This window comes from Typopeltis vanoorti, chromosome 2, assembly GCF_054136105.1.
Source record: "Typopeltis vanoorti isolate ZY-2024b chromosome 2, IOZ_Tvanoo_1.0, whole genome shotgun sequence".
NCBI lineage: Eukaryota > Metazoa > Arthropoda > Arachnida > Uropygi > Thelyphonidae > Typopeltis > Typopeltis vanoorti.
The window spans coordinates 68,147,755-68,633,617 of record NC_143550.1 but is presented as its reverse complement, the minus strand read 5'-3'; the positions used below and the strand labels follow the sequence as shown (position 1 = coordinate 68,633,617).

At 35.7% G+C, this 485,863-nt stretch overlaps 3 protein-coding genes and 1 non-coding gene across 5 annotated transcripts; 1 reads left to right on the top strand and 3 right to left on the bottom strand.

The window, feature by feature from the left end:
* Window positions 1-25,676: 25,676 nt before the first annotated feature.
* Window positions 25,677-65,297, bottom strand: LOC150109139 (ATP synthase F(0) complex subunit g, mitochondrial-like). The gene is made up of 3 exons (XM_090405823.1): window positions 65,184-65,297; window positions 41,205-41,365; window positions 25,677-25,885 (listed from the first exon to the last, which is right to left on the bottom strand). The coding sequence occupies exons 1-3, from the start codon at window positions 65,242-65,244 to the stop codon at window positions 25,787-25,789; spliced, it is 321 nt and encodes a 106-aa protein (XP_090261949.1). The 5' UTR covers window positions 65,245-65,297; the 3' UTR covers window positions 25,677-25,786.
* Window positions 65,298-75,815: 10,518 nt separating this feature from the next.
* Pyroxd1 (pyridine nucleotide-disulfide oxidoreductase domain 1) lies at window positions 75,816-294,099 on the top strand. Of its 2 annotated transcripts, none has more exons than XM_090411724.1 (14): window positions 75,816-76,009; window positions 102,458-102,538; window positions 118,020-118,139; window positions 141,212-141,283; window positions 167,230-167,286; window positions 171,373-171,446; window positions 179,688-179,848; window positions 184,395-184,486; window positions 195,235-195,346; window positions 232,894-233,006; window positions 238,440-238,562; window positions 248,054-248,191; window positions 266,687-267,262; window positions 293,349-294,099. In XM_090411724.1, exons 1-13 carry the CDS (start codon window positions 75,941-75,943, stop codon window positions 266,933-266,935), a joined length of 1,461 nt encoding a protein of 486 aa, XP_090267850.1. In that variant the 5' UTR covers window positions 75,816-75,940; the 3' UTR covers window positions 266,936-267,262; window positions 293,349-294,099. The 2 variants fall into 2 exon arrangements, with proteins under 2 accessions (XP_090267850.1, XP_090267849.1); XM_090411723.1 differs by lacking the exon at window positions 293,349-294,099 and adding an exon at window positions 291,912-292,100.
* On the bottom strand, window positions 293,784-446,797 carry insc (spindle orientation adaptor protein inscuteable). The gene is made up of 13 exons (XM_090411722.1): window positions 446,691-446,797; window positions 424,032-425,605; window positions 394,096-394,241; window positions 382,596-382,783; window positions 366,210-366,262; window positions 365,981-366,092; window positions 352,668-352,781; window positions 340,034-340,159; window positions 338,508-338,682; window positions 325,325-325,503; window positions 317,789-318,014; window positions 304,184-304,260; window positions 293,784-294,263 (listed from the first exon to the last, which is right to left on the bottom strand). The coding sequence occupies exons 1-13, from the start codon at window positions 446,730-446,732 to the stop codon at window positions 294,132-294,134; spliced, it is 3,144 nt and encodes a 1,047-aa protein (XP_090267848.1). The 5' UTR covers window positions 446,733-446,797; the 3' UTR covers window positions 293,784-294,131.
* Window positions 373,795-373,902, bottom strand: LOC150109137 (U6 spliceosomal RNA). Its single transcript, XR_016550543.1, has one exon. It is a non-coding gene; the product is annotated as a U6 spliceosomal RNA (small nuclear RNA).
* Window positions 446,798-485,863: the final 39,066 nt, after the last annotated feature.

Here is a 485,863-nt window from a genome sequence, read left to right as displayed (position 1 = left end):
GTTCCTGCTTATGATGCTGCTTTCAATTCCCACTTGGTTTATTCTTCTGACTTTGGGTATGCAATCTAATACTTCAAACGATACCCTTCAAACTTTTCCACGCCCATTCATTTTAAGTGGCCATACCACTTTAGATTAGCTCTGCCGACATATTCTCGAATACTAATAATGTCAAATTCCTTTTTAATATTATTTTTAATATGATTCTGCCACTGGTGGAATCTGTTCACTCCCATAATTTTTCTCAGAACCCTCATATCTATGATCTCCAGTCTCTGATCCAGTATTTTACTTCTAACCCAGCTTTCAATCCATAAGTTAAAATTGGTTTCAACACTGTCTAGTATACCGCTAGTTTAGTGCTTTGAATTGGAGGTGTCATGAATAATAATAATAATTTCTCTCTTATTCCATATAAATTGATTTATTGACTTCCTACCATATCAGCTTTGCTAATTCTGCTTGTATATTTCCATATTTAATTTGCCATTTCACTAAAAACTGTGCCTAATGCAGTTGATGTGTTAAATGTTTCTGTCTATTTTCAGTTTTCTTCTTTTTATTGCTGATTTTCATGCCAAATTTGTCACAGTTGTTATTCAGTTTAGTTTAGTTAGAGCATCCTAGAGACTTGCACTAGATATGTTTAGGAGTATAACATCCATAAAGCAAAGAGCTAAGTTTGACATCTCAAATTCTAATATCAGGTATAATGCCACTTACTTTCATAATGTGATCCATAAAGATGATGAATAAGTGCAGATAATGTGCATCCTTGTCTTATTCCTGATTTTACATCAAACCATATTCCTGTAATTTCTTCAGTTCTAATTGCTGACTTACAACTTAAATATAAACTATGCATTACTCTGTATACTGTTCCATTTACCCCATATAATTGTAGTGTTTTGAAAAGCTTTTCTCTTAATACCCTGTCATGTGTCTTTTCCAGATCCACAAAACTTATGCCAATCATCTGGAATTTGACCTTTTGGCTAGGCCCTCTGAATTATGCAGTGCAGTCACTGCAAAACTTTTATACCTAGATACTTAGCATTTCTAGTCGAATATCATCTACTCCAGCTTGCTTTCCACATGTCAAAAATTTGACATGTGGAAAGGAAGTGGCTTTTTATACCTCAAGTATTGATATCATTTCTCTTCACATTCCTCTTGAAAATGTTCTAGCGTAGTCTGTCACAACTTGTTTCATTTAATTATTTCAAAGTAATTATTCCAAACATCTAGAATATCCTTATCTTCAGTTTTCATGTCACCTTTAGTATTTTTGATTCCTTTTAGAGCATTTCCTCCATTTCTAAGCTTTTTTCAATAGACTCCAGGTTTGCCACCTTCCTGATATTTATTTTATATATTCTTACCAAAGTTTTCCCATGATTTTTTGTTTAGCTGTTTTTACACACAGCTTAACTCTCTTACATTTTCCCTGTATTATTTTAGGGTATCTTTCAATTTATTTGCTAGGAACTTTTGGTATGCTTTCTTCTTTTCCAGATCTGCATCTTTAACTTCTTGTGTGACACCATGGGGTTCTTATTTTTCTATATTTACAGTCAACTTCACCACATACCTTCACCACAAACTTCACCACATAATCAACAATGTCTTCTTCAAACTTACTTCAAGTTTTCTTCAATAATGTTTGTATAGTCAAGTCTACAGTTTACTTATAAAAGCTGCTCAACTTTAATTTTTAAAACTTTCTTACATACTCTTCTTTTCAATGTAATATCCATTTTTATCCTGCTTAGCACTAAGTAATGGTCACTTCCAATTTCAAATCCTCTATACCCTCTTATATCTTGAACTAGCATGAAGATATCAATATCACTAGCAGCTGATGTAGTCAATGAGTTTTTTCTTATTTCTTGTATTTTCTCTCCACGTGAATTTGTGCACATCTTTATGTTGGAATATGGTGTTAATAATGACTAGTCAGTGTCCCTGAGCAGAAATCCAGCAAATACTTACCATTATTATTAGATTTATCCTTTTCTCCAAATTTTTGCAAAATGTTCCTGTATGCCTGGTGGGAATCATTTTCTACTCTCCAACAAGGACCACTTTTTCCATTTTCTTTATGTCAGCTGTCTGTTCTAAGGACTCAAAAAATAAGGAGGAACCGTCTGTGGGCCCATGGCACAAATAAGTTTCATTGTCCAATTCCCCATTTTGAAGTGTGTACTCACATCAATCTACTTGAAACTGCCTTCCAATCAATAAGTTTAACTTCATGTTTGGTGTTGAATGCCTTTTGCTACTCCTTCCTTTCCTCGATTATGATTGCTTGTTTGTTTTTATGTGAATTCCACCCACTCATATATTACTACCATAGGCAAGCTAAGAGTTCTGTGGAAATCTTGCTTTTGAATTCAAACATAGAACTTTCCATGTCACTTCAGATCCCCCCCCCCACACACACACACAAACAAGTAAGGGAGGGGAGCTCGTCCTAACTGTCCAATGAAATTCATCTACCACTTGAAGGCATTCACACACACATCTAAGAGTACAGTTACTGTACTGTGATTACTTTGTGAATTAAACCGCATTTAATTAAGCACCTCAATAGTGCAATTGGAAGAACAATGGTACATTTTACTCTTTGATTAAGGCTTGAGTTCGATTCTCGTCATAACGAGAGGAATCTTTATATGGGAATTTTTTAATTGAAGGTGAGTTAACCGATCTCATACGGAGGTAGCAGGGTTTTTCCTTCCAGAAACTCTGGTTTTTCATCCCACACACACAGACAAATCGGCCATGTAATTCCTAGATAAAAAATACTAGTGGTGTTGGTGGTTTTGGTGGGCAGTAGATGGTGTTGATGTAGATGATGATGATGGCGGTTCGGTGTAGTTGGTAGATTAAGTAGTAGAGACGGAGAGTTGTTGAGTAGGTGCCCCCTCCCTCGATGGGTGTCACAAAATAATAATAATAATTACTTGCTTTCTAATTTCTATATACTAAATAGCAACTTTGTTATTCCCTAGAAAGGATGAAGTTAATCTTTAGTTTCAATTTCTACAGGTTCAATAAATATAGTAAATTATTCTCAAAGCCCTTTATCTCAGTTGTTTTGCTGTCTGCTTTCTGGATATATATCAAAAATACAGCATGTTTGAAAACTATTTTCGGAATTATTTCTCTTTTTTTTACATATTTCTCAAAGCAAAAATGCAACAACAATGGGGAAAAAAAACTGTAAATAGAGCAAAAAATAAATCAGTTTTATGGGTGCAACAGTTCAGTATCAGTGATACTCATTGTGGATCTGCAATCTGTCTATTAATGCTGCAGATATACAGATTGTTGCAAGTCTGCAGCATTAGTAATGTATTTTTTCAAAATAAATATTAATCAAATATTCGATGTAAATAAACTTTACTTGAGTATGATGTACTTTTTCTCTAAAATATTTTTTTTCATTATATTTTTTTTTTATCTACAAATAACTTGGCAATAGGTAGTTTTTAATGATTCATCTTTTAGTATCAAATCACTATGAGAGAGGTTGGCACCTATTGAGATGCCCTTGAGAAAAATGCATAGGGTAATTATTTCCTTCCTTCTTCCTTTATTCCATGAAATCCATTAATGAATCTTTCATACTCAAATTAATCTCTTAATATGACATAAATAAATAAAATAAAAAGCAGTTCTTTTTTTTTTTTTTTTTTTTTAGTAGACAGTTGTTTTAGTTTTTCTTCAATAGCTTTGGCTTGCCAATAACAGTTGTTTTTATTTTAAAAATGTTATTGTGTAATCTTCAAAAGTATCTATGGCGTAATAATCAACAACAGCAAAAAAAACAAAACTACAGTAATAAACTTTAATGAAATAGCACAAATATTTTATACTGAAATTAACAGTACATCGTCAGAGTGTGTATGTGTGTGTGAGAGAGAGAACAACAAGCACTGCGAGATAAATACAACTGGTTTAAAAATTGAAATGGCTGCTGAAAAGGAGGATGAGAATCTCTCAACCATTGTCTTTCTCCTCAACCAAAAAAAATAAAATCATTCTTTTCCAAAGAAACAGTTTTAAATAATATGCACATCTTTTCAAAGAAAGTTATCAAGCCCTTTAATGCCGGAAATCTGAATCAGAATGATTGTTTCTCTCTCACTTTCTCCTAAAAGTTTGAGAGATTCTCATCTTATGTAAATATCAGAAATATTTTTTTAATATATTATTTCTTTAGCATGCAGCAACTATTTCAACTGGTAAACTGATTGACATAATTTGTACAGAAAGGCTTAGGTGTTGTTCATTATCTATAATAAAGCTTAATGGTATAACTAACATCAAGAGGAAAAAAATACATTTATTAGACTCACTAATATTTCTCTGATTTTCTACCCAGCATCATCAGAGCACAATGAAACTGTAACAGGCAAACAGCACTAAACCAAGTAATTGTAGAAACAATTTAAATTGTAACTGACACCTAATGTCCTCACGTGGCACTCTCTATGGGTCATATAACTACAAAGTTAATTCAGAGAAGTGTGGCTATTAGGTCTTAAAATGATAATCTCCCAGATCTTTGGTAAATTAATGCAACCATACTTGTTTAGGTCAGGATAGTGCTTCATAGCTTTTGCTGATTCTAAGAATAGCCTCTCAGGCCTGTAACAAATTCTATGTAATAAAGATGTTTTTCTCTATCTTATCCTATGTGAAGAAGTGTATAAAATTCCTTTGCCTGCAATTTAGTCTACTCTAATCTACAGACTTGTAGATCAGTTAACATTATGCCTTGAAGAGCATAAAAATTACATCCAAGATCATCTGTATGGCAAGTCGGGATTGGCAAGATCAGATGGAGAAAAACATCTTTATTACATAGAAATCGTTACAGGTCTGAGAGGCTATTCTTAGAATCAGCATCTGCTATGAAGCACTCTCCTGACCCCCAACAAGTATGGTTTCATTAATTTACCAAAGATCTGGAATACTATCATTTTAAGACCTAATAGCCAGACTTCTCTGAATTAACTTTGTAGATATCTGACTCACAGAGAGCACCACATATGGACATTAGGTGTCATTTACAATTTAAACTGTCTACAGTTACTTCATTTAGTGCTGTGTGCCTGTCACATTTTCATTGTGCTCTGATGATGCTGGGTAGAAAAACAGCAAATATTAGTGAGTTTAATAAATGTATTTTTTCTTCTTGGTATTAGTTATACTACTAAGCTTTATTATGGATGATTGATGTAATATTTACTTTGTATTCCTCTCCTTTGAATATCTTGTTGTTCTACACACATACACTCTACAGTTAATTTTGGTACAAAACATTTGTGCTAGTTCACTAAAGTTTTATTACTATGGTCATCATGTGTGTGTGTTGTGTATGTGTGTTTGGTCATTTTATTTTGTATAAATTAAATTCTTTTTTACAAGCATATGAGTGATTAAAAATAAAAATGAGCAAACAAAGTTAACCTTGATAAAAATGAATCACCATCACCAATTTACTGATAAGTGCTCTCAAGGGGTGTACAGGATACTCTGAGTACTACACGATTAAATTTACATTATGACTAATCCCTATAAAATAATTTTCCTCCAAATCAGTCTGTTACTTGTCAGTACTCCAATACTGTCATATCTAACATTTCAAACTTCTAGGACATTTCTGACTGAATTAATCCACCTAGATCTTGGTCTTCCTCTGAATCTTTTTCCCTGCCAAATTGGCATCAAATGCCTTTTTTTTTTCCTAACCTCTCCTCTTGGATTCTGAATAAGGAACTATCATTTGTAGTCTTTAATCAAGTCAGATCCATTGCTTAAAACTATACTGCTCAAAACAATTAGAGAATATTTTGGTTTTCTTGTAAATTATAAAGTTATAAAAATAATTTACAAATGTAACACAATTTGTAATAAATATCGATTATTTAAACAATATCTCATCAATTACACCCTATCCATAAGTAAGAAATATTAATGTATAAAGTACCCAATAGTTATAATTATTTGCAAAAATTTATAATTATCCGACAGAAACTAAAATATCCCCTAATTGTTCTGAGCAGTGTAGTTTGAACAGTCTCATAATATAACTAATTTAGCATTTTGGCTAATTTCTCTCTTATTCATATAAATTTTATTCATCTGGCTCCCCACCATATTCTGACATTTATTTCCATATTTAATTTATGGTATAAAAATGGATGTTTAAAGGAAATTCTGGGGGGAAAAAAGGAATAAATGGAATCAGAAACGATATAATTCTAAATGACTAGGAGCAAATTATGAAACTTTAAAAGAGATCCACATTGTTCTCATACTGGTGTTATGTTATATTATCGTCATAGAACTGAAAAGGCTATTTGAGAATTTGGCTGAAAAACTGCAGTTTTGGATTCAAAGTACGTAGTAAATGTTTTTCTGAGAGATTTAAATTTGAATATTTGGGTCAATTTTTCAAGCCTTTCTTCTGTAATTTTTTCCATGATGTTTCTTAGCCTTTTCCTCCCACCAAAAAAAAAAAAAACTTCATATTGAGATTTCACTAAGAAACAGCCAATGTCATGTTAAAAAATAAAAACTCTAGGAATCAAATAAACTCTATGTATCATTGCTACATCTTATCCTTGTCAATCAATATATAAATGTACAATCCACAGCAGTCACTTTCAAAACCCACATATATATTTCTATGCAATTTCTGCTTGCATTTAAAATCATCTTATTGATATTTCAACTGCCTATATACTAATTTATTTCCGGATAAGGGGGGGGGGAATAATGAACGTGAAGAGAAAAATATCATATAAACGAATCATATCAGCTGGAACAAAAATAACAATTTGTTTTTTTTTGTTCCAGCTTTAACGATTGTATTCTTATTCGTTTTAACCCAATTATTAATGGGTGTGTTAATGTTTGTTGACAAAATTATAGAATTCCTCAAATTAAAAAAGAATAATGCATCCTTATCGTCCTCATTGTATGTTACGCTTTCACGAAGGTCTACACATTTTACCATGTAAGCTTCCGTAACCAATAATCCCGTGGAATAGGTTAGTTTCTCCTTATTCCCGGTAGTATCCCATATCTGTCGAAGCGTGTGTTCATGGGGCCGGTTTGCCTGCTTTGCAGGAGGAAACCCCAGGATAAACGGGGAAACACCCTGCTGTCCATGCCCAAGACCAGCTAACTTGGCTATGGCTGAGGAAGATCCTTAAGCTCCTCACGTCTCCGATGGGAATTGAACCTAGGACACTCCTTCCCAGGCATATGGTTGTGAAGCGCACAGCCGCTAAGCTAACCATGTGGATGAATAATGCATGAAGAGCTACGATTTTAAAACATATTTTGCATAAAGATATACTGTAAAGGAAATCTGAAGTATGCATGCACACAACAACCTAACATCCATATACGCTTAAAATTAACGTTTTTCCTCTATTCTGTTCCCAAGATGATTTATAAAAAAGCATTCATTTTGTGAAATTTCAGGCAATATGGATATGAAAAGGTATATCTTTTTATAATCATGTTTTGTTTTGTACTCATCACAGCATAGTAAAATCCTGGAATTTTATGAATTAAGAAATGAGAGCTGTAAAAGAAGTTTAAATTATAAACTTAAGCATTAAGCAAGATTAAATTGTGCAATAATTTTTTTGTAAATAAGAAATAACTATAAAAATATTACATAGCTATCTTAAAAAAAATTAAATTATGTTTTATTGTAGAATCTCAGCAAATAGAGAAGATGATCCTTAGGCTAGCAAAGAAATAAGTTGAAAGAATAAATTTATATTTTGTGTGCTATTTATTCATAAATATTATTAAAACAGTAAATGAAATATTTTTAAGGAAAAACTGAATTTCATTATATTCAGTAAAATGTCACTGGATCTATAAAATTGACAACACTTTCATGAAGGAAAATCAATACTTTTATCTGAGTTAAATGCAGCATATTTTCACAGTCACTTTACTCAGTAAATTCTAGAAACTTAACAATCCATAAGAATTTACTTAAAACTATAATTCTCCATACAAATACATTTTTGGGTTAAAAAAAAAAAAAGAGAGGGGGGAGGAAAAAAGCACATTGTAAATATTTTTAAAACCTTCCTACAAGATGACCAACTCACATTAATTTATTAAATATTAATTGTCTTTTACAATTGCATATTAAATCTTCCCTAATACTGCCTGTTCTGAAAGCTATACTACAGTTAAACTTATGCTTATATGTGAGTTCTTAAATTTTTCTAATCAGATGATTTTTGTCATTTATGAATACTCATTCAGAATACCTTAGTATTCACAGAACTGCATAATAGACATCTTATTCTAAAATATCCAAATAATCTACACTCAGTTCTTATATACATGTGAGTTTACAATCACATTTGAATAACTTTAAAATAAGATTTTTATTGCTACAGATTTAACCAACTTTTTCTCAGAGGGGTAATGTCAAAAGTGATGTTCTCCCAATTTGTATATATATTAAATGTACAGTGTACAAAATCAGTCTGTAAATTTGATATATGTTGGAACCAGTCATTGTACAGTGTTTATATATTTAAACAGAACTGGTTGTGCTGTAAACAACATATGTAGCTGTCTTTCAGCAGCAGTATTAGAAGTCTTTCAACTCTACCTCTGCTCTTTCCAGTTGATATGTAAAATATTCATTTTAATTCTGCTACATTGTGGTAAATGTTTATACTTCAAGTTTCTGTTGGATGTAAATGTATAATATTTACTGTAGAGTATACATGTTGAATTGTAAATCTACACAGTAGCATGTATTTGTTTCCACACATCTGCAACAACAGAAAACTGGTAAGAGTAGGGTACAGATCATAAAGTCTTCCGAGACCAAGTTTAAAAAATAAATAAATAAAATATAAAAAAAAGGAAAAAAAAAACATGCTACTTTAATGCAGAGAGGAACAGCTGAGCAGATCTGTTGGTGTGCTGAGATGGCATAAATAAACTGTTTGCAAAGTTTTGTCTCTTTTAGACTGTGTTTTGCTTTAATCATTCACTTCCAAGCTTATAACATTCACCTAATTTTCATCAAAGTACCAATACATGTATTATAAATATTCTAAAGAAACTAGTTGTTAACCTCTTGGAAAACAAGCTGTGATGGCTAGGAGAAATTCTCGTTTATTTATTAAATTACTAATTACTCTTATCTGCTTTCAAGAGTTTAAAATTCACAAATAACTGAGTTAGTAATTTAAGCTGCTTCACAATAACTGGTGTGATTTACTTATAAGAGTAAACTATGAATTGTTAGCATGTAGGATAATTGTTTATATTACATTAAAGCAGCTAAGACTGTGAGACAAATGTATTGACATAAATTGCATGTGTTCTTCTGATTGGATTTTCTTCAGAATGAAAAATTTCAGATTCCAAGAGGTGAAACTGTGCCATCTCTATTTCATCAAAACATTGATATTGCAAAGAATAATAATATGAAAAGAACAAACCACCAGTGTATTCGTTTTATTATGCTTTATTTCTACATTTCAAAATTTTATGTGCAGTTAATAAGATTTTTTAAGGGGGAAGGAGAGTGAACAGAGAAAACAGTCCAAACACAACAGCTGCGGGTGAACAAAAAGTTATGTAACATTGTTCCAAATATGTATCTGAAAACAAAATACAAAAATCCTATGTCAAGTAGCAACACATAGCTGTACTAATTCATCTATATATTATAATATTTCTATAATATGTAAATAAAAGTGGGGAGTGTGGAAAGTTTAAATCATTGTGAAGTTTTTGGAAATGGCCTTATAGTTGGGAGGACGAATGGCAAGCAAGAGTGTGTAGCTTGCAGAGAGAGAGGCACTGAAAGAGGAGATGGAATGTCTTGGGCATGAGTTGGGAAGCATGAAAAAAGAGATTAAGCGAATTGAAGCGATGAATCAGAGTAAGAGTGAGAGAGAGTTATGGGAAAAATAGAAGAGAGAATAGAAACAGAAGAGAGGAAATGAGAAAAATGCAAGGGAGTGCTGAAACCAGGGATAGAGAGATGCCAGGACAACAGGTAAGTAGGAGAACAAAGAAATAAAGTGTTAGAGGAGAAAAAATGAGAGATTAGATGAGCAAGGAAGGAACAGGGTGAAAAAGTGTGATGTATGGAGACTCAATGATCCGTGGTGTGTCTGAGGAGTGTTTGGCTGGAGGAACGATAGAAAGTGGAGCTATGGCAATTAAATGGGGTGAAAGGGTGAATGAGATGATTGTGGGCACAAATAACTTGAGAGGCAGCGTGAATCGGGTGGCAAGAGATCTGAGGTTCGTGCTTGAGGTTGTACAGAAGTCGTCTCAGAGAGGGAAGATAGTGTGTGTGGCCCAGATATGATAATGATGACAAGCTGAGGAGAAGAACATTAATAATGAATAGCATGATAACCAGAATGTGTCAAAAAAAAAAGAGGCTTGTAATATGTGGATGCTTGGAGGCCATTTGAGGGCAGAAGGGAATTATATGTGAGAGACTTACATTTGAATGAGGAAGGACATAGACATCTGAAGAGATTGGTGTTCTCTGAACGAGTCAGTGTGTCAATGCCAGGAAACTACAATTATCAGGGTGGATGGTAGCAGCGGTTGCCTCTTGTGGGAATAGGTGCTTGGGAGAAGGGGGGAATACATCGGGTAATGCTGAGTCTGGAGGGGATAATGATAGTTATAGAAACAGTGACATTTTTTTTCTTTATACTAATGCCAGGAGTATCCAGAATGAAGGAGATGAATTGGTAATGCTGATAGCATTAGCCTGTTCAAAGATTATTGGGATCTCTTGAGGTATGGTGGACAGAAGATGATATAATAACAGGAACAGAGGTAGCAGGGTACAGCGTTTTTCAACAAGATAGCAAGAGTAAATGCAGTGGGAGTACTGCTTATGATAAGTGATAACTTATGTCCTCTTAGAGTGGATGATTGGGAGGGCATTGACACTAATGGTTTTGGAAGCATTAGGTAGAGGTGGGAAAAACAGGATATTTAGTGGGGTGTTGCTACAAGCCAGGGAGCATAGAGGGTGAGGAGCAGGAGATGTTTAGGCAGTTGAGCTTGGCAAGCACAAGAAGAATGATTGTTATGGGAAATTTTAACTACAGCAGTATAAACTGGAAAGAGGAAACTGCATGTAGTAATAAGGGAATGAATTTCCTATAATTCTTGAGGGACAAATGTCTCTGGGCAACGTGTAGTAGAAGGAACACGATGTTCAAGAATTTTAGATTGTCATAACATCAGAAGAGCTGATTATTATAATTGTGATGGCATCTCTGCCTCCAATTGGAGAGTGGACATGTGCTTTTGACTTGGAAGATGAATAGACATGGAGTATCAAAGAGAAAGGAATGTATGTGGAATTATAAATCAGATTATAATAGTCACAGATATCAACTTGATGGAGGAATTAGAAGGGCATGATATCATTAGTGCTTGGGAAATTGTGAAGGAATATTTATTAGCAGCCAATAGTAAGCTGTATACCATGAGTGAAGAAGAGGACACAGTTTGGTGTAAAGTGGATGACAAACAATACCAAACAGGAACTGCAGGTTAAAAAGAAGTTATGGAAGAGATATAAAGAGAGGGGTGGAGAGCAGATGCATGAAGAATGTAAAACTCAGGTCAGGAGAATGACTAGCATGGTAAGGAAGGCAAAACTGGAATATGAGAAGAGATTGGCCCTGAGATCCAAAGAAAATCCTAAGGAATTTTTTTAGCTATGTGGCCAGTAGGAGAAATGACATTGTTGGATAAAAATGGGAATAGAGTGACTGATGCAGAGGATATAGTGGAATTGTTCACTTTATTGGGATGTTTCATCCTGGAGATGTGGGTTTTAATACTAGAGGGATAGGGCAGGTTTGAGGTTTAGAAGTGCAAGACAAGATGAGAGTGTGTTTCAAATATACTGAGTACTCTGGATGTCAAAGCAGTGGGACTGGATGGAATTTTGCCATGGGTTTTGTGAGAATGTGCTAAAGAACTGACAGCTCTGTTGACCTGGATTTTCAATGAAAGTCTAGCCAAGAAAAGGTACCCAAGGAGTGGAAGCGCAGTAGCAGACTGAAAGTGTGAAATTATAGACCAGTTTGTGTTTTTATCAGTAGTTAAGATCTTGTAGAAATTAGTGATGGACCATATACAGCATTGGGCAGATGAGGGTAATGTTATCTGTGAGAGTCAAGATGGATTTGTTAAGGGCGCTCTTGGTTTAGTAACATGATTGCCTTTTGTAATAAAGTGATAAGAGTGATTGATGAGGGAAACCATCCATATACTGCCATTTTTTTGGATTTTGCAAAGGCATTTGACAGGGTGCCACATGATAAGCTGATATTTAAGTTGCAGCACATGGATATATACTGCCATTTTTTTGGATTTTGCAAAGGCATTTGACAGGGTGCCACATGATAAGCTGATATTTAAGTTGCAGCACATGGATATAGATGTCAGGTTGGAATCCAGTTCACTATATCATGGATATAGTGAACTGGATTCGGGATTGGCTATCTGATAGGGTATTTAGATAGTTGTGTATGGGGGGATCAGTATCAAGAAGGCAGAAGGTTACAAGTAGGTTCCCACAGGACTTAGTACTGGGACCTGTATTGTTTAACCTTTATATCAATGACATTGTCAATGGATTGCAAGGGGATATTTAGTTGTTTGGTTTGCAGATGATGTGAAGCTGGGAAGGGTTATTAGTAACAGTACAGATATGGCGGCCTTGCATATGAATGGGGATGTCAGTTTAATGCAGCAAAATGTAAAGTCTTGAAGTTTGGGATACATCAATGGGAGGCTGCATACTCTGTTGGAGGAAGTAGGGGAGGCAAGGGATCTGGGGGTGATGATTGACAGAAACCTGAAATTCAGAGAACATATTACAAAGGTAGTGAAGGTAACCCAGAGGATTGCTGCAATACTGAGAAGGATGCCGACCAGCAGAGAGAAGAGTTCTCATTTCATTGTATAAAGCCCTGATCAGACCACAACAATAGGATTATTGTTCTTAAATTTGGTCTATTAATTAAATTAATTGTTGAAAGGAGGCAGATAAAGATGGTATCAGGACTGTACAATGTTAGTTATGAAGATAGGCTGAAGGAATGTGGACTGCAGTTTCATAGATAGATAGAAGTGATATGATTGAGACTTTTAAACTATTGAGAGGTAGCTACATGGTTGACACTGGGGAATTCTTTCACTTGGCAAAACATGGGAAAGGAGCAAGGATGGGGGGGGGGAATCCCTGGAAGTTACGAAAGCTGTGAGCAAGAGGGTGAGGAGTGGTTTCTTTGCATGGAGGGTGGTTGAACAGTTGAATGCATTGCCTGATAGAGTGGAGAGAGAGAGCACAAACAGTCAATGAGTTAAAGGAGTGGTATGATCGATTGTGTTTTCTAGGATAGGCCTTCTGCAATGAGTCTTTTGACTCCATGGAGGCCTGAATCATAATACTAATTTTTATCAGTATCAAATTAGTAGCTCCTGTTATCATACTCATTACACCATCAGTTTAGAGATTTCAATGTTTTTTTTTTAACATCCATCCCACTCACAAAAAATTTCCAACTTATAGTTCACTTAGTACCATTAGTAGGCTAACGGTTACTGAATTGATTTGGGAACCTGCTCTACAGATTAAACATGGAACTTGATCCCTCACACAAGGTGACAAAAATTGTCTACTACTTAAAGACTATCATAAACATCCATAACCAGTGATGTTCAAATTCACAGCCTGTTAGAAAACAACAAATGTTTTCCATTTTGCCACCACCTTAGATGGCCAAATGAATAACATCTCTTTCTTTGCACCAAAAATTCTACTATTCTTATATTCTTAGGTGTTTGTAGCTATTCTTATGGTAGATGTAAATGCTGAAGAAAAACATCTGAATCTCATGATTTGTTGTATTGATTACTGTTTCCAAAATATAAAAGTACCAGCAGTTTATTTCCTGTCTCACACAGAAAGTTGTTTTTGATTATGAAAAATAATTTTTGGAGTTGCCATGAAAATCAGAGTACAAACAGCATACTCTGCCACCATTTTTACTCTGATTTTCAAAGCTACTCATCAAATTCTTATTATTTATCCTCAAGAGTGTACAAGTTACTATCATAATACCACAGATGATTAAGTCTGCATTATGACTAGCTTCCCACTATCAACAGTTTTCCTCCAAATTAATCCATTACTTGTAAAGTCTCCAGTATCATTAAATCTAACAATTTAACCTTCTAAGGTACTACTAATAGCATCCATTCACCTTGGTCGTCCTCTGCCTTTCCCCCACCTGGCATCACACACACACATTGTGCTGACTTTTTCACTCCCATTCTAAATAACTATACCACCTTAGATTAGTAATGCTCAAATACTATTGATTGCAAACAACGTCCAGTTCCTATCTAAAATCTTCATTTATAATATGATTGTGATGTCATTTCTTTACTTCCCTAAAAACTGTTATATCTGTTTTTTTTCCTAATCTAACTCTCAGATCCACAAGTAAAATTAATTTGGCAACTGTGCTACTTTCTCTATTACATAGAAATTTATTCAATTTCCCACCATATCAGCTTTGTTTATTCTGTTATCAATTTCCATTTCTAATTGTCATCCTCACTAAAAATTGTATCCAAATAACTGAAATATTTTACTTGTTCAATAGATTCTCCAGTAAGGATGCAGTTGTTTTCCATGGTCCTGTCGATTTTCATGGCTACACGAAAACAATACTATTACTGCAAGTCTTTATTATTTGTAAGTGCAGTGGAAATGAAGTCATCTATAGCAGAGCTTCTTAAACTTTTTTCACTCATGATCCCTTTTTGCCCGAGAAATTTTTACGTGACCCCAGGTATATAGGTATACAAATCAAACATTTACTGATAATAAATCATGAAATTTATTTTAAAACAATTCTTTGGTATACATATAATTTTACCATTTACATAAAGAATTACAATATAATAGTCTCGAATCTGTGCCCGAGATGTTTCTGGCAGCATTCATTGGAAAATGCGGCCAGAAACACCTCGGATTCATTACTCATTTGATTTTGAATTAATTTTTGGTCGTTTTTTTCATGACCCCCCCCCACATTGTTATGTGACCCATTTGGGGGTCGCGACCCACAGTTTAAGAAGCTCTGGCCTATAGCACTTCATTTCATATGAGGTGCTATAGATGACTCCTAAATATACCATACACTGATCACATCACAAATTTTGAACTAAGACAAAGAATCAGCTCTTTCACCAGTCAAAGGATGACCAAGCCACATAAATCATATCATCAACAAATCAAATGGTCTACTAATGCAAGTTTTTGAAGGCCTTATTACAGGAACTTGAAAAAGAGGCAGACCTAGAATAAATTGGATAGACAATATAAAAAATTGGACAGGTGCTTCACTTACAGAACTGAAAGCAAAGTGTCAATCAAGGCCTAAGTGGATATTTACTCTAATATCTACTCTACGGCTTTGTGGACTATGGAATGAAGAAGAAATGCAGTGGATGGCAGCATTTTGCCAAGTTTTTGAGATAATCCATTTACTGACCTGGGTGGCTAAGCAGACAGCACTTCTGCTCCAGAACTGATAGGACATTGGTTCAAATCCAACTGCAGACCATGAATGTTTGTGAATGACTAGGTGGCAGATAATTTCATTGCCTAAGACCCATGCTTGCTTTATAACTGTCTTCCATTGTTTTCAATGCCATGAAACTTAACGGTATATACTGCCATCCATTGATATTATATTCTTCTCTTTTGCCTTGGGTCTTAGATTTGGTGTGACAATGTTCATTGCAATCTGTCTTTCTGTTTTCTTGGTCTTCCAACTGATCTTCTAGTACTTAGGATAATAAGAAAATGGAAACTCTCTGTTCCCCCCCCCTTTTTTTTTCCTGCATGCTGTTAACATGCTTTTGTCATTCCATTTTCCTGTTTGCTATCCATTTGTTGAATAATATAATCAAGTAAACACAAGGAAGATATTTAATTAACCAAATATTTCGGTCTAGAAATAGCAGACCATCTTCAGTGGTACTACAAGAACAGTTTTAAAAAATATATACAAGGTGGAATACTAACAAGATTATTTAAAAATAGAACAAGCCACGTGATGTTATATCACTAAGTATTAAAGGGAATATTTTTAAGCAGAGACATGATTGAAATAAAGATATTAATTAATAATATTAAACAACATAAAATTAATATGAATTAATGAGTTATTCTGATGAGACTTTCCCAGATTTTTGATATAGATATACAGTTAGGACGATGGAGTAAGGCCTCTACGCTTTCTTTGAATAAACGTTCAAATTTATAACGGGATCTATGTAAGAGGCGAGTTTTTGACCAAAGGATGTTGTGGTTAGTTTCAATCCCGTGCTGATCCAATCCAGATTTTTCAGGTTTGTTGTGAGTTCTTTTTTTTCAAGAGAACGTCCAGTTTGTCCAAAATAGGAGAGATCACAGTTGCAGGGAATTTGATAAACTCCAGGAAGAGACATAGTTGAGCGTTTGTATTTAGAAGGAAAATGGGAAGATAATTTGTTAATAGGCGAATACATAGCTGTTAACTCATATTTCTTCAGAATCCTTGCAATAGGTTCTGAAATCCCGGAGATGTAAGGAATTGGAACTCGACGTATTGAATCTTTATTTTGTGGTGGATTATAAGAATCGAGATGATGTTGAGTACTCTTTTCGGAAAAGCCATCGAGTTTCATGTGTTGTTGGATAGTAGAAAGTTCTTTCTGTAGAAAATTTCTGTAGAAGTAGAACAATTAGTTTTGGCTCTTCTGATTAGACATTTTATGATTCTTGTTTTTTGACAAGGATGATGGGCTGATTCTTTAAGAATATAACAACCTGTGAACGTTGGTTTCCTGTAAACCGTAGTTGTAAGAGTATTTGAAGGTGACTGGATGACAACTCATTCTGTATTTATTTTATTATATAGTCTATTGTTTATAAATTTCCTAGGATATTTCTCAATTTTATTTTTATGATTTGTTTTATGCCAGTAGAATGTGTTATTTATTCTTAATTCATTGCCTGTACAAAATGCCTGTATATAATTTAATTCTATTCTTATATTCATAAATCTTGAACATATTTCTGGTATTATCTGGCACTTATTTGTGCATTCATATCTCACATATGTATGATGCTGATATGTATTTACATTTTGAACAACTGATATAGTTTATGTAGTATTATTTCCACTTCCACTCTTGCAGTTTCTTCCTTCACAATGTTGTTATACAGTTTGTGTGTTATAGATTCCTTTTCTTTTTAGTTTCAGATAATGCTATTTTAATATTTCTTTCATTAGTTCATATTTTTTTGATTTAACAATCTTGTATTCCAATTTTTGATTTTCTTATCCCATCCATTGGTTTCATATTTCAGTCCAGTTGCAATCTTCAGTTTCCTTGAGCAAGACAATTTTACTTCTTGAGACAGTCTAATACCCTAGTCTCTCAATGTCCTCTGCATTAGCTGCACATGGTGATGTGGCCTTTCTGGTAGTATACACTGCTGACATGCTTCACCCTCTAAGTGCAGGAAGGATTAACAATACTAGCTATGATGTATTTAGCCAGGATGCAAAGTGTTCCACTGAAATAAGGATACAAAGTATAAGATGGTTGATATAGTTCATCCACCATTGCCAATTACATAGTAAAAGAAGAGATAATATATATAGAGAGAGAGTAGAGACTTGCTACCCTCGTAAGTCCAAAATATTTTTCATATTTTTCCATTTCAATAACTATAACTTATTGAATAACTGTTATAACTACAAAACTAGTTCGTATGAAAATTACAAAATTAGTATAACATAATACTGTATATAGAACTTTATACTTTTTCTGTTAAATGTGGGTGTACTGAAAATATTTTATATCCAAACAAGAATACAATAAAATGACTCACTCCTGCAAGTATTGGAGGGTTTAATTGCAAGTAAGCCAAACTAACCATTTTTTTTTTTTTTTCCTCTACAAATTAACTCTTTGGGTATTAAAAACATATCTCAGCTTCTATGACATGGGGGAAAAAATTGCAAATTTATTTAACCTATTAACATTTAACCGATTTAACATCAACTTACCTTCATGTACATCCTTAAATTCCTACTGTTGTTATACAACTTAAATTTAAGCTATGTAATTTCTCTATAAGGTTCCATTTATAAATTTTACCTTATATGCTTTTCACAATCAACAAAACTTAAAAATATCTTTGTAAAATTACCATGATCAAATCCATTATTTGCCTTGAATTTGATCTTGGAAATGCTTATCTGAGTTAAACCCAGTATATATTTCACCAATTTTCCATTAATTTTACTTAACCTTTTCTGAAGAATACTTGCATATTTTTTTCCTAAAACCATCATGAGCTAAGGCTTCAAATTGTTAATGATATTATTGGTGAAAGTTAAAATCCCCATAAAAGCTCATTTCTTAAATTCGCTATAAATAATTTTCTCATATTTTGATGTAATGGTAGTGAAACATATCTAAAATACATCTGGCTTCAATTGGTTAGTGTTCAGATTCGAGAAGTAATTTGAGTAGAAACTGTCACTAAAATGGCAGATGGTATTCATTACTCACTGCAAAACTGCACCCTGAAGACCAGAAATGGAAAGTACCATGTTTTGTTTCCAAAACTAGGTTTCTAGTTTTCTAATTCTCAGCCTATCCACATTACTAGTGTAGTATAGGTTTACAACCTTTTATGAGCAGGATTTCCATAAAAAAATTTCAGGTTTATTTTCTTTTTTATAAATTGATTTAAAAATGGAGCTATAAAAGTTGTATAATGTAACCATTGTAAAACTTTTATATCTCTATTTTTAAGCATTTCATGTCATACATATTTTGTTACAGCTGCCTTTACATGCCTATATTTTGAATAGCTTTTCTACCTCCAATTGCTCCAGGAATCCAGAATATTCTATTGTCAATTTTTATATCACCTTTGCAATTACTAAAATCACCTTTACAATCATCGATATTCTCATATTACCACTTTCATCATATTATTTTATTATATTATCTTTAATTATTTCCAAAAATCTCACTTTAAGATTCCTAAATAAGTTTTTCTGCATTTCTCTCTCGATTCTCTAAGAAGGCAAGCTCATTTGCTAGCCAAGAATGTTCCATGTGAGTTCTGTTTACAGACCCTCTTTTTAACTTCCTGTGTCCAGCCTGGATCTGACTTTTCTATACTTGCAGATAGTCAGCAAACTTGTTTGTTTTGGATTTTTTCCATTTTCAGTCTTGTTTTCAAATTCCCAATAGTATTTGTATATTTACAATTCATAAGCAATAAAGTAATAATAAGAAAGATCAATAAGATCTTTCTTGCTTCGTGTGAATATCCAGTGAATTTATGCATACATGCACTGGGAAAGGACATAGTAACAATTAGTCCATCATGTCTTAACAAAATTCTAACAGGTATACTTACCATTATCATTGATTTATTTCTAACTCTAGTTGCTGCAGGTTTCCAAGGACCAACTTTTTTTTTTTTAATATTAGTGATGTACAAAAAAATCATAAACTATATCACACAAGAGTACCATGTGTGTGTGTGTGTGTGTGTGGGCAAATGGTTAAAATGAAAGAGATGTTTCTTCAAACCTAGTGATGTTTCTTCAACAAATGAAGAATGTAGTTCTTGGGGAAAATGGTGCAAAGAAGATAAGTTTGATGCTGAACCATATAAAGTTTCTCATGTTTTTACATGCTTAGAGAAAAGTAGAGGAATGATGAATGGCTGCAGTGTTTGGTGGGGCAGTAACAATGAACACACTTATAGAAAAGACACGAGGAAAGAAACAGAATGCCTATCTATATCATTAGAAAAGGAGTTTTAACACATTCATGTAGGGGCAATCATAGTTCTCTTACCATCACCTTTACTATTTCATGGGGCAAAAGAAAATACTGTGCCCCGTGGAAATTTTGTGCTTGTGTTAGAGCAGATGCGCTATGTATCATGACAGTTCTTTAACTGTAACCAAATCTGCATGGGGGAGGGAGCAAGTGTATTTGTTTTAAGATATATTAGTAAACAATAATGAAGGAGAATGCTATAGTTGGTTGGTATATTTGAATTACTCAAATATAAATATCTGAACCATCACTAATAAGCCATGTGAGAATGGGAAATGTAAAGGAAAGAACAAGTATGAATAGAAATACTTTCATTACTAATAAATTAATTATAATTAACATTGGTGATATTATATGGGAAATAATGAAAATAATGGATTTTCCTCAACACATCAGATTGATAGCAAATTTGTACAGTAAGCAAGATGCCATGGTAAGAACAGATATTGGATTAACTGATTAGCTTCAGGTTAGAAATGGAGTTAGGCAAGGATGCCTACTTTCTCCTCACCCATTTAGTATCTATGCTGAGGACATCATGAATGAAGTACTGGATGAGCTTAAGACAGGAATTAGGATTAGTTGCAGATTGATCAGTAATCTGAGGTATGCTGATGATACAGTACTCCTTTGTAATGACAAGGAAGAACTAAGACAAATCCTTGATAAAATTAATGAGATAAGTAAGAACTGAGGACCTCAGTTCAACCCCCCAAAGAAAAAGAAAAAAAAAAAACACTAGAAAATTTTCCAAGAATCTTATCCTAATTAAAATTAATTTTTTTTTATTTATGTTGTGTCGTGTCTTCTATTTCTATACTACTAATGAATTAGCAATCATTGCAGATGCTCAGTCATAGGTCGTTTGCAATAAACGATTTGAAAATACAAACTATGCGATGCATAGTTTGTATTTTCAAATCGTCTACTCAACTCTCCTCCCCCCAAAGATTAAATCCTGAGTGTGCTACTGGAATAAGTAATACTGTTTATTTATCCTTGTGTGTTTTCATGTTAATTTAAAGAAACCTCATTGCACAAGTATCTCTTAAACAAGAATTGAGGAAGTCTGAGTACCTGTGATCAATTATTAATGTGAAGAATTGCTGTTCAGAAGACATAAGAAGATTGGGAATAACTAAAACAAGTCAGACAAGGATAAGTCAGACAGTCTTTTGAGATATGGTGTTACAGAAGGATGTTGAGGATATCATATACTGAAAAGTGGACAAATGGATGGGTATTAGAAAGGATCAGTAGAACTTTAAGGCTCCTTAAGGATAATTACATAAAGTTAAAATACTTTGGGCACATTGAAAGAATGGAAGGAGGACATCTCAAAACAATAATAGAAGATAAAGTTCCTAGAAAAAGAGGAAGGGATAGATCATCAATGAGATGGATGGATGGATGGTGTGTCTGGAGTGACTGATCTTCAGAGAGTTGAAGCCTCCAGAAAAGCATACAACAGGACCACCAGACAAGGACGGGTGTGGCACATCACCAAGCATATGAGTGACCATACAGCATCTGATGATGTCCAATGAATATATGGATGGATATTATATGTATGTCCTGTAAGTTTCTGGGAGCGAATAGCATGTGATCCTATAAATTCTAGACATGCATGAGTAAATTTATGATGACATAATTAAAAAAAAAAAAAAACTTACAAGGAGAGGGAAAGAGATTTGTTTGCAAAGTACATATAATGTTGATCAGGTGATTCATTTAGGCATGGCAGGAATACATGTGGGTTGATGAAGCAGCAAATCATCTTTTAAAATTTGTTGTGCTTGATATGTATGCTGATTTCTCTGTTTTATTTATATTTTGCTTTGTTTTTTAAGAATTTTTTTTTGTTCGCTGAGGATCAGTGTACATTTTACATAGTAATAGGATACATAATTTCCAATCATCATTGTAATTACCCACCCTTTCATGAATCCTACATTCATTACTTTTTTTTTGTCAGTTGCTCTTCTCTCTTATCAATAATAGATATCTCACATATGCTAGTATTTTGTTGTAAATCAACCACCTCTTACAACACATAGATGTATTCATTTTTATTCAGGAATAAATAAATTTTTGCTACATTTGTTGTTCATTTAAAATGTTCCTATACCATGAAAAATATTCCAACCTGAACAGACTCTACAGAATCAAGAAAAACAAGTAGCTTTATTTATGACTAAATATGGTACAGAGACATTTAGTCTATGTACTATATTTAGCAACATTTAGTGTAATTAGAGACAACTGGAATGACACTTATAATGGAAAAACTATGGATCCTATGCTGCATGCATGCAAACAAGATTTATTATAGCACTAAACATAACAGGTAACTAAACAGATTTGTCCTAACATCCTCTTTCAAATTTTCAGTTCCAGAAAATACATAAAACAGCTATTTATAATGCCAGAAAGCACACAACTTATGTAACGCAAAAAGATCATTACGAGAATATATATATATATATAACTTGAAATCAGTTTGAATTACATTTGAGATAATCGATACCACCCAGACACTTTACAAATAAAATTATCAAAAAAAGTTGAAAATAGCATTCCTATAAGCTTGGTAAAAATGCGACTGCCTGATGTGAGAGCGGCATACACATGCTAAAGCTTGTTCCCACCAATGGCGGCTCGTCCATAAAGGCTGCAGGGCTGCATTGAATGCAGCTCCAGCAATGAGTATACTAGCTAGTATACTCAACGCTGGAGCTATATTCAATGCAGCCTTTATGGACAAGCCACTACTGTTTTCCACCACACACACACTGCCCAGCATGAACATGCTACACTACTCTTTCTAATGGTAAAAGTCCTTTATTTATATCTCAGGTTTGGCATCTTCAGTCACAGATCATAAGATACAAATAAGTCACATAGTTTCATTTCCCATTTAAAAAATTTGTCTACGTTACTTGAAAATATCTATCCCATTCAGAAATTAAACTTCATGTTTCATGTCAAATACTACACCTATTTCCTCCTATAATTGCACCTTACTGTCCAAATAAATCTTATACATATTATTTAAAGATTGACCTCTTTCAGTAATGCCAAGTATCAACAGAGTATCACTAACTGTTCTGTCAGTCCTACCTCTTTTCCATTCGTGCTTCACATGATAATATGTGCCCGTCTTCAATTCTGTTGAAGCTTCCAGTAGCAGACTTTTTTCATGTTTGCAATGCTTCTGAGACAAAAACAGCAGAATTTTTGACTAGCTAGACAGTTCCTCAACCAACACAATATTCACTTATGATGTAACATTATATGTAGCTTCAGCCAATATAAATTATTTGGCTGGTTAAGTCCCAGGTAAAGGGAATTAACAAAATAAGATCTAAAATACAGTCGACTCTCGCTATAACAAACTCATATAGGGACCAGAGGAATAGTTTATTTTATTAGTTTATAATTTGCTATAGTTAAGCTTTGGCTAAGACTTTCCAGTAGTTTGTTATAGCAATGTTTGCTATAATAAAGTCAAATGTACAGTAAAATAATAAAATAAATCCAAGAAAAGGCTGGGACCATATATGAATACAGAAATGCCAGAACACACAGGTTTTTAGAAGAGGTACAGGAACTATGACCAGACAGTGAACATAAAATGGATTATGGAAAGAACAAAAGAATTTCAAAAGGAAGTATTCGTCTGTTTTATTGATAAGAAAATGTTTGACTGCACTGATCATAACAGGCTATGGAATTGGGAATATTAAGAGAATATGCTCAATCAGAGAACTGTATAACCAAGAAGCTCCAGTAAAAAACCATCTTTGGAAAAATAGTGTGTTCAAGTGGAAAAAGAGGTAAAGCAGGTGTGGATATTGTCACTCTATCTTTTTAATATTTATAGTGAATATTATGAGAATGGCTGATTTACATAATGACACAGAAAAATAAATAATTTGAGATATGCAGATGATACAACCTGATGGCAGAAACTAAGGAAGATCTGGAACAGTTGATTCCGTTAAGAGGAAAGCTTGCAGGGCTTAATATCAGCAAAACACATGCAATGGCTTCTGGCAGATTGGGTAAATTTGTGATTTAGTGGGGGGGATCAAGGATAAGAAACGATGGTCAATATGAAGATAAAATTAAAAGAAGGATAGCTATCCTTCATTAGGAATGTAAAAATAAAATGCATTGGTTAAAGTGAACAAAAATTAAGATAATGCACAAAAGTTATAATTGTTAAAGCAATCGTCTTTCCACACTAACAATGTATGGATGTGAAAGCAGGATCATTATGAAGACAGAGAATTGATTCATTTGAATTATGGATATAAAGAAGACTATTAAGAATGTAATGGAGAGCAAGAATGTATGTACTAAACAGAAATATGAATTTTGGACATATTTATGTGAGCACAAATCACTGATAAAAGTAATTATGTTAGGGAAAGTTAAAGGCATAAGAAGGAGAGGAAGGCAGCAAAAAAGTTGAATGGACATTACAAAGGAACTTACCAATATGAAATGAGAACTGCTGAAAGAGAAGAGACTGTGATGGAAAGCCATTTTCACGGCAGAAATTACTAGATGGTATATAACAAGTCCTAATATTTAACAAACCATATTTATTCATTCTGTATTTCTACATGGATATCTACATATGGGAATTCTACAACTTGCATGGATTCCTATTAATGGGAAACAGTGAAGGGGAAAGGGTTAGAAACAGGGGATGTGCTGTCAAATTTTTAACAACCAGTTTATTAAAAAAAATAAACATGGTGGGTGCTCCCTTTGTAAGAATTACTTTTTATTATTATTACATGACACCTCCAGGGAGTCCAAAGACTCATCAAGGGAGGGCACCCACTCTACAACTGTCTCCACCACTCAATCCCATCTACAACGAACCACAACTCTACCAATGCCATCTACCGCCAACCACCACCACTAGTATTTTCACAGACAATCACAAACATCCATGCCCATGGCAGGATTCGAACCCGCAGCCTTTTGGCTGGAGAGCAGATATGCTAGCCACTCGGCCAACCAGGCTGACAACCTGGCCTGGTTTGCCAAATTACAACCACCAAAAATATAAACAAATTCCATCATAAGAAAAGATCCACTTAATTTTGTCTGAAACAACACCTCTTAGGATAATGACTTTATTAGATTCACAACAATTCTAGAAATGTGAAATCTTTGAGATGTCGAGCACAAGAATGCCATTAGCTTATGAAGAAGCTGCCTGGGGAAAATTAAGATGTTTGTTAAACAAAAATATTGTTGTAAATTTGCTAGAGGAGATAATCCCTACACATGCTGCGATGTAGGGAAGAAGGGTGCCAAAATAAGCTAGACGGATTTTCTGTGTCATTATATACAAGCATATCTCCCAAATGCCTTTAGCCATTGTGGAATTGAAATGGGTGCTGCTCTACAGCTTACAGCCACTGTTGGTTAAACAACTGGCTCACAAAATTCTTGAAATCTTAACAATCGACGCATGTGAGTCAACTCCAGCCCACCATTGGTTAGAAGCCTCAATCATAGTTGCCCAAATTCTTTTCATACTAATGTAGATCTCTCTATCTAGCTTTGAGTTCAAATAATGTATTTTTAGATAGCAATAGAAAATTAAGTAAAAAGTGCTATTTACATATGGAAACAAATTAAAGAACACATTTAATTATTTAACTTTATTGAATGATGCAAATTTTTATTTTCCAGAATTCTAATCTTTTTATTTTCTAACAGATTATTACACATAACTACATAATTTACATTTTGTGCTTCAAACTTGATAGCCAATAAGGCTTCGTTTTCCTATACATTCTCCTATGAAAAAGCAAAATGCAATCTCCATTCCAACCAATGTATTCAACCATGCCTCCTGAAAAACAAAATTATTTAAAATTACTACTTAAATTTTTAATGGTATTTTTTTTAAAAAAGTCAATATACATATATCAATGTACAAGATACCCATCTATACCTAGTAATATTTTGGTAATCCTGCTGTTTGCAGGATTACCAAAAACTCTGCAAAGAGTACTGAACTGTGAAAGATTAAGAAACAATTTTACTTATTTAAAATCTTTCTCTTAATTATTCAGCCTAAACTAAAATGGACTGAAGGTGAGGGAGTTCTCATCACAATAGTTTTCCTAACACACAACATGCTATAGTGGTGTTTCACTAGTACATTTAAAAATAAATGTGGAGATGGCTCTTACTAACGGTTTTAACTTATATTTGCATTATAACCTGGAAGAAGTTACCCAAAATCATGAAAGCAGGTATAAATAAATAAATATATTAAATAACACCAATAGTTTAATAGTTATATATCAAATCACAATGTATTATAACATTAAATGGAGCATATGTGAAATAATGCACACAGATGTCACAAAGGTTGAGAGTAATCACAATGAGCATCTGATGAGAAAGAACAAAAGAAATGCTTAACATCCTTTCTTTTAGGGTTACACGGTGATCAGCATTCATTTTGAAAATTTTATGAAATTTACAACCGTGTTAAAAAAACTTTTTTATTATCCCAACTTTTCGATCTTCATATCAATATCATCTGGAGCGTACATAAATATTCAGGACAAGCTGAGTTACATCATTGACTGTAAGCTAGAGAAACAATGATTTGATCACGTCATTCTACTGGCATGACCTCTGGTGGAAAAAAATATATATATATAAATTACATCAAGCTAAATTCTATTTTACAATGACAGGAATAAACATTCTTTTAGACGGTTTACTTTCAGAAACAATTGGCATCCTAATTTTAGTATTACAATTCATATTTTTGATTTACAATACTGGATTTTCTATAGTCCTGTTTATAGTTGTTTTTAGTGAGGAAGGTCGAATATATATCTTCCATATGTTTGGGATTTTTAGACCATCATTATTGTTCAGGTTGGGGTGGTTGATAATAATCTCACAGGCTTCCTTGAATTTCCGTACCATGTTTTAGTGTGATGTAGACAGCTGGTGGTTTTCCAGTCAATTCTGTGTAAGGTATTCAAGGGCATGATCAGAAAGGCCAGCTTCACAATAATTATTATATTTAATGTGTCGTCTATGTTCCTTTTGTCTAATAGGAATTGTGCATCCTGTTTCTCCTATATATGGTATGTTGCAAGTACAATAAATCCGGTATTCCAGGGTGGGCTAGTGGAGGGAGTGGGTGTTTGGATGAGTTGAGTAAGCTTTTTAATTTTGCAGGAGGTTTAAAGGTGGCTTTGAGGTTGTACTTTTGTAGTACTCTGTTTATTTTGTTTGATATTCCTTTAATGTAGAGAATGGTTATAGTTTTACCGTAGTCTGGTTTGTCTTTGTATTTTATTGTGGTTTTGTAGAGAATTTTGTTAATAGTGTTTTGGCTGTATCCATTTTTTTTTTTTTTGTAAGTTATTACTGATAATTTTAAATTAGTCTTTCCACCCTTATATAAAGGCGGAAAGACGTTTGGTCCACCTTTAAACCTCCTGCAAAATTATAAAGCTTACTCAACTCATCCAAAGACCCACTCCCTCCATTAGCCCACCCTGGAGTATACCGGATTTATTGTACTTGCAACATACCATATATAGGAGAAACAGGACGCACAATTCCTATTAGACAAAAGGAACATAAACGACACATTAAATATAATAATTATGGTGAAGCTCGCCTTTCTGATCATACCCTGACCTTACACAGAATTGGAAAACCACCAGCTGTCTAAATCACACTAAAACATGGTATGAACAGAAATTCAAGGAAGCCTGTGAGATTATTATCAACCACCCCAACCTGAACAATAATGATGGTCTAAAAATCCCAAACATATGGAAGGTATATTCGACCTTTCTCACTAAGAACAACTATAAACAGGACTGTAGAAAATCCAGTATTGTAAATCAAAAATAAATTGTAATACTAAAAATAGGACACCAATTGTTTCTGAAAGAAAACCATCTAAAAGAATGTTTATTCCTGTCATTGTAAAATAGAATTTAGCTTGATGTAATTTATAATTTTTTTTTTTTTTCACCAGAGGTCACGCCAGTAGAATAACATGTGATCAAATCATTGTTTCTCTAGCTTACAGTCAATGATGTAACTCAGCTTGTCCTGTATATTTATGTACGCTCCAGATGATGATCTTGATGTGAAGATCGAAACGTCGGGATAATAAAAAAAAGTTTTTTTAACACAGTTGTAAATTCCATAAAATTTTTAAAATAAAAGTAAATGCTCAACATTACAATATACAGTAGTGGTTCTTAACTTGGAGGACATGTGAGGATTCAAAGTGTGAGAGGTTCAAAACATTTTAAGCAATGCTATTTTTATTAGTAATAAGAATAGCATTATTCCAACTCCAGGCCTAGCTTCTGTTTTAGGCAGGATGTAAAAATTTTACTTAACACAGGCATGACTGGTTCACCATCTGTCTGCTTCCAAAACGTTTACCTGTATCTCATTTTTAGATAGTAGTTATGAAAGCACACTGCATCTGCCATTCCATTTTTATGGAAAGGCAGTATTATGCTTTGCATATACACATATATATATATATATATATATACTGCAGATAAGGGAGCAAACAGAAGAAACCTATTGACATTCTAAGAGCTGTAAGTTGAAATTGTTGGGAAACACATCGTGGGGAAGGCTGTTCCAAAGAACAGAGGTAGATGGAATGCAGAAGAGGAGAAATAAGTTGGTTCAATTTGCAGTTGTACTGTAACGGCATGTCAGACAGCTGCTCGTTTTAACAGGCCTAAAATGGAGTAATATTTGCTAATTCACTGGAGCACCTGAGGAAAGGGTCATCTATGAGCCATATTGCTCCTCTTGACATCATCAAGAATTTTTAAGGAGGTTTTAGGTGTGCCACCCTAAATATGTGAACAGTATTCTAAGGGTGGGCAGATTTGGTATTTATATAGTTAGATTTTTATATAGATTTATATAACTTGGCATGTGTAAAATAGCTTCTTCAGCAGAAAAGAATGCCTAATTTATTAGGTGTTGAAGCTATTGATGTGATGCGTTTGTGCCAAGAGAGGTTGGAGGTAAATATCAGTCCAAAGAGAGATAGTTTATCCTGTTTGGTGATGTGTATATATTACTGAGGATGAAGGAGGGCAAGCTGAGATCCCTTTTGTGAAAGAAAATCAAGGCTACATTTTGGTGGCATTGAAGATGACTAGGTTATCCTAGAAATCTAGAAATATGAGCATATTTCTTCCTCCTCCATTTGGAGTATTACATTTTTTTTTTCTTTCATACTGGTCTAGGTTTTTAGAGTTATCATATAATTCGGTATAGAAAGTTTCTATTCTTTTCAAGATATCTTTTTTTTGTTTTTTAATCAGTACTCCATTTCATCTTTAAACGCTATTAATTTGCATAGAAATAATGGATACCAAAGATCCAACATTATTTCAAAGCCGAACGTTTGTAGAAACTATGAAAGTCATAAATTTGAACAGAGAGCTTACGAGAATACAATCCACAGCATCAGAGTTGCCTAAGCTTGCACTACTTAAAAGACATGACCAATGCCCAAGCATCCATATGTTTGCCTTTTATTAGTGCATCTGATACAGTTTCACTGGCCTGATAGCTACGTCGAACTGCTTGGTTCTCTTCAGAGACCAGGCAGAAACCTTAGGAGAGCAAAAACTCCCACTCAATACTAAAGAACTTGAACTTAATTGGTTGATGGACTGAGTCCTTGATTCTTTATCCCTTCATCTGGATTTTAGATTGTGGGTGATGAGATTATTGTGGGTAATTTACCCGCTCATTGTGAGCATTGAGGCTGTATCAGCTTTCTCTTGCGATGGAGGATTTCGGTTTTTTATGTTTGAAACGATCTGAGGGCTTGTAGTCCGCTGCCTGTCGAACTAACTGATTTGGGTGATTATCCGTGATTGTGAAGAATTTCTCTGCAATGCTTGTCATGTAGGTCTTAATATCTGGAAGATTGGCTTCTTGATGTACTGGATGTTTCTGATGAACCATGGGGCATTAAATGCCATTTTTAGGCATTTATTCTGTATTATCTGAAGTCTGTTGATGTTGCTTTTAGTCGTGTGACCCCAGGTTGGAGAGGCATAAGTTAGTTGCGGTCTGATTACCGATTTGAAAAGTAAGATTTTGTTGCTTATGCTTAGGAAGCTGTTTCCTGTTCAAAAGTGGATATAGCTGTGCTATAGTCTGACTTGCCTTAGTGGCAACACTATCCATATGTGACTTGAAGTTTAGACGTCTATCAAGATGAATTCCCAGATATTTGGTAGAATTGCGCCAAGGGATGATTTTACCAAACATTTGTATGCTTGTATTCGGTTCTGCTTTACGTCTGGTGAAAAGTACTGCAGAGCTTTTGTTTGGATTAATTGCGATACGCCACTTGGTGTACCAATCCTCCAATTCATTGACTGCTCTCTGCAGCTTGATTGTGGCCAGGTGTGGACGGAGGGATCTGGCTATAATGATTATATCGTCAGCATACAGAGCGGTGATAGCTGGAGACAGTTTGGGGAGATCTGCCATGTATATGGAGAAGAGTAGGGGAGAGAGTAGAGAGCCTTGAGGTACTCCGGCCGTGATTCTCCTCTCTGTGGATCTGATACCGTTGAGTTTTATTTTAAATTTTCTGTTGTGTAGATATGATTTGATAAGTAGCACTAGTGGCAATGGAATACTAACTTCATGTAGTTTAAAAATTAGTCCATGATGCCATACTCTATCAAATGCCTGAGTGATGTCTAGAAAAACTGCGCCAGTGTGTTGGTGCCATTCATACCCTTGGGTTATATGTTCGATAACTCTGTAAATTTGTAGCGTTGTGGAGTGATATTTCCTAAAGCCGAATTGTTCATCTTGAATTATATGGTTGATATCTGTTGCCTCTTGAAGCCGTGTGAGAATAGCACGTTCGGCTATCTTACCTATGCATGAAAGAAGGCTGATTGGTCTGTAATTTTCAGGAAACTGTGTATTTTTCCCAGGTTTGGAGATTAGGAAAACGTCGGCAATTTTCCATCGTTGTGGGAAATAATTTAGCCGGAGGATGGCATTAATGATGGCTACTAGATGCATAACCCCTTTGCGAGGAAGTAACTTGAGTACCTTATTTGTTATTCCATCTGGACCTGGAGCCTTTTTGTTATTTAGTTTTCTTAAAATCTCATATACTTCTGTTGGTGACACGGATTTGTTATTGGATTGGAATGAGGCATTTTGAGTTATTTTACGCACTTGGGTGTGAATTTTACTTATGAAATTTATATCTGTATTGATATAATTGGGGCTGCATTTGTTTTCTAAACTGTCAGCAAATGCTTCAGCTTTTTCCTCGTCGTTGTAGACAACATTAGATTCACCTTGGATTGGAGGAAATGTAAAACGCTTTGAACGGAGTGATTTCATCATTTTCCATATTGATTAATTCCTCTGTGTTTAATTGGAGAATTTTGTTATTCCAGAGTTGGTTACGGTGGTCCTTTAGGGCATATCGAACCTGGTTTGTTGCTCTATTGACTGCTTGTTTATCTGCTGGGTCCATTGTTCTCTGATATTGTCTTCTTAATCTGTTTTTCTCTTGGATAAGACGTTTTATATCCTGTGGAAGTTTATTTGATGGTGTACATTTGGTTATATGTTACCTGCGTTATAGCTGTCAGCAGTTGTTTTGCAAGAGTCTTCACTGCTTTTTCTACATCTTCAGCAGATGTTATATGCGGTATTGGACCAAGGTTTTCCTGGAAGGCTGAGGGAAGTTGTTTCCAATTTATAAATGTGGTGGTGTTTTCTGTTATATCTTGTATGGTGCCTAGTTGTAATATGATGGGGTTATGATCAGAACTTAAGTCGTTGATTGCTTGTATCTGATAGCTGTGCGCTATGTTTTTTAATATAGCTATATCTAGTACATCAGGATGACCGGTAGCTCCATAATGTGTGGGTTCAGTGGGTCCTATTACTGTTATATTTCTTGAAGTGGTGTAAGAGTTGAGTATTCTTCCATTAATATTTGAGTTTCTGCTGTTCCAGACTGAGTGTTTGGCATTAAGATCTCCGGCTATAATCACTGCTCTGCCTGTATTTAGTATCACCTCTAAGTCAGATTCAAGGAGTTTTTTATTTGGGGGGTTGTAGGCTGCATATATCGTAATGCTGCTTGTGTTTTCCATATGTATTTCTATTCCTGTAGTTTCCATGTGTTCTGTTTGGGGTTCTGCTATTGAATTATGTTTTATGTTACTTTTCACAAAGATGGCAGTGCCTCCACCTCTAGGCAAAGCATCTGTCTGTACGGTAAGTGCTATAACTATTGATTTTGATTTTGTCACTTGGACGAAGATGTGTTTCATTTATGAGGATGATGTCTGCTTGAGTTTCTGCTGCAAACTCCTGTAATTTGATAGATAAACCATTTGCATTCCATGAAACAATTTGTAATGATTTCGGTTTTCTTTTAGATTTATCCATTAAGAATTTCCATAAAGAGTGATTGTGTATGCCTTAAGATGATATCTTTGGCTTCTTGAGTTGGGTTGGTTTGTTGGAGTTCAGCAAGCATTTCACCTAAGTGGCTTGTTATGTTCAGTCAATACTAAAGAAATCCAATGTCAGAGAAATGTATTTTTCATAAGTGAACTCTTGGTTGGTGCGTAAAAGTAATTAATAAAGCAAGAGCCTTATAGCTTCATTTCGGAGATGTAAATTATATAGAAATAGTGGATATTAAAGATCCAACGTTATTTCAAAGTTGAATGTTTGTAGAAACTATGAAAGTTTGTCCTACAGTGAACTCCCCTCTCAGCTGAAAAAAAAAAAAGACCAAGACGAAATAAATGAATAGCCCTTTTAAGTGTTCGAAATTTCTGTTTTGCAAACCTGAAATAATTATATTTTATTTATCTAGATTTCTTTTCTCTTCTGTTTTTGAGATTTAGGGCTGATTCAGTTTTCTTTCATCAATTCCATCTATTTCTATTTATTGGGATTTCTGTTATTTGATCATTTTTATCTAATTCTTCATTACTTGCAATGTTAACTTTTCTCCTTTTCTTTGGAAAGTCTCCCCCCACCGAAAAAAAAATTAAGTTTTAAAAAAGGTTGTTTTGTTTCCCATCTTTTGTTGATAACAATTTTTGATCTTACTAATTTATGGTCCCAATTCATATTAAAATTATTTATATGTATGTCTTGGACAAAATATTTTCTGTTAGTAAAAAATAGTTTATTTCATTAAATAAACTTTTTATATGGACTTCACTCTGTCCATTTCTATTTCTTTTTTTTCTTCTTTTTTTTTTTAAGGTATTCATTACATAAAGCACTCTGCTTTCAGCAAATTCGACCAATCCATATTTTCCAATTCTCCCATTAAAATTATAAAGAATATGTCATTGCTATTTAGTAGTTGGTCTAGTGTTTCACAAAAGTGCATCTATTCCTTCCTTTGGATGGTATGAGGTTGGTGTATAAACTTATTTTTGTGCATGTGTATGCATATCATCCCCAAGACATTATATCATAACAGGGCCATGTGTAGACAAGTGGTTAGGAAGATAAAAGAAATTTGATGTTTTATGAAGACCTCAGATTAGTAATCAGTATGGGGGAAGTCTGTTCCAAAGAGCAGATGCATAGGGAATGAAGGCAGAGGATGAGTAGTTGGTTCAATGAATTTGAACTGTATATAGGTAATGACAAGTGCACGCTGCTGTTTATTCATGATTAGAGAAATGTGAAGAGATGGAAGTGGCCAATTCACTAGAGAAATACCTATAGAAGAGATATAATGAAGCAATAAAGTCTTGAACAAGGACAAAGAGTCTACGGGAAAGCCACTGAAGGGAGTGTTGAGAGAGAGAGGAGTCATTAATTAAGCAAAATGCCTGCTGCTGAATACAATCAAGCATTCTGAGAGAGGTCTTGGGTGTGCGAAGATGTTTTCTGTTTTCGCACATTCAAATGTGAAAACAGTATTCTAAGATCAGGCAAATTTCAACTTTATACAGTATGAAGAGCTAAGCAGATGAGAAGTACTGTTTGAAACGAAAAATACTCCAAAAAGGTTTTTGGAGGCTGAAGAGGCTATGGACCCAATGTGCTTATGCCAGGACAGGTTAGATGTGAGAATTAACCCAAGAAGAGAACTGATGCTAGCTGGCAAGCAGAATACTATCAAAAGTGAGGGAGAGTGAGGCATGATCTTACTACCTGGAAATGAGATGGGGGACTGCATTCTGTTGGCATTAAAAGTCACCAAGTTATCCTCACACACCACTTGAGAATGGCAAAGAGATCAGTGTTTAGGCATTCATTAAAGATCTTGACATGAATTACCTGAGCATTACAAGGTTTTGAAAATGAAGTGGAGCAGAGAGTACTGTCATCAGCAAAGCTATGAATAGAATTAGATGTCAGAAAGACGATATCATTGATGTATATGAGGAAGAGTGCAGGTGAAAGCACACAGAGCCCTGGAGTACACTGGCATCGATCGAAAAATCTGATGAAAGGAAACCATCCATTATGATCTGCATGGAATGATGGGAGAGGAAGCTGGCAATCCATTCACAAGGAGAAGGAGGAACACCATAAGATAGTAGCTAGCCTGGTAAGAAGGTCACAATGCCAGACTCAAATACTTCGGAAATATTAAGTGTGATCACTCAAATTTCTCCGAACTTTTCCATGGCTTACATCCAAAGATGGGTGAGGTTAGCTAGGTTATCTACAAATGACAATGGTAAAATCCAAGTTGGTGATCACTGACTGGTAAGTCTCCAAGAAGTAATGCAGCTAGCTATTGACAACCTTTGCAATTATGTTTGAAGGTATCAACATCAGGAGCAATAGGTTGATGATTCATTTTTATCTCCCTTTTTGAGAATAGACAATAAAAGCTTGCTTCCAAGCTACTGAAAAGATACCAAATGAGCATGGCAGCTTGAAGAGAGAATACAAGATGGGTGTGAGTTCTGGAGCACAAACGTTTAGAACTAGAAGAATACCATTAGGGCCAGGTGTGTTATTGGTAAGGGTGCTGAGTTTTCTGATGCCCTTTTGGCAAAACTTCAGAGAAAGCATACTGTGGATATGTTAAAGATACCAAGCTATTTTAAACCTGGTTTTACTCCATTTCCCAAGTAAGCAAACAGACAAACAAGTCGAGTTTGCACGTGCAAGTGTTGCAAGTCTAGGTGACCCTGCACGTAGTGCAAGACCAAGGCAACTCATGGTAAAAGTAGAATAAGCTCTGATCACTAATCTTAATACAAGTGTTGCAAGTCTAGCTGACCCTGCACGTAGTGCAAGACCAAGGCAACTCATGGTAAAAGTAGAATAAGCTCTGATCACTAATCTTAATACAAGTGTTGCAAGTCTAGCTGACCCTGCACGTAGTGCAAGACCAAGGCAACTCATGGTAAAAGTAGAATAAGCTCTGATCACTAATCTTAATATTTACCCATAATGCAAAGCACATCTCCTGGAGGAGATGTATGATGCTTTGTAATAAAGGCAAGGGGGCCACTACCCAGACCGGTTTCGACCTTTATTGAGGTAGAATGGGAGTTCATGTCTTTCATCATCGGCCTTTGGAGTATAAAGATTGCTGAGGGTCAGCAGGTAGTAATAGGGGAAGTTAAAGAAAGGTAGAGTAGGATAGGAGGTAAAAAGAGGCCTCAGTCAACCTGTTTAGCTGTATAACCTAGAGGTTGTGGCTAAAATGTCTGTAATATATACATATATATATATATATGTGTGTGTGTGTGTGTGTGTGTGTGTGTGTGTGTGTGTGTGTGTGTGTGTGTAAACATAATCTCCTTACACCTGTTCGAAAAAAAAACTTAAAATTTACAGTTCATTTCACCCGAAAAAACATAACTTTAGATTACATTAATCTAGGTGTCTGGAGACATCATCTCGTAACCCCTAAAAAATAAAGAAAAATGTTTGTTAAAATTTGGAACTTAGATTATTCTTAAACTATGCCTTACAACTGGAAAAAAAAAAAAACTGCAATAGCGGGATCCGTATTGAGGCAGACTTTATCAATCAGAGAACTGAGAATTGGGGGTAGAGCCCGGCCCGAGTGATGCAGCCCACAAGGAGCTGCACCTCCTGATCCAAGAAACACTCAAATGGGTTTCTTGGATCAGGAGGATATTAATTTTGTGCGTTAACATTAGCTTCCCGACAGCGTTTTGCGCAAAAAGGTTGCACAAACCGTTAGTGTTTAGAGTGGCAAGTTTAATTCCATGTTGGTGTTTAGAAGAAGGGGGTTTTCATCTGTTCGTGGGTCTACGTGAACCACATCTGGTTCTTCGTCAGAGCTGTTTGTGCTATTTGCATCCGTATCAATAACGAGGTTGCCTTCATATTCCATATCTGTGTCGCTGGGAGTCTCTATTGAGGACTCTTCAGTGGGAGCTCCCACTGAGGAGACCTCAATAAAGGTCGAAACTAGTCTGGGTTGTGGCCCTTCCCTTAATGCATAACATTAGACATATCCTCAAGGAGATGTGTTTTGCATTATGGGAGATACTGAGATAGGAGTGTTGGTATCTTGCTCCACCTTTGCAAGGAGTGCCCTGGTGTTGTACTACCTTACCCCAGTCCTGAAGATACTTTCAGGCGCAAACTTTGTTTGCTCACACTTGGATAAAGGATTAAACTAAATTTATTATACTCTAACCAAGTGAAAAATAAACTTTCAGCATCTTTCTCTAAATCCAGAGTAATTTATTAAAAAAGGGCGGCACACCATTTGGCAACTCCTATAGGTAGATATGACCTGCTAATGCTTCTGCCTGGTATCTCCACATGGGCCTGGCTCCCACTGAAGAGACCTCAATAAAAGTCGAAACTAGTCTGGGTTGTGGCCCTTCCCTTAATGCATAACATTAGACATATCTGCAAGGAGATGTGTTTTGCATTATGGGAGATACTGAGATAGGAGTGTTGGTAGCTTGTTCCACCTTTGCAAGGAGTGCCCTAGTATTGTACCACCTTATCCCAGTCCTGAAGATACTTTCAGGCGCAAACTTTGTTTGCTCACACTTGGATAAAGGATTAAACTAAATTCATTATATGTTTATCTAAGGCTCCAATCAAAGATCAGATCAAATATCCCTGCATTACAAGCAGGCTAGTCACCCCTAGGAATTATGCAAGGAAATACATCACACTTAAAAGGCAGTTAAACTTATGTTTAGTTTGAATATTTATGTACTGTTTCATCACTCTTCATCATTTGAACATCTCTCAATACAGTTTACGTACATTTGCTCCTGCAAATGACAATGAGATAAGTATGGTCAAAACTACTGAGCTGCTGTATTATTGCTTTTCTTAAAATATCACAAAACTTTCCTGTGAACTACAGACAAAAATATGTGAATGTTACTTGTAAAAATCTGTTAAGAAAAGCTATTCAAAACAGTATAATTATATGATGTAAACAGGACATAATGTCAAGCAATATGTAGTCTATATTTAAGATGTAAACCAGCAATCAGAATTGAAAGATACAAGAAAATTATTTGATGTAAAATGCTGAAAATCAGCAATAAAAAGAACAAAACTATGCAAAACCTAAGGAAAATCTTCAACTGCATTTTGAATGAACTTATAGAACATAACATATTTCAATCATTGAGACATTATTTTTAGCAAAGCTGGCAAATAAAATCTGGAAATAGACCATCAAATAAGCAAAGCTGATATGGTAGGGGAACTAACTGAAAAAATTTATATGGAATAAGAGAGAGAGACATTAGACAAAACACTAACTAGCAGTGCACAAGGCAGCATTCAACTCAGTTGTAACTTATGGATCTGAGAGTTAGGTTAGAAACAAAACATTTGATCAAGAACTAGAGGCCATAGATATGAGACTTCTAAGAGAGAATTAAAAGAGAACAGATGCCATCACTAGAATCATATGAAAATATCTGGAAAGAACTGGCATTGTTAGTATTGAAGAATGCATAATCAGAGCTAATCTAAGATGGGCCTCTTATTAAACAGAATGGGAGAGGGAAGGCAGTTGTGTGATACCAAGATGGATGACAAAAAAAAAAAAAAAAAAAAAAAAAAAAAAAAAAAAAAAAAAAAAAGACAACGATCCAGGTAGAATGATGCAGCAATAGTGCCCTGGAAGACAATATTGTAAGGTCTAACAATATTCAAGTACTGACAAGTGAGACTAACTGGATAAATCTGCTCTGTCACAGTATCTTGTATACCCTTTCAGTGTACATATCAGGAATTCAATGATGATCATGCTTCTAAGGCACTTCTGACTGAATCCTCTGGATCTCTTTCCTGCCATCTTGTCATCAAACACCAGTTTTCCTAACTTTTCCACACCCATTCTTTTTAAGTGGCCACACCATCTTAGATTAGCTCTGCTGACCCATTAAAGAATGCTAACAATGTCAAGATTCTTTTTAATATCTTAATTTTTAATATGATTCTGCCACTGATGCCATCTGTTCACTCCTCTAATTTTTCTAAGAACCCTCATATCTATGATCTCCAGTCTTTCACCCAGTGTTTTATTTCTAACCCAGATTTCAGATCCATAAGTTAAAATTGGTTACAACACTGTCTTGTATACAGCTAGTTTAGTCTTTTGGCTAATTTCTCTCTTATTCCATATACATTTATTCAGCCGGCTAACCACCATACCATCTTTGTTGATTCTGTTGTCTATTTCCAGATTTAACTTGCCATCTTCACTAAAAACTATGCCTAAATAGTTGAAATAATTTACTTGTTCTAATGCAGTTGATGTGTTCAGTGTTTATGCCTATTTTCATAGTTTTGTTATTTTTATGCCAAATTTGTTATAGCTATTATTCAATTTAGTTAGAGAATTCTGGAGACTTACACTAGATGTGTTTAGCAGTACATCATCTGCATGGCCTAATGCCACTTTAATATGATCCTATAGATCAGTGTTTCCCAATCTGTGGTCTGCAGAGCCGCCCCCCCCCCCCCGGGTGGGACGGGGGTCCCATGAGTAATTCAAAGGGGTCCGCAGGATAGTTTATTTTCATTAAACTTTATCTTATCATGTTGCTCACACCTGGCCTAATTGATATGTTCATATTCTTCCGAATATCTCCATTTATAACAGATTGCATTGTCATAAATGACACATTTAGTGTTGTAAAATTGTAATTTATTACTTCATCTTTATGATATGTAAAATATAAAAAATTTCCATTTTCGATTTTATGTGAGCCGCAGTGAATTAACATTCACTACAGGGGGTCTGCAACATCAAAAAGGTTGGAAAACACTGCTATAGATGATGAATAGGTGGAGATAATGTATATCCTTGCCTTGTCCCTGATTTTACATAAAACTATCATTCTGTATTTCCTTCAATTCTAACTGCTGACTTACAACTTAAATATCGACTATGTATTGTTGTGTCTGTATAATGTTCCATTTACCCCAAATAACTGTAGTGTTTCAAAAAACTTTTCTCTTAGTACCTTGTCATCTGCCTTTTCCAGATACACAAAACTTAAGTATAGATCCTTGTCATATTCCTATGATTTCTCAACTATTTGTCATAAAGTGAAAATATGATCTTGATAACCTCTATTTGGCCTGAACCCAGTCTCTTCTTCTCCAAGTTTCTCTTCCACAATCTTTTGCAATCTCTTTTCAAGTATGTTTATATAAATCTCACCTTTAGGACAGCATAATAAAACTGCCAAGCTGATTTCTGTGATCTCTGTAAGGTTCTTAATGCATCTTTATCTAGTCTTCAATGAGGAACTGCAAAGTTAATATTGAAGAGCAGCATAATGTATCAAACCTTCACATATTAGTGAGAATGTAATGTGCTTAAACAGAAAGCAAGTGGCATATGTTCCATGCAGATTCCATGAAGTGAGATGGAATCTGCAGTAAAGTTCTCTTTCTTGCAACTCTCTTTGGAACCATTTAATTAAATAATATTCTGTTGTCAGTTCATGTTATCTTCATGTCTACCCTCAACAAATGAAAGAAAGATGTTTTTCATGAAACTTCATTGCTAACAGAATTATATGCAAGTATTGTCAAGTGTGATCTATTTCTTTTATGATCATCTGAGAAAATTGAGATAAGATAGATTGAATCAATGAGTAGAAACAAATATACAAAATAAAGATAAAGAACACAATGATGATGGAATAAATGCTGAAAGGAAGTTCCCATATAATCAAGTAAAACTATAGAAACTTTTAGCCGAACACTATATTCATAACTACTTATTTCTCAGGAAATTACAACATATACTAAATATTAATTATAATAACTTTAATACTTCCAATATTTTGGCAACTTTACATTACCATCACCAGGTATCACAGACAATGATATGTGCACACACAGCCACTAACACTGGGCATATGACACTGAAGAAAGTCAACCAAAGTCAGGCCTAGAGTCCTAAATGGCACCTAATTAGTGACCTAAATTGCGTGGTCTTGGCCTTTGGGCTGAAGATCTGAGGATGAGTGCTTCCCAAATTTGGGGAAGTTTCATGCATCCAAATTTGTTGAGCAGTAAATACAAATATGAGAGGCTATTCCTCGAATCTGCCTCTGCCCTGAGAAACTTTGCAAACCCCAACAAATTTCAGTGCATGAAACTGCACCAAATTTGAGAAGCACTCATCCTCAGATCTTCAGCCCAATGGCCAAGATCACCATTTAGGACTCTAGGTCCAAATTTGGTTGCCTTTCTTCAGCCTCATTTGCCCAGTGTTAGTGCCTACATACATATATATCATAGTTCTGTGATCTCTCTCTCTCATGATGGCAATGTAATGTTGCCAAAATATAAATGTATTAATCAAAGTGATTATAATTAATATTTAGTATATGTTATAATTTCCTGAAAAATAAGTTATAAGCATCCATTGTATAAGTCTTTCTACCAGAATGCTATATTCATATTTTATATAGTATTTGGCGTCAGTCTTCTGAAATTAATTTAATTGCGAGCCAATGTAAAAAAAGTTTTTTTTCTTTGAGCTCACATTGTGTATTCTGTAGAATTGCTGGATAAATTTCTCTGAAAAACAGATAATGCAGAGGTACTGTGTGTGTGAGAGAGAGAGAAAGTTTAATTAAATACTTAATATCATTCATCTTGTCACACACCTTAACAGTCAAATTCTTCCAGGCTCCTGTTTTAGCTGAGTTTACAAGTTTATTGAATCCCTGAATAACTTGAGGAAATTCAGCTGGTGAAGGAGGAGCTAGTTCAACTCTAGCATATTTCATGAAGGCCTGCATACGAAGTTTTGATCCATCTAGCACACCTATCAAGTTAATAAAAGAAATTTCATAATACATAAGAAGTTATTAAAATATGAAAATTACAAAGTGAAAAACACAAGAACTTACTCAATTTTCTCTTGTATATTAGACTTGATAAAAACCTACTGATTACAAATACAAGTACCACTACAAGTTAGTCAAAAATCAATCACCTGCTCCTATTTAATAGTAGGAGCCCCATGATGGATTTTTGCATGATTAAAAACTATTCAAGTTGCTGCCATAAAGTAAATTAAAAGTAATAACAATAATACTTTAATAATGCTACTGATACTTGTTCAGTCATGTACTGGTATCAGCACAATATCAATAGTATTACTGATATTTTAATCAATGACATCATGATCAATAAGTAATGCATAAACTAATCCCAAACAAATGTAGTGTTCCAATTATCACTGCCTCCTCATCTCCTCTGCACCCAGGTGACTCTATATATATTTATTTTTTATTTTTTTTTAAATGTGGTTCCCATCCATGAAGGGTTATTAGTAAAACTATAGTACATTTGTACCATGGATGAACTAAGGATTTTTTTTTTCTATTTTTACCAATTTTATATATATATATATATTTGTAATTTTTTATTTATTTTTAGAAAGTCTGGAAACCTCGTTCTAGAGATCAAAAATGGAACTTTTTCAAGCTACTTCAGGCCTGCAATAAGTAGGGCAGTGGTCTCACACCAGGAATGAAATTCATCTCCCACCTAAAAGCAATCACAAACATCCGTGCCCATAGCAGGATTTGAACCCAAGACCTGTTGAATAGAGAGAAGGTACACTAACCACTCAGCCAACAAAGCCAAAGTAATCTAATTAAAGTCTTGTAAAGTGAGAAAATAACTTCACTAAGTTTTTTTTCCCCTCAAAATTATAAGTATGTGATAATTTAAACACTTGTACAAAGGGCCATTAAGTTTCAACTCTACTATCACTGCCAGGTCTACAGCTTCAATGATTATTATTATTATTCGTGACACCTCCAAGGAGTCCATAGACTCATCGTGGGAGGACACCTACTGTACAACTCTTCTACGTCTCCTTTATCATCTGCATCAACCCCATCTACTACCCACCACCACAACTAGAATTGAAAAAGTTCATATAAAGTTTCCTCCCTCATGACGAAAATTGAACTTAGGCCTTTTCCAATTGAAGGGGACAATGTACCATTGTTCTTCCAACTGCGCTACGATCACTTCTAACAAATTACCAAGGTGCCCCCAAGGGTAAAGGATAACTGGAAGGAGACCTCCACATGGCCTTCTGAGGAATGCAGAGAACCAACCAGGGCTTCTGACCTGATGTCCAATCCTCACCTTCTCGTGGGGCACCCTGTTGAGTATCTACATGGATACTGAACAAACAATTTTGTCGTATAATGAAACCTGTAGAGCATTCATGACTAAACATATACGTGTAACCACAGTAATAAGATTTTTAATAAGTAAATATTTCGTCCTAAGTATCATAGGACATCTTCAGTACAGTTAATTCAAACAATACTAGGAATTACATACAGTTAGGGTGCATGCTTACAATGGAATCCCTCTATGTGTGCAGTAGTGTGTTATAGAATTAAATTAAAATATATCTGAAAAAGAAAAAAAAAAGATTACATTAAAATGAAATAACATATAAAATTATTTTAAACAATTTAGGATAACAATTTCCCATACTTTAGGGACAGTAAGAACGTCATTATGGTTCAAATTAGGTCTGTGACGTAGGGCTTCAGCACTTACTTTATATAAATGTTCATGTTTATATGAAGATCTATGTAGAAGTTTGGTTTTCTTCCAATGGATCCTATGGTTTGGGTTTTCAATTCAGTGTTATGTGAGGCCAGATTTCTGTGGTTTGATTAGACGGATATGGTCTTGATGTTCCAAAATGCGTTTGTTAATGGATCTACCTGTCTGTCCATAGTAGGACAATTTACAGGAGCATGGGACCTCGTACACACACACACACCAGGTAGCATAAGAGGTGAGTTTGCCTTTAGGAGAAGGTAACCAATTGTAAATTTGGTTGATTGGTTTGTAGGTAGCAGCCAATTTATATTTCTTCATAATTTTTGAAAGACGTTCGGAGATGCCTTTGACATACGGTATGGGAATCCTACGGGTTTGTTCTCGTCTAGGTTGATGTGTGGGGAAGTGACTGATGATTTTTTTGCATTATTTTTGGATTGTATCCATTTTGTATAGCTGTATTTTTGATTATTTCCAGTTCTTGGTTTAAAGAACCTTCAGAGGAGCAGAATCTGTGTGCTCTGGTTACTAATGATTTAATGATGCCAAATTTTTGAGATGGATGGTGAGCAGAAGAATTGTGAATGTAGTGTCCTGAAAAAGTTGGCTTACGATAGAAGTGGAGATGGAACCATCTTCTTTTCTTTGCATTTGTACATCCGGGAAGGAGATACCCTGTGGAGATTCTTTTTCTAGCGTGAATTTGATGCACAGATGAAGAAAGTTGATTTTATCTAGGAACAAGTGTAGTTCTTGTTCAGAATGACCCCAGACAGCAAAGACGTCATCAACATATTGTAGCCAGATTTTTGGTTTAGGATTAAACGTGAAAATTTTTTCTTCCAGGTGTTCTAGAAAGAGGTTGGCTAAGTTTGGTGATAAGGGAGAACCCGCTGCTGTTCCTTCCTCTTGCTTGTAATTTTTTTCTTTCCAGGTGAAGTATCCAGATGTAATAACAAATTTGAATAATTCAACAACGTCAGAAGGGAATTTCTGGGTTAGCAAGTCTATCGTTTCCTTATGAGGCATGTCAGTGAAGAAGGAGACAATGTCAAAGCTAATTAGCATGTCAGTTTCCAACAGCTGAATGTCTTTTATTTTTACATGAAACTCTGTGGAATTTTTAATTGACGATGCTGAGCGGTCTATGAGAGGATGGAGGAGGTTAGATAAAAATCTTAATAATTTGTAAGTCAGGCTGCCAATAGAACCCACGACAGGTCTGAGTGGAATGTTATTTTTGTGGAGTTTAGGTAGACCGTATATTCTGGGAGGCCTAGCATGGTATGTCCTGAGATTTTTATTGTTTCTTGATCTAAGGAAATGATTTCATCTAGTAGCTTGTTCAGTTTCCTGAGCTGTCTTTTTGTAGGATCATAATCAGTTGGGCATACGTATTACGACCTCAGAGTAGTAAATTCATTTTTTGGTCATAAGTATTGGTATCTAGGACAACAGTGGTATTTTCCTTGTCGGCTCTGGTGATAATTATGTTTATATTACATTTTAAGGAGGTAAGAGCTTTCGATTCTGATGATGGGATATTCGAGTCCGAAGGTTTGGCATTATATATTATTTTTGCAATTTCGAAATGGCATATCAGACAGATGGCCGATGTTTCTTTCAATGTTGTGTATAAAATCTAAATAAGGAATGCAGTAGGACAATTTACAGAAGCATGGGACCTCGTATGCACCTCTCACTTCTTATGCCACCAGGTGTGTATGTATATTCGTCTCATCAAACCACAGAAATCTGGCCTCACGACACGGAACTGAAAACTCAAACTTCTACATAGATCTTGATATAAACATGAATGTTTATATAAAGAAAGTGCTGAAGCCCTACGTCGCAGACCTAATTTGAACTGTAATGATGTTCTTACTATCCCTAAAAGCTGGGAAATTGTCATCCTAAATTGTGTAAATTTTATATGTTATCTCATTTTAATGTAATCTTTTTTTTTTCCTTGATATATTTTAATTTAATTCTATAACACACTATTGCACGCATAGAGGGATTCCATTGTAAGCATGTGCCCTAACTGTATGTAATTCCTAGTATTGTTTGAATTAGCTGTACTGAAGATGTCCTATGATACTTAGACGAAATATTTACTTATTAAAAATCTTATTACTGTGGTTACGTGTGTATGTTTAGTCATGAACAAACAATGATGTGCTGCCAATTTGGAATTTAGCTGAGCAAATTGTTGACAGTTGGTACAGTGAATTGAGTGGTGGAGACAGAGAGCTGGGAAGTGGGTGCCCTCACTCGATGAGTCTTTGGACTCGGAGGTGTCACGAAATAATAAGAAGAAGAAAATTTTTTATGTAGTTCCCATCGACAAAAGATTTTTTCCTATTTTTTTTTAATTAATTTTTTTTTTAAAATTTTTTTTTGTATTTTTAAATTATTTTTACATAGTCTAGAAATCCTATTCTAGAAACCAAACATGGAAGAACTTTTTCAATTCACTTCAGGCCTCCAATAAGCTGGGCAGTGATCTTACATTGGGGAATGAAATTGACATCCAACCTAAGATACTCACACAAACATCCATGCCTGTTTCAGAATTCAAACCCACAGCCTATTGTTGGAGAACAGATATGCTAGCCACTTGGCTTGACTGGCCAAACATATCACTTTTCACAATGTTATTGTGAAAAGTGATATAATCACAGTGAAGAATATACAAGGGATTTGAAATAGGAACTGATTGCAATTCAAGTTTTGAGCAAGATAAAAATGAATATAGTAAAAAGTAAAAACGGAAGCAAATTTTAAAAATTTTAAAAAGTAGAGCAGCTTTCAGAGTAGTAAAAAATGGGAGTTTATAAAGCAATAATCAAACTAGAAGACTCAGTGACAGACTGAAGAAAAAAATAATTCAGCCAGAGAAGCATGTAGTGAAGTTGTCTGCAAGGAAAATAAGAATAATAAAATAAGAACTACACAGTGAAATCAGGAAGTTAAAAAAGAAGTCAAGAAAAAAAAGAAAGTGTATGAAAAGTTCCTGGCAAGTAAGTCAGCATGAGAAAATCCAAAATAATGTAAGAAAGTGAAGCAGCATGTAAAAGCAGCTAAACAAAAGAAAAACCTTGAAGTTTTCCTTTTGTTTAGCTTCCTTCCTTTTGTTTAGTTTAAAAGGAAGGACATACAAAATAAATATCAGAATGGTGACAAAATGCTATGGAAGCTACTTAAAAAAAAGGTTAGAAATAGAGGAAAAAATACTCTAAAATTAATTAGAAATAGTAATACACAGTAATAAAGATCTTCTACATGCATGTTTGGAGTAATTACTTTTAAGGACCATGAAATGAAACAAGAAGTGGTAAAAAATATTCAGGGAATGCATTAAGGAGTGCATATCGACACTGAAGATAAACAAAAGCCTATCAAAAACTTGAAATGCAGAAAAGCAGCTGGAATAAATGATATTTGACCAGAAATGCTCAAATATGGAGATATAAAATTTTACAGTGCTGCACTACATAATTCAAAAGCATAGTCAGATCAATTTCTGGATGATTGGAGTAGAGTCCTCACAGTACCCATCTATAAAAATGAAAAATGAGAATGTAAGAATTATAATGGAATTTCCCTGCTGAGCATTTCAGGTAAAATTTATCCAAGTATACTTGAGGAGAAGATAAGAAAAATTGCAGAAGAGAAACTTGGGGAAAAACATGCCTTGTTTCAGGACAAACAAAGATCATCTAGTTCAATATGGGAATATAACAAGATCTGTATTTAAGTTATGGAAATAGATTTGGAAATGGCACACGAAAAAGTGCCAAGAGAAAAGCTGTTCAAAGCAGAAGTATATGATGTAAATATTACATCATATCAAGCAATACATAGTCTACATTTAAGCTGCAATCAGAAGTTGGAAATGAAAGAGATGCAGATAGCTTGATGTAAAATCACACCTTTCTCCAATAGTCATCAACTATATAGATCACATTAAAAAGGCAAGTGGCATTCACAAAGTAAATCTCAGCTCTTTACTTTATGCAGATATTAAATTCTTAACCCTTTAACTGCTGATTTCATATTCTACTGACCTTGTCCCATGTGATGAATTAATTTTGCAAAAAATTTATAAATAAAATCAATTAAAATTCTTACAAGTAAAAAGTCCGGACAGCATCATATATTCTTGATATACACTTGCTCACTCACAAAAATGGCAATAATAGTGTTTTATAAAATTTGTATAAACTGCAAGGGGAGTCCACTTGAGGGTGCCATTTTTTTCCAAGCTCGAGTTAACTCGACCGTAGCAGTTAAAGGGTTAAATAAATTCAATACAAGACTACAGATTCCTTAACTAAACTTAATAACTGCTGTAGCAAAATCTGACATGAAAATCAGTTAAAAAGCTTATGAAAACAGGCAGGAACACTGAAAAACAGCAACTGCACCCTGAATGGAGAATAATTTTGGAAAGAAGCAAAACATTTCAACTATTTAGGCACAAATTTTAGTGAAGATGACAAATTAAATATGGAAATAGAAACAGAATAAGTAAAATCGATATGGTGGGGATCAACTGAATAAATTTATATGGAATAAGAGAAATTAATTAAAACATGAAATGGGGTATTACGATAAAGATAAATCCAAACAAAACAATTATTAATGAATGACAATTTAACACCAAAAAGAATTAAATGAGAATATTATGAGAACAGGAACCAAACCTTGGAGATTCAGTGGCAAGCCTTGAAGAAAACCCTGATTGATTGATTCAGCCAGAGAGGCATGTGGTGAGGTTGTCTGCAAGGATAGAAAAATCAGAACTCCATGGTGGTCACAGGAAGTTAATGAGGCAGTGAAGGAAAAGAAGAAAGCATATCAAAAGTTCCTGGCAAATAAGTCAGCTTGTGCTCTTAGAGAATACAGAGACAAATGTAAGAAAGCTCAACACTGTGTAAAACTGGCTAAACAAAAGTCATAGGAGGACTTTGGCAAGAACATAAAAAATAAATATCAAGAAGGCAGCAAAATATTCTGGAGGTTGTTGAAGAAGCTTAGAAATGGAGGAAAGAGTCTGTAAAAAGAGTTAGAGATGATAAAGGTGACATGAAAATGGGAGAAAAAGATATTCTTGAAGTATGGAGTAATTACTTCGAAAAATTGCTAAATGAAACAAGCAGTGATTGGTAAAAAACACTCAACAGGCATACAGTCAGGAATATATATCCATACTTGAAGTAGAAAAAGCCATCCAAGGTTTGAAATGTGGAAAGGCAGCAGGAGTAGACCAGAAATGCAGAAGTATGGTAGTATAAAAGTCTTACAGTAGCTGCACTGCATAGTTCAAAAGGACTAGACAGAAGGACGAATTCCCAATGATTGGAGTAGAGCTCTCATACTACCCATATATAAAAAGGATAATAAAACTGAATGTGTGAATTACAGAGGTATTTTCCTACTGAGTGTTCCTGGTAAGATTTATGCAAGTATACTTGAGAAAAGGTTCAGAAGAATTGTGGGAGAAAAGCTTGGTGAAGAACAAGCTGGATTTAGCCAAATAGAGACTGTCAGGATCAGATCTTCATTTTACGACAAATAGTTGAGAAATTATGGGAATATAACAAAGATCTGTATTTAAGTTTTGTCGATCTGGAAAAGGCATGACAAGGTGCCAACAGAGAAGCTATTCAATACGCTACAGTTATATGGTGTCAATGGGGCATTATATCAAGCAATACTTAGTCTTTATTTGAGTTGTAAATAAGCAGTTAGAATTAAAGTACAGGAAGGGTGGTTTAATGTTAAATCTGGTGTGAGACAAGGATGTACATTATCCACTCTGTTATTCATTATCTATATGGATCACATTATGAAGGAAAGTGGTATTAAACATGATATCAGAATTGGAGATGTTAATGTCAGCTCTTTGCTTTATGCAGACAATGTTATACTTCTAAATAAATCTGCTACAAGTTTGCAAGAGTCCCTGACTAAATTGAATAACTGTTGTAATAGATATGGTATGAAAGCCAGCAATAAAAAGACAATGAAAATAGGCAGAATCATTGAAAATGTCAACTGTGTTATGAATGGAGAACCTGTGGAACAAGTAAAACATTTCAGCTACTTAGGCATGATTTTTACTGAAGATGGTAAATTAAATATGGAAATAGACAACAGAATCAACAAAGCTGGTATGGTAGGAAGGCAACTGAATAAATTCATATGGAATAAGAGAGAAATTAGTCGGAACACTAAATTAGCTGTATACAAGACAGTGTTCAAACCAGTTTTAACTTGTGGATCTGAGAGCTGGGTCAGAAGTAAAACACTTGACCAAAGACTAGAGACCGCAGATATGAGAATCCTGAGAAAGATTAGAGGCATGAACAGATGGCATCAATGGCAATATCCTATTAAAAACAAGGATAACAGGAAAGAACCTGACACTGTTAGCATCCAGGAATGTGTTAGCAAAGTTAATCTCAGGTGGTTGGTCACTTAAACAGAATGGGAGAGGAAAGATTAGCAAAACAAACGTTCTCTGACAGGTTGGCAGGAAAAAGAACCAAATGAAGACCAAGATATAGGTGGAGTGATACAGTAAAAAGTGCCTTAGAAGACAGAAATATAAGATCTGATAATGTTGGAGTCTTGACAGGTAACAGATTGATTTGGAGGAAAATTGTTGATTTTGTAAGTTTATGTAATGTTGTAAGTTTTTCATGTAGCACCATCATATCCTGTACCCCCCCCCTTGAGGGTACATGGCAGGAATTTGATGATGATGAAGAATTATATGGGAAGATGGAGAAATGGAAAAAGAGAGACAGTAGATTCATATATTTATCTAGGACAAATCATAACAATCAAACATAACAAGTTAGACAAACAGAAGAAAGAAAAGAAAGTTGCAACTAGATTGGATGGCTTATTGGAAAAATAAAAAATATCTTCAAAGGTGATATTCTAATTAGTTTGAAGAGGAAGGCTTTCAATCAGTGTCCTATCTGTAATACATATGGAAGTGAAACCTGGAATTTAACTAAAGATATGGTTCACAACTGAAAGTTATCCAAAGAAGAATGGAAAGGAATATGTACAGGATGTACATATTCCTTTGTAATGTACAGAAAGAGGATATTCTACCATTTAATCAGATCAAGAGCACGTGTAGAGAGGAATTATACATTATGCCTGCAAAATGGAGATGGGCTGGCACATTGCATTATATAATGCAAGATGAACTAAATCGTTAATAGAATGGAGACCTGTGAATGGTAGTAGGCAGAGGAGGAAAATATGACAGGAATGCTAGAATACAATGGATGAGATAAGATGAAAAAATAATGAAATGAACTGGGAGAGACTATCCAGCAATGAAATGATCCAGGTTGGAAAAAAAAAGAATCGCAGTAAGTGAACAATCACGGCAGCAAGGTTTCTTGCAAAAAGACCTGGAGGGGGGTGCAAAGAAAGATACAGATCGAATATATCAGCAAATTAACCAATGACCACTGAGCATGCAATTATTAGCAGGCTAACTATAAGGCAGATTAGAAGGAAGGAACAAAAGTAAGAAGAAACAAGAATATAATTTTTGCAGATATTAGGATAGATGTTACCTAAAACAACTCATGATAGAAGGATCTAGGGTTTGATCCCCTCTATCTTTGCTGGAGCTGATGATAAATCCTCTGATTCATTCCATCATCAGATTCAGTGAGCTCAAGGAAGATAACCAATTCCCCCCCCCCTTCCCCTGAAGAGAGTGATCATGTGTCTTGACTTGAGTTGGTTAAGAATACAGTATTTTCAATAATGAATATTGGCAAGCAAGCAATGAGATTAAATTCAAATAAGCCAACATATGGATAAATAAAACATTTTCTTACTCATCTTCAAGGGACAAGATCAAGTTGTTACAGTATTCATACAAACTTTGGAAAGATTGGAAAACTCATCTGCTGTGATGGCATTTAGTTCTGTCTGTCATTATCAGATTAGCATCTCTTCAGTCTCAATTTCAACTTGGAGAGGAAAATAAACATTGTGAAAAGCAAGGATGGTGGTTAGCTACTTCAACCCACTTGAAAAAGAAAAATCTGTACATCGATTGCTGTGTGAGGATGCACACTGCCATGCAAAAGCTAATAACCAGACTGTACCAAACCCAGTTGTGGATCTTGAATAGCAGAATCCATATGCACGGTCGCTGATTAATTGGTGGGCCTCTTATTATAGCCAACTCCTCTACTACTTAGAGGAGTTGGCTATAATAACTTTCTCCATTAAGATGAAAAGCCAAACGGCTCTTTTTTTTTTTCCTGGCGAAGTTAATTAAATTAAGGGGATAAAAATCCCTTATTATTTTCCAGCCAGTATGCGAAACTCTAAGATCGAAAACTACGATCTAAGAGTTTCATGCCAAAGAACTATCAGCACATCCAAGCATAAGTGACCACTTGGTAGTACATTATGTGTTTTTATATTATGAGAAAATATCAAGGATAGTGAGGGAGCTTGCTCCACCTTTGCTTCGAGTTGCCTTGGTGTTGTACTACCAAGTGGTCACTTACGCTTGGATTCGCCAATAGTTCTTCGGCATGAAACTCTTAGATTGTAGTTTTCGATCTTAAGAGTTTCGCATACTGGCTGGAAAATAATAAGGGATTTTTATCCCCTTAATTTAACTTTCTCCATTATTTTGGAGAGGAGAGAGGTGATGACAATTGGTCAGTAGTTTGATAGCAGACTTCTCTCGCCATTTTTTTTGGAAAAGCATGGATATGAGATTGCTTCCATACATTGCAATAAGTACCAGATATGTATAATAAATTATAGAGATAATGCAGAATGGGTGTTATATCTGGAGCACAATGTTTGATAATTGAAGAAATGTCATCTGGACCAGAAGACTTTTTAGCATTCAAGTTATTTAGCAGTTTTTTTTTTTTTTTTGTATTTTTTAGGATAAACTACAGGAGGCATATGATGCTTGGATTCCAGTATGGTAAGAGGTGATTTCCCTTGGTCATTTACTCAGGAGTTTAAGAAAAAGAGTGATGCCAGGAAGTTTGCTTTATCTTTAGGTGAAGTAGTGCCATCAGGATGAGAAAGATAGAATTGGAAGTGCAAGAAGCAGAAGTTGTGCAGTGTCCTTAGAAAGGGACCAGAAAGCACATCTTCCATTTGGATAGATGCAAGTTTTCTGCTGTTGGTGTTTATGAAATCAGACTTAGATCTGCTGATAAGTGATTTGCATATGTTGCATGCTTTGGTATAGGCAGAGTATGAAGTTGGAGAATGATGTGAGCTGCATGTGGTAAGCTGAATTTTTTTCTTCAACTGCTTTGACACATTTTCAGTTGAACCAGGGCTTGGAAAGTGGATGAGGATTATGGGCTGAATGTGAAATGAAGGCCTTCATACTAGTGAGAATAATTTCTGTGACTCATTCACAGCAGATGTTAGAGTCAGGTAAGTGAAAGCAATAGTCAGAACAAGGAAAAGAGGAGTAGAAATTCCAGAGGTTATCCCACTAGTTCCTTTGTAGTGCCAAAGGATGCAAGGTCAGAAGTGGTTGGAGGAGGAGCATTCTGTAGAACAGAAGATGTGTACAAAATCTCAGTTGGGAAGAGGAGAGGTGATCTCTATGTTGTATACGAAAGGAGAACTGGTCAAAAAGAGATCCAGAGAATTCAGAGAATGAAGAAGGTTATCAGCAATTTGAGTGGGCAAATGTACAATTTCTGTTAGGTCATTATTTATAGAAAAGACATGCTCCTCATCCTGCTTGGTTGGTGATGTTGGAGCAGGAGATCCAGTTGAAATTGTGGAAGATTAGGTCACCCAGGAATTAGTGGCATATTTACATATAGGCCTGGGCCTAGAGCAGCAAATTTTGAGAGGCAGCAGACATTTCCAGGATCTCAGTTTTGTAATTACAGCATGTTCCTTATATGCCGCATCTACTCACAAGTAGAGAAATATTTTTCTTTTCCTCGTAAATTTAGTCTGTGAGCATATTGGCATGTAATCAGATTCTGCATAACTATACAGCCTGAGACATGTGCACAGAAAGCTACTGTATCGTTGTCGGTAACTTGACACAAAGGCAATAGGGTTTGCGGTCTGGAGAGATTGATGCTAATTAATTTTGTGTCAGTATATATAGTCTGCGAGCATATTAGCATGTAATCAGATTCTGCATAACTATACAGACCGAGACATGTGCACAGAAAGCTACTGTACTGTTGTTGGTAACGTGACACAAAGGCAATAGGGATTGCGGTCGGGAGAGATTGATGCTAATTAATTTTGTGTCAGTATTATTCTTACTAACTGTAACAACTTTTCCTTCTTTATTATTTCGAATTCAAATTAAGATTGTTAATTGTTGCCCTTCCTTCAACTCTTTAGTTCAGTATCCTGAAATCTTTGTGGCAGTTCATATCATCATCATCAAGTCTTTCCATGCTACTGGCATATAAGTTTGGACGACCTCTAGAGCGTCTTCCTTCTGGAGCCCAACTCAGTGCTACTTGGGGAATTCTGTTTATCCCCATGCGAAAAACATGTCTGGTCATTTCCATCTTCTTAGGCGAATCTCCTCATCTATTGACTTGGAGAAGGTTTTCTTTAAAAGTTCCTCGTTAGTAATTGTATTTGGCCAGAAGATTTTTAAAATTCTTCTTAAACACTTGTTTTGGAAAATGTTCAATTTATTACTTTGTGCTTTGGTAAGTTTTACAAACTGTAATATTTGATGCTTTCCATAATTTGTTTAGTGACCTGAAACAATTTTGTGCTTTAGCAATTCTTTGTAAAAGTCTTCGTCAGTGCTGCCTTGTTTATTTATTACTGATCCAAGGTATGCAAAAGTATCAACATCTTCAATTGTTTCATTTTTTAACTTAATTTCTTTATTTGATTTTTCATTTATTCGCATGACCTTGGTTTTCTTCTTGTTTATATGTAGACCCACAGTTTCTGCATAGCAAGCAAAGACATCAGTTTTTAGCTGTAAGTCATTTAACTTGGAGGACAGGAGTACTATGTCATCAGCAAAATCAAGGTCTTCCAGAGTGGAGTAAAGTCCCAATGTATTCCTCTCTTCTTATGATTAATTGAGTTTTTCATAATCCAATCAATTAAAATTATAAATAATAGACCAGATAACACACAATCCTGCCTAACTCCAGTTTCAATGATAAAGAAGTCTGTAAGTTTTCCATCTACTTCCATGCAAGACTTGCTGCCATCATACATATTCTTAATAATGTTGATAATTTTATAAGGTATTCCATATTCTTCTAATATTTTCCAAAGTTTCTCTCTATTTACTGAGTCAAATGCTTTACTGAAATCGATGAAGTTTAGGTAAAGTGGGGCTTGAAATTCTATACATTGTTCGATTATATTTCTAAGAGTGAATATTTGTTGCATGGTTCCGCAACCAGTTCGAAAACCTGCCTGTTGTTCTCTTAGTAAATTTTCGATTTCCTTTTTTAATCTATTAATTAAAATTTTGGTAAAAACTTTTGCGGGAATTGACAGCAAACTTATTCCTCTCCAATTTTCACATTTAGTCAATCTCCTTTTTTAGGGATTTTTATAATTACTGCTTCTTTCCATTGTTCAGGAATTTTTTCTGTCTTCCATATTTCATTGTATAATCTTTATAATTTGGCAGTAGTTGTGTTGAGGTCAGCTTTTAACATTTTGGCATTGAGATTATCATTTCCACATGCTTTGTTAGATTTTAGTGCCTTCAGGGCATCTTTGACTTCGCCCAACGAAATCTCTTCTTCGGAAATGTTCAAAGTGGGTGTTACACTAGTTGTAATATTTTGTGCCTGTTGAGATCCTATATCTATCTACCTTTATATTTAAAGTTTCTTCAAAATAGTCTCTCCATCTTGCTTCGATTTTGGAGTCAATCGTCAATAACTTTCCTTGTTTGTCTCTAATGGAGGAAGGGATTGCTTTTTTGTTACTGATTTGTTTTCTAATCTGATAAAGTTGTCTAATTTGTCCATTTTCTGCAGCATGTTGTGCTTCTTTTGCTAATTCATCTATATATTTTCTCTTGTCGGCTCTTGCAGCTCTCTTTATGCTTTTATTTAGTTCATTATAGTGATTGCTATGCACCTTATATAATAGTTCTGAATTTGTATCATTCATTAATGATTTAATCTTGCTTCTCTCTTCAATGATCTTCCAAGTTTCTGCAGTTAACCATTCTTTATTTTTTTTTCTTTGTTTATATCTTCAGAAACTTCATTATATGTATTCCTGAAGTTTTTCCAATATTCTTCTACTGTGTTGTTTTCTACTGTTTCATCTTGATTTTCCTCTATTTCTAATATATTGAATTTGTTCTTTATCTCCAAAGCAAACTTTTCTCTTGTTTCTTTAATTTTTAATTTTTCAATATCAAATGCAGTTCTTGAACTTCTTTTCTTTCTTAATACACTTTGAAGTTTTAATTTTAACTTTGTCACTAATAAGAAGTGGTCAGAACCAACATCTGCACCACGTTTGACTCTCACATCAAACATGGATCTTACGAATTTACTATTGATAGCAACATGATCAATTTGGTTTTTTGTGCTGCCATCAGGTGTGATCCAAGTCAATTTATGTATTTCTTTATGCTTGAATTTACTTCCTCCAATGACAAAGTTGTTCATTTCACAAAAGGATACAAACATCATGCCATTTTCATTGCGGTCTCCACAAGCCTCTAAACCTAAGGATTTTTCTTCTACACATGACCTTTTACCCACTTTTGCATTAAGATCGCCAATGAGTATTATCATATCGTATTTTGGAATAGAATTTATTACTTTTTGGAGTTGTTCATAAAAACATTCTTTTATTTCTTCATCTGCATCAATTAGTAGGTGCGTAAACCTGCACAACAGAAAGTTTGATAAATTTGGAAAAAAACCTGGCTTTTATAATTCTCTCGTTAAGTGGTTCCCATTCCATCAGGCTTTTGGTTACTTTTGGGTTCAATATTAGTGCAACTCCTTTTTCATGCTTCTCCTCTGATCCAGAGTACAATATTGTCTTGTTGTCTTTAGTTGTAAGTCTACCAAAACCAGTCCATCTGAGTTCACTGATGCCTAAAATGTCTAACTTGTAATTGTCCATTTCATTTGTTACCTGTCTAGTTTTTCCTACCTGGTACAGTGTTCTGGCATTCCATGATCCAATCTTTAAATTTAAAATTTTTTGTGGCTTCATAAGTGACTCTTTCAACAACAAGGATTCCAAAAGGCTTCCCCCTTGGTGTGTCATATATACCAGGCTAGACAACAGTCTTCTGGGGGTCTCGCAAGTCATGTCTGTTGCCAGGAGCATTTGTTCATCCAGATTTGCAGTTCCCGAAGGGGACCCAGCTATACCCCCAGGGACTGGATCTCCATTCATCGCCTCTTACGATACGGAGGAGTGCGGTTGGGGGTATTCTACTACCCGCCCCAACAGGGGATAGCTTTGTGGCAGTTAAGACGTGCTAAATCTGAAATTATTTTTAGAGTTTTCAGTGCCCTTGTCATATGTTGTCATCAGAGTGGAGGTAATACTGTTTTATTGTTTTGCTTTTAAAAAGTTATAAATTGTGTAAATCATTCTGATACTTCCAAAACACGAGTGATGGTAGAAAGTGACTTAGTGGTAGTGAATATAAGAAGAGGAGAAAAAAAAAAGGAAGAGAAAATTAACAAAGTAGTATCAAAGACAAGAAAACTGGAGTTTTTTTTTTTTTTGAGTCGGTATCTGCTAATAGTAATTATGATTTGGAAAAAGAACAAGTGGTTGAGGAGACAGAAATTGAATCTGTTTCAAATGACGTGCCTACAACAAACCCCAACAATTTGGCAGCAGCACAGGTGAAGTGAGTAATGACCCAGTTGAGTGAATTCTAAATGACATAACATGCGAGTATATCGCAGTTAACGGGTTTCCACAAAATTTAGACAGTGATCTTTCAAAATCACAAAGAGCTTATCCTGACAAAGTAAGACATGTTTCTAAGAAACTTATTGAGAAGAATCTGATTAATAGCAAAAAAATAATAAGAGATTTTCTTGTTTACACTCCTAGTACCAGAGAGATCTTCTGTGTACCTTGTTGCCTTTTTGGTGGAAGAAGGGGCTGACGATAGTCACTTTGTCAGTGGATTTAATGACTGGAAAAATGCAAAAGCACGAGTGAGTCATCACAAGAAAACAACTAGTCATATGAACTGTCTGATAGCTCTCAAACAAAGAGCAAATCTTGCAGGGAGAATTGACTTACAAATAACTCAGCAACTGGAAGAAGAAAACCAGAAGGCAGTGGTTAAAACGAGTAGTTGCAGTTGTAAAAACATTAGCCAGTAGAGGACTTGCTTTGAGGGGAAAGGATGACATTTTCAGTTTTGTGCATGATGGAAATGTAACGATGTGTCTAGAGTTAATTAGAGAATTTGATCCCTTTCTTGGTGAGCATATCGCCAAAAGGGGGAAAAATGGAAAAGGTTTTGTTTCCTATCTTTCCTTTGCCACGTATGAGGAATTTATTAAAATAATGGGAGAGAAAGTAATCAAATTTATTGTGGAAGAACTTAAAATAGCTAAGTAATATTTCATAAGTGTTGACTCAACACCAGACTTGTCTCATGTTGATCAGCTGTCCTTCATTGTATGATGTGAAAGAACATGGAACTCCTGTGGAGCGTTTCTTGCATTTCAATCCTAACCTAAGTCACAAATCTGAAGAGTTACAAAAGGCGGTTTTGACTTCACTAAATGAACTTGGAATTGATGTAGCAAATTGCAGAGGGCAGGCATATGATAATGCTAGTAACATGTCAGGCAAGTACACAGGACTCCAAGCAAGAATTCTTGAAATAAATTCATTGGCAGAATTTACACCGTGCACTGGACATTCTCTGTCTCTAATTGGTACTTGCACTGCCAAATCTTGTCGGTACTCTTCTGCATTTTTTGATGTCATTCAGAAACTACGTATTTTTCACATCTTCAACACATCGGTGGAGTGTTCTAAGAAAGCACCTGGAAACTTCTGCAGAAGTAATCAAATGTCCTTCACCTACTCATTGGTCAGCTCGTGATGATGCTTGTCGGAGTCTTCGTGAGGGACGGAAGGAAATAATTTCCACTTTGTCTGAAATTGAAAATGACACCACCCAGAAGAAAGTTACGCAATGCGAAGCAAGTGGCATTCTACGGCATCTTCAGTCACTGGATGTTGGGATCATGACCTGCCTATGGAGTGATATTCTCGCAAGAATGAATGCCACAAGCAAGAAATTACAAAGTGTAAGCATTGATATAGGAACTGTGTGTGAACTGTACGGGTCCCTCGAAGAATATTTCAAAGAACTAGAGTTACTCTATGAATGCTATGAAGAACAGGGCAAGAAATTTAGTGGAGTTGACTTGTATGAGAAAGAGAAAAAGAGGAAGAAAGAGCCCACCAGGTTTTTTGATGACAGCACAGATGAAATTAACAAAAATGAAGACGAGTACAATCCATCAGTCAGTTTCAAAACTGATACTTATGATACAATTTTGCAGTCTCTCATTCGGAATGAATCGAAGTGTTGTATGAAAAACCTCTCGAAGGAGTTCCGGTTTCTCACAATAATGCATGTGATATGTGAAAAGGAAGTCATAAAAGGAGCAAAAAACTTCAAGAACACTTTTCGACTGTTACTGAACCTGAATTTTTAAACGAATGTCTGCACTTCAGAGTGCACCTGAAATCAAGTGGCCTAGAAATAAATACATTCCTACAATTTTCACAGAAAATTTGACAGGAAGGCCCTATATATCCCAATCTGGACACTGCTGTTACGATTTTTCTGTGTAAGATGGCAACAAATTGTTCAGCTGAACGATCGTTTTCCACCCTCGAAAGGTTGAAGGACTACCATAGAACAACTATGACTGAAGAAAGGCTCAGCAACTTGGCAGTTCTACAAATTGAGAGCGATATTACAAGGGCACTGGACTACGAGGACATGATAAATACCTTCGTCGAGCGAGCAGCAAGATGTAGAATATTCTAGGACATTTTGGGTGAGTCATAATATATATATATATTTATATTAATAAATTTACAACATAAATAGGTTATGCATGTAAATCAATATGTTCATTAAATATGAGTGGCGGCACTTTTGGGGGGCTTAGGGGCAAGAAACACCTAAATATGTGCCACCACCAGAAATATGACTTCACTATTTGGATAGTTGGACTGCAGATAGTTATGTTTCATGAAAAGGAATGTGAAGAGATCTGAGTGGTTATCAGTGTTTGGAGACTGGTAAATGCAACAAATGAATATTGCTAATCAGGGAAAGGAAACCTTGAGCCAGATAACGTCAAAAGTAGGAGATTCTAAATTAGCCATTCTCTGGCAGGTAATGTCAGATTTCACAAAAGCACAAGTACCCTTGTGGTGAAAAGAATTGTGAAGTGTGTAGTTTGGCCATTGGAAGTTTTTTAAATATATATTTATCTGACACACAAACGCTCCAAGAACCTATAGCACATCACTACTGTATGTAAGGTACAGATAAGGGTTGAGAAAGAAGATACCTATTGAAAAAAAGAAACACATCATGGGGAAGAGTGTTCCAAAGAACAGAGGTAAATGGAATAAATGAGGAAGAGAAGAAGCAGGTTCAATGAGTTTGCAATTGTACTGTCAAGGGATGTTGGACAGTTGTGCTCTTGTTTTAACAGGTCTAACATCAAGTGGAAGAATGATGTTTGCCAATTCACTGAAACAATGACCATGAAAGTACCTGAAGAAGATAGCTGAAACACTGCATCTGTGAGACAGAGGTTGAAGTGAGGCTGAGGGAATTGAAGGAAGCATCATCTATGAGCTGAATTGCAGGAGGATGTAGGTGCACCACCCTCAAATGTGTGAATAGTATTCTATGGGGGAAGACTTGGAATTTGTATAGGGTTAGTAGCTAGGTGGGCATAAAATAGCTCCTTGAACAGAAAAGAATGCATAGATTTTTAAAAGCTGAGGTTCCACTAGATGTTTGATGTCAGCATGAAGATGTAGCTATGGTATGTGAAAGGCAACCTACAGTTCCTAAATGGAGGAGGGACTGTGCTTATATATATATATATATAATTAAATAAATTTAATGACTAGAAGCCAAGAGATACCAAAATAGAAAAAAGTAGTATTCATTATTTGAGTGCACAACTAGTGCTGTCTTCTTACAAAACTTCATCGGGTGCATAACATGAAAAGGGAAATACAAAAATGTACACTACAAGAAAAATGACAGCTATAAATTAATTTGCAAACATATTGCTGACATTTAAAAGTGTTCTGGATACCAAGTGTTCTCCATTTGGCATGATCTCATGAATGCCAAAACTGGATAGCTGAAGAGCGACAATCAGATAGGTTATAACTAAGGTTAGTACAGTATGGCATACACACACACACACACAAAAAAAAAAAAAAAAGTACTGAATAACTTTTGAAGTTCAGCAGTTTTTTTTTTTTTTTTTTTTTGCACCATACTGTATTAAGACGGACGAAGTGCAAAGCCACTAGGTTAGCCTAGTGGCTTTGCACTTCGCAACCATATGCCTGGGGAATTAGTGTCCCAGGTTCAATTCCCGTTGTAGACGTGAGGAATTTGAGGATCTTCCTCAGGCATAGCCAAGTTAGCCGATCTTGGGCACGGTCAGTAGGGTTTTTTCCGCCAGCTTATCTGGCGTTTTTCATCCCGCAAGCAGACAAACCGGCCCCCTGAACATACGCCTCTACAGTCAAAAATATATCCCCACCCCCCAGCGGCAGACCAGGCGACGGGTCGGTTGGGAGTAGTACTAACAAGAAGTCGCATCTAAATAACATGCGGACCCTGCATAGGAAGCGGGAATAACGCGTTGAAGAAGAAGAAGAAGACTGTATTAAGATGGACCAGATTCAGGACAATTTCTGTTGATTCCACAATTCTTCTCTCCAGTTCATCATAGCATCTAAAAATGTTTTCTGGTATCATTTCCTCATTAGGGTGAACAAAATTAAGAACATGGTTAAATAGTGCACTGACTCTAGTTCTGCCATATGCAATGTTTTCACATATTCTTCCATATGCAACTCAAAGGATTTCCCCATCTGACCAAAACAGGGCACAGTGCAGTTACACCAAAGACCAACTCCTGGATACTTGAGGCTGTCAAGCTTCAGTTTAAGTGTACTGCGAAAGGAACAGTTTGGAAAGAAGAGTAAACAAAGTGCAGATTTTAAATTTCTTGAGAATTTTAGCCAACTTTGGTCAAATGAAGTTGATATATGGTAGAGATATAAAGCCTTTTACATCAGTAGTATCTTCAGTATGGTGAGAAGCAGGTGGATTAAAAAGTGGCTTATGAGCAGTCTGTTAAGGACAGCCATTTTACTGAACGGTTGTAAGAAGAAACTGTAGTTCTGTTCTTTGGTGATTTCTTATTCACCGAGGAGGAAATGCGAACATTTACCCAATGTAAAAACGATGCCCTTTTGGGGATAATGATGAGATTGCACATGAAGGTATCTGTTGATATGTAGGTTTTCTATAAGTAAAGATCTTCAGTTTTTCTGCCACACAAGCAAGTTTGACATCCAGGAACAGGAGAGAACCATTACTTTTCAATTCTGAGGTAAACTGTATTCTTGGGTGTTGATTGTTGAGATAGTTTAGGAACTCCTTTAAAGAATCTGGTCCAAGACTCAAAATTAAGAAACACTACGAATATACTTTTTCATAACCTTGGCTTTAATGGGAAGGAATTGATTATTTTTCCCTTAAAGCTTTATAAATATAAATTTGCTACTACAGGAGATAATAGGTGATGCCATAACACATTCAAAGCTACCTGCCTGAATGTGTTATGGCATCATGATCTGGAGCTGTTTTTCATGATTCAGGCTTGGCCCCTTAGTTTCAGTGATGGTGAATCTTGATGCTGTGACCTATGACATCCTAGACTGTGCTTCCAACTTTATGGCAACATTTCAGTGAAGGCCCTTCCTTGTATTAACATGTAAATGTTCCATCCACAAAGCAAGGTCTTTGCATGAATGGTTTGATGAGATAGGTATTGAACTTGATTGACCAGCAAAGAGCCTTGATCTCAACCACAATCAAACAGCTGTTGGATGAATTGGGATGCCAACTGGAAGCTAGGCTGAATTGCCTACCATCAGCGACCGACCGACTTCACTAATGCTCTTCTGGAAGAATATTCACAGCAACATACCAAAATCTAATGGAAAGCCTTACGAGAAGACCAAGGCTGTTATATCAGCAAAGGGTGGACCAACTCCATATTAGTGTCTTTCATATTAGAGCGAGTGGGATGAGCAGGTATCCAGATATTTTTGATCAGTGGTGCAGCTTGTGTCTCAGTGTGTGTATATATATATATATGACTATTCCGGATTATCATCCTGATGTTAATGTTAAAACCCAAATGTTATTTTATCTCAGTTTCAAGTAAAGTAATATAAGTAAGTAACATTTAAGTAAAATAATCATGGAGACAATGAATACATTATTACCAATACCATGCTAAGGATTTTTTTATCATTTTTTCATTTGTGGTTATATTTCACATAATCCAATAATCTTGCTCTAGAAAACAGGAAACTTTTTCAAGTCACTTCAGGCCTTCAGTAAGCAGGGCAGTGGTCTTACACTGGGTAATTAAAATTCCTCTCCTATCTAAAGACAATTACAACCACTAATGTCCATGGAGGGAATTCGACCTAGTAATCAGTTGGTCAGATACCTTAACTACTCAGCAAACCAGGCTGGCAAATGATTTATTAAGTTGTCAATATTTTGCTGGATTTCAAACCAGCAACAGAAAATCATACTTATTAAACACAGAGCACTTAATCAGAGAAACAATGCAAATTGCAAATGGAAAAAAGGAACTCGCATCCTATTGTAGTGCCCTCTAAGAATAGATAAAATGAAATTATTCAAGGATGTTAGGTTTGAGGTTGTTTTAAAATATTTCACAAATCTTTGATAATTTAATGCACTCATACTTACTGAGGTTTGGAGTGTTTCATGGATATTGATTCCAAATCAGAGTTGTAGCAACTTTTATGCAACACAGACCATGCTTTGGATATCCTCCAGTCTGTACATAGGCTAAGTTGCAGACACAATGAAAAATTATATGCTCCAGAATGTTACGGATTATAAAATGGATAAAGGTTTCTAGTTTGATGTGTGGTTTGGGATCCTGTTGTCAGATGGGAGAAGAATGGATGGACTACTTAGTATATATCTGAATATTTTAAAGGCGTTGTACTAACTGGCTTAAAATAAAGGGGGGGAGAGGGGGGGTATGATTAAGATAATAAAGTTTCCAGCATAAGTTATATCATTAAAACAGATAACCATAGCCCTATGTGTATTTGGAGGATGCTACAAGGCAGAGATGTGGGATATGGGATTAACTTGTAGTCACAGGGTGAGATGCTGTTATTATTTTAAAAATTTTGAGTTTTTTTTTTTTTTTTTAACCAATCTGATGGTTTAGCCTGAATGAAATTACTGCTAAAGCAGTTAAGGTTATAATATGATACATTAAGTCTGCTTATTGCGAAGATTTTCGGGCTGTTTTCTCAATTTTTTTTGAGGTAATAACCCCTGCCACCTCCTATGAGAGTGACTAACTCGCATTGAATTGAAAAGTCTCCTCTTAAAATTTCATATCCTAGATGGGTTTGAGTCCTGATATTTTTCAGAAAATCAAATTGTTCTATTGTCCTTACTACTTAGATGCTATTTTTATAACCAATGTTATTATAATTATTTCTTATTTCATTATATGGATAACATTGACAAGGATTTAATCATAAAGAAGGGGTACCTCCATATAATACCACTCGCACTCCCTCCATGCACAGTTTTAGCAGATGATTACCTAACAAGTCTCTTCATGCATACTGCAATTGATGACTACCGAATTCAGTTCTATTTAGTGCTGCTCAGTGAAACTGTATTACTCTAATGCTAAATCCCAGGATGTTTTGTGCTTCTTCAGCCTCCAATAAGTGGCAATGTTCTTAGCGGCTTATGATGAAGAGAGTCAACTACTATTATTATTATATAACATCTCCAGGGTGTCCAAAGACTCATCGAGGGAGGGTACCTACTCTACAACCCTCCATCTCCACCAACCGCAACTACCTTCATCACCCCTCCAATGTCATCTACTGCCGACCACCACCGCTAGTATTTTCACAGGCAAACATCCATGCCCACGCAGGATTCGAACCTACAGCCTTTTGGCTGGAAAGCAGATATGCTAACCACTCGGTCAACCAGGAAGGCTAACTACTAGCCAGTAGATTGCTGTATCAGCTAGTGAAAAATTATCTAAAAAAAGGGTATCCTTTTGCGGCAGGAATGCCATCTGTTTTCACTTTTCATGGAATGCAGCATAACAACTGACAAAGAAAAAGAGAGAAACATACTGCACTTCAGCTGCCTGTTAGTGGTCCACTAACTGTTTATAATAATAAAATCTTAGTTATTTCTTTCATTCAGAGATCATTATTATTAAAGTTCGCTATTGCATGCAATTAAAAATATACATGCAGAATTTAATTCTCAGTGCTTAATACATTAGTTTTTTTTTTAAAGAATTCTGCATTAATACCTGCAATTTTGGCTCTAAATATTCCAGGTATTTTTATTTTGTTTTCGTAACTTCGGCGACTTTATATTCTAACGATCTCAATTTGAAATTTTACTGTATTAAGCATGGACAATTTGATCGCTTACTGAAAATTGTTCAAGTCGGTGGAGCTTTTTAGTTTTTCATTAATATGCAGCATAGCAAATTATATTATAATATACTGCACAGTACGGTACATTGAAAAGCCAAAGGTTCATGACGACACTTTTTGTATCACCAGTCATTGCATAAATAAAATAATATTGCAATGAATTCCGATAACATATCAATTATCTGCTTATTATTATTATAAATTACCTTTCGCAAAGGTAGGTGTTTTCCCAACCAAAGAAGTTAATTTTACCGCAACTTTACTCATTACTAACAATCTTAATCCTGACCTTCTGAATAACTCGATAATTGCTACGAAGAGCCATCTACTGGGAGAAAATAATTCAACAAAGTTGTAAAGCAATTTTATTTAATAAAAGGATAATAAATATATTATTATTATTATTATTATTATTATTATTATTATTATTATTATTATTATTATTATTATTATTATTATATTCAGTTAATAGAGTTCTCAATCTAAGAATAGCAAAAAAAAACATGAAACTGAATAATAATAATAATAATAATAATAATAAAATCAGCTAATGCCTTTTATTCTCGTATAGGTAGCATGTGAGACCGTAGAGACCCTATCTAACTTTTGGAGACTAAGGGGAGGTTCAATCTCCATCGGTTGCCATTCAGAGATAGCTGGCCCAAGATGATCTCTAAGTGAACATGTCCTCCGGTGAAGAGAGTTGGCTGAGAAGTGCACAAATATTTGGAAGTAGCAAAAACATGCGTTCGTTTCTGATTGCTCCTATGAAATCATGAAAAAACAACATTAATAGTAAATAATGAGCGATTCTCAGATATTAGTATTAAACGTGAAATTTTCCAAGGTGATTTCTCTTCAGCATTTTCTTGATCCCATTGTCTATTATTTTGAAGAAAACAAAATATGGATATGAAATTCCTAAATATAATATTAAAATTTCCCATCTATTGTATATGGATGATTTAAAATTATATGGAAAATTGGCACAGCAAATAGACTCTTTACTTAACGTTACATAGGATAAACGGCCCTGCATACTCGCTATACGGGAACAACATAGGCGTTAGCTGATTTTTTTAAAAAAACAAAATGCGCTTCCCTTTCTCTACTCAGGATTTAAATGGATAGAAACATTTTGACCAGATTCTAATATTTCCTTTCTGGTCACATTACACTAGGGAATTTCATAGCTCAAGTACCAGAAGACGAACTATTCGATAATGACTTACAGTTCTTCAAGCATAACTTAAAGAATAAAGAACCTCATCATGAATAAATATATGAAGGAAAGAGAAATACAATGTATTGTGACACTTTATAGAATAACGCTGAAATAAATGTTGCCTGCCCGTAACTCCGAGCCATGGAACATGATGAAACAGATACAATTTATTCAAAGATAAGTTGATAAATCTTCTCGCTACCTTTTTATAGGAAATATATGACCAATGCATTTATTCAACCTTGGTATTCGTTCTGGATCTGGCTCTCACTGGTGAGACCTCAACAGAGATCGAAACCTGTCTGGACATTGATGCTTCCCATAATGCATAGCGTTATACACTGTGAAATGGGATATACTTCACATAATGGAATACTAAGCCAATTTATGTGAACTCGTTATCCCTTAATATACAATTGGCTCGGCCATGACGATACTTCACATGCAAACATCGTTTGCTCACAGTTAAATAAAGGATTAAACAAGAATAAAATTTCCTGGCATGTTTAACTTTTCAGTGATGACATGCAGTAGTACAAGTATTACAAATATTGTGTCATATCTGTAATAAAGCAAAGAAAGAAACTCGTAAGCAAAAATAATGGGAAATATATATCGCAAATTAATTTATTTCATGGAATATTGCTTGCGAACCTTTTCTAAGCCTTTCTTCGATGGGTTCCCTATTTGGTCAGTCTATGGCAAAACCAGATGTTCTTTTCCTGGAATTCCGGTTTTACATCCCGTAATTTCAAGAAAATCGATAGTGGAACCTATACTGTTTCATACAATAACATATTTTTGTAGAGTTTAGTACCACGAGATATCGAAACTTGTCAGTCATCTCTTCATTGTGCAATATATTTTGTTTTGTTCATTATATAGTTTATTCGATGTTCTTTACCCTGTCTCTTTCGCTCTCGTAATCTCATGATTTTGTTATCCGTGACTATTTGATTTTATTCTTTTTTTTTCTGAATATCTGTTAGCTGGGATGGTTATAATAGTTATTTACAAAGTGCCATTCATTTTTTCAACATTAATTTCTTCCTTGTTTTGCCTTTCCTTTATACATCACTGATTTCATATTTATGTGCTTTTAACAACATATAATTGGAATTTAATTCAGATATGGTTTGAAGTATTTTACTTTTTTTTTTTTTTTGTAAACAGCGTTTAATCAAATCTGGCAGATAAAAGTTCATGTTCCGTATCCAATTCAGTACTGCGAACAGTTTGACATTCCAACAAAAGATTTCGCAGTCCTGAGAATTAGGAAATAATTTACGCTGTGTTTAATATGAGTCTGGGGAAGTCTGGGTGTATTTCTGTGCAGGTCTATGGTAAAACATGGAGTTGCATCTTTGAGAATGAGATTATACTCTCTACTGAAATCATCCAAATATTCACCTGTCTCTTTCTTGTGTCTATTCCAAATTTACCATAACCAAATGTTGTCTTCCCAGGAGTAATCCAGGATATTTCTTAGACAAGTAGTTCCAAAGCTATTTATAATATTGGTTGCTGCTTTTGTTGAGATGTTCCAGGTCTGGAAGCCTTACAGAAATATAAACTGGCTAGTGTACTTGTAAAGACAAATCTTCGTCTCCTTTGAGATGAGGCTCGACTTTCATACCTTATTAAGACTTCTGTGGAACTATAGTGCTTTCTGTTTTCTTGTTTCAATATCTGTTAAGGAATCTGAGATGTTTGATCCAAGGTATACAAAATCCTCTACTTCTTCAAGGTGATCATTTTTATTTATGTAGATGTGCCCATCTGTCTGATGTTTTAATATCTTTGTTTTTTGGGAGTTTATTTCTGTCGAAATATTTCTGCGGTTCTCCTAAGACTGTTGAAGTGGTTTGGGGCATCTTTAATGATGGAATTGATGAGGACTATATCATCTGGTAAGCTTGGGTCTTCAAGGTGAAGGAAACCAGATTTAACTTGCATTAATTTAAAAATATAGTCAATCACTATAATAAAGAGATATGGGGCCAAACTATCTCCCTGTATGACTCCTGTGGGGATGGGAAAACCTGTCTGTTTTGTCTCTGTTAACTGGTACTGTGACTTGATATTCCCGGTAGGGTGCCTTGATTGCCCTGATAAGTTTAGGTGGAATGCCATAAAGTTTGAGCGTTTTCCATAGTCGATCCCAGTCAACAGAATCAAATGCTTTACTAAAACAATAAACTTCAAAAGCAATGGTAGGTTTTTGTCCTTTAAACCTTTTATTAGTCTCCTGATGCAGTGATTGTGTTTTAGAGTACCATATTTTTTGAGAAATCCAGCCTGGTTTGTACGAATTAATGGAGTTATATGTGGTTCAATTCTATTTAATATCATTATACTGTAAATTTTTAGTGGAAATAACATTAAAGAAGATTATATGAAGAAAGGTCTGATATAGCATCAAAAAATTCGGGATCACTACTCCCCTGCTCACTAGAAATGGACCCTTGAGGACCTATAACCGTTAAGTATAAAAAAATTCAATAAGGCTGAGTTCCATCTTTAGTTTAAATCTTTTCGCAAAATTGAAAATGATCGATTCTTGATAGTCCAGATGATGCATAGATTTCGGGAAGGGAAAAAGCATGAAGATATAACGTACCATTCGAGTAGGCTTTCGAAACATATTTAATTGTACAGATGCGCTCATCAAAAGAAACTTAACAATAGTGTCACCCTGGCGGAGTGTCGAAATTCGGCTCAGACGGTATTTGTGAGTAGACCTTCAATGATACTTAAAAAAATGAAGAAATAGTTGTGGACTTTCTAGGTCTAGGTCGGAAATAAAAAAAAAACTATATTATCGATGTAACTTCATTATCCAGGTGTTTCACAGAGAAATTCCGTTTTTACTCCATGGACTTGAAGAGAAAAAGAAGAAAACATATGGATGATGTAAATAAAAGAAAATGAACACTGCACTGGCCAAACGTACATCATCCACTGACCATGCAGTAATTTGGGATATTATCAACATACCGTTTACGGAAAAAAACAGTTCAAACGAATCTTTGGACAGGAACAAGGTCTTGTATTAAATGACATCAGGAAATTTCTCACGAAATCACTAACGTCTCGGATTTCAATTTTGATAAAACAATCATCTCCAGTTTTGCGGATAACCACCAACACTTGGCACCGACTTAAAACTTCTGCTTCAGGGTGTATCAATTTACATTTTTCTGTAACGATTTTTTATTTGTTGTTTTCTTTTTATACATTTTTGTGCTTTATTTAATCCTGGATGAAGCCATCAATTTTACTGTTAGCGTTTATTTATCTAAATAAACGACTAATATAGTGTAGGAAATATTTTCTTTTAATGTTCGATGTAATAGTGTTCTATTTTGCTCTGATATTACTAAATAGTTGAGTAGTGCCTATCAGTGTGATTTTAATCAGTCTTTGTGCTAATTCCTGATATTTCAAAAAAACTGTTAGAATTTATGGCCACTAGATTCTTCTTCTTCTTCTGCAGCTTGTTCCGCTTAAGGGTCACTGTTTTTAGTGAGTCTCCTCCACATCCTCCTGTCTTGGGCTGTAACTACATCCAAGTTCTTCATCCTCAAGTCCTCCTCCACCAGCTCCCCTCTATCACTTGCTTGACCACTTTCGCTTCTTCCTCCCCTTGCACATCCATCTGCACGATCTTTCTTCCCACATACTCGTCCTCTCTCCTCATCACATGACCATCTCAATCTTGCCTTTTGTATCTTCGCACCTAAATTCGTAATTTTCATCGTCCTCCTTACATAGTCATTTTGCACACAATCATTCCTGATTACACCACATATCCACCTAACCATTCTTATCTCCGCTACCTACATCTTGCCGATGTTATTTTCCTCAGGGCCAAATTTTCCATAGTATACGCCATAGCTGGTCTCACTACTTTTAGAATAATCGACACACTCTTATCGCATAGCACTCCAGCCATCTCTCTCCAGTTACTCCATTCGGCTTGTATCCTACATCCCACTTCTTTCTCAACCTCTACATCCTCTTTCAGTCTTGAACCTAAGTATCTAAAGAGAAAAAATATAATATAATATAAAATAATATAATATAAGAAAAAATAATAATATAAATAACATACGTTATTATTATTATTATTATTATTATTATTATTATTATTATTATTATTATTATTATTATTATTATTATTATTATTATTATTATTATTAAGAGATATCTCCAGATGTAAGAGAATCATCGAGGGAGGCCACATAATTCAAGTACCAGCTATCATAACCTATTCTTAAATTCATTCACTCTGCTTGCACACACAACATCCAATGGTTATCCATTCCAATCGCATACCACTCTATGAGAAAAAATCTAGATCTCACCCCCTTCTTGGCGGCATTCATTCTTATCTGTCAAGGACTTCCTCCAGTTGTCTTCCCACCCTCCAAAAAATGAGAAATTCCGACAACTGAAATCCTGTATGACCTTTTCAGGAGTTAGAAAGTCTCAATCATATCACCCCCTCTTTCTCCTGTTTGCTACTGTCTGCAGTCTAGAAATTCTTAATCTGTCTTCATCTCAGTATTCCACAATCCTGATATCATTTTTAGCATTCTACTTTGTATTCTCTCTCTCTCTCTCTCTCTCTCTCTCTCTCTCCCCTCCACCGTATCGAAATCACAATAGAACCAAAGAGTCTAGACAAGAGCAAGCACAACAGTCCACATTAGGTTTATCATCGCATTGTAAAAAGGCAAAATTATCTACTTTTCTTTACATGTCAAAGTTCATTTCATCATAGCAATTATCTTTTGAGTTGTATTTGCAATCTTTGCCAAATGGCCACTAAACTTCACCTTCCTATCTACTTTCACTCCAAGATCTATAGCCTGGTTTCTTTCTTCTAGGATAATCTCACCAAAGTAATGCGACATTGAATATCTAATCATGCAGCAGGGCATGAATTTGCATTCTCTGACATTGAACTAATATCCATTTACCCATGCCCAATATTGCAGCCTATTCAAATCATTCTACAAACATTGCACATCAACAACATTCCTGGTGGCCTTCATCAGCAAATAGTTGTATGTCGCCTATCAAATTCTTCCCAATGTTTTTAATGTAGAGATTGAATAACAATGTACCAATGACTGATCTGTTTTTTTAAGTGGTATATTTCACTTATACTCCCCCCCACCATATACCACGCTTTGATTGCTCTCAGTGAGCCGTCCTTTTATGCAGATAAATATATTATAATCCAGACCCATATTCTCTAATTTATGCATCAGTTTTCCATGATGTATGTACTCTGCCAAAAGCTTTAGCAAAATCCAAAACTATCATGGTATATCCATTCCAATTGTGGAAGGAATGCACACGGCATTCCTTCCACATCATCCTTTTTTCAATCTCTTGCCTGATAAGATTATTTGACTCCTACCCTGTGTATTCGTCGAACTCTCGGGTAACATTCTGATATTGCATCGCTTAAGTATTTTTTTAAATCAATCCCATACACTGTCTGTATTCTTCCCATCTAACAACCGATACCATTGCGCTGAACTTAGTATACTCCTCGGCTCGTCATTAATTCCTGCTTTGTAGTTTAGATATTTTTAATTTAAGTGAAAAGATATTTAATTTAAGTGAAAAGATATTTTAATTTAATTTAAGTGAAAAGATATTTTTAATTTAAGTAAAATAGCTATAGATTATAGAATGATAATATCAGCAGGGAAATCAAAAACTATGGCATGTAACCTTTTCTGAATAGAACATTCATAAATTCAGCCACTTCCCAAAGTTGTACCGCATGATCACTGTCACCAATCGGAGGAAGAATAGTTATGTCTTAAACTGAAACACCCTCTGACACTGTAACCAAATCTTACACTCTTTGACCTGGAGTTCATTTTGTCATATGCTGCTTGATGAATTTGCCTTGCGACAGCTCAATAAATTTAGTTTCATTCTTCTCGTGTGATTTACTGCTATCCAATCAGTATTTGCATAATTAAAATCCCCGATTGTGAATACTCCAAATGCATCCCCATTATTGATATATTTCTTTATCATTACCAACGGACCCACTAGATGTGTAACAACACCCCACTATTTATTTGATCGTCTTAGACTCTACCTCACACCAGATGGCTTCAAACTCACTGCAACATGAAAGATTATTACTTATATTACAATCATAGGTCTCAACACTAACTGGCTTCAATTAATCCAATATCATTAGTATCATTCTAATGATCATGATCATCATCGCGCTTTTCAAGGATTCTGTAAACCCTAGAGTAGCCCTTCCGGTTTCAGAAGTCATAGTTGAATCTGTTTAGAGGATGTGCTGATTTTCCTTTTCCTAATGGTCTGTAATTTAAAACTTGTTTCGATAATCTTTCTGTTTTCATTCTTTCAACCTGTTCCATCAGTTTAATGTTTATATTGTTTTTATTTTTTTCTATCACTGATTGCTAATTTAATTCTTTCATAATTTCTTTATTTCTTTTGTGATCGAACAGAGTACTTTGTAGTTTTCCTCATAAACTTCATTTCAGCTGTTAGTAATCTTTGTTTGTCTTTTTGTTTTATTGTCCAGATTTCTCTTCCATACAATAAGACTAGTAGGGCTAATGTATTGTATACTTTTAGTCTAGTCTAATTTTTTTTGAAGTAGGTTTGGTTTAAATATAGAGTTAATTACATCTGTTGTTTTTAAATATTTCGCAATTTTCAGGTTTAGATCTTTTTCATTTTCATATGTAATCATACCTCCAAGGTAGGTTAAATAAATTCACCTCTTCTCAAATATTGTTATCTATACTATTTTAGTTCTTATTGAATCTTGTCCTTTATAGGCCATAGTTTTTGATTTCCCTGCTGATATTATCATTCTATAATCTATAGCTATTTCACTTAAATTAAAAATATCTTTCTGTAATTTATCTTCATAATTTGTGATTGTTATTTGATCATCAGCAAAAAGGAGAGTGTTTAAGTTCATAGTAGGAGAAAGTTTAATACCGTGATGTAAATTTTTAATCCATTTTATTATTATATTCCTTAAATAAATATTAAAAAGAGTTGCTTAGAGGACATCCCTGTCGGACTCCTTGGTTTATCTCACTCGGATATGATAGTTCATAATTTAATCTTATTTGATTATTTTCATATAGCACCCATGCTCATATTAGTAATGATAATCGCTAATGACATCGCCCTTTTCCCCTATTCTGTGTATCCTTCCTAAATATACTGTACTCTTTACACTCGATACCAGTTATTATATCTGCTTCTGATAGCGAGGTCTCACTAATGCTGGCAATCTGAGGTCCCAACATGTTGACCAAGTAACTTTCTCTACCCCCCCCCCCCTTTGTTTCTGTTACGCCTAGCATTCATGTACGAAAATGCCGCTGCCCGTGCCAGAGAGAGAGAGATCGACTAACTCGGAAACCGGTCTCAAAAAAGGCTTAGAAAATGTTCCTCTAGTCGGCGACTAGATTAGGACCCAAGTCTTCCATCGTACGATCAACCGCCGTGGAGTGCAAACGACACTTCCAGTGAGCTACATAGTCTATTTAAAAACGAACATAACGATGTTATATAAGTTTTTGAATTGAACTATCCAACCCTTTTTACCTATAAAAATCGTTGCATCCAAATTGTTTATCAAAATTTTGCTCTTGAGCTTTCAAGATTAGACTGCTTATTGAGAAATCAGCACTTTTTTATGCTGTGAAAAACACTGACGTTCGTAAGCTTGCACTTTCTAAATATTTTTGTTTCGGTTATGTAGTTTTCTAGTGAGATATGTAACAATCTTTATTCTTCTGCAATGTCGATACTGTTGAAGAGGACAAAGAAAACCTTTTACATATCTCAACATTTTTCGCATCACGTTCTAACTCGAGAATAATTTCAACTTTTATTTTGCGAACCGAGAGACTCGCTTTTAGTCGACACATTTTCGACTTCGTTTTGAACTGATTTTACAGTCGTGGCTGTGTGGATAATGTGAGAGAGTCTGGCCAGAGGCTAGACTGGTGATCACGGTGACGACTACTAGTACTTCCGTAGTAGATCTAATACTTTTTATAAATTTTTAGTGTTCAGGTACGTTCACCAAAAGATCTAGTGCTTTCTACTTCCGAATAATAACAATAACTACAACATGAGAGTTAGACATTTGAATTTAATATTTTTCTTTTCTCCCACCTCCCCATATGACACATTCAGTGACACAAGCATGAATTCTCTTTTTCTTCCCCTCCTCCCTCTCTCTGTTTGCTAACCTTCACTTCCCCCTGATCCCATACTCACGCAATCCGACTGGCATTAGCCAAGCATGAAAATATATTCTTCGCTATTCAAACACTTCTAGTGAGTTATAAGGTCATTACAACATGATTTCTTATTTTATTGTAATTACAAGAACAGAAATTACAATGAATAAAATAAGAAATCAACTACAAACTCCCTTGATGAATGGACTCCTTTTGACAAAGGAAAAATTGAAACATTCATCAGCTACAGATTTTATTAATTCTGAAGAGCTAATTAATTTAGAAAAATCTGCTATAATAATGAATAAATACTTCCAGTGTTTTTCTTGTGAGGTGGAACCCCTGTATATATGTAAATAGCATATTAAATAACTGAAAATTTAATGTTACATTATTTGAAACACGAAAAGGAGAGTTGTAGAATAGGTGCCCTCCTTCGATGAGGCTTTGGACTCCCTGGAGGTGTCATGTAATAATAATTATATGGTAAATTTATACACATGCTAAGTGCTACAGTTACAATTGGAACTTCTGTTATGATAATTGACCTGCAGCTCTTGGACTCATAGATGACTACAGTGAGGTGAGTTTTGACTTTTCTCTTTTCATATTTGTCATACACGTGCTAATTTAACGGTTTTACATTGAATTCATCTGTGATAATGTAGGAATATCGTAAAATGCCCTAAATAGAGTGAAACAAAAGCAAATAAAAATTTAGTTTTTTTTTTTTTTTTTTCAGATCTAGTATCTTTTTCTTGCATAAGTTGGTACAAAATATTTTTGCAGGCAACTATCACCCTGCTGGTGATAGTTCCCTGCACAAGCGTAAGTTATGAATCGGCCCGTAATCTGATGCAGGTGATCTGGGAAGCAAGTCACCACTTTTATTTTTGTCAATTCCAAGAACTGAACAGATACAAAATTTGTACAGTGTATCTATATTCTAAAAACTACCCGAGGAATTAGGAATGCTTGCGTAGTTAACAAAATTTGTAACATTTATCTGTACAAATAGTACACTCGTTTTTAAAGTAATTGTATCTGAATACGCGTAATTAAAATCAATGTGGCCTATTGCTCATTACAGCCGTGATCTCGTGATTTCCGTGCTCATTATAGCCAAATTCGACTGCATATTATAAAGATCAATTGTAGCTAATTAATTTATCGTCACTTTTGCATTTTAATCAGATTTTCTTCGGTTTGGTGACACTTCGTCTTAGAGAGAGCTTCCGGAATTATTATCAATGAATAAATTTGTCATTATTTTGGGGGGCGCTATGGTCGCTAGTTTTGAAGTGTTGCATCATGTGTATCCAGTAATAATATTCACGTGTTTTGTTCGCTCGTGTTCTTGTTATTTATTTATTTATTTTTGATATATGTTACATTATCGAGGTAAATAAGTGGTAGTAACAACTTCTGATTTATTGATATATAGAAACTGTTCGACATGAATAGTTACACTGCAACTTTTGTGATTGTTGGGGGTGGCATTAGTGGAGTTAGTTGTTGTGAACAGGTATTTGTCTTTGAGCTGTATTTTTGATTACTGAGTTTATTTAATTGATTTGTGATGTAGATAGTAGTGTATTGTAGATAGTAGCGCACTCAGGATTTAATCTTGGGGGGAGGGGGGGGTTGAGTAGACGATTTGAGAATACACTACGCATCGCATACGACCAATGACTGAGCATCTGCAATGATCGCTAAATCATAAGTAGTGTAGAAATAGAAGACGCGACACAACATAAATTAAAAAAAAATGAATTTTAATTAGGAAAAGATTTTTGGAAAATTTTCTAGTGTGTTTTTCCTTTTCTTTGGGGGGGAGGGGGAACAGAGCCTCTGAGTGCGCCACTGATTGTAGATGTTTACACCAGCCATCATATTTCCTACCTTTCTCATGCCATGTTTATCCCCAATTCAAGTTTCTTCCTCCGCAATTCACGAAGCTTGTCACCTTTATGTTTGCGAAAAGTCTTCTCTGACACAGTGTAGTTTTATTTAAAATTTACTCGAGGAAAAAAAAAATGACTGCTCGTTGTCTGCGTATTAGTTCGCTGTCAGCAAATTTGAATATTGTGATTACGCAACGTTTCCATGGGATCCGAAAAATTGGCCACCCACAAATATCATTTTTGTCGGTTGTGGCTGAATGTCTGCATTCACGATGGAAAAATCTGAATTTTCCTGAAAGAAAAAAAAAAAATTGTATATTAAAATAGCTAACACACCTACAGTTGAAAAAGTCCATGATAGCATCTCAATAGTTAAGCTGGAAGAACTATGGAACATTGTGCCTTTCATTTGGAAAAGATCATTAGATTCTTGTCATAAGGAAAGTAATCTGAGCTTTTCAATTGAATGTCAGTTAGCCATTCTCATGCAGAGGTAACAGAATTTTTTTTACCTGCTGACTCGTGTTTTTCATCCTGCAGTCAGATCAACGAAAGAACATATAGTTATTATTATTTATTTTGTAACACCTCCAAGGAGTCTAAAGACTCATTGAGGGTGGGCTCCCAACCAGTGGGACACGTACTCCCCAGGGGGGGGCAGTACGTGCTGGGCCTTTCAGGGGTACATGAAAAATCGGTAATGGTGGGAAAACCTCATTTCCACTATTTTACATTAAGATAGGCACTGAACAAAGGTGTGAGTATTTAAAAACAGCTATTTTAAAAACAAGGGGTACAATTTATAGAAATGGGTTTAAAAGGGGTACACAAGTGGAAAAAGGTGTTGGGAACCACTGATCTACACCAATGCCATCTACTGCACACCACCACTAGTATTTTTTGTCTGTAAATTGCGTGTGTCCTAAAGGTCGATTTATCCGTATGTCGGATGAAAAACATGAGTTTTTTGGATAAAAAAAATCCCCACTACCTCCATATGAGATCAGCTAACTCGCCTTCAATTGAAAAATCCCATATAAAGATTCCTTCCATCATGACAAGATGAGAATCGAATTTAAGCCTTTTCCAATCAATCATAATTTACTATCATTCTTCCAATTGTGCTATGGAGGTGCTAACAGACAAACACTATTAGTGGACAATGCGAATGGAGCATTATTATTATTAAGAGAGAGATAGACCTCCAGGGAGTCAGGAACTCATCTAGGGAGACCATACTATTCGCACCAGTCTTGAATTCATTCATGCACTTGCACATACGCAACATCCAACAGCAATTCATTCCAATCATGCACTACACTATGAGAGAAAAATCTAGCCCTGCTCTACCCTAGCCCTACCTTCTACTCAAATTCTGTATGACACTTTCAGAAGTTTGTAAGTCTCAATCATATCATCCATTGTTCTCCTGTCTGCCTGCAGCCTACAAATTCACAATCTGTATTCCACAATCCTGATGTCAATTTTGACACATTCCTTTGCGTGCACTCCACTGTATCAGAATCACCACAGAAACAGGAGACTAAACCTGTGTGCAATAGTCCAAGTGAGGTATTATCAAGACATTGTAAAGAGGCAAAATGACTACCTTATGTTTACATGTCAGTTAAGTAATGGCATTTAGTAGTGTACATAGTGGGTTATGTGCAGGACTCAATAAATCATGCAAAATCTTTCTTGCACAAGACCTTCCTCACCATTTTTTATAAAAAATGCCTCAATAAGTCACTAAAGTGATCATTGATGTTGAAACCATGTTCTTTAAAGTTAAAAAAGATTTTATTTACTTAAGTAAAATAAACATATTTTGTTTAGTCTGCAGCTCCTTGCTAGTTGGTAAAATCCACTTGCCGTATGTGAGTGTATTTATTGTGCCTGGGTTATGTGGCATGGAGTACCCTATTGTGATGATGTCTTGGAGTCCTTGAAGGTGTACTGTTAATGTTATCTAATATTATCTGGTATTATCTTTCATGGACAGCATGTATTTACTAAAGGGAGGTCATGGCTTAGTAATCCTTACTTATTACAACAAGGTGACTGCTTCCATGGACAGAGGAGAAGGATATGCACAGTAATATACTTAGATTTTTTTGCAAAGGCTTTTGATAGATTACTGCATGATAAGTTGATAGTCAAACTAAAGTGGATGGGGTTGGATATTAGATTGGTGTATTGGATTGGAGACTGGCTATCTGACAGGTATCAACAAGTTGTGTATGGGGGGAGCGATATCCAGGAAAAGGAAAGTTACTAGTGGTGTGCCTCAGGGGTCTGTTTTAGGGCCATTGCTGTTTAACTTGTATATTAATGATATTGGTGAAGATTTGAATGGAGATATAAAATGGGATGCAGAATTTATGCTTGGTGATGATATACTGTCGGAGGTCAAGGAAATAAGAGATCTGGGGGTGATAGTGGATAAGGATCTGAAATTTAGGACACACATATCCAAAATTGTGAAGACAACACAAAGACTTCTGGGAATAATGCAGAGGATGCTGACTTGTAGAAGTAGAGAGATTCTTGTTCCATTGTATAAGGTTTTGATTAGGCCACACGTGGATTATTGTACCCAGATTTGGTCACCTGGTTTTCAGAAGGATGAAGAGATGTTGGAAAGGGTCCAGAGGCGACTGACTAAGGTAGTTTCTAACTTCTGGAATGTCGCATATGAGGAAAGATTGAGAAGATTCAACTTGCAGAGTCTGGTAGACAGGAGGAAGAGGGGGAGATATGATAGAGACCTACAAGATATTAAGGGGTTGTTATAGGATCAATGCTGGAGAGGTTCTACAGAAAATAGTGGGAGATCAGGGGAGAACCAGAGGTCATCCCTGGAAACTGTATAAAGAAGGTGTGAGTAGGGGAGTGAGAAGCAGGTTTTTTTCATGCAGAGCTATGAAAAAAATGATTGGAAAAAAGCTATGATTGGAATGCCTTGCCTGAGAGTGTGGTGTCCACAGAGAATTTGAGTGTGTTTAAAGCATGGTATGATGAGCTGTGTGTATGATAAAAGGACTCCTAAATGAGTCTTTGACTCCATGAGGTCTTACATAATAATAATAATAATAATAAGATTCATCTTGTCATCATGAGAATTGAACCCAGCTCTTTTCCAGTTGGAAGGCACATTGTCATTATTGCAATAGTACAATATTACAGTGTTGAACTAAGTTTGGTATCTTTAACATAATTACTAATATTTTAACTTATGAAATGCAGATCATTAGTTTCAAAAGGGAACAAAATATTTTCACATGGCATATACCAATATAGTTTAATACCCACTAGTCCATGTTTATATAATCTAGCTATATGTATACATTTCTCTGTAGTGTGGTTCAAAGAATGATGGGACATGCACTCTTTATTGGAAAAGAGACCTGTATTTGATTCTTATTATCATAAGAGTAATCTTTGTATGAGTTTTCATTTGAAGGTGAGTTAGCAAATGTCATGATTTTTCTCCCTGAAATTTGGGTTTCTCAAACTGCATAATAGGCATATTGGCCAGAAAATAGAAACATAATTAACAGACAAAAATACTGCTTAGTGGTTAGTAAATGGCATAATGCCATCAGAAGATCATGTGGTGTGAAGCATAGTGTAGACTTGCTTCCTGCATTGAGATATGGGATTCTTTGAAGAGTTGTGTGATTGAGTACTACCCTTAGATCTGAAAAAGAGGGCATCTGCCCTAAGTCCTGCATATCACAGACAGACCAAAAAAAAAAAAAAACATATATTAAATAAGAAATAAAAAATGAAATATTCAGAATCAATCTTATAGAAAAATAAATTTTATGGAATAAATATATATAATATTTATGAATTATTTGTCTTCGTTTTTTTTAGCCATCCAAACATTGCTGGCCCATGAACAGAACACCCAAACATATACAGTAATAACGAAAGTTATCCATTTTGTTATTTTGCAACTTCTAGTCAATAAAAATCAAAAGCATTCACACATTTTAATAATAACAATATTTAATAAAATAGTATTTAATAATAATAATAATAATAATAATACTGGCATTTTACTGTCCACTCACATGAGCAGCATTGCAAGAACAGTGTTTAGTGCTAGACAAGAACCAACTATACTGGCTATGCAGTCACATTTTCTCAGTACCAAGGTTGTGATACTGTAGTCTTAAACTTCATATCAATACGTACAGTTTTGTACGTATTGATATGCAAGCACGTACAGTAGTACCAAACAGCATTTGGATGTAAAGCAGTCCCATATACTACATACGCATTTCACCAAAAAAAAAAAAAAAATCAAACTGTATGTAATAAGTAGTATTTGGATAGTATAGTGGTATATAGGACTGCTTTACTTCCAACTGCTTGGTACTACTTGATGGCATACAGTTTAAAAAACCAGCATCATAATCCCTGGTACTAGGAGCTGGCACATAGCAAACTTGACTGTGTTTTACAGTATGCGGTTATATTTTTTTCAGTGTTTCTAATGTACCAGTTATTTAGTATGGCTTCTGTTAATTTTAAGTAATTCTGTTTCATCTTAAAAGTGAAATGAGAATCTGGATTTAGCAGTTTTCTAATGCAGTATGGCTCTGCACCGATATCCGACATATGACAACACATCTACAGATATCAAGAACAGTGTTCATAATATTTCAGAAGATGTGCAGACTGTTCCTTCTTTTGTATTTATAACAGAAATGTTTTTATTTTTTGTGCCAAAAGTTATGTAATATATTTTACATATGTCAAGATTAATGATTCTTCTCATGAGTTAACTCTTTTGAAGTCATAAAGAGCAGAACATTTTCAGGTACTATGTAAATTGCAAAATCAGCACTGAAACTAGGAGTAAGACCACAAAATAGTATTTCAACCATTTTTATAATGGCTATATACTTATAAGTATATTAGTACAATGGATGAGCAAAAAACCTTTAACATTGGATTTGAAGACCTGCTGATTACACTACTTAGAAAACATATAAGTTGGGAGACTGTTTGAGAAGATAAGAGAAGATAAGCAAAATTTTTCTTCTACTTGATTTATATTGGAACAAGGAAGAAAAGGCCTGGTGTTAATAATAAAGACTCATTGCAGGAGGTACATGCTGTTACATACAAAGCCCAACAAACCATGCTTTAAACTTGTTTAATATCCTCATTTATCACACTGTCAGGCAATGTATTCCTCTTGCTAACCACTCTCTGTTCAAAGAACCCCTTCCTTGTACCCTTGCTCACATCCTCATACAGTTTCCAGGGATGTCCCCTTGTTATATCTATTTCTTTCATTCTGGGAAAAATTTCTTCCACATTAATAGTAATAATAATAATTATTATTATAGTAATAATTATGGTGGTAACAACTCTTTACCAATTTCAATGTCACAGTCCTATCCCCTTTCTTCTTCCTTTTCACAAGGCTTTGCAGTCCCTTCAGTCTGTTTTCATATTTCACATCCAAAGAGCAAATACCACCCTAGTCAGTCATCTCTGGACAGTTTTCCCTCTAATATGCACGCGCGCGCACACACACACACACACACACACATATATATGCACTGGTCAAATAGGGAATGTACATACCTGGTAACAGCACTCAAAAAATTTTTACTTTCCGAGTTTCTAATTTACAATCAATAATTTTTGAACATAATATAAAAATGAATTATATGATGAATTGTACTGGTCACTTATTTATTTAGTAATTTCTCCATTTTCTCTATTTCCTAAGCCATTAGGAAAAAGAAAACCAGGACGTCTTCTTAAACGATTCAACGATGACTTCTAAGGCCGGAACAGGCCATGCTAGGCCTAAATCCTTGATACGCATGATGATGATGATGACTTATTTTATTTAGTAATTTCTCCATTTTCTCTACTTCAGTATAACTCTAACCCATTCCAACTTAATACACGCTAATCTGTGGCTTTAGGCAAACTGACACTGACATCAGCAAGTTGCTGAGGCATATTTGTTTAGAATGTCTACTGTAGACAACAAAGTTATTTGAACTTGTTTGCTGATGATGCAAACAGTGATGGATTTTGTAGCTATGCAGATTTAAGCAAATTAATTTAGAGCTTACAATTTTACAGATCAAATCTGTGTACAATAATCCATGTAAGACCTGATCAAGGCCTTAAAAAAAGAGCAACATTATTACAAGAAGTGTTTTAGTGCACACATTGAGTCTGAGACTGGAAGCTTGCATGTAAAATGTTTTTCATGTGAATGTAAGCTAGCAAAAATTAGAGGGAACATTGCTGTGGACCTTTTCTAATGTATGTCATCACCACCATGAAAACCAGGAGACCAGCTTTGTGCACCATAATTCATATAAGGCCTGATCAAGGCCTTAATACAATGAAACCATAACCACCTTATTTCTGCATTCTGAGGTCCTCTGCATCATTGCCATAATCTGATGTGATGACTTCACAACTTGTGCATAGTGATAGTCTTGGGCCAGATCTCTGATTGGCTACCAGTGGAGATTGAACTGTACCCTCAGCCTCCAAAAGTAAGATGAGAATAAAAGCCATTAGCTGATTTTGATTGATATTATTATTAACACCCAATTTCCAGGGAGTCAAAAGACTCATCATGGGGGGCACACACCACTTTAAACTCATTCAATGTATTTCACCATGATGTCAAGTAGCCACTCTTCATACAAAGAATTACATATGCCTCTGCTCACACCCTCCTTATGCAGTGTCCAAGTATGACTCCTTTTCCTACTCCCTTCCCCCCATTCTATGAAAAATTTCTTCAACATTGACCTGATAACATTAGGCTGCTTAGAAGGATAAAAGAGAATAGTGTGACAGGAAGGGTGGTCAGCGTGTTGCCTAGGTATGACTGTGGTGAGATGAGGTGGAGAGCAAGCATATCACACCACAACCACTCAAATGCGATGGACTGCATTTGAGTGGTTGTGGTGTGAGTCGCTTGGAGAGACTGCTGCTGGAAAGTAGAAAAGTGAGTAGAGTGAGAGAGAATGAATCATATCAAGCAGAAAGTGATGTGGAAGAGCAGGAGAGATTGAAGAGGTGGTTATGAATGAGGAAGTGAGTGGTATGAGTATAGAAAATGGTGTGCAAGAGGAGCAGGGAAACAGGAAGGCTCAGGGTGGACGGGTAAACAGCAGGAGAAAGGTGGATGCTCCGAGAGGAGGTGAGAGCATGTGTAGAGAGGAAGGGAATGGGGTAACCTGGGATCAAGAAGAAACAGTTGGAATTGAAAAGAGTTTTAAAATGAATAAGCAGAAAGGGAAATGGTCCCAGTCGAGCATGGAGAGATCGCATCGAGTTGGTGGTATCTGTGGAACTAGCTGTAGATCCAGAAATGAACTGTTGTGTTTGTATACAAATGCTAGAAGTATAAGAAACAAGGCAGGTGAAATGGTTGCATTAATTGTGTCTGTTCACCCAAAGATTGTCGTAATAAGTAAGACATGGTTGGAAGAGGACAACATCCTGACAGGAATAGAGATGGAAGGGTATGATGTGTTTCATGAGGATACAAGGGGTAAAAAAAGGAGGGGGAGTGCTATTGATGATAGAGAAAGAGATGTCCATACAAAGTAGAGATGCAAGAACGGAAATAGTGCCAGTGGTTTTGAGGCAGTAGGGTGTGAGATAGAGGTGAATGGAATGAAACTTGGTTGGATGTTGTTATAGACCAGGTAATGTGGATGGTGGTGATAATGAAATATATAATCAAATTAGCCAAGCAAATGAGAAAAGGGTGATCTTTATGGGCAATTTTAATTATGGAAATATAGACTGGAATAATGAGATAGCAACTGGAAGTAAAGAAAAATGAGTTTCTTGAGTTTTTGAGGGATAACTACCTCAGACAGTATGTAACAGAAGGCACACGAGGATTGTGGGTCTTGGATTTTGTCATCTCATCAGGGGATGTAATTATAAATGAGGTGTCAAATCATCCACCAATTGGTGAGAGTGACCATGAGGTGATTACTTGGGTGGTTGCAAGCAGTGGGAGGACCTCTGTGAGAAACGGGTATATGTGGAACTACAGGGGGGGGATTATGAAGAGCTTAGGAGACAGCTTGCGGGTGTAACATGGAATGAGGAGTTAGCTGGAAAAGAGACCAATGCAGCTTGGGGGGATTTTCAAAAACTATCTAGTAGATGCAATGTCTAAATGTATTCCCAGGATGAGAAGGTTAAATAAGGTAGGTGTGAGATGAATGATTAAAGAGATTAAGCATGCGATACAGAGAAAGAGGGCATTGTGGAGGCAGCATAAGAAAAGTGGAAATAACCAATTCCATGAGGTCTACAAAGACCAGGCAAGGAGGGTGACTTGGTTGGTGAGGGTAGCTAAAGAGAGGTATGAACAGCAGTTAGCTAATGAAGCCAAAAAGAATCCTAAGGAGTTCTTTTGATATGTAGCCAGCAAAAAAAAAAAATGATTTTGAAAGGATGACATTGATAGGAGAAAATGGTATAAAGACAACTGTTGCAGAATGTGTGGTGGAGATACTTAATGAGCAGTTCATAAAGGTCTTTCAATCTTGTGAATGTGACTACATGGAGAGATTGAGAGCAGTAGATGATGGGGAGGAGAGACTGACTGTAAGTGAGCAAGAGGTGTATGGGGAGTTGAGTAAACTAGATGTTAATAAGGCTGTGGGACTTGATAATATATCACGACTTATTCTGAAGGAATGTGCCAGGGAGTCGACACCTGCCTTGACATATTTTTTTAATACGAGTCTTGTACTCGGTCAAGTTACGAAGGAGGACAAGATTGTGTCACTTCGTAAAGGAGGTGATCGAACTCAAGTATCAAATTATAGGCCTATCTGTGTGTCAGGGGTTGTGGTTATGTTGTTGACGAAGCTTGTGAGAACTAGGATCCAGAGTTGGGTTGACAACAATGGTATTATCTTTGATAGACAGCATGGATTTGCTAAAGGGAAGTCATGTTTTACTAATCTACTTATTACAATAAAGTGACTGCTTCCTTGGACAGAGGTGAAGGTTACACAGTAATATACTTAGATTTCGCAAAGGCTTTTGATAGAGTTCCTCATGATAAATTGATAGTCAAACTAGAGCAGATGGAGTTGGATATTAGATTAGTCCATTGAATTGGAGACTGGCTATCTGATAGGTATCAACAAGTTGTGTATGGGGGTGCGATATCCAAGAAAAGGAAAGTCACTAGTGAAGTGCCTCAGGGGGTCTGTTTTATGGCCATTACTGTTTAACTTGTATATTAGTGATATAGGTGAAGTAGGGAGATATTCAGTTGCTTGCAGATGATGCAAAGTTGGGACGAACATGAAGAGTAGTGAAGATGTTGTGGCCTTACAGGAAGACTTGAATCGATTGAGTGATTGGGCACAGAAATGGGGATGTGAGTTCAATGTTGCAAAATGTTTAAAATTTAGAAAACAAAGATGGAATGCAGAAGTTATGCTTAGTGAGGATATATTGTTGGAGGTAGAAGAAATAAGAGATCTGGGGGATGATAGTGAATAAGGATGGAAAATTTAGGGGATGCATCGCCAAAATTGTGAAGACAACACAAAGACTTCTGGGAATGATGCGGAAGACACTGACGTGCAGAAGTAGGGAGATTTTTGTTCCATTGTATAAGGCTTTGATTAGGTCACACATGGGCTATTGTGCCCAGATTTGGTCACCGGGTTTTCAGAAGGATGAAGAGATGTTGGAAAGGGTCCAAAGGCGACTGACTAAGGTAGTTTTTGACCTCTGGAATGTCGAGTATGAGGAAAGATTGAGAAGATGCAATTTGCAGAGTCTGGTGGGCAGGAGGAAGAGGGGAGATATGATAGAGACCTAGAAGTTGGTAAGGGGTTGTTATGGGATCAATGCTGGGGAAGTTCTACAGAAAATAGTGGTAGATCGGGGGAGAACCAGAGGTCATCCCTGGAAACTGTATAAAGAAGGTGTGAGTAGCGGAGTGAGAGGCAGGTTTTTCTCGTGCAGAGTTGTAAATGATTGAAATGCCTTGCCTGAGAGTGTGATGTCTGCAAGAAGTTTGAATGTGTTCAAAGCACGGTACGATGAGCTGTATGTGTGTGATAAAAGGACCTTCCAGATGAGTCTTTGACTCCAATGAGGTCTTGGGGAATAATAATAATAACAACACTTTACCAACTTAAATGGCTCAGTTATATCCTCTCTTCCTCCTATTCAAAAAACTTTGCAAATGGCATTCATTTTCAATCTGTCTTCATATCCCATATCCAAAAAAACCAGTTAACCATGTGGACATAACATAATTTCCCTGCTATCATCAGCAGCTTTTCTGCTTCTTTCTTGTCCTTTATATTCTCATGAAAAACATTGTGCCCTTATGTTTCTGTTCTCATCAGCATGTCATCCTCATTCAATCATGTGTCACTTATTCCAACAATTTTTGAGCAAAACTCAATTAGTGAAACAATTTCTTCTACTATAATTACAGCTGTTTTGCCTGCTTCAGTTTAGGAGTGCCCCTGTTTAAATGTGCTATTTACATTTAAACAGGGGCACTGTTTAAATTTTCATTGGCTATTTACTAATGGATTCTTAGGGCATTGTGAGTGTAAATGTACCAAAAAGTATATGTAGCATAAGGAATAGAAATTTACACATACCTTTTTCTGGGTGTTGCGGCTTTTCCTCTTTCTGCGATGTCGAAAAACTACTGAGAGTGTGTGTGTGGGGGGGTAGGCAATTTGGTAGAATTAAGTTAGAAAAACCCGGGTTTTTTCCCGTAATATATATAAACATATATATTATATTATATAGGGTGTGGAAAAGGTGAAAGGGTTGATTTTTTTTAAAATAGGGAAGGGGAAAGGTGGTTGACGGGGTGTGGTCCGTTTTGACTGTTCGTGGTCGTCATCTGAACACATTGGGAAAGTGGATGCTATGTCAGGTCGGGTAGGTGCTTCTGCTTTTGAAGTGTTTGTGTTGTCGCCTATTGGTTGGGGTTGTGACCTCAATTTTATGTTGTGAAGCTTCCAAACCTCAGAGATTATGTAGGGCCTGTGTACATTGATAGAGTTCACGTCACACTTTATAGCTATTGTTTCCGATATTCTGAGCATTGTTTCATTGTCTTGTCTGTCTACTATGATGGCCTTGTGTATCTGCGGGGTGTGTTTTGTTCAAGGGCGTGAACAGCTATTTCCGTTTTTCCTGTGCTTTGTATTCGATTTTTCTTTTTGATGTTACGTGTTTAAATATTCTGGAATAGGGATGTTACAGTCACGGAAGTGTTCTTGTAGTCTCTCCCATAGAGACCTGATGGTGGAACCTGTGTAGGTGATGTCACAGTCTTTTTGGCAGGGAAATTTATAGACTACATTATGCTGTTCAAATATTTCTTTCTGTATGTAAGGTTTGGTGGATTTTAGGAGGTTTTGCCAGTTTTTGGTTTGTGGTGAATACCAGTTTGTAGTCAGTATGTTTGAAGATGTATTTATAGGCTTTGTATGTGTTTTGGGTATATGGTAGTTTGATAATTTTTTGTGTAGGGAAGTTCGTTTTTGTACTTGGGTTGTTTTGGCGTTTTTTTTTGCAGTCTTGTTTGCGTAGTTAATCAGTTGTGTAGGATAGTTGCGATTTAAGAAGATCTGTGTTAGTTTTTTTATTTCTGCGTTTAGACTATTTTGATTGGTTGAAAATTTGTAGGCATTTATGAATTGTGATAAGATGACCGATTTTTTAACAGAATATGGGTGGTATGAGTGAAAATGGAGGTAGTTTCCGATGTGCGAGGGTTTGTGGTATATTTTCGTGGCTATTTTGTTGTGTGTTCTGGTTAATGTCAAGTTTAAGAAATTGATGGATTTGTTCTGTTCGGTTTCTGTGGTGAATTTTAATCTGTTGCTGTAACTGTTTAGGGATGTTTTTAAGGTGGTGATGTGTGTGGGATTACCAATGCACAGAATAGATAATTTTTTGTGTAGGGAAGTTCGTTTTTGTACTTGGGTTGTTTTGGCGTTTTTTTTGCCGTCTTGTTTGCGTAGTTAATCAGTTGTGTAGGATAGTTGCGATTTAAGAAGATCTGTGTTAGTTTTTTTATTTCTGCGTTTAGACTATTTTGATTGGTTGAAAATTTGTAGGCATTTATGAATTGTGATAAGATGACCGATTTTTTAACAGAATATGGGTGGTATGAGTGAAAATGGAGGTAGTTTCCGATGTGCGAGGGTTTGTGGTATATTTTCGTGGCTATTTTGTTGTGTGTTCTGGTTAATATCAAGTTTAAGAAATTGATGGATTTGTTCTGTTCGGTTTCTGTGGTGAATTTTAATCTGTTGCTGTAACTGTTTAGGGATGTTTTTAAGGTGGTGATGTGTGTGGGATTACCAATGCACAGAATATCGTCTACGTATCTGCCATAAAAGGTGATGCCGGTGGGAAGGGAAGGGTGGAGTAGGAGTGATTCTATATGTGCCAGGAATAATTCCGCTAGTTGTCCACTGATGTTTTGGCCCATGGGGAGTCCGAAGATTTGTATGTACATATTGTTGTTGAACTTGAAGAAGTTTGCCGAGATTATTAGTTTTATTAAGTTAATAATATCAATGGGCGTTAGTTTAGTACGAGAGTGTACAATGTGTACAAATGAAGTGTACAATGAAACAATGCTCAGAATATCGGAAACAATAGCTATAAAGTGTGACGCGAACTCTATCAATGTACACAGGCTCTACATAATCTCTGAGGTTTGGAAGCTTCACAACATAAAATTGAGGTCACAACCCCAACCAATAGGCGACAACACAAACACTTCAAAAGCAGAAGCACCTACCCGACCTGACATAGCATCCACTTTCCCGATGTGTTCAGATGACGACCACGAATAGTCGAAACGGACCCCACCCCGTCAACCACCTTTCCCCTTCCCCCTCCCTATTTTAAAAAATCAACCCTTTCACCTTTTCCACACCCTATATAATATAATATATATGTTTATATATATTACGGAAAAAAAACCGGGTTTTTCTAACTTAATTCTACCAAATTGCCTACCCCTCCCACACACACTCTCAGTAGTTTTTCGACATCGCAGAAAGAGGAAAAGCCGCAACACCCAGAAAAAGGCATGTGTAAATTTCTATTCCTTACGCTACATATACTTTTTGGTACATTTACACTCACAATGCCCTAAGAATCCATGAGTAAATAGCCAATGACATTTAAACAGGGGCACTCCTAAACTGAAGCAGGCAAAACAGCTGTAATTATAATAGTTTATTAAGAGGAGTAACATGGGAGTTTTCCCAGAAATAATATACATAATTTCTTCTACTTTATTTGTTCTGTGAGTTCGGAATTAAACTGTGATGGAGTGTTGATTAGCAGCTGCATAAATGAGACTGAGGAAGGAAATTACCTATGTCATTTCTGAATCATCAGCATGGAACTGTTTATAGAAAATACAAGGCAACAAAATAGAGTGAATTGGTGAGAAGTGGGTCTTTAATCAGCCTAATTACGCTCTTCAGTACATGGAACTTTTTCAAAGCTAAACAGGCCTCCATAAAATAATTTTATTAACCAGATTTTTTCCTATTTAATCACAAACATTATTCATGATGTTAATGCAAATGTTCACTGAATGAAAAATGCATATTATATTACTTCCATTTAATCCTTGTGCATTGCTTCAACACTATTCATATGTATAACATTAATGTGTGTTATTTTTGATTATTAATGTATAACACAAATATGTTGCCAGTAGGAGAGAAACGACTGTGGAAGAGTGATATTGTGGGATAAAAATGGGAATAGAGTGACTGATGCAAAGGACATAGTGGAATTGTTCAATGAACACTTTATTGGAGTATTTCATCCTGGAGGAGTCAGTTTTAATGCTAGAGAGATTAGGCAGGTTCGAGGTTTAGAGGTACAGGAGGAGAGTGTGTTTCAAATACTGAGTACTCTGGATGTCAGTAAAGCTATGGGACTGGATGGTATTTCACCACGAGTTTTGAGAGAATGTGTTAGGAAACTGACAGTGCCTTTGACCTGGCTTTTCAATGAAAGTCTGGCTGCGGGAAAGGTGCCCATGGAATGGAAGGAAGGTAAGAATGTGCCATTAAATAAGGGTGGTAGCAAACTGGAAGTGTCTAATTATAGGCCAGTTTGTGTGTCATCAATAGTTAGTAAGATCTTGGAGAAAGTAGTGAAGGACCGTATACAGCATTGGGCAGATGAGGGTAATGTTATCTGTCAGAGTCAACATGGATTTGTGAAGAGGCGCTCTTGTTTTAGCAATATGCTAGCCTTTTATGATAAAGTTACAAGAGCATTAGATGAGGGAAAGGCATATACTGCCATTTTCTTAGACTTAGCGAAGACATTTCACAAGGTGCCACATGATAAGCTGATATTCAAGTTGCAGCACATGGGGCTGGATGTCAGATTGGTCAACTGGATTCAGGATTGGCTGTCCGATAGGTATCAGAGAGTTGTGTATGGTGGGGCAATTTCAAGGAAGCAGAGGGTTACAAGTGGGATCCCACACTGCTCAGTACGGGGACCTATATTGTTTAACCTTTATATCAATGACATTGCAGTGGATTGCAAGGGGATATTCAGTTGTTTGTGGATAATGCAAAGCTGGGAAGGATTATTAGTAATAGTGCAGATGTGGCAGCCCTGCAAAAGGATTTGAATAAGCTAGATAGATGGGCAAATGAATGGGGTTATTGGTTTAATGCAGCAAAATTTAAGGTCTTGAGGTTTGAGAAACATCAATGGGACACTGCATACTCTATGGGAGGAGTTATACTGGAGGAAGTAGGGAAGACGAGTTCTGGGATTGATGATTGATAGAAACCTGAAATTTAGGGGACATATTGCAAAGGTGGTGAAGGTAACACAGAGGATTGCTGCAATAATAAGAAGGACGCTGACCTGCAGAGATAAAACAGTCATCATTCTGTTGTATAAGACCCTGATCAGACCACACCTAGACTATTGTTCTCAGATTTGGTCCCCAGGATTTGAAGGGGATAAATTAACTGCAGAAAGGGTACAAAAGGTGGATAACAAAGATGGTTTCAGGACTGTACAATGATAGTTATGAGGATCGGCTGAGAGAATGTGGACTGTAGAGTTTGGTGGATAGAAGGAGGAGAGGTGATATGATTGAGACTTTTAAACTGTTGAGAGGTGGTTACAGGGTTGACACTGGGGAGTTCTTTCGCTTGGTTGAACAGCAGGGAGGAGTGATGACAAGAGGCCATCCCTGGAAGTTACGAAAGGAAACTGTGAGCAAGAGGGTGATGAGTGGTTTCTTTGCATGGAGGGTGGTTGAGCCGTGGAATGCATTGCCTGATGGAGTGGTGAGAGTGAGAACGGTGAATGAGTTTAAAGAGTGGTATGATAGACTTTGTGTTTCTTGGGGGGGAGGACCTCCCCTCGATGTCTTGATAGACTTTGTGTTTCTTAGGAAGGATCTCCCACGATGAGTCTTTTGACTCCATGGAGGCCTGAATAATAATAATAATAATTAAAGTATGCTGTACCAGTTGTTAATTTTTAATAAAGATTACAAACTGCAATCTTTATTTTATCTCTTGCATTCATTAGATAATGTATATGTTTGTGTGTGCGTGTGTGTGCACATATGCAGCTTGCAAAAGATTTCAGTTTGCAACGAGCAGTTCATAATTTGTCTCTTCATCTTGAAAATGTTATGAATTTAAAATCTTTCCACATAAGTACCTTCCAAACCCTAGTTTTACCAGCAATGCTGAATATCTGGTACATACTTTTTTCATTGTACATGATTTGAATTTTACTGATGAAACATTACTTTGAACATGGTGATTGTTGTCATGTTCATATACAACATAAATGATCCACATTCCAGTGGACATCAATGTTATCAATATTAACTTGTCATTTAGGGATAATATAGTGCCTGCCTGGTTGGCCGATTGGTTAGTGTATCTGCTCTCCAGCCAAAAGGCTGCGGGTTCGAATCCTGCCTTGGGCATGGATGTCTGTGAAAATACAAATGGTGGTGGTGGTGGCCAGCAGATGGCATTGGTGTAGATGATGATGGTAGTTGTAGTTGGTGAAATGAGTGGTGGAGACAGAGAGCTGTTGAGTAGGTGCCCTCCCTCGATGAGTCTTTGGACTCCCTGGAGGTGTCACGTAATAATAATAATAGTTTCAAATTGCCACTGGTATTCCTCTACTGCATCTTTCTTGTTACTATAAAAACTGTAAATTAAATGGATGTCAGCATGCCTTTCCTTATCAACAAATTTAGGTTTTTCAATAAAAGCATTGAGTTAACCCGGTACAGTGCTATGTATGTAATCCAAGAACAATTGCAAGAACTAGACTGTAACTAGCCACAACGTGTGTATGGCTTGTATGGAATTGGCACTTGATGTCGATATAAAGTTTGTTTGCTAAAAATCAGTCAAGGCAACCCCTAAAGTTATTCCTCCCTTGATACTCTTTACCTAAATGTCAGATATTAAATACGCATCTTTGATGTAGAAATAACTGTAAATCCATAAAAGAAACAAAATATGCACAAACAGTGGAAAGATCTGTTATTAGTTATAAAAATATTTCCATTTAATTTTTTTAAACTGTCATCAGTGTAACAAAATAGAACTGGGAAATTAAGTATAATTTCTGGGGAATTCCCATGCTACTCCTCTAAAACACTATTAATATAATTAACGGCTATTTTAGCCTGTTTTTGTTTAGGAGTGTCCCTTATATTTAATACATTGGCTAACATAACTCAAAAGGGGTGTATATATATATAATTTAGGACATTACGGGCGAGTGTAGAATGCAATTATGGCAGAATAAAAAATGTTGAAAAATTATGTACATACCTTGATTTTGGTTTAAAGATGCCTTCTAAATCCAAGCTCTTGTGGAAGGGGGGGGAGAAAGAGAGGGAAAGAACATGGGGATGTACTTGGGACACGGGAAATAAGTTTGGGAACCCGGGTTACTATTAATAATATATATATAAATATATATATATATTATTTTGTTGTAGGGAGAAGGGGGGGAAGGAAGGGGAAGGGTATCCTTATGTGGAAACTGGGGCAAGGGTTTACGGGGTGTGGACCGTTTCGGTCATCGTCTGACCATCGTCGGAACTTTGTGGGAATGACTGTAGGACTATGTCAAGGCTGCAAGATGTATCTGCCAAATTTGGGCATTTGTTGTCGCTAAATGGCCGGAGGCGTGGCTTAATTTGTAAGTTTTGGAACGTCCAACATTCGGAAATTAGGTAGGGGCGGTGAACGTTGATAGAATTACCATCACATTTTATGGCAATAGTTTCGGATATCCTAAGCATCGTTTCGTTTTCTTGTTTGTCAATGATTATGGCTTTGTCAATTTAGGGAATGTGTTTTAGTTCAAGGGCGTGAGCTGCAATTTCAGTCTTCCCTGTATTCTGTGGTTTGTTTTTCTTTTTGATGTTGCGATGTTTTTTCGTGTTCAGATATTCTGGAATGGGAATATTGCAATCCCTAAAGTGCTCTTGTAGTCTAGTCCATAACGACCTAATTGTAGAGCCCGTGTAGGTGACGTCACAGTCTTTTTGACAAGGAAATTTGTAGACTACGTTGTGGTGTTCGAATAATTCTTTATGAGTGAGAGATTTAGTAGGTTTTAGGAGAGTTCCTAATTTATGGTTTGTGGTGAATACTAGCTTATAGTTCGTGTTTTTGAAAATGTATTTGTAAGCCTTGTATGTGTTTTGGATGTATGGCAATTTGATGACCATGCGTGTCGGGAAGTCTGTTTTTGTTGTATTATTGTTAAGACGGCATTTTGCCGTAAAGTTCGCGTAATTTATTAGATGCGTGGGGTAGTTTCGATTTTTGAAAACCTGTGTTAAATACTTGAGTTCAGTGTTAAGAAAATTGCTGTTGGTGGAGAATTTGTAAGCATTGATAAATTGTGATAGGATGACTGATTTTTTAACGGAATATGGGTGGTATGAATTGAAATGGAGGTAGTTTCCGACATGTGTGGTCTTGTGAAAAATCTTCGTGGCAATTCTGTTATGGCTTCTGATTAATGTAAGATTTAAGAAATTGATGGATTTGTTCTGTTCTGTTTCCATGGTGAATTGTAGTCTGTTGCTAAAATCGTTGAGGGATGTTTGTAAGGCGAAGATGTGTGAGGGTTTGCCAATGCATAGAATATCGTCTACGTATCTGCCATAGAAGGTGATGCCAGGGGGGGGGGAGGGAAGGGTGGAGTAGAAGTGATTCAGTGTGCGCCAGGAATAACTCCGCTAATTGTCCACTGATGTTTTGGCTCATTGGGAGACCGAAAATTTGAACAAATAAGGAGTTGTTGAATTTAAAGAAGTTGGCGGATATTGTGAGTTTAATCAAACTAATGATGTCATTTGGTGTTAATTTTGTGCGTGTGTGTAGGGTGTGGTCCTCGGAGAGTAGTGTGTGTACGATGTCTAAAGTTTTGGGAACATCCAATGGTTGAAGGGTTTTATGGTTACAAATACAATAAAAATTAAGTATAATTTCTGGGGAATTCCCATGCTACTCCTCTAAAACACTATTAATATAATTAACGGCTATTTTAGCCTGTTTTTGTTTAGGAGTGTCCCTTATATTTAATACATTGGCTAACATAACTCAAAAGGGGTATATATATATATAATTTAGGACATTACGGGCGAGTGTAGAAGGCAATTATGGCAGAATAAAAAATGTTGAAAAATTATCTACATACCTTGATTTTGGTTTAAAGATGCCTTCTAAATCCAAGCTCTTGTGGAAGGGAAAAAAATCAGTCATTCTATCACAATTTATCAATGCTTACAAATTCTCCACCAACAGCAATTTTCTTAACACTGAACTCAAGTATTTAACACAGGTTTTCAAAAATCGAAACTACCCCACGCATCTAATAAATTACGCGAACTTTATGGCAAAATGCCGTCTTAACAATAATACAACAAAATCAGACTTCCCGACACGCATGGTCATCAAATTGCCATACATCCAAAACACATACAAGGCTTACAAATACATTTTCAAAAACACGAACTATAAGCTAGTATTCACCACAAACCATAAATTAGGAACTCTCCTAAAACCTACTAAATCTCTCACTCATAAAGAATTATTCGAACACCACAACGTAGTCTACAAATTTCCTTGTCAAAAAGACTGTGACATCACCTACACGGGCTCTACAATTAGGTCGTTATGGACTAGACTACAAGAGCACTTTAGGGATTGCAATATTCCCATTCCAGAATATCTGAACACGAAAAAACATCGCAACATCAAAAAGAAAAACAAACCACAGAATACAGGGAAGACTGAAATTGCAGCTCACGCCCTTGAACTAAAACACATTCCCCAAATTGACAAAGCCATAATCATTGACAAACAAGAAAACGAAACGATGCTTAGGATATCCGAAACTATTGCCATAAAATGTGATGGTAATTCTATCAACGTCCACCGCCCCTACCTAATTTCCGAATGTTGGACGTTCCAAAACTTGCAAATTAAGCCACGCCTCCGGCCATTTAGCGACAACAAATGCCCAAATTTGGCAGATACATCTTGCAGCCTTGACATAGTCCTACAGTCATTCCCACAAAGTTCCGACGATGGTCAGACGATGACCGAAACGGTCCACACCCCGTAAACCCTTGCCCCAGTTTCCACATAAGGATACCCTTCCCCCCCCTCTCCCCACAACAAAATAATATATATATATTATTAATAGTAACCCGGGTTCCCAAACTTATTTCCCGTGTCCCAAGTACATCCCCATCTTCTTTCCCTCTCTTTCTCCCCCCCCCCCCCTTCCACAAGAGCTTGGATTTAGAAGGCATCTTTAAACCAAAATCAAGGTATGTACATAATTTTTCAACATTTTTTATTCTGCCATAATTGCCTTCTACACTCGCCCGTAATGTCCTAAATTATATATATATACCCTTTTGAGTTATGTTAGCCAATGTATTAAATATAAGGGACACTCCTAAACAAAAACAGGCTAAAATAGCCGTTAATTATATTAATAGAACTGGGAAATTCAAATAACATTGTAGGTGCATGTAGAATGGTATATTGTTTATGTACAGTCAGAGCCAGATAAATATAGCATTTATGTTAGTATTCTTTTTTTCATCCATCCGTCCATTAGGATGGATAGGGTCCCCTATTCCATTCTAAGTGAATTTCGTTGCCTGATGTGAGACCATCATCTAGCTTATTGGAACCCTGAAGTGGCTTGAAAAAGTTTTTTATTTCTTGTCTCTAGAACATTGTTTCAGGACCACATAAAAAAGTAATAATTAAAAAAATACATAAAATTGTTAAAAAAATAAATTTAAAAAAAAAATCTTAGCCAACCCGTGGTACAAATGCACTATAGGTTTGTACATACCTTTTCGTTGGCAGGCTACATTGGTTGTAGTCCAGAATGTTGATTAACATAATGAGGTCTGCTGAGCTTGGATAATAGGAAAAGGAGAGATGATGATGATTGAGACACAAGTTGGTAAGAGGAGCCTAGTAGAGAGAGAGAGAGAGAGAGAGAAATTATTGCACAGGGTAATGGGAGAACAAGAGGTCATTCTTGTAAACTGTACAAAAGTAATAGGAGTACAGAAGTAAAAAGGAGATTTTTTGGAGCTACAGTAAAAAAAAAAATTTAAATAAAAAAATAACATAGTTGGCACATTCACTCTTCTCCCACATCTCCTAAGGGTAAGTATTTGTGACTGTAGGACTGTGTTCATGCGGCTGGTTAGCCTTTTCTAAGGGACAAAATAAACCCTGAATTTCTGGGAGGAAAAATATCTCTACCTCCGTGTGAGACCAACTAATTCACCATTTGATTGAAAAGACCTGATGAAGGTTCCTCACATCATAGATGGGATTTGAACCTGGGTCTTTTTAACCAGTGGGTTTGTCTAAACCAATTGAGCTATGGAGGCTTTTATATTAGTATAACTTCCAATCCTTCATGGAGTCTGAAGACTCATCATCGTAGGAGGTTGAATGCTCACGTCACAATAACTATCATACCTTGTCTTGAAGACATTCATTGTTGGAACACTTGCCACCTACTCCAGGAATGCATTCCACTCTTTCACAGCTTGCTATGCAAAAAATCACCTTTTCAGTTCTGTGCTCCCATTACCTTTGTAGTTTACAGGAATGACCCTTTGTTCTCTCATTACTCTCCTCCATATCAATCCAGTAAGCTCTTTTTACCAACTTATGTCTTAATCATATCACCACTCATTTTCTTCTATCACCCAAGCTCTGCAGACCTGATTACATTAATCAACGTTCCAGCTACCAACCAACATAGTCAGGTGGCCAGATCTGTGCACAGAAATCTGAATATGGCCTGATACAGTGGAATTATTACCTTATTATGAAGGATTTTTATGGCAGCAGTTTTCTGGGTAACACTTAACAATGTGCCCCTCAAAGTTTGGTTCCATATCTATCAAGATCATCAGATCCCTTGTCACCTCCACCTCCTGAAAAGTTTCTCCAGTATGATAAACTTCATTTCATCTTCTTTGGCCAGAGTGCATAACTTTACACTTAGCCACGTTCAAGTGATATCTCCATTCTTCAGTCCAGAGAACTGACCTATTCAAATCTGCTTGCAACGATATCACATCAAAACTTTCTGACATTGCTCTCTCTTACTTAGCATCATCAGCAAACAACTGAATTATATCAGTGATATATAAATTAAACAACAGTTGTCCAAGAACAGAACCCTCTGGTACCACACTTGTCACCTTACTTTTGGGATATTGCACCACCACACATAACTCATTGCTCCTACCAGTCAGCTGTTCCTGTAGCTAAATCACCAACTGATGACCTATCCACCATCCTGCTTGATTTCAACAGTAGTTTATCATGTGGTACGCTCAAATAAGTCCAGATAAATCACCTATAAGCATCTCCTCTGTCCAATATATTAGACATCTTATTATAAAATATAACTAAGTTACTAAAGCAAGTCCTCTCTCTCTCTTCTCTCTCTTTAACAAACCCATCCTGCTCTCTTGAACAATTTCCATTTTCATAGAGTTAGTTTTGTATTCTGTCTCTAACTACTGGCCAGTAGTTGAACATCACTGACTTGAATTCTTCCTTATGCAGTGGCACTATTTTTCCTTTTTTATACTTTATTATAATGTTAATAATATTGTATAATACTATTAGAATTTGAAATACGTGTGTGCGTAAATATCTAAATAAATAATAAAACTAAGAAATACAATTACTGATCATGATTTCCCAAATTTTGGATAGTGGAGTTGATGTTCAGAAATTCATTTAGTGAGAGATCAGCCTGTTTGACGAAAAAACTTGCAGTAACATGGAATTGAAATAGATTCCAGGTAGCAGCAAAAGTTGTGCTTCATCTCAGTAGATGACAAAGTGCTGATTTGATTAATGGGTTTAAATGTGGTTGAAAGGTGAAATATTGGGATATGAGAAACACATTCAGAAGTATGTCTGATAAGGGTTAGAGACTACCTGGAAGTTATTTCTCTTTTTATAGAAGTAGGGAAAAAAACAACTGATGATTTTCTCAATTTTTGGGTCATAGCCATTGAAAGAAGTGGTTTGTTTGATGGTTAAAATTTCTTTCTAAATCAGTTTAGATGAAGAATAGGTAACATGGTCTCTTGATAATAGATATTTAACAATACCAAATTTTCATGACAGAAGATGTGTTGATGCATGATGAATATATTGACCAGAGAATGAGGTTTGCAGTAGACTGAAGTGGATAATGAACTATACATTTCTCCTTTTGAAAGAAGATCCATTTGATTCTATTTCTAAGGTAAATTTGATTCAGTGATGAAGGCTATTTGTTTTTTTTTATAGGAAGATATTAATTTCTGATGTGATTTATTCTAGATGGGAAAAATAGTGGCTGTGTAATGAAGCCAAAGCGAAGGTTTGAATCAAAAGTATTTTTCTCCCACTTCGACATGAAGAGATGACTCTCATAGAATCTCCATACCCTACATCAAAAGCACTTCTGAATGTGATTCTCATATTCTTCGGAAATTTCTTCTTTATACCACATTGAAACCTGTTAATTAAATTAGTTCTTTGTTGCCATCTACTAAGAATAGAGTACAGCCTTTGCTGCTGTGTGGAGTCAGTTCAGTTCCATGTAATTACAAGCTGCTTTACTTCAATCAAACAGGCCAATCAATCACTAAATGTGTTCTGAACACCAATCCTATATTGAATTCAAAAAAAAAAAAAAAGTTGCTAATCTGGTCTCGCTGAACATCCAGTTATTAATACTATTAGTAATTGTGAAATTCCTGAGGTCCTTCTCTACCACCAAAACCTCAACCTCAGCGATGGATGATGGATTGTCCATGCCAAAAAAATTTGAGCAAGTATTATCAGCAATTATATTTCTTAGTTTTTTAAATATATTTACACATACTAACACTCCTATTTTAGATCCTAGTAGTAGTAGTATTTATCTTACTCTCACACAACAACACAAAAAAAGATACTATTATCCATGTGCCTACATTAATATTGTTTGAATTTCCCAGTTCTTTTTTTGTTACGCTGACGATAGCTTAAGAAACTTAAATTGAAATATTAGTACAATTAATTAGTTAATTAAATATCTTTAAATAGTGTTCAAGTATTTTATATTTCTCTTAGATAAATATCAGCCATCATATAAATGTATAATCAGTGACCAGAGAAATTGGAAGGTGTAAGTTCTTCCTCTCCCAATTGCAGAAGGTAGACCAGATGTTAATATTATCCCATTCTGAGTAATAGGATTAAATTATAGTGTAATTTAGTAAAAGTACTGATAAAAATTTTAAAAAAAAATGACAAATTGGTATATTGTTTAAGGTATTGGAGAGGTTGGTGAGAGATAGGATACAAAAGTGAGTTCATAACAGTGGTGTTCTTTGTGCTTGTCAGCATGGGTTTGTTAAATGGAGGTAGTGTTTTAGCATCTTACTCATATACTATAACAAGGTGATGAATGTATTGGACAAGGGAGATGCATATACAGTGGTATACTTAGATTTTGCAAAGGCTGTGTGATAGATTGCTACACCACAAATTGGTAACTAAACTGGAACAGATGGGAATGGATAATAGATTAGTGAATTGGATAGGCAACTAGCTCTCAAATAGGTATCAGCAAGTTGTGTATAGGGTGCAGTATATTTTGAAGGGGAAAGTCACTAGTTGTGTGCTGCAGCATCTGTTTTGAGGGCATTGTTATTTAACTTGTATATTAATGATATGGGAATTGGTTTAACTGGATGTATACAACTGGTTCCAGATGATGAAAAACTGCGAGGAATCAAGCAGATGATGTGACCTTACCAGCCACATCTGCTTGATTCCTCCCAACTACTTACAGGGGTACATGAATAGATTGTTTGAATGAGCAACTGTATAGAATTGTCAGTTCAATGTTGTTGCTAAGTGTAAGGTTCTGAAATTTGATAGGCAACAATAGGATGGAAAGTATATACTTGGTGGGGAAACTATAGAGCAAGATTCTGAAGTTCAGAGGTTATCACATCAGAGTATGGCATTGATGCAGAGGACCTTAATGTTCAGAACAGGTTATGGTTCCATTGTATAAGGCCTTGATCAGGTCTCATATGGATTATTGTACATAGATTTGATCTCCTGGTTTTCATGGGTGCTGAGGATATATTGGAAAGGGTCCAGAAAAGACTAAGGTACTAACTGGTTTTTGAGATGTGAGATATGAAGATAGATCGAGGGAATGCAGTTTGCAAAGTCTTTTGAATAGGAGGAAGAGAAGGGATATCACTGGGATATTTTAAGTTGGTCAAGTGTTGTTGCCAGGTTAATGTGAAAGAAATTTTTCATAGGATGGGGGAAGGGAGTAGGAAAGGGGGGCATTCTTGGACACTGCATAAGGAGGGCGTGAGCAGGGGCATATGTAATTGTTTGCATGGATAGTGGTTGCTTGACATTGTGGTGAAATACATTTAATGAGTTTAAAGCAGTTTGGGCTTTGTGTGTTACAGTGTGTGCCTTCCATGATGAGTCTTTTGACTTCATGGAAATTCAATGATGATAATAATATCAATCAAAATCAGCTAATGGCTTTTATTCCTATATAGGGAGTAGGCGAGGCTGTTTTAGCCGTATTTAACTTTTGGAGAGTGAGGGGACAGTTCAATCTCAACTAGTAGTCAATCAGAGAGCTAGCCCAAGACAATTACTAATTATACATGGCCTCTGGTGAAGAGAGGTTCCTGAGGTGTGGTACCTAATCTTAACACCATGTTTTTACTGTCTGAAAATAGTGTGGATTCTACAATCAATTTTCTTGAGTTTACTGGACGAAAATCCCAAGTTTCCAGAAGAAAAAATCTGCTTGCCCATGCCAGAGATCGACTAACTCGGGAACCAGTTGAAAAATGGCTTAGTAAAACTTCCTCTTGTTGACGACTAGAATGGAACTTACCATGCTCTTTTATCAGGCAGTCTAGTACTGTGAACGGCACACACACAGCACTTCCACTGAACTACACAGGCATAATATATCCAAATTATTATTACATGACACCTCCAGGGAGTCCATAGACTCATCGAGGGAGGACACCTACTATACAACTGTCTGTCTCCACCACTCAATATACCAACTACAATGAACCACTACTACATCAACGCCATCTACGCCCACCACCACCAGTAATAATTTCACAGATAATCACAAACATCCATGCCCACGGCAGGATTCGAACCCACAGCCTTTTGGCTGGAGAGCGAATACGCTAACCACTCAGCCGACCAGGCCAAATCTTGTAGAAAGGTTTTGATCTTGGAATAAATTGGGAAAAGCTCTAAAATATTTAGTTTTCAGCAGTTTTTAGGTTAGTTTGAGATAGTAAATGATTATATTTTGTATGTATCATATTGTTTAAATAAAAATAGCATTATTTATTTATTTTGTTTAACTCATAGTTATCTGTTGAGTGTCCATTAGATGAAATCTTGCTTATTTCTGCTTCACCTCTCATCAAAGCTGCTTCTAATGTTAAACAGGTAAGTACTTTTTTCAATTTTAACATTTCTGAATTGATAAACTTGGCTATATTTTATTTTTTAATTTAATTTAATTTTTTTTTACACGAATGTTATTATGCTAATTGTTACTGGGAAAAAAAAAACCCATTAGTTACAATAATTGAATGTGGCCATTTTAAATGAATGGATAAACCATATCCAGACTATATTGATTCTGCCTAGTTATGGAGTGCCACTTTTCTAGGTTTTAATGCTTTTCTAGATGTTTCTCTAGATTTTTCTAGAAAAGTTTTTACTTGGTTTGGTATCATTTGTTTTATAGTAAGAGAAAGAATGCTATCATAGTATCATGAAGATACTAAAGAATCATAGTATCTTCATGATAAAGTTGCTTGTATATAGATGCTAATGACTTCATATTAATTGCTTTAGTATCCCATAATACAAAGCACATCCCTTCAGACATGTATAATGTTATGCAATATAGGAATGTAGTGGCTCTAGCAGTCTTGTTTTGAAACTTCATGTGCAAAATTTGTTTGCTTACACTTGGATAAAAGAATAAACAAGAATATAATTTCTTGGCAAGTTTCACTTAACTAATGACCAAGTGAAAAACTTTCTACAGTTACATTGAGTAATTATGTTGTATCGTATGCAATAATTGTTACAATAATTACAAGTCGCTTATCTATGGGAGCATAATTATCAATGTTTTACCTCTCTCAATTGCAGGAGAGGTATAATGTGGATTAAAAAAAAAATTAATTTCATGTGTATTATATTGTGCTAGCAAAACAAGTGAAAGAATTTATTGTAGCTATCTCATTCGGAGTTTAATTAAAATATAATGTACCACATCTTTGCATACTGTTAGGTGTATGAATCTTCAAGAGGCATTTAGTAATTATGCTGAAGTTCATTAGATAATATTCATCTTAATATGCCAGTTAGTTAATATTATTAGTGACACCTCCATGGAGTCAGAGCAGCCATTGCAAGAAGGCACTACATCACCTACGCAGTACATAACTGCCACTTAATAACACACTACATAATCCATCATCATGGATTATGTAGTGTGCACATACACATTTGGCTATCTACCACCCACTAATAGTATTTTTTCTGTTAATTGTATTTGTTTTCTGGCTTTGGTGGGGGGGGGAGAATCCCTGCTACATAGGCTACTTCTGTTTGAGATTGGGCAACTTGCCTTCAATTGAAAATGTTCATACAAAGATTCCTTTCTTTGTGATGATGACTTAACTAGTTTTCCATTGAAGGGCACATTTTTCTTTCATTCTTCCAACTGCCATATTCCCTCCTCCTTTAAGATGGGTACTTTGATGGAGATAACAGTAGATTCCAGTTAATTGGGGGTAGCCATTTATTTGGGACAAATACTGAAGAATGGAAACAAATCAAGAATATAACCCAAAGTTGCTTTGCTTATTTGGACCACCTTGCCACTTTATTGGAACAGTGGCTGTAGATGCACATGTAGTGAGTTACATAGTGTTGCTGTCAGCCAGCTCTGGGATACAGAGTAGAGAGGATGTTTGTATTTTAACAGTGTAATGATTCTACTTACGCTGATTGCTAGGTAGCGTACTTTTGATTAAAACGGATGTGTGTTAATTTTTTGGTAAAATTTGTATCAAACAGTGTAGCAATTTAATTAAATTTTTTTTGTTGTTGTTTTGTTTTTATAAGGCCCTGTCAAGATGCCAAGAAAAGATCTAATATTAGCAGAAAAAATCACCTTACTTGACAAAATGAAAGCCAACCGTGTAACACCAGTCATCGTCAGCTGGCAGAGATAACTGGTGTTCCAAAATCTACAATCACACATTTGTTAGGCCAGCAAGACAAATTACGAGAAGAATAAGCATTGGGCAATGGACAACAGGAAAAATTACAAAAATGGAAGTGAGATGGCAAGGATGCAGACATTGAGGAAGCTCTCAATCAATGGTTCGCTGTTGTAGCTGGATGAGGCATGCATCTTGAAGGTAACACAGAGGATTGCTGCAATAATGAGAAGGACGCTGACCTGCAGAGATAAAACAGTTATCATTCCATTGTATAAGACCCTGATCAGACCACACTTGGACTGTAGTTCTCAGATTTGGTCCCTTTGAAGGGGGATAAATAAACTGTGGAAAGGATACAAAGGCGGATAAGAAAGATGGTTTCAGGACTGTACAATGATAGTTATGAGGATCAGCTGAGGGAATGTGGACTGCAGAGTTTGGTGGATAGAAGGAGAGGTGATATGATTGAGACTTTTAAACTATTGAGACGTGGTTACAGGGTTGACACTGGGGAGTTCTTTCGCTTGGTTGAACAGCGGGAAGGAGTGATGACAAGAGGCCATCCCTGGAAGTTACGAAAGGAAACTGTGAGCAAGAGGGTGAGGAGTGGTTTCTTTGCATGGAGGTTGGTTGAGCCATGGAATGCATTGCCTGATGGAGTGATGAGAGCGAGAAGGGTCAATGAGTTTAAGGAGTGGTATGATAGACTTTGTGTTTCTCAGGGGAGTACCCTCCCCTCGATGAGTCTTGATAGACTTTGTGTTTCTTAGGAAGGACCTCCCACGATGAGTCTTTTGACTCCATGGAGGCCTGAATAATAATAATAATGTTAATGGTCAAATGTTAAAAACCAAATCAGAAGAGTTAACTAGAAAGTTGGGCCATGTGAGCTTTAAAGCCACAGATGGTTGGATATTGCGATGGAAAACCAGACATGAAATAAAATTTAAGAAGGCATGCAGTGAGAAGGACAGTGCTGATACTGTGAGAGCCGAACAGTGAAAATCAACTAAACTACCCGAATTGCTGCAGACGTTTAGTCCTGATGAAATCTATGATGCTGACGAAACAGGTCTGTTTTACTGTGCCACATCAGACGATTCCCTGAGCTATAAACTTCCAGTACTGTCATGTTAAAGAAAAATAAGCAATGGATCATGTTACTGTGTTGTGCTGCTATAACATGTCGGAAAGTGACAGACGGAAGCTGTTGGTTATTAAAAAGTTCCAGGCCTCAATGCTTTAAAAGGCTTAGAATGGACAGTTTGCCAGTTCTGTTTTATGCCAACAAGAATGTATGGATGGCTTCTGTTATTTTTCAGGAATGGCTAATGGGTTGGGATGCAGAATTGCAATGGAATTCAAGAAAAATTCTGCTTCTGAACAACTGTGCAGCACATCCTCAATTAGATTGTTTGAAAAATGTTCAACTTGAATTTCTTCCTGCTAACACCATGTTTCGTGCAGCTACTGGACGTGGGAATCATAAAAAAAAAATTTGAAAACATTGTATCGTGGAAGGTTGGTACACTACATCCTTGAAACAATTGAAGAAAATTTACTGACATCATCTTTAGCTGCCAAAGAAATCAGCGCAAAGGTTACTATTTTACAGGCAATGCAATACAATTTGTTGATAGTTGGCTAGACATAAGCAGCAGATTGTTGGCGAGAAATAAGCAGCAAAACAATTAAAAACTGCTTTGCTCATTGTGGCTTTAAGAATTCAGACCAAGAAATGCTAGATATGACTGATAATCATCATCATCATCATCAAATTCCTGCCATGTACCCTCAAGGGGTGTACAGGATAGAACAGTACTACATGAAAAAATTACATCATTACTAACTTCCTATCTACAATTTTCCTCCAAATCAGTCTGTTACTTGTCAAGACTCCAACATTATCAGATCTTATATTTCTATCGTCTAAGGCACTTTGTACCGTATCAATCCACCTATATCTTGGTCTTCCTCTGGGTCGTTTTCCTGCCAACCTGGCAGAGAACACTTGTTTTGCTAATCTTTCCTCTCCCATTCTATTTAAGTGACCATACCACCTGAGATTAGCTCTGCTAACACATTCCTGGATGCTGACAATGTCAAGTTCTTTCCTAATATCCTCATTTTTAATATGATATTGCCATTGATGCCATCTGTTCACGCCTCTAATCTTTCTCAGGACTCTCATATCTGTGGTCTCTAGTCTTTGGTCAAGTGTTTTACTTCTGACCCAGCTCTCAGATCCATAAGTTAAAACTGGTTTGAACACTGTCTTGTATACAGCTAATTTAGTGTTCCGACTAATTTCTTTTTTATTCCATATGAATTTATTCAATTGACTTCCCACCATACCAGCTTTGCTGATTCTGTTGTCTATTTCTATATTTAATTTACCATCTTCACTAAAAATCGTGCCTAAGTAGCTGAAATGTTTTACTTGTTCCACAGGTTCTCCATTCACAACACAGTCGACATTTTCAATGATTCTGCCTATTTTCATTGTCTTTGTCTTTTTATTGCTGACCTTCATACCTTATCTATTACAACAGCTATTCAGTTTAGTCAGAGAATCTTGCAGACTTGTAGCGGATTTATTTAGAAGTATAACATCATCCGCATAAAGCAAAGAGCTGACATTAACATCTCCAATTTTGATATCAGGTTTAATACCACATTCCTTCATAATGTGATCCATATAGATAATGAATAACAGAGGGGATAATGTACATCCTTGTCTCACACCAGATTTAACATTAAACCATCTTCCTGTACTTCCTTCAATTCTAACTGCTGACTTACAACTCAAATAAAGACTAAGTATTGCTTGATATAATGCCCCATTGACACCATATAACTGCAGCGTATTGAATAGATTCTCTCTTGGCACCTTGTCATATGCCTTTTCCAAATCGACAAAACTTAAATACAGATCTTTGTTATATTCCCATGCTTTCTCGACTATTTGTCGTAAAGTGAAGATCTGATCCTGACAGCCTCTATTTGGCCTGAATCCAGCTTGTTCTTCACCAAGCTTTTCTTCCACAATTCTTCTCAACCGTTTCTCAAGTATACTTGAATAGATCTTGCCAGGAACACTCAGTAGGGAAATACCTCTGTAATTCTCACATTCAGTTTTATTTCCCTTTTTATATATGGGTACTATGAGAGCTCTACTCCAATCATCAGGAATTCGTCCCTCTATCCAGGCTTTCTGAACTATGCAGTGCAGCCACTGTAAGACTCTTATACCACCATGCTTCAGCATTTCTGGTCGAATATCATCTACTCCTGCTGCCTTTCCACATTTCAAGCCTTTGATGGCTTTTTCTACTTCAAGTATGGATATGTAATCCTGACTACATGCCTGGTCAGTGTTTTTTATCACTGTGCTGTCATCACTGCTTGTTTCATTTAACAGTTTTTCAAAGTAATTACTCCATACTTCAAGGATATCTTTTTCTCCTGTTTTCATGCCAGGAACTTTTGATATGCTTTCTTCTTTTCCTTCACTGCCTCTTTAACTTCCTGTGTCCACCAGGGAGTTCTGATTTTTTTATCCTTGCACACAACCTCACCACATGCCTCTCTGGCAGAATCAATCAATGTTTTCTTCAGAGTTTGCCACTGAATCTCCTGATAATGATTGATAATGAAAATGAAATCATTTTGGAACTGCAGCACATCAGAAACTATGAAGAGTTTTTATGCTTCGACAATAGCCTTCAATTTTACGTTGAAAATGAAAATTGTGAGGATGCAATTGTTGAACAAATTGCAACAAAACACCTAAACACCCCAGAAGACAAAGAAAATAATGAGGAATCATGCACCTGAACATGAGTGGGTGACTAGCCAGGAAGCCAGGAAATTTATTGCTGAATTACTATGCTACTTTATGCAAGAAGGTAATGAAGGCAGTCCTTTATCTGAATTAGATACCTGTACTGATTTTGTTTAGTTGCAAGCTAGAAAGGGAACACGTCAGGGTACACTCGATAAATTTCTCCAAAATAATTGTTAGGGAAAATATGCTTCTTTGATAGATCCTACATATAATTAACTTCTTTAGGGATACTGACACATGTGTATGTTTTTTTGTTTTTTTTTAAATAAAAACATGGTTAACAGAAGTATACTGAAAGTTTGTCTATTTTTAAACATTTAACTTTTTGTGATATTTTAGCTTTCCACATAATTGGGGCAGCCTTTTAATTGGGACAAAGTGTTCTAGTCCTGCTGTGTCACAATTAACCGATATCCACTGCATTCCCTTATCCCTTTTGCACATCAAGGTAAAATCTGCACCTTTTGGTGGAGATTTTGGGTACCTTGATCAAAATCAGCTACTTTTACAATATAGAAAGAGTATATTGAATAAAGAATATGCCACTTTTCTGATCATTTCAGAAAAAATGTCAGACAATTCCCTCGCAGTTTAAGAGTTTTGATGAAGAGGCAGATTTATAGAATCACCTGCAATTTTGAAATAAATAACTAATCAAATCAAAATGATTTTCTACATTTCAGCCTCTATATCAAGTTCCTCTTCAGGACTCTACACATGCACATGACATTATAAACAAAGTAACACTACTTCTGTGAACTACATTACATCTATTATTAATTAACTTACCTTGCTTAAATTCTTGTCATAAGGAAAATAATGAACAGTACATTAAATTAGAAATTAATTACATCAGTGTGATTCAGAAATGAATTCTTTTAACATCTTGTTATTAAATCCTTTATTGTTAATTGTACTTCCCCTAGAGTTCTGTTTGGAATGGACATTTGTATGTTTTGCTGAGAAAAAAATACTCTGGACTCTTTTGTTTAATATTCATTTATTGTTATTGGTAAACTTGTCAAAATCCAATTAGCCAATATCTGATGTGATCTTCAGTATCTTAGTTTGTGAAGTCAGATGAACTCAAGATTAGTGTTATTGCAGTTTGGTATTCTAGACAATTTGAAGGTGTGTATTTTTGTCAGAACCAGATCTCTCTTGATCAAATCTTGGAAATTTTAAGGTCATCATTTTTGTTTAGATTTGATTGTTTTATGAAGGTCTCATACGCTTCTTTAAACTTTTTTCAAACCATGTTCTTGTTGGATTAAGAGTTGTGTAATTTTTTTCAATCATTCTTGTGGAATGTTTCCAGAACATGATTAGAAAGCTCATCCCCTCCCAATTTTCATGGTAGATTAAATGAACATGGCTTTTCTCTTCTTGTTTTCTAATATCCAGTGTACTTCCAGTACAGATGGTTGCAAGTACATTTAATTTGATATACTCCTGAATGTGTGTGTGTGGGGGGGGGGTCCTTGGATGTACATAATAAATGTTAGAATTTTATAGGGAGTTTAAATGTTTTCGCATTTACCTAAAAAAAGTAAATGCGAAAACTTGTAATGACTATAGAATGATCAGCCTAATGAGTCACGTTCTCAAGATGTTTCTGAAAATAATTCAAAAAAGAATATACAGAAAATGTCAAGACACCATCAGTGATACCCAATTCGGCTTTAGAAACGGCTTGGGAACAAGAGAGGCCCTTTTCTGTTCTCAGATCTTATTTCAAAAATGTATTGACCAAAACAAGGTAATATTCATTTGCTTCATCGACTTCGAGAAAGCATTTGACAAAGTCCAACATGCTAAAATGATTGTACTATTAAAAAGAATTGGATTAGATAGTAAAGACATCAGGATCATTAAAAACTTATATTGGAACCAAAAGGCATCTGTTCGAGTTGATGACATTATTACAGACTCCATTAACATCAAACGAGGAGTAAGGCAAGGATGTGTGCTGTCACCTCTTCTTTTTAACATCTACTCAGAAGCCATATTTCAAAAAGTCTTGGAAGGAAGAAAGGAAGGGATTAGTGTAAATGGTGAAATCATCAGTAACATCCGATATGCCAATGATACAGCTCGTCTGGCTGACAATATTCAGGATCTTCAAAATCTTTTGGAGCTAATAAATGCAGAGAGTGAAAAAATGGGATTAAAAATAAATATCACCAAAACTAAATTGATGGTCATAAGTAAGAAACCAATTCTTAATTTAGCACTTTCTTTAAATAGGAAACAAATAGAAAGAGTGGCAAAGTTTAAATATCTCAGATGCTGGTTAAATGAAGATTGCAATCCAGAAATGTAAATAAAAGTTAGAATTGAAATGGCAAGAAAAAATTTTCTCTTGATGAAATCAACACTGTGTAACCGCAGTTTAAACTTAGAGCTTAGAGTACGCATGGTTAAATGCTATGTATGGTCTGTACTGCTGTACGGTGCAGAAACTTGGACCTTGAAGACAACATCAATAAAAAGACTTGAAGCTTTTGAGATGTGGTTATACAGACGAATGTTAAAAATCCCATGGACAGCAAAAACGTCCAATCAGGAAGTACTGAAACAAATGGGGAAATCACGTGAACTTTTAGATACCATAAAAAGAAGGAAAACTGCATATCTTGGTCACTTACTTCATAATGAAAAATATAAGATACTTCAATTGATTATAAAAGGGAAGATAAATTGAAGAAGAGGACAAGGAAGACGAAGAAAATCTTGGCTGGCAGATATCAGACAGTGGACTGGTATGAACTCTGAGAGACTGCTCAGAATAGCTGAGAATCGCTCAAAATTTGCCAAGGTGGTCGCCGACCTCCGATAGGAGATGGCACACAAAGAAAGAAAGAAAAGGAAGTTTAAAGTGTTTTGGTGTTTTTCCTCTTTTACCTATTTTTTTTTCAGATAGACCTTTAATATATGAAATAGATATGGCTTTGCTGCATTCATTATTGTTCTGATTTATCTTTTTGGTAAGTAATAATAAATTTAGTTTAATCCTTTATCCAAGTGTAAGCAAACACAGTTTGCCTTCAGCTGCAAACTTTGTTTGCTTACATTGGATAAAGGATTAAACTAAAATTATTATAGTCTAACCAAGTGGGAAAAAGCTTCCAACATCTTTTTGGTAAGTATTTTATCAATTCTCCTTTTATTATATCATCATCATCATATTCCTGCCATGTACCCTCAAGGGGTGTACAGGATATGAAAGTAATACATGAAAAAATTACATCATTACTAACTTCCTATCTACAATTTTCCTCCAAATCAGTCTGTTACTTCTCAAGACTCCAACATTATCAGATCTTATATTTCTACCGTCTAAGGCACTTTGTACTGTATCAATCCACCTATATCTTGGTCTTCCTCTGGGTCGTTTTCCTGCCAACCTTGCAGAGAACACTTGTTTTGCTAATCTTTCCTCTCCCATTCTATTTAAGTGACCATACCACCTGAGATTACCTCTGCTAATGCATTCCTGGATGCTGACAATGTCAAGTTCTTTCCTAATATCCTCATTTTTAATATGATATTGCCATTGATGCCATCTGTTCACGCCTCTAATCTTTCTCAGGACTCTCATATCTGCGGTCTCTAGTCTTTGGTCAAGTGTTTTACTTCTGACCCAGCTCTCAGATCCATAAGTTAAAACTGGTTTGAACACTGTCTTGTATACAGCTAATTTAGTGTTCCGACTAATTTCTCTCTTATTCCATATGAATTTATTCAATTGACTTCCCACCATACCAGCTTTGCTGATTCTGTTGTCTATTTCTATATTTAATTTACCATCTTCAGTAAAAATCGTGCCTAAGTAACTGAAATGTTTTACTTGTTCCACAGGTTCTCCATTCACAACACAGTTGACATTTTCAATGATTCTGTCTATTTTCATAGTCTTTGTCTTTTTATTGCTGACCTTCATACCATACCTATTACAACAGCTATTCAATTTAGTCAGAGAATCTTGCAGACTTGTAGCGGATTTATTTAGAAGTATAACATCATCCGCATAAAGCAAAGAGCTGACATTAACATCTCCAATTTTGATATCAGGTTTAATACCACTTTCCTTCATAATGTGATCCATATAGATAATGAATAATAGAGGGGATAATGTACATCCTTGTCTCACACCAGATTTAACATTAAACCATCTTCCTGTACTTCCTTCAATTCTAACTGCTGACTTACAACTCAAATAAAGACTAAGTATTGCTTGATATAATGCCCCATTGACACCATATAACTGCAGCGTATTGAATAGCTTCACTCTTGGCACCTTATCATATGCCTTTTCCAAATCGACAAAACTTAAATACAGATCTTTGTTATATTCCCATGCTTTCTCGACTATTTATCGTAAAGTGAAGATCTGATCCTGACAGCCTCTATTTGGCCTGAATCCAACTTGTTCTTCACCGAGCTTTTCTTCCACAATTCTTCTCAATCGTTTCTCAAGTATACTTGCATAGATCTTGCCAGGAACACTCAGTAGGGAAATACCTCTGTAATTCTCACATGCAGTTTTATTTCCCTTTTTATATATGGGTACTATGAGAGCTCTACTCCAATCATCGGGAATTCGTCCCTCTATCCAGGCTTTCTGAACTATGCAGTGCAGCCACTGTAAGACTCTTATACCACCATGCTTCAGCATTTCTGGTCGAATATCATCTACTCCTGCTGCCTTTCCACATTTCAAGCCTTTGATGGCTTTTTCTACTTCAAGTATGGATATTTATTCCTGACTGCATGCCTGGTCAGTGTTTTTTACCACTATGCTGTCATCACTGCTTGTTTCATTTAGCAGTTTTTCAAAGTAATTACTCCATACTTCAAGGATATCTTTTTCTCCTGTTTTCATGTCACCTTTATCATCTCTAACTCCTTTTACAGCACTCTTTCCTCCATTCCTAAGCTTCTTCAACAACCTCCAGAATATTTTGCCACCTTCTTGATATTTATTTTCTATATTCTTGCCAAAGTCCTCCTATGACTTTTGTTTAGCTAGTTTTACACACTGTTTAGCTTTCTTACATTTGTCTCTGTATTCTGTAAGAGTAAAAGCTGACTTATTTGACAGGAACTTTTGATATGCTTTCTTCTTTTCCTTCACTGCCTCTTTAACTTCCTGTGCCCACCAGGGAGTTCTGATTTTTTTATCCTTGCACACAACCTCACCACATGCCTCTCTGGCTGAATCAATCAGGGTTTTCTTCAGAGTTTGCCACTGAATCTCCGAGGTTTGATTCCTGTTCTCAAACTCTTTCATTTTCTTTTCAATAATCTTTCTGTATTTTAGTCTACAGTTCACATCTGAGAGCTGCTCAACTTTTATTTGCTTTAAAACTTTCTTACATGTTATTCTTTTCAATATGAAATTCAATTTTATCCTGCTCAAGACTAAATAGTGATCACTTCCAATTTATTATATCTATTTTTTTTAAAAGATGGATCTATTCCATGGTAATTCTGTTTTGAATTTCTTTTCAGTAGAGCAAATTGTTGAGACTCTTTTTGAAGGTATTTATCCTCTCTAGTTTGGGGGAAAAAGACCAATGCACATATTGGCCTACATATATAAGCCAAATCTTAAGCTTTTAAAATAACAAATTAAAGAACTTTTTGCCCAAAAGTTTCCATGTAGAATTTACAGTAGAGAGATTGCTACATATTATGGCTGTCCTTTTTTCTTTCTTTTTTTTTTTTTTTTTTTTTTCTGAAGTCAGAAGTTATTTTCCCACATGAAGTAGAACCCAAGTAGAGCATGTGAATAAGAAGGGGCATAATGTCTGGTAGACATTTGTTTTGTAACTTGTTTGCTAAAAATTAAAATCACCTTTAAGCCCTCTACAAAATTAAATAATTTAAATATGTCCATGCCCTTCCCCCCCACATCCAGAAGTATACCAAATTTAATATGCTTTCGACCTTCCATACATAGGTGAAACTAGATAGAAAGTTGATATTAGAAAATCTCCTATGGGAAAAGGCTTCTCCATTCATCCTCTGGACATCCATGCCATAGGAGTGATTGGAAAGGCACATTACTTGTACATCCAATTCAAAAGAAAACTTAAAAAAAAAAACATGAGAACTTCATTAAACAACCATATCTAAACAGGAATTATGTCCTCAGATTGCCTATACTGCAGTAACACTAATATGTCTCATCCAACTCTACAGAACTCTACAAAAAAAACCTTCCAATCATCTTTTTGGTAATTTTTTTTTCTTTTAAGGTTACACGGTGATCAGCACTCATATTTGTAAATTTAGGAACACAAAAACACACGTGTTGAACAGATTATTTTATTAATTACTAATAAAATAAAACTTGACGTTTCGACCCCTATATATCGAGGTCATCATCGGAAGAATACAACTGTATAAGGAACCAAGCTACATGCTCATGCCCTGTGTACTGGTAAACTAAATCTACATAGTTAATAAATCCTTTTTCCTAGCCTGACTATATAAATACAACTACAATAAACTGCTAAAGTCCTCATGTATTAATATTCTTCTGGATAGTTCTGATTGTTATAAAATGATTTCTTTCAGTTGCTGTTGAATGTTACAAACACTTCTCCAGGTTGTCTTCTTGTAGTGGGATTTTTCTAAGGCTAGTTTAGGTTGTTATATAGGTTGTAGATGGGCCCCATCTACAACCTATATAACAACCTAAACTAGCCTTAGAAAAATCCCACTACAAGAAGACAACCTGGTGAAGTGTTTGTAACATTCAACAGCAACTGAAAGAAATCATTTTATAACAATCAGAACTATCCAGAAGAATATTAATACATGAGGACTTTAGCAGTTTATTGTAGTTGTATTTATTTATATATATATATATATATATATATATATATATATATATATTTTTTTTTAATTAATTAATTTATTTTTATTTATTTTTTATTATTTTTTTATCACTAGAGGTCAGTCTAGGAAAAAGGATTTATTAACTATGTAGATTTAGTTTACCAGTATACAGGGCATGAGCATGTAGCTTGGTTCCTTATACAGTTGTATTCTTCTGATGATGACCTCGATATAGGGTTCGAAACGTCAAGTTTTATTTTATTAGTAATTAATAAAATAATCTGTTCAACACGTGTGTTTTTGTGTCCCTATATGAATTTGAATCTTTTTGGTAAGTATTTTATCAATTCTCCTTTTATTATTAGCTTAGATATTGAAGATTTTAGTTGTAGAGATGACTTTATTGGCTTCTTGGATTTGTACAGGTTTACAGTTACAGTAAAGATCTACAAATGCCCTCTTAATTTACATCACAATCCACTGGACACATGCTATGGAAAGGTTTGGAGACATGTGTGCTGTTGTTTTTGACATTTCTAGAGCTTTTGACCATGTCTGGCATTGAGGCCTGCTGAATAAGTTGCCATCATTTGTTCTACCTGCCACATTCTCTAATTGGGTAGCTAACTTTCTCTTTGGTTGTTCACAGTATGTCATGGTGGATGGCTTGTAGTTCTCTGTCTTTGAGCTTCACCACCAATGTAGGAGTGCCTCACGGCTCTGTCCTGTCACCTGCTCTCTTTCTGCTGTACATAAATGACTTACTTTCGATCACCACTAATCCTATCTATTGCTTTGCAGATGACATTATTCTCCTTTCATCCTACTCATTTTATAAACCATTCAGTGCTCAGCCATCTGAAATTTCAAGATCATCTACAACCACTGTCTTAAACATTGGGCTGCACACCATCCTTCGATGGGGCAAGGACAATCTTGTCACCTTCAATGCCACCAAAACAGTTTTGCTGGCAAAAAAAAAAAAAAAAAAAAAAAAAAAAAAAAAAAAAGCTCAGCTTGCTTCAGTAATACATAAATTACTAAACAAGATCAGATTTCTCTGCTTGGACTAACATTTACCTTTAGTCCCTCCTGGCATAAACACATCACATCAGTCATTTCCTCAGCATCCATAAAATTAGGCACTCCCTTTCATTCAAGCTGCTATTTTACACCCAGACAACTCTTAACTTTATGCAAATCCCAAATCTCCCCATCCTTAAAATACTGTTCACATATTTGATGCTGTCCGGAGGAGAGCAGTTTGGCTCATAAATGATATCTCTCTCTCTCTCTCTTAAAGATCTACTTCAGCCTCCATCTCTCAGATGCAATATTTTAACACTGTCTTTTCTATAAGTAATTCAATGATCACTGCTCCACTGAACTAGCACCTACTCTGGTAGATAGATTACTCTGCATTTTTAGCATACTATCAAAAACTAGTTCACTTGTCATTGATGATAATTGAAATGCTACCAATATATAACTATGAAGATGAAAAATATCCATTAGAAAATATGTATTTGGTACAAATTATAACTCTGTGATTATATGGTTATCTTTTAAATACTTCTTGCTGCATTTAACATGTTACATTGGAAGCAGACGATTTTGAAATGTTCTTAGACATCACCTAGATATTTTAAGGAAATATATTATAGATATTATGCATTAAATAATAGCACATGTAAATAAAAAAAAAATGTAGAATTTATTACTCTAATATCTCTTCCTTATTAAAAGACATCATCAGGGAGAATAAAAGTTCATTAGCACTATTCAAAACTGAAACAATATAGGGTTACAAAAACCAATATAGGATTGTAATCATCTACTGAATTTCAAATAAGTATTGTTTTCCTTTGAACTGTAATAGTGTATTCTCTTGTTTATTCAACTGTGATCAAGATATGAGCTGGTAAACATGCTGACTTATGTCCATTTTGGAATGTTGTTAACTGATCTTTTATTCTTTGAAGATGCCCTTTTATGAAGGGTGAAACATATAAGGAGAAATAAATTCTGTATTGCTTATTTGCCATTATTTAATCCATAATGTCATTTAGACATGTTTTTTATGCATTGGAGATCTTCATTGTAGCTATCTTACCTTCTATCTGCTGTTAAAAAAATCATGAGCCTGAACTCTATGGTGAAACTTGAGTTTTTAGAAGTCTCAGGGAGCAAAATTCACTGACATCCATTGGCTGTTATAACTTTGTGAAATTGCTGCATTAAATATCCATTTTTGTGTCTAGTTCCATGTTTAGCATTTCTGATCATAATGCATGCACAGACTGTATACATGACATTTGCATTCATAGCACCAGGCTGCCCAGATCTTTCTAAGTTTGATTCTATTACTAGCTAGAGACTTTTTTAATCAGCCCCTGAATTAGTCTCCTTCATAGGCAAGTAGATTTTTTCCTCCCAGAAACTTGGATTTTTCACCTCACATTACAAGAAAATCAACTATAGAAATCAACTTCACACACACATAATAATAAAAATAACAGTTCATCACTATTGTTCAGTAGTGATGAACAGTTCATGGATGTACTGCTTCTCATCAAATCCATGTTTTGTCTTTTTTTTTTCCCTCACAAGATGTAGAAGACTTTCAGATCTCAACAGCCTTTAAGGTTATCTTGTTTTTAAGCATCCTGAAGAACAATAGGAATATTGCAAGATGATGAAAAAGACAATATGGGCATGCATCACTCTATTTGCCTTTCTCCTGATTTTGTGATATTCCTTTAGTAATTTCCCAGGTTTATCATAAAATTTTACTTTCATATGCAGTTCAGCAATCGGCATCATGATGATAATTAAAGACACTTCACATATAAAAGTGTATTAGAAAAAGTCAGTTTTTTTAATATTTACTGGAAAAATAAAATCACTTGATAAACTTTCTGAGAGTTCTTTATATACTATTAAATTAAAAGTTTGTGCTTCACACTTGCACATTTTTGTATTTCAGGTGACAAGGATGCTTGAAGATTTTGAGATTGAAGAGAGACCAATGGATACATTAGAATCTCATTGCCCTAATGTGAAAGTCATTCATGCTGCTGTGATTACTCTGGAAGCTGAACATCATGTGAGAACATTTTTTTCTTAATTTCTCAAGCTAATCTTGATTTTAAATATCCTTGCATTCTGTTGAAAGTTTATTTTTCACTTGGTTAGAGTATAATAAATTTAGTTTAATCCTTTATCCAAGTGTGAGCAAATAAAGTTTGCGCCTGAAGGTATCCTCGGGACTGGGGTAAGGTGGTACAACACCAGGGCACTCCTTGCAAAGGTGGAGCAAGCTACCAACACTCCTAACTCAGTATCTCCCATAATGCAAAACACATCTCCTTGCGGATATGTCTACAGATAAGGTGTTGTACCACCTTACCCCATTCCTGAGGATACTTTCAGGTGCAAACTTTGTTTGCTCACACTTGGATAAAGGATTAAACTAAATTTATTATACTCTAACCAAGTGAAAAATAAACTTTCAACATCTTTCTCTAAATCCAGAGTAATTTATTAAAAAAGGGTTGCACACCATTTGGCATCTCCTATAGGTAGAGATGACGCTTCTGCCTGTTATCTCCACTTGGGCCTGGCTCCCACTGAAGAGACCTCAATAAAGGTCGAAACTAGTCTGGGTTGTGGCCCTTCCCTTAATGCATAACATTAGACATATCCACAAGGAGATGTGTTTTGCATTATGGAAGATACTGAGTTAGGAGTGTTGGTAGCTTGCTCCACCTTTACAAGGAGTGTCCTGGTGTTGTACCACCTTACCCCAGTCTTGAAGATACTTTCAGGTGCAAAACTTTGTTTGCTCACACTTGGATAAAGGATTAAACTAAATTTATTATCCTTGCATTCTGTTATGTTAATAAGTAAAATTATCTAAAATTAACTTATTAAACTAATTAGTATGTTATAGCCAAGTTACTTGTTTTTCAGGTCCTGAATAACATTGTGATATAGTGGTAATTCTTTATCATCTGCTGTGTCCATCAGGTGTTTGTATTTGTGAAACTGCTTTGCCTATTTGCAGGAAGAAAAACAGATAATGAGAAACTTTGTCATTCTTATCTTAGAATGGTTAACTTTAGTCCTGTCTGAAATAGTTTTTCTTGTCACTACAGGATTTGAAAACAGGTGACCTCTTCAACTGTTATCTTTCGTAAGCAAATGATGTTATCTAAACCACCTTCTTCCATAGAGATATCCAGTAAAAATATAAAGATATATACTTATTGGGGAAAAAGAGAGTTGATTTTGTTAGTTGGTTATTTGATAATTATCTTGAAATGCTTTGCAGTTTCCACATTTAAAGAGTGTGAGAGAAAGAGAGAGACCTTATAAACTCATGGAGCTATACAAGCTTTTACAGAGCATGCTTTTACAAACATCCATGTATGGTGGAATTCGAGCCCATGGCCTGTTTGTTGGAGAGCAGGTGTATATCTACTCGGCCCACCAGGTTGGCAATTCAGTTTTAGAGTTTCAATTGAGAAAAAAAAAGTTGTTTTCATTTTTGTCATTATAAAAGACTGCAGACTAATTTTATTAATGCTGTGAAAAAGCTCATCTTCTTTCATTGACTGAATCCTACTCAGTAGCCTTGCCAATGTGATACTCTACACTCATCATTTTACAAACTTTAAACTAATTGGAGATGTTAATCTCAGCTCTTCACTCTATGCAGATGATGTTATGCTTTTAAATAAATCTAGTAGAAGTCTGCAAGATTCCCTGACTAAATTGAATAACTGTTGTAATAAATTTGGTATGAAAATCAGTAATAATAAGACAAAGACAATGAAAATAGGCAGAACATTGAAAATATCAACTGCATCATCATTATTCTTATTATTATTATAGGCAAGTCCAAGGAGTCCTTAAACATCGAGGGAGGCCCTAATATATCATGTCAAGAACAACTATTCAACATCCACACAGTATCTATCATACTTTGCCTTGAACTCATTCACAGTCATGGCACCCACAACAGTCTCTGGCAGCTTATTCCACTCATTCACCACTCTCCAAGTAAAAAACCTAGTTACAGCCTTGCTAACCACACTCTTGCCCAGTTTCCATGGATGGTCCCTAGTCCTCCCTCCACCAGTCCTGTTCTGAAAAATATCCTCTGAATTAATCTTATAGAAACCCTTCAGTAATTTGAATGTCTCAATCATATCAACCAATTTCTGCAACCCACAAATCTTCAACCTGTTCTCATAAGGTTCATTCCATAGACCTGCTATCATCTTGGTCACTCACCACTGGATCCTCTCCACCTCCTCCCCATCCAGAAGAAACTCTGGCACTTAGATCTGGGCACAGTAGTCAAGATGGGGTCTTATCAAGGCTTGATACAGAGGAACAATAACTTGCTTGTCTCTGCTCATCAAAGTATTCTTCAGTAACCAAGTGATTTGATGAGCTGATTTAGCCACTTTTGCAGTGTGCCCCCAAAACTTCAATTCCCTATCCACCAACACCCCCAAATTCCTGGCCTCTCAATCTCCTGGAGTATAGTTCCACCAATGTGGTATACTGCTGCTAATCTTTTCGCCCCAAAATGCATAACCTTACACTCTGCCACATTAAATTGACATCCATTCTCCTTAGCCCAGTCCTCCAATCTATCCAAATCATCCTGCAAAATTTTGACATCATGTGCATTCACTATTGCTCTACCCAAGGCTTCATTTGTTTGCATCATCAGCAAACAAATAAACAGTTCCTCTCAGATCCTTTCCTATATCGTTAATGAACAAATTAAATAGTAGTGGTCCAAGAACAGAACCCTGTGGCATACCACTAGTTACAGGCCGTCTTTTGGACTCTACTCCTGAATAAACTACTCTCTGATATCTCTCCATCAACCACCCTCCTATTCATCTCACCAACCCTATATCCATCCCCATATGTTGCAGTTTACTGATCAGAATTCCATTTGGTATCCTGTCAAAGGCCTTAGCTAGGTCCAGCAGTATTACCCATTACCCAGTTCAGCTGTCACTGTGTTATAATGTGAGCAAGTTACTGAGGCATTATCTACCCTTCACAAAACCATGCTGTCCACCATACAGTATCCCATTATCATCTATCCATTCCTGTATTTTTCTCTTGACTACTTTCTACAAAATCTTGACAACAACTCCTGATATGCTGATCGGTCGGTAATTTGCAACAGCAGTCTTGGAACCTCCTTTATGCAGTGGAACTATTTTGCTCTCTTTCCACTCCCCCTTGGGACTAACACAGACCTGAGACTCAAATTAAACAACATGGTCAAGGGCACTGACAATTCTTTAGCTGTTTCATGTAAGACCCGAGCTGGTATACCATCCAATCCCACAGGTGTATTCACATTAAGGTTTTATAATATACTATTCACCTAAATTTCATTCACATCAATTCGTATATAAGCTATTGGTTCCGTCATTCCCAGTATCACCACCTGGATGATATACTCTTGCAAAGTGCTCGCTCAGTAGTTCCACTATATCAACTGATTCCGTTACCTCCCTACCATCGGCATTCCTTAAAATCATTCTGCCATATACATTTTTTCTTTTACTTGCAGCATATCAAAAACACTGTTTGGGATTCTCTTTAGCTTGCATGGCTAATTTCCTTTCATAATCCCATTTTGCTTTTCTTACCACACTCGTTACCCTTCTGGCCTGTGCTTTATACTGTTCGTGTGCCTGCAGGTCACCTTTCTCCTTAAATTCCCACCACAGTTGTTTCTTTTTTTTGCAGCTCAAGCTTGATGGTGTTATTCATTCATTTAACCCCTACTTGATTTACTATCCAGACTCTAGTTATAGAGTCATCCATTACCGCTTCCCATGTACTATCAACCTCCAGTCCTTGCAGTTTTACATGCCATGGCATTGAACCAAGTAATCTCCTAAGCTTGTCATACTTACCAGCCCGATAATTCCACGTGTACTGTCTTAAATGAAAATTCCACGCATTTAGCCACCTCCCAGGTCAAGACCTTATGATCACTCTCACCAATTGGTGGCAACATAGTCATATTCAATACAGTCAAATTCTCAGATGCAATTACTAGGTCAAGCACTCTCGAACCCCTAGTATATTCTATTACATGCTGTCTCAGGTAGTTATCCCTTAATAACTGCATAAAATCCAATTCCTTCCTCCCATGTGTCCTCTCCTCCTTCCAATCAATGTTACCATAGTTGAAATCCCCCATAATAAATATCCTCCTTCCACTCATTGCATCTATTTGCTTATGCATACTATCTCCACAATCTATTCCATCACCTGGTCTGTATCAGCCACCCAACTGTATATTTTGTTCTGCTAGTCTCAATCTTACATCAAATAGCCTCAAATGTGCTATTTTCACTCTCCTGCTGTTCAGCGTCTATTCTCCTTGGCTGCAGTTCATTAGCTATGATCAATAACACTCGTCCCCCCCCCCTCCTTCCATGTTTTTCTCTCTGTCCCTCCTGAACACACTATACCCTTCACATTCTATCCCACTAGCTATATCATCTTCTGTCAGCTATGTCTCACTAATGCCAATAATCTGTGGCCAGAAAGAGCCAACCAAGGCCAAAAATTCTTCCTTCTTGTTCCTAATACTCCTGACATTAGTATACATGAAGTGCAGAAGCTGTTTGTCCCACCCCTATCTTGATGCCTTATACTAACTATCCCATTCTGATTTGTTGTCCTTCGTACTAGCTCTGGTATATTATACACATTTCTTACACTCAACTGCCTTGCTGATGTCTGCATATCCACTCTCCCCCCCCCCCCCCCCAATAGCTCTAGTTTCCCTGATTCTACACATCCACTTTTACTTCATTCAGCAACACGTTTTCCAGTCTCCGCACACCAAATCCATTCAGATGCAAACCATCATGAATGGAGAACCTATAGAACAAGTAAAACATTTCAGCTACTTACACAAGAATTTTAGTGAAGATGGTAAATTAAATATTGAAATAGAGAACTGATTCAACAAAACCGGTATTGTAGGAAGTTAACTGAATAAATATATATATGAAATAAGAGAGAAATTAGTCAGAACACTAAATTAGCTGTATACAAGAGTGTTCAAACCAATTTTAACTTATGGTTCTGAGAACTGGTTTAGAAATAAAACACATGACCAAAGACTAGAAAAAGCAGATATGAGAATCCTGAGAAAGATTAGGGGTGTGAACAGATGGCATCAATGGCAATATCATATTAAAAACAAGGATAACAGGAAAGAACTTGACATTGTTAGCATCCAGGAATGTGTTAGCAAAGTTAATCTCAGGTGGTTGGTCACTTAAACAGAATGGGAGAGGAAAGATTAGCAAAACAAATGTTCTCTGATAGGTTGGCAGGAAAAAACCCAGATGAAGACCAAGATATAGGTGGAGTGATACAGCAAAAAGTGCCTTAGAACAGCGCTTCCCAAACTGTGGGCCGCGGCCCCCTTGGGGGTATAGGTTTGTTGAGGGGGCCGTGAAATAATGAAAACAAATTTAAAATGTTTTAAGACTAAGCTGATTTTTTTTATTTTAAAAATAACGTTTTTAACTTTTATTATTCATTATTTATTATTTGTTATTTTTTATATTGTAATGGAAAATTCACAAACTTTGCTTCCTGCGTATTTCGGCGCTTAATGAATATTAGTAAATATTGCTTATTCATATGTTTCATTTCAAAGCAGTGGTTAATTGTATTTACTTCGAATGCTTTCCAGGGGAAGCTCCAAATCTTCCTGTCCGTTTCATCACGCGTTCGTAATCGGGGACTGTTGATATTGACTTTATATATACATATCAAAACTCATTTTATATTATCACTATTATCCGAGCTAGTTTTCTGTTACCAATAAAAGTTTTGCATATACTTCACACATGAAAAAAAGCTTAAACAAGTTCATGTGGGGAGATAGTAACTCTCTTGCAGTGGTAAACAACACCCCTCCCTAATAGACACTATACTGCAGAGGCAATAAAAACAAGTACTTTTATTATGCTAGTGAATAAGGTATGAGGAGTCTGTGTAATATATTTCTCAACAAATAGTGCAATTAGAGACAACTGGGATAAAAACACACTAATTAATGAGTCATCACATGTCCCCTCATACAGAAACTATGCTGTATAGACTGAAACAAAACCATATGTTGCATGGGCAAACACAGCATCTAACTAAAAACTATTGTTATTAATTAGATGTGTGTGAGTTCGATGGTGCAAGGCAGCAATAAAATTCAACCGAACGTGTTAAAATTCGTAAAAGTGTTAAAACTAAGTAATATATATATATAATGAATGTTATGGCAGTTTCACATATGGAATTCGGTTAAAGAGAGTTAGCATTTCAACTCAATTGTCAGCTATGCTTTTATCTTTCGGTCACGCGATCTTTTGTTAATATCGCACCAATCATATGCACGTTTTAATAATCTGCCTTTGCTGTCTGTTTCGCGTCAGGCTTAATTACTGTACAGGGAGAAAAGTCACAAAAGAGAAGCATGTTCCTGGTCCGGGGATTCCCTTATTCAGGTAATATTCACTAATTTCATGTTGTTAGTCTGTGGTGTGTCAGTATCGGTAAGTGGTGATATTATTTGATCTATTCTACGTTAAAAAATTTAACCCTGAGATGGATAAGTGGCTGATAAAAAAATAAAATAAAAAAAATTCCCGCGAACAACCAGAAGAAGCAGAAACAGACTCAAAAAAAAAAAAAAGGACAGTATTTCATATTTTACCAGAACAGCCCACATCGTCTTCAGAACCAAACGGTAAGAAGCAAAAAATGTAATATATGCATTTGATTTTTGCAATATTCGCTGTGTATGTTTTGTATTGAATATAAATACAATAAATATTATAATAATATATCTCTCTATTACGATTTTTTTTCGAAGGGGGGGCGTGAAATATTTTAATTTTTGCAAAGGGGGCCCTGACATCCAGAACTTTGGGAAGCACTGCCTTAGAAGACAGAAATATAAGATCTGATAATGTTGGAGTCTTGACAGGTAACAGATTGATTTGGAGGAAAATTGTTGATTTTGTAAGTTTATATAATGTTGTAAGTTTTTCATGTAGTACTATCATGATATCCAGTACACCTCTTGAGGATGCATGTCAGGAGTTTGATGATAAAATGCCTAATCATGCAAATAAAACTTTGTTTATTAAATAAAATCTATAATTATCTTCTTAACACATTCATACCAGATAGTACTGTATGCAGACACTGTTCATCTGAACTCTACTTTACAATATGTATTACAAACATCCATTATCCAATGTATGTTACTTTCACATAGGACAGAGGCTTTTCACAAAATTTATACAGGATGTTAGTTACAACTTTTTTGATAGAATTTTATTTGTAACATTAGCATTTGTAAACTCTTTTAATGATATCAAAAATGTCAAATAAAATTCAACCTGACATTAATTTGTGTGTGTGCATACACACAATATATATAAGTGATAAGTGCAGTATGAGATAGGACAGGAAAAGGGTAGTTAAAAAACCAGTAATTTTAATTGATCACTATTCCTTGAATAGCTGAATACTGTGGTCCAGAAAGAAAAGAAAACAGTTGTTGGAATAATCAAATAGCAAAGAAATAGTATGGATATAGATAAAAGAATAATTATTTCATTTCATTTCTCAATGAGTAAAATGAAATTATGGATTTCAGATACTGAAATGTGAAATACACACTGCCATTGTATGAAATTGTATGTATGAAATCATCATCTTCATCAAATTCCTGACATGTACCCTCAAGGGATGTACAGGATATGATAGTGCTACATGAAAAATTTACATCATTACTAACTTCCTATCTGCAATTTTCCCCCAAATCAGTCTGTTACTTGTCAAGACTCCAATATTATCATTATCAGATCTTATATTTCTATCGTCTAAGGCACATTGTACCATATCAATCCACCTATATCTTGGTCTTCCTCCTGGCCGATTTACTGCCAACCTGGCAGAGAACACTTGTTTTGCTAATCTTTCCTCGCCCATTCTGTTTAAGTGACCATACCACCTGACATTAGCTCTGCTAATGCATTTCTGGATGCCGACAATGTCAAAGTTCTTACCTAATATCCTTATTTTTTATATGATATTGTCATTGATGTTATCTGTTCACACCTGTAATCTTTTTCAGGACTCTCATATCTACGGTCTCTAGTCTGTGGTCAAGTGTTTTACTTCTGACTCAGCTCTCAGATCCATAAGTTAAAACTGGTTTGAACACTGTCTTGTATACAGCTAATTTAGTGTTCCGACTAATTTCTCTCTTCATTCAATTGACTTCCTACCATACCAGCTTTGTTGATTCTGTTGTCTATTTCCATATTTAATTACCATCCTCACTAAAAATTGTGCCTAAGTAGCTGAAATGTTATACTTGTTCCACAGGTTCCCCATTCACAACACAGTTGACATTTTCAACAATTCTACCTATTTTGATTGTCTTTGTCTTTTTAATGCTGACCTTCATACCATATCTATTACAACAGTTATTCAATTTAGTCAGGGACTCTTGCAAACTTGTAGCGGATTTATTTAGAAGTATAATATCGTCCGCATAAAGCAAAGAGCTGACATTAACATCTCCAATTTTGATATCATGTTTAATACCACTTTCCTTCAGAATGTGATCCATATAGATAATGAATAACAGAGGCGATAATGTACAAACTTGTCTCACACCAGATTTAACATTAAACCATCTTCCTGTACTTCCTTCAATTCTAACTGCCAACTTACAACTCAAATACAGACTAAGTATTGCTTGATATAATGCCCCATTGACACCATATAACTGTAGCGTATTGAATAGCTTCTCTCTTGGCACCTTGTCATATGCCTTTTCCAGTTCTACAAAACTTAAATACAGATCTTTGTTATATTCCCATGCTTTCTCGACTATTTGTCGTAAAGTGAAGATCTGATCCTGACAGTCTCTATTTGGCCTGAATCCAGCTTGTTCTTCACCAAGCTTTTCTTCCACAATTCTTCTTAACCGTTTCTCAAGTATGCTTGCATAGATCTTACCAGGAACACTCAGTAGGAAATACCTCTGTAATTCTCACATTCAGTTTTATTTCCCTTTTTATATATATGGGTATTATTAGAGCTCTACTCCAATCATCGGGAATTCGTCCCTCTGTCCAGGCTTTCTGAACTATGCAGCGCAACCACTGCAAGACTTTTATACCACCATACTTCAGCATTTCTAGTTGAATATCATCTACTCCTGCTGCCTTTCCACATTTCAAGCCTTTGATGGCTTTTTCTACTTCAAGTATGGATATGTATTCCTGACTGTATGCCTGTTGAGTGTTTTTTACCACTGTGCTATCATTGCTTGTTTCATTTAGCAATTTTCAAAGTCATTACTCCATACTTCAAGGATATCTTTTTCTCCTGTTTTCATGTAACCTTTATCATCTGCAATTCCTTTTACAGCACTCTTTCCTCCATTTCTAAGCTTCTTCAACAACCTCCAGAATATCTTACCACCTTCTTGATATTTATTTTCTATGTTCTTGCCAAAGTTCTCCCATGACTTTTGTTTAGCTAGTTTTACACAGTGTTTAGCTTTCTTACATTTGTCTCTGTATTCTCTAAGAGCACAAGCTGACTTATTTGCCAGGAACTTTTGATATGCTTTCTTCTTTTCCTTCACTGCCTCTTTAACTTCTTGTGTCCACCATGGAGTTCTGATTTTTCTATCCTTGCAGACAACCTCACCACATGCCTCTCTGGCTGAATCAATCAGAGCCACTGAATCTGCAAGGTTTGGTTCCTGTTCTCAAACTCTTTTATTTTTTCTTCAATAATCTTTGTGTATTTTAGTGTATAGTTCACATCTGAGAGCTGCTCGACTTTTATTCAGTTTAAAACTTTCTTTTATGTTATTCTTTTCAATACGAAATTCAATTTTATCCTGCTCAAGACTAAATAGTGATCGCTTCCAATTTCAAATTTTCTGTACACTGTGGTGTCCTGCACCAGGGAGTAAACATCGCTATCAACAATAACATAGTCAATGAGACTTTTCTTATTCCTTACCTCTTCTCTCCATGTGAATTTGTGCACATTTTTATGTTGGAACATGGTGTTAGTAATAACCAGTCCATGTCCTGAGCAGAAATCCAACAGGTATTTGCTATTATTATTGGCTTTGCTCTTTTCTCCAAATTTTCCCAAAATATTTTTGTATGTCTGACAATCATTCCTACTCTGCTATTTAGATCCCCAACAAGGACCAACTTTTCCTTTTTCATTGTGTCAGTTGCTTTTTCTAAAGCCTCAAAAAACTCCTCCACTTCTGCCTTAGTAGAACCTTCTGTGGGACCATAGGCACAAATAAGTCTCATTGCCCAATTCCCTATTCTGATATATGCCCACATCACTCTACTTGTGACTGGCTGCCATTCAAGAAGATTAGCCTCTTATTTTATGTTGAATACTATGGCTACTCCTTCTTTTCCTTGATTGTCATTTCCTGAATATAACATTTTGTATTTATTGTTCAGAAAGAAATCATCAGTTTTTGTCTTTTTTGTTTCAGTCACTCCCTATTATCTCGATCTGGTACTTATCTAATTCATCAGCTGGCTCCATTTCTTTGCCATTCAGGCTTCTTATGTTGATAGTACCGATCTTTAACTCTGGTGATGTTGAGTTGGGGTGTGCTTTCAGATTTGTTCCAGTAGCTGACTTTTCGCTGTTCGCCCTGGTTCCCTTGCGAAAACAATGGGGGCCTTGTTTAACCGGGTGACGCCCCGCTGGCATGAAATTTTGTCATGTTGTACCATCATTTTCTATATTGGTTTAAGCCAATAAGAATACAATTTGGTCGGCTAAATCCCAAATTGCCAGCCCATCCTCGTTCGTTCACTATCCAGGTAGATACCCAACAGGGTGCACCACGAGAAGGTGAGGATTGGACATTAGGTCAGAAGCCCTGGTCGGTTCTCCGCATTCCTTTAAAGGCTATGTGGAGGTCTCCTCTCAGTTATACAGCTTTGACCCTTAAGCACCCCATGAAATATGAAATTATAAAAAATTAGATTTTTATAATTCAGTTTCTGTGAGAGGTCATAGGGAGTGTGTGGGTATGGGAGGGGAGGGAGGAAAGTTGATTGGAATATTTCAAAACTGGCATAAAATTTAAATCAGTTCTGCATAGGACATTTCTCAGATAATTTCACCATATATTTTACAATAATTAAGAAACACTTATTAGTTAAATGAGCACTTTAAAAATAACAACAGCAATAATAGTAATCTGTTTTGTTTTTCAACTGCATTTATGACAAATGAATGATGAGCCCCACCCACTATTTGGACAGACTACAGTGCCTAAAATCCCAGCATAATTTTCTAGCAACTGGTGAACCACCTAACCCCCCCCTCCCCCAGAGACAATGGGGGTTAGGTGGATATAATTAAGGTCATTATATCATTATTACTCTTAGAGTATAATGATTTGCATTATACTCTAAGAGTAATACTGGCATTCCAACAGCCCAGCATCTTCCACGTGGTGCCCACTTGGACTGGAATACTTGGAAAAGCCTCAACAGACTATGAACAATAGGATGCTGCAAACAAAACCTCATCAAATGAGGCTACCTCACTGGACCAGATAATTGCGAGTGTGGGACAACCAATTCCATGGAACACCTTGCACAAAAGAGGACCTTACATTGTGCACAGAAAGAGTACAGATTGCACAAAATACTGGAGGATCATCTGACCATATTTATTGTATATAACTTATATATAGTTTCTTTTTCCTTTATATTTTACCTATTATTCCCTGTATAATTTACCTATTAAATTTAGCTGTTTTCATTGTAATGTATCCTAATTTGTTGTAAATAACATTGTACCTGTTATGTACTACACCACTTGTTTTTGGATATGAAATAAATAAACTGTATTTATACTACTGAATATATATTTGTAATATTTTAAAAATTAGCCTCAAAATATGAATGCAATGCAATTTAACAAAATTTCTTGTTCTGGAAAGCAGAAAGAGATGTTCACAAACAGTGTATCTATATCTGTAAGCATAACAACATGACATATTTCCATATATCAAAATAGTGCAAGAAATAGAATTAATGTTCAAACCATATTTACTTCAACAAATATTGCTTGATAGCCTCTTTTTTTTTTCAGAATATTTTAAAATATTTTTTAACAGAAACTTTCAAAATTAGTGTGAAAATAATTTTTGCAATATTTTCAGTAACAACACATCCCCCAAAATGAATATATCTCTTGGAAATAACCAAAATGCTTACTTAGAATTTCCTAATACAGAAAATTCCAGGTAACACAGTTCACTCTTCAAGTCAGGATGTCATGAAGATTGAAACTCGACTACAGTTAAGTGAACGTCATTCTTATAATTATTTATGATGTTCATTGGCAAAAAAGCAAGAAAGTAATCATTAAGAAACACTTATTATTAGTGAAATGAACACTCTACAAATAACAACAGTGATAATAATGTTTCATTTCTCAACTGCATATTTTCAAAATAATGTTTCATTTTTCAACTGTACTTTATTTTCAAAAAACAACCAAGAACATTATAAATAGCATTCTTGTAGATAAGCTTATATGTTGGTTAGACATTGCTTCTGATTTTTTAGGAAATGGCAACAGAAACTAGATTATTAATTATAATAGTTTAATTAATAACTACCTATATTTCAGCAGAGATCTTCAGGGATCACAAAACAATGATATATGCACACGGGCACTCACAAATGAGGCTGAAGAAAGGAAACAGAAGTTGGTCCTAGAGTCCTAAACAGTGCCCCCTAGTGAACTAAATTGGACTGACGATCTTAGAATGTATGCTTCCCAAATTTGGGGCAATCTCATGCAATCCAAATTTGTTGAGGTTTGGAAAGTTTTTCAGAGCTGAGGCAGCTCTGAAAAAATTAACAAAAATCCTACGGATTTTTTTAATTTTTCAGATGTACCCCAGATATATGGAATGGTGATAGATTTAGAGTAATCTCTACTTTGAAGGGGAGCGGGGAATTGTGGTTATTGGCTATAATCTCCCCTTACAGGATATGATCAAGTTCAGTAATTAGGGTGTGACTGCTGGTGAACGTATCTACCTGATGTGTAGGTTTTTTGTAAATAGAGAAAGCCAGGATCCATCAGGCTTGCATGTAATCAGTGTCTTGGAAAGGAAGACTGCTGTTGTTTTTCCTTTTCCAAGGTAAACTGGATCCCAGGGTGTTGATTGTTTAAGTGTATTTTGAAATTGTGGAGTGTATCCAGGCTGTGCAGCCAAATGGAGAATACATCATCCATGTAGCATAGCCAGACAGTGGATTTATATGAGGCAGATTTTAAGGCTTTTTCTTGGTCTCCATAAAGAAGTTGGCCAGGGGTGGAGAAAGTGGAGAACCCATGGCTTTCCTCTCTGTCTGTTGTAGAATTTTCTTTGACAAACAAAATAGCCTGAGTTCATGGTGAACAGAAATAGGGCTGAGATATCTGGAGGAAATTTGGCTAGGGTGAGGTCTCTTATTCACCTCAAAGATATCTTAGATCTCATCCAAGCCAAATTTCCTCCCAATATCTCAGTCTTGATACTCTGACAGAAGCACATGCTGGTCGTATATATAAAGAGAAATGAGGTAGTTGAAGTAGACCTCAGCTTTATAATCCCTCCCCCTTTTATGAATAATATAAATTTTCTGTTATGTATGAAATGCCATGCCAAAGAAGCAAGTTAATCACAATGCATGTCCTTCAAATGGCAGGTTGGTAATCGACCAAAAATACAACATACAGCTGAGAATAAATATTTTGAGTAGTATGAATGATTTCTGATAACTGAATCAGCATGGTTTATCTTTTATCCCATAACTTAGTTTTATGTCACAAAATATTGTATACATATTGCATTTAAAAACTAGTTGCAATTCACTTGCCTGTATAAAGGCAGTCAGTCAGTCAGGAAAATAGCATAATAATCCTAGAGCTTTGATGAAAATTCAGCACTTGGATGCAGTAAAAACTGTTAGAGATGCCTAGAATAATAAACTTGCTAATCCATTTCAACTTTCCTTTGGATTGAGACAACTGAATATGTTGAATGTTTTGAATCTCTTTAGAAAAGGAAACAACTGTGACTGAGATAGCAAATCAGTTGGCCCTGTAAGTCTCTATTGGAGAGTAAATGAATTTGCTGAATTATAATGAAAAGGAACCTACCATTAAGGAACTTATCGAAATGATAGAACAAAGAAGGTGGTGTTCACAAACCTAATCCTATCCCTACTTTTATATTACAGACTTATGAAAAAATCGACTCATGTCATATCAGAAAATTTGGAAACTGGTAATCCAATTTTGAATAAAGCAGAGCTCAAAGACCTTGGTAATGGTCAGATAGCTTTAATGTTACAATTCTAAACAAGAGACAGTTATTGTACCTATGTATAAGCTTATATGTGTGTGTGTAATATATATTTATATATAATATGTATCGTGTGTGTAATGTGCATGCGCATACATGCAAGAGTGTTCGAAACTATAACACATCAGGATTGAATGGAAACATAAACACATGTCAGAAAAACTGACACAGATAGCTTAATGTGGAAATATAATTATTTAATATCTTAGAATTTCTGTGGCAATAAATATTAGTAGTAGTCAAGAAAAAAAGTATCCCATTGATATGCTTTTTTAACAACTGCAGATTGTAGTTCTTGGAGAAAATGGTGTGGGGAAGACTTCTAAAGAACAGTGGTGGATGCCATGAAGCACACGAGAAGTAAATTTGATAAGTTTGAAGCTGACAGTAAGCACATGTTAATTAATAATGGCATGTATGTTTACAAGCTTAAAAAACACAACAGTGGAGGATTGGTGATGGCTAGATCAGCATAGCAGCATCCATGAAAATGTTTCTAGAAAAGACAGAAGCAGTGTGGATAATCATTTAACTAGATTATTTTCATCTGGATAGCATCAAGCATTTTTAAGGAGTCTTTTGTTGTACCATCCCAGATGGGAGAAAAATATTCTTTGATAAGGCTGATTTTTAGGATTTATATAGTGTTTGACTAGAAAAGGATACCTTGTTTTTTTTTTTTTTGAGGACTGAAGAATAATCAGTGATGTGATGTGTTTGCACCAGAAAGGGTAGGTCTTTAAGTCGTTTGAATAAGAACCATCCACCATGACACGTTATGAGCATTCAGAGAGGAAATTAGCCATCCAGTTGCAGAGTATAGGTATTGGATTATAAGATGGTAGTTTGGTTTGTAGACCTTTGGGCCAGACCAGTCATATGTCTAGAAATATCAAGAACAATTTCATGAGTTTCTCTAAATCTTTCCATATCTTGTATCCAAAGGTGGACAGTGTTACAAGGTGATTTGCTGAGGAATTACAATGACAGAATCCATATCGGTAATCATCAATATGGATTCTGTAAATATTGCTGGACCTCCTGCTGGTTGAAAACCTGACTTGTTATGTTTTGCATTTCCAAAAGAAGTGTATTGCTTGATGACTAACTTATCACCATTATTTGGAATGGGTTAAGTGAATATATTCATTCCCATGCTGCATGAGTATGAAAGATATGCCATGATAAGATTTCATGCCTGCTGGGGCATTTCCTGAATAAACAGGGCCCTTGCTTTTTTTCATTGGAGAACCAGAGGCTATAGTGAAAAGCCAGCTACTGGAACAAACTCAAACTCAGCGCTTAGAAGAACTGACTATAAGAACCATCAATATAAGGAGTATTAATGGAAAAGAAATCAAATTTGTAGAAGAACTAGAAAAGTACCACATGCACATAATTGGCAATAATGACAAAGAAGACAAAAACGGGTGAAATCTTACTAAATAACAAGTATTGGATGTTAAATTTGGGCAATGACAATTCGGGAAGGTAAGAAGTAGTGATAGTGTTCACCACCAATCATAAAGATAAATTTCTTTATTAGAAAGTAGTTGCAAGTTGAGTTATGTGGACAAACTTCAAAATGGGGAAGTAGACAATGAAACTTATGTGAACCTATGTATTCCACAGAAGTTTCTCCTAAGAAAGAAGTGGAGGAATTTTTGAAGTCATTGGAACAAGCTGCTGATATAAAGAAAATGGAAAAAAGTAGTCCTTGTTGGAGATCTATACAGCAGAGTAGGAAATGAATTCCATTAGGCATATAGACATTTTGGGAAAATGCATAGAAAAGAGCAATGCTAATAATAAGTATTTGCTGGATTTTTGCTCAGTATATATAGACTAATCATTACTAACACCATCTTCCAACATAGACACGTACACGAGTTCATGTGGAGAGAAGACACAAAAAATAAAGTCCCATTGACTATATATCAGTGATATCTTTATGCTGGTTCAAGATACAAGAGTATGCTGGAGATTTGAAATTGGAAGTGACTATAACTTAATTTTAAGTAGAATAAAAATGGACATCACGTTCAAAGTACAGTAAGAAAGTTTTAAAAAAAGAATTAAATTTGAGCAGCTTTTAAAAGTAAACTGTAGACTCAACTAAATATCATTCAAGAAAAAATTAAACTGTTCGAAAACAAGAACCGAACTTGCAGTCTCAGCATGAAACCGGAGAAAATATTGATTCAGCTAGGGAAGCATGTGATGAGGTTGTCTGTAAAGTTAGAAAAATAAGAATACCATGATGGTCATAAAAAGTTAAAGAAGCAGTTGTGGAAAAGAAGAAAATATATAGAAAGTTCATAGCAAATTGGCAGATTCCCTAAAAGAATATAGAAAAATTTTTATTATTGTTATTAACATCTCACCTTCATTAAGTCAGAGACTCATTGTGGGAGGTACTGTCCAACCACAGATACAAGATCCTCAGCTGGCAATGTGCCAAGAAGAGTCAGTTCATGTTGAAGGGGAGAAAGGAATAAGGCGATGTATGAATTTGTTACCAACACATGAAATCATCTGCATAAACGTAAAATTTTCCAGCTGTTATACAATATACAACAAAATAATTACCACTTTAAAAACTTCAATGTTCATAAAAGAAAAGTTAATTTTCCAATGTGTAATAATAAACAACTCATCCCACAAGATGGATTGATTACCCTATTATTGGAATGGATTCTCCTTCTTCTGGCATGTGTAGAAGGGTCGAAGGGGTCTCGCATCTGTGGGCATACAGTACCCACTATTGCACACAATCTGATCTAACTGTGCCTTAAACTGATTCATTGTGTCTACATTCACAGCACACTCATGCAATGCATTCCACTCCTCGCTCCTGCTCATGCTCTCCTTATACAGTTTCCAGCAATGGCCTATTATTCTACTCCCCATCTCCTATTCTATGAAAAACCTCTTCCATGTCAATCTGATAACAACCCTTGACTAGCTTTTATGTCTCAATCATATTCCCTTCCTATTCATGAGGCTTTGCAACTTGCATTCTCTCAATCTGTGTCCTCATCCTCATACTCTGCATTCCAAAGACCACTGACCACCTTTGTGAATCTTCTCTGAATCCTTTCCAACATATCCTCATCACCATGAAAACCTGACAACCAAATCTGTGCACAATAATAATACATATGAGGCCTGATCAAGACCTTATACAATGGCATTATAACCTCTTTATTTCTGCATGTCGGGGTCCTCTGCAACATTGCCATTATGTGATGTGATGTCTTCACAACTTGTGCACTGTGGGCCTGAATTTCAGGTCCTTGTTCACCATCACTCCCAGATCTCTTATCTCCTCTACTTCCTTTAAAGTTGTTTCCCCACAAAAGCGTATACTTTGCATTCTATCATTGCTTACCAAATATCAAAACTTTGCAACATTGAACTGGTTGTTCCACTTACCTGCTCATTCATGCAATCTATTCAAGTCTTCCTGTAAGGCCATAACATCTGCTTGATTCTACATTACTCTCCCCAATTTTGCATTATCTGCATATCATCCCAATATCATTAACATACAAATTGAAAACAACAAAATGTAAGCTAGCTCAGCTATGAGTAAATAGTAGCTAACAAGTGGAAATATTTTGGTAAAAATATAGAGGATAAATATCAGGAAGGTGGCAAAATGTTCTGGAGGCTGCTGATAAAGCTTAGAAATGTTGGAAAGAGTATACTGTAATAGAAATCAAAGGTGATAAAGGTGACTAAAACTGAAATAAGGATATCTTAGATGACTGGATTAATTAATTTGAAAGATCATTTAACAAAAAAGCAGTGAAAAAACAATAATAGAAAATTTTCAATAGAAACAGAAATGGGAGTAGATATCAATGCTTGAAATTGAAAAGCCATCAAAAACTTGAAATATGGAAAGGCAGCTAGTGTAGATGATATTTGACTGAAATGCTCAAGTATGGAGATATAAAATTTTGCACTATCTACACTGTGTAATTCACAGGGCCCAGTTAGAAGGTCAAATTACAGATGATTACAGTATATCTCTCATGGTTCCCATCTATAAAAAATGGGAATAAAGCTGAATATGAGAATTACAAGGGAATTTCTCTACTAAGTGTTTCAGGTAAGATTTTTGCAAGCATCCTTGAAAAGAGGCAGTGAAAAATTGTGTAAACTTGGAGAACATTCTCCAAGTTTAGGTGGCTTTAGGCCAAATGGAGGTTGTCAGGATCAGATTTTCACATTATGATAAATAGTTCAGAAATTATTGAAATATGACAAGGATCTGTATTCCATTGTACAGACCCTTGATTTATTGTAGATCTGGAAAATGCATATAGCAAGATGCCCAGAGAAAATCTTTTTTGATATACTACAATTATGTGAGGTAAATTGGAACATCGTACAGAACAATGCATTGAAGGAAATACAGGAAAGATGGTTTAATGTAAAATCCGATGTAAGACAAGGATGCATGTAATCTCCACTCTTAAAAAGTATTTGTGGATTTGCATTATGAAGGAATGTGGCAAAAAAAAAAAAAAGTGGTTCCTTTGCATAAAGGTGGCTCTAAAACTGCAGTAGTTAATTTCAGACCAATCACCATCTCAAGAGTAGTGGTAAAAGTATTGGAAAAGTTGGTTAAAGACAAAATTCAAAAATGGGTGGATCAGGATATGATACTCTATAGAGGCCAACATGGTTTTTGTTAAAGGTAGATCCTACCTTAGCAATCTATTAACTTTTTATAATAGAATGACATCTGAGTTGGACAAAGGAACTGGCTACACAGTGGTACTTCTGGATTTTGCTAAGGCTTTTGACAGGATATCCCATGGAACACTGTTACGCAAATTGGAGCAGATGGGAATGGATACTAAATTGGTGATATGGATAGGAGAATGGCTCAGGGAGAGATACCAGAAGGTGGTGTATGGAGGAGCCGAGTCCAGGATGAAGCAGGTGACCAGTGGTGTGCCTCAGGGGTCTGTGCTTGGGCCATTGTTGTTTCATTTGTATATAAATGATATAGGAAATGGTTTAAAGGGAGATATTCAGTTGTTTGCTGATGATGCAAAGTTGGGTAGCACAATAAAAAATCAAGCTGATGTTGAAAGTTTGCAGGATGATTTAAATAAGCTGGTAGAATAGGCAAAAGGTAATGGATGTCAGTTCAATGTGGAAAAGTGGAAAGTCATGCATTTTGGGATCAAAAGATTACCAGCTGTGTACTACATTGATAGAACAGTACTCCAAGAGATTGATGAGGCTAGGGACTTAGGGGTGTTGGTAGATAGGGAGATGAAGTTCAGGGGACACATTGCTAAGGTGTCCAAGATTGCACATAGGATTGCTTGGTTGTTGAGGAACATACTGACATCAGAGATAAAAAGCTTATTATTCCCCTTTATAAAGCTTCCACATTTGGATTGCTGTGCTAAGGTCTGGTCACCTGGATTCCTTGGAGATGAGGAGGCTGTGGAGAGGGTTCAGAGAAGCGTGACTAAATTGGTGAGTGATGTAAAAAAATGCTCTCCACATTGATAGATTGAGAACTTGTGGATTGCGGAGGTTGGTTGATAGGTAGAGAAGAGGGGATATGATAGAAACATTTAAATTACTGAAAGGTTTGATATAGGATTGATGCAGGGGAAATGTTTCAGCTGTGTGATAGTGATGGAAGAACAAGAGGTCATCCCTGGAAATTAAAGAAGAGTGTGGTTAACAAGGGTGTGAGAACAAGGTTTTTTGCCTGGAGGGTAGTGAATGAGTGGAATTCATTGCCTGACTTAGTTATGAGTTCTTCATCTGTAAATGAATTCAAGAAGAGATATGACAGATATTGTTTTGCTAGTTTGGGTCTCCCGCGATGAGTCTACTGACTCCATGGTGATACCCATAATAATAATAAAACCTAATATTAGAATTGCAGATATCAGACTTAGCTCTTTAGTGTCATGCAGATGATGTATTCTTAAACACATCAAGTGCAAGTCTCTGGGATTCTCTAACTAAATTGAATAATAACTGTAACAAATTTGGCATGAAAATTGGAAAGGAAAGATTAACAAAACTATGAATACAAGCAGGCACATTGCAAGCTCTTCAGCATCATTCTCAATGGAGAACCTAGAACAAGTAAAATATTTCAGCTATTTAGGTACGGTTTTTAGTGAGGATGGCAAATTAAATTTGAAATAAACACAGAATAAGCAAAGCTAGTACGTTAAAGCCAGTTGAATAAATTTATATGGAATAAGAGAGAAATTAGCCAAAACACCAAACTAGCAGTATACAAGACAGTGTTGAAACCAGTTTTAAATTATGGATCTGAGAGTTTGGGTTAGAAATAAAGCACTTACTCAAAGACCACAGATATGAGAGTTCTAATATTAAAAAATAATCATAATAATAATAAAAAGGGGGATCTGAATAGATGGCATTAATGGCAGAATAATATTAAAAACGAAGACATTAGGAACTTGACATTGTCTGCATTCAAGAATGTATGAGCAGGGCTAATCTGGGGTGATATGGTTGCTTAAACAAAATGGAAGAAGAAAGATAAACAAAACAGGTGTTGGATGCCAAGACGGAAGAAAAAAGATCGGGATGATTCTAGGTGGAATCAGTTCAGCCAGAAGTTCCTTAGAAGAATGAAATGTTAGATTTTTTTTTTTTTTTTTTTTAATTTGGTTCCCACTCATGAAAGGTTATTAATAAATCTATAGTACATTTGTACGGTGGGCTAAGGATTTTTTTTTCTCCATTTTATATTTATGTATATTTATTGTATTATTTTATTTATCTTTACATAGATAGACCAGAAACCCTACTCTGAAACAAACTTTTTCAAGTCATTTCAGGTCTCCAATAAGTGGGATGGTGGTCTAACATCTGGCAAAGAAGTTCATCTCCCATCTAAAGACAATCACAACATCCATGCTCATGGCAAGATTTGAACCCACAACCCATTTGTTGGAGAGCAGGTGCGCCAATCACTCCGTGCACCTGCTCGCAACAGTGGCAATATTAGGGTGCTGACAAGTAATAGACTAATTTGGAGGAAAATGGATCTGATAGGAGATTTGTAATGGTGTGAACTTAATGGTATGGTGCTATCATAATAGTTTGAACACTTTGAGGGTACATATCAGGGAATTGATAATGATGGTATTGTAGGAGCCAGATGAATAAATTTATATAGAATAAAAGAGAAATTAGTCAAAGCCCATTAAACTAGCTGTGTACAAGACAATATTTAAACTAATTTTAATTTATGAATCTGAGAGCTGGGCTAGAAAAATAAAATAAAAATTTTATCAAAGACTAGAAACTACAGATAAGGGACTTCTGAGAAATATTAAGGGAATAAACAGATGGCAACAGTGGCAAAATTATATAAACAGTTAAGATATTAGGCAGGAAATTGACATTGTTAGCATTCCGAAAGTGTGAGCAGAGATAATCTCAGATGGCGTGGTTACTTAAACAGAATTGGAAAGGAAAGATTAACAAAGCATGTATGGTAGAGAAAAAATCCACATTAAGACCAAGATCTGTGTGGATTGATTCAGTTAGAAGTGCCTTAGAAGACCAAAATTTAAAATTTTTGAGTATTGGATTGCTGAAAGATAACAGACCTATTTGGAAGAAAATTGCTTATATAAAATTAGTAATAATATTAAGTTTTCTATGTAGTATCATTATAATGTTCTGTATACACCTCTTGAGGATATGTATCAGGATTTTGAAGATGATCACTATTAACATTGAAAATATATAAAATCAAGTTGTATTTGTTATTTGATCTGATGTCATAAAAGTCACTAATTTTATACCGGATTATAATTTTAGCATACTTAGAGATGTAAAGATTTGATGTTCAGTTTAAAAATGTCTTTCAGGAATATGCAGTCCCTGCTTACAGCAATTGCATGTTCCTGTTAAACTGTTATCTTGCTTACTTTATGCCTTGAGTGAATTGAAATGTGAATGTGAGAAATAAAGGAAATGAGTATTTTAGGTTACGTGTGACTTATAAGATGGGGGAAAAAAAGCGTATCTTATGGAGTAAATTTGGTGGATAATGTATAGTATTCCATTAGTTTGCACATTAATTTTACTTTGCTTTTTGAAATATCAAGTCAGTAGTGACAGTGCCCTTTGCTTAGAAATATGTTTAAATTCTTCTAGAATGCAGAGAACTTTTATAAGGCTTTTTCAACAGAACAGGAGTTCTAGTTTCATATGGGGAGTTGACAAAGCTTTACCTCCTATAACTGTAATTTCATCCTGTAAGACAGACAAACCTCTCTGTCTTAGGATTAATTAAGATTCTATAATAAAACTGTGACATGGACTTGACATGTTAGGGGAATGTGAAGATTGTGTTATACTAGGAAATTGTTTTCCAGGGGATAATTTTGATAATGCAATATATCATTATAGATCTTGCTGTTTTTCATTAGTGTACTTTACTGTCATCAGAAAATGTAATTTCAGTTGTTGAAATGTAATTGTTTGCTAGATTCACATTACCTTGCTATGTAATAATAAGAAACTTAGTTACCTTCATGCATAATGACATTTATTTTATAAAAAGAAAAAAATCTTGTACATTATGATGAATTAGACTAAAACTAAAATTATTTTTACAGAGAATGTACCTTACTGATGGTTCCATTGTGTATTACAAAAAATTATGTTTGTGTGCTGGAGGCAGGCCTAAGGTATATAAAATAGTTTATTTTGTATAACTTATATAATTCAAAAACAATTTTAAGTTTGATTTTCGTATTATATCTATTTCCTAAAAATGTTTATAATTAAGCTTGACATTTTAAAATATTAAGTATTCAAACTGTAAGTAAATTTTGGAAAATTATTATCTAAGCCTATACAGTTTGCTAGTTATCTGGTTTACTTAGAATCTAGGATGGACTAGATAATGGGTAGTGATTAAAAAAAAAAAAATACTATGGTTAATATTCCTAGCATAATGTGATTAGAGATGAATGTGGAGTGATAAATATAACAAGATATACAAAACATATACAAAAACAATAGTATGGATAATAAAAATAAATTCACACGTGACACTGTTGTGATATAAATCTTGTGATCTCTTGTGTGGGAAGGGGGGGGGTGATATAAAAGGTTTATAGTTTTATAGTTAAAGGTTTAATAATAAGGTGGTACACCTTTTGGCAACTCGTATAAGTAAATATGACCTCTCCACTGCTTCTGCCTTAGTATCACCATTTCTGGGTCTTGCTCCCACTGACGAGACCTCATAAAGGTCGAAACTGGTCTCTGGGTAGTGGCCCTTCCCTTAACGCTTAGCATTATACATCTCCACAAGGAGATGTGCTTTGCATTATGGGAGATACTAAGTCAAGGAGTGAAGAGAGCTTGGTTCACCTTTAGTACGAGTTGCCTCAGTCCTGAAGATACTTCAGGTGCAAACTTTGTTTGCTTACACTTGGATAAAGGATTAAACTAAATTTATTATAGACTACTTGTATATATAGAGGCTGTTGGACTTCATATCAGTTGCTTCATTATCTTACAATGCACAACGCACTTCCTTTTGGATGAGTATGTTGTTATGCATTATGGAGATAGTTAATGTCCAGATAGTCATTGTATATATGAAAGGTTGTATACTCCCATTGTAAACCACTCCAAATTACCAAGTTTAGTCTTCACATAGTCCTTACATTTCATATACATATTATTGATCAGAATTTCTTCTTTTCCTGTCCAAGCTTTTTATTTTTTTCTGTTGAATCTACTCGAAGACCTCTTCCCCCATTCAGAAAAGCCATAAATAGGCTTTTTCCAAATTTCCAGAATCTATTTCCCTTACAGCAAAAATCAAATGATCAGTTGGTCTCACTTTGCTGAAATCAACCTACTTTACTTGTAAACCTTCCTCTGTTTTATCCCTTTTTCTTGTTGCCATTATCCTGTCATAAGTCTTCATTGACAGATGTTATTACTCTATAATTAAGTACACTCCTCCTTGAGACCCCTTTGTAATATTTATATTGGGACAATCTCCTTGGTGCATTCATCAGATACCACCTTTCTGCAGATAATTTTAAAAATGTCACATAACCATTTTTATCCTGGACTACTAGAAGTTTTTATCAGTAGGCAAATCATCTTTCCTAGGGGATTTTTCATGTTTATTTTCTTCAGTGCTTATTCATGATTTCTAAAATAATGTTGCGATATCGTCCTAATTTCTCTTCCAGTAGTCACACGATTTCTGTTTCATTTACTTTAATGAAGATTTTTTTTTTTTAAAAGCTCAATTTACTATCTTAACAAAAGCTTGGCCAAAACAGTTTATTTTCATCAAGCTAAATTACAGATTTTTTTTTTTAGCGAATTGAAGTGCCTCCAAGAACCCCCCCCCCCCAACAAAAGCACTAATCAGTTACAAATTTACAAATTGCCTTACCTTCCTGTCACAAAGTACCAAGGGTCTGTTTTTAAGAACATGTAATCTGTTATGAAACAGGATGCTTCAGATAAGGGATTAAAAAAAAAAAAAAAAAAAAAACATCTAAGAGACACAAGATTCCCCCCCCCCCCCCCCATTGCTGGCACCATTTCATTGCTAATGTAAATTACTATGGATAAGGAGACAGAATGTTAACATTGTAGGAGGAGCCAGTGTTATATGTTACAAAAAAAAAAAAAAACATTCAAGGTCAACATTTCAGTCAAAAGAGTGTCTACCAAACACTAAAAGTAATAAGATCACTTATTCTTATTTTGAATTGCAAAAAATAATTTGAATAAGAATTATTGATTATATCATTACTAATCAGAAACTAGCTCTATGTGTGAGAGATGCAAATGTTTACAGAGGAAGTGAAATTTTTTCAGATTTCACTTCCTCATTTCTCTAAAATAGAAATACTAGCAAAATGGAGAAACGAAGTAAATAAGAAAAAACAAATAAAACAAGTATACAAACTATATCTGTTACAAGAAGAAATCATTAGAATGCTGTATCAATCACGATTAACAGCTTGCCTAAAAGAAATCCAAATCAGTGAAGATATAGAAGAAGAATGGAAAACTTTAATAAAAATAATCCATAAAGCAGCCTCTGAGGCTTGTGGAAAGAAAAATGAAATATTAAAAAGAAAAAAATTTTAAATCTGGAACACAGATATAGAAAATGCAATAAAAGAAAATAAATGGCATACAAATCATTCCCACAAAAACATACAAAGGAAATAGAAGAAATATACAAAAACAAAAGACATATGGCTAAAACCATAGTACAGAAAGCTCACCAAGATGCTTGGGACAGATATATTAATAAAATAGAAAACATGCATGGAAAGCAAGATATAGCCTACAATATGGAATCAATAAAAGTGGAAGAACTATAAGAAGCTTATCAAAAAATAGACAATCAACCAGATTAGATGACATAAATACATCATCAAATTCCTGCCATGTATCCTCAAGGGGGTGTACAGGACATGATAGTACTACATGAAAAATTTACATCATTACTAACTTCCTATCTACAATTTTCCTCCAAATCAGTCTGTTACTTGTCAAGACCCCAACATTATCAGATCTTATATTTCTATTATCTAAGGCACTTTGTACAGTAATCAATCCACCTATATCTTGGTCTTCCTCTGGATCGTTTTCCTGCAACCTGGCAGAGAATACTTCTTTTGTTATTCTTTCCTCACCCATTCTATTTAAGTGACCATACCACCTGAGATTAGCTCTGCTAACGCATTCCTGGATGCCGACAATGTCAGGTTCTTTCCTAATATTCTCATTTTTAATATGATATTGCCATTGATGCCATCTGTTCACACCTCTAGTCTTTGGTCAAGTGTTTTACTTCTGACCCAGCTCTCAGATCCATAAGTTAAAACTGTTTTGAACACTGTCTTGTATACAGCTAATTTAGTGTTCCGACTAATTTCTCTCTTATTCCATATGAATTTATTCAATTGACTTCTTTCCATACCAGCTTTGTAGATTCTGTTGTCTATTTCCATATTTAATTACCATCTTCACAAAAAATCGTGCCTAAGTAGCTGAAATGTTCTACTTGTTCCATAGGTTCTCCTTTCACAACGCAGTTGACATTTTCAATGATTTTGCCTATTTTCATTGTCTTTGTCTTTTTATTGCTGAGCTTCATACCATATCTATTACAACAGTTATTCAGTTTAGTCAGGGAATCTTGCAAACTTTTAGCGGATTTATTTAGAAGTATAACATCATCCACATAAAGCAAAGAGCTGACATTAACATCTCCAATTCTGATATCATGTTTAATACCACTTTCCTTCATAATGTGATCCATATAGATAATGAATAACAGAGGAGATAATGTACATCCTTGTCTGACACCAGATTTAACATTAAACCATCTTCCTGTACTTCCTTCAATTCTAACTGCTGACTTACAACTCAAATAAAGACTAAGTATTGCTTGATATAATGTCCCATTGACACCATATAACTGCAGCATATTGAATAGCTTCTCTCTTGGTACCTTTTCATATGCTTTTCCAGATCGACAAAACTTAAATATAGATCTTTGTTATATTCCCATGATTTCTCAACTATTTGTCGCAAAGTGAAGATCTGATCCTGACAGCCTCTATTTGGCTGAATCCAGCTTGTTTTTCACCAAGCTTTTCATCCACAATTCTTCTCAACTGTTTCTCAAGTATACTTGCATAAATCTTGCCAGGAACACTCAGTAGGGAAATACCTCTGTAATTCTCACATTGTTTTATTTCCCTTTTTATATATGGGTACTATGAGAGCACTACTCCAATCATCGGGAATTCATCCCTCTATCCAGGCCTTCTGAACTATGCAGTGCAGCCACTGTAAGACTTTACACCACCATACTTCAGCATTTCTGGTCGAATATCATCTACTCCTGCTGCCTTTCCACATTTCAGCCTTCGATGACTTTTTCTACTTCAAGTATGGATATGTATTCTTTACTGTATGCCTGTTGAGTGTTTTGTACCACTGTGCTATCACTGCTTGTTTCATTTAGCAGTTTTTCAAAGTAATTACTCCATACTTCAAGGATATCTTTTGCTCCCATCTTCATGTCACCTTTATCATCTCTGACTCCTTTTACAGCACTCTTTCCTCCATTTCTAAGCTTCTTCAACAACCTCCAGAATATCTTACCACCTTCTTGATATTTATTTTCTATGTTCTTGCCAAAATCCTCCCATGATTTTTGTTTAGCCTAGTTTTACACAGTGTTTAGCTTTCTTACATTTGTCTCTGTATTCTCTAAGATATGCTTTCTTCTTTTCCTTCACTGCCTCTTTAACTTCTTGTCCACCATGGAGTTCTCATTTTGCTATCCTTGCAGACAACCTCACCACGTGCCTCTCTTTCTGAATGAATCAGTGTTTTCTTCAAGGCTTGCCACTGAATCTCTAAGGTTTGGTTGCTGTTCTCAAACTCTTTCATTTTTTCTTCAATAATCTTTGTGTTCCACCCCCCCCCCAGGGGTGCACCTAGGTGTGCACGGGAACTGGCGATCCGGGGGTACCCGAGCTGGAGATACCTAGTCATGGCAGTATAACCATTACATCTGGTTGGAAGGAAAATTTCAATCCACCAAGCTGCATGGAAGGCAACGGAGAACTACCATGTATACTTTTTCTCTTTCTCCAAGTAATAATGAACAAGTCAATACAGTAGAATGAATTATGCACAAGAACAGATGGGAACCCTGGGTCTGATCTTGTGCAGTATGCTACCAGGGAGGGGGTTTGTATAGCTATGTTGGCATCCCAGGAGGATAAGACCTCAAATGATGCTGCAGGATATCCTCTGGGAAGTTCTGGAGCTAATGTAAGGACACAACATAAGAAAATGAATCTCAAAGAAAATACAAATATGGGAACCTGGAATGTTAATTCAATGTATCAAGTAGGGAAAATGGCCAATGTGATCAGAGAAATGAAAAGAATGAATATATCAGTTATTGGACTCTCAGAGGTTAGATGGAAAAGTAAAGGAGATATAAGAACAGACGATGGATTTAGATTTGTTTGCTCAGGAGGAGGAGAACATCAAAAGGGTGTCGAGTAATGTTGAATAAGAGGGTAGCCAATATGGTGGAGGGATATTGGCAGAGATCTGAAAGAGTGATTGCTTTGAAAAGGAAGTCCAAACATAAAAATATCCTCATAATTCAAGTATACTTACCAACAACAGATTATACAGATGTACAAGTTGAATAGATCTATCAACAAATAGAGGAATGTTTACATTTGAAAAATAACAGAGATATACTGATAGTAATGGGAGATATGAATGCAAAGATAGGGAAGGAAGAGAGGATTGTCTGGTGGGCTCTTGGGGCTTAGAAGAAAGAAATGAAAGGGGAGACAGATTGGTGGAGTTTTGCAGAAAACACAAATTGATATTGACTATCACCTGGTTTCAACAACATGAGAGAAGACTGTATACTTGGAGAGCAGCTGGACAGAGAGGTGAATAAATCAGATTGATTATATATTAATTAACTCGAGATATAGAAATGTAATAAAAAATTATCCTGAAGCAAACTGCAATAGTGATCATAACCTGCTCATAATTGAAATCAGACTAAAATGAATAAATAAAGAAAATGCAACTAGAAAAATAAGAATTGATGGACTACAAAGAAAAGATATTAGAGAGAAATATCAAGCTGAACTAGAAAATAAGATCAGCAGTATTGATACTGATAGACCCTTAGAAGTAATCTGGACTGATCTAAGAGAGAAAATCAAGGAATGTGCTCAAGTTCTTCTGGGTGAGGCAGAGAGGAGAGGAAGGAAGCCCTGGATTACTGAGGAGGTGATAGAAAAAATGGATGAAGGACGAATAAGAAGAAAGATGAAGCCCAAGTCGGGTATAAAGAGATCAGTAAACAAGTAAAAATTCTAGCTAAAAAGACAAAGGAAGACTGGCTCAACCAGGTCTGCAAGGAAATAGAGGAAAATGATACAGCAAAGGATATGAGAAAGGTTTATGAAGGCTTGAACTTGATTTCCAGGAAGAAGAGAAGAATAAAAAGCAGTGCTTTGAAGGATGAAAGAGGAAAGATTTTGTTGGGAAAAAATGATAAGATGGAAGAAGTATGTTGCAGAACTTTATGGAGATGAAGATAATCTGGAATGTGATCAGATGGAAAATGATGATGCCCCAGAAATTAAGGAATGGGAAACCGAAGCAGCCATTAAAAGAATAAAGGATAGGAAAGTTCCAGGAGTGGATGATATTCAAGGAGAGTTACTGAAGGCATTGGGAAAGGAAGGAATAAACTTCTGTCTCCATCATCTTTAATAGAAGTCTGGAGGAGGATATAATACCTAAAGACTTCGTAAGATCTAGTTTATTAATAGTTCCTATTCCCAAGACTACAGGAACAATAGATTGCAACAAGCACAGAACTATCAGCTTCATTAGCCACGTTACAAAGTCCTAATCAACGTAATATATAGAAGAATGGAACAGATGATAGAGAGGGAATTAAATGAAGCACAGTTTGGTTTCAGGGGAACCAGGGAAGCTATCACAACACTACAGATATTGGGGGAAAGAATGATCGAGTGATATAAAGATTTATATCTATGCTTTGTGGACTATGAAAAAGCTTTCAATGATGTTAATCACTCTGTTTTATTTGATATTTTGCATAAAATAGGAAGAGATAAAAATATTATGAGATTTTTGTTCAGAATATACAAAACTCAAGAAGCTAAGGTCAGATTTGAAGGAGAGGATACTGAATGGATCCCCATAAGAAAGGATGTGAGACAAGGATGTGGGATGTCCCCACTCCTTTTTAATGTCTATAGTGAATGGATGATGGGGGAGGCCTTGGAAGATCTGAGGGATGGAATAAAGATAAATGGACACCTGATAAATAATATAAGATATGCAGATGACATTGTACTTATGAGCGAAACAGAGGAAGGCTTGCAAAGAATTTTGAACAGACTGAACAGAGTTGGAAACGAGAGATATAAAATGAAAATAAACATTCCAAAGACAAAATTGATGAAGATTTCAAGGAAAGGAAATGATGGGATGGAAATTACTTTGAACGGACAAAGAATAGAAAATGTAAAAAGTTTTGAATACCATGGGAGTTGGATAACAGAAGACAGTAGATCTAATTATGAAATTAAGAGCAGAATTAAAAAAGCAAAAGCAGCATTTTTCCAAATATACCACATATTAGGAAACAGAAATCTAAACAAACAGTTAAAAGTAAGAATCCTCAAGACAATGACCTGGAGTGTGGGGACATATGGATGCGAGTCCTGGACGATCAATAAGATGAGTAACCAATTGAATGCATTTGAAATGTGGTGCTTGAGAAAAATGGATCGTATCAGCTGGACTGGAAGAGTGAGCAATGAAGAGGTTCTTAAAAGATTCAAAATGAAAAGAGACTATATGGCTAGTATCCAAAGAAGAAAAATAGTGTTTGCAGGACATTTGATGAGAGGTTCTTCTGAAGTTTCCCAGAATAGTATTGCAGGGGATGATGGAAGGAAAGAGAGGAAGAGGAAGACCTGACTTCAATGGAAAGACAACATCAAAGATTGGACAGGAAAGAATCTTACAGAAGCAAGAGATAGAGAAGCATGGAAGCGGACTGTTCATCAGCTGCAACCCTCTTAAAGGGGAGGCCACAGTATTAGATTATAATTTTTGTGTATTTTAGTCTACAGTTCATATCTGAGAGCTGCTCAACTTTTATTCGTTTTAAAACTTTCTTACATGTTATTCTTTTCAATATGAAATTCCATTTTATCCTGCTCAAGACTAAATAGTGATCACTTCCAATTTCAAATAATGTGTACACTCTGGTGTCCTGCACCAGGGAGAAAACATCACTATCAACAATAACATAGTCAATGAGACTTTTCTTATTCCTTGCCTCTTCTCTCCATATGAATTTGTGCACATTTTTATGTTGGAACACGGTGTTACTAATAACCAGTCCGTGTCCTGAGCAGAAATCCAACAGGTATTTGCCATTATTATTAGCTTTGCTATTTTCTCCAAATTTTCCCAAAATATTTTTGTATGTCTGACAATCATTTGCTGCTCTGCTATTTTGATCTCCAACAAGGACCAACTTTTCCTTTTTCATTGTGTCAGTTGCTTTCTCTAAAGCATCAAAAAATTTCTCCACTTCTGCCTTAGTAGAACCTTCTGTGGGACCATAGGCACAAATAAGTCTCATTGTCCAGTTCCCCATTCTCCTATTTGCCCACATCACTCTACTTGAGACTGCCTGCCATTCAAGAAGATTAGCCTCGTAATGCTGAGCAGAAATCCAACAGGTATTTGCCATTATTATTAGCCATTATGGGTATCTACCTAGATACTTCAGTATCCAGGTAGATACCCAACAGGGTGCACCACAAGGTGAGGATTGGACATTAGGTCAGAAGCCCTAGTCGGTTCTCCGCATTCCTTTAAAGGCTATGTGGAGGTCTCCTCTTAATTGTATATAGTTTTGACCCTTAAGCACCCCGGCATAAATATACAGAGCTTTGGAAATATCATGGAGAATATTTACATCACAGATTCTTAAAATTAATAAATAACTATTGGAGGAAATGTGAGGTTCTATCAGAATGGTTAAAAGATAAGGTTATATCTACATTTAAGAAAGGAGATAAAGGTGATTGCGGGAATTACAGAGGAATAAGTTTATTAAATACAGGCAGAGCCAGCACTAGGGTCTTTGATGCCCACATGCAATTTCTGTCTAAGCGCCCCTGTAACGATCCGGAAGTGTGTGGTTCTTTTACAATAATAAAAATTTGAATTATTTGAAATTTGATAAATAAATTTTGACAGAACAGCCACACGTTGGTTCGCTAAATGTAATGAACCGGGAGTGTTGACTAGGCAGGATAATTGTTAAAAACATGTATATTCAAAAAATTCTCAAAAGTTAAAGCAAATTTTGATAAAGCCACTTCACTTTAATCGTTGATATAATGATACAGGGATTATAGCCTTCTCACCAACCCAAATCACTAACAAAATTAAAATGAATTTTAATTAAAGTTAAAATTTATTTTAACTAAAGTTTTAAAAAATTCTTGCATTTTACAAGTTACTAAATTCTTAGTAACTTGTAATAATTTTTATAAGTGGAACTATCTTTTAGGAAATTAAAAGAAACTCAAGATAGATGAGAAAATAATAAAAGAATTCAGAAATAATTATTTTTTCTTATTTCTGAGATGCATACCTTAAAAATAATATCTTTACAGAATAACAGAAAATAAATTAAATTACATAAATATACTTGAAATTTTTTTAATTAAAATTTTAAGGTTTTTGATTTCATATTCACAAAATTAGAAATAATGGTCTTAACATCTAATTCCGCACATATATAATTTCAATAGCTATTAACGCCAAACTAACAAGCATTTTTTGTGATATACTTGTTCTTAAGTAGGTTTTAATCAATTTCAACTTGGAAAAGGAACGTCCCTGCTCGCTACACTAACAGTTAAGGTTAATAGTATTCTTAAAGCAATTGAAAAGTTAGGGAAAGATAAATTATTAGTCACAATAAAATTAAGAATATCGAAATGGCTTGTGAATATTTAAATTATCCATCTGAAAAATATCCCAGAGAGCACATAACTCGTCATATAGTTCTATTGCATTTACGTTTTTATTGTCGCAGTCCTTCAAGAGAATCTCTAAATTGTCACAAATTTTTCGTAAATCTTCGTTATTAATTTGTAGTAATCTATACAAGAAATTGAAATTATCATATGTTTTTAGTTGTTCAAAACGTTCTATTAACGAACACATTGCAACGTCTAGAAGTGTATAAAACACATTCACTCTAAATTTATCTTCTGACGATTGTGGCATTTCGTCATAATGCTCATAGGCAAACTGTCGTGTCTTCTTTCGTCATTGAACTTCCATACCTATTTTAAGTTCTTGTTCTCGATCCACCTCTTCACTCAGTTATTTTGCCGTTTTTAGAACTTCTTTAAAATTTATATCTGATCGATACTCTTGTAAGAATATTTTTAAGTTTTCAATAGATTCTAAAGCAAGTGTAATGTTCATATTTTTGTCTTGAAGCATTTTACTCACCGGGTTTATTCTGTTAAGTAAATCATACCAAGTTATAAGAGAGCAAATAAATTTGTAGTCCTTTATTTTAGCACATAATGTTTGTGCTTCATGCTGAGTTTCATTATTAAAATTTTCATTATTTAAAATTTCAAAAAGTGCATCATAAATTTCTCCTAACTGATATCGAAGAGGGCGGATTGCATTCATTTTACTATCCCATCGCGTTTCTGATGGCTGTTTCAATGTTAATTTTTTTTACAAACTTTAAAAGGATTGCCCAACGTTTGTAAGAGAATGAAAAGAATTGTATATTTCTTGAATAATTGCATCTGCATTTACTTTGGCTGCATCGTTAATGATTAAATTTAGAGTATGAGCAGCACATGGCATGTAAAAAGCTAGAGGATTTTTGTTCAAAGGCAAATTTTGGAGCCCATATTTGCCCCATTGTCATACCCTTTACCTCGCATGTCTTCAATGGGAATGTTCCAGTTTTTCCAGTTGTTTCATTATTGTTATCTCTGATTGCATTACTTAAAGTTTCCAATATTTCATTTTGACTGTCTTTACTCAAACAGTGTGCTCTATTGTTTCGCTGTAGGGCCCTTTCAACATGATTTTCCATAATGGGATCAAACTTCCCAAACAGTTTGACTAATTTTAAAAAATTGCTGTTATTTCTTTCATATAATTTATCAGATGATCCGCGAAAAACTAAATTTTGGCTACCAAGGAATTTTATAATTTCAATCAAGCGTTCTAAAACACTTGTCCAATGTTTCTTTTCCATTTCATACATCTGGAAGTCAATAGTAGTTTTGTTTTTTTAAATATTTTTCAAGTCCTTCCATTTTAAGAAATTTTTCATGTGAGTTAAACTAGTCTCATGTCTATGTAAAGTTGTACTCACATTTCTCCAATTGTTATAACCTTCTACAAGACTCAGTGGGTGATTCAGTTGATTCAGTAGGTGTGACAAGTTTGCAACAAAAGCAAAAAACAGAATTTAAAGTTTCGGAATAAATGAGCCATGTTCTTGGCACGAGCTCCCGTTTTTCATTTTTCTATTATAATACGTATCGCCAAATTTACGACCATATGTATCTCTGGGTTATATTATATTTTATTTTGAACAGGCTCCATTTCAATTAAAACAACTCGTAATTTTTCATCAATATTTCCCCGTTCACCTGGATCTTCTAAATTCACAGAGACTAACAATGTGTTAGTTTCGTGGTCAACTACAACTAAATGTTGTTGTAGTTGACTAAATCCTAACTATTTTTCACTTAAATCATGTTCAATTATCTTGTTCAATAGTTGCAATAGTACCTTCATGCAAACTGGATGATGTGCACGGTTCTTCAACTCTGATTTCTGATGTATCCAGTTGGTTACAATCTGCACCAGAATATTTTGATATTTTAACAAATTTATTAAGAGCCCCAGTTTGTTTCTTAATATCTGCTTCTCTCGCAGCGTGACACTTATGATTTTGTGTACCGGATAACTTTTTTTTAAATTTTTGATTCCATTTCTGTTTTATACCCGCAAGAAATTATTACCCAACACAACACAGAGACGAAATAATAGTCCGCACTACGCTACTGTCAGTAGCCTACTGAGATGCGTACCATATGACTGGTTAACTAGAACAAAAGTTTTGTACGAAAATTCATTTCTGCGCATAAAAACTGTTCACCGTTTCACTTTAGATAAAGTGAAGTAGATGTGCAGTAGACACAACATTCTGCAGACAAGCATTTAGCCTTCTCTAGCTGCAAAATTGTAAACAGCTGGCTGATCAAAGAGGCGTCAATATACATTTTTTTAAATTTTTATTCAGTGTATACGGCCTTATTTATTTTAATATTGATCATTCTAAGAATTATTTTGTTTTTATGATAAAAATTTTGTTTCTTAAAAATTAACTTATGAACGCGGCGGTGCCCCCATCGTAGTGGCACCCGCATGCCTGCTTCCACCAGCCCTGAATACAGGTTACAAAATTTGCAGTAAAATCCTGAATAAATGACTTAAAAGTATTGCAAGCAGTCTACTCTCAGAAGAACAAAATGGTTTCAGACATGAAAGATCATGTATAGGCAATATTTATGTGTAAAACAAATTCTTGAAAAAAGACGAGAATTTAATTTAGAGACTCATATAGCCCTTATAGATTACGAGAAAGCTTTGATAAAATACACAGAGAAAAACTAGGGAATATAATGAAAAACAAGGATATTCATTACATTTGGTACAAGCTATACAAAGTTTACATAAACATGCAAAAATACAGTCGAGTAATAAATTAACAGGAGAGATTGAAATAAATCAGGGCATCAGACAGGGATGTAACTAATCTCCAACTCTATTCAATATTCAATATATATATATATATTGATCAGATTATTAAAATATGGAAAATAACAATGAAACAAGGTATCCAGTTAACCATAAGAACTGCTATCAATACAATACTGTATGCAGATGATCCGCTTATATTACAGGAAAATGAAGATGATCTTCAAAAATCAGTTTATGAATTAAACAAAATAAGCTAACAATGCAATTTAAAAATTTCACAAAAAAAAACAAAAGTCATCACGTTTAAAGGTCGAGATCATGTTAAATCAAAAATAGTTATAGAAAATAAAATAATAGAACAGATGACAGAGCTTAATTATTTAAGCTGCATAAAAACATATCTTAAAAGATAAAGATGAAAAAAATAAAGAAATTTCAGAAAATCTGTGGAAATAATTAAAAGGACTGAATAACAAAAACAAGACGAGAAATTCAACTAAAATTTTATAAAGTAATGGCCACTCCAACTCTACTATATGGTTCAGAAACATGGGCTGTTAAAAAGAAAGATGAATGTAAAATACAAGCTGCAAATGAGATTTTTAAGAGCAATTAAATAATGCACAAAATTGGACCATATAAGAAATGAAGCCATCAGAAAAGAACTAGATATTTATGATGCAAATGAAAAGATTTATGAAACGTTGTGGATAGATATAGACCAAAGGAAAGAGAGAGAGAGAGAGAGAGAAGAAAGACCAACTGCAAGATGGAAAGACTAGTGAAGCTGGAACAGGCAAATGCCCTAGTCCTTGAAGAAGAAATAAGAACAATGCAGAACAAGTCTCTCTCAAACTGAGATTACTACAGGATGAGCCGTGTTTCACTGAATTGTACCCAGTGGACGGTTCGTTAGTGTGTCAGTCTTGTGGTTAGTCAAATTGGATTGTTTGCATTGAGAAAGTAGATGTCCATGCAAAAAACATTGGCTTTCTCAATGTAGATGTTGGCAAGGACATCTAAATTTGATCAAAGAGGGCATTCTTTGGTATATTTTAGACAAAGGAGATAGTATTTTTCATTGTTTGAAGGAAACCTGTCTTTTTTCTTTCCCATAGATTGTCAGTTATTTTTTTCTTGTAGACATTGCTATGCAGTCGATGAAAATTCTCATATATGCTTTGAGAGAATATAGAAAAAAAAAAAATGTAAGAAACACTGCATAAAACAAGCTAAACAAAAGTCATGGGAAGACTTTGGTCAGAACATGGAAAATTAATATCGAGAAGGTGGTAAAATATTCTGTAGACTATTAAGAAAAGCTCAGAAATAGAGGAAGGAGTACTCTGAAAGGAATTGGAGATAATAAAGGTGACATGAAAACGGAAGATAAAGATATTTTAGATGTCTAGAGTGATTACTTTGAAAGATTGCGAAATAAGACTGGCAGTTGATAGCACAGTGGTAGAAAACATTCAGCAGAATGCAACCAGGAATACGCACACACACACACACACACACACACGCACACTTGAAGTAGAAAAACTATCAAAACCTGAAATGCAGAAATGCTGCTTGAAGTAGAGGATATTCGAACAGACTCAAATATTGAGGTATAAAAATTTTATAGCAGCTTCTTTCTCATCTGTCAGATGAGAAAGCAGTTACTATAAAATATGGGTTTGATTCCATATAAAATCTTTCCATCTGGCTCTATCTAGGGCCATTTCTGTCATCTCTCTCTCTCTCTCTCTCTCTCTCTCTCTGAAGCTCGATAATTGTGACTTTCTTCTAAGACTGTAGTCAAATTCTTTTTGGTCTACCTCTTGATCTTCTGTCAGATGAGAAAGCAGTTACTATAAAATATGGGTTTGATTCCATATAAAATCTTTCCATCTGGCTCTATCTAGGGCTATTTCTGTCATCTCTCTCTCTCTCTCTCTCTCTCTCTGAAGCTCAATAATTGTGACTTTCTTCTAAGACTGTAGTCAAATTCTTTTTGGTCTACCTCTTGATCTTCTTTCTCCAGTGATTCCATTCAAGACTATATTTTGCAATCTCTGACACGACATTCTCTGGATGTATCTAAACCATCTTAATTGCTGTTGAAAAATTATAGCTATGACATCTTCTCTATAGTTTAATTCTTTTCTGACTTGTTCATTTGTTTTGTGTTCTAACCAGTAAGTCTTACTTATTTTTCTTAAGCATTTCATTTCGAATGCTCTGAAGAAAGAAATGATTTTTTATTTCTTTCTGATTTTAGTCTCCATTTCTTAGCTTTCCATATGTTGCCATAGAAATAATAATGGTTTTATAGAGTTTGAGGAAAAAGTTTATAGAGTTTTTTGAAATGCTGTTATTTTTCCATGTTTTATTTAACTTATTTATATTAGACCATTTTAATTTTTATTTTTTAAAGTGACTATACTTCATAATTCAAAAGGTCTGGTTAGAGGGTTAAATTTCAGTTGATTGGAGTAAAGTGCTTATAGTACCATATATAAAAAGAGAAATAAAACTGAATATGAGAATTGCAAATGAATTTATTGAATGTTCTTGGTAAGATTTGTGCAAGTATTCTTAAAAAAAGTTAAGAAAAATTGTGGAAGGGAAGCTTGAAAAAGCTGGGTCAAGACAAGATAGAGGTTGTCAGGATCAGATTTTCAGTTTAAGACAAATAGTTGAGAAATCATGGGAATATAACAGGGACCATGTATTTAAGTTTTGTAGATCTGGAAAACACATATGACAAGGTGCCAAGTTAAAAGCTCTTCAGAATGCTACTGTTATATGGTGTAAATGGGACATTATATCAGGCAGTACAATTATTTGAGTTGTAAGTCGGCAGTTAGAATTGAAGGGGATACAGGTAGAGGTTTGTTAAATCAACAAACCTCTACCTGTATCCCCCTTCAATTCTAACAGGGTGCACATCATTTGCACTGTTATTCATCATTTTTATAGGTCACTTAAGGAAAGTGGCATTAAACCTGATATCAAAATTGATGATGTTATTCTCAGTGCTGTACTTGGTGATGCATATGATGTTTTTCCTATCATGGTGAAATGACCTGTTCTAGTCTTATGCTGTTGCTTTCTTGGTCTTCCAATTCTTCTTTTTCCATTTATTTTATATCCATATAGTATTTTTTGGCAGTCTGCTATTGTTCATTCAGTATAAATATTCTAACCATTTTTGTTTATATTTACTTATGTAATGCACACTACTATTTTTTTGAATTCAATTTGTTAGTTGTATTAATGATGTCTTATGATACATAAGACAAATATTTATATAATAAAAAAGTTATTTATTGTGGAATAAGTGTTATATCTATAGTTATGGATACCCCACAGGTTTCACTATATATAATTTATATAATGGTTAATTGGTTTTATATTCAGAAATTGTAAAATTTCTTCATTTGTTTTATGATCCCACTTGGTACAAGGGTGTGCGGAAAAGTTGTGATGATCACCATGAAGGAATGGAATTAGAACCATGTAACCTACACATTATTCTACACATTTCCCCACAAAGTGTTATACACCTGTTACAACACTGCTGCATCATTTGCAATTCTCTGAGAAAAAAAGTCTTTCCCCTTGTTGCACAAACCAGTTCTCAGCTGCAGACATGACTTCTCCATCTGTGGTAAATTTTGTCGCCTTATATATCCTAAAAGAAAAAGAACAAATTATTAAAATTTGATGCAACATGGAGGTTAAAGGGTTTTAAGATGTGCTCTTTCTTGTGGTTATATCAGTTGCTTTAATATCATTTTTGTTCTAGATATTTATCAGCCCCCCCCTTGTATATCCAGCTGTCTTTCTTAGACATTTCATTTCTGCTGTTTTTTCATTCTTCTTTTTTATGGTCCATTTTCCCTTCCATATAATAAAGTTGACGTAGCCAGAAAGTTGTATAATCTGATTCTGATATGTTTTTGTATCAAGGATGGTTTAAATATATTATTTATTATACCATTTACTTGAACAAAATTTGATATTTTAATGTCTTTATCTTTTTCATCTTTATATGACAAGTCACATTCCAGGTATTTGAAAGTATTTACTTGTTCTAATATTTTATTATCTATTACTATTTTACTTCTCATTGGGTTTTCTTCTTTAAAAGCCATTATTTTTGTTTTTACTTTTGATATTCTCATATTATGTTGTTCTGAATTTTCATTTACTGATTGTACTGATCTCTGAAGATCATCCTCCAATGTATCTTTATTTGTATACCAAATGGGTTATGCTGTTTCCAGATTGTTAAGATTTTATCATTATCAATTTCCTCATTGGGTGTTCAGGTTAATATGACAGCACTACATGATTTAATTTACATTATTATTAATCTCTGTCAGTAATTTTCTTCCAAATTAGTCTATCACTTGTGAGCACTCTAATATTGTCATATCTAACATTTTGTGCTTCTAATTGTATCAATCCACCTAGATCTTGGTCTTCTTCTGGGTCTTTTTTCCTGCCAGCCTGGCAGAGAACACTTGTTTTTCTAATCTTTCCTCCCCAATTCTGTTTAAGTGACCTTACCACCTTAGATTAGTTCTGCTGACACATTCTTAAATGCTAATGATGTCAAGTTCCTTTCTAATATGCTCATTTTTAATATGATTCTGCTATTGATCCTATCGGTTCTCAGAATCCTCTTATCTCTACAGGTCTCAAGTCTTTGATCAAGTACTTTATTTCTAACCAAACTCTCAGATCCATGACTTAAAACTGGTTTGAACACTGTCTTGTATAGGTATTTGAAAGTATTTACTTGTTCTAATATTTTATTATCTATCACTATTTTACTTCTTATTGGATTTTCTCCTTTGAAAGCCATTATTTATGTCATTATAATTATATATATATATATATATATATATATATATATATATATATATATTAAAAAGCAGAGGTGGTAGAGTACATCCTTGCCATGTTCCTCTTCATATATCTTTCCATTCTGATGTTTATTCTAATTTGACTGTTAATTTATTTCCTGTGTATATTTCTTGAATAGACAGCAAGAGCTGACATATTTAGATCAGTTAATATTTTAAATAACTTTAATCAAAGGCTTTTTCATAATCAATGAAGGCCACGTGTGTTTCTCTTTGTAATTCTCTTCTCTTTTCAGTTACTATTTTTAGAGTGAAAACTGAGTCTATGCAACATTGGTTTCTTCAGAATCCATTCTGTTCTTCTAGTAGTTTGTTCTCTACAGTATTGTTTAGTTTTCTTTTAATATTCCTGCATATATTTTGTACCCTGCATTTAGCAAACTAATTCCCCTATAATTACTGCAGTCATCTTTATTTCTTTTCTTATAAATTGGGATAATCAGTACTTTTTTTTTATAAGTGCTTGGTGTTTTTCATGGAAATCCAGACCATGTTAAAGAATTTCAAGTCTCATTAAAATTTTCACCTGCATTTTTGTACAGTTTCATGTTTATATTATCTTTTCATGGTGTTTTGTATTCTTTAGTTCTGATATCATAATATTTTCTGTTAGATCATTTTTGTTGTATAAAATTTTACTTCTTTATCATCAGTCCAGAGATTTTGAAAATAAGTTTTTTCTAAATCTATTGTTTGTATTTTGTATTTTTACCTTTTCTTTTATTTCTTTGTTCATGTATTTTATAAAATATTTTATATAAAATTATATTATATTTTATTATATTTGGTTGTGGCCTAGTTATATCCTTTTCTGGTTCTGTTACAAAATTGTTTCATCTCTCTCTCTTTTCTTTACTTTTTGCAATTGCACTGTTTCTTTTGTACTCTAGTTTTGCTTTTACTTTCTTGGAATTGAGCTATTTCTAGTAACCTCTGATTTTTGTTTTTATTATCTTTTTTATTTCTTTCTCAGTATCATAGTCTTCTTTTTCTATTCCATTTACTCTTTATTCCTATGCTTTCTGTTGCTACTTTTGTCAGGATTTGTTTCAGATTGATTCACATATTGTTTCTGTTTTTAAATCAGTGTATTTCTGATATTGTGCTTAGTATAGGATCTTGTAATGAAGAAATTTTGTAAATCAGTTGATAGCTATTTTCCATTTTTTTTTTTTAATTTTTAGCCATTTTGGTTTAAATTAAATTTTTGCCAATACCATCTTTGGTTGACTCTTGAAAGTATATTAAAATTTCCCCAGGCGAGGTTGCTAGCCTTTCACTGGGTAAGTCCAGTAGCATTGCTACCTAATGCTTCTAGACAGGCATTCTAACAGCATTTGCTTTGTTAGGGTTATATTACCTATACCCATTTGCCATTGCCGCATTTGTACTTTTAGAACAATTTAGATCCCAAGTAGGTGAAGTTTGAGTGGGAGAGGTTATATATTGCACTTCACCACCCTTTCACTTCACTCCTGGGCAATAAGGAATGATGGCAGATGCAGCTGCAATCACAAATGGCATGTCACCAAGTCCTCCACTATTTAAGAACTCTATTATAAATAACATAATAAAGGACTTTGTGGCATGTATGCTTCCCGGGAATGTGTGGAGTGTGTGTGTGTGTGTATGTGCAAAATGCAGGCAGTTGGAGGAAATCAATGAATTAGATATTTTGATAACTGACCTAGTTGCTTCAGGGATGGGAAATGAATGTCAGATGAGTAGTGTGATAGTAGAGAATGACAAGCGAAATATGAATGGGAAAATAAGAGTTGGGAGTGTGGAAGGCTTGAATGACTGTGAAGTTTTTGGAGATGGTTTTGATTGGGTAAATGAATGGCGAGTAAGAGTGACTGTCTTGCAGAGAGGGATAGATGAGCTGAAAGAGGAGGCGGAATGTCTTGTGAACAAGATGAGAAGTATGAACGATGAGATTAGGAGAACGGAAGAGATGAATGCAAGGTGAATCACAGTAGGAGTGAGATAAAGTTTTGGGAATGATAGAAAAGGAGAGAATAGAAGCAATAGGAGAGAAGGAATGAGAGAGTGATTTGGGAATGATAGAGGAGGAGAGTATAGAAATAGTAGGAGAGAGAGGGAAAGAGATAGGTATGGGAATGCTAGAAGAGGAGAGGGAGTGAGAGAGAGTTATGGGAATGATAGAGGAGGGGGAGAATGGAAACAATCAGAGAGAGGAAATGTGAAGGAGTTCTGGAAACAGGGATAGAGTGATGCCAGGACAGCAGGTAAGTAGGGGAACACAGAGAGAAAGGGTTAGAGGGAAGAGAGAGTAAGAGATGCAGGTGAGCAATCAAGGAACAGAATGGTTAGAGGTGTGATGTATGAAGACGCTATGATCTCAGGTGTGCAAGATAGGCTGCCAAAGGTGTCTTGCCTGGAGGGATGATAGAAAATATGGCTATGGCAATTAAGAGGGGGTGAAAGGATGGATGAAATGATTGTGATGGTGGACACAAATGCCTTGAGAGGCAATGTAAATCAGGCAGTGAGAGATCTGAGATTCTTGCTTGAGGTTGTGCGAAAGAAAACAGAGAGAGGAAATATTTTGTGTGTGTGTGTTGGCCAGGTATGATAGTGACGAGTTGAGCAGAAGAGCAGTAATACTGAATAGCATAATAACCAGAATGTGTCAGAAGAGAGGATGGGAATATGTGGATGCTTGGAGGGCATTTGAGGACAGCGGGGAACTGTATGCGAGAGACCCATTTGAATGAGGAAAAACGAAGGCATCTGAATAGATTGCTGTTTTCTGAACGAGTCAGTATGTCAATGCAGGGAAACTAGAATTCCCAGGGTGGATGGTAGCATGGCTGGCCTCTTGTGGGAATGGGTGCTTGGGGGAAGGGAGAACTACATCAGGTAACCCTCAGTCCAGAGGGGGATGAGAGGGGACAAATGATAGGTATAGAAGCAGTGACATTTTTATGCTCTATACCAGTGTTTCTCAACCTGTGGTCCATGATGATGGGACAGGTGGTATGCAGGCAGACAAATTAATTAAATATATATTTTTTAATTATCCAAACAAAACAAATTAAAACTGAATAAGTAAGTGAAAATTATTGAATGAAATCAAATGGAGATTTAAAAAAAACCAACGAATAGCATCAGAATTTTCAAAGGAAGAAGATAAAAAAACTATATTGTTGTTCACTTCACCCCTCTTTTATTATTCGTCATTCTGCTGCTAAATTTGTAGCAGCAAAATGACGAATAATAAATTAGGGATGAAGTGACAAGCAATATAGTTTTATTGCTATAGACAGCACAACAAGATTTCTTAAAAGCCAAAAAAGTACTGCCCGAGGCGTATCCCGCCCCCCCAGCTATGCCTCTGTAACTTAGTGGTCCGTAGAATTGTTTTAGGCATTTTACTGGTCCTTGGGCTTAGAAAGGTTGAGAAACGCTGCTCTATACTAATGCCAGGAGTATCCGAAATAAAGGAGATGAATTGGTGGTGCTGATAGTGTCAGCCTGGCCAAAGATTATTGGGATCTCTGAGAGTTAGTTGACGGAGGATGATATAATAACAGGAATTGAAGTGGCAGGGTACAGTATTTTTTGACAGGATAGGAAAGGAAAACGTCGTGGTGGAGTACTGCTTATGATAAGTGATGACTTATGTCCTCTAAGAGTGGAGGCTTTGGAAGGCAGTGACACTAATGGTTTTGAAAGCATATGGTATGAGGCAGAAGTGGCCAAGACAGGATATTTAATGGGGTGTTGCTATAAACCAGGGAGCACAGAGGGTGGGGAGCAGGAGATGTTTAGGCAGTTGAGCTTGGCAAGTGCAGAAAGAATCATTGTTCTGGGAGATTTTAACTACAGCAGTGTAAGTTGGGAAGAGGAAAATGCATGTAGTAAAAAGGGGATGGAATTTCTAAAATTCTTGAGGGACAAATGTCTTAGACATCATGCAATAGAGGGAACAAGAGGTTCGAGAGTTTTGGATTTGGTCATAGCGTCAGAAGAGCTGATACAGGTGAGATGACATCTCTCCCACCAATTGGAGAGAGTGACCATGTGGTTTTGACTTGGAAGATGAATAGACATGCAGGTGTATCAAAGAAAAGGGAACGTATGTGGAATTATAAGGCAGGTGATTATAATAGTCTTAGGTATCAACTAGGGGCAGTTCCATGGAGGGCAGAATTGGAAGGCCAGGATATCATTAGTGCTTGGGAAATTGTGAAAGAATATTTGTTAGCAGCAATAGTAAGCTGTATTCCACGAGTGAAGAAGTGGACACAATTTGGCGTAAAGTGGATGACAAACAATATCAAACAGGACAGATACATGAAGAATATAAGACGCAGGCCAGGAGAGTGATCAGCATGGTGAGGAAGGCAAAACTGGAATATGAGAAGAGATTGGCATTAAGACTAGAAGTGTCTAATTATAGGCACTTTTGTATGTCATCAGTAGTTAAGGTCTTGGAGAAATTAGTGAGGGACTATATACAGTGTTGGCTAGATGAGGGTAATGTTATTTGTGAGAATCGACACGGATTTGTTAAGGTGCGTTCTTGCTTTAGTAATATGATTGCTTTTTATAATAAAGTGACAAGAGCAGTTGATGAGGGAAAGGCATATACAGGTATCCCTTGCTTAACGTGGTTTTGCTTAACGCGGATTCTATTATCGTGGCGAAATTAATTGCGGCAATCCCTTGATATATATGTGGCAAGAGTTTTAATTAATGCGCCTTTAAATTTACCACGCAAAATCATGCTCATGCCACGAGGCTGCTAGCCTCGTGGTCATCCAAATTCTCTTAATGATCTCTGTGAGAATGTGAAAGTTTTATTTTTCCCACCAAATACAACATCATTGTTACAACCTATGAACATGGGAGTCATTGCAACTTTCAAAGCCTATTTTCTTAAAAAGACATTCTCAAAGGCAGTAGAAACAACAACGGGAGAAAATGCGATTATGCTCCACGAATTTTGGAAAAAATTTAACATTAAACATGCAATTGAGAACATTCATGACTCTTGGGAGCAAGTGTCTTCTTTCAAGTTTTTCCAAACAGCTTTCAAGTGTCTTGAAAGCTGTTTGGAAAAACCTTTTGCCAGGATGTGCTAATTACTTAGGTTGTTTTCAAAATCCTGTGAACAACGTGGTCAAAGAAATCGTTGCAGTTGGTGAAGACCCTCGGTTTTGATGGTGTTGATGTTAAAGAATTATTGGATTCAAATTCAAAAGATTTCAGTGACAACAATCTTCTTGAAATTGAACAATGCACATATGAAGACAATGAACAAATGGAATGTGAAGATGAGGTTCCAAAGGAAATAACAGTCAAAGAACTGGATGGAATATTTCACAGTTTAGAATCGCTTAAGCAGCAAGTAATGGATATGGATCCAGATGTTAATCGAAGAATGCTTGTTTGCTGAGGTCTGGAGAGTCATTTTGCTTGTTATTGTAGAATTTATGCCGATTAGAAAAAACTAAAACTGTTCAAATGACTCTTTATAATTTCTTTTGATTTAAAATAACAAATTGCAGTGACTAATGTAGGTACAAGTATTTATTAAACATTTACTTTGCATTGATTTTTTATCTTTCCTAAAAGAGTACCATTTAAAATGAACAATTAATACAGTAATCGATCAGGGACGAATTGTACTTTTTACCATTGATTATTAGATTTGATTAACGGGATTTTGATATACACGGTGACATCGAGGGATACTTGTACTGCCATTTTTTTAGATTTTGCAAAGGTGTTTGAAAGGGTGCCACATGATAAGCTGATATTTAAGTTGCAGCACATGGGTTTAGATGTACGGTTTGTCAACTGGATTCAGGATTGGCTGTCTGATAGGTATCAGAGAGTTGTGTATGGTAGGGCAATATCAAGGATGCAGAAGGTTACAAGTAGTTTTCCACAGGCTCAGTACTGGGACCTGTATTGTTCAACCTTTATATCAATGGATTACAAGGGAATATTCAGTTGTTTGCAGATGATGTGAAGCTGGGAAGGGTTATCAGTAATAGTGCAGATGTGGCAGCCCTGCAAGAGGATTTGAATAAACTAGACACATGGGCAAATGAATGGGGGTGTCAGTTTAATGCAGCAAAATGTAAAGTCTTGAAGTTTGGAAACCATCGATGGGAGGATGCAGACTCAATTGGAGGAGCTATACTAGAGGAAGTAGGGGAGACAAGAGATCTGGGGATGATGATTGATAGAAAACTGAAATTCAGGGAGCATATCAAAGGTGGTGAAGATAACCCAGAGAATTGCTGCAATACTGAGAAGGGCACTGACCTGCAGAGATAAAAGAGCTATCATTCTGTTGTATAAGACCCTGATCAGACTGCACTTAGACTATTGTTCTCAGATTTGATCCCCAGGATTTGAAGGGGATAAATTAACTGAAAAGGGTACAGAGGTGGATAACAAAGATGGTTTTAACTACACAGTGTCAGTTACAAGGATCGACGGAGGGAATGTGGCCTGCAGATTTTAGTGGATAGAAGGAGAGGTGATGTGATCGAGGCTTTTAAACTGTTGGGAGGCTGTTACAGGGTAGACATTGGGAAGTTCTTTTGCTTGGTCGAACAGTGGGTAGGAGTGATGACAAGGGGCCATTCCTGGAAGTTACGAAAGGAGGCTGTGAAGAGGGTGAGGAGTGGTTTCTTTGCATGGAGGGTGGTTGAGCCATGGAATGGATTACCTGAGAGAGTGGTTAGAGCAGGAACAGTTAATGGGTTCAAGGAGTGGTATGATAAACTTTGTGTTTACTAAAAACGACCTCCCATGGTGGCCTGTATAATAATAATAAATAAATTCATTAGTCGAGTCTGCAGGATTCCCTGACTAAATTGAATAACTTCTGTAATAGGATTGGTGTGCAAATCAGCTATAAGAAGAGACAAAGACAATAAAAATAGGCAGAAACATTGAAAACATAAACTGCATCCTGAATAGAAAAAACTTAGAGAACAAGTTAAACATTTCAATTATTTAGGCACGGTTTTTTTGAGATGATTGCAAATTAAATATAGAAATAGACAACAGAATTAACAAAGCTAGTATGGTAGGAAGTTAGCTGAATAAATTTATATGGAATAAAAAGATAAATTAGTCAAATTTATCTTTTTATTCCATATAAATAAAAACTAGCTCTATACCAGACCAGTGTTCAAACCAATTTTAACTTATGGATCTGAGAGCCAAGTGAGAAATAATGAACAGATGGTATCAATGACAGTATCATATTTAAAATTAGGAGGGAACTTGACATTGTCAGAAAAAGGAATGTATAACAAGGCTAAACTCAGGTAATATTATCACTTAAACAGAATGGAAGAGGAAAGGTTAGCAAAACAAGTATTTTGTCAGAATGGCAAGAAAAAGACCCAGGGGTCTAATTGGATTGATATATTAAGATATGCCTTAGAAGACAGAAATATATAAGATCTGATAATATTGGAGTCTTGACAGATAACAGATTAATTTAGATGAAATTTGTTGATAGGAAGTTAGTAATGATCTAACTTTGATGTTGTAGTATTATAATATCCTGTATACCGCCTCTCCTCCTGAAGAGCTGGCTTAGTTGGCCGAGTGGTTAGCATATCCACTCTCCAGCAAAGAGACTGCAGGTTCGAATCATGTTAAGGACATGGATATTTGTGATTGTCCTGCTAACTATTTACCATATGCACAGTATGACCTTTGATGTCTTTGCGCTATAAAAAATCAAAATCAAATCAAACCCTCCTGAGGGTACATATTGGGAATTTTGATTATGAAAATTCTCAGTTTCTCAGTGGATCATATAATAAAAAGAGAACAAAGATAGACAATGGATAAAAAGTTACATTCTTAAGTAACTTATCAATCTTTGTAGGAACTTTATTACTGTGTTATTTGTGAGAAATATCCTTAAGAATTCAGTATTGTTTCAATTATGTATTGGAAATAATTTTATCTCAGATTATATAAGTATTATTGATAAATTGATTTGATATACAGAATTCTTTTATAAAACTTAAGGAGAATGGATACACTCCATAAATCTAGAGATATATTTATAGGATTTGATCTTCTATTTTTATTCCATTTAACCTATTCAATTTATACAGATAGTAAACTGTTCTTTCTTTGTCCCTAAGATTACAATAAAACTAACTGTCTTTACACTTGACAATCAGTTGTAGTCCAAAACATGTTATATCCAATATGCTACTTCTTTGGTGAGCATTTATTTTTTTGAATGTTTATTTTTTATTTTTTAATTTCAGATAATAGCTGAAGACAACCCATATGTATTAGGCATTAGAGATACAGAAACTATAAAAGTAAGTTCTATTAATTGAATACTTAGAGGCATATCAATTGTTATTTAACTGTTATCTTTGCTTCATTAATATAATTAATAAATGAATCTTTTTTTTCTTCTTTTTTTTTCAGAAAGGTTTTCTGTTTATTTTATCGGCTGACACTAGTGGCTAGTAAATTTCCTTCTTTAGAACCATGTCAAAAAGTAGTCATTTTTTCTTTCTTTTTAACAAACTAAATATTATTGGAATAACTTAAATATGATACTTCTCAAAGAGAACATCCAATAGGGAGTATTATATAGGATTCGATTACAAATTTATTCAGTTTTCTGAACATTGCAAGATTCTTTTACCTTTTTAATATCCATCATCATCATCAAATTCCTGATATATACCCTCAAGGAGTGTACAGGATGTGATAGTACTACATGAAAAATTTACATCATTACTAATATCCTTAATCATAAATTTATGAATTTATCCCTCCCCACAGCTCAGATGAGAATACTTGCACAATATGTATAATATTTATTAAAATGTATCTTGGGGTTGAAAAATCCCAAAATTCATTTATTTTTGATCTTTTATACACGATAATTCAGTGTTTGTTTACATAAGAAACTGAAGACCTGTTTCATTGTTTTCTCAAAAAAAAAATGTCATCCAAATGGTTCATTAAATATTAATAGTTCGTTTAGAAAATATGAAAAGACTTAAGTGCCATCGTAAAACTATAAAACCCAAATGAGAGAGGTTTCTTCAAATCCCTAATTTTTTTTCAGCATTCTCATATTTGTAGTCTCTAATCTCTGATCAGTTGCTTTACTTCTATTCCCAACTCTCAGATTCGCTTGTCCATATTTAATTTGCCATCTTTACTAAAAACTGTGCCTAAATAGCTGAAATATTTTACTTTTTCTGTAGGGTCTCCTTTGAGAATGCAGCTGAAGTTTACAGTGTTTTTGACCATTTTCCTTGCTGACTTTCATGCCAAATTTGTTACAGCTGTTATTTAGTTAGAGAATCCTGTAGACTTGCACTGTGTTTAGGAGTACAGTGTCATCTGCATAAATTAAAGAACCAAGTTTTGATATATCCAATTCTAATGTCAGGTTTAATGCCACTTTTTTTTTTTTTTTTTTCAATGCTGTCCATGTAGATGATGAATAAGAATGGGGGTAGTGTGAACCTTGTCTTACACCTGATTTTACGTGAAACCTGTATTTCCTTCAATTCTACCTGTGTGTAACTTAAATATAGACTACTTATTGCTCTGAATAATGTTCTATTTACTCCATTTAATTGCAGCATTTTGAAAAGCTTTTCTCTCCCTGTCATATGCCTTTTTGTGGTCTACAAAACTTAGACATCCTTGTTATATTCCCATGATTTTTCAACTATTTGTTATAAAATGTAAATCTAATCTTGACAATCTCTATTTGGCTTTGAACCTACTTGTTCTTCTCTAAGTTTCTCTCCACAATTTTTCTTAACCTCTTCTCAAATATGCATGCATAAATCTTAATAGAACTCAGAGAAATTCTTCTGTAAGTCTTATGTACACTCTTGTTTCCCTTTTTATAGATGGGAACTATGAGAGCTCTACTCCAATCATCTGGAATTTGACCTTCTGACCTGACCTTTGAATTATATAGTTTAACCTTTGCAAAACTTTTATAATTCAAAAATATACAGTTGGTTGCTCTGAGAGCTGGGTCAGAAGTAAAACACTTGACCAAAGACTAGAGACTGCAGATATGAGAGTCCTGAGAAAGATTAGAGGTGTGAACAGATGGCATCAATGGCAATATCATTAAAAACAAGGATATTAGGAAAGAACTTGACATTGTCATCATCCAGGAATGCGTTAGCAGAGCTAATCTCAGGTGGTGTGGTCACTTGAACAGAATGGGCGAGGAAAGATTAGTAAAACAAGTGTTCTCTGCCAGGTTGGCAGGAAAACGACCCAGAGGAAGACCAAGATATAGGTGGATTGATACCGTACAAAGTGCCTAAGACAATAGAAATATAAGATCTGATAATGTTGGAGTCTTGACAAGTAACAGACTGATTTGGAGGAAAATTGTTGATAGGAAGTTAGTAATGATGTAAATTTTTCATGTAGTACTATCATATCCTGTACACCCCCTTGAGGGTACATGTCAGGAATTTGATGATGATGACAGTTGGTTGCTGCTATAGGCCAGTTGATTCCGGGGATGATATGGTAAACATGCATCAGCAAATTAGTACAATGAGAGCTGAACAGGTGATTATTATGGGAGACCTCAACTATGGAAATACAGATGGGAAGGAAGAAAAATTACGTGGCAGGAAGGAAATGGAATTTATACACCTACCGAGAGATGATTACTTGAGGCAGCATGTGATTGTGAGGACTATGGGTTCAAGAGTATCGGAGCTGGTCATCATAGGATCAGAAAATCTTGACATGGGAAGTTGTAAAACATGAGGAATACTTTGCCATGAAAGGAGTATATATGGAACTATAAAGCAGGTGATTATGACAAGCTTAGGAGGAATCTTGAAGCTGTGCCATGGAATAAAACTATGGAATGGGGAGGATATTAGTAGCACATGGGAAATAGTTAAGAGGCATCTAGAGGATGCAGTATTAAATTGTATACCTAAGGTAAGGAGGGTTAATCAGGTAGGAGTTAGATGAATGAGTAAAATCATTAAGCATGAGCTGCAGAATAAGAAAATGCTGTGGATGGTATCCAAGATTGACCAGCAAGCCCATGAACAGTATGCAAGGTTCAGGCAAGAAAGGGTTCCAGCATGGTAAGGAAGACAAAATCAGATTACAAGAAGAAATTAGCCAAGCATGCCACAGGAAATCCCAACGAGTTCCTTCATTGAATGACTATGGAAGAATAACCTTAAGGAATGCAGATGGTGATAATGTGACATATGCAGATAAAATAGTTGAGTTACCAACTGATCACTTTGCAAGGGTATATTGTTCAAGTGAGGTTACTGCTATGACATGTGACAGAGTAATGTCAGAATGGGTGGATGAATTAGAGGTTCTTAGGACAACAGAATCTCAATATAAATATGGCTATGGTATTAGATGGGATATCAGCTTGCATTTTACAAGAATATATGAGAGAACTGGCAGTGCTTCTGACTAGGTCCTTTAATTTAAGTCTTAGCTCTGATAGAGTTCCAAGTGAGTGGAAAGAGAGCAAATTAATTCCTTTCCATAAGGGAGGTTTGCAGTAGCAAATTATAGACCAACCAGTATCTCAGGAGTAATGATAAAAGTACTGGAAACATTAGTCAGAAAGAGAATTCAAGAATAGGTGGATAAGAATGTGATACTCTTATGAAGAGCAATATGGCTTTGTGAAGGGTCGGTCATGCTTAGTAATTAATAACTTTTTATTAAAAAAAAAACCCTACTTCATTCTACACAAGAACTAAATCTTAGTGAGCTAGCCATGTTTCATCTGATTCCTATGTGATATACAGGGTGTTTCAAAAAGAATGTCCCGATTTGAAAATTGTTTATCTCTGCAATCACGAACCACAAATGAATGCGACTTGTACCATGTGAACAGCCTTGGCCCAGAGTTTGATATGATTATAAATATAATTATATGAAATCATAATTATAGTAAATATAATTATTTGAAATCGGGTCATTCTTTTTGAAACACCCTGTGGTAGTATTTGTTAGATTATCATCAAAGAAACAAATGCAGCAGAACTTCAGGCATTGGATGAAGAAGACATTTGGAAAGGATGAGATTTGCAAAAGTTGAGGAATCTAACCATATTTTAACCATCAAGTTTATTTACTCATTATTTCCATACTTCAGACTTTTCGAGGAGCATAATTTCCACTCCTCCAAACAGAGAGATCCTTCTCTATTAAGAAAGTTTCACATTACCACAGCAATTTAATGTGCTTCCCCCCTCCCCAGGAATTAAGTTTTGAAATAGTTCAAAGATAAAAATGTCATTTTCAACACAGTATCCAACTCTTTGCAGTGTATTGAAAAATATCTGGGATTTTTGTTCATAAATTTAAGATTAAACTTGTACAGTTTTCATTTTATTTATTTATTTTTTTAGGTTTTCCAAAAAAAAATAAGTGGTGCAAAAAAAATTGTAATAGTAGGAAATGGTGGAATTGCTACTGAACTTGTGTGAGTATTTTCCTTAACTTTATTATATAAGCTACAATAAACTTTGGCTGGCAGCATGTGTTCTAGAAAGAGATTTTGTTTAGCATCCAAATCCTCTATGGTACTATACTTACCTTTATTAAATGAAGCCATAAAATGTAGATAAGTTTAGTGTTTCCTAAAGTTGGGAAACACTAAAGTGAAGATTGTGTTCCTCAATAAGTACTGTGAAACAGTGAAAACTATTAGTGAGAGGGATTGAAGTTTCTTCATTTTTCTTTGAGTTTTGGAATTCTTGAATAGGATAATTACATTCTGTAATTTCAAACTAACCCAATAAATAGATTTGGCTGGGCATGCTCATTGTGCAACAAAAAACGAACTATGATCATCTAAATGAATTTATTGTAATTTGGCAATTAATGTTTGCTGATATATCCCCTTTTACAGGATATCCCTTAAGGAATATGTTTATGCTTGCTAAGAACTTCCTGTTAACAGCTTCCCACCTCTGTTAACTAAAATCAAGTGTCTATCATTTTATTTATTTCGTGTGATGATACAACGGCCATGAGCCCCTTTTATGGGGAGGTATGGCACCATCTTATTCCCCTAATTTTTATCTGGGCTCAGGACCAGCATAGCTGACGAATCAAGGCTATGGCTGGGTCTTAAGTATTCCTGACTGTAATTCGTGTGTATGTTCACAGGGCCGGCTTGCCTGTTCTGGGGGATGGAAACACGATTTTCCTGGTGACCCCTCCCCCCCCTACTCTGTATGTATGACACCTGCTAACTCACCTTTCGTCAAAAGAGATCAGATAAAGGTTTCTTATGTCACTGATAGGAATCAAACCCAGATCTTTCCGACCAAAGGACTTCGTCCAACTGAGCTACCGAGGCTCAGTGTCTGCTGTACCTAACACTTAATACATGTGCATAAATCTTATTTTTTTTATGTGAATCTCGCCTGTGAAAGGTTATGAGCTTATAGTATTAGTATTGTAGGTGGGATAAGAATTAAATGAGCTGGAAACCTTACCTATAGATCTCACATTGAAGTTTTTGTTTCAAATCTCCAGTTAGCACAGTTGTGATCTTATACCAAATGACAAAAAAATTCTGAATTATAATAGACAAGAAATTATAATCTTGTTTTAATCCTTTATCCAAGCATAAACAAACAAAATTTCTGTGTGAAGTATCTTCATAAGTAGGTTGCTTTTATATAGAGACTGTTGACTTCACATGTTATTATTTGAAAGGAAATGTGTTATGCATTATGGGATACTACAGCAATTAATGTGAAATCAACATCCTCTGTATACAAGTATCCTAGCTGAAGATACAAATTTTGTTTGCTTACACTTGGGTAAATTATTAAAACTTGAATATAATTTCTCATCATCATCGTCAAATTCCTGATATGTACCCTCAAGGGATGTACAGGGTATGATAGAACTACATAAAAAAACTTACACCATTATTAACTTGCTATCTACAATCCTCCTCCAAATCAATCTGTTAACTTCAACATTATCAGATCTTAGATTTTCTATCTTCTAAGGCACTTTTTACTGTATCAATCCACCTATATCTTGGTCTTCCTCTGGGTCTTTTTCCTGCCAACCTGGCAAAGAACACTTGTCTTGCAACAGCTCCATAATTCAGTTTCATTATTCTCATGAGATTTTGTCTCTTCCCAATCAAGCATACACATCATTGATTATATCCATACTTGTCTGCATCAGCATGCTGTATACACAGTTCTGTGTAATACACACAGAACATTATGTGTAGTATAGAACACTATTCTATACTACACATAATTCTTTGTACTATAAATGGTATATTTACCATGTGCAAGGTACTTAGTCATTTGTAATTAAACTAATTTACATAGATGAATATGATTTTTTTTATTATGACATATTTGACTTGATCAAATATTTTCCCTGTGCAGTTTCATTTAGGAGAAAAATATTTTTGTGATTAAGAATAATATATCATTTATGTAGTGTCCTATGTCTAAAGCAGGCATGTCAAACATGCATACTCCCAACTTTGTAACCAATATGGTTATTTAACTTTTGACAACTTCTTCTTTTTCTTCTTCTTCAGCTTCTCCCACTTAAGTAGGTCGCTGTTTATAATGAGTCTCCTCCACACCTTCCTGTCTTGAGCTGTCACCACATCCAAGTTCTTCATCCTCAAGTCCTCTTCTACCAGCTCCCTCCATCTCTTCTTTGGCCGCCCACGCTTCCGCCTTCCTTGTACATCCATCTGCATGACCCTTCTTCCCACATATTCATCCTCCCTCCTCATCACATGACTAAACCATCTCAACCTTGCCTACTGTATTTTCGCTCCTAAGTTCGTAACTTTCACTGTTCCCCTGACATAGTCATTTCTCAGACGATCCTTTCTGGTCACACCGCACATCCACCTAAGCATTCTCATCTCTGCTACTTCCATCCTGCTGATGTTATTTTTCTTCAGGGCCACAGTTTCTATAGCATGTCATAGCTGGCCTCACTGCTGTCCTATAGATTTTGCCTTTCAGATTGATCAGCACCCTCTTATTGCATAACACTCCAGCCATCTCCCTCCAGTTCCTCCAACCCGCTTGTATCCTGCATCCCACTTCCTTCTCAGCTCCTCCATCTTCTTTCACTGTTGAACCTAAGTATCTAAAGTCCCTCACCTTCCTGATGACATTTCCTTCCAGCTCCAGATCTGTATCCTGTCCTCTGCCCACTGTGCAACACATATACTCTGTCTTACTTCTGCTCAGTCTCATACCTCTCTCTCTTCCAGTACTTTTCTCCTTCTTTCCAGTTTAGTTCCCCCTTCTTCTCTTGAATCTGCATACAACATTGTCCAAGGCACATCTTCTCTCACCACCTCTGTTACCACCTCCATCACAATATTAAACAGAAATGGGCAATGCTGACCATTGATGCAAGCCAAGTGTTACTTCAAAACTTTCTGTCCGTCCCAGACAGGTCTGAACACTTGTCTTCACATTTCTGTACATTTCCCCGCAACAACCTGACATATTTCTCCGTCACCTTCTTTTCCCTCAGACACCTCCAGACTTCTTGCCTTGGCACTCTATCGTATGCTTTCTCCAGATCAATAAATGCCAGATGTAGCTCCCTTTGTTTCTCTCGATACTTTTCCATCATCTGCCGTAACCCAAAGATAGTATCTGTTGTTGATCTATCAGGCACAAAGCCAAATTGTTCCTTTGCAATCTCCACCTCCTTCCTTAATCTACCATCAAGAACCCTTTCTAGGATTTTCATTGTGTGGGACATCAACTTTATTCCTCTGTAATTTTTACAGTCTTGTACATCCCCTTTACCCTTGTAGATGGGGACAAGAGTACTCTCCCTTCATTCCTCGGGTATATTTTCCTGTTGGCAAACTTTCATGAACAGGTCCCACAGCAGGTCAATTCCCTCTTCCCCCAGTGCCTTCCATGCCTCCACTGGAATTCTGTCAGGACCCACCGATTTTCCATTCCTCATCCTCTTCATGGCCTCCTTCACTTCCACTCTACTGATGTTCTGCACCATCCCCTCAGAAGGCTGCCCATCTCCTCTGTGAGTCCTTGCATTTTCCTCATTCAAAAGTCCCTCAAAGTATATTTTTCATCTGTTTCTTATGTCCACATCCCTCCATAATACTCTTCCTTCAGCGTCTTTGATCTCCCTCACATGTAAGATGTCCTTTGCTGCTTTATTTCTACATTTCGCTAGTTGGTAAATTTTTCTCTGTCCTTCCTTTGTTTCTAATTGATCATACAGATCTTGGTATGCCATGGCCTTCACCTGTGCCACAACTCTCTTGGCTTCTTGCTTTCTCTCTCTGTACACCTCTCTGTCCTCTTCCATGCTTAACTCATCCCACTTCTGCTTTGCCTTCCTCTTAGCTGTCACTGCCACTTGTACATTATTATTCCACCACCAACTCTCCTTCTGCTCTCTAATCTTTCCAGATGTCTCACCAAGCACCTCAATTACACAGCTCAGGATTACTTTTGAATTATGTTTCCACCAATCTTGTACACTTTCCAGTCCATCCAAAATCCTCTCTAACACCCTCTCCCTAAAACGATTCCTCACACTCTCCTCTTTTAAGTGAAACCACTTAATTGTCTTCATCCCTTGGCATCCAGAGGTTCTTATCTTCGATCTTATTTTAAACTCTGCACACAGCAGTCGGTGTTGCTGTGCTACTTGATCTGTTGGAATTACTTTACAATTTGTCACAACCTTAAGATGTTTTCTTCTAGTCAAAATGTGGTCAATTTGTGAACTGTTATTACCACTCCTAAATGTTATCAAATGTTCTTCCCTCTTGTAGAAAAACGAGTTCACAATTGCCAAATCAAACGCAACTGCAAAGTCCACAACCCTCTCTCCTTCCTGGTTCATCATTCCCACTCCGTGACCACCATGCACCCTTTCACAGTCTCTATTCTGTCTTCCTATGTGTCCGTTCAAGTCTCCTCCGACAATCACCATCTCATTTTCTTCTAATTCCCTCATTTCTTCATCTAACACGTTCCAGAACTCATCTTTCTCCTCTGCTGTACAACCAACTTGCGGGGGTATATACACATAATACGACCACCCGCTCTTCCCCCAAGACCCAATTTCATTTGTATGATCCTGTCATTCCTTCTACCCACTTCCAGTACTTCACCCTTCATTCTGCTACACACCACAATTCTTACACTATTTCTTCCCTCGTTATTCGCTCCAGAGTAGAACAATTTATATCCATCTCCCAGTTCCTTACAACACCGAATTAAATAAAGATATTTAAAAATTGAACATTTCCACTTAACATTATTTTATATGCCAAACTACTCTGCGATTTCTAAAGAAAATAATGTTCTATTTGTCACTTCAAAAAATCTTGTTACACCACTGCATAAATATCGAATCAAGTCTACGTAAGCGGCTACATCTGCTGACCACAGCAATCAGAAGCTAGCCGTTAGCAGTTTTCAAGTCATAAGAAAGTGTAGTGTTTTCTTTATAATTAATAAAGAATTTATAAAAATAATGTGGAAACCTTTAACCAGTATGAGTAAAAAACAATTAATTGAAGAAGAACATCGTAGTTTTCAAGAAAAATTGGAGTTACGTTATTTTTGTATTCAAGGAAAAAAAAAATTATGCCTGATATGTGGAAACTCTATTGCAGTTTGCAAAGAATATAATATTAAAAGGCATTATGATACAAATCATAAAGAAAACTATGACAAATATGTTGCAAAACTTCATGAAGATAAATTGTCAGAATTAAAGTTGACACTTAAAAATCAACAAAGTATATTTACCAAACCTATTGAAGATAATAGAGCTATGGTAAAAACCAGTTATTGTTATCACATTTAATTGCAAGCAAGTGTCGAAACTATTCACTGAAGGAATTTATTCACAAATATATTATTAAAGCAGTTGAATTGTTGTGTCCTGATCAATTAAAGAAATTTAAAAATATAAGCTTATCTCAAAATACCATTGCTAGCAGAATTGATGATATAGCCAAGAACTTAAGGAATCAACTAAAATCAATAATTCCAACATTTCAGACCTATTCTCTTGCAATTGACGAAAGTACAAATGTACGGGATATTGCTCAGCTGGCTGTTTTTATTCGTGGATGTGATATGAATTTAAAAGTAAGTGAAGAACTTCTAGAAATTATTCCTATGCACGATACAACCACTGGAGTTGATATTTTTGACGCCCTTATGGAAGTTTTGAATGAATACAATTTACCATTAAAAAAGCTGGTTTGTCTTTCAACTGATGGTGCTCCTGCCATGGCTAGTGTTAAAGGAGTTGTTACAAATTTAAAAGAAAAATGCAAAGAACAAGGCAATAATAATTTTCAACACTTTCATTGCATTATTCATCAGCAAACACTATGCCCCAAAGTTTTAAATATTGGATATGGCCTAAAAATGTCAGTAAAATTGTAAATTATATTCACACATCGGCTTGATCATCGCCAATTTAGTAACTTTCTAGAAGATATAGAAAGTGAATATAGCGATCTACCTTATTATACAGAAATTAGATGGCTTTCCAGTCATAAAGTTTTAAAGCGATTCTTTGAATTGCTGGACAAAATTATGATTTTTTTAGAATCAAAAAATTATGAATGTGAAATATTAAAAAATGATCAGTGGATAAAGGACCTGGCTTTTTCAGCTGACATTACAAGTCAACTTAATCTACAAGGCAAACATCAAGTAGTTATCATGTTATTTGACAATATTAATATTTTCAAACAGAAATTATTACTTTGGCAAAAACAAATTCAAAAAGAAAATTTATCCCATTTTGAATGTTGTCAATCATTATTACTAAAATCACCTAAATTGAAATTTTCAGAATATTCCAATCAAATTAAGTTATTAGAAAATGAATTCGAAAGAAGATTTTTAGATTTTAAGAAATATGAAAACCAGTTTCATTTATTTACTTCTCCTCTACCGATTAATGTTGAAACTGTTGATGACAATTTACAGTTGGAATTAATCAAAATTCAGTGTGATTCCGTATTGAAACAAAAATATATGGATATTGGAATTCCAAAGTTCTATAATCATTTATCAGTCGATCGATACCCCAATGTGTTATGTGCAATTAAGCGTATTATATCTGTTTGGTAGCACATATTTATGCGAACAACTATTTTCAACTTTAAAGAATAATAAAACTGCAGAAAGATCAAGATTAACAGACCAGCATGTGCAAGCAATATTGAAAATAATTACAGCTGAAAAAAATTCAATCAAATTTTAAAGATTTCGTTAACGAAAAAAGTAGTTTCTTCAAAAAAATTATATGTATACTTTTATTTAAATATGTAAAGTTTATATTTTATATGTATTTTTGTAACATGGTTGTATTTTGTACTTATATACTCTAATGTTAATATTAAAAAATCTGTTTCCTCTTTATTTCGAGTTTTTTTTTTCTGTTGCTGCCCCCGGCTTGATGTATAATTCTTAATTTGGCCCTTCGATGTAAACAAGTTTGACATGCCTGGTCTAAAACATTCCTCTTGTGAGATTTATATTTTCATATACTATATTGAAACACTCAAAGAAATTCCATCATTGTTGAATATAAAATCCTAATTATTTTGTGCCGGCCTGGTTGGCCGAGTGGTTAGCATATCTGCTCTCTAGCCAAGAGGCTGTAGGTTTGAACCCTGCCTAGGCATGGATATTTGTGATTGTCTTCCACCTTCATACATTCATTCATACAAGTGAGTAAACACTCTCTCCCAAGATGGACTGGATCACCATGGGAGAAGTAGACCCAACCCTCCTGCAATGGGAGAAGCCCTCACCCTATAGTGAGTGGAAAAGATAGTCTGATCATCATCATCAATTATTTTGTAATATATATGGAATTATTATTTTTCCCTGCATCCTTAGCAGATGGTGATTCTATGCATGCACTCCTGCATGTTTATCTTCAAATAGAAATATATTGCTTATATTATGCTTCAGTGAATTCATTATGATATTTATGTAAGCAAATTTTGTTTCTTATGATTCACTTAGTTACAAAAGTGCCCTGTTGTCCAGGAAATAGTTGTTCACTCTGGTACATGTGTCAAGCACTTATTCTCCCCCCCCCCCACACACACACATCTAAGAGCATTTAAATTTAAGCTAATTGTCACTACTTTCAACACTGTCAATATTTCTCCTTCTAAATATGTGGAAGATAAGTGTAGCAGGAGCATGGGAGTGAGATGCAGTTCAGCACTGATGTGCACATTCGTCCACCACCACCACCACCAAATACACACAGTGCACAAGGCTGAAAGTAATAACAAGTAGCAGAAGTTTATCACTAGTTTAAAATAGTGAAATTGTTTTAGAAAGTATGGAACATGGAATTTAAGTGGACAAGTGTACATGTACAGCATGACTCAACAACTAATGTTATTGATTTTATTGTTATATTCTGATTTTTTTTAAATGTTTCTTTAATTTCAGCAAGGCTGTTATATTATGGGGAAGCACTGATGTTTTTTTTTTTATTTTTTTATTATCATCACTTGCTAATTTCAGTCTGTCATATTAAAATTAAGAATGAAATGGAAACATTTTTATCATAAAATGCTCATGTAGAGAGTTTAATAAAAAGTTACAGTACAATAGATAAATCTCTTAAAGCAGCAAAAACTTTCTGCTTCTTTTCCCTCTGCTCTTAGATATGAAATCGAGAACTGTCAAGTTGTGTGGGTGATAAGACAAAATTCAATTGGAGCAACATTCTTTGATGCTGGAGCAGCAGAATTTTTGATTCCTCAGCTGAATGCTGAGAAAACAAAAGGAGAGAGATATTTGAAAAGGACAAAATATACAGTTACAGGTCTGTGCTATTTAAGCTACAGGGTGTTTGTTTTTACAAAATAAAGATACTTCAGTTTTAATTGCAAATTTTACTGAAATTCCCTCAAACTTCGTTATAATGAGCACCAGGGAACCAGCAAAATTTGTTATAACCATTACTCACTATATCAGTGATGAGTTAGATCTACCTCTTATTTTTTAATTCTCAATAACTCGATAAAAATAGATTAAAAAAAATAAAGGCAGTATTGGAGAGCAAAATATAATATAATTAATACCTAGATATTTGTATGAGTATGCTCATATAAACTACATTACACTTAATATTGAACACAATTTCAATTAGTCTTGAGACTAATCAGTTGACTGTCTGTTAAGAATCCAGCACTTTTTTTTGTGTAGTGAACCATCGAAGAAATGTTTCAATAATGGGTGGATGTTTCTAGGATCACACTTACTAATTTTTTTTTAATTTAATTTAATTTTTATTTTATTTTTTTTATGTTGAAGTGTGCAAACTTTTTGGCACACTTCAAAATTTTTCACACCATGTTCTAACTCAGGAATAATATCAACTTTTTCACGACCCAAAAGACTTTCTTTTAGTAGACATGTTTCTGATGGTAAGGTTCGTTTTTAACTGATTTTACAGTCTTGGGAGTGTTTGAGTTAAGTAGAAAGCCTGAGGCTAGATACTGAAGAGATGTAGGTACAGTGGGGATGGTTCTTAAGGACAAGATTAAGTTATCATTACAGCTGTGATCTTGTGCTTGTTATAACAAAGTTCGATTATATTAGTATTTAATCCACTGCAAGGAAGTAGATTTTATATAGCATTATTGTGACAAAGAATGGAATTCTCAAGAATAGTCATCTCATACACTTATTATTTGCACAAAAAGCATGCATAAATAGGACTAACACTGAGGGGAGTTGACCACATGAAATTAATATTCATACCAGGTAGTGTTTTGTGAATGTTTTGCTTCATGTGGGAACTCACTTTATTCTATATTATGTCCCCTTCTAGCATGAGCAGGTGCATTTTTCCAAAGGTTTCCATATATATATATATATATATATATATATATACTGCATGTTTTATAGAATTTTATCTCTTAAATTAATATTTGTGAACTCTCTTAATGATATTGAAAATCTCAAATGCAATTCTGATTTCAAGTTATGCAGATAGAGACATACCCTGGCATAATGACATGTTAGGTTCCAGATCACTGTTGTATAGCGAACTATTGCCTTTTATTTTCAGTTGCCAGCCTAGTTGGCTAAATGGTTAGTACTGTATATATCTTCAACCAGCAGGTTGTGGGTTTGAATCATGCCTTGGGCATGGATGTTTGTGATAGTCTTTAGGTGGGGGATGAATTTTATTGCTCAGTATGAGACCACTGCCTGACTTATTGGATGCCTGAAGTGGTTTGAAAAAGTTCCATGTTTGGTCTCAAGAGCAGAGTTTCTGGACTTGGTAAAAAATGAATAAAGATAAAAAAATATATAAAATTAATGAAAAAGAAAATCTTCCCGCCCACAGTATGAAGTACTATAGGTTTACAATAGCCTTTCATGGGTAGAAGCCACATTAAAAAGAAAGAAAAAAGTAATGGTTTAATATCATTTCAAGCAGTCATATATACAGTACTGATGTAAATAAAGCATTTATTTCATCAGTTATGCACAATAAGTTTTGCAGAAATTTTCGAAATAGAGGAAAAAGTTTTTTTTTTTTTGTTTTTTTCATTTCGACAATAAAATTGTCTTGTTTACAAATAACAGCATAGTATTAATTAGTATAACACTATCACTTCATTAAGAACTTTATCTTTGTTTTTAACAACCGTAACTTCACACTGCTGTTGTAAGTTTAGCCTGTGGTCTATTTCAGTGTTCGATATCTCCACTGTTTGCCAAAATGTAATACATTTATTTGTCTTCTTCTTTTTCACTTGAAAGCAACAGTATCCTTACTTTGACTTTTATCTGCCATTATTAACATTAAAATAAACAGGAAGATTCTTCGAGGAATGACATCTGTAAACAAACAGTCATCATCAGTTGATTCAATCATGTTACCAAAAACATTATTGTATGAGAATCTTGTGATACAAATTATTCTTTTAATGATTATAAATTATATATATTGCTATGCAAAAAATAAAAGTGTGCACTGATCATTAGTGAGTAAAAGATAATTCTTAGAAAAATATGTTATAATAAAACTGTATGGAGGCAACTACCATAATTACCTGGTTTTGACCTTCATATCAAGGTCATTTATTATCTGAAGTATATTTTCACACACACACACAGAGACAAGTTATCATTAATTTGGTCAGTGATACTGGCCTGACCTCTGGTGGGAAAAAACTACATTAAAGCTAGAGTCCTGTCATGGCTAGAGAACACTAACAGATAATTAAAACAGAAACAGTATTGCTGATGGCCAGTATATGACATAAAACTAAAATTATTGCTTAGTCCTGATATGAGAGAATGCTAGAAAATTTGAAGCAGAAATTATGTGGGTTATTGTGCCATCCACATGCTTGTGATTTTAAACCATTATTGTTTAGATTAGGATAGTCAATCGACATTTCACAGTCTTCCTTAAATTTGCATTCATACCAAGCTTTAGTACAGTGTAAGGAACTTGTTTCTTCCCAATCAGTTCCTAAAGATTTAACAACATTATTAAATTTAAGGTGTCGTTTGTGTCCTTTTATCTAGATTGGAATTATGTGTCCTGTTTCACCAATATAAAGTAAGTTAGAAGTTCCCTAGAAAAGATATACCCCAGAGTGGGCTAGAAGTGGGGTGAGGTATCCTTGGAGACATTAAATGTTTTTCAATTTTTTAAGGGATTTAAAGGTGGTATTAGATTGTAATTATGTAGCATTCTAATTATTTTTCTGATTTAATATATGGAATGGCTTTGGTCCTACTTATAATGTATATTATCTTATCTTTTAGTTGTACTTTTGTGAAGGATTTTATTGATGGCATTTTTGTTATAGCTGTTGTTTATAAAGGTATTGCTGATTATTTGTAATTTATGCTTAAGAGCTTCTTCATTAGAGCAAATTGTATTGCTCTGTTTTTGAGAATGTTAATGACTCCAAGTTTTTGTGAAGGGTGGTGATAAGCATTTACATGTATGTATTGGCTAGTATGTGTGGGTTTACAGTAGACAGTGAAAATAGACTGCTTGAAGGAAGACGTTTGATAGTGCATTCAAAATAAATGTCTGTTCTAGTTTCAGTTTCAGTGGTAAATTGCATTTGTGTTTGTTCATAAGGCTGAGGAAGATGCTCAATGTTTGGTGGCTGTGTGGCCAGATAATGAAAACATCAACATATCTTAAGCCAAACTGTGGATTTCACAGTAAAGAATCTAGAGTATGTTTCTCAAAAGCTTCCATCTAATAATTGGCAATAGAAAAGGATAGTGGTGAGTCCATCTCTGTACCTTCATTTTATAAATAAAAATTCTTATTCACTTTGTGGAACAGCTCTAATACCTTCTCCTCATATACCTGAGTTTTTCGTTCGGTGAAGAGGTAGCAGTGAGCTCAATGTTGCATACACCAAGTTGATAGCTTTTAGCAAAATGGTCACTCATTAGTTGAACAATCTCTTCTGCATCTGTTACCTGTATACGATCTGCATTTAGAGAGTTATTCTTTCATATTCATTCTTTCTTTTACTTGCAGCATAATGATAGAATTCTTTTGAGTTTCTTTAGTTTTAGTATCATCTGCATATAGGATTGTTGTGATGGCAACTGTGCATAGAATGTCGGCCACACAAGATACTAGGGTTGAATTAATGCATAAGTCACATTTCTCATATACAAGTAGTAAAAAGAATATATCACCTTATTAAAATACTCTGGATAAGAAAAAGTGAAAGTTGTAAAAAGTTTTTACACTTGGTTACAATGTAAGCAAATAAAGTTTGTATGTGAAGTATTTTAACAACTAGTCTGCTTGTTTATAGAGGCTGATATAGAGGCAATTGATATGAAGTCATCAGCCTTTAGGTACAAGTGGCCTAGTTGTGAAGATACTTCGCATTCAAAGAAATTCAGTGAAAAACTTTTATGCAACAAGAAGGTGAAATAAGTAATTGCTGCATTTGAGAAAGCACTATGTCACTATATTATCTCATTATCTGTGATAGCAGTTTTACGTAATGTTGTAACTGTATTTTTTTATTATTTTTACATGACACCTCCAGGGAGTCCAAAGACTCGTCAAGGGAGGACACCTACTCTATATCTCTTTCTGTCTCCACCACTCAATCCACCAACTACAACTAACCATGACCATACCAATGTCGTCTACCCCCACCACCACTACTAGTATTTCTACAGACAATCACAAACATCCATTCCCATGGCTTGATTTGAATCTGCAGCCTTTTGGCTGGAGAGCAGATACGCTAACCACTAGACCAACCACGCCAGCAAGTACATATTTAAGTACAATATTTGAACAGTGTTTCAAGTATTTAAGTACAATATTTCAACAGTGTTTCTTTTCCCTTAAGATACTACAATTTCTCACAAGACTGATGGATCCTTAGGAGGAGCTTTAGGTCCGGATTGGGCATCTGGAATTGCAATGAAAGGAAAGAGTCTGGTAAGCAAATATTATTTATACATTGATTATATGCAAGTTTGTAAATTACTATCTTGCTAAAACTTTGGATTTATCTGAGAAATTTCATGAAGCTCCTAACATTTGACCTGGAAAGAACTATCATAATGGGGTGGTTCTTATCACTAGGGATTTGGAGCAGTGTACTTGTTTTTGTTTACTTGGAAATCGATAATGATGACCTTCTCAATAGTTTTGATTGTATTGCATGGGAAAATATCTCAAGTAATTGGATTTTTATTGTTGTTGGTATTTTGCTGTTTGTTTATTCTTAATGTTGGAATGTAAGTAGTCTGGTATAGGAATGTTGTAATCTCAGTAATGAGTTTCTTGCATCTTGAAATCACAGAACACTCGAAGAAAAATCTTGTCTTCATCCAATGCACTTCAGTAACTACACTTTCTGTATGAAAGTAACAGCACTCCATTGAATAAACTACTAAAAATCATATCATCGCTTTAGAATGAATAAATTTTCTGTATGAAAGTCAACATTCTTCTTGAAACCTTATCAACAGTTTTTTTTTTTTTTTCATTTCAGAATAACACTGCTTTCTATATAAAGTGTCTGAAGAAATAACTAAAAGTTTATGAACTCTTAGAAATCACTTATTAGACTGAGAATCCTAAATAAAACAACTTTACTAAGGCCCCTTTCTGTATGAACTGGCAAGAAATAAAGTTCCTTTCAGTTTCAACTGAATTAAATTCAATATGGATTAATAACTGCAATAAACTCCACACTTCTTTCTTTATACAAGGATATTTTCTCTGTCTTCCATTTCTAACTTCTAATTTTTGTTTTCATATATTGAAGGCACAATATATGTTTCTTTCCTACTCCCTGAACAGCTGTATGCTTAGCGATTTTCAATAATGTTCTTTTTACTTCTGTGAATGCACGGAAATATACAGTACATCGACTTTCACTCAGGTCCACTTTATGCTATCATCATACTGTACTTGTAATGACGATAAAGTTCCTTTCATAGTGCAGGACAATTTATTCAAAAGAATTCTAAAAACAGAGGAAAACTCGCATAAAAACTTTATTACTGAATGTTTGCCTAAGTATCACAGGTATTGTGAGTACAGGATCACAGAATGCAATTAAGCAATAAGCAGACAATTCTAAAAAGTGCCACCTGAGCAGCTAATGTGAGGTAACTAAATAAGATCAATAATTTCCTAATGTATTAAAAAATTATATAAATATATACATAAACAAAATAAAGATTAGTAGATTTAAAAAAGTAAAGTATGGTGCAAAAAAAAAAAAAAACAGTATTGAATAACTACAATGATATATGTTATGGAGTAAATGGGTTTATTAACAAAAAAATGTATGTTTACACCTGATGATAGGTATTTCCACAACTATCGATGGAATCTTGGTCGAATAAAGCATTAATGATGGTAGATTATATACTCAAAATGGGCACTCTGTTTTTCGAGACAGGTTTTGTGAAGGTTCTCTGTCATCTTAGAGAACAAGGGTTGGGACATCTGCTGGACATATTGTGTAATTTTATCCTTTAGTTTAACAAGGTTTGAAGGCTGCTCATGGTGGAATACCCATTCCTTCAACATACCCCAAACAAAGGAATCAAGTGATGTGACATCAGGAGAACGTGAAAGGTATGGAAATTCTGTGAACATCAAAATGGGCCTCCTGGGGAAGTGTATCGATAAATAGGCTCTAGAATCATGTGATGTGTGACAGGTTGTTTCATCCTGTTAGAATACATTTGCACAAAATGGAATGTTTTTTTTGTATGACACATCCTATACAAATCTGGTAGTAAGACTTATACGTTGGTTAGACATAACTGGTAATTAATTTACGGAATTCACAACGCATATGAAGTATATTAATTAAAGATACTTTAATGAATCACTTCTATATTTCGGCAATGTCACATTGCCATCTTCGGGAACATAAAGATATGGTATGTGCACTAAGGAACTAACAAAGCAAATGAGGAAGAAAGTAATAAACTAATTCTGTTCCTAAAGTCCTAATGGTGCCCTCTTGCGGGCTAATTTGGTAGTCTTGGCCGTTGGGCTGAAGTTCTCATAATGAAAGTCTCCCAAATTTGGGGCAGTTTCATGCACCCAAATTTGTTGAGGTTAGGAACGTTTTTTAGAGCTGCTGAAGATTCTTTGAACAATCTTTCGTATTTAAACTTGCTGCAATGGATTATTTTTGTTTTCTTCCAACGAATTTTATGGTGGGTATCTAAGGCATGGTCTGCCAACCCAGAGCGGCTGTACTGGTGAAACCGGATGTAGTCTTGGTGTTCTGAAATCCTGATATTTGTTGTTCTGCCTGTTTGGCCAAAGTAGGACAATTTGCAGCTGCAAGGGACCTGGCATACACCAGGTAGGTCTAGGGGAAGTGGTTGGTCTTTGGTAGAGCGGATAAGGGATGCCAACTTTTTATATGGTCTGTAACAGGAAGTAAGGTCATATTTTTTGAGGATATTAGTTATTTTTTCAGAGGTGCCCTGGATATAGGGGATAGTGATAGACTTGGTGTAGTCTTTATTGTGGAGGGGGGGAGGGGGGTTGTGGTTATTAGGTTTTAGTATTTTTTGGATTTTCTTGGGGTTATAGCCATTGGCTAAGAAAGTGTTGAGGATGTGGTTTAGTTCAATATCAGGGCCTTGTCATCTGAGCAGATTAATTTTGCCCTGTTATATAGTGTTTTTATCACCCCATATTGTTGTGAGGGGGGGTGGTGGGATTGCTGGTGAATGTATCTGCCAGTGTGGGTGGGTTTTCTGTAAACAGAGAAAACCAAAGATCCATCAAGCTGGCGGGTGATTGAAGTGTCTAGGAAGGGGAGGGTGTTGTTTTCCTCTTTTTCTAAGGTGAACTGGATTCTGGGATGTTGGTTGTTTAAGTGTGTTAGGAAGGAGTGGAGTGTGTCTGAGCCATGTGGCCAAATAGCAAACACATCATCCACATAACGAAGCCAAATAGTGGGTTTTTGTGGGGCGGAGTTTAAGGCTTTCTCTTCAAATGTCTCCATAAAGAAATTGGCCAAGGGTGGGGAAAGTGGTGAACCCATGGCTGTCCCCTCTATCTGTTTGTAGAACTTTCCTTGCCAAACGAAATAGCCTGAGTTCATTGTGAACTGAAATAGGGCTGAGATATCGGGAGGAAACTTGGCTTGGATGAGCTCAAGGGTTTCTTTGAGTGGGACATTAGTGAATAGGGAGGAGACGTCAAAACTGACCATTATGTCAGTGTGTTGGAGTGTGAGGTTTTCTATACTGGCTTTAAAGTGGGCTGAGTTTTTTATGTGTGATGGTGTGTTGCCAGTGTAGTGTGTGAGCGTTTTGGCTAAATGTTTGGCTAATTTATATGTGGGGGAATCAATGCCATCCACTATGGGACGCAATGGCACATTTTGTTTATGTATTTTTGGGAGTCCATATAATCGAGGGGGTCTAGAGTTATAAGGTTTAAGTTTGTTGGTGACTTTCACAAGCCAAGAAGTGACCTTCTTAAGGAGTCTGTGGATAGTTCTAATCTGAGAGTTGGTCGGATTATATTCAATGGGGAGGTAAGTAGTACGGTCTCGTATTAAAGAATTTAGCTTACCTTTGTAGTCTTTTTGATTGAGTACCACAGTGGTGCTTCCCTTATCAGCTTTGGTGATTACTATTTTTTTGTTGTTTTTTAATTCTTGTAGGGCTGTATATTCGTTTTTGGATAAGTTGGATTTTGGAGGTTTCGCTTTAGTGAGAACACCGACGAGCAATTCCCCCCCCCCCTCACAACAATATGGGGTGATAAAAACACTATATAACAGGGCAAAATTAATCTGCTCAGATGACAAGGCCCTGACTATTGAACTAAACCACATCCTCAACACTTTCTTAGCCAATGGCTATAACCCCAAGAAAATCCAAAAAATACTAAAACCTAATAACCACAACCCCCCTCCCCCCTCCACAATAAAGACTACACCAAGTCTATCACTATCCCCTACATCCAGGGCACCTCTGAAAAAATAACTAATATCCTCAAAAAATATGACCTTACTTCCTGTTACAGACCATATAAAAAGTTGGCATCCCTTATCTGCTCTACCAAAGACCAACCACTTCCCCTAGACCTACCTGGTGTATACCAGGTCCCTTGCAGCTGCAAATTGCCCTACTTTGGCCAAACAGGCAGAACAACAAATATCAGGATTTCAGAACACCAAGACTACATCCGGTTTCACCAGTACAGCCGCTCTGGGTTGGCAGACCATGCCTTAGATACCCACCATAAAATTCGTTGGAAGAAAACAAAAATAATCTATCGCAGCAAGTTTAAATACGAAAGATTGTTCAAAGAATCTTCAGCAGCTCTAAAAAACATTCCTAACCTCAACAAATTTGGGTGCATGAAACTGCCCCAAATTTGGGAGACTTTCATTATGAGAACTTCAGCCCAACGGCCAAGACTACCAAATTAGCCCGCAAGAGGGCACCATTAGGACTTTAGGAACAGAATTAGTTTATTACTTTCTTCCTCATTTGCTTTGTTAGTTCCTTAGTGCACATACCATATCTTTATGTTCCCGAAGATGGCAATGTGACATTGCCGAAATATAGAAGTGATTCATTAAAGTATCTTTAATTAATATACTTCATATGCGTTGTGAATTCCGTAAATTAATTACCAGTTATGTCTAACCAACGTATAAGTCTTACTACTAGAATCATGATCATCCACGGAGATGCAATTGCATGAAAGGCCCGTCAATACGGCAAATTGAGGTTGAAGATATCGAGGCAAATAAATCGTCTGACGTTCCTAAAACGCTGCCGGGATAACAAAGTGATCCCCAATTGTGTGAAATTGAAGCACCGTTTCACTTCCGAGAAAGCTCTACGCATTTATAACCGCACTAGCTTCGCCCTGTTAAGAGAACAAATTACCGCAATGCGCTTTCTCCTTGCCGACGAAAACAAAACCTTACGGGCGCTAGAGGAAGAGCGTTCTAACACACTCGGCCTTGATCTATGGTCTATTCTTCATGACATCTCATGCACATCGGCAAGAAAGGAATTCAAAAAAGTTCGTAGTTGGCACGTGAAGAAATACGAAAACCTGACAAAGACTTCTTCTTCTGTACCCCAGCCACCACTTAACACAGTAGTCAACCTCTCGTCGGCAGTTTTAAAGCCTGAAGCACTCACCGCACTTTCACGTGGTCACAATTTCGCCCTAGCTCCAAAAAGGATACCTGCTGAAGAAATCATGATCCAAATAGAGCATGGAATTCGCAACCTGCCTAACCATATCGCCAACAACGTGAGATGAGACTGGATGTAGTCGGTGTTCTCACTAAAGCCAAACCTCCAAAATCCAACTTATCCAAAAACGAATATACAGCCCTACAAGAATTAAAAAACAACAAAAAAATAGTAATCACCAAAGCTGATAAGGGAAGCGCCACTGTGGTACTCAATCAAAAAGACTACAAAGGTAAGCTAAATTCTTTAATACGAGACCGTACTACTTACCTCCCCATTGAATATAATCCGACCAACTCTCAGATTAGAACTATCCACAGACTCCTTAAGAAGGTCACTTCTTGGCCTGTGGAAGTCACCAACAAACTTAAACCTTATAACTCTAGACCCCCCCGATTATATGGACTCCCAAAAATACATAAACAAAATGTGCCATTGCATCCCATAGTGGATGGCATTGATTCCCCCACATATAAATTAGCCAAACATTTAGCCAAAACGCTCACACACTACACTGGCAACACACCATCACACATAAAAAACTCAGCCCACTTTAAAGCCAGTATAGAAAACCTCACACTCCAACACACTGACATAATGGTCAGTTTTGACGTCTCCTCCCTATTCACTAATGTCCCACTCAAAGAAACCCTTGAGCTCATCCAAGCCAAGTTTCCTCCCGATATCTCAGCCCTATTTCAGTTCACAATGAACTCAGGCTATTTCGTTTGGCAAGGAAAGTTCTACAAACAGATAGAGGGGACAGCCATGGGTTCACCACTTTCCCCACCCTTGGCCAATTTCTTTATGGAGACATTTGAAGAGAAAGCCTTAAACTCCGCCCCACAAAAACCCACTATTTGGCTTCGTTATGTGGATGATGTGTTTGCTATTTGGCCACATGGCTCAGACACACTCCACTCCTTCCTAACACACTTAAACAACCAACATCCCAGAATCCAGTTCACCTTAGAAAAAGAGGAAAACAACACCCTCCCCTTCCTAGACACTTCAATCACCCGCCAGCTTGATGGATCTTTGGTTTTCTCTGTTTACAGAAAACCCACCCACACTGGCAGATACATTCACCAGCAATCCCACCACCCCCCTCACAACAATATGGGGTGATAAAAACACTATATAACAGGGCAAAATTAATCTGCTCAGATGACAAGGCCCTGATATTGAACTAAACCACATCCTCAACACTTTCTTAGCCAATGGCTATAACCCCAAGAAAATCCAAAAAATACTAAAACCTAATAACCACAACCCCCCTCCACAATAAAGACTACACCAAGTCTATCACTATCCCCTACATCCAGGGCACCTCTGAAAAAAAATAACTAATATCCTCAAAAAATATGACCTTACTTCCTGTTACAGACCATATAAAAAGTTGGCATCCCTTATCCGCTCTACCAAAGACCAACCACTTCCCCTAGACCTACCTGGTGTATACCAGGTCCCTTGCAGCTGCAAATTGTCCTACTTTGGCCAAACAGGCAGAACAACAAATATCAGGATTTCAGAACACCAAGACTACATCCGGTTTCACCAGTACAGCCGCTCTGGGTTGGCAGACCATGCCTTAGATACCCACCATAAAATTCGTTGGAAGAAAACAAAAATAATCCATCGCAGCAAGTTTAAATACGAAAGATTGTTCAAAGAATCTTCAGCAGCTCTAAAAAACGTTCCTAACCTCAACAAATTTGGGTGCATGAAACTGCCCCAAATTTGGGAGACCTTCATTATGAGAACTTCAGCCCAACGGCCAAGACTACCAAATTAGCCCGCAAGAGGGCACCATTAGGACTTTAGGAACAGAATTAGTTTATTACTTTCTTCCTCATTTGCTTTGTTAGTTCCTTAGTGCACATACCATATCTTTATGTTCCCGAAGATGGCAATGTGACATTGCCGAAATATAGAAGTGATTCATTAACGTATCTTTAATTAATATACTTCATATGCGTTGTGAATTCCGTAAATTAATTACCAGTTATACAAATCTGGGTGAATGGAATCAACACATTCTCAATGTAGCATTCACTATTCAAGGGCATGGTTACACCACCAATGAAGTAGGGCTCAATTGTTCCATGTCCGGAAACCACACACCATCCAATAACCTCATTGTGAAGCGGTTTCTCTCAGACAAATAGAAGTCTCGAGAAACCAAGAAACCTGTAGTTTCATCTATTTATATGGCTGCTCTTAGATGGAAATGTGCTTTGTCCAAGAACCAGACATTATGGAGGAAGGATGGATCTTCATAGGCATTGGCCAGCAAGAATGCACAGTACTCCTGCCATGCTGCATAATCCATTGCTATTGCTGTTAATTTGCTGATCCACCTGAATGATATACGAAAAGGTATCCAGCTCTTTAAGGATTCTCTGTAGTTACTGTCTCAGTATCCCAAGTTTTACTACTGTTTGGTATTGACTGCGTTTTGAAGACTGTTACATTTGCTCCAGCATATGCTCATGATTGATTCTCATTTGTGTTAATAGTTCGTGGTCTCTCCAAATGTCCTTTGCATTGTAGCAGAACACTCCCAGTACATCAGAACTCTCGATTAAGGCAATGATGACACTTGCTCAGGGCATTCATATGGAAACAACGAAAAAAATAGTCCATGCCTACAACAAACATGTAGGCATGGACCATTTGCTTTACCAAATCCATAAATGAAAATGATGCTCAACAATAAACATCTTTTCTTCCAACGTCAACACTATTGCTATAGCTAAATGTAATGCTGTAGACCCTACACCTGCCCTTCTATTAATGTGCATATAGTTGAATGCTGTATCTCATACTGTGTGAAGGGAGTGTTAAAGTTCTGTACTTTTTTTTTTCTCCATACCATACTATCTCTCACAAAAGGGATAGATGTAGACCATGAGACCTGTTTAAGTTAGGACAATGAAGTAAAGTTTCACAAGTTTCTTGATAAAGACGTTCTATGAGGAAACCACTTTTATGAAAGACTTTTCTCTTGTTTCAATAAACTCTGTTCAGTGTTGATAGCATGTTCCACAAGTCCAGACTGTTAAGACTTATGTTTTTCTTAATGAATAAAAGCAAATCTTCTGGTTTGTCCAAAATAAGATAACCCACAAGAGCAAGGAATCTAGTAGATGTCTGGATAACTGAGAAATGGAAGCTTGACCTTAGGAGAAGTGAGAAAGTTGGAGATTTTTCTGATGAGGACAAAAGGCAACAAAAATATTTATTGGTTCGAAAACTTTTTTCTGTGTGTTCAGTAATGCCAAGTGACAGACATTAATGTGGGAACAGATGTGGTGAATTGGAAGTTCTCAGGATATTGCAGAATCTCAACGTAAATATAGCTGTGGGATTAGATGGGATATCAGCTAGGGTTTTGTGAGAATGTGCAAGGGAACTGGCAAAGCCTTTGACTAGTCTGTTTAATTTTAGTCTCAGCTCTGGTAGAGTTCCAAGGGAATGGAAAGAGAGCAAAATAATTCCTTTGCATAAGGGAGATTCTAAGACTACAGTAGCAAATTATAGACCAATCTTTCAGGTGTTGTGGTAAAAGTACTAGAAAATTGGTCAAAAAGAGAATTCAAGAATTGGTTGATAAAAAATATAATACTGCGTGAGGATCAACATGACTTTGTGAAGGATTGGTCATGCCTTAATAATTTACTAATTTTTTATGATAGATTAACAGCTGAGTTTGATAAAGGAAATGAATACATGATGATTTTGCAAAGGCAGAATACCACATGGAACTCTGTTATGCAAATTCGAACAAATGGGGATGCATATGACACTGATTAAGTGGATAGGAGGATGCCTGCTGGGCAGACATCAGATATTGGTATATGGAGGGGACAGAATTGAGGTGAAAACAGATGACTAGTGGTGTGCTGCAAGGTTCAGTGCTGGGACTATTGCTGTTTAATTTGTACATAAATGATATAGGAAATAATGTGAAAGGAAATATTCAGTTGTTTGCTGATGATGCAAAATTAGGTAGAGTAATAGTTAATCAAGGTGATCTTAGAGAGCTTGCAGGACGATATAAATAGGCTGGGCTGTCAGTATGGGCAAAAGTTAATGGGTGTCAGTTTAATGTCGAGAAATGTAAAGTTTGGGATAAATATTTTGCAAGCCGTGTATCACATTGATGACACTCTACTCCAGGAAATTGATAAAGCTAGAGATTAAGGGGTGGTGGTAGACAGAGTTAAAGTTTAGAGGACATGTTGCTAAGGTAGCCCATAAGATTACTTGGCTATTGAAGAACACATTAACAAGTACAGATAAGGAAGTTGTCATTCCTCTTTATAAGGACTTGATATGCCTACATCTGGATTACTGCCTCAAGTCTTGTCCCCCTGACTTTCTTGGGGATGAGGAAGTGGTGCAGAGAATTGAGAAGCAAGTGACCAAGATGGTGAGTGGCCTGTGGAATGTTCCTAGTGAGGATAGATTGAAAGCATGTTTATTGTAGAAGTTAATAAAATAACTACATCAAAGCTATATTCTATGTAAGACAACATCAGAGAAACATTCTTTCATATATTATATATGAAAGCATATATATTATGGGGACAGATTGTGAGTATGTGGATTACAGACTCTGGTTAACAGGAGAAAGAGAGGTGATATGATAGAGGTCTATAAACTTTTGAATAGGTGTTATAGCATTTCAAATGATGAAATTTTTCGTTATATGGAAAGCGGAGAGAGAACACAGGGGCATCCATGGAAGTTAAGGTTGTTCTTAGTCAAGAAAGGGGTAAGAGCTAGGTTTTTCTCTCAGAGAGTAGTGAGTGAGTGGAATAATTTTCCCTAAGGGGTAGTGAGTGCATCTAGTAAATGAATTTAAGGGAAGGTATGATAGCCGGGTTGGATAATTTACAGCCTCCCTTGCTGAGTCCTTGACTCCCTGGAGGTCTCGGATAATAATAATATAGACAGGACATCATTTTTACTGTAACAAAACTATCTATATGAAAGAATGTTTCTCTGATGTTGTCTTAAATAGAATATAGCTTTGATGTAGTTATTTTATTTATTTCATTTATTTATTATAATTTTATTTTCTCTAGATTTCAGGCCAGTAAAATAATTGTTGATCAAATCATTGATTCTTCAGCATACTGTGTGAAATGTAATTTAGCTTGTCTCTGTACATATATATGTGTATACTCCAGATGATGACCTTAATATGAAGGTTGACACGTCAGGAAATTAAAATAATTATTTTTAACATGGTTGTAGAGTCCATAATTTGTGCAAAATGAATGCTGATCACCTTGTGACACTAAAGGAAAACACATTCAGCGCAGTTTGACATAACATATCTCTGCATGTATTTAACATAACCAATAAAACATTAATATTTTGGTGTGTGTGTGTGTGTGTGTGTGTGTGTGTGTGTGTGTGTGTGTGTGTGTGTGTGTGTTGATTTCATGATTGTTTTTGTAGGGTTCTCATGATGTTCATGTGGAATATAATTGTGAGGTGGCTGCAGTTTATGCATATAATGAACTCTGTCAGGAAGAATTTCCAGGAAGTGTGAGTAAAGATTTATCAGAAGGTAAGAGCTAAATCTCTTAAAATATAGTGAAAGATTATAGGTATTATTTCTTGGAAAACTCCCATGTTACTCCTCTTAAAAATAACCATTATTTTTATGGCTATTTTGCCTGCTTTTGTTTAGGAGTGCCCTTTTTTTTAATGTCATTTGCTTTTTACTCAAGAATTCTTAGAGCATTGCAGATGTATTTTAGAGACAAATATATGTAGCATAATAGAAGAAAATTCACATATACCTTTTCTTGGATATTGTTGCCTGTCTTCTTTCTGTGGTGTGGCATACTTCTGCTGTTATGGTGTTGAAAGGGGAGTGGGGGCTTAGGCAATGTGGGAGAATTAATTTGAAAAAACCCGTTTTTTTTATATAATATATACATATATTATTTGTAAGGGCGGGCAGAGCATTTTTTTTTTTTGTAGGATGGGAAAAAGATGAAAAAGGAGGCTGAAAATAGAAACTGCTTTTTAGAGGAAGGGGAAGGGTTTATGGAAAAAGGGGAAGGGGAGAGGGTTGATGGGGTGTGAGCCGTTTCAACCGTGTGGGTCGTCATCTGAACTCATGGAGAAAGTGGATGCTCTGTCATGCCGGCTTAGTGCTTCTGCCTTTGAAGTTTGTGTTATAGCCTATCGGTCGGAGTTGTGACCTAATTTTTATGTTGTGGAGCTTCCAACACTCAGAGATTATGTAGGGTCGGTGGACGTTGATTGAGTTCTCGTCACATTTTATGGTTACAAGACACAAGTAAATATAGGTATTAACAAAAGTACGCTAAATAGCCATAAAAATAAGTTTTTTTAAGAGGAGTAACATGGGAGTTTTTCCAGAAATAATACCTATATTTACTTGTGTCTTGTAACCATATAAAATGTGACGAGAACTCAATCAACGTACACCAACCCTACATAATCTCCTAGTGTTGGAAGCTCCACAACATAAAAATTAAGTCACAACTCCGACCAGTAGGCTATAACACAAACATTTCAAAGGCAGAAACAAAGCTGACATGACATAGCATCCACTTCCTCCATGAGTTCAGACGATGAGCCACACTGACGAAATGGCTCGCACCCCATCAACCCTCTCCCCCCCCCCTTTTCCCCATAAACCCTTCATCTAAAAAACAGTTTTTATTTTCAGCCCCCTTTTTCATCTTTTTCCCATCTTACAAAAAAAGTGCTCTGCCCACCCTTTATATAATAATTTTATATAATAATATATTATATAAAAAAACCTGTTTTTTTTTTCAAATTAATTCTCCCACATTGCCTAAGCCTCACTCCCCCTTTCAACACCATAACAGCAGAAGTATGCACACTGCAGAAAGAAGGCAGGCAACAACATCCAAGAAAAGGTATGTGCAAATTTTCTTCTGTTATGCTACATATATTTGTCTCTAAAATACATCTACAGTGCCCTAAGAATTCTGGAGTAAAAAACCAATGACATTAAAAAAGGGTCACTCCTAAACAAAAGCAGGCAAAATAGCCATAAAAATAATAATGAAAGATTGAAATGTATATACACTTAACTCACACTATAGCAAACACCACTATAACAGTTGTGCTTATTATAGCGAATTGCTGGAAATTCCCAATGAAAGCTTCTTTGTTAGAATGATATTTTATTATTATTATTATTAAACAAGACCTCATGGAGTCAAAGACTCATCTAGGAGGTCCTTTTATCTCACACACATCTCATCATACCGGGTCTTAAACACATTCAAACTCCTTGCAGACACCACACTCTCAGGCAAGGCATTCCAATCATTCACAACTCTGCACGGAAAAAACCTGCCTCTCACTTCCCTACTCACACCCTCTTTATACAGTTTCCAGGGATGACCTCTGGTTCTCCCCTGATCTCCCACTATTCTCTGTAGAACTTCTCCACCATTGATCCTATAACAACCCCTTACCAACTTGTCTCTATCATATCTCCCCTCTTCCTTCTCTCCACTAGACTTTGCAAATGACATCTTTTCAATCTTTCCTCATACTCGACATTCCAGAGGTCAGAAACTACCTTAGTCAGTCGCCTTTGGACCCTTTCCAACATCTCTTCATCCTTCTGAAAACCAGGTGACCAAATCTGGGCACAATAGTCCATGTGTGGCCTAATCAAAGCCTTATACAATGGAACAAGAATCTCCCTACTTCTACACGTCAGTGTCCTCATCATCATTCCCAGAAGTCTTTGTGTTGTCTTCACAATTTTGGCGATGTGTCCCCTAAATTTTAGATCCTTATCCACTATCACTCCCAGATCTCTTATTTCCTCTACTTCCAACAATATATTCTCACCAAGCATAAATTCTGCATCCCATCTTTGTTTTCCAAATTTTAAAACCTTACATTTTGCAACATTGAACTCACATCCCCATTTGCTTGCCCAATCACTCAATTTATTCAAGTCTTCTTGCAAGGCCACAACATCTTCACTACTCTTTATGGTTCATCCCAACTTTGCATCATCTGCAAACAACTGAATATCTCCATCCAAATCTTCGCCAATATCATTAATATACAAGTTAAATAGTAATGACCCTAAAACAGATCCCTGAAGCACTCCACTAGTGACTTTCCTTTTCCTGGATATTGCACTCCCATACACAACTTGTTGATACCTATCAGATAGCCAGTCTCCAATCCAATGCACTAATCTAATATCCAACCCCATCTGCTCTAGTTTGACTGTCAACTTATCATGAGGTACTCTATCAAAAGCTTTTGCGAAATCCAAGTAGATTACTGTGTATCCTTCTCCTCTGTCCAAGGAAGCAGTCACTTTATTGTAATAAGTAAGTAGATTACTAAAACACGACCTCCCTTTAGCAAATCCATGCTGTCCATCAAAGATTATACCATTGTTGTCAACCCAACTCTGGATCCTAGTTCTCACAAGCTTCTCCAACAACTTAACCACAACACTTGACACACAGATAGGTATAGTTTGATGCTTCAGTTCGATCACCTCCTTTATGAAGTGGCACAATCTTGCCCTCCTTCCACTCTTTAGGGACTTGACCAAGTGCAAGACTTGTATTAAAAAAATATGTCAAGGCAGGTGTCAACTCTCTGGCACATTCCTTCAGAATACGCGGTGATATATTATCAAGTCCCACAGCCTTATTTACATCTAGTTTACTCAACTCCCCAAACACCTCTTGCTCACTTACAGTCAGTCTCTCCTCCCCATCATCAACTGCTCTTAATCTCTCCATGAAGTCACATTCACAAGATTGAAAGATCTTTATGAACTGCTCATTAAGTATCTCCACCACACATTCTGCAACAGCTGTCTTTATACCATTTCCTCCAATTAATGTCATCCTTCCATAATCATTCTTTCTTTTACTGGCTACATATTGAAAGAACTCCCTAGGATTCTTTTTAGCTTCATTAGCTAACTGCTGTTCATACCTCTCTTTAGCTACTCTCACCAACCAAGTCACCCTCCTTGCCTGGTCTTTGTAGACCTCATGAAATTGGTTACTTCCACTTCTCTTATGCTGCCTCCACAATGCCCTTTTTCTCTGTATTGCATGCTTAATCTCTTTATTCATCCATCTCACACCTACCTTATTTAACCTTCTCACCCGTGGTATACATTTAGACATTGCATCCACTAAATATTTTTTGAAAATCCCCCAAGCTGCATTGATCTCTTTTCCAGCTAACTCCTCATTCCATGCTACACCTGCAAGCTGTCTCCTGAGCTCTTCATAATCACCCCACTTGTAGTTCCACATATACCCTTTTTTCACAGGGATCCTTGCACTGCTGTCAACCACCCAAGTAATCACCTGATGGTCACTTTCACCAATTGGTGGATGATTTGATACCTCATTGATAATTACATCCTCCGATGAGATGACCAAATCCAAGACCCTTAATTCTCTTGTGCCCTCTGTTACATACTGTCTGGGGTAGTTATCCCTCAAAAACTCAAATAACTCATTTTCTTTACTGCCAGTTGCTATCTCTTCATTCCAGTCTATATTGTCATAATTAAAATCACCCATAATGATCACCCTTTTCTTATTTGCTTGGCTTATTTGACTATACATTTCACTATCACCACCATCCACATTACCAGGTCTATAACAACATCCCACCAAATATTTGATTCTATTCACCTCTATCTCACACCATACTGCCTCAAAACCACTGGCCCCATTTCCCTCTTGCATCTCTACCTTGTATGGACATAACTCTTTCTCTATCATCAATAGCACTTCCCCTCCCTTTTTACCCCTTCTCTCCTCACGAAACACATCATACCTTTCCATCTCTATTCCTGTCAGGATGTCATCCTCATCTAACCATGTCTCACTTATTCCGACAATCTCTGGGTGCACAGACGCAATTAGTGCAACCATTTCATCCGCCTTGTTTCTTATACTTCTAGCATTGGTATCCAAACACAACAACTCATTTCTGGATCTACAGCTAGTTCCACTGATACCACTCACTCGATGTGATCTCTCCATGCTGGACTGGGGCCATTTCCCTTTCTGCTTCTTCATTTTAGAACCCTTTGCAATTCCATCTGTTTCCTTTTGATGCCTGATCATCCCATTACTTTCCTGCCTACACATGCTCTCACCTCCTCTTGGAGCATCCACCTTTCTCACGCTGTGTATCCCTGTCCACCCTGAGCCTCCCCGTTTCCCTGCTCCTCTTGCACACCCATTCTCTCATTTTCTATACTCATACCACTCACTTCCCCATTCATTTCCACTCCTTCAATCTCTCCTGTCTTACTCTCCTGCTCTTCCACATCACTCCCCTCTCGATCTGATTCATTCTCTCTATTCACTTCTCCACTTTCCAGCAGCAGTCTCTCCAAGCGACTCACACCATAACCACTCAAATGCAGTCTATCGCTCCCATACAGCTCACTTCGTCCCTCAAACTCATTCCACACATTAACAAACTGTACTCCCATCTCCTCACACATTTCAGCCAGAATATCATTCATAATCCTTGCTCTCTGCCTCATTTCACCACAATCATACTTAGGCAACACACTGACCACCCTTCCTGTCACACTATTCTCCTTTATCTTTCCACGCAGTCTCCTGACATTCATTTTGACATGCTCTTTGTTCTCTCTCAAATCATTTGTACCAATTAATACAATTAACTCTTTTGCTCGTTCCCGCCTCATATTCAATGCCTCAATCACTCTACTCATTTTACCGCCTGGAAAACATACCTTGTGCATTTTATCCTCTAGCACACCTTTAATAATGGAGTCGCCATACAACGCCACTCGCTCATCTTTTATTAACTCTTTCATGCCATCATGATTTATTTTAATAGTTTTGACCTGAATTCTCTTAATTTCATTCCGCATCCATTTCATTTTTTGCTTCATCCAATCCAATTCACCTTCCGAACCTCGCGACACATTCACTCTATCATTAAATCTTTCTAACTTTCGACCCCCTCTTCTCACTTTCCCTCTCATTCATCCTTCTTTGTTTCCGTACTTTCGATCCAACATACATCCAACTTTCACTATCATTCTTCTCACTTTCACTCTCACATATCTTTCTTTGTTTCCGTACTTTCGGACTAACATGCGTCCAACTTTCGCTATCATTCTTATCACTTTTACTGTCATTCGTCTTTCTTTGGTTCAGTATTTTCGTTCCAACATGCATCCAACTTTCGCCATCAGGCATTCTTTTTTTGCTATCATTCATTCTTTCGATTTTTTTTACTTGCGATTTCTGTATCACGCCATTTCTACTTTCATTCGTTCTCTCAATTTCGTTTCTTTCTGCCTCACTTTCGTCCCTTTTAACATCCGTTACGGTTGTCAAATCGCTCTTTTTCTTTTTTCCTGATTTTTTTGCCTCTCTTTCAAACGTGCACTTGCGACACAATCGGTACTAGCACTTTCTGTCATCAACTTCATATTCTCATTCATCAATTCCTCGTTCAGGTCACATTTCGCACACACCCTTCTTCCATCCACACTAAACATCTACAAATCATTTATGTAATCGAAGGAATACATATAACAGACCTCACACTTAACGAACCGACTGAAATCCAAATTAAAATCATGGAATGACAATGCCGCCGCCATTTTTTTTTTTTTTCTCTGCAGGTTACTAGGTCTAATATTAACGTTTTCGTATTTAGTTTAAGCAAGAAAAAAAAAACCACACTAATAATATCGGTAGCGTACAACGTCTACAGCCGCTCTTACTTAAACAATTACGCATATATTATTAATTATTCCTAGTAAAACTTATCTGAATCAGGAGCTCTTCAAAACACGTCCATAGCGCTTGACCCACCAACGCCCTCGATATACTTAATGACATACACTACAGCAAACTATCTATTCTGACAAACTATTCCTGTAGTCCCTACCTATGAGTTTACTATGGTGAGAGTCGAGTGTAAATGGATATTGTATCTCTCTCTCTGTTGGAAGGAATTTATTTTCAAGTATCCAGTGTATCAGTTGGGACTCTTCGTAAATAGATTTTTTGCATATATTGAATGCATCAACTGAAAAGCAAAATGTATTTTGATTTTCCACCTCTTATCTTACTTTAAATATTATTATATTTCAAAAAAAAACGCTGTGCAGTTTGTTACAAGTAACTCTTACTATAGCAAATACCATTATAACAAACTTGTTCACTGTAACAAAGTAAAGTCTCAACCAAAGTTCCATAGCAAACTGTCCACTATAATAAATATTTCCTATGGTCCCCAGAAGTTTCCATAATAAGAATAGACTATTATTCAGTCATTGATTATTTAGTTCTCATTGTAGCATACCCCTAACGACAAATGAGATAATTTGCTGCAGTCAAAGATTTATACTGCAGTAACGTTTTTTAAAATAGCATTAATTCATTATTTATACAGTACACACACACACATGAATAGGAGAGTGAAAATTTTTTTTCTTCATGGCCCTTCAGTATTAGTATTATTTCTAGGCCTTCATGGAGTTGGTTTCATTGTGGCAGGCCAAATTCTCTCACAGATCACAATGCACATAACATTCAGGCCATTCACCACAAATTTTGGTAATGCATTCTTTTTCACTCATTCACCATGTGTCATACAAAAATATTTCCTTTTTACTTCCTTATTGCATCACTGTGACAGTATCTTATACTGGATAGACAAAACTATATAATTAAATGTACATTATTACTAATCTCCTATCAACAGTTTTCCTCTAAATTAGTTTATCATCACTTGTTAGTGACATATTGCATTTATTGACTTTGAAAAAGCATTTGACAAAGTTAAAAGAAACATATTATTTAACATATTAAAAGAAAGACAAATACCAAATAATATCCTAAAAGCTATCACAAGTATATATGAAAATAATCACATACAAATAAGATTAAATCACGAGCTATCATACACGAGAGAGATAAACTAAGGGGTCTGACAGGGATGTCCCCTCTCAGCAACTCTTTTTAATATCTGCTTAAATGAAATAATAATAAAATGGAATAAAAATTTACATCAAGTAATTAAACTTTCTCCTACAGTAAACTTAAACACTCTCCTCTTTTCCAACGACCAAATAATAATTACAAATTCTGAAGATAAACTACAGAAAGCTATTTTAGATCTAAATGAGATATCCAAAGATTATGGTATGATAATATCAACAGAAAAATCAAAAACTAGCCTTTAAAGGACAAGATCCAGCAAGAACTAAAATAGTAATAGATAACAAGATCTTAGAACAGGTGAATTCATTTAACTACCTAGGATGTATGATCACTTATGAAAATGAAAAAGATATAAACGTAAAAATTGCAAAATATTTAAAAATAACAGGTGTAATTAACTCTATATTTAAACCAAACCTAGTTCAAAAACAAACCAGACTAAAAGTATACAATACATTAGCCCTACCAGTCTTAATGTATGGAAGTGAAATCTGGACAATAAAACAAAAAGACAAACAAAGATTAACAACAGCAGAAATGAAGTTTATGAGAAAAACTGCAAAGTATACCCTATTTGATCACAAAAGAAATGAAGAAATTACGAAAGAATTAAACCAAGAACCAGTAACAGAAAAAATTAAAAAATATAAACATAAATGGATGGAACACATTCAAAGAATGAAAACAGAAAGATTACCAAAACAAGCCTTAAAATACAAGCCATTAGGAAAAAGAAAACCAGGACGTCCTCTTAAACGATTCAACGATGACTTCTAAGGCCGGAACAGGCCATGCTAGGCCTAAATCCTTGATATGCATGATGATGATGACTTGTCAGTACTAGTATTTGTTGGATGTTATATTTCTGTCTTTTAGGGAAGATTTTGACTGCATTAGTCCACCTAAATCTTGTTCTTCTTCTGGGTCTTTCTTGCCATCAAACATCTAGTTTACTAACTTTCCTTCTCCCCATTCTTGTTAATCTTCTGGAATTTGACCTCCTGAACAAAGTGTGGCTGCTTTTTCAGTATTTCTGATTGCATATCATCTACTCTTGCTGTCTTTCCACATCTCAGATTTTGATGGCTTTTTCTACATTATGTATTTATATGTACTCCTGATTGCATTCCTCTGAAATATTTTCTGTGCTTGTGCTATCACTTCTTGCTTCATTTAGTAGTCGTTTAATTTAATTACCCCTTCCGACCTCATGTTCAGTCCTCACCTTGTGAAACCAGTTAATAGGTATCTACCTGGATACTAAACAAATTATGATGGACTGACAATTTTGGATTTACAAACCAAATTATAATATTATTGGCATAAACCAAAACAGAATAATTGCACATCATAGCAGAATTTCATGCCAGGTGATACATTACTTAGTTAAACAACCCTCATCCCCCATGTTTTTGTCAGGAAAGCAGGGCAAACATCAAAAAATCCACTACTGACACAAACTCCAATTTTACATGAGTAGGATTCAAAGCAGGCATCATCATCATCATCATCATCATTGTAGTGTGTGTCTCAGTGGTGTCGCATATCCATTTCGGCTGGGTGTTCTGTTGTGTGGCTAATGCAGTCCGTGCCTACAAAATTCACATCGATTTGACTGTATGATTGCATTTTTATTGATGTATGGAAGTTTTAAGAGTGCATAGCATGAGCACTCATCTTAATTGGTCCAGTACAATTAATTATAGGATAACTTTGAATACTTTATCAATTAATTGTAACCAAATATGTGTAGAGTCAGAGACGATGTGTTTGTTTTAATATATATATTAGAAACAATGAAGGAGAATGCTATATTTGGTTGATATATTTGAGTTACTCAAAGGTGTTCAAAGGAATGATGAGTGCCACCCACTGTTTGACTAGACTACAGTGCCCCAGAGACTAAGATCCCAACATAGCTTCTTAGCAACCATTGAACCACCTAAAAACCCTCCAGAAACAAGACTTCAACAATTGCTTGCACTATACCCTGAGAATAATAGTAGTATTCCAACAGCTGAACATCTTCCACATAGTGCCCACTTTGACTGGAATACTTGGAAAAGCCTAAACAGACTATGATTGACTGGATGTTGCAAACAAAACCTCATCAAATGGGACTACCTCACTGGACCAGATAACTGTGAGTGTAGGACAACCCAGTCCATAGAACACCTTCTTTCTTGCCCCCTTCTTCAATCACCTTGCACAAAAGATGACCTTATATCCTGCACAGAAAGAGTAGTTGATTGTGCAAGATTCTGGAGGAACATCTGACTATATTTATTGTATATAGCTTTTGTATAGTTTCTTTTTCCTTCATTATTCATTTATTATTCCCTGTATAATTTACCTACTAAATGTAAGCTGTTCTCATTTGTAACGTATCCTAATTTGTTGTAAATAATGTTGTACTAAGTAGTTAGCGTATCCTCTCTCCAGCTAAAAGGCTGCGGGTTCAAATCCCGTTGTGGGCATTGATGTTTGTGATTGTCTGTGAAAGTACTAGTGGTGGTAGTCAGCGGTAGATAATGATGTTAGATGATGAAGATTGGTGGAGTAGTGAGTCGAAGACTTGTAAAGTAGATGCCCTCCCTTGATGAGTCTTTGGACTCCCTGGAGATGTGATGTAATAATAATAATAGTAAATTTGGAAGAGGAGGATGAAGCTTACCTCCTTTGACTACAATCATACAATCCACAAAAGCAATGGCAGAAAACAGGACATTCAGTAGGTCATCATACTGTTTCCCATTGTAAAATATGGGCAAAAAAAAGTTACAAATTATTTATAGAAAATTACATATTAAAAATATAATTTTTTATCGTGTCTGTGTTGTTGTCGTAAACACTTCAATTTACACTTCATGCATTCAAAATATATGAAACTCAGAAAACAAAAACAGCAACTACAAATGACAGCATTCATTTGGATTGGCTGACACAGTAACCAATCTCAGCCACTGATTTCTGGATGCTGTTATCACAGCACACACACCCTACTTTGCCTTCTGGATGGTTTAAACCACTGGAATGAATGCTAAGAATTTGACTCACTCTTCCATCTCTATGTTTATTCAAAGGGCTCAAAGGTGTCCACGTGCATGACTGCACACCCAGGCTATTAACATGAAGGTGATGCAGTGTTCACATGTCGAAAATGTCGTTTTCATGAATCATTCATATATTGTGTTTAATTTTAGGAATCATGCGAAGCCAGGAAACAATTAGGAGTCTTTAACAGGAATAAATGCAAAAATATATTATCGGTGATATTGCTATTCGGTGGTTATGCACTGCACACCTCAGTGAAGTGTGCAGTGCATAACCACAGAATTTCTTATATATATGCCCTTGATATATATATAGGAAAAAAAGAGGAACTGGCAGAAGAATTAAAATAGGACTACATCAACTTAATTGATTTTATGCAAAGGAAGAAAAAAACTAGCTGGGATTCTTTACAAATAAAAATTACAAGAGGTATTCAGGCAAAAATGTTCAGGGAAAGGAATGACTAGCTGTCCAATGCTAAAGATATGATGCAAGTGGAGTGATGAAGGCAAACATCAAAATGGGGAATTGGACAGAGACTTAATTGTGCCTATGGTCCCACAGAAGGTTCTACTAAAGAAGAAATACAGGAAATTTTCACGTTATTAGAGAAGAAAGCTGACTTAAAGAAAAAGTTGGTTTTGTTGGAGATCTAAACAGCAGAGTAGGAAAAGGAATACCAGACATGGTTTGGAAAAATTTGGAAAAAAGAGCGAAGCTAATAATAATGGTAAATATCTGCTGGATTTTTATTTCAGATATTGGAGTAGTCATTACTGATAACATCTTCTGATGTCACAAATTCACATAGAGGGTATCCGAAGAGTTCATCGAAAAACAGTTTACCGAAAGACAATTCATCGAAAAAGCAATTCACCGAATAAACAATTCATCGAAAATCAGTTTATCGAACAACAATTAATCGAAAAAGCAATTCGTGAAAAGACAATTCCCCGAAAAAGCAATTCACCGATGAGCGGTTAATCGAAAAGCAATTCATCGAAACGCAATTGATCGAAAAACAACAATTCATCGAAAATACAGTTCACCGAAAAATGAATTATAAGGCGTGTGGGGGCAAAGATGTGTGTGCAATTTTTTTTTTTTTTTTTTTTTTTTTTTTGTTTTGGATTATTTTGAGAGGTATATATCTTTTTATTATCCTACTATTTATCCTACTTCATTCGGAAAGCGATTTTTTTGGCGGGGCATACTGGTTGCAGTGAATGATATCCACTGAGGTGGGTATAGTTGAGATGTTAAAAGAACATTTCATAAAGGGATTTCATCCTCGTGAAATTTTTTAGCTCATATTCTAACTGTTGATGAAACATGGCTTCGTCACTATGACCCAGAGTACAAACAACAGTCAATGGAGTGGAGACACAAAGGTTCTCCATGGCAAAGAAGTTTCGAACCAAACAGTCAGCAGGGAAAATTCTTGCCATTGTCTTTTAGGATATGGATGGTGTAATCCTTATCTTACCTCAAGAAAGGTGAAACTGTTACAGCAGCTCTGAAGGAATTGAAGGAGGTACTGAAGGAAAATCGGTTCGAGAAACTAAGCAGAGGCGTGTTGCTTTTACAGGACAATGCACCTGCTTAGGAAATCCAACAGACAATATATGACTTGGGATTTCAATATCTACCTCAAACACCAGGACTGGCCCCAGGGCCAACCCTAGAAATTTTGTCGCCATGTGCAGTAGCATATTTTTCTGCCCCTTCCCCTTAAAAAAAACTCTTTTACTTAATTATTTATACACAAATATAAATATACACAAAAGAAGAAATCCATCGGAATCAAATCGGGACTGCGCGGTGGCCACAAGCAGTGGGATACACGCAGTCGCCATAATGTGGAGTTGCTCCATCATGTTGGAAAATGAGGCCCTACACATTCTCAATCTGGGGAAACACAAATTTCTCTAGCATATTTAGGTATGCCACTCTCGTAATCATCTCCTCATGGAAAAAATGGCTGAACAATGCGATCATGCATGATCGCATTGTTGAGCCATATTTTCGAACCACCTCAAAAATTCCAAAACAGAAAAATCAACTTTAAGAAACACCTCATCTCTGGAAAATGGAAGACTACAAAAAAACTTGGCGTGAATGTATAAAAAAAAGTCCTCCATCCTAAACTTATTTTCTACAAAACTGCAGAAACCGAGAAGAGAGAAGTTCTACAGCTCATTTAATGAAACTGCTGAAAAGGACTTCAGCATCCTACGTTTATCAAGGATGTCAAGCGCCTTTATCAGGGCGTTTAACCTGAAGGTGAGTTAGCCTGTCTCATACGAGGATGGAAGATTTTTCCTCTCTGAAACTTGATTTTTTTCTTGCCAAAAAACAAGCGAACTGAATTCGAAAAACACGCAGGGATTTAAGGCCAGTTGCTTCTTCCTTAATTCAAAACAACTCAACCCAATTCCAATTTCCTTTAGCATTGTGTTTTCTAACTGTGATCTGCCGACCACTGGCATCCTTCAAAAGTCGAATAAGCTTCCAACCGCTGCTCATCTAAATATAACACCAAATGAGTATGCTTCTAAAAGGTTTACAGGTTTGTTTTTTAAGACTCTTTATTCATCATTCCTTATTTTATTATTTTCCTTTCCTAGAGAATATTTTAACCTTTTATTTATTTTTTAACAAACTGCACCGATCACCTCCTCAAAACCCAGAAATATACCCACACATATACTCATCAGTATTCTTAGCCTAATCCTCCCTGTATCAAATGCAATTACTTGCTTTCGAGGTTATTCGGGAGATAAGTGCATGTGGCACTCCTGTCGTTGAGGAATAACAGAAACAGGAGTAAATAAGTGAAACGTGATTGAAAAATCTTCAGGAATGAATTTTTTTGAAATTTTCCAATATTTTTACTCTGAATTCCTGTATATTTTATTATTATATTATGAAAAATATTTACATCAGAGAATCAATTTATTATTATTAGTAGTAGTAGTAGTTGTAATATTAATGATTAATACTATTTTCCCTCATCCTCCTCAATATAATGATTGTTGGTATAGCAATGCTGCTTTACTAGGGAATAATTACAGAACAATATCGATTCTTATTGTTTTTCTTGTCCGATTTGCCTATTTCAGGGAGGAAAAGCCTAGTCATCTCAGTATTAGGCCTACCAACTTACGTTCAGTAAATTTATTTATTTATTTATTACATTTATTAATGAAAAAATTTTATTTGGATTCCGTATTTGAAACTTTTACAAAAAAATGTCGAACCCTTCCAGTTTTCAGTTCAGCTATATTCGGGGCTACAAAGAATATTGTCGAAATTATGTATACAATAACTTGCAGACTTAGCAAAATTCGCAGAAGTTTTCAGAACAAGAAGCTGAATGCACGGTTCAGTTTTAGTTTGTAATGGATCACTTGTATCATGACATTTTCGTAAAGAAGTTCCTAAATAATATTAGCAGTTTCGCTCTGGCTGGATGAAATTTAATGAAATTTTTAATTTCAATCAACTAGACTTATTGTGACAAAATTTGGTAGAACGAATTTCTTAGCCTATTCCTCCCCTTATTAACTGCAATTACATGTTTTCGAGGTTATTCGGGAGATAAGTGCATGTGGTACGCCTGTCTTCTCTACAGATAAATCGCTAACTGTACAATGAAGCAGGATGTACACTTACATTAAATGCTCTAAAATGCAAGAAAATAATTATTATGTTTCAATGACCACTTTAAATATGTTGTCTGTATCATGAGTAACGTTCCGCATTGTTACTGAAGATTTTTAAACAATACTTTGCAAGAAAAATGACTTTTCGATGAATTGCATTTTCGATGAATTGCCATTCGTTAAATTGTTGTTCGGCGAATTGCTGTTCAATGAATTGCATTCAGTGAATTGTCTTTCGATCAACTGTTTTTCGATGAATTTGCCTGTAACCCACATAGAGAGAAGACAAGAAATAAGTCTAATTATCTACTGAATTAGACTTATTTCTTGTCTTTAACCTCCCAACCGGCTGGTGTGAATGATATAGTCAGCTCTCCCTAGCTTTTTTCATGGATCAAAACTTCGTCGGCATTCTACCTTTTATCATGCCATTACCTTCCTCCGCCGTTAATCTCGTTACGGCTATTCTATAGCCATTAGTGGATTAACTGTTGCTGAGTGACCTTTGTGTCCCCCTGTCTTTACGTCTATTGTGTTGCTTAGAATTTCATTTACTGTCCTAAGTTATTTGACCTTGCCTCTAAAATGATTTATTGTGTCTCTTCCCAAAAATTGAAACGAATTTCACATATGCGAAAGAAATCAATCCTGAAATGACCACTGATCAGCTTTTGCAACGAATCTATTTAGTGATAGTAAATTTGGTGTATTTTATTCTACAAATCAGTGCACCGGAAGAGTTGCACTGATTGTTCTTTCACTTTACGTATAATAATTGAATACTTTTTTTTTCGAATTTCTGAATTTTCAAATGTTTGCTTTGAAAATATTTTGTCAATATTAATATTTTTAAATAATATTTATTGAAATAAATATGGCCTTTTACTTTCGTTTCTAGCCCAATAGCATTATATGGATCATCGCATTTCAGTTTTAGAAACGAATTTTTGTTATTCATAAAGACAAAATAAAAAAAAATGTTAAAATGTTAAAATTGCATTACTCGGTTTCCGATTGTGTGTCTTTTTGGTATCAAAAATTTATATCCAATGATATTTTAGCAGTGATTCTTCGCCTTCGTCTTTTATTTATTTATTTATTTGTATTATGCACATTACGATAATATCTAGTGCATATCCTCGTAGATATGTTGAAAATATAATGAGAAAAATATCATACGGAATGATTCAAAATTTTTGCTCATTTTGAAGATTTTCTAATGCTTTTCCCCCCACACACACCTCCTTATTCTCTCCTGAAACTGAATTGCATAACTACTCTAAATTTCTATACAGGTTTGAAAGCTTTTCTAGACATCATTCAAAATCAATTACTTCATTTTACCATTTTGACAAAAGATATACAGCAATCAGATTGTACCGTGAAACTTCTAATTCTGTTCTATTTATTTGCAATCTAAAACCAGCTGTTCTACTGTCCGCTGAAATTATGTGAAATTTTAGAAATAATATGCTATATTTTCACCATGCAAAATTGTTTATATGCATACCACACAAAAGAAAGTTCAGTAGTATTATTTTTGTTTGTTTTTCTTTAAAAAAATCTAAATATTACTTCTGATGCTGGAAGCTATTTCTGAAATAATCTACGTCTTATAAATACTTGGTAATATCCTCTTAGCTGGAGGAAAAGTTGAAGGTTTACTCAGTGCTATTGAGAAGAAAGGGGAGAACACTAAAGTCGCACTAAAGTGCCTCAGGCTGTAGTGCAGAATATGTCAAGAATGTCTCATTTCCTTTTCGATTGTTGATTACCTATATCCTAACAGAAATACTGACATTTCATTTACATGCTTATACATTATTTATGCCAAAATAATTGCTTAATTTATAATGATCAGTTTCACTTTTATTATCAAAAATTAGAAATTAAATCATACAATTATCTTGAAAAAGAGGATTTGAATTATTTTCAAAGAAAATGTGCATATGCATTTCATAATCTTCTTTTTTTTCGGGGGGGGGGGGGGTATAGACCTAATCAATCTGCGGATATTTCAGATAATTTATTTCATAAATCGTTCGCAAGACAGCTGTTACAAACGTAAATCACTATGGGAACATACCCATTCGTTTTAGTGTAAAATAGTAGCAAAGGTTCGGTTACTTTAGATATGTAATCTAGAAGAAAATGTTATGTCTGCTGAGATTAGAATCTTACGTGAATAATTTTTCTGACATGATTTCTCTATTCGTTATGATGTAACCAATTTCCAGATTTTTTCCCTCATGCAGACTCCATGTTATATGCAGTGATTTCTTCTTTGTACTACAAGAAAAAAAAATCAGATAACAGAAGAAAAATATGTAGTATTTTCTTTTCCACTTGCTGAATTTACAATCTTCTTTCTTTGTGTTTTGAAGAGAAAGTGCAAATGACTTTTTTCTTACTATTTTTGCCATTATAGCATCTCATATAATTATAAGAGTGACATTTTACCGTTTTTCTCTCCCACATGAGAAACAGAAATAAGGTAGTAATAATATTGTTGATTATGTCAAACTTTATTGTAGCAGAAATTTTTATTACAAAACTTTGTAATATATATCTCCGAAACAAGAAATTTGGAACCCATATCACATCAATGTTGAGTGTTGGCAAGGTGAAAATGTTCCCGTTATTATTTATATATTTCATTTATTAACTGGGGGGGGGGGGGCTATGCCCAACCCCCAGTGTTCCGGTCTGGTAGGCCAGTTCTCCTTCAATTGTGATAACTCGAAAGGGGGTTCTGCCCCTGAATTCTGATGACTCAAATTTTGAAAACTCGACACTCAGGGTAGCCCCTGAGTTTCAAAACGTTTCGAAAAACATGACATAAAAAGGCTTATCATTTTATATGTACATAGGGTAGATTTTATTTCATTATTTTTTATTGTTTTGGTGAAATATTTTACCTGGAATATTCTTTCCAGTTCCAGAGGAACTGGAAAGAGTATTCCAGTTCCTCTTATATTTTATTCCTTCGAAAATATCATTCTGTTCATAAAAAGAACTTAAAAATTCACCTTCAAGATGAAAAGGAAACAGTTCATTCAGGTATCCCTCTATCAATATTTGTAGTCCTGAAAAGGACTGTTTTGATGGCCTTGAAAACAAACATTTTTTATTTCATACTGTTCAGAATTTAAAATTCTTGAACATTGTGGAACACCTTGAAGCTAGGGTAAACACACAAAGCAGTTTTACACTCAGGGCACCAGATTTTTGTTTCCTTTCTGATATTTTTTTTATTACATACATAACATTTGCGTGCAGGTTTTTTTTTTATTAGCCATTGGTGGTAGATTTTCGGGAAAATGGTTGGAGTTAGCAGCATTCAACCTCAGATGTTCCTGTTTTTCTGCTTGCTGAAGAAGGCGCATGTGCATACAGCAGTGCTTTCACAATTTCTATTCTGTATTCTAGATATGTTATGGTAGACAAACATTTTTTCTCTGTGCAGGAGGAAACTGTTCCAAATAGCAAAATCTAATACATGTCCAAACACTTTTTTGTAATATTTTTTATGCTGTTTCCTCATTACAGAGTAGAATGATAGCTGCTGATCGCACCTGTCGACTCCACCATAGTGTCGTTGTATGCACACACAGCAGTGGGTTTTTCTTTCTTCAAACCATGCTTCTCCACGGATTCCGTTGATGTCTTGTGCAGGGAAGACAGCAGAAAAACATCTTTTTTGTCTTTCCAATGTAATGCAAAGACTTTCCCTCACTGATAATCTCGATTTCCCCCTTCGATAGCTTTCCTGAAGCCAGATCTGGAGGCATATCTCGCCTTTTTGCATTTACTGTACCATAACTATCTGTACAATGCAAAATATCTGTAAAAGCAAATCAGCGAGTTCAGGACACATAGTAATTATCCATTGTAATGCAGTAACCTTTCCCCAGTAAAGGGTCTCTCAATATCAGACAATATACATAAATAATATGTATATTGTCTGATTTATAATTTGTTAATTTATAATAATCACCACATAGTTTTAGTATCGAAAAATTAAGGTTATGTGGAACAATTACTAGAGAAAAATAACGAATTAAATAAAAACTGTACCTATGTTTCATAACAGTTTTCGGGTGTGTGATAGTAATGCCACGGGAGGGGGGGAGGTTAAACTATCAGAGGCGAAATAAAGTTCAATTCTATTGTGAAAGGAAATGAAATTTTGATATACATATTTTGAATGATAAAAATAAGCAAATCTATCGCTTACTTTAAAAATTGGAGAATAAAATATCTGAATTATGCAGAAAATATAAATTTAAATCATAACTGTTAATTTCATTTTGTAATGACCAATTATACAAGGAAACCACGAAAGTGAAAGTACAAAGAAGAGTAGATTACTATACAACATGAAGAAAAAATTTAGTAATATGATTAAAGAATTTCATGTTATTCTCTATAAAGCAAAGTTGCTCAAACGTGTCCTAAAGGAAATCTGTGAAGTATTATTCGATTTCGAAGTTTTGTACAAAAATAAAAATAATATAAACTGGAACGTCGGCAGCCGGTTTTCTTTTCTTTATTTAAAAGAATATTTCAAATAATTATCGTGAATTAATTTCTTCAAGAACAAAGAAAAATCTTTTGTCTAGTAAGCGATTAGAAAAAAATTAGCGCAAAAAAATAAAAAATTAAATTGGTTCTCCAAGGTAAGGCTTTGTTCACTTAAATATTTTTAAGTGAACAAATTATACAAGATCTTTATTTTGTGCAGACATTAAAATTGTATTGTACAATAAAAAGAGAAAACAAAAATATAAATAATTTCTCTATTTTTTGTCTATCCTATATAACTAAAATCCAGTTGACCAGCATGGAACAAGGAAGTGCGTTTCTTGTTATAGGCAACTGAGAGGCAGCTACGAACGCGAGATAATCCGATTAACCGTTCTCTTCAGCGTGAAGGTTTATCACACTTTCTAATGGACATGACGGTCAAATTGCACTTCTTATCCAGGTTCTTTAAACAGGTGGGCTGAAACATATCCAGATTTAGTTGGACGTCTATAGACATCCTAGCCGTTTGGAAGGTTAAACGTGTGGCCAGACTTATGTGTTCGGCGAACATGTTGTTTAGTTTTTTAACGGTATATATTAGAACGCAGAAACTAAGTAAATAATTAATTTATTAACTTATTGCTGATACTTCGCTGGTGTTATAACCAGCATCTTGCTACATAATAGCTACAGTTTTTTTTTTTTTTTTCAGAAATCAGGACTCTAGTCTTTGTGTTGCTGCTACAATTTTGTTTAACTAGTCCGTTGATTACATCATGTTGTTATAGTCTCGCATATTGTGATAAACTGTGTTTTTGTTGTGATGCTGTGATGCTGGTTATAACACCAGCGAAATATCAGCAATAAGTTAATAAATTAATTATTTACTTAGTTTCTGTGTTCTAATATATACCGTTAAAAAAATAAACAACAGTATTTCTTGTCTTGTTGATAGTGCTATTCTTATGCTGGCTCAAGACCCAAATGTTATATTGAATGATCACTTATTTGAAATAAGTGATCACCGTTTAGTTTTGAACAAAATGAAATGAATATCATATTGAAAAGAAAAAGTAAGAAATTTAAAAGAAAGTTAATTAGCTTTCAGAAGTGTGAACAGTAGACTCAAATATTCAAGTATTATTCAAGAAAAATGAAAGAGTTGCACAACAAGAACCAAACCTTTTGCAACTCACTGACAAACACTGAAGAAAATAGTGACTGATCCAGTCACAGAGACATGTTTTGAAGTTATTTGCAAGGATAGAAAAATTAGAACTTCATGGTGATGAAGTTCTAATTTTCTAGCTAGTAAGTCAGCATGTGCTTTGAAGAATATAGAGAAAAATATAAGGAAAAGAAGCATTATGTAAAAGTGACTAAAGAAAAGTCATATATGAAACAGGAAGACAAGAATACTGGTAGCAAATATTCAGGTGTACATGTCACTATTTGAGGTATAAAAAAACCAACAAAAACCTGAAATGTGGAAAAGCAGCTGAAGGTATAAAAACTTTTTAAATGGCTGCTCTGCAGGAACTCATAAAGCTTGATCAGAGGGTTGACTTTCAACCCTCTGATTGCAGTAGAGCTAATATAGTATCCATCTAAAAAGAAAAATAATGCCATGTAAGAATTCTAGAAGTATTTTATGTGGTATTAAACTACAAACAAAGATGTCAAATAGAAACTATTATTTTATTTCCATTAGTTGCATGAAATACTTTGTTTTACTTCATCAGGAAATAACAAAAATAAACTAAAAAACTAGAAAGCAAGCAATAATAGTTAACATCTCTAATGAAAAATATTTGAACATGCTTAAACAATGGAAAGCATGCATTCACTATTATGCTGGCTGCTTTTTCATGGTTGATATCTGTTGTTTTTCATTGCTCTGTAGAGGATGCTTCATAATTTCAGCTGATTCTTTTAATGCTCTCGAGTAAAAATGATAATCTATGTGGAGCATTTTAGTTTGTTGCCATTCTACTTGATGTTTTGTTTCTGTGTATCTGCTGCCAGTCCTGATTAGTGTCATTTTCATCATCCTTGAAGTGTTCCAGTTGCCATATCTCTCCAAGTCTGCCTGTTTGCCCTATGTAGTGTAGTCCACAATTGCAACTGATCTTGTAGACACTTAGTTTTTTAAGTGATGGATGTGGAGGTTAAGGAGATTTTAAGTGATTAGAGATTTTGTTGGTGAAGCAATCTTGCTATTTTATCTGTGACTCGTATATATGGGAGAATCACTGCTCCTTTATAGTCTCAGTTTTGTTTTCTAAAATTGGTTTGGAGGTAGAAAAATGGTTACAATATTCTATTGTAACCATTTTTTGAAAGGAATGAACTAAGATACTGTAGCACTTGGTTTCTTTTATTTATGTTGGTAGAAATTCTGTAGGCTCTGTCATGTAAGGAATGGATGATGCCTAATTTTTGCATTGGGTGGTGATAAGAAGATAGTTTCCTGTAGACTGAGAAGTTGAGTGTGTTTTATTTGGATACCTCAACTAGTGTATATCTAGAAACAGTAAAGAATTATTTATATCTAATTCAACAGTGAATTTAATTCAAGGATGAATGTTGTTGAGCTAGGTGACGAAATCTTCTGATTGGATAAAAATATTGTCAACATATCTTTGTCAAATTTTTGGCTGTTCCTTAATGCTAGAGAGCTATTTTTTCAAACCACTCCATGAACAGGTCAGCTAACAATGGTGAGAGGGAGAGAGCTCATTGCTAATCCTTCTTTCTGTTCAAAAAAAAATATTTTTCAAATTTGAAAAAAGTACTATTGATACAGTGTTTAAAGAAATTCACTATCTCAAGTGGGAAGATATCTTGAAGTAGTTGTATGGTTTCTGTTCTTGGAATGTTTGTGGAAAGATTTACTATGTCCAGACTTGCAATTATATCAGTAGGCACCATTATGATTTCTTTGATGTTTTCTATGAACTGTATGGTGTTCTTTACATAAGATGTTTGCCTGCTGTAAGGTCTTAGTAGGTTTGCTAGATCTTTAGATAGTAAAGAAGTTGAGAGCATCTTGCATCAACAATTGGTCTCAATGGCAAGTTTTGTTTATGCAATTTGGGAATTCCATTATTCTAGGAACCAGAGGGTGTCTAGATTCAAGGTATTTTATGTTTGTCCAGTGTTTTTTTTTTTTTTAATTTTTTTTATTAAGTTGTTGGTTTTATTATGGAAATATGCTGTGGGATTACAATTCAACTTTTCATAAGTGTTAGTGTCTTCTAGAAGTAATTTCACTGTTTCTATGTATTCTATAGCGTTCAAAACTACTTTTGAGTTGCCTTTATAATGTTTTTTAAGACCCTTTGTTCTATTTTTGTGATATTATTGGTAGGAGGTTTTGCTTGTAAAAGTATGGAGGCTGTTTGGATGCAAAGAAAATCTTTAATATCTTTTGGAATTCTTTAGAGGCTTTTTTTTCCACATTTGCCATAATATTTAAATTTGGAATCTTACTGGGAGAGATTGCAAAATTGAAACCACAGGAAAGGATGTTCATTTCAGGATCAGATAACTTGTTAATAACTATTTCATTGAGTGATAATCTTCACTGTGGTTGTTTCTTTCTTTCTTTGATAAGGTTCGATTGCTTTTTTCATTCTTTCATTGCTTACTGTACTAGTGCATTTCTATTTCTGATAAGAAAGTCTGATTGTAATTCTGTGTGAAGAGTATATAACTTGCTATCAATTTCTCAATAAGATTTATGCAAGCATACTTTAGAAGAGGCTAAGAAAACTTGAAGGGAAACTTGGAGAACAAGTTAGCTTGTGTGTTGTATGTGTTCTTTAACTAATGCTATTTCTGTGCACTGGAAAATTCATAAAGCACACTTAGTGTTGAACTGCCAGTGCAATCTTAAAAAATAAGGAATGACACCATTGTCTCTACACCTTAAAAGAAACGTTAACTTATTGCAGAAAAGCTTGTTTTATCATTTTTTTTCAAATTTATTTGCTTTCATAAGCAAAAAATTGCCTTGAGTTTTGATTTCATTTCGTAGACTTCTATGGAGATACGACATTCTAGAAATATTTTATCCAGTATTAAACCACAAACAAAGATGTCAAATGGAAACTTATTTTATTTCAGCTATTGTGGGGAATTACTTTGTTTCAATTCATAGAAAATAACAAGAATAAACTGAAAAACTAGGGCAAGTAATAATAGTTAACATTTCTAGTAAAAAAATAAAAACAATGGAAAGTGTGCATTCATTGTAAGAATTACTGAGGAATTTTGCTCCTGCAAAGAGCAAAATATCTCAGTAAGATTTATGTATGCATACTTTAGAAGAGGCTAAGAAAAATTGTTGAAAGGAAACTTGGAGAACAAGTTAGATTAATGCAAAGTAGAGGTTGTCAGAATTAGATTTTCACTTTATGAGAAATAGTTCAGAAATCATGAGAATATAACAAGCATCTGTATTTAACTTTTGTAGATCTGCAAAGGGCATGTGACAAGGTGTGAAGAAAAAATTTGTTCAAAATGCTACAATTGTATGGTGTAAAAGGGACATTATTATTATCTGAGATCTCCAGGGAGTCAAGGACTCATCAAGGGAGGCTGTACATCATCTAAACCAGCTGTCATATCTTCCCTTAAATTCATTCACACTAGATGCACTCATTACCTCTAAAGGCAAACTATTCCACTCGCTCACTGTTCTGTGAGAGAAAAACTGAGCTCTTACCTCTTTCTTGACTGCTAACAAACTTAGCTTCCATGGATGTCCCTGTGTTCTCTCCCCACCATCCATATAACGAAAAATTTCATCTTACAGTATGCTTTAATACCCATTCAGAAGTTTATAGACCTCTGTCATATCATCCCTCTTTCTCATGTTAACCGGTGTCTGTAATTCATGCACTCTCAATCTCTCGTTATGATCTAAATCCCATAATCCTGATGTAATCTTTGTAACTCTTCTTTGCACCCTTTCCACAGCTACTTTATCCCTTTGGAATCTGAGAGACAAAATCTAGGCACATTGTCCAGTGCAGTCTTATCAAGGCCTTATAAAGAGGCAAAATAACTTCCTTATCCTTGTGTCAAGGCTTGCTCCAACATCAGAATTATCCTCTAAGTTGTATTTGCAACTTTTGCTATGCGATCTTTGAATTTCGGATTCCTGTCTCCTCTCCACCATTACGTGAAGATCCCTAGCCTCATCAGTTTCTTGTAGCATAACCCTGCTAATACAATATGACTGGAAATCTCATCATCAAAGTGCATATCTTTACACTTATTAACATTAAACTAATAGCTATTTTCATTTTCCAAAATGTCCATCCTATTCAAATCATTCTGTAAGTTCTGGATATCAGTAGCATCCTGATTGACCTATGTATCTTCACATCATCGGCAAACAATTGCAATGAACAACAATGGTCCATGGACTGAACCCTGGGGTACACAACTGATCACCTTAAATATGGCAGATTCACACCCACTATAGACAACTTTTTGATATCTGTCTGTCAACCATCCACTTATCCAAGTCAAGAGTTTGTATTCCAATCCCATATTTTCCAATTTATATACCAGCCTTTCATGTGGTATACTATCAAATGCCTTAGCAAAATCCAACATTATCATAGTGTATCTATTCCCTTTATCCAACTCGGCCATAACATTGTTATAAAATATGAGCAACTTGTTGAAACATGCCCTTCCGTTAGTAAACCCTTGCTACTCATTGCAAAGTATAATTTTTCTTTTACTATTACACAGTGATCAGCATTCATTTTAGAAATTATGGACTTTACAACCATGTTATAACTCTTTTAATATCTCGACGTTTCGATCTTCATATTAAGATCATCATCTGGAGCATATACAAATATACAGGACAAGCTGAGTTACATTACATACAGTAAGCTAGAGAAACAATGATTTGATCAAAGGGTATTCTACTGACATGACCTCTAGTGGGGAAAAAAAAAAGAAAAAAGAAAGCGCTACTCAGAGACAGATCCAAGCTACCAGAAAGAACTTAGCTGTTACTCAAAACCAGCTAGAAAAAAAGGAAAATCGGAACTTTCAAGCTACTTAAACACAGTCCATATCTGGATGATCCCGGAAAAGATTGCAAACAACAGGGCAAACCGCATCCTTCAAATGAAAAAAGAAAACTTAATTTCCAAATTTCATAGACTTGAAGGATCGACAAAACCAACGGCCATATTCAAATTTCTCCACAGTGAACGATAACAGCCAACCAGAAGCAAGAAACAACAGGAGCCACTAATCACCTGCAGGTAACAGTAACGTAGTTAACCTATCCAATCACGCTTTAAACAAAGACGAACTCTCAGTAATTAACAAAGGTTTAAAAAGAGCCTGTGTAGCTCAGTGGATGTGGCGTTTGCACACCACCGCACTTGGCCGCACGAAGGAAGACTTCATTTCGAGTCTAGTCGGCGACTAGAGGAAATTTTTCTAAGCCTTTTTTCGACCGGTTCCCGAGTTAGTCGATCTCTGGCACGGGCAAGCAGGTTTTTCCTCCCGGAAACTCGGGTTTTTCGTCCTGCAAACTCAAGAAAATTGACCGTAGAACCTACATTATTTCAGACATTAAATATATTGTGTTAGGGTTAGGGACCACGAGATGGCGGCACATTTGAGCCATCTCTCTTCACTGCGTACCGCTTAATTAGTGATAGCTTTGGGCCATCTGTCTCTGATTGGGTACCAGTGGAGATTGAACTGCCCACTCAGTCTCCAAAAGTTAGATAGGGCTAAATGGCCTCGCCTACTCCCGTATACGGGAATAAAAAGGCGTTAGGTGATTTTTTTTTTTTTTTTTTTTTTTTAAATTTTTCCGTAGCACCCAGATCGATAAACAAACTTGAATTTATTTGTAATATTGAAAGAGGCTTAAGATTCATCCCAAATAACATAGTAGCAGACAAAATATGTTTAGAAATTGCTAACATTTTAAATCATGACCAAACAATAACAAGCAACTTAACAAAACACAAATTAACAGCGATGAAATCATTAAAATCAAATCCGAACATCGTAATAACTAGAGCCGATAAAGGAAGTGCCGCTGTTATTTTAAACTGAACCATTTATGTAGAAAAAATGATCTGCTAGTCTCGGACAATAATACATACCAACTCGTTAACTACAACCCAACGAATAGAATAAAAAAGAAAACAGAGAAACTACTTAAGTCAATTACCACATGGCCCGAAGATACAGTCAAAAAACCTTTTCCGCACTATGCTCATTCACCAAGAATTTATGGGCTACCGAAAATACACAGAGAAAACACACCACTCTTGCCGATAGTCGAAGGGATAGATAGCCCGAATTATCACTTAGCCAAGAAATTAGCAGCAACACTCAAGGAGTTCGTAGGTCATTTCCTCTCCTATATCAGAAACACACAACACTTCATAAACCTCATCAAAGACATTACATTAGAAAAAGATGATTTATTAGTCAGTTTTGACGTCTCTGCACTCTTTATGATGTCCGAGTCAATGACACAATCCTTCTTTTACAGAACAAATTCCCTCCAGATATCACGATGCTCTTTGCGCATGTATTACGTTCTGGTTATTTTGTATGGCAAAACACTTTCTACCTACAAAAAGAAGGCACAATCATGGGCTCGCCATTATCCTCCCATGTTAGCAATATGGGAGGATAATGGGTTCACCATTATCCTCCCATATTGCTAACTTTTATATGGAACATTTTGAGCAACTTGCTTTAAATTCCTCTCCTTTAAAACCCAAAAGTCTGGCTTAGATACGTTGACGATGTTTTCGCGATCTGGTCCCATGGCCACCAGACACTAGACACATTCCTTAGTGTATGCATTCCTTAGTGTATGCATTTGTGTTGTTATTAAAATAACAACACAAATGCATACAGTTCACAATTGAGATTGAAAAACAGAACACACCTTAGTTTCTAGATACACTTGTCACATGTCTTCCTTCTGGCAATCTTTCCTTCACTGTTTACCAGAAGCCGACACACTGGCCAATATATATATACGCATAAACTCCTACCACTACCCAACACAAAAACTAGGTGTCATTAATACTCTAAAAAACAGGGCTCTGAAGATCTGCTCCAGTGAAAACATGCACTGAAAGATGAATTTAAAGTTATCAGCAATGCTTTTCAAAAAAATGGATACAGCCAAAACACTATTAACAAAATTCTCTACAAGACCTCAATAAAAAAACAAAGACAAACCAGACTACAATAAAACTATAACCATTCCTTACATTAAAGGGACATCAGATAAAATAAAAAGAATACTACAAAAATACAACCTCAAAGCCTTTAAACCTTCTGCAAAATTAAAAAGCTTACTCAACTCATCCAAAGATCCACTCCCTCTGCTGGCCCACCCTGGAGTATACTGTATTTATTGCACCTGTAACATACCATATATAGGAGAAACAGGACACACAATTCCTATCAGACAAAAAAGAACATAAACAACACATTAAATATAATAATTATGGTGAAGCTGGCCTTTCTGATCATGCCCTGAACACCTTACATAGAATTGACTGGAAAAGCACTAGTTGTCTACATCGCACCAAATAAAACATGGTATGAAAAAAAACATGGTATGAACGCAAATTTAAGGAAGCCTGTGAGATTATTATCAACCACCCAATCTGAACAATAATGACTGTCTAAAAATCCCAAACATATGGAAGGCATATATTTGACCCACGGAACCTTCCTCTCTAAGAGCAACTATAAACAGGACTGTAGAAAATCCAAGATCTTAAATCAAAAATAACAATTGTAATGTTAACAAATAGGACATCATTGTTACTGAAAAAAAACTATCTGTAAGAAAGAATGTTTATTCATGTTATCATAAATAGAATTTAGCTTGATGTAGTTTATAAATAATTAATTTTTTTTTTTTTCACTAGAGGTCATGTCAGTAGAATAACCTTTGATCAAATCATTGTTTCTCTAGCTTACTGTATGCAATGTAATTCAGCTTGTCCTGTATATTTGTATATGCTCCAGATGATGATCTTAATATGAAGATCCAAATGTCAGGATGTTAAAAGAGTTATTTATAACACTATTGTAAAGTCCATAATTTCTAAAATGAATCAAAGTATAACTAGTTTGTCTACCATATGCAATTTCTTACCAACTTCTCTGACTCCACCACCACCACACCAGAGATACTCATAGGTCGGTAGTTAGACATATTAGTTTTTGCACCATCCTTGTACAATGGAACTATCATATATTCTTTCCATTCCTGTGGTATCATTCCCAAGCTGAGACTCAAGTTATACAAACATGTGAAAATACTAGCCAATTTGACTGAACATTCCTTTAGCAAATGTGCTGATATTCCATCCTATTGACAAATTCTAATCCAGGTTATACAAAAGCTCTTCAACCTCATCTTCGTCCAATGCAGTTGTAGCATTAGGCATGATGTTGCATACAACTGGTTGATATAGCTTAGCAAAGTTGACCTCCATTGATTGAACAATCTCTTCAGTGTCTGACACAAGAGTACTATCATTCAGTAAAGTTATTCTTCCACATTCATTCTTTCTTTTGCTTGCAGCCTAATGATAATATTCTTTTGGATTGCCTTTAGCCTGCATAGCCAATTTCTTTTTATATTCCCATTTAGCTTTCCGCATAATACTCATTACTTTTCTGGCATGTGCTTTATGTATTTCATGACCCCTCTCACTCTTATTCTCATCATGTTCTTTCCACATGATCTTCTTCTTGTGGACGTCTAGCTTGATAAGGTTGCAGGACTAACTGGACTTAAGTCATCTGCACATCCATTTCACTCCCACCTATTTATTCTTCGAATTCTAGGGATACATTCAAATACCCCCTCATTTAAACACTCTTTTCTTAGATTCTTATGCATGCTGACATTTTTACCATTCAGTAATAACTGATACCATGGAATCAAAGATGGTATTCTCCTAAGTTGATCATCATAATTTCCAGCTCTGTGGTTCAGCATGTAACCTGTTCTAATGGGAACATCAATATAATTAGGTACTTCCCAAGAAAGCACGGCATGATCACTATCACCAACTGGTGGTAAAATATTCTTAACAGAAACCCCTTCTGATGCTGTGAACAACTCTAACAATCTTCAACCTTGAGTTCCTTCTTTCACATGCTGCTTGAGAAAGTCGTCTCACAACGATTCGGTAAATTCTTCTTCATTCTTATCATGAGATTTCTCTTCTATCCATTTAATGTTTGGATAATTAAAGTCACTCATAATGATCACTCATTTAGTACTCATAAGGCTAAATTGATAATGCATTTCATTGTCCCCTGTAACTGAGCTACCGGGTTTGCAGCAACACCCCATCATATATTTCATTTTGTTAGTCTCCACTTCACACCAGATAGCCTCAAACTCACTGCTACATGGGAAATTATTATCATAATTGTTTTCTTGCATTATTACCCTAACTGGACTTAAGTCATCTGATATCATTAATAGTACCTCCTTCCTATCTCTTCTGTCATTCCTGAAAATAGAGTGCCCATTACACTCAATCATCGCTACCGTAACTGATTCTGATAGCCTGGTTTCACTGATGTCAACAATCTTAGGCTACAACGTGTTCAGTAAAGCAATGAATTCAATCCCTTTGTTTCTGATGCTCCTGTCATTGATATAACAAGTTACTCCTAAGCCTATTCTTATAATTATATATGCAATCTATTTGGTCTTGTTGTATAACTTTCTCTTTTTCCTCCCCAGACATAAGGTCCAAACCCAAAGCAATATTTCCACCCCTTCACCAGATGCATAACCATTTTCAAAGCTATTCATATCTTTATCTTGTTTGCACACCATAGCTGAACTTTCACACACATTTTCCACAATGTGTTCTGATCCTCTTTCTTATCCTACACAAAATTTTCAGCTATTATCAAGAAGGCTTAAAATTTTGTGAAACGTTTTTCCACTTTTTCCAATTCTCTGGTCAATTTTCTAATAATTTCTTTTAATCAGGATATTTCTGCAGATTATCATCACTACAGCAATGCTTCTATTCATTCAGACAAAGGTTCTCCTCAGTAACTTGTGCTTTAGTCACTGTTGTGACAGGTTTTTGGCACCATTCTCATTCTAGTAAAAAATAATATTTCTACAATTATGTTATTAAATGCTTTCGTATAATAAATACACTAAAAACTACAATAATATACTAAAAAATACACCAATTAATGTAACACTCAATAAATCAATAAAAATCACCAATCTTTCAGGAGCTTTCTAATAGCATATCTTTTTACCAGATAGCCTCGAACCCAATCCCATGTATGTGTGGGAGGGAAATATGTGGAGAAATACATCTGTATTTCAGTTGTGAATTAAAACTGAAGGAGGCAAGATGGTTTGATTTAAAATCTGGTGTGATATAAGAGTGTGTTATCTACACTGTTTATATGAATTACATCATGAAGGAAAGTGGTATTCAACTTAGCTCTGTAATTTATATAGATGATGTTATATTCTAAAATAAATCCAGTACTAATCTGCAGGATTCCTTAATAAATTGAATGACTGACGTAACAGATTTAGTATGAGAAAATCGATAATAAAAAAGACGATGTGAAAACATCGGTTGCTTCCTGAATTGCTAATAGCTGAACATCGAAGTTATGTTAGCAATTTTTTTTAGTGCCGATGGTAGATTAAATATGGAAATAGATAATAGAATTAGCCAAGCTAGTAGTGAGTCATTAGAATAAATTTATATGGAATAAGAGAGAAATTAGTTCAAAACTGTTTATTAAACTTGCTTTATAAAAGACAGTGTTCAAACCAATTTTACCTTATGGTTTTGAGAGCTGGATTAGAAATAAAACATTTGATTAAGTACTACTAGAGACAAAAGATATGAGAGAGTTCTGAGAAAAATTAGGAAAGTGAATGGACACCATCAATGACAAAATTATATTAAAAATGAAGATATTAGGAAGGAACTTGACATTGTTACCATTAGGAATGTGTGAACAGAGCTAATCTCTGGTTGTATGGTAATTTAAACAGAAGGAGAGGAAAGATTAGCAAAATATGTGTTCAGTGGTAGAAAAAATGCTGAGAAGACCAAGTTCTTGATGGATTGATGCAGTAAGAAGTGCTTTCAGATATGGCAGTATTTGACAGGTAACAGATTAATTTGGAGACAAATTAATCAATAGAAATTTAGTAATTCAAACTTTTCATACATTGCTATCATATATCTTATATATCCCTTAGAAGTATATATGGAAATTTAATTATAATAATGATTATTATTATTATTTAGAAGTATCCCATCATTTTTGTCTTTGAGTAACACTGATTATATCAGCATGCTATTTTTACAATTCCTTTGGTTGCACCATCTCTTTTCATTGATATTATCTCTTATATTGTGAAACTGGACAACATCCAAACAATAAAAAATTAAAAAAAAAAATAATAGTACAACATTTGATCATGTGCTGTCATTTTCATTTCATCATGTTGTACCTTAATTTTTGTTTTGTTTAAAACCATATGGAATAAAGTTCATCATCAAATTCCTAAATATGGAATAAAGTTCATCATCAAATTCCTAAATATGGAATAAAGTTCATCATCAAATTCCTGTCATGTACCCTCAAGAGGTATACAAGATATGATAGTACTACATTAAAATTTTACATCATTACTAACTTCCTATCTACAATTTTCCTCCAAATCAGTCTGTTACTTGTCAAGACTCCAACATTACTAGATCTTATAATTCCATTGTCTAAGACACATTGTACCGTATCAATCCACCTATATCTTGATCTTCCTCTCAGTCTTTTTCCTGCTGACTTGTCAGAGAACACTTGTTTTGCTAATCTTTCCTCGCCCATTCTGTTTAAGTGACCATACCTCTTGACATTAGCTCTGCTAATGCATTCCTGGATGCCGACAATGTCAAGTTCTTTCCTAATATCCTCGTTTTTAATATGATATTGACATTGATGCCATCTGTTTACGCCTCTGATCTTTCTCAGGATTCTCATATTATCTGTGGTATCTAGTCTTTGGTCAAGTGTTTTACTTCTGACTCAGCTCTCATATCATAAATTAAAACTGGCTTGAACACTGTCTTGTATACAGCTAATTTAGTGTTCCGACTAATTTTTCTCTTATTCCATATGAATTTATTCAGTTGACTTCCAACCATACCAGCATTGTTGATTCTGTTGTCCATTTTCATATTTAATTTACCATCTTCACTAAAAATCGTGCCTAAGTAGCTGAAATGTTTTACTTGTTCCACAGGTTCTCCTTTCACAACGTAGTTGACATTTTCAACGATTCTGCCTATTTTCATTGTCTCTGTCTTTTTATTGCTGACCTTCATACCAAATCTATTACAACAGTTATTCAATTTAGTCAAGGAATCTTGCAGCCTTCTAGTGGATTTATTTAGAAGTATAACATCGTAAGCATAAAGCAAAGAGCCGACATTAACATCTCCAAATTTGATATCATGTTTAATACCACTTTCCTTCATAATGTGATCTATATAGATAGTGAATAACAGAGGGGATAATGTATATCCTTGTCTCACACCAGATTTAACATTAAACCATCTTCCTGTACTTCCTTCAATTCTAACTGGTGATGTAAACTCAAATAAAGACTAAGCATTGCTTGATATAATGCCCCAATCACACCATATAACTGTAGCGTATCGAATAGTTTCTCTCTTGGCACCTTGACATATGCTTTTTCCAGATCGACAAAACTTAAATAAAGATCTTTGTTTATATTCCCATGCTTTCTCAACTATTTGTCGCAAAGTGAAAATCTGATTGACAGTCTCTATTTGGCCTGAATCCAGCTTGTTCTTCACCAACCTTTTCTTCCCCAATTCTTCTCAACTGTTTCTCAAATAAATCTTAAAATCTTACCAGGAGAACTCAGTAGGGAAATTCCTCTGTAATTCTCACATTCAGTTTTATTTCCCTTTTAATATATGGGTACTATGAGAGCTCTACTCCAATCATCAGGAATTTGTCCCTCTGTCCAGGGCTTCTGAACTATGCAGTGCAGCCACTGTAAGACTTTTATACCACCATACTTCATCATTTCTGGTCGAATATCATCTTATCCTGATGCCTTTCCACATTTCAAGCCTTTGATAGCTTTTTCTACTTCAAGTATGGTTATGTATTCCTGACTGTATGCCTGTTGAATATTTTTACCACTGTGCTATCACTGTGTTTCCTTTAGCAATTTTTCGAAGTAATTACTCCATACTTCAAGGATATCTTTTTCTCCTTTTTATGTCACCTCTATCATCTCTAACTCCTTTTACAGCACTCTTTCCTCCATTTCTAAGCTTCTTCAACAACCTCCAGAATATCTTGCCACCTTCTTGATATTTATTTTCTATGTTCTTGCCCAAGTCCTCCCTTTACTTTTGTTTAGCTAGTTTTACACAGTGTTTAGCTTTCTTACATTTGTCTCTGTATTCTCTAAGAGCTCAAGCTGACTTATTTGCCAGGAACTTTTGACATGCTTTCTTCTTTTCCTTCACTGCCTCTTAACTACCTGTATCCACCATGGAGTTCTGATGTTTCTATCCTTGCAGACAACCTCACCACATGCCTCTCTGGCTGAATCAATCAGGGTTTTCTTCAAGGTTTGCCACTGAATCTCCAAGGTTTGGTTCCTGTTCTCAAACTCTTTCATTTTTTCTTCAATAATCTTTGTGTATTTTAGTCTACAGTTCACATCTGAGAGCTGCTGAACTTTTATTCGCTTTTAAACTTTCTTACATGTTATTCTTTTCAATATGAAATTCAATTTTATCCTGCTCGAGACTAAATAGTGATCGCTTCCTGTTTCAAATCCTCTGTACACTCTGGTGTCCTGCACCAGGGAGAAAACATCACTATCAACAATAACATAGTCAATGAGACTTTTCTTATTCCTTGCCTCTTCTCTCCATATGAATTTGTGCACATTTTTATGTTGGAACACTGTGTTACTAATAACCAGTCCATGTCCTGAGCAGAAATCCAACAGGTATATGCCATTATTATTAGCTTTGCTCTTTTCTCCAAATTTTCCCAAAATATTTTTTTATATCTGACAATCATTTCCTACTCTGCTATTTAGATACCCAACCAGGACCAACTTTTCCTTTTTTCACTGTCTCAGTAGCTTTCTCTAAAGCCTCAAAAAATTCCACTACTTCTACCTTAGAACTATTAATCTCATTGTCCATTTCCCCATTCTTATATCTGCCCACACCACTCTACTTGAGACTGCCTGCCATTCAAGAAGATTAGCCTCGTATTTAGTGTTGAATACTATAGCTTCTCCTTCTTTTCCTTCATTGTCATTTCCTGAATATAACATTTTGTATTTATTGCTCAGAAAGATCTCACCAGTTTATGTTTTTTTTGTTTCAGTCATCCCTATTATGTCGATCTGGTACTTATCTAATTCCTCAGCTAGTTACATTTCTTTGCCATTCAGGCTTCTTATGTTGATAGTACCGATCTTTAACTCTGATGTTGAGTTGGGGTGTGTTTTCAGATTTGTTCCAGTAGCTGACTTTTTGCTGTTTGCCTGGTTCCCTGGCAAAAACAATGGGGGGGGGGGGACTTGTTTAACTGGGGCGATTTCCCTGCTGGCATGAAATTTTGTCATGTTGTACCATTATTTTGTATTTTGAATACAATTAAGAATACAATTTGGTCGGCTAAATCCCAAATTTCCAGCCCATCCTCGTTCATTCAGTATCCAGGTAGATACCCAACAGGTGCACCACGAGAAGGTGGGGATTGGACATTAGGTCAGAAGCCCTGGTCGGTTCTCCGCATTCCTTTAAAGGCCATGTGGAGGTCGCCTTTCAGTTATAAAACTTTGATCCTTAAGCACCCCTGGAATAAAGTTTAGTTTCTGAATACCAAACAAATAAGGATGAGTTGGGAATTTAGGACTTTTCCATAAAGTTCTAAATTTCAAGCTCATCCTTATTTATTCAGTATCCAGTTTAGTGGGTCAAAAACATTGGTTAGTTCTCTGTATTCGTAATGGTCCCCATCCTAGTTATCTAGCTGTGACCCTTAGCTGATGACACTTCTGTTACTTTAAGTAGTTAAAAAATGTCTTACCTCTTCTGTGGGTTCAATGTTGAGAATGTGGTTGGTGTTTTTAGTTTCCTGCCTATTCTCATTTTAGTTTGACTTTATATTGCTGATTTTCATACCAGACCTGTTGCTGCAATTATCTAATTTGTTAATTACGAGGGTGGTGTGAAAAGTTCTCTGCCTAAAAATGAATTTATAATTTCAAAATTATTTGTATTTTTCAACATAATCTCCCTTAAGACTAATACATTTATTCCAGCAATGCTCCACTGCCATTATCCTGTCCCTGTAGTGGTTCTCAGTAAGTTTTGCAAAATACCCCTCTACAGCTGCAGTCACCTCTTGATTCAAAGAAAAACGCCGACAAGCAAGGAAGAATTTTAGTTTCGGGAAGATATAGAAGTCAGAGGGAGCCAAATCTAGGGAATAGGGTGGATGTTCTAACAATTCATACTGCAGATCCCTTAATTTCCCCATTACCAAAACACCTTTGTGGGCAAGTGCATTGTCTTGATGAAAGATAATTTTTTCTTCTGCAAACCGGGTCTTTTTTCACGAATTTTTTCTCTAGTGGTTAAAAGATCGGAATAATATTCCCCAGTTATTGTTTTGTCCTTTTCAAGATAATTAATAAACAAAATGCCTTTAGAATCCCAAAACACCGATGCCATGACCTTTCCTGCTGATGGAACAAACTTTGTCTTCTTTGGTGCTGAACATCCAGCTTCTGTCCACTGTTTTTATGCTCTTTGAATTCTGGTGTGTAATGGTGAATCCAAGTCTCATCCATAGTACTAAATCGACACACAAAATCAGTTTTATTCTTGTTCTGTTCTGTTCAGAGATTTTCATGCGAGTGCGTTTTTGATCTGCTGTGAGCAAGCACTGCACCCATCTTGCACAAAGCTTTTTCATTTGCAATTTTTCATGCAAAATGTATCCTACATTTTGAAATGCCTGTAGTCTCAGCAATTTCATGCACTTTGACTCGCCGGTCATCCGTCATATCGCACTTGATCAGTGATTTCTGATGTTACACATTTTGGATATCCTTCGCATGGATCATCTTCAAAGCTGGTACGGCCACATTTAAACTCGGCAGCCCATTTCTTAATTGTCGAAAATGAAGGAGAAGAGTGCCCATAAACTTTTATGAACTTAGAATGAATTTCTTTTGACGTTAAACCTTCTTTTACAAAGAATTTTATAATCACACAATACTCACTTTTATCCATTTCAAAGACAACACTTTTGCTTCAGACAGCTGTATAAAAACAAACTATTTGATACGATGACTTGCAATTTCACATGAATGCTTATGATATATGTACCAACTTAATAAAAAAAAAATATTGCTGATAGTGTTGCCATCTATGGTCGAAGCCGGGAACTTTTCAGACCATCCTCGTAAATGGGCCGATGTTTAATTCTTAACATTTAAAATTTGCTCTTTGATTAATTATCTTTGTTATTGATTTTATTTGTTTTATTTTTACTATTTGATATGATGGAAATAGCAAAGCTGATTGATGATAGAGCTGCCCCCTTCTTCCCTCCTTAGCAACCAAAGCAAATTTAGATTTGTTTGGTTTCTAAGGAGGTGGTGGTGGTGGGGGGGGGTGTAGCTTTAAATTTACTTTGTTTCCTTTTATTCTTTAATTTTAGTTTTTCCAAATTTTTGGATTCATAATTTTAAATTCTAAATCTATAGTTTCTCATTCATCATTTACTTGTTTACTGTTCATGTTTCATTGTCAGCTATTCAATGTACTTATGTAAATTCACATACCTGAGCTTCATTCTCAACACCTTTCTCATATTGTACGTTTCATCTCATCAAGTTTAGCTCAGAATATCTAGTCAGTACTGCTTTCTGATTGCACTAATAGGTATGTTCTTTTAACCACTCTTATTATAATCTAAATTTTATATTAAATGTAAATTTGCCTTTGGTTGGTAATGGGAGTGGGTGGGGGGGAGGTACAACTCCATCATCCAACAAGCTTTGCTGTTTCCATCATTATTGTTATTACATGAGCAACATGAAACTGTAGTTTCAGAAAATTTTTAGATTACTATTTGAATTTCTATTCTCCTTTATTGGTCATTCATCTTTAACATTATTTCCAATCTCATTATTTTTTGACTCATTTATCAAGTTCTGTGCTAAATATTGTCATCCTTACTTCTGAAAAATGCAGGTATGTCTAACTAATAGTCTAAATAATAGTTTCAATAATAAATTTTAATTAGTAGAATATTAATTTAAAAATTAATATAATTCATTAACCTATATTTCAACCTGTGGACTAAAGCCTACAGGTTGGAATATAGGGGAAACTCCACTACTGTAAAAAGCTTGCTGTTTAATAAATTATCTAATATCAGGAACATGAACATTTCAGAAAATCCTTGTACTACTTTATTTTATTGAATCTACAGTTTTGAGTTTTAAGTTATGACTTAGTGTTGATTGAATGATATTTCAATAGCCAACCATTTATTTCTAGCTAATTTCCACCAGTTGTGAGGGAGCATTTTACCACTTGCCACCTCTTCAAATATCACTGTTGAACCATCTTTTATTCAATTTAATAAGTGTTTATAATATTTGTGAAATGAATTTATGTAATTTTATTACTGACTTCTTTTTTGTTCCCCTTTTAAATTAGAACCATGGCCAGTTTATGTCAAATTGACAAATGGATCACTACATGGTTGTGACTTTGTTGTCAGTGCTACAGGAGTATCTCCCTATGTTGACCCATTCTTGCATGGAAATAATGTATGTATATTAATTGATTTTTTAAAAAAAATAAAACTATTTTAGTCTATTGTAGTGAACATTATTATTGATATATAGTGAAACAATGATCCTAAGGAGTTAGACAATTGAGCAGTTAATTGAAAGTAGAAATGTGTATTTATATTTTGCCTGTTTTGTGAAAAACTCAATTTCTGTGATAAAAATCCAACCTTTTTCATATGAGAATGGTTTAAACTCACCTTGTTTTATCCCTTATAAAGGGATTTTTGCATCCTATACAGGATTGGAAATCCAGTCTTTCCAAACTGAGAGCATTGCTTCTGTGTTCCAGAGACAAGCTGCTCTCTCTCTCTCTCTGTGTCTGTGTGTGTGTGGGGGGGGGGGTAAACATATATACTCACCCACATGCAGACAAAATCCAGGTCTCTTAGTTTATATCATAGCCATTGTCATACTTTTTTTATCTATATATTTATATTGAGCCCATACACGAAAGGTTGGTTAATCAAGCTATAGTACATTAGTACCATGTATGCGTAGAATGTGCTGCTGCATTTCATGCTTTATATCTTAGCCAGTAGTGTTGAGTAACTATTGAGGAGGCTACAAGGAATGTTAGATATCCCCTCCACCTTAGGAAAATCATGCTTTGCCAAACATTTTATAGAGAGCAACTTGTTATGAAGTTAAATGTACAAAAATATGTAGTCATGAATGTAATTTTACATGCAAACTGTTTGCATACTGAGTATAATATGAATTAAAACAAGAATATGATCTCTTATGAAAACTAGGTTAAATAAATTTTGCCATCACAAGAAAATGTTTATCATTTTATAAAAAAAAAAAAAAAAGATATGTATACGAAACTTTTTCTTTTTCATTTCAGATTTAGTTTTTGATTATTTTAATTCATGTCATTAAAAAAAATGTTTATGACAATTTATACATAAAATCTCTCCAGCTATAATGGTATAACATTGCAGGTATTCCTCTGTCATTTAGAGACTTTTTTAAAAACACGATGCTTAGTTTTCATTTTAACTATCAGTTCAGTTTACTTAATTTTTAATATTTTTAAAAAATAAATGATTCAGTAGAGAAAATGATTTAGTAATAGTAAATAATTCAGATAGCACTGTGTGCATTTCCGAATTATCAGGGGCATATCAAAAATTTAAGGATCATAATAAGTCTTTAATGACACATTCTATAAGAGTTAGTCACCAGACAAATATTTGTATTGGGTGATTGGGATTGAGTGATGGTTGAGAGGATGGCTGTTTGACGGATATCAAGCAGTAGTGTATTATATATGTGTATAGTAGAATAGTTAGAGAATGAAGGTGAATGGGAATGCACAGAGCTCTGTACATTGGCCACTGTTATTTAATTTGTATAATATTATGAATAATTTGGATCAGGAAGGAAGATATATAATTATTTGCTGATGTACCTTTTAGGAACAGCAGTAACATATGAATGATGATATTACTACAGGATGATGAGAATTAGTGATTAGTACTGTGAACAGAAGAGAATGGATGTATAAGGCTATAACATCATATTGAGAAAGTTTGAGGGGTATATTGAAAGTGACAAAGCAAAAAAATGGCTACTTTCCTGAAAATGACAATGATAAACAGGAATAAGAAAAGTTAGTGTTACTCTTGATTAAAATTTATTTAACCACATCCAGACCTACTTAATATTAAAAATTAAGTAGATCTGGTTACTTGTTTGACCTCATAGCCTTAGTGTTGTTTCAGATGTAATTCCAAATAACATCTGTTTACCAGAATTTCTTGGAGGTTTGGAAGCAGCAGGGAGTGAAGAATCAAATAACTACAATGATATCAAACCTATGGAATGTTGAATATGGGGAGAGATTAAGGGAGCATGGATTAGTTCGATAAATAGACAGAACAGAAGCAATATGACAGAAACATTTAGATTATTATTATTTTCTCAGACATATCCATGGAGTAAAACCATTATTTATGCAATATTGTCATGCTTTTGTTTGAACTCATTTGCTGACAAAGCACTCAGTGTTTTGTCAGTGGTAAGTGGATAGTAAGAATTATTTTAAAATAAAGCATGATAGGCACTGTACGAGATTGAATGGACCTCCTCTGATGAGTTGTGGTACATCATGAAAAAGTACTACCTAGTTAATAATAATGTTTATGCCAAACTGTATATAGAACTCTGGATGAAGTTAAAAAAGAACTGAGAGATTGTTTTGGCAGAAAAATCAACTAATCTTAAAAATGAACATAGTATTGTGATCAGTATGACTATAAAGTAATCTGCAGTAGTGTGCTCATAATCATTATGCATTCATTAAACCTTAGGAGGGTGGGGAAAAGAAATATGCACTTTCCTTTGAGTTACACATTCACAAAAAAGATTTCTTACCTTTTGTTACCCATTGTATAATTGTTTATGAATGGCTGGGATGACATCATACAATGAATTTTTTGTATAAAAAATGTTGCAATAAGTATAAATATTCTTTTTTGTTAGGTCAAAATCAATAAAATGATGACATGCGAGTTTGCATGTATTATACAAGTTCTTTTCAGAAAGTTCCAAGATACAATTTATTGAAAATATATACAAAATCTGATGAGCTACTAGAACATAACACTTTCAAAATATTCTCCTCCTGCTTCAATATAGTGTTTCCAGCATTTTTTACACTTTTGGAAGCACCTCTGAAACTGTTCTTAAGGAATGGCTTTGAGATTCTCTATCACATTCTGTTTGATTTCGTTTACATCTTGAAATCTTCATGATTAAATATGGATTTTAGCTTAGGAAATAAAAAGAAGTGACAGGGGGTTCTGGTAGATGAGTGACTGTTTTTTAGCCAGGAACTCTTGTGTTAAAAAAGCTGAATGAGCTCTTTCAAAACATGTCCAGAGTGAGGGTCATCTTCAATCAAAGTTTGACTATATTTAAACCTTTTGAACTTCTTGAATAATGTCTTTGAGTGCCTTAAGGCATTATCCTTAAAAAAAAGATATCCCTGATATCATTTTTTTGTAAACATTTGATAAGTTTGATCCTATGGTTTTGTTGCCAAGTTAATGCAAAATTTGATGTATGCACGTTGTTTGTTAATTCCTGACATCGGAACACTCAGAAAGGAAAAAACTCATTTATTCATCAAAGTACGGTAGGTGACTGAGATGGCACAATGACTATGGGCTTGTTTCACAATATTACGAAATTTCTGTACATACCTGCTTACAAAATAGAACACTAGCATGCCCAGTTTCTTTATAAAAGTAATAGTCCTGGAACTTTTGGAACATGCCTCATATGTTTTGCAATTTTGTGTTTAGAATCACTGTATTATTATAATCATCAGACCTTCAGAGAGTCATTAAAAGAGTTCTCTGATGGTAGTGTGTGGCCTTCCTCAAGGACTCATTAAGGGAGTCCCCACACAACGTTCACATCAGCTATCATACCGTCTCTTAAATGTATTTACACTAGATGCATTCTCCACTTCAGCAGGAGAACTGATTCACTTGCTCACTGCTCTGTGAAAAAAATCTAGTTCTTACCACTTCCTTATCAAGACACAAATTTAACTCCTACAGATGTCCCTTTGTTATCTCCCCACTTTCCACATAAAGAAAAATGTCATCAGTCCATATCCTACACTCTTTTGACTATATTTAAACCTTTTGAACAATTTGAGTCATATAAGCTCTGAATATGCCCTCATAATCTGCATTCCATAATCTCTATATCATCTTAGTAACTCTTTGCATCTTTTTCATATCTTCTTTATCTCCTCAGAATACAGGAGAGAAACCAAATCTGCACATATAATAGTCCAGGTACAGTTGTATATTAAGGCTTTGCAAAGAGGAAAAATTACTTTATTATTATTATTATTAGACACCTCCAGGGAGTCCAAAGACTCATCGAGGGAGGGTACCTGCTCTATAACTCTGTCTCCGTCATTTCATCCACCAACTGACCGCAACTACACTAACGCCGTCTACCACCACCACCACTAGTATTTCCAAAGACAATCACAAACATCCATGCCTACGGTGGATTCGAACCCGCAGCCTTTTGGCTGGAGAGCAGATACACTAACTACTCAGCCAGCCAGGCTGGCCAGAGACTTCTTTATTCTTATATGGCAACTTTCATTTCACCACATCACAATTATCCTCTTAATTGCATTTTCAATGTTTGCTGTGTGATCTTCCAACTTCATGATCCTAATCTCATCAGTTTCTCTAAGCATAATCCCACCATTATAATATGCCATTGGAAATCTCATCACACCAAGTGCATAATTTTACACTTCCTTTTGTTGAATTGATAGCCATTATTATTTGTCCTTGGTTCCAGCCTATTCCAGTAATTCTGTAAGTTCTGTATAGCATCCCTGTTGTCATGCTTATCTGTGAATCTTCAGCAAAGAGTTGAACATCTCTAGTCAGGTCCTTCCCAATATCATTTAATGTATAGATTGAGCAACAGTGGTCCAATGACTGATTATTGCATATACTATTATTCACACTCCCTAGTATACCATTTTCTGATACCTGTACATCAGCAACCCTCCTATCCAAGTCATTAGTGTATATTTCACTGCAATATCCTCCAGTTTATGCGGATTCCTTATCTAAGTTCATTAGTATCAGAGTGTATTCATTCCATTGATGAAATTCACCATAACTCTTATAAAATATATAATAATAATTATCATAAAAATATAAGCAAATTGCTGAATGTAACAAACCTTTAAAGCTATGCTGTTCCTTGCAAAGTATAGCTTGTCTGTCAACCCATTTCTATATGCGAGTTTTTACCACTTTCTGTAAGATCTTCACCATCATCACCACCACTCCAGGGATAGTGATAAGTTGGTGGTCAGACACATCCGTTTTTGCACTTGATAATGGAACTGTCACACATTTTCTTTCCATTCCTGTGGGATCTTACCTGAGATGGGACTCAAATTATACGACTGTGTCAAGGGCCTAACCCATTTCGCTGAAGTTTCCTTTAGCATATATGCTAATATCCCATCTGTCCCTGTTGCTGAATTCTTATCCTGGTTATGCAACAATAGTAGAACCTTCATGTTACATACACCAGGTTTATAGATTGTTGTGATGCATACACTCATTATTTGATTAGTCTCATTTGCTGACACTAGGGTACTGTCTGCATTCACTAAAATTCTTTTGCATTTATTCTTTCGTTTACTCACAGCATAATGATAAAATTCTTTTGGATTACCTTTAGTCTGCACTGACTTAGCTTTCTTTTCACACAGTACTCACAACTTTCTGAATCTTTTATCAATAGTAAAGTACAATTTAATCTGAAAACATGGAAACATTAATACTAATTTAATTGGTTACAGCATACAAATTCTTAGATTAATTTATTTTTATATCTATTTTCTAGTTTAATTTGGCTGAGGATGGAGGCTTAAAAGTAGATAACCAAATGAAAACATCAGTTTCTGATATATATGCAGCAGGTGATATTTGTACTGCTAGTTGGACACTAAGTAGGCACTGGTTTCAGGTGAGTGCAAGAATTATGCAGTAAAATCTTATTTTTATTCTTCAGTGTTACAACACTTTTTTTTTAGTTCTTTACTAAAAGATCATAAAATTGGATGTATATATTTAGATATCGGATACACGTTGGTTATTATTCCCTTTGGTTGCCTCTGTAGCGCAATTGGAAGAACAATGAAACATTGCGCTTTCCGATTGGAAAAGACCTGCGTTTGATTCTCGTCATTATGAGGCGAATCCTTATAGGGCTTTTTCAGTTGAAGATGAGTTAGCTGATCTCATACGGAGGTAGCAGGTTTTTCTCCTGGAAACTCAGGTTTTCATCCCACACACAGACAAAATCGCCCTTCAGAACACATGCAATTTACAGACAAAAAATACTGTTCTTGGCGATGATGGGCGGTAGATGCCATTGATGATAGTAGTGTGGTATTAGGGGAATTAAATAGTAGAGGAGAGGGTGAGATGTATTCAGCGAAGTAGAGTAGTGTCCTCCTACGATGAGTCCTTGGACTCCATGGAGGTGTCATGTAATAATAATAATAATAATTATGATAGTACTTAAAATGCTGTGGAGGTTTAGACCACAGTCTACTAGTCACTTTGTAGCATCAATCTGCTCTGTTGTTCTTCTGTCTCTAACCAATTATTTTGATTTCTGAAAGATTGAGCAATATGTTTTATTAGATTGATTTATTTTTATTGAATTTATTTATTTATTTGTATTATTAGAGAAATGAGTTTATTTAAACTAATCTGTTGGTTATACATGATACCAGAGAAATTTAATGATTTATCACAACGCAAAAGTAAAATAATAATAACTAGCCACCTTGCCCATGCCCAGTGGGTTTAGTCAAAATAAAAATATAAGTAAATCCTTGCTTGATGCTTTGTGTTCTTATTCAAATTACTTTGTCTTCCATGTTCTCTTTTTCTTTCACAGTGTCTTGGTTACTGTTAGGTAAAATATTGAAATAAAATTATCCAGTTTTTGTGTTGTGAATAACCATTACATTTTATTATTAGTGAAACAGTTTTGTTTCAGCAAAGTTTGTGCTAAGTTGCTAACAGAGAAGCAGAGAATTTTTGACTGAAATAGAATCCCATGAGTTTAATAACACAAGCCACTGTATTTGCTGGATTTGTTGTATGCAATTTTTTTAGTCTCAAAAGAATTTTGGAATCCACCAATTTGATGTCTAGGCCATCCAACTGAAACTTAATAATTTTTTTTTTTTCCTGAAAATGAATTTCAATAAATATTACCAACTGTGGGCAGAAATCACATAATTCCAAACAGATATCATATAATAATAGAAATAGAGGATATTATAAATCCATCCTTATTTTATAGCTGGATATATAGAAACATAGAAAGTTTTGATAATAGACTAGAGAGCTTATGAAAATACAGCCTTTGGCTCAAGCTACTTAAGATTATGAGCTCTTCCCAGGAGTCCCTATATTTATCTTTTATTTTAATTCTGTTGGCAGAAACCTTACAATGGCAAAAGCTCTCTGTTCAATACCACAGCAATTATATGTCAGAGTTATATTTTTCATAAGTGAATTCTAAGTTGGTGCATAATTGAAAAGTTTATGCCTGGTCTTTGATGACAGCTACAGCAATCAGGACAGTGAAACCTAAAAGCTAATATATGGCTGTGCTAAACCAGGCATGATGCAGCTATGCCACATCATGTCTGAATAAATAGGTGAGGGTTTGAACTACTTTGCAATTCCTCTTAAAAAATTTGTTTTTCTATAGAAACCTGGACCACAGAAAAATCTGACTAAAAAGTAACCTAAAATGAAGATAAACTGTTGAGAATGACATCCTTTAGCAAAAGCTCTTATGGAGAAACAAGGGAATTGAGGAATAGACTCAAAAACCAAAAGAAGCACAAATTATTTGGAGCCAAAAAAAAAACATGAATTCGATTCTGGAATGTGTGGACATTATATGAAACATCAAACCATCCAATTTAGCCAAAGAAATTAATGGAATATTGGGAATAAGTGAGACAGGATGGAATGGACAGGGAGTCGATCCATTTGAGTTCAGGAGAAATAATAATATTATTTATTCAGAGAGACCTCCGGGGTGTCAGCGACTCATCAAGGGAGGCCACACACACACATACACACCAGCTGTCATACTTGTTCTTGAATTCATTCATACTTACCTTGATGGACCTATGAATCCAATCAGAATTTCTCCATGACTGCAGGTCATAAAGAGTCCAGCTATTCCTATCTTGAGCCTTTCCTCTCCATTTTCTTCCAACTTTTCATAAGTTGGAAGAAAATGGCCATTGGTTCTTCCCACCTTAAGGCTGGTCTTTCAGGTTTCCTTTTGGTATCTCTTGGATACCAATTTGTTACTCTGACTGTCCATTTGTTGTCTTTCGTTCTGACAAGATGTCCTGCCCATCTACTTTTGCTGTTGCAGATTGCTTTTATTACATCTTTGAGTCCAGACTTCTTCCTGATTTCTGTCTGTCTTATGTGGTCTATTTTATTTATATTGCATGTTGAGCTGTTATTAAGCTTTGTCCTTCTTTTAAAGGTGTGTTCTATGTTTCACTGCCATAAGTTAATGCTGGTAGGATGTGACTGTTGAAAAGATGGGCTCTTATTTCTATATCTATGTTTTGGTTGGTAATTGTTGATTTTATTTTGTTGAAGGCCATCCAAGCAGCTCTTTTTCTCCTTGCTATTTCATTTGATATGCTGTTATTCATTTTTATGGACTGTCCAAGGTAAATGTAATCTTCAGCTTTTGTGACGGTGTGGGATTCTAGAGGGATTTTATAATCTTTACAGTATTCGTTTCTCATCCATCTTGTTTTGTCCAGATATTATTTCCGTACCAATATTTTGGCAGTTTTGGCTTATGTCATTCAGCATTGATTCTAAGAGTGTGAGGTAGTGAGATATTAATACCACATCGTCAGTGAATAATAGAATAATTAATATTTCACCATCAATGTTTATTTCACCTTTCATGTCAGTTTTTTTTCAAATGATGCTGTTCAGAGTAGATGTGAAGATATTAGGTGATAAGACATCCCCTGATGTACTCCTCTACTTAAGTTAATTTCAATTCAGTGATTGAAAAGAGTGATATTTGTTGTGTCTTTTTTGTAAGTATCTTTTATGAGCTGGATATATGCTATTTCTACTCCCTATTCTATTAAAGCTTGGAATACTGCATTATGTTCAACCGTGTCAAATGTCTTTTTAAAATCTATAAAAAGAAAACAAAGTGGCATCTGATATTCTCTGCATCTTTGTTTGTTGAGTAATAGTTCGAATGTGGTCTGTTGCTGAAAAGCCTTTTTGAAACTGGCCTGTCCTTTGCAGCTATTTTCATTGATTGAGGTTTGTATTTTGTTTAGAATGACTCTGGCAAATATTTTATATGTATGTGATAATAGACAGAGGGGTCTGTAATTACTGATGTCTTCTTTATTACTTTTTTTTATGCAGAATTATGGTCTTTGATGTTTTCCATTTAGTAGGTGCTTTCCTTAATTGTATATAAGTTTTAAAAGAGGTATACCGTGAGTAGACATATCAATACAAAATTAATAATGGAAAAAACTCACGTACAAAGATTATTTAATAGTATAATTTTCGCCCTCTGTGTCACAGGCATCTTCAGTACATTAAGCTCAAATTAAACAATAACTGACAATTCCAAAAAGTGCCACCTAAGTAGCTGGTGTAAGATAACTAAAAAGGTCAATAACTTTCCATAAAAAATAAATAAAAATAAAATAAAATAAAAAATAAATAAAAATAAATAAAATAAAATAAAAATCAATACAATAAAAATTAGGAAAGATGAGCTGATTTGTAAAGTACTATCTCCCATAAAGGGGATAGACGTAAGCCATCGGATCTGTTTAAGTTAGGAGAATGAAGCAGAGTTTCACATGTTTCTTTATAAAGGCGTTCCATGAGAAACTGACTTTTGTGAAGAACTTTTGTCTTTCTCCAATGAACTCTGTGTCTGGTGAAGATGGCATGTTCTGCAAGTCCAGACTTTTCAGGTTTAAAGTATTCAATATAAGATTGGTGTTCTTCTAGCCGAATAGAGGCAGATCTTCCCGTTTGTCCGAAATAAGATAATCCACAAGAGCACGGAATCTGGTAGACACCTGAATGATTAAGATGTGGAAGCTTGTCCTTAGGAGAAGTGAGAAAGGTGGAGATTTTTCTAAACGGTCGAAAGGCAACAAAAATATTCAGTGGTTTTAAAACTTTTGCTATACGTTCACTGATGCCTTTTACATAAAGGATAGTAATGCGCGTTATTTCTTCTGTGTTTGAAGAGGAAGACATATTAAAACTACTCAAAGTTCTTTTAATGAAGCAATTCTTATAACCATTAGATAGAAAGGAAGAAGTTATATATTGTAGTTCTTTCTGTAAAAAATCGTCTGAAGAACAAAAGGAGTGGGCCCCGATGAACCAGTGTTTTAATAGTTCCTGCCTTTTGACTGGAATGGTGATGAGATTCTGCATGGATGTAATGGCCTGTATGAGTCTTCTTTCTATAAACTGAGAAATGTAGGTTGCCATCTGGTTGGCGAAGAATTAGAAGATCTAAAAAGGCTAACTGTTTATTTGATTCTACTTCTAGGGTAAACTTCATCCTAGGATGAAATGCGTTTAACTTAGTGAGAAATTGTTGAAGTTCATCATTTGACAACATTTCTCCCAGACCTACTCATTGGTACAGATATGTCGATGACATTTTTGCTGTATGGAATGGCTCTTCTGATGAACTTCAACAATTCTATTGTCAGTTATTGTTTAATTTGAGCTTAATGTACTGAAGATGCCTGTGACACACAGGCGAAAATTATACTATTAAATAATCTTTGTATGTGAGTTTTTTCCGTTATTAATTAATTGTATATATATCGAGTAAATCTTTCTGCTAGAGCTTTAAAGAGTACTTGTCTCCCTATTTTTAATTCATCAGATTTTATACCATCAATTCCTGGTGATCAGTCAGTTTTCATATGGTGGATAGCCATATTTAATTTCATGCCGAATATAGCAAACTATAAAAGTTTCGGCGGATTGTAGCATAAGCTAAAACACATAGTTCAACATTATGGGAAATACTAAGAATAGTGATCAGAACGTTCCCCACCTTTGCAATGAGTTGCCCTAGTGTTAAACTATGTGTTTTAGCTTACGCTACAATCTGCCAAAACTTTTATAATGTGCTATATTCGGCATGAAACTCATTGATTCCTATCTTTGAGTTTTTTATTCTGCTTTGAAATAATGTGTGATTTAATATCCCCTTAATTTAAATAATGTTACATTGCCAAAGTGAGGCCTATTGGCTCTTTATTTTAAGTAATTTATGGGTGCACCTTTTTGACAACTCGTATAGCAAAGTATATAAGTTCTCTTCGCTATAACCTCAGTATTACCTAGGTCTGCCTACTCACTGATGAGACCTCAATAAAGGTCGAAACCGGTCTGGGTAGTGACCTTCCATCATAATGTATAACATAATACATCTCCTAGGAGATGTGTTTTACATTATGGGAAATACTAAGAATAGTGATCGGAACTTTCCCCACCTTTGCAATGAGTTGCCTTAGTGTTGAACTATGTGTTTTAGCTTACGCTACAATCTGCTGAAACTTTTATAGTTTGCTATATTCGGCATGAAACTCTTTGATTCCTATCTTTGAGTTTCTTATTCGGCTTTGAAATAATGGTCCGTGCAGTTAGCCTAGTGGCTTTCTGCTTCGCAACCATATGCCTGGGGAAGGAGTGGCCTAGGTTCGATTCCCGTCCATGACGTGAGGAGCTTAAGGATCTTCCTCAGCCATGGCCAAGTTAGCCGGTCTTGGGCGTGGACAGTAGGGTTTTTTCCGCCAGTTTATCTGGGGTTTTTCATCCCGCAAGCAGGCAAACCGGCCCCGTGAACACACAGGTTACAGTCATAAATACTTACGGCAAGGAAGGCAACGGGAAACCACCTTGCTCATAATCATCTCCCTAGTATGGTAGCATATAGTCCCCCCCCCCGGCCGTATGGCAGAAGGGAATAGATAGATTTGAAATAATGTGTGTTGTAATGAATATCCTCTTAATTTAAATAGAATTTATTACTCCTATATACAGGTAGTTCTCCCTTTACAAATTTTTTAGATCAGGATTTTTATTTTAAATTGTGCACAGTGAAGGCGATTAGGGCCGTCTACAGGGAATTACGCAGTATGTAATGATCAGTCAGAACAAGCCTTGGCAATGCGAGTTTGTTATTTGTAGTTTTCTTCAATTACACCTGATTTTTTTATTTTGTTTTCTTTTTAACTATAACCCTTTCACTTTTCCGACAATGTCAAAAAGCAGCAACAGTGCAAAACCAGAAAATGAACAAAAGAAGCAAAGAAAAGCAATTACGTTAGAGAAAAAATATGAAATTATTAACAGCCATCAAGCGGGTAGCACTGTTAAAGCTCTTTCTGAGAAATTTTTTCTTCCCTCTTCTACAGTTTGCACCATTTTAAAGGATAAAGAAAAATATGTGAAAGAAGTAAAAAATGCGCAATCTATGCCATCTACATGGCTGCATAATAAAGAAAGAAGCAGTATAATTTCTCATATGGTAAAACTGTTAACTGCTTGGATAAGCAACCAAAGTCAACGATTAAACATGCCTATTACCTATGTAATGATTTGAACTAAAGCATTAGCCATTCTTAAAATGCTGAAAGACTAAAAAGGGGATGACTGCAAAGAGGCTTTTGCCTTTTGGTTTGACCACTATAAAAAGCGACCTGGTTGGCATAATATTAAAGTACAAGGTGAAGCTGATAGTGAAGCTGCAAAACTAGTTGCAAATGGAAGTTTCGGGAAGTGGTGTTAATGAGCTGCTTCAATCTCATCCTGTTGAATTAAAGGAACTAGAAAGAAACGAAGAAGAAGATAACGATTATGAAGCTCCAACTCAGTTTTTTACTTTAAAAGGCCTAGAAGCATTTAAGCTTCTCAAAAAGCTCAAGCAATCTTTGAATCACAAGATTCAGACTTTGAACGATTCAGTAAATTTTTCTGCGCAATGAATAATGCTTCTGCTTGCTATGGAACTATTTTAAATGAAAAGAAGCAAAAGTCAACGAAGCAGATGACACTTGAGGCCTTCTTTGGGAAAAAAAAAAAAATGCACTAAAGCTTCCTGACATATATCCTACTACCTCGATGGCTGCCGATTCAGCCAGTGATATAGAAATGAGCTAATTTTTTTTTCAAAGAATCTTTTTTAATTTAAAATTTTTCTTGTTATTTTTTAAATATGTTAATCTTTGGGCAGGAAAGTTTTCTTATCAGAAGAAATATATTTTATATATTTCTTCTTACGAACATAACTCTCGCTTACAGCATTATTTCTAAAGCAAATAAACTCCCAATTTATGAACGGTCACCAGAAACCAGTTAATTCATAAAGGCAGGAACTCCCTGTATTTCACTCAGTATGTCATGAGCTTCATTCAGAGAGAAGGCAGAAGAACTGGTAATAACATTTAAATTCTCAATACAAGAACAAGTCATACAGCTTGCATATGATGTCACATGTCTCGGTTGCAACTTTAAAGTAGGAAAAAACACTATTAGAATTCAGAGACATGGATACAGATGTATAATTAATTAATTTTAAAAAAAAATATGATGTTGAAAGTGTTTTCAGCATTAAATTTTTAGTTTAATCCTTTATCTGTCTATGCAAACAAAGTTTGCACATGAAGTATCTTCACGACAGGGCTACTTGTATATAGAGGCTAATGACTTTGCATCAGTTAGTATCCCATAATGCAAAGGACACATTCTTTCAGGTGTGTATAATACTATGCATTATGGGAAGGGCCACTAGCCAGACCAGTTTCGACCTTTATTAAGGTCTCATCAGTGGGAGCCAGACCTAGAAGGGTTACTAAGGTTAAAGTACAGAAGTCATATATTTCCCATATACTAGTAGTTGATGTGAAGTCATTAGCCTCTATATACAAGTAGCCCTGTTCTGAAGATATTCATGAGCAAACTTTATTTCCTTACACTTGGATGAAGGATTAAACCAAGAATATAATTTCTTGGCAACTTGAAAATTATATCAATTAACAGCAGTCACTTCCCAAAACTTAGATAGACATACATTCTGTCCAATTAAGATTAGGACAGTGGCATAAGGTTTACACGATTCAAAAAATAAATGATCAAATTTTAACCTACTATAGTGTAGTATCTTGGTATGGTTCAGTTGAACTCTGTCTAGTGTTGATGGCATGAGAAGCAAGGCTTGAAACTTCAGATTCCAAAAATCTTATATAATTGTGATGTTCTTGAATTCTAACCAGACTGTCCAAAGTAGCAAAGATAACAGAACAGAGTATTTGATAAATACTAGGCAAGGATAGAGATGATAATGCATTTTTAATGGGCAGTAAGAATGATAACTTCTAGACTACTTTGAAGGAGGTATGCAAATTATATCTGTGCAAGAATCCTTGATTTGTTCAGATGTTTCTTTAAGGTAGCTTTCATATGAAGCTTTCTGTCCATATCTGCTCTCCTGAAGATCAACTCCCTTACCAGTTTCAGGTGTATACAGGACTCCTTGTTCTTGCAGCTTGTGTTATGGGCAAACTGCAAGATATGCCAACATTCATCTTGAAGAACATCAGAAATATATTCATTCAGACAGTTATGGTCAGTCAGGTGTAGCAGATCATGCTTTAGATATCCTACACAGAATCAAATGGGGAAAAAAACAATTTTACTGCATTAAATGCAAACATGAAAAACTTTTTTGTTATGTTTTTCATGTTAAAACAAACATGAAAAACTTCTTAGACTTCCTGCTGAATAGCTATCTATCAGCATTCATAGAGGTTGTTGCTTAGAACTTCAGGCTTTGTCTAATACTTACCACTTTGTCATTCTTGTGTGTTACAGTTCTTATACTGATCCCTGATGATGACTGTGACAGTGAAATATTGGAATCATTAATTCCAGTATTATTTTGGACACTAGTCTAATCTAGTTTAGAGATAGAGAGATGAAAAAATGTGTTACTTATAATGTTGCTTTCTGTGTCTCTGTTTCACTTGCACTATTTGATAGATGGCAAACTACAATGTTACTCTGCCTATAAACCATGAACATGGTGTGAGCATGCCATAGTCATTCAATAACTTTGCCAGTATAATAGTAAGAAGTACAATAATAAGAAACTAAATAAAATAACTCAGCTAAAAATGAATAAACTAAAAGAAATAAAGAGAATGAAAAATAAAATGTGTGCCCATAGCACTGGTTAACCATTGTTTTACAATATATAAAATAAATATTAAATTAACAAGCACATCCAGTGAGAGTTAGATATTCTACATTGAAAATATTGATAAAATGTGAGCTTCATTTTTATTCTTGATCTTGGTTGATTTTTAAATGTAGATGCGGCTCTGGACCCAAGCACGCCAGATGGGTTATTATGCTGCTAAAGCAATGGCAGCCCACCATCGAGATGAAACAATATTGTTAGACATCAGTTTTGATTTGTTTACTCATGTTACACGATTTTTTGGATATAAGGTATGTTTTATTTATAAACAAACAAAAAAATTGCTTGAAAATTTTAGTGTGTTTTTTTAAAAACTTCAACTGAATCTCTTTCGCAAAAAAAAACTATTCCCAGTATTAAGTATAATTTCTGGGAAATTCCCATGCTACTCCTCTAAAACACTATTAATATAATTAACGGCTATTTTAGCCTGTTTTTATTTAGGAGTGTCCCAGGGACACTCCTAAACAAAAACAGGCTAAAATAGCCATTAATTATATTAATTCCCAGTATTGTCATTCTTGAAGAAAGTTAGCAAGAAACTAACAATCTATCAATGCAAAAAAAGCAACCATAGTAATTGGGATACCAACTTAAACATGTCACTTCACTTAAGTTCAGTACCCTTCCTTTCCACAGACAGCAGATCCAATTTAAAGGTCAAGTTCTTGGAGATGACTCATTTACCAGATAGCAAATTAGCAGTCTGGTTCATCTTCATTCATATTAATAACTCAAAAGTGCTTTATGTTTTAAACAACACTAAGAGAAACAAAATACAATTTCTTTATATTTAAGAATTTATTGAACATACTAATATTTCACTGGTTTTTTACTAGCATCATCAGAGCATAAATTACAACTATGGTTACAATTTGAACTCAGAATGACTGTCTCCATCTATGGCAAATGAATGCAGCCATACTTGAGATTAGGGGGAGTATTGTTATATATCTTTACCTTTTCTATAATAATTTGCTTCCTTTATGAATTTTCCTTTCTACAATAACTACAAGACTTACAAAATTTCCCTGATCTTTAATATCTGTATCACTTCTTACGTGTTCATTCTATAAGGAAAGTAAATTCTATATCTCTAGCCGATTCCTAATTTTACTCATGTGCTTACCCTGACTATTAAAGGTTATTCCTTGCTAAAAGAAACGAATCCTCTAATTTCTTTCTGGGGCAGTCTCCTCTTCAGATATTGACAAATTTATTTTTTTAAAGCTGCGCCAGCCAATATCTTAGAATAGAGGGGACTCTTATTCAGGGAGACTTTTCTAGACTTTTGGTGCACATAGGTGAATAAATTTAGTGCTTAAACTCATAAATTAAACACTTTACTGTGGCTAAGTTAATTCTGGTTTGCAGTAGTTATCTCTATAACAACATGTTATACCTTTCTTTCAATCCCCCCCGCTATGGTTCAGATTAATGAGTGGTAGTTTTGATTCATATCACAGGCAAAACTCAGGTATAGAAGAAAAAAACATATTTATTGGAATCTAAAGACATATACACTTAGACCAATCTCACTTTCATTTAGTTCAATGACATGCTAATTCAAACTGATTATTACTCCAAAGCTTGAACAATAAATCCTTCTTTTAAGTTAGAGATTAAACACACATAATATACACATTATACACTTCTAATCAATATTCTACCTACTATATTAATCTTGCACATTAAACTAGTCACAATCATCTATGATCATTCCAGACAATTTGTCTTATGGACATTAGCCACTGCTAAATAATCACTTAAAGTTCTTAAATACTGTCCATACTTGATTATTACACTACAATGATCTTTCCCTTTTACTGACTGGATAATTATACAACAAAATCTGTATTTTACCATTTCTTGGGGCAGGATCTCCAGGTCCTCTGAACTGTCCTTTGTTTGAATTATTTCTCGATACTTCCATAAACCTGCATCCATGTGGTGGTTCACTATGGTCATCAGATTAAGCTATGCTCTGCACCTGGCATTTTTCCCTCTTCTATTCTCGATCTGTTTCGGGCCATCCTCATTTCTACTGGATACGTCCATGATATTATTCCATCAAAACTTTCAGCGAAGGAGTGAAGACAGCATATGCCGACATCTCGCGCTTTAGTACCGGCAGAAATTCAGACATCGAAGGGAAAGTACACCGTCCACTGTCGCGAAGAAACACCATCAGGAACTACCGGTCCATGGGAGAAGTCGAATCATCATCCAGCAAAATAAGCAAAAAAAAGCCCTGAGAAAGGGGGTGCAAACCCTTTTTATTCTCCCTTCACTTTCCCCCTTTTTAGCACCCTGTTACTCATTGCGATAGCGCCCTCTTCTTTCTGCGATCTTTTCCCGCTCACTACTTTCTTCATCCGTGGGGTTTTTCGGCACATCGCGAGATCTCTAGCAGCGTCTTCCGGGAAACAAATGTGCGTCGCTTTCCGGGATTGCCAATGCCTCAGGCCCGCCCGTGACCTTTGGACTATTGTTTACATCTAATTTACCCATTCGTTGTATACATGATGCATTCATATAATACTAATTCATACACAAAGTTCTTTACATGGTATTACAATTCTACTAAAAGGAGGTATTTCTATTTACAATTAGTACTTTATTTCTTCTGCTCGAGTACAAGTTTTTTTTCTCAGCTGATTTTTCTGACTTGTTAAATCCTGAATGAATTGTTTCCTTTTAAAAGTTCTTCATTCAGGATGTAACAGTATTTCATAACCTATGTTGATTTTAAAAAGTCTCTCAGATGACCTCTAGATGGAGTTTCAGATGAAGAGGCACAATTATAAAAGGGTGTTTTGTTTAGTTTTTGACCTAAAGCACAAGCTTAAGTCCAAATGGAATGTCATCAAAGACAGGAATGGAGCAGTACTAACAGAAGAACTGGAAATCAAAAACAGGTGGAAAGCATATTATGAGTAACTGTACTGCAGAGAGGATAAGGAAAACTTGAAGGAACTCTCTCACCAGGAAAATTTCCATTTGGAACCTCCTCCACTTATGCATGAGGTTGAAAGAGTAATTAAACAGCTTAACAACAATAAGGCCCCAGGTGCAGATGGAATTTTTTTATTTTTATATGTCTGATCCACACATGAAAGGCCACAAGACATATAGCACATTAGTACCCTGTGTGGGCAAGAGGAATAGAAGAAAAGAGGAATCTGTTTACATTTTGCTTGAAATATTTATTAATTAATTCTGCTGGAATCCTAGCAGAGTTAAGGCCGCAGGAGATGGAGGGATAAGAGTGTTTCATAGATTGATTACAAAGGATGTAGGGGGGACAGCATCATGGCATAGAGACTGGAAGAAATTGGTTTTCATACTACTTCACAAGAAGGGGGATATGAAAGATTGCAAGAACTATAGAACTATTAGTTTAATCTCTCATGCTAGCAAGATTTTATTAAAGATCATTCTAAATAGGATTGAAGCCAAAGTTGAGGCAGAGATTGCCAGAGGAACAAGCAGGTTTTTGGAAAGGCAAGAGTACAAGAGATCAGATCCTTAGCTTTAGATCATTGAAAAGTATAAAGAATTTAGACTCCCTGTATTCAACATATGAAATTGTGTGAAGTAATGAAAATAATGGGTTTTCTTCAACACGTTATCAGGTCGATGGCTGACTTGTATAATGAGCAAGAAGTCTTTTTTTTTTTCTTTCTTGCTCTCTGCACGGTAAGAAAAAAAATGTTGGATTAACTGATTAGCTTCAGATCGGAAAGGGAGTTAGGTAAGGTTGTGTACTTTCCCCTCACCTGTTTAGTATCTATGCTGAGGGCATGTGTAGTATTGAATGAACAGGAATTAGGATAGATGGCAGATTGATGAGGTATGCAGATGATGCAATACTCCTTTGTAATGACAAGGAAGAACTAGGACAAATCCTCATCAGAGTTAATGAGATCAGTAAGAACAGGAGACTTCAACTCATTCCTAGCAAGACAAAGATTATGATTCTCAAAGGAAGTACAGACGGGGAAGCTCCTGAGAAACAAATGTACCTTAATGGAGAAAGAATTGAGGAAGTCACATGAGGCCAAATTCCAAACACATCACCTACATATAACTATTGGTTATGTGTATTTCTTTTGAGTGGCTTTCTTAAATATGCTATGTAGAAATTGGGGGAGGATCATTGCAGTCCCAACTAGCTGGTTGTATATTTTTCCTATCCATGAAAAATAACCAGAATAAATAATGAATCTGAATCATTCAAGTATGTCAAAGGGAAATGTGGCTTAATAAGGTTAAGAGTCTGTGAAAGATGCATTTTAAACAAGCAATGTAACATTTAATTCATTTGGTAATGTGCTTGACCTTATAACATGTTCCTTTCACTTTGTGCAAAAATGTGTCTTCTCACCATTCTACAATACTTACTAAATAGCTTACGGAAATTACAACTTACAATAGAATATGCATTAAAATAAATTTTAATACACTTCCAGTATTTCGGCAACGTCACGTTGCCATTATCACAGGAACTTAAAAACAAGACATATGCATGCAAGCACAACACACAGTAAAATAAATGAATGCATTTTAATGTATATTCTATTGTACGTTGTAATTTCCTTAAGCTATTTAGTAAGAATGTATAACAAACGTCTAAGCCTTGCCATGAGAATCATTCTACAATACATATGACCCACCAACTTCAAGTGCTTTCAGTAGAATTTTCACATACAAATAATATTTGCGAACTATCTTTATGGTCTAAAAAAATCTCAAAATATTTTCTTATTTCTAGTTTATGTATAACATTTTCTTTTATAAATATTATGCATTACATAAATGGGTTGTTTTTTTGTGCCAATGAAATATGTATATCTATTTCTATTTACTATTTTACGGTTATATCACTGCACATTATCTACATAAACTCGAAAGAAAATGAAGTCAGTCTTTAATCAGTATCCCCACCCTTTATGGCTAGATATATATAGAATTGAACTTGCCTTTACTTTATATACAGGTCCTGAATATTACTATTTACAATAATACAGTCATCAGAAAAAAATCAAACATTAATAAAAAAAAACTCCAGTCATTGTTCCTTTCATAAAATTTTCAGGTACTTTTTTATCATTTTAGAAAAATAAATAAATAAATACAGTCAAATATACTACTCATGTTTTGGTTTCAAGTAAAGTCTCTGATACTTCACTAGGTTTGGAAATGCAGATTTTACATAAGGCTTCATAATTCTTTATTCCTCAGGTGATTTCCAAGAACATGGTATGCCTTGCTAATCTTTTACAATCAGCCAGGCTTTTCTTGGATTTCAAGAATAGAATGAATAGATGTGAGATCATGAAAAATTCTTAGAAAACTTTCCTTTACCTTTTTCTCATCAAAGATTAGCATTTTGATGTGCTAGCTTCACTAATGTTTTCTTATCTTGCAATTGCTCTCTCTCTCTCCACTTTGGTCTTTATTTATCCACTTCTTTTGTTAACCAATATCTTTCCATCCTGTAAAAATGCTCATTCCATTTTTCAATGTATTTTCCTTGATCTTTTCAATCAAGTAAATAAAATTGTAAATACCTAGCTCTTCTAATATCTTCATTTTTTTATATGGTCTAGTTTTGTGTATATTTTAACTGTTTTTAAAAATCTCATTTCTGCTTCCTATATTTTACTTAGATCTTTCTTTTTAGTAGAAGACCATATTGCTTAATCATATAATAAAAGAGTGGAAGTGGCCATTATTTCATAATATTTAAGTTGGGGTTCTTGTCTTTTTATTCAGCGTCTTTTTAGTTGTTGTACAGATTTTCTGAAATTTATATATATATATTTTTCATCTATATTAAAGGTGTGCTAGATGAGAGGATGCACAAGGTATGTTTTCCAGGCTGTGAAATGAGTAGAGTGATTGAGGCATTGGATATGAGGAGGGAACAAGCAAAGGAGTTGGTGTTTAAATAGGTATGAATGACTTGACAGAGGACAAAGAACATGTCAGAATGGATATCAGGAGGCTGCTTAGACGGATAAAAGAGAATAGTGTGACAGGAAGGGTAGTAAGCGTGTTGCCTAGGTATGACTGAGATGAGGCAGAGAGCAAGGATTATGAATGATATGTTGGCTGAAATGTGTGAGGAGAGGGTGGTACAGTTTGTTAATGTGTGGAATGAGTTTGAAAGACGAAGTGAACTGTATGAGAGTGATGAACTGCATTTGAGTAGTTATGGTGTGAGTTACTTGGAGAGACTGCTGCTGGAAGGTAGAGAAGTGAGTACAAAGAATGAATCAGATCAAGTGGGAAGTGATGTGGAAGAGCAGGAGAGATTTAAGAGGTGGTTATGAATGAGGAAGTGAGTGGCATGAGTATGGAAAATGAGAGAATGGGTGTGCAAGATGAACATGGAAATGGGAGGCTCAAGGTGGACAGGAGTAAATGGGATGACCTGGGATCAAGAGGAAACAGTGGGAATTGAAGAGGGTTCTAAAATGAATAAGCAGAAAGGGAAATGGCCCCAGTCGAGCATGGAGAAATCGCATCGAATGATTGGTATCAGTGGAACTAGCTGTAGATCATGGAATGAGCTGTTGTGTTTGTATACAAATGCTAGAAGTGTAAGAAACAAGGCAGATGAAATGGTTGCACTAATTGAGTCTGTTCACCCAAAAATTGTTGGAATAAATGATACATGGTTAGATAAGGACAACATCCTGACAGGAATAGAGATGGAAGGGTATGATGTGTTTCGTGAGGATAGAAGGGGTAAAAAGGGAAGGGTAGTGCTATTGATGATAGAGAAAGAGTTATGTCCATACAAATTAGAGATGCAAGAAGGAAATAGTGCCAGTGGGTTTTGAGGCAGTATGGTGTGAGATAGAGGTGAATAGAATGAAATACTTGGTTGGATGTTGTTATAGACCAGGTAATGTGGATGGTAGTGACTATGAAATGTATAATCAAATTAGCCAAGCAAATATGAAAAGAGTGATCATTATGGGCGATTTTAATTATGGCAATATAGACTGGAATGATGAGATAGCAACTGGCAGTAAAGAAAATGAGTTTCTTGAGTTTTTGAGGGATAACTACCTCAGACAGTATGTAAAAGAGGGCACACGAGAATTGAGGGGTCTTGGATTTGGTCATCTCATCAGAGGATGTAATTATAAATGAAGCGTCAAATCACCCACCAGTTGATGAGAGTGACCATGAGGTGGTTGCCAACAGTGGGAGGACCTCTGTGAAAAAAGGGTATATGTGGAACTACAAGGTGGTGATTATGAAGAGCTCAGGAGACAGCTTGCGGGTGTAGCATGGAATGAGGAGTTAGCTGGAAAAGAGATCAGTGCAGCTTGGGAGATTTTCAAAAACTATCTAGTAGATGCAATGCCAAAATTTATCCAAGGGTGAGAAGGTTAAAAGAGATTAAGCATGCGATAAAAAGAAAAAGGGCATTATGGAGGCATAAGAGAAGTGGAAATAACCAATTCCATGAGGATTACAAAGACCAGGCAAGGTGGGTGACTTGGTTGGTGAGGGTAGCTAAAGAGCAAATGAAGCAAAAAGAATCCTAAGGAGTTCTTTTGATATGTAGCCAGCAAAAGAAAGAATGATTATGGAAGCATGACATTAATTGGAGAAAATGGTATAAAGACAGCTGTTGCAGGAGGTGTGTTGGAGATACTTAATGAGCAGTTCATGAAGGTTTTTCAGTCTTGTGAATGTGACTTCATGGAGAGATTGAGAGCAGTTGATGATGGGGGAAGAGAGACTGACTAAGTGAGCAAGAGATATATGGGGAGTTGAGCAAACTAGATGTAAATAAAGCTGTGAGACTTGATAATATGTCATCATGTATTCTGAAGGAATGTGCCAGGGAGTTGATGCCAGTCTTGACATATTTTTTTAATACGAGTCTTGCACTGGGTCAAGTTTCTAAGGAGTCGAAGGAGGGCAAGATTGTGCCACTTCATAAAGGAGATAATAGAACTCAAACAGAGTTCTATTACCTCCTTTATTATCATAAGATAATAAGATTCATCTTGTCATCATGAGAATGGAACCCAGTTCTTTTCAAGAAGAGTTGAATAGACTGAGTGAATACACTTGGGAGTTCAATGTTGCAAAATGTAAGGTTTTAAAATTTATAAAACAAAGATGGGATATAGAATTTACTCTTGGTAGCGATTATATAGTTGGAGGTAGAGGAAATAGATCATGGGATGATTGATGGTGGATAAGGATCTAAAATTTAAAGGACATAGGAGACTTTTTGGTATCCAATTTAAGCAAAATTTTCTGATTCTTTCTAGCAAAAGGTCAAATAGGTGATAAGTGGAATGGTTGGGGGGTATTTACCATGACCAGCCATGCAGGAATCGGAGAAGTAGGAACCCAGGAGATTGGCTTTTCTGTGGGTGACGATGCAGTTGTACCATCTGGGGATAGTGGTGGGAATAGTGTTGGTAGAAGTTATAGTCGTTAGCTTTGGATAGAGCCCAGAAGTCATGGCTGCATCCTGCTGTTTGGGCAGGATGCAAGTTTCAATCAAGTTTTTAGCTCTTTCAAAGTCAGTTTTCAATGTGGTGATAATTTTCTTGCAGCTATTCCGGATTTTGGTGTAAGCAGCAGGAAGATGGAGTTTTGATGCAAGCTAGTTGTAGTATGCTGACTCTTTTGTACAGCACTCGTGCACCTTTGGGAGAATCAAGGCTTGGAAATTGAGGGTGGAGTGGGGAATAAATATTTCCATACAGATTAGAATTATTTTGATTATTCATTCTGCACATGTCTGGCCTGGATGGTTGAAACAGTAATCTGACCAGGGAAAAGAGGCATAGAAGTTGTGAAGATAGTCCCAATTGGCTTTCGTGTAATGCCATACAACGTGTGGATGTGAGTGGTTTTGTATGTATTGCACCATAGGGGATGGAGGGGGGGGGGGATCTGCACTAGATTGTGGTCTGAGCTGCCAGACAACATTCACAGTGTACTTAGATGGGTCTCTAGTGAGGAAGAGAACTGGCATTTGGTGAGTGGTTGAGATTGTCTGGTATCATAAAATATAAATGATATTTTTTCTCAGAGGTAAAAATATTATGACCATCATAGGGATATGTTTCTATGTAAAGAAAATGAAAGACTTTTTTTGGAAAAAAGAAAAGCTTTATTAAATAAAAAGTCAATATTACATACCTAACAAAGATAAAATCACGACATTTTAAAATACGGATCTAAAGTTGATGCTTTTTTTTGCTTTATGCTTTTTTTCTCTTTCATTTAACAATTGCCAATATGGATTTATTGCATTTATAACAGTGATCACTTAACAAGAACACTTCCTAAATCAGGATAATTTTCACTGAAAAAATTGAAACATTTTCGATGTCATTCAAGCACCTTTTTAAATCTTTGGTTGCTAACACTTTTTCAGTAGGAACTTCTTTAATGTCTTCATTTTCTTTGGCTTCGTTGCTAACAAGTTTTTCTAAATCTTCCACTGGCACAATCTTCTGCATTTAATAAATTTCTTACATCCTCTTCATTGACATTTTCGAAACCTATTGATTGAGCCATCTGGATAACTTCATTTCTAATCTCTTGAATGTTATTTTCTTCTTCTAGCACAACTGCTGGCCATAATTTGTGCCAAACTTGATTTAAGCATTTCTGTGTGACTTCTTTCCAAGAGCTATTATTGTTTTCAGTTGTATCTTTAATGGTGCAGTTTTTCCAAAAAGTTTTAATTGGCATTTGCTCTTTATAATTGCTTAATGAACCATGCAGATAATAAGCTTTAGATGTTGCTATTACTCTCTGATCCATTGGTTGAATCAAGGAAGTTGTGTTTGTTGGAAGAAAGACAACCTTGACAGGAATGCATGTGTCTAATGTACTATTAAGATCACTAGGATGTCCTGGAGCATTGTCCAACAACAAAAGAGCTTTTTGTTCAAAATTATTTCTTCTGCAATACTGTTTCACTTCTGGACAAAATTGGTAACAAACCAATCAGTAAATAACTCCTTGGTAACCCATTTGTTTCTATTAGCTTTTCATATTACAGGTAAATTCATTTTTATGTTACCTTTTAACACTCTCAGATTTCCGAATGGCAAACTAATAACTATTTTAATTTAAAATCACCCGAGGCATTTGATTCAAAGATTAATGTTAAATGGTCTTTGACTGCTTTGAACCTAATGCCGATTTTTGTTCATTAGAAATGAAGATTTTTGATGGTAGCCGTTTCCAGAACAAACTGCTTTCATCAACATTGAACACCAAATTTGGTGAAAATTTTCCATGTTCAATTATTTCCTTTAGTTTTTCTGGAAACTTATTCACAGCTTCAACATCTGCACCTACAGCTTCTCCTGATAATTTTACACTATGAATTCTGGCCAGTTTTTTAAATTTCTCAAACCAACCATAAGAAGCCGCAATTTCTTCAGTTTGTTTAGATCAACAAAATAATGCTTTTTCTTAATCACCATTTGAGTCAAAGGCATATGATATTGTGACATATCATCTATCCACAAATTTAACATTTTCTTCATTTTTTCTAAAATTGACTCCTTAAGCGAGTTAATTTTGCTGCTGTAACAACTGAACATTTCTGAGCAGATTGTTTTATTTTTTCTAATTGACTAAGTATGGTTGTTAAAGTTGATTGCACTAATCCTAAAGAATGTGCCACATTGGATTTTCTTTCACCCTTTCAACACATTGTACAATGTGTAATTTAGTTTCTAAAGAAATTACTTTTCTTTTCCTTGATTCTGACATTTTAACTAAATATTAATATTTACAAAATCTACAATAATGCTATCAGAGAACATATGTCATTTATTGCATATGTTCTCATTATTTAACATAATTTAAATTAAGGGGATATTAAATCCCACATTGTTTTAAAACCGAATAAGAAACTCAAAGATTGGAATCAGAGAGTTTCATGTTTTTCGAAGTTCATGAATTTCGCCGATACTTTTATAGTTTACTATATTCGATTTTAAAACAATGTGGGATTTAATATCCCCTTAATTTAAATAATGTTTATATCGCCGAAATGAAGCCTATTGGTTATTTATATTTAAGTAACTTAATGGGTGCACCTGTTTGACAACTCGTATAGCAGAGTATATAAGTTCTTTTCGCTATACCCTTTGGTATTAATTTGGTCTAGCTACTCACTGATGAAGCCTCAAAAAAGGCTGAAACCGGTCTGGGTAGTGACCTCCCACCATAATGTAATAACAGCATACATTTCCTAGGAAATGTGTTTTTACATTATGGAAAATACCTAAGCATAGTGATCAGAACTTTACCACCTTTGTTGCGAGTTGCCTGGTATTGTACTATGATCACCTGCATTAGCTCACGCTAATAATCGCCGATACTTTTATAGTTTACTATATTCGGCATGAAACTCTCTGATTCCAATCTTTGAGTTTCTTATTCGGTTTTAAAACAATGTGGGATTTAATATCCCCTTAATTTAAATACTGTTTTGTGTTTAAAGGAAATGCCATGAGAATTGAAACTGGTGTAAACCACACTGAAGAGAACGCAATGTGGCAGGGGAGGAGAACTTTCTTAAAGAAGAACTGGAACTATTTTCTTGCTGTCACAAGGGCATGTAATGTAATTCATCTATAGAAATTAGCATCAGTGCTCTTAGTAGTTTATTTTTTTTTCCACTTCTTTTGTTGAAGTTTGATTGGCTGTATTTTATTCTTTGAGTTGCTTGCTTGCTTATGCTATTATAAATTTAGAAAAGAAAACATGCACTATATTTTTATGTTAGTGTGGATATCTAAGATATTTCATTGAACTGAAATGTAAGTAGACATTTTAAGAAAACACAAATAAAAACTTACATTAGAAGTTTTATTTGCATAAAATTTTTGCTTGGGTATCAAAGGTTATCCTCAGGATGAAGATAGTTGACAAAAATTAAACAAGACCATGCAACATAACTGATGAATCGACAATGCAAATATGTCAGTCACACAAGAATAAAATAGAGTAGCATGGTCCAAACTATTCTACAGTCTGTACATTTTGATGTGAAACATCTTTGCACATAGGAGTAAATTTGGAAGATGAATGTTACAAAATTGCTGACAGAAGTAACTATGTTATTGCCTAGGAGTTACTGCAACAATATGGTACTGGTACAAATATTGGCAACTGGCTTTTCTCCAATAACTGAGAATTCCAAAAAAAAACAACCACATGATCTGCAAACAGCCATGTGACACCACACTAAGCAGACGACAATGGGATTGAGGTGGATATGAGAGAGAGAAAGAGCGAGAGCTATTGTTTTGGTGCACCAAAACAGCATGCACATAAGAAAATTTCTTATAAAATTATATAAAATTTGTATATAATTTGTAGAAAATGTATATAAAATTTCTTATGTGCATGCACATAAGAAAATGGAATGTTTCAAGGAGGAAAAAAAACTAAAAAAAGAAATGCAAACCATCACACAATACATAACATAAAACACATAAAGAAAACATTAAGAGAAGACATCCAAGAAAAATAAATGCAGTATAAGTTACATAACACAAAGCAAAACAGGAAAACCTACCTTCATCTTTATAAACAACCTAATTTCTTAAATTTCTGTTTTTACACATAACAGTTATAATACATTGAGATATTACTGCTAATATCTGAAAAAATGAAAAGAAAAAAAAAAAAAAAACCAATTCGTTTTTGCCCTAGACTTATAGTTCAGACATAGCAGACCATAAAGAGAGGTAACTTACTCTGTAACATATTAGATAATCAAGGGATTTTAGTAAGTTAACTGTATAATTGTTGCATCAGCTCTGGGACAAAAGATCAGAAAAAGCAAAGCATTCATTATAATAGTCTGTTTTGTGTGCTGCCAAAGCAGTGAATAGAGACAATTCTTTATCTCTAGCTATTCCCTTCCCTCCAAACCAGATAATACACTACAGCCATTCAGAGAAGTCATAAAGGAATACCCCCCCTTTCCATTCAGCATGGAGTAATGTTACAGAATCAGGTGATGGAAGTATATATATCATTGCCTACTACTACTACCTAGTTAGCTGCAACTGCTTATATTAGTTTGCCTGGTACCGCTTCAGAATGTAGCAACTAGCTGGTGTCACTTCATTTTGTTAAAATTGGAAAAATTCCAAGTGTAGTGATTTTCTTTGATCATTCTGTTTTTAAAAATACAAAATGCAAACAAAAATCAAATGAAATAATAATAAATAACCAGGGTGGGCAGAAAAACAATTACAACAAAGTTGTATATCTTTCTTTACACAATCGCTCCATAAAAAAACTACTTTTATGGACCTCAGGCTTGTTGCAAAAAATCCCATGTTTGGAGGAGATGGTATGTTCAACATATCCAGATTGTCCAGACTTGTGGAATTTAATATAGTCCAGATGATCCTCACATGAAAAGCAAATCTACCAGTTTGTTATAAATAACTATTTTAATTTCCTGACATTTTGACCTTCATATTAAAGTCATCATCTGGAGTATATACAAGGACAAGCTGAGTTACATTTCACACAGTAAGCTAAAGAAACAATGATTTCATCACTGGTTATTCTACTGGCATGACCTCTAGTGAAAAAAAAAAAATACAGATAAAACTAAAAATTTAGAAACTACATCAAAGCTAAATTCTATTTAAGATAACATGGGAGAAACATTCTTTCATATAGATAGTTTTCTTACAGTAATAATGATGTCCTATTTTTAACATAACAATAACAATTGTTATATTAGATTTACGATTCTGGATTATCTACAGTCCTGTTTATAGTTAGCTCTTAGGGAGAAAGGTTCTGTGGGTAGAATATGTGCCTTCCATATGCTTGGGATTTTTAGACCATCATTACTGTTCAGATTGGGGTGGTTGATGAGAATCTCACAGGCTTCCTTAAATTTGCGTTCATACCGTGTTTTGGTGTGATGTAAACAACTGGTGCTTTTCCAGTCAATTCTATGTAAAGTGTTCAGGGCATGATCAGGAAGGTTAGCTTTACCATAGTTATTATATTTAATGTGTCATTTATGTTACTTTTGTCTGATAGGAATTGTCATCCTGTTTCCCCTATGTATGGTAGATTACAGGTGCAATAAATACGGTATACTACAGGGTGGGTCAGCAGAGGGAGTGGGTCTTTGGATGAGTTGAGTAAGCTTTTTACTTTTGCAGAAGGTTTAAAGTGGCTTTGAGGTCGTATTTCTGTAGTGTTCTGTTTATTTTATCTGATGTCCCTTTAATGTAAGGAATGGTTATAGTTTTATTGTAGTCTGGTTTATCTTTGTTTTTTATTGAGGTCTTGTAGAGAATTGTGTTAATAGTGTTTTGGTTGTAATCATTTTTTAGAAAAACATTGGCAATAACTTTAAATGTGTCTTTCAGCACTTGTTCATTGGAGCAGATCTTCAAAGCCCTGTTTTTTTAGAGTATTAATGACACCTTGTTTTTGTGTTGGGTGATGGTAGGAGTTTGTGTATATATTGGCCAGTATGTGTTGGTTTCCAGTAAACAGTAAAAGACTGACAGAAAGAAGACGTATGACAAGTGTATCTAGAAACGGAAGTGTGTTCTGTTTTTCCAATCTCAATTGTGAACTGTATGTGTTTGTGTTGTTTGTTTAGGTGGCTAAGGAAAGTGTCTGGTGGCCATGGGACCAGATCACGAAAACATCGTCATCGTATCTAAGCCAGACTTTGAGTTTTAAAGGAGAGGAATCTAGAGCATGTTGCTCAAAATGTTCCATATAAAAGTTAACAATGGGCACAGGGGGATAATGGCGAGCCCATGGCTGTGCCTTCTTTTTGTAGGTAGAAAGCATTTTGCCATACAAAATAATCAGAACATAATACATGCACAATGAGCGACGTGATATCTGGAGGGAATTTGTTCTGTAAAAGAAGGATTATGTCATTGATTGGAACATTCGTAAAGAGGGCAGAGACATCAAAACTGACTAATAAATCATCTTTTTCTAATGTAATGTCTTTGATTATGTTTATGAAGTGTTGTGTGTTTCTGATATAGGAGAGGGAATGACCTACCAACTCCTTGAGTGTTGTTGCTAATTTCTTGGCTAGGTGATAATTCGGGTTGTCTATACCTTCCACTATCAGCCAGAGTGGTGTGTTTTGTTTGTGTATCTTTAGTAGACTGTAAATTCTCAGGGAACAAGCTGTGCAACACCAAAAGAAAGGACTAGAGCAGTTAGATAATGCTGCTGTATTTTATTCTCATGTACAGGATTGCCAGATGAACACAACAGCTTATGGCCAAAAATGGCCACTTTGGAAAAGTATTAAGCCACAAATATGGCCAAAGATATAAAATGATTGAATTGTGTGAATTAACATACCAACAATTAAGTGTGCATAAATTATGCTTATTTATTCGATTACATATCATCAAAAATACTTTTAATTAAACTTAAAATACTTACAGCAAAACTCAGCTGTTAATTTGACAGCACTTCCTCAAGATATTGAATATCTTGTTCTTCTTTTTCTGCAGTTGAGTCGTAAAGAGTTTTACTGTTGTGCATTTGTAGCATTTCGGGAGTACATTTAAAGTTTGGCAGCACATATTGTTATCACTTAAGAATGAATGGATTCTTACAATTGAATCCAGCAGTTTAATTTGCATTCCTGTTTCTGGGTTTAGTTTTGATAGATGTTACATAAGAAAAAATTCGTTCAACTATTGCGTTATTTGCTGGCATGATAAGGCATGTTAGGGCATAATTCGACAGTTCTTTAAAATTATTGTGTTTGGATACTGCTTGCCAAAATTCTAAAGCTTCCTTAGGGATTCCATCTTGTTTGAAGTTTTCTTCTTCATTCCACGCAACAAAGCAATTTTTCTGTATTGGTCTTCGACTACATCAACATCATTTATTAGGTGGAAAAATGGCAGATCAGAAAATTTTCCCTTTTCTGTTTGGCTTAGAATAACAGTAGGATTTAAAAGTGACAGACCTTTAAATATATCAGCTGACTCAGGGAGCCGCTTGTTCACTTGATTCAATGATTCTTGAAGCATGGCTTGGCACCTAAATTAAATTTCACAGACTTTATTTTATTATTTTCTTGTTCCATATTAGGAGAAGTGCTAAAGCTGATCAAGTACGTCCTAATTTCTTGATGAAATTTAATTCCAAAGTCTACAACGAAGATGGTACAGCCTTTGATAAAGACTATCTCTGTGTGTGCGCAGTTCTTTGACAAGATCGTAAGGATCAGCATAAGTTTGCTGGAACAAAACATTAAGTCTTTCGAACTCTTTAACAATGGGAGTAGCAAATACAAAGTAAAAATAATTCATCCTATCTTGTAACATCTCTTTTATCAACCATGCCTTATACTTTGTATCCTGACCTCCAGATTGTTCACAGCAGGTGAAGTAGGCAATTAATTCTTCCCAATTTAGCAGTATACTATTGAAGACTTTACCTCTCACTAACCACCTTGTCTTGGACAATTTCATAAATGGAAGGAGTGCATCTCGTTGCTGGTCATCTTCAACTGCTGAATTCATCACTTTAAAAAGAGCCTTAAAATCTTCTCTTCTCATATTGCTATTTGAAAACCACGAAGGAATTTCAGTCAAAATGAATCCAACATTGGATGGCAGCATTTGAAAATGCATGCTGTATACAAATTGCCAGAGAGTGGCAAATGCACTTCATTTGAATACAGTTCAGAATTTCATTTCTAATCCTAGTCCACAGGGAATTGTTACTTCCAACCATAGCAGCAGCACCATCACTAGCAAACCCAATACAGTTCTTAAGAGTTTGATTATATGAAGCTAACACTTCTGAAATTTTATTAAATAAAACTTCCACTGTTGTCTCTACAACAGGTATAAGACCCAAGGAAGCTGAGTGAATTTTATTTAATTCATTGCAAAAAAATCTAAGAACTATGCAAAAATGCTTTTGTATTGCAATATCTGTAGATTCATCTACTAGTAATACATACTTTTTACTTTCTAAATCATGCTTCAGTTGCTCTTTCAATGAAGCAGCAATTACATTTTCTATAATTGCAATACATTTGGTTTTGTGCAGTTTAATGCCACCAAGAACACTATTTTGGCAATCTTTCTTAACTACTTCACCTATATGATCTACAGCACGAATTGAGGAATGACATGCTATTGCAAGGCTAAGTTCTATTTCTGCTTGTTTTTCCTGGTCATTCATGGATGATTTGATAACTTTATCTAGAGTTGTTTGTGATGTACTGGGAGATTTATATTGTTTCTTTGATTTTTCGTGAACAGATATGTTATAAAGTTTTGGCAGCATGTTAGTTTTGCAATAAGTGCAATATGCATGTTGTCCATCATCAGAAGATTTCAGCCACAAATATTTTACTTCCCACTCTTTTTTATATTATCTTCCACCTTTATTATCACTTTTGTACTTAGGCATTTTAAAGAGCTTGAAAAAAACAAAATATCTCAATTCAGAAAATTAAGAAACAAAAAACAAATTATAGATAATAGTACTACAAACTTTGTAGTACAAATACTAATCTGGCACAGCAAACACCAATCTGGTAAAGGGAAAATAAAAATATAAGCAAGATAAAGATAGAGTTTATAAACGATATTAAAAAATTATTCATTAATTATACTAAAATCACTTAATTACCATTCTTACGAAATTGAACATATTACTTGCATATTGTCACAATGCGGGTAAAGTTTATGCAAAATATTCCAGTATGAAAACTTATGAGATAGAACTATCACCAAAGAGCACCAAATGTCTGATATCACACAACGGAACAACACTTGCAACACAAAGTCTACGCCATAACTAACTAGAGACGATCAAAACAGACATGGACCCAAGCTGATATGGCTGTTGTGTAAGTGTTTTATACAAGTACAAAACAAAGCTGCATCATGTTTGGTGGTATTTATCAACAGAACTGGATCAAGTTTATAGCAACAATAGTGAGTGGGAGCTTTGTGTACTTGTTTTATACAAGTACAGAATGAAGCTCAAGCATGCTTGGTGTTATTGAGGGAGTCATAGTAACAAACAATAATCCAGCTACCAAAGGCTCATTATGATGTCATCGAACAAACATTTTCAGTAACAGTCAATTTGCATCAAGCGCATCACCGCCAACCAAATGCCGCTTAAAGGGGTACCAACAGCTACCCTTACAATACGACAACAGTATTAAACTAAGTAAATGATGCATATGATTTGAAATCTTTGTAAAAATGGCCAAATTAGTGGCCACATTTGCATAAATGACCAAACTGATTTTTTCATGGCCCCCAGAGTTCAAAAAAGTGCCAAATTTTTGAAATTTGGCCATGAAATGGCCAATCTGAGCACTCCTGCTCATGTAACTGACACATTCACATTATTGATTCTTTAGTTATGTTGTTTGCTTGTTTTTAATTCACACTGAAATAGCCTTTGATACCTGAAAATTTTAAGCAAATAAAGTTTTAATCCATCTTCCATCATATTAATATTTCTTAAAACGGGATCTAAAATGTAATCTGGAAAACATTTTCCAGAATCTTAATATGACACATTTAAACATCTTAAATGATTCATTGCATTTAATTAAGAAGCTATATACTAAAAAAAGAAGCAAAATTTACATTTTGTCATCATGTAGTCTGTATTTGCAGTTTGTGAACTTTTAATTAGAAATGTTTCCCTTTTCTCAGGTCATTCTTCTGGGTCTTTTTAATGGACAAAAACTGGATAACAATTATGAAATATTGTTGAGAGTGTCTAAAGGAGAGGAATATATAAAGGTTATTCTTCAAGATGGACTCATGCAAGGAGCTATTCTAATTGGCGAAACAGACTTGGAAGAAACATTTGAAAATTTAATTTTTAATCAGATGGATCTCTCTATGTTTGGAGAAGACCTCCTAAATCCCAGTATAGATATTGAAGATTATTTTGACTGATATGTAGAAAGTGAACTTGCTAATTATGCGATGCATATTTCACACAAGAACTGTATTTCCTTCACTAAATCTAGCAATCATTTATTACTGTCATTAAGAGACATATTCACCTCTCATCTCATCTCATCCATCAGGTAATGTTTGTTCTCTCAAGGTTACATGGTGGTCAGCATTCATTGTGTAGAATTTAGGGAGACAAAAACACACGTGAGAGCAATTACTTTACTTACAATTAAGAAAATAACACTCAATGTTTCAACCTCTATATCAAGGTCATCATCAGGAAAACATTTATATGAACAAGACACAAGCTACATGACATTACACGTAAGTATGCTAAAGTATAACTGCTTTGTTAACCAATTACACTAGCCTCACCTCTTGTGAGAATAAAAAAAGTTATGAAATAAAATAAAAATTTATGTATAATAAGTATAATAATATACAGAGGATTGAAAAAAATTAAAAGTGGATGACATCAAATGCACCTCTACAGTCCTGTTATCATCTTTAGGTTTTCTTGTGTTAGGAATCTGCCATCATGTTCTTCTGGATGCTATATATTTGCAGCCATTATAACATTTAGAAGAACATGATGGCAAGATCTCTTATTGATTGACAGTGGGAGAATCCATATTGTTAATTGTTTATTAGTTCAGAGTTTCTAGGTAGTTTAGAAGTTGAGTGTTAATGGTTTTCTCCATTTCTTCAGAAAGAATTGAAGTGAGCAAAATTGGATTGTAATTTGATAAAAATCTGTTGCCTATTCTTGGGTGATTGTAACTGCATTGTCAATGAATGAGTTTATAGAGAGCCAAGGCACTAAATGAATAATGACTAGTGTTGGCCTCCTGTGATGATATCTCAACCTCTTTGGATGCCCAGATAATAATATTAAACTTCTTTTTGGAACCTTTATTTATTATTCTTCTCATCGTATGGTTCATGTGGACAAAAAAAAAACCCAGAGAAAATGTTGAGCATTACACACAGTGTGATCTGCTACACACTCAAGATTTCCAAACTGCATCCCTAAAGATGCAGTTTGGAAATCTTTTAAAGAGTATGAAAAGGAAATAAGCGTAGTTGTGAGTTTCTTGACAGTGAATGCGTTTAAAGAGAGGGATGATATTGTGTGAATAATGGTTTGTGTGAGTCTCCCTTGATGATTCCATGGAGATATCCATATAATTATAATAATTTGTCAAAATGTGACATAAGCAAAGATCTCTTGTTGATTGGCAGTGGCAGAATGTCACAGTCTTTGTATGTAAGTGTTGAGAAAAATATCTGTTCTTTCTCACTCCTATTTAGCATTAATGAGCATTACTTAAGTATTGTTAAATATGGAGTAATCTGCAAGAGTTTTGATTACTTCAAGCTTTTATTAAGAAATGATGAAAATATGACATACTTGTGACATTATATACATTCACAAGAACTGAGTGCACAATTTGCTTTCAAGAAAAGCGAAGACAGGCTTTCTTGCAAAACAGATAACGCAGAATGATACTCCGTTACTGCATCAGCTAACCAATTGACTGTCATACATCAAACAGTCAAGAGATGTTCACATGCTACCTAAGTATGATATTATCATAATCGTATACAGTATCACAAGTAACAATTTGTTTCCATTTTTGAAGATTTATATTTGTTATATTTTTGAATTGTCAATACTTTGCCATCATCTTAGTGAAATACTATAATTTAAAGATTAAGTTATACAAAATAAATAGATGATTGTGTGAAAAGGGGAGAGAAAGGAGTTCAGGTTTTCGGATATGTATCTGAAAGTTCTTCCAAGAAATGCCAAGTTATATTCTTTGTTTCATCCTTTATCCAGATGTAAACAAACAATGAGACCTCAATAAAGGTTGAAACCGATCTGGGTAGTTGTCCTTCCTATAATGCATAGCATTATACTTGTCCATAAGGATATGTGCTCTGCATTATGGGATACTAAGGCAAGTGATGTAAAGTCATTAGCCTCTATATACAAGTAGCCCAGTCATGAAGTTACTTCACGTGTGAACTTTATTTGCTTACACTTGGATAAAGGATGAAACAAGAATATAATTTCTTGGCATCTTTAATTTATAGTATAACCAAGTGAAAAAACTTTCAGCATCTGTTTCTAATCCAGAGTATGTTGGTCATTTGCCTCTGGACCCTCTCCCACATCTCTTCATCCTTTTGAAAGCTAAGTGACCAAATCTATACACAGTAGTTGATATGTGGCCTAATCATAGTCTTATACAATGGAACCAGAATCTCCTTACTTCTACAAGTCAGTGTCATTACGACCGACTTCCGTTCTGGCTGACAGGTCGTATGTCGGCCATATATTTATTAACAGTATTCTTTAACCTTTCTAATCTTTTTTATCGTCTTTATAATTTATTTTTATAATCTTTTAAATTTATATGTATATTGCACATAATGTGAAAAATAATACTGTACATACTGTACTGTAAACACCAAAATACAATCTAAAATTAATGTAAAAATTAATACAAATGAAATTTACAAAATCAATTTTTAATCTTTGCTTGTGCTGGGTTGTGGATCGTCAGGGTCATGTTCTTGGGTTGAGGTAGGAGATGTTCTCTTGATGAGGAACATGCTGAGCTTTGTTTGAAAAGTTTGTTTCTTTTTTCTTCATATATCTTACGATAACAACACACAGCATCTTGAATGATATGTTCAACCCTTTATGAATCGTTTAACATTAAGGTCCATTGCTTCGAAACTGGCGAAAGCTTTATTCAGTTGCAAAAAAGAATCTGATAAACTCTTTACAGTGAATTTCTTTTCTGGCTCCTCTTCTTCTTTCTCTTCTTCCTCTCTCGCTTTTTCTTCTGACACTCTCTGTGCTTCCAATTCAATCAACTCTTCATACTAAAGTTCTTTTATTTCACAATCTAGCAACTCTTATTCTATTTCACATTCTAATTTAAGATTTTTTGCAAGCTTAACTATTTTTTCTGTAATCACTTCCAGTTCCTCTCCTTTTTCAAATCCTTCAGATGCATTCGCATAACATTTTAGACACTTTCTCCAAATTCCCGACATACAATTCTTTGTTACACATTCCCATGTGGTCGAAATATTCTTGATACACTCAAGAATGTTGTACTGCTTCCAAAAGTCTCGCAAAGATAAATCAGCATCAGAAACTATTGCTTCGATGGCTTGTGCGAATGTCATTCTGAGGTAGTGAGCTCTGAATGCTGAAATAGCACCCTGATCCATGGGTTGAATGAGAGCGGTTCTGTTAGGTGGCATAAAAACCACTCTAACATCATGTTGAAGGTCGTCCAAATGAGGAGGGTGGCCAAGGCATTGCCCATAATCAATAAAATCTTGAAAGGGATACCTCTCTCCGCACAATATTCACGAGCCTGGAGAATAAAGTAGTTCATGAACCAGTCTTCGAACAGTGCTTGAATCATCCAAGCTTTAGGGTTTGAACGGTAGTAAATGGACAGTGAGTGCTTGTTGATGTGCTTAAATGCACGAGGGTTTTCTGAACGATAAATGAGAAAAGGCTTCAGCTTAAAACTCGCGGCATTCCCACCAAGCAACAAAGTCAATCGATCCTTAAAAGCTTTGAATCCTGGTATCCTTTTTGCTTCTTGGTGTATGTATTTATGATTAGGCATGCATTTCCATTGCAAGCCGGTTTCATCTATGTTAAATATTTCTTCCGTTTGATAACCTTCTTCTTTGATTAAAAAGTCAGAACTATCAACGAATTTTTGGGCTTCATCTTCATCTGCACTTCCTGCTTCTCCTGTGACACATAAATTATGCAAAGCAAATCTTTTTTTAAAACGCTTAAGCCATCCAGTACTAGCCTGAAAATCTACATAATCATCTTCGACGCGTGATTTTGAACTCTGAAACAGACTTCTAGCCTTCGCTCGCACTGTGCAAAGGCTCATTGGTGAATTTTTCTGTATTAAATCTTCCATCCACATAAACAACAATTTCTCTATTTCATGGATGGGTCCCTGTCATTGTTTGGTTAAAATTGTAGACTTCATAGGTGCGGAACCTTTCACAGCTTCCCGAATTCTTTCTTTGTCCTTAAGTATTGTCGATACCGTGGAATGTGATAACTTCAAGTCATGTGCTATCGTATTCACTTTCTTTCCGCCTTCATACTTCTGGATAACTTTCATTTTACACTCTAAATCAATAGTTTTCCTTGACTTCTTAGCTGCTATATCTGTAGATGAAGGCATTTTCCTTTTACTAGACATTTTATGGGTAGTATTTCAGTAGAATTTTAATTAACACGCAACAGATGCTTGAAAGCAACTGAGTGTATGTGAGAGATAGTTATCATGTGCGGGTTATCGTATAACTCTCATATCCCATAGTTATCGTATGCACAGCTGCCTGATTTATTATTAATTTATTAATTAATTAATTAAATTTTTTTTTTTGTGGTCGTAAGTTGACGACCAGGTGTATTGGCAATATGTTCTCTAAATTTTAGATCTGCCATCATCCCAAGATCCCTTATTTCCTCCACCTCCAACAAACTATATAATCCCCACCAAGAGTAAACTCTACATCCCATCTTTTTTTTCCAAATTTTAAAACCTTACATTTTGCAACATTAAACTGGCATCCCCTCTCCCATGCTCATTCACTCAGTTTGTTCAAGTCTTCTTGTAAAGCCACAACATCTGCTCTGCTCCTCATATTTTGTCCCAACTTTGTGTTATCTGCAAACAAACGTATATCCCATTCAAATCTTCCCCAATATCATTAACATACAGGTTAAACAGCAGTGGTCCTAAAACAGATCCCTGAGGCACACCACTAGTGACTTTCCTCTTCTGGGATAGTGCTTCTCCTTTCACAACTTGTTAATACCATCACACAGCCAATCTCCAATCCAGTGCACTAGTCTAATATCCAGTCCCATCCATTCTAGTTTTACTATCAACTTATCATGCAGTAATTTATCAAAAGCCTTTGTGAAGTCTAAGTATACTACTGCGCATCATCTCTCACATCCAATGCTGCTGTCACCTTATTGTAATAAATAAGTAGATTACTAAAACATGACCTATCAGCACTAACCTTTTATCATTAACTTAACAGCATACTTTTTTTATGTGATTCTCACCCACAAAAAGTTGTAAACCTAGTACATTAGTATGCAGGTAGGCTTAAGGGTTTTTTTTTTATTATTATTTTTATTGTACAGGGTGTTTCAAAAAGAATGACCCGATTTCAGATAATTCTTGCATATTATCGCATATAATGCGATCTGTTTATCTTGTTCCATAACATTATAAATAATATAATACGAATTAACAAAAGAAATATTTATTTTAAAACAAAATGTCAAAATCGTTTAAATTCTTCATCTTTTGAGTCATCAAACATTTCATTTATAAATTCATCTGTAGGGATTGCATCATCAGTGTAGAAGTTGTGATCATCGTCTTCATGCTCTCCATTTTGTTGTGTGTCATCCTCGCTTTCGTATACGACGTGATCTTCGGATCCATCCATTGAATTACTTATTCCACATTTAAGAAATGAGCGTTGAATCATTTCAGATGGTATCGAATCCCATGCTTCTTTAACCCATCTGGTGACTAGGGTGATCTCAGGCTTCTGAAAATTCCCACCCTTTGTTATCTTCACCAAACCAGATGACATCCATTCTCTCCATTTTTCACGTAAGTGATCTTTAAACGGCTTATTCAAGCTGACAACAAGCAGCTGCAAAACAGAAGTTAGACCACCCGGTATGACTGCTAGGTTTGTACGTAGCTCACGTGCTTTCTCTTTGCTTGCCTCCGTTAAATGCGCCTGGAACATATCCCAGAGTAGCATGCTTTGTTGACGTAACAAGCTACCTGGGCGTATGTTCCATACTTGATCCAGCCACAATTGTACACCTTCTTCATCCATCCAACCTTTCTGATTGGCGCAAACAATTACACCTGGTGGAAATTTCATATGCTTCGGAATTTTCTTCCTTTTAAGTATCACTGTCGGCTTTAATTTGGTTCCGTCTGCCATGCATGCTAGAACAACAGTAAAATGTGTTTTTTCATGTCCCATTTATGAAGACATCCTTTTCACAACTGAGTTTACTGTTCGATTCCCAGACATATCAAAGTACATGGGCGTCTCATCCATATTGCCAATTTGGGAAAGTTCGTATCTGTGACACTTCCGTAATTTTATGATAAATTTATGGAAGGACTGCACTTTTTCTTCAAGCTGCTTTGGTAACTTCTGTGCAATTTTTGTTCGGTGTCGTAATGTTAATACTTTGTGTTCCATAAATCTGTTGCACGACACAGGCGAAGCAAGAAAAGATGAAATACCTGGTGTGTCCTTGAATTTACCATTCTTGAGTTGTAGAGCTTGAAAACGAATTGTATTTCTTGTTACTATAATGCCATCTTGTCGTTGCGTCAAAATACATTCATTTAGCTCTTCTTTGAGTTCTGGAAAGGATGCTACATTTCTATGATGGGCATGTTTCGTTTTGGGGATTTTTTCAAGACTGTCTTTTTGCTTATGCCAAAGTCTAATATTACTCTCTGCTACACCAAATTCTCTCATAGCAACACTGTTATTATGTTCTTCTGCAAACTGTACGACACGCAATTTAAATCCTGCTTCAAAAGATGAACGTTTACGTTTCTGTTGGCTCATTTTCAGGCTAGGTTTGTTTAGCAAATAATATTTAAAATGAACTGTGGTTAAACCGATATACCTAACTGTGCTCTATCATTCGGCAACCGAGTGTGCATCATATCTGTGCATAAAGCCAGTAATGTAAGTAGCTTTATGCACAGATACGATGCACGCTCGGTCACCAAATGCGAGTGGGTCAAGTAGATTTGGTTGCATAGGCATTAGGTAGTATATATTGTGTGTGCAAGTCTAATAAGATGTTATATTTTTTAGGATCCGCATATAATGCGAACCCTTAACTTTAAGTAGTATTTTTTACCATAAATTTTTCACATTATACTCGATAATATACGGTATATTTAATAATGAAAATGTGGTACAGTTTCATATCTTTTAATTACCGAGTCACAAGGTGTGATGTCTGGAGATCTTGGAGGCCAAACTTCCTCCTTCCAACATATCTCTTTCTGAAATGAAATCTTTACAGTCCTTGAGAAAAAACAATCACCTCCTTATCACCAAAGCTGACAAGGGAAAAGCAACAGTAGTTATTGGCTCAGCAAATTACAGAAGAAAACTTTCTCTTTTACTTTGAGATCGCTCCACATATCAAGAACTTGATTATAATCCAACCAACAGACAACTAAAGAAATTAAATTCTCTCTTAGATGAAGTCATCAGTTTAGATAGAGACGCAATTGAAAGACTTAAAACTCATTTTGCAAGACCTCCTAGATTTTATGGTCTTCCTAAAATACATAAGATTGACTTTCCTCTTCGTCCAATAGTAGATTGTATTGATTTTCCTACTTACCATATAGCCAAATATCTAGCTAATTTATTGAAATCTCATATAGGCAACTCTAGTTCCTTTCTAAAAAACTCCTCAGATTTCTTAGAAAAATTGAAAAATGTCTCATTGCAACCTAGAGATCTTATGGTGAGTTTTGATATAGAATCTTTATATACAAATGTACCTCTCAAGGAGACTTTAAAATTACTTGCTGACATCTTTCCAGAAGACATTATAAAACTATTTGATTTCGTAATACACTCTGGATATTTCTTATGTCAAAACAAATTTTAGAGCCAAGTAGAAGGAACGGCTATGGGAAGTTCTCTCTCTCTCCTGCTTTAGCCAACTTTTATTTAGAACATCTAGAAAAAGTCCTCTTCTCATCTATTTTCCCTCAACCATCCTTTTGGGTAAGATATATAGATGACATCTTTACTGTATGGCCGCACAACAAAGACTCCTTACCTTCTTTTTTAAACAGTATCAATTTCTTACATCATCGTATAAAGTTTACGGAAATGGAAGAAAACAACCAGTTATCTTTTTTATACATTCTCCTCATCCGGTCACCTTCAAATACTCTTACAACTACAGTTTACAGGAAACCAACGTTCACAGGTCATTATATTCTTAAAGAATCAGCCCGTCATCCTTGTCAAAAAACAGGAATCATAAAATGTCTAATCAGAAGAGCCAAAACTAATTGTTCTACTTCTAATTTTCTACAGAAAGACCTTTCTACTATCCAACAACACATGAAACTCAATGGCTTTTCCGAAAAGAGTACTCAACATCTTCTCGATTCTTATAATCCACCACAAAACAACAAAGATTCAATATGTCGAGTTCCAATTCCATACATCTCCGGGATTTCAGAACCTATCGCAAGAATTCTGAAGAAATATGAGTTAACAGCTATGTATTCATCTAATAACAAATTATCTTCCCATTTTCCTTATCCTAAAGACAAACACTCAACTATGTCTCTTCCTGGAGTTTATCAAATTCCCTGCAACTGTGATCTCTCCTTTTTTGGACAAACTGGACGTTCTCTTGAAAAAAGAATCCAAGAACATCAATCCTCCATTCATCACAACAAACCTGAAAAATCTGGATTGGCTCAGCATGGGATTGAAACTGACAACATCCTTTGGTCAAAAACTCGCCTCTTACATAGATCCCGTTATAAATTTGAACGTTTATTCAAAGAAAGTGTAGAGGCCTTACTCCATCGTCCTAACCTGAATCGGAATGACTGTATATCTATATCAAAAATCTGGGAAAGTCTAATCAGGATAACTCATTAATATCTTTATTTCAATCATGTCTCTGCTTAAAAATATTTCCTTTAATACTTAGTGATATAACATCACGTGGCTTCTATTTTTAAATGATCTATTGTTAGTATTCCACCCTGTATTTTTTTTTTAAACCGTTCTTGTAGTGCCACTGAAGATGGTCTGCTATTTCCAGACCATCTTCAGTGTGTTTACGTGCTTATATTATTCAGTTTATGTTGTACAATTTCATGTGGATTCTCAAGTTCCCATTGCGAACATTGCTTATATTATTCAGTTTATGTTGTACAATTTCATGTGGATTCTCAAGTTCCCATTGCGAACATTGTGGTGCGAAACTTTATCGTTTAGATGAAAGGTTACTTCATCACTAAAAATCAACCTTTGTAGGAAGATGTCATCCTCTAACAGATTAGCACAAAAATCTGTTCGTTTTTTTTTTTTTTTTGTTACCTACACGAAGAGCTTGCACCAGTTGCAATCTGTATGGCTTCATAAGCAGACTTCGTCGTAACACATGCCAAACAGTCGCATGAGGGATGGTAAATTCTCGGCTAGCATGATGAGTGGATTTGCATGGGCTTCGCTGAAAAGCCTCTTGAATTCATTGCGCATTCACCTCTGAGGTGCGTGGTTGTCCATGACTCTTTCCCTTAATAAGCACCCTGTTTCTTGAAATTGTCGATATCAACAAATGTTTTTGTCCAGTGGTGGATCAATTCTGTAACGTCGTCTAAACGCATGCCGCACCGTAATCACGGACTCAGTCTTGCTAAATTCGAGAACACAAAACGCCTTCTGTTGACTAGACGCCATTTTCTCATTAACTATAGGGAGATGAAGTTCAGAGGACACATTGCTAAGGTGTCCAAGATTGCACATAGGATTACTTGGTTGTTGAGGAACACACTGACATCCAGAGATAAAGAGGTTATTATTCCCCTTTATAAAGCGTTGATACTTCCACGTTTGGATTACTGTGCTCAGGTCTGGTCACCTGGATTCCTTGGAGATGAGGAGGCTGTGGAGAGGGTTCAGAGAAGAGTGACCAAGTTGGTGAGTGATGTAAAAAATGCTCCCTACATTGATAGATTGAGAGCTTGTGGATTGCAGAGATTAGTTGATAGGCGAAGAAGAGGGGATATGATAGAAACATTTAAATTACTGAAAGGTTTTTATAGGATTGATGCAGGGGAAATGTTTCAGCTGTGTGATAGTGATGGAAGAACAAGAGGTCATCTCTGGAAATTAAAGAAGAGTGTGGTTAACAAAGGTGTCAGAACAAGGTTTTTTGCCTGGAGGGTGGTGAATGAGTAGAATTCATTGCCTGACTTAGTTGTGAGCTCTTCGTCTGTAAATGAATTCAAGAAGAGATATGACAGATATTGTTTTGCTAGTTTGGGTCTCCGCGATGATTCTACTGACTCCATGGAGATACCCGTAATAATAATAACTAAGCGTAGCAGCTATTTGGGCACTAGTAGTGGCATCTATCGGTTGTCATATCAAACTCTGGGACAAGGCCGTACACATGGTACAAGTCGCATTCATTTGTGGTTCATGGTTGCAGAGATATACAATTTTCAAATCGGGACATTCTCTTTGAGACACCCTGTATTTTTGTTTATTTTTTTTTATATAATCTGGAAACCTTGTTCTAGAAACCAAGCATTGAATATTTTGAAACTATTTGCTTCCATTAAGTAGGGCAGTGGTCTCACACAAGGCGATGAAATTTATTGTATTTCCTTCACACACACACACACACACACAGTGAGATTCAAATCCATGGTCTGTTTGTTGGAAAGCAGAGATGCTGTCCAGTTGGATAACCAGACCTGAATGTTCAAAGGAATTCTAAACAACTGTTTTTTTTTTGTTTGTTTGTTTGTTTGTTTGTTTCAACCTTCTATTGAACTTGTGATACTGAGATTTAATGCACTATACTTGAGAATAAATACAATAGAATAGAATAATTCAGGTTTAACTGCAACACATCAGTTGCAGTTAAACCTGAATTATTATACATTTGTTCTGTCTGTCATAGCCTCTAGCTCCTGTATGTAAGTCTTGGGAGAAATATCTGTTGTTTCACTTCCTTTTAGCATTAATGAGTGTTGTTACTTATGTATCGTTAAACATGAAGTTTGGGCTATCTAATTACTATAAAGCTAGATTTATAAGCATCTGATTTGAGAGAGAGAGAGAGAAGGGGAAAAATTGGCTTAGTTAGCCATCCCAGAGTGCTGATTTGTCACATATAACACATTTAGGATGCATTGGAGTGTCATATCAGAGATCAGAGAAACTCCAATATAATCCCTCTTTCAAGCTGCCTGATGAAGTGACTTGAAAAAAAATGCCAAGTTTTATTATCTCGAGAGTTTCTGGATTATCTGTCCCTTACCCCACTGTGCTCTAACTGTGCAATAGCTTTGCATCCTTTAATGGGTGTGATTCACCTTTATAAAGTGGCAGACTTTTTTAATCTAATGAATGTTTATTAGCCAACCTAGTTGTCCACGTAGTTAGCATATCTTCTCTCCAACTGCAAGTTTGAATTCATGGATGTTTGTGATTGTCTTTAGGTGGGAGTTGAATTTCATCCACCAGTGTGAAGCCACTGCTCTGTTTATTTGGAGGAGGCTTAAAGTGGATTGAAAAATTTTCTGTGTTTTGTCTCAAGGGCTAAGTTTCTGGACTATGTAAAAAAATCAGTAAAATACAAAAATATTATATTATAAAATTAATAAAATAGAAAAAAAAAATCCTTATCCCATTTACAATACTAACATTATAGACTTACATCCTTTCATGAGGAGATGCATAACAAAAAATAAATAATGAAGAAAAACTGAAGTATATTTTATTTTAAGCAAGCAAAGTTTAATTAACTCTGCATGATTACACATTGATCATAACAAAGAAAAAAAAAAAAAGATCAAGTTCTGTATTTTTGCTGATCTTTTTCAACCTACCAGAAAACTCCCACACACAGAAAATTAAGAAACTAGACATGGCTTCTTTGCCATTTCAGGCCTCCGTTAATTAAAGTGTAGAGTAGTATCATACTGCATGAATGGGAATTATCTCTCATGTAAGTTTTTCCAGCGCATAAGTTGAAAAGTAACCCTGCAAATAGTGATATCTCTGAGAATTTATCCAGAGAATTTCTAATTTTGGCTCAACATTAAATCTAATTTTGCCTAGACAGCCAAGTTGATTGCACTGCCACACTGTAATTATGAATCTCACTGTGGGTTCAAACTTCACTGTAGCATAGATGTTAAAAGTTGTAAATAGTTTTCATTTGTTCATTTGAGAATATAATCTTAGAGTGTCATGAAAAGGTCACATTTGATTTTCTTGAGAGGTTTCTTAAATTATCTCTGCCATTAGTCTGCCTGTTGAATTAAGATGTACCATAGACATTTAACCTTTTGTGAGTGTGATTGTCATTAAAAAGAAAAAAAAAAAACAGAAGTCTGAGCTGCAACTGCAGTTCATGGGCATGAATTTTGTGTGCAGTTTATTATAACTAAGAATTATTTAACATTCATGCCAGGCTGTGTTTTGCACATTTCTCATATATGGCCTATCAGTTGCAAGTTTTTTGGTAGAATTTCCATTTAAAGCTAATATTTATGAACTATCTTCATGGTATATAAAATATCTCAAAAGTATTGTTTTTCTCTTTTGAGCTTATATATTACATTTGCTTTTAAAAATTTTATGCATTATATAAATGGCTTATTTTTTGTGTCAGGTGATGATATTATTATTATAACATCAAATGTTGCCTGGGAGTCTAGACTTATGATGGGAGGCCTGCTTTCACACACACACACACACACACACACACACACACACACACACACACACACACACACACACACACACACACACACACACACAGAGAGAGTTCATCATACTGTGCCTTAACTGCAGTCATCACACCTCACATTGCATCCAACTCCTATCCACCCACCAGTCTATATGCCAAAAAACCTACTCATCGTACCCTTTGCTCACACCTTCCTTATACAGCTTCCAGAAATTCATCCCCCCCCAGCTTTCCTATTCTGTGAAAATCCTCGTCCACATTAATCTGGTACTAATCTCTTACCAGCTTATATGTCCCAATCATATTCCTCCTGCTGTTATCCATCAGACTCTGCAATTGCATTCTTTCAATCTCTCTTCATACCCAATATTCCACAGACCACCTTAGCCAGTCATCTCTGAACCTTTTCTAATATCTAAATCTAAATATACCACTATGTATGCATCGCCCTTGCCCAATGCATTTGTCACCATGTTATAATAAGTAAATTCATTGTTAAAACTATCTTCTTTTAGTAAACCTGTGCTGTCCATCAAAGAGAATGCTATTATTATCAACTCAGTTCTTAATCATAGTCCTGACTAATCTCTCTTACACTTTAACTACAACACCAGGCACAGACTGGCCTAAAATTCAAATCCTTAGTCTTATCCCCTCTCGTATGAAGGAGAGTAATTTTGTCCTCTTTCCACTCCTTAGGGATTTGGATCAGTCTACCAGCATTGAAAAAACTCTTCAGGATTTATTTTGGCCTCATTAGCTAAACTGCTGCTCATACTGTACCTTTGCTACCCTTGCCAAGCAAGTCACCTTTCTCGCCTGCTATTTGTACTCACTGTACAACTGATTATTGCCACTCATCTTGTGCTCTTTTCCACAATGCCTTCTTTCAGATTTCATGTCTCACCTCTTCAGTGTATATGAATATATTAAGCATCTAGTATATATGAATATCTAGCCATTCTTCTAGTTTATGATTATACCATTGTACATTATCTAAAAAATTTCAAAAAAATTTGTGACAGTCATTGCAATGAGTATCTCCCTCCCCTATAGGAATATAGAACTGTACTTGCTTGTACTGGTATGATGAACTGCTATGACTATATTTTTTACTTACATTTTCTAATTTGCTTTGAGAATTGTTGCATGTATATTGAATTATCAATTATTTCATTGATCTTACAATTATTATACATACTGGTGCTTGAATATTACTGTTTACACAATGGACAGTTTTTATTCTTATTTCCCTCCTTTTCAGTCATCAAAAGGAAATCAAGCATTATATAAGAAAACTCCAATCATTGTTTCTTTCATGAAATAACCAAATCATTTATGGAAGAAAATTCAAAATCCTGTAATGTGACATTTTTCATATCGTATAGCTTTTGAATTTGTTTTAAAACTCTATAATCGGGTTGGAAATGCAAATTTTGCATAAAGCTTCACAATTCTTTATTTCACCTTTATATCTCAGGTGATTTCCAAAACCAAGATAAGCCTTGCTAATCTTTTAGGATTAGACAAGCTTTCATTGGATTTTTTTGGAAATAAATTTCAAAAACTAGTCTCTTCTTTTTTGTGGTTAAAGAATAGATGCGAGATGATTGAAAAATCCTTAAAAAAATTTCCCATTATCTGTTATTTTGAAATGGGTTTTAGGATATTTTACTGTATTTCTTGCTACAATAAAAATTTTTGTTTTGTTTGTATATGTGGAGGGGGGGGGAGGGCATTATTCACTATATATACACAGTTTTATTGCAACATTTTCAAAGGTATAGAGGTATTTGATTAATTCAGGCTGAAATATAATTATGAAGTTTATATTCTCATGACTAGTAGCATCCATCTTTTTGAAGTAATACTGGCTAAAAAACAAGTAAAACAATTTAATAAATTGACTAGTTTTGTAGAACACTATTGTGTACTCCTTCAGATTGATACAAAAACACGAATATAAAGAGGTATTAGCAAGGAGATTTCTAAATAACAAATCATTTTTTAATTCATTCAACACATGGCAGATATTGAATGTAGGAATGAGATGTTACAAGCGTGGGTTATTACAGGATATAGCATATTTTGCATCATGGCCCAGTTTATCAGTATAAATCTCTTATGTATGCCACCCAGAGTTAATTTAATCAGGCCTTGGTTTTTATTATACTGGATCAGATATCATATCATTTCACTAGCCTCCTTAAATTTATGTATGTAAGTATTAATTTCTGTGTATGGTATTTTAGTGAGTTGCCAGTCCAGATGTATGTCTGTCTTTTTCTCCCATCTGTCCAGTGTAAAAAAACACCAAGTGAATATGCTCCAATTATATGGTGTCAATGGGGCATTATATCGAGCAATACTTAGTCTTTATTTGAGTTGTAGGTCAGCAGTTAGAATTGAAGGAAGTACAGGAAGATGGATTAATGTTAAATTTGGTGTGAGACAAGGATGTATATTATCCCCTCTGTTATTCATTATCTATATGGATCACATTATGAAGGAAAGTGGTATTAAACATGATATCAAAATTGGAGATGTTAATGTCAGCTCTTTGTTTTATGCAGATGATGTTATACATCTAAATAAATACGCTACAAGTCTGTAAGATTCCCTGACTAAATTGAATAACTGTTGTAATAGATATGGTGAAGGTCAGCATTAAAAAGACAAAGACAATGAAAATAGGTAGAATCATTGAAAATGTCAACTGGGTTGTGAATGGAAAACCTGTAAAACAAGTAAAACATTTCAGCTACTTAGGCACGATTTTTAGTGAAGATGGTAATTAAATATGGAAATAGACAACAGAATCAACAAAGCTGGTATGGTAGGAAGTCAATTGAATGAATTCATATGGAATAAGAGAGAAATTAGTCGGAACACTAAATTAGCTGTATACAAGACAGTGTTCAAACCAGTTTTAACTTATGGATCTGAGAGCTGGGTCAGAAGTAAAATACTTGACCAAAAACTAGAGACCACAGATATGAGAGTCCTGAGAAAGATTAGAGGTGTGAACAAATGGCATCAATGGCAATATCATATTTTAAAAATGAGGATATTAGGACGAACTTGACATTGTCAGCATCCAGGAATGCATTAGCAGAGCTAATCTCAGGTGCTATGGTCACTTAAATAGAATGGGCGAGGAAGATTAGCAAAACAAGTATTCTCTGCCAGGTTGGCAGGAAAACAACCCAGAGGAAGACCAAGATATAGGTGGATTGATACTGTTGGAGCCTTGACAAGTAACAGACTGATTTGGAGGAAAATTATAGATAGGAAGTTAGTAATGATGTAAATTTTTCATGTAGTACTATCATATCCTGTACACCCCTTGAGGGTGTACATGGCAGGAATTTGATGATGGTGATTGTTTTTTTTTTAAAAAAATGACATTGTGTCTAAGTTTTAAGCTAATATTTGTTAATCCTCTTATAGTGCAGTTATAATCTGCATAATGCTAGCTTTTTTTTTTTTAATTATTCAATTAAATTGGATCTTCTTGCCCACTCATTGGTACTCTTAACAGGCTTTAATTCTTACACTATATTGTTTAATGCTACATTACATGCAAAAAGTTTTCCATTTTTCCAAAATTTCCTATTTGGCAATGATCTTAAATATTCAGATGAGTTAAAAAAACAAGTGCATCTTTGAACTTGGCAAAACACATGAATATTTACTACTGTTGCATCTTAAAAATAATGGAAACATTAGTCATGTTGTTAGTTTATTATATGTCGGTGTGGTTAGCCTAGTGGCTATGCACTTCACAATCATAATCCTGAAAATGGAGTGTCCTGGGTTCGATTCCTATTGTCGACATGAGGAGCTTAAGGATCTTTCTCAGGCATAACCAAGTCAGCCAGTCTTGGGTGTGGACCGTAGTGTTTTCTCCCTAGTTAATCTGGGAGTTTTCTTCCTACAATCAGGCAAACCGTCCCCGTCAACACATGCAGCTACATTCATAGAATATACCGGGAGGCATAGGGTGTCACCTTATCCTCGGGATGGGACAACTTGGAAGGGCTTAACACAGCTCTGTAACAGGCCTATAGGCCTTAACATGTAGAAGAGAGAAGAAGAAGAAGTTTATTATATACTTATTTTTACATAATAACATGCATTTGTAATGATAAAAGGTTAAATTATTTTATGAAAGTTGAGGAACTTCCTTCTTCCCTTATTTACATTGCATGTTTCTTCAGTTGAGTGTTTCAGAAACAGACCCTAGCATATTGAAAGATCTGAATGTTCTTACATTTGTACTTCAAAACTTTATTAAATAAACTGTAATGGCTTCTGTATAGGTCTTTCTTTAAAAAGATTTCAGTTACCCATTTGCTGTTATATTCCTAAGGGTTTCCACTTTATAAATCACTTTGCTCAATCCCAGTTATGAGATTTAAATACTCAAATATATATTTAATAATAATTCAACACATAAGTATCAAATGTCATTTATTTAACTTCTCTGCTTTCTCTTTTTTTTTTCAAAATTTCTATATACAAAAATATTACAATTTACATTGAGCTCTCCAACAGACATTTTGATCTTTTAACACTCTTCAAATAATTTTAAAAAGTACATTATAAATAAATGTAAAAAAAATCACCAAAAGTAAGATAATTTTATTTTTGTTCTTAGAGTAGAGTGCAAAGTTATTTGCATTTTTCTTTGTTTCAGTAGAAACAGTTAATATAGCCAGACAGAATACATGTAGATAGGCTTAGGTGTTCATTGTTACTCATAAAAGTCCATAACCACACTACAGAAAAATAGACAATTTATTGAACTTCTATTTTGCTGGACCAGCATCCACAGGTCATAAAATTTTATCCTCACTATTTTATCTATTTTACAAATGTGATAAACACATACCACTTCATTATGTAGCTGTCGAGACAATTCGAATTGCAATTGATGTTAATGAGGCACTCTGTATTGGCCAGAAAAAAACAAAGTTTATTCAAAAAAGTCAGGGTAATTATGTTTTTAGAATTTACAGTCTCCCAAATCTTTGGCAAATTAATACAAAATTTAATAGAAATTTTTTAGAAAATTTAATAGAAATATACAAATTAATAGAAAATTTCCAGAAATGAAAGTAATAAAAAACTAAGTATCGGCGTATGAGACGCACCTTGTTTTTCAGACCTATTTTCAAAGGAAAAAAAGTGCATCTTGTATGCTGGCAAATACAGTAAATTTAACAAAAAAAAAAAAATCTTGACCTGAAATATTCAGACATCTATAGTCAGCTTTGATGTTGCTTTTTGGTTTGTATCATTGACAGAGATTCCTAATCTTATACAACCACATTTGCCATTAGACATTTTTAAATTCAGTTTTTTTTTTTTTTTTCTAATTTTTTTTCATGGGAAGAAAAATTATTATTACATGACACCTCCACAGAGTCCAAAGACTCGTTGAGGGAGGGCACCTACCCTGCAGCTCTGTCTCCACCAACTACAATGACCCACAACTACACCATCTACCACCGCCACTAGTATTTTCACAGATATTCACAAACATCCATGTCCACCACAGGAAACGAACCCACAGCCTTTTGGCTAGAGAGCAGATATGTTAACCACTCAGCCAAAAACCATGCTGACAAATAGATAAAAATAGATTTGAGTTTATATATAGACCATTATATATATAAACTACATAGGACTACAATTGGTATTTTCCCATCCCCAGCCAATTTCTACATGATATCTGATTTTCTAGAAAATCGGGTATTCAACAAAGCAATACACATAAACCAACAGTTTAGCTACACTATGTAGATAATGTATTAGCTATGTGACTTCATAGCCCAGACACATTACATAAATTTTTAGTGCATTTAAATAGCCAGAATCCTAAAATACATTGCACTATAGAAAAATAAACTGTCTTCCCTTTCTAGACACTGTAGTTACACAATTATCAAATTGTTCATTATCCTTTTCTGTTTATAGGAAAGACACACACTAGATGTTGCTTACAAGAGCAACACACATCGGCCTTCTCAGCAGTACATTCTCAAAACACTTACATATAGGCATGTCTATTTGTTTAAATGACACAGCCCAGGCTACTGAACTTGGTACTTTCAACACTTTTTTTTTAGCCAATGGCTACCTATAATATAGATAAATACCTATATATATATCCCCCACTCATCCTATAATGAACACACAAGATCACAATAAAGCTATTTCCATCCATTATATTCGAGGTACATCAGAAGATAGCTAACATTTTCTGCAAATATAATCCCCATACCACTTTGAAACCACACATCCAAATAGCAATTGTTATCCATTCATCTAAGGATCAGTTTCATCCTCTTGCACTTACTTTGGGCAGACTGGTAGATCTGTTAACATCTGCCTTTAACATAAGCTATGTCTGCGATCATCTATATGGCAAATCAGGACTTGACAAACTACGCTCTGGACATTCCTCTACACAATATATATGGAAGAAGACAACTTTGTTGTCTAGAAGTAACTATAAGCCTGAGAGAGAGACCATTTTTTAGGATCAGCATCAACTAACCTCTCCAAAGATCTGGGAGACAGTAAATTCTATGACTATGTTTACTGATTTTTCTCATTTAACTTTATTTATATATGATCCCTATAGTGCACCTTGTTAGGATATTAGCTCTTTTTGGTTAAAATTTGAATCATTTCTACAGCTGCCTAATATGGAATTGGAAATCCAGGAAAATATTAGGTTCAGTATACTATTTATTTTCGTCATGTCATTATACCATGAGGTACAGTTATGAACTCTACAGATGGAGATGTTGTTAACATCAGTTTTTCATCACTTGGAATAAAGCTTTAGCCTTAATCATATAGAGAAGTTCATTTTGGCTTTATCATTATTTTTATGCTCATTGATGTCTTTATTTTAATTTTTATTTAATCTTATGCAACTCTAACTTGGACCTATCCAAATACTTATTATTCAGTATTACATAGTTTGCAATGACTGCTTCCCCCCCCCCCCCCCCAAAAACCAAGTTTTCAGTGGAACCATAAGCACTTTCCGGCTTTAAGGGCTTTTTTTTTTGGAGGGGGGGGGGGTGTACATAGTGATGTTATGCAATTAGTGAAAGCTATGTTGCTACTTGCTCACAGATTTCTGTTGAAGTATTAAAAATATAGCGAGTTATCTGGCTTCCAGTTCTCAGTTCCAGTGTGTGTAGAAAGGGATATTGGAAATTATCATGTTAGAACAAGGTAATGTATCTACATTATTTGTAGATACATTAGTATCTACAAATAACAGATACTATCATGAGCAACTTTCATACTTTTTGATGTTAAATAGGAGATATCATGCTTTGAAAATCAGTAAAACTGCATATATGACACTGATATGATTGATTTTCATATGTTAGGTGGCCATCAGGTAACTCACTGTATTATAACAAAGCAGGTCACAGTTAGAAGTAAAGGATATATTAATTTAAAAGATGTCACTGTATTGACATAAACATACCAATGTTTATTATTTCATCAACTTTAATATGATTAGTACTGTTAATCATTGAAGAAAATGACTGGATATCTTTTGGTGCTTCTTCCAAGCTATGATAAACATATCAGATTACTTTATATGATATCTAGCTAAGGTTTAATGAGATTCTCAAGCTTATTCTCTTTTTGTGACAAAAAGAAGATAAAGCTTCTTAATTTTTATTTAAACAGATCTTATATATCTGTATTTAGGATTTCATTTTATTTTTATATACTTTTCTAAAAAAAAAAAAATGGAAATTTTATGAAATTCTCATTTTAGGGATCCCAAGCTTACTGCTGTTTACATTTGAAGAAAAATCATTTATGAAGAGCATTATTTTTATATGTACAAATCTGAAAGCACACCCCAACTCAACAACACCAGAGTTAAAGATCAGTACTATCAACATAACAAGCATGAATGGCAAAGAAATGGAGCTAGCTGAGTAATTAGATGAGTACCAGATCGACAAATAGGGATGACTGAAACAAAAAAAACATAAACTGGTGAGATCTTTCTGAACAATAAATACAAAATGTTATATTCAGAAAATGACAATCAAGGAAAAGAAAGAGTAGCCATAGTATTCAACACAAAATACGAGGCTAATCTTCTTGAATGTCAGGCAGTCTCAGTAGATTGGTGTGTGCAAATATGAGAATGGGGAATTCGACAAGGAGACTTATTTGTGCCTATGGTCCCACAGAAGGTTCTACTAAGGTAGAAGTGGAGGAATTTTTTGATGCTTTAGAAAAAGCAACTGACACAATGAAAAATGAAAAGTTGGTCCTTGTTGGGAATCTAAATAGCATAGTAGGAAATGATTGTCAGACATACAAAAATATATTGGGAAAATTTGGAGAAAAGAGCAAAAGCTAATAATAATGGCAAATATCTCTTGGATTTCTGCTCAGGACATGGACTGGTTATTACTAACACCATGCTCCAACATAAAAATGTGCACAAATTCACATGGAGAGCAGAGGCAAGAAATAAGAAAAGTCTCATTGACTATGTTATTGTTGATAGTGATGTTTTCTCCCTGGTGCAGGACACCAGAGTGTACAGAGGATTTGAAATAGGAAGCGATCACTATTTAGTCTTGAGCAGGATAAAATTGAATTTCATATTGAAAAGAATAACATGTAAGAAAGTTTTAAAGTGAATAAAAGTTGAGCAGCTCTCAGATGTGAACTGTAGACTAAAATACACAAAGATTATTGAAGAAAAAATGAAAGAGTTTGAGAACAGCAACCAAACCTTGGAGATTCAGTGGCAAGCCTTAAAGAAAATCTTGATTGATTCAGCCAGAGAGGCATGTGGTGAAGTTGTCTGCAAGGATAGAAAAGTCCGAACTCCCTGGTGGACACAGGAAGTTAAAGAGGCAGTGAAGGAAAAGAAGAAAACATATCAAAAGTTCCTGGCAAATAAGTCAGCTTGTGCTCTTAATGAATACAGAGACAAATGTAAGAAAGCTAAACCGTGTGTAAAACTAGCTAAACAAAAGTCATGGGAGGACTTTGGCAAGAATATAGAAAATAAATGTCAAGAAGGTGGCAAAATATTCTGGAGGTTGTTGAAGAAGCTTAGAAATGGAGGAAAGAGTGTGGTAAAAGGAGTTAGAGATGATAAAGGTTAGATGAAACAGGAGAAAAAGATATCCTTTAAGTATGGAGTAATTACTTCGAAAAACTGCTAAATGAAACAAGCAGTGATGACAGCACAGTGATAAAAAACACTGACCAGGCATGCAGTCAGGGATACATATCCATACTTGAAGTAGAAAAAGCCATCAAAGGCTTGAAATGTGGAAAGGCAGCAGGAGTAGATGATATTCGATCAGAAATGCTGAAGTATGGTGGTTTAAAAGTCTTACAGTAGCTGCACTGCATAGTTCAGAAAGCCTGGATAGAGGGACGAATTCCCGATGATTGGATTAGAGCTCTAATAGTACCCATATATAAAAAGGGAAATAAAACTGAATGTGAGAATTACAGAGGTATTTCAATACTGAGTGCGCCTGGTAAGATTTTAAGATTTATGCAAGTATACTTGAGAAACAGTTGAGAAGAATTGGGAAAGAAAAGGTTGGTGAAGAACAAGCTGGATTCAGGCCAAATAGAGACTGTCAATCAGATCTTCACTTTGCGACAAATAGTTGAGAAATCATGGGAATATAACAAAGATCTGTATTTAAGTTTTGTCAATTTGGAAAAGGCATATGACAAGGTGCCAAGAGAGAAGCTATTCAATACGCTACAGTTATATGGTGTCAATAGGGCATTATATCAAGCAATACATAGTCTGTATTTGAGTTGTAAGTCAGCAGTTAGAATTGAAGGAAGTACATGAAGATGGTTTAATGTTAAATCTGGTGTGAGACAAGTTTGTACATTATCGCCTCTGTTATTCATTATCTATATGGATCACATTATGAAGGAAAGTGGTATTAAACATGATATCAAAATTGGAGATGTTAATGTCAGCTCTTTGCTTAATGCTTACGATGTTATACTTCTAAATAAATCCGCTACAAGTTTGCAAGATTCCCTGACTAAATTGAATAACTGTTGTAATAGATATGGTATGAAGGTCAGCATTAAAAAGACAATCAAAATAGGTAGAATTGTTGAAAATATCAATTGTGTTGTGAAAGGAGAACCTGTGGAACAAGTAAAACATTTCAGCTACTTAGGCATGATTTTTACTGAAGATGGTAAATTAAATATGTAAATAGACAACAGAATCAACAAAGCTGGTATGGTAGGAAGTCAATTGAATAAATTCATATGGAATAAGAGAGAAATTAGTCGGAACACTAAATTAGCTGTATACAAGACAGCATTCAAACCAGTTTTAACTTATGGATCTGAGAGCTGGGTCAGAAGTAAAACACTTGACCAAAGACTAGAGACCGCAGATATGAGAGTCCTGAGAAAGATTAGAGGCGTGAACAGATGGCATCAATGGCAATATCATATTAAAAACGAGGCTATTGGGAAAGAACTTGACATTGTCAGCATCCAGGAACGCATTAGCAGAGCTAATCTCAGGTGGTATGGTCACTTAAACAGAATGGGCGAGCAAAAAGATTAGCAAAACAAGTGTTCTCTACCAGGTTGGCAGGAAAACGACCCAGAGGAAGACCAAGATATAGGTGGGTTGATACGGTACAATGTGCCTTAGACGATAGAAATATAAGATCTGATAATGAAATATTGAAGTCTTGACAAGTAACAGACTGATTTGGAGGAAAATTGTAGATAGGAAGTTAGTAATGATGTAAATTTTTCATGTAGTACTATCATATCCTGTACACTCCTTGAGGGTACATGTCAGGAATTTGATGATGATGAGTATTATTTATTTTAATTTTCTTAACTAAACAGAGATATAAACATTTTTGCAATGGAGAAGTTATAAATCTAAGTGAAATGACAGAGGGCATTAGAACTGCTCAGATGTTAGATTGTAATCTGATATAGACATCAGGTTAGTGCATATGCATGCACAAGTGCTGAACTGAAAGTAATATAAAAGAAATGTTGAATCTACAGCATAGTCTGTTTGATATCTAGAGGATGTGTTGATCAGTGTTTGTTGCTTTAAAAAAATTATGGAAAAAAAAAATATATATATATAGTAGTAAACAAAACAATTTATGCTGTGTTTGTAGACTCAAACACCATAGTAAAAGCAATATAGAAGTATAAAGCTGATATAGAGCATGCATGTTAGGAGTTTCCAGTTTTTACATAGTCATAGGAATAATCAAGAGCATGATTGTTGCCATTCAGTGGTGTGCCATGGGAAATGAAAGGGTACAGCATTACATGATGATGGATAGCAGCATGGACTACATTTAATGAGAACTGTTTTTCCTGCATAGAAGCTCCAAATGAATGAATATACAGTTAACTTTCATTACAAAAAAAAAAAAAAAAAAAACACCATTACAACAAAGTACTGAAAAGTACCAAAGCTCATAAGCATAATGCTGTTCTAAAGAAAATTCACCATATCAAACCGTTCCTGTGGTGTCTTCTCCATAGTGAGCAAACTGTGCTTATTATTTAGAAGAAAGGAACAGTTCTTATTATTCCTTTTTCAGTGTTCTTATGTGTGTGATACAAAATGAACTGGAAGGGGTGATAGGTATAAATTCTGATATAAAGAAAGTATGCACTTTAACATGACTGGTAAGAGAAATAATTTGGTATCAAAGCAAAACTTGCATGGTTAACTATAAGTGTGATGTATTTAGTACCTAAAATATCCCACCAAATACATGGGGGGGGCTTCAAATAGATTTCAGTGAAAAACATATTCTCTTAAATTGTTGCTTAACAAGGGATAAAGAAATAATATGTATATTCAATGTGTAAACACAGTGAGTTACATGATATTCAGTCTTTCAGTTAGGACTCAGCTTTGCTGTTAGTTCTTTCTTTGATCTAAGTAGGATCAGCCTGTTGGTTGAGTTGATAGCATATCCACTTTCCAAACAACAGGTTTTGTGTTGAAATCTCTGTAAGTACTGGATGTATAACTCCTAACGCACTCACAGTACTAATATATGATGGGATTTTTACATCCTTTTGAAGATGGGATTAACATTATATATATAGCTATTCTGCATTTGATTGAAACAGGTTTTGTTCCATCTTTTATTCTAACACGAAATTCCCATTCTAGCATTATTCTGAACCCCAACTGATCTGGAACTAGGGAAGGGTGGGCTCACTGTCGTGTAACACTGACTTTTTAGCAATGTTAATTATTTACATGTTAAAGTGTCTTATCTTTTTATTTTTCAGGTGCATAAAGATCCTACATTGGTGAGTTATGGTTGCTGATTGTGTCTACAATTTTGAAATTTCTTGTTAAATGACATAAGATTTCTGTTAATCATGTTTGGAAACTACTGTCAGATAAATCCTGGAAAATTTGTGGATGTGTCTGCTCTTTATAGTGGTATGAATAAATAATGGCTGAGATGGTCTGCAGTTTTGATGCATCACTACCAGTATATTTCAAATGGTTATTAAAATGGTACTCACTCTAAAAACTCATATCCCAATTATGCTGTTAAAATTAAAAAGTGATTGCTGAAACTGCAGATATATATTAATAGTAAAAAAAAAAAAAAATCAATTTTTGGGAGGTGGGGAAGTCAGTTTAAATCACTTTTTTAAAAAATAATAAAATAAAATCCTGTTGATTACCTGTTATTTGTTTTTACTAGTAGTATACTAGTATAACTATATAAAATTCTATATTAATTTTTTTTGTTTTCACTTTGAAATAATTTTCAAACTAGTGTTGTATCTATGAAGACCATCATCTTATTTGGCAAAAAAGACTGGAACTTGAACTGTTTATTATTAAGTCAGTAATATATGATTCATGTTTAACATATCCACACTATGGCAAAAATTTTGTTCCGAAAATGGATAGGTAATATTTATGAAATACTTTCTGCAAATTTTTTTTTTAAATCAAAAAGCATTTTTTTTCCAGATCTTGAGATCGTTTGTGAATAGTATTTCTTGAAAGAAAAAAAAAATGTTAAGAATTTTGATTATTAGCAAATTATCACAGACAAGCTACCTATAGTTTTCAGGTTTTTTTTTTTTTTTTTTTTTTTTTTTGTAATTCTTATATTCATGCCTTTTAGGTCAACCATAGCACTTTTATACTGTTGTTTTTAACTATGAATTTTTTTTTATAATCTCGTATGAGATTATTAAAAAAAATTGACAATTTGACTCGTCTATAGGGCAGATAAAAGATAGTATGATAAATGACTTCTTCCACAACAGCCAAAAATAGAACAGATTCAAATTCAAAACTCAGGGTAACCTTCAGTTGACTAGGTTTAGCTGCATACATTTCTATAAAATAAAAAGAGAGAGAGTTATCATCTCACCACTGAGATTACAATGTATGATCCCCCAGTATTTAATTCTCAAATCACACATCCATCATCTTAACTTGATTGCACTGGCATGATGATTTTAAGGAACTTTGATGTGATACGTATTGTTACCACACTTGAGTTTCCTTTATATATCCATGATATGTAAATCTCTCTCTCTTTTGTATTTATTTTTTTTTTTTTTAACTTGTTTCTCTATGCTTTTCATCCCAGTATCTCTGGCATCATGGGGATTGTAGATAAGCCCTATATATATGTATATATAAATTGACTTATATATTTTTAAATAGTGAATCATTATATGATTTTCTTTTAGCATCTGAGTTGTGTCAGTGTACAGACCTAATTAGCAAGCTCCACACATCAGTCATTCCTTGCTTCTTATTCATACTTATGGACCGTCACTACTGGTTTCTTGAAAAATCAAAACATTGGCCTCTGCACTGATTCCAAGAACTCCAGTGAGGTTGCCATGTAATAGTAATATTAAACTGGTCATCTCATCAGTCTGTTACACATCACTGTGGTATTATTCCCTTCACACATCAGTGATCTTGGTATCTGATTTATGTATAGTTTGCTGCAACACATTTTGTGGAATATTTACATGTATTCACACAACTTTATTTCTTCTTAATATAAATTTGATTTTAAAGTGTTTTTTATAATCAGTTTTAGAAGTGTATTTGAAAAAATCATTTTAAACATGGATTTAAATAGCTTAAACATGACATATTTTGAATGGAAACCATAGGCTATAACTATTTAATTTATCTAGTTAACAAATTCATTACATCCCTTATACTTGGTTTTTAAACATCAGGTGATAGAAATCTGCAAAGTGAAAGGATTTTTGAATAACATACTTGCTATGTTATTCATTCTACAAACAGTGCATGAAAAGCATATGACAGCAATAACTCTTACAGATATTCTGTAGCCTCTATAGATCACTAAGGATGAGTATTGACAGATTTTTAACTTGACTGTAAATTAGTACTATCTACTTGAATTGGACTCACTTGTCTTGGTAATAGAGTGTACATTATTAAATTATTGTCTTTCAGTGCAGCGTATCGTTATTTCTATAGTATTTTTTTTAAACATAACTTTCCTGTTTTGATGAGTATATTAAGAAAGAGTCCCACAATTTTGGCTCAACTAATTCACAGGCATTTAGTTGTTTGAATTCTTCTATTCCTCTTGCAGCTGCTATCTTCCTTAATGCAGCCTATAGTACATTAAAAAAAAAAATCAAATTATTCCTTAAACTTATGAATAAGAGGGCATTTGCATGCATACATACATTATTATTTTTGTATAAGTGTGCATCAATACAAACTAATAGCATAATTCCAGAATAGATGTCTTATGAGAAACTAACAGTAGAAAGAACCCTTATCAAGAAAATGCAGAGCCCAAATACAATGAAAATACATTATTTTATAATACTTAATAATTTATTATGAAACAAAGATTCTAGCATTGAAAAGTTTTTTAAAAAAAGTGCTAGAATTGTAAGATGTAAATAAGACATTGCTTTATCTTTATAGCTTGTGTGACTTACAAATTCATGGGAAGATTTTATGTAAAATCAGGCATATGGCAAGCATGGATACTATGTTTTCTGTTACTCAACACATGGATCACATTATGAAGGAAAGTAGAATTGAGCTAATTAAAATCAGCTCTTTATGCAAATAATTTTATAATTGTGGTTGGTTGAGTGGTCAGCATTATCTGCTCTCCAAACAACACGTTGCAGGTTTGAATCCTGGCATGGATGCATGTAATTTTCTTTAGGCAGAAGATGAATTTCGTCACCCAGACCACTTTCTTGCTTATTGAAGGCCTGAAGTGGCCTGAAAAAAAGTTCAAAGTTTGGTCTCTGGAGGGGTTTTCAGACTATATAAAACAATAATAATCATTTAAAAAATATTAAAATTATATTAATTTTAGGGAAAAATTCCTTAGCCCACCCATACTATGAATGTAATATAGATTTACAAAAACCTTTTGTGGGTGGGAGCCACATAAAAAAAAAAATTCAGTACCAATCTTCAAAACTGATTAAATAACTGCTGTAATGGTATGAAAAATCAGCAATAAAAGACAAACTAACTAGGAATGTCTGTTGCATTTTCAATGCAGAACTTACAGAAGAAGTAAAGCATTTCAACTCTAAGGCACAATTTTTAGTAAAGATAGTAAATTAAATATGTACATAGAGTTAAACAAAGGTAATGTTGTGGAGGAGCCAGTTGAATAAAGTTATATGAAATAAAAATGGAAATTAGTTCAAAAACACTAACCTAGGAACTAATTAACACTAAAGGAAAATTTTGGGGTTAAATAGATGACAATCATTTTTAAAAAATGAACCATACTACTTCAGATTATTAGATTAGCTCTTTTCACACATTCTTGAGTGCTAATGATGTTGGAAGAATTAATCTAATAATCTAAGGTAGTATTGTTACTAAATAGGATATGAGAGGAAAGTGCTTAATGCTAGGATGGCTAGATGAACTGGTGCAATTATGGTACCATAGAACAGTGCTTCCCAAACTTCTGGATTCAGGGCCCCCTTTGGAAAATTTAAAATATTCCACGGCCCCCCTCAAAAAAAAAAATAGTAATATAGACATATATTCGTATAGTATTTATTGTATTTATATTCAATACAAAACATACACAGCGACTATTGCAAAAATCACATGCAAATATTACATTTTTAGCATCTTACATACACATTTGACATGGCACATTATCTCATATTTTTATATATATAGATATATTGTTATTGTACATTTGCAGTACGAGCACATGAAATGTAAAATGATTAGTAATAAAGAATTAAAAACATAAAAGAAGTTTAATAACAATTTAATGTGATGGATGTGTTTCAATGCTGTTACATAAAAAGTCAATATCAAGTAAAATATTTGAAACTGCAATTCTTAGATTTCTGCTTTGAAATGAAACTTATATGAATAAGCATATATTTACTAATATTCATTAAGTGCCAAAATATGCAGGAAGCAAAATTTGTGAACCCGCACCAATGTGTGATTTTTTTTTCCCCATTAAAATATAAAAAATAACAAAAAAGAAATAATAAAAATTAAATACGTTTCTTTTAAGATAAAAAATCTACTTAGTCTTAAAACATTTTCAATTTGTTTTCATTATTTCATGGCCCCCCTCAACAAAACTTACGTCCCCCAAGGGGGCTGCCGCCCACAGTTTGGGAAGTGCTGCCTTAGAAGATCAAAATGTAAGATTAATTTGAAAAAATTATTGAAAGCTAATAATAACACACTAATTGTGTAGTATTGTCATGAGATGTACATGTAGACACAAAAATATATTAATTGAATCATCTTCGATTTCCTCATATGAACCCCCAAGGGGTGTTCAGGTGGGAACACCCCTTAGGAGTGTTCCATCCTGGAACCTGGAATACCCCTTAGGGGGTACATAATTTAAACATTTATTTGTCGAATCAAAAAAAAAAAAAACTTATCTCTCTAATGTCTTCTTCCAGACTGCATGTTTAAACTCTTCATCCATTTCACGCCCACCTTATTTAACCTCCTGACCATTAATACATTCATACACTGCTTCTGTTAAATACTTCTTGAATAATGTCCAAGCAGCATTGATCCCCTTCCCACCCAGTTCCTCATTCCATGATTGTGCAAGCTTTTCTTGAACTTTGCACATATATCTTTTTTTTTTTCTTTTACTTAGAAGTCCTCCTGTAGCAATCTCCCACCCAGTGATCCTCATGTCCACTCTTATCATTTGGAGAGGATTTATCATACATTATGATGATACCATTTTCTTATTTGCATTTCTTGAATATAAAAAATATAATGAACTGTCCTCTGCATTTCCAAGTTTATAGCAACATCAAACCAGATATTTCATCCTCTCCATGTCCCTTGCATCTCTTCTGCTATCAACATCACACTCCTTCACTTCCTGCCCTTGGTCTTCTTGAATCTTTTGGCAAGTGTATTCAATCGGTGAAACAACTTCATTCCCATTATTTCTGATACTACTAGAATTTATAAACAAACACAATCACTTCTGGGGCTATAAGAAGTCCTATAGACACTACTTCTCAGATATTGCTCTTGCATTCCTGCCCTTGGACAATCTTCGCTATCATACCAACCCATAATTTTCTCTGGATTCAAATTTTCTTTCACTTGCATCAACAGCTATTCCATTCCTTTGTTGTCTGCTCACATACACATGTTCACTGCTACTGCCAGCAATCACCTTTCTCATGAAGTGTCTCCCTGTCCATCCTGACTCTCCCCCATTTCTCTCACTCACACTACTCACTTCCTCTGTCCTACTCAAGTGTTCTTCTGCATCACTTCTTACTTCCTCTGATCTTCTTTTCCCCACTGATACTACATCATCTGTCATCACTCTTCTTTCCAGCAAGAGTCTCACCAAAATCAAAATGCAGTTTTCATCCCTCTCTTATACAATTCCATATGTCCCTCAAATTCATCTCACATATTCATAAACTGCACTCTTTTCTATGCACACAGCTCTGCTAACATTCCATTCATAATCATTGTTTGTCATATTGGCTTATCACTGTCATACTTGGGAAACATACTTGATTACCTTACTTACCACATTGTTATCTTCCTCTCCTCAACAACCTCCTGATATTCCACTACTCAATCACTCTAATCATTCTCCATCCTGGAAAACAAATTGCATACTTTCATTCACCACACCTCAAATAACTGACTCCCTATACAACACCAACCGAGCCATGCTTAGTGAAAACTTGACATGCCGGTCCCAAGCCCGGATAAATGGGGAGGGTTGAGCGCAGGGCTAGCAACCCAGTCTCAAAAAAAAAATCTTTGCTATGCAAACTGAAACCTTCCGAAATGTGATACTGGATGAAGAAAATAGAACACGAACACAAGGCACCTCTGTGAAAGCCCTTCTGGGGAAGCAGAGGTGCTAAAGAAAGTAACAGACACCTTACCAAAAGACAAGCATAGACTGGGATGTTGGAATGTTAGAACCATGTTCGACCAAATCTTGAGAGTTCTAGAAATAATGGGATTAAGCGAAACGAGATGGATAGGAACTGGAAAAATCAAATTAAACTCTGGTTACTACTTAATCTACTCTGGGAACCAAAATATGAATGACCACAAAAGGGAGTTGCACTAATGATGACAAAGAAAGCTCATGGTGCACTAATGGAGTGGAACCCAATATCCGAAAGAATACTAAGCGCTAGATTTAAAGCCGGCAAGCAGAACATCACAATAACTGCTATATATGCACCAATAAATGATGTGATCCAGGAAGAAAAGGATAATTTTTATAACATGGTACAGAGAAGTATAGAAACAACAAATAAAAAAGATATGCAACTTATAATTGGAGACTTTAATGCTAAGGTTGGAAATGATAATACTAATAAAGAAACTGTTATGGGAAAGTATGCAGAAGGAGAAATAAATGAACATGGAGAGTTACTTATAGACTTTTTATGTTCAATCAGCTTGTAATAGGAGGGAGTCTCTTCCAACATAAAAAAATACACAAGTGGACATGGATAGCACCAGATAGAAAGACAAAGAACCAAATAGACCATGTACTTATATCAAGGAATTGGAGGAAATCGCTCCTGGATGTCAGAGTTAAAAGAGGAGCCAAAGCATATTCAGATCACTTTCTCCTAACAGCTACCATGAAAGTAAAAATATTTAAAAATAAACAAACAGTGCACAATAGGAAGAGGTTTAGAATTGAAAAACTCAAAAACAAAGAGATTAGAAATAAATTTATAACTCTACAGGATAAATGGGATAAACTTGAAAAAAGAGGAGATAACATAGAGGGAAAATGAACGAAGATTAAAGACATACTAATAAGCACATCAGAAAAGATATTGGGATTTCGAATTAATACAGACAATGAATGGATATCAGAAAACATGAAATTAAAAATAGAGGAGAGAGAGAGAATAAAAGAGAAACTGTTACAGATTGGTGAAAATGCTGAACAAGAACAAGCAGAAAGATATAGAACAATTAACAAAGAAATAAAAAGAAGTGCAAGAAATGATAAAATAAAATACATAGAGAATCTAGCACAAGAGGCAGAGGAGGATGCATATATAAATGATACTAGAAAGCTGTATGATGTTACAAGGAAATTAAGTGGAAAAAGAAACAAATGGATAGTTCCTATATACAATAAAGAAGGAAAACTATTATTAAACGAAAAAGAACAGATCAATAGATGGGTGGAATTCTTCTCAGAGAAATTTCAAGAAATGGCTGATGGTGACCAGAGCCTAGAATTAAATGAACAAAATGCATCATTAGATATAAATTTGATTGAAATAACAAAAATATAAATTACAAAAGCGATAACTCAGATCAAAACAGGTAAAGCACCAGGAGCAGATAACATACCAGGTGATATACTAAAAGCAAATCCAAAACTTATAGCAGAAATAGTATATCCTTTACTAAATGAGATATGGCAGAAAGAAGAGTGGCCTAAGGAATGGAATACTGGATTACTGGTTAAATTACCCAAAAAAGGGAACCTATCTGAATGCAAAAATTGGAGAGGTATAACATTGCTGAGTGTTATAAGTAAAATACTAGCAAGGATCAAAATAGAAATAGAAAAACAACTAAGACAGAACAGGCAGGATTTAGAGCCAATAGATCATGCACCGACCACATTGCTACTTTACGAATTATCATAGAACAGCCATTGGAATGGCAGGCAAGCTTATATTTAAATTTTATCGATTTTGAACAAGCTTTCGACAGTATAAACAGATCTTCCCTATGGAAATTACTTAGAAATTATGGACTCCCAGAAAAAATAATAAGAATAATTTAAAAAATGTATGAAGATTTTGAAATTAAAGTAATACATAGAAATGTATTACTTTAAAATTACCTTTCTCCCTCTCAGAACCATTTAAAACAAAGATAGGAGTAAGGCAAGGTTGTATACTCTCCCCTTCTATGTTTTTAATTGTCGTAGACTGGGTGATGAGAAAAGTATCTCATGGAAATACAGGATTACAATGGTTACTTCAAAACCAACTCCATGATCTAGATTTTGCAGATGATTTCTGCTTACTTTCACAGAAGCACCAACATATAGAACAAAAAACAACAACACTTGTAGAAACAGCCAAAAAAGTTGGTCTTAGGATAAATAAAAATAAAACAATGTTGATGAAAATAAATGCAAAGCAAAATAACAATAGAAGAAATACCGCTTAAAGAAGTAGAACAATTCACATACCTTGATTCAATAGTATCAATAAAAGGAGGAACTACTGAAGATATAAATAGAAGGAAACAGCTGGCTTATTCAACTTTCAACCAACTTAGAAATATTTGGAAAAACAAGAATTTGTCTATAAAAACTAAAATGAGAATATTTAACTCAAATGAAGGCAATACCAATGTATGGATCAGAAACTTGGATGTTAAACAAAAAGATAGTTAACAGTGCCCAGGTCTAACTAAACAAGTGTTTAAGAATGATACTGGGAATATATTGGCCAAAACAAATATCAAGCGAAGAACTATGGCAGAGAACAAACCAGAAGCCCATGTTGCAACATATACGTGAAAGGAAATGGAGATGGTTGGGGCATGTGTTGAGGAAAGAAGATAAAATAATAGTAAAACAGGCTCTAGATTGGAACCCACAAGATAAAAGAAGACTAGGAAGGCCAAGAGAAACATAGAAAAGAACAATACTGAAAGAAATAACAAATATTAATAAAACCTGGAACCAAATAAACGCAGAAGCAAAAAACAGAGTCTGGTGGAAAATGGTGGTGGAAGACCTATGCTCCCAGGTGGAGTGAAGAGGATTAAGTAAGTAATACAACACCATTCTCAAATCATTCATCACTTGACTAACTTTCATTTTATTCTTCCTTGCTCTTCCATCCACAGTTCTCATTTTTTGCCATCAGTCTTGCTTACTTTACTTTCAGTCATAGCCTTTGTCTCTCTCATATTATCAGTGATGATATGAGAGAGAGACAACAAAATGCAACTTACACTCTGCCCTGCCTTTTACCCTTTGTTCAGCATCACTTACTCTACATTCTCTACTCTGATTCAAGGAAGCCTCATAATCCATTAGTATTGGTGTACTTCCTGCACACCCATATTTGCTAACCTCTGTACATGTACATCCTCACATCTCTCCATGCATTCATGACAGTGTATCATCCTGGAAAAATCCACACCACCCATTTTATTTGTCTTTTACACTGATCCACATAACTTCACTCCAATTGCCATTTTATCTCATATCAATTGACTAAAGGATACATAGAAATTAAAAACTGAACAATGCCATCAATCCCAACTAGTACACATTGAAATGCAACTTAAACTTGATATCAAAATACAATAAGTAAAAAATTCAGCTTATCTAGTTGCAGCCCATAAAATCACTATATTCATATATTTACCCTCAAATGACTAAAAATGTATGTAGTATTATTGCTCTTGACATTTCCAGAGTATTGGATTGAAGCCCCGATGCATTAAGGAGGCTTTGATGCAAGAAACTGCCATCCTTTAGTCTCTTGCAACCCTCTGTGTCATGGTGAATGGCTGTCTCTCACTGTGCTTCTCCACCAATGCCTATTACCTTTCTCCCATACATAAATGATCCACTAATCATATTCACAGCTTAGCTGATGGTATCATTTAACAAACCATGTGGTGCTCAGACCAAGCTTGAGGATGATCTGCAATCAGTGCCTTAAAGACCAATCTCCATATCATTCATCATTGGAGCCAGGATAACCTGGTAACATTCAATATTACCACCAGATGCCATCTTTAATATTTTTTCTCGCAAAATCTTAGTGTCCACCTATCCTTACCCTTAGTAACACACAAATCATCATAGAGGATCAATTTTCACTCCCTGAACTGACATTTACTTCCAATCTCTCTCTCTTGCTCAACCTTAAAAAAAAAAAAAAAATGGACATTCTTTTTCTCTGTATCAATCTCAAATATTCCCATCCTTAGAATACTGTTCACATGTTTTGGGAGTAGTGCATCCAGAACATCTCTAAGAACTCTTGATAGTGATCCCTTCCTAATTGACTTGCTTCAGCCACTATTCTCACAGATGCAGTTTTAGCTCTGTGTCCTTTCTAAAGGTACTCTGATGATCACTGCTCCATTGAGCTGGAAATTATCCTTTCTTTGCATCTGATAAAAATCAGCAGCATCTGCTCATTCATCTCTTTTCAGATCTAAATGCAAACACACTGAACCTGCTTCTTTTCCTCATTTATTTCATCTTCCTCTGTCATATTACATTGTATTTCACATCAAGTGTAATCTTTTATCTTGGGAGTTGTGCACTTAATAGATTTAGACATTTTAGTTTATAGAAAATCACAGAAAATATAATTTTATCAATCAAATTGGAATAACGATTTAAACTGGCATGAACAGAGAATGCTCAATTGGCAAAAAGTATTGCTTAATAAGATAGTGACTTAGAGACTAATCACAGTTGCAGTTTATTTTCATTTGATTATATACCTACACATAGAGTTTCACAAACTTCAAATCCTGTTTATTCTCTTTTTTGATGCATTCTTAAAAATTTTAAATTGCATGAATTACAATATATACAGATAACGGAATTTCTGTGTAACACTTTACCAGGTAAATAATACTGAAAGGTGCACATAGGTTCATGTACTGGAGTCTCCTTAGTGTTTAACTGATTTCAGAATTTATACCTAAAAATTCCTTTCCATTATGTTGTATATGTGTGATATGCAACTGCAGGAATATATTATAATAACATAACTTCATTTTATTATTTTCACTAGCTTGTTTCTTTGCTTACAGAGAAATATAACATTCTCTCTAAACATGTACTTGAAGTACTACTGGACAAAAGCACAATACTTGAAGTACCCTGGCTTCTTATGTCTTTAAATCTAACATTACTTGAAAATTTTGAAGTTTAGTTCATGTTAGTACAAGAGGATGATATACCTTGTATGTTCATGATATATACAAACATGCGCATGATATCTAAATTTTACCAATAGAGATCATGCAATGATGTCCTTGTGTGTACCTGTTAATCTTAAAAATAAAGTTCAAAATCAAAGAACTTAGAAAATCCACTGAATGAGCATCTGTTCAAAAGTTGTGAAAAATATAAAATATTGGGAAGAATAGTACTTATGCAAAATAATGGAGAAATATTTCTTTCACAGTTACTGAAACTAATGTTCTATGATCTACTGGATAACACAGTTATGTTAATTTATATTTATGCCATTAAAGTTATTCATTTATATACAAATTGTAATTTCTCTGAAATACAGTGGAACCTCAGTTGTCGAACATAATTCATTTCTAAAGGCTGTTCGGAAACCGATTTGTTTGAAAACTGAAACCATTTTCCCATAAGAATTAATGTATTGATCTGTTCCCGAACCCCAGATGATTGCTTATTGAAACCTTTATAACTGTACTTCATCCATAAAATAGTATACAAAAACAATGAAAATGCATAAAATCTTACACAAAGAGAATAAACACAATAAATAGATAAAATATAAATGAAAATTGATCACCTCTTTATTTTTGAGTATTGTACAGATCGTTGATTTTACCATATTGAACTGTATAGCAAGATCCAAGACACGAATGCCATTTTCATGGTTGGATATGATTTCTTTTTTCACCTCTGTCATGGTTCTAACAACTTTTCTTTTCACTTTGCTGCTATCACTATCCTTCAGTCCCATGGTAGCTTATTTAATAATAATTTATAAAGAAACAATAAAACACAAAGAAAATCAAGAAAAGGCGCTGCAAATTCAAGCAGGTGTCTGCACTGAGGCGAGGGTACAGAGTAACTGACGCTCTCCCACTGTAATCTCAGCCTGCAGAGCACGTGGTTGCCAGTTTGCCTGTTCAGGAACCAAGATTCTGTTCGAAAAATATGTTCAGGAACTGATTTGTTCGAAATGAGAGTCGTTCAACAACCAAGGTTCCACTGTACTTTAAAAATTATGAATATTTAATTGAAGTATTTTATAAAGAGACTTACCAAGCAGGCAACAAGAACTGCATCACTGTTGTTTCGTTCTTTCACTTCTTTACACAATTTGACTAGACGATGTATGCCTGGAAGAGATTATATACATGCATACATTTGCTTTCCCTGATCACATAAGATATATTACTTCCCCAAATGCTATTTGGTGCTGTGATAAGAAAAACTTTTAAAAATAAGAACAACGAACACATTATATTACTACAGCATTAAAAGCCTGATGTGACATCTGAATTTAAGCACTGTTTAATTGGAGGGGAGGGGGGGATGGAATATGAATCAAAAGATTTAACATAAATAAAATATGGCAGTAAGAAATGCTTCATTAATTCTTCACAAGGAAAGTTTCAATCCAAAATAATATACTCTCACGTAGTTAATGGACATAGTAAATACTGCACACAGAAAACCTGCTTAAAAGAATGACATTGGGCTGATTCTAACTCAGTAGGGTTCACACATTACTTATGTATATATATATATATATATATATATATATATATATATAGGAGGAATAACTAACTCTTAAAGATGTGAGCAAAATCATTAGGATTAAACTATTCATAATAGCTGCAGGTGCTTCCTTTAAATTTTTCTCTTATTAATGTCTTAAAAAATTTCAATGAATATATACAGTCTTAGGCACCTTACATTTGATGTAACACTAAAAGAGAAATAAGATTAAGTAGGTGATATTTTTCAGGGTTTCAAATCAGCATTTTCAGAGCACAAAAATTTTGTCAATAATACTAGTACTAATAATTAGTGGTGAAAACAATTCAAGTTGTAATAGAGAAAATAACAGGTCTTAAAAAATGGCAACTTGCAATGCTGGATATATATATATATATATATATATATATATATATAAAAGGTTTATAATTGCATATAAGCTAATACAAGTTTATATGCAATTATAAACTTTTTTGTAATAAAAGTTGCAAGAACACCTGAACTGAGAGAGAGGGAGTTGACAGGGGCAGCTAGCTTCTTATGAAATTTGAAAGCAGCACAAAAAAATTATATTTCTTTCAAGTTGTAGTTATTTTTAGAGATGCCCTGATATAGAAAATGCCAATATCATATGTTGTTAATGAAGAACTGTAATAATTGAGTGAAGTAAGAGGAAGAAGAATAAACCATCTAAAGTTTTCTGATGATATTGATCTCCTAGTGTAAAACAAATTATATCTTCAAGACATCACCACAAAATTAGCTTAATACTCTTAAAAAATATGGCTTAACCATCAGTATCCAAAAAACAATGACAAATATCTGTGCTTCTGACCAAGAAGGAAGTGCTGTAGCAGAAACTGAAAAATTCCTACTTGAAAATACACTATAGAAGATGATGATTAGTTTAAATATCTAGGCAATATCGTTAATAAAGATGGAAGATCAAGACAGTATATCAGAACAAAAATCATAAAAGCAACAACAGCACTCCAAAACTAAAACCACTATCGACAAATAAGCTTACAATTGCAAACATTATCCCTTATTGACACACTAGTTAATTCAATAACTTCTATATGGAAGCGAAACATGGACCTTCTTAAAGGAAGATGAAGAGAGGTTGCTGGTACTTGAAATGAAGTGCTATAGACAACTCCTAAAGATACATACCCTGATCACATTGCAAATTTTGAAGTAAGATAAAGAATCCAATTCTTTTGCCAGTCCAAGAGATAACATCATAATCAAGATTCAAAGAAAACAACTTATATATGGTTTGGTCATATCAGCAGATTAAATGGCCTACCAAAGTTCTTTAAGGACTTATTCCAGGAAGTTAAAAAAGAGGCAGACCTAGAAAAACTGGATATAAATTATATAAAGAAATTGGATAGGTGCTTCACTTACACAGCTGGAAACACTGTCAATCAAGGACTGCGTGGAAGATTTCTGTAAGGAATATTTCTTAATATTAATATCTACTCTATAGTCCTTTGTGGACTATGGAATGATGAAGAATGGCATATTAAAATGGAGGATATTATGGACCTAGCCATAAATAGAAATATAGAAAAAAAGTTTCAGAATTTACCAGAGCACACATGAGAATATAACCTTCAGCATCAGATTTTCCTTAATTTGCACTATTTAAAAGACAAGCACTGACCAGGAGTCTGTATACGTATTTACCTTTGATTAATGTTTAAGTTAAGGAATTCTTCATTTGAGTAACTGACATAAATAAATGCTTTATTTACACCAGTTATTATGCATATGTATGACTGCTTATTATTAAACCATTATATGCATCTACAAGTTTAAAAAAAATGTAATGATTCATTATACAAAAATGGTAGTCTGGAACTTATCTTGTTGTATGACTGGGGTACACTTGTGTGTGTGTGTGTATATATATATATATATATATATGTGTGTGTGTGTGTTAGAAGACTGATTTACTTGGTTGAGGTACATGTTTTTTAGGATTAAATGACTGGGAAACCGAGATAAGAAATAAAACAAATTTGAATGGCATGACTCATTTCATCTTTAACAGACTTCTTCTTCAGATGCAAAAAAAATAAAAGAAACAACCAATAAAAACCATAAAGGAAATAAGTAAACAGTACAGAAAAGGCTAGCATATGCATTTCAATGTTAATGCCTTACCATTTGTGTATTTAACAACATTCTTTCTCTGACTTCATTGTTGGGCATACGCATGCGTTCACAATCTCGTGTACACCAATATCATGTGGCATACAATATCGATGTACATTGTACATCTAACTGTCGGCACAGTGACAGTCAGACAGGTTATAACTTAGGTTGTTATTGAGATGTATAGGAGTGAGGATGATTTCTTTAGATTCTACTATTCTTCTCTCTAATTCATCGGAACAACAGAAAATATTAGTAGACTTGTCCCATAGCACTGGATGGGTTTCTCTTCATTAGAATTTGCAGAAAACAGAACATGGCTAGACGGAACACTAGCTTGCGTTCTCCTGTAACTTATGGCCCTCAGTGCATAGCTCAATGGATTTCTCTGTCTTGCCAAAGTATGGCTTATCACTGCACCACATTTGGTAGACACCAGGTTTAGATCTGCTCAGTAAGGAGCAGAGTTTCTGTAGAGGTGTGAAGCTGTTTTTGTTAGGGAACCATGGTGAGCAATGATAAGTCAGCTAGTAGAACAGACTCAAGTTCAGCTTCTAGAAGAAGAAAGCCTCCATCAATATATAAGTACTAATAGAGATGAAATTGAGGTTGCAGAAGAACTGGAAAAATACCACATGGACATAATTGGAATCACTTAAACAAAGAAGACAAAAACAGGTAAGCTCTTACTAAAGTATAAGATGCTATATTTGAGCAATAATGATCAAGGAAAGGAAGAAGTAGTGATAGCATCAACATTTAACTCTACTTCTCCTAAAGAAGTAGAGGAATTTTTCGAGTCACTAGAGCAGGCAGCTGACAAAAAAAATGGAAAAAGTGGTACTTGTTGGACATCTGAACAGCAAAGTAGGAAATGAATTCCCACCAGTCATAGAAATGTATTGAGAAAATTTAGAGAAAAGGGCAAGGCTGATAATAATGGTATCTGTTGAATTTCTGCTCAGAATATGGACTAGTCATTATTAACACCATGTTCCAACATAAAAATCTGCACAAGTTTACATAGAAGAGAAGACAAGAAATAAGAAAAACCTTGTTGAGTATGTTATTGTTAATATCTGCATGTTGTTTCATTATATAAGAGTGTGCAGAAAATTTGAAATTGGAAGTGAGCATCACTTAGTTATAATAGGATAAAACTGAATAGCACATTGAAAAGAACAGTGTGTGTAAAAAAGTTTTAAAAATAATTCAAGTTGAGCAGCTTTTACAGGTGAACTGTAGACTCAACCATACAAATTCTTGAAGAAAGAATGAACCACTTGTTTCTATCAGAAACAAAAAACCAATCTTGGAATCTCATTGACAAACTCTGAAGAAAACATTGATTGATTCAGTTAAGGAGACATGTGGTGAAGTTGTCTGCAAGAATAGAAAAAAAAAGGACACAAGAAGTTAGAGAAGCAGTTCTGGAAAAGAAGAATGCATACCGAAAGTTCCTAGCAAATAAGTCGATAGATGTTCTAAAAGAATACAGAGAAAAATATAAGAGCTGTGTGTGAAAAACAAAACTTCATGGGAAGATTTCGGTAAGAATATAGAAGGTAAATATCAAGAAGGTGGAAAAATGTTCCGGAGGTTACTGAAAAAGCTTAGAAACTTCGAAAAGAGTGCTGTAAAAGGAATCAAAAATAATAAAGGTAACATGAAAACGAGTATATCCTAGATATCTGGAGTAATTACTTTGAAAGACAAACAAAACCATACTAGAATGTTTTCATGAGGAATGCAAAGAGGAGTACCTATCAATATTTCAAAAGTTAATGGGAAGATTTCGGTAAGAATATCAAGAAAGTGGAAGGTAGAAAAAGCCATCAAAAACTTGAAATGTGAAAAAGCAGCTGGAGTAGATGATATTCAACCAGAAATGCTTAAGTATGGAGGTATGAAAGTTCTGCATAATTCAGAGGCCCTGGTCAGAAGGTTGAATTTCAAATGTATTAGAGTAGAGCTTTAATAGTTCCCATACATAGAGAGTAAAGCTGAATGTGAGAATTACAGAGGAATTTCTGTACTAAATGTTTTAGGTAAGATTTATGCAAGCATACTTGAAAAGAGATTGTGGAAGAACAAGCTGGGTTCAGACAAAATGCAAGTTGTCAGGATCAGATTTTCACTTTATTACAAATTGTTGAGAAATCATAGGAATATGACAAGTATCTGTACTTAAGTTCTGTATATCACGAAAAAGCATATGACAAGGTACCTAGAGAAAAGATTTTCAAAACACTACAATTAGAGTAAAGGGAACATTATACAGAGAAATACATAGTCTATAAGAAATACATAGTTGTAAGTTAGCAGGTAGAATTGAAGAAAATACAGTAAGATGGTTTAAATGTTAAATCAGGGGTAAGACAAGGATGCACATTATTTCCACTTATCCATCATCCATATGGATCACATTATGAAAGAAAGTGGCATTAGGATTGGAGGCAAACTTAGCTCTTTGCTTTATGCAGATGATGTACTTCTGAACACATCCAGTACAAGTCTCCAGTATTCCCTAACTAAATTGAATAACAGCTGTGATAAATTTGGCATAAAAATCAACAATAAAAAGACTAAAACTATGAAAATATAGGCAGGAAAATAGAAAACTTCAGCTGCATTTTGAATGAAGAGTCTATAGAACAAGTACAATATTTCAGCTATTTAAGCACAGTTTTAGTGAAGATGGTAAGTTAAATATGGAAATAGACAACAGAATAAGTAAAGCTGGTGGTGGTGGGGAGCCAGCTCAATAGATTTATATGGAATAAGAGAGAAATTAGCCAAAACACTAAACTAACAGTATACAAGAAAGTGTTCAAACCAGTTTTAAGTTATGGATCAGAGAGTTGGGTTAAATATAAAGCACTTTATCAAAGATTAGATACCAAAAATATGAATTCTGAGGGAAAATTAGGAGCCTGAACAGATGGCATCAGTTGTAGAATCATATTAAAAATGAAAATATCAGGAAGAAACTTGATATTGTTATCACTCAAGAATGGGTGAGCAAGGCTAATCTTAAGGTGGTATGGTCACTTAAATAGAGTGGGTGAGGAAAGGTTAGCAAAACAGGTTTTTGATGTGAAGATGGCAGGAAAAAGACCCATAGGAAGACCAAGGTCTGGGTGGATTGATTCAGTCAGAAGTGCTTTTGAAGCATGAAATGTTAGATATGGCAATATTGGAGTGCTGACAAGTAATAGACTAATTTAGGAGAAAATTGTTGATAGGAGATTAATAATAATGTAAACTTAATCATGTAGTGCTGTCATAATAGCCTCAAAATCTTTTGAGGGTGCATATCAGGAAATTGATGATGATGATGATGAGAGAGAAGAGTAAAACAAGCAAATCCAGTTTCATCTAAATTGCTTTCTTCCATAGTAGAATTAGTCTTTAGGAATGCATCATGAGAAAACTATGGATTTAATATCATGGAAGAACTATCATAATAATGATATTGTTCTGATAGCCAAATATGAAGAAGTCTAGAAAATGCTAAATGATATTGATAGAAAAAGCTGGAAAAAAAAGTTTAACGATTGACATAATTAAAATGAAATTAGGAAACAAATGCTTTGGCTTTATTGCATTATTCAATTGGTTACCTGTGGGAGTAAGATGGACAACTTAAAAATAGGAAGACTGATTACAAGTAACCCAAAGAATCTTGGAGAGAAGAATAATCTACATAAAAAAGGAGAGAATCAGAAATAATAGAATTAGATATATGACTGGAGTAGAGGATATTGTGTAGTATTGAAAAACATGTAAATAGATGTGGCCTGGCCATATTAGTAGATCTGCAGATGAAAGATGGACAAAACAAGTTCTTTTAATTCATGCTTGCCTCAACCTCACCCCAAATGAACTCAAAGCCATTATAACTACTGCTTTATTCAAGTTTCACATTGAGGGAGCACAGTTCTGAGATCATCAGTAATGCCCCACCTCCTCTTTTATCTTTTCTGTCCTTTTGAAATTATTGTGCTAGAGAATGAGTTACATGTCACATCCTATAAATGCAATAATAAATTTAGTTTAATCCTTTATCTAAGTGTTATCAAATAAAGTTTGCACCTGAAGCTACTTCAAGACTGAGGCAACTCATAGCAAAGTGGACCAAGATACTGATGCTCCTGTATCAGTATCTTCCATAATGCAAAGCACATTTCCTTGCTGATATGTATAATGCTATGCATTAAGGGAAGGGCCACTACCCAGACCGGTTTCGACATTTATTGAGGTCTCATCAGTGGGAGCCAGGACCAGAAGTGGAGATACCAAGGCAGAAGCAATGGAGAGGTCATCTTTACTTATATGAGTTGCCAAAAGGTGTACCACCTTATTATTAAATTACTCTGGATTTAGAAAAAGATGTTGAAAGTTTATCTTCCACTTGGTTAGACTATAATAAATTTAGTTTAATCCTTTATCCAAGTGTTAGTAAACAAAGTTTGCGCCTGAAGATACTTCAAGACTGAGGCAACTCGCAGCAAAGGTTTTGCTATGAGTTGCCTCAATCTTGAAGTATCTTCAGGCGCAAACTTTGTTTGCTAACACTTGGATAAAAGATTAACCTTTGCTACGAGTTACCTCAGTCTTGAAGTATCTTCAGGTGCAAACTTTGTTTGCTAACATTTGGATAAAGGATTAAACTAAATTTATTATAGTCTAACCAAGTGGAAGATAAACTTTCAACATCTTTCTCTGAATCAAGAGTAATTTAATAATAAGGTGGTACACCTTTTGGCAACTCATATAAGTAAAGATGACCTCTCCATTGCTCCTGCCTTGGTATCTCCACTTCTGGGCCTTGCTCCCACTGATGATACCTCAATAAAGGTCGAAACCGGTATGGGTAGTGGCCCTTCCCTTAATGCATAGCATTATACATATCCGCAAGGAAATGTGCTTTGCATTATGGGAGATACTGACAGGAGTGATGAGAGCTTGGTCCACCTTTGCTACGAGTTGCCTCAGGCTTGAAGTATCTTCCGGCACAAACTTTCTTTGATAACACTTGGATAAAGGATTAAACTAAATTTATTATAGTCTAACCAAGTGGAAAATAAACTTTCAACATCCTATAAATGCTGGTTATATATGCAAGAATTTATGACAATAGGAATAGTTTGTTTTGCAGAAAGTAACTAACTATAAAAAATAACTTTGTATGTATGTGTAAAAACATGCCCATTCACCCAAAATAGAAGGGATATGTTACACGGTCAAGTGAGCTACTGCCAGATGCACGAGACGTGTGAACATGTTAAGATTAGAGCAGTTTAATCATGCTTCACTGCTTTCTTTGTAAAGTGTCTCCATAAGAAATTAACTTTTGCGCATCTTAAGTTTTTTGTTGTCAAACCATTAAAAAAAAGTTTTTTTTAATGGTTTGATTCACAATACAAGATGACAATGTGAAAGTAAATAATATATTTATTTACTTGGTTGTTGATATTTCACTGCTTTATACACAGCATCTTCAGGACACAAACAGTTTGTTACAGTAGGTGAACAGCAGCAGTAGTTAACAGTGGGAACAGTTTAAAATTTCAACAGATAAAGTAAAGAGCTAAAGTCCTAATGGCACCATCTATTGTTTGATAAAGAGAGAGAGATTTACAAGTATCAATTTGATTTTAAATTGGGGTCTGGGGATTGTTTTCTGCTGCTGATTTTTGAATCAATTCTACTTGGAGAGGCTTCTACATAGCACTTTGGTTTTATCCTATCTAATCCTGTATGAAGATGTGTCCAAAGCATGATCTGCTGGTGCTGACTTGTCATAACATGGTGCTGAACATGGTTTTTTTTTTTTTTTTTTTATGTCCAGAGATATCCCTGTCTGTCCATGATAATTATACAGGACACTTCATATACACTTAGATGTGATAAACTTTGTCCTTTGATGAATGGATAAGGGATGCTAGTTTGATATATGATTTAAATGCAGTGTGGAGCTTATGTTTATTAAACACGCTGAATATTTTTTCAGATGTGTCCTGAATAAATAGAATAGTAACAGTTTGAATTTACTGTTGAACTGAATAATGATGTGATTGTGTAAATATTTTCCAGTAGGTGTAGATTTTCTATAAATAGAAAAAGATAATGAATCATTTGAAAGGCCAGTGACTAGTGTATCAAGGAAGGAGAGACATTTTATTTTATTCAAAGATTAAATTAATACTTGTAAATCTATCTCTATTCAACAGTAGTTGGTACCAATTGGAAATTCTTTGTCACCTACAATTTTAAACTGTTCCCACTGTTAATTATTGTTGTTGTTTGCATGTTACAATAAATTGTGCTTTGAAGATGCTGGATATAATATCAGCTAATAAGTAAATAAATATATTATTGATTTTTTTTTATTATTATTATTGCCTTATGTTGTGAATTAAATAAGCCTTTCTACTCATCTCTTCTTGTACAGGACTTAGTTTTCTTCCAAATTATGGTTTTGAGGTGGGGGGGGGGACAACAGAAAAGTGTAAAGGAGAATGCTTGTCTTTGGATGACAAAGAGGAAATTTTATGGAGTGGAAAGAAATATTAGTTAAATATTAAGGGTCCTAAGAATTTTACAGATATATTCCAATGCCAGCCTGGTTGGCAGAGTGGTTAGCATATCCACTCTCCAACCAACAGGCTGCAGGTTCGAATCCCATTATGGGTATGGACGTTTGTGATTGTCTTTAGTTGTGAGATAATTTCAGTGCCCAGTGTGAGACCACCACCCCCACTTATTAGAAGCCTAAAGTGGCTTGAAAAAGTTTTATGTTTGTCTCTAGAATAGGGTTTCTGAACTATGTAAAAAAATAAATGAAAAAATGCAAAAAAAAAATATATATATATATATATATAATTAATAAAAATGGGGGTGGAGAAATCCTTAGTTCATCCACCACTTATGAATGTATTAGGTTTATAGCATTAATTTCTTCCTGAGAGGAAGAAGTCAGCTTACTATAATAATGGCTTTGTTGATAAAGGAATCATTGAAACATATATTATTAATAGATAAACATTAAACTGCATAACTGAAATCCTTCATTATGTTCATGAAGAATTAGCAGATCTAAATATGGTAATATGGAGGATTTCTTCTATATCAATATTGTATTGTATCCTTAGATGAACAGCATTAATCTCTGTAACAAAAGTATGGATCACTGATGTACAGCTGGTCCAAATAATGAAGATATCATGAAATGACTTGCGCCACAATAATCTCCTTTATTAGGACTAGGTGGGGGAGATAGCTTATAGGGTTAGGCTAATTATATGTTACATGTAAGATAGTATATATGGTAGTATGTAAGTTAGACACAGGATATGGAATATTAGCATGGCAAATAATTACAGAAAGCAGCAAGTTCAACTGGCCAAATCCATGGCCAGCACTGTCCTGACATTAGCAACAGTATGAAAATCGAGCAATAATCTTAATAATAGAGGTATTGATATTACATTGGCAAGTATGGCTAATAGCCATACATAAATGCATGAACTGAACGTCTTGAGTTTCATGTATCACGGGGCATTAAGAACTGAACATCTTTAGGTTCTTAATACGAGACAAAGTCAGTGTGCCAAGAGAGTCCAACTGCTAATAAAGATTACAGGTTAGTTTTACCCTACTGATGACTAGTCATTGCGATAGTAATCCTGCTCAGTACGAGAGGAACCACAGGTTTGGACACTTGGTGCATGTGCTTGGTCAAGTGACCAGTGGTGCAAAGCCACCATCCATGGGATTATGACTGAATGCCTCTCAGTCAGAATCCTGTCTAGCCACTGCAACAATTACCGTTAGTGCCGTGTGCATTGAAAGACAGACAGTGCTGGTCGGAGTTGCTTTCATACTATTACGGTGCGATCACTCTGGTGATGAGGCCACTAGAACAGAAGCATCAAGGCAGCCATTGAAACTGCAGCAGCTGCTTCCTGTGCTGCACCATTCAGGTGTAATGTGCAGGCACCAAATCATCTGCAGATTACCTCTATGTACTGGTTTGGGTGTCATGCTTAGAAGAGTAGCCACCATACTGCAATCTATTGAAACTCATCAAGTATATGAAGAATATCTCAGAAGAGATGTTGCTCATAATGTTCCATACAATAATTAGCAAGTTGGAGGAAGAGGACTTCAATAACCCATTAGAACATCAGATCAGAACTCTGTTTATTTGTAAAACTTTTTTCTTGAACAGCAGTCAAATATCCAGATGTATGACAAAATCAAAGGAAAAAAAGTGAATTTTTTATTTTGATTTTATTATTAATCAGCTATTTTTGCCTTACTAAAATATAGCATCACATTATAAAAAGATGTCTGTTATTATTTATGACAGACTAAAACAGAAATATGAACCACTGTTATCTCAATAAATTAGTAGTTAATATGTCTATCTCACTTTTGATTTAAAAGGAGTTACTTATTCTCTAAAGGGCATGACTATACTGTTTCTTCAAATAAAATACCATTCATTGATTTTTTCACTCTATTGATAAAGATCTGTGTAATGTTCCTGCCAATAGAGATAATAGGATTTGGTTTCAAGCTCTGTAAATTATTTTCAAAGCCAAACCTCCACTTCAAATTAAACCTTTTCTAAGATTAAGAGCCCAAACCAATCTTATCAATATTAAGGTAGATAGAGGCAAGGCATTCATTGTGAAACAAGACAAGAAAGAATACTACAGGAAGCTTATCTTAATGCTCCAAGACCACTCCACCACCTTCTCTCATCCAAACCTGCACTATCAATAGACTTAACCAGCATATAGATGGTATCTCTTGTTTGAACGATGACTTTTTAGAAAAAAGTAAAGACTTTCCATGGACATTCCCCTAGCCTATTACAGTCTTCTCAAAATGCATAAGCTAGTGGTTCCTTTAAGACTTGTTGTTGATTACACTGGCTTTCCCATTATGAAAAATCCTCTTTCCCCAACACTTGTTAATTATTTTATGGAATTTTACAAGCAGCATCTCTTACACAGCATTCTTCCCAGGCCTATAGTTTGCTGCAGTTATGCTGATGTTATATCTGCTATTCGGACTGGCTCTATATCAAAGCTCCATGCTTTTGTTACAAATAGTAATACTGTCCATCCAAGAATACAATTTTTAGATCTCCTGATTCTTCATCAACCACATGAAGGACTTAAGTTTCAAAACTTAAAAATATAATGATCTATACATTAATGTTTAGATCATTATATTTTTTTGCACAGTCTCACCATCATCCATATAAAAAATCTGTCAGTATTAAAAACTTCATCATACACAGATGTAATAATGCACAGTACATTCTACTGATGCATTATTACATCAGCAAATACAGCACATGAAATCTGTGTTCATAGCTAAATGTTCCAATGAATCCTTTATCCACAAAGCAATTGATAGTCACTGGACTCCATCTTCTCTTCCTCTTGGAAAGAAATTAATAAGCCAGTAATTACTGGCTTATTAATTTAGTAATTACAGAAACTATCCCTTATGTCAAGGGAATATCAAAACATATTTGTAGAATTCTTAAGACACTTAGTATTCAAGTAGTGTTTCTTGCAGTCTGCAAAATTTTCTCTTTTTTGTTAGCCAAAGATAGCATTCTCCTTTAGACTTTCATATGTTTTCCAAATTCCTTGTTTCTCATACTTTGGCCATTCCCGAAAATCACTTCTGTTTGTCATGAAGAATATAAAAATTACATCAAGTACCATGAACCTGAGCATCTGGCTTTGCAGAACCTATAATCTCCTCAAAATACAGAATTATTTGGAAGAAAACTAGTCATGCACAAGAGCAGATTTCTTATGGAGAAACTTTATTTGTAAAGTGGCAAGGTATTATTAAACTGCTCTAATCTTAACAGGTAAAGGTGAACTATTTCCCATAAAGGATTGATTTATTTGCTTTATTAGAAATAGTTCACATTCGCTTTTTTCTTAATAATGAATTAATTTTATACATATATATATATATATTATTATTTTGATTTGTAGTATTAATTGATCATCATTGCCTTACTAAAACATCAGTGTTGCATTAATTTAATTCACATAGAACAGTGTGAATTAAAATGTTTAATTTCTCTGTTTTGTGTGTATGTTTTTTTTTTTTTTTCATGCTGAAGATGCCTGTGAAAGATGAGCAAAAATTTTATGTTAATAAATGTTTTTACACATGGTATCCATATGTAAAAACATTTATTAACTTAGCTCACTATGTCTACTTACATTGTTATTCTTAAACAGATTTCTCAGCTTAGCATAGAGCCTATACTAAAAACACATATCAAGAATTTCATTATGAATAAAAAATACTGTAACCTGATACAAACTGATAAAATTAAAATAAGTACTATTATTAAATTTTTATATTTAAGCTCCTTATATTTATATTTAGGCTGTTTATATTTAAGTAAAATAAGTACCTTTTTAATAGGTACCTAATTACAAACTGGGAAACAGTCTTCAATTTTATATTTCAAAATCAAGTTAACACTAAGTCTTTACTTACCAAATTACTCATCATTCAAGTCAAAACATCTGCATTTTATTTTGATACCTGTCTTATGCAACACAAGGACAGATTAAAAAACATTAAAAGAATTTGAATCACTTTTGTAAAATGTTGGTCCCTTTGACTAAGTAGCTAACTTATTCTCTCTCCAACCCACGTCTGTTGGTTGGAGTTCTAGTGAGGGCACGGATGTTTGTGACTGTATTTAGGTAGGAGATGAAATTCTCACCTGGTGTGAGAAAACTGCCCCATTTATTGGAAGGCCTGAAGTGGCTTCAAAAAAGTTCCATGTTTTGTCTCTAGAGCAGGACTTCTGACTATGTAAAAAAATAAACACATAAATAAATAAATGAACAAAATTAAATATAAGAAAAATCCTTAAACCACCCCATGGTGCTATTTTCTACAGATTACTTTAATACCTACCCTGCATTTCAGCTACCATGTTGGCAGTAGTTTTGTCTCCACATAACCTTGAAAGAGCAATAGATGATTTCTGCTGCACTCTCTCACATGCTGCTAATTCTGTTGGACTATAAGCTACTGAAGGTCGAACTTGAAGAAGACAAAGGAGGAGGACCAGACCACCTGAAGCAGCAACCTCTGGTCGACATGAACTTGTTGCTGACATGTTGGCAAGGACTGTTGCTACCTAGATAAAAATTGTGGGCTTTTTTTAGCTAATTATTATAAATAATTAGCTGTTAGATATATCTTAAATATGGGTATTATTATATTTATATTATTTGGATAACTTCAGAGAATCCAAGGACTTTTTGAGATACCTGCTCAACATTCACACGACTCATCATACCCCATTTTTAAAAATTTGTTCACAGATTATATACTTGTTGTTCTCACTGGTAGTCCATTCTACTAATCAAAATAAATATAAAACTGGAGGAAAACTCACATAAAAACTTATTTCATGTAAAACTCTTTCTTAGTGTCATAGGCATCTTCAGTACAGGATCATATAACAGCAAATAAGCAATAACAGGTAATTCTAAAAAGTGCCACCTCAGTAAGTAATGTAAAATAACTAAATACAGCCAATAATTTCCTAACTAAAAAAAAAAAAATACATAAAGTTAGGAAAAATTATCAGATTTAGGGACAGATGTAGACCATCAGATCTGTTTAAATTAGGACAATGAAATAAAGTTTAAATATTTCTTTTTAAAGATGTTGATTAATTTTAACAGTATAGCGATCCTCAGTTCTATGTTCTATGAGGATATAACTTTTATGAAGGATTTCTCTTGTTCCAATAAACTATGTTTAATGCAGATAGCATGCTCAACAAGTCTAGACTAATCAGGCTCATGATATTTAATGTAAAACTTGTGTTCTTCTAGACGAATAAAATCAGATATTCTAGTTTGTCCAAGATAAGATAACCCACAAGAGCAAGGAATTTGGCAGACACCTGGAACACCTAGGGGTGGAAGCTTGTCCTTAGGTTTTCTGGGCATCTAAAAGATTCCTTGCTCTTGTGGATCTTATTAGAACTGTCTGTTATTGCTTATTTGCTGTTTTATGATCCTGTACTGAAGATGCCTATAACACTTAGCAAAATTTTACATTAAATAAATTTTTTATGTTAGTTTCCCCCCTCTGTTTTTATATTTATTTTGATTATGCCAACTCATAGCATTCCATTATTGAAACCATTCTACTAATCAAGAAGAAAACTTAGCCCTCACACCTGCTAGGAGTTCATAATGAACTTCCCACAGATGATTCTTGTTCTCTCCCTCCCCTCCTAACATCTATTGAAAGATTTCACTTGCCTCTATTCCCATAAATCTGTTCACCAGTTTATATATCTCTGTCATATCACTCCTCTCCTTTACCCATTCACCAGGGTTTGTAGCTCACATTTCTTTAACCCTCCAGAGGTCACGCGTGGACTGGGAGTCCGCACATTTGCTTTTTTGCATATATTTCTAAAGTGGCTGGTTAAATCCGGTTGTGCGTTTATGTAGCTTCATATATAGGCAGGACATATGTTAGTGTAGAATGTTATGTTGATGCGTAGTCACAGATCCCATGCGACCCTTAGTGTTATAAGAATAATTCTTGTTCTCTCTCTCCCCTCCTAACATCTATTGAAACATTTCACTTGCCTCTATTCCCATAAATCTGTTCACCAGTTTATATATCTCTGTCATATCACTCCTCTCCTTTACCCATTCACCAGGGTTTGTAGCTCACATTTCTTTAACCCTCCAGAGGAGTGATATGATATTTATAAAGCGGCTGGTTAAATCCGGTTGTGCGTTTATGTAGCTTCATATATAGGCAGGACATATGTTAGTGTAGAATATTATGTTGATGCATAGTCACAGATCCCATGCGACCCTTAGTGTTATAAGAATAAGCAGTCATCAAAATTTTTAAAATTGGTAAGTACTTGTAAATTATTTATATTTTTACATACAGGCTTATATATTTACACAGGAAATATATTTTTTATATACATATATATCTATATATGTTTATATATAATTGCTATATGGTAAATTATATTCTCATTAGGTAAAATAAAATGGGTGACTATGAGAAGGAGCAAGAACGATTACAAGCTGATGAATTAATGCTTCGCTAATGACGAGGATGAAGATGTTTCAGACAATGATGTTAGTTCAGAGGAGGAAGACAATGTGGAAGAAATGAGTGGCAGCGAAACCGAGCAAGAAGCCGATGAGGTTTCATTAGAAGTAGCTGAATATAACTCGGAGAGTTTGGTGGATAGATTCTATCAGGGAAAAGACGGAACTTTATGGAGAGCAGTACCACAAACTAACAAACGTATTAGGACTGAGAGATACAATATAATCAAAGAATCATCTGGCCCTAAAAACGACACTCAAAATTTGCAGTCACCTCTTGATATTTGGAATTATTTTATAGGCGATTCTATTTTATCGATTATTTTGGAAAACACGAACAAGTACATTGAAAGTTCAGCTAGTAATTACAATTGAGAACGAGATGCCAAGTTTACAACTCTGAATGAAATACGGGCTTTAGTTGGACTTCTATATATTGCTGGTACATATAAAGCAAACCGTTTGAATTTAGAAGATCTTTTTGGAAGTAATGGTAAAGGCATTGAAATATTTCGACTAACAATGTCGGTGAGGCGATTCAAATTCCTTTTGAGGTGTTTGAGATTTGATGATAAGAGTACACATGAAGAAAGAAAAAAGCTAGACAAATTGGCAGCTATTCGTGAAGTTTTTGATCTATTTGTTACAAAGTGCAAAAATGGATACAATCTAGGTGCATTCGCTACAATCGATGAAAAGTTGGAAGGTTTTTGAGGAAAATGTTCATTTTGCCAATACATACCAAGTAAACTGAATAAATACAATATTAAAATGTTTGCATTATGTGATGCTAGAATGTACTATATGGCTAATCTTGAGGTATATGTTGGAAATTTGTGGATCACTCGAGAACAGAATTGAGAACGAAACTGCAGTTGCACATCCAGAAAAAGGAAGATGCTATTATTGTGATAGGAAAAAAACCTGTGCATCTAAATATTACTGTAAGAGATGTTACAAATTTATGTTTGAATATGCTACAATCATGTGCAATGATTGTAGCATGTTCAATAGATGAGTGCGGAATGACAGTCCACGCGCGAACCTTGATGCCAAAAATTTTCACGTGACTCTGAAGGGTTAAATCTGTCTTCATATTCAATTTTTCAGAGCCCTGATAATATCATGCACCTGAAGATGGATGCTATATGCTGCATCTAAAATATAGTACAGCAAATCATGTATTTAAGTCATCACATTTTCATAATTTATTTTATACATATCATTAATCAGAAATGGGGAGAAAAATACACACACACACACACACACATGCATTAACCAAGTTATAGATATATGTATATTAATAATTAATGTTCATATGTTTTTTTGATAATGACATGGTTGCAAAAAAAAAACTGGGCTCAATTTTTTGGCTAATGTGTGGAACATTTCTAGCTAATAGAAGGCTTTTGAAACTGAAGGAAGTTAACCATTTCATACAGAAGTAGCAAGGCTTGTTTCTTGAGATAAGTTCTTCATCCCAAATTAAATCTGAAAACTATGAGCACTGGGACATATGTCTCTTATATTTCTTGAAGCTTGAGTGCAGAGTACTAAGGATAATTTAAGAGATTCAAGTATCTCAATCTAAGGGTTTGCTTAAGATAATATCTGGATTTGGAGGTGCAAAAAATATTGGGAACTTGTTTTTCAATTAAGATTTTCAGAGAATTTTAATTGAAAAGATCTATGTATGGACTCTCATATCTTCTTTCCCATCTCAGTCAGTAATTATGCAGTCAGTAACATCAAAGTTGTGTGTAATATGAAATAAGTGGAAAATAAAGAATGATATGGAGTGGAATTCTTTATTCAGCAGTTTGTTAGTGGATTTCTTACTGGTGAAAGTACTTTTGTGCAAAATTAAGAGGGAATGGAGTGAATAAACCTGGTATATTGACATATTTGGTAGGCTTGATGGGTTGGACAATATATTATCACACATTTTTAGTATGGGAAGGAGTTACCTGCATCCTTGACTTGGTTATGAAATGAGAGTCTTGCAACAGTGTTCCAAAGAAGCAGAGAGAACACAAAATAGTGCCATAGCTCAAAAGTAGTGGCAAGACAAAGGATTCCAATTATAGATCAGTTAACTCAAGGTACAATTAACCGAAAGTATAATTACATAATTTAGTTCTACAAGTCAGTTGATATGTTAACTCATTCAGGGACCAGCTAACTGAAGGTTTGGGTTAATTAATTGGATAATTGAGAGATCACTCTACATCAAGACTAATGATTATTTTTATAGTTATGTACAGGATTAAACTGCAATTATCACTCCTAATCTAATCTTAGCTGCCAATCTCGATAGTTACTGTCCACCTCAACTAACTAAATATGCCTTACACAATTCTATCACAAGGGCAGAATGTGTACATTCATTAAATTTGACATTCCATGTCAGGGAATACCAAACCCTGAATCCCTCACTCTGTTTTATCTCTAACTCAATTTCTTTACCACGTTTCGTTGCATTCATTTACTGTAAAGTTTTACTCTAAAGCTCATTTTCTACAATTAGAAACATCCAGATAGTGAGATTGTCTTCCTCAGGAATTTCAATGTCCACATCTCAAACTGGCTTCTTTTCTCTAACTCCAACAATCAAGCAAAGTAGGATGCCAAGGAACCAGATGGTAGAAATGACCAAATACAAACAGTCCATCTCTCTCTCCACCAGAATACCAAATAATTCTCAACATCCTGTTAACACTCTTGATGTTTTCTTAATGGATTCTACTTCTGCATACACTACAGATATCATTCTCCTCTTGATGTCCTACTATAACCTCAAGTTACCTTTACTATAGAATGTCCTTCACCCAGCCTCATATCCTTTGGCTTTACAATGACATCAAATGGGATGATTTCTACTCCTCCTTTCCCTACTCTGATTACTGTTTCTGTTCTCCTGACCAAATAAGAAATAACTAACTGAAATGAAGGCTTTCATTCCCTATAATTATTATTATTAACACCAGACCTCCTTGGAGTCAAAGCAAAGACTCATCGCGTGAGGTACACACTGTTACATGGAAAGGTCCATCAAACCATGCTTTAAACTCATTCAGTGTATCTGCATTCACGACAATGTCAGGTAATGCATTCCACTCTCCATGCAAAGAACCCGCTCCTTATACCCATGCTCACACCCTCCTTATACAACTTCCAGTGATGTCCCCCTGTTCTTCTCCCATTCTATGAAAAATTTCTTCCACAATAACCTGGTAACAACTTTTTACACACTTAAATGTCTCGATCACATCCCTCTCTCTTTCTCCTATTCACAAGGCTTTGCAAATTGTATTCCTTCAATCTGCTTTTATATCCTACATTCCAAAGACCAATTACCACTTTAATCAGTCTTCTGTGGACCCTTTCCAGTATCTCCTCATCACCATGAAAACCAGATGACCAAAGCTAAGCACAATAATCCACACAAGGCCTTATACAATGGAACCAGAACCTCTTTATTTCTGAACAGCACATTAAGCTCTTCAACATCATTGCCATAATGTGATGTGATAATTTCGCAACTTGTGCAATAACTTCTGAACTTCGTATTCTTGTCCACCACCACTCCAAGGTCTCTTGTCTCCTCAACTTTTTCCAAAATTTCCCCACAAGTGTATACTTTGCATCCTATTGTTCCCTACCAAATTTCAGGACCATGCACTTCAATTGCAACATTTGCATCCTCTTTCAGGGCTACCACATCTGCGATATTACTAATAACCCTTCCCAGCTTCACATCATCTACAAACAACTGAGTATCCCCCTGCAATCCATTGACAATGTCATTGATATAAAGGTTATACAGGTCCCAGTACTAAGTCCTGTGAGGCCCACATGTAACCTTCTGCCTCCTTGATTCTGCCCCACCATACACAACTCTCTGATACCTATCAGACAACCAATTCTGAATCCAGTTAACTAACCCAACATCTAAATCCATATGCTGCAACTTAAATATCAGCTTATCATGTGGCACCCTGTCAAATGTCTTTGCAAAATCCAAAAATATTGCTGTACATGGCTTTCCCCCTCATCAACTGCTCTTGTCACTTTAAAAGGCAATCATATTACTAAAGCAAGAGCACCCATTAACAAATCCATGTTGACTCTCATAGATAACATTACCCTCATCTACCCAATGCTGTATATGTCCTCACTAATTTCTCCAAGATCTTAACAACTACTGATGAAACACACACTGGCCTATAGTTAAACATATCCAGTCTGCTACCACCCTTATGCAATGGCACTATATTGCCTTCCTTCCATTCTTTGGGTAACTTTCCCATAGCCAGGCTTTCGTTGAAAAGCCAGGTCAATGGCACTGTCAGTTCTTTAGCACATTCTCTCAAAACCCATAGTGAAATATCATCCAGTCACACAGCTTTACTGACATCCAGGGCACTCAGTATTTGGAACACACTCTCTCCTCTTGCACCTCTAAACCTCGAATCTGCCCTATCCCTATAGTATTAAAACTTGGTTCTCCAGGATGAAATACTCCAATAAAGTGTTTATTGAACAACTCCACTATGTCCTCTGCATCTGTCACTCTATTCCCACTTTTATCCCACAGTGTCATTCTTCCACAATCATTTCTCCTCCTACTGGCCACATAGCTAAAAAATTCCCTAGACTTATCTTTGGATCTTAGTGCCAATCTCTTCTCATATTCCAGTTTTGCCTTCCTTACCTTCCTCAGGAACTTCACTGTCCACATCTCAAACTGGCTTCTTTAGTCACTCTCCTGGCCTGATTCTTACATTCTTCATGCATCTGCTCTTCACCCCCTCTCCTTATATCTCTTCCATAATCTCTTTTTCACCTGCAGTTCCTGTTTGATATTGTTTGTCATCCACTTTATCAAATTGTGTCCTCTTCTTCACTTGTGGAATACAGCTTACTATTGCTGCCAACAATATATATATATATATATATATATATATATATATAAGAAAAAAGCTAAATTATTCACTCTCAAGTTACATATCTTATACATAAAGAAAACTTATATTTTCTTCTCAAATTATGAAATCTATTATCTGAGGCTAAAAATTACATTATAAAATTTAATAAAATTTTTCTGATGATTTTGTTAATATGTTATGGACAAGAGTACCTGGCTAACACAGAAACACGCATATATTAAAAAATTATACTGCAACAGGATACATGTAAAGGGAAAAAATTAACAGGCTATTTATAAATCAAACTAATATACTATTGAATTGATGTTGTTCTTATCTTGACAGCACAATTTTGAGTTGTGCTGTCAAGATAAAACATAATTTTAAGAATCTAAATTGAAAACAATTTTGAAACTAACTTGATCTTTGATGAAAAGGGAATTTTTTGCAGATCCCTGTTTGCAGGCAGACACCAATACCCTTGCTGTTCTATGCTTCTTCATCCATTCACAAGCACCAGAATCAAGAAAGGATAAATTGGCTAAGGCAGCTGTACCCAAAAGCATTACTTCATTGCTTTTAGTGTGCTCAACAAGGTCTAAAATCACAACAACCAAAAAGATAAAAGAAAAAATGCTGTCATATAAGCTGTGTTAAGTGAAAATTTTAAATATTAAACTTAAATCTAGAGATTTCATGAAGAATGAAAGTGATTTTGATTTAAGTGTACAGGATAGGGCAATTGATTAAATGAACTAGAAGTTCATTAATCAATTTATGTTTATGTATGGTTTGTTCATTTAATTGATTAAATGAACAAACCATACATAACACTTAGGTTAATAAAGCAATAAGATACTGCGCCATGTATTCTTAAAAAGTGTGCCAAGGAATTAATGGTACTCTTCAATGTTTTTTTTTTATTTGTTTGTTAATAAAACAAATAACGATGTTTCAGAAGTGTGGAAAGATGATAAAAGTATAACTAATGCCAAAATATAGAACGATTGAAGAGGATAGGATTTTTGATGAAGGCAAGCATTCAGTATATAAAGAGGAGTTTTTTTTTCTCCCCTAAACAATCAACTGCATTTTAACACGTTGACCGCCGTATGAATCAAATACGATTCACACTACATTTGTTCAATGCGTTGCGTGAATCATATTTGATTCGCATAAAGATTTTTCTTTCAGGCCGTGTAGTTCACCCGTGATTCGTATCTAAATGAAATGCTTATGGGTAATGGAAATGTGGGGCCTGGTAAACAGGTTTATATGGTTAGCACAGTAGAATTTCAACTACACGACCTATTATAGGGGTTTTATTTTTACCTGATTTAGGCCAATTTCTAATGTTGAATAAAACAATAACAATGGTGCTAAATATTTATTTATAATATATGTCATTAGAAATGTTACAAATCATAAATTTTTCTTCTAAACAATTGAAAAACTAATAAACAAAAAAATGTCAAATAATAGACAAATTGATATGAAAAAAATAATTAGGTGAAATTATTATTAACAATTACAAACTACAGTTATGCACAATAGTAAAACAACGAACACAGTAAAATTTTTTGCACTGAACACATTTCCACCGTGTTTGTGTCGCCTTAGATGTTGCATATTTTCTATTATGTTCTTCGGTTAACTTTTTGTAGCAAGATGTACATCTTCTCCTATTACTGGTACCAACCTCTTCTAAAATATGTTTTTCCTTGTCTGAAGTCGAAGCGACATTATTTTCCTTTGGTGTAATTCCTAATAACTCTTTTGCGATTTTTTCTCTAAATTCTGTGATGCTAATGTTTTTATCAGTAACTCGCTTATATACTATAAAAGCGTTCACCACAGCAGAACCTAAAAGAATTTCAACTGCGAGTTTTCGATACCATTTCACACTTCTTCGAAGACAAGAAGCATAGGCTTTTATCTGATCAGATAGATCAATAAAACTTTTGCTTTTGTTATAGTCCATAATAGCTTCCGGCTTTTGCACTTCATTACCATTTCTTGCTGTAAGGGATTTCATTTTGTTTGTGTGTTTTGTTGATAACATAAGCACTTCACGTTTATTGCACCATTTTATTACCACCACCCCTGTGTCACTTTCTTTACCAATTATTTCACCCTTTTTCAATTTCTTCTGGGTAACATCCTGTGGAATTCCCTTTCGATTTTTTCTAAAAGTGCCTACAAGGTGTGTTTGTCTATTCAAAAGTTTGTGCGCTAATTCAATACTGGTATAATAATTATCTACAAATATTGTGCGTCCATGGTCAAGAAGATTCTCACAAAGTCCCATAACAATTGAAGTTGGAACACTATTAGTAGCATTGGTCTTTTCTGCGCCGCAGTATATCTTGAAATCATATGTATATCCATCTTCAATACACAATTTGAATAGTTTTATGCCAAATTTGTGTCGTTTATTCTTGATGTACTGTCGAAAGGCAATACGACCTCGGAAAGGAACTAAAGTTTCATCAACGCAAATATTACTCGAAGGCGTCATTATTTTCTGGAAATTTTTTCTTATATGATTTATGAGAGGTGTAATTTTATAAAGTCTTTCAGAAGTATTTCCACCCTCGTTGTCTGTGAAGTGCCAGTTACTGAGAAGAAGATCGAACCGATTCCTTGACATAACTTGTTTGATTTCTGTAGAATAGAGGATGTTATTCGACCAATAACACTCTAATTTTGGCATCTGCACTAAACCGAACCAAATTTGCAGACCCAAAAATATCTTCATTTCATTGGGATTTGTGTTTTTCCACTTTCTTATCCTTGCTTTTGGTAAACTTCTCTTACTGAGTTTTTGAAGAGCGTATCTGTTAGTTTCTTGCACCATTAGGTCCAGCAGTCCTTCATCAACAAACATAAAAAAGAAGTCTACAGGCTGTTTATCATGCATTTCTTCAATAACATTTTGTTTTATTCCAAAATTATTATCCACAAACTGAAAATGTTTTAGTTTATCACCTGTAATTTCATTCCATTGTAGGTCGGTTGAATTCACATTTCCAAGTATTTCATCTGAGGAATTTCTTATAACATCATCAATTGTTTGGTCTACAGAATGAGCAGCAGTAAACTGAGATGTACTAGGAGCGAAAACTTCGGTATTACCAGTTGTAGATACTTTTATTCTCTTCCTAGCAATGAGAGAATCAGAATCTGAAGACACAGAACTAAGATCACTTCCGTAGTAACTTTCCGTAGAATATTCATATGGTTCGTCATCAGATAGAACTTCATTTATCAAGGCTTCTAAATGACGTTGCTCTTTTTCGTAGTCTCCCATATTAGGGCAATTTATAACAATATTTATCACTATAACAAATTTATTCCACCGGACAAAACACTCAACACATATAACTGTTCGTAAGCGTCATATATATCCAAGTTTGACCTTGTGTGAAGTGCGAATCACGTGTGCACCGCTCGGCCCAGCAGTAAAAAAATTCTTCTCAGGCCGCGCGGTGCACACGTGATTCGCACTTAAAAAATCTATTTAGCTGCATGAAATAAATAAAAAATCATAAAATATGATTATTTTATGTTACTTTAAGCAAATTGGAAAACAAAAAGAAGTTGGCCTGGGGATCAAAAAATTTTTTAACATTACGGCAGTCAACGTGTTAAAATAGAATGGCAACAATACTAGAGAAGCATATTATGTAGTGAAGAAATTCTTTATCCTCTACATAAATTTCAACTGCATAACATTTTTTAAAATTCACATAATGCTGTAAAAAATGAAACTAATAAGTAAATCATGATTATGTGAGATTTTTTACACCATCGTTGACACTTGTCTAGTCATCATCTTATATGAGTGGTCATTGCCTACTATCTGTTGATCTCTTCCATAAGTTCTTTTTTTATAGTTCATACCTAATTTCACTGTTCTTCCATTTCACCCATATCTTATCTTGCCTCTTGGCATACAACTGTATAATTATTATACTGAATTGACCAGAACCCAAGGCCATTTATTTAATCTCTTTCCTTTGTAGCATGTCAATTCTTATTAATTCATGTTATTTATAGAGCTTTTCACAATATAATGTAACTATTCAGTTGATATTTCATTGACAGTGGCATCTTCTGAGGCTGTCACTTTAACATTGTGGTTTACATTACACTGTTCATCATCATCAAATTCCTGCCATGTACCCTCAAGGGGTGTACAGGATATGATAATACTACATGAAAAATTTACATCATTACTAACTTCCTATCTACAATTTTCCTCCAAATCAGTCGGTTACTTGTCAAGACTCCAATATTTCATTATCAGATCCTATATTTCTATCATCTAAGGCACTCTGTACCGTATCAATCCACCTATATCTCGGTCTTCCTCTGGTCGTTTTCCTGCCAACTTGGTAGAGAACACTTGTTTTGCTAATCTTTCCTTGCCCATTCTGTTTAAGTGACCATACCACCTGAGATTAGCTCTGCTAACGCATTCCTGGATGCTGACAATGTCAAATTCTTTCCTAATATTCTCGTTTTTAATATGATACTGCCATTGATGCCATCTGTTCACACCTCTAATCTTTCTCAGGACTCTCATATCTGTGGTCTCTAGTCTTTGGTCAAGTGTTTTACTTCTGACCCAGCTCTCAGATTCATAAGTTAAAACTGGTTTGAACACTGTCTTGTATACAGCTAATTTAGTGTTCTGCCTAATTTCTCTCTTATTCATTATGAATTTACTCAATTGACTTCCTACCATACCAGCTTTGTTGATTCTGTTGTCTATTTCCATATTTAATTTACCATCTTCACTAAAAATCGTGCCTAAGTAGCTGAAATGTTTTACTTGTTCCACAGGTTCTCCATTCACAACACAGTTGACATTTTCAATGATTCTAGCTATTTTCATTGTCTTTGTCTTTTTATTGCTGACCTTCATACCATATCTATTACAACAGTTATTCAATTTAGTCAGAGAATCTTGCAGACTTGTAGCAGATTTATTTAGAAGTATAACATTGTCCGCATAAAACAAAGAGCTGACATTGACATCTCCAATTTTGATATCATGTTTAATACCACTTTCCTTCATAATCTGATCCATATAGATAATGAATAACAGAGGGGATAATGTACATCCTTGTCTCACACCAGATTTAACAATAAACCATCTTCATGTACTTCCTTCAATTCTAACTGCTGACTTACAACTCAAATAAAGACTAAGTATTGCTTGATATAATGCCCCATTGACACCATATAACTGCAGCGTATTGAACAGCTTCTCTCTTGGCACCTTGTCATATGCCTTTTCCAAATTGACAAAACTTAAATACAGATCTTTGTTATATTCCCATGATTTCTCCACTATTTGTCGTAAAGTGAAGATCTGATCCTCACAGCCTCTATTTGACCTGAATCCAGCTTGCTCTTCACCAAGCTTTTCTTCCACAATTCTTCTCAACCATTTCTCAAGTATACTTGCATATATCTTACCAGGAACACTCAATAGGTATATACCACTGTAATTCTCACATTCAGTTTTATTTCCCTTTTTATATATACGTACTATGAGAGCTCTACTCCAATCATTGGGAATTCGTCCCTCTGTCCAGGCATTCTGAACTATGCAGTGCAGCCACTGTAAGACTTTTATACCACCATACTTCAACATTTCTAGTCGAATATCATCTACTCCTGCTGCCTTTACACATTTCAAGCCTTTGATTGCTTTTTCTACTTCAAGTATGGATATGTATTCCTGACTGCATGCCTGGTCAGTGTTTTTTTATCGCTGTGCTGTCATCACTGCTTGTTTCATTTAGCAAATTTTCAAAGTAATTACTCCATACTTCAAGGATATATTTTTCTCCCTTTTTTTACGTCACCTTTATCATCTCTAATTCCTTTTGCAGCACTCTTTCCTCCATTTCTAAGCTTCTTCAACAACCTCCAGAATATTTTGCCACCTTCTTGACATTTATTTTCTATATTCTTGCCAAAGTCCTCTCATGACTTTTGTTTAGCTAATTTTACACAGTGTTTAGCTTTCTTACATTTGTCTCTGTATTCTCTAAGAGCACAAGCTGACTTATTTGCCAGGAACTTTTGATGTGCTTTCTTCTTTTCCTTCACTGCCTCTTTAACTTCCTGTGTCCATCATGGAGTTCTGACTTTTCTATCCTTGCAGACAACTTCATCACATGCGTCTCTGGCTGAATCAATCAGGGTTTTCTTCAAGGCTTGCCACTGAATCTCCAAGGTTTGGATGCTATTCTCAAACTCTTTCATTTTTTCTTCAATAATTTTTGTGTATTTTAGTCTACAGTTCACATCTGAGAGCTGCTCATCTTTTATTCGCTTTTAAACCTTCTTACATGTCATTCTTTTCAATATGAAATTCAATTTTATCCTGCTCAAGACTAAATAGTGATCACTTCCAATTTCAAATCCTCTGTACACTCGGGTGTCCTGCACCAGAGAGAAAACATCACTATCAACAATAACATAGTCAATGAGACTTTTCTTTTTCCTTGCCTCTTCTCTCCATGTGAATTTGTGCACATTTTTATGTTGGAACATGGTGTTAGTAATAACCAGTCCATGTCCTGACTAGAAATTCGACAGGTATTTGCCATTATTATTAGCTTTGCTCTTTTCTCCAAATTTTCCCAAAACATTTTCATATGTCTGACAATCATTTCCTACTCTGCTATTTAGATCCCAAACAAGGACCAACTTTTCCTTTTTCATTGTGTTAGTAGCTTTCTCTAGAGCCTCAAAAAATTCCTCCACTTCTATCTTAGTAGAACCTTCTGTGGGACCATAGACACAAATAAGTCTCATTGTCCAGTTCCCCATTCTGATATTTGCCCACATCACTCTACTTGTGACTGGCTGCCATTCAAGAAGATTAGACTCTTATTTTATGTTGAATACTATGGCTACTCCTTCTTTTCCTTGATTGTCATTGTCTGAATATAACATTTTGTATTTATTGCTCAGAAAGATCTCACCAGTTTTTGTCTTTTTTGTTTCAGTCACCCCTATTATATCGATCTGGTACTTATCTAATTCCTCTGCTAGCTTCATTTCTTTGCCATTCAGGCTTCTTATGTTGATAATACCGATCTTTAACTCTGATGATGTTGAGTTGGGGTGTGTTTTCAGATGTGTTACACGGTGATCAGCATTCATTTTAGAAATTATGGACTTTACAACCACATTATAACTCTTTTAATATCCCGATGTTTCGATCTTCATATTAAGATCATCATCTGGAGCATATACAAATATACAGGACAAGCTGAGTTACATTACATACAGTAAGCTAGAGAAACAATGATTGAACATAGGTTCAATCATTGTTTCTCTAGCTTTTTCCACTGGCATGACCTCTAGTTAAAAAAAATAATAATAATTATTTATAAACTACATTAAGCTAAATTCTAATTTATGATAACATGAATAAACATTCTTTCTTCCAGATAGTTTTCTTTCAGTAACAATGATGTCCTATTTTTAGCATTACAATTGTTATTTTTGATTTAGAATCCTGGATTTTTTACAGTCCTGTTTATAGTTGCTCTTAGAGAGGAAGGTTCCGTGGGTCGACCATGGGTGAATAAAGCAACTCTAGTTGCTCTCTTGACAAAGTAGATTCATGAAGATATAGTATTACCTCCAAGTCTCCAGGAAATCAAAATTGCTATACATGAGCAACTCTCATAGCCTTTTAGCCCAATGTTCGCTGATTCCCTTTACATCTGTAGGCTTCACTTAATTCTCCCCCCCCCCTTGTACCAGTCTTTTTAGCTATGTAATGACTATACACCATATTTATAGATGCATTATTCCCTGATGATTTCAGTCAAACACTGGAAAAAGAAAATTATTTTAATTGTTAGTTCAACATACTGTTATCTCCCTCCTAAAAATACCAACATAAGTAATTTAATTTCAATGTATAATTTACAACAGACTTAAAAATCACTCACTTATCCATGCATCCATCTTCCTCAACCCGGTAGTACAACACCAGGCAACTCGTAGCAAAGGTGGACCAAGCTAAAATTACCATGTACAGCTGGCAACAGTTGCTTCAAAGATCCAACACCAAGTGCATTCAGATGGAAATCATCTTTATAAATCACTCCAGTTTCTCTTCAAATTCACTTCCTAGGCTTACAAACTATAATAAATCTAGTTCAATCCTGCATCCAAGTGCGAGCAAACAAAGCCTGTGCCTGAAAATATCTTCAGGACTGAATATGGTGTTGTACTACCTTACTGGGGTAAGGTAGTACAACACCAGGAAACTCGTAGCAAAGGTGGACCAAGCTAACAACATTCCTATCCCAGTATCTCCCATAATGCAAAACACATCTCCCTGCGGATATGTATAATGTTATGCATTAAGGGATTGGCCACTACCCATACTAGTTTCGACCTTTATTGAGGTCTCTTCAGTGGGAGCTAGGCCCAGAGGTGGAGATACCAGGCAGAAGCAATAACAAGGTCATCTTTACCTACAAGAGTTGCCAAAAGGTGTGTCACCTTTTTTATTAAATTACTCTGGATTTAGAGAAAGATGCCGGAAGTTTATTTTTCACTTGGTTAGACTATAATAAATCTAGTTTAATCCTTCATCCAAGCATGAGCAAACAAAGCCTGCACCTGAAAATATCTTCAGGACTGAATATGGTGTCGTACTACCTTATTGGAGTAATGTAGTACAACACCAGGCAACTCGTAGCAAAGGTGGACCAAGCTAACAACACTCCTATCCCAGTATCTCCCATAATGCAAAACACGTCTTCCTGAGGATATGTATAATGTTATGCATTAAGGGATTGGCCGTACAACACCATATTCAGTCATGAAGATATTTTCAGGCACAGGCTTTGTTTGCTCGCGCTTGGATGAAGGATTAAACTAGATTTATTATAGTCTAACCAAGTGAAAAATACACTTCCAGGTTTACAAACTGCTAAAATTCTATACAAAAATGGTCAGCTGAAAACAGTTTCTAAAATTATTCAAAATAATCACAGTGTGTGTTATTTATTACACATAAGGAAAATGTTTTAATAGATCAAATTATCATCCAAACCATCACATATATTTTCATATTAGCCACTTATTTCTACTTAAGTTATCATCTTCATCTGATAGAGAGGATGGATAATTGAACATAATCAGTATTCAGTGCGTGGTAATGTTTCTGCTTCCATACTGCAAAAGAGAAAAACTTACACGAATGGCATCAGTTATGATAGGTTCTGCAACCTTTTGTGCATGAAGGAATGATATATTCTTTCATATTTCATAGGCAGGGTATCATTTCTGTAATCAGTTAGTGTCTATTCTAAGCTCATAAAAAAAATTAAACTATAAGCATATGTATAGATAAGATTAGGTGTTGGTGGTTATTCATAACAGTGCATCACAATATAAATAATTTTTAGTTTTATTTTGGGTGATTTTATTTTCCTGACCTCCATGGCATCACAAGACTCATTGTCAGAGGTCAACACAAAGTCTATCATACCACACCTTAAACTCATGCACTGTCTGCATATTCTCCACCCTCTCAGGCAATGCATTCCATCCTCCTATCCTCTCCATATAAAAAAAATCTTACTTCTTTACCTTTTGCTCACCACTCCCTTTTGCATCTTCCAGGGATAGCCCTCTGGTTCTTACTCCTTCCCCCTCATTCTACCATATGAAAAATCTCCTCAGTGTTAACACAATTTTAAAACCTTACATTTAGTTGCATTAAACTGACATCCCCATTCGTTTGCCTGCATTTCCAGCCTATTCAAATACTCTTGAAGAGCCAAAACATCAGCTCTATTATTAATAACCCTTCCAAGCTTCTCATTTGCAAACAATTGAACATCTCCCTGTAGTCCTGTGACAATATTCCATTAACACAAAAATGAAGAGCAATGATCCCAATACTGAATCCTATGGAACTCCGCTTGTAACCATCCTATGCCCTGATACTGCTCTCCCATATGCAACTCTCTGATATCTACCTGAGAGCCAATCACCAATCCAATCCACTAACCTGATATCCAAACCCATATGTTGTAACTTAAAAATCAACTTATCATCTGGCACCCTGTCAAATGCGTTTGAAAAATCCAAAAAAATGACAGTGTATGCGTTACTCTCATTCACTCCTCTTGTTACTCTATTGTAAAAGGTTACCAGATTACTAAAACAAGAGTGTCCTTTAACAAATCCGTGCTGATCTGCATAAATAACATTGCCCTCATTTGGCTAATTCTGTATACAAGCTCACATTTCTTCTGTAGTTAAGATTTTTCCAAAATCTTAACTACAGAAGAAATATAAACAGACCTCTAGTATGGTACCTCTATTCTACTGCCACCATTGCAATGGTACTATCTTACCCTCCTTCTACTTTCCAGGAACTTGCTCCATTGCAAGGCTTTCATTAAACAGCTAAGCTAATCGCAAAGTCAGTTCCATAGCACATTCTCATAAAACACATGGTGAAATTCCATCTAGGGGTCCCCCTGCCTTATTGACATTTAGCATACTAATATCATATTCACTTCTAACACTCCATCACTCATTATCCTTTTAGTAATAAAGCCTGCTGAACCAGGATGAAGCACTCTAATAAAGTGATCATTAAATAGCTCAACTATGTTATCTGCTTTGGTATCCATCCATTATCATTTTTCCTCCTACTCACCACATAGCAAAAAATTCCTTGGGATTTTTTTGCAATTCAAGGAGAATTGCCTCACTGCAATTCTCCTTGAATTTCAGTGCCAGTCTCCTCTCATATTCGAATTTTTCTCTCCTTTATATGTCTTCCATAATCTCTTTTTCTTCTGTAATTCCCCTTTTATTTCTCTTGTCATCCAGTTGATTCCAAATTGCTTTTTCTTCTTCACTCAAGGCATACAATCTGTCGCTTCTGTCAGTTTTTTTCCTTAAGTATCTCCCATTCACTAACAGCCTCTCTTTTTTCAATTTCTTTCATCCATTGTACTGCAAGCTGGTGTCTAAATCTATGATAGTATCCTGCCTTATAATTCCACATAAATTCTTTCTGTTTTGATACCTCCACATGCCTATTCATCCTCCAACTCAAGACTACATGATCACTCTCACCAATGGGGAGCAAATATGACATCTCAGTCACAATTAGATCCTCTGATGCTATGACCAAAATCCAAAATTCTTGATTCCCATGTTCCCTCCACCACATGGTATGCAAGACAGCTGTCCTTCAAGAAATACAAAAATTCAGTTGTATTATTGCTGCATGCTGTCTCCTTTGCCCAGTTTAAATCACTATAGTTGAAGTCCTCCATAATGATCACTCACATTTCACTTGCCAGACTAATTTGCCTAAACGTTTAGGAAAAAGAAAACCAGGACGTCCTCTTAAACAATGACTTCTAAGGCCGGAACAGGCCATACTAGGCCTAAATCCTTGATACGTATGATGATGATGATGATGTTTTCTACTCATCATTAGTTATATTCCCTGGTCTGTAGCAACATCCTACTAAATATCTTTTCTTATAAAGATCTATTTCACACCATATACTCTGAGTACCATTAATGCTATCACCAAAAGAAAAAAACAATTTATTTATTGAACTTACTAATGTCCACTGGTTTTCTAACCAGCATGACACAAATTACAACTGTGATAAACAGCACTCACAATAAGGTTCTTGCAGAAAACTTCAAAATTGTGACTAAAAGGAACTAATGTCTTTTCAATTACAATTTGAAGACAAAGCACACTCTAGGGATCAGATAACAAAAGTAAATTTGGAGAAGTGAGGATAAATGCGGTCTTAGAATAACTGTCTCCCAGATCTTTGGTAAATTAATACAACTATACTTATTAAAGTATGGAGTATTCTCCAGCATCAGCTATGAAGTACTCCTCTGACATCGACAAGTATGGCTGCATTAATTTGCTAAAGATCTGAGAAACAGTTATTCTAAGACCACATTTAGCCTGGCTTCTCCAAATTAACTTTGTTATTATTATTATTATTATTATTATTATTATTATTATTATTCAGGCCTCCATGGAGTCAAAAGACTCATTGTGGGAGGTCCTTCCTAAAAACATAAAGTCTATCAAGACTCATCAAGGGGAGGTCCCCCCCCCTAAAAAACACAAAGTCTATCATACCACTCCTTAAACTCATTGACCATTCTCGCTCTCACCACTCCATCAGGCAATGCATTCCACGGTTCAACCACCCTCCATGCAAAGAAACCACTCTTCATCCTCTTGCTCACAGTTTCCTTTCGTAACTTCCAGAGATGGCCTCTTGTCATCACTCCTTCCCGCTGTTCAACCAAGCGAAAGAACTCCCCAGTGTCAACCCTATAACCACCTCTCAACAGTTTAAAAGTTTCAATCATATCACCTCTCCTTCTTCTATCCACCAAACTCTGCAGTCCACATTCCCTCAGCCGATCCTCATAACCAAAATTGTACAGTCCTAAAACCATCTTTGTCATCCGTCTTTGTACCCTTTCCACAGTTAATTTATCCCCTTCAAATCCTGGGGACCAAATCTGAGAACAATAGTCTAAGTGTGGTCTGATTAGAGACTTATACAACGGAATGATAACCCTTTTATCTCTGCAGGTCAGTGTCCTTCTCATAATTGCAGCAATCCTCTGTGTTACCTTCACCACCCTTTGCAATATGTCCCCTAAATTTCAGGTTTCTATCAATCATCAACCCCCAAATCTCTTGTCTCCCCTACTTCCTCCAGTATAACTTCTTCCATAGAGAATGCAGCATCCCATCGATGTTTCCCAAACCTCAACACCTTACATTTTGCTGCATTAAACTGACACCCCCCCCATTCATTTGCTCATCTATCTAGCTTATTCAAATCCTCTTGCAGGGCTACCACATCTGCACTATTACTAATAATCCTTTCCAGCTTCGCATCATCTGCAAACAACTGAATATCCCCTTGCAATCCACTGGCAATGTCATTGATATAAAGGTTAAACAATACACTGTTAGGCCATTAGTTCCTCAGGTAAAACTTGAATTATTTCTGCAACAACCTAATTGAGTGCTATGTGTTTTACTATTTTAATTTGTGCTGGCTAGAAAACCAACACAAAGTGCAAATTTTGATACTAGTTAGAAAATAAACTAAGAAAATGAAATATTAGTTCAATAATTATATAATTATTTCTTGCTTCTGGTGTTATTTCTACCATGATGCACTGTTATGAATAAATTACAAGTAATATGAAAACTGATAAAAAAGTCAAAAGTCTTTGTTGTTATCCAGTTTCTAGAAAGTGAACTGTTAGGCCATTAGTTCCATTTCTGTTAAAATTTGAATTGTTTCTGCAACAACCTAATTGAGTGCTGTGCATTTATTATTGTAATTTGTGCTGGCTAGAAAACCAGCACAAATTGCAAATTTTGTTACTAGTTAGAAAATCAGTGAAATATTAGTTAGATCAATAAATTAGTTTTTTTTTCCTCTGGTGTTGTTTATACCATGTGAAAAATTATAAGTAATATGAAAACTGGTAAAAAAAGTCATCTCAAAGGATAATTACCTGTAAGAGCCTGTATTAATTTTTCCATATTATTCCCAAGTCCTTTCAAAGTAGCACCACTGCTGTCCATCCAAGGTGCAGTGATCTGAGCAAGGAGCCCAGCAGCTTCACTGCGGGCAATCTCACCTTGCTGCCTTTCACAGAGAACATCAGTGATACATTCTATGCCACCAGCCTTGTTTAAAGAAATCAAACATATGAATATTACATTAGCTCTCTATTACATTTGATATGACCATACCTCTTATGTAGGTATGATTGTGTCAAATATTTAGCACATTAAGATTTAATTTTATCTTAAATCTTTTTTCATGCACTATAATAAAATATACCACATAAAAAAAATATACCACAGTAAACATATTCATGAATTACAAATTACATCAATCTGCATTATTTTTTAAGAAACTCTTGAATTCCATCAAGATGGAAAGGGCAATGTGTAAGCATGCAAGAGTGCATGTTATTACCTCAGCTCCTATTTCTATGGTTTCATAGTGGTTTTCCATTTTTTTTATCCAAATGTGTTAAAGTCAATTTAATTGTCACGCTGAAGAAAGTGATGTATAATTCATCAAAATTGAACAATTACTACAGCCCAAATTTTGAGTGCTATGTGTGGAGAATCCCACTGCATAAGAGTGGTGCAGAGACTGCTCAAGAGATAGTATTCTGGAGTGGTTGTGAAGATTTAGAAAAGTTGGTAAGAACTTGCATACAGAAATGGGTTGACAGACAAGCTATACTTTGCAAAGAATAGCATGGGTCTACTAAAGGGAGGTATATCTGAGCAATGTGCTCTTATTTTATAAAATGCTGCAGCTGAGTTGAAAAAGGGAATAAATACACTGTGATACTACTGGACTATGCTAAAGGCATCTGATAGGATACCTTTCTCATGGTATCCATAAACTGGAGAATATGAGATTGGAATGTAAGCTATTGACTTAGATAAGTGGGTGACTGACAGAAGTGTATCAAAGTGGTATAAAGTGGTACGGAGATAGGAGGTGAATCTATAGTTATGTACCCCCAGGGATCAATCCTCGAACCATTGTCATTCAATCTATGTATTAAAGAGATTGGGAAAGACCTCACAGGAGATGTTCAATTGTGTTCTGATTTTTATATGGAATATAGGGAAAGATGACAAGGGGGATCCATAAAATTAAGTTTGTGTTCAGTTAAGAAAGAGATGAGCTAGATTTTTCTCTCATGGAGAAGTGAGGGAGTGGAACAGTTTACCAGTTGAAGTGGTGAGTGCATCATGTGAATGAGTTTAAGAGAAGGTATGACAACTAGTGTGGGTGATGTATAGCCTCCCTTGATGAGTCCTTGATGGCCCAGAAGTCTCAGATGATGATGATGATGATAATAATTTGTATAATTCTTTCTGTATATGAGATCCACACCAAAGCATTAGAGGTAAATTTCTTTATTAAGTAATTTTTTTTATATTACATGTAGTGTTTTCCATGTAAAAAATTACAGCATTCATTTTATAGTATTTACATAAAGATTCTTACTTTTTCTAATTCTGTCACTGCTTCTGATATGCTGCAGATTACTGTTAAAGCCCGGAGAGCAGATGTTTTCAAATGGCACCATTTATTTTCTATGCAAATAGTAAGAAGTGCACGTATACCTCCAGCCTAGAAATGATATTACTTTATTTAAATAAAGGGATATAAATTTCACATAAAACTAATATCTTTAAATATATTTATTAATTTTGCATTATGATCATTTGAAGCATAGGAATGAATAAAATGCTTAATATCTTGAAACCATTTCATTTAGATATACTTTAAACAAGGAAAATTCATTAGGAGATTGACTTTGACAACTATCTATTTAAAAAAAATAATATTTATTAAATCTATAAACCTGAGCTGCTAATCAAATAACCTAACTTATTGCTGAGTGAAATCAGAGCTCAAAATTTAATATAAAAGTAAATTAACTTCTGAATAACATGCTACTTTTAGCTTGAATTTAGCTTTTGTATGTCAAAATTCAGTATATTCTGTTGTTCAACATCTTGAATTACAAGACACAGATCATCCCAGTCAAGTCAGATTCATTAAATAACAGTGCATCTCTCTCTCTCTCTCTCTCTCTCTGCAAAAAATCTATTCCTTTCTACCTTACTAAATTTTTACATAGCTTCTGAAAATATACTTTAGTTCCTTTATCAAAAACTTCTCCATATTTAGTAAAATTCTCACCAATGTATACTATGTTGCAAAATTATGAAGACACTATAGTGTTTTTCCAGAAGCCATTTATTTTTGCAAATTTGATCCTTCACATTTGCAGTTCTATCCATGCTCTCATGGATAGAACTTTCACTAAATTATGATAAACAGACAGTGGTATTTTGAACCATTGCCTCCACTAAAATGGCAATAAATTCCTGTACTGAAGTTAGATGTATTGCTCTTGCCCTCGGCAAACTTTTAACTCTAACTTCCAACTTCTACATTCTAATAAACCTTATTTACCAGAGTGTATTATCCCATTCACATTTTCAATTCCCATTCACAATTCACTTTCTTCTGATTTGAAGAGTGTGTATTAGAACTCATCACTCCATATCACAGCTTTCCACAATTAGTGTCCAATCATAGTGAGCTGTTTGCCATGCACGTAAAATCTCAGCATTGTTTGGGGGTTTATATCATTTGCATGCAGAGTAGCCGATTCAAGAAATCAATGCTACCTGCAAGGTACCTTGCACAAAGTTCTCCAGTTAATACCCAGAACTCCTGGTCAAAAGAAATTATATCATAGTATAACCAAGTGAAAAACCGTTCAACACCCAAAACCTATCATAACTTTCCTTAAATTCATTCTGACTATGATTACCACTCTCCATGCAAAACAATTTGTCCACACACACAGACAATGGAAGGAACAAGCAACCCTTTTCAGTACTTTTCCATCTCCTTCTGTTATTATTATTACACCCTCCATGGAGTCAGACTCATCGTGGGAGGTTCATTCAACTGACAACATATTTCTCATATAAAATCTTAAAATCCTTAACACTCCTTGCATTAACAACACATTCTGGTAATGCGTTCCATTCACTAACAATTCTCCATGTAAAAAATCTACTCCTCACACCCTTCTTCACGACACTTTTACATAACTTCCAGGAATGACCTCTGGTTCTTTCCCTCTCACCTTCTACTCTTTTCATAATCCCTTCTGGATTAATCTGATAAAATCCTCTCACTAACTTAAATGTCTCTATCATATCACCTCTCTTCCTCCTATCTGCCAAACTCTGCAATCCACATTTCTTCAACTTCTCTTCACAGCCAGCATTCCAAAGTCTTCACATCATCTTAGTCACTCACCTCTGGACCCTCTCCAATGTCTCTACATCACATTGAAAACCAGGTGACCAGATCTGCACACAATAGTCCAAGTGTGGTCTGACCAGTGCCTTATACAGTGGCACAACCACTTCCATATCCTTATATGTTAGAGTACTTCTTATCATAGCAGCACTACAATGTTCAGCCTTTTGCAACACTAACAATATGCTCTCTAAAATTACCCATACCTTGCTTCTAACTTCCTCTGACTCAAGGTTTCCTTGCCCATCCAGTATCATTCATCTCCTGTATTAACAGCCATCCAAATTCCGAAAACCAATCTGACTCTTCACCTTTCTATCCATGAAGCTTGAACTTTTGCAATCTAGCTATGCAAATAGTCAAGTTATCTTCCTAGGACCTTAATGTCCAAACTTCAACTGGCTCCCCCTTTTCCAACACCACCACTGACCAAGCTGGATGAGATGCAGAAATCTTTGTTATAAGCAGTGACCTAACACAAATCATACATCTACCTAACTTCATTTCTGATAACTCTCTCCACATTCATGATACTCATGATCTCTTTATAACCAGTTCTCCTTCCGGATATGTTGTAGAGAGGTCACCTCTCAGTGACTGAAGATCACAATCTTGAGCAAGTCTCCTATCACAGAATGTCCTCTCTCCAACCACTCCCAACCTCATGTCAGAACAGCCAACAGCAGAAACCTTTCCTCTTATCTAAGTGAAAGCCATGCCTTCTGGTCTCTTGCAAAAGCCATTAGATGTAACTTCTGCTAGCCTGCACTTCCATCTCTCTCTCTCTCTCTCTCATATCCAAGTACCACCATTGTTACAGCATCTAAAGATAGAGTAAACTTCCTGGCATCACTCTTTTTCCTCCAACTCTTGCATAGATGATGATAATTATTATTATTTGCAGTATCTCCATGGATTCTGGAGATTCATCATGGGACACCCACACTAATGTTTACACATGCAAAACTTCTAACTTAAAGATCGCCAGAAATTATATTCTTAGTTTAATCCTTTATCCAAGTGTAAGCAAACAAAGTTTGTGTGTGAAGTATCTTCATGACTGGGCTATTTCTATATAGAGGCTAATGACTTCACATCAATTGATTCAGTATTGCATAATGCAAAGAACACACCCTGTCACATGTGTAAAATGCAATACATTATTGGAAGGGCCACTACTCAGACCAGTTTCGACCTTTATTGAGGTCTCCTCGATACCAAGGTTGAAGTAATTCAGAAATCATATATTACCCATATACAAGTAGTCAAAAGGTGTCCCACCTTTATGGGATACTAAGGCAATTGATGTGAGGTCATTAGCCTCTATATACAAGTAACCTAGTCATAAAAATAATTCACATGCAAACTTTGTTTACTTACACTCGGATAAAGGATTAAACAAGAATATAATTTCTTGAGATCTTTAATTGATAGTATAACCAAGTGAAAAACCATTCAACACTCAAAACCTATAATAACTTTCCTTAAATTCATTCACAACTAATTCTGACTATGATTTACCACTCTCCATGCAAAAAAAATTTGTCCACACACACTCTTATGCAACTTCTACAGATGACCCCAAATTTTCTGACTATTTGTTATGTATTGAAAAATTTTCTTTGCATCAATTTTATAAAATACCTTGAATGTCTTATAAATTTGTATCATGTCTCCTATTTTTTGCCTATCAACTAAACTTTGTAACCCACACACCTTCAACCTATTCCAATAGGGAGCATTCCACAGACCTGTCACCAACTTTGTCACTTGTCTCTAAATCCTCTTTCTACCACCTGCTGATCCACAAGAAACCCAGTAACCAAATCTGTGCACAGCAGTCAAGATGTGGGCAAATCATAGCCTTAAAAGAGGAATAATAACTTCCCTATCTTTACTTGCTAGCATGTTTTTCAACATCCAAGTAATCCTTTGAGCTATTTTACCAACTTTTCCAAATATGCCCTCCGAACTTCAACTATCTGTCCACCATTATCCCCAAATCCCTGCTCTTATCAATTTCCTGCAATCCAGTGCTATCAGTATACTATCTTTACAACGTAAAGAGCATAACCTTACATTTTGCAATATTAAATTGATAATCATTATCCTTTATCCACAATTCCAATTTATTTAAATTATCTTGCAGGATATCTACATTACCATTATCAACTATTGCCCTCCCCAGTTTTGCATCATCAGAAAATCAGAAAACAACTGAATATCAGAAAACAACTGTAAGTCTTTCTCTATATCATTGATATACAAATTAAAAAGCAGTGGCTTTAATACTGGACTCTGAGGTACTCCACTAGTCACCATTCTTCTAGATTCCACTCCACCATATACTACTAGCCTCATATCTATACCCATTTGCTCCAGCTTTTGTAATAGTTTTCCCATGTGGTATTCCATCAAGTGCCTTGGCAAAGTTGAACAGTATCATGGTGTAGCATTACCTTTATTTAATTCTGTTGTCACTTTATTATAAAATGTGAATAAATTACTAAGACAAAATCTACCCTTTACAAAGCCATGCTGCCCACTACAGAGTATTGCATCATTAACCACCCACTGTTGTATTTTATCTTTCACAAATACTTTAACAACCATTCCTGATATATTAATTGATATGTAATTTGATACTTCTGTCTTGCAGCCACCTGTATGTAATGGAACTATCTAACCCCCTTTCTGTTCCCTTGGAACCTTGCCAGAGCTGAGACTTAGACTGAACAATTTCATCAGGGTCAATGCCAATTCTCTTGCACATTCACATAGCACATAGCTAACATGCCATCCAGTCCCACTGCTGTATTCACGTTGATATTTTTTAATATGAGTCTTGCACTCGGTCAAGTTCCTAAGGAGTGGAAGGAGGGCAAGATTGTATCACTTCATAAAAGAGGTGATAGAACTCAAGCATCAAACTATAGGCCTATCTGTGTGTCAGGTGTTGTAGTTAATTGTTGGAGAAGCTTGTGAGAACTAGGATCCAGAAAGGTCCAGACTAGGTCCAAGAAAGATAATACCGTTATCTTTCTTGGACAGTGGATTTGCTAAAGGGAGGTCATGTTTTAGTAATCTGCTTACTTATTACAATAAGGTGACTGCTTCCATGGACAGTGGAGAAGGATACACAGTAATATACTTAGATTTTGCAAAGGCTTTTGATAGATTACCGCATGATAAGTTGACAAACTGGAGTGGATGGAGTTGGATATTAGATTGGTGCATGGATTGGAGACTGGCTATCTGATAGGTATCAACAAGTTGTGTATGGGGAACTATATCCAGGAAAAGGAAAGTTACTAGTGGTGTGCCTCAGGGGTCTGTTTTAGGGCCATTGCTGTTTAACTTGTATATTAATGATATTGGTGAAGATTGGATGGAGATATTCAGTTGTTTGCAGATGTGCAAAGTTGGGAAGAACCATGAAGAGTAGAGAAGATATTGTAGCCTTACAAGAAGACTTGAATAAATTGAGTGATCAGGAATGGGACGTGAGTTCAATGTTGCAAAATGTAAGGTTTTAAAATTTGGAAAACAAAAATGGGATGCAGAATTTATACTTGGTGAGGATATATATTGTCGGAGGTGGAGGAAATAAGAGATCGGGGGGGGGGGGGGGAATAAAGATCTGAAATTTAGGGGACGCATGGCCAGGATTGTGAAGAGACAACACAAAGGCTTCTGGGAATGATGCGGAGGACACTGACTTGTAGAAGTGGGGAGATTCTTGGTCCATTGTATAAGACTTTGATTAGGCCACACATGGACTATTGTGCCCAGATATGGTCACCTGGTTTTCAGAAAGATGAAGAGATGTTGGAGAGGGTCCAAAGGCAGCTGACTAAGGTAGTTTCTGGCTTCTGGAATGTCGAGTATGGCGAGAGATTGAGAAGATGCAACTTGCAGAGTCTGGTGGACAGGAGGAGGGGAGATATGATAGAGACCTACAAGTTATTAAGGGGGCTTTTCAGGATTATTAAGGAGGTTGATCATCCTCCTTAATAATAATAATAATAATAATATTTTTTAATATGCTGAACACCACTTGTTCATCTATTTCAATTTTGACATGCATCTTTGTCACCACCTGAATGATACACCTTTGCAAAATGATCACTGAACAACTCAACTATTTCTTTTGCTTCTGTCATCCTCCTACCATCAGCATTGATTAAAGTCATCCTACAATATTCATTTTTTTCCTCTTACTTGCTACATAATGAAATAACTCTTTTGGATTTACTGTATTTTTTGATAGATAACGCATGTGTCTATACAAAAAAGTCTGAATTCGTTAAAAAATGAACATACACAGTATACATTTGAAAGGTAAGAGAGGTAAATCAAATGTAATAACAAAACTAAAGGTAGAAGTATTACTTAATATTTATTGAACATTACACTATTCAAATCCAAAAAATTCTTCATCAGATTCAATATTGAAAGAATCAATTGCGTTAAAAAATTCGTTTGGTATTTCTTCAGCTTCCATTTCAGAAGATACATCATCATGTGCATAATCATTGTCACCGGACACCGCTGCATTCCCTTGTGCTTTAATGAAACTATTTCTTAAATTGTTAAAACACTTAAATTGTTTCTCTTCATAAATGAAGAGAAAACCCAAGATGGGTAGGCCTTGAAATCCTTTATATTATTTTTGCGTAATTCTTTTCGATTCCTGCAATGCACGGACAGTAGATATTCTGATACCTTTAGCTCTTTCACTAACAACCCACTCAAACAGTTTTTTTTTTTCCTATGGTTGGCCACAAGCACCTTCTAAACCTCATAGCACGTTTCCTCGTATGTAAACTTTTCAGGACTGTTTCAGCCTTTTGCTATTCACGAACACTACTTTCTCCAACAATCAATAATCTACCAGTTTCACGATTCCCTTTTTTCTTTGCTACTTCAATCTTAAACTGCACTGTTTAGGATTTTTTGGCACATGCACGTTATCTATACATCAAAAGGCATGTTGAAAATGTTGGGGGGTGCACGTTATACATTATGTGCGTGTTATCTATCAAAAAATATGCCACTTTAGTCTGCTTATCTAAGTTTTTCTCATAAACTGATTTGACCTTTCTTCCCAAACTAGCCACCCTTCTTACCTGCACTTTGAACTAATCATGAGTATGCTGATCACCTTCTTCTTGATATTTCCTCCACAGTGTTTTCTTTTTTTTTTTGCAACTCTTGCTTTATGTCTCTATTCATCCACTTAATCCCTACTTGGTTTATCCTCCTGACTTTCAATATGCAGTCTGATACTGCAACTCTCAAACAATCCTTAACCACTTCCCATGCACTACTTACATTCTTTCCTTGTAGCTCCTCAAGCATGGCACTACTCCAAGATGCCCCCTAAGTCTGTCATAATCACCAACTTTATAGTTTAACATCAACTCTTTCTTGACAGAGAATTCCATATGTTTAGCACCTTCGAAGAACAAGATTGTATGGTCACTCTCTCTCCACTTGGAGGCAGAATGTCTACTTGGTTATGGATATATATCTTCTGATGCTATTAGCAGATCCATCACATCGAACCACTGGTCACCCTCCATGATATGCTGTTTCAGGTAATTATTATTATTTTCCTGATTTCCATGGAGTCACAAGCCTCATCGTGGGAATTATCCCTTAGCAAATGTATAAATTCCACTTCCATCTTGCCATGTCCCCTTTCTTCCCTCCAATACAAATTCCCATAATAATTGTTCAGCCTGTACTCATTGTGCTAATCTGTTGAGACACGGCATCTACATTTTCCTGTTCTATAGCAGCAATCGACAATATATTTTGTCCTATTGGCCTCTATCTCACACTAGACAGCCTCAAATGAGCCATTTCTCCCAGACCAAAAATCTTCTTTAATTTCTAATTTTGTTGGTTGTTCTTCAGCTATCATCAACAATGCTCCACCTCCTGTCCTATTTACTCTATCCTCCCCAAAAATACAATACCTTTTACATTCTATCCCTATAATTATATCATTTTCTGTTAACCCAGATCTCAGTGATGCCTATAATTTTTGGCCAGTCAAGCTGACCAATGCCAAAAACTCTTCCCCCTTATTTCTGATACTTCTGGCATCTGTTTCAACATCCCCTTGGACCCACAATTATCCTTGTGTAATTGTCATTACCAACCCACTTGAAACTGAAACTTGTGTAATCACATTCAGCATTGCATAATCATTTCTGTACACACACTCGTTAATCCCAGAGGTGGCCAGACACATGCTTGTTTGCATCTCTCTCTCTCCTTAATATCTCTAGCTTCCTTGGTTTTTCCCATTTCCAAACTCACTAAACAACACTTTCTCCAAAGATCTAATACAAATGTAGTCCATTAAGCATATATAAGTCTTTTCGTCTATCAAATTCACTTCATACATCTATAAACTGCACATCATTCCTCCTGCACAATCTTCTCAGTGAAGATTGTGCAGGAGAAATTTTATTAGCAATCATGGCCCTTCTTCTCACCTCTGTCCTATCATACTAAGACAGCAAACTCAATCTTTACTTCCTTCAACAATGCTTTCCTATTTTCTCTCATTGTATATTTCTGACCTTTCAATTCATTTGTTCCTGCCAAAACACTTGCACTTCTTCCTTTTGCAATAAAACAGCTTCAAGGCAAATCACCTCTTACCATATCAGAAACTGAGCACCATATGCATACTGTGAATTTTCAGGAAAAACAATGACATCAGAAGAATACAAAACAACTTGGACACTAAAACGTCTCCTGTCCTGATTGCATTTTTCTAGTTGAGCTCCAATGTTGTGATCCAAAGCTAACACCTGGATTTTCTCTACAATTTTATAAATACCACTTATCTAGCATTTATCTCAATGCATGGAATCAAGCATATATCTATCCAGGCTGTTTAAAAAAAAAAGAGAGATACTGCTAACATCGCAATCCTCTTCAAAATAATAGAGAAAATGACTTAATCATCTTCTCAATTATTATTTTTATTATTATTATTATTCAGGTCTCCATGGAGCCAAAAGACTCTTAGCAGGAGGTCCCTCCTAGGAAACACAAAGTCTATCATACCACTCCTTAAACTCATTGACCATTCTCGCTCTCGCCACTCTATCAGGAAATGCATTCCATGGTTCAACCACCCCTCCATGCAAAGACACTACTCCTCATTCTCTTGCTCACAGCTTCCTTTCATAGCTTCCGGGGATGGCCCCCTTGTCATCACTCCTTCCCGCTGTTCAACCAAGTGAAAGAACTCCCCCAAGTGTCAACCCTGTAACCACTTCTCAACAGTTTAAAAGTCTCGATCATATCACCTCTCTTTCTTCTATCTACCAAACTCTTCAGTACACATTCCCTCAGCTGATTCAAATATTGGGGACCAAATCTGAGAACAATAGTCTAAGTGTGGTCTGATCAGGGTCATACAACAAAATGATAACTCTTATTTCTGCAGGTCAGCATCCTTCTCAGTATTGCAGCAATCCTCTGTGTTACCTTCACCACTTTGCAATATGTCTCCTGAATTTCAGGTTTCTATCAATCATCAACCTCAGATCTCTTGTTTCCCCTACTTCCTCCAGTACAACTCCTCCAATAGAGTATGAAGTGTCCCATTGATGTGTCTCAAGACCTTACATTTTGCTGCATTAAACTGACATCCCCATTCGTTTACCCATCTGTCTAGCTTATTCAAATCCTCTTGCAGGGCTACCACATCTGCACTATTACTAATAACCCTCCCAGCTTCACATCATCTGCAAATAACTGAATATCCTCCTGCATTCCACTGACAATGTCATTGATATAAATGTTAAACAATACAGGTCCCAGTACTGAGCACCGTGGGACCCTCACTTGTAACCTTGTGCCTCCTTGAAAATGCCCCACCATACACAACTGTCTGATACTTATCAGACAGCCAATCGTGAATCCAGTTGACCAACCTGACATCCAAACCCATGTGCTGTAACTTAAATATCAGCTTATCATGTGGCACCCTGTCAAATGCCTTCGCTAAGTCTAAGAAAATTGCAGTATATGCCTTTCCCTCATCTACTGCTCTTGTAATTTTATTATAAAAGGCTAGCATATTACTAAAACAAGAGCACCCCTTAACAAATCCATGTTGACTCTCACAGATAATATTACCCTCATCTGCTCAATGCTGTATACGGTCCCTCTAATTTCTCCAAGATCTTAACAACTACTGATGACACACAAACTGGCCTATAATTATACACTGCCAGTCTGCTACGGCCCTTATGCAATGCCACTATCTTACCTTCCATTCCCTGGGCACCTTTCCTGTAGCCAGACTGTCATTGAAAAGACAGGTCAAAGGAGCGTTCTTTAGCACATTCTCTCAAAACTCGTGGTGAAATATTACAATACAATACATTCAGAGTACTCATCATTTGGAACACACTCTCCTCCTGCACCTCTAAACCTCAAACCTGCCCTATCCCTCTAGAATTAAAATTTACTCCTCCAGGATGAAATACTCCAGTAAAGTGTTCATTGAACAATTCCACCATGTCGTCTGCATCAGTCACTCTATTTCCATTTCTATCCCACAATGTTATTCTTCCACAATCATTTTGCCTCCTGGCCACATAGCTAAAAAATTCCCTAGGATTTTCTTTGGATCTTTGGGCCAATCTCTTCTCATATTCCAGTTTTGCCTTCCTTACCATACTTATCATGCATCTACTCTTCACCTGTTTCCTTATATCTCTTCCATAGCCTCTTTTTCACATGCAGTTCCTTGTTTAATATTGTTTGTCATCCACTTTACCAAATTGTGTTTTTTTCACCTTCACTTGTGGAATACAGCATGGAATACAGCTTACTATTGCTACTAACAAATATTCCTTCACAATTTCCTAAGCACTAATGATATCCCAGCCTTCCAATTCCTCTCTCCATGAAACTTTCCCAAATTGATATCTAAGACTATGATAATCACCTGCCTTATAATTCTATATATATGTTCCCATCTCTTTGATACTCCCGCATGTCTATTCATCTTCCAAATTTTGAACTCTTCTACAATCTGGAGGTCCTCCACTTAATCATGACCTTCAGTATGGATTCTGCCAATCAAGATCTACAGCTGACCTCTCCTACATCACTTACCACTGGACATGTGCCATGAAAAGGTTTAGAGGGTTTAGAGAAACATGCTGTTGCTCTTGACATTTCTTTTTGATTGAAAGAAATGTCAATTGGCAACAAGGCCTGATCTAGACAGAAAAGTTCCTTTAGACAGAAAGAATAAGGATCTGTTGGGTAATCAGGTGACTAGAATGTCAAGGAAGGACAAACAGTTTATCAATGGTAAAACAAATCCTGGGACACTGCTAAAATTAGTAGCATGATAAATGCTACTAATTTATTTAAATTCTACTGTTATCACAGTTGGCAGCAGCTCCCAATAAAGAAATATCTTGCTGTTTGTGTAAACAATGGCTATAGTTCAGTATCATTGCAGACATCTACCAGTATACATAATCTGGCAGATTCTGTGGTTAGTGCTGTTTAAATCTGAACAATCTCATTTACATACCGTGTATATATATACAGGGTGTTCGGGATAAATTTGACATATTTATAATTAATTATATTTTTCCGTAAGTTACATGTATTAACACACACTTCTCTTCATTTAAAAGTTTGGACCCTTCTTCATTCATATACAAGATGTCAGAAAGGATGGATAGCTGGAACCCACCTGAATCATGGAAGAGAATAACTTGTATCATGATGATTCGTGCCCGCCATCAAAATAAGGATATTACGACTGCTGCCCAAAGCTCCCTGAATACAGTAAAAACAATCAGGCATGAACTAGAGACTTGCAATGGTGACTACGAGGATGTAGCAAGAAGAAAGATCCCTAGCAGACGATCTGATTGCGTTCGTACAGCAGAATTCCTCGCAAATCTGCAGGAACAGATGTTGAAGAACCCTGGCATTGGAATTCGGGCTTTGTTCGTGGAGTTGCTAACTGTAGTCAAGCCCTGGATAACAAGGGTAGCCAATGGTAGGCCGTATGTATGGCAGCAGGATTCGGCCCCTTGCCACACCTCTGGGAAAAGTCAAAAATGGTTGTCTGAAAATTTCTACGACTTCACCAGTCCAAATGTTTGGCCTCCAAACTCCCCAGACCTTAACCCCATGGATTATTTTGTATGGGGCGCAGTTGAAAAAGACACCAATCGCACTTCCAGTAATACAAAAGCCCAGTTAATGGATAAAATTAAAACAGTTTTTGCGGCCCTTCCCAGGGAGACTGTAGCATCAGCTTGTTCGAGGTTCCGAAGCAGAATTGAAGCTGTGATCGATGCTAATGGTGGTTATTTTGAGTAAATCTTGTTGATAGTATTGTAATTAACTCTGCCTGTAATGTTTTTTTGTCAATTCATTAAATTTAATAGATACAAAGAAGATTTTCTTTTTCCTTACGAAACTGTCAAATTTATCCCGAACACCCTGTATATATATATTAAAAAATGAGACATTTAAAATAAAATAGTGGTGACGGCTATAAATAAATTAAAAGCTTGATAAAGGTGAAGCACTGACAATAGTCAGTGATGATTTAGCACATCAAATCACTGGAGGAAGTAGATATAATATATATATATATATATATATATATATATATATATATATATATATATATAAAGCCTACATTGACAACAACTTTCAGTTTAACTGCCCTACCATTCATATTACTCATTATGTAAGAATTACAATTTATAATTTTTACCTTAACAAAGAGTTGACAAATTATATCTTCTGCTTGTCCCAGTAGTATTACAGCAAATATAGCCCTTTTCACACAGTAGCAGTTTTCACCTTCTTCTATTTTAGTCACTATAAGCTTGAAGTAAATATCAGAATTTCAGTTGCTTTAATCACATTTACATTATCTGTATTAGTATATTTTGTATTAAATAAATACAGAGATTTTAAACTCTAATAACATAGTAATTTCTGTATCAATAATAGCCAAATTGTGACTGATTAACTGAAACAGTAATCTATCATTTATCTGACCCTTCAAAAACAACAAACTTTCAGTTAACTGACCCTTGCATGTCAATAAAGGTTTGATACAATGATATAATTGATCATCCAACCCTTCAATTATCAGGACAGCAAACAGCCTTCCCAATGTGGTTGGATCACTGGTAGATTACCGTATTATAATGAATGCATGTATGTGGATGGTCAGCGTAAGAATGGAATAGCTAAAAATACATGGAGGTTGAGTCTGGGAAGCTATGCGGGACAAAATATGAGCAGACACACAAGCAGGTGAGAAATTACAGATAGGGGGCAGCATAAGTAGGACTGGCTACAGACCAATAAATGAATTTTTATGTTTATTTATGAATGCCAGGAGTGTCAGAAATAAGGGAGATAAAATTGTTGCATTAATTGAGTTTAAGTGCCTGAAAATAGTTGGAATAAGTGAAACATAGTTGGATGAGAATGATATCTTGATGGGAATAGAAATGGTGGGATATGATGTTTTTTTGGGAAGATAAGAAAGGCAAGAGGGGAGGGGAGTGCTGCTGATGATAGCAAGGGACTTAAGTTTGCACAAGATACAAGAAGAAAACAGCGGCAGTGGTTTTGAAGCAGTATGGCATGAAGTGAAGGATGATAGAAAGTGGGGTATTGCTACAGGCCAGGGAATGTAGAAGGTGGAAACAAAGAAATGTATAGGCAACTTAGCTTAGTATGCAAGAAAAGGGTGATCATTATGCATGATTTCAACCGTGGCAATAATGATTGGAATGAAGAGATAGGGAATAAGGAGAATGAATTTCTTGACTTCTTAAGGGACAACAATCTTAGACAATATGAAATGGAGGGCACACAAGAGTTAAGAGTCTTAGACCTGTTATATCCTCAGAGGACGTGATCATGAGTGTCTAATCTTCCAGTTAGAAAGCATTACCATGAAGTAATCACATGGGTTGCAGTCAGTCACATGAGAACTTCTATAAAGAAGGGACATATGTGTAACTACAATTGGTGATTATGAAAAGCTTAGGAGACAGCTGGGAGCTATTGTGTGGAAAGAGGAGTTGAGTGGGAAGGATACAGACACTGCATTGGCATTGATTAAGAACTATTTAACAGTAACAATGCTGAGTGTATTCCAAAGGTGAAAAGGCTAAACAAGATAAGAGTAAAATGAATAAATGAAGAGATTAAGCATGAAATATGAAAGAAGAAAACACTGTGTAGGTAACACAAGATGAATGTTGGTAATGATCAGATGCATGAGGAATACAAGGAGCAGACCAGAAAGTCGACTCGGTTGGTAAGGGCAGCAAAAGTGGAGTATGAGAAGAAATTAGCCAATCAAACTAAGAAAAATCCTAGTGAGTTCTTTTGACATGTGGCAAGTAGAAGGAAAAATGACTATGGGAGGATGATGCTAGTTGATGATAACAGCACACAACATGTGGAGGATATAGTTGAATTATTCAGTGATCAGTTTATTTCATCCTCTTGAAGACAACATCAGGAAAACTGGAGTGTAGAATGTATGGCAGAGGAGAGACTAATGATGAATGAGCAGGAAGTATATGGGAATCAAGTAAACTTGATGTTAATAAGACAATATGATTTGACAGTATATTGCCATGTGTCTTGAGGAAATGCTCTACAGAATTAATGGCACCTTTGGCACAGCTATTTAACATGAGCCTTGCAAGTCCCAAAGGAATGGAAGATAGGAAAAATTATTCAACTTCACAAATGGGGGATAAGACTACAAATTATAGGCCGATCTGTGTGTCTGTAGTTGTTGTTAAGGTATTAGAGAAGTTGGCAAGGACTAGGATTCAGAAATGGGTTGATAATAGCAGTATTCTTTATGATGGTCAGCATGGGTTTGTTAGGGGGGGGGTCATGTTTCAGCAATCTGCTTATCTATTACAACAAGGTGACAAACTCACTCAATAAAAGAAATGCACATATGGTGGTGTAGATTCAGAAATGGGTTGATAATAGTAGTATTCTTTATGATGGTCAGCATGACCTCCCCCTAACAAATGCTCATACTACAACATGGTGACAAACTCACTCGATAAAGGAGATGCATATATGGTGGTGTATTTGAATTTTTCAAAGACCTTTGATAGACTGCCACATGACAAGCTAGTAGCTAAACTGAAACAGATGGGATTAGATAACAGACTAGTAAGTTGGATAGCTGATTAGCTGTTGGACAGATATCAGTATGTTATATATGGAGGAGTGGTATTCCAAAAGAGAAAGGCCACTAGTGGAATGCTATGGGGGTCTATTTTTGGATCATTATTGTTTAACTTGCACATTAATAACACTGTAATTGGCTTAACTGGAGATGTGCAGCTGTTTTCTGATGATGCAAAGTTGGGAAGGGCTATGAGAATTACAGCAGGCATTGTGCTTTGCAGGAGGATCTGAATAGACTATGCCAGTGTCCAAATGATTAGAGCTATCAGGTTAATGTTGCAAAGTGCAAGGTCATAAAATTTGATAGGTAAAGTTGGGATGCAGAGCAGAGCATACAATTAATGGAGATATTTTGAAGGAGCTGGAGGAGATGAAAGATCTGGGAGTGATCATGCACAAAGACTTGAAGTTTAGGGGTTATGTTGCTAAAATTTAAGAACATCACAATGGATTATGGCAATAACAAGGAGGATATTGACATACAGAAGCAAAGAGCTTATGGTTCCCTTGTATAATGCTTTGATCAGGCCACATATGGACTACTGTGCATAGATTTAGCAACCTAGTTTCACAGGAGGATGTATTGGAGAAGGTCCAGAGAAGGTTTACGAAGTTAGTGTCAGGGATATGGAATATCAGATAAGGTGAGAGTGAGGGAATGCAACTTACAGAGCCTTGTGAATAGAAGAGGGGGATAGGATATGAGACATAAGTTGGTGAGAGAGTGTTACCAAATTAATGTGGAGAAGGTATTTAGTAGAGTAGAGGGCAGCAAGAGTAGAACTAGAGGCCATCCATGGAAGCTGTATAAGGAGGGTGCGAGCAGGGGAGTGAGAAATAGGTTTTTTGTGTGGAGAGTGATTGGTGAGTGGAATGCATTGCCTGAAAGTGTAATGAGTACAGAAACTGCAAATGGGTTCAATGACCTTTTGGCATGAGACAGTACAGACTTCCTACAATGAGTCCTTTGACTCCATGGAAGTCAGATAATAATAATAATAATTAATGGACATCCAAGGAGACAGTAAACTCATTGTGAATATTGGTTACACAATTATATTCATACGTGGGTGGTCTGAAAAGTTCTCGGCCTAGCAATAAAAAAACGAATTTATAATTTCCAAATTATTTTTATTTTTCAACATAATCTCCCTTAAGGCTAATACATTTATTCTAGCAATGCTCTAGCATCATTATCCCATCCTTGTAGTGGTTCTCAGTAAGATCTGCAAAATACCCCTCTACAGCTGTAATCACCTCTTGATTCAAAGTAAAATGCTGACCAGCGAGGAAGAGTTTTAGTTTTGGGAAGAGACAGAAGTCAGAGGAGACCAAATCTGGGGAATAGGGTTGATGCAATAAAGAGAGGGCATGATGCAGAAAAGATGATCGTTATGGTGGGCACAAATGAGCTGAGTGGTAGTATAAATCAGGTAGCAAAAGATTTAAGAACATTGTTAGATACCGTGAAGAAGAAAAGTGTCAAAGGGAGGGGATAGTGTATGTGTGCTGCCTCGTTTTGACAATTATGAATTAAGTAGACGAGAGATGATAATGAATGATATGATTGCAAGAATGTGCAAAAAAAAAGAAGTCTGGAATTTGTTGATGTCTGAAGTGTGTTTGAAGGCAAAAGACAGCTCTATGCAAGAGATGGGTTGCATCTGAACATGGAAGGTCATAAGCGATTGAAGAAGTTGCTGTTTTCTGAACAAGTTGAAATAATTGGGCAGAGAAACTGAAAAGGTTGAATGTAAGAGGGAGAAACTTATGCAGTGATTGTATATTTGTTGATCCTTATTTGCGGAATAAACTGCAGAATAGAGTGGATAAAAATCGGCATGGGACTACTGAAATTAGTGACATGTATATCAGTTCTAAAGCTGGTACAAGAACTAAAGGAAATCTGCAATTTTTGTATACTAATGCAAGAAGCATTCAAAATAAGAGGGAAGAATTTTTGGCATTAGTCAGTGCAATCTCACCAAAAGTTGTAGGCATTAGTGAAACTTGGCTCTCAGCAGAAGATGTGGTTACTGGAATTGAATATGGTGGGTACAGTATTTTCAGGGAGGATAGAGAAGATAGAACCAGGGGAGGAGTACTGTTGATGATAGCTGATAAGTTGCAGCCAAAGAAAGTAGTATATCAAGAGGATAGACGTGTGAATGATAGTTCATTTGAGGAAGTTTGGTGTGAAATAGTGACCAACACAACCAAATATACAGTTGGTTGCTGCTATAGGCCAGGAGGTACAGGGGTGATATTGAATTCATGCATCAGCAAATTAGTGCAATGAGTGCAGGGTTAGTGATTATTATGGGGAATTTTAATTATGGTGATTATTATTATTATTATTCGCGACACCTCCAAGGAGTCCGAAGACTCATTGCGGGAGGGCACCTATTATACAACTGTCTCCAGCACTACACTGAACCTCTACCAGTCATCTCCATCAATGCCATCTACCGACCACCACCACAACTAGTATTTTTCATCTGTAAATTGCATGTGTCTGAAGAGCTGATTTGTCTGTATGTGGGATGAAAAACCCGAGTTTCCGGGAGAAAAAATCCTGCTACCTCCATATGAGATCGGCTAACTCACCTTCGATTGAAAAAGTCCACATAAAGATTCCTCCCATCGCGACGAGAATCGAACTTAGACCTATTGCAATCAAAGTGATATCAATTGGAAGGAGGAAATATCATGTGGCAAAAAGGAAATGGAATTCATACATCTTCTAAGAAATAATTACTTGAAATAGCACATAACTGAAGGGACATGTGGTGTGAGAGTGTTGGACCTGGTCATTGGTTCAGAGGACATATGCATAAGTAAGGTGTCCTCTTTACCTCCAATTGGTGAGAGCAGTCATGTGGTATTGACTTCGGAGGTTGCAAACTTTGTGAATTTCTCTGTTAAGAAGGGATATATACAGAACTACAGGTTGGGTAATTATAACAAGCTTCGGAGTGAGTTTACAGCCATCCCATGGCAGAACATATTGCAGGGGAAAGATGGTAGCAGTGCATGGGATAAAATCAGGATATCTGAAGAAGGCAATATCAGAATGTAACCCCATGGTCAGGAAGACAAACGAGGTAGGCTTTAGATGGATGAGTAGTAGTATCAAGCTTGATCTGAAAAAAAAAAAAAATGTTATGAAGAATTTACAAGGTGAAAGGCAATCAGTACACCCATTAGCAGTACCAGGCTCAAGCTAGGAAGGTTACCAGCATAGTAAGAAAAGCTAAATCAGATTATGAGAAGACCTTAACCAAGGAAATCAAGGGTAATCCCAAAGAGTTCTTCCACTATGTGGCAAGTAAAAGGAAGAATGACTTTGGAAGGATAACTTTAGTGGGTACTGATGGTATTGAGGTGACAATTCAGATGTAATAGTAAAGTTACGGAGTGATCAATTTTCAAAAGTCTATCACAAGTGAGGATATCTCTGTAGCAATAACTAAGGTGAGAATTGAAGTTAATAAATCAGAGGTACTTAGTATATTGCAGAATTTAAATGCAAACTCTGCTGTAGGTTTAGATGAAATATCAGCTTGGGTATTGCATGAATGTGCAAAGGAATTGTCAAAGCCTCTTACTTGGTTATTTAACTTAAGTTTGAACTCTGGTATGCCCCTAGGAAGTGGAAGGAAGGCAAATTAGTTCCTTTGCATAAAGGTGGCTCTAAAACTGTGGTAGTTAATTACAGACCAATCACCATCTCGAGAATGGTGGTAAAGTACTGGAAAAGTTGGTTAAAGATAGAATTCAAGAAATGGGTGGATCAGAATATGATACTCTATAGGGGCCAACATAGTTTTGTTAAAGGTCGATCCTGCCTTAGCAATTTATTAACTTTCTATAATAAAATGACATCTGAGTTGGACAAAGGAAATGGCTACACAGTGATACTTCTGGATTTTGCTAAGGGTTTTGACAGGATACCCCCATGTATCCTGTCATTACAGAGGTTGTGTATACTGTTGCACAAATTGGAGCGGATGGAGATGGATACTAAACTGGTGAGATGGATAAGAGAATGGCTCAGGGAGAGATACCAGAAAGTGGTGTATGGAAGAACAGAGTCCAGGATGAAGTAGGTGACCAGTAGTGTGCCTCAGGGCTCTGTGCTTGGGCTGTTATTGTTTAATTTGTACATAAATGATATAGGAAATGGCTTAAAGGGAGATATTCAGTTGTTTGCTGATTATGCAAGGTTGGGTAGAGCAATAAAAAATCAGGCTGATGTTGAGAGTTTGCAGGATGATTTAAATAAGCTGGCAAAATGGGCAAAAGGTAATGGATGTCAGTTCAATGTGGAAAAGTGGAAAGTTATGCATTTTGGGATTAAAAGATTACCAGCTATGTACTACATTGATGGAATGGAACTTCAAGAGATTGATGAGGCTAGGGACTTGGGAGTGTTGGTGGATAGGGAGATGAAGTTCAGAGGACACATTGCTAAGGTGTCCAAGATTGCACATAGGATTATTTGGTTATTGAAGAACACACTAACATCCAGAGATAAAGAGGTTATTATTCCCCTTTATAAGGCACTGATACTTCCATATTTGGATTACTGTTCTCAAATCTGGTCATCTGGATTAATTGGAGATCAGGAGGTTGTAGAGAGGGTTCACAGGAGAGTGACTAAGTTGGTGAGTGATGAAAAAATGCTCTCTACATTGATAGATTGAGAGCTTGTGGATTACAGAGGTTGGTTGATAGGTGGAGAAGAGGGAATATGATAGAAACATTTAAATTACTAAAAGGTTTTATAAGATTGATGCAGGGAAAATATTTCAGCTGTGTGATAGTGATGGAAGAACAAGAGGTCATCCCTGGAAATTAAGGAAAAGTGTGGTTAACAAGGTTAACCACATTTTTGTTAACAAGGGTGTGAGAATGAGGTTTTTTGCCTGAAGGGTGGGGAATGAGTGGAATGCATTGCCTGACTCAGTTGTGAGTTCTTCATATGTAAATGAATTGAAGAAGAGATATGATAGATATTGTTTTGATAGTTTGGGTCTCCCGCGATGAATTTACTGACTCTATGGAGATACCGTAATAAAATAATAATAATAATAATAATGTTCCAACAATTCATAGTGTAGATCCCTTAATTTTCCCATTGCCAAAACATCTTTGTGGGCAGGTGCATTGCCCTGATGAAAGATTTTTTTTTTTTTTCTACAAACCGGGTCTTTCCTCAAGAATTTTTTTTCATCTAGTCTTGTTGAAAGATCGGAATAATATTCCCCAGTTATTGTTTTACTGTTTTTCAAGATAATTAATAAACCAAATGCCTTTAGCATTCCAAAACACTGATGCCATGACCTTGTCTTCTTTGGCACTGAACAACCGGCTTCTGTCCACTGTTTTGACTGCTGTTTGAATTCTGATGTGTACTGGTGAATCCAAATCTCATCCATCATAATAAATTGACATACAAAACAGTTTTATTCTTGTTAAAATGCTCCAAGCACTGTTCATGCGATTTTCATGCAAGTGCCTTTTGATCTGCACGGCACCCATCTTGCGTAAAGCTTTTTCGTTTGCAATTATTCATGCAAAATATATTCTACATGTTCTTTGAAATGCTTATAGTCTCAGCAATTTCATGCACTTTGACTCGCCGGTAATCCAATACCATATCGTGCACTGATCAATGATTTCTGGTGTTGTTACACTTTTTGGGTGTGCTTCACTTGGATCATCTTCAAGGCTGGTACGGCCATGTTTAAACTTTCTAACTTTCTCCTCTCATTCATCCTTCTTTGTTTCCGTACTTTCGGTCCAACATACGTCCAACTTTCACTATCATTCTTCTCACTTTCACTTTTCATTTATCTTTCTTTGTTTCCGTACTTTCAGACTAACATGCGTCCACGTCCAACTTTCACTATCATTCTTCTCACTTTTACTCTCATTCATCTTTCTTTGTTTCAGTACTTTCAGTCCAACATGCGTCCAACTTTAGCCATCATTCATTCTTTTTTCGCTATCATTTATTCTTTCGATTTTTTTCACTTGCGATTTCTGCGTCACGCCATTTCTACTTTCATTCGTTCTCTCAATTTTGTTTCTTTCCACCACTCTTGCCTCACTTTCGTCCCTTTTAACATCCGTTATGGTTTTCAAATCGCTCTTTTTCTTTTTTCCTGATTTTTTAACATTTTTTCGCCTCTCTTTCAAACATGCGCTCATGACACAATCATTACTAACACTTTCTGTCATCAATTTCATATTTGCATTCATCAGTTCCTCATTCAGGTCACACTTTGCACACACACCCTTCTTCCATCCGGGCTAAACATCCACAAATCATTTATGTAATCGAAGGAATACATATAACAGACCTCACATTTAACGAAACGACTGAAATCTAAATTAAAATCATGGAATGACAATGCTGCCGCCATTTTTTTTTTTTTCCCCTGCAGGTTACTAGGTCTAATAATAACGATTTCGTAATTAAGTTTAGGCAAGAAAAATCCCCCACACTAATAAATAATACCGGTAGCGCACGTTTACAGCCGCTCTTACTTAAACAATTACGCATATATTATTAATTATTCCTAGAATAACTTATCTGAATCAGGAGCTCTTCTTAGGTACATCCACAGCTTCTTAATATCCCATGCATTATCATATCCACTCTTTTTTCTCCTATCAACCAACTTCTGCAATCCACACACTCAATCTATCCTCATTGGGAACATTCCAGACCATTCCCCATCTTGGTCATTTGCCTCTGAATCTTTTCCACTGCTTCCTCATGCCCATAAACCCAGAGCACAGTAATCCAAATGTGGATGTATCAAGGCCTTATAAAGAGGAATAACAACTTCCTTATCTCTACTTGTTAATGTGTTCTTTAATAGCCAAGTAATCTTATGGGCTTACTTAGCAACCTTAGCAACATGATCTCTAAACTTTAACTCCCTGCCTACCACCACCCCTAAATCTCTAGCTTCATCTATTTCTTGGATTACAGTGCCATTAATGTGATACACAGCTTGTAATCTGTTTATCCCAAAATGCATAACTTTACATTTTTCCACATTAAACTGACACCCTATTTAAATCATCCTACAAGTTCTTCACATTGCCTTGATTAACTATTACTCTGCCTAATTTTGCATCATCACCAAACAACTGAATATTTCCTTTCAGGTTATTTCCTATATCTTTTATGTACAAATTAAACGGCAATGGTCCCAGCACTGAAACCTTGTGTTACCCCACTAGTCACCTGTTTTTGCTTAGATTCTGCTCCTCCATATACCACTTTTTGATATCTGTCCAGCAGCCGCCCTCTTATCCACTTAACCAGTTCATATCCATCGTCATTTGTTCTAATTTGCATAACAGAGTTCCACATGGTATTCTGTCAAATGCCTTTGCATATCACCAATCCACTTCTATCTCTGCTGTCTTTTTATTTCATATTTTCCTTGAGGAAAATATGGCAGAAGCTTTTGAGTTTCTGATACTGTCCAAGTAATTTTTCTCATATTCTCTTGCTGATCTTTTAACTAACTTATCTTTCTCTCTATAAATTTTCTAACAAATTTCTTCAATTCTATGAGATTAATTAAAAATTAATCTCAGAGAATTAAAGAAAGTGTTAATCTTTGATTAACACTTTCAAACAGTGTTTTTATTTTATGTTTCTTCTGTGAGTTTCCAGTTCAGTAATATTCTGTTGGTCTTTTCCTTTTTTAATATGTTTGTATAAAACTGTCCCTTGACACTTCATTGTCTCTAAATTTTCCCATCTCTTTTCTATCATTTTCTGGGAATTTTATCATCCACAGAAAAACTTTCCTTTATTTCATTCATTTTTAATTTAGATATGTCATATCTTTCCTTTACGAGTTAATTTTCCTATTCCTACATTGCTTAATTTAGGTTTAACTGTCACTAAATATGATAAGATCTTAAATCAGCTCCTTGCCTTGCCCCTGATTGCCATGTGGTTAGTGTAGCCTTTATTTTTTTATCATCAGTTTATCCAGGTCATTTTTGAAATTTCACTATATTTAAATAAGGTTATTCAAAGATTATTTATTTCACAAAAAGAGGTACAGTAAATCATCATTCTCATTTCTTTGGCTACACATTGCATTACCTACTGTTCTCTCATCTTTACTATTTCTCATCTGCATTTATATCTTCCATAAGAATAATCATGTCATGTTTTGTCATTTGTTCTATAAATTGCTGTAATTTTTCATAATAAACCTATTTTCTTCAATATCCTTCTTGTTTATTGGTGCAATAATTTGGATTACAGTTCTTTATTTATTATTATTATTATTATTATTCAGGCCTCCATGGAGTCAAAAGACTCATCACGGGAGGTCCTTCCTAGGAAATACAAAGTCTATCAAGACTGATTGTGGGAGGTCCCTCTTAGGAAACACAAAGTCTATCATACCACTCCTTAAACTCATTGACCATTCTCGCTCTCACCACTCTATCAGGCAATGCATTCCATGGTTCAATCACCCTCCATGCAAAGAAACCACTCCTCACCCTCTTGCTCACAGTTTCCATTAGCATTTAAAAAACAGTATTTTATCTTCAAAGTGCAAAAGGATAACTACCCAAAAAATTTCTGAGTTCAGTGCTTAACTTCTATTCAAACATCAAGATTCACACATCTTGTTTAAGCAGAAGTGAAACATCATCATCATAACACTAAATGCAGATATAGATCATAATGGTCTGTTCCAGTCTCATTATCCATCTAATATCCTTTTTTGAGGTCTACCTTGTCTTCTTTTTCCAATTGGCTTATATTTTAGTATTTGTTTAGGATGTCGGATGTTGGCCATTCGGTTTACATGTTCGATTCATTTTTGTTTATAATTGTTTCGTTTTGCTTCTACTGATTTTGTTTTTAGTTCTTTTAAAATGTCTTCATTCCTTTTTTGATCTAATAATGTATTTTGCAGTTCTTCTCATAAATCTCATGAAACAGAAAGTTCAAATACTGCAAGTGTCAATGTTCTCACCAATAGCCACAATCCACTGTGTTGTCCTCACAAATATAGCAATGCAAATCCAAATTTCAGGTCCTTTTCCATTCCTTACTCCCAAATCTCTTATCTCCTCCACTCCCTTCAATACATCCTCACCATTTATATACACAGCATCCCATTTTTGAATCTAAATTGCAAAACCTTACATTTTGTAGCTCCTTTTGTGGATTCATTCAAATCCTCCTGGAGAGCTACATCTGTTTTACTCTCTGCTGCTGTGATCTGTAAACAACTGCATAAGTAAACCTCACCCAAAATTCATTAATGAAACTATGACAAGCTGGTCATGTGTAGAAAGGCTCTGTTCTATCACTTACCCTCTTTTTCATATACATAAACAACCTACATTCAATCACCACTAATCCTATTCACAGCTTTGCTGACGATAGTACATTCCATGTACATTTATCTCCAGTCTCTCCTGGTATAAACAAATCACATCACATCACATCAATAGCTTCCCCAGCCTCTAAAAAACCAGAAAGTCCTTTTTGCTCATCAGGCCATTTTACATCCAATCAGCTACTAATTGTATACAAATCGCAAATCCATCTATTCTTAGAATACTATTAATATTATTATTACCCCAAGATCTCATGGAGTCAAAGACTCATCTGGTAGGTCCTTTTATCACACACACTCATCATACTGTGTCTTAAACACACTCAAACTCCTTGAAGACACCACACTCTCAGGCAAGGCATTCCAATCATTTACAACTCTGCACGAAAAAAACCTGCCTCTCACACCCTCTTTATACAGTTTCCAGGGATGACCTCTGGTTCTCCCCTGATCTCCCACTATTTTCTGTAGAACTTCTCCAGCATTGATCCTATAACAATCCCTTGCCAACTTGTAGGTCTCTATCATATCTCCCCCTCTTCCTCCTGTCCACCAGACTCTGTAAATTACATCTTCTCAATCTTTCCTCACACTCGACATTCCAGAGGTCAGAAACTACCTTAGTCAGTCGCCTTTGGACCCTTTCCAACATCTCTTCATCCTTCTGAAACTGTTCACAAATTTGGAGTGGTGCATATAAAACCTCTCTAAAAATTCTTCTTGCTGTCCAGAGGAGAGCAATTTGGCTCATAGATGATCCCTTTCTTACAAACTCACTTCAACCTCTATCTCACAGATAGAATATTCAGCTCAATGTCTTTTCTACAAATACTTCTACAGTCATTGCTCCAGTGAACTGGAAAACACCATTCCTCTGCTTTCTGTTGTGCCTGTTAAAACAAGAGCAGAAGCAGCAGCAGCAGCTGCCCAACATTCCTTTTAAGTTCAATAGCAAACATATCAAACTTGATTCTTCTTTTCATCATTTATTCCATTTACATCTGTCTTCTGAAACAGCCTTGTAATCTGTTTCCCAACAACTTCCAATTCTTCAAGAAAAATAGCAATATAAATATCCTTTCTTAATCCTTACCTGTACCCCCACACATGGCACTAATGTTCTATACGTTCTTATACCTCTCATGTGTGGGATAAAAAAATTTTAATAATACATATATTGTAAATATATCTGTGACTCAAATAAATTCAGTACTATCATTCAATAGTGTGGTTATTTACCCACCAAAAAAGTCATACTTTGTTTTAATACAAGAGTTGTATTAAAAGCCTTGATTAAAAACCTATTAATGTACATTATGATTGCTATTTTTATCATGCAGAATAGCAGTGTATGCTACTGTTTTACTTTTACTATCATTACTCCAACTAACTGATCTGCCATAATATGGCAGCATTTTATATTAAAAAGTAGTCCACTTACTCTTAATTCCTTTAGCATCAATGAATCTATCAAATTGCGTAGAGATTGTGATAAACTCTTCATTGTTGATACCGTTTTGTTTTTTTGGCTATCTAAAGGTTTTTCTTCATGGCTAAAAACAATGAATAAATGTAACTTAAAATATCATTACCAATAAGTCAAACAGGAAAACAAATCAGAAGAAAAACTTAATAACTTCACGTGACATTAATACCATGATATAACATACCTGTTCACGGCATGCATAAGATATGCATATGCATCTGTCAGCTGCCCTTCAGTCTGTAATGTTAACACATAACAAATTTCAGAATTTAAAAAAATTAATAATTATCATTCATTCAAATAATCAAAAACATTAAATGTAGTCTACTCTCACTAGAGAAAATTGTTATAACAAAATAGCCAAATTCTGAGAAGTCCTACAGGCACAATGCTCTATGAATTTATTTTAGAAAGCAAACTATTCCTATTTTTTGTCTGCATTCACAATAGGGTTGACTGTAGTAATGAATTACCAATTACAAAGAAAATTTTAATAAAAAGACTTATTGATGACCTTGCTAGTTAAACTTATTTATTTACTATTATTACCCCTGGCCTTTATCTGTTGGATCATCAAGAGAGAGAGAGAGATCCACTCCCAACTGTCACATTATCTATCATATGTTTCCCCTTAAATTCATTCACCATCTGTATATTATTATTATTATTACCACCCCAAGACCTCATGGAGTCAAAGACTCATCTGGGAGGTCCTTTTATCACACACACACAGCTCATCATACCGTGTTTTAAACACATTGAAACTCTTTGCAGACACCACATTCTCAGGCAAGGCATTCCAATCATTCACAACTCTGCACGAAAAAAACCTGCCTCTCACTCCCCTACTCACATCCTCTTTATACAGTTTCCAGGGATGACCTGTGGCTCTCCCCTGATCTCCCACTCCCACTATTCTCTGTAAAACTACTCCAGCATTGATCCTATAACAACTCCTTACCAACTTGTAGGTTTTTATCATATCTCTCCCTCTTCCTCCTATCCACCAGACTCTGCAAATTACATCTTCTCGATCTTTCCTCATACTCGACATTCCAGAGGTCAGAAACTACCTTAGTCAGTCTCCTTTGGACCCTTTCCAACATCTCTTCATCCTTCTGAAAACCCGGTGACTAAATCTGGGCACAATAGTCCATGTGTGGCCTAATCAAAGCCTTATACAACGGAACAAGAATCTCTCTACTTCCACACGTCAGTGTCCTCCGCATCATCTTCACAATTTTGATGATGTGTCCCCTAAATTTTAGATCCTTATCCACTATCACCCCCAGATCTCTTATTTCCTCTACTTCCAACAATATATTGTCACCAATCTCTAAGGTAAAATATTCCATTCATTTACCATTCTTCTTAAAAATAAATAAATAAATAAACTAAAATACAAACATATTTATTACTGACCATTACAAAAAACAAACTACATTAGAGCCTACCAGTTTTGCCAGCAAACTGTCTTGCTTTTTCAAGGCATTTACGGAGACATAAAAATTAGTAAATGCAAATTGAAAGGAAAATAAAAAACATTGTAAACCAACTAGTAGCTAAGGTTACACGTTCGCATGACAGAGAGGACTTGTTGTTCCTATTCATTATCACACATGTGTGTTTGTTGTAAACGTGTAATGTGATTACTGGCTAGCTGTAGTTCAGATTGATTTAGAGAGAGGATCAGGTTTTTCCACGAACTGTTTAGGATTGCACCCTGATTTCTGTTGAGGTTTTCACCGGTTATTAACACTATTGTGGCTTCCTTGAATAAACAATGTCTGTAGTCATCATCCAGATATGGCATGGAGCTGTTTTGCCACTCTATCGTGTGGTTAGATGTACAGAAATGATGTGCTAAGCCAGAAGAGATACTTCTGTTGTGGTTTACATCACCAACATGTTCTTTTTGTCTGATTTCTAAACTCCGTGAAGTTTGTCCGATGTAGGCAAGACCACAGGAGCAAGGAATGTAATATACTCCTGGATATTTGTAGAAAGGCACCTTATCTTTTGGGGACCCTAAAACTTGTCTGATGCTGGTGGTTGGTTTTTTTTTTTTTTTTTTTTTTTTTGTAATGGTCAGTAATAAATATGTTTGTATTTTAATTATATAAATGACTGTTGAGTTTAAATAAAATAAACTACTTATATTCTTGCTGATGTCTTTGTATACTTTCCAAAAAAAGGCTCTTTTACCTTTTTTTGGAAAAAAACAAAACCATTAGTTTCTCTCTCTCTCTCTCTCTCTGATAAGCTCATCCCAACAACTTATATTTATCAATCAGATCATCTACTTTCTCCTTCTTTTTACTAGGCTCTGCTCACATTCTCTCAAAAGTTTCTCACAAATAGCATTCCATTTGTTATTACAACAAAGAAAGAATAAAAGGCATTTCAACAAGTTCTTCATGTAAAGCATCTCTGTAGCTCAGTCGGTACAGACATTCATGAAGTGAGGAACCTTTATCTGGTCTCTTTTGACTAAAGGTGAGTTAGCTGGTCTCATACAGAAATAGAGGGTTTTTTTAACCCAGAAACTCAGCTTTTTCATCCCTCAGAACAGGCAAACTGGCCCCATGAACATACATGGATCTACAATCATAACTTGCGACAATGTAGAGACACAGGCTCCTCGCCACATTATCCTTATACCCGTAGTCAACCGTGGATGAACGTGGATGAATGGAGACAACACATAATGATTCATATAAAAACAACTTCAATATTAAAGAATTTCATAGACTTGTGCTACTTAATAGAACTGACAACTTTAATTAAATAACTAATTAAATTAAACAATAAACTGACCTCTATCTGTTGAGTCATCAAGAGAGAGATCCACCCCCAAATGCCATATTATCTATCATGTATCTCCCTTAAATTCATTCATCATCATATATATATATATATAAAATGGATATTCTGAAAAAACGATAAAGAAATTTCTTCTGGATCCTCCTAGGTAGTGTACTACGGAAACTACTAATTTTAAAGGTAGCATCTCCATCCCATACATTAGTTCAGTCTCCAATAAATTGGCTAAAGTCCTTAAAAAATACAACATCAGGAAGTTTTTCACTACACTACCTAAAATCCGTTCTCTTATAAGCCATCCGAAGCCTATTCATCACACCTAAAATATCCAGGTGTATACAAATTATGGTGTGACTGTAATATTCCTTACTTTGGACAGACTAACAAATCTATTGAACTATGTATAGAGACCATAAGAGAGACATCTCCTATAAAAGATCACATGCACCGGCGCTATCCAGTCATGTTCTTTTCTCAAACAATCCTCACGATGATCTACAAAGTCACTCAGTTTGCTGGGATAAATCCAAAAACATTTTTTGCTGCAGTGATGAGTTTGAAAGGAAAATCGTGGAATACAAGGAAATCCTCCTTAATCCTGAACATTTGAACAGCAAAATAAGTTACAACATCCCTGATAGCCATATTGCAGTTGTTCAATACTGGCATTCTCGAGAACTTACAAGCATGCACGCAACAGACAATGGCGTGTTGGATAGAACAACTTGAAAAATACAACGTTTTTTATGTTAATTATGTATTGCATTTTTGCCTGTAATTTTCAGTTTTTTGTAACTTAAATTTTTATTATTGTGTTCTACCTTTAGTGGATACCTGATGAAGGCTGTAAAAGGCTGAAACTAGTTGTATCATTCTCATTAAAACTTAATTTATTTCGGTTTAAAGTCATTAAATATCTATTTTTAAAATGTACCATAACAACTGAGTAGAAGCTCAGGAATACACACACACACACACACACACACACACACACACACACACACACACACACACACACACACACACACACACATCCTTACATGATATGCTGTAAATTTTGCAGTCTCACAAGATGCTGCAAAATTTACAGCACGTCAGCACCATATGTGAACAAGTAGTTATTGGGAAAGGAGGAACCTGATGATAGTCCTTGGTGAAAATAGTGAGAAGACAGTTCCAAAGAATTGAGAGAAATGCACTAACCTACTTCTAACCTACCAAATGAGAAGTTCATTTGGTAGGTTAGAAGCTGAACAGTAAATAGATGTTTGATCAGCAGATGCTCATATGTTATATGGTGAAGAGGAAGTGAAGGAATTGTGGTAGCCAGTTCAGTAGAACAGTGCACATGAAAATACTTACAGAAGAAGCACAAAAGCAGAAACAGAATGTCTTTGAAAAAAAGTATGGAAGCAAGTATGTGAGAGAAGGGTCTGGTTTCCAAATCTGTTCCTGCTAAAACAGATCAGCTTACCCTCTATATGGTGGTAGAAGGTATAGGTGAAAAGAAACTAGAACGCCTACCTAGTTTCTAGTTGTTGTTGTTGTTGTTGTTTTTTATCTGGAAATGCTATAGATGTGATGTGCTCATCTCAGGGCAGTACATTAATAATGGTAATAATCAGTTCCACAGAGAGTATAAAGAACAAGCCAGAAGAGTGACTCAGTAAGGACAACAAAATACATTATGAGCAGAAATTAGCAAATCAGGCAAAGGAAATCCTAGAGAGATTGTTTTTTTTTAGATATGTGGCAAGAGTAGAAGGAAGAATGATTATGGTAAGATGATAATAAATTTAGTTTAATCCTTTATCCAAGTGTGAGCAAACAAAGTTTCACCTGAAAATATCTTCAGAACTGAGGAAAGGTAGTGCAACACCAGGCAACTCAGAGCAAAGGTGGACCAGGCTATCATCACTCCTATCTCAGTATCTCCCATAATGCAAAACACATCTCCTTGCGGATATGTATAATGTTATACATTATGGGGAAGGGCCACTAACCAGACCGGTTTCGACCTTTATTGAGGTCTGGTCAGTGGGAGCTGATGAGACCGAGCCTGTAGCTATAAGGTGGCACACCTTTTGGCAACTGTGACCTCTCCATTGCTTCTGCCTTGGTATCTCCACCTCTGGGCCTGGCTCTCACTGACGAGATCCCAATAAAGGTCAAAACCGGTCTGGGTAGTGGCCCTTCCCTTAATGCATAACATTATACATATCTGCAAGGAGATGTGTTTTTGCATTATGGGAGATACTGAGATAGGAGTGATGATAGCTTGGTCCACCTTTGCTCAGAGTTGCCTGGTGTTGCACTACCTTTCCTCAGTCCTGAAGATATTTTCAGGCACAAACTTTGTTTGCTCACACTTGGATAAAGGATTAAACTAAATTTATTATAGTCTAACCAAGTGCAAAATAAACTTTCAATGGTAAGATGATGTTAATGGATAAAAATGGCAGAATAGTAACTACTGCAGAAGACATTGTTGAGGTATTCAGTGATCAGCTCATAAGGGTGTTTCATCCTCATCAGGATGAAATCATGAGAAACTTAAATGTAGAGGACATAGAGGATGGCTTAATTGTGAGTGAGCAGGAGGTATTTCAGGAAGTAACCTTGATATCAATAAGACGATAGGATTTGATGACATATCACCACTTGTCTTAAGGGAATGTTCCAGAGAAGTGGTAGCATTGGCATGCCTGTTTAATAACAGTCTTATGGCAGCAGAGGTTCCAAAGGAATGGAAAGAAGCTAAAATTGTTCCACTGCATAAAGGCAGTGATAAGGCTGTAGCTACAAATTATAGGCCAATCTCTATATCTGGAATTATGGTGAAGGTACTAGAGAGATTTAGGATACAGAAATGGGTTGATAACAATAGTATTCTCTGTGGCTATCAGCATGGGTTTGTTAAAGGGAGATCATGTTTTACTAACTTACTTATGTACTATAACAATGTGGCAAAATGTCTTGGACAAGGGAGATGCATATACAGTGGTATACTTAGATTTTGCAAAAGCTTTTCATAGACTCCCACACGACAAGCTGTTAAATAAATTAAAACAGATGGGACTGCATAACAAACTTCTGAGTTGGATTGGTAACTGGCTGTCAGATAGATATCAGAAATTTGTATATGGGATGCGGTATCCCAAAAGTGGAAGGTCACTAGTTGGTGTGCCACAGGGGTCAGTTTTGGGACCATTGTTGTTCAATTTGTATATTAATGATATTGATATTGGGAAGAGTTTAACTGGTGAGTGATATACAGCTGTTTGCAGATGATGCAAAATTGGAGAGAGCAGTGCAGAGTCAAGCAGATGTTATGGCCTTACAGTGATTTGAATAGATTGCATGAAAGGGCAGATAAGTGGAATTATCAGTTCAATGTTGCAAGTGTGAAGTTCGAAATTTGGCAAGCAGCAATCAGATGTGACGTATACACTTGGGTAGGTGGGGAGGGGAACTTTAAAAGGAGGAAAAGGAGAGATGAGAGATCTGGAAGTGGTGGTGGACAACAACCATCTGAAATTCAGGGGCCACATCGCACAAGTTGTGAAGACATCACATCAAATGATGGCAATAATGCAGAAGACAATGACATGCAGAAATAAAAACGTTCTGCTGCCATTGTATAATACCTTGATCAAACTTCATATGGATTATTGGCAGCTCAGTTTTCATGGTGAAGAGTACATGTTAGAAAGGGTCCAGAGAAGATCCAGAAAGGTGATTAGTAGTCTTTTGGAATGAAGAGTCTTTGGAATGTGCAAAAGCCTTGTTAATGGGAGGAGGAGAAGGGGGGGGGGTATGATTGAGACATATAAGTTAGTCAGGGGTTGTTATTAGGTTGACAAGGAAGAGATTTTTCATAGCATGGCAGAGTGAAGGGTAGAACAAGAGGCCATCCCTGGAAACTGTACAAGAAGGAGAATGGTTGGTGAGTGGAATGCATTGCTTGAGTGTGCAATGAATTTAGTGCCCAAAATATATTGAATCAGTTTAATGCACAGTTTGATAAGTTTTGTGTGTGTGATAGTGTGCACCTCTCGCAATGCATCTCTGACTCCATGGAGGTCAGATTAATAATAACAATCTCAGGAAATTCTAGAGGATGTAAAGCAATCTAAGAAGAGACCAAAAGATAAAATTTTGCATATAGATCTGGTTATTATAAAAGGTGAAGGGAGGGCAAAGCATAATAATTTTTTGCATGAAATAAGACAGGACTGTGTTTTGGTAATACTGAAGTTAACAAGGTTATCCTCACCTCAACTCATCCTAATGTTTAAGGCATTGTTTTAGAGGATCTTTTATCTTGGGATATTTGGGCACTGCATTATCTTCATCTCCATGGCCGTACTTACGCTTTTCCTGAGGTGGGCAGAGCCCAAAGTGCTAGAGTGCTCCGGGAACCCTCCCTCATTGTTTGGTGCCCTTAAATTGCCCCTAATTCTTCAGGACTCCCAGCTAGAACCTTGTGCACTTGTGCATAAATACAGCCCTGTTCATTTCCCCCTTACATGTTAGGCTCAGTAGGATATCACATCCAAGTAACTTGGCTTATAGGGCAATTAATCTCATCTGTATAATGTTCTATGTCTGTCAATTGAATATTCTCCAGCCAGTTTTTCAAAAAAAAAATAAAGATATTATTATTATTATTATTATGTAACACCTCCAGGAAGTCCAAAGACTCATCAAGGGAGGGCCTACTCTACAACTCTCCGTCTCCACCAATCCATCAACCATCATCATCTACACCATCTACTACTTCATCATCTACACTAACGCCATCTACCACCACCCACCACCACCAACACCACCACTAGTATTTTCACAGACAATCACAAACATCCATGCCCATGGTGGGATTCAAACCCGCAGCCTTTTGGCTGGAGAGCAAATACACTAACCACTCGGCCAACCAGGCCAACAAAAAAAATGTGGAATGCTCCATGATTTTGTGTATCATCCTTGCACAGGGGCCATGCTAATCTTTTCTGTATTGTTCCAGAAGGGGGAACTCTGCCACCTCCATATGAGACCTGCTAACTCACCTTTTGCTTGAAGAACCCTTATAAAGGTTATTCATGACCTAGACAGGATGTGAACATCTCTCTCTCTCTCTGGTCAAAAGGTATCTTTGTTATTAAATGAGCTTCCTTTTTTTCAATCAACACACTTTGCAGTATTCAAAGAGCACTGCAAAGTGTGTTGATTGAAAAAAAGGAACAGAGTACTGTCATCAGCAAAACCATGTAGGGGGCGAACAGTTGGGTTTGAAGATAATACTGGGATAGGTAATGAGAGAGGAATGGCTCTAGGAAGGCATGAAGAAGTCACATCTAATAAGTGGTATCAGTGAAACTTGTTATCAATCCAGAAATGAGCTATTATGTTTGTATATGAATGCTAGAAGTATCAGAAACAAGGGGAATAATAAAACTGTCGCATTGATTTAGTTTTTTCACCCCAAAATTGTTGGAATAAGTGAGATGTGGTTAGATGAGTATGACATTTGGGGCAGGAATAGAGATGGAAGGCTTTGATATTTTTCGTGTAGACAGACATGATAAAATTTTGTTTAATTTGAGTTTTGAGACCATTTTGTTTAATTTGAGTCTCAGGTCTGGGTTAGTCCCGAGCGGATGGAAGGAGGGGAAAATAGTTCCACTTCATAAAGGTGGTTCCAAGACTGCTGTTGTAAATTACCGACCGATTAGCATATCAGGAATCATTGTCAAGGTCTTAGAGAAATTAGTCAAGAAAAGAATACAGGATTGGATAGATGAAAATGGGATACTGTATGGGGACAACATGGTTTTGTGAAGGGTAGATCATACCTCAGTAACTTGCTCACATTTTATAACACAGTGACGGTTGAACTGGATAGGGGTAATGGGTTTACAGTGATACTACTGGACCTTGCCAAGGCCTTTGACAGGATACCACATGGAATTCTAATCAGTAAACTGGAGCAGATGGGGATAGATATAGGGTTGGTAAGATGGATAGGAGGGTGGTTGAAGGAGAGATACCAGAGAGTGGTTTATTCAGGAGTGGAGCCCAAAAGGCATCTTGTGACTAGTGGAGTGCTGCAGGGCTCTGTTCTTGGACCACTGCTTTTCAATTTGTTCATCAATGATATTGGAAAGGATTTGAGAGGAAGTGTTCACTTGTTTGCTGATGATGCAAAGTGGGGTAGAGCAATTGTGAGTGCACAGGATGTCAAAATTTTACAGGATGATTTGGATAGTTTGAAGGACTGGACTAGGAAAAATGGATGTCAGTTTAATGTGGCAAAGTGTAAGGTTATGCACTTTGGGGTGAAAAGAACAGCAGCAGTATATTGCATTGGTGGAACCGTACTCCAGGAGATTGATGAGGAGAGGGATTTGGGAGTGCTGGTGGATAGGGAGTTGAAGTTTAGGGGGCACATTGCAAAAGTGACTAAAGCAGCTCACCAAATCACTTGGCTTATGAAAAATACTTTAACATGCAGAGACAAACAAGTTGTTGTTCCTCTGTATCGAGCCTTGATAAGACCCCATCTGGACTTCTGTGCCCAGTTATGGGCACCAGGGTTTCTTCGTGATGGGGTGGAGGTGGAGAGGGTCCAGAGATGAGTGACCAAGATGATAGCAGGTCTGTGGAATGAACCTTATGAGAATAGGTTGAGGATTTGTGGGTTGCAGAAATTGGATGATAGGCAAAGGAGGGGTGATATGATTGAGACATTCAAATTACTGAAGGGTTTTTATAAGATTGATCCAGAAGATATTTTTGAAAATATGACTGGTGGTGGGAGGACTAGGGGCCATGCATGGAAGCTGGGCAAGAGCGTGGTTGACAAGGGTGTTAGAGCTAGGTTTTTTACTTGGAGGGTGGTGAATGAGTGGAATAAGCTTCCAGAGTCTGTTGCGGGTGCTACGACCATGAATGAGTTCAAGGCAAGACATGATAGATACTGTGTAAATGTTGAATAGTTGTTCCAGACATGATGTTAGGGCCTCCCTCGATGAGTCTGTTGACTCCTTGGAGTTTCCCGGAACAATAATAATAATAATAATAATAAAAAATAAATAAATAAAAAGGAGGTGGAATGATCTTGATGATAGAAAAGAAAGGAGTTGTACCCATGCAAGAAAGAAATAGGGGCAATGATTTTGAGGTAGTATGGTGTGAGATAGAAGTGAATAGAATGAAATTTACCATTATCAGTATTATTATTATTATTCAGGCCTAAATGGAGTCAAAAGACTCATTGCAGGAGGCCCTTCTTAGGAAACACAAAGTCTATCAAGACTCATCGCAGGAGGTCCCCTCCTAAGAAACACAAAGTCTATCATACCACTCCTTAAACTCATTGACCATTCTTGCTCTCACCACTCCATCAGGCAATGCATTCCATGGTTCAACCACCCCCCATGCAAAGAAACCACTCCTCACCCTCTTTCTCACAGTTTCCTTTTGTAACTTCCAGGGATGGTCCCTTGTCATGACTCCTTCCCGCTGTTCAACCAAGCAAAAGAACTCCCCAGTGTCAACCCTGTAACCACCTCTCAACAGTTTAAAAGTCTCAATCATATCACCTCTCCTTCTTCTATCCACCAAACTCTGCAGTCCACACTCCCTCAGCCGATCCTCATAACTAACATTGTACAGTCCTGAAACCATCTTCGTTATCTACCTTTGTACCCTTTCCACAGTTAATTTATCCCCTTCAAATTCTGGGGACCAGATCTGAGAACAATAGTCTAAGTGTAGTCTGATCAGAGTCTTATACAACAGAATGATAACCCTTTTATCTCTTCAGGTCAGTGTCTTTCTCATTATTGCAGCAATCCTTCGTGTTACCTTCACCACCTTTGCAATATTTCCCCTAAATTTCAGGTTTCTATCAATCATCTAAGTATTTCATTTCATTTCATTCTGTGGAAGATAATGAGCATAAAATGTATAAGCAAACAGAAAAAGAATGAACATTATGGATGATTTTAATTATGGCAATATAGACTGGGATGACAAGATATCATCTAGAAATAAATAAAAAAAATGAATTTCTTTAGTTTTTAAGGAACAACTACCTCAGACAATATGTAACAGATGATACACGAGTTGAGGGTCTTGGATCTGATTACATCATCAAAGAATGTCATTATAAATGAAGTGTCAAATCTCCCTCCAATTGGTGAGAGTGACCATGAGGTGATTACCTAGTTACCAGTATGCAAGGAAAGGATATATGTGGAACTATAAAGCTTGTGATTAAGAAAAGCACAGGACCCAGCCATCACATGAGATGAGGAGATGGATGAAAAGAAGTTCATTTCTTGAATATCATGCTACTTACATGATATTCAAGAATAATCTAGTGGAAACAATGCCTAAATGTATTTTGAGGGTCAGAAGATTGAATAGATAAGCATGAAATGGATGAATGCAGAGATTAAGCATGCAATACAGAGGGGGGGGGAGGCATTATGGAGGCAACATAAGAGGAGTAGTTATAATCAATTCCATGAGGAATACAAAGAAGAGGTGAGGAGGATGACTGAGTTGGTAAGGGAAGCACCATGAGCTGTGGTTAGCTAATGAAGCAAAGAAAAACCCTAGGGAGTTCTTTTGTATGCTACCAGCAGAAAAAAAAAAGATCGATTATGGAAGGATGACAATGACTGAAGAAAATAGTAAAAGGGTAACTGCTTCAGATGATACAGTTGCTATATTAAATGAGCAGTTCTTAAAGGTATTTCAACCTTGTGAATGTGACATCATATGAAGTTTGAGAGAAATGTAAGGGAAGGAGGTGAGATGAGTGTAAGTAAACAAGAAGTAAATGGAGAAATGAGCAAACTTGATGTTAATAAGGCTTGGGACTTGATGATGCATCACAACGTGTTTTGAGAAAATGTGCCAGGTGATGACATCTGCTTGGTATACTTCTTTACTGTATTTACTTGAATATAACTCACCCTTGCATATATCTCACACCCCTGGTTTTACTTTATGAAAAAAGAAATTTTCAAAAACAAGTATGCCAAGCAGATGTTATCACCTGGCACATTTCCTCAAAACACTTTGTGATATATCATCAAGTCCCAAACCTTATTAACATCAAGTTTGCACAATTCTCCATTTACATCTTGTTATGGCAGTTTCAGATATTTTGGAATTCGTTTGAAGAGAATCAGCATTTCAACTCAACAATCATCAGCTTGCCTTTGTCGTTGAGTTGTGCGATCTTTTGTTAATATCCCACCAATCATACACATAAATATGGAGGCAACCAGTAGAGAAAATGTGAGAGCATTGACTTCTACTTGATCTTGGATTATACGGGGGAGGAGGGGATTAAGATTTAGAGACCATCATTAGAATTGTTGTGCAACTGGATTTTGAGAGATTGGGACATGATTTCTCCAGAAATAATTAATTTAATCACAGAGGCATTGTAGCAAAAGATTCAGTCAATATCACATGATGAAGGCGAGTGGCTGATCACATAAATAAAATTGATAATTAAAATTTAAATGTATTCGTTTTATAAATAATGTGAGCAATTTTAAATTATAATGAATACTGAGAATTTAATTATAAACATCAATTTAAAATTTTCCTGACAAACTTTAGTTTCCAAAAATCTCCACATGTATCTCACCCCATTATTTAACTTTAATTTTTGGGAAAAAAGTGCCAGTTATTCAAGTAAATTTAGTAATTGTGTAAATACAATAATGTGAGTCTTACATTGGATCAAGTTCCAAAGGACTGGAAGAAAGGCAAGATTGTACACCACTTCATAAGGGAGGTGACAGAACTCAAGCTTCAAATTATAGACCAATCTATGTGTCAGGCATTGTGATTAAAGTGTGTGAGAGGTTAGTGAGAACCAGGATCCAGAATTGGGTTGACAATAATGGTATTATCTTTGATGGACTGCATTGGATGTGCTAAAAGGGAGGTCATGTTTTAGTAATGTACTTACATGTTGATAAGGTGACAGGTGCATTGGACAAAGGAGGTAGATACATAATAGTATATTCACATTTTACAAATGTTTTCAATAGATTCCTACATAAGTTGATAGTTAAATCAGAACTAGTTGGGTTGGATATTAGTACATTGGCTTTCTGATAGGTATCAGCAAGTTGTGTATGGGGGGGGGGGGGGGAGCAATAGCCCAGAAGAGGAAAGTCACTAGTGGTGTGCCTCAGGGATCTGGGATCTGTTTTAGGGCCATTGTTGTTTAACCTGTATGTTAATGATATTGGTGAAGATTTGAACAGGGATATTCAGTTCTTTGCAGATGATGCAAAGTTGGTACGAACTATGAAGAGTGGAAAAGATGTTGTGGCCTTACAAGAACACTTGAATGGATTGAGTGAATGGGCACAGGAATGGGGATACAAGTTCAATGTTGCCAAGTGTAAGGTGTTAAAAATCGGAAATCAAAGATGGGATGTAGAGTTTATGCTTGGTTGGAATATATTAGAGGAAGTGGAGTAAATAAAATATCTTGGTGATGATGGATAGAGATTGAAAATTCAGAAGACACATTTTGGCAATGATGTAGAGGACACTAACTTGTAGAAGTAAAGAGATTCTGGTTCCATTGTATAAAATCTTGATTAGGCCACATATGGACTACTGTGCACAGATTTAGTCACCTGATTTCAAAAGAATGAAGAGGTGTTGGAAAGGGTCCAGAGGCGATTAACTAAAATGATTTCTGATCTCTGCAATGTTGAGTATGAAGAAAGGTTGAGAAGATGCAATTTACCAGAGTCTAGTGGTGGAGGAGGAAGAGTGATATAATATAGACATATAAGTTGTTAAGAAGTTCTTATCAAATTAATGTTGAAAAGCTTTTTCATAGAATGTTGGAGGAGGAGAACAAAAAGTCACCCCTGGAAGCTGGATAAGGAAGGTGGGTATGAGTAAAGGAGTAAGAAGTAGGTTTCTGCATGGAGAGTGGTGAATGTTTGGAATGCATTACCTGAGAGCATGCTTTCTACAGATAATGTGATTGTATTTAAGGCAAAGTATGATGAGCCACACTTCGGGGGAGGGGGGGGCTCACATTGGTGAGTACAAGCATTGCAAACCCAAGATACCCGAGCTAGACCCAATCTTACTTCCTACAATATACACTTGCATATTATATTTATAGACAGGTCTTCTATCCTTCTTTCCTCTACTCTCTCACCTCTTACTCTTCCTCGCTCTCTCTCCCTTCCAGTGTTATTAGAGCAATTCAAGAGTGAGGGGGAGAATCTTTCCTCTCAAACTGTAGTTTCCACTATCTACTTCTGTAGCATCTGTTCCCCAGGTTAGAGGCAGCTACAAACAGCATCGGATCTCCAGTAGAGCAGCTGAAAAGAAACCTGGTAGAAAGGTATAAAGTATAATTCCGAAGCAGACTGGTCATCATGGGAATTTAGACCAAAAATTCCCCTCCAAATGACAGTAAGAAAGGAAAACAGTATAAATGAAGTCAATAATGAGCATCATGTCTCTCACCCCCAGAAGGACTCCTTCCCATTCCAATGGAGTTTACAACTTAAATCCTGAAGGAAGGTTGGAAATGGAAGTAAAAAATGGGATACCTATACACAAGAAAGCAAAAAAAAAAAAAAAAAACAATCAACAAGCCTCAAGATAAGTACATATAATGTAAGAATGCTTTTGAAGGAAGACAGAGAAGAAGAACTAGATAATGTTCTCTCAAAATTAAATTAGGATATAATAAGACTTTCTGAAGTAAGAGAGAGAATGAAATCCAAGTTACTGAGAAATAAAGATATATATACTTTGATAGCAGGTCTATGGAATGAACCTTATGAGAACAGGTTGAAGATTTGTGGGTTGCAGAAATTGGTTGATAGGCAGAAAAGGGGAGAAATATGACTGAGATATTCAAATTGCTGAAGGGTTTCTATAGGATTAATTCAAAGGATATTTTGAGATCAGGACTGGTGGTGGGAGAACTAGGGGACATCTATGGAAGCTGGGCAAGAGTGTGGTTAGCAAGGGTGTTAGAGCTGGGTTCTTTACTTTTAGAGTGATAAATAACTGGAATAAGCTGCCAAAGTCTGTTGTGGGTGCTATGACAGTGAATGAGTTCAAGGCAAGGTATGATAGATACTGTGAGAATGTCGAATAGTTGTGTGGACATGATGTTTAGGGCCTCCCCTTGATGAGTCTAAGTACTCCCTGGAGTCGCCTGTAATAATAGTAATAATAGTAATAATACTTTATACAGTAGTAGGAGGAGTGGGAATTAATAATAAAAAAAGAAATGGAAGGACAAGATAATAGATTTTACAAATATAGGAGTATGTATTGGAGATAGAAATGAAAGAGGAGAAAAACTAGCAAAATTTGCAGAAAGTCAGGGTCTATTTATAATGAATACATACTATAAAAAGAGAAAAGCATGAAAATGGACATGGCAATCAATCACTTGATGGTATAAAAAAATATATATAATAGACTTTGTTTTGAGTAACAGAAAATAATTAATAGAGGGCATATCAGTAATAAATAAGATAGATTTGATGGTGACCATAGAATGGTCAGAACTAAAATCAAATTAAACAATAGAAAAAATAGGAGGGAAACAAAAAGAACTGGTGTTAAAAAATAGATAATAAAATTATTAGAACAGTACAAAAAATTTGAAATGATATTAGAAGCTATAACATCAATAAAGTAAAATAAATTATAGAAAAGAATAAATCATTGAAAGTATTAAGAAAGAAAAAGGGAAAGGACTGGATTACATGTCGTAAAAATAAAAATAAGAAGATAAAGTAGTACGAAATAAAGGAAATAATGAAAATATATGAAGACTTTTATACCAAGATGTGAAGATATCTATCTTGGACCCACTGAAAATGAAGAAGCTAAGATGATACCAGAAATAATGATGGAAGAAGTGAAGAAAGTAATTGCAGAAATGAAATTTAACAAAAGCTCAGGTGAAGATGGAATACTGGCTAAACATTTAAAGGCAGAAGGAAGGACATTATGGAAAGAACTGAATTTATTTAATGACATCATCAAACAAGAAAAAAAATCCTGAATAATTAATTGAGAAGTGAAATGAATTAATATAAATGGGAAGCACCTCAACCACCCTAAGATTTACTGATAAATAGTAGAACTCATCGCAAAGAGTAAAGAAGAACTAAATCTATGACGAATAAACTATGGTGGAAAACCTTGAAAATGGGACTTAAAATAAATATTGAAAAAACAAAGTATAATGACAAAAGAATATGAAGAGGACAAAATAACTATAGGCAGAAAAGAACTAGATCAAACAGATGAATATATCTATCTTTCTTCAAAATAGTAAGTTTTAAAGAAAGGCAGAATAAAGAAATCGACAGAAGAATCATTCAAGGTAACAGAGCCTGTAATATACTGAAAAAACATATAATAAGAGAACCACTGTTTTGTTTAAAAAAAAAAAAAATATATATATATATATATATATATATATATTCAACAGCTGTGCAACACCAGTGTTTACATATGGTAATGAGACATGGAGCATAACAGAGAGGCAATGTGAAGATCTGAGGATAGCACAGAGAAAACTGGAAAGAAGAATGCTGAAAATCACTAAAAAGGATATTTTATTAATATCCTTTTTAGTAAATTATCCTAATAATTTATTAATATATCAATTTTATTACTAATAAGAAATTTTCTTACTACTACTACTCACTTTCATGACTTCATGTTCTGTAATTCCATTTGATGTTACAAAATCTCTAAGAATTGCTTTCACACTATCACAAAGACTGGTAACGCATGATCTGAAATTTGGCCAATCTGCAATCTCAAACATTTGCATTGCTTTTTGGTAAAGGTCAAGAAAATCATCATATCTTTCTTTCATTGTTTCTACCATTTCTGAAAAGGTATAATAAAACTAATAAAATGCTATTCTCTTTAGCAGAGGTTAATGATTTTAAGTTAAAATATTATTATTATTAACACCAGACCTCCATGGACTCAAAAGATTCATTGCAGGAGGTACACTGTTACATAGAAAGCCCATTAGACCATGCTTTAAACTCATTCAATATATTAACATTCACCATGCTGTCAGGAAATGCATTCCAATCACAAACTACTCTCCATGCAAAGAACCTTCTCCTTATGCCCTTGCCCACACCCTCCTTGTATGGTTTTTCAGGAATATCCCCTTGTTCTATTCCCCCCCCTTCTCCCATTTTGTGAAAAATTTCTTTCACATTAACCTAATAACAACCCTTTACTAACTTAAACATCTCAATTATATCCTTTCCCCTTACTCATGTTCACAAGGCTTTGCAAATTGCATTCTCTCAATTTGTCTTCATATCCCGCATCCCAAAGACCTTAACACCTTAGTCTTGTCTAGACACTTTCCCTTTCTAATATATTTCATCACCATAAGAACCAGGGGACCAAATCTGTGCACAATAATCCATATGAGGCCTGATCAGTAGAACCATAAACCTCTTTATTTCTGCATGTTAAGATCCTCTGCATCATTACCATAATCTGATGTGATGACTTCATAACTTGTGCAATGTGACCTTTAGCAATTTACCAAAATTGTTAAATATTTTTGTCGCTTGCATTCACACTTTTACGAACTGTAATCATGTATCCAGTTTCACCGATATAAGGTAAGTACAATGGGTTCAATATACCAAGGATGGCTGGGGGGGGGGGGGGGGAATCCTGTTCTTGTTAATGTATGGAATAAATTCCATATATTAAAGGGTTATCAGATAAAATAAGTGTTAGCATCATGCCTCCACGTGGATCCCCCTGGGAAACATGGTGTTGTAATGAGCAATGCAAAGTTGATACTGAGCAAAGAGCTGGCAGAAAGCTATAAAATGCATCTCCCAAGACGTTATATGGCTAGCGTGGGAGATTAGGCCACAAACCCTCCACTACAATGCCAATCTTTAAAGGACTTGAAGGACTGCTGTAAAATCTTTACAGCAGTCCTTCAAGAAATATTTAATAATATGCCAGCAAAGGTTGGTCGATTGGTAGAACCTCTGATACTAATGGCTCAGCAAAACGTTAAGCAAATTTGAGCGTGGTTAGTAGGTGTAAGGGGACAATCATTTGATGCTGTTGGCACACTCTCCCTCGATGAATCTTTGGACTCTCTGGAGGCGTCACATAATAATAATAATAATAATAATAAACTGGACAAACCTTGGTATAAAAATTAATAACAGAAACTTAAACCTAAGATATGCAGATGATATCATATTTTTTGCAAACACTCCAAAAAACCTTAATATAATGACAGAAGACCTATATCATGAAGAAAAGTTGGTCTAAAAATAAACAGAGAAAAAACTAAAATCATATTTAATCATTTTGTAACACCAAAAAACATAATAATAGAAAACAATTTCTTGGAAAGAGTCTCTTCATATACATACTTAGGTCATTTCATTGATCTAAATTTAAATATTAATGAAACTGAATGCACAATTCCAATCCTTAAAAAATAATACAAATGAAAAATAAAATTTAACAAGTTTGGTAAATCAGGCCTCTTGGATGTGCTCTTGCCACCCTGGGGTGCATGAGAAAATTGAAAAGCATTTTTCAAAACAATGATGTCCTACTCTGTTTAAAAAGGAAGACATTTAACCAGTGTATACTTCCAGTTATCACATATGGTTGTGAAACTTGGTTGCTAACAAAAGAACACTGCAAATAAACTAACAACAACTCAAAGAAAAATGGAGAGGTTGATGCTAGGCATCGCATTAAAAGATGAGAAGCAAAACACTTGGATAAGAAGCCAGACTCACATCACTGACATCATTCTTCACATATGCAACTAAAATCGAAATGGGCTGGGGATCTATTTAGAAGAGAAGATGAGTGATGGACCACCATACTAACGAACTGGATTCCAAAAGAAGGGAAAAGAGGCCAAGGACGTCCTAAAAGAAGGGGGAATGACGAACTGCCAAATTTTCTTGGGAAAAATTGGTCAACCATTGCCAAGAACAGAGAAAGGTGGAAAGAACTGGAGGAGGCCTTCATCCAGCAGTGGACAGAAAATGGCTGAAAAGAAGAAGAAGATAAAATAATTAGAATGCTATATCATTACAACCATAATACTATTTTTAAGCCACCTATAAAATTAAAAAACATATTCAATTCCTCTAAGAATCCTCCCCCCCCCACCCCAGACAACCCTCAGGTATACCAAATCTATTACACCTGTAACTTGCCCTATATTGGAGAAACTGGATGCACAATTCCAATCCATAAAAAAGAACACAAATGAAAAATAAAATTTAACAAGTTTGGTAAATCAGGCCTCTTGGATGTGCTCTTGCCACCCTACACCAAAGTGATTGAAAGGTAACTGTACCTTACATAATGCAAAAACCTAGCATGAATACAAATTTAAGGGAGCCTGTGAAAATTTTGATCATCTGTCCTAATCTAAACAATAATAATGGCATAAAAATTCCAAAAATATAGCTGGCACACATTCAGCCCACATAACTATTTTTCAAGTTTTCCAGTAAACCCTCACTTTAGTAACTGAACAGCATTTCAGCTTGTATTTCATATATTGGCCATCATCTAGTATAGATGATGGCCAATGTATGAAATTTATCAGTTAGTAATTTCTAACCATGCATGTGTAGCTCAGTGGAAGTAGGCATGTGCCATTCATGGTACAAGACTGCCCAAAGAAAGAATGTTGTAAATTCATTTCTAGTGTTGCCAACTTCAAGAACTTTTACTAAGTTTTTTTTTTTTTTTTTTTTTTTGACTAGTTCTCAAGTTAGACAATCTCTGGAATGGGCAAGTTGTTTTTTTCTGATGGAAACTCAAGTTTCTCACCCTGTAGACTCAAGAAAATCGATCATAGAACTCACACTATTTTCAGACTGTAAACATAGTGTCAGGATTAAGGACCATGGGATGCGGCACCTTGTCAGCCACCTCTCTTCACTGGATATCAGATATAATTATTATTATTATCATTATCCCAAGACTCCATGGAGGCAAAGACTCATCTAGGAGATCCTTTTGTCATATACACAGCTCATCATACCATGCTTAAGCACATCTAAATTTTCTGAAGACTCTTGGAATACATTTAGACATTGCTTCTGCTAGATAGTTCTTCAAAATCCCCCAAGCTGCACTGATCTCTTTTCCAGCTAACTCCTCATTCCATGCTACACCCACAAGCTGTTTCCTGAGCTCTTCATAATCATCCCCCCATCCCTTGTAGTTCTGCATATGCCTTTTCTCACAGAGGTCGTCACACTACTGGCAACTACCCAGGTAATCACTTCATGGTCACTCTCACCAACTGGTGGGTGATTGGACACCTCATTTATAATTACATCCTCTTACGAGATGATCAAATCCAAGACCCTCAATCCTTGTGTGCCCTCTGTTACATACTGTCTGAGGTAGTTATCCCTCAAAAGCTCAAGAAACTCATTTTCTTTACTTCCAGTTGCTATCTCATCATCCCAGTCTATATTGCCATAATTAAAATTGCCCATAATGATCACCCTTTTCTTATTCACTTGATTAATTTGATTATATATTTCTTAGTTGCTATCATCCACATTACCACAACATCCAACTAAGTATTTCATTCTATTCACATCTATCTCACACACCATACTGCCTCAAAACTACGGGCACTGCATCTCTCTATTTCCCTCTTGCATCTCTATTTTGTATGAACATAAGTGTTTCTCTATCATCAATAGCACCCCCCCTCCCTTTTTACCCTTTCTATCTTCATGAAACACATCATACCCTTTCATCTCTCTTCTTGTCAGGATATCATCCTCATCCAACCATGTCTCAATTATTCCAACAATTTTTGGGTGAAAAGACTCAATTAATGCAACCATTTCATTTGCCTTGTTTCTTATACTTCTAGCATTTGTATACAAACACACGATCATAGAACATCCCCATGGAGTCAAAGACTCATCTAGCAGGTCCTTTTTGTCATACACACAGTTCATCATACCATGCCTTAAATACACTCAAATTCTCTGCTGACACCAGACTCTATGGCAAGGCATTCCAATCATTCAAAACTCTGCATACAAAAAACCTGCTACTCACTCCACTGCTCACACCCTCCTTATACATTTTGCAGGGATATCCTCTGGTTCTCTGCTGATCTCCCACCATTTGTTGTAAACATCTCCAACACTGATCCTACAACAACCTCTTACTAACTTGTAGGTTTGTATCATATCATCCCTCTTCCTCCTATCCACTAGACTCTGTAAATTGCATGTTCTCAATCTTTTTTCATATTTGACATTCTAGAGATCAGGAACTACCTTAGTAAGTTGTCTCTGGCCCTTTACAACATCTCTTAGTCCTTTTGAAAACTAGTAGTCTGTGTGTGTGTGGCCTAATCAGAGCCTTATACAATCTCCTCACTTTTCTAAGTAAGAAGATTCTTACTTGTAAAAGTAAGGAGTAATTCTTACTTGTAAAACCCAGAATTCTTTGTGTTGTCCTCACAATTTTGGCAATGTGTCCCCTAAATTTCAGATCCTTATCCACTATAACCCAAGATCTTTTATTTCCTCCATGCCCAACAATATATCTCCACCAAACATAAATTCTACATCCTATCTTTGTTTCTCAAATTTTAAAACCTTACATTTTGCAACATTGAACTTTCATCCCCATTCTTGTGCCCATTTACGCAATCTATTCAAGTCTTCTTGTAAGGCCATAACATCTTCTCTACTCTTCATAGTTCATCCCACCTTTGCATCATCTGAAAACAACTTAAACTCCGAATCTTCACTAATATTATTACACACAGGTTAAACAGGCAATGGCCCTAAAACAGACTTCTGAGGCACACCACTAGTTACTTTCTTCTTCCTGGATATTGCTCCTGCTGATACTTATCAGATAGCCAAGCTCTGATCTAATGCACTAATCTAATATCCAACCCCATCTGCTCTAGTTTGAGTATCAACTTATCATGCGGTAGTCTATCAAAAGCCTCTGCAAAATCTAAGCATACTACTGTGTATCTTCTCCTCTGTCCAAGGAAGCCGTCACCTTATTGTAATAAGTAAACAGATTACTAAAACATGATCTCCCTTTAGCAAATCCATGCTGTCCATCAAAGATAATACCATTGTTGTCATTACACTTCTGGATTCTAGCTCTCACCAGCTTCTCCAACAACTTAACCACAACACCTGACACACAGATAATCTTATAATTTGATGATTGAGTTCTATCACCTCCCTTATGAATTGGCATAATCTTACCCTCCTTCCACTCCTTCAGAACTCGATCCAGTGCAAGACTCATATTAAAAAAATATGTCAAGGCAGATGCCAACTCCCTGGCACATTCCTTCAGAATATGTAGTGATATATTATCAAGTCACACAGCCTTATTAACATCAAGTTTGCTCAATTCCCCATATACCTGTTGCTCACTTACAGTCAGTCATCCTCTCCTCCCCATCATCAACTGCTCTCAATCTCTCCATGATGCCACATTGACAAGAATGGAAGTCCTTTATGAACTGTTCATTAAGTATCTCCACTATACCTTCTGCAGCAGTTGTCCTTATACCATTTTCTCCAATCAATGTCATCTTTCCATAATCGTTCTTCTTTTTTTTTTTCTGGCTACATATTGAAAGAACTCCCTATGATTCTATTGGCTTCAATAGCTAACTGCTGCTCATACTTCCCTTTTGCCACCCTTACCAACCAAGTCACCCTCCTTGCGTGGTTTTTGTAATCCTCATGGAATTGGTTATTACCACATCTCTTATGCTGCCTCCAATGATGCCTTTTCCTCTGTATCACATGCTTAATCTCTTATTTCATCCATTTCACACCTACCTTATTTAACCTTCTGACCTTTGGAATAGATTTAGACATTGCTTCTACTAGATAGTTCTTGAATATCTCTCAAGCATTGATTTCTTTTCCAGCTAACTCTTCATTCCATGCTACACCTGCAAGTTGTCTCCTGAGCTCTTCATAATTGCCAGTTTTGTAGTTCCACATATATCCTTTTCTTACAGAGGTCCTCACGCTGCTGGCAACCACCCAGGTAATCACCTCTGTAGCTCAAGTAATCTCTTCGTCTATAGTTCTGCTGATACCACTTATTTGATGCGACTTCTCCATGCTTAACTCAAGACATTTCTTTTTCTCCTTATTGATCTTAGAACCTTCTTCAAATCCAACTGTTTTCTCTTGATCCCAGGTCATCCCCTTCCCTTTTTTGTCTACACATGCATTCACATCCTCTTGGAGCATCAACCTTTCTCACGCTGTGTTCCCTGTCCACTCTGAGCCTCCCTACTTCCCTGTCTTTCTTGCACATCTGTTCTGCCATTCTCTATACTCATGCCACTCACTTCTTCATTCATAACCACCTCTTCAATCTCTCCTGGCTTAGTGATAGTCTTGGGCCAATTATCTTTAATTGGCTACCAGTGAAGATTGAAATGCCTCTATTATTATTATTATTATCATTATTCAGGCCTCCATGGAGTTAAAAGACTCATCGTGGGAGGTCCTTCCTAAAAACATAGTCTGTCAAGATTCATCGAGGGGAGGTCCCCCTTAAGAAACACAAAGTCTATCCTACCACTCCTTAAACTCATTGACCGTTCTCGCTTTCACCACTCCATCAGGCAATGCATTCCACGGTTCAACCACCCTCCACGCAAAGAAACCACTCCTCACCCTCTTTCTCACAGTTTCCTTTCGTAACTTCCAGGGATGGCCACTTGTCATCGCTCCTTCCTGCTGTTCAACCAAGCGAAAGAACTCCCCAGTGTCAACCCTGTAACCACCTCTCAACAGTTTAAAAGTCTCAATCATATCACCTCTCCTTCTATCCACCAAACTCTGCAGTCCACATTCCCTCAGCCGATCCTCATAACTATCCTTGTACAGTCCTGAAACCATCTTTGTCATCCATCTTTGTATCCTTTCCACAGTTAATTTATCCCCTTCAAATCCTGGGGACCATATCTGAGAACAATAGTCCAAGTGTGGTCTGATCAGAGACTTATACAACAGAATGATCACCCTCTTATCTCTGCAGGTCAGTGTCCTTCTCATAATTGCAGCAATCCTCTGTGTTACCTTCACCTCCTTTGCAATATGTCTCCTAAACTTCAGGTTTCTATCAATCATCAACCCCAGATCTCTTGTCTCCCCTACTTCCTCCAGTATAACTCCTCCCATAGAGTATGCAGCATCCCATCGATGTTTCCCAAACCTCAAGACCTTACATTTTGCTGCATTAAACTGACATCCCCCATTCATTTGCCCATCTATCTAGCTTATTCAAATCCTCTAGCAGAGCTACCACATCTGCACTATTACTAATAACCCTTCCCAGCTTCGCAAACAACCGAATGTCCCCTTGCAATCCACGGACAATGTCATTGATATAAAGGTTAAACAATATAGGTCCTAGTACTGAGTCCTGTGGGACCCCACTTGTAACCTTCTGCCTCTTTGATATTGCTCCACCATACACAACTCTCTGATACCTATCGGACAGCCAATCCTGAATCTAGTTGACCAATCTGACATCCAGATCCATGTGCTGTAACTTGAATATCAGCTTATCATGTGGCACCCTGTCAAATGCCTTTGCTAAGTCTAGGAAAATGGCAGTATATGCCTTTCCCTCATCTAATGCTCTTGTAACTTTATCATAAAAGGCTAGCATATTGCTAAAACAAGAGTGCCCCTTCACAAATCCATGTTGACTCTCACTGATAACATTACCCTCATCTGCCCAATACTGCAGTGGTGCACCCAGAGGGGGGCCAAGGGGCCCGGGCACCCACTCCCCAAAGAAAAGGAAAAAACACTAGAAAAATTTCCAAAATTCTTTTCCTAATTAAAATTGATTTTTTTTTATTTATGTTGTGTGCTACTTATGAATTAGCGATCACTGCAGATGCTCAGTTATAGGTCGTATGCGATGCGTAGTGTGTATTCGCAAAACGTCTACTCAACTCGGCCCCCCCAAAGGTTAAATCCTGAGCGCTCGGCCCCCTCCAAGATTAAATCCTGAGTGCGCCACTGCAATGCTATATATGGTCCCTCACTACTTTCTCCAAGATCTTACTAACTACTGATGACACACAAACTGGCCTATAATCAGACACTTCCAGTCTGCTACCACCTTTATGCAATGGCACTATCTTACCTTTCTTCCATTCCATGGGCATCTTTCCTGCAGCCAGACTTTCATTGAAAAGCCAGGTCAAGGGCACTATCAGTTCCTTAGCACATTCTCTCAAAACTCGTGGTGAAATACCATCCAGTCCCACAGCTTTACTAACATCCAGAGTACTCAGTATGTGGAACACACTGTCCTCCTGCACCTCTTAACCTCGAACCTGCTCTATCCTTCTAGTATTCAAATTGACTCCTCCAGGATGAAATACTCCAATAAAGTATTCATTGAACAATTCCACTATGTCCTCTGCATCAGTTACTCTATTCCCATTTTTATTCCACAATGTCATTCTTCCACAGTCATTTCTCCTGCTACTGGCCACATAGCTAAAAAATTCCCTAGGATTTTCCTTGCAGCTAAGGGCCAATTTTTTCTCATATTCCAGTTTCACCTTCCTTACCATACTAGTCACGCTTCTGGCCTGTGTCTTATATTCCTCACGCATCTTCTCTTCACCTACCTCCTTATATCTCTTCCATAGCCTCTTTTTCGCATGCAATTCCTGTTTAATATTGTTTGTCATCCACTTTACTCCAAATTGTGTCCTCTTCTTCACTCATGGAATACAGCTTACCATTGCTGCTAACAAATTTTCCTTCACAATTTCCCAAGCACTAATGATATCCCGGCCTTCCAATTCCTCCCTCCACGAAACTTCCCATTGACATCTAAGACTATTATAATCACCTGCTTTATAATTCCACGACAGAATTTTGTTTCTTCTTCGAGGAAAAACTGATGATTTTCATACAGAATATGCAAAATAGCAGATAGCACATGCGGTACACACACACATAAGTTGCAGGTCACAGAGTGTAAGGAAGAATTTCTTCCCTATTATATGACATAACAAGAAAAATAACATTGGATTTTCTAAATTCTCAGGTCTACCTGTATTGCAGTTTTTTTGGTATGGTAACTACACCTTGATATGTAAGTATTAGATGAACTGATTAAGAAGAAGCAGAATCCTCTTCTATCTTATCTTCAACAGTTTGCCAAAGAATTTATCACATGCATGACAGTAATGACTATCTATAGTAGAGTATATTATAGATCTCTGACCTTTCATGGAAAGAAATATACAAAAAGAATTGCAAATATCTGTATTAAAGATGACTGTTGATTTGTTTTCCAAACAACCTGCGGCATTCTAATGAACAACTCTAGGTATTAATTAAAACCTAAAGTTGTTCTCTTGGATTCTATTTTTTGTATGAACCATGCAGGTCATACCTTTTTTTTTTTTCCCCATGTGATTCTCATTCATGAAAGTTGCAAAGTCTATGATGTATTAGTACTAGATTGATGTTAGCTTGCTCCACCTTTGCAACAAGTTTCCCAGTGTTGTACCACCTTACCCCAGTCCTGAAGACACTTTCAGGTGCAAACTTTGTTTGCTCACACTTGGATAAAGGATTAAACTAAATTTATTATAGTCTAACCAAGTGAAAAATAAAACTTTCAACATCTTTCTCTAAATCCAGAGTAATTTAATAAAAAGGTGGCACACCATTTGGCAACTCCTATAGGTAGAGATGACCTTGCTAATGCTTCTGCCTATCTCCACTTGGGCCTGGTTCCCACTGAAGAGATCTCAATAAAGGTCGAAACTAGTCTGGGTAGTGGCCCTTCCCTTAATGCATAACATTATACATATCTGCAAGGAGATGTGTTTTGCATTATGGGAGATACTGAGATAGGAGTGATGTTATCTTGCTCCACCTTTGCAACTAGTTGCCCGGTGTTGTACCACCTTACCCCAGTCCTGAAGATACTTTCATTCGTAAACTTTGTTTGCTCACACTTGGATAAAGGATTAAACTAAATTTATTATAGTCTAACCAAGTAAAAAATAAACTTTCAACATTACAAAGATAATAAGCCGAAAGGCTATTTTACCAGCGAATTTGTTAATTAAGAGGGAAACGTTAAATCCCGTTTTATTTTATAGCCGGGTACGAAACTCGGGTTGAAATCCATCGACATCCATAGAGTTTCAATGCCGAAAAAACTATTGGCGGAACCAAGTGTAAATAATCACTTGGGTAGTACTACACCAGGGCAACTCCATGCAAAGGTGGAGCAAGCGCCGTCACTAACTTTAATATTCTCTAATAATGTAAAACCCAGCTCCTAAGAGATGTATAAATACTGTTTTACATTATGAGAAGAGGTCACTACCCAGACCGGTTTCAACCTTTTATGAGGTCTCATCAGTGACTAGGTAGACCTGGAATATTCGTACCCGGCTATAAAATAAAACGGGATTTAACATCTCTCTTTTAATTAAACTTTCAACATCTTTCTCTAAATCCAGAGTAATTTAATAAAAAGGTGACACACCGTTTGGCAACTCCTTTAGGTAGAGATGACCTTGCTAATGCTTCTGCCTGGCATCTCCATTGGGCCTGGCTCCCACTGAAGAGACCTCAATAATTTATTAAAGTGTAATTTAATTTATATTTGTGTTTATGTTGTTCAATTCCTTAAGTGATTTAATAATGCATAACCAACGTATAATCCTGTCTATGAGAATTAACATCATCCACGGAGATATATATATATATATATATATATATATATATATATATATATATTGTATTTTTTTTTTTTTTTACATAGTCCAGAAACTCTGCTTTAGAGATCCAACATGGAAACTTTTCAAGCTACTTTTGGCTTCCAATAAACAAGGCAGTTGTCTCACACCAGGTGGTGAAATTCATCTCTTGCCTAAAGACATTCACAGATATCCATGCATACAGCTGAATTCAAACCTATAACCTGTTGGTTGTAGAGCAGATATGCTAAGCATTTAACCAACCAGGCTAAATTTCCACAATAAATTTCCAAATAAAAATTAATTTAGGTCACTAAAAATAAATTCACATTTTAACATTGTTCCTATTAAAACATTTTAAGAATTACTGACTTACCCTGTGAATTTCCCACTGCCAGTGCACCTAGAAGTCCCACATCTTTACATAAGAGTTTTCCTTGTAAAGCACTAAGACATTCAGTATCTGTGATAATTCTTAGATCCTGAAGCCACTGTTTGACAGGAGGTGCATCCTTTGATTGGCTGCAAATCAAAATCAATTATGACTAATACACAACCTAAACAGTTGAATGCACAGGGCCATAAAATGGACATTCTCATTATATCACGAGCAAGATTTCTAAGATGTCATAAAGTTTAGAAGCAAAACAAAATTATAAAAGACTCTCAGACAATGTAGTTAAAAAAATGTTAAAATAGTTATGTATTAAAAAAAAAAGATGGTAAATCACATAATATGTATTTCTGAAAATGAGGTAAATTGACTAATAAACTGAAACGAAAAAAATTACTAATAAACTGAAACGATAAAAATTACTTGAAATGGGAGTGGTCAAACCGAAGTGAAAGGTGCAGTATAGCAGCTAGAATAGAGAATGTTGGTGCTGGTAGGATGGTCTCAAGCACACAGTGATTATTGTTTATACACAAATGCATGGAGTTGACACAAGAGAGCTAGTTTGTGGCAGTGATTGAGACGGTACACCCAAAAGTAATTGGAATAAGTGAAACTTGGTTGTCCAAGGAGGATTGATGTCAGGAATAGAATTAGGATATATAATTTTCCGGAAGTATAGAGATGTGAAAAGAGGTGGGGGGGGGGTGCTGTTAATGATTGCAGAGGAATTGTGTCTGCAAAGTGTGGAAGTTGATGGTGCATGCACAGGTTTTGAATCTGTGTGGTGCAAAGTTGAAGTAAACAGGTTAGTATATCTGATAGGATGCTGTTAAAGGACAGGGAATGCAGAGAATACTGATTGTGAAATGTTTAGGCAAATTAGTTGGGCATGTAAAAAGAAGGTGATCCTGGTGGAAGACTTTAATTACAGGAATATAGACTGGAAGGAGGAGATAGTGTATGGGAACAGGGAGAGCGAGTTTGTGGAATTTCTGAGAGATAAGTATCTTAAGCAGCACATGATTGAAGCAACTAGAGGCTTTAATGTTTTGGATTTGGTGATAACTTCACAAGATGTAGTTGTTAATGAGGTGTTGATACTGCTGCTGGTTGGTGAGAGTGATCATGAGGTACTTGTTTGAGAAGTGATGAAACAAGAAAAGGTCACTGCCAAAAATGGATACATGTGTAAGTATAAAGCAGGTGGTTATAGGAAGCTCTATAGTCAGTTAGCATCAGTATGTTGGGTAGATGAGCTGAGTAGAAAAGATGTTGAAAATGCATGGAAACTCATAAGGTAGTATCTGACAAAAGCAATGTATGACTGCATACTGAGAGTTAAGCGATTTCACTTCCACTCTATTTACGAGTAAATAGAGTGGAAGTGAAATGGATGAACAGCAAAATCAAGCAAGCTGTGCTGGAAAAGAAAATGTTATGGAGATGGAGAAGGTACAAAGTTGGTGGTGATCAGATCCATGAAGAGTATAAGGTGCAGGCTAGAAAGGTGAGGAGCATGGTAAAGAAAGAAAAGGTGCAATATGAGAGGAGATTGGCTGGTCAGGCCAAGGTGAACTTGAGGGAATTTTTCTGCTACATGGCAAGCAAGAGGAAGAAGAATAATTATAGCAGAATAACATTGGCGGAATAGTCATGGCAGCAGACCTACAGCTGCAAAGGATATAGTGGAATTATTGAATGAGCACTTTATCAGCATATATCATGCTGGTAAAAATTATCCGGTACAGAAACAAAGGTGTATCAGATGTTGGTTGGGTTAGATATGAATAAGGCTGTGGGAATGGATGACATATCACCCGTATACTCAAAGAATGTGCACCACAGTTGATTATGCCCTTGACCTGGTTATTTAATGAAAGTCTTGCAGTGGGTAGGGTTCCTAAGGAGTGGAAAGAGGGCAAAATAGTACCACTCCACAAGCATGGTTCAAGACAGAAGTCTCCAACTACAGGCCAGTCTGAACTGCAGTTGTCAAGGTGTTGGAGAGATTGATAAGGAATAGAATACATTCCTTACTGGGTTGATGGACATTACATCCTTTATGAAGGTCAGCATAGATTTGTAAATGTCCTGTTTCAGTAATTTACTTGCATTTTATGATAAGGTGACGAGTGTGTTAGATAAGGGAGAATCATATACTGTACAGTGATATTCTAGACTTTACAAAAGTGTTTGTTAGATTACCACATGATAAGTTGGTGTACAAGCTGCAAAGGATGAGAATAGGCAGTATATTGTTCAATTGGATCAGAGATTGGCTCTCTGAATGATACAGCAGGTTGTGTTCCTGAATAAACCAAGAAAAGAATTACCATTTTTTTTATTCAGGAACAACTCTCTTTGAAAATAGGCAGAGAATGTGGTGTGTTGGCTATAAACTGGAAATGTATATATATGTATATAACATTAAGATAGGAGAAGAAATTATATAACAAATGAAAGAAAATTGTAAGACCTAACCTGTTATGTATAAGGGTCTGATTGATAGAGAAATTATTTAATGTATTGAATTAATTTAAGAACCCCATTTTATGTGTCATGAGATAGCAAAATCTGTAAGCCAGAGTCCAATGGTCACCTTTTGATCGTCCAGTGTTACGTGTGCTGGGGGGGGGGGGATTATGAGAAAGAGAAACTAGAGTGCTTTCTAAGAAAACACGGCAAAAGCACGTGCGATGTAGTGGAAGGAGCTGGACGCCGTGACAAAAACCCATGTGACCGTGTTGGCAGGCATCGCGATACATGAGAAACAGCGGGAAGAGCATGAAAACAAAAAAGTCAAGCAACCCCCAATCGAGGCTTTTTTTTTGGTTCCTGTTTCCTGACCTCTCGGACATTGGTCCAGTCCGCACCTACAGAGAAGTTCCAGGCTGGCCGTGGAAGGTATGAGTCGTCTGCCGCAACGTATGGAATAGGGCTAGCTATTTCCTTGGACTAGGATAGCTATGCTATATCGTGCGACGGAAAAACCAAGTAGATGCCGTCTGTTCCGGCTAAGCTCCTGAGCCATATCGCCCTTGCCACTGAGAATCTGGCCATACAGTTGTTGAAGGTGACCAGACGAGCAGCAGACTGAGAAGAGGCCTTGATGCCCAGACAAGGCAGAAGAAAGGAACGAGTATCATTTCAAAGACGGTAATGTAGACTCTTGTATTATATAGTCATGGTTAAGGAATTGTGTGTTTTCCAAAGAACATTTTGTGTAGTGGACTTATTATATGGAATTTTAGGAACTGCCTCCAACTTGGCATAGACCCATCTTTGTTTGAGAACTGTCTGCCTAGAGGGGCTCTATTTAATTTGTATGAATTAATTGTGTTGTGTTAAGTGATATAACTGGTGACCACGTGAGTGTAGAATGTGTGATAACTTGTGATGAGATAACATTAGGCTACACATAGAGGTGGTCCAAGCAAATTTGTTCATGTATTTCATTAGTAGTAATGAACCAGAGATCTTACTAAAATTTGATTTAGATTACCTAGAAATAAGACTTTCATGTATCATTTCTTTAATTAATAAATATGTTTCTTAGTACCTGCCTGATCTGGTTTAGTATATGAATTCAAACAGCCACTCATAAAATAATTATCGAACTTAGCGGGAAGAACCCACGTGTATAATTTAACAAAGCGGACCATGACTGCATGCAAGGATATAGTGAACAGAAGTTTGAAATTTACTGTAGTTTAGTTACTGTGTATCACTCTGAGAGAGCCATCCTGGATAAGAGTCTCATCTATCCTCGGTATTGGCTAGCGCAGTTAAAAAATAAATTTGTCAATGCTTATCAGGCGGACTGTCTCAGCAGATATGTTTAATGGCCACGTCTCATTCTAGGACAAAGCCCTAATCATTAAGTATCCTACACGTGATTAAACTTAAGAGCAGCCAAAGATTTTGTTTGTTTAAAAAGGGGAAAGATTTAAGAGAACAACAAGTTAAGTGTAGACTAACCTTAAAGGATAAAAGGGACAAAATATAGAAATAGAGAATATAACAGTATGATGGAGAAATGTCTCAAAAAAGAAGGATGACCAGTGGCATGTCCCAGGGTTCTGTTCTTGGGCCCCTTGCTGTTTAACTTGTTTGTAAATGATGTATCATGTGGGCTAACTGGGGGATCTTCAGCTATTTGCTGATGATGCAAAGTTAGGAAGAATTTTAAGTAACACTGCTGATGCTGAATCCCTTCAGGAAGATTTAAACAGACTTTTTACTTGGACAAAAAAGTGGGGTTATAGTTTTAATATCAATAAGCACAAGTGTTGCATTTTGGAGTGCAGAAATATAAGGCCATGTATTATATTGATAGTGCTGTACTGCAGGAAGTGGATGAGATTAGAGATTTTAGAGTGATGGTTGACAGTCAGGGGCGAATGCTAGTCTTGAAATTCACGCTTGCTCTTGTTATCATTCAGGGAGTAAGAGGTGTGATTGAAGTCTGATTAGCAGAATAATGAATTACTGACCATTTAAAACTATATATTTAGAAATGTATGTAAATTTAATCATACAAATACAACATTTATTTTACAAATGATATTCTATCTTTTTCAATTTAGCTACTTGAATAAAAATTCTACCCAACGGTTCTTCTTTATGAACTGGTCAATAATATCATCATAAAAAGTTGGTTGTAACTTAATTTTCCCAAGCAACATATGCACTTGTAAAGGCTGGCTGAAGCTCACTGGCTAAAGCTACTTTGACAGCCTATGGCCTGTGTTTAAGATGACATGAAGGGAGTGGAAATGGCTATACGTGCACATGAAATCACAGTGCTGCAGTGAGGACCTGGAAGCTCCCACAACCGAGCAAGCATCAGCCTTCAATACACAACGCAAAGCTCAATTATTGCCAGGCAAGCTTAAGACGTCTTCTGTCTACAAAAATAAAAGCCTAAATGGAATGCTTATAAATGCATGCATTTATTAACAAATAAATATTACTTCTTTCTCAAGTAATGAGCTTGTGCAGAAAGCATAGCAAGCATGGAGAATTCAACCCTGTTGACAGTAGATTGAAGTTTAGAGGATAGGGTTGCAAAGGTTGCAAACCATAGTGCTGCTATGATAAGAAGTACTCTAACATGCAAGAATAAGAAAGTGGTTGTGCCACTGTATAAGGCACGTCAGACCACACTTGGACTATTGTACTCAGATTTGGTCATCTGGTTTTCAACGTGATCTGGAGACATTGGAGAGGGTCCAGAGACGAGTGGCTAAGACAATATCAGGAGTTTGGAATTGCTGGTTATGGAGAGAGGTTGAAGAGATGTGAATTACAGAGTTTGATGGATAGGAGGTAGAGATGTGATATGATAGAGATGTTTAAGTTAATGAGAGGATTTTATCAGATTAATCCAGAGGGGATTATAAAAAGAGTAGAAGGTGAGAGGGAAAGAACCAGAGGTCATTCCTCGAAGTTATGTAAAAGTGTGTTGAAGAAAGGTGTGAGGAGTAGATCCTTTACATGGAGAATTGTCTGTGAATGGAACGCATTACCAGAATGTGTTGTTAATGCAAGGAGTGTTAAGTATTTTAAGATTTTATACGAGAAATATGTTGTCAGTTGAATGAACCTTCCACGATGAGCCTGTCGACTCCATGGAGGTGTAATAATAATAATAATAATAATTACTCTTGAGATTTTGGCAACATAGCCATTATCATAACATGAAAACAATAAAACATAGCAGTGATTACTAGTAAAATAGTAATTATTGCATTTGCATGTTTAGTTAACTACATAGTGACAAGTTCAATCCATTGTAAATCCATTTTAGCATGTTTCGTCCAGGAAATGAGTAGGCATCTCTCTATCCTAATCTCTGAAATTTCAGAGAACGTTGCTGCTGACAAATAACTTCAACTGATTGCAATTACTGCTGTGTATAAAAATAAAAATAAATAATTGTGAGTTTATGTTATCTTCTATTTGCATATGTGCAACTGTATAATCACATTCAGATAAGAATTAAAATTGCATAAAACTTAAAACGCCTTATTCTTACTATTAGATTGATGGAATGGTGAACTCGCTCCCTGAGTGATGCATGATTTTTAGATTTTTCTTATGCTTATCCATAAAATAGTGATAATAGCATGAATTATGTCTGTGAACATCTGATTTATGGTAAGAATTTCTAGACAAGTGTGTACGTGTTGTAGAAGTGCCTGTGGTTACTAAAAACTAATCACTCACAGGTAAGTGAGTCTGTATTTATATATAGGCCAATTCGCTAGGCCTAACTGCCATTGCTGACTTATCGTTCTAAATATCTCGCAATGTGTGAGGAAGAGGACGATGATGCTTATATTAACTCACTCAGCACCAAAGGACGTCTAATTAGCATTCTCAAAAAGATACTGAAAAAAGCTGAAAATGATTGGCCCGCCACTCTTAATTTCTACTCCTTGCCAAATGAAATTGATCAGTGCGAAGATAGTTCCCAGACTGAGGAGAAACTCGATTTGGTGATTTCCCCTACTACAGACTTCGATGAAACTCGGGCTCGTAAGAGATGTAAAACCTCTGACACTGAACCTCTCATGAATTTAGGTATGGAAGAGGACACTCCCAGCCTTGATCACACTGCCTCCCCCAAAGAGAGGGGGTACTTCTGATTGTCCTACGGGAAAAAAAGGAGGTGGACACAACTGAGATCTATCATGTCAAACCTTCAAATACAGTATATCTTGGCCAAAAATACTGACGATGCTGTTAGGATTCAGCCTACCACTGTGTCAGACTTTAGAAAACTAACTAAAGAACTGGATTCAAACAATATCCAATACCATACATTCTCTCTTGGCTCGGAACGAAATTTGAAGTTGGTTTTAAGGGGTCTCTCAGAGGATATAACCTCTGACGAAATAGAGGCTGACCTTCACCTCCAGGAGCTACCACCTATCAAGGTCAGCAGGATGACTAGAGCAGACAAAACACCCATGCCTCTAGTTTTAATAGAGATACATCAAGGCTATAAAAATATCTATGACCTCAAATCAGTATGTGGTCTTAGAATCACCGAGCCTAGAAAGAAGGCTTCTACTGGACAATGCCATAAATGCCAAAGATTCGGTCATGTGCAGAGACTTTGCAAGGCAGAGTTCAAATGCTTGAAGTGTGCAAAAAGCCACCCTACCAACCAAAAACTACTCCGGCAAAATGCGCCAACTGCGGCGGCCCTCATACTGCCAACTATAGAGGTTGCATACAAAACCCGAAAAAACAAGCAGACAGAAGCAGGCAGACTCTCCTCTCCCCATAGCAGACCTATCCAAGAGACCACAACTCTACAGTCCCCCACAGTCATCCAAAAACGCTCAGAAACTTATCCTCTGCAATCAGATATCTCTAAAATATCATCTCAACAGAATCAGACAAAGACATATGCAGAGATAGTTCGTGTAAAAAAGTTAACCCAGGAAAAGATTCAACCAGCTCTTATCCAATTTGACAGCTATCATCACTGTCTCTCTAGCAAACATGCTGCTGCTGGACTTGAGTAGATCTAACCCCTCACCTTCTTCCACCAAAAGCTTCCTAAAGGATACATAAACCATCATCTCAGCACTCACTAATGAACAGTAACAAATTAAAACCAAAATCTCTAGAGATCATTGCGTGGAACGCGAACGGCCTGAGGAGCAAGATTTTAGAACTTCAGAATTTTGCCCAAAGACATCAGCCAGATGTCCTTTTACTAAACAAGACACACCTAAGACCTTCAGACAATCCCAAAATTTGTGGATATCAACTGTACAGAGATAATAGACTATCCCACAGAGGAGGAGGCATGGCCATTTTCATTAAAAATTTCATCTCTCATTACTCCATAAACATCCCTCCTACCACCAACCTTGAGGTCACCGGCATTGAGATTCTCACGAGTTCTGCTGGCAAATAGGGGGGGGCTAGTGGGTCAAGCGCTACGAACGTGTTTTGAAGAGCTCCTGATTCAGATAAGTTTTACTAGGAATAATTAAGTATATATGCGTAATTGTTTAAGTAAGAGCGGCTGTAAACGTTGTACGCTACCGATATTATTAGTGTGGGGTTTTTTTTTCTTGCTTAAACTAAATACGAAAACGTTAATATTAGACCTAGTAACCTGCAGAGAAAAAAAAAAAAAAAAATGGCGGCGGCATTGTCATTCCATGATTTTAATTTGGATTTCAGTCGGTTCGTTAAGTGTGAGGTCTGTTATATGTATTCCTTCGACTACATAAATGATTTGTGGATGTTTAGTGCGGATGGAAGAAGGGTGTGTGCGAAATGTGACCTGAACGAGGAATTGATGAATGCGAATATGAAGTTGATGACAGAAAGTGCTAGTACTGATTGTGTCGCGAGTGCACGTTTGAAAGAGCAGGATGGCGAGAAAGACAGGCGAAAAAATGTTAAAAAATCAGGAAAAAAGAAAAAGAGCGATTTGACAACCGTAACGGATGTTAAAAGGGACGAAAGTGAGGCGGAAAGAAACGAAATTGAGAGAACGAATGAAAGTAGAAATGGCGTGGTGCAGAAATCGCAAGTAAAAAAAATCGAAAGAATGAATGATAGCGAAAAAAGAATGACTGATGGCGAAAGTTGGACGCATGTTGGAACGAAAGTACTGAACCAAAGAAAGATGAATGACAGTAAAAGTGAGAAGAATGATAGCGAAAGTTGGACGCATGTTAGTCCGAAAGTACGGAAACAAAGAAAGATATGTGAGAGTGAAAGTGAGAAGAATGATAGTGAAAGTTGGACGTATGTTGGACCGAAAGTACAGAAACAAAGAAGGATGAATGAGAGGGAAAGTGAGAAGAGGGGGTCGAGAGTTAGAAAGTTAGAAAGATTTAATGATAGAGTGAATGTGTCGCGAGGTTCAGAAGGTGAATTGGATTGGATGAAGCAAGAAATGAAATGGATGCGGAATGAAATAAAGAGAATTCAGGTCAAAACTATTAAAATAAATCATGATGGCATGAAAGAGATAACAAAAGATGAGCGAGTGGCGTTGTATGGCGACTCCATTATTAAAGGTGTGCTAGAGGATAAAATGCACAAGGTATGTTTTCCAGGCGGTAAAATGAGTAGAGTGATTGAGGCATTGAATATGAGGCGGGAACGAGCAAAAGAGTTAATTGTATTAATTGGTACGAATGATTTGAGAGAGAACAAAGAGCATGTCAAAATGAATGTCAGGAGACTGCTTGGAAAGATAAAGGAGAATAGTGTGACAGGAAGGGTGGTCAGTGTGTTGCCTAGGTATAATTGTGGTGAAATGAGGCGGAGAGCAAGGATTATGAATGATATTCTGGCTGAAATGTGTGAGGAGATGGGAGTACAGTTTGTTTATGTGTGGAATGAGTTTGAGGGACGAAGTGAGCTGTATGGGAGCGATGGACTGCATTTGAGTGGTTATGGTGTGAGTCACTTGAAGAGATTGCTGCTAGAAAGTAGAGAAGTGAATAGAGAGAATGAATCAGATCGAGAGGGGAGTGATGTGGAAGAGCAGGAGAGTAAGACAGGAGAGATTGAAGGAGTGGAAATGAATGTGGAAGTGAGTGGTATGAGTATAGAAAATGAGAGAATGGGTGTGCAAGAGGAGCAGGGAAACGGCGAGGCTCAGGGTGGACAGGGATACACAGCGTGAGAAAGGTGGATGCTCCAAGAGGAGGTGAGAGAATGTGTAGGCAGGAAAGTAATGGGATGATCAGGGATCAAAAGGAAATAGATGGAATTTCAAAGGGTTCTAAAATGAAGAAGCAGAAAGGGAAATGGCCCCAGTCCAGCATGGAGAGATCACATCGAGTGAGTGGTATCAGTGGAACTAGCTGTAGATCCAGAAATGAGTTGTTGTGTTTGTATACCAATGCTAGAAGTATAAGAAACAAGGCAGATGAAATGGTTGCACTAATTGCATCTGTGCACCCAGAGATTGTCGGAATAAGTGAGACATGGTTAGATGAGGATGACATCCTGACAGGAATAGAGATGGAAAGGTATGATGTGTTTCGTGAGGATAGAAGGGGTAAAAAGGGAGGGGGAGTGCTATTGATGATAGAGAAAGAGTTATGTCCATACAAGGTAGAGATGCAAGAGGGAAATGGGGCCAGTGGTTTTGAGGCAGTATGGTGTGAGATAGAGGTGAATAGAATCAAATACTTGGTGGGATGTTGTTATAGACCTGGTAATGTGGATGGTGGTGATAGTGAAATGTATAGTCAAATAAGCCAAGCAAATAAGAAAAGGGTGGTCATTATGGGTGATTTTAATTATGGCAATATAGACTGGAATGAAGAGATAGCAACTGGAAGCAAAGAAAATGAGTTTCTTGAGTTTTTGAGGGATAACTACCTCAGACAGTATGTAACAGAGGGCACAAGAGGATTAAGGGTCTTGGATTTGGTCATCTCATCGGAGGATGTAATTATCAATGAGGTATCAAATCATCCACCAATTGGTGAAAGCGACCATGAGGTGATTACTTGGGTGGTTGCCAGCAGTGCAAGGACCCCTGTGAAAAAAGGGTATATGTGGAACTACAAGGGAGGTGATTATGAAGAGCTCAGGAGACAGCTTGCAGGTGTAGCATGGAATGAGGAGTTAGCTGGAAAAGAGATCAATGCAGCTTGGGGGATTTTCAAAAAATATTTAGTGGATGCGATGTCTAAATGTATACCACGGGTGAGAAGGTTAAATAAGTTAGGTGTGAGATGGATGAATAAAGAGATTAAGCATGCAATACAGAGAAAAAGGGCATTGTGGAGGCAGCATAAGAGAAGTGGAAGTAACCAATTTCATGAGTTTTACAAATACCAGGCAAGGAGAGTGACTTGTTTGGTGAGAGTAGCTAAAGAGAGGTATGAACAGCAGTTAGCTAATGAAGCTAAAAAGAATCCTAGGGAGTTCTTTCGATATGTAGCCAGCAAAAGAAAGAATGATTATGGAAGGATGACATTGATTGGAGGAAATGGTATAAAGACAGCTGTTGCAGAATGTGTGGTGGAGATACTTAATGAGCAGTTCATAAAGATCTTTCAATCTTGTGAATGTGACTTCATGGAGAGATTAAGAGCAGTTGATGATGGGGAGGAGAGACTGACTGTAAGTGAGCAAGAGGTGTTTGGGGAGTTGAGTAAACTAGATGTAAATAAGGCTGTCGGACTTGATAATATATCACCGCGTATTCTGAAGGAATGTGCCAGAGAGTTGACACCTGCCTTGACATATTTTTTTAATACGAGTCTTGCACTTGGTCAAGTCCCTAAAGAGTGGAAGGAGGGCAAGATTGTGCCACTTCATAAAGGAGGTGATCGAACTCAAGCAGCAAACTATAGGCCTATCTGTGTGTCAGGTGTTGTGGTTAAGTTGTTGGAGAAGCTTGTGAGAACTAGGATCCAGAGTTGGGTTGACAACAATGGTATAATCTTTGATGGACAGCATGGATTTTCTAAAGGGAGGTCGTGTTTTAGTAATCTACTTACTTATTACAATAAAGTGACTACTTCCTTGGACAGAGGAGAAGGATACACAGTAATATACTTGGATTTTGCAAAAGCTTTTGATAGAGTACCTCATGATAAGTTGACAGTCAAACTAGAGCAGATGGGGTTGGATATTAGATTAGTGCATTGGATTGGAGACTGGCTATCTGATAGGTATCAACAAGTTGTGTATGGGGGTGCAATATCCAGGAAAAGGAAAGTCACTAGTGGAGTGCCTCAGGGATCTGTTTTAGGGCCATTACTATTTAACTTGTATATTAATGATATTGGCAAAGATTTGGATGGAGATATTCAGTTGTTTGCAGATGATGCAAAGTTGGGACGTACCATAAAGAGTAGTGAAGATGTTGTAGCCTTGCAAGAAGACTTGAATAAATTGAGTGATTAGGCAAGCAAATGGGGATGTGAGTTCAATGTTGCAAAATGTAAGGTTTTTGAAATTTGGAAAACAAAGATGGGATGCAGAATTTATGCTTGGTGAGAATATATTGTTGGAAGTAGAGGAAATAAGAGATCTGGGAGTGATAGTGGATAGGGATCTAAAATTTAGGGGACACATCGCCAAAATTGTGAAGACAACACAAAGACTTCTGGGAATGATGAGGAGGACACTGACGTGTAGAAGTAGGGAGATTCTTGTTCCATTGTATAAGGCTTTGATTAGGCCACACATGGACTATTGTGCCCAGATTTGGTCACCTGGTTTTCAGAAGGATGAAGAGATGTTGGAAAGGGTCCAAAGGCTACTGACTAAGGTAGTTTCTGACCTCTGGAATGTCGAGTATGAGGAAAGATTGAAAAGATGTAATTTGCAGAGTCTAGTGGAGAGAAGGAAGAGGGGAGATATGATAGAGACCTACAAGTTGGTAAGGGGTTGTTATAGGATCAATGGTGGAGAAGTTCTACAGAGAATAGTGGGAGATCAGGGGAGAACCAGAGGTCATACCTGGAAACTGTATAAAGAGGGTGTGAGTAGGGGAGTGAGAGGCAGGTTTTTTTCGTGCAGAGTTGTGAATGATTGGAATGCCTTGCCTGAGAGTGTGGTGTCTGCAAGGAGTTTGAATGTGTTCAAGACCCGGTATGATGAGATGTGTGTGAGATAAAAGGACCTCCTAGATGAGTCTTTGACTCCATGAGGTCTTGTTTAATAATAATAATAATAATAATAAATTAAAAATCTTCACAGCATATAATCCTCCACAAAAAATATGACTGTTCTCAGATTTGTCGCCTTATTCGATACCGGAGATCCTATCATTGTGGCAGGTGATTTAAATGCAAAGCATTCAATCTGGAATAGCTGTTCCACCAACAAAAATGGACACATACTACAAAACTATGCTGGTTTCAACAACCTTCTTGTGATAGGTCCTCCTGACCCCACCCATCACAACACTTATGGTCTGGCTGATGTGTTGGACATAGCCATACTGCAGCACATCAGACTCCAATACAGTTTAATGACGATTAATGATCTATCATTAGACCACAATCCAATACAGTTAAAATTGGGAAACCTTGAAAAATTATCTCCCCCCCCCCCCTCACTCGTTCATTCCTTGGAAAAGGCTCTCCAAGGTACTTCTGAAATATATTGGTCTTGTTCCCATCATAAAATCAAAAGAGGCTTTAAAGGCTATGTGGAGAGACCTCCACATAGCCTTTAAAGGAATGCGGAGAACCGACCAGGGCTTCTGACCTAATGTCCAATCCTCACCTTCTCGTGGTGTACCCTGTTGGGTATCTACTTTGATACTGAACGAACGAGGATGGGCTGGCAATTTGGGATTTAGCCGACCAAATTGTATTCTTATTGGTTAAACCAAAATAAAAAATGATGGTACAACATGACGAAATTTCATGCCGGCTGGGGCGTCGCCCGGTTAAACAAGGCCCCCGTTGTTTTTGCCAGGGAACCAGGGTGAACAGCGAAAAGTCAGCTACTGGAACAAATCTGAAAACACACCCCAACTCAACATCACCAGAGTTAAAGATCGGTACTATCAACGTAAGAAGCCTGAATGGCAAAGAAATGGAGCTAGCTGAGGAATTAGATAAGTACCAGATCGACATAATAGGGGTGACTGAAACAAAAAAGACCAAAACTGGTGAGATCTTTCTGAGCAATAAATACAAAATGTTATATTCAGGCAATGACAATCAAGGAAAAGAAGGAGTAGCCATAGTATTCAACACAAAATATGAGGCTAATCTTCTTGAATGGCAGTCAGTCTCAAGTAGAGTAATGTGGGCAAATATGAGAATGGGGAACTGGACAATGAGACTTATTTGTGCCTATGGTCCCACAGAAGGTTCTACTAAGGTAGAAGTGGAGGAATTTTTTGAGGCTTTAGAAAAAGCAACTGACACAATGAAAAAGGAAAAGTTGGTCCTTGTTGGGGATCTAAATAGTAGAGTAGGAAATGATTGTGAGACATACAAAAATATTTTGGGAAAATTTGGAGAAAAGAGCAAAGCTAATAATAATGGCAAATATCTGTTGGATTTCTGCTCAGGACATGGACTGGTTATTACTAACACCATGTTCCAACATAAAAATGTGCACAAATTCACATGGAGAGAAGAGGCAAGGAATAAGAAAAGTCTCATTGACTATGTTATTGTTGATAGTGATGTTTTCTCCCTGGTGCAGGACACCAGAGTGTACAGAGGATTTGAAATTGGAAGTGATCACTATTTAGTCTTGAGCAGGATAAAATTGAATTTCATATTGAAAAGAATAACATGTAAGAAAGTTTTAAAGCGAATAAAAGTTGAGCAGCTCTCAGATGTGAACTGTAGACTAAAATACAGAAATATTATTGAAAAGAAAATGAAAGAGTTTGAGAACAGGAATCAAACCTTGGAGATTCAGTGGCAAACTCTGAAGGAAACATTGATTGATTCTGCCAGAGAGGCATGTGGTGAGGTTGTGTGCAAGGATAAAAAAATCAGAACTCCCTGGTGGACACAGGAAGTTAAAGAGGCAGTGAAGGAAAAGAAGAAAGCATATCAAAAGTTCCTGGCAAATAAGTCAGCTTTTACTCTTACAGAATACAGAGACAAATGTAAGAAAGCTAAACAGTGTGTAAAACTAGCTAAACAAAAGTCATGGGAGGACTTTGGCAAGAATATAGAAAATAAATATCAAGAAGGTGGCAAAATATTCTGGAGGTTGTTGAAGAAGCTTAGGAATGGAGGAAAGAGTGCTGTAAAAGGAATTAGAGATGATAAAGGTGAAATGAAAACAGGAGAAAAAGATATCCTTGAAGTATGGAGTAATTACTTTGAAAAACTGCTAAATGAAACAAGCAGTGATGACAGCATAGTGATAAAAAACACTGACCAGGCATGCAGTCAGGAATACATATCCATACTTGAAGTAGAAAAAGCCATCAAAGGCTTGAAATGTGGAAAGGCAGCAGGAGTAGATGATATTCGACCAGAAATGCTGAAGTATGGTGGTATAAGAGTCTTACAGTGGCTGCACTGCATAGTTCAGAAAGCCTGGACAGAGGGACGAATTCCCGATGATTGGAGTAGAGCACTCATAGTACCCATATATAAAAAGGGAAATAAAACTGAATGTGAGAATTACAGAGGTATTTCCCTACTGAGTGTTCCTGGCAAGATCTATGCAAGTATACTTGAGAAACGGTTGAGAAGAATTGTGGAAGAAAAGCTTGGTGAAGAACAAGCTGGATTCAGGCCAAATAGAGGCTGTCAGGATCAGATCTTCACTTTACGACAAATAGTCGAGAAAGCATGGGAATATAACAAAGATCTGTATTTAAGTTTTGTCGATTTGGAAAAGGCATATGACAAGGTGCCAAGAGATAAGCTATTCAATACGCTGCAGTTATATGGTGTCAATGGGGCATTATATCAAGCAATACTTAGTCTTTATTTGAGTTGTGAGTCAGCAGTTAGAATTGAAGGAAGTACAGGAAGATGGTTTAATGTTAAATCTGGTGTGAGACAAGGATGTTCATTATCCCCTCTGTTATTCATTATCTATATGGATCACATTATGAAGGAAAGTGGTATTAAACCTGATATCAAAATTGGAGATGTTAATGTCAGCTCTTTGCTTTATGTGGATGATGTTATACTTCTAAATAAATCCGCTACTAGTCTGCAAGATTCTCTGACTAAATTGAATAGCTGTTGTAATAGATATGGTATGAAGGTCAGCAATAAAAAGACAAAGACAATGAAAATAGGCAGAATCATTGAAAATGTCAACTGTGTTGTGAATGGAGAACCTGTGGAACAAGTAAAACATTTCAGCTACTTAGGCACAATTTTTACTGAAGATGGTAAACTAAATATAGAAATAGACAACAGAATCAGCAAAGCTGGTATCGTGGGAAGTCAATTGAATAAATTCATATGGAATAAGAAAGAAATTAGTCGGAACACTAAATTAGCTGTATACAAGACTGTGTTCAAACCAATTTTAACTTATGGATCTGAGAGCTGGGTCAGAAGTAAAACACTTGACCAAAGACTAGAGACCGCAGATATGAGAGTCCTGAGAAAGATTAGAGGCGTGAACAGATGGCATCAATGGCAATATCATATTAAAAATGAGGATATTAGGAAAGAACTTGACATTGTCAGCATCCAGGAATGTGTTAGCAGAGCTAATCTCAGATGGTATGGTCACTTAAATAGAATGGGAGAGGAAAGATTAGCAAAACAAGTGTTCTCTGCCAGGTTGGCAGGAAAACGACCCAGAGGAAGACCAAGATATAGGTGGATTGATACGGTACAAAGTGCCTTAGACGATAGAAATATAAGATCTGATAATGTTGGAGTCTTGACAAGTAACAGACTGATTTGGAGGAAAATTGTAGATAGGAAGTTAGTAATGATGTAATTTTTTCATGTAGTACTGTCATATCCTGTACACCCCTTGAGGGTACATGGCAGGAATTTGATGATGATGATGATGATGATGATGATGATGAAAAATTATCTCCCCCCCCCCTCACTCGTTCATTCCTTGGAAAAGGCTCTCCAAGGTACTTCTGAAATATATTGGTCTTGTTCCCATCATAAAATCAAAAGAGGAAATTGAAACAGCCATTAAAAATCTAACAGAACAGATTAAAGCAGCCTGTGCAGCAGTTACTACCCCCGCAACTATCTGCAAATCGAACCACTTGCCAGAAGATATTATGAATCTGATCAGCGAAAAAAACAAGGCAAGAAAAAGATACCAGAACACCAGGTTGCTGCAAGGCAAACGGATCTCAAACAGGTTCAACTTTGCAGTGAGAGATGCCCTCGCAGCCCATAGAAGTCAACTCTGGGAAGAAAAAAAAAACCATCACTCCTGATAGCCACTCCATATGGAATCTCATCCGAAAGATTAAAAACAGAAATAAACCTCTTCCTCCCTCCAAACAGATTTAGGTCTCATCCACACTGATGCTGATAAAGCTGAAGCAATAGCAAATCATCTAGAAAAACAATGTAAATCTGCATATGATCACCTCGAGTTTAATCATATATACAAGATCCACTGTAACGTCAGTTGTTCACTCAAATCTTCTGTCACATATTCCACTCAAATTGCACCCACCTCACCTGCTGAAATATATGATATTATTAAGAAGTTTAAGAACAAAAAGGCTCCTGGACCCAATGGTATCTCTAACAAGGTGATAAAGCTTCTACCACGTAGAGCTATTGTCCATCTGACAAATATAATTAATTCCATCCTTCACTACAAACATTTTCCTTCCTACTGGAAACTGGCAGACATAATGCCAATCCATAAACCTGGATAAGACCCCAGATTGCCTCAAAGTTACAGACCAATCAGCCTCATCTCAAATCTTGGCAAAATTGCCAAGAAGGTAATTCTTACCAGACTCCAAGATTCAGTACTCTGACTAAATATCCTGCCTGAGGAGCAGTTTGGCTTCCACCAATCTTATAGCACCACACAACAAATACACAGATTAGTGGAATATATCTTCACGGGTTTTAACTGGCATCAATGCACTGGGGCTGTTTTCCTTGACAGAGCCAGTGCATTTGACAAGGTTTGGCATTATGGTTTGCTATACAAACTGATATCATCTGGTATACCAATGGGAATCATTCATCTTATAATGGCATACCTCTACAATAGGCGTATGCAAGTCAGGATTTGTGTGTGGGTTAGTTTCAACACAAAAACGCATCTTGGCTGGAGTTCCACAAGGATCCTTACTAGCACTGATTCTATTTTCCTTATACTTGTGTGATATCCCGCACAACCCATTGTCTTCACTCTATATGTAGATGATACAGCAATATTGGCCAGATCTTAGCCAAATGGCAACTCCAAGTGAATTCCCAGAAAAGCGTTGCTGTCCTATTCACCAGAAGATCTATGCTTCCTAAAGAAGATATCCTCCTATTCAACACAAAAAAAAACATGGCTAACTGTGATCAAATATCTTGGAGTAGTATTAGATAGAAAACTGACTTTCAGCTCCCATATCAAGACTCTATGTGCATACACATCAAAAACCATATCCCAGCTCTATCCGCTAATTAACAGAAACAGTAAGCTGAGCACCAGAATCAAATTACTCGTATATAAATTGATGGTTCATCCAATACGCATCTACGCTTCACCAGCCTGGAGTCATACTGCTGATACTAATATTCTTAAGTTACAACATGTGCAAAATAAATGTCTCAGAATGATCTTGACTGCTCCATGGTTCGTACAAACTGTGCAGCTTCACTGGGACACAAATGTCCCCTATATTTACACTTTCGTGCAGACTATAGCAATCAAATTCTTCTCAAAAGCATCTTTGCACCCTAACAAACTGATCCAACTGGCTGCAGATTATGACGCAATGGATTATTTCAAACATAAAAGACCTAAAGCCATCCTAAACTTCAACACTGAGGACTAATCTCCTAGCCCACTCAGGGCGAGCAATAAGCTCATAAACTTTCACCAATCACAGTTTCTCTTAAGATAGCAGGGAATATGAAAATCTTTTGCTTCACCCCTTATGTCAGTAAAGTTGAAAGTTGAAGAGTCTTACTATTAGTATAACTGAAACAGTAACACACTAAATCAGTGTTTCTCAACCTGTGGTCCGCGACGATGGGACAGGTGGTCTGCAGGCAGACTTAAATTAATTAAATAATACATATATATATATATATATATATATATATATTTAATTATCTAAACAAATCAAAATGGAATACGTAAATAAAACTTATTGAAATCAAATGGAGACTTTAAAAAAATATATCGTCAGAATGTTCAAAGGCAGAAGCAATAAAACTATATTGTTGTTCACTTCACCCTTTCTATTATTATTATTTTTTATTTATTATTATTTTCGTGACACCTCCATTATTCGTCATTCTGCCTTTGTAGCGGCAGAATGACAATAATAAAAGAGGGGTGAAGTGAAGAATAATATAGTTTTATTGCTTCTGCATCCCCTTGCTGTTTTGTCAGATTTGAAGTGAACATGTGTTATCCACATTTCAATCAATGGCTTGTTGTTTATTGATTTTTATTACTGAAGGTTTCCATTCTTCAACCAAGGCTTAGTATTCAGTATATTTCAAAAGTGCTAAGTGATAGTTGGACAAAGTGTATCCTGAGTTAACCCCAGTATTATATATTTATATATTTTTCGGAAACGTTTTTTAATAATGGAAAAGTGGTTTAGAACTAGGACTTTGAAAAGAAGAGCAAATAAAAAAGGTGATGCTAACCATAATTGTGATACAATTGTTGTAACGGCGAGTAAATCTGATATTTTATTAAATTATTCTATTAAAGAAGAAGAAACAAGCAGTTCAAAGAAAAAATACAGTAGGAAATATAACAGTTCGGTTCTAATTGACAATAAAGTATCTTTTTTCAAAATTCCAGAAAGCATGAAACCTTATATATGACAATCCCCCCGCTATTCTCACTGAAAGGTAACAAATTGCATGACATGCTAATATCGGAATTTAGATTCGATACGATCTTTCTCACGTTACCCCAAATTTGCTACTTCCAGTTATAAAAGATGTGGTAAAAACGATGTTTGGCAACAAGTTACTAAAAGATGTTGATTTGATTCCTCTTTCAAATGACACTGTCTGTCGCAGAATTAATGATATGGCAGGTGACGTAGAACTTCAGTTAATCGAAAGAGTTAAGAAGAGCCCTTATTATGCGTTACAAATAGACGAGACTCTGATGTTACAAGTGATGCGCAGTTAATATGCTACTTAAGATATGCGCATGATAACAACATTCATGATGATATTATGTTTTGTAGACTTTGCCATCCCGAACAACTGGAGAAGAAATATTTCACACTCTCAATAATTGCATAATACACAAAGGGATCCAGTGGGAAAAATGTATAGACTTCTGTTCGGATGGAGCTCACGCCCTTACAGGCAGGCATAGTGGGGTTGTTTCTATGGTCAAGGAAGTAGCTCCGGATATGAATTGGGTACATTGTTTCAGACATGGGGAAGCATTAGCCTCCAAAGGAATGCCACCAGAATTTAAAACTGTGATAAACGGCGTAAAGCTAGTTAATTTTATTAAAGCTCGACTGTTAAATAAAATGTTATTTTCAGTACTCTACGATGAAATGGGCAGTGAATATATACAACTTTTGCTTCATCCTGAAATTCGCTGGCCTTCCAGGGGCAAAGTCCTAACAAGGTTATTTCAATTAAGGCAGGAAGTTTTATTATTTGTAAATGAACGTAATTCTGATTTTGCATCACTCCTTGTTGACGAAGCATGGTTATCTTTCAGGCATTTTTTCGAAATTAAATGAACTAAATCTCTCCCTTCAGGGAAATCCTTTAACCGTTCTTGATGCCTACGACAAAATAAAGGCATTCGAGAAAAAACTGGTTTTATGGATTAATTATGTAAAAGACAGACAATTTGCACCTTTTCCAACATTGGAATCCTTTTTAGTGGAAAATTATATTTTTGTTGATTCTGAGTTTCTGGAAAGGGACCACCTCAAAAATCTGAAACGGAATTTTTAAAAATTTTCCAAATAACTTTTATAAGAAATTTCTGTAGGTTCGCGATCCATTTCAGGCTTGCAGTTACGAGAACGACCTTTCGTTATCAAAAAGAACAGTTAATTGAGCTTTCAAGTGACAGTGGACTTAAAATGCAACTCCGTGATCTTGGTTTGACTCGATTTTTGATCTCGCCTTCAGCGAGAAGTGAATTTATCGAATTATCTGAAGAAGCATTGAAAATCTTCATGAAGTTCTCTACAACCTATCTTTGTGAGAAAGGATTTTCATCGCTCCTTCAAATAAAAACGAAATACAGAAATCGTCTTCGTGTGTGTGTGCCTATCTTCGACTGAATTTGACCAATATTGAGCCAGATATCCAGCAACCCTGCAAGGGCCGAGAAGCTCAACCATCTTATTAAAAGTAAGTAGTAACATAATTAGATCATATTATTTATTTGTTTAATAAAAAATTAAAACTTTGTTCATTGACGATACACTTTTAATCGTTTACTTGCAATTTAATTAATTATGTTTCCATATGTATGGTATTCAAAACATACTTTAAGATTGATTATGTTATAAATGGCACTATTTTTCCGAAATGTTGGTAATTTCCACTTAGGTTTTTAAAAAAAAATACGAAAAGTCAAAATGACGTATAGGGAAATAAATTAAAAACACTATGTTTATTTTTGAAGTAAAACTTTAATTCCAACATTCCAAAACGTTATTTTTCTTGCTTTTCTGTTCCCAAAATCGTCGATGACATTGTCGAAGTTTATTTCATCACTCAGTTGCTGTTTTATAGACAGTAAGGCAAGATTTCTTAAACGCCAAAAAAAGTGCCGCACTGGGCGGATCGCCCCCCCTCCCCTATCAGCATTTTACTGGTCCTTGGCCTTAGAAAGGTTGAAAAACGCTGCACTAAATCAACCAACATTTTATCCAGACCAGTAGTGATGAAAGTTAGTAGCTGGTCTCATAAGCAGACAAAGCAGTTTTCCTATACAAGAACTCAGGATTTCATCCCATAAAACACACACTGGCCTGAGGAATACATACTATCAACAGACATGAGATGCTAGCCTAGTTTACTTCAGTAGTAATCCTGATCAAACTGGGCTATAACTGCCCTCCGACAATTATGACACAAGCCATCAGCAGCAGTAACCATTATTCTGGAAGTACTCACTGTATACAAAGTACAGCATAATTTCAGTTTGCAAATTAGAATATATTATTGTCAAGGTGTAGTAAACGAGAAGATGCACAGGGTTTGTTTTCTGGGAGGCAAAATGAATATTAATAATATTATCTAATAATACAATTAGCTAATATTATGTTGCATTTATCTCTTCTGTATGATGATTATGGCTCCATTGTATAGGGCCTTCATTGTGCTACATATGCACTTTGTGAAGGGTTGGGTCATGCCTTAGTAATTGATTAACTTTTTATAATAGAGTAAGCTGAGTTGGTTAAAGGAAATGGCTACATGATGATTTTGTTGGATTTTGCAAAGGCATTTGACAGAATACCACATGGTACTCCATTACACAAATTAGAACGAATGGGGATGGATATGACACTGGTTAAGTGGATAAGAGGGTGGCTGCTGGATAGATATCAAAAAATTATATGCAGGGACAGAATCATGGCAAAAACAGGTGACTAGTGGTGTGCCGCAAGGTTCAGAGATAGGTCTATTACTGTTTAATTTGTATGTAAATGATATAGGAAATAACCTGAAAGGAAATATTCAGTTGTTTGCTTATGATATGAAATTAGATAAAGTAATAGTTAATCAAGGCAATGTGGAGAACTTGAAGGATGATTTAAATAGGCTGTCAGTAGAGGCAAGAGTTAATAAGTGTCAGTTTAATGTCGAGAAATGTAACGTTATGCATTTTGGAATAAATAGATTACATCATATATTATCTATTTTCTGGAGTACAGATGACACTGTACTCCAGGAAATAGATGACGTTAGAGATTTAGGGTTGGTGGTAAACAGAGAGCTAAAGTTTAGAGGGCATATTGCTAACGTAGCCAATAAGATTACTTGGCTATTGAAGAACACCTTAATATGTAGAGATAAGGAAGTTGTTATTCTTTATAAGGCCTTGATATGCCCACATCTGGATTACTGTGCTTAAATCTGGTCCCCCCTGGATTTCTTGGGAATGAGGAAGCAATAGAGATGCAGAGGATATGTTTCAGCATTTGATTGGAGAGACCAGAACAAGAGGTCATCCCTGGAAGTTGAATAAAGATGTGGTTAATAGGGGTGTGAGGACTAGATTTTTTTGTTTGGAGAGTTGTGAATGAGTGGAATGGATTGCCAGAGTCAGTTGCGAGTGCTTTGTCTGTTAATGGGTTCAATTGGAGAGGTATGATAGATTGTGTGGATAGATTTAGTCTACTGTGATGAGTCATTGGACTCCATGGAGGTGTCCATATAATAATAATAATAATAAAAAATCAGCTAACGCCTTTTATTCCCTTAGTAGGCGAGGCCTTTATACTCTATCCAGCTTTTGGAGACTAAGTGGGCAGTTCAATGTCAGTATAATAATAATTATTATTATTGTGGTAAAAAATGCATTGGATAAGCGTGATGCATGCATGGTGATATATTTAGATTCTGTAAAGGCTTTTGATAAATTGCCAGATGACAATCTGGAAATTAAATTGGAAAGGCTGTAGCTAGATAGTAGATGAGTGTGATAAATTAAAAGTTGGTTGTCTGATGTTGTGAGTTGTCTATGGAGGAGTGATATCTCAGAACAGCAAAGTCACTAGTCAGTGCCATAACTAGATTTCCACAGGCCCTGTTCAAGATTTTATCCCCCCCTTTTGAGTGGAGGAAATAAAAAAAAAACAAATACGATAGAAACAGCTTGGTTAATTTTTAAATTTAACCAAAAAAAATTGCAGAATCAACCCCGACGGTGGTAAAATTTAAAAATGAAAATATAATACTGATTATTTTTTTGATAACCCATTTCAGCTCCCCCCCCCACCTTCATTCTGGGTCCTTTGCCTGTGCACCTACCTAATTACAGCACTGTCACTAGTGGTGTGCCCGAACGATTCCTTTTGGAACTATTGCAGTTCTACTTGTATGTTAATGATAATGGATTATTGGGAGAGAATCTGAGAGGTGATATGTACTTGTTTGCAGATGATGCAAAGGGAGAACTATGAGAAGTGAAGCGAATCCTGTGGCTTTGCAAGAGAACTAAAATGCACTAGCAGAATGGGCAAGTGAGTAGGGTTATCAGGCCCATGTTGCAAGAGTAAGATTTTGAAATTTGGGAAGCAAAGATAGTGATTGTGTGCAAAGACCTAAAATTTCAGGGACATACTGCACAAATTGTGAGGAGAAAACATCAGATTATGGGAATGATGTGGGGGCACTGTGTAGAACTACGATGTTATGGTTCCATTGTATACAACTTTGATCAGGTCATGTATGGATTACTATGAACATTGGAAAGGGTACAGAGACAATTGATTAAGGTGGTTGGTCTGGTCTCTGGAATGTTGAATATTGAATACAAAACAAATCGAGAAAATGCAATTTGCAGAAACTGGTGGATGGGATGGGGGGAGAGGGGGAGTATGATAATATTATGATAATAATAATAATATTATTATTATTATCTAATAATAAAAGACATAAATGAAACAATATTTCTTAAGCACTGAAAATAGTGGAGTGAAGTGTTGCTACCGGATACATAAAATTTGGAAACTATTCCCTTGTAGAACATCTTAGTTCTAGGTTATTATTATTATTAAGAGAGACCTCCAAGGAGTTAGGGTCTTATCGAGAGTGGCCACATACTACGCGCACCAGCTATCATACTTATTCTTGAATTCATTCACACTGCTTGCACACACACAACATCCAATAGCAATCCATTCCAATCACGCACCACCCTACAAGAGAAAAATCTAGCCCTTATCCCCTTCTTAGCAGCATTCATTCTCATCTTCCAAGGATGCCCCTCTTGTCCTTTCCCCACCTTCCATTAAATGAAAAATTTCATCAACTGAAATCCTGTATGACCTTTTCAGAAGTTTGTAAGTCTCAATCGGTCTACATAATCTGTATTCCACAACCCTGATATCATTTTTAACACTCTCCTTTGCACTCTTTCCTTTCTTTGCTAATATTCCCTCTAAGCTGTGCATGCACAGCATCTATCACATACTTGCCCCACTTATTGCCAAAGACAGCATGCTAACAATGTGTGTTTTTGTATCACAGTATTACTACAACATTAGATTAACAGTGAATAGTTTTGAAAATCAAAAGAAAATAGAATGTTCTAAGTTCAATTCTAGTATGTGATTAGAGGAACTTTTTGCAATGCCTTTCCTTTCCCTCCATCTTGGTCCAGAGTTAATCAGTCTATGGCATGGGAAAGCAGGTTTTTTTTTTATCCAGATACTCATGTTTTTCATCCCGTAAACTCAAAGTCGATCATAGAACTCACAGTATTTCAGACATTAATAAATAGTATTATTATCAAAAACAAGAGCCAAGAGACTTCATTACATTAGAGACCACTAGAGGCGGCAGTTGCTGTACTCTCCTCCTCAGGTATCAATTAAAATCACTAATAATGTTGGGTCAGCTATTCTGTGAGGGACTAAGGGTGGAGGCAAGCTACTAACTACTCAAAAGTTAAATTAAAGATGCAAAGAAATTATATTCTTGTTTAATCCTTCATCCAAGTGCAAGCAAACAAAAGTTTGCACATAAAATATCTACACAACCATGCTACTTATATATACGCATACCAGCCACTGAATTAGAATGTTTTATTTTATGTATAGGCATGCAACTGCCAATACCAATCCTCTTTAATTCCCTGCACATAGTTCAGTGAGATATGCAGAAGTTCTGTTTGTCCATACAAGCCTTCTCAAATACAGTGATCTTGTTCCAAACAGAGTATCTAAAAACCACAGTTATATCTCTTAAACAAACAAAGTGTTATTTTTCCACAGATTAAACATCCACTAATCTCGCCTTTTGAGAAACCAGTCAGTTCTTGGCTGTTTTCAAAATCGTGGCTCCAGTCAGATGGGTACCCACAATGAGCCCTTTATCAAACTTCAAAAGATGCTTTGTTTTTCCCATTGTGATCAACTATTGACGATTACTGAGCAGCAGTATTCTAAAATAGTTGCCTAGGACACGTGGTGATGCACACAACCAAGTATTTTTCATATACACTGTGTTGAAAGATTTTCCACATGGTTATATTGATACTATAAATTAAAGATGCCAAGAAATTATATTCTTGGTTTAATCCTTTATCCAAGTAAGCAAACAAAGTTTACACGTGAAGTAACTTCACGACTGGGCAACTCGTATATAAAGGTTAATGACTTCACATCACTTGTTTTAGTCCTATAATGCAAAGCACATATCCTTACAGACATGTATAATGCTATGCATTATGGGAAGGGTCACTACCCAGACCAGTTTCAGCCTTTATTGAGATCTCATCAGTGGGAGCCAGATTCAGAAGTGATACCAAAGTTGAAGCAATGCAATTTTAACGCTAAGGTTCTGGAAGACTATGTTTGGTAGTGGAAAATTTCAGGTGGAGTCCTTAATGTCAAAAGATGTTATCCAAACCTTGTTGCCCAAGGAAATTTCTAAGGAATCTGGTTATATAGAAGGAAAGGAAAAGTTATCAATACATGACCATCCACAGATTATTGTATCCATTCCTTTAGCAAATCTGCAATGAGGGATTGCATTAGATACCTCACCACCTAATTTGATAGCATTAATTTGGATGGTTTGAAAACATTATTAAGAATTTTGAGTTCATTACTTCTCGTCCAACATTACCTGACATTTCCCTGGTGCCTTATGCTGGAAACTTACGTGTCAGCAGGTGCAGGGCTGGCTCAGACGTCGGGTTTCGGATCCACCGAGGGCCCCGCGGTCAGAGCGGTCCCGCACTTTCAAATTTCTGAGAAAATTTGATAATAGAATTTTTGATGTTTCAGAGATGTATTGATATGGGAAATATCTTAGTATATAAATATTTGTAAATTATGTTTAATAAAATTATGATTTTTCGATAAAAAATTTTGCAAATATTCTGGGACCCCACTAATTACTTTTTCCCGAGCATCCGCAAAACCTCCAGTCGGTCCTGAACAGGTTCTATCGAACGGAAGAAAGGCAATGGAAAAGACAAAATTTAATAATTAGCAGAAGCAGACCTCCAAATCACGTGATCTTATTTGATATGGTGGTAACATCAAAGATATTGAGTTCACTGTTTTAAATATTACAACAACAAAGTGTGTTAGCAACATCTAACAAGATTACTGGGACAACATCAGGCAATTCAAAGGATCTTGGTGGGCATGCACAAAGTTTCTGTTTTTGTCTCCCTAATACTCAAGATATGGTATTCAGATATAATGTTAAATGCTGTGTTTATTTTATGTATGCTTCTGGCTTTCGAAAAAAATGTTATAAGATTACGTAAAGATATACACAAATGCGAGACGTAAACTTATTGAAGAGATGATACACAAAAGCATTCGGTAAAATGTGCGTGAAAGTGTGAATAATTCTGAGATGAGCGGAAGTGTGGAACCGATATTTTAAAGAAAACTGGAGTATTCCAGAGCTCAGTATAGACAGCATAGAGTGAGATTCAGGGTTTGGATAAGAGATCTTTGGGAATTGGAATGGAAAGAATGAATTTGGTAGAGACGGATAGACATCGGAGAAAAAATCAGATGGAAAATTTTTTCTCTGAAGAAAATAATTCTAGGGGATTCGATGATTCGAAGTAAAAGCAAAAATGTCCTTAAAAATATTTGCTAGGAGGTACTTTAGATTGTGACTAGAACAGCAAAGAGGAGTGAGAATGTAGATGAAATGATTGGGAACGGATGATTTGAGAAGCAGCGTAAATCGTGTGGTAAGGGATTTGAGGGGGATTGGAGACTGTTAGATTAAGGAGTAAGAGTGCTAGGATAGTCCATGTACCGCCTAGATAGTGAGAATTGAGAAGAAAGGCATTGATGATGAATGAAATGATAGCTAGAATGTGTTGGAAGACAGAATTTGATTATGTGCATGTATGGGATGAGTTTGAGAAAAATATATATATTCTGAAGATGAACTGCATTTAAATAAGTACGTGAGTAAGTGTTTATACCCTAATGTCAGAAGTATAAGAAATAACACGGAAGAGTTTATGGCATTGGTTATTACAGTCCAGCTTCAGATAATAGGCATAACGGAAACGTGGTTAACTGTTAACTTGTTCGGAAATGAAATTAATGGATAAGGTATTTTAGAGAAGACAGAAATTATAAAATAAAAAAAAGGTGAGAGGTATATTACTGATGATTACTTCAAACAACACAAACGAGTTGTGTTCATCTAAGTTTGAGGAACTAGGGAGGTAACAGTGAGAGTGATAGCAATAGTGAGAGTGGTTTTGAAAGTGTATGGTGTGAAATAAACGTTACAAGAGAGAGATGTTTAGTTGGGGGTTTGTTACAGATCTGGAGATAATGAATGAGATGAGAAAGAAATGTTTAGACAAATTAGTTTAACAGTGAAAAATGCGTTATAATAATGGGGATTTCAGTTTTCGAAATATAAATTGGAAAGAATAGCTTATGGGAGATAGGAAAGAGAAGTTCTTGCTTTCTTAAGGGATCACTAACTCATACAGCTGGTGATGGAGGGAACTCCTGTGCGAAATGTCTTAGACTTGGTAATAACGTCGGATAATGTAATTGTAAACAACGTAATCAACATTACCAGCAGTTGGCGACAGTGATCATATAGTCCTGACCTGGGAAGTGCGAAGGCATGCAGAAGTTTCCAGAATAAGAGGATACATGTGGATCTATAGGGTAGGAGACTATAGAAAACCCAGAAAACAGCTTGAAGTTTTATAAGAATAAACTTGAAGAAAAAGAGATTAATATGGCTTGGGTCATTATTATTATTATTCGTGACACCTCCAAGGAGTCCGAAAACTCATCGCGGGAGAACACCTACTATACAACTGTTTCCACCGCTACACCGAACCTCTAGCAATCATCTCCATCAACCGCCCACACCACAACTAGTATTTTTTTCTCTGTAAACTGCGTGTGTTCTGAAGGGCCGATTTGTTTGTATGTGGGATGAAAAACCCGAGTTTCCGGGAGAAAAAATCCTGCTACCTTCGTATAAGATCGGCTAACTCACCTTCGATTGAAAAAGTCCACATAAAGATTCCTCCCGTTGCCACGAGAATCGAACTTAGGCCTATTCCAATCGAAGGGCGCAATGCGCCGTCGTTCTTCCAATTGCGCTACGGAAGCGCTTAAGATGTCATACATAAGATTTATTTGATGATGACAATAACAGACTGTGTGCCTAAATCAAAAAAGATTAACAAAATACGTGTTAAATGGATGAATGGAGAAATTAAGCACGAATCGCAGAAGAGAAGAGATTATGGAGAAAATATAAACTTGGAAGAAGTGAACAATTACATGAATTCTATAAAGTGCTGCCAAGAGAGTGACAAGCATAGCAAATAGGGTGAAATTTGATTATGAGAGGAGACTAGCGAATCGGGCTAAGAATGTTTCATAGGGAGTTTTTCAGTTACGCAGCTAGCAATAGAAATAATGATTATGAGATGATAACTATGCTGGATCGAGACAGCGTAAGAGTGACCGAAGGAGAAAGTTATTGTGGAGTTGTTCTGTGATCGTTTTGCTACGGTTTTTCATACTATTGGTAATGATACTATTCAAAAGAAGCAGGAAATTGAGGAATGAAAACTTCAACTCAGTTCCTCGAAGGTGAATAAGGTGGGAATCTAATTCACATAATCAATCTAATATCTTGCCCAATAGCCTTATTCGCATCTTGATGCGAATAAGGCTATTGGGCAAGATATTCTTTCACAACAGGTGGTGAAATACTGTGCTAATGAACTGATACTTCCATTGACTAGGTCATTTAATGAGAGTAGTGTCTTGAACAATTAATATTGGTTAGGTATAGAATACAGGATTGGGTAGACAAGGAAAGAGATTCTGTATAAAGTTCAACAGCTTATTATTGATAAAGAGCATAATTATCTTTCCCAGGAGCATCGAGAAGAGCAAACCATCACTTTTCCAAGGAACAGATTTTTTTTTCGGGGGGGGGGGGGGAGAGCGCAACATGCTTTATTTTTTGTATGCGTATGAGTTGTCTCTCGACGCTCCTGCTCTTTTTGATGAATATAAAACAATAAACGGAACGTTTTTCTTAGAGTGAGCGAATACAGCCTTTAAGCGTCATAAATATTACCTGTTAGATGAATCAGTATGCAACTCAGATGATTTGTTGTTTGCTCCTCTATCAATATTTCTCTCCTGAGGCAAGTTTTCCAAAACAGTAGTCGCATTTGTCTTACAGGGACTTTTATTATCATCTTTCACTGTTTGTGTTTTGTCACACGAAGTTCTCAACTTGGTATTAGTAACGGAATCCTCGCCACGAGGTTTCATAATGGCTTTAGCGTCAAGATTCTTATTTCTATTCGTAAAAGACAAGTGTTCAGAAGTAACGTAACACTGATTTAATTCATCAGGTGACAAAGCTTTTTTCACTACTTTTAGGTTACTTCTTTGTTGCGAACTTGCAGAGTTCGAAGTTTTGTCATTAAATGGTTCTGGTTTTTTCATCCTGATTACGTTTACTTGATTTGTTCCAACTGAATGTTGTCTGTGATCTGTTGAATGAGATCCATGCTTCTTCACTTCAATGGCTGTTATTTCTGTATACAGTGATTCTACCTGAGAACGTGAAGTGTTTTCTACAGTACCGCTGTTAGAATAAGAAAGTCGCCTTCTTGATTTTGACCGATCTAATGTGGATGCCTTATGATAATTTTTAGGAAGATGAGGAGTGCTTGGGCTAATATATGAACTATCACTTGGAGACGGAGTTGTAGGAGTGGTTCGATAGACTGATAATCCCTTTTTATGACGGTGAGGTAAACTAAAATACGTATTTGGTTTCCTAGGGCCCGTGCCAGTAAATCCCGATGGCGGAGAAAGAGATACTGGAGAAGATATGTTACTTCTAGGCGTACTTGTTTGGGGTCCAGTTCGAGAAAAATGAGAAACAATTTGAGGGATGAGTGGAGTTTTTTCTGAGTGTAAAGTGCTTTTTGGAACAGTTCCACCAATTGAAATCTTTATAGGAGTCAGATCAGCTGGATACCTTGAACCGGAACCATTAATACTTTTATTATACAAAGTAAGTCGTGATGAGGGTGATGCTCCTTGGTAAGTAGCATTATATACACGGCGGATATTTTCAGATGATGCAAAACATTTCTTACGAGATTGAGAAAGTGATTTATTACATCCGTTTGTTGGTAGAATGGGACTAGGATAAAGGCTATCGGGATTTAATGATTGCTGTTTATTTGGAGTGCATTGAGGTGAAAACTTTCTGTTGGAATCGTAAAATATGCGGCTTGGACGCCTTCGGAAATTACTTGAAGCAGCATCTGTTTCGTCTGATGAAGAATGACGACTAATGTTGACGGGCGTATAATGGAACTCTTTATATAATGGTCCTGGTAACACCTGTGGTGCAGACTGCGAGAAAGAATCACCGTGAGGTACAGAACTACGGAGAGTTGTATCACGCATTCTTTTTCTGGTAGGGGTGTCACAACGTTTGCATGGTAGGTGCACAAGATAAGGAGATGAAGACTTGCAAGGAGATAGCCGATTTTTGCCACATCTGCTCTCTTTCTCTCTTGCGAAGTAAGAGTTTTTTGGAGGATGTAATGTCTGCGTCCAGGCGTTGTTCAATGGAGGAGATTCTCGAACATAGTGCGATCGTTGTTCCTTATAATCGGGAGACTGCTATAAAAAAAATAAGGAAGAAATCAGTTCCCAACACAGCATGAAGAATATTTATACAATTACATACTTTTTAAGTTTTATAAACTATTTGTTAAAGGCTGAATAAGATTCAGGTTACAATAGAGAGTAGATGTATCATTTCTCACAAATAAATATTAACATTTCCTGGCTCAATGGCTGGGCACCTCTGAAGCAGAATTGAAAGAAAGTATTTACACCTTCTAATCTCATCCAGATGTGAGGGATCTTTATATGAACTTTTAAACTGAAAATGAGTTCGTCTCGTATAGAAGCAGCAGGTTGTTTCCTCCCGAAACTCGAGTGATTCCTGTAAAGTGGTCTGCGATATCATGGAACTTCATCTGGGTGGCTTGTAATGTCACTTTTGACTATTGTGAAGTGAAATATAAAGGGAGGAGGGAATGTAAACCTGTGCGTTTTAAATATGCTGGCCGATTATGAATCTCAGTCCGCTTGTGATAAGATGGTGTTTCTTACTTAGATATAAAGTGACCCTCCTATAAGCTATATAGTCATGTCATAAAACACAAAATATCTATCCTAGAATTAAAGCTGTCTGATTTGAAAATCTAAAACTCTAATTTCGTATACTTCTTTAACGCTCGCATCACATTTTGTTAATTTTGACTCTATAGATAGTATGAGATTTCATAAAACTGATATCCTTCAATGAAAATACTGATATGATCGAAAAATTGCTAGACCAACCAAATGGCTACTAAGTTTTTAGGCGCCCTTCGCCAATTCGTAGCTACGAGTCCCATTCTTAGGCATGGCAATTTCGATGAATAATAAAATGTCACTTTTGGCAACTGTCCCAACACCGATGACATACTATAAAACTTCACAAAGTTCCTTTGCGAATTTTTCCGAAAAAACCGCTAACGCCTCTTGTTCCCTTATCGGGAGTGGGTGAGGCGGTTTTAGTGTATGCAACTTTTGTAGCCTGAAGGGAAGTTCAATCTCCACCAGTAACCAATCAGAGATAGCTACCCAATAATATCGTTAATTATACTGCACCCGGGGAAGAGAGCTGGATGACAAGTGCCGCAATCTCGTAGTCCCTAATCCTAACGCTATGTTTTACTGTCTGAAATAGTGTGAGTTCTAAGGTAGATTTTCTTAAGTTTACGAGAAGAAAATCCTGAGTGTCTGGGAGAAAAAACCACTTTTCAATGCCAAAGATCGACTAACTCGGGAAGTAGTCGAAAAAATGCGACTAGAATCGAACTTAGGATGCTCTTTCTTTGGACGGCATAGCGCTATGGACGCACATGCCACTTACACTAAGCTACGTGGGCACGTTTTAATGGATAATAATATTTTGTAAAGTTGATTGTGTTGTGCAGTTTTTATCTAGATTCCATCGAAAGAGAAAAACGATATGCAGAATTCAAAGATTTGAGTTTAAAATATTATTTCCATTCGGATGTTATGTGGCATCGATAAGAAGATGTGCAGCCTATATACACCCCTACAATGGCAATACGATTTATTCCCTTATTCTGCTATGTCTATCCAGAGACGTCTGGGCCAAACAGGCAGACTAGTTTTTTCTATACGTTTTTGTTCCATATAGCCTCCAAAAATCAAATTGGCACTTAAGGGAAGAAGATTTAATGATATGTTAAAACTGCAAATGGACTAAAGTATGTATTGAGGGAAATGTCAACAAAATCACGGTTACTTATATTGCACAAATGTTGCTGTAATAAATTTGTTTCGGTTACAATATTTGTATATTTCCTAATTTTGTGTTCTATGAAAATAAAACAATAAGGAAATATAGACTTCAGACTTTAAGGAGTACATATTCCATTAACTTTATATTTTATTTTTTAAAAGTCCAGTTAAAACAAAGTAAGATAATGTTCAGTGCTTAAGCTTAAGAGGTGAAACAATATCACTTCCAAAGCCCAAAAGTAACAGATTCTGGATTAGGATTACACATATTTCATTGCGAACAGTTCAACTTACTTGTACGAACATTATTTGTGTATAATGTAAGAAAGTGTTCATAATGCATCAATATTTCTCAAATATAAAATAATATATAATATATATTATTACGATATAAATATATCGTAATAAATAAAAACTATCTTTTCTCAACAATATATCTTTATCTGGAGGGAGCTCCTGATATGCTACTTAGGGAGGATTCGATTTTTGTTAAGCTTTGCAACTCAAGGAATGCACATAAATTAACTTTAGTTTTGTAGGGTACTAAAGATAATGGTTTATAGGTAACTGACTCCATAGAAGATTAATATGGCAGTCTATTCTATAATAGACATCCATATTAATCTTCAGTCAGTTTGTGAAATTGCAGTACAATCCGAGCATTCGAAATGAAATACTGTTAACATCATTAAAGGATGGAAAGCTTAATGATGGTGAGGGGAAAAAAGGTATTAATCATAAACTTCCTCCGAAGCGCAATTGGAAGGACAGCGGATCATTGTGTCCTTCGATTGGAAAAGACCTGGGTTCGATTCTCGTTGTGACGAGGGGAATCCTTATATGAGCTTTTTCAATTGAAGGTGAGTTAGCCGATCTCATACGGAGGTTGCAGGGTTTTTTTTTTCTCCCGAAAGCTCGAGTTTATCATCCCGCGTACAAACAATCGGCCTTCCGAACACACGCAATTTACAGACAAAAAATACTGTTATTGGTGATGGGCGGTAGATGGCATTGATAGTAGTAGTGTCGTATTAGGTGAATTAAGTAGTAGTGGCGAGGGTGAGATGTATTTAGCAGAGTAGAGTAGATTGCTCTCCCGCGATGAGTGAGTCCTTGGTCTCTGTAATTGTCACGTAATAATAATAATAGTAATTGAAATGTTCCAAAACAGTTGTATTGGAGTGTCTTATCCCCCTCCAATCGGACAGTGAATTTTCCAAACAGGGAGTTTAGGACATAGATATTTGTGTTAGAATGTTTCATATTAAATACTATAACCCAACGAAGGGAGGAACGGCAGCCTTTCGCATACATCGTCAATGGTAAAACCAAATAGCATGAAAAATGTGACAGCAAATTCGGTCATTCAGAAAGAAACAAGATTTATTTTCATCCAAGATTCGCCTTTCCCTCTAAGATCAGTTGTTTCAACCGAACCTTTTCCTGAACTTTATCAGTTCATTTACATGAACTTTACCAGAGTTCATTAAAGTTCATTTACTGTAAGTACAGTGTATACGTGTTTGGATAAAATATTAAAATTATGGTAAAAATTAAAAAAAAAAAATTAAACATGAAAAAATATTGTTTATTATCGAATAAAATTATACAGTTTAGTATAATTCAAAGTTACTTAAAAATAAAATCCATTCCTTTAATTACAATTAAAGGAATGGATTTACAATTTTTGGACATTACAATTAAATCCCTTAATTATAATGTCCAAATATTTAAAGACACGGAGTAAACACGATAAGCACTACGAACACTCTACTGTTGGCGCAAACTGTATATAAACAACAGTGGAACTGCGCGACGGACAGTGCCGTATTACGATGAAGTGCATATGCATGCGCACGTAGCAATATGACTGTGGTAAACACAGTGCTGCTAGCGTCCTTCGCCCTCCAAGTGCTACAAGATGGATTTTTATTATTTTTTTATACAGAATAAGAGAATTGTATAGGATTGTTGATGATAAAATTAAATATTACAAGCAAATATAAATGAATTAATAAATATATTTATATATCGAGAAAAATTGGGGGTGCTGCAGTTCCACAGTGCCTATGCGTGAGCCTCCCCTGCCTACAAGGTTTGTTTACCCATGTGGAAATGTTTGCATGTATAATGAAAGACTATTCTATGTTCGATTCTAGTCGTCGACTACAGCAACTTTTTCTAGGCCTTCTAAGACAGGTTACAGAGTTGGTCTATCTCTGGCACGAGCAAGTAGGCTTTTCATTCCGTAAGCTCAAGAAAATCGACTGTAAATCGCACAATATGTCTTACAATAATATATAGTGTCACAGGTAGGGACCACGAGATGAAAGTAGTTGTCTGTCGTACTCTCGTTCCCAGATGCCATTTAAAATCACCGATAGTCTTAGTTCACCTTTCTGTGATTGGCTAAGGGCATTTGCCCACTAGTCTCCAAATGCAAGTTAAGGCTAGGCTAAACGACTTCCCTTGAAGGAATGAAAGGAGTCATGGATTTATTTATTGTTTACCTAAGTTTTCTCATTTTTTTCTTTCTATTATATATATATATATATATATATATATATATATATACAGGGTGTTCGGGATAAATTTGACAGTTTCGTAAGGAAAAAGAAAATCTTCTTTGTATCTATTAAATTTAATGAATTGACAAAAAAACATTACAGGCAGAGTTAATTACAATACTATCAACAAGATTTACTCAAAATAACCACCATTAGCATCGATCACAGCTTCAATTCTGCTTCGGAACCTCGAACAAACTGATGCTACAGTCTCCCTGGGAAGGGCCGCAAAAACTGTTTTAATTTTATCCATTAACTGGGCTTTTGTATTACTGGAAGTGCGATTGGTGTCTTTTTCAACTGCGCCCCATACAAAATAATCCATGGGGTTAAGGTCTGGGGAGTTTGGAGGCCAAACATTTGGACTGGTGAAGTCGTAGAAATTTTCAGACAACCATTTTTGACTTTTCCCAGAGGTGTGGCAAGGGGTCGAATCCTGCTGCCATACATACGGCCTACCATTGGCTACCCTTGTTATCCAGGGCTTGACTACAGTTAGCAACTCCACGAACAAAGCCCGAATTCCAATGCCAGGGTTCTTCAACACCTGTTCCTGCAGATTTGCGAGGAATTCTGCTGTACGAACGCAATCAGATCGTCTGCTAGGGATCTTTCTTCTTGCTACATCCTCGTAGTCACCATTGCAAGTCTCTAGTTCATGCCTGATTGTTTTTACTGTATTCAGGGAGCATTGGGCAGCAGTCGTAATATCCTTATTTTGATGGCGGGCACGAATCATCATGATACAAGTTATTCTCTTCCATGATTCAGGTGGGTTCCAGCTATCCATCCTTTCTGACATCTTGTATATGAATGAAGAAGGGTCCAAACTTTTAAATGAAGAGAAGTGTGTGTTAATACATGTAACTTACGGAAAAATATAATTAATTATAAATATGTCAAATTTATCCCGAACACCCTGTATATATATACGAGAAAACTCCGAGTGATTAGTTAAGATCTGAGGTTTCTCCGTGTGTTTCTTGAAGAGTTGAGGGAGCTGTTTTTGCATTAGGTAAGACATAATGCAGGAAAAAGTACATCTTTCGTAAAGAGACTGAATGGAGTTAGTGAGAGAGCGTCATCTATTAAGCAAATAGCTCTCCTCTGGATAAGATTAAGCATTCTGAGAGAAATTTTTGTCCCCAGATGCGAGGACAATATTGTTACGTTAGACGATTTTGGAGTTTACGAAGTGTGAGCAGATGAGAAGTAATGTTTAGAAGGAAAAAGAATACCAAGCGTTTCAGAGGCCGAAGAGGATGAAAGGGAGACTTTATTTCACATTTCTATTAAAATGAATAGTGGAGACTTTTTTTTTTTTTTTGTATTACAAAGTCATTTTGGAAAACCTTTCAAAATGTTAAATATAATAGAAAATATGAAAAATAAAAATGTTTTATTAAATTAAAAAAGTCATTAAATTATTTACTAAATTACTTTTATTCTGATAATGCAACGTGCAAATGTATATGTCGTCTGGTGAGATTTCAGTTAATTTATATTAGGTCTTCCAATGAACAAGCCAGCTATAACATGTAATCCATGGAAGGCTGTTCCGCACAACATATGCATCGTGTCAAAAAATTCTTATGTTCGACTTGCATCGTGCACGTAGACAGACTATTTGTTGATATGGAGGAACGAATCACAATAAGCATGATGGAGGGCTCTCTACATTTATACCGTTACTTACCACAACGTATCAACAGGGGCGAATGCTGGTCTTGAAATTCACGCTTGCTGTTATCATTCAGGGAGTAAGAGGTGTGATTGAAGTCTGATTACGGGAATAATGAATTACTGACCATTTAAAACTATACATTTAGAACTTTATGTACATTTAATCATACAAACACAACATGTATTTTAAAAATGATATTCTATCTTTTTCAATTTAGCTACTTGAATAAAAATTGTACCCTACGGTTCTTCTTCTTTATGAATTGGTCAATAACATCGTCATAAAAAAGTTGGTTGTAACTTAGTTTTCCCAAGCAACACGCACACTTGTAAAGGCTGTTGAAGCTCGCTGGCTAGAGCTACTTTCACTGCGTATGGCCTTGTGTTTAAGACGACGTGAAGGGAGAGGAAATGGCTATGCGCGCGCATGAAATCACAGTGCTGCAGCGAGGACCTGGAAGCTCCTACAACCGAGCAAGCCAAGGTAGCTTTGACTAGACGAGCAAGCATCGGCCTTCGATACACAACGCAAAACTCAATTACTGCCGCGCAAGCTTAAAATGTCTTCCTTCTACAAAAATAAAAGCCTAAATGGAATGCTTATAAATGCATGCATTTATTAGCAAATAAATATTACTTCTTTCTCAATTAATGAGAAATGGAGAATTAGCCCGTAGCAACACAATAATGCACTATGTAGTACTGCAAAGAGCTATTGAAATAGTTTGAAGAAATGAGAAAGGCTAGACGAACCAGTAGATTGAACAACGGCCCAATAACTGAACCGTGAAGTACACCACTGGTCACCTTAAATCTGACAGATCCACACTCATCGTAGCCACTTTTTTTGATATCTGTCTGTCAATCATCCACTGATCCAAGTCGACTAATTTTCTATAAATATAATTTACAGAGAACTTTTTTTTTTCTTTTCGATAGGCTCACGCGTACTCCTTGTAACTGTCTTGGTGATAACAGATCCGCAGAAGAAGACCTTTATTATTTAGAATTTTATCATTAACTAAATATTTCCTTCTTGACCTTTTTTTTTCCAGCCGATTTTGCAGCAAATCAGGATTTGTATTAGTTATAGAACATTTCTTCATACATATAATACGCAGCTGGAATGCATTCAACCTCAGCGATGATGAAAGCCGCTATATGAAAAATTAAATAACTAATACGAATGAGGAAGGTGGGTTAATATTAATTGATATGAAGTGTTATGTAATTTAACAATATTGAACATGTCGATATCAACTGATCATTGTGTGCGTGCTTCTAATGTATTTATTCTTCAGAGGCTGCCCATTGAATTCCAAAATGTTGGGGCTAAAAAGAGTGCCGCCAAAAAAAAGCGAAAACAATATTTTTAATCCTTACTATCTTACTTATCTTAAAGAGTACTCGCGTATATTCTACATCGATTTTGCCGATGCGGAAGCAGCAACTCTTTTTAATATCTACTTAAATGAAATAATAATAAAATGGAGTAAAAATTTACATCAAGGAATTAAACTTTCACCTACAGTTAACTTAAACACTCTCTTTGCAGACGACCAGATAATAATTACAAATTCTGAAGATAACTTACAGAAAGCTATTTTAAATCTAAATGAGATATCCAAAGATTATGGTATGATAATATCAACGGAAAAATCAAAAACTATGGCCTTTAAAGGACAAGATCCAGCAAGAACTAAAATAGTATTAGATAACAAGATCTTAGAACAGGTGAATTCATTTAACTACCTAGGATGTATGATCACTTATGAAAATGAAAAAGATATAAACATAAAAATTGCAAAATATTTAAAAATTACGGGAGTAATTAACTCTATATTTAAACCAAACCTAGTTCAAAAACAAACCAGGCTAAAAGTATACAATACATTAGCCCTACCGGTCTTAATGTATGGAAGCGAAATCTGGACAATAAAACAAAAAGACAAACAAAGATTAACAACAGCAGAAATTAAGTTTATGAGAAAAACTGCAAAGTATACCCTATTTGATCACAAAAGAAACGAAGATATTATGAAAGAATTAAACCAAGAACCAGTAATTGAAAAAATTAAAAAATATAAACATAGATGGATGGAACACGTTCAAAGAATGAAAACAGAAAGATTACGAAAACAAGCCTTAAAGTACAAGCCATTAGGAAAAAGAAAACCAGGACGTCCTCTTAAACGATTCAACGATGACTTCTAAGGCCGGAACAGGCCATACTAGATGATGAATCCTTGATACGTATGATGATGATGATGATTTTATTTTATTTTATTTTTTTGATTTACCTGCTGTAAGTGTCAAGCCTTTTTCATTCTTTCTTTCAGCTTTTCTTGCTTTTGCGGACCTATCGTGAAAGTTTATACACGAGTTTTTCGCAAATGTGAAAACCTCATGTATAAACACCCCCACCCCCACACAATGTGTTTTCTTTTGGTAATTTCCAAAATTACTGGCGCATTTAGAATTTGAAAATCAGGTCGAAGAAAGAAATCCCTTAATCTGCATTTCAAGCGGCTATGACTGACAACATATGTATACCTGAAGAAGAAATCCGACCTCCCGTAATAGCAGAGCAGACACCTATTTTTTCCATACAGACGGTCAAAGAACGAAAGCGACTTACACCCTCAGGTGTGTAAACAAGGCTTGGAGGCACCTTAATCCAATCCGAACAAAGCACGTGACCTTCCTTGTAGTATTCAGGTAGAAAGTGAAAAGCTCTTGTCGCAGAGAAGAACCAATAGGAAGAACAGTACAGTTTGTCCTTTCAACCGATAGTGGAATGAAAGAAATCAACTCTTGACTGAGCAGGGAAAAAGTATCATCAATTTCATGAATTACTAGCAACACTAGCAAACTTCGTTCTAATATAAAAAAAGTACCTCTTTTTGACTTATTTTTTCTCGCTTATGTAGTTACTGAACTGTACGTAAGCAAAGAAAAGCAGCAGAAATATGTAACATGTCCGATGATGTCCATATACATGATATATCATCAACCACAGACGATGTTACAAAGCCTAAAGCACGATGGTGGGGGGTGGGGGGGGAGAAGATTAAGAAAGAAGGAACATTTCACATTTTCCTGATTTGGATTTTCTGTTATTGATATCCCAGATGTTGGAAACACTTCGTGTGAAAGACTATTCCGGAGACTACGTGTTTTAATAGGCTTGTTGGAAGTCATTTCAGTGAAGCAGCGCCCATGGGAGTACCAGTAGAAGACACAAAGCTCAAAGAGACCGCCTCTAAAAATAGTGGTTAAAGTGATTCAGTGAGAGGGGGACTATTGATCAACTCAACTGCATTCCTCTGAACAGCATCAAGAATTCTTAGGGAATTTTTTGATGGACTGCCTTATGGTGTCTTGAGCTTTCGGAAAAAAAGGATACCAAGTTTTTTAGAGGCTGTCGACGCAACTGGTGTAACGCGTATCAGGAAGGAACTAGAGGTAAATGTTATTCCACGATGAGAAATCTGACCTTTCTGATTGTTGTTAATGCTGATTTGGAATTACATACGCAGCAACGGGTTATCAGGCCAGTGTATTATATCTGTAAAAATTCAGTGTGTTCTTCTGGTCACTTTGCCTATTTTGCGGAATAAAAACTGGGAGCTTCCGGGTGGAAAAGTCTGCTACTCCCTGTAAGACCTGCTAACTACTTTCAGAAGTTGAAAATAATCTTATAAAGATTGCTAGCGTCCTAGACGGGATTCGAATTCAGGTCTTTCTAACCAAAGGGCATCGTTGATATCAACTGAGCTACACTGTCTGGTTGTATCATTAGAGATAAGAAGTGCAAAGTGAACTTCCTTTTAGAAAAAAAAAAAAAAAAAAAAATACAGACTTGGTAGCATTGAAGGTGACTAGGGTATCCTCACCTCATCGAAGAATGGCATAACGATCTGTGTTTGAAGCACTGATACAAGATCATGAACTTTGGACACTACAAAGTTCAAACGAGCAGAAAGAATGAAAATTATTATCGAAAAATGAATATTTTTCCCAAAGAGGATCATTTATTTGCATATAAGAAGAAAGTCCTGAGACACTCCTGCATTAGGTTAGAAGTTTGATGAGAGAAAGCCAATGCCGCGATCCATGCTCTGGGAATGTCACGCGCAATAGCACATTCTGCAAACCTTTCCATTGCGCAGGTTAAAGAGGTGGATGCTACAAGCTCGGGGATCTTCAATGGATCTAGAATTGAGGAATCCATGCTCACGACAGCCAAGAATTTGACTGATGATGAATTCCTATATTATTTTAGAAAAGACTGAGGTAATGGCAATGTATTTTTTTCTATTTTTTATTATTATTTTTTTTGAATGCAAAAATATAGAAAAATATAAAAAATAAAAAAATATATAAAAAAACCGACAAAAATATAGAAGAGGACTTAAATAAAAATAATTCTAAAAGTGCTTTTCAAATTATCAATAAGCTAACCAAATCTTTTACCGCAATTAATTGGAGCATAGAAGATCAAGATGGAACTCCTATCACGGATAACCAGAAAATAATTGATAGATGGAAATGTTATGCAACCAAGCTTTTTCAAAAGGACCCTCAACTGACCGATGATATTTTGGGCGGAATTTTTCCAGGAGGTTCGGAGGAAGGAGATTACCCGATATTAAAAGAAGTTATTGCAGCAGTTAGCTCCTCAAAAATTGGAAAATCACCGGGAAGTGATGGTGTCACAGTGGAGCTGATACGCGAATGAGGTGACATCATCATAGACACCTTGTTAAATTTATTCCAGGACGTATGGAACACAGAGACTTGGCCTTCTGATTAGCGGACTTCTGTTCTTGTACCTATCCCTAAAAAGGGAAACAGCAATAAATGTAGCAACTGTAGACCAATACGCCTTATTAGTCATCCAAGCAAAATCCTGTTAAAAATACTATTGTCAAGAATCGAAAAGAAAATAGAAAGCAGACTATCAGATGAACAAGTAGGTTTCCGGAAGTCCAAAAGTACAATCGACCATATTTTTACAATACACATACTAGGCGAAAAATACAACGAACATAACAAAATAATCTGTCACAACTTCTTAGACCTTCAAAAAGCTTTTGACTCAATATGGCACGAGGCATTATGGAAAATTTTAGAACATTATGGTATTGACAACAAAATCATTAGGCTTATTAAATCTCTTTATTCCTCATCTGATATGAGAATTGAAATTAAAAATTATAGCAGTGAACCGTTCCGGGCAGAATGGGGGGTAAGACAGGGATACATCTTGTCCCCTCTTCTTTTTAATTGTTTTCTGGAATATGTCATAGATGAAGCTGCTCTTTATGAATATGACACTGGAATAGTAGTTGGCGGATTAAGAATAAATAACTTGCGTTTCGCTGACGATATCGATCTTCTGGCAGAAAGTGAAGAAGAATTACAAGAGATAACCAGCCGTGTTTTCGGAACATTAAAAAAATATGGATTATACATAAACCTACAAAAAACAAAAACAATGATAACCTCAAAATCAGATATTGAATTCTTAAAGATACAAATTGGCAATAAGCAAATTGAGGATGTAAAGAAGTTCACTTATCTAGGAAGCACGTTGAGTCAAGACGGTCATTCAAAAACCGACATTAAATACCGAATTGCCAAGGCAACCGTGGCCCTACAGAAGTTAAAACCATTGTGGGGAGATAACAGAATAGCAATCACAACCAGACTAAGACTAATTGACACCTTGGTGAACTCTGTCCTTTTGTGTGGTTGTGAGGCCTGGACTTTATTGAAGGAAGATGAGAGGAGACTCCTGTCTTTTGAAATGAAAACTTACAGAAGACTTGAGAATTCCCTATACCGCTCTCACGAAACCAATGAAAATGTCCGAAAACTGATTGACTCAATAGATGGGAGAAAAAGGGAAAATATTCTGGCAGTCATCAGAAGAAGACAGATGAAATGGTAATCTGATGAGATTTTCATCTCTTATTTTTATTTATTTTTTTTGCAATAGACTGAATGTAGATTTACTTCTTTGTATTAGAGTAGATGCTAGCTGAACATAAAAGAGTAGAGATTATATAAGACACGTTACTTCTAAAGTACAAATTTTAAATACCAATAGGGAGATACCAGAAGACATGCGCACACAAGCACGCACATTATTTATTCGTATGCGGTTTCCCCCCTTTCTCCTCCCGTCCCTTTTTTTGGGGAGGGGGGGGTTGGTTGAGCCCTCCTAATGAGGGATTTTATATATATATATATATATATATACTGTAAATCCATTTATGACTGTGTTTGTGTGTGTGTGTGTTCACAGAGCTGGTTTGCCTGTTCTGAGGGACGAAAAACTCGAGTTTCCGAGTGAAACTCCTTCTACCGCAGTATGAGACCGGCTAACTCACCTTTAGTCGATAGAGACCAGATAAAGGTTCCTCACGTCATGGACGGGAAACGAAGCGAGATCTTTCCGACCAAAAGGCTTCGTCTATACCGACTGAGCTATGGAGGCTCTCTCTCTCTCTCTCTCTACACACACACACACAGCTTAGAAAGATGCCAATGTGAGGAACAAATAGCTATGACATCCCCATAAGATGTAGGACCTCCTTTCGCTGCAATAACTGCAGCAATTCTAAGGATTGCTGCAGTCATTGGGAATCAATGAAAATCTCGGACCATTCTTCCTGTAGGCATGCAATGAGGTCCTGGACTGTTGTGGAGCAGACGTCCGTCCTTTGACTTCACTCGACGCTCCAATTCATGCCACAGATATTCAGTGGGATTGAGATCAGGGTTCTGTGGAGGCCAGTCAAGTGTGGTGAAGTTCATGTCCATAAAACCACGCAGTTATAGTAGCAAACTTATGACAGTGCATTGTCTTCTTCAAAGACATAATGGTCAGTTCCATAGAACTGACCATTGAATGAGGCCAAGGAACCTCAAACCAGAGGTTATAAGCAGAGGATTCTAAATTTGGAATTCTATGGCTTGGGACCAGGGGTGGCTCGTGCATAGGTACTGCGGAACTGCATCTCCCACTAATTTTTCTCGATATATAAATATATTTATTAATTTATTTATATTTGCTTGTAATATTTAATTTTATCATCAACAATCCTATACAATTCTCTTATTTTGTATAAAAAAATAATAAAAATCCATCTTGTAGCACTTAGGAGCGCGAAGGACGCTAGCAGCACTGTGTTTACCGGTGTCATATTGCTAAGTGCGCAAGCATGCACGTCATAGCGAGATACGAGCTATTAGCGTAATACGGCACTGTCCGTCGCGCAGTACCACTGTTGTTTATATGCAGTTTGCGCCAGTAGTAGAGTGTTCGTAGTGCTTATCGTGTTTACTCCGTCTCCTTAAATATTTGGACATTACAATTAAAGGATTTAATTGTAATGTCCAAAAATTGTAAATCCATTCCTTTAATTACAATTAAAGGAATGGATTTTATTTTTAAGTAATTTTGAATTATACTAAACTGTATAATTTTATCGATAATAAACAATATTTTTTCATGAAACAAAACAAGAAGAATATATTTTATTTTTAAGTAATTTTGAATTATACCAAACTATAATTTTATCGATAATAAACAATATTTTTTCATGTTTAATTTTTTTTTAAATTTTTACCATAATTTTGATATTTTATTCAAACATGTATACACTTACAGTGTACACACAGTGTACTTACAGTGTGTATGTATATTTGGAAAGTTGCAGTACCCCCCCCCCCCCCACGATTTCAAGTCACGAGCCGCCACTGCTTGGGCAGTTCCTGTCTCTTTGTGAGATTGATGGCCCATGTACTAGAAGAAATCATGCAGATTTCTTCTAGTACAGAGTATAGTTTGGACAGTCAAATATGTATGGTTGTTTTGATATTTGAGGTTTAATCAGATAAAGGCGACCAAGTCTGGATTTATGCATCATTTATATTTGCGTAAATGGCCCGAATATTGGTGGAGTAGAAATGATTAATGGTTTAATCGATTTTTAAATATTTTGGTAGTTTTATTGTCTTGTCTTGTTTATATTCTGGTAGATTTTTTGTTTAATTTTAGCTTCATTTTTATGAAAGATATAACTATAGTAACACTGACAGTTATTGTGTCTGCGGATAACAAATAGTCATGTCAACTGTTTCGACAATTTATTATAGTAAATAGTTAGAAGTCAGGACATGCAGTGAGATGAAATACTCTTAGACATGCCCATACACTGCTAGGGCATGTCTAGGAGTACGTCGCTTCGACAGTGTGCTCCTCATCTCCACAATCTAACTGTGCGTGCTCGTGTGTGTGTGTGTGTGGTATGAGGATTATATACACGCCAGTCTGATCAGTAATCCTAATGCTTTATCATCAGGCTTGGTCTTGTGTATAATTCTGTGGCCAGTCTGCGGAACAACAACAACGTTACTGGTTTGCTGGGTGAAGCATAAAATGCTTTTTGTTTTCTCCTTTGTCTGTGTCGAGAAGCTTCATGGGGTGTGGGGTTGTGAGCCTTATGCTCGCACTTTGTGAACTATGGAGTTAGCTCTGCTGAGAGCAGGATTGCCTTGGGTCTTTTATGTTTGTAATAGTCATGTTCACTATAACTGGAAACTTGTCTGATTAGTGGGTTGGGATGAGAGTGTGCCTTGCTGAAGAACTTTTCTGCATAGTCATGGAGAGAATGGATGTCTGATGATCCGGTTTCTCTGTGGATCTGCGTGTTTCTGACGAACTATGGGGCGTCCAGTATCATCCTCAGGCACTTGTTTTGTATCCTCTGTAGTTTCAGGATGTTAGATTTGGATGTGTGATTCCATGCTGGGGATGCATATGTGATTACTGGTCGTATTACCATCTGATATAGTAACAGCTTGTTGCGTGTATCCAATTTGCTGTTGTGGTTGATTAGGGGATAGAGTTGGGCTATGGTTCTGGATGTCTTTGTGCCTATGAGCTTGATGTGGCTGTTGAAATTCAGCTTTTTGTCCAGCTGTACTCCAAGGTATTTGGTTTCTGTCTGCCATGGTATCTTTTTTTCCGACGAGTTGGATGTCATTTTGGATGAAGGCTTTGCTTCTGGTGAATAGTATAGCTGAGCTTTTGACGGGGTCTTTAGTATCCTCTAGTTTTGTGATGGTGTCCTGGAGACGACTGATCGCCAGGTGTGGGCGGAGAGATCTTGTCATTATGGCTGTGTCATCTGCATAAAGGGCTGTGATGGTAGTCCTCAGGTTCTGTGGAATGTCGGCCACGTAGATTGTGAAAAGTAAAGGAGCCAACAGGGATCCCTGTGGTACTCCTGCCCTGATTTGGCGCCTAGTTGAGATGGCGCCATTTATTTTTATCTGCATGGATCTGTCAGTGAGGTATGATTTTATTAGACGGTAAGGTTTGTTGGAATGTTGGCCTGTATGAGTTTGTAGAGTAATCCTTGATGCCATACCTTGTCAAAGGCCTTGGCAATATCCAGAAAGACTGCAGCTGTGTGAAGGTGCCAGTTGTATCCTTGAGTGATGTGCTCCACTAGTCGGTGTATTTGTTGCACTGTGCTGTGTACACGGCGGAAGCCAAATTGTTCGTTTGGAATTATTCCTAATTGGTCTGATTTTTCTTGTAGTCTTGAGAGGATGATTTTTTCAGCAATCTTTCCTAGGTTGGAAAACAGGCTTATCGGACGGTGGCTTTGCGGGAGTTGTGGATTTTTTCCTGGCTTTTTTTATTGGTATGATGTCGGCTGTTTTCCATGCAGTGGGGAAGTGTTGTATCCTCAGTATTGCATTGGTTATGTTAACCAGGTGCACAATAGCCTTTCGAGGAAGTAGTTTGATTATTCTGTTTGTAATTCCATCTGGACCTGGAGCTTTTTTGTTGTTTAGCTGTTTTATGATGTTGGTTATTTCCATTGGAGTAGTGGGAGTGATGCTATCTGGTTTGTCTGTGGTCGGTCTTAAGGTACGCTTGACCTGCTGGTGGACTTTATATGTGGGTGATGTTTATGTTGACATATGATGAGCTGCGTTGTTTTTCTAGGTTTTCTGCTATTGCTTCTGCTTTTTCTGCATCAGTGTGCGCAGTTCCATGTGCAGTTTGCATGGGGGTAGAGGGTTGTGTTTGGTGCGCAGGATCTTCAGAAATTTCCATATTGTGATCTTCTGGGTTGAGTGATGACAGTTTATTGTCCCAATCCTGATTCCTGTGGATTTGAAGTGCTTTTCTGACTTGGTTGTTCAAGTTGTTCAGTGTTTTCTTGTCCTATGGGGCTCTTGTGTTTTGTTTTTTGTTCTGATGGGGTCGATGATGTTTTCTGGGAGCCGTCTGGTTGGTTATAGTGACTCTTCTAGTGCTTTTTTGATTTGGTTTGTTAGATTGCTTACTGCTTCATCTATTTCTTCTTTTCTGTGGATGATGGGTACAGGGCCAATGTATTTTGTTAGGATTTTGGCTAGCTTATCCCATGATATGAAGGTGTGCTGGGGGGGGGGACAGTTGGTCTTGTGTACCAAGTTTGATCAGGATTGGGTTGTGGTCAGATGATAGTTCATTGATCATCTCTAGTTGGTATTGATAACTGATGTTTCTAAGGATAGCTATGTCAAGTACATCTGATCTGCCATGAGGGCTGTAATGAATGTGTTCAGTGGGTCCTGCTATCACAACTGAGTTAAGTGTTGAATAGTTGTGTACTATGCGTCCACTTCTGTTATTGGTTATGCTAAACCAGGCTGTGTGCTTGGCGTTTAAATCTCCTGCTATGATGGCAGGGTCTGTGGTGCCAAGGGCAGCATCCAGGTCTGCTGTCAGTAAAGGGTTGCTTGGTGAATTGTAGGCAGCATATATCTTGAGGCTTTCTGCGTTGCTTGTATGGACTTGTATTCCTGAAATTTCCATTGGTAGTCTGTGGGTTGGATATGGCAATGTGGTGGAGGTACCGTTTGATATAGATGGCAGTGCCTCCCCCTCTGGTGCTGAGTCTATCGGTTTGGTACACTGTGTATCCTCTCACTTTTGGGTTGTTAGAGGGTCTCGTTGATTAGTATTATGTCAGGGTTGTATCTAAGTGCAAATTCCTGTAGTTCTAGTGTTTTGTTGGAGAAGCCATTGACATTCCAGTCTGCAATTAGAAGCGAGTTGGGTTTTACTTTTGTTTTATTCATTGTTGAGTGCTGTCAGTATGGTATGAGTTCCTTGCAGGTATCTCTTTGTGGAGGATGGCTTAGGGTTTGTTCTGCTGAATTCACTGCAGCATAGTGGCTAGCGAGGCAGTCAGTATTGCTGTAATGTTGGAGCCTATTTGATTGCTCTGTATTGTGTCCTTTGGGCGGGCTGCTTCTGCGTAGGTCTTGGTGGGAGGTTGAGCCCTTTCCTGACTTTTGTGGATAGGGTTTTGTTTGTTTGAAGACTGGTCAGCTGAGATACTTTGAATGGTCCAGATTGGGGGGGGGGGGTTGGATGGGTCTTGTAGTTCCATGATTTCTGGGGTGGTGGTTGCATCCTTTGTAGTTTGCTGGGTGGGAACCCCCCACAGTTGGCTGGTGTGGTTCTTGGTTTTGTGCATGTAATGGTTTGATGTTTCTCACCACAATTCAGGCATCTGAACTCAGCTTTGCATAGTTTTTGGGCATGGCCAAACTTTTGGCAACCATGGCATTGCCCTTTTCCTGAGTGGTTCTGTTGTTATCTTTAGTCCACAGACCGCGGTTCTGTGGACTAAATATAACATCGGAATTTATATCGTAAATTCGTCTTTGCATGTTCTGAATCTCAACTAAATACTAATGGCATTAGTAGTTTATGGGATCTGAACATCCGGCTGACTTTGATTGGTATTATGCCCTGCTGGGTAAGGTCTGCCGCGATCTCCTCGGAGGTAATGCCTTCAGTGACACCTCGGAGTACAACCTTGAGATTTCTTTCGCTGCTTAGTGCGAAGGTGTGGTATTGCAGTTTGTTGTTGTCCATCATCTTTGTTATCCCTCTGTAGTCTGTGACTGTAGTTGGTTGAATTTTTACTCCTTCATCGGTGTTTCTGGCCCAGGAGTAGTCAATGTTATATTCTCCCAGGTTTCGAACAACTGTGGTCCATTTTTCTTTTTCACGGAGAATCATCGGGGGGACCTTTTCCTTTTTTTTCCCGGCACTGTTCGTGAAGGCGTTTCGTTTTTCCACATGATCATCCTCGGTTCTGCGTCTTTTACTCGTGTGTTCTTCTGTGAGGTCTGTCTGACTGTGGTTCTCAGGTAGGGAGACGGTCGTGTTGTTGATCTCTTCAACTTCGTCCTCGATATCTTCAGGTTCGTCAGGTTGTGTGTACAGGTTTAGGAAACCTGACCATTCCGTATCGAATTTTTTAAGTAATAATTTCAACAGGTTTAGTGCTTGATATTTATTTAGATGCTGTAGAAGGTCATTAAAGTTGTCCATGTCTGTTCTGTTCGTTGATAAGTCTAGTAGGAGGTGATTGGGGAATTGCGTATGAGCGCAAGTAGAAATCCCGCAGGTCTAAAGACCTGCCAGCAGAAATTCTGTAGAGGATATCTCAGCTGCAAATGACTGCCAGCAATATCGATCGAATAGCTAAATGCGCGAAGCAATAGCAATTATATTTCTCAAAATGAAGAACGCTTACCTCTATATATGATTCGGAAATCCAAAAATATCACACTAATCAAAACGCGAGCCGCCATTTTGCAATCCAGTATATCAGTCTGCGGAACAGGCTTTACTGAATGAAGGATATTTTGGATGTCCGCATTATGTTTACCATGTCCCTTAAAAGTTATCATTCACACTGCATGAAAAAGAGGGGGGGGGGATAGAAACCGGAACGTCTGCTCCAGAGACTAAATGTGGCATTAGCCATCCTCTAATAAGCAAGGTAGCGGTGTTTCATCGAACGATGAAGGTCATCTGTCAGCTATTTATTTGGTTGTTTGCTATTTAAGCATTGCTAGCTGCAAATAAATTGGTTTAATTAAATATATTGTTTATGTTACTGAATGACATAATTGTCTCCTTTTCAGCTGTTGTATTTAAATAATTTTCTCAGGAAAAACAGAACATTTAGTTCGGCCAGACGGGCAACATTCTGAACGTTTATCCATTAGCCTGGTTTCCTGTCTATCGTTTACGTGAGGTTGACAACAGTAATGTTCATGAATATTTCATAAATCTTCACACAAGGACAGCACGATAATCTAAGGAAGTGATAGAGATGAACTTTAAACCGTTTATCGGGAAAAAAGAGCACTCAAACAAACCAAAAGTAGCAAAAAAAAGGGAGAGACACACCTGAATAGCGTGAGTGGCAAAATCGCACATGAATGCACAAGTAGGTTTGTAAATTCCGTAAATGTAGCAATGAAACGATGCATGCTTCTTCAATTATCATCCTATAAAGAAGAACAAAAACACCACAAATTAATAACGAACACGACACACTCTGAAAAGCAGTCCGTTTGTAGTAGCAGTTATAAACAATATCAAAAGGATGGATCGATTCTGCTTGCTGAACCATTTCATGTGCAGATTTACTTAAAGTGTGACGAATACGCCTATTAACGATATTCTGAGAGGGGAAAGAAATTTCGCCCATAAAAAGTACGTTAAAATTAAAAGAATTTTTATAAATTTAAAGAAAATAATTAGTCTTAAAAGCCAATAATGGTTGGCATGATTTAACTTTATTTTATTTTTTCTCTCTCTCGTTTTCAAAATCACACACAAACAAACAAGCAAATCACTTCAATAAAATAGTAACAATGGGATTCAGAAAATGGGATAAAACTGCGTGCTGAAGCTGAATGGCCATCTGCCATTTCGGGCGCATGGCAGATCGATCAGTGGCCCGCTTCAACTAAGGTTTAAATGCTTCAGCTGGTTTTGAGTCCCAGTTTTACTGATCGATAGCCATTCTCTCCTGTAGACTTGTAGCTATATTTGGCAAGTAGCTGATATTTCAAGGTGACTAATAATAATACTTAAAAGTATTTAATCACAACTGATGTTTGTGTTGCGAATTCAGTTTTTTAACATCTGCATTCAGATTAAGGTGAGCATGAGTAAGAAGCAAGAATCCTGCGAAACAAAAAATATTGTATTACAGTATTAATTAGTACTAATTAGCGTGTTATGCCATTCAGTATTAATTAGTACTGAATGGCATAACGCGCCAAGTTGGTTAAGTCGTAAATGCCCATCACCTAAATCAACCAGGTTAAGAATCAAAACTAAAAGAGAGATTGAGGTTCTGATCTCTAAAAAATACTACGCGATTAACATAAACAGCACTCATTGATGACGCATGAGCACAGCTGCAAGCTAGAACCGCAAGCCGAAATCATGAATCCATGAAAGAGAAGCACTCAACAATGCTCACTAATCATAATTATATCCATACAGTGGGTCCGAAAAATGCACTCAAAATAAAATAAATAAATTATACATAAATTGGTTTTTATTTGTTTATAATGAAATGAAATAAAAAATTGAAATGAAAGAAACGATTGCAGCTCCGATTTTAATAAAAATTAAAATCGGAGTTGCAATCGTTTTGCGTTTTATCATTATCATTGCTAAATTGGATATTTCGTGCTAATTGTATGCTGTTCGTGGAACTTTTTTCCCTTCCTATTTATGAAGATAACTTCGAGAACTACATCATCATGCTTTACAGAAGCAGAATAAGTCTAGTACTTAAAACGTTCATATTGAAGTGTTTGTAGTGAAAACACTGGGTTATCCATTAGTAAGAATGAGTGTTATCATTAACTGTTGGGTCATTCTATAACTCCGCATTAGTAGTAAGATAGCTTTACTTGGGGGGGGGGGGACTATTTGACAGAGTTGATAGAAAGAGCGAATGAATATTCCTGCTTGTTTCGCAATAATAATAAAAACTGACTACATTCCTAACTGAGAATTTTTTTTGCAAATTAATAATAAAATCATTTCTGTGCATAAGATTTATATAACGGGTTTTTCCTCTTTTCCTTTTTTTGTGACGTCATTTCTGTTTATCCTTTTTTTTCATAAACACTATATGGATGCTAAAGCACATGGAGAAGTTCTTTTCATCAAATAAAAAATCTCCCAATTCTCACTCTACTGGAATATCGAAAAGTGAACTTACCGAAGAGCTCCGCCTTGAACGCTTACTCGGTTTCTGACCCATTCTAAGATTTCTGTACACTCGTATCACGAACCGACATCCCTACTGCAGCAACAGCAGAGCAATGGTGTTTTCCATGGCAAGAGAACCGTTGGAATTGCTCCCCACTCCTCCGAAACGCATTACGTTTACAAGAGTTAATTTAGCAAGCGGCTGAACTTTCATCCATTCAGCAAGTAGGAAGGCCACATGCCGTCAGCTTGAAACATCTGCCACCACGCGCGCGTGTTGTGTAGGACTAACGCGGTACTGTCTGCACACGACAATACGTTGTGACGGAAGTCAGTAACGGGCACGTGCCACGTGCAGTCACTACTCTTAGGGAACTGCGTCCAGGTGTTTCGTGAGATTACATCTTCCTCTCACGACTCGCATTTGGGACATTTAAATTTCACGCGCTTGCTCATCTGTTTGGCTAATTCAGCGGATTGCTGGCACACGTTTTCCTCAAGTAGTTCGCTTGAAGAAAAAAACAAACAAACTTAGAGAACTTCGGAATGCTTTTTACACGTGCTTTTAGGATTTCCATTGGCACAACAGTGATAATAGATTACACAAATCACCGTTGCTCATCAAATCAGGCAGACGATCATTGATACAACGGAAAAACGTGATCTAATACGAGACTTTTTTTTTTTACCCTACGTTCTTTGCACTTTCAAAACGCGAAGAGAAACAGATTATCCAATCTTTCAGATAGTCTTTTTTTTTTTTTTTTTCCCCAACCTTCAGAGGGCGTTGCATCTAAAATAGTCATGATTATACAATCACCAAACGAGTAAGATGAGTACTGGAAAAAAAAAATGGCTACGAACAAATAATTTTTGGTGACCTCTAGTAGTAAGGTATAAATACGTAGCAATTAGAATAATTTAGCAAAATTCTAAAAACACACCAACACTTAATTTAGCATAAATATACTACAGGAATAAATATATGGAATGAAAGTATTTAAATTGACACCCATTTTGGAATTTTACAGATCATTTTAAGAATGTGTTTCATATTCATTCCTAAATGCAGTTATTTTTCTGTTGAATATAAAACATAAATTGACTGGTGAATTTCGAGAAAGGTAATAATCGTTTGACGACTACATATCTACCACTTCCAACAAGCTTACTGCACAATGTGTTCAATCATGATAACTGACCAACGACAGTGAAGACATCATGACATCAAAATTATCCCAACTATGTCGGAAGATGAGCTGCATGGTAGCCTAACCGTCTCCTGAACAGAAGGCTCTAATTCATTTTGAGGGTTTCTTCGCACCACAAAATAATCAACTAGGACTGTATGTTTGCGAAATTGAGCGTTTCCACTATTCGGGTGAGTGTATTATATCTGTCAACTGAATACCTTCTCCGACCCGTCTGTATTCACAGAAGGAAAAAAAAAAACTCGAGTTTTCGGAATGAAAACTTTCATTATGTGGATCTCATAAGGATATCTAGTTTTAGAAAAACAAATCGACTACAAAACTGTGATCAAGTCATTTCTTGGAGTTACATGTGAGAAATGTAAATCTCGAAGGTTTAAATTATTGTAATTTCCTATAAAAACAAAGTAAATACAAATATAAGAATATGAGAGAATCGATCGTTATTTCCTATTACATGAAGACTCACAGATTTCTCTCTTCCAAGGTAACGACCTATTATATCCTGGTCAAGTTCTAATAATTGCAAGACCGTGTTGGTTGGCTTAATGATTATCTCTATAAACATAAATTGATTAATTTACTCAATGCTCTGAAAATAATACCTTCACTATTCTACAGACAGGGTTTCCCAACTAAGTAAAAACAAAGGCAAAAATAGTTCCTAACAGACATCATATCAATTTATCTTTGTCTCTATTGGAAGAAGTGTAAGCACCTTTGTGCAGCGTGAAAGAAATAATAATGCAGCTTCATATGCATTTAAGCGCAGGTGGTCCCACTTTAGTTCCTGTTAACTGTGCACATAATCGGAGTACAAATGCACTCGATAATGACTCGGCTAATTATAAAAGGTTAAATGAAGCATCCAATGATTTCATGGTTATCTGAAATAAAGAACAAAGCCAAGTCATAGTACGGGGGGGGGAGACAGGTGGAAGTGCACAGCTTGTCTCTCGACATATTTGAAGCTTAAATACGCTCAAATGAAAGCAAGAAAAACAAAACTTGGGTAGCCATATAAGTACATCACGAAGCTAGTGTGTTATTTCTCTGCATGCTGCCTGATTATGTAGGTCCCGTGGAGGCAAAGTATTATCAAAAGGTTGTTAACCTTGGAATCTTTGTAGTGTTGCGGGGAATTTAGGAATCCTGGCGGTGTTAACTAATTATTCCAGTTCTTTGAAGGTACAAGGAACAACAGGGAATGTTCAGAGGCAATTTGTGAAGTATGACGACAAACAAATGCATTTCGCACATTCTTATTTTGCTTCATTAAGTTTCGAAATTCTCTATTTAACAAAATCTGTTGGTTAATCATCATTCTGCTGACTTCATCAGTGACAGCAACTTTTACAACAATCATTAAGATCAACTTATGAGCATATAATGGATTTTATGCTTTATAGTCAAAAGCAATTAGATGGGAAAATCACAAAGCTGAAAGTGGAAATCGTTTTATTTCATTTACGAAGCCACTGCTACTGTTTGGTGCGATGTAAAATGTTTCTGTTTTTATTTTGCGATTTTCCGTTCTTCTCCTCGTCTGTCTTTGTTGAATTGAACTATTTCGGGCTGTTGCTTGTTCCTTGGAACAGTTCTTCAAAACTTTAAGCCACCAGGGCAGATTGAATTTCACCCTGAAGATCACACGTTGAAACAAAGCTAACATCATTGTCACAGAGCACTGATCTGCTATAGTTCTTGTGACCTTTAGATATAAAAAAAGAACAAAAGAAAAAAAAAAACATAAATAAAAAAAAACGCTTTAAAAAGAACAAAACCTTAGTCCCAATACATAGACCATATTCATATTCTACATCAAAGATATAAACGAAACCGATAGACTGGGTTCTCTAGTGAAATCACACAGAATTAAGAGTCTACGGACAAGTAAACAAAGTCTGCATATTCATGAGGCAAATTAAAGACCATTAAGATCCTCTTTAAACAGGATAAATAGAATGGATCACCTTAGTCACTTGGAAAAAAAAAAAAAAAAACATTCGGTAGGCAATCTAAAAGAAATTTAGCACATTTTTTGGATAAAGATCACTTCATCAAGTGCAAGAAGGTCAAGTTAAGATCGTTCTTATGACTCAAGTTCCACAAAGCTTGATTCCACAAAACTTTTGGAAAAACTACATATCATCCCGTTAGCAGTAATTACAGAAGACTCCGCTGTCGCCTCCATGCACGTGACTATCCTTTAATTCTCTTAGTCTTTCATTCTCAGTCTTCGCTAATTGTAAATCTTTAAAATGTCCTAACAATGCTGGCTTTAGCTGACGAAACGTCGGTTGTTTTGGAATTACGGCAGAAGCAAATAAAGATATGAGACAAGTATGGGGGTAAATTGTTATCTTCTTAGTCGGTTTGTCTGTTTTTCAGGCAGAAACATCCAAGTTTCCAGAGGATCTTACACCTCCGTAGGAGATGGGCTAATTCGCCTTCAGTTGAAAACCTTTATAATGGTTCTTGGGATCGTAGACAGAATTCGAACCTAGGTCCGTCCATTCAAAGGGTATCGTTGATACTGAGCAAAAGGCTCGCGAGTTGGCGGCATATAAGTATAATTTAGTAAATTATCTCTTTTCATTTTTAAAGTAAACTTTCTCACGTGAGTGTACATAAAAGGTTAAAAAAAGAAAAAGAAGGAACCTGATGATGTGTTTTTTGAAAAGCTGGGAATCGTAGCCATTAGGGGAAAATGGTGTAAGGAAGGCTGTCCCAAAGAACGGAGCAGAGTGAATGAAAGAGGAATGAGAAGCTGGTTCAGTAACTTTGAAACTGAGCAGTAAATAGATGATCAGCGGCAGGATGATAAACCATTTCAACAGAACTGCCTGTAAAAATACCTACAAAAGAGGCATAAGTTAAGGGGGGGGGGGGGAACAGTATATTGATGAGAGAGAAAGTGACCGAAATGAGTTTGTGAAAAAAAAGTTATAAAGCAGACTACTTATTTATTTTGCAGATGCTGTTCTAGATGACATTAAGCACTTTATTTAGAGAATTTTGGTGCGCCATCTCAAACGTAAATTAAAGATGCCTAGAAGTTATATTCTTGCTTAATCTTTTATCCAAATGTAAACAAACAAAATTTGCACGTGAAGTATCTTAATGCGCAAATTTTGTTTGTAGGTGTAGGCTACTTGCAGATACGTGCTAATGACTTTACATTGTCTTAGTATCCCATAATGCAAAATACGCATCCTTTTGGTGTGTATAATGTTATGCATTATGGGAAGGGCTATTATCCAGACCGGTTTCGACCTTTATTGAGGTCTCATTAGTGGAAGAAATCCAGAGGAGATACCAAGGACGAAGTAATGCAGAAGTTATATATTTCCCATATACAAACAGTGAAAAGGTAACACCTTATACACACCCGAAAGGATATTAAGGCAATTAAAGGTGAAGTCATTAGCTTTCACATAGAAGTAACTTAATAGTGAAGATACTACATGTGCAAACTTTGTTTGTTTGCACTTGAATAAAGGAATAAACAAGAATATAATTTCTTGGCATATTTAATTTAATGTACAACTAAGTGAAAAAAAAATTCCATCAACTTCTCAAATGTGGCAACAATAATCTAAGGTTAACTGAATTTATGTAGCATTAGCAGTTCTATGGTCAGAAGTAGCAGCTTGAGTGAAAGGTGATACCAAGTTTATTGGGTCTGAAGAATATGTGGATATGAATAGGAAATAAAGGCAAAAGAAAAAAACAGTCTCCATTCTCGTAACGGATATAACCATAATTCACTATAAAAACGTGTTTGAGAGAGAGGAGATGTTAAAATACCTTGCGGTCATTATTGAAATATTACGATGGCTGATGGCATAGGATAGTGTTTAACAAACTAGTTATTGCGTACCATTCAAATAAAAACTTTTTAACTTCTGGTTAAAAAGTTTGTGAACCGCCGAACCACATAATCCCTTTACCAGCCTGGTCGGCCGATTGATTAGCAGCTGAGGACTAGAATTCCGCTATGGACAAGAATGTCTGTTTTTCAGTGGGAGATGAATTTCATCACCCGATGTAAGACCATCTTCCGGATCATGGAGGTCTGAAAAAATTTCATGTTTAGTCTCTAGAACAGGATTTCTGGACTATAAAAATAAATGAAAAAAAAAAAAAAAAACCTGATCCCACCCACGGTACGAAAGGTTTACAGAAACCTTTTGTGGATGGGAACCAATAACAAAATGACTTCAAAATTACAAGAGAATAATAGATTAGATGAGTGGATATGTTTATAGATTATGTCAAAGTAAATAAGGCTATGAGGCGAGTATTACTTGCGGTGGCGGCTAGTGGCTTGAAATCGTGGGGGGTGCTGAAACTTTCGAAATATACATGCACACTGTAAGTACAGTGTATGCGTGTTTGGATAAAATATCAAAATTATGGTAAAAATTAAAAAAAAAATTAAACATGAAAAAATATTGTTTATTATCGATAAAATTATACAGTTTAGTATAATTCAAAATTATTTAAAAATAAAATTCATTCTTCTTGTTTTGTTTCGAGCGTTATGTCTTTAATTGTAATGTCCAAATATTTAAAGAGACGGAGTAAACATGATAAGCACTACGAACACTCTACTACTGGCGCAAACTGCATATAAACAACAGTGGAACTGCGCGACGGACAGTGCCGTATTATTATGCTAATAGCTAGTATCTCACTATGACGTGCATATGCTTGCGCGCGTAGCAATATCACACTGTGGTAAACACAGTGCTGCTAGCGTCCTCCTAAGTGCTGTAGCACTTAGGAGGACGCTAGCAGCTACAAGATGGATTTTTATTATTTTTTATACAAAATAAGAGAATTGTATAGGATTGTTGATGATAAAATTAAATATTACAAGCAAATATAAATAAATTAATAAATATATTTATATATCGAGAAAAACTGGGGGGGGGGGGAGTGCTGCATGAACCGCCCCTGATCACTTGTGTTGAAAAACCAGACCAGTTTCCTGTAAGGAAACCTGCCGAGTTCGCAAGACTTGGTAACTCACCTACTGATGAAAATTATTCATAAATGATCATCGTATCCAATACGGGATTCGAATACAGGTTATACCATTACTATACATGTATTTCGTATGATGTGAGCTTTTGTTTTCGTTGTTGCTGTTGCGGATTTTGTATATAAATAAAAATAAATCGGCTAACGATCCTTATTCCCCCATAGGCGAGGCTGTTTTAACCCTAACTAACTTTTGAATACTAAGTGGGCAGTTCAATCTTCAATGGTAGCCAATCAGAGATAGCTGGCCCAAGACTATCATTAATTTTAAGTGGCATCCAGTGAAGAGATGGCAATGGACTGCCGTGATATCTCGGTCCTTAACGCAAAACAACGAGAAATTGTGAGGCAAGAGAGGATACAGTGGTAAACATCTATTGTTTTTATCTTCTCTCAGATCTTAAAAAAAAAAAAAAATCAAAAGTAAGAATACAATATCTTAAGTAGCACTTAAATAAAAATGATGAAGACTGTAATGTCTGTTAACATTATGTGTAATTTGTGTTTAAAACATTTTTTTACTTTTCTGATATGTCAGAAACAATGCATTCCTCGCATCACTGCAGGTGTATACATGATGTTAAAAAATATTCACTTTTGTCCTATCTATGCGCTAATTTAGTATGAAAGTATAAATATGACTAAAAAGTTAGCTGTCCATAATGATTTTTGCTTTTTTGACCGCAAAACTTTCTTTAGCATAAGCATTTTTTTTTTGCTAAAAAACATCAGTCATTATGATGATTAATATTTAACTTTATTGGAAAAAAAATCAAAATAATGGAATAATACTATTTCTTGAAACGTTGATTAACTGAATGTTTTAATTAGGAGTACATCACTGTTCACTAGCAGTATCTATATAATGAATTACACAAACTGGATTTGCATTTTAAAGTTGTGACGAACCAGGAGAGGGATCTAAGAAAAGGGACCAGATCTAAGAGCAAGCTCCACTTGTATTCGACAACATAATAGGCACGTGCTTTCTATCTTCTGCAGCAATCCATAAAAATGACTTACAGGATGCATTCCCAAATATTTGTATTGCAATGAGAATTTATTCGAAGCCCAACAGCATCCGTATGTCGCAAACGAAGCAAAATGAAAATTCACCGCAAATTATTTACGGTCTATGAGTAAAAAATGCTTATCGAAACTAGAAACTCTTCTACCAAAAACGAAACTGCACTTAAAATAAACGATGATCAAATCATAGAATCGTTCGCTCAGCAGAAAGGTAGCAAAGTAAAATTTTGAAGAGACATGTTTTAACAAATACTTTTGTTGAAGCGTCTCCGTAGCGCAATTGGAAGAACGACGGTACGTTGAGCACTTCGATTAGAAAAGGCCTAATGTTCGATTCTCGTCACGACGGGAGGAATCTTTATATGGACGTTTTCAGTTGAAGGTGAGTTAGCCGATCTCATACGGAGGTAGCAGGTTTTTTCTCCCGGAAACTGGGGTTTTTCATCCCGCATACAGAAAATCGGCCCTTCAGAACACACGCATTTTACAGACAAAAAATACTAGCGGTGGTGATGATGGTTGTGGGCAGTAGATGGCGTTGATGTAGGTGATCGGTAGTAGAGGTTCTGTGTAGTAGTGGAGACGGAGAGTTGTACAGTAGGTGTCCTCCCGCGATGAGTCTTCGGACTCCTTGGAGGTGTCACGAATAATAATATCTGTATTTTTTCCCAAATAGAAAATAAATTTTTATATTATTTTTAACACATTTTTCTTTGTCCGAAAACGTGATATAGCTTTGTGTAAACGTTGATTTACAAACTGGACCTTTGCTTTGGTGGCAAGGACGTTAAGCGGAATGACATTATAGAAGAGTTAGGCTAATTTTTTCCGATGAATTTATAAGAAAAAAAATTAAGTAAGTTTCTATGAGATTTTGAAAAAGATTATGTCATACATCGAGAAGACGTTTTCCTCTAGCTAGCATACTTACCATTAAAAAAAAATGAACTATTCACATCCGGGACAAAAGAAATCCCGGATGTGGATAGTTCAGCTAGGATATGTTTGGAGTCATTTTTATTATTCGTAGGATAAAAAAAGAAAGACTGGCATCTCTATGACAAATAATTTTCAAATAAACCACACACACACACACTTCATTGATATTAGAGTGCGTAAGATCACCTGCAGATAGCGTTACACTTAGTAATCCTACATATTTAATGTTGACATTTACGGTTGGGCGAAAAGCTGGCAGGAGACAAACTTGAGCGAGTTAGTGCACTGGGAACCTTACTAGGGTTGTAATTCACGCAGCCTTAAACTCGCTATTGGTAAAAAATACGTTGTGCTGCCCAAAGTCAAAAGCAATTATATATTTATGGGATATCAAAACATCGAATTTTTAGTTGTGGTGAATTGCACAGTACTTGCTATGGTGTAATGAGTAAATATGAATCATTGTATATATTTTTGATTTTAGGTTTAAAAAAATATCTTGTAATTTGATCTAGAATGAAACATAATTAACAGACTCCTTTCCTGAAAAGAAAAAAAAAAGATCCAAAAGAAAAAAAAAAAAACTAAAACAATCTGCATTGATGTTTGTGTAGTCATGCGGCAAAGTTTTTGGTTCCATAATGCTAGACGCCAGAAGGAGTAATGTTATAGGTTCGACGTTAGTCGTTGACCAGAGAACTTTGTTTTTCAGGTTTCCGAGTTAGTCGAGCTCTGGAACAGACAAGTAAGGTATTTTTCCCTAGGAAACAGAGTTTTAACCCCCGCACAACTTAGAAATAATAAAAAAAAAGTAGACCTCACGCCATTTCACACATTAATACGAGTTATGATTAGGATCGCGAGATTGCAGCTACTGTCTACTGTACTCCATGTCTCCCCGATACCATCAAAATCATCGATAGAATGAGCTATCGTTGTTGATGGCTAGAAATGGAGGTGGGGTGCTATCCTATTTCTCAAAGTTGGTCAGGGCTAAAGGAATTCCTCCTACTCACTTTGGAGTGAAAGGAACATGACTGATACAAATCTAATGTATCGGTTATGATTCCTGGTAACATCTGCAGATAGGTACGAAAAGCTGTTCAAGCAGTTCGGAATATGTTTAACCAAAAGACGCTCTAATTTATGGAACATGATAGAGGTTCAATGCTAGCATGTGAATGGTCCACGGTAACCCTAACGATGTATTGCTAATCAACTGCAATTATGGATGAAGCACTGCCATGACCAAAACCATTAGTTACTGATGCCAGTTGAGTGAATTCCTCCAGAAAAACAAAACCGACAACTGTTTGTTTTGCTGGAACTAAGTTTCAAGAATAGAAACTCAGCACCTTCCGTATGGGATCGGACTAGCTTACTTTTAGATGAAGAAAAAAACCCCTGTAAAGGTTCATGTCCTAGACGAGATGCCGATTCAGTCCTCTCCAACCAAAGGAACATTGTACAGCGCTAAGAAGGCTTATTTGCTTCATCCGGATTTGTTGCTTGATCTTACCCTTGCTCTTATTGCTTGTATCCTTTACGTAGGTAAAGAAAATTGCAACTTCTCATTATCGTACTGGAAATTACCTGGTGGTGGTGGATGAATCGTGAACTAGGTTTGGAAACGCTTCGAAGATTGTGTTGAAGGATGTGCTATACATATGCACGATTACAACGTTTTTGGATCCCTCGTCATTCGACTGAGGAACAAAAGCAGCATCGTTATGAAATCACGTAGTATCAGAGAATATTACTCTTTCTGTGGACTTGTATTAGAGAACACATGGGATCAATTCTACAAACAAGAAGTGAAAGTGATGCCGTCAAACAATAAAAGTGATGCTTGTCTTTGATTGGGAGCACATGCTTTCAATGTGCTGTCCTGCAGAGTTCAACCCACAATAGTATTACTGCTTGTTCCTACAACTGTGATCTAAACCGCACTGCCGAGACAATTCGCTGAAAATCACCCACTGGGCTGCATGACAATGAATGAATGGAGTCATACAAAAGATGCTATCCAATGACTTTCAACTCGATGTAACCTTGACTTTTCACTTAACGGAAAGCGCATCTCTGAGAAGGCAATTTCAGTACAAGCGAGACACTTATCTCCCAACAAGTCCCTTAGGCATTAACAGAAACGCTACTCTGCAGATGAATGCTTTGCACAAGAGCTTGTATCCAAATATACGAAACGAAACTAGGAATGAATGGGAAAATGGTTCACACTTAAGGATAAAAGTCATTACTCCTATTTTAACATCAATCAATTTTAAGAGCAATCACATATAATGGAAGTTGCCAAAACTTAAAATGTCTGAATTACTGTAACTAAACTTTTTCCATCAATCTAAATTAATAAAATTCATTCTTATAAAAATTAAAAAATAATATGGATGTATGGTAACGTTGCTGCTATTCTTCAAATCATAAATAATTTATCGTTCTACCCAACTCTCGACAAAATTGTTGGCTTCATCAGTTGCACAGTTATTAATGTACTCAATCAAAACAATAAGACATCATTACCATCCTCTTTCCTTCAGGAATTCGTTGGAAAGTTCAGAAAATATTCTGGATCTAGGTCGTTCAAGTTATCATTGCATAACTTGTAATCTGAATCGACTAGGAAGCATTCTTTAAATTTTTTTAATTTTTTATTGTTGTGTTTTATTTTCACACATTTTCCTCTCTCCTGGTCGTCTCTGCCTAATTTTCAAGCTTTGCTTCCGGCTTTTATTTTTAACTTTTATTTTTGTTTTCTTCGAATCTCTTCATAGGCGAGGCAGTAAATATTACATCGCCTAAAATAGTATTACCTAATGCTTGTTGAGAGTAAGAGGGAAAAATATCTGCAAAACGAATATCTCGAGATAGCTGAAATTTTCAGTGTATTTAGGCAATTCAAACTATATATCCACGTGACCAAGTATTTTGCATACACACTGCGTAAGTGACGTTTACGTATATCTGCATAAAGGTTCCTACTTCAGTGGCCGGTATGTGTATTTGAAATCTCTAGAGTGGGCTGTTAAATTATATAGCAAATTATTCAATAAATAATAATAATAGACTATGTAAATATTTTACTTTATTCATTTCTTTTATTGCTGCAATAAAACAAAAATTCACAACGCATCAGATTCCTCTCGCTTCCGCTGTAAACGTCATGTTCGGGTTATTCCTGACGACTCAGTAACTTCGATTTTTAAGGTATCTTAAAAATCATTAGCATAAGTATTTTAATATCTTTTTTTACATTTTCACATATCAAATATATTTTATAAAGTATAAGAAAAATATCGAAAGTGGCCTTGCGAAGTATCACTGGTTAGAGGAATATTTATTTAAAAATACTGAGTTTACTGATACTTGTTTGCGCCATCTGTCAACAGTTGGTATAGGATAGGAAGTTTCATGGACAGGTAAAAATTTGCTGCAGACTGGCGGCTGCAAACACTAATGTCGGAAGTTTTGAACATTTTGGTTTCATAAACAAAAGTTCTCTAGCGCACTTTACAGGAAAAAAAAAAAAAAGGTTAAAATCCGGAAAAGCATGCTGAAAAGAGTCCACGCACCATTCATTTATATATATATAAATATTTAAATCCTGTTTGTTTATATATATATATATATATATATATATATATATATATATAAACAAACAGGATTTAAATACAGGAAGAGCTTTCAGTTAACTAGAATGCTATTGCATTTTCGATATACACGTCTGTCTAAGCGGCAAGGTCCCTGTTTCAATTTCGCAAAATGGGTCTGATCATTTTCCATAATCGTGTAAAATATATTCAACACGATTCTGAGTCACACTCGTTCCACTGGAACACGATACGATTGGTAATCGCGCTTGTAACCATCGGCGATTTATATTATTATTACGTAACACCTCCAGGGAGTCCAAAGACTCATCGAGGGAGGGCATCTACCTACAACTTTATGTCTCCACCAACCGCGACTACCTTCATCATCCATACCAACGCCATCTACCGTCGACCACCACTACTAGTATATTCACAGACAATCATAAACATCCATGCCTACGGTGGGATTCGAACCAGCAGCCTTTTGGCTGCAGAGCTGATACTCTAAGACGAATTTAATTCGGATTCTCATAGGAATGAGCGATAAGGAGGAAATGAATCTAAATGTTTATGCATTGTACAGTAGCTAGTCATGAAGGAGTTTGGGGGCGGGGAGATAAAGCGTCAATTTGTCTATGAACTGAACTGTTAAACGGGAAATACAACAGATGGTTGGGCGACAATTAAAAGTTAAAATAAAATCGTATTTTTCCCGCTAGGGAAACCATTTAATAGCAATCAATCATGTGGAGTAAATCACGTATGTTTATCTTTAGTTGTTTATTCTGTTTGATCCGTTGTATTTGTTCATCCTGCGCTATCGTATTGATGAAAGAAATTGCTTTTGTAAATTGCATATTTCAATAAGAGATATACGCTGTTTCAGTATTACTACAAGACATTGCTGTAATATAAAATAAACTTAATGATGGTTACTTGCTATTCGTTTTTGAAGATAATTTTTACCATTCCTGATATTTAACTGCTTATAACGAGTATTTGTTATAGTCTTTTTTTTTTTTTTTTTTTCCCGGAACATTGTTTAATTTAATGGTCTTGCATGATAACGGACTCCCACCGTAATAAGGAATATGACTGGAATCTTTTTAATTGTCAATTACAAGTAAACACGTGTTTCATGCGTTCAAGGTATTTAGTTCACGCGATCTCTTGATAGGGCGCGCTATATTCACTTGGTTCCTTTACATGGCAAGTGGCGCTGCGAGTAGGTATGTGGTATTTCCCACGTGTGGAACATTTGTCCCCATTTTTAGACGTAAGCATCTATTGGAGTTGTTTAGAGTCCGTCCGTACTCAAGTTATCCTGAAATTTTGAATGAACAGGTTTTACTCAAATTTAACAGTTTCAGTTGTTATAAAAATTTGTCGTCATTCCAATTTGTCTATTGTTCAGGCCATTTTAACGGACACAAAGGGGAAATTATATCTTGCCTCTTTATATCTACTACGGCCAGATGGAATTCAATGAACTTTGGTCAATAGAATGCAAAATAAATAAATTAAATAAAAAATTCTAGGTTTATGGCTACCAGAATTTTAAAGGGGAAAATGATTTCAAACATACTCCCCCCACTTTTTTCCTCCATTATAACTGGACTCTCTCTCTCTCTCTCTCTCACTTTTATTCACAAAACAATTGAAATAAAAAAAAAATAATAATTCAATAATAAGTATTATTATTTAGTGAAGGTGAAGTCATTTCTACTGTTAAGTCAAATCTCGGTTGAAGACTGACTGACATGAAAAAAATTCCTTATAATTCGATTTTTATTGATAAACTTTCATATGATAGTAATATACATTCTTTGTTGTTGTTGTTGTTATTTTTCGGTATAACTGATCCGTTTCATTGGCAAAACGATTCAAAATTACAATAATTCCGCCTATTAAACTTTGCCGAGTTGATTTGTTTCATTTGAACCATTTCAATGGCAAAATTATGTCTACACCATAAGTCAAAAATTGGCTGAATAATGAATCACGTCTCTACAAACAAACACAATTACAAAACGCACCGGTTTAAGATTATTTGTGATTATTTCTTTACTTGTTCACAGGACAATAAGCGAAGCTGGAGAAATGGGACTCTCGATTAAAATATATGAAACAGGAATTGAACCCGATATCACTGTTTCGAGTACTTTTTTTTTTTTCATTTTCTTTTCTTTTTTCTTTTCTTTCTTTCTTTTTTTTTTTTTTTTTGTAAAGAATGGCTATTAGGGAATTGATTAATTTGATTATTTTCTTATTCAATTGATAGAAGACGGTACATTTGACTCGCAGGACTTTTTTTTTTTTTAATTTGTTGCCCTTTGTGTCTTCCTGTAACTGCATTCTTTTCGAATCAAAAGAACAAACGTAGGTGTGAAAACAATGCTTTCTAAGAATTCTCCTCACCTTCCTATCCAAGGAACGGTTGCGTGCACATAAAAAAAGGGAGAAAGAAGTGCTCAGTAGTGAGAGAGAGAGAGAAGAAATCCGAAAGAGAGTAACATGTGTATCTGCCCACTCAGAAAAATTGTCGCCCACACCTACTCCGATTAATTCCAGTCGCGTGGCTTCTGTCCCCACTTGCGTTGTCTCAAGTGCCCGTTAGTATGGGAGGGGGGGGGCTACCGGAAATCAAGTCATTAAGGTGAGTAAATGGCATCTTGACCTATGAAATGGAAGGTAGTGTGAAGATAATGGTTGCGTCATTGCTTGCTCATTCAAGGTTAGTCACGGTAGAAGAATGAGCGTTACTATCAGCGCTCTCTCTCTCTCGTCATTTTGCATCTGCTCGTTTGACGTTGGACTTTTGTTTCCTGACGGTTCCACTTCGTTAAGGAAAGCTGTCATATCTCAATAGACGGCAAACCGAAAGTAACCGAGTATGCGAGGTGTATCCACGCATTGAGCCTGACATTAGTATATCAGGGATGATCAGCCCCGTTATTTCAAAAACGAAATACAAATTCGCCAAGATCAAGTTTTATATCGCTAAATGCCAGCCTGCTGTGGAAGTTCCACCCCGATGGAAGAGGAGAAGGATGACATCTTGTGTATTTGTATATACACCTTCAGATTCCACCACTATAAGGAGACAGAAAGCATGAGCCACCTCCTTGATGCACTCTATGGCATAACAGTAGTAGAAGCTGACATGGTGCTCATAGAGTCCTATTATACTAAATAAATTCGCTATCCCGCATCTTAGAACTCAGAACCTACAAATAATGTTAAAAGGAAACAAATATATTATGCATACAGTGACCGGAATTTCAAATCTCGAAATCAGACAAAGAGCAGAACTTGAGAGAGAGAGAGAGATGCTAAAACAATGCTTTTGTTCTGGCATATATTTCTCACACTCTTATTTCTTATTGATAGGCATATTGTTCATGCTCCTTTTCTTATTGATCTTATGTTTTGCGTCGGGATGCTCTTCATTATAAGCGATGTAAAACATAAGATCAACATGAGTCTAAGGCTTTATTTTAAACGAAATCAGGTACACTCGAGTGAAATTATCGTATTAAAAAAAAAAGAATTAAAGTAACTAACTGTATTGCTTTAATTTAAATATAATTTCTCTAATCCGTCACATGGAAATTTAGGTTTATTTGCAACTGCATCATATGATATGACGTATCGGAGATCAGCATCAACATCCTTGTATTGTCTCCACATATACACACGGATGAGTTTTCTACATAGTCCAAACAATTTTGAAAAAAACACTCGTCAAAATCGTATTAAATCATGGTTAGCTCAATGGATACACTCTCCGCTCTACAGCCAATAGTCTTGGGTTGGAATTCGCTTCTGAATAAATACTTGTGAATGTCTTTGGGCGGTAGACAAATTTCCGAAACTTTTGCCTTATAGGGCTATCACGGTAAAAGGCCTTAACTAGGCCTTTTCCTTGTTATAGATACCTACAGATTAAAATCGATTTTCATCATCCACCCACCAATTCAATTCTCATTCATCCTGAATCGGGTTGAGTCCATTGATTAGGGGATTTTAGGCAATTTATTGCAACTGGCTTTCCATTCCTCTGCTGTATCCCTCTAAGGGTAAGTATTTTATGTTTGTATATATGTGGGCATTTACAAGACAGGTTTGCCTGTTTTGAGGAATGAAAAATCCTGGTTTCAGGGAGAAAAAACTTCCACCTCCGTATGAGACCGGCTGTCTCACCTGTAACTGGAAAAAACCTTGATAAAGGTTCCTCCGTCATAAACGAGATTTAACCCAGGTAACTTGAGAACCAAAGGGCTTCGTCGAAACTGGCTGAGCTACGGAGGCCGTGATTTTTATCGTTAAATTGAAAAACAAATACGAATTTCCTTATTTTTGTTTATTACAAAACATAAAGAAAGAAATTTAATATAAACAAGTATATACTAATGCATATGTTAAAAGGAATCTACAATGGGAATCAAACTAGCAGATACAACTCTCGAGAGTTACAGAATTACTTTTTGTTTCCGAAAAGATAACTCTATAATGTATACCCATTTAGCAACACTAAGAATATGAAGAATCTGCAGTACATTACATGCTATTTAAATGTGGAAATTCTGTTATGCAGCTAGGAAGAATAACACGTGCCCTTTGATTAGAAATATCTAAATTCAAATCCCATCAAAATGCGAGAGCATTTCCTAAGTTCGACTGAATCTTAATTAGCCATTTTCAGAAGAAAATACTTGATTTTTTTTCCTTCTCTGCATGCCTTTTTCTTTTCGAAAACCAAATAAACCGGAGTAAAAATAGTTGCATTTATTATTGCTAATACTGCTCTAATCACATTATTAGCCATCTGAGCAGGAATGCTAAAATAGTTTAACACAAGTGAAATATCGAATTACGTAAGCCATGTCTCAGATTCAATGGCAATGTTCCAAGCGTATTTTCAAGATATAGTCAAAAAGAGGATAGATCTTATGGAATGTTAGGGATGTTTCCCAAGCATATTATAAAATGGTGACCAAAGTTCAAACATTTTGTCGGTTTATATCTTTTTCATAAGAGCATTTATTCTTTTTTTCTCTCCTTTTTTTTTTTTTTTCAGTTAAAAATTTACACCATATAGAAATGCTGTAAGGGAAACAAGCATTCTTCAAACCAGCTTCAAAAACCACAATGTTTCGAATTTCCTTGACAGCAATGTCCGTTAAAATTTTTCTGGAATGTTTTGAGGTGGCGATATCTCGATTTTTGCAATTCTCTAAGGAATGGATGGTCAACAGCTGGCAGAATTAGTCATTCGTAACGTGCCCACTCAACTCCAGTCTCGTTAACTATTATGATTTTTTTTTTTTTTTTAAATAACTCAAGTTAAGCTCTATTCCTAGCGCTTCAGGTGACTGACTGTTTCTCGGTTTCCTTGATGTAGTTGTCATTTACGTTGCTTCCACTGAACCATAAAAGAGAGAGAAAGAAAAAAAAATCTTCCGCAGATTGCCCGTAAAGGTATCATCGCATCCACCTGCTTGCGACCGTATACCATTTACTGAGCATCCACAAATACTGGAGAAAAAAATAAATAAAATTCGAGTGCTGAGCTTCCTGTAAATCGACCCTGAGAATAAGTGGGGCGGTTCTGTCTCCACGTTAATCCGATATAATAGCAAATTTCATAATAAAATCTAATGGAAATAATTATTTCGTTCATTCGCTGAGATATTCCAACCCCGACTTACCGCATTACCTTTCTGCTTTGCTGCACTTGGTTAAGGAAGAGAAGAAGTAAATTATGGGGTTTTACTATTGCTTTCTTAGAAACGAATGTGCTTTTCACGGTCAATACTCCATCAATACACCAATAATTTATCCTAAATCGAATGGGGTAAACTTAGTACATTCACCGACTTGTTGCGGTATCAAAAACATAAAATAAAAAATAAAATAAAAACCTGCATTTCAGTTGAACGGAAGCACGTTCACTAAATAATAAATTTTTTGAACCAAATATGTAGCTAACCTGTTTTGGAGGTAGTGTACGGTTTTATCATCAACAACTTAAAAAGAAGGAAACAGAAAAGAAATATTGCATTTTGCCTGAGCGTCTCTGAGTTTATAAATGGATCAAGTATTCGAAACTTGAAATAACAAAATAACAAGTACAACAGAACGCGCTCATGTATGACCGCGCACACACGTCTGTTATTACTAATATAGTCCCCACTTTAGTTATAATTATTTTTGGTTTCTTTTTAAATAAATACAACTTTCCAGTCTTATGGTTTGTAGAATTACAAACCTCAAAATTCTTCCGCGTTTAACTTTTCAGATTTTACAATAAATACAACTTGTTAGAATAAGGTTTTAAAAAACAAGAAATAGCCATGAAATAAGCAAAAGGGAGTTCCTATGAAAGCTCTATGCTTGGAAGGGTTTTGTAAAAGCTTACGCAAAATGATCGTCACACTATTGGAGTGAACCTTCCAAATTATGAGTTCATATCATAAACAGAATGCAGAAACCATCAAGAAATACCATAAAATAAGAAGCCACCGTCATTTGAAGTATCCATTTGAAAATATTGTATCATTAACCAAAGGGACAACCATTTCGATCTCCGAATAAAATCAGACACTAAAACCAAATGCATCTTGCTCATCATAGCATATGTAACCTTTGACAACATGTTTTACCCTATTATTATTATTAGGATTGTTCTTATCAGGCACGATTAAAAGGATTACTGAATTAAAATTTTATGCCAATATTTTTCAATTTTATTTTATTTTATTTCTTCCTTTTTTTTTTTCTGTCATGTTTTTGCTCAAATAGTTCTCACAACCATTTATATTCATAGACATTTACGTTTTCATACTACGAAAATGAAATAGAAGAAATGAAAGCATTGACAATTGTAAGAAAGCAATCTACACGACTCCAATTACTTCAATGTTATGCAAATTCCTTTAAGACAGCACAGTAGAGAGAATGCACTCTGTACTCCTAGTATGACATTTCAGCTGACACATGAGTCTAGCATGCACGAGCATACGCGTTTAAAGCACTGAAATTAGATGATAAAGCATGATCACCGCATCGCTGAACACTGTAGCTAATTTTATTTATTTATTTATTTATTTATTATTTCCGTCGGTTCTCTATTTAAACTACAACTGCTGACTAATATCCCAGAAGCCCCGGAAGTGCTATGAAGCCCCACGTTTCGGCGTGGTCTTTTGGATCAACTCTGTATCCAACACAAACAATACTAGCATATATCCGGGGAAGGGCGATGGTGGTGTTATTGTCTAGACCCCAACTTCCGGCGTGACGACAGACCCACGTTTATCAGTGTGACCCCAAAAACCCGACTAGCTTTACGAAACTTCCAAAAAATCAAATAAAGTATAAGATAGAATACACAACACAAACACAACTACAGGATGAGGTGGGGAAGTGCAATGCACGACGCCTTTATCGAACTGACTGAATTTTGAGTTTATGTTCGACATGAAAAAAAGCTGTACACAAATGAAAACAGGTGATAAAATTCCTGATTGTGAAAAATATCAAAGAAATGTCGCAGCCATTTTTATAATTATTTTAAATAAAACTGTTTTGGGAACAAATGACGAATTAGATTGGGTGTTGTCTGAAGTTATTGCCGAAACAACTAAGACTATTAAACTAATATATCGTATTTTTGTTCTTCATATGCATGTTCTTCTGGCCAGTTTGTCTGTTTTGAGGGATTAAAAATCCGAATTCCCGGAGAATCCTGACATCTTATGAGAGCAGCTCACTCATCCTTCAATTAAAAATCTCTTATATGAGGATGTGCTGAGAAGTTGTGATAATCACAATGAAGGAATTGAGGTAGAACCATGTAACTTACATATTATTCTACATATTTCCCACAAAGTGTTATACACTCGTTACAACGCTGCAGCATCGTTTGCAATCCTCTGAGAAAAAAGTCTTTCCCTTGTTGCACAAACCAGTCATTTTTGTTCTAGGTGTTCATCAGAACTTTTCAGCCCTCCCTCGTATTCTTGGCGTCCTAAAGAATTCGAACCTAGATCTCTAAGAATAACAAAAAAATAATTACGATTAAAAAGAATCACATTTTTTTTAATCTTCAGTTATTTTTTTTTTTTAAATCAAATGCCTCGTTGTTGAATGGGCTTACAACTAAACACGTGAATCTTTATTGTTATTCAATTGAGGTAATTGACCTTGACACTGATTTATCCTTGTGAACATGGCTACTCCTCTGATTAAATCCATCATCTCTCTCTCTCTCTCTCTCTCTCTCTCTCATTGTGCACACAGATAGGCCCGCATTGTTAGATTAAACATGTGATGTTAGATTAAACATAAGCAAACTGTCTCGGTTTGTTGCATTGTCTGCAGATCGCATTAAGTGCTACATTTGCTCATTAACTTTGTATTTCCATTAATCCTGCAAGAAATTATTACAGATGGACAAGTTTATTACTTTCTTTTTAATACTGATTTCTTTAATTTTCGTTTCAAGTGAAAAAAAAAAAAAACATTCGCTCCATCTCAAATTTATAACGAAATATATGGAAACACACATCCCATTTACGTCGTTTCAGTACACGTCATCGTTCCTAGGAACACATTCCTGGGGGTTTCATGTAAGATATCCAGGTTCGAATTCCTTAGAACTGCTGAAATTTTAGGCGGAATCAAAATCTTCCTTCCCAAGGAAACTCGAAGGTTTTCATCATTCAATACGGTTATTCATTCATTCAAACCGTTTCTCAACTAGAACTATCAGCTAGAACAAGCTGACAGTTCTAGTTGAGGAACTGTTAAAATAATGTTAAAATGACAAGTATGGAAAAGATCTTGCTGAGGACCTCAAAAGGCTACTTGATGTATCAAGACCAGTTTCTCCATTCGTGCTTGAAACCTTAATAATAAAACTTCTGTGGAATGAATGTGACAAAATCCTGCGATTGCCGATTCGAGATGAGACTTTCAGATAGCTGGATTAACTCATTTATATATGGTTTATTTCAATGCCCAGGGACGAACATTCTGTCTCCCTCCCTTTGGACATCTGGTGGAGCAGTCCGAAAAACTAACGGTGCCCTTTGTATGTTCCTAATATAAACTTCAGTATCTCTTAAGTCGAGACTGTAGCTCTGATTACAACCAGAATTCAGAAGTGGATTATCTCCGATCGGCATCGACTCTGGCCTGTTGTCGCTCTGGCCAATTATAAAGTTCCATCGGATTTCCCACTGATAATTATTAGCGATAAAATATGTTGTCCATGGAAAGTGTCCACTGCCCTTGCTCCTAATACAGATCTGTACTCTGTAATACATGCATGCATCTTTCTATATTTTAGGTGGTGTTGTTAATAATTCATGTAGATATTAGTTTCAATAATCAATAGTAGCGAAAAATATATCAGTGATGCGAATGCACTTCTGAATAATAACCAATAACTTTTAATCGTAAAACAAAGTCTTGGGAACTGTACAAGAACAACACATCATTAACCGAATTAGGTATAAGTAAGTAAACACAAAATAGGACTCACGCGATAACGCAGATAAATTAAGTCAATAATCTTGAATGTACTTTGCAAAGAAGCTGTCAGAAAGAAGAATAAGTAGAAATACGCAAACGAGATTCAGGTCATTCTGAGTTACAAAACAATTCCGCATTTAACCATTATTGTAAGGAAAACAAGCCAAGCAATGAAGCTGTCCTCCATCCAGAAACACTGTTTCATTTCATCACCCCGTTGTTAAAATTCAACTGTCGACTCAGAACTGTTAAAAAGTGATCTTTGCAAAATATAACATTTTGTTATTTTAAAATTGTGAAATAAAATACGAGAACTATTAAGTAAATCCGGTTAATATCATCTCTTAAAAATAAGCATTCTGTTTTCAGTAAAAGATTTTTGTAAATTATATTTAAGGTTTATCTTTATTGCTTTATATCTGTATATTTCTAATATGTATTTATTATGTTTTGCTTGATTGTATCGTCATGTGATAACGTTTCTAATAACGTAATACTAGATCGTCAGCAGAAGGACTGTTCCCAATTAGTTGATCTTTGACATAGGTCATTACTCTCGGATTTTTTTTTTTAATCCAGTAACTAAGAATAAGCAATTAACCATAGAACGCAAATTATTATTATTATTATTAAGAGAGTCCTCCAGGGAGTCAGAGACTCATCAAGGGAGGCCGCATACTACACACACCGGCTATCATACTTATTCTTGAATTCATTCACACTGCTTGCACTCACAACATCCAATGGCAACCCATTCCAATCACGCATCAGCCTCTGAGAGAAAAATCTAGCCCTCATCCCCTTCTTAGCAGCATTCATTCTCAGCTTCCAAAGATACCCTCTCGTCCTTTCCCCACTCTCCATAAATTGAAAAATTCCATCAATTGAAATCCTGTATGACCCTTTCAGAAGTTTGTAAGTCTCAATCATATCACCCCCTCCTCTTTCTCCTGTTTGCTAGTGTCTGTAGTCTACAAATTCTCAATCTGTCTTAATAATCAGTATTCCATAATCCTGATATCATTTTTAACACTGTCCTTTGTCCAATACATTAGAATCACAACGGAAACCAGATCTGCGCACAATATGTCCTTGTCCAAATGAGGTCTTATCAAGACCTTGTAAAGAGGCAAAATGACATCCTTATCTTTGCATATGAATTCGTTTCAGCATTCTAATTATCTTTTGAGTTGCATTTGCAATCTTTGCCACATGGCCCCTGAACTTCAACTTCCTCTCTGTTAACACTCCAGGATCCCTAGCCTCATCAGTTTTTTCTAGCCTAATCCCACCAGTATAATACGACAATGGATATTTAATCACACCGAAGTGAATGACTTTACATTTACTGACATTGAACTGACACCCATTTCCCCATGCCCACAATTCCAGCCTATTCAAATCATTCTGCAAGAACTGCATATCAGCAGCATTCATGATTACCCTACCTATCTTTGCATCATCAGCAAATAGCTGTATGTCGCTTGTCAAATCCTTCCCAATATCATTAATATACAGATTGAATAACAGTGGACCAAGCACAGATCCTTGTGGTACACCACTGGTTACCTTAAATCTTGCAGACTCACATCCCCCTGTTATCTTGGACATTAATATAGTAGTTAGGGTTAGGATCACAAGATGGTGGCACTTGTCTGTCGTATTCGCTGCCGATGCCTTCAGACTAATCGGTGGGGGATCAGTTATGTGTACTAACGGTGCAGGCGCTTCCTTCCCGGATATCCATAAGTTAGTCTGGGTTGAAGGAACTCTGCCTTCAAAAAAAATAAGATAAAATAAAAAAAAAAACTAATCAAAACAAAAATAAATTTTCTGACGTCTGGGTAATTTAAGTCGTCAGACGGTTTAACATTTATTTAAATTTCCGGTTAATTTAAAGAATGAAACATTTTCATTATTATGAATTATGCAGAAAAAGGGAAACATGCGATCGCTTTTACATTGCACTTCTAATAAAACGATACTGCACGATTTCAACGTTCTAATTTTTTAATCTTTTATTTCAAATTACGCGTTACTACGCATTATTCGAATGCTGAGTAATGCCTCTAAGCTTCGAATGAAAGCTGTACACTACATACTCCACATTCAAGTTTTCGATTCTAATCATGTGAGTGCAAACAAACAAAATCTGAAGAATATCTATAGATTAAACAGCAATCTAAATTCCATTTTCAATGAAAAGAATAACTCAGTTAACTTCAGTCACTTCAAAACTCGATCGTATTATTTGTTTTAAAATAATAAATCGAAGTTCCACTTTGATCTTAGCTTTGGTAAAAACCAAGTCTAATTTTCTCCTTGAATAGCAAAAAATTTGGACTTCTTCCGCCAAAAGCCTGTCACAATGTTATTATCCTCGGCATTCAAAAAACGGCTTACCTTTTCTGCTTTAAAAAGGATAAACTTCTTATCCTCTGCAAATCTTATTCTAAGATGAATTTAATCGCTCGGTGTGACACCTCCGTTCTAGTTATTACAGGACTGAAGTGGTGTGAAAAAGTTCCATGTCTAGTCTCTAGAGAAAAGATTAAAGATTGTAAAAAAATAAATAAAAATGCTAAAGATATATAAATTTGACAAGAAATATAAAAAATAAATCCTCAGCTTGCCCATGGTGCGAATATATTATAAGTTTACAAAACAAAAACAAAAAAACTTTCGTAGGTAGGAGTTACATTTAATATATATATAATTTCTTTTCCAGATCTGCATAACTATTGAACACTTGTGATATCCCCAGATGCAGATAAATTGCTTCAAATGAGAAAACTTTCACAGAAACCTTAGAGACATTAAAATTAGTTTTTGGAAAGAAAACATGAACAATACTGAAACATTTGGTTTCGATGCAGATTTGTTCTGCCTTTCTGCATCCCCCCCCCAAAAAAAAACGTAAGTTAGCGTTAAGGAAAGAAAATTCTAAAACGCGTGCACACGCACACACGTGTATGTATTTATGTATATGCTTGATATTTACAACGTGTCTAATCTACAATCATTATGAGCAGTGACCTGACCTTAGAAATTCTAAAATATTTAAAGGAGACAGATGTATCCAAGTACAAAGAAACTGCTTGTAGAGGTTAAATGAATGAATAGAGTTCCCCTTTTCAAATTCCGTCACCCTGCAATTATGGATAACTTCCAACAATAAACATTCTCTGCAGTTACTACAGTTACCGAGTCAGCTACGGATTTCAAGCTGGTTTAGTATTTTATTTCAGACAAAACCTTTACAAACAAAAATTTGTCAAGAAGAAAGAAATGCTCGATAAGTGAAAAATGTTTGTCATCAAAATCCATCGGAATGCTAGGTTTGGTTTATTTGACTAAGCGCCCCTAATGGGAAGAAAAAGGTTTTTTTTTTTTCTTATTGGTACAGTTGACCCCCCCCCCCCCGGTGAGGACCGAAGATCACAATACATTTCGGCTATCTATCTATTACGGGTAATAAAATTTCAAGGCGAGGGAGTTACAAAAATGACGAGCTGTGTTTCCTAAAATTGAAACAAGGATCGGTTTCAGGAGGCAGTTTTAATGTGTGTGTGTTGAGGAAGAGAAAGAGAAGTCAGAGCGACTACATACAAATGCGATAATGAAGTCGAATTACGTGACCAGAAATGAGTATTAGTTAAATATATTTAGTAATGTAAAATAATTGAGGTCAATGAGTATGATTGCAGAGAGTATGCATTCATGCACACATAAAGCTTTAAACATTACGAGACTGTATTATTAGCGCATGGTTACCATTTCCTTGTCCGCTACTATGATACAAAAGTAATATGTACTTGTTTTGACATATATATATTATTATCTGACGTGACTTTTTTTTAAAAGTAAATTTCATGGATAGTTAGACATATATATTTATGCCGAATTTCCATATATCTAAACACCTTCTTGTAGTAAGAGGCGTTTATGGTAAGGTAGAGTGGATCGTTGCATAGAGAGTAGCAGGCAAATGGTCAACTGTCCTGAGGAGGCGGTAAGTGCACATATTGGATCAACTAAATTTGAATATTAAAATCTGCAAGAAACGTTAAAATCGATATTTGAAGAAAGAAACCAGAAAGTTCCAAATGGTTGGTGGAATTAGAAGCGCGATGAGGACAACAAATGAATCCGGGGGGGGGGGGGGGGGAGAATCAGCGATTTTTAGCCAAAGAAGATCAAAAAGAGGATCTTCTAATTAATTCTAAGCCAAAGAAAACACTACCCACTCACCTCACTTCAACGGAAATTTCAGTTTCTGTAAAAAATATGTGTGGTTTTTAGACTGCAGGTGGAAATGAACATCATTGAAGTTGGATCTAAGACACGCATATTTGCGAAGTGAATCTAAAAGGCTTTGGGAGGTTTCAATTATCTTCATGCAATGGATTTTCTTTCTGCTCGAACTTTTCGTTGTTTTTAGTTGAATTGAAATTGGGAAGGAATTAAAATATACAGTAATGGATTTTTCATCTTACATCTCTGTAAATTGTGACCTTGATAACGCCTGCTTTCATTTCTCATTACGACTCCCTTCAGGCATACACTTGGTGTCAAGATTATTTGCTAGCTGACCTGGAAGGGTCCTAAATGTTATCATCAGGTTTGGTCCATTAATACTATCTAGTGGTTGTCTGTTTATAACGGTTTTAAATTTGCATCCTCGAGAAGAAATCCTGGATCTCGCCATTATGTCGGGCGCAATTCTGAAAATATCACATATATATATATATATATATATATATATATATATATATATATATATACTGTATATATATGATGTATATATGGAAGAAATATGGGGACAAGTAACCAAGACTGCTCTAGAATCCAAATATGATTTTTGGCCATTTCAGGCTCTCATAAGCAAAGAGGTGGTTACAATGGAATCAAACTCATGATGAAATTCATCTACCATCAAGTAATGCCTAGAACCATAAGGGTTGGCCTTCTTTCTGATGAATACATCCCGGGCTACTAACGATCCACCAAAATGAAGATGAAAGCAGAGGATTTGGTTACTGCAGACTGACCAGACTTGACCGAAGTTCGGTGTATATCACATACTTATGGTGGCCAGAATATCTTATCTCCAGAAGAATGTCTTCAATTCCCTTTTAGATGATCCTATATAAAAAAAAAAAAAAAAATCCGCTAGTTACTCTTCAAAAGGAGCACTTAATAAAGGAACCCTTGACAGCTATCCCAATCTGGCCTATTGCTGAATGGTTGCGTACGCAATTTGAATCTTCAAGGTTTAGTTGGAATTACAGTAGAAGCAGCTAAGGTTTTGAGAAAAACGTATTGTGTCAATTGATTGCATGCATTTCTGGAGAACACACACACACACACACACACACACACAGTCAACAAACACTATCTAATTTACTTATTTTGCGGATGAAAAATCCGACTTTCCAGAAGAAAAACTTCATACTCTGCATGAAACCGGCTAAACCACCTTCAACTTGAAATGCCCTTATAAAGTTCCTCAAATTTTAGGCCTAAAGCTCTTGAGCTTATGAACTTGAAGCTAGTTCTTTAATCAGCATAGTGATGACTTGCAGTAGAGCAGCTTAATTGATAATATAAATGCATAAATACTTAGCAAAAATTAAAGAATTGCCAGTTATGTAGAAACCGCAACTCCAATTCTTGCCGTTACCAGATATCGTGCATAATCACGGACATTATTCAAACTTTGTAAGAATTAGCAGCATTATGGCTTCCAGAGAAACTATCTTTGTAAAGAAGTACGTGCATGTGGGATATCTCGGCGACTTGTTCACACGATGCTAGTATACCGGAGAGTCTCATTTTGATTGGCCACCTGCTGGAACAAAGTAATCGCCTTACTATATATGTGCCAATCAACTTACAACTCGCCACAATAATAACATCGCGGAACACAATAAAGAGTATTAGTGAAGACACAGCTGTGGTTCTCCTTCTTAAAAACCTGCGAAGGCAAGAATAATTCTATACGAAAACAAGAAGATAGATAGACAGGGGCCGTCGACGTCATAAACGTTACAAATGGATGAGCTACGTTAGAGATGTCCATTTCGAAAAGAACAATATTGCATTGAGAATTGGAAACTGAACATTCGTAGCTGTCAGACAGGTCGGAATAAGTTATCTTGTGAAATGCCTACAGCTGTGCCAGGAATTCATTTTGAACTGTTGACCAGTGGAAGAAAACTGCGCGGTCCGAAAAAATAAAATTTCCTGATAATCCACAGTAATCTTAGGACTAAAATTTGGATTCGATATGCATTGACATAATGACATATGTAGTTGGTCCACATCCAGAGTATATCACTCCCGTATCGAAGAAATAAATCTTATGTTACTGACACCATTCTTCAACTTTTTGTCTATTCACTGTACATTCATAATACAGTCAACAAGGTCAGGAACCCAAAGGTTTCTGACTTTTTAGCCCAAGGCTTAGGATTTAGGATTGTTTTCCAGGAAGACTGGAAATGATGAAGTCAGTGAGTCATCTATTTTCAATGTATCTGACTCAACAATGGACTCTTTTCGTGCTTATTTGTGAAAGAGCAGGTGACCACATAGCGTGGCACACAAAGCATGTGTTACAACATGCAATAATTCCAGTTCATAATCACATGTTCCATGATGTTTGTTAACGCAGTCTTTCACAGATATTTGTATTCGTTACAAAAAATATGTCACAGTATAGGAACATTCACAAATATCTGCACTTAAATAAAAATAATAAAATAAAATAAAATAAAATAAAACAAAACTCACGGGGCAGTTGAAATGGTGATCATTTTAATTTCACTTCAATTTTTAAGTTACTCCGAAATGAATCCAGTTCATTAAAGTAGGTGATTTATCACTTGTATAAAAGTATTTTGCTATTTAAGTCATAGCAACTAAAACCACTATAAATATTAAAGTCTTTTAGCAAGAGAGCAGTTATTTTTCTTTCTCTTTTCTGTGCGGTTTTTAGCTTCCATCATTAAAGTTTGTCCCGAGCAATGCACGGCCACTCAGCTAACAATTTATAAGAAAGTTATAAAGGTTGAATAACAACTACACGTTTATGCCAATGCTATATTATTATCTTAAATAGCACTCTCCTGAACCCTAATGAGATGTCATTCTTTCTTAAGGAGAAGAAAAAAAGTTGTTGAAAGATCTCTAAACAAACATTAAGCGTTTATTATTTATTCATGATTGATATACTAACAGATTACAACAGACCACTGAGAAATGGACTGCCTAAAAGATATGCTATTGGTGGCTTTGGGGCACTAATAACATATACAGCAGTTACTTTATAATAAAAATGCTTATCTCATATACTTGTCTCCTATCAGGTCAACAAAGGTTTGTCATCTGCTTAGAAGATGAAAAGAAACTTTGTCATTTATTCATATGACAAACGACGTTCCTTTCTCTAAAGATCTTTGTCTTCCCCTAATGATCCCAGAGCGATAGACGCTTTCTCTTTGATGAAAGTGTTTCCTCCCCATTAAAAAGCAGAAAGAAAGATATAAATATTAATGATTTCAAAGTCACAACAAAGTGCTATGTTTTGAATATAAAATAAGGAAAACTGAAAACGATCTCTCTCTCAATCGGTTTCATTAAAATTCAACATCTGGTTTCAAATGGAGCAAAATTTCGAGGATCAATGCTGTTGTCAAATATCAATGTCTTTTTCTCTTGTACATGCAAAGCATATTATATGACTTGTAACGAGATGAACGTTCTAGAACCTAGAGATAATCTAGTTGAGAGGAGGGGGGTGTCAATCCTACAGTTCACCAAATGACTTGAATCCGATCCGCAAGAATATATAATTAACGTATCTTAACCCAAACTGTTGAAATCTGGAGAGAATCCGGAGTTCAGTCTGTATCGACGACATATTAAACTTGGAATGACCTGAGTTGGAATCATCTCACGACGCGAACGTTTATGGGGAGCTTTTTCAACTGAAGGTAAGGTAGCCGGTCTCATAGTGAAATGGAAGGGTTTTCCTTGGAAACCAGGTTTTACAGCCCGCAAAACAACAGGAAAATCTGCCATAACACACCCACACCCACAATATAGACAAATGCAGATTGGATTAACTGCCTATCATAAGTGGTAATCAGGTTTCGAAGATGCCAAGTTACTTGGCAGTGACAGACCATTGAGCGTAACACGAAAAAAGAAATGGAAAGTATCTATCTATCTATCTATATATATATACAGTAAATATTAACACAAACATACGAGTAGCGGGAGATGGATGTGAGACCACAATCTCTACTTAATGAAGGCAAAGCTTGAAAAATGTTCCATGTTTTATCTCTGGATCAGTGTTTTTTCGGATTATCTGACTCTTAGCCCACGCAATGGGATTACAACCCTTTGTGGATGGGATTCACTTAAAAAAAAAAATACTGGTGTTAGATGTGCATCGTTCCGAATTTGTATGATACTTCATTTTAGTTCTAATTTTAATCGCACTGGAGAGGAAACTTTTCTCAAATGAAACTGAACAAATTTAAACTCGAAATCAGATATCTGATGATCATGTTATATTTTTTTTTTGATAAAATAGTGTACCGTCCAACCACAGATGCGAGATCCTTCGTCACGTCTGCGCATAGTAGAAGAAGGAGAATCCATTCCGATAATAGGGTAATCAATACGTTTCGTGGGATGAGTGTTTATTATTATACTCGGAAAATTAGCTTTTCTTTTATGAAAATTCTAGTTTTTAAAGTAGTATCTATTTTGCTTGTACAACAGTTGAAAAATGTTACGTATAAAGCACGTGATTTCGCGTTTTGGTGACGAATTCGTACATCGCCGTATCCCTTTCTCCCCTTCAACATGAACTCACTCTTCTTGGCAATCTGACAGCCAGGGGTCTAGCATCTGTGGTCGAACAGTATCTTCTTTCGAATCCCATTATAATACAAAAATAAGTTTAATTCTAAACATATGCGTTTATATCTGTGTCAATGTCAGTTTTTTTTCTTTAATATTCCCCGCCTTCGAATTTTGGACCCCCCAAATCACTTTTCACTAGAAATCCATCCTACCAATCTCACCGTCAGAAAAGGATCTAGTGTCTTTCTCCTGCGAAAACTGGGAGAGGTATAGCGATAGGGAAGACCGCTCCCCAATCACTGTGAAAAAATTTACATTTTTAGCCAACAAAACTGAAATAAATAAATAAACAGTTATATTTTTGTGAATTTTATTATTATTATTATTATAACGATTCTCGTAGAAAGGCTTATACGCTGGTTATATATAATTATTAATTGACCTAAGGAATTCACAACGTACAATAGAATATAATTAAATTAAACTTTAATATATATTTCCAATATTTCGGCAAAGTCAATACCTACATAGCCCGCTAGGAGGCACCATCAGGACTTTTAGGAGAAACGATAGCTTCCTGCTTCGTCCTCATTTACTGTATGTAGTGCCTGCGTGCATGTGTCTTTATTGTAAGTTCCTTTGAAAATGGCAATGTGACGTTTCCGAAATATTGGAAATATATATTAAAGTTTAATTTAATTATATTCTATCGTATGTCATGAATTCCTTAAGTTAATTAATAATTATTATTATAACGGTGTCTCCATGGAGTCAAAAGACATCGCGGGAGACTCCACATTGACATACTAACCATTATTTACATAATACCTATCATGCTTCTTAATTTCATTCACAGACGAAGCATTCACAACGCATTCCACCCCTTCACAACCCTTCAAGTAAAAAATCTAGTCCTGACACCCTTGTTAACCACACTCTTACATAATCTCCAGGGATTGCCCCTCGTTCTCTCCCTTCCTGCACTGGTCTTAAAAATGTCATCAGTATCAATCCTGTAAAATTCCTTTAATAATTTATATGCTTCTATCATATCTCCTCTCTTACGTCTATTAGCTAGTTTTTGGAGTCCACAGATCCTCAATCTATCCTCGTAGGGAACATTTCATAGACCTGCAACAATCGTTGTAACTCGCCTCTGAATCCTCTCCATCATTTCTTCATCACCAAGAAATCCAGGTGACCAGATCTGTCCACAATAGTCCAAAAACGGCCTTATTAATGCCTTATAAAGTGGAACAATAACTTCCTTATCCTTGCTTGTTAGTGTTCTTCAATAACCATGTAATTTGAAGTGATGTTTTGGCAATCTTCGCAATATGCCCTTTAAACTTAAGTTCTCTGTCCACAATAACTCCCAAGTCCCTTGCTTCGTCAACTTCTTGCAGTTTAGTTCCGTTAATATATTATACAGCACGTGATCTCATTCTCCCGAAGTGCATCACCTTACACTTAGCCACGTTTAAACTGGCAGCCATTTACCTTAGTCCATATCGTCAGCCTATTTAAGTCATCCTGCAAGATATCTACATCATCTGAATTGATTATCGCTCTTCCTAATTTTGCATCATCAGCAAACAAGTGGATATTTCCTTTCAAAGTATTTCCAATATCATTGATGTACAAAGTAAACAATAGAGGACCAAGCACTGAGGTACACCACTAGTCACTTGCCTTCTCCTGGACTCAGCTCCTCCGTAAACCACTCTTTGATATCTATCCACCAGCCATCCTCTAATCCAAATCTCCAGCTTCGGATCCATACCCATTTGCTCCACACGAAGAAATCCTGTCAAATGCCTTTGCAAAGTCCAGCAGTATCACTGAGCAAGGATTTCCTTTATCCAACTCCACTGTTACTTTATTATAGAAAAAAATAAGCAAGTTACTGAGGCAAGAGCTACCCTTCACAAAGCCATGTTGCCCCTTATAAAGTATCATATTGCTGTCCACCCTTTGTCCTGAATTCTAATTTTTACCGATTTCTCCAAAACCTTAATCACCACTCCAGATATATCGATTAGTCTATAATTTGCAACTTCAGTCTTGTAGCTTCCCTTGTGCAGTGGAATTATTTTCCCCTCTTTCCACTCTATTGGTACTTTACCAGAACTGAGGCTTAAATTAAACATCCTGGTTAGAGGAGGTGCTAATTCTCTTAACACATGGGCCGATATGCCATCTAACCCAATGGAAGTGTTAGCATTAAGGTTCTGTAATATATTAAGCACCTCTATTTCGTCTATCTCTAGACTCTCATCAGTCAATGACACATTTGACACTGCATTATCACAACCAAGATGGTACACTTTTGCAAAATGATCACTAAGCAACTCAACTATTTGATTTGCTTCTGTAATTTTAGTGCAAACTTAATAGTGAAAACTTTAAATCAATTAATGATCGCTCTTTCTAATGTGAGAATTGTCTAATAAACTATCTTTACTGGACGCAGAATCTTCTGTTTGCATACTAAGTTATCTATGAATCATAGAAAAAAATAAGATCTGAAACATTGTCCCCCCCCCCTACTTCCCACATTTCCTTTAGGTTGCTACATATATAATAGATGATAGGCACACGGACATATTTTTGGTCACTCGAAACTAAACATTCAAGGTTCCATTTATATTGCGCTTTGTTTACTGCTTATTCCACCTTCTGAGTCATAGAAACGAAGCTTCCTTCAAACGTTGTGTAGTCATGCAATACGAGCATGGCTGCACTTCACACTTATCAGTCAAATCTTTCGCCGAGTTTGTAGTCACCGCATCCAGTTACTATAAATTTAACCTCGCGTGCAATTTCAAGCACTTCTCAGATATTTCTGTCACAGCTAAATGTAAACGAAATATTTTTGTCACAGTTTAGTTGATGTATTTTTGACAGCATAAAACGAAATCCTCGTTTTCTGTTGTCAAATATATTTAACAGTAAGAATTAACATGTAATGCGGAGAATCTTTATAATGCCTTTTCAGTTGAAGGTAAGATAGCCTGTTTCTACAGAGAACAGGACGGTTTCCCTTTCGGAAACTCAGCTTTATCATCTCATAAAACAGGCAAACCAGCCAGAAGAACATACGTTATTAACAGACAAAATACCATTAGTCGCATACCCTTAGTGGCTTCTTTCGTAATTCAAAACAGCTTGATCCAGTGGGAAAATAAACGGATTTCATAATCAGTGAAATCCGTTTCTCAATCGTTTCTCAAGCCTCAATCTATAGATGGAATGTGGTTGGTCTCCGACCGGTTTGTCTGTTTTGTGCGAGAGAAAAATTACAAGTTTTTGGGAGCAAAAACCCTTTGCTTCCGTAAGAGCTAGCTAATTCATCTTCTGCTGGAAATTCTTCGCGCCCTAAACGTATTTGAATCAGAACTTTCCAACCCTAAATCGATATTACTAACTGAGGCGGTATAAAATAATATAATCAAAATAATCCCCAACCAACCAAGCATCCTTGGCTTTTGGAACTACAACTTTAGGATAAGGCGGTCAAGTCTTATGACAGAATATGTATTTTTGTGTGTAAATTGTGCACGTTTCTTGGCTGGTTTTAGGATGTGAGAGAGAGAGAGAGAGAGAGAGAGAGAGAGAGAGAGAGAGAGAGAGAGAGAGAGAGAGAGAGGAAAAAAAAACTGCTATTTTTTATACCTCCACATGAGTCCAGTCAACTCGTCATCAACTGAAAAGTCAAAAATTCTTCGCGTCCTATAAGCGATTCGAACTTAGATCTTTCCAACCAAGGGGCTTCATCGAAACCGACTGAGCTGTAAAGGCTCGTTTTAAATATTAATTGCATTTCATGAATATAATATTAGAATTTAATTAATATAATAATATAATTTCATGAATATAATAATAGAATCTCATCTTCTTTATACCCTCTTTTACCTTGCGGTGTCGAGGGTTTATTATTAATTAGCGGACCACCTCAAACTGTTCACAGGATAAAGTGGTCAGCCCTACGCCTCGGTGTATCCTATGTCCTTAGTGTTCAGTTCTCAAGGCCGGTTTTTGCCTGCCTTTGAGGGATTAAAAAAAAAAAAAAACAGGATAAACTGGGGGGGAGGAACCCTACTGTCCACGCCCAAGACCGGCTAACTTGGATATGGCTGAGGAAGATCCTTCAGCTCCTCACGTCACCCACGGGAATCGAACCTAGGACAATTCTTCCCCAAGCATATGGTTGCGAAGCGCACAGCCACTAGGCTAACCGCGCGGCCTAATAATGGAATTTCACAATAAAAAGCATCAATTAGAAAAATATAAAATATTTTTCTAATTGATGTATTTATATTTTTCTATACAATATAAATCTTATAGAAATGTTTTTAAATGTCATTTTTTTTTTTTTAATATTTACATTCAGTGACGTAGATAATGGGGAAGGGGGCGGTGGGGGAGGTCCGTCCCGGGCGACACTTTGAACCTTTTTGAACTTTTGCAGTTAATTCTAAAATAAAGTCTCGAGAACTCATTTCAAAATATTGTAATGCTACTGCGAAATTTCCTCACAATTGCTGTAAGTGTTGCTAGTTGTGAGAAGAATTTTTCTTAATAAAATTGATTAAGAATTACCTACATTACTATGAAATCGACTTCGCCAATGTCATCGACGATTTTGCTAAGAGAAAAGCAAGAAACATAACATTTTAGAATGTTGGAATTAAAGTTTTACTTCAAAAATAAACATAGTGTTTCAATGTATTTCCCTATACGACGTTTTGACTTTTTGTAGTATTTTTGGTGCGTGTGTGTGTTGAGAGGTACGACAAACTCAGGGATCGCTCCGGGCGGCAAAAGCTCTAGCTACCCCCACTGTTTACATTGAACCAGTTATTGTTTTCCTTTGTTTACACTTCTGATTTCTTAAATCCAGCCTAATTTTTAAATATTAAAATTAATAAAAACTAATTCATTTTCAATTCATTACTTTGTTAGTTAATTAACTATTAAATGCTATTTAAAATGTATCAAAATGATATATAATTTTGACGCGCAAGCTGGAAAAGAGTCCCTTATCTTTTGTGGTTTTCACGTATTACCTAGAAAAGGTTTGTCATCGCTGACCTAATATTTAGAAAGTATTATAAAAATCTTTATGAAAGTATAATGTTTAAACTATGTAAATAATGACCGTGTCAGTTGGCATATCTGTCTGTTCGATGTTATCAGATCTAAATCAATACCTTCTTTTTTTAAAGCTTAATCTATTCCGATGTATTTATTCCCCACGTCATACAAATTTCTTATGGTATCAACAGGAGATTTACGTAAAATTTTGTTTTGAAATCTATACACGTTATTGGATATCGTTTTACTATAAATGGAGAAGTCATCCAACAGCTTCTGTGCGACAGAAACGGTTAAAAAACGCGTACCTCAATCGCGGACCGAAGTTCTTCATCCCTCCCAACACGCCCTTCGGGAATTACATAAGCGAAACTTATGTTACCGGCTCCAGATGACTCGAAACAGGTTCTGTGCAGTGACAAACTACGTTTCACTTTCTTTCGATCTACTGGCAGGGTCTGAATTTGGAGAATTTATGATAAACAGGTTGCGCCGCATGCATCATTCACTTTCACTGAGTTAAAGCTGTGCATTTCTGTTGATTTTGACCGTTGATTCTTGTCTACATTTGAAAAGAGTAAAGTTGCCTCAGTTGATAAAAATGATAACTGAAATCCTAATTGAGCATTTGATATTAAAACATCACATCAAACAGATAATTGTCAACATTTTCGTGGATGACTGCGCAAGACAAACACCGTTAACTTTTTGGAAGCATAATAAACATTCAAGTATGCTGCAACCACGTTACTTGCGGCATGTCAAAGCGTTTACTTTGTGTTATAACGAAAACCTGAATTGATTATTTGTACCTCATATATCCTATTAAATGGGATATAAATATTTGTTAAATTTATCAGTATAAATTAACATTTGTTAATTTATACTGATATATTAATCATATATTAAATATGAAATATCGGTTAAGCTTTAAGAAAATCGATTTACTGTGATTTTAAATTCAAAATTTGCTAAAATTTAAAAATATGCAGTTTTGCAAAGAGTACAATATCGTAAAACAGTATTACATGTACTGTTTTATGATACTATAAAAACAGTATTTTACGGTATCGTAAAAAACAAAAAACAGGCAAAAAATTGTAATTCACATTTTAATTTAACGGACGTGAATAAGATAAATAGCACCATTCTTTGAGCAAATCCGTTATCACCATCATTTCCTGGAATTTAAATAAACGGCATAAAGAATACGCTATGGGTAGTTTCCTGCCAACAGCAATTTTCTTCCAAACAGCTCACACTTTTCTCTTTTCACTTGTTATCCGGATCTTAGTCTTCCTCTAAGCTTTTTCCTGCCGTCCCCGCAACCTCAAAATACCTCTTATTAATTATTAAATATTAAAATACATTGTATTTTAATAATAGCATTAATTTCATGAATGACTCATTTTGTTTGTATCTCTCCATCTACAGAGTGTTGCATAAAAGACCTGACCCAATACAAATATTTGATGTATATTTCTAACGTACTTCACGGATAGTAAACAATCTAATACCATTTAACAGGAAGAACCATATTTGCATTCCAATTGATTCCTACGTGTTTAAAGTTGGTTGTTTAGGGTTACACTAAGGCAGTCAAGCCATAGATCTAGCGAGTATTATGTCTGTAAATTGGGTGTGTCCGTCTCATTAAGTTTGTCTGCTTTACAGAAGGAAAATGCCTAGTTTCCGGGATAGAAAAAAAATCGGAATTTTCCTCCTTCCAAACAGATACCTCCGTAGAAGATTGTCTAAGTGTCACCTTCAGTTGAAAAGCCTCATACATACCTCACATCTACATGGACTGAATTAAGTTCAAGGACACAAACTCAAATAACCGATTTCTCTTCTCGAAGCATGAGAGCTTCAGCAGAGATTATTAAAATTATAAGGAAGTTAGCTACATTTAACTATGCCATCTGTTGGTGGGTGGAGATTATGTCTCCTTATCCCTATTTAGAGATTTCGTAATGAGCTGATTAATCACACTATATGAATCCATGTAATTATGAGGAGTGTCTAAAATGCACGAAGGTATAATTTGTATGCATCGTACAACGGAAGACAGAAAAAAAAAAAGTTTTATAAGTGTTGTAATATCACCACCAGTCCTGTACGTAGCATATTTCAATAATTCTTGGAGTTAGTAACTAAAAGTCGAAAGACTAATTAAATAGTTCATTTGTCAAACTCAATATTCTAACAGCAAACAACTATACATGTTAATTTTCAAGCAGAACTATTAATGACAAAAAAAAAAAAAAAAAACGCCACAGTTAACTACCAAAGCTCCAGATATGTAAGATTCCCTTTAAAAAAAATCTATAATTTAAACTCTTTATTTAGTAGTTCTACATTAAATAAACTAAATTGATAGATATAAGGGACCTCGTTCAGGCTTTTTTTTTTTTTTCAGCCGGATCCTGAGTTAGTCAATCTTAGGCGCAGGCTTCTATTTACTCCGATAAACAGAAGCCTGTGCCTGAAGTAAACTCGCAGGATTTAGGATCAGGTGATGGCGGAGCTGGCTATCGTGCTTGGAAACCTGTGGTCAGCTATCGCTGAGCACATGGTTCCAACTAATTTCTAAAAGTTGGACTAAAAATGGAGCTCTACCTAATCCCTGCCTTCCTATTCGATGGGGGGGGAGGCATTCTATTTATTTATCTAATGGTTGCTAAAATAACATTTTATTCAATAGTATGTCTAAATAACTAATAATAATTGTTATTATTAGTTATTTATACAAATAACACGTAAATGAAAACTCACAGCGTCAAATACGTATTTGCATTACGTGACTCTGAAAAATGAAATAGTGCTGATGACAGCGCAAGTACTTAGTATTCAAGCAATTACAGCATGCGAGTGAAGCATATTAAAACGCATGCAATCGACTGGAGGCGATGATGCCATTAAAAGATGGAAATACAATAGTGTGTGTGGGGGGGGGGGGAATTATATTCTGTGTGTGTGTGTGTGTGTGTGTGTGTGTATATATATATATATATATATATAGATAGATCCAAACTAACAAAAACGAACGAGAAAGAGAGCTGAAAATTGTTGTGCATCAGCAAATTCACACAAGAGTTCAAGACATCTGTCTCTTCAGAGATTTATGCAAGAGCATTACGCATTGAACTCCGTAGTTTTGATTACCACGGAGCAGTTGCTTTTGAATAAAGATGTGTGTGCGCCAGACAACACCCTCAAACAGCGATTTGGATTCAACTTACGTGGTTCATAGCTCACCGTGATTGGACAGTACATCATTGGAAAATTGTGGTATAGAACGATGAACCATGACGCGCATTCTTCAAATCAGGTAGACGTGCTTGGATATGTTGGTTGCCAAGAGCGTGTTATCTGCCAAAGTGTATTTTCCTATTAGTTAAGTTCCGTGTATTATAGAATTGTTCTTTATTTTAGAGTATGAAGCTTCTCCTTAGTGCAGTACAGCTTAACTCAGGGCCGGAAAAATTAACATCGAATTACATTGACATCCTAAGCAATAATTCTTCACATGTTGTTTACGCGCTGACGGTTCTATGATTTATTTGAGTATCAATACGATAACGCACACATGTTGCGTTATTGTATTGATATATATTGCTCAATCTGAGAGGAATCAACATTATAAGAAGATTTGCGAAAATAAAGATCTTATAAAATAGCCTGGCGTACGCGTAATTTTTTTTTTTTTTTTTCCTTTCCACAAAATCGGATAACGTTGGCGTGGATGTCCTCTCATCTCTTAAAATTTACTCCACCTAACAACACATGCAGAGAGAACGACGCGCTAAGATGCGACATTTGTTCCCGTG

What these genes read in the sequence shown, in the direction of transcription:
- LOC150109139 (XM_090405823.1), bottom strand. Translation starts at nt 65,244, where the DNA reads ATGAGTAAAGTTGCGGTAAAATTAACTTCTTTGGTTGGGAAAACACCT. An exon ending in AACACCTACCTTTGCGAAAG is followed by an intron (nt 41,366 to 65,183) that starts GTAATTTATAAT and finishes TTAACTTGATAG; the next exon opens with GTGTGCTAGATGGATCAAAA. An exon ending in GGAAGAATTTGACTGTTAAG is followed by an intron (nt 25,886 to 41,204) that starts GTGTGTGACAAG and finishes TTTGTTTTTCAG; the next exon opens with GAGGCATGGTTGAATACATT.
- Pyroxd1 (XM_090411724.1), top strand. Translation starts at nt 75,941, where the DNA reads ATGAATAGTTACACTGCAACTTTTGTGATTGTTGGGGGTGGCATTAGT. An exon ending in GACAAAATATACAGTTACAG is followed by an intron (nt 179,849 to 184,394) that starts GTCTGTGCTATT and finishes TTTTCCCTTAAG; the next exon opens with ATACTACAATTTCTCACAAG. An exon ending in CATTCTTGCATGGAAATAAT is followed by an intron (nt 233,007 to 238,439) that starts GTATGTATATTA and finishes TCTATTTTCTAG; the next exon opens with TTTAATTTGGCTGAGGATGG.
- insc (XM_090411722.1), bottom strand. Translation starts at nt 446,732, where the DNA reads ATGGGTCAGAAACCGAGTAAGCGTTCAAGGCGGAGCTCTTCG. An exon ending in TGATGCTAAAGGAATTAAGA is followed by an intron (nt 352,782 to 365,980) that starts GTAAGTGGACTA and finishes ATTTACTTCAAG; the next exon opens with CTTATAGTGACTAAAATAGA. An exon ending in CAGTGACAGAATTAGAAAAA is followed by an intron (nt 338,683 to 340,033) that starts GTAAGAATCTTT and finishes TCTTTAAACAAG; the next exon opens with GCTGGTGGCATAGAATGTAT.